Genomic DNA, 576,716 nt, shown 5'->3' on the forward strand with positions numbered 1-576,716 from the left:
TTTCGTAACACTAAATGAAATCATGCTATTTTTTTTTTTACAGTTTTATATAGCGCTAATTCGGCCCGAAGAAAGCATTGAAGCGCTTGACATGTTCACCAGTTACCTGGCATTATGTAAAAATACCTAGCTTTAGGTCACATAACAACACATAGCAGCATGTAGCGCTCTGTGAACAAACATGCTTGCGGTTGTCATTTGGAGTTGAAAAACCATGATGTATAAAACCCTGTACATCAGGTGCGGGGGGGGGGGGGGAGGAAGGTAGGGAGGGGGGGGAATTAAATATATAATAAAACTTACATCACCGCCGGTCCGGGTCCGCACCTCCTCTGCTCCTCAACCCCTTGGCGCCTTCACGTCCTCGAATGCCACTGGCAGCCCCTTGCAGCCAGTCCTGGCACTGCAGGGGCACAGGTTACTCTGCGCCCGCAGCACGCCCTTGCGCAAAAAAGCGGAAACACAAGTGCGCATGCGTGGGCACGGGTAAAAAATTCACCCTCCGTCCCCACTCATGCGCACTTGTGTTGCTGCCTCCCTTTTGCCCTGGTGTCTGGTGACAATCATGTCAATCAACATGACGCCAGACCGCCCACCCCCTTCAGTCTCTGAAGGGGGTGGGCGGTCGGACGTCATGCTGACTGGCATGCATTGTCAGTTCTCCCTCGGCGTCTCCTGCGGGCGGCTGCGGGCGGGGGAGCTACGCCCCCACGCCCCTATGGACACTCCGCGCCTGCACACATGTATGTACATGTTTGCTGCCCTAAGATTTCACGGTCTGCTTTTCTGTTTGAAATGTTTCTACGAACCTTGAAGAAAGATCAGTGATAGGACACGCCTGTCTGAAATCAAGAACAAACTCTGGAAGGGGAGGGGGGTGTTTATTGCTAATTAGACATTGGAATGTTGAGCGCTCCATTGAAGGCCATGAGAGGCGCTGGGCTTCTAATGGCTGTTAGAAGCCCGGAGCTCACACATGACAGGGTTTGTCTTTCACAGCAACAGCTCTGAACCAAGGCCTCACGGAGCCCGAGGGGATTCCTAATAGCCTTACAACCTGCCGTATCAGGGCTATACCAGCCATTAAAGACCTGCTCCCTTTTTAAAGGCCCTTACCTTCGGCTTGGGCCTTTAACACTGGAGTGGGCCTTTAATGGGCGGAGTAGAGCAATAAGGCTATCATAAAACATTGGAATGTTGAGCCCTCCATTGAAGGCCATGAGAGGCGCGGGGCTTCTAATGGCTGTTAGAAGCCCGGAGCTCACACATGACAGGGTTTGTGTTTCACAGCAACAGCTCTGAACCAAGGCCTCATGGAGCCCGAGGGGATTCCTAATAGCCTTACAACCTGCCGTAGCAGGGCTATACCAGCCATTAAAGACCTGCTCCCTTTTTAAAGGCCCTTACCTTCGGCTTGGGCCTTTAACACTGGAGTGGGCCTTTAATGGGCGGAGTAGAGCAATAAGGCTATAATAAAACATTGGAATGTTCAGCGCTCCATTGAAGGCCATGAGAGGCCCTGGGCTTCTAATGGCTGTTAGAAGCCCGGAGCTCACACATGACAGGGTTTGTCTTTCACAGCAACAGCTCTGAACCAAGGCCTCACGGAGCCCGAGGGGATTCCTAATAGCCTTACAACCTGCCGTAGCAGGGCTATACCAGCCATTAAAGACCTGCTCCCTTTTTAAAGGCCCGTACCTTCGGCTTGGGCCTTTAACACTGGAGTGGGCCTTTAATGGGCGGAGTAGAGCAATAAGGCTATAATAAAACATTGGAATGTTGCGCCCTCCATTGAAGGCCATGAGAGGCGCTGGGCTTCTAATGGCTGTTAGAAGCCCGGAGCTCACACATGACAGAGTTTGTCTTTCACAGCAACAGCTCTGAACCAAGGCCTCACGGAGCCCGAGGGGATTCCTAATAGCCATACACCCTGCCGTAGCAGGGCTATACCAGCCATTAAAGACCTGCTCCCTTTTTAAAGGCCCTTACCTTCGGCTTGGGCCTTTAACACTGGAGTGGGCCTTTAATGGGCGGAGTAGAGCAATAAGGCTATAATAAAACATTGGAATGTTCAGCGCTCCATTGAAGGCCATGAGAGGCCCTGGGCTTCTAATGGCTGTTAGAAGCCCGGAGCTCACACATGACAGGGTTTGTCTTCCACAGCAACAGCTCTGAACCAAGGCCTCACGGAGCCCGAGGGGATTCCTAATAGCCATACACCCTGCCGTAGCAGGGCTATACCAGCCATTAAAGACCTGCTCCCTTTTTAAAGGCCCTTACCTTCGGCTTGGGCCTTTAACACTGGAGTGGGCCTTTAATGGGCGGAGTAGAGCAATAAGGCTATCATAAAACATTGGAATGTTGAGCCCTCCATTGAAGGCCATGAGAGGCGCTGGGCTTCTAATGGCTGTTAGAAGCCCGGAGCTCACACATGACAGGGTTTGTCTTTCACAGCAACAGCTCTGAACCAAGGCCTCATGGAGCCCGAGGGGATTCCTAATAGCCTTACAACCTGCCGTAGCAGGGCTATACCAGCCATTAAAGACCTGCTCCCTTTTTAAAGGCCCTTACCTTCGGCTTGGGCCTTTAACACTGGAGTGGGCCTTTAATGGGCGGAGTAGAGCAATAAGGCTATAATAAAACATTGGAATGTTCAGCGCTCCATTGAAGGCCATGAGAGGCCCTGGGCTTCTAATGGCTGTTAGAAGCCCGGAGCTCACACATGACAGGGTTTGTCTTTCACAGCAACAGCTCTGAACCAAGGCCTCACGGAGCCCGAGGGGATTCCTAATAGCCTTACAACCTGCCGTAGCAGGGCTATACCAGCCATTAAAGACCTGCTCCCTTTTTAAAGGCCCGTACCTTCGGCTTGGGCCTTTAACACTGGAGTGGGCCTTTAATGGGCGGAGTAGAGCAATAAGGCTATAATAAAACATTGGAATGTTGCGCCCTCCATTGAAGGCCATGAGAGGCGCTGGGCTTCTAATGGCTGTTAGAAGCCCGGAGCTCACACATGACAGAGTTTGTCTTTCACAGCAACAGCTCTGAACCAAGGCCTCACGGAGCCCGAGGGGATTCCTAATAGCCTGTTAGAATTGGGGGTCTCTGGTTGGCTCAGGTATGCACTTGCGACAAGCAGGGACCCTCTCCTCTAACTCAGGGCAAAGGATTACTCCCAGAAATAACCCCTGCTCACCCTCTAGGTAGTGTGGCGCAAGCAGTTAAGGCTGATCTCTGGAGTACATACGGTTAAGCATTTGAGGCATCCCCCACAATGACCATCAACCCATCACACAGGGACACAAGACTGTAGGTTTGTAAAAATATATATATCCTTTATATATAACTTTCAAGCAGGCTTAAAAAAATACAGTAATTAGGCTTTAGGATGTGTCTCAGTACCGTTTAAAATAGACCACAGTTCTTTATAGGCAAAATTCAGTTGTTTTAGGCAAGTTCCTGTAAGGTACGGTGCTTACTAGCGCTTCTGTGCGCTTCGTTCTATGCAAGTTGAAAGGCCCTACCGATGCTCACGCATCTCGCGGTACCAAACGTACTGTACTCCGGGTACGGCCCTCTTCAAAGCAAGGGTGCGCTGCGTATCGGGCTGGGGTCAAATGCGAGGTGCACAGTCTCAATGCCAAAGGTGAGGCGTACAGGCCTTAGCAATGCAGCCATACGCCGCGCACAGTTGATCTTAGACACGAAGCGCACAATACATTTTCCATGATGTGCGGGTGCGATGCGGACGATGCTAGGCTGACGTCCCACGTTGTGGTGCCGTCCAGAAGAGAGTTGCGGCGCGGGGGCCACGGGATCACTTTTCCTTTGGTTGGCGGTGCTCGGGGGGACACAGGCTCATAAGCAGAGTCCACGACCTGAAGAGGGGTCAGCGGCTGGAGATACTCCCAGCGGCGATGCGCTGTGAACAGGGCCTCTTCCTCGGAGGGACGAGTCCGGGGGCCACCAGTCTTTACTGTGTGTTCCTGCAGCTCGGGGCCACGGGTTCACGTTGCTTAGACCAGGTGGGGGCACAGGCTCTCAGCGTGCGGGACAAGCGGCAGTACGGTCCCCAAGTGCGGGACGTACCCAGCCGCAGTGCGGGTCGCAGCTGTGCACTTCACAGCGGCAGACGCTTCAGGCAGGACGTTGATCAGCGGGAGGTGATGCAGGGTGGAGGTCCGTCTTTGCTTTGTGATCTATGGCGCGGGGCTCAGTAGATCTCGATGCTTGGACCGGACGGGTCCTCCTTCACTTTGCGAGCTAGGGCTCGGTGCGGGTGCAGTCACTGTGCTCGGGCCAGCGGAGGGATGGTCTCTACTTTGTTTTTTGCAGCACGCTCAGGCCAAAGTCACGGTGCTCAGGGGACATGGGTACACTAAATCACGGAGAGCCCGGCGAGGGTGCACAACGCTCTCAGTCTCCTCGATCAGCGCTGCAGGGACAAGCAGCACACACAGCAGTTCCTTCTTCAGGGGGGTAGCACCCAATGTTCCTGGGGCGCAGTTCAGGGGGCAAGTTCACAAGCAAGCCCTTGGAGATCTTTGTAGAAGAATGCACCAGTTGAATAAAATAAAGTCTTTCTCAGTCTTTGTCTCCTCTCCTTCTTGCAGCAAGGCACCCACCACAGGTCAGTCTCTCAGGATTAGAGACAGTAGTCCTCCATGCAGCTTTCCCAGGTCCTTCTCTTCAGGCAGAGTTTCTTCTTAGCGCAAACAGGATCTGATTTCGTAGGAGCAGAGAGGTGTGGCGCCGCGGCCAGGGCGACTGACGCAGGAATCTGGGGACCACGGTTCGATCCCCGGCTCCGGCGGCAGGTTAGCCCAGCACCATGTGACTCTGGGCAATAGCTCGCTTAATCTTCCCGACGGCCCCCCAGCGCCTAGAGACCCTTACGGGTGATTGTGCGCTTTACAAATGTGGACTTTACTTTACTTTACTTTACTTTTATAGGACATTTCTTTTGTTCTTGCAGGCCAGGGGGGCCTTTGCCTAATCCAGTCAGTCTCTGAGCACTTGGTTTTGCAGGCTCTGGTTTCTCCTTTCAGTGTGAGGAGCAGGGACAACAGACGCTCCGCAGGAGGTGGAGCCAGCATTGTGATGACAAGTACAGCCAGGAGCACTCTGTTGACAGTCTTCCCTCTTCCTGGGCCAGGTGCAGGCAGAGTCATCAGTCGCTCCCCAGGGGGCGGAGCCAGCATTGTGGTGGCAGAGCACAGCCCTATTCAGAGTCAAGGGGCACTCCCCCCACCCATCCTGGTGTAATCCCTCTATTCTCCACCTGTCATCCCTAGCCCGGTCACTCAGAGAACCCAGACAGCAGATACACATAAGAGCAGAGGCGGGCTGATATGGTTAGGCAAGCAAATGCTAACTTTCTAAAAGTAGCATTTGCAAACACAGGATATTAAAATAAACTTTACTAAAAGAAGTATTTTATTATTCTGAGTTCAGGCATTCTAAACTTGACCTTCTACCATGTTCCCTGAGCCTGCTGGAATTATAGAGTGTAATAATTCCAGCAGCCCATTCTGGCCTATGAGAACAGGTAGCCTTACAATAGTGAAAAACGAAATTGGCTGTAATTCACTATTAGGACATGCCACACATATCAGGGCATGTCCTACCTTATGCTTACAAAGCACCCTGCCCTAGCACCTACCATAGGGGTGACTAATATGAAGTTAAGGGAAGGTTTAGGGACTGGCAAGTAGGTGTACTTGCGCAGTTAGCATGACAGTACCAGACTGCACGCAGGTCTTGCAATGGCAGACCTTAGGCACATTTTACTAGGCCGCTTCGGTGGGTGGCACAACCAGTGCTGCAAGCCCACCAGCAGCATTTGTATTTACAAGCCCTGGCACTCCTGGTGCACTTTACTGGGGACTGACAGTTACCCGAATAAACCAATCATGGAAACCAATCACATGTAGCAATTTACAGTAGGGAGAGCATATGCACTTTAGCACTGGTCAGCAGTGGTAAAGTGCCCAGAGTCATTGCTAGAGCACGCAGGTCACCCGGCTATAATTTTACCATACACGTATTGGGCCCATATATTTCAATTTACCATGATCATTAATCAGGTGACCTTACACTCTACTACCAGTAACCCTTGTTCCTTCCTATTTTATTTCTAGTGCACCCGAGTTACCAATCCACTGTTTCGTGTACCTATGATCACAATGGATCGGGGAGCTAGCTGTAAAAGACAGGAAAAACCAAAAATACTTATCTATATTTGCACTCATATAATAACCAGAGACACGGGAAGTTTTAAAACCTTTATCTAAAATTCATCAGTTTCATTAAGCATCAGGTTTACAGCCAATAAACTGTCAATAACTAAAATTATAAAGAGCACGTATCCATATAAGAAATAAATCAGGCCAACCATTTAGAATTCTAAAGGAAGGTAAAAACAGGGAACATGCTAGTAAGTAGTTTCAGACTTTAGACTAGACGTTCAGTGACTAAAGGACGGGGAAAAATAAGGAACATACTAGAAAGTCACAGTTGAATTTCCCCTAGATAATGGGCACGGAAAAGGACATTGGTTTGTATTACGAAAATTTCTGAGATACCATGTAACTATGGGGAAGGTAAGAGTTGGAACACGCTATAAGTCCAGAACAATCATTTCATTTAGCTAAAGGAAGGCAAAGAAAAGGGAACATCTATATTTCATGAACTGTATGTAGGACGTGCTTAAAGGATAAGGAAAAATTGGAACATGCTAGAATTACAACGATAAGGTATGATCGTTTCATTTATCAGGGCAGAGAGAAAAAAAACATGGAAAATCAATATGCAAGAGTACGTCTTTATTAAAGCAAGGAAAAGAAAGAAGGATGCAGAATAAGTTTCCCAGCACTATATTTACCTAGCACGGTGTGAAGACCAACCCTGGCCACGGGTCAGTTAAGGACAGGAGAAACCCCAAGGAAGGACAGTCGCCAGTAGGCCAGCAGGTGCAGAATGGACACCCCAGGACAGGACAGGAAGACCAGATTAGGATCAGGACAGGACCACCAAGGTAAGACCAGCACCCGCAGTTCGGAAGCAACGCCTGCGCTCCACCCTCTCTGCAGCTAACAGTCAGAACCCCGATTGGGTTATCGAATTTCCAAGCAAAGTGCTCCGCCAGCACTTAAGGTTTCCCAAAACCCCCCTGGGTCTATGGAAATTACGGACAGAGTGCTCCGCAGCACCTCTGTTTCAGGATCAGCTATTGAGTGCGTTGGGTCAGTGACAGGTCAGCTATTCGGACAAGTCGGACAATTTCTCTAGCTAAACCTAGGCTAGTTATACTGTTTTCAGGTCTGTGTACCACCCCCCAAATGTTGCAAGTGTAAGAATCCCCAATTTCGATTGGTCCGCAAGTAGGATAGCTCAACACACCAACCAGTATTAACTTCTACAAGTCCCAATTTGCATCTTTTGGGACCGCCTATTGAATTTGGGGTTCCCATGACATAGGTCTCAATATTACAATAGCGCATCTATTAAATTATACATTATGATACATTTGGTACATTTCAGCTTCTTCTGCTAGGCGAAGGTGCATCTTCCCAGGCACATCTTGGCTGGGACCTCGGGTTGGCAAGGGTTCAATGCCATGGAGTTCATCTACTGGCAGAAGACTGTCATGCGCAGAAAGGCTGTTCAATATGGAGTATTCCCATCCCTCATGCCCACGGATTTCGATACATGAAAAGAAAGCGAAAACAATTTAGAACACAGAAAATAAGGGATTATACTGTACACCAGGAATCCCTATATGACTCCCCTTACTTTATATTAACTATAGCATTAAGATTAGTGCAAAACGAACAGAAAAGCAGAAAGCGGCAGGGCAAGCTTCGGCATGTGAGAACACAAAGCGGCCATCTTAAGTCGAGTGCGCAAGCGCGAAAAGTTCCCACCAGAACTGCGAGTACGTCACGTCATGTGAGTGTGACCAACACATGTGCAGAAGAAAACCTCGCCAAGCAGCGGCCATTTTAGTGGCAAGCGTGTTAAGGTTAATAAACACATAGGCAAGCATCACTCGGATACCCAAAATGTCAGAATAAATGGGAAATTAGTAAGACAAACATATTGATTATTATTTTAATAACGTTATTTGAGGTTTTTGATACAAGCAAGCCGCTTTACGTGCGAATTCTAGCTCCATCAATCCCCTCTTTGATGATATTTTATATCATCACAAATCAATAGAACCAGATGCCAACTTTCTCACATTTTGCCCAATTCAATTTCCTCAAACATTCGATTCAGTTTCTCTTTTGTCTCTTTATTAGGGTGAGAATTTGTCACCCTTTTATAAATCTGATTATTCAGTTCCTCTAATTGAAGTTCATCCACATTCCTCTTCACTCCTCTCTTATTCACAGTGTACTTCTTTTGGTGCTTTCGACATTTACAACAAATGAATATGATGAATATTAATGAAATTATTCCCGCAATTGGCATCAGCACTTTAATCAAAAAACTTTTACCTAGTTAGAAACCCAATGACCTACGGTGGAGAGACCATCAGTAAGTCTCTTACAGGCACTATCAACCTCCAGTGGTTTGAGCTCTTTTTCCAAATTTGAAATGCTCCTCACATACCTTTTGATTTCCACACTTTTATCAGGTATGTAGGTGCAACAATGTTGCGTTTTCAACATTCTGCAGACTCCGCCCTCTTTTGCTAATAGGGTATCAAGAGCAAGTCTGTTTTGCAAAACCATTGATCTGATCGCAACCACTTCGGTATTGACCATCAAGAACCCACCAGCAGTGTCAGTAGATAACAGATCCACTACTGTTGACAATTTGCAAATTCTGTGTGTGTTCAGAGTCACTCCCACTGCAGGTATCAGTGCACTAAAAATATCTCCTACATTTTCACTAGCGCTTTCTCTTTTAGTGCGCACTAATTGATTAGTCTGTTCAGTGCTTCCAGTTATTTTTCCCACAAGGTATATCTTTGGGAAGACAATACCAAAATAGCAACTCCTGTACCAATGGTCGGGCAATTTGAAGTAAGCCTTGTTCCCACAAATAAAATAAATTCCAGGAAACACAGGTTCTGTCCCATCTTTGAACCCCCAACCTCCAATTACCTTGTAATTATGTTCGCACTCACTGGAACCAATGAAAACATTGTTATAATAACTAGTCATTTCCCTTTTAAGACAGAGTTTCCCTTTCTTTTCCAAATCCAGAAGCATAGCAGCATTATCTCCACCATTTGGGGTGCTCTCTATACTTTCTGCCCATTTAGGAACTTTGTGGTTCCTATCTTTGGCTTTCTTTTGGAAACTCTCTCATCTCTTCTCTACCATGCCCAGAAATTCTTTTTCCTTTTCATGTAAAGAACAGGTCAGGTTATTTTTGTGTGCACCATCTATATTAATTTTTCCTACGGTTAGAAAATAATCACTCATGTATTTAGCTACATCTCTAGTCGTATGTACAGGGTTCAGGTTTCTTCGAACAGGAAGTTCAGAAAATGTCACGTCAGAGTTTGAATAATAATACTGCAAAGGTCCTCTCTTGTAAAATAAACTAGTTAGTATGCTACAGGAAATTCCATAGGTTAAGGGCAGGTGGTGATAAGTCACACCTTCAGCTACTGAAGTGGGTAGTTTCATGCAGACATAAAAGTCGTCTATTTCCATCGTTTCTACATAATGCAATAACAGGTTTGCGAAAACATTTAAATGTGTCTTGTTCTTCATTTTGTTAAAATGTAGTCCTTCCTCATCTGGTGCTTCTAAATTTATTTGTCTCAGTTTCAGGCTAAGTGGTTTGTCTAGAACGTCTACTCTTTGTGGTGTACTTCTAGTGTGTGATTCTACAGTGTCGTCAGGTAGGTTATTATTCGGGTACAAACTAGGGTTTTTGCTCATCATAGAAGGAATAGTTATAGTTAGTTCTATCCACAGTATCAGCACTATGGCTACACTACATAAACATACTTGGCAGCCTGTTTTACAACAACTTCGTCTCGGTCTCCCACTCTCAAAAGAATCAGACATTTTGACTCAAAAGAAGTTTCCAACCCCTCTTTGTAACTCTGCACAGCTTGCTTACTCGAGTAACCTTTCAGGTTGGGTTTGCTTCTTCACTGGTCTGTTCAGCAATAAATTCTTCACCACTTTCATCACTTTCGTCACTTATTTCCAGATTCTCGAACTCTTCCAATACAAGGTAGGTCCACTCAGGGATCGCGTACTTGTTATTCAGTTTCTTGATACGAGCACTTCTTCTTTTAATTTTTGTGTGCACGGGGTCAGTTTGACTTGAAACCTCGTTTATTTGTTCAGGCTCCTCGTTTATCGTCTTTAGACGTAATCTCAGCCTTTTCACAAATCGAGGTACTGAGTCACCTTTTCTGAGTCTTTTAAATGGTACTGTGTCTTGGCCTTCGTCCAATATTCTTTAATTTTCGTTCAGTTGTGGCACATTGGGATCAAGTTCGTCTTCAGAATTGTTTCCTAACTGCCTAGATCCAGGTCTTTCATCTGTTTCTTCTGCCTGGTCCCTAAACTGGCCTTGTTCAGGTGTATGCTGATTTTGGCTTTGATCTGTTTCGATCTCTTCTTCCTGAACACAATTGTCTAATCCTACCTGTTCCTGTTCAAGCTCTTCGAGCTCTTGATTTTCTTCCGCTTGAACTTCCGCCCTAATTTCTACATGTCCCTTTTCTGGTGTAGGTGTTCTTGGTGGAGTGTCAATTACCTGCTCTTCCCCTATCCGGTCCTCCTCAGAATCAGATCTAACGGGAATCTAGATGATCTGAGTAGCTTCTTCTTCACCTGTCTTGTCCTCACTATCCCACTGTCTATCTAACTGGACTTGACTTCTGGTTCGTATGGGGTCAATTGTAAGATCAATTAGTTGTACCCAATCTTCTTGACTGGAGCTCGGTTGTTCTTCTTCAGCTACTTCAGGTCGTGGGGGGAGCTCAGCCTGCTTGGGGTTTCGAAATCGCTGTAGATGCCGGAGTGACGTCGGAGGAGGAGGTGAGAGGCTCTGCATGCCTTGCACTGAGAATACACTGTACATTCTGGCGGTTGGGCACTTGCCGCCATACCCTTCCCGTGCATTGCTGCGGCGGACGGAGACCTCCCGGAGCGGCTGCGCTGCCTAACTGCCGGGGGGAGCAGTGCACCGGCGCTGATTTAACATCGGTCCCGCTTAGATCGCTCCGGTGTGCATTTGGGTGACGAGGACCCGCTGTGAGACCTGCGCTGCTTCTGCTGCCCTGCATCATTGAGCGCCGGGCCTGGACCCGACTTCCCTCTATGCTGTAACGGTGAAATAACTTAAAAGTGACCCGGAGGCGGAGTGACCCGGAATCTGTCTCCTTGTTTCCCGGTGGACCGTAGTGAAGGTGCTGGACATAGGGGGCAATGAGCTGTAACTGGGCCGAGACCCCCCCTTTTTTCCTTGAACTTTGGAGGCGCAAGACACACTTTCATTAGGTGCCAAAATGGAGGCTGGCTGCTTAATTTTGCACTGTGCAGTACATTGCAACTAGTGAGGAGGTTTGGGATGCATGGATTGGTGCAGAGGCAGAAATAAATGCACTGAAGTATTAGTTGCCGCTTGGGCCCCTCCCCCCCACCCCCTACTGCTGGCCAAGCTGGTGGAGGTCACCCGAGAGGCTGTCCTGCTGTCTTGAGGAGCTGAGACCCCTAGATATTGGTGGGCTGTAGCCCGCTGCACCCTCTATTTTTCCTTTATCCTTCCCTTTTCTTATCTTTGACATTGCCAAACTGCCCTGACTTCCCAAGGGAGAATGAGCATACACGGAGGTGAGTGATCTATCTGATCTGAATTACTCAATGCTGGGAAACTGGGGAAACAGCATATGATTAATGGACCGAGTGGACTTGTGAAAGACGCTTTGATACATCCATTAGATTACTTTTTTTTTTTTTTTTTACTTTTTTATTGGCATTTTGAATCAACATAAGCATAATTGGCAAATGACAGTTCCCTCCCCGCCCCCATCCCCCATCCACCTCAACTGTATCACACACAGCAATGCAACATTGTCCATCCCTGGCCCACCGAGCACCAGGTCGCCATATGTTTTCGTCTTCCAGGGGGGCCTCGCAAGTCCCAGTCTCTTGACCAACAGGCCATGAACAAGGGGCAACATCCCAACCAGCATGCTTAGGAGCATGTCAGTCATTCCCCAGTCCCACATCAAATCCATGGTACTTCCTCCATTTCCCCCAGACCATGCAAAACTTTCGAGGACAGCCCCTAGCTTTGTAGGTCACTCTCTCAGCCGCCATGTACATGTCCATTCCCCTCCTCCAGTCCCCCACAAATCTCTCTTCGCCACCACTAAGGCCAGAAGGGCAAAGATCAGGTGTGGGCGACTCAGATCCACATCAGAAGTTATTCCCAGTAACACAAACTTAGGGTCCAGTGTAAGCGTCGCCTTCAAAATTTTACTCATCTCACCCAGGATATGTGTCCAGTAAGTGTTTATGGTGGGGCAGTCCCATAAAGTGTGGAAGAAGGATCTCTCTGGGTGTCCGCATCTCAAACAGCACTAGCTCTGCCCATGCGGTGCACTCTGGCCCTGTCATAATAGACCCTATGCAGTATTTTATATTGGATAAGAGGTAGTCGGGTTTTGATCGCAACCTCCCTATGATGCATCAGGGCAGCTTCCCAGACTATGGTGTCCATGTCGCCCACATACCGCTCCCAGACCACCTTCAGTTTCCCCAACCCGTCCGGTGCATTATTATTCAGCGTTTTATATGTCAGCGATACCAGTTTATTGGGAACTTGTTCCTGTAGCAGGCGACCCTCCAACGGGGCATATTCCTGTAATGGGGAGGCGAGCATCGCCTCAACCTTCCAGGCATGGCATAACTGCATATTTGAAGAACTGCGCTGAGGTCAACCCATATTCCGCCCTTAGGGACTCATATGTCTTAAGCTCTCCTCTTGACACTAAGTCCCCCAACGTTGAAATCCCTATGGCATCCCACCCATCAAAGCCAGCAAGCTTATGCAATTCTCTCAGCCACGTGCAAGTCCATATCGGTGTCTGCTTGGTCGGTTTGTGTGTCCACCCCATCATCCTCGTCGCCCTGTCCCATACGTCTATGGTAATTTGTGTGGCCGGTAGTAGCCGTCGCTTTCCAACTCCCCCGTATAAATAGTGCAGACTAGTGCGGTGTGCCATAGTGGCCCTCTCCAGCCTATAGATCGGGTGATCCGCAGATACATGGAGCCATTCATTTATTGGTGCGAGATGTTCGGCCCAATAGTATGCCTCCACGTCCAGCAGGGAGATCCCCCCCATTATACTGAGTTCGCTGGAGCATAGCTAAGGCTATTCTAGGTTGTTTCCCTAACCATAGGAAGGCGCGCAGCTCAGCATTTATTGACTGGAATGTCTGTCGAGGTAGGGTAAAGTATTCATTCTGTAGGGCATACAGAGAGCGGGGCAATGTAATCATTTTAAACATTGCCGCTCGGCCCAAGAGCGTAAGGGGGAGGGACTTCCACCGGAGGGCGTCTTCTGCACAGTTCTTAATCACCCTATGTATATTGTTTTGATAGGAGACTTGTTTGTCGATTGTCAGGTAAACCCCCAAGTATTTAAACCCTGACTGGGTGACCTGTAACGCTCCCGGTAGTGGGGGCCATTCTTTCTCCAGGCGTGGGCTATATGAAATCGATTTGTGCCAGTTTATCATGTAGCCTGAAAAGGAGCCATACCTGTCCAAAAGTTTGAACAACGCAGGGACCGTAATCGGCGGCTGTGTCACGTACAGGAGGATATCATCCGCATATAGCGAAATCTTCTCCTCCCGTAGGTCTGCGTGCATTATACAGAAGCCGTGCACCTCTTCCGCTTGACAGATGGCACAAGCCACTATTTCGACCGTGAGGGCGAATAGCAGTGGGGACAGGGGGCATCCATGGCAGGCCCCCCTTCGAACAGGGAAATCGTCAGACAGTACTCCATTTACTTTAAACCGGGCCCTAGGATCCGTATACAAAAAACCCAACCATCTTCGAAAATTGGGGCTGACCCCGAACTTCATCAGTGTCACCTCCAGAAAGGGCCAATGAACCGCGTCAAACGTTTTTTCAGAGTCTAAGGAGAGGAACATATGTGGGTCTTCCCTCTGCTTCACCTCCATGAGCCAGTTGTTTGTCCGTCGGAGGTTTTGCCTTGTCGCCCTATCCGGTAGAAATCCCGTCTGGTCCTGATGTACCAATCCAGAGATCACCTGACGCAGTCGGAGGGCCAGAACCGTACCAAAGAGTTTAGCCTCCACATTGAGGAGGGAGATCGCCCTATACGACTCGCAGGCGTCAAGCGGCCTGCCCTGTTTTATACAGGCACGATCGTGGCCATTATCAGGTCCAGCTGGAAAGTACCGGCTTGGGTTGCGTCTCCGTATAGCGCCAGAAGGTGGGGTATTAAAAGGTCTGCTCCTTTCGTAAAAAATTCTGCTGGGAGCCCATTCGGGCCCTGAGCCTTCCCCGGCCGGAGCCTGGCTATTGCCTCCATTATTTCCGTGGCCGTTATGTCGGCCTCGAGGGTCTCATTGTCGTCATCAGGTAAGATAAGCCACGATGTTGTCCGGGCTACCTAAGTCCCTGGCCGCATAAAAATCTCGAAAATAGAAGGCGAACGCCTGGGCAATCTGGGGGACTCCCTTATGCTGCTGTCCTTGCCTATCAGTCACGCCCTCTACCCACCGTGTCTCTCTCTCCCCCTATGGCTCAGCCAAGCCAAGAGATTTCCAGATTTGTCTCCCAACATCGTATAACCTACGCAAGGTTGCAAGTGCCTGCACCTTTGCTTCGTTGGGCCAGGTCCCCGTACTGTTGTTGGGTGTGGAGCAGGCGCCGAAGCACCTGTGTATCTCTGTCTGTCAAGCGTTGCCGTTCAAGATCTAGAATTTTGGTTTCCAATGCGCACAACTCCTCTTGGGCTTTCCGTTTCTCCCACGATATCCTTCTCTGTGCCCTATCCTGGAGCACAGTTTTGTAGGCTTCCCATAAGGTTTCCCCTGACTGCACGGAGCCCATATTTTCCGCAAAATAAACCTTTGTGTCTGCCCGGAGGCCCTGTAGTATCTTAGGGTTTTGTAGGTCCCACGGCGTCAGTCTCCAGCCCCCGTTCCGAGGTCGCGGCCTCTCTCCCAGTCAGACCAGCAGAGGCGAGTGGTCCTCGATACCCCGCGCCAGGTAGTCAGCTACGTCATCAACCCTAAGGGCGTGTCGGGGGAGGAAGACATAATCTAGCCGGGAATGTACGTTGTGTGCTCCCGAGTAATAGGAATAACCTCTCATGTCCGAATGCAACCATCTCCAAATATCTGTCAACCCCAGCGTCCCAATGGTCCTGGCTAGAAGCGTTGTGAGGGGGCTGTCAAGTCGCGACCCAGACCGGTCCAGAGGAGTGGACATAACTTCATTAAAGTCACCGGCTATGATGTGTAGTGTGTCTGGCGTGTCCAGCAATATTTCTGCACACCCGGTCAGCATCCTGGCCTGCAATTGTGGGGGGTGCATATACCGAGACTAAGGTAACCCGTTGTCTCCCCCATGTTACCATCCCCCCTACGTAGGTCCCCTGTGGGTCTAAAATTCAACACTAGAAAAAAGGAATAGAGTTTCACAAAGAAGAATAAGCAAGCACGATAAGACAGTGAGAGCAAAGAAACAGAACAAACAAGGAGGGGGTGTCCAACCACGAGTTAGAGTCCAGGGGGTCCCCCTGAGATGCCACTGCGTCCGGTGTCTGCCCTTGTTCCAGCTCATTGATTTCCACTGCCAGAGGATGTAGAGACTGCACATCCACCTCCTCTCCTTCAAAAGAGGTACCCGGCGGATCTTCTTCCCCCTCGGAGCGCTTTATTCCTTCCAGGCACTGAAAGCGAGACCCTGATGGTCGGTGAGAGTCCAGGGAGGCAGCACTCCGACGTCTCCGCCTTGTAATTACGGCCGTGGAGTATAGAGTTACGGCCAGGGAACGGGCTCCCCATCCCTGTCGAGAGCTCTGCGGCTTTGGCGCCCTCCTGGGGCCCCCCCGTGGGTCTCTCTACCGTATTCGTCTTTGGAGCCTCAGACACCCGCCGCGTCAACGTTGGGCGTTCCTCCAACCATTGCCACGCTTCCTCCGGGGTTTGAAAAAAGAGAGCCTTGTCCTTATAAATCACTTTTATGTTGGCAGGAAACAATAACATGTATTGGATTTGGAGGTCTCTCAGTTTGGATTTTATCGAGTTGTAAGTGCATCTCTGCCTCTGCACTTCCTGGCTGTAGTCCGGGAAAATCATTATGTGGGCATTATCAAGACTGATTTCCCCAAGTTTACTAGCTTCCCGCAGTATCATGTCTGTCCAAACAATTTAGGAAACGGGCTATGACAGGCCATGGTCTCGCTCCTACAGGTGGCTTAGCCAGCAGCGCTCGATGGGCCCTTTCAATGATGAAACAAGTTGAGAATTTTTCTTGGGAAAGGTGTGTAGCAGCCAGGAGTGTAAGAACTCAGCCATATTTGTCCCCTCAATTCCTTCTCTAAATCCCACAAAGCGGAGGTTGTTGCATCTCGCCCTATTTTCTGCATCGTCCACCTTCCATAGCAGTTACGTATGAGACGATTGGAGCTCCTCCATACCTTTTCTCAGGTCTTGTAGTGTTGATAGAGCGCGCAGGTCACCCGACTATAAAATTTACCATATTCGCATTGGGCCCATAAATTCAATTCACCATATTTATTAATCGGGTAACCTTACACTCTACTACCAGCAAACCCTTGTTCTTTCCTATTTATTCCTAGTGTACCCGACTTACCAATCCACTGTTTCGGGTACCTATGATCACCATGGATCAGAGAGCTAGCTGTAAAAGAAAGGCAGACACAGAATACTAATCTCATTTAATTTCTTTGCACTCATAAAATAACCACAGACTCAAGAAGTTTTAAAATCTTTATCTAAATTTCATCAGATTCAAAAAGCATTAAGTTTACAGCAACTAAACTGTCAATAACTAAAATTATAAAAAGCACATATCCATATAGAAAATAGACAAGGCCAACCATTTATGAATCTAAAGGAAGGTAAGAAACAGGGGACATACTAATAAGAAATTTCAGAAATTAGACATGACATGAAATGCCTAAAGGACAGGGAAACAAGGAACATACTAATATATCGCAGATGAGTATTACCCCTTGAAGGTGGGTAAGGAAAAATAACTTTTAGTCAAATCTATAACACGTAGCTATAGGGAAGGTAAGACTGGAACATGCTAACATTCAGAGTTATGACTTCAAATTCAGAAAAGGGTGGGTAAAGAGAAGGAACATCTATTTATTCAGAAAAACAGTGTTTATTCCCCTATAAGGTAGGGAAAAATGGAACAAGCTAATAGAAAGTACTTTCAGTAACTTATCAAAGGGTAGGGTAAGAACAAGGGACGTATAAAATTATGATTTTAGCAAAAGTTCAGGCAAGATAAGAAATAAAGAATGCAAGTGTATTTCCCTAACAGCTCTATATTTACCTAGCACGGTGTGAAGACCAACCCTGGCCACGGGTTAGTTAAAGACAGGAGAAAACCCCAGGAAAGACAGTCGCCAGTAGGCCAGCAGGTGCAGAATGGACACCCCAGGACAGGACAGGAAGACCAGATTAGGATCAGGACAGGACCACCAGGATAAGACCAGCACCCGAAGTTCGGAAGCAACGCCTGCGCTCCACCCTCTCTGCAGCTATCAGTCAGAACACCGATTGGGTTATCGAATTCCCCAGTAAAGTGCTCCACCAGCACTTAAGGTTTCCCAAAACCCCCCTTGGGTCTATGGAAATTACGGACAGAGTGCTCCGCAGCTCTCTGTATCAGTCACCTATTGAGTGCATTGGGTCAGTGACAGGTCAGCTATTCGGACAAGTCGGACAATTTCTCTAGCTAAACCTAGGCTAGTTATACTGTTTTCGGGTCAGTGTACCACCCCCCAAATGTTGCAAGTGTCAGAATCCCCAATTTCGATTGGTCCACAAGTAGGACAGGTCAACACACCAACCAGGATTTACTTTCTCAAGTCCTAATTTACATCTTTTGGGACAGCCTATTGAGTTTTGGGGTTCCCATGACATAAGTCTCAGAATTACAATGGATAATACAATTTTTTTTTTTCACAACAAATTTTATTGGTAGGAATAAGCAAGCAATTTGCGTGGCTCCCCACAATCAGGAGAACACCACCAAGCATCAATTCTCCATTTTAGTACAGAACCAAGTGGCCAGCTAAGCAATCCAGAAAAGACAGATATATAGGAACATTATCATGCCTTCCCCCACCTTTTCAAACCCAAACTACCCATTCCTCCCAACTCCCTCCCAACATCCCACCCCACCCCTTAGCACGTGTGTATTAATCGCCGCTGTGTCACATCATGGAATAAGATTTGTAGCACAATGCAAGAACTAGCCAACAACACAAGTCTAGAGGTCTTCTTCCAGTGCCGCTGGAGGGTCAAGAGTCAACCCCCTATACGCGGCCCACTTCTTCCATATCTTGAAATGTTTGCGGGGGCAACCGCGTGCTTCAAAGATCGGCCGTTCCAGGCCCATGCAAAAGTCCAGTTCGGCCCTCCATGCACCCAGGGGGGGGGCCTCACATCCTTCCAGGCTCGGGCCAAGTCCCTTTTGGCCACTACCAGACCCAGAAGCAGCAAGTGCCGTTTATATACATTACCACCAACTCCCTCTAAAACGTGGAGCAGGCCTAGGCGATGGGTGCGAGGAAGAGTCCAACCCAATACCTCCGACAGGCAGTCCCACACACCGCTCCAGAAGCCCACCAACCTCGGGCATGACCATAATGTATGAAGCAAACTGCCCACGGCATCTCCACAGCGCAAACACTCCGGGGACTCAATCAGGCCAGCCTTCCACAATCGTTCACGGGTGAAGTAGGCCCTATGGAGAATTTTGAACTGAATGAGCCTAAGCCGCATAGCAATGGCTGCTCCCCTAGGGGACTCCAGAGCCTCCCTCCAGTCATCTTCATCGAGGGGGCCCACATCAGCTTCCCAAGTCGCCTTTAACGGAAGAAGGGTGGAGGAGCAATGAGTGACCAAAGTCTGATAGATGCGAGAGACCTTTTTCTCTCCCAGATCCCCCATAAAGACCTTCGCCTCGATGGGACTAAAGTCGGGGAGGGAATCCAAGTTGGCGATGCTGGGCCACAATGCATGGCGCAGTTGTAAATACCGAAAGAATTGGGATTGGGGCATATCGAACTCAGCTCTAAGTGCCTGAAAGGACTTGAGCGTCGTACCGGACATCACATTCCCCAGTCGCGAAATCCCTATCGCATCCCAGCCATCGAATCCCGTCAACGCCGACAACTCAGGCAATAGCCCGTTACGCCATAGCGGCGTCTCCGCGGTCAGGCGACCCCACCAGCCCACACGGCGCAAGGCCTGTCTCCATATGGCAAAAACAAGGTATGTCACTCTCGGCTGATCCCGCCGCAAGCGGGCCGAGTAAAGCACTGTGTGGAGTGGGTTGTCGCCCATCAAGGAGCGTTCCAGGGCATAAGCCGGATCCCCCCTGTCGCTGTACCACCAGTCGTTCAGGATAAGCAGATGTGCGGCCTGGTAATAGGACAACAGGTCCGAGGTGGCCAGGCCACCACAATAGGTGGACAAGAAGCACGTACGAAGTGCCACTCTGGCCGTCCCCCCAGCCCACAGAAAACGGCCTAAGATCGAATTAACCTGTCGGAACCACTGGGGTGTAATCGGATACGGATGGTTCTGCAACTGGTACAGGAGACGTGGAAGCGCCACCATCTTAAAAATGGCGGACCTGCCAAATATCGAGAGGGGCATCCGAGACCAAGTTTTGACATCCGACTGTACTCGATCCCAAACTGGGACGACATTACGCTCCCAAGCAACGTCGGCCGATCTCGACAGGAATACTCCCAAATATTGCAGGCCGTGTGTAACCACTTGTAGTTCCAGCGCCCAAGGATCCGCCACATCACTTCCATCCAGCACCCAGAGGATAGATTTACGCAGGTTCAGAAAGAGACCTGAGACCTCTCCAAATATTCGCATAATTTCTAGTACGCGTGGTCCCGAACGCTGCAGATCAGTAAGAAAGAAAAGGACATCGTCCGCGTACAGCGCAATTCTATCAGTCAAGCTGTCATTCCATACAAACCCCCGCATTTGCGCATCTATGCGCACCCAGGCAGCTAGTGGCTCCATAAGCAAAGCAAAGAGATAGGGGGAGAGTGGGCATCCCTGTCGAGTCCCTCGACCAATCGGAAAAGTCTCCGACACTGCCCCTGCAACCCGCACCGAGGCCGTAATATCAGTGTATAGTAGCCGGATATAGGACAGGAAAACAGGGCCTAGATTGAGTCGGGGCAACAGCGCAAAGAGGTAGGTCCAGCTGACAGAGTCAAAGGCCTTATTAATGTCCGCGAGCAACAAAGCCGCTCGCTCTCCCGTAGCTCCCACCGCGTCAATCGCCGCCTGTGCGCGTCTGATGTTATGTCGCGTCGCTCTATGGGGCATAAACCCGGCCTGATCCGGATGAACAAGATCTGTGATATGTGGGGACAAGCGATTCGCCAGAGCTTTGGCCAGAACTTTAGCCTCAAGATTGAGTAAAGAGATGGGACGATACGAGTCATGCCTCTCCGGGGGTCGACCCGGCTTCTGGAAGACCACAATTTCGGCGTGCCTCCAGTCCTGGGGCAGAGAGCCCCGTTCACGCGCAGCCTCAAGCATGCGGTGATAATGGGGCCCCAGCTGTACATGAAACATTTTAAAGAACTCACTCGGGTAGCCACTCGGACCAGGGGCCTTCCCAGTATTTAGCTGTCCCAGGGCATCGCCTAGTTCCTCAGCCGTAAGGGGTACATCTAACGCCAGCCTAGCTTCCTCAGACACTGCCTTGGGGGGCAGGTCCTCAATAAATTTAATCACCTCGTCAGCGGACAGGCGGTCGCAAGGGGCGTATTGGGTAGCAAAGTAAGCGGCAAAACTCGCCGCCAGTTCGATTGGATCAGTAATGACCTCACCGTCGGCAGACGTGAGTCCCGGCAGCGCAAGCGGCTGGAGATGGCGTTGGCAGAGTCTATGAAGCATTGTACATGATTTGTCCCCCCACTGGTATATTCTACTACGCGTAGCCAGCCACGCCTGTCTAGCCTCATCTAGAAGGACGGATGCATAGGCCTGTTGAGCCTGAAGAAGGAGTCGCAACTCGGTCTCCCCCCCACCCACTCGGTGCTGCTCTTCTAAAGTTGCCACCTGCGCGGCCGCGGCCGTAATCAGTTCCCTCCGCTTCCGACGCGCCGCGGCACACCACGCAATGTCCACTCCCCGGATAGTGGGCTTCATGGCTTCCCACACCACCCCGGCATCCACGTCCCCTACAAGATTCTCTCGCCAATAGAGATCCAGCGCTTCCCGTAAGTCTGTCACGTAGGCCGGCTGCTGTAGATGCCACGAGGACATCCTCCACCGAAACGGTTGGCGCTGTCGGCGGAGTTCCACCCTAACCGACACTGGGGAGTGGTCGGACAGACCCCTAGGCAAAATGACAGCACTCTTCACTCTACACAGACAGCCACTAGGCACAAACATACAGTCCAATCTCGAGTAGGAGCCATGCACAGCGGAGACATACGTATATTCACGCGCGGTAGGATGCATGTGCCTCCAGGCATCCGACCAACCCAGTCCCTCAGTCAAAGCATGCAGTCTGGTGCGGACAGGGGGGGGGGCAGCAACATTCACATCTCGGCGCCGCTGGCGGTCCATATTCGCATTCAGTACGTCGTTCCAGTCACCACCAATCATCGCCAAGGAATCAGGAATGTCCTCCCACACCGCGAAAAGTTTCTCAGCCAGGGCCCATTGCAGGGGAGGGGGGGCATAGACACTCCCAAAAACCACAGATTCAGCGCCCACCATGCCCTTGACAAGATAAATCGACCCAGCGGGTCAACCCACTGTTTCTCATGGACGTATGCCACCCGGCGATGAATCAGAATGGCCACCCCCCTAGATCCCCGGGAAAAACCAGCATGGAACACCTGGTGGTAGCCAAACCTCTGCAGGCCCAGCACTTTGGAGCCCATCATGTGGGTTTCTTGGAGCAATAAGATGTCAGCACTTTCATTCTTCCCCCATCGCAACACTGCCCCCCGCTTAATTTTGTCAAGCATCCCCCTGACATTCCAAGTGATCACCCGCAGAGATGCCCCAGGAAGGCCATGCGTCTCTTCAGCCATAGTCTAGTGGGACCCATCCAATAGAGTGTCCTTGCCATTGCCTCCCATCATGCACAGGAAATAACACCACAGCAAAACACACGTGTAGACCCACCCCCCCACCCCAAAACACCCAAAAAACACGACGAGCTACTCCCGTCCCACCCTGAACCCCAGAACTAACCATCAAATGAATGTCATCATAGTCACTATCAAAGTACAGTCCCAACTCAGTGGCCCCGTCTCCAGCCACCCGCACCCTTCCACCCCCCACCCTATACCTCAAAAAACCATGAAGTACCTGTCGCGGCATGGGCGACTCCGGGTCCAGAACAGGGAGCCCTGAGCCGGCCATGCCAATGGATCCCAACACCCCCAGAACTAGTAATCACAACCCTCCCCCCCCTCAAACTCCCACATTCGCAGGAGAACAGTAGCCCCTTATATGTAACCCCCGAACCCCCCACTCACAATCCCCTTTCACGTTCAGTGATCAGCCGCAAAGCAATCTCAAGGCAGTACTGACGCCACCAGTCTATCGAACCTCAAGTGCTCGTACTCCTGTGGCCAAAACCTGCAGTCACCACCGTTCAGAGGAGCGCAACACCATCAGGTCGTGCCATTATCCACCTCAGAATGGTCGGAATCTGCTGTCCCACCACTGGCCCGGACACTGCTGAGGGAGGCCGAGCGCTTACGTGACCTGGATCGTCGATGTCTCTTGGGTCTGGTCCTCTCCTGTGAGACCTCCCTCGAGGGCCCCGGATTCAGCCCCGGCTGGGGGTTCGGCCGGACCCTAACTGTCTCGTCGGTCCACTTGAAGAGGTCCTCTGGAGTATCGAAGAACAGAGTACGAGATTGAAAAATCACCTTCAGGCGCGCTGGGTACAACAGAGAGTACTGAAGTTTAAGGCCACGCAATTTCGCCTTGGCGTGCACGAAGGATTGGCGCTGCTGCTGTACCAGTTTCGTGTAATCAGGGAAGATCATTATTTTACGATTCTCATATAGGAGAGAGTCCCTGGATCTCGCCTCCCGTAGAATGACATCTCGATCATGGTAGTTCAGCAGCCGAGCAATCACTGCCCTAGGACGTTCACCCTCTGGCGGCATCTGCGATAGGGCGCGGTGCGCGCGTTCAATAACAAAGCAGTTAGATAAAGCTTCTGGGGGCAGCCAGGACTCCAGCCACTGCTTGAGAAATTGTTCCATGTTGCCCTTCTCACATCGTTCTGGAAAGCCAACGAAGCGAAGGTTATTGCGGCGCGCGCGCCCTTCAGCGTCTTCCACCCGAAGCGCCAGGCCCCGCTGCGCCGCCTCCACCGCCGCCATTTTCTTCTTAAGCGTGTCGACATCATCCTCCACAACCGACACCCTGGATTCAGTTTCTGTGATCCTCGCCACAGCATTCCGCAAGTCCTGTCGCAAGAGGGTGACATCGGCGCCCACCGCTCCGATCTTGGCATCGAGCGCATCCCTTGACTGGGTAATGGCCGCCATTAGTGCCGCGTTGTCGGGTCCACCGCCCTGCTGCTGTCCACCTCCCGAAGGACCAGGGCCCCCACTCGGCCCGGTGAACTTGTCGATTGTCACCTGCCTGGCGGGACCGCCACCCCCTCTGGTCATGGCTGCAAGTCTCTCGTGTAGTATCAACCACGTATGTGGGAATGGCCGTCAGGGACCCCCAGCCCCTTCACCAAGTATAGCAGGGGAGGGAGGCCACACGATGGCAGTAGGGCACTCAGCGGGGCCCAGTGGACTGTCTCTGTGATGAAGCCCCTTGGCCAAGCAAAGTCTAGATAGGCCCCGAGGCCCGCACTCCACCCGCCGACAATCAGGGACCCCCAAGCCCCCTAGGCCGCCAGGCGACCTCTCCAAACTGCCCCAGGGCCCCTACAGCGTCCGCCCGAACTCCAACAGGGCCCGGGGACCAGGGGGATGGGGTACTCACGGATCAACTTTGGGCTCCTGGCAAGCCAAGACGTCTCGATCTGTCCGCCGCCGTTCAGCCACTGCCAGAGCCCCAGGGCAGGGGAGCTCCGAGCACCACCAGGCTCCAAGTAGTGAAGGTGTAGGTCCAATCGATGGGGGAGCGCAGCCCTCCAAGCCCCGGCCGCAGTCCGATCACTCGGCTCCCCAGCGGAGCAGGCAGCGCAGCGGCGCCAGGACACACTCCCCTCTCGCAGGGTCCCAGGAGGAGAAAATCGCCTGTCTCACAGCCAATGTCCAATGTCAGGTGGCGGGCCAGCCGACCCACCCACAGGCCGCCCAGCCGGTGTCCGCCAAAATCGAGGTCCCGGCGCCCCACCGGAATGCCAGGCCTCACTGCGCCATGCACAGGCGCGGGCACTCACAAATCGCCGCAGGGCCCCCAGGCCGTCTACCCACGGCGTTCCAGGCCGTCCGCCGTGTAGGGGCAGCAGGGAGGATCTCCGCCAGGCCAAGCGACGAGGCCCCGTCCGACCCCGGAGGCCGCAGCAGCCCACAGCGAGCCCCGGGCGGGAGTCGCGAAATCCGAGGCCCCGGTCCGGCCGGCTCCACAAGGCCACAGCACACAGCAGGGCGAGCCCACGCCCTCAGGATCTCCAAGTGCCCCGCCGGGCTCTCGGGGGGGCCGCGCCCGATGTGCGGGGTCCCGGTGGGCCAAGTCCGCGTCAGGCAAGCGGCTGGGCGGCCACGCCACACCGGTAGCACTAGCCTCGGGTGCGCCAAAATGGAGTCCCCCGGTTTCCAGCGGAGCGCCGGGCCACACACTCCTCGTCTCCTCCCGGCCGCGATCCGGCACCCGAGGCTCCACTGACCCCGCCGGGAGAAACCAGGCAACAGCAGCAGCAATCGCCTCACTTTGGGCGAGAGTAAGAGGTCCGGGGGTCAGGATAAACTGTCGGATAAGTAGCGGGCAAGCGGGAGCTCTAGATAGCTGCGACCGCCATTGCCGCGCGCCAAGCCACGCCCCCGGATAATACAATTTTAATATACAATTGTTACAAATGCAGTACAGTTCAGCTGCTTCTACTAGGCGAAGGTGCATCTTCCCAGGCACATCTTGGCTGAGACCTCGGGTTGGCATGCATTTAATGTCACAGAGTTCATCCTCTGGCTGAAGACTGTCATGCGCAGAAAGGGTTTTCAATATGGAGTATTCCCATCCCTCATGCCCACGGATTACGATACATGAAAAGTAAAGGAAAACAATTTAGAATACAGAAAATAAATGAGTACACTGTATACCAGGAATCCCTATATGACTCCTCTTACTTTTTATTAACTATAGCATTAAGATTAGTGCAAAACAAACAGACGTGCAACAGCTGCAGTGCAAGCTTCGGCATGTGAGAACACAGAGCAGCCATCTTAAGTCGAGTGCGCAAGTGCGAAAAGTTCCCACCAGAACTGCAAGTACGTCACGTCACGTGAGTGTGACCTACGCATGCGCAGAAGGAAACCCCGCTAAGCAGCGGCCATTTATGGTTATTCGAGGTTCATGAATACAAGCAAGCCGCTTTACGTACGAATTCTTGCTCCATCAGTGTATCCTCCGCTTCACCCAGTCTCGTTTCGGATTCCGTCACTCTTGCCGCCAAATTTCAGAGATCTAGTCGCAGGAGAGTTACTTCTGAGCCCACTGCTCCAATCTTGTTCTCCAGGGCTTCGCGGGAGGCCTGTATTGAGTTCATCAGCAGGGCAGTATCTGAGCGTTTAGCCGTAGAGTCATCCTCCGGTAGGGGGGCCGTCTTGGTATAGAGTCCAGTGTTCCCTGTTTGGGAGGTTTGAGGTCTCTGTCCTTCAGCTTGCCCATGCTGCCTCGCCGCGCACCACATACCCCCAGGGACCACGGTGCTTCAGTGCCGTCCAATCCCGCACCTCAATCCACCACTGCCAGGCCTCTCGATTGGAAGGTCTTCCTGTACACTTGTCCAGGCTTCCAGCTCACAGTCGCCATGGAGGAGTGAGAGGGGGGGCAACAGAGGAGAGGGCAAGCAGGTATCTCCGCACCCCTAAGTGGCCAGGTTTAGTGTGATCCGGGGTCAGTCTCACCACAGCAATCCGGCCGTGACCAAGCAAGCCACTCGCAGCCTGCGAAGCCCGGAGAAATCAGGCGATAAATCGATGGAAGCCAGGCATGCAGGTCCCTGGGGCAGCTCGCTGATTGTAGCTTCAGGACGGATGGTATTTGCCAGGGGACAGATCAGGCATGGAGCCCCTCACAGTCCGGGCAAATGGCTCCCCCGGGCCTCCCGTCACTCCACCGGGGCCTCAGGGGCTGTCCCTGTTACAGGTCACAGGGCTTCGTAGGCGGTCGAAAGCTCCTCAATGCCACCCTCGTGGACACAGCGCCCCTTTGCTGCTCTCTCTGGGCGCCGCACACCCCGCTGCCCGCCCTGGCCGGGTCGCAGTCTCAGAAGCTGCTCCTCCACTCAACGCCTGGCCAGCTTCCCGGAGCAGATTCAAGGCTCTGTAGGCGTGTCACCTCCAGCTGCAGTCTCAGCGGTAAACCGGCAAGACAGCGCCGGGCACTCACAGCTCCACACTGCCTCTACCGTTCTCGGCCGCGGATCGCGGCTGCCGCTCGTCGAGCTCTCTGAAACAGCGCCCCTCCGCTGCTCACTCCGGGCACTGCGCCCTCCACTGCCCGCCTTCACCGCCCGGCCCGGAAATAGCAGTCCGGGTGGCTGCAGCTCCTACACTCACCGCCTGGCCAACTGTCCAGAGCCGAAGCAGAGCTCATCAGGCACTCCACCTCCCGTTGCGTTTTTTTAGCAGAGCAGCAATGCACCGCCAGGCACGCACAACTCCACACCGTCGCCAAGATCCCCGGCCGCTCCGCCTCTCCTCCCAGCTCTATGGCGCCGCCATCTTGGAGGCGGCTCCGGGGCCTACGCACCAGTCTCCTCCACTGCGGATAACCGGCAGAGTGGTCTCTCACTCGCCACCTTTTGTCGTCGGGATGGGCATGGATCCCCAGGGATACTTTTATGCCATTTGCAGGGACCTCGGGCCACCAGTCTATACGTCGGATCACTTCAGCTTGCCGGAGCAGTGCTGGCACACGTCCTGCTCGGCCATGTTGCTGGCCACGCCCCCCATTTTTACATTACTACTTTCATTGCTGCATGGTCCATCTCCTGCAACTGTGAGGCTCGGGTGACGACATACAGAATAGATGAGGGTGCTGGAAACGCAGGGCACAATGGGCAAACCGGATACCCGACAACCAAAACTGAATTTTGAAGCAGCAAAGAGTGGCACTTGGAGCTTACAGGAGAATAAAGACTTGGACGGTAGAGATGAGACCCAAGGTAGTACAGCCACGCAGAACACCGATGTGCAGAGTAGTCTACAGGAGGTCTGGCAGGGGTTTGCCACCATCGTGGACAAGGTCAAAAGGACGTGATCGCGAATGGATGCCATTGTGCACAAATTGGGAGGGGCACGAAGACCGCATAAAAGAGACAGAGAGGCGCATTTCGGACACTGAGGATGCACCGACTCAGGTCACCGCAAAGTTCGCCTGCATGGATGGGCTACTGAAGCTCGTCGCCGTGAAGAATGAGGACTTAGAAGCACGGAGTTGGCACAATAATATTCAAATTCTAGGCAGTCCACCAACACAGTGAGGATGGAGGAGTACGTGGAAAAACTGTTACTATCCTCTGTCGGAGCAGAAGCTTTCTCCAACCAGTTCATAATAGAGCGCGCACATCGCACCCTGGGGACGTGCCCGCCCCCTGGCAGTACACCGAGACCCATCATAGCGAGACTTTTAAATTATAGGGATCATTATGTTGCACTCCGTGTAGCGAGGAATAAACAGCATTTGAACTATGATGGCAATACATTCTCCATTTACCCGGACTTCACACCTACCGTCCAAGAGGAGAGGCCCAAGTTCATGGACATTAAGAATAAATTTTGGTGGGCCCAAATTGATTATGCGCTGCTGTACCCCGCACGCCTCAGGATCACGCACCAGGGTAAACAGCATTTTTGTACCAAACCTCAGCAGGCGGAGGAATGCCTTAAACACTTGAACTGAACGAGTCGCACTACTGGAACTTTGTCGTCATCGCAGCAATCCTCTTCAATGGGAGCAGAGGACGACTCACAGTAAATGGTATTCTGCTCAATGTTTGAAAGCCAGTATGAGAAGACTAGGATAGCTGAACAATTGGCCTTTTGGTATCCATCATGTACTTTGTTCAGCTGAGTGGTTCCTCTGAGCCCTTTCCTGTACATGCTGGGCACCCCCAGCTCCCCAGAGTCCATCCATTCCATCAACAGTGGACTCTCCGAGCGGGGTGCACCTGTGCTGTCACCTAGGGATACCCCCAATGGGCATTCCCCTATTGTTGTTCACTGCATGGCTAGTGCAGAATGAAGTTGATTTTTTTCCTTTTTTTGTTTTGATTAAGGGAAGGGGGTGGGTTATTTCTTCTGGCAAGTTGGGGCTGTGTCAGTGGGTGGGGGGGATTCAGGGGGGAATGTTGGAGGTTTCACATGATCGTCTTAAAACAGGATGGTTTTATTCATAGCTTAGCAAGGATGGCATGCTACTTAATTGTTGGTCACTTGGCACGAGGTGTAGCAACGCAGTACGTGCACATCTATGAGCTGGCCTACACCCTTTGGTTGTGGGCCTCTTTATTGTCAGGCGCATGGGCCCATGGCTGATACCAGTCCCGAGAAGCTGGATATTGTCACATGGAACATCAGGGTGTTGGGAGATCCACGCAAAAAGCGACACATATTAGCCTATTTGGATAGGCATCAGGTGCATATAGCCATGCTACAGGAGATGCACTTTAATCCACAGAGTGTCAATACTTTTTCTAGTAAGTGGGCTGAACACAGAATATTTTCCTCTTATTCATCTTATGCGAGGGGCACAGCCATACCCATAAAGAAGCACACACCATTTCTACTGGCTGGGGCCACCTGGGACACAGGGGAGGTATTGTCTGGCATGGGGTAGACTGGGTTCTGACTCAATCACCCTGCCCTGTTGCTATGGGCCAAATGTGGACGACCCAGACTTCTATACCGCGTTATGGGCTAAAATCTTTGACATACGCTCCAACCACATAATTTGGGGAGGAGACTTTACTGTTGCGCGCAACCCAGAAATTGTCAGGCCCCCATCATTACACGAAGGCGCGTGCTGTCCTGCATGACACGCTAACTGAGTACCACTTGATTTATGCCTGGAGGCATATGCATCCCCACAAGCTAGAAGGAACATACTACACTGCGCTGGCTGCATCATGGGCATGTCTGGACTATTTGTTCCTGTCCAGGGGGCTGGGTCCAGCCATTTCCCAAGCGCAGCACCATGCGCCTGTCAAAATTACTTTATACTTGGCAGATTATGGCCCTCCGCGCAGCAGTTGGAGATTGCACGCTCCTATCCTACTAGATTCAGTTTTTCAGGAGGTGCTGAGGGATGAAGTGTGTGACTTTTTTGTGCAAAATAAAGATTCAGTTGAGAGTGTGGAGACCATTTAGGAGGCATTCAAAGTTACGCTTAGGGGCTACTGTATATCTAAGGGGGCTGGAGTACTCAAAGACATCAGGAACACACTGCGCAAGCTGGAAATAGAATTCAAGGCGCAGGAGACGACACTAGCTGCACACCCAGAGAGACACTCACAGAGTTCATGGACTCGACACGCAGAGAATCATGTTTCAGGGAGTTAGATATTGGGTGGCTCAACGGTATGGGGAGGGGGAGAGGCCGGGCAAGGCCCTGGCTGACACGATTCGAAACCACGCTATTCCAACTATGTGTTAGAAGTTTTGGGGCGGGTGAGGTGGTATACAGAGACACTGCGAACATACTTAATGCCTTTACTGCGCACTATGCTAAATTGTACACCACGCACAGGGTAGATGAGTTGGATTTGGATAGTTATTTGGCGGATGTGGTATTGGGCTGGCTGAACGATGTGCAGCAAAAGTTTCTATGTGCCCCGTTTGAGCTTGATGAGGTGAGGGAAGCAATCATGCACATGAATCCGGGAAAGCCACCAGTACAGATGCTATTCCCATAGAGTTTTACAAAACTTACATTGATCAGATGGCCCCCATACTGCATTAAGTCTACGAAGACGCTTTGGACACTGGCTACCTTCCTCCTTCCAGGAGGGAGGCCCTCATCATCTCGCTTTTGAAGCCAGGGAAAACACTCCATCAGTGCAACTCCTACAGGCCACTGTCTCTCCTTAATTGTGATGTTAAAATACTAGCCAAACTCATCGCCACCCGGCTCGGCTTGCTGATGGAGAATTTGATTCTGCCCGATAAGTCTGGCTTTGTACCCGGAAGAGCTACTTCCCACAACTTACAAACCCTTTTCACTGTGTTAAATAACATCTCCTCTGAACTGACTTTTGCGGCTGTCTTTTTAGATGCAACAAAGGCTTTTGATTCAATCGAATGGGATTGTATCTTTGGGGTGATGTCGCGAAAGGGCTTTCCGCCCCTCTTTCTCTCTTGGATCCAGCTACTATACTGCTCGCCAGTCGCTAAGGTGCTTATTAATGGTTGCGTGTCCCAGGCGTTCCCGGTCACGAGGGGCACCCGGCAGGGCTGCCCTCTGTCGCCCTTACTTTTTGTGCTCACAGTTGAACCATTAGCAGCAGCACCATAAGGATAGAGCACTGCGGTGTAATATGAGGTAGATATTAATATCCTTATATGCAGATGACATCGCGCTGTATATTCAAGATCCGCAGCACAATCTAAAGCAGGGAGTTCATAGTGTTTGGGAACATTTCTTGGATTCAAATCAATTGGGGTAAGTCCTGTATTTTTCCTCTGACGGCTGCAACGGTTCGCTTCCCATTAGATTATCCGTTGGAGTGGTGTGAAAAAGAGCTGAGGTACCTGGGCTTTTGTGTTACGAGAGATAAGGACGAACTGATGCGCCTTAATTATGGCACAGCCCTGACACGCATAACGGATAACGTCTCCCGCTGGATCACACTCCCACTCTCCATGGCGGGACGGGCATCCCTAATTAAAATGGTGATACTACCTCAACTGCTTTATCTGTTTTTTAATATACCGTTCCACCCGGGGACTTATTTTTTTAAAGCGCTCAAGTCTGAGCTGATGCGCTTGGTATGGGGGGCAAATACCCGACTGCAGTGGAATGTTCTCATTAGACCCTACTCGCAAGGGGGATTTGGGGTACCCAACATTGAATTATATTATATCAGCGCGAAGGCCCACTATGCATACTTCTGGGTGCACCAACCACGATATATGCCACAAGTGGCGGCAGAGCACTGGCTCGCACACCCCGTTCCAATTGAGGGTTCGCTGTATGACACACCTTCTGTCAGGGAAAAGACGCCGACTACTGTCACCTGCACAGTCGCAGCATGGGTACGCATAGGTCGGTTGTTGGACACCCCCCTGCTATATTCTCCGCTGCTGCCTCTCTTGTATCATCCCACTATGCCCCTTCTCCAAGTGGCGGTCTTTCATACTTTTATGGAGCATACGCACATTAAAACTTGGGGGGACATGTATCATGAAGGTCAGTTTTGAAACATTGAGCACATTTTCCAGGGCTTGCAGCAAACACCACTTGATGTCTTTCTATGCATACGTCTCAGGCAGGGCGTCCGATCCCTTTCCCCGGACTTCCCAGCTGAGCCCCCGCTCCTTGCGCCGCTGCAGCTGGCTCTTAAAAATGCGACAGCCAAGCGCCCAGTATCATTAATATACAGCACAGTGCACACACGGAGGGAGGAGCCGTCTGCCTTGGCAAGAGCGCGCTGGGACTCGGAGTTGGGATTTGCAATAACGGACGATGAGTGGGAGTACTGCTCTTCACAGACAGAGCAGGTATCTGCCAGCAGCAGGCTACGTATAATTTACTACAAATTTGTACACAGATTGTATTACACCCCAACCCGAATGCATAGGTATAAACTGAGAGATACTGATAGGTGCGACAGATGTAGGGCTCCTGAGGCCGACTTTTTGCATCTAGACTGGGAGTGCCGGGGGGTACATACATACTGGTTGCTTAATGTTTTTGAGGCTCTGACTCTGATGGTAAATGTCCAGATTGAGCCCACACCATTGATGGCCCTGTTGGGATATGTTAAACTATTGCAGGCGGCGCATCGTAAATACGTGGCCCATGCGTTATTGATGGTCAAAAGGCAGGTGGCATGCCGCTGGGGCAGGGGAAGGGCACCCAAGTTAAAAGTATGGATTGACGACTTGGTGTATTGTAAGGAACAGCTTACTACATAAGCGGAACTATTACCAAGCGCATCCAGGCCCAGGGACATTTGGGCCCCACTGAAATGTTATTTCTTAGAGCACCCACGACAGAGTAATAGGCGTTCACGTACTGAAGAGTGCTGCACACACGCATTACTAATATATATGGGTCTCTTTGAAGGTGCGAAGGTGCTATTGAGCTAAATTGAACACATCACAGTTTAACCCATCCGGATTGTCCAGATATGCTTGAAATGGGGCACAATTGGACTCAGCAGTGCAGTACTTTGTTATTGATCTAACATGTTGAAGACATTTCGTATTAATGCCGTATCTGTGGTCCTGTGGGATGCCGTAATCACCTATGTGCTACACCCTGATGAGTCGATAAATGGAACTTTGTACCTTGCTAATTGCTGATGCACGGACCGATGCTCTTCGATGTTATGAAATGATCATACAATACTGTGTCAGTTATTATAAGTGTATATGACATACATGTGTAACTTGTTTGTAAACCAATAAAAAGAAGATTAAAAAAAATCATTACAAAAGACATTTATTATTTTTGGGCCTGCCCCTTGCAAACTGGGATACTGCCAAACATTGGAAGGCTGATACCCCTCCTCGTGTATCAACATAGAAGGGAGGCATGGATTATGCTATGGAGTTAGAACGACCTGTATTCATAGCCCGTGGATGCCCACGGAAGCATACCAAAAAATGGAAACAGTGGGCCATATATAGAAACATTCCCTTGTAGAAGCACAACACAGAGGATCGCCCATTAATGAATGAAATCATAGCATTCCAATAAAGATGGAGGGTTTATACCAATACCACACACCTGTATCAGAGACGCGAGTAATCAAGAACAGAATGCACGAGACTAGGCGCAGAGTTAGGACCTGTGTGATGCAGTTGTTTTTGTTTTATGTGTGTAATAATACGATACAATACATACTACTAGACGCTTCCTCCCCTCAGGCTCGGCCATTAATCTAGCCCTGCGCACTGCACTTCTTCACAACTCCACAACCGGGGGCCTGTCCTCAAGATGGCGGCCACCCGCCCCTAATCACCAACATATTGAAGAACTCGCAGGCGCCCTCTAATACATCTATCCTCCCCCTAGAATTCCAAGGAAAAAAACAATCTCAGAGGCGCGGGCCTCATAAACGGGATGGTTGAAAGGAACAGTGGTCTCAGGGAGGCATCACAGGTACTCGTGTGGCCTGGGCTACTATAAATACTACAGAAACACTTTCAAAGGGATGCCGAGCCGGACTCATTAAGCAATATATGCAAGGACACAAGGTACAGAATGACATCACATTTATTAGCAGCATAAATGGAGTCCAACCTGAACTCCTCCATTGTAATTGAACTAGACTGGAGTTCTGTAGGTTGTTGTCAATGCGATGTGAAGCTTTTAATGTCAGCAAGCACTTGCACTTTTTCATGTGAGCACCAGAACTATTACTGTTGCATTTTTTAATGATACTTCATTTATGCTGCTAATAAATGTGATGTCATTCTGTAGCTTGTGTCCTTTCCTACATTGCTTAATGAGTCTGGCTCAGACTCCCTTTGGAAGTGTTTCTGTAGATTAATACAACACCTATTAACAGTAGCCCAGGCTACACGAGGACCTGTGAGGCCTCCCTGAGACCACTGTTCCTTTCAACCATTTATACCACCCCTGGTCTTACTACGGGGGTACCCTTGCTTTTGTCTCATAAACGGGAGGCACAGCACACGCAAGCACACCATCACAACACGTTGCCTGTCCCTAAGATGGCGGCGTCAAACACCTAATCAAATCATATTCATAATCAATGATGGCTAATATCCACAAATAACGCAGACATTACGGATCCTCTCCTCAGCACAGCCTCAAACCCAACCGAAGGACTATCCCCCAGAGCCTTAAAGCAGTAAATCAATTAGATGCACCAGCCACAGAAACTGGTGACACTTCTCACCACTTCACCCTATCCTGATGTGTGTCCCCTAGATGACGGTGTCCGCCCATAATCTTGTCCGAACAAAATAAACAACTGTATGGCCCAAGACGAAGGTCTACGGGAACAGCCAGTCACAATAGTCAATACCACATACAACTACGCCTAAACCGCCAATGAGGGGATACTAGACAAGTCACCCAGACCCATTTCCCTAGCCAACAGACCAATAGACTGAACACAGCCCTGAGTAACCTTACACCCTCCCAACCAGGATAAAATGTCACCTCTCACCGCAGCCCTCCTCCACCCTCCTACACCTAACAGATTGAAACCACATGGCCTAAACTCCTTCTCCATCACTTTACCCCCAATCTCACACCAAAAGCAAAAAGAAACCTCAAACACAGATTGATCAGACAGCACCCAGAAACTCTATTGACGGACACATACCACTTCTCCTCCAAAGGCCAGTTAAAAACGCACCTCATTTACCATACCCTAAGCCCTGATAATTGGAACACCATCCTCAAAACGCATCTGAACATTTCTAAAACAACTAACTTCTCTTACAGCTGCTAACTAACAATCACACTCCCAAACCGTACTAAACAGAACGGCAACACCTCAGTAACCATCTATATCAACGGCACAGTCATGATCCAAGCCAAGAATGACAACCTGGAAGCCTTCGACTCCCTATTCCCCTCGCTCCGCAACGCCCCAGCGCATATACACGGCTCCCACCCGACCGACTCCCTATCCCCTGATGGACCGCCCCTCTATGGGATCGCACAAGGCAATCACATGACCTTTATCAAGATAGTCAACCTCCCCACTCCGGACAACATCCTCCCCTCCGTCTACCCCTCTACGATAGTGCCCCACTCATTCCCCCCTCCAATTTGAATCAGAGCCCAGTCAAAGAAGAGGCTCTCCAACCCCTTACCAAACAACATCCAACCCCTCCATCCCTAAACCACCACTTCCAACTAACAACCAGCGAACCCAGCCCGCAGTTATTGACTCCTAAATCTCTCCCTCCACCGACACACAAGATATGGCAGCTTGAACTACGCTGAGATCCTCCACACCACAGATCCAGGACTACCCTTAGGGATAATGTATGTAACTCCAACACCAAAAGCCAACTCCAAGAACCCAGCCTACACCCCTACATGACAACCACAGTTACCGACACCAATCACGCAGTGCCTCCAAAGACTCAACATCTTTGCTCGACCACAACCCCCATATGGAACCAAACACAGAGACCCAATAGAAGAAGTACTTCAATGTCCTCCCGGGACACCCCCACCCCCTCCACGAGAAAGACGACCCAGACACTCACCTTGCTGGAAATCCAGATATGAACGATAAAACTGGGCCTCTCAGATATCCTACTGAGCCTCACCACACCCTGAAAGCCTATCCAATGCTCACATCCGACACCCTGATTCACCAACTCTTAGCACTCAAGCCCCAAAAGACCCAACAGCTTAGCTGTTCTACAACCCCCCGAACCAAAAACAGAGACCCAAAAGAACCAAAGCGGCAAAGTCCACAAGTGAAGCGATGGATCTTGCCGCTTCGTATGACACATCCACTTCTGTCACCCCTAGCTCCAAGATCCAGGTTATCACCACTTTTTTAAAAGACCGCCCCCACCATGTCTGCAAGACCCCCAGCCTTCCTCACTAATATCCCCAGGGCCCCGCTAATGAAAAATCGCAATAATGAAGGATCCAACACAAACTGCATGCTCAATAACTGCAGGTCGGCCACCAAATATGCAACAGAACTTGCAGAGACCATCCTTACCCAAGACATAGACATCACGTTCATCACCGAAACCTGGCTAAATGAGTTCTCTCCCCCAAGTATGGACATGCTTGTGCCCCGGGCTTCGCAATCATACGCAAAGACAGAAAAAAACAGCGAGGATGTGGTATAGCAATCATACATAAGAACAACATCGCTGTGATGGACACTGACGCCCTCAAATACAACTCTTACGAATGTCTTACTGCCACCATTAAGAGGAGTGTCAACAAATCCCTACACTGCCACCTCTTATACCACCCGCCAGGAAACACCTCCTCTTTCGGTGAACACCTCTCTGACCTGATAACTCAAAGCTCACTCCGTGACTCCAACAACATTATTAGGGGCGATTTCAATCTTCACTGGAATGAGGAAAATAACGCATTAATCAAAACCTTAAATGACCTCCTAAGCAACAATATCGTCACCCAACACTGGCTAGAGAAAACCCACAACAGAGGCTCAATCCGCGATGCCATTATCACTCAAGCAGACATAGCCTCCATGTTGACTGGTCTGACCCCCATATCATTCTGTTCCATGTGAACCAAAGGATCCAATCCCAGCCCCCCATGCAGGACCCCGCCAGCTGGGCGAGAAATCTAATTAAGATTCCCCTTGCAGACCTGGAGGCAAGGGTAAGCTCCCTCCTCTCCAACCACCCTGGTGAGCTCTCAACAACAGAACTCACCTCCCACTACAGCACTACTATGACTTTCAATTACGGACCAAATAGAGCCCCCCCCCCCCGAAACTAAAAAGAATCAGGAACATACCATCTACATCATGGTTCAACACAGACATAAACTTCCAAAGAAGAGAACTAAAAGCGGCAGAAAGACTCTGGCAAAAAAATCCGTCCTCAATCCTACGAGCTAGACTCAAATCAGTACGAAGGAAATACAAAGAATGAAAAAGCTTCCTTCTTCTGTAATGCCCTTGGCAGCGCCAAAAACAGACCTAGAGAACCCTTCCTTCTCACCAGACAACAAACTTCCAAGCCCCCTTCGACCAAGTTGTGGCCTCCAAAGACCTGTGTGACAACTTTGCCAATTTCTTCAATGACAAAAGTACCAAGATAGACCTCTCCTTGGATGTGCAAAGCAGTTCCCCAGACAGCAAAGCACCCCCAGGGACAGATGATGATACCACACTCAAGCGCTCCCTAACTTATGGAAATCTTTCAATCCCATGTCAGAAGCAGAGGTCGTCAAAACATTTTCCACCACCAAACCCTCAGCACACTCCCTGGATCCCAAACCTGCCCAATTGGCAAAAGCTCAAACTCTCCCTAGCCCCGCACTGGCCCAAGATCATAAACAGCTCCTTGAGTACTGGAGTCATGCAGGACTGTCTGAAAAGGGGCCAAGTCACACCTCTACTGAAAAAACGGGTGCTGACACTGAATAACTTCAGACCCATCTCCAACCTCCCTCTCCAAGCGAAAATCATGGAAAGATGTGTTCTCCTCCAAGTTACTCGACACTAGACAGCACCAACCTCCTAGACCCACACCAAACAGGCTTTAGAAAAGGATGCAGTACAGAGAAAGCGATACTAAATGTAATAGATGATATGCACAAATCTCTTGATACTGGCCAATGCTGCCTACTCAATGTACTGGACCTATTGGCAGCCTTCGACACGGTTGACCACAACCTACTCATTAAAGCACTTTAAGAAAGGGCTGGAGCAGAAGAGATGGTATATATTACAGTGGTTCACCTCTTTTCTACTGAACCGTACACAAAGTATAATAATCAAAAACTTCTTGTCTGACCTACTCCCCGTTAGCAGGGGTGTCCCTCAAGGATAAATACTATCCCGCAACTTTTCAACATCTATATGGAACCCCTTACCACAATGTTAAAAAAATCTAACATTCCCCTCCACATCTAAGCAGACGATACCCAGATCTATCTGGAAACCTCCTCCACTGAAGACATTCAGAGACTGAACTGCACTCTAAGAGAAGTCCAACACTGGCTGTCACGCAACCCTCTAAAACTCAATCAAGACAAGACACAAATCCTACTAATCTCCAACGATGAGAAGAACCCCCAAATCATAGAATGGCTAAAAGCGATTGATGCGCTCAACTACAAACCCACCTTAGCCGACTCTGTAACATTGCTGGGAATCACCCTGGAACCTAAATTAGACATGAGCAAACACATCAAGTACACTGAAAAGAACGCCTTCCTCAACTTTAAACTACTCAACAAAATAAAACCCTTCATTCCTTTGAACGACCTCAAACAAGCTACTCGAGCACTTGTGCTGTCCAGACCAGACTACGGGATTGCAACCCTCACAGGATCAGCCAAATCTCACCTAGCTCCACTAAGATCAACTCTGAACGCAGCAGCCAGAATGGTCACAGGAGTAAAGAAATACGAACACACCTCCCCTGCACTCATAGAGCTAAAATGGCTCCCCATCGAAATGCGGACCAATTTCAGAACTGCCTGCCTCACGCACAAAGCTCTGCACAAAGGGAAACCCGCCTACCTGGCCGTCATACTCCAGACAGACGCTTAGACAAGAAGCCTGAGAAGAACCAACACCCTACTCCTTATCTCTCAGAGAACTTGCAAACAAGCTCATTCAGACCGTATACATCAGATGATACTGTGTCCCAAACTATTCCTTCCGGAACTGGAACTGCTGTAATCGTCACCAGGGACAGGTCTCTTAGTTCACGGTGCGATGATGCATGTGGTTCCAGAACCAAGTTCACAAGTTGTACAGAGGAGCGTTCTGGGAGATAGTGTCCGCTCAGGAGCAGGAAAAAGACAGTCACCAAAGCAATCCAGAGGACCAGAAACAGTAAAGTGATTGTAATCCAGAGATGAATCCATGGAACAACAAAGTATGTCTTTTTGAGTCAAAATAGAGAGTATACAATCGTAGCTTTAAAGGGAGAAGCAGTGGTGGCAGTTCAGGTTCACTAGAATCCGAGGAGAAGTCTCCATAACGCACAAAGGATCAATATGCCGTTCGGACTATTTTTGGCAGCTCAGTAGGTTTTGTAGAACTGGGAGATGACTCGATCTGTGGCATATTCACATAGACGTCGTCAATTTTCCGAATTAAGGTTCAGTTGCAGTTGTTTCAACAGGAAGCAGTATTATTTCATCTTTGTGTACAGCTTCTCTTTGCAGAGGGGAATCTTCTGTAGTTATTAAAGCTTCCATGTGAACTTCCTGAACAGTAGCGAGAGGCGTTCAGTGGTTACCCAGGAACCCACGCGGCCTATTGTTGAGAATCGGCCACATAGTGTAGTTTGATCAGATCAATGAGACAAACTTTTTGTCTCTGCGAACGGCAAGTGGTTGAAAAAGTACAGTTCTAGTACCTTCGACAGCCAGGACAGGTACAGGTGCTCAGTAAGATGGCCCAAATTCTTTCTTGTCCAAAATGTTCTCTCTGATTAGGTCTCCAATCTTCGGGATCCAGTCTGATCTTGTCGGTACAACCTTCACTTCTCCAATAGCAGTGCGATTTTCTTGGACGTTGCTGTGTGCATCCCAGAATTGATCGAGTTCCTGTAAAACAGCCAAACGTTCATTGATGTCAAATGGTGTTTCCACCACCACTATGCTGACGTTATCAAGGTCTGGTACCCACATTCTCACACCAAACGGGAATTTGTAAGGAGTACAACCCCTTAGGGATTTTCTTGGCATGTTATTGAGTGCCCTCGGGACCCCATGAATGTAATTGAGTCAACTACCTCCTGAGGCTGATACCCTTGCTGTTAAGGACTGCTTTAAGTCAAGGTTTTTCCTCCCAACTACAGAATTTCCCTCAGGATAGTAGAGGGAGAAGTACAGCAAGGTCATACCCATACTTCCCATGGCTTCTTTGTAAGAGAGCTAAACGCTGGGCTCTGGTCAGAATTTAGTGTGCAAATTGCGTATGTTCCAATGAAGATTCACAAATCCTTTATAACAGTTTGATCATCAGCCAAGCACTGTGGCCAAACCTACAGGAAACTGGATCATGGATCCACTGCCACCAATATGTACTTGTAAACCCCGACTTAGCGTAAAGGGGCATCAGTGATCCAAATAAACAACCGCTAAAGGCTTGTCTGAGATCAATAGGGATGTCTGAGGTGGACGTGCTATGGTTGAGCCTTTCATCTGCTGTCAGATGTCACATTTGAAGACAAAGTCCTTGGTCTATTTTGTAATACCAGGCCACCAATAGCGATACTTCAGTAATTAAACTATATCCACGCCCCCAGTGTGTGCTCACCCCAGACCCTTGTGAGCAGCTAGTAATAAACCCAATCTGCGAGCAGTGTTTGGTATTACTCCATCCCACACTCCTGGAATTTCAGTATGTGGAATGTTTGGTGCATCTAACTTGCAGGAGCACTCGAGTTGAAAGCCTTTTGGCAAGAGAGTGTCATTGTGACCAGCATTGACATCCACCATGATGTCTCTGTCTATTCTCGTTCTCGAACCAGTGATTTCAGCAAAGGCAGTAGTGTGAACTGCTGCTTTAGCAGCCTAATCAGCCATGAAATTTCCTGCAACGTGAACACCAACACATTCATGACTCAATGTATGAATAAAATGAGCCAGTGTAAGGTCTTCTTTCAGCATTGCCACCTGTTCCCAAAGCAGCTTGAGCTTGTTAGTACACCCTATGAATCTCGAAATCCATTCTGGCCCCAGTAGTGAAGGTGTTTATTATAGGGCTGGACACAGTAGAATGAATCACACACTATAAGTATGGGGAGTCCAAGATCTGTAGTTTGTAGTGCCATAATCAGAGCGTTGAGTTCTGCCAGCTGCGCTGTACAGTCCCCTAGGGACTGAGTGTGTGTTTTTTCAGGACAGAACTTTCCATCAAGCATGCGCCCCTTTATGATTGCGCATGCCGCAGAATGTTGCTATTGTGTTCCTATGGCAGGCTGGGCCAATGGTTTAAATAATATATATAAAGCGATATAGAGGCATTATTTCATTCGGCAAAGGATATTCTTGTTCATTCTGCAGGAATGCTTGTTTGTAATGTAGAATTGAATCTGTAATCTACATCTGTTGCAATGAGAGCGTTAGGCCATTGTATCCATCGAGGATGTAATGCTTTGGCGTCTAGAATGCTTGCTTTGGTAACGGCCTCTAAGGTCTGTACTGGGTTACCGACTATTACTCGATTATCCTGAGCCAGTGCTCTCTCGCTCACTGGGGTACAAAAGGAGGTGGTGATGGACGGAGCATCTGAACGAATCAAACACTCACACCCAGTCAAAAGATCTGGGTTTAATCCATCACCGTTCTTTAGCCCACTCTGCCACCCCAGTTCAGACATGGCCTTATGCAAATCAATCTGACCCTGTGCCTCATGGGAACAGTCTACAGCAGTCTGTACCTCGGTGAGGTTTTCCGTGCAAAACGCATTTCAGCATTGGTGTACAAACGTGATTTGTATGCAATCTGTATGGTATAACTTTAATTGCAAGTGATATATATGTACCTAGTGGTTTCGGCACCTACGCGGATCACCAGGTTAGTTGTGTTTACACGTGTATGCAAATGTTTGGAAGATATCATATCAGCTTGTACGGAACATAAAATGTTTGTATGGTCCCGTGTACAATGGTTGACTGAAAAATCAGGTCTAATTAAGTCGTAGAACAGTTTTACTCATTCTGCGTAACCCAAAATGTATGCTCTGCCAAAATAAAAAAAAATCCTAAAATGGATTGTAATCTTTTCAGAGTGGTTGGAGGTTGGAGAAGTGCACATTTTTCAGAAAAAGATGTGCTGCCAGGCTTTTGGCTTTACTTGACAACTCATTTCCCAGAAACAGGATAATGAGGTGGGCAATTTTAGATTTTTGAAATTAAATTTGTAACCCAGGTGAGCGAACCCAAGGGTTATGTGGTTCACTCTAGCCAAGTGTTCCATAAGCTCATAGTACATCAGATAAATTTCATCTACATAGGACAATGCTTGCTCAGCTGAAGTTTCAAGTAACTCCGTTACCCTGGCTGAAAACAGCCCCGGGCTGTTCTTATACCATTGAGGTAAACGACAAAATTGATGCTGTGAACCTAGCACAGAAAATGCGGTCAAATATCTACTTTCAAGCGCTATATTCTGGCAGAAAAATCAATTTGATATATCTAGGGTTGTTTTGTATTTATTCTGCACAATGTTATTCTTAGCATGGCACTATGTGCATTTTGTAATACAAATATGCATGTGGAAGTGTTCAAATGTCTATAGTCTAAGACGAGGCAATCTGAATTGTCCGGTTTCAATACAGGAAACAAGAGATTATTCACAGGTGAAGTGCAACTTTATATCCATCTTGATACTTAAGTTGTTCTAGGATTTCCCTAACTTGCATTTTAGCTTCATGTTTTATTGGGTATTGTCTCTGCGGCTGAGGAACTGGTTTTAATAGTATTTCGTGATGAGGAGACTCATCTTCCCACACAACATGATAGTGGTAAAATGTAGGCGCTAGCGCTAATGCCCACTCCTGCGTGTATGAATGTTTAACTGATTCTGGAACGAAGCCAGAGAAGGCAGGTTAAATAACCCTTTCTCCCAGTGGGCATTCCATTACGAGCTCAGGAGGCCAATCCTTTTTCAGGAAAAAGAAAGTCATAACCATGTATTGTGTTCTCCCAAAAGAGAGCCTTTATCTTCCTGGGTATGTCCCCCTCTATTTGGAGCATTATTTTGTTTAAAAGATGTGGGATACTTACCCTTGTATCAAGCATTTCCACAGTGATATACTCATTCAGTGTTACAATCACCAGAAAATCCATCAGGTTCCGGCGACCTATTGCGACTTCTGCCACGCTGTCCCTCTACCTTCTTCTTTTTAAATTGAGATTTTTGAGTCTTTTGTTTGTCCTCTTTCGGTATGTAATCTGAAGTGGGATGCGTTTCCCTTTTTGGCTTCACATGCTCTTCTAATCTGCGCTCTGACCATCAACCTCTCTCAGAACCTCTACCGGATGAATCCTAAAAGGAACAAGAGGATTGTGTATCAGTATCCTGATACCTGTCAAGTTTTTTAATGTTATCATTTCTCAGATTTTTTGTCAGTGGATTCCTGCTTAGGCGACCCACCCTGATTGTGTGTTATTTTGTTTAATTTTGTGTTTATTATATCATTTCTTCCTGGAAGAATTGGGTGCTTGCTTAGAATTATCCTTTTCAGAATTACTCTTAACTTTCTGGAGGAATCAGAAACTCCCGGTCCGCCAGAGATCTCCTGCTGCAACCTGATCATTTTCATTAAAAAAACTTACAATCATGCTTTCTCTGTGGCCGCTCCTAGAATATGGAACTCTCTCCCACCCGCCATCAGAAGAATCCCTTCTCTGTCACGTTTCAAAAAGGATACCAAAACCTTCCTTATGGGTGAATTCCTCGTTTAAATTTTGGCTTCAACTACCACTATGTCCCTGATATACGTCTAGCTATTGCCTCCCTTCGGATTCTCTAGTCACCCCACTAAGAAACCTGTTATGTATTCTGCACCCCGCCACCTCCTAATGTGATTCTCAGTCTTTTTGCACAATCCTATAAACCTGTTATGTATTCTGCACCCCACCACCTCCTAATGTGATTCTCAGTCTTTTTGCACAATCCTATAATTCCTGTAAAGCACTAACGGGTCAAGTTTGCGCTCTATAAAACACAAAAATAAAGAAATAAATAAATAATTGTGTTTTCCCAGATCTGGCTCCCAAATTATCTCTGTCTAACGTAGCATAGGTTTCCTCGATAAGTCTAGGTAATTCCCACTCCTGCTGTGCAGGATTGAATTCCCTCAGGCATTGGTGTATAGCCGATGCTGCTGCTTCCCCTTTTATGTTACTTAACATAATGGTCGATACTGCAGAAAAATTTCCATCAGTTTCATCCCTAAGTTCAGGGCAGGTCTTGCCCCGTACTCATTCTGTAATTGTTTCGGTACATCAGGTAGAACTGCTACCATAAACCCTCCAAACCTTACCAGGGAGTGAATAGTTTCTGGAAACCACTGAACATGACAACCTTGACCCCTCAGGGATTGTCTACGAGGGAGAGGGAAGCTGATCGAAGCTGTCTGGACGGTTAGTGGAAGGTCAGACATTTGTTGATGTATGCTGGTCCTTCGTTGTGCAAGGCCATGTAGGCATGACTCATCATCTTGAACTGGCATCTCATCTGAATCAGGAGCCAGTGTAGTTTCTTGAGATGGGGTGTGACTTGGATCCTTCTGTGAGGTTGAGTATGAGTCTTGCCACTGAGTTCTGTATTGTCTGGAGTCTATCCTGGAGGGGTGCAATGACTCTTACGCAGATTGTTTCCAGTGTCCAGTCTGCTAGTGATGAGGGCTTGCATGATGGTCCTTCTGGTGTTTGCCGGGAGCCACCTGAAGCTCTTGTGGAGCCTGCAAAGGGTGTGGGAGCAGGTGGATGAGACTCCATTAACTTGTTTCTTCATGGATAGCTTGCTATCCAGAATGATGCAGAGGTTATGGGCATGGTATGTTGATGCGGGGGGTATGCCGTACTCCATGAGACACCATGGGGCAGATTTATGTTAACTGGCGCATCCCCAGGGATGCGCCAGTTAACATGCGCCACAGTGCGCCACAGCTCCGCCACCCATGGTGCGCCGCATTTATGATGCGGCGCACCATGGGGCAAAAACGGCACAGATGCGTGACGCATCTGTGCCGTAAAGGTGACGCATTGCTGGAGTTGCGTCGCAAGTGCGACGCAGCTCCAGCAAGGCTCGGGGGTGCCCCATCTCCACAATGCTGCGTCAAGACCTACGCCTGCTTCAAGCAGGCGCAGGCTTTTGACGCAGCATTGGCCTGAAAGTGACTGAGTGAAATCTTATAGATTTCACTCAGCCACTTTTGCGAGGCGCACCTGCCCCGGAACGCCCACCCTGCGCCGGAACGCCCACAAGCGGCGCAGGGCTTTACAACGTGACGCATCTGCCTAGATGCGTCACGTTGTAAATCGTTCGTAGGGATGCGCCACGTTTACGCTGCCTTGCGTGACGCAACAGCGGCGTAAACGTGGCGCAAGTGCCTCATAAATCTGCCCCCATGAGTCATTCCATGGTGAGATGTTGTTCCCAAAAATGAGGACTTCCATCTTGTCTGTGTTGAGTTTGAGACAGGTGTATTTCATCCAAGCCCTTGATACAAGCCCAAGCAATGCCGAGTATATGGGGTGGGAACTACAATTCTGCCCATGACGCCTCCCCAGATAGATCCTCCCCCCACCACAACACGAGCATGCAATCAGAGTGACCCATGCATTGTGGACTGGCTTATGCTTACCCAGACGTGAAACATCTGCTGACAGATGAATCCTCGTACATGAGAATACTTTTTGTTCTCACCAGTACACTAACTGCACACCAGAACTGACTTGCTCCTATGCAATCCCTCTGTGGCTTCCTTGGTCTTGTGATCTGAATGTCTAGGCCACACACTTTAGTTCCACAACCACCTCAAAATGATGATTCAGTGGGGCAGACAACATGTACCAGTACCTACTAGGAGGCTATATGCCCCGGCCCTACAGGACGGAGTCTTCTGTGATACTGTAAGTACACATATCGCCATCTTTGAGGAGGATGAAGGGACTGCGTCTACAACAGTGATAGAGTGGGATACCTTTAAGGGTCTCACATAAGGCCTGTGCATCAAGATGTAGCACGGTGTAAAACATGCCTTGCCAGCCCAGAACCTCTCCCTTGAACAAACAATATGAACAACGGAAATATATCTGGGGTAGCTGCATGAAACTAGAACACAATCAACCCTCTTCGAAAGGAGTAAAAAGAGGCGGTGGTCAGACTAGGAACACTACACTATCAGGTTCTAGCATGGCTACTAAGGTTGTTGACCACAAAGACCCCCAGAAAGGCCAGCAGATCCTCGGTGGGAGAGATATTGAATGTACAAGCAGATATAAACCAGGCTTTCCTGTAGTACCAGACGTCTGTATACCAGGCTGTGTTGGGAGTGCAAGCGCCCCAATTAGATGAGTATTTGAATAGAATGTCGATCCCCAGACTTAACCCCCTTCAGGCACATACACCAGATGAAACCCTGACCACTGGGGAAATTGGCTTCATGATTGACTATATCAGGTGCAACAAAACTTCTGGGATGGACGGGTTCCCGGTGGACTTTTACTTCACCTACAGAGCAACCCTCTCTCCAAAGCTACTCCAAATGTAGCAACAGGTCCGGCAGGAGGGCACATTACCGGGATCCCTATGGGAGGCTATGATATTGGTACTGCCTAAGCCCAACAGGGACCCCCTGGAGCTACGCTCCTACTGGCCACTGTGTACCGACCACAAGATTCACAGGAAGGTCCTTGCAAACAGGTTGCTCCCCTGCATCTCTACATTAGCACCAAGACCAGAATGGTATTGTACCTTTGAGAAAAATATGTCTTAACCTATGGCGCCTCTCCGGCTGCTGGAAAAGAATCTTCATGAATTGCCTCCATACACAGCACTCTCACTAGATATAGAGAAGGCCTTCAACACCCTGGAGTAGTTTTACTTAACGAAAGTGCTGATGTGCATGGAACTAGGCCCAGAAATATTACACTGGATAAATATCCTCTACACCAACCTGCTGGCCCGCATCCGGACAGGCAGAGATCTCAGTTTCTTTTGAAGCATGCAGCAAAGATGCCCGCTGTCGATTACTTTTGCCCTAGCCATGGATCTGTTTGCTGCCCTATTTTGTTCACAGGACCCAGCAATCAGTATACCGAGTGAGCCAAATTGAGAGGACATATCACTGTATGCTGATGATGCATTTGTGTACCTCAGGAACGTGCATTTGTATCTACCACAAGTGATGGAGGTTCTAGACGATTTTGGTAGGGCTTCTAGACTAGGGCTAGATTGGACCAAATCCAGCTTATATCCCATGCGCAGACTAACAACTTAGAACAGGAAGTGCTGCCCCAATTAGCACTGGGGTGGCACCCTGACATCTTCAGGTATTAAGCGATGAACTTACCACAACGACAAAGAACGTATACAGGGCAACTTAGGTGGTGTCCAAGTTTTGCAGTTCCCTGTCGTTTTGGGGCTCCCTGCAAGTATCGACCAATGGGTAGAGTGGAAGTTGCAAAAAAGCATTTAATACTGCTTCTCGACCCCTCTAGTTTACCTGCCTCTGCGCTTCTTCAGGAAATTGGACTCTGTTTCTGTTCTTATGGACTTAATCAGGGGAGCGGGCCACAAGAGAGTCGCGCTTCATAAGCTATACTCTACCTTGGAACGGGATGGGGGATGTACATTTAAAAGACTAACAAAGAAGTACAAACTACTGTGTGACTTGCAAGATGATTATTTCTCCATACAGCACTTGTTTGTGATCTCGTTACAGTTCTCACATTATCACCTGCACTAGAAGAGATGGGAGCCTGGGGTGTCTGATCACAGAAACTAATTTACATACAAAGGGGGGTGAAAGCCTGTTCACAAAGCACAAGACAACTTGTTTATGTAAAAGTTTGTACATTGCACAGGGAGTGTGATTCAGTGTGAGTGTTGTATGACAGGAGCGAGCAGTCTTAGTTGCTGGGACATGAATCTCTGACGGGTGCATCTTTAGCTCTATCAACTGTTTGAGAGAGGGTGGCAGTCTCAAATTCTGGGGGCACAGATACCAACAGCTTCCCTCATAATCTTTGATTTTTTCATCTACAAGTGGTGCAGATGCCACCTAAGAGAGCAACTTTTCCAGCTAGGTAGTGTGCTTTCTAGAGTCAGCCTACTTTCCTTTTCCCAAACTTCGGTCAGCAAAGGTAAATGTGTCTTCTACTAAAGTGTTCTTAGCTCGCTTTTGGTAACGTGGCTTGAGCAGTATGGCCTAAGGTAAAGCAAAACAGTGGAAGTCACACATTTCAATACAGTTTATTAAAAATAGACAAGGAACTTAAAGATTCAAACCAAGTTTAGATCAAATAGAATATTTAATAATTATTCAGAAGCAAAATCTAAAGGTGGGCTGTGATTTAAGGATTATTAATTAGCAAAAACAACTGTCAAAACCAAACAAAAAGGTAAATGAATAAAAAACAAGCAGTTCCACTGAATCAATCAGGAAGTCACCTACAAAATTGTAGCGGACTTTGGTAGCTATGCTCGAGAGGACAAAGATGAGTTTAGTTTCTAGTGAGGATTGACACTGGAATTTGATGTGAGGTTTTTGGCTGAATCAGTCTCAGAAGGTGACGAGCTGCACAAAAGTGGCTTGAAGTGCAAAATTCCCACAGAGTAGAGTTGGGTCATCAAAGTGAACCTGAATCCACGGCCATCAAAATGTTTGACATTTCAAGCAGTTACAACAGCTGCGAAGTCTTCGGAGCTTCCAAGTTATGGAGATGGTTCAAGGTTGAAGATGAGAAAAGAGCCGAAGCATGGAACGTGGCAGGCCTGAGGCATGGTTAAGGGGATTGCAGGTTCCATTTGAAACAAAAAGAAGATGGAAAGAGGCCACTCATGTGGATCTTTGTAATACGAGGCTGTGTCCTCTTGGAACAGAAGTAATTAGGACTATTTAGGATGGGGCCAAGAATGGTTTGCATATGGCTGACCTTGTCTGTAGTTACACAAAGACTAGAGAATGATGTGGCGGGATGTTGCCGAGATTAACTACCAGTTCATCCATCACCTTTAGTTTTTCTCAATGATCAGCCCTACATGGTACAGACATGAACAGATGTTGGTCCCATAGAGACCTACGGCACAGGGACTCCTGCTGCAGCCTAAAGGTTAAAGAACAAAAACTTCCTCCAATGAATAAATATATAACACCACAACACACAACACACATAAATAAAACACCATATATGAAAATATATAGTATACAAAAATGAAAAGACGGAAACTAAACAATAAACAAACTCCTGCTGCAGCCCCCTGGTGAGGCTCACTAAGGCTGGAAACAATTTGAGGTTACAGGCATTCCTGAATATAACAGCGTGGCCTCAAAGTTCAGGATTTAATGGACTTTGTGGGTTGGAGCCATGGCTTATTAACACTCAGGGAGCAAAACACGCTGAATGGAATGAGGCCACAAATAGTAACAAAGGAATGAGGTTAATTCAAGCATTTCCATCCCTCGCTGTGTGCTTTTCTCAGTACAGTTTGTTGGACAATCAATGGAGTGATGTCTTTGGGGCTGCGTCATGTAAATGTTTAGCGATGCTGAAAGCTCCTCCTCGGGGTTGACAGTGAGCACCTTTTATTCTCCCCACATTGTCTCTCTTACGTAGAAATGTTACATTTACAACTGAGGTTTTTGTCACATTGAGAGCACAGATCATTTTCTTTCACGTTGTCGCTTCTCTCTTGCTGAATGAAACTGAATCTCCAGCAGACGCTTCTCTGGCATTTAGAAAAATGACGAGGTTTCTTCCAGGTAAGTGGTCACAGGTTGAGTGAGACCAGATTTCCGGCTGAAACTTTTCCAGCATTCAGAGAGCTAATAAGGTTTATCCCCAGTGTGAGTTCTCTCATGTCTAGTGAGTGTTATTTTATAACTGAAGCTTTTCTGGCATTCAGAGCACTGATACGGTTTATACCCAGTGTGGGTTCTTTCATGCACAGTAAGGTTGGATTTCCAACTGAATTCTTTCCGGCATTCAGAGCACTGATACGGTTTTTGTCCAGTGTGGGTTCTTTCATGTCTAGTGAGATTTATTTTCAATCTGAAGCTTTTGTGGCATTCAGAGCACTGATAGGGTTTGAGCCCAGTGTGGGTTCTCTCATGTTCAATTAAACTCAATCTCTTATAGAATGTTTTTGTGCATTCAGAGCACTGATACGGTTTATGCCCAGTGTGGGTCCTTTGATGCACAGTAAGGTTGGATTTCTGACTGAAGCTTTTCGAGCATTCAGAGCACTGATAAGGTTTGTGCCCCGTGTGAGTTCTCTCATGGTGAGTGAGAGTCTTTTTCAGTCTGAAGCTTTTCTGGCATTCAGAGCACTGATACGGTTTAAGCCCAGTATGGATGTTCTGATGTAGATTTAAACCGGATTTTTGATAGAAACCTTTTTGGCATTCAGAGCACTGATACGGTTTATGCCCAGTGTGCGTCGTTTCATGTTTAGTAAGGGTGTCTTTCTGACTGAAGCTTTTCCAGCATTCAGAGCACTGATACTTTTTTTGTCCAGTATGAGCTCTCTCGTGTTGAGAGAGAGCTGATTTACTACTGAAGGTTTTACAGCATTCAGAGCACTGATACAGTTTATACCCAGTGTGAGTCATTTTATGTACAGTAAGGCTGGATTTCTGACTGAAGCTTTTACAGCATTCAGAGCACTGATAAGGTTTTTGTCCAGTGTGGGTTCTTTCATGTAAAGTGAGATTGGATTTGTTACTAAAGCTTTTAAAGCATTCAGAGCACTGATAAGGTTTTTGTCCAGTGTGAGTTACCTGATGTTGAATCAGACTGCTACTAAAACTGAAGCTTCTTTGGCACATGGAGCACTGATATGGTTTTTGTCCAGTGTGGGTTCTTTCATGTTTAGTAAGGCTGGATTTCTGACTGAAGCTTTTACAACATTCAGAGCACTGATAAGGTTTTTGTCCAGTGTGGGTTCTTTCATGTAAAGTGAGATAGGATTTGCTACTGAAGCTTTTACAGCATTCAGAGCACTGATACGGTTTAAGCCCAGTGTGGGTTCTTTCATGTACTATAAGGTTGAATTTGTGATTGAAGCCTTTCTGGCATTCGGGACACTGATAGGGTTTTTGCCCAGTGTGAGTTCTCTCATGGCGAGTGAGAGTGTTTTTCAGTCTGAAGCTTTTCTGGCATTCAGAACACTGATACGGTTTAAGCCCAGAGTGGGTTATTTCATGTGAAGTGAGATTGGATTTGTGATTGAAGCCTTTCCTGCATTCTGGACACTGATAGGGTTTTCGTCCAGTGCTATTTTTCTCATGTTTAGTGAGGTGGGATTGGTGACTAAAGCTATTCTCACATTCATTGCTCTTATTCGAGTTGTTTGTTTCTCCAAGTTGGGTTTGTTCCTGGATACATGCCATCTTTAGACTGAATCTGATTTCTGATTGTGTACTTGTTTATGTTACAACTCAGCATTAACTTCTAAAATACATTTCAGATGCTCTTCTTAACATATCTATTTAACTAATGATAGTTTTTACCTGGAGATCATTTTCCTACCTTTAAAGTCACCGATCTAACTTGTCTTATTAACTTTCACTGAGGAGCCCCTTGTATTGATTAAGATGCCTCACGTGGATTCATTTTCTCCAAGTTATGCCCGGGTGAAGTTTCTCTTGTTTAATTAGTCTCATTTAGTGATCCTAGTTCATCACATTTGATTTAGAAGTTTTAAAAGCACTGATAAGGTATTTGGGCTTTAGTGTTTGCCTGTAAGGTATGTTTGTTCATACAAGTAATGACAGATGATTAGGCCATGCCAGGGTGGTTTATGAATTATCAATAGCGTAACACTGGCCCCTTTTCATCTTTCTGTGCCAGTACATGCTTTTTTGCTCAATGGCTAAGACAGGTACATGATCCACTTTGGAGGTACAGGACACTTTGAAACCACTCGGATCAACCCAAGAGACAGAGTTTGTGGAGGAAAATCTTCCTATATTGGAAATGATAATCCAGCCTCTTTGCTGTAATGACATCTGAGAAAGCGTATTTACAATGACTTTCTTTTAAACAATCTTTTATTTCCTCTTATCTCCAGGAGACGGGACAAAAGCTTGCACTTGTAAACCGAGGATATTAGGCTTTTTGGCGGTTCTGTCACATCACAACACGTCTACGGAAACTGATCTGTTGGGGAGGGGTTCGGTCTCCAAAGCATTTCTCATAAACCATCAAACAGAATTTACATCCTCTGAGTTTTCTCAAGTGCACTGTGTGGGTATCAGTTGTGGAAATTGTTCTCCTTAATCTCGGTTACTGAAGCTTGGTAAACATTTATGGTCCTTTTACTTTAGGGATTTGACAACTTTCACATTCACCAGTTTCTTCCGCTCCAACATCCTCAACATTCCTGGCACATAGAATGTGTTTCTTCTCAAGAGCTCGAGAATGTTTTAACTTTCCTTGAAATAATCCTTTTCATTGTGTTTCACTAAATTTATACCTTCTTTTTTCTGTTCATGCTTCTGTCACCTGTAGAAATTGAGTCAAAAATTGTAAATGAACACAAAGAAAAAATATTTGTAACCTTATAATTTGCACAAAGAAAGGATTAACAAAAACAAGTTTGGAAATCAGTTTGAGTTGCATTTCTGATAGTGGTGAAACAGAGACATTGGAATCACTGGAAATCAAGGATGTGAGAGCAAAAGAAGTGAATATTTGAGAAAGAAACACAGATTCTCAGAAGCAGCCACCACTATCAATTTGCAAGTTCTGTGGCAACGGCTGGGGTCATAGTGAGATATTTGTAATTCTTTCTATGAATTATTAGATGTTATTTAGTCCCCTGCCCACCTAGACTGTTAATCTAATCCTTTTTCCAGTGATCTAGGTAGGGACATTTTATTTAACGGCACAACAGTAAAGGAAACCAAAAAGGGTCAAGAAAAGAAAAACACAAAACAAAGGAAAGAGAAAAAAGGCTATCTTCCACTTTCACCACAGGGGTCCAACACAGGAAACTCTGCGGCAGATGCTTGTAAACATATAAGTTACTTCTAAACACAGTGCCCCAAGGTCAGCACCAGGTGTGGCTCCACCGGTCGCACCACTCTAAAGCAAGCCCTGTGTGCATGTGTGTCCACACACATGTACTGTGTCTTTTGCTTGTAGTAGACAAGACAGAAAAGGGCAGGATGGGAGGACGTAAAGAGATGAAAGTCAGATCCAGAGATGAAAGATGCCGATAGAACAGACAGAAGGATCGAACTTAGCCCAGGGGCATCAAAGCGCTGCGGATCGGGATCATGACCAGGGGTGTCCATAGATACAGGGTTTACAGATTCGTATTTGTAAAGCGCCAGGTCTTCAAGGCCTTACGGAATGAGTTTCCAGAATCGAAATTGAAAGAGGAAGGGAGTTCAACAAATTGTCCACAGCCAGCGAAAAGGCCCTCCCACCATCTAGATTTCCTGAATCTAGGCACAGTCACCAAATTATTGCTGGAAGATCCTAACTGCTTACCAGGGACATATCTCCGAAACAGTTTTTTAATGCCTTCTGACCCCATATTGTAAAACGCCTTGTGCACCAAACACAGGGCTTTAAACTCAATTCTCTGACTCAAAGGAAGCCAAGGAAGGCTCTTGATGGTAGCCGCAACAGAGTGGAATTCAGGAAGGCCCATCACCAGCCTGGCAGCAGCATTCTGCACAAGTTGGAGTCGGTGTAGGAGACCCTTATTGATCCCTACATAAAGGGAATTGCAGTAATCCAATCTGGACAACACAAGGGCCACCACTGCCTGTTTCAGCACGGAGGGGGAGAGAAATTGACATATCTTTCTGAGAGTTTTTATCATTCCGAAGCAGGTGGAGACTTCTATTTATTTAGGGGCCCAAGGAGAGGGAGGTTTCAACTATGATGCCTAGATTTTTGGCACTGAGGCCAGGGCGAGGGCAAGATCCAAGCGTATCTGGCCACCAGGCCCTGGACCAAATCTCCTGATTGTCTCCGAAAATTTAAATCTCAGTTTTATCCCCATTGAGTCTTGGATAGTTCTCTACCATCCATGCAGCTACGGCCTGCATGCAGTTTTTAAAATTTGCTACTGATGCTTCAACACTCTCAGTGATGGTAATCATGATTTGAGTGTCATCAGCATAGGATAACACTTCTAGGTCAGAAGATCTTACAACCCTGGCAAGCGGGGCTACATAAAGGATAAAAGGGGTGGGACTCAATGAGGATCCCTAGGGAACTCCACAGAACAGCCGTTTAGGAGCAGAAAGGAAGTGACCCATCGTAACTCTTTGAGCCTGTTCCGTAAGGAAAGATGTGAGCAAATTAAGGGCGGAGCACTCAATCCCTATTTCCCGGAGCCTCCCAGCCAATCTAAGGGGAGAGATAGTATCGAAGGCTGCCGTTAGATCCAGAAGGGTCAGTAAGGTGGTGTGACCTGCGTCGAGCTGTTGTCGAATGTTGTTAAAAATAACGGTTAACACCGTCTCGGTACTGTGCTCGCTTCTGAACCCATGTTGCGAGCCATCGAGCAACTGATGATCCTCCAGATAGATGCTAAGATGGAGGTTCAGGTGTTTCGCCATGATTTTAGCTGGGACGGGCAACAGGAAATTGAACTGTAGTTCTATAGTTCCGCCGGATCCAGAGAGGGCTTTTTTAAGAGAGGTTTAACCACGGCCGTTTTCCAGGCAGTGGGATACTGGCCAGAAGTAATAATTGCATTAAGAACTACGGTCAAAGTAGGAACAATAGCCTCCATTCCTAGTTTCAGGATCTTCAGGGGACAGGGCTCCATAGGGGGGCCAGATCTAACTCCCCTTACCATCCGCTCCGTGTCTTCTTGAAGTATAGGGGAAAGATGCTCAAGCGGCAATCCTTTGGAGGAGCTACCAGAGAATCCGAAGGACGATCGGCCTTTGATCCTACGACATTGGATATCTCCAGGGAGGAATATATGTCCTTGATTTTGTCAGTATAAAAGCATGCCCTTTTATCACAGAGCTCCTGGGACACCTCGGTGTTGGCAGAGGCCGAGGGGGCTAGGAGGGAATTAATCACAGTGAAGAGTTCCCTCTGGGATTTGATAGATTCCGTCATCTTGGAATAGTAGATAACCTTTTCCTCTTTAATAGCTAGCCTATATTCCTTCAATCTGAGTTTATGCATGTCCCTTTCGGCTGGGATAAGTTCACTGCGCCATATTTTTTCCTGCTGTCGGCATACCTGCCTAAGGTTTCTCAACATTTCAGTGAACCAGGGCGCTGAAGGGCGTTTTCTGGCCACATAATGCTCCAGAGCCGCCAAGAGCCTGTTGGAAAAATCATCATAGATTGAGTTAACAACCAGGTGGGGGAGACAGCAATAATTAATTAGAAGACCCTCCTTATTTATGCGGCTACTGTTTCTCTTTATCTCCACCCTGTTCTTAAAATTGGGATCTGGGTGCGATTCTGCAATTCTCAGAAAAAATGGAATGGCGTAATGATGATACCAAGAGAGTGGGATGGGATCATTCATCTCCATCCTCGGATCGTTAGAGAAGATCCTGTCCAGAATGTGTCCGTCATGTGAGAGGGGCTCCTCACCAGCTGAAGAAGGCCACAGGAGTCCATAGTTTCCAGGAAAACCTGCACAGAGTTTTCTCCAAATGGAAGTTAAAATCACCCAAAAGAGTGACAGTGGATCTCGCCAAATAAGGCTCAATCCGATTGCTGAAGTCCTGATTAAACATTCCTCTGGGTCCGGGAGGCCGGTAGCTGACCACTCCCACAAAACTATCAGTGGGTAGGATCTTCAAGGAGAAATATAGGGCCTGACAAGGATCTGAGGGAGTAGTGAGGGCCTCAGTGAAGCACGAGAAGGTGTCTTTTTAAAGGACTCCAAAACCCCCCTATCAAGTCTGGACAGAGCAGACCCTGAGGGGATGGCCTCCACCAGGTCAGGCTCTGAGCAATCTCTAGCCCAGGTTTCAGGAATAAATACCCAATCAGGCCTACGGGAGGAGACAAAATCATTAAATTCTTGTAGGAGAGTAGGGTCTGCTATCCTATGGTCACCCCAAATTTTTGCTTTTTGCTTCACTGGTTTTCGACTACTGAGGCTGTGGGCCTGCTGATCAGACCCCCAGCCTGCTGTTCTCTCACTAAATTAATGACACATGTGCTATAGGCACATACCAATTGGAAATGGACTCCTTGTCAGCCCCTGTAGAATGCACTATAGGTGCACAGGGCACAGGAGCCACTAAGGCCTACCAGGGGCTGCAGCATATCTTTTGCCACCCCTGGCTGGTTCTTAAATTGACACAACTGGCTGATCACTCAGCTGGGGTAAGGTGGTGTACACACCCCTTGCTTAGATATAGTATACCTATGTCTAAACCTATATCTGGACACATGTAAACCTGTGAGCCACTCCTATAGACAGGCCTCACCAATCCTGGAGGCTGGGTGCATGGTTTTTATGTGAGATGGAGCTCTAGCATGAGCTGAGCCTGTCTGCAGCCGTCGGGAACAAATCCCTAAGCTGTTTCAGGATAATGCCATACCATATACTATTAAGTGCCTTATAATCCTCGCGGTTATTTAGCAACTTTGGTTTGGCTTTATCAAAACATGTCGTGTAAGGTGTCATACGCTTTGGAATACCATCCCCTCGCCAGTTCTGTCGACGGGGATGGCATTCCACCCCTCTAGAGGGGTAAGACATGTTACTTCACTTTAATGCGGTTGATTTCTCCAAAGGCCTTAAGATCCACAAAATGGATGCCTCTGCCACAGACAAATGTCTGGACCCCTGGAGCTGACCGAAACTCAGTCAAGGGGGTCCTGGACAAAGGGTTTCCTGTCACAGGAGGGTGTCACCGCCCTCCAGACAGGAGATAGTGTATTGTAGCAGGGAGGTTTGAAAGAAACCAGACACTGCCTGGGGCGCACAAGGCTGCCCCTTGCATAATCCGGCCAAACCGGTTCTGGGGCACTCCAGCCCTCGTGCCAGGGCGGCCTGGATCAAAGGAAGGGGGTGTATCCACCCACTTCCTGGGTCCCACCCATAGGAGGGGACCTAGCAGGTAATCACGCCCACCAGATTCGAATAAGAGTGGGAGCAGTGCCAATGCACATCAGATTTCCTGGAAGAAACATTTGAAACGATATTCTGGACCCTTCGCCCTCCATCTCAACGTGGAAGCCCGAAGAATCTCCCTTGTGGTCAAGGAGTGACCACCCTGCAGCAGCAGGCACCATCCAGCCCTCGACGTCTACTTAGTTGCAGTTCCCGCCGGAACTCGAGCGACTGAGATCGACGAGATCAAGCCTGCCCAGCTTCTAACAGCCCGATCCACAGTCCCTGCAAAGCTGAGACCCGTGGAGGCGACCGGAAGCGTGGGGCACGCCATCTTGAAGTGACCACGAGACGCTGACCGTGCAGCCCACGAGTGACCCTCGAAGCTGTACACCAGGGTTTGAGAAGCCCCCACCCTGAGCTACTCCTGAGCCGAAGTTCAGCCCTCCACACTCGACGAGTGCTGCGTGGGGCCCTTTGGCACGATTTGGCTCAACGCGTTGGCCCGGTCACTTGCCAGCTGGCTTGTGGTCCCTGTGCCGACGAACTACCTAAAAAGACTTGTGATTCTGGTTGCTCCAGATCCACACCTGCTCCCCTGAAAAGGATCCCCGACTCTGACCTTCCTGGTCCGAGTGAGAAGCAATCTTCCGATCCTGCGTGGATTGCTCTTACCAAGGCTTGTTTGCTCCAAACTTGAAGCCGACTGCACCGACGGTGAGAGCCTGCGTGGGACAGATCGTGACCTGCTCCTGGACGTCGCAGATGCCCCAGAGCCCACGTGACAGCGGAGAGAAGCTCCTCGACGACCACCTGATTGCGCCCGACATTGCCTGGTTCCGTCCTGGTTCCACCCTGGTCACTGCTGAGTGACCCAGACTCTGTCCCCTCTGCTTTCAGGTACCCTACAACTTGAGTCCACCCTTGGACTCCACCGGACACTTCGTCTTCACCCTGCCTGCAGCCCTTTCAGCTTCAAGCACCAAGAGCCTGCGTGTCAAAACCCGACGCCACTTCGACCCTGTGCACCCACTTCCTGTGGGTGAGGTAACTTTGCTCCGCCGGTGTTCCCACACTGGTGCACACCTCTAGGGTCTGTGTGTTAAGTTTTGTTCCTCTAGGTTCAGCGGAAGTGTCCTTAAACTTTAACTCTTTGACTTTTACGCACCATTGGTTAACATTGGTGCATGCGTGCGCTTTCCGCACATCTCCCGAATCCCGAGGGCCATTCCCGACTTCAGCATTGCTTGTCCTGACTGCTCCCAGCGATTCCCTAGGCCCTAGGCCTAACCACTGCTCGAGTGGCCTTTCTTATACCACTTGTTTAGTATATGGTTTGAGTGGCCACCCGCCCTCATCCATAATTGTGCAACTTGTATGTTTAAACAGTGCTTTTTGATTTAACGCTTGTGCCCCTTTATTCATAAAGAATACTGGGGATTGTTTTTAGTAATAAACACATATATTTTTATAATATATACTTGTGTGGTGTCCTTTCATTTGGTATTACAGGATTGTATGTGGTAAAACAGCTCGCTTAACACGACCTCTTAAGTTAAGCCTTTAGGCTGCTTAGTCCATGCTACCCCTAGGATAGCTTGTCTAATAAGGTTGACTTACAACCAGACACCATAAGGGGATTGTTTGGTCAGGTAGTAGGTGGTTCCAGAATTGGAAACATCCCCTACCAGGCCAACTTCTCACAATTCTGCTCTATGTTTAATCAGAGATCAGGAGATACCCAGAAAAAGACTGCTTCATGGGTAAGGGCACACATTTCCCCTTGGGTTTTTAGCTACCCTCAATGGAATAACTGTCTTACAGCTAACACACTCATATAGCCCAATGCTCACAGTTCATCGACCTGCAGTGCACATCCTTCTATCCTTCTATCCTTGAAGCTCCAAGAGCTGTCCTCTCGGGTAAACAAGGGGCTTACCAGGGTCCACAATAAAAAGGACAACGTCCCTGGCACAAGGCGTAAACTTGGCACAGACGGACACAGACAGGCGTGCCTTTGGCGCGCCTGCTGCGTGCGTTCACTGCGCGTCCGACCCGGCATTCAGATTAAATAGCTGGGCCAGTCAGGAACAACTAGAGCGCTGCCCATCGATCTGGGACAGGAAGTGGAGTAGAGCAGCAAGAGTAAAACACTCGGAGTAGCTTCGCGCGCAACCAGAATGGTCGCGTGAGCACAGGGCTCCCGGACCTTCGCCGCCTCCGCCGTTTATCCTGCATCTTATCCTGTCCACGACGACGAGTCGTTACTGGCACAACCTGGCTGACCTACTAGCTGTTTTCAGATTTCGATTTGGATCTTGGAAGCCGAAGTTACGGGCTCCTGAACTTTTCTGGCCTGCTCCTTGGTGCTGACCCGGGCTCGATTTCTCTGCCAGCCGGGCAGTAATCGAACAACAACGGCTTGCCCGAGTCTTCTCGCTCTGCCATTCACTTTCAGTTTTGTTTTTGGCTTTGAGACCTCTCCGACTCTGGTTTGCCCTGACCCGCACTGGTCACATTCTGCTCTCCTGCTTCAACTCGAGTTCTGCGCTGGCCACTTTTGTTTATCGTGTGGTGTGAAGTGCCCACTTTATCCTGAGGACCCGTTTTGGTCGCATCGAGTGTAGCCATTTTCACCAGGTCCAAGGCTCCCCTCCGGGGCGCTGAACCCAAGATGGCCACCAAGCCCGAGGGTGGGAAGCGCAAGACCAAGCCGGCTCTCCGTGGGAGCTCCGTACAGTCAAACGTTATGGACAGATACACTCTTTCCAAGGGCTCTCCGGGGGGACCGAATAAACCCCCGGGCAACGTTGGAGATGATTCCTTGACGGGTGAGGACCTGACGCTGAGTGATGTCATGGGCGCCATTGCTGGCATGAAGGCCTCGCTGGGTCAACAGTACGAAGCCCTGGCCCACAAACTGGACACAGTTGCTATTGATGTCACTCTGATCAGGGCAGATCTAGCTAAGACCAATGAAAAGGTCAAATCTCTCGATTTAAAGACCTCCAGTCTCACCACCGACGTCTCTGATCTACAGGCGGAGGTCAATAACCTGCGATCCTCGCACGATTTTTTCTCCCGAGGCCTGGAAGATTTTGAAAGCCGTGCAAGACGGAACAACATTCGTGTGGTCGGTGTCCCTGAAAAAACGGATGCCTCTTCGGTTGACCTGCTTGTGGAGGACCTTGTTGTGAACCACCTTGCCCCCAAGGGTCTCAGTAAGTTCTTCGCTGTGGAACGGGCTCATAGGATACCGGGAGGAATGCCCAAGCAGGGGGCCACCCCGCGACCCAATATTGCTAGGATTTTCAACTTTTGGGACAGAGACGCGATCCTGCAAGCGTCGCGCCAGAGTGGTCCCACTGCCTTTGAAAACACTGCAGTGAGTTTTTACCCGGACTTCACCCAGCAGGTACAGAAACAGCGACTGGGGTTCCAAGGGGTGAAAAAGAGACTAAGAGACAGGGACATGAAGTATGCTATGCTCTTCCCGGCCCGGCTACGTGTGGTGTACGAAGACCGGACATTCTTCTTTAACCATCCTGAGGCTGCAGGAGACTGGCTTGACACACTGCCCATGTGACAACAACACTCTGAGTATTCAGGAGGGGCAGAGGGCGGCCCGGTGGAGCAGGAATAGGGGGTGAGATCGGCTCCTGGATCAACATATTGACTTTTGGCAGCGGTTTGATGCTATGCAAATTTGTTTGCTAATGTACTGTCCTTCGGGGTATGGGCAGGGGTTGGTTGGGTCTTTCCTCCTCTAGGGTTCTTTTCGTAGATTAGTTGTGTGTTAGGGCGACAGGCATACTGCAAGTTGGGGTGGCTTTTTAGTCTCACGCAGGGGTGCAGGGTGGGGGGTGTGATGTTGTGGATCTGTTGGGGGGTAGACGGGGCGAAGTTACTGTTCTTTTGTTTCCCTCAAGGCAATGTACTGATGATCTACTGTAGCTCTGTGTCGCATCTGTTGTGGGATGGGGGTGGGATTGGTTTCTGGGATGGGGGTAGGGGATTGAGGCTATTGTGTTGGAACGTCAATGGGTTGGGAGATAGGATAAAACGAGGGGTGGTATTACAACTGTTACGTCGTTTATCCCCTGATGTGGTGTTGATACAGGAGATGCACTTAATAGGCAATACATGCCATGCTATGAACAGGCGTGGTTATCGTCTCTTAGCGCACTCCGGATTCACCTCTGGCTCTCGGGGTTTGGTATTCTAGTCAGGAACTTCCTCCCTCTTCAGGTTGACGATATTATCCTCGATGATAGAGGGCGGTACGCCGCCATTGTCGGGCGCTGGGAGGGGAGGGTCATCACCCTCCTCTCTGTCTATGTTCCGCCTGGTTTGCAGACTACTACTTTCGCCGATTTGGGGAAAGTGATCCTGGGAGTTCCGGAGGGTCAGCAGGTGGTAGGTGGAGATTTTAATTCAGTGGTGTCCGGGATGTGTGATCGCTACCCTCCCAGGGAAATTGCGAAGTCTCAATCCTGGCTGGGTGGCTTCTTGGACACTCTGGGACTGGTCGATTGTTGGAGACTGCTCCACCCGGGGCAGTTGCAATACACGTTCCATTCCGGTGCCCACGGTAGTCTCTCCAGACTAGACTATGTGCTGGTGCCCTCTTCGCAAGCCTCCTCTATTAGGGAGATTAAACATCTAGCATGGGGCATATCGGATCACTCCCCCTTATGGTTGGTCATGGACACGAAGCTGGGAACGGAGTGTCGGGTGGCTCCGATTAATCCCTGGTACCTCCGGGACCCTAGGGTGCGGGCGGAACTGATTAAAGCGCTAGATCATTACTTTGCGGAGAATGTGGGCTCTGTGTCCTCCTCTGTCCAACTGTGGGAAGTGTACAAGACTGTCATTCGGGGCCAGGCCCTTTCCTTAGTTAGCAATGTTAAGAAACGTAAACAGGAGGCGGTTGTTCGAATTGAAAATGAAATAACTGATTTGGAAGGGGAGTTCGATTTGGGGGTTACCCAAGATAAGCTGCACCTCCTTAGTCTTAAGCAACTCGATTATAGAGCACTGGTTACTGATGCTGCGAAAGTAATGAGTAGAGAGCAGCAGGGACGTCTGTATGATGTGGGTGACAAAGCCGGGAAATTGCTCGCGTGGTTGGATAAGAAGGAGTGTGCTAGTCGTGTGGTTCCGGTGCTTGAGAGTGCGAATGGAGCGAGAATAACTGGCCCTGTTGAGATTGTGGAGTGTTTTGCGGAGTATTTCCGAGATGTCTATTCCCCAGTGTCAGATAGACCTGAGCAGGATTCCCGGCTACTTTTGCGGGATATCGCGTTGCCTTGTTTGTCGGACCCTGAAAGGGAACTCTTCGATGCCACGCCTACTATCGAGGAGGTGGTGAATGCCATCCGTGCGGTTCGGTCGGGGAAGGCCACGGGCCCGAATGGACTCCCCATTGAGCTCTACAAGCTTCGCCCAGATGTGATAGCCCCTTATCTTAGGTCGATGTTTTTGGAGTCGTTGGAAACGGGTTCCCTCCCTCCTGATCAACGACTGGCTTCTATTGTTGTAATACACAAGGAGGGGAGGCCGCGCGACCGCTGCACCTCATATAGACCCATATCTCTCTTAAATGCCGAGCCTAAGATCCTGGCCAAATTGCTTGCTACTTGCTTAATAACCGTCATCGGCGACTTGGTTCACCCCGACCAATCCGGTTTTATACCACATCGCAACACGGCACTGAACCTCCGGCGCCTGCACGGCGCCCTCGCAAGGGCGGCGACGTTACGTGAGCTGGCCATTTTGGCTTCTTTGGACGCCACAATGGCGTTTGATACGCTGGAATGGCCATATCTTTGGGCGACCCTCGCGAAGTTCGGTTTCGGCCTGGTATTTATTAGCTGGGTGAAGTTGCTTTACACTGATCCTTTAGCTCAAGTGGTAGTAAACGGCCGAGTTTCCGCTCCATTTACCCTTGGCAGAGGGATGCGCCAGGGTTGCCCCTTATCCCCGCTTCTTTTTGCTCTCGCCTTAGAACCCCTAGCGGCCTGGCTGAGGTGGGAGCCGTCTTTGAAGGGCATTCGATGGACTTCAGACTTTGAAGACCGTGTGTCTTTGTACGCGGACGATATCCTGTTGTATCTCACGTCCCCTCGGAAGTCGTTGGTAGTCCTGTTTGACGTCCTGAACTCTTTCCGTAAAAATTCCGGTCTTGTCATTAACTGGTCTAAGTCTTGTATCTATGTTCTCTCGGGCGACGCTCCCCTCTTGCCTCGTGGATGTCCTATACAGGTGGTGCGGGAGGGACTCAAGTATTTCGGGATCTTTATCACCTTGGAACCCGCACTCCGTTATGAGCGTAATTTGTTGCCTCCGCTTCAGCGCCTCAGGTCTGACGTAGCCGCCTGGCGTAGGCTCCCTCTCTCCCCTCTAGGACGGGCGGCATTGTTCAAGATGATGTCGCTGCCCCGGTTCTTATATGCGTTGCAGAACACTTTCGACACTGTGCCTGCTAGCTACTTTCGGGAGGTCAAAAGTCTACAGAGGCAATTGCCATGGGGCGGTCGTCCCCGTATTGCTCTCGCGAAGATGACGCTCCCGTGGTATGATGGTGGAATCGCGCTTCCTGACATTCGTCGTTATTATTGGGCCTACGATAGGGTTCTGTACGCACGATCCGCGGGGAGGGCACTCACGGGCCCCACCAGGATAGCAGTACGGGTATGGTATCGTGCCACGGCTGCCCTGGGTTGGACGGATAAATTGACTCGAGCGACCCCATTGTATACGTCTGAGAGACTGGGGTCCCTATGGAAAACGAAGGGATTCGATAAGTGGGACGTAATCGGTATCTGCAGGGTAGCCGATGTGTGGACCAAAGGTAGGGTCAAGACGTTTGAGGAACTGAAGGTAGAGTATGACTTGAATGCTAGGGAATTTTTTTGTTACGCGCAAATACGTCACGCGTTGTTATCTGTTTTTCCTGTGGGTGTGGATATTCCGGAGGCATCCCCGCTCGAGGACCGTATACTGGACGGGTATGTCCCGGACAGCACGATTTCGCTAATATATAAAAAGTTGATAAATAACAGGGTTGACCTCCTATGTCGCCTCCGAGAGGCTTGGACTAGTGATGGCTTGGAGCTGGATGATGAGGATTGGCAGGCGGCGGTGTCTTCTCCTAAGGAGGTGGCAATTCCGGCGCGCCTTCGGTTTGTTCAACTCAAAATTCTTCACAGAGTCTATGTTACAGGGCCGCGTCTGGTGCACATGGGATTTTCTCTGGATGGGCTGTGTAGGCGTGGTTGTGGCCTCGTGGGTACCCTCTTCCACATAATCTGGGAATGTCCTACTGTGGCGCGCTATTGGACTCGTGTGCATGAAGTTATGAGTGAGGTCACGGGTGTGAAGTCGATGCCTGAGGCTAGGCGTTGCTTGTTGAACGTGTGGGAGCCGAATGATTACAATGTGGCGCAGCTTCAATGGGTAACCCTGGGCAATATGATTGCCAAGAGAGACATAGCCCAGTTATGGGGTGCCGAGAGGCCGCCCACGGTTCTGGCATGGAAACAAAACATGGATTAGTGCATGTTCAGAGAGAAGACGGTGTACGTTGCCCGTGGCAGACCTCGAAAATGGGGGAAGGTCTGGAACCAATGGAATTCGTATCGAGGTGGGATATTAACTCCCCCCCAAGCGGACTTAGACACTGAACTGCTACCCTCCCAACCTGATGTTCCCTCCGCAACCCTTTAAGCATTTCTCCTGTTTCAGATTCCTCTCCCCTGCCTCTCCCGTGATTATGTCGATTGTATTGCATCTGTATGTCCCTATCCTCGCATTGATGTGACACATTTATGTACGTACTGCCTTGTGCTGTTTTTTCTTACATGTTCATTTGTTTTTCACTTTAATAAAAAGAAATATAAAAAAAAAGAGTAAAACACTCACTTCCCTCCACAAAATTGGCGAGCCGTGGTGAACCGGGGAAGGAGCAAAAGACCCCCACAAGCCCCCCACACCCCCTCCCCGAGATGAAGAAAAAAGCAGAAGAGTGCCTGGAAAGAATGCAGTAACCCCACACAAGTAAGCAATTAAAATAGTTTTTAAAACATTCCCCCAATTAGAAAGCACACAATGATTCAATAAAATTTTAAAATCACAGTCACTTTCTAAACGCAGTACAAGGCAACAGCGTGGCACCTCTAATCAGGGTGAACCACCATCACATGGTGTAGAGGAGGAGACAAATGTGATAATAGTTAAGGAACTGCTGGGCAAAACTGACCTAAAAAGGAACTGGGCCTGCACTGCACCCCCCAACATGTTCCAAGAGGAATGTGGCTCCATCATATTATTATCAGAAGTTTGATAACAACAAGAATAGTGCACAGAGAGAGTCAAAAGTTGAAGTAAAGAGACAAAAAAAACAGAGATCAAGAAAGGGAAGAGAGAAAGAAGAAACAGGGGAAAAGGAAACATAGAGTTATAGTAATCCTTACCTGACAATTATTTTTTTTGTTCCTCCAAGGGTGGCAGCCACGCTGCACTGCCTGTCATCCCAGAATACCTTAAAAGGAAGTAAAGAAATAATTTTGCATCAGACGACAATCACACTTCATCACATTTTACAAATAACCGTCCTGGATTTACAAAACAACCGAGCACAGGGAGAACCAGGGGATGACTTCAGCCTCCTTTCGCAGCTATTGCTGTGAATGTTCAACAATTAACCACCGTGGTCCTGCATGCGGCTGCTAACTGTTCAACATTCACAGCAACAGCTGTGAAACAAAGGTTTCGGAGTACCGGAGGTGTTTCAACCCCCTCGGTCTCTGGGACACCGCTGTTTTAATAATTAACACATTCTGACCTCATGGGGCAAACAGTGTAAAGGCCTTATATTCAGCCATAGCAGGCAATACTGCTGATTAAAGGACCGCTCCCTCGGTAAAGGCCCTTGCCTTTGGAGCTACAACAAGCTTCAAAGCTATAGTAAAGGTTTCAAATAATTACTGAAGGCATAAACATGGTTACTCAGTCAGAGAAATAATTATCATAATATTTGCAGGAGAATCACATAAAGGGAACCTTTAAAGTATATCAAAAGCCAGAATCAGAAATAACTCCAGCTGTAAAGTCAATAGACAGACCACACACAACAAATGTGTGCTAAGAAATAAGAAAACGTTTTTTTTATAATATCAAATAGCAAACTGATATAGAATCTGCTCAGTTAGGAATCAAGGGAAAGTTCTCAAGTTTTTAGACAGAGAGAACACATTATTGACATGGTTCACGATGAGGTAAAAATGTCAGCAATCAATGAATGTTCATGAAAACATGGCACAACAAAATGTAATTTAATAAACGACACCTACAAAATGAATAATTAATTGTGACTCTTCCCCAAAAAGCCACAAGTCATTTTACAAGGTTATTCCCTAACATAATAACTGGATCTTAATGACAGTTTAAGTTTGTGGCCATTCATCATTGACCCAATTTGTACGGGAACATTTGCTGACAGCTTATTAGTTGTTTATTAGAAATGCCTACAACTTGGACTCCTTTCCCAAGAGGGGTGGGTTGGGCGCTCCCATCAGTCTGACTGTGGAACGGGCGGCACATTTATCGATTAAAAGAGATGCTGGATTCCCATTTACTTCTTCTACAAAAGGGCCGCTCTGGGTGACCTCTAGGACTGCAACAAGCATGCAATCCTTCTCCCGTCTCAGGCACAGTCATTGTGTCTGATTCAGTCCAGTAGAAAGTACTAGTGTAGGAGGAAGTTGTGGGGAAAATCCTTATTAATCACTGAAGGATTTTGTTGAAATACTGAATTTGTTGAGAATTTGGCGTTCTATTCTGCACTGGGCTGTGGGACCATCGGGACTGAAGGCATGTTCCAATATATCTGCCTTTGATTCTGCATGCTCGGCACAGAGGCCAGTTGGGCTGGGACCATTGACTGTGACATCCCATTCTGGCCATCTGATTCATGTTCCAGTTTCCCAGGTCCTGCAAACATCGTAAGGAGCGTGTCTTATTCTGCACACTATTAGTGTTTGAGGTATTTAAATTGCCACTGTCAGTAAAACCTTCACCCTGAGCAGGGCCGGACTGGCCGTAACGGGCTTAGGGTGTTTCCCCCGGGGGCTGGAAGAGGGGGGGCTGATTCTTCAGTGCTGGGAAACGTATTTGTCACTGGAGGCTGGGTTTGCTGTGGTGCTGCTATATCACCCCCAGCAACAAAAGAGGCAGGGGGCTGGTCCGTCAAAATTGTCAGGCCTGGTTTGGGTGCCCAGTCTGGCCCCGACCCAGAGGAACAACATTTCCTCCTTGCACATACTGAACATCATTACTCTGCACACCAACGCCGTGCATATCCAAAGTCACACCAGCAACAAACCCAGAATCAAAAAGAGAATAAAATCCATGAGAACCACTTTCGTCACCCGTTTGGAACATTTTTGTCTGAGCGCTCATTATTTTTTCTTTGATATTTTTCTGCTTAGTAACAAAATTCTCACTACAGAACTTTGCGTAAAACAAAATCTCATCCGGAATGTTAGTCTGAAGCCCCTCACATTTTGCTGGATATGTGAACTAACCTCTGGATGCAACGCTAAAAGATGCAACCTCTTTTACCCTGTCTTTGCCTTTGCAATATTGTCTGTAACTCTGCATTAATCTCTTGTACTATATAATAAAATATTTTGAGGCACTTCACTCTGTGGCTCTTCAATTGGCCAGTTTACACGCAACTTACACTCATTCCACAAATCTCTTGGGACAACAATTAAGAAACTTAAACTCAGCTCTCGACCACCCCGCCTGGACGAACAGGCCTCATCTCCACTGCATCCCTCCTGGAGAGGGCCCCACCTCCTTTAAACCACCCACACAAAGGACAGGCCTCACCTCCTCTACACCCTCCTGAACAGGCCTCTCCCCCTCTGTTCCCCTGGACAGGCCTCACCTCCTCTACACCACCCTGGACAGGCCTCACTCACCTCCTCTGAGCCCCCTGGACAGGCCTTGCTTCCTCTGCATCCCCCCGACAGGTCTCACCTCCTCTGCACCTACCTCCGAAAAGGCCTCACCCCCTCTACATCCCATGGACAGTCCTCCCCTGCTCTGTACCTGCTGGACAGGCCTCACCTTCTTTGTGCCTCCCCCTGGACAGGCTTCACCTCTTCTAACCTCCCTCCGACAGGACAGGTCTCACCTCCTCTGCCCCTCCCCCCTCTCCACAGGTCTCACCTCCTTTGCCCCTCACCCCTCTCCACAGGTCTCACCTTCTCTGTATCACCCGGACAGGTCTCACCTCGGCTGCACCCCCCTGGACAGAACCGGCCTTACCTCCTCTGCACCCATGGACCGGTCTCACCTCCTCTGCACCCCCGGACAGGCCTCACCTCCTCTGCACCCCTGGACAGGCCTTGCCTCCTCTGCACCCCTGGACAGACCTCCCCTCCACTGCACCCCCCTGGACAGGCCTCTCTCCTCCACTGCACTCCCCTGGACAGGCCTCACCTACAATGCAGCTCCCTGGACAGGCCCCACCTCCTCTGCACCCCTGGACAGACCTCTCCTCCTTTGCACCTCTTGGACATTCCTAACTTCCTCTGCACCACACTAGAAAGGCCTCACTTCCTCTGCACCCCCTTGGACAGGCCTCACCTATTCTGCACCCCCAGCTCTGGACAGGCCTCACCTCCTCTGCACTACCTTGGACAGGCCTAGCCTGCAGCACCCCCTTCCCTGACAGGCCTCACCTCCTCTGCACGGCACCACACTACAGAACAGGCCTCTTCTGCAACCCCCACCAGAAAAGCATCACCTCCTCTGCACCCATGGACTGGCCTCACCTCCTGTGCACCCCTGGACAGGCCTCTCCTCCTCTGCCCCTGGACAGACCTCACCTCTTCTGCACCCCTGGAAAGGCCTCACCTCCTCTGCACCCCTGGACAAGCCTCACCTCATCTGCACCCCCTCAGGACAAACCTCATCTCCTCTGCACCCCCAACCCTCGCAGGACATGCCTCATTTCCTCTGCCCCCACATGGACAATGTGAGAAGTTGGCCTGGTATATGCTGTCCACTAGTTATAATGGGCACCTTGTACCAGTCCAAACAACCCTTATTGATGATAGCTATGGAGAGCAGCCTTCAGGCTAAGTCTTGAAGGAATGTAAAGCAGCTTTTTTTACCAGTCTATAATCTCGTGAATGACCAAATGAAAGGAGATCAACACCAGGTATATATATAAAATATATGTATTTATTCTAAAACACACCCCCTAGTCTCTTTATGAGGCTAGAAGTCGAAGTACACAAGTTACAAGTCAAATACTCACAGTAAATAGCACAATAGGCCCTAGGGGGGGATCAAACCATATTCTAAAATAGTGATATAAGAACCACGACTTGACTCGACACAAGGCCTAGAGCCTGTAGAATCACTGGACCCCTTCGGAACCACCCAAGGTAGTGACAAAGGGGACCCACGGGGGACGAGCGCAGTGTGGGAACACAGCCGCAAGCGCCGTTAGCTTCTATGGGGAAAGTCGTGGTTGGAAATTTAAAGTTTCAGGACACTTAGGAGAGGACTACGAACAAACCCTTTTGGACTTAGGCCAACACCCATGGGAGCACTGGAGTACTCATGTTATCTAACCCAGGAAAGCCGGGAGCATAGATGCCAAATGGTGTTGGGTCCCGTCGTCATTTTCAATGGCGACTTGCTGCAAAGTGCTGCGGACATGAAGAGGAGAAGTGTCCGAAGAGATCCAAGTCTGGATCGAAGATGAGAAGAACCTGAAAGCAGAGGGGACAGAGTCTCGGTCACTAGTCAGTGACCAGGGGCACGATAGTCGAATGCCCACCGATGTCGGGTACTTCAGGTGAGATGAGAGGAGGTTTGACTCTTCAGCCACGAGGACCAGGAGGCGTCGACGACAACCAGAAGCAGGATTCAAGCTCGCTCACAAAGGATGTCAAACACTACAGCGTTGGTGCCCGGATTGGACACAACAAGCCTTGGCAACAGCAACCGATGCAGAAAGAAAACAATGGCTTCGGAGTGAACCAGTAAGGTCCAGGCGACTTACCAAGCGATGGAGAGTTAGAGCACGTCTGAAACAACCAGGGAAGCCCAAGGAAAATCCGAATTGCCTTCTCAGGTACCCACAAGTCAACGGACAAGGGATCGTAAAGGTACCTCGAGCTGAATCACAAAATGGCAGCCCTCGTTTCACTCGGAGTGGGTAGGCCAGCAATCTTCAGTGGATTCTCTGTTCGGGGTCGGGCTACAAATAATCCAAAGCACAGCTTCGAAGAACGCCGAGAAACTGATGTACTTGCAAATGTGCATGGAGTCCAGGGGTTAAACATTACCCACGATGGTTACAGGTCTCGGCTTTGCTGGGGACTGAGATCAGCCTCGGGGAAGTCTGGAAATCCACCTCTGGTGTTGCAAAGTCTTTGGCGTCTGGCGGGAGCTTCAGAGATGCAGACCGGTCAGATGCGTCTTTGGTGCCTGCCAAGCAGGGGAGTAACTCCTTTACTCCAAGGGAGATTCTTCAGTCATCTGTTGTTGAACAGATTGTCGAAGGTCCAGGATTCGGTTTCAGAGTTTCGTCCAGGGATATCTAAAGTTCTGGTTACAGAGGTTCCTTAATTATACCTAGGCTTTCCTGTTTTCAGTTTCTATTTTTGGTGAATTCTGATGGGGTCTTTTCAGTGTTTTCAATATCTTAAAAAAACAGTTGTTATCAATGGTTACACAAAAAAAGTTTTTTTCTGGTGTTTATGGAACGTTTTGCTTTTATTATTGCTTGCTTGGGTACATATAGTGTATATGAGGTCCAAATAGATTTTTGCTAATTAATCTTATTGTAGTACACCATACAATACTTCTTCAGTGTGTCTTTGGGTCATGTGCGCTCGCTCTTTCCTTCCCATGTAAACTTCTGTGAAAAGGCTCAGTCATCATTCATAGCCTCTTGGGATGACAAAAATCAGCTAAGGGACACAGTTGTGATGACTCTTTCTTTGATGCCACATAAAGCACAAATTGATAAATATTTGCGTTTTAGTTCCTGTGCATTAGAAAACAGTGCACCAGAATGGACTAAAAAGTAAATAGCATCCCTCATTAACTCTGAAGACTGTAAAGATGCTTTCAGCATATCATCTAACAATTGGCAAGAATCTCCAAGAGGGAATCACAATTTGACAGGTCATCACACAACTTTTTTTATATACGTAGCTGAATCACTGCAAATACAAAACATATCACTCCAATCTTTGTTGAACTTGGAAAGAACCTTTTTTTGCAGAGCATTACAAGTGACACTGCATTCCATGTTTTCCAAAAGTCTGGTGTCACGTTTTCACCACTATCCCAGATGCTTGGTGATATATACACTTGTCACTATACCTTGCATTGAATGTTTAAAGCCTGAGGTGTTGGCAATTCACCTACTATCAATACTGACCCACTAGAAACTATGGTATGATGTATTAAGGGTTTTTACCCATTCTCTGTGGGTAAATGTAATGACACATATTAGGAAAGATTTTTATGAAACCAGCAATTTTGCCTATCAGTGAAAGAATCAAATGCAGCCAAAATATCAAATATGAGTTTGATATTTCCTGATTCTCTTCAGTTTATATAATAATTAAACTACACCTAAAATATGAAACTAAACCCTGCATCTTTAGACCAAAGGCCACAAAACTGGAAAAAGTAAAAGGAAGAAGAAACAATATTTTAGTGGCATCCCTAAAGAGCAAAACTCTTTTTTTTTTTTTAAATTTTTTATTGAACAAGGCAGTAGGAATTCATAAAATAAAATCATTGGTACAGAATTAAATAACAAAGACATTATTCACATCAAGATTTCTCAACAATCAGATAATTTCCAGACAGTTTACAAGAGATAAAACTAGATTAAAAAGACAGGAATAAAAGAGAAAGGGTCCATTATAAAAAACTTGCAAAAACCATTTTTAGTGAACAGTATCACTGCTACAAAGTGCAAAAACTGCAATAAAGTGCTACTCCCGAAGGAGATATAATCCAATAAAGTGCAATTTTTAAAGTGCGTTAGTGCAATAAAGTGCAACCACAGCTATTATTATAAAGCAGCAGTAATACACACAAAAAAAATTCACATTCCCCTCTCCCTCCTTATCATCCTCCTTTCAGCAATTCCAGATTCTCAAAATATTTCCAATTTCTTTCAAATCTTGCAATGGCTCCTACCCTACCTGCATAAGCTCTTTCAAAATTACATGTTCTACTCATTTTGTTGAACCATTGCAGATGTGATGGAATCACCCCGGATTTCCAGTTCTGAAGGATTAAAGACTGTGCAACTACACAAGAAATAAAAATAAATACTTCTTCTGTTTTATCAAACCTGCTCCTCTCTTTGCATATGCCAAACAGGGCCACCTCTGCCTCCGGTAAAAATACTTTCCCAGTTGCCAGCTCCATATCTACGAATATCTCCCTCCAAAAAGAATCCAACTTCGGACAGGAAAAGAAGATATGACACCATCCTCCCTGTCCCATGGCTTTACATCTAAAACACTTGTTCACAACTTCTGGGAACATTCTCTCCAGGGCCTCCGGGGTGTAATACGCGAGCCAACGTGGTAAAAAAGACATTCTTTTGTAATTGGCCGCACGGAGTGCTTTATTACCCAGGTGGCACAATAGCTCCCAATCCTTATCTGTAAGAAAACATTGTGTCGAGAGGCTTATTTTCTCTAGATGTCTCTCAATTATAGGAGAAGAGCTGGCAAAGTAGAGCTTTTTATACCAAAATCCTATGCCTTTATTTTTATCCCCGTACAAAGCTGTTATCGACGCAGAGGGAGAGATGAACAGGCCACCTATCTCTCTTCTAATAAAATAAACCATTTGTAAATACTCTACAAACATAAGTCGCCTGGAATTATTCATTCTATTTAAGATCTCTTGCCAGCTAATTACCTTATTTTGTACAGATAAATGTCTTAATTCCCTAAACCCGGAAAGTTCCCAATCTTTCAGATGATTCAAAGATATCTTAAGACCCATTTTGGCACATTCAGACAAACTCAAAAAATTGGAGCCGTTAGAGCCATGTTTTTTAAAAAGGAGCAGTAATCTTGCTGTATACACTTTTAGTGTCTTATATCTAGATTTCTTGGGGAGCTTAGCGGTCTTTAAAAAGATAGGAATTTGAGAACCTGCTTCCTGTATCATTTTTTTCCAGGAAAAAATCATCTCTTGTCTGCCTAATCCTTAATAGTCCTGCCACAATATCAAAAAAGGCTGCATCATAATATGTCTTAAAATGGGGGAGAGCCAAGCCACCTTGATCAATCGCCAGTTGAACTACTGAAAGTTTGACTCTTGAAGCCTTTTTATTCCAAATAAAACCTCGCATCATAGTTTCGAGTTCATTAAAAAAACAGTATTAACTTTAATTGGAATATTGCTAAATAAGAATATAAGCAATGGCAATACAATCATTTTGATTAGTGACACTCTACCAATCAATGACAGTGGGAGCAAACACCATCGATCCAGCAGATTCCTTATTTTAATCTTCATTTTAGTATAATTCAAGGCAAAAAGTTTGTCATATACACTGAACAAAACTCAAGCAGAATAATGTTAGCCAGTCTCTTTCACTCTCTTTTTCCTTTCTTTGATTGGCATTTAGTTTGTGGTTGTGCAGGTGTTTTTACAGTGTTTATATGTTTTCACCGGTGAGGGCTATTTTTCTTTCAGTGGGGTTTTATCAGTTATTATAGGTTTAAACCTAAAACCCCACAGCCTAATTATACCCAAGGAATGGGTTGGACTAGCTCTAGGGACCCACCTATGGGAGGGTTTGGAAAGAGGAGGGGCTACACCAATTTCCTTTGTTCAGTTTTGCACCAGAGCATGGGCTGGTAGCCCTTGGTGCTAGTTTGAACTGGACTATGCACAGGGACACCAAATGTGCCCCCAGTGCAGACTTCAAAGCACTCTTGGAGTGCTCCCACCCAGCCCCAATACACAAAAGCCTGTCTGGGAGGTGGTTACACCTCCCTGTGACAGGAAAACTATTGTCAATGCCTCCCCTGCCGGAATTTCAGTCAGCAGCAGGAGGTCAGACTTGTGTCTGTGCCATTTTGTGATGCCAGGGTTCATTTAAGCTGGCACAGGGTATACCTGTGCTGTCATGTCTCTCCCTCTAGAAGGGTGGGATCAAACTCCCACACCAGTTGCTGGTGTGGGGGTATGATTCCAAGGTGTTTGACACCAAACACGACATGTTTCCATTCAGCCAGTCCAAAGTTAGCATTTACCGCAAGGTTATAATGCACTTAAGATGAGATAAAGCCAGGCAGTGGTATTTGATTTAGGTAACAAAGCGCCACATAGAATAATTACACACATTATTTAAAGGAACCCAGTATTTGACGGTGCTAAAAGGTGAGGAGAATGACCCCACTCCTCAGGATAGGCCTCTGGCTTCTAGAACAAATGACACTCCTTAGCAAGCGTCTCACTTATAAAGTAACATAAGTATGTAACACGTTTCCACAAATTCAAAATTAAATAATGCGCAAAAGATTAGTCTTCTTTCTTTGTTGATCACTTTATTATGTGCAAGTCTTCCCAAAAATTATCTACAGCCAACACGTGTTTCGTCGCAAACGGGAGGTCGTCCCGCAACTTTCTCAAGGCTGTGTGATTTAGAAAAAAGACACAAAAAGACCAGTTTATATATTGGGAAAAACAGACCCATTGATAACAAACAAACCATACTATATCAGTATTGGGAAAGTCACCAATCAAGTGTAATTCATGCTTGTGGTGGGATAAGAATTCAATACAAAAATCCAACAACACAATAACACAGAATATACCTCTGTGAAACAGTAGGTCTCTGAACCTAATAGCGATGGAGAGACCAAGTAAGTGCGCTTAGGATAGTAAGAGCCAGCTAAAACTCTCCCACACTAAACTAAGTGAGAACTTTTTGCTGTTAGAGTGATCGTGAGAAGTGTGAATCATCACGAGGGCTAAGGGTCATATTAAAAGAAATCTGAAGCGTGCACTGAAGAGGTAAAATAAAATAGTGATGTGAGTAAGTGAAACTTAGACACTAAAAGCAAGTCTTATTTGAGGTTATATAAATACCTATCTCCTGTATGAGAACTGATTCTGTAAAACAAGCAGAAAGATTTGTATATATCAATCCATAATTTGAAATTCAATGTTTGAGATTAGCTTTAAGACTAGTACCTTTAAAATGGACCTACTTATTATGCGGTGATAATTCCAAACCGCAATGGGTTTCAGGTGTGGTAGCGTCTATGATTCCGAACGGATTTCACTGGTTTCTATTTCTTCCAGTAACAATCTTCTGTGAAATCACTAAATAATGCTTATTTGGAACCGTATTTCCTACTCAAGTCACTAATCATTACTAGCAACAAAGTCCTTGCTATTCTTTATTAAAAAGGCTTCAGAGCAACTGACGTGTTGTTTAAATATTATAGTTTGCTTAATGAACATGCAGATTGACAACTCAATCGAAATGAAGTATCCTAACCCAAAAGCCATGTCAATGAAAACCCATGCAGTATACTGTTTGTAATGAATACCTGCTTATTTGGGCCATAGTTACCAAAATCTGCCTTCTTATGCTATGTGCAAAGAAGCATATTGTGAGCGTCATAGTCTTAGTTTACCGTCGTATCGCAACCATAAGTTGGTGGATGTGAAGAGCCGGTGTAGTTAGAATGGCCGCCAAGTTAGAATAGAACGCTAAGTCCTTCCTCTCTGTTTACACCATGAGAGTAGGGAGTGAATACACAAACAACGTGAACACGCTGTTTACACTTCCGGTATTTAAACTAGTTTGGGAAACTTCTTCGCACAAGCATACTCGGCATCGAAGATACATGGTGGCATCGCAAAGGATTCTCTTAATAGTGGAACAAGGTAAAAAATAATGCTAATGCTGAGGGGGTAGCACGACTCATGAATTCTAGATTCTTCTAATGTTGAGTTTGCGATAACATTAACATCGTTATATGTCTTCATGACAGCTTTTAAATATTTTGTTTTTTTAAGAGGGCATACTATAGCCAGTTGGTGTTTTTGAGCCGTATACATAGGCACAATAGGAACAATGTGTAATTTTACGTGTCACCACTTGTTCTAACATTAACAAGATGTAGAGTGTTGAACATTCTAACTAAACCGGCGCTTCACAACCACCAACTTATGGTTGCGATACAACGGTAAACTAAGACTATTTTTTGGTTCCTCTCGAGGTAACTTCGCGATCCCCTGTCCGTTGACTTGAGGGTCCCTGAGAAGGCAGCTGTAACTTTCTTTGGGCTTCCCTGGTTGCTCCAGACGTGCCCTTACTCTCCATAGCTTGGTGAGTCCCCTGGACTTTGCTGGTCCACTCCAAAGCCATTGTTCTCTTCCTGCATGGTTTGCTGTTGCCAAGGCTTGTTGTGTCCAATCCGGGCACCAATACCTTGTGGGACAGCTCGAATCCAGCTCCTGTTTGTCGTCAACACCTCCTGATCCTTGTGGCTGAAGAGTCAAACTTCGCCTCATCTCACCTAAAGCATCCGACATCGGTGGACATTCGACTATCGTGCCTCTGGTCACTGGCAAGTGACCCAGACTCTGTCCCCTCTGCTTTCAGGTTCTTATCATCTTCGATTCAGGCTTGGATCTCTCTGACACTTCTCCTCTTCCCGGCAGCAGCACTTTGCAGCAACTCGCCATTGAAAACAACGACGCGACCCAACACCATTTGGCACCTATGCTCCCGGCTTTCTTGGTTTAGGTAACTCGAGTACTCCGGTGTTCCCGTGGGTATTAGCCCTAGAACCATCTAAGTCCAAAAGGGTTTTTTCCTAGTCAACTTCTAAGTGTCCTTAAACTTTACATTTCCAACAGTGACTTTCCCAATAGAAGCTAACGGCGTTTGCGGCTGTGTTCCCACACTGAACGCGTTCCCCGTGGGTTCCCTGTGTCACTACCTTGGGTGGTTCTGAAGGGGCCCAGCGATTCTACAGGCTCTAGGCCTTGTGTACAGTCAAGTCGGGGTTACTATACCACTATTTTAGTATATGGTTTGGTTCCCCATGGGGCCTCTCGCAAACTGTGCTATTTACTGTGAATATTTGACTTGTAACTTGTGTACTTCGACTTCTAGCCTCATAAAGAGACTAAGGGGTGTGTTTTAGAATAAATACATGTATTTTATATATATACCTGGTGTAGTTCTCATTTGGTCATTGAAGAGATTATAGACTGGTAAAACAAGCTGCTTTATATTCCTTCAAGACTTAGCCTGAAGGCTGCTTTCCATAGCTACCAATAGGACAGCTTTCAATAAAGGTTTTCTTTAATCTATCATCAATAAAGGTTGTTTGAACTGGTGCATGGTTCCCACTATAACTAGTGGAAGGATATATCAGGCCAACTTCTCACACTCACCTCCTCTGCACCCCTGGACAGGCCTATCCTCCTCTGCACCCCTGAACAGGCCTCACCTCCTCTGCACCCCAAGACAGGCCTCGCCTCCTCTGCACACCTGGACAGGCCTCTCCTCCTCTGCACCCCTGGACAGGCCTCACCTCCTCTGCAACCCTGGACAGGCCTCGCCTCCTCTGCACCCCTGGACAGGCTTCACCTCCTCTGCACCCCTGGACAGACCTCTCCTCCTCTGCACCCCTGGACAGGCCTCACCTCCTCTGCACCCCTGGACAGGCCTCACCTCCTCTGTACCCACTGGACAAGCCTCACCTACTCTGCCCCCCTGGACAGGCCGCACCTAATCTGCCCCCTATACATGCCTCACCTCCTCTGTCCCCTGGACAGGCCTCTCTTCCTCTGCTCCCTGTACAGGCCTCATCTCCTCTGCCCCCTGGACATTCCTCACCTCCTCTGCCCCCTGGACAGGCCTCTCCTCCTCTGCCCCTGGACAGGCCTCTCGTCCTCTGCACCGATGGACAGGCCTCTCCTCCTCTGCCCCTGGACAGGCCTCTCCTCCTCTGCCCCTGGACAGGCCTCTCCGCCTCTGCACCGCTGGACAGAACTCTCCTCCTCTGCCCCAGGACAGGCCTCTCCTCCTCTGCTCCCTGGATAGGCCTCTCCTCCTCTGCACCCCTGGACAGGCCTCTCCTCCTCTGCACCCCTGGACAGGCTTCACCTCCTCTGCACCCCTGGACAGGCCTCTCCTCCTCTGCACCCACTGGACAAGCCTCAGCTACTCTGCCCCCCTGGACAGGCCGCACCTAATCTGCCCCCTATACATGCCTCACCTCCTCTGTCCCCTGGACAGGCCTCTCTTCCTCTGCTCCCTGTACAGGCCTCATCTCCTCTGCCCCCTGGACATTCCTCACCTCCTCTGCCCCCTGGACAGGCCTCTCCTCCTCTGCCCCTGGACAGGCCTCTCGTCCTCTGCACCGATGGACAGGCCTCTCCTCCTCTGACCCCTGGACAGGCCTCTCCTCCTCTGCCCCTGGACAGGCGCTCCGCCTCTGCACCCCTGGACAGAACTCTCCTCCTCTGCCCCTGGACAGGCCTAAACCCCTCTGCCCCTGGACAGGCCTCTCCTCCTCTGCCCCTGGACAGGCATCCCCTCCTCTGCACCCCTGGACAGCCCTCTCCTCCTCTGCACTCCGGGACAGGCCTCTCCTCCTCTGCACTCCGGGACAGGCCTCTAGAAGCTTCTCAAAGGAGCTCTCAGTGAAGGATTCATATTAAGGACAGAGGAGCCCAGAGTTCATTCCCCCCCATAGAGGGCCTCTGACTCCGCCCTGAGCCTCGGGGCGCTATCCACAGGCTCGAAGAAAGACACTGTTCCCCTGGACAGGCCTGACCTCCTCTCACCTCCACTGCACCCCTGGAGAGGCCTCACCTCCACCGCTGCCCTGGACAGGTCTCACCTCCACTGCACCCCTGGACAGGCCTCTCCTCCTCTGCACCCCTGGACAGGCCTCACCTCCTCCGCACCCCTGGACAGGCCTCTCCTCCTCTGCACACCTGGACAGGCCTCTCCTCCTCTGCACCCCCTGGGCTGGCCTCACCTCCTCTGCACTCCTGAACAGGCCTCTCCTCCTCTGCACCCCTGGATAGGCCTCTCCTCCTCTGCACCCCTGGACAGGCCTCACCTCCTCTGCACCCCTGATCAGGCCTCTCCTCCTCTTCACCCTTGGACAGGCCTCACCTCCAGTGCACCCCTGGACAGACCTCACCTCCTCTGTACCCCTGGACAGGCCTCACCTCCTCTGCACCCCTTGACAGGCCTCTCCTCCTCTATACCCCTGGACAGACCTCACCTCCTCTGTACCCCTGGACAGGCCTCACCTCCTCTGCACCCCTGGACAGACCTCTCCTCCTCTGCACCCCTGGACAGGCCTCACTCCCCCCTGCACCCCTGGACAGGCCTCTCCTCCTCTGCACCCCTTGACAGGCCTCACCTCTTATGCACCCCTGGACAGACCTCACCTCCTCTGTACCCCTGGACAGGCCTCACCTCCTCTGCACCCCTGGACAGACCTCTCCTCCTCTGCACCCCTGGACAGGCCTCACTCCCCCGTGCACCCCTGGACAGGCCTCTCCTCCTCTGCACCCCTGGACAGGCCTCACCTCCTCTGTACTCCTGGATAGGCCTCTCCTCCTCTGCACCCCTGGACAGGCCTCTCCTCCTCTGCACCCCTGGACAGGCCTCACTCCCCCCTGCACCCCTGGACAGGCCTCTCCTCCTCTGCACCCCTGGACAGACCTCTCCTCCTCTGCACCCCTGGACAGGCCTCTCCTCCTCTGCACCCCTGGACAGGCCTCTCCTCCTCTGCACCCCTGGACAGGGCTCTCCTCCTCTGCCCCACCCCTGGACAGGCCTCACCTCCTCTGCACCCCTGGACAGGGCTATCCTCCTCTGCCCCACCCCTGGGTAGGCCTTACCTCCTCTGCTCCCCCTGGACAGGCCACTCCTCCTCTGCACCCCTGGACAGGCCTCACCTCATCTGTACCCCTGGACAGGCCTCACCTCCTCTGCACCCCTTGACAGGCCTCTCCTCCTCTATACCCCTGGACAGACCTCACCTCCTCTGTACCCCTGGACAGGCCTCACCTCCTCTGCACCCCTGGACAGACCTCTCCTCCTCTGCACCCCTGGACAGGCCTCACTCCCCCCTGCACCCCTGGACAGGCCTCTCCTCCTCTGCACCCCTTGACAGGCCTCACCTCTTATGCACCCCTGGACAGACCTCACCTCCTCTGTACCCCTGGACAGGCCTCACCTCCTCTGCACCCCTGGACAGACCTCTCCTCCTCTGCACCCCTGGACAGGCCTCACTCCCCCGTGCACCCCTGGACAGGCCTCTCCTCCTCTGCACCCCTGGACAGGCCTCACCTCCTCTGTACTCCTGGATAGGCCTCTCCTCCTCTGCACCCCTGGACAGGCCTCTCCTCCTCTGCACCCCTGGACAGGCCTCACTCCCCCCTGCACCCCTGGACAGGCCTCTCCTCCTCTGCACCCCTGGACAGACCTCTCCTCCTCTGCACCCCTGGACAGGCCTCTCCTCCTCTGCACCCCTGGACAGGCCTCTCCTCCTCTGCACCCCTGGACAGGGCTCTCCTCCTCTGCCCCACCCCTGGACAGGCCTCACCTCCTCTGCACCCCTGGACAGGGCTATCCTCCTCTGCCCCACCCCTGGGTAGGCATCACCCCTTCTGCCCCACCCCTGGACAGGTCTCTCCTCCTCCGCTCCCCACTCAGGCTCGGCATGAGGAAGATCCATGGATTAATAAATTGCAGCAAAGTGAGTTAGCAGCTCCTACCTGAGCAGAAACCTGTTCAGGCTCTCTCCTCCTTCTGGGGGGGGGCAGATCTGGGATCTGAGGGGGGGCAGATCTGGGGTCCGAGGGGGTCTGTAGATGAAGGTCGCTGCACAGACAGACAGGCTGGAGACACCAGGAGGGGCTGGAAGTGATGTCACCAATGATGCTGGTGCTGTCTCTGCCGCCGCTGACCCGGAAAAGGAAACCCTTCTCCCTTTCATACAATGTGCAGCTCAGTGGGTCTCATCAGCAGGTGAGGATCGCCCTCTGGTGGCTACTGACAGAACCACCGCCTCCAGGCTCCAGCAGGGAAACAAGCTTTGGTGACTGTAAAGACCTGGGTTTTTAAATGTCACAGAGGTGTGGACACTCACAGTCCATGACCGGGTCGTCTATGGGAAACAAGCATTGGCGCCTGCAAAGGAACAGACATGACATTCATGAGTGAATTTAAATGACGACTTGTATTTCATTCAATGTGTGCAATGTAGACACAGCTGCTGCAATGAGACTGGGCAGCGTTTCTAATGTTCCTGTTCCTGGGGGTGATTTTTTATATTTGACAGGGCCGTGAATCCCCAAACCATAGCTGCCAAGTTTTCAGATTGCTATGTGTGACATTTTCATAATTTCAGTGAAATTATGAGTGACATTTTAATGACAATGAGTGACACTGACTTGCGGCGGGCAAAATCAAGTAATGAAGATTAGGGAAACAGATAAATATCAGAAATTACCCCCATTTGAGCAACAAGAAACTCTAACAAGGTCTTAAAACTAAGGAAGGGCACTAACCGGAGACAGCAGCATGACTGCAGCTCTCAGTGACAGAGACATTTTCCCCCTGAAATAAAACCAAACACATAAGTCCATGGAAAAAGCGAAATATCAGAAATTACTACGCCATTTAAAACAGTAATAAGCATTGGAAAGACGTTCAAGCTTCTACATAGCCCCTGAATTGCAAACTTACTAACCTACAGACCCTTTTTAAGATGAATGTTACTGGAAGGAGGCCTGCTAGCAAAAGGCATATGTTTTAAAACTCACTATTCACAAAGAAGGGGAGAGGGTCAAAGAAATTATACAACTCCACCACCCCGAACCCCCTAAGGCAAAGTATACACACAAGAAGGGGTGGAGAGATTAGAGTACACATGTAACAACACGAGACAGAAAAAAGAAATCTGTTTTGAAAACTGCCCACACTCACACACAAAAGTGTGCGACATGCTTAATCATCGGGTCTGCTTACAAAACGCCCTGGTGTAGCCACACTCAGGGCGGAGCATAAGGGAAGGGGAAAAACTAATAATGTTTTAAGATCTAGTCTTCTCTTCTAACACGACCCATCCTCATTCTTTTTAATCCTGGTTGTGGAACCTATAAATAAAGGTTTCATTGGTATCCACAAACCCGTTTTAAAGCACTTTCCCATAAACTGCACTTTGTCTTAACACCATTCCCAGTCACAGGGTGATATTCACTGTTCTATCACTTGGTTTGTTACATTTGTGTTGTGTCTTGTCATTTCTCAATATTTTATTATTTTTTCCCCTTCCCTTATGCTCCGCCCTGAGTGTGACTACAGCGGGGCGTTTTGTAAGCATATGTTTTAAAACTTCATGGGATATAAATTGCGCACAGATGATCAATCATGGTAATTAAGAAATCATTTTTAGAAGCATTAAATGTGAACTGTAACTCGTCCAAGCATGTTTTTTTAAGGGGCCACTTCTCCCTTTTCCGTCTTCATACTGCTTTTCAAAAAAGGTTTTTGTTTTGGCGTTTATAAAAACAGAAGAGTTCAGGTCTTGCAAGCAATATTCTGCTTAGGCTGCATGTGGAGAGCAAGGCACGTGCACACTCCAGTACGGATGACAGCGCTAGGTCAGGTGTAACATGAAAACGAAGTACAGAACTCCCATGATCGCTTTTAGGTGACCTCAAGACGCCACAATGTAGTAAAGAAACAGCCCACGGAAAATAAAATGCAATAGTTTAGACAAAAACGCAGTCATGTAGCTAAGAACCGGAGTATGTGCAAAACAAGAGAGGTTCGGTATTAAATACACTCGTATCACTGCTAAACAATTCCCAAGCGGGCCTCTGCAACAGGTTATGAAATAATTGCATAACATTATGATGTGAATGCAGAGCCCGCACACTGCCCAGATGAACAGAAGGGCCCTGCACACATTTGTTTTCAGAAGTTACTGTCACGGAGAGCTACAACATAGATACTGAGCACGTGAGCTGTGCTGAATTAAGTTCGCTAGAAGAAACCAAGAGAACCCGTTTACTAAATAGATTAATTCAGTCTAAAAACAAAGCTACATTGGCACAACTAAGCTGAATAGCTTAGACCAGGGGTACTCATAGTACAGCCCGCGGGCCGGTGGCGGCCCGGCAAGCCTTCCTGGGCAGCCCGCGGACCTTGCAGACACCTGTGTTTAAAAAAAATAAAATCAATAGTGTTCGCAAATACAGCCGCAGCAGCGCGGACTCAGACTCTGCTCTGTGGGGGCCGGGGGATTCCAGTATTGTCAGAGGGGAGCTGCAGGGTCCTAAGAGGTGAAATTCAACAAAGCCTCATTAACATCTAAATGGTCTTTTAAAGACCTGTGAAGTACTTGGTGCGGCTGTGTGTGCGCGAGCTGAAGAACCTGTCGCTGCCTGGGCTGAGGGCTGACACACACACACACAGGTGAGAGGGAGGGAGGGAAACGGAGAGAGTGGGAGGGAGACACAGACGGAGGGAGGGAAACAGAGTGGGAGACAGGGAGGAAGACACAGAGGGAGGGAGGGAGACATAGAGGGAGGGAGACACAGAGGAAGACAGGGAGGGAGAGTGAGAGACAGGGAGGGAGACACAGAGAGAGAGTGGGAGACAGGGAGGGAGACACAGAGGGAGACACAGAGCGAGGGAGGGAGACGGAAGAATGGAGACAGAGGGAGGGAGGGAGACACAGAGGGAGGGAGGGAAACAGAGTGGGAGGGAGGGAGACAGAGAGTGGGAGACAGGGAGGGAGACACAGAGGGAGGGAGGGAAACAGAGTGGGAGATAGGGAGGAAGACACAGAGGGAGGGAGGGAAACAGAGTGGGAGACAGGGAGGGAGACACAGAGGGAGGGAGGGAGACAGGGAGGGAGAGTGAGAGACAGGGAGGAAGACACAGAGAGAGACACAGAGGGCGAGTGGGATACAGGGAGGGAGACATATGGGGAGGGAGAGAGGGAGACACAGAGGGAGGGAGACACGGGGTAGGGAGGGAAACAGAGTGACAGGGAGGGAGACACAGAGGGTATTGGGAGACAGGGAGGGAGACACAGAGGGAGAGTGGGAGACAGGGAGGGAGACAGAGGGAGGGAGACAGAGGGAGGGAGGGAAACAGAGGAAGGGAGGGAGACAGGGAGGGAGACACAGAGGGAGAGTGGGAGACAGGGAGGGAGACAGAGGGAGGGAGACAGAGGGAGGGAGGGAGACAGAGGAAGGGAGGGAGACAGGGCGTGGGAGGGAGACAGGGAGGGAGACACAGAGGAAGGGAGGGAAACAGAGAGTGGGAGACGGAGGGAGACACAGAGGGAGGGAGACGCAGAGGGAGGGAGACGCAGAGGGAGGGAGGAAGAGGGAGGGAGGAAGAGGGAGGGAGAGAGAGGGAAGGAGACACAAAGGGAGAGAGAGGGAGGGAGACACAGAGGAAGAGAGGGAGGGAGAGAGAGGAAGAGAGAGAGACAGAAGGAGGGAGAGAGAGAGAAGGAGAGAGAGCGAAGGAGGGAGAGAGAGAAAGATGTGTGTATGCCGGGTCTGGTGGCTCAGTGGACGAAGGTGTCTGCTGCAGGGACCTGTGTTTAACCTCATGGTCACAAATTTTTTTTGCTTTCGCCCCGCCCCCTCCCCGTCTGACCCCGCCCCCAACGGTGCAGCCCTCGGCCGCAAACCACACTGTAAATTTGGCCCCCGAGAGAAAGTTTGTGAGTACCCATGGCTTAGACAATTGTGACAAATGAGGCCTCTGTCTTTACAACAATGGAATAAGACACCTACAATGTATTCGCATGTCTTGTAAAAAAACAAAAAGCTCTGTCACACATGCTAGTTACATGATGAAAGAGAGCGCACAACGGGAACGTCGTACCACACATAAATCAAGGACAATTTGCAGTTAAAGACATTTTTACTTTTTAAGGAACGCTACAAATTGAAGATATTTTCCATTCTTATTGAACGATGCCTCTCCAGTAAGCAAAAACATAGCCGGGACAGTATAGAAGAGGGTTTCGCTGTGAATAAGCAGACCAACCTTTTACTATTTAGTACAAACAACTCAGGTCACACACTGGCACTGAAAGTATTAGGAACGGCAGCACTGGCAGCGCGCTAGCGCTATTAATAAAATGTAAAGTGCACTTTGAAGAAAACGGATACCTCTCAAGGAGCAGCAATTGTACGGGCCGGACCTCGCCGCAATGACAACCTCCGACAATCAACACTCTACCGTTGCTTTGCACCACATCAGGGTTTGCATTTCTCTGCTACTTTCTTGTCCACCTCCCTCTTCAGTGGCTCACTCATAAAACAAGGAAAGAAGCAGGTTGTAGACACAATAAAGTCATGAGACAGAACCATCAGGTGTGACGTCTCTCACTCAGTGGATGGGGTCTGATGGAGAGGGTATTTCACCCACACAGGGGTCTCTCACTCAGTGGATGGGGTCTGATGGAGAGGGTATTTCACCCACACAGGGGTCTCTCACTCAGTGGATGGGGTCTGAGGACAGAGGGAGTATTTCACCCACACAGGGGTCTCTCACTCAGTGGATGGGGTCTGATGGAGAGGGTATTTCACCCACACAGGGGTCTCTCACTCAGTGGATAGGGTCTGATGGAGGGGTATTTCACCCACACAGGGGTCTCTTACTCAGTGGATCCAATGGATCCCCACCGGTACCTTCTGGTTCCGGTGGGGATCCATCTGTAGATCTTGCGGAGCATGCAGAGGGTGTTGAAGCAGGAGGAGGATACGGCGTTGACTTGCTGGGTCATTAACAGCGATGAGTCCAGTATGGACCCCAGATTGCGTGTGTGGTCGGTGGAAGTCGATGAAGCTCCCAGTGTGGCCGGCCATCAGGCGTCGTCCCAGGTGGACGGGGTGCAGCTGTCTTGTCCGAGTTCAGTTCCAGGTGGCTGCTCTTCATACATTCGGCGACGGCCTTCATTCCTTCGTGGAGGTTGGTTTTGGCGGTGGTGGGGGCCTTGGTCAGGGAGAGGATCAGTTGGAGCTGGGGTTGGAGAGTTCCTTTATAATGTTGAAGAGCTCTTTGCTGTTGTGTGCGTTGTTGTAAAGCGTTCCTTGAAGGAAGTCCTTTTGGCCGTTTAGGTGAGTTGGTGGTGTCTGCGCTCTTTTGGGCTGCATTGCTGTCCGGTGTTTGTTCGTGGTGCCACTTCATCTCGAGCCTTCGACAGGTCTGCATTGATGTCTGGAGGTCGGCGGTGTACCGGACGGCTTTTCTGTTGGTGAGTCTGTTTGAGGGTTTCTTGATCGGGCGAGAGTGTTGGCACAGTCGTCGATCCATTGCCTGAGGTTGCGTGCGGCAGTGTCGGTGTCGGCGGTGTCAGTTGGTGGGTTTCGGGCAAGGGTGGCAATTAGCTGGTCTTCGGTGACTTTTGCTCCAGCTGTAGCGGGGCGTCCGTTGTGTGTGGTGGTGCATGGTGGGTTTCTCGAAGGTGAAGTGGTGGTCGGTTCAGTGGAGTTCGGTGGTGTGGTAGAAGGTGGCGTTGTTGCTGGCGGAGAAGATGCAGGTGAGCATGTGTCTGGCGGAGTGGGTGGGACTCGTGACTAGCTGTTTGAGTCCGAGGTTGTCGAGCAGGGTGGTAGAGTTGATGTTGAGGTGGAAGTTCAGGTCTCCAAGGCGGATGTAGTGCGTGGATGCAAGGGCGTGCGTGCTGACAAAGTCGGAGATGGAGTCGCTGCACTGTGGCCGGGGGGTCTGTAGACGAGGGTTCCTCTGAGGTTGGTATTGGGGTCGATGTGGATCTGGAAGTGCTGGTGTTCGGTGGCGCTGAGAGTGTCGTCCGTGCTGGTTGAGATTCTGAGGGTGTTCCTGTGGCTGATGATGATTCCTCCTCCTGCACTGTTGGTACGGTCCCTGCGGGTGATCTTGTAGCCGTCCGGGATAGCTATGGCGATGTCGGGTGCAGAGAAGGGGTTCATCCAGGTCCCCGTCAGAAAGGCGTCATCCGGGGAGGATGATTCGGGTAGGTCTCAGAGTTCGATGGCGTGCTTGCCAGCAGAGCGGGTGTTGAGTAGTATGCATCCGAGGTGGCGGCTTGGAGGCTGGTGAAGCTGCAGATCTGGCAGGAGAAGCATCCTTGGGTGCGCTTTGGGGTGGCCAGGAAGCAGGTGTATGATCGCCCGGCGTTGAGTGCGTGGAGGGTGCTGGCGTCGTAGTGGCATTCGGGGGGGCCAGGGGGGTCTGGCGCTGGGCGCGGTTCAAGCACGGACGAGTGCAGGCAGGTTTGCATTAGGCGCGCTTTTGGTACGGATGCCATTAGAAGGGTAGATGGGAGGGAGGAGCAGGGGACGCAGCAGCGGGAAGGGAGAGGAAGGCGTGAACACTGGAGAGATATAGATCGAAAAATGGGCGGAAGCACAGTATATAAAGAAAAAGAATAAAACAGTGGGCACTAAATAATACGGCAGCAAAATACAAAGTAGTAATACAACAGTGGGTAACAGATACCGCAAAAAGTAATACAACAGCAGACAAATAACAGGCAAAAAGGAATAAAGCGAGCACACAGATACTTACGGCTCACCACTGGGCCACCAGGGATGAGGCGCAGGTGGGAGCCTGCGAGTGGAAGAGGAACTTGAACTCGCGGCAGCAGCGAGATCAGGGAGCAGGGACATGGGCACAGACAGGTAGAGCTGTGCGGCGTGGGGAGCGGCCTGCCTGGATTAGGGTAAAGGGTCGCTCCTTTATCTCACTCTTGATTCATGGTGGTAGGAAGACGGTGGCAGTGTCTCCCCGACCCGCTGTTCACCCGCTAGCTGAGAAAGACACAGGATTACCAGGCATTTATGCGTGGGCTGCGAGGAGTTAGGATAACTTTTTAACAATTTGCCGTATTATTGTTTCTGATTTGATTTAAAAAAATCTAACTTGCTCAATTGCTGTATAAACTCCTGACACTCTCCCTGCATTACCTGGGCTCGATATTGCAGCCTGCCCGCCCTGGTCCGACTCGGCAATCAGTGCCGTAGAGCGGAGGGCGGACAGGTAAGAGCCAGGCACTTCCGCTAGAGCAGAGGTCAGCGCTAGAGTGGCTACCTTACTCAGGGCTATTTAGACTGGAAGGAGCATCGGGCGACTGCGGTAGGAAGACGGTGGCAGTGTCTTCCCGACCCGCTGTTCACCTGCTAGCTGAGAAAGACACAGGATTACCAGGTATTTATGCGTGGGCTGCGAGGAGTTAGGATAACTTTTTAACAATTTGCCGTATTATTGTTTCTGATTTGATTTTAAAAAATCTAACTTGCTCAATTGCTGTATAAACGCCTGTCACTCTCCCCGCATTACCTGGGGTTGATATTGCAGCCTGCCCGCCCTGGTCCGACTCGGCAATCAATGCCGTAGAGCGGAGGGCGGACAGGTAAGAGCCAGGCACTTCCGCTAGAGCAGAGGTCAGCGCTCCAGTGGCCACCTTACTCAGGGCTATTTAACCACGCCCTTACAATGGCGCGCAGCGGTTGCGCGCAGGGGGGCGCCTAAGAAGCGCCGGAGAAAAGCCCGTCTGCGCCCGTCCGCGACAGGACGGGGGCAAGGGGCTATGGCCTCTACACCTGGGATTTCTGATTTGGAGTTCAGCACTTCAATCTCTTATTCGAGTCAGCTACTATGTAGTTTAAAACCAGCCTTTCCTGTAGCCTGTACTCGTGAGACTTGGCCGAGCCTTGAGGGTCCTTTCTCATGTCTAAATTGCCGCTTCCAGGCATCTCCTATATATTTAGATAGTGGTAACTACACAACCACTCTTACCACAGCCCCGGCAGGACAAATCCCTCATTGTATCAAACAACCTGTATATCCCGTGGCAGCCACCCTGTTGGAAAGGGATCTTTAGAACTAAAATGCTTTATGTTGAACATTCGCTCCCTGCCCAAACATTTTTTGGAGTTATGGGACCTTATTAATACAGATATGCCAGATATCTGTTTCCTTACGCAAACCTGGCTAAAGCCTCATACAGTCCCTGCCATTATGTTAGGAATCCCTGCTGGATATAAGATCCTCAATTTAGATCGTCGTACTAAGGTAGGCGGGGGTGTAGCTGTGGTATACAAAGAGAGCATCAAAGTCTCTATACTTGATCAAAGATGCAATGCTCATATGGAAATAATGATTTTTAAAATCTCTCTTTCTTCCAAAACTTACTGTAAGGGTGCATTAATATATCACCCCCCCCTGGCCCATGCTTAGATTTTTCACTCACTCTTATGGAGCTGTTAGCACCCTATTTTAAAGCCAAGGAAGATTTCATTCTCCTTGGAGATTTTAATATTCATATTGATGTACCCAATCATTCAGACACTTTGACCCTGGTCGCTGACCTCTCGAGTCTAGGACTTATAATTCAGAACAAGGGCCCAACGCACTCGGGTGGACATACACTGGACTTAATTTTAACAAATTGTCCTAAAATAATATGCAGCTCCCCAATTCCTGTTAGTTGGTCGGATCATTATGTGATAGGATTTACCTTGCTAGGCTCTTATCCTTCACATCAAAAGGCACTTCCTGCAATATGGAGAAGACAATGGCACAGAATTACTGTAGAAAATCTTCAGAAAGTCTGGAATGAACCTTCCCTCTCTGAAGACGATGACATCGAATTAGGTCTGACTAAGTTTAACAAAGCACTTTTGGAGGCAGTGGACCTGCTTGCACCGCTAAAACTGCATAAACAGCATCCCAATTCTAAGCAGGAAGTCTGGTATACTAAGGATCTGAAGGTAGAGAAGCAGCAATGTAGAAGACTGGAGAAAACATGGAGAAAAACACATACACCTGCCAGTAAAAAGCTGTATCTGGAGGCCCAATCAAATTATTACAAACATATAAAACAAGCTAGGAAAAATAGTCTTGCGTTACAAATAACAGAAGCAGGGAACTCAGCAAGAGAACTTTATAAAATTCTCCAATCATTCGTTAAGCCCGCAGTGTGTGATAGCCCTGACGATTTCTCTCAAACCTTATGCGATGATATTTCCGCATTCTTTGAGAACAAGATTGAGCTCATTTATGATAAAATCACCAAAGCATCAAATACTAAGAGCAATGTTGATTCTCCCTGTCCTCAATTGCCGGCGTATGAAAGCTGCCGGTTTACCTCGATTCCAGAGGTTAGCCTTTCCGAAGTCACGGCCCTATTTAGCTTAGTTAAATCAGGATCGCCTACAGACCTCCTGCCTGCAAAGATGATAGTTTCTTTGGGTAGCTTATTGTAGGAGAGTAGGGTCTGCTATCCTATGGTCACCCCAAATGTTTGCTTTTTGCTTCACTGGTTTTCGACTACTGAGGCTGTGGGCCTGCTGATCAGACCCCCAGCCTGCTGTTCTCTCACTAAATTAATAATACATGTGCTATAGGCACATACCCCAATTGGAAATGGACTCCTTGTCAGCCCCTGTATAATGCAATATAGGTGCCCAGGGCATAGGAGCCACCAAGGCCTACCAGGGGCTGCAGCATATCTTTTGCCACCCCTGGCTGGTTCTTAAATTGACACAACTAGCTGATCACTCAGCTGGGGTAAGGTGGTGTAATCACCCCTTGCTTAGATATAGTATACCTATATCTAAACCTATATCTGGACACATATAAACCTGTGAGCCACTCCTATGGAAGGCCTCATCAATCCTGGAGGCAGAGTGCGTGGTTTAATGTGAGATGGAGCTCTAGCATGAGCTGAGCCTGTCTGAAGCCGTCGGGAACAACTCCCTAAGCTGTTTCAGGATAATGCCATACCATATACTCTTAAGCGCCTTATAATCCTCGCGGTTATATAGCAACTTTGGTTTGGCTTTATCAAAACATGTCGTGTAAGGTGTCATACGATTTGGAATACTATCCCCTCGCCAGTTCTGGCGACGGGGATAACCTTCCACCCCTCTAGAGGGGTAAGACATGTTACTTTACTTAAATGCGGTTAATTTCTAAAAGGACCTTAGATCCACAAAATGGATGCCTCTGCCACGGACAAGAGTCTGGCCCCCTGCAGCTGACCGAAGCTCAGCCAAACGGGGCCTGGACAAAGGGTTTCCTGTCGTAAAGGGGGTTTTACCACCCTCCAGACAGGAGATAGTGGATTGTAGCAGGGAGGTTCAAAAGAAACCAGACACTGCTGGGGGCGCACAAGGCTGCCCCTTGCAGGATCCGGCCAAACCGGTTCTGGGGCACTCCAGCCCTCGTGCCAGGGCGGCCTGGATCAAAGGAAAGGGGTGTAACCACCCCCTTCCAGGGTCCCACCCATAGGAGGGGACCTAGCAGGTAATCCAGCCCCCCAGATTCGAATAAGAGCGGGAGCAGTGCCAAGACACTTCAGATTATCCTGATGAAACATAAGAAATGAAACTCTGGACCCTTCGACAACCTACTCAACGTGGAAGCCCGAAGAATCTCCCTTGTGGTCAAGGAGTGACCACCCTGTGCAAACAGGCACCATCCAGCCATCGACGTCTGCTTTGTCGCAGTTCCCGCCGGAACTTGAGCGACTGAGATCGACGAGATCAAGCTTGCCTGCCTTCCAACAGCCCGATCCACAGTCCCTGCAGAGCTGAGACCCGTGGAGGCGACTGGAAGCGTGGGGCACGCCATCTTGAAAAGACCACGAGACGCTGACCGTGCAGCCCACGAGTGACCCTCGAAGCTGTACACCGGGGTTTGAGAAGCCCCAACCCTGAGCCACTTTTGCACTGAAGATCAGCCCTCCACACTCGACGAGTGCTGCGTGGGGCCCTTCTGCTCCATTTGGCTCAACTCGTTAGTCCGGTCACTTGCCAGTCGGCTAGTGGCCCCTGTACCGATGAACTTTGAAATTCGACCTGTGAATCTGGTTGCTCCAGATTTACACCAGCTCCCCTGAAAAGGAGCCCCCACTCTGACCCTCCTGGTTCGAGTGAGAAGCAATCTCCCGGTTCCGCGTGGATTGCTTTTGCCAAGTGTTGTTTGCTCCAATCTTGAAGCCGACAGCGCCGACGGCGAGAGCCTGCGTGGGACAGATCGTCACCCGCTCCTGGACGTCGCAGATGCCCCAGAGCCCACGTGACAGCGGAGAGAAGCTCCTCGACGACCACCTGATTGCGCCTGACATTGCCTGGTTCCGTCCTGGTTCCACCCTGGTCACTGCTGAGTGACCCAGACTCTGTCCCCTCTGCTTTAAGGTACTTTTTGACTCGGGTCCACCCTTGGACTCCACCGGACACTTCTCTTTCACCCCGCCTGCAGCCCCTTTCAGCTTCAAGCACCAAGAGCCTGCGTGACGAAACCCGACTCGACTTCGACCCTATGCACACGCTTCCTGTGGGTGAGGTAACTTTGCTCCGCCGGTGTTCCCACACTGGTGCACATCTCTAGGGCCTGTGTCTTAAATTTCGTTCCTCTAGGTTCAGCGGAAGTGTCCTTAAACTTTAACTCTACAACTTTTACGCACCATTGGTTAACATTGGTGCATGCGTGCGCTTCCCGCACTGCACCCGAATCCCGTGGGCTTTTCCCGACTTCAGCACTGCTTGTCCTGACTGCTCCCAGTGATTCACTAGGCCCTAGGCCTAACCACTGTTCGATTGGTATCTCTTATACCACTTGTTTAGTATATGGTTTGAGTGGCCCCTCGCCCTCATCCATAATCGTGCAACTTTATATGTTTAAACTGTGCTTTTGATTTAACGCTTGTGCCCCTTTATTCATAAAGAGTACTGGGGAGTGTTTTTAGTAATAAATACACATATTTTTATAATATACACTTGTGTGGTGTCCTTTCATTTGATATTACAGGATTGTATGTGGTAAAACAGCTCGCTTAACACGACCTCTTAAGTTAAGCCTTTAGGCTGCTTAGTCCATGCTACCCCTAGGATAGCTTGTCTAATAAGGTTGACTTACAACCAGACACCATAAGGGATTGTTTGGACTGATACAAGGTGGTTCCAGAATTGGAAACATCACATATCAGGCCAACTTCTCACATTGGTGAGCAGCGGTGCGGATTTGAGCTTGCTGTTGTTTTACCATTGCAATATTTTTATCAAATTGAAAGATCACATCAAGTACCTCTAGGTACATATAAATCAAAAGCATAGCATATTAAGTTCTACTGAACTTAGTAGTTGTAGATTAAAGGGATTAGCACGCCCTGACTACAACTCACTAGCAAGGTACAGTAGGGAAACACTTAGTGTAGGTAGGTGCATCACTTACACCACACTAGAGTCATGTCTGACACAGGAATAGCCTCAGGGTCTACTCCTGTGGCAGTTGACCTTACCAAGGCAACTTCCAGCTATGACAAATTAACCCGAAAGGACTTGATTGCCTTGTGCATCTCAAGAGGGTTAAAAAGGGGCAGAAGTCCCACCTGTCCTATCCTGATAGCCATTCTAGAACAGGATGACTTAGAAAAGGCGAATGAAGTTCCCTTAGAGTCAGGAGATGGAGTGAACCCCCCTGTGGCTGACATCCCCCCAGAGGAAGAAGAAGAGGAAGAGGAGGAGGAGGAGGATGGTTCAGACATAGAAGAACCTGAAGATCAGGAGCTAGGGGTTAACCAAGGTAAAGTTGCCAGGCTTAGCCAGGCCAACTTAAGCCTACTGGGGAATGGAGAGGGCCAGCACCTCCCCAGATCCTACCATGACATTCTCCCAGGCAACAGAAGAGTGAGATCTCCCTCAGGGGACTCTCATATTTCTAGTGCCTCAAGGGAATCTCAGAGAGGCATGACTGCTTCTCAAAAGCTAGAGCATAGGGCCAGAATGAGGGCTGTCAAACTCCAAATAGAGAGGGAGGAGGTAGCCTTGGCTCAAGCTAGACTTGCCTTGGCAAGAGAGCAGAAATTAAGTGGCTTAGATGTCACTGGTGGCAGCAATTTTCCAAGAGAAAAAGACAGGAGCTATGATAATAGAAACCTGACAAAAATTGTGGCCCCCTACAAGGAAGGGGATGACATCCACAAATGGATGACTGCTCTTGAGAGAGCCTGCATGGTACAGCAGGTTCCTCAGGATCAGTGGGCTGCAATTTTATGGTACTCCTTTTCTGAGAAAGGGAGGGACAGGCTCCTCACAGTTAGACCTGAGGATGCCAAAAACTACTCTGTCTTGAAGAGTGCTCTTATTGAAGGGTTTGGCCTAACCACTGAGCAATACAGGTTGTTCTTCAGAGACACCCAAAAAGCACAGACTCAAGACTGGACTGATTTCGTAGAGTGTGCCACTAAGGCCCTGGAGGGTTGGTTGCAGGGAAGTAAAGTTTCAGACTATACAGGATTGTACAATCTTATCATGAGAGAACAGATCCTTAATAACTGTACAAACCAGCTGTTGCATCAATACCTTATTGACTCTGATCTGACCTCTCCCCAAGAATTGGGAAAGAAGGCAGACAAATGGGTCAGAACAAGGATTAAGCAGAAACCCCAGAACCAAGGTGGTGACCAGAAGAAAACAGACCAGAAGGGTGGAAATCAGAAAGATAAAGAGAAGGACCAGAAGTCTTCAGGCCCCCAAACTAATAGTAAGGAGGGTGGTTCCCAAAATGGAAACAAGAAAAAGAAGAATAATGGCCCAAAGAAACCTTGGTGTAATACCTGCAAATCAGTCTCACACTGGGGCAGTGAATGCACTAAAACAAATCCAGTCCCCACCACTGCAGCTCCTAAAGCAGCTGCAACCCCTAGTCCAGTAAGCAGTGGTGGAACACAGTCCAAGGGTGTAGCAGGGTTGACCCTGGGTATTGAAGTAGGATCTGGCCTAGTCAGAACCCCTACACAGGCAGTTCTCCTATATGATGTGGACTTACCTTTGCCCACTGCAGTAAGCCCCAGTAACCTGGGCAAATATAGGCAGACACCTTTAATTAATGAGAAACTGGCTCAGGCCTACAGGGACACATGTGCCAGTGTCACCATGGTGACACCTGACTTTGTGGACCCTGGACAAATTGTACTGGGTGAAAGTTACCTGGTGACCAATGCAAGCAACACCACCTCTACACATAGTGTGGCTGTTGTGAACTTCTCCTGGGGAGGGGTTGATGGCCTAAAGAAAGATGTTGTGAGTGCAGACCTCCCAGTAGACTGTCTGTTAGGCAATGATCTTGAAAGCTCAGTTTGGTCAGAAGTGGAGTACAGGACTCATGCAGAAATGCTAGGGATTTCAGAGCACGTCCTTGCAGTGACAAGGTCTCAGGCTAAGAAGTGCCTTCCTGAACCAGTAGTGGATCTTGAAACAATAGACCAACCACAACCCAAGAGGAGGAGCAAGAGAGGAAAGGCTGAGCCTTCCACCTTGCCCCAGGTTGAGGATTCAGTTTCAGAGGAAACTGATTCTGCAGTCCAAGAGGAGACTGTCTCTGAGGAAATTGAACCTGACCAGGTTGAGTTTCTGGGGACAGGGGGACCCTCAAGGGCAGACCTGAGGCAGGCTCAATTAGATTGCCCTTCCCTTGAACCCCTCAGACAGCAAGCTGCTGCTGAGGCTGCTGGGGATGCCCAAGGTACCCATACTGTGTATTGGGATGATGGACTCCTTTACTCAGAGGCTAGAGACCCCAAGCCTGGCATGACCAGGAGGTTGGTCATACCTCTGCAGTTTAGGGGGTTCCTTCTTACCTTGGCCCATGATATTCCCATTGCAGGACACTTAGGCCAGAACAAGACGTGGGACAGGCTTGTTTCACACTTTCACTGGCCTCACATGTCAGAAAATGTCAGGGAGTTTTGTCGCTCCTGTGTCACTTGCCAAGCCAGTGGTAAGTCAGGTGGCACAACAAAGGCCCCCCTAATACCACTACCGGTGGTGGGGGTCCCCTTTGAAAGAGTTGGAATTGATATTGTGGGTCCAATGGACCCCCAAACAGCATCTGGGAACAGATTTATACTGGTGGTAGTGGATCATGCCACCAGGTATCCAGAGGCTATTCCCCTGAGGACCACCACAGCACCTGTGGTGGCAAAAGCCCTCATTGCAGTTTTCTCAAGAGTGGGCTTCCCAAAGGAGGTACTGTCAGACAGGGGCACGAACTTTATGTCCAGCTACCTGAAAGCAATGTGGAAGGAGTGTGGAGTAAACTACAAGTTTACCACCCCCTACCATCCACAGTGCAATGGGCTTGTGGAGAGATTTAACAAGACCCTTAAAGGCATGATAAAAGGATTACCAGAGAAGCTCAGGCGGAAATGGGACATTCTTTTACCTTGCCTGCTCTTTGCTTACAGAGAGGTCCCACAGAAGGGGGTTGGCTACAGCCCTTTTGAACTTTTGTTTGGCCACCCTGTGAGGGGTCCACTGTGTTTGGTGAAGGAAGGATGGGAGTTACCTCTCAAAAAGCCCAAACTAGACATAGTGGACTATGTACTTGGTCTCCGCTCCAGGATGGCTGAATACATGGAGAGAGCATCAAAAAATCTGGAGGCCAGCCAAGAATTACAAAAAGCTTGGCATGACCAAAAGGCTGTACTGGTAGAGTTCCAACCAGGACAGAAGGTGTGGGTACTGGAGCCAGTGGCCCCAGCAGCACTCCAGGACAAATGGAGTGGACCCTATCCTATCCTTGAGAAAAAGGGGGAAGTCACCTATTTGGTTGACTTTGGGACCCCTAGGAGCCCTCACAGGGTAATCCATGTGAATCGGTTGAAAGCATTTGTGGACAGGGAGGACATGAGCTTGCTCATGGCCACAGATGGGGAACAGGAGGAAGAGAGTGACCCTCTCCCAGACCTGCTTTCTCAGAACCCTGATGATGGTTCAGTTGATGGAGTAGCCTTGGCGGGCAGCCTCACTGACCAGCAACAGATGGACTGCAGACAAGTTTTGCAAGCCCACAGGCATTTGTTTTCACTCACACCCAGCCAGACTAACTGGTGTACTCATGTGGTGGACACTGGTGACAGTCTGCCTGTGAAGAATAAGATCTACAGGCAACCTGACCATGTCAGGGATTGCATCAAGGCTGAGGTGCAAAAGATGTTGGAGCTTGGAGTGATTGAGCCATCAGAGAGCCCATGGGCCAGCCCAGTAGTCCTGGTGCCAAAACCTCATACCCAAGATGGAAAGAGAGAAATGAGATTTTGCGTGGACTACAGGGGTCTCAATGCTGTCACTAGGACAGATGCTCACCCCATTCCTAGAGCAGATGAGCTCATTGACAGGTTGGCTTCTGCCAAGTTTCTGAGCACATTTGATTTGACAGCTGGCTACTGGCAAATCAGACTAGCTGAGGAGTCAAAAGCCAAAACAGCATTCTCTACCCCTAGTGGACATTATCAGTTTGTGGTAATGCCCTTTGGTTTGAAGAATGCACCTGCCACTTTCCAAAGGTTGGTGAACCAAGTCCTTGCTGGGTTGGATGACTTTTGTGCAGCGTATCTAGATGATATTGCTGTCTTTAGCTCCACCTGGGAGGATCACCTGATCCACCTGAAGAAAGTTTTGGAGGCCCTGCAAAAGGCAGGCCTAACTATCAAGGCTACTAAGTGCCAGATAGGGCAGAGTAAGGTTGTGTACCTGGGCCACCTTGTAGGTGGGGGTCAGGTTCAACCACTGGAGAGCAAAATCCAGACCATACAGTACTGGGCTCCTCCAGTTACCCAGACACAAGTCAGAGCCTTCTTGGGCCTGACTGGGTATTACAGAAAGTTTGTGAAAAACTATGGGTCTATAGTGACACCATTAAATGACTTGACATCCAAGAAGATGCCAAAAAAGGTTCAGTGGACAGTTAGCTGTCAAAAGGCATTTGAAGACCTGAAGAAGGCCATGTGCTCTGCACCTATCCTAAAGAGTCCTGACTACTCCAAACAGTTCATTGTACAGACAGATGCTTCTGAGTTGGGGGTGGGAGCTGTGCTCTCACAACTTAATCAAGATGGTCAAGACCAGCCCATTGCTTTCATTAGCAGGAGGCTGACCCCCAGAGAGAAATGTTGGTCAGCCATTGAGAGGGAGGCCTTTGCTGTGGTTTGGGCCCTGAAGAAGTTGAGATCCTACTTGTTTGGAACTCACTTCCTAGTTCAGACAGACCATAATCCCCTCTTGTGGCTCAATCAGATGAAGGGTGAAAACCCCAAACTACTCAGGTGGTCCATTTCCCTACAGGGGATGGACTTTACAGTGGAGCACCGCCCAGGGACTGACCATGGTAATGCAGATGGTCTCTCCAGGTACTTCCACTTAGAACATGAAGACTTATCTGGTCAAGGTTAGTTTAATGTCCCTGCGTTTGGGGGGGGGGTATGTAGGAGAGTAGGGTCTGCTATCCTATGGTCACCCCAAATTTTTGCTTTTTGCTTCACTGGTTTTCGACTACTGAGGCTGTGGGCCTGCTGATCAGACCCCCAGCCTGCTGTTCTCTCACTAAATTAATAATACATGTGCTATAGGCACATACCCCAATTGGAAATGGACTCCTTGTCAGCCCCTGTATAATGCACTATAGGTGCCCAGGGCATAGGAGCCACCAAGGCCTACCAGGGGCTGCAGCATATCTTTTGCCACCCCTGGCTGGTTCTTAAATTGACACAACTAGCTGATCACTCAGCTGGGGTAAGGTGGTGTAATCACCCCTTGCTTAGATATAGTATACCTATATCTAAACCTATATCTGGACACATATAAACCTGTGAGCCACTCCTATGGAAGGCCTCATCAATCCTGGAGGCAGAGTGCGTGGTTTAATGTGAGATGGAGCTCTAGCATGAGCTGAGCCTGTCTGAAGCCGTCGGGAACAACTCCCTAAGCTGTTTCAGGATAATGCCATACCATATACTCTTAAGCGCCTTATAATCCTCGCGGTTATATAGCAACTTTGGTTTGGCTTTATCAAAACATGTCGTGTAAGGTGTCATACGATTTGGAATACTATCCCCTCGCCAGTTCTGGCGACGGGGATAACCTTCCACCCCTCTAGAGGGGTAAGACATGTTACTTTACTTAAATGCGGTTAATTTCTAAAAGGACCTTAGATCCACAAAATGGATGCCTCTGCCACGGACAAGAGTCTGGCCCCCTGCAGCTGACCGAAGCTCAGCCAAACGGGGCCTGGATAAAGGGTTTTCTGTCGTAAAGGGGGTTTTACCACCCTCCAGACAGGAGATAGTGGATTGTAGCAGGGAGGTTCAAAAGAAACCAGACACTGCTGGGGGCGCACAAGGCTGCCCCTTGCAGGATCCGGCCAAACCGGTTCTGGGGCACTCCAGCCCTCGTGCCAGGGCGGCCTGGATCGAAGGAAAGGGGTGTAACCACCCCCTTCCAGGGTCCCACCCATAGGAGGGGACCTAGCAGGTAATCCAGCCCCCCAGATTCGAATAAGAGCGGGAGCAGTGCCAAGACACTTCAGATTATCCTGATGAAACATAAGAAATGAAACTCTGGACCCTTCGACAACCTACTCAACGTGGAAGCCCGAAGAATCTCCCTTGTGGTCAAGGAGTGACCACCCTGTGCAAACAGGCACCATCCAGCCATCGACATCTGCTTTGTCGCAGTTCCCGCCGGAACTTGAGCGACTGAGATCGACGAGATCAAGCTTGCCTGCCTTCCAACAGCCCGATCCACAGTCCCTGCAGAGCTGAGACCCGTGGAGGCGACCGGAAGCGTGGGGCACGCCATCTTGAAAAGACCACGAGACGCTGACCGTGCAGCCCACGAGTGACCCTCGAAGCTGTACACCGGGGTTTGAGAAGCCCCAACCCTGAGCCACTTTTGCACCGAAGATCAGCCCTCCACACTCGACGAGTGCTGCGTGGGGCCCTTCTGCTCCATTTGGCTCAACGCGTTAGTCCGGTCACTTGCCAGTCGGCTAGTGGCCCCTGTACCGACGAACTTTGAAATTCGACCTGTGAATCTGGTTGCTCCAGATTTACACCAGCTCCCCTGAAAAGGAGCCCCCACTCTGACCCTCCTGGTTCGAGTGAGAAGCAATCTCCCGGTTCCGCGTGGATTGCTTTTGCCAAGTGTTGTTTGCTCCAATCTTGAAGCCGACAGCGCCGACGGCGAGAGCCTGCGTGGGACAGATCGTGACCCGCTCCTGGACGTCGCAGATGCCCCAGAGCCCACGTGACAGCGGAGAGAAGCTCCTCGACGACCACCTGATTGCGCCTGACATTGCCTGGTTCCGTCCTGGTTCCACCCTGGTCACTGCTGAGTGACCCAGACTCTGTCCCCTCTGCTTTAAGGTACTTTTCGACTCGGGTCCACCCTTGGACTCCACCGGACACTTCTCTTTCACCCCGCCTGCAGGCCCTTTCAGCTTCAAGCACCAAGAGCCTGCGTGACGAAACCCGACTCGACTTCGACCCTATGCACCCGCTTCCTGTGGGTGAGGTAACTTTGCTCCGCCGGTGTTCCCACACTGGTGCACATCTCTAGGGCCTGTGTCTTAAATTTCGTTCCTCTAGGTTCAGCGGAAGTGTCCTTAAACTTTAACTCTACAACTTTTACGCACCATTGGTTAACATTGGTGCATGCGTGCGCTTCCCGCACTGCACCCGAATCCCGTGGGCTTTTCCCGACTTCAGCACTGCTTGTCCTGACTGCTCCCAGCGATTCACTAGGCCCTAGGCCTAACCACTGTTCGATTGGTATCTCTTATACCACTTGTTTAGTATATGGTTTGAGTGGCCCCTCGCCCTCATCCATAATCGTGCAACTTTATATGTTTAAACTGTGCTTTTGATTTAACGCTTGTGCCCCTTTATTCATAAAGAGTACTGGGGAGTGTTTTTAGTAATAAATACACATATTTTTATAATATACACTTGTGTGGTGTCCTTTCATTTGATATTACAGGATTGTATGTGGTAAAACAGCTCGCTTAACACGACCTCTTAAGTTAAGCCTTTAGGCTGCTTAGTCCATGCTACCCCTAGGATAGCTTGTCTAATAAGGTTGACTTACAACCAGACACCATAAGGGATTGTTTGGACTGATACAAGGTGGTTCCAGAATTGGAAACATCACATATCAGGCCAACTTCTCACATTGGTGAGCAGCGGTGCGGATTTGAGCTTGCTGTTGTTTTACCATTGCAATCTTTTTATCAAATTGAAAGATCACATCAAGTACCTCTAGGTACATATAAATCAAAAGCTTAGCATATTAAGTTCTACTGAACTTAGTAGTTGTAGATTAAAGGGATTAGCACGCCCTGACTACAACTCACTAGCAAGGTACAGTAGGGAAACACTTAGTGTAGGTAGGTGCATCACTTACACCACACTAGAGTCATGTCTGACACAGGAATAGCCTCAGGGTCTACTCCTGTGGCAGTTGACCTTACCAAGGCAACTTCCAGCTATGACAAATTAACCCGAAAGGACTTGATTGCCTTGTGCATCTCAAGAGGGTTAAAAAGGGGCAGAAGTCCCACCTGTCCTATCCTGATAGCCATTCTAGAACAGGATGACTTAGAAAAGGCGAATGAAGTTCCCTTAGAGTCAGGAGATGGAGTGAACCCCCCTGTGGCTGACATCCCCCCAGAGGAAGAAGAAGAGGAAGAGGAGGAGGAGGAGGATGGTTCAGACATAGAAGAACCTGAAGATCAGGAGCTAGGGGTTAACCAAGGTAAAGTTGCCAGGCTTAGCCAGGCCAACTTAAGCCTACTGGGAAATGGAGAGGGCCAGCACCTCCCCAGATCCTACCATGACATTCTCCCAGGCAACAGAAGAGTGAGATCTCCCTCAGGGGACTCTCATATTTCTAGTGCCTCAAGGGAATCTCAGAGAGGCATGACTGCTTCTCAAAAGCTAGAGCATAGGGCCAGAATGAGGGCTGTCAAACTCCAAATAGAGAGGGAGGAGGTAGCCTTGGCTCAAGCTAGACTTGCCTTGGCAAGAGAGCAGAAATTAAGTGGCTTAGATGTCACTGGTGGCAGCAATTTTCCAAGAGAAAAAGACAGGAGCTATGATAATAGAAACCTGACAAAAATTGTGGCCCCCTACAAGGAAGGGGATGACATCCACAAATGGATGACTGCTCTTGAGAGAGCCTGCATGGTACAGCAGGTTCCTCAGGATCAGTGGGCTGCAATTTTATGGTACTCCTTTTCTGAGAAAGGGAGGGACAGGCTCCTCACAGTTAGACCTGAGGATGCCAAAAACTACTCTGTCTTGAAGAGTGCTCTTATTGAAGGGTTTGGCCTAACCACTGAGCAATACAGGTTGTTCTTCAGAGACACCCAAAAAGCACAGACTCAAGACTGGACTGATTTCGTAGAGTGTGCCACTAAGGCCCTGGAGGGTTGGTTGCAGGGAAGTAAAGTTTCAGACTATACAGGATTGTACAATCTTATCATGAGAGAACAGATCCTTAATAACTGTACAAACCAGCTGTTGCATCAATACCTTATTGACTCTGATCTGACCTCTCCCCAAGAATTGGGAAAGAAGGCAGACAAATGGGTCAGAACAAGGATTAAGCAGAAACCCCAGAACCAAGGTGGTGACCAGAAGAAAACAGACCAGAAGGGTGGAAATCAGAAAGATAAAGAGAAGGACCAGAAGTCTTCAGGCCCCCAAACTAATAGTAAGGAGGGTGGTTCCCAAAATGGAAACAAGAAAAAGAAGAATAATGGCCCAAAGAAACCTTGGTGTAATACCTGCAAATCAGTTTCACACTGGGGCAGTGAATGCACTAAAACAAATCCAGTCCCCACCACTGCAGCTCCTAAAGCAGCTGCAACCCCTAGTCCAGTAAGCAGTGGTGGAACACAGTCCAAGGGTGTAGCAGGGTTGACCCTGGGTATTGAAGTAGGATCTGGCCTAGTCAGAACCCCTACACAGGCAGTTCTCCTATATGATGTGGACTTACCTTTGCCCACTGCAGTAAGCCCCAGTAACCTGGGCAAATATAGGCAGACACCTTTAATTAATGAGAAACTGGCTCAGGCCTACAGGGACACATGTGCCAGTGTCACCATGGTGACACCTGACTTTGTGGACCCTGGACAAATTGTACTGGGTGAAAGTTACCTGGTGACCAATGCAAGCAACACCACCTCTACACATAGTGTGGCTGTTGTGAACTTCTCCTGGGGAGGGGTTGATGGCCTAAAGAAAGATGTTGTGAGTGCAGACCTCCCAGTAGACTGTCTGTTAGGCAATGATCTTGAAAGCTCAGCTTGGTCAGAAGTGGAGTACAGGACTCATGCAGAAATGCTAGGGATTTCAGAGCACGTCCTTGCAGTGACAAGGTCTCAGGCTAAGAAGTGCCTTCCTGAACCAGTAGTGGATCTTGAAACAATAGACCAACCACAACCCAAGAGGAGGAGCAAGAGAGGAAAGGCTGAGCCTTCCACCTTGCCCGAGGTTGAGGATTCAGTTTCAGAGGAAACTGATTCTGCAGTCCAAGAGGAGACTGTCTCTGAGGAAATTGAACCTGACCAGGTTGAGTTTCTGGGGACAGGGGGACCCTCAAGGGCAGACCTGAGGCAGGCTCAATTAGATTGCCCTTCCCTTGAACCCCTCAGACAGCAAGCTGCTGCTGAGGCTGCTGGGGATGCCCAAGGTACCCATACTGTGTATTGGGATGATGGACTCCTTTACTCAGAGGCTAGAGACCCCAAGCCTGGCATGACCAGGAGGTTGGTCATACCTCTGCAGTTTAGGGGGTTCCTTCTTACCTTGGCCCATGATATTCCCATTGCAGGACACTTAGGCCAGAACAAGACGTGGGACAGGCTTGTTTCACACTTTCACTGGCCTCACATGTCAGAAAATGTCAGGGAGTTTTGTCGCTCCTGTGTCACTTGCCAAGCCAGTGGTAAGTCAGGTGGCACAACAAAGGCCCCCCTAATACCACTACCGGTGGTGGGGGTCCCCTTTGAAAGAGTTGGAATTGATATTGTGGGTCCAATGGACCCCCAAACAGCATCTGGGAACAGATTTATACTGGTGGTAGTGGATCATGCCACCAGGTATCCAGAGGCTATTCCCCTGAGGACCACCACAGCACCTGTGGTGGCAAAAGCCCTCATTGCAGTTTTCTCAAGAGTGGGCTTCCCAAAGGAGGTACTGTCAGACAGGGGCACGAACTTTATGTCCAGCTACCTGAAAGCAATGTGGAAGGAGTGTGGAGTAAACTACAAGTTTACCACCCCCTACCATCCACAGTGCAATGGGCTTGTGGAGAGATTTAACAAGACCCTTAAAGGCATGATAAAAGGATTACCAGAGAAGCTCAGGCGGAAATGGGACATTCTTTTACCTTGCCTGCTCTTTGCTTACAGAGAGGTCCCACAGAAGGGGGTTGGCTACAGCCCTTTTGAACTTTTGTTTGGCCACCCTGTGAGGGGTCCACTGTGTTTGGTGAAGGAAGGATGGGAGTTACCTCTCAAAAAGCCCAAACTAGACATAGTGGACTATGTACTTGGTCTCCGCTCCAGGATGGCTGAATACATGGAGAGAGCATCAAAAAATCTGGAGGCCAGCCAAGAATTACAAAAAGCTTGGCATGACCAAAAGGCTGTACTGGTAGAGTTCCAACCAGGACAGAAGGTGTGGGTACTGGAGCCAGTGGCCCCAGCAGCACTCCAGGACAAATGGAGTGGACCCTATCCTATCCTTGAGAAAAAGGGGGAAGTCACCTATTTGGTTGACTTTGGGACCCCTAGGAGCCCTCACAGGGTAATCCATGTGAATCGGTTGAAAGCATTTGTGGACAGGGAGGACATGAGCTTGCTCATGGCCACAGATGGGGAACAGGAGGAAGAGAGTGACCCTCTCCCAGACCTGCTTTCTCAGAACCCTGATGATGGTTCAGTTGATGGAGTAGCCTTGGCGGGCAGCCTCACTGACCAGCAACAGATGGACTGCAGACAAGTTTTGCAAGCCCACAGGCATTTGTTTTCACTCACACCCAGCCAGACTAACTGGTGTACCCATGTGGTGGACACTGGTGACAGTCTGCCTGTGAAGAATAAGATCTACAGGCAACCTGACCATGTCAGGGATTGCATCAAGGCTGAGGTGCAAAAGATGTTGGAGCTTGGAGTGATTGAGCCATCAGAGAGCCCATGGGCCAGCCCAGTAGTCCTGGTGCCAAAACCTCATACCCAAGATGGAAAGAGAGAAATGAGATTTTGCGTGGACTACAGGGGTCTCAATGCTGTCACTAGGACAGATGCTCACCCCATTCCTAGAGCAGATGAGCTCATTGACAGGTTGGCTTCTGCCAAGTTTCTGAGCACATTTGATTTGACAGCTGGCTACTGGCAAATCAGACTAGCTGAGGAGTCAAAAGCCAAAACAGCATTCTCTACCCCTAGTGGACATTATCAGTTTGTGGTAATGCCCTTTGGTTTGAAGAATGCACCTGCCACTTTCCAAAGGTTGGTGAACCAAGTCCTTGCTGGGTTGGATGACTTTTGTGCAGCGTATCTAGATGATATTGCTGTCTTTAGCTCCACCTGGGAGGATCACCTGATCCACCTGAAGAAAGTTTTGGAGGCCCTGCAAAAGGCAGGCCTAACTATCAAGGCTACTAAGTGCCAGATAGGGCAGAGTAAGGTTGTGTACCTGGGCCACCTTGTAGGTGGGGGTCAGGTTCAACCACTGGAGAGCAAAATCCAGACCATACAGGACTGGGCTCCTCCAGTTACCCAGACACAAGTCAGAGCCTTCTTGGGCCTGACTGGGTATTACAGAAAGTTTGTGAAAAACTATGGGTCTATAGTGACACCATTAAATGACTTGACATCCAAGAAGATGCCAAAAAAGGTTCAGTGGACAGTTAGCTGTCAAAAGGCATTTGAAGACCTGAAGAAGGCCATGTGCTCTGCACCTATCCTAAAGAGTCCTGACTACTCCAAACAGTTCATTGTACAGACAGATGCTTCTGAGTTGGGGGTGGGAGCTGTGCTCTCACAACTTAATCAAGATGGTCAAGACCAGCCCATTGCTTTCATTAGCAGGAGGCTGACCCCCAGAGAGAAACGTTGGTCAGCCATTGAGAGGGAGGCCTTTGCTGTGGTTTGGGCCCTGAAGAAGTTGAGATCCTACTTGTTTGGAACTCACTTCCTAGTTCAGACAGACCATAAGCCCCTCTTGTGGCTCAATCAGATGAAGGGTGAAAACCCCAAACTACTCAGGTGGTCCATTTCCCTACAGGGGATGGACTTTACAGTGGAGCACCGCCCAGGGACTGACCATGGTAATGCAGATGGTCTCTCCAGGTACTTCCACTTAGAACATGAAGACTTATCTGGTCAAGGTTAGTTTAATGTCCCTGCGTTTGGGGGGGGGGTATGTAGGAGAGTAGGGTCTGCTATCCTATGGTCCCCCAAATTTTTGCTTTTTGCTTCACTGGTTTTCGACTACTGAGGCTGTGGGCCTGCTGATCAGACCCCCAGCCTGCTGTTCTCTCACTAAATTAATAATACATGTGCTATAGGCACATACCCCAATTGGAAATGGACTCCTTGTCAGCCCCTGTATAATGCACTATAGGTGCCCAGGGCATAGGAGCCACCAAGGCCTACCAGGGGCTGCAGCATATCTTTTGCCACCCCTGGCTGGTTCTTAAATTGACACATCTAGCTGATCACTCAGCTGGGGTAAGGTGGTGTAATCACCCCTTGCTTAGATATAGTATACCTATATCTAAACCTATATCTGGACACATATAAACCTGTGAGCCACTCCTATGGAAGGCCTCATCAATCCTGGAGGCAGAGTGCGTGGTTTAATGTGAGATGGAGCTCTAGCATGAGCTGAGCCTGTCTGCAGCCGTCGGGAACAACTCCCTAAGCTGTTTCAGGATAATGCCATACCATATACTCTTAAGCGCCTTATAATCCTCGCGGTTATATAGCAACTTTGGTTTGGCTTTATCAAAACATGTCGTGTAAGGTGTCATACGATTTGGAATACTATCCCCTCGCCAGTTCTGGCGACGGGGATAGCCTTCCACCCCTCTAGAGGGGTAAGACATGTTACTTTACTTAAATGCGGTTAGTTTCTAAAAGGACCTTAGATCCACAAAATGGATGCCTCTGCCATGGACAAGAGTCTGGCCCCCTGCAGCTGACCGAAGCTCAGCCAAACGGGGCCTGGACAAAGGGTTTCCTGTCGTAAAGGGTGTTTTACCACCCTCCAGACAGGAGATAGTGGATTGTAGCAGGGAGGTTCAAAAGAAACCAGACACTGCTGGGGGCGCACAAGGCTGCCCCTTGCAGGATCCGGCCAAACCGGTTCTGGGGCACTCCAGCCCTCGTGCCAGGGCGGCCTGGATCAAAGGAAAGGGGTGTAACCACCCCCTTCCAGGGTCCCACCCATAGGAGGGGACCTAGCAGGTAATCCAGCCCCCCAGATTCGAATAAGAGCGGGAGCAGTGCCAAGACACTTCAGATTATCCTGATGAAACATAAGAAATGAAACTCTGGACCCTTCGACATCCTACTCAACGTGGAAGCCCGAAGAATCTCCCTTGTGGTCAAGGAGTGACCACCCTGTGCAAACAGGCACCATCCAGCCATCGACGTCTGCTTTGTCGCAGTTCCCGCTGGAACTCGAGCGACTGAGATCAACGAGATTAAGCTTGCCTGCCTTCCAACAGCCCGATCCACAGTCCCTGCAGAGCTGAGACCCGTGAAGGCGACCGGAAGCGTGGGGCACGCCATCTTGAAAAGACCACGAGACGCTGACCGTGCAGCCCACGAGTGACCCTCGAAGCTGTACACCGGGGTTTGAGAAGCCCCAACCCTGAGCCACTCTTGCACCGAAGATCAGCCCTCCACACTCGACGAGTGCTGCGTGGGGCCCTTCTGCTCCATTTGGCTCAACGCGTTGGTCCGGTCACTTGCCAGCCGGCTAGTGGCCCCTGTACCGACGAACTTTGAAATTCGACCTGTGAATCTGGTTGCTCCAGATTTACACCAGCTCCCCTGAAAAGGAGCCCCCACTCTGACCCTCCTGGTTTGAGTGAGAAGCAATCTCCCGGTTCCGCATGGATTGCTTTTGCCAAGTGTTGTTTGCTCCAATCTTGAAGCCGACAGCACCGACGGCGAGAGCCTGCGTGGGACAGATCGTGACCCGCTCCTGGACGTCGCAGATGCCCCAGAGCCCACGTGACAGTGGAGAGAAGCTCCTCGACGACCACCTGATTGCGCCCGACATTGCCTGGTTCCGTCCTGGTTCCACCCTGGTCACTGCTGAGTGACCCAGACTCTGTCCCCTCTGCTTTCAGGTACTTTTAGACTCGGGTCCACCCTTGGACTCCACCGGACACTTCTCTTTCACCGCGCCTGCAGCCCCTTTCAGCTTCAAGCAACAAGAGCCTGCGTGACGAAACCCGACTCGACTTCGACCCTATGCACCCGCTTCCTGTGGGTGAGGTAACTTTGCTTCGCCGGTGTTCCCACACTGGTGCACATCTCTAGGGCCTGTGTCTTAAGTTTCGTTCCTCTAGGTTCAGCGGAAGTGTCCTTAAACTTTAACTCTACAACTTTTACGCACCATTGGTTAACATTGGTGCATGCGTGCGCTTCCTGCACTGCACCCGAATCCCGCGGGCTTTTCCCGACTTCAGCACTGCTTGTCCTGACTGCTCACAGCGATTCACTAGGCCCTAGGCCTAACCACTGTTCGATTGGTATCTCTTATACCACTTGTTTAGTATATGGTTTGAGTGGCCCCTCGCCCTCATCCATAATCGTGCAACTTTATATGTTTAAACTGTGCTTTTGATTTAACGCTTGTGCCCCTTTATTCATAAAGAGTACTGGGGAGTGTTTTTAGTAATAAATACACATATTTTTATAATATACACTTGTGTGGTGTCCTTTCATTTGATATTACAGGATTGTATGTGGTAAAACAGCTCGCTTAACGCGACCTCTTAAGTTAAGCCTTTAGGCTGCTTAGTCCATGCTACCCCTAGGATAGCTTGTCTAATAAGGTTGACTTACAACCAGACACCATAAGGGATTGTTTGGACTGATACAAGGTGGTTCCAGAATTGGAAACATCACATATCAGGCCAACTTCTCACACTTATTAGCCCCGAGCTTTCAAACCCTGATCAATCTTTCCCTTAAGGAAGGGCAGATTCCCAGTGTCTGGAAAAGGGCTGTTGTGAACCCTATTCGTAAAAACATGGCGCTACCATGGTCAGACCATAACAACCTCCATCCGATTTCCCTCTTGCCCCATCTGAGTAAGATGACGGAGAGGCATGTCAATACACACGTGTCTAAATTCATCGAGGCAGCGGGCGGTCTGGACCCGTCTCAATTTGGGTTCAGACCAAATCACAGCACAGAGTCAGCTCTCCTCTCCGTGACCGATACCATCCGGATGGCACAGGATAGAGGAGTATCCATGATTCTGGTGCTGTTAGATTTGTCCGCTGCCTTCGACACGGTGTCACATGGCATTCTTATCAGTCGTCTGAAGAGGGTAGGGATCGACGGAGTGACCTTATCATGGCTAGAGAGTTTCATCACTGGCCGCTCACAAAGTGTTCGATTAGGCTCCCACCTTTCCATCTCTAGGGAGCTCACCAAGGGGGTTCCACAGGGCTCATGTTTAAGCCCCACATTGTTTAATGTGTATGTGGCCCCCTTGGCGGAAATTGTGAGAGAGTATGGGTTCACACCAATATCCTACGCTGATGACACCCAGCTTTTGTTCCCCTTCCAGACCTTGACATCAGCAGTCAAAAGCTCCTTTGCTGCAGGAATGAGAGCCATATCCAGCTGGATGACCTCCAATTGCCTACAGTATAATGTGAGCAAGACGGAGGTTATGCTCTTCGGAGATGCCCCGCTCCTTTGGTCACCTGAGTGGTGGCCTCCTGAATTAGGCCCTGCCCCCTGTCCTAAGAAGACAGTGAAAAATCTTGGAGTTAAGCTTGATCGATCTTTGATACTTAAAGATCATGCTACCCAGGTAACAGGATCCTTCCTGTCTGAGGGTCATTGGACTATTGAGGAGGATATTTCCCTACTTGGCAGATAGCTATAGAAAAACTTTAGTACAGACACTGGTAATCAGCAGGCTTGATTATTGTAATGGCCTGTTCATTTCTGCCAATGAAGAACAGTTGGGCAGGCTACAAGTAGCACAGAATACAGCTGCCAGGCTGATTCTAAATGTTCCAGCCAGATCTCCATCCCGTCCTTTGTTGAATAGGTTACACTGGCTCCCTATTCGCCAGAGGGTGAAATTTAAGATCTGTTGCATTATTCACAAATGCTTGTTTGGAGTTGGCCCCAGATATCTATCCGAAATATTTAGACTCAATGAGCCAGGTCGCTCTTTGCGCTCCAAAAATCAAGCCTTACTCCAAGTACCCAGGTTTAAAAAGTAGAGACAGGGAGGTCGAGCCCTATCCTATAAAGGCCCTATCCTCTGGAACTCCCTGCCTCTCACCCTTAGGCTAATTTCCAGTTTGACTGCATTTAGGAAAAGCCTAAAGACTCATTTTTTTCTGACTTGATAGTCTTTTGCATTTATGCCTGTGTATCCTTGTTTAGCTCAGCTTATGGTAAGAACACAAGCGCGGAGATACCCCTTCGGGGGTCGAATTCCCTTGCACTATACAAGCAACTAAATAAAATAAAATATGCTTCCTGAAAAAAGAAAAGTAATAACCTCCTGGAAAAGCTAACACTTATAGGGAATGCAAGTTTAAGTAAAGCATGTGTAATATAAACAGGAACAACATGGTTACCTCAACACTTTTGAGTACCTGAGATCTAGAATGGGTGAGGGCTGGTATCTCTCGTCTTTGGTCTCGATATTCCAGCTGCCTGCGAGGGCTGCTTGGAAGCGCCGGAGCTGGATTTCTCGGCAGGATAAAGCAGCGTCTCGTTCTCAGCGCGTCAGGAAGGCGGGGCAGCGGGGCTTTGTGCTGGCCTCTTCGGCAAGTCTCGCTGCTCCGATCTCGTCACCACCGCGTGTGTTTGCTTAAGGCAATGTCGGTAATATTTATACCTGTAAGGTGCCGAGATTGACGTAAGGATGGACATAGATACTTCAATAAGGATGTCATACGAACTGGTCGTTAGCACATTCTTTACTGAAGTTCTTGGTGAAATCAAAACAATGGCCGCAGGGATTTTCCCAGGTTGTCATAGGTTTGATTTGTTTTGAGAACTCCGTATGCCTTATCAGGGGCTGAAGGAATAGTGCTTGCCTAATTAGATGGCAAGCGTTATGACCTAATCAGATAACGCGTTCCTGTGCCGTGGTGTGGCTTAATCAGATAACGATTTTTTGCACCGTGGGATGGCTGCTAGTTAATTATTAACCAGAACAGGGTCAGGATTAGGGGGATCGATACAGAACCTATAGGAATACATCACACGCTCACTATTTAGAAATCAAAGAGTGTTTTTGCCTGAAAAGTAAACACAGGGCCTGGAAGGGACCCGTTTCAATGTCCATTGCTGATATCCTTACATCTTTACAAAACTTAAATAGCATGATTTAAAAAGACCACATCTCTGAACACAGAGCTGTGGTACACATTTTATAAACTAAACAGTCGTTAAGGATTGCATTAAACGTTTTCCACTCCACGCACCAACAGAAAGACGAGAAAACAAAAGTATTGTTTCACTGGCAAACTCCGTGAAGTGGCGCTGATGTGTTTAGGTGTGAATAAAACCAATCTGGCCACTTTGCGACCCCTCTTTTTTGCTTTACTTTGTTATTTTTCGTATTTTGAACCTTTTTTTCTCTTCATCCCGAGGCTGCACTTTGGAATAGAAAAATTTGAGAACTAGACGACAATTCCAGCAAAAGTGTTTCTTTCACTTTTGGATCCCAGTGGAACAAATGAAGGAAAAGAGAGGATATGAGCCGATTCTTGAAGTCAAGCTTTCATTCAGCAAGTGAGGAAGAGCGAGACAGAGACAGAGAGAGGGAAGAAGAGGAAGAAAGGAGGGGGCTGCTGACCGGGGCAGAGCAGGAGAAGTGGACACTCTCCTTGTCAGAGTACAAGGCGGAAGTGCCTCTTTCTGGCCAGACATATCCAGGGGTGGCCTGCGTGTCGATGGGTGCGTGAGTCCAATCTCAGCAACAATGAGAATGTAAATTTCCCTCAAATGTGCAGGTCAAGAAGTGTGGTGGCAAAGATTCCTCACAGTGCAGTATAAAGCAGTGCAGCGATAAGCATCTCTCCTAGTGTAGTAAACATCAGTGCAGTGTACACATTTTCACTGTGAATGCCCTCCTGTAGTGCAGTAACAAGCAGTCCAGTGTGGACATATTCCTCATAGTGTAGCAAAAAGTAGTACAGTTCATGCAAGCAAAGAGGGGGGGGTGATCTCCTTGCTAACACATATTTAATGAGGCTTGCCCAACCCTATGCCGCCTGGAACTTACCACACGGTGTCCGGAGATTTTGGTTCCTCCTAAGGCAGGATTTGTTGCCCCTGAATATTCTTTTTGCAAAATGGCATGGGTCCTCTCCCACATGTAATTTTTGTAATATGTCTGCTCAGGGTCGTTCTCATGTACTGTTTATATGTCCTGCATTGCGTCCACTTCGGCTGAAGTGGTTAAGACCAATATGCTTGCAATTGGGCATCCTTAATGTAAATTCTTTTTTACAGGCCTTATATACTCCTCCAAATGAAATGTTTTGCTTCAATATTTTTTATTTTTTAAAAGGTTTTTTAGCTATTTATTGATGAAATATGGAGGTTTGTGTCGCTGATTTCCTGTTTAGTGGAAAATGTTGTAGTTGTCATTTTATTTAGAGAAATGTGTATTTGTATCTGTGTATTTTGTATCTGTGTATTTTTTGTATTATGTGGACCTCTTCGGAGTGCCAAAAACAAAATAATAAAATAAAAAAATAAAAAATAGTACAGTTCACATAGATTTCTCATACAGTATTAAAAGTCATGCAGTGTTCACAAATTTAAAGAGTAAGCGTTAAATACCTCCGTGTGCAGTGAAATGCAAAGTAACATGCAGGATTTCCCAGAGAGCAGTAAAAAGCAGCACAGTATGCACAGATTGTTATATAGTAGGCTCTCTCCCCCTCCTGGAGGGCCGTGGGGGTTGGGGGCAGAACTGGGGGTGGGGGGGCTGTAGATGAAGATAGCTGCACAGACACCCAAGGAGGGTCCTTCCGCTTCTGCAGTCAGCTGAACACAGAAAGAAGCCGGAAGATATCAGCATCTGCTGCTTAAGCTGACTCTGTCGCCCCTGACCCGGAACACAATGCTCACCTTGATTGGAAAGTATGCAACAAATAGCCGGAATTAAAGTCCGGATCATCTGCTGCTGACTCTGCCGTTGCTGACCCCTGAGTCCTTCTTCTCACGGACGTGGCTCCTACACATGTGCGCAGACTACCGAGACACCGGAAGTGTCTGGACACGGCTCCTCCACGCATGCGCAGACTGCCCTGGTCACCGAAGGATAAAACAAAGTATTTTCACATAAATGAGCATGAAACACTCAAAAGGTAAATAGACTTTCTCAAATACACAAAGCCCTACACAACCAAGGCCCAGGTTACCTCAACAGTCGCCTCAACTTCTACGCTCCCAAACGACAGCTCCGACAGGGGCGTAACACAGGCCCCCGCAGCCCACGCATTGCGGGGTGGCCCCTCCACTCCAGGGAGCCCCGGGCCCCCCTCACTTCATCATAAACTAAATGGTGCGCCCGGCCTCTTAATAAATTAAATGGTGCATACCGCATGCACGCCTGGGCCCCGGTCGGGCCTCAGAGGCTTGCGGCTCTTCATTGAATTAAATGGTGCGCAACTGCTAAGCAGTGCGCACGCGGGGGCCCCTGAGCCTCTTCATTAATGACAAACTCGAGGCAGCCTTGGGTCCTCGGCGCTAATCCTGCAGAAGAAGACAGGCCTCCCCTGGTCATCAAAGGAAGGGAAGCAAAATTCGCACTAGTATTACATTCATTCCGGACCTAGCAGAGCTATGTTGCCGGTGTGTGCAGCACTTCTATTACAGCTGCATCCGTTTTATGTAGTCCTTCCTTAATACAATTTGGCAGTCATTTTCTAAGCATTAACAAATAAGTGATTTGCGGATCACACCATAATAAGTCGGCAAGCCCGGGATTGGAACTCGCTGGCTGCTTGCTGCTTCTGTAGTCAGTAACATCATCAGAGACCACGTTTCCTCCCGTGAAAAAGATTTTGACATTCAAGTTACTTGGCAACTGATTTGGATCTGGAGGCTTACCGGAAGCAGACGTGTAAGCACGTTCAGGATTTTTGTCTGACAAAGACAGGGCAAGGCCAACTAGAGTGCGCCCCTCCCCCCTAAAAAAAGGAAGCAGTCAAATACCAATAAAAATCTGGGTAAGACTTCACATTATTTTTTACTAAATTTAGTGCCAAACATAATCAACTAAATTACATCAAACTGCACTCAGTGTATTTTATGTATTGTTTGTCTACATTCAAAGTATGGCTGTCAAGCGCACTGAAGCATGAAGGGTCTGTGCCCAAGGACGTCATGAGGGCTTCTGCAGTTTAGAGTGGGGTTCTGGCCAGTGATGTCACCTTAGTAAAGGCAAATAAAATGTGACAGTGCGCGTTTGAAAAGACAACAGATGTTGCAAGAACAAAACATTTGAATGAATCTTTTATTGTTCATTCCCATTATAAACTATTACAAGATGTATTCATGGGGGCGCTTCCTGCCCCAGCGCCATGGATTTGTGTGTCCTGATGTCTGTGCCTCCCTACCCCTCACCAACATTTCCCTTCAGCTTCTCTGTGCACTGATACCAGGATCTCTCCCCGCCCACCTCTTGCCTTGGCCCTTTTGGCGCATGTAGGTACCTAGGAGCAGGTGACTTAGGTCATATCAGTAAAGGGGTAGAAGTGAGCCTGCACCATTTTACTCAGCACCTGAAGTAGTAGCTTACTGTGCGAAGAGTTACTGCACAGGTACCCAGAGGCGGTTCCTCCATGGGGGCGTTTGGGCGCCGCCCCCCTGCTTTCTCGCCGTGCGAGAAGGCAGAAACAAATGGTAGTTATTGCTGTAATAACTACCATTTGTTTCTGCCTTCTCGCACGATGAGAAAGCAGAACTTCCGGGTTTAGAGTGGGCAAGATCAGGGGGGAGTGGCTTGGGGAGTGGCTTGGGGGAGTGGCTTGGGGGAGTGGCTTGGGGGAGTGGCTTGCCCACTGTTGTTAATACCGACTGTATGGGCAGCCTGAGGCCGTCCAAACAGACAGTATTAACAGCAGTGGGCAAGCCACTCCCCCAAGCCACTCCCCCCTGCCCCCGAGCAACTCTCCCTGTTCGAGAGAAAATGACGTAGGTGAGGCAGCCGGCCACACCAATCAAGAACGCTGATGACGTGCTGCTGCAGCCTTGAACCAGGACGGCGGGTTTGGAAACGAAATGAATATGGTTTCACTCGAGCACATGATGAAAAGAAGCTTGGATTTCCAGTTTTCCACAGTATCGCTCTATTAGGGAAGGTAGGGTGCAAGAAATGATGTCTTAAGTTAAGTCATTGGTAAAATAACGATGTGAATGTGTTTTGCCGCTCAAAGCAATGCCTGTGCCTGTTACCGATAACTCAGCTGTAAACAATGAATGTCGCTGCTTGTGCCGCATGCCCATAGCTGCGTTTTAAAACCCGTGCCTTAAAGTTTGGGAACCTCTAGAGGTTTCGCTTCAGGTCTCACTGCCTTCCACTGAGAATGTGTGGCTTGGTTGCCATGGAGACATCTTATTGATCCGCGGACAGGCATACATGGGCAGGCAAGTCAAGTGTGAGGAATAATGGGGGCTGGTCCCCAGGGTGTCTCAGGTCGGAAATAAGCTCATAGCCAACACTTAGGCAAAGAGAAAGAAACAGTCCGTTTCATTTTGTTTCTGGATTTCGCTTTTTTGCACTCTGTGTCATTGTCGTCTTTCTCTGCAGGCTGAAAGAAACTTGTTAGTCACTTGTCATGTCAGATCTTCGGTGCTTGTCCTGACGCAGCTGTCAGCCACCCTGCTCTCAGCAGTCCAGGTACACACAACAACAAAGAGCCGGGCACATTAATTATTTATCACTTCTTGTGTAGTGTGGATTAAGGGAAATTAGCAGCGTCTAAACCGTGGTGCAGGGTTAAGATGAAGCCACAGATTCGTTTTTTGGAACTAAGAGGATTTTTTAGACTACAATATTACTTTGTCAACCGATGGAAGTGTGTACTGAAAAAAGTAAATTTGCATGAATAAAATATTTAGTTTGCAAGGGTGACCTGGATCGGGCAGTAGTTCATGTCACATTCATAAGATGACAGCACTACATAACTACACTTTCATAATCGGTTTATTAGCATTCTTAATCTCTAAAATGTAATTAAAAATGCTCCATTTGCTCCCTCTTTTTTCAAAATGTTATCGAGGGGGGAACCTATGAACCGCACTTATGATGGTCTGGCTTGCTCTCTACGCTTGCCCGCCACTGGGCATTGATCCAGACCAGGGGCCTTATTTATGAAGGCCTTGCGCCGCCGATGCGCCACTTTTAAAATGGGAAAAAGTGACGCACCGGCAGCGCAAGGGTTTCATAAATAAGGCCCCAGACCTTTTACGCCCTCCCACTTTCAAATGTCACCAGCCGCCACTGCAGGTACCCGCTGCTCGGCCTAGTATGTCAAGAAACTGAGTTGCTAGTACGTAAAACAAGCATTGTCAAAGCCAGTAGGCTTTGTCAGTGATTGTTATGTTTTGACATGTTCTATGCAATCTTTATTGTTAGGAAATCAGCCAGGTCCTCCTTAGTCTAAAAAAAACAATGCCTAAAAGCAGAAATAGCTTTTGTTTTCAAAATGCACAAATTGCCAAAGTAGTCCCTGTCACCGAAGGGAACTGCATTGTGCGTGGTTGTTATTTTTTGTAATGGGAAGAATGTGTTCAGAGTTTGAAGTGTCGGTGATGTGTCTGATGCGGTTTTAGGTTCTGCCATAGCAATGTTTGCAATAAGTTATTTCAGTGCCTGTGATCTGCACTTACAGTGTTTCTGATACTGTGGTCTTATCTGGTATTGCACAGTTCTTGATGCTACGTTGCAAAGTTTGCAATCTAAAATTTCTGTATTCATGATCTGCTGTCTTGTTTTTTGTCTGCTTTTGCAGTGTTCTTGTACTGTCCCTGCAGTATCTGTGTTCGATGATTGCAGCAGTCATGATGTGCAGATTTCTTTATCTGGCTTTGCAGGTGTTTTTTTACTTGGCACTGCAGTATTTGTGATTTGTCTTTGGACTGTTAATGATCAAGCATTGTGTTGTGATCTTAGACTGTTTTTGGTTTATCACTGCAGTGGTCTTGGTAGAGTTATTTCACTGTTCATATTGTGTCATTGTTCTGTACCATTGCAATGTTAATGATCAGGCTGTACAGTGTTCATGATAGTCCTTTGCAGTGTTCGTGATCTGCCAGGGTAGTGCTTTGGGTTTGTTTTTGCAGTATTAGTGCTTTTTTTTGCAGCGTTCATGTTCTGTAATTGCTCTGTTCGTGCTCCGTCAGTGCAGTGTTCCAAATGTGCCACTGGAATGTTCATCTGTAGAAAAGGAATTGAATGGAATAGGACACATCTCTGGTGTCTGATCTAGGTCTGTCCACACCTAAATGTTGAACATAGCCACAGCAATAAGAGAGAGGGGCACTCTAATGGCGAAGCAGAGATTTTAATTTTTAGGTCTGCCCTATCAGACAGCAGAAGCCGTCCGGTTGCAAAATACCTATTGTGGGCTTACCAAGAACGTACAGTAGGCTTAAATCCCCCCATTGATTACCACTGGTTGACTTCATTGACACCATCTTTTCCCTGCTTTTTAATTAGTGGCTTTTCTTGTCAGTCTTGATCCATCTGGCCTTTGTCCCTCCCCTGGAGCATAGCCTCTTCACCATCCTTTTGGTTGGCTGACTTGCGTTCTTTAACCGCTTACTTTTAGGTATCTACTTTTTAGATCCAGATTGACAGCTCATCTGTCGCCAGATGTATTGTGAAAAATATTAAAAAGACCTTTTAGCGGAACTACAGAGAGGATGGCTTTGGCTCCAGCCACATGTTAGGCAGGAGTACTTTTTATGATTGGGCAGAAGTTGTGTGCTTCCACAAACGAAAGTGCTTCGTCTCCACGCAACTGTGATTATTTTATTTATCCAGCTGCCTGAGCCAGCCACAATATGGCTGCCAGAGCATGAACTTGCAGGAGCACACACCTGACATTATAACACTGTTAAAGTGTCTTAGATAACTAAATAATGTACAGTGTTTGTTTTTCTCTGGTAGCAGTACAGATGGCAATAGGGCATTCATGAGTAATGAATGAATGAATGAATGAAATATGATTTATAACCGCGCAACTTAGCCCAGTGGGCGTCAAGGCGCCTAGCTCAATATCTAGCTGAGTCAACAAGGTGACAGGAACTTACTGGTAGGCTTTAATGAAACACCAGGTTTTAAGAGCTTTCCTAAAGAGATCCAATGAGGGCTGAGATTTGATCTCCAACGGAAGTGTGTTCCATAATTGGGGTGCCAAGATGGAGAATGCCCTACTCCCCCATCTGACCTTCCTAAAATGAGGGGCTACCAGTTGATTCAGCTCTAAAGAGCGAAGACATCTGCTAGGCACATAGCGGGTAAGCAGAGACCCAAGAGCATCAGAAGGGCCTGCCATAAGGGCACTATAAGTGAGGCAAAGGAGTTTGAAAGAAACCCTAAAAGGAATAGGGAGCCAATGAAGGCTCTTCCTTGCCGTAGTAGCAGATTACAACCATGGAAGGGCCAACACAAATCGCGCAGCAGCATTCTGCACCACCTGCAAGCGTTGCAGAAGGCACTTGTTGGCCCCAGCATAGAGTGAATTACAATAGTCAAGCCTGGAGCCAACAAGAGCGATCACGATCTGCCTACGTGCCTGGGGGGAAAGGTAATGAAGGATTCTTTTAAGGGTCTTAATAACTCCCCAGCAGGTGGCAACTGTCCTATTTACCTGGAGCTCCATAGAGAGTGAGGTGTCGAAGATGACGCCGAGATTCCTGGCAGATTGGGCGGGAATGGGGCAGGTGCCAAGAGATTAGGGCCACCATTCTCCCGACCACACGTCCTGGTCCTTACCAAAGACCAGGACCTCTGTTTTGTCACCGTTCAACTTTAGGGAGTTAAGGATCATCCACTCTGCAACAAGCTGCATGCAAGACCTAAAGTTAGACGCGGATGTACTCACAGAGTGGGCCAGGGACACCATAATCTGGGTGTCGTCGGCGTATGACACCACCTCCATCCCCTGTGATCTTACTAATCTCGCAAGGGGGTGCCACGTAGATATTAAACAGGGTCGGGCTCAAGGCCGACCCCTGTAGCTCCCCACATTGCAACGATTTAGCAGGGGAGAGGAAATCTCCGAGCATCACTCGCTGTTCTCTCTGATGTAAGAAAGAGTTCAGGAGACTCAAAGCCGACCCTGTTGTCCCTGTCTCCCTTAACCGAGATGTCAAAGTAGAGGGAGACAGGGTATCAAACGCCGCCGTGAGGTCCAACAGCACTAGCATGGTAGTTAGGCCAAGATCTACTTTTCGGCGAATGTTATCTACCACCTTGACAAGAGCAGACTCAGTGCTGTGGAATTTCCTAAAGCCATGTTGGGACCCGTCCAGGAACCCAGAGGAGTCCAGGAAGATGGATAAGTGAGAGTTTATGTGAGCTTCCAACATCTTTGCAGGGGCCGGCAGAAGGGATATTGGTCTGAAATTCTTAAGAAGGCCAGAGTCCAAAGAAGGCTTTTTAAGGAGAGGCTTCACTATCGCCTTCTTCCAGACCGTAGGAAAGGTGCCCTGTTCCATAGCCCCATTCATTATTTCCAGCAGGGAGGGTAGGATGATATCCCTACATTCCTTAAGTACTTTCAAAGGGACAGGGTCCAAAGGAGAAGCTGATTTAGTTCTATCAAGCAATCGATTTAGACCCTCCAAGGAAAACTCTGGAAAGTGAGTAAGGGTATGGGAAGGATCTCCAGTCCAAGATTCAAGATGCATAATTCCAGAGGAATCATTGTCATTCAGAGAATTCGGCTGGGATTGTAGAGCAAAATAGATATCATCTATTTTTTTATAGAAGAAGTCAGAGATATCGTTGCATAACTCTTGTGAGCTTACCACGGGGTCAGGTGCCTGAAGAGAGCAGAGGGAGTCCACGATCTTAAAGAGCTCTTTGGATGAAGTAAGAGAGCTAGTCAGGTTGGTGAAGTATTCCTGTTTCTCCTTAATAACTCTGCTTTTATATTCTCGCAACTGGCACTTGTATACCTCCCGTTCTGTAAGATCCCAAGATTTGCGCCAGCCTCTCTCTTTCCTTCTACATTTTTGTCTGAGAAGCCTCAGAGATTCAGAGAACCAGGGGGCGGTAGGTTTCTGTCGTGCCACATATCTAAGTGAAGTAGGGGCTAACTCTTCAACTGCCTTGGTGATAGAGTCAGCAAGTTCTTGTGCCGCCTCATCAACCTCACTCAGGGATGAACTGCTAATGGCTGGAATATAGGGAGCCAGAGCATCGTTAGAGAAATTTCTGAAGCTTCTTTTAAGACATTTGTTAGTGGCAGCGTAATTAACCTCGGCAAGGGGAGATTCTAGGTCCAGTGGTACTGCTAGATGATCCGACCATACCAGCGGCAATGGCAAGCCAACTGTTAATCTCGCATCATTAGAAAAAACCCCGTCCAGGGTATGACCAGCCCTATGAGTCGGGCAGTGAACCATTTGGACGAAGTCACAGGCTTCTAATGCGTTAATCAGGGTACAGGTGTCTTTAGCTTCCAGGTCATCTAGATGAAAATTTAAATCACCAAGAATGGTGAAATAAGATCTCCCGAAATAAGGCTCCAAAATTCTAAAAAGCTCGGGGCAGAAATTGATTCTCGGTCCTGGGGGTCTATAACCAGAATTCCAGAGAAGGAGACTGAAGGAGAACAGACAGTACAAAAATATAGAGCCTCAAAAGGATCCGAAGGAACCGATAGAGACTTCACAGTACAGGAGAGTGTCGCCTTAAAGAAGATTGCCAATCCTCCTCCTCTGCGTCGCACTCTATCCTGTCTATGAAGCATATAGCCTTCAGGTATGGCCAAAAGGAGATCATGACCTGAGGACTCAGAGGCCCACGTCTCGGTCACAAATAGCCAATCTGGTTGCCTCAAACTCACGAAATCTTGAAATGCTACGTTGTGCTTAATGAGAGATCGAGCGTTGATCAGGAAGCCCTTTCTGGGTTGTGAGGTCATCTGTCGTGGAGAGGGAGGAGAAGGTTTCCTAGAAGACTGTATCTTTCCTAGAAGACATGTCTTACTCATTACCTGCTATGCATTGTAGGAGATGTAGTCTTAGGTAACCCATTTATAGGACAGTCAGCCTAGCAAACCCAATAGCATGTGAAAGAAATTAACAAGCTGAGGAAAGTCAGTGTGATCTGTAGGCATGATGTTTAATGAAATGCAAATGCAGCCAGAGAAGTGATAATATGTACATTATGTCATTACAGGTGAGCCATCTCACAGTGCTGCAGAAGGGAGCAGACCAAAGGCAGCCAGGCCAGAGGGGAGGCAACAGGAGGAAGAGAGTATGCCTGCAGGGCACACAACCTCCGCACCACCACCACCACCAACAACTTCTCCTTCCCCAACATCACCACAGCACCAGAGAACACCGCCATCTCCTCAAACTCAATCCCCAGTGCCACAATCACCACCACCACCCCACCACAATCAGGCAGGAGGCATGCCATGGCCACCCTCCAGCAGATGGAGGAGTCGGAGGAGGAGGGTACAGGGGGCCATCAGTCTCCAGTCCATGAGGATGGCAACATGGTGAGGGCTGGGACTCCATCTGAGCGCGCCCACACATCATCAAGACGCCGCAGGGCAAGGCCAGTCAGTCCTCAAGGCTCAGAACATGGTGAAAGTGTTGTTGCTGGACTGGAAGGCAACATGCTAAAGGTCCAGCGCCTGCAATGGAGAGAGATGTGATCATTGCATAGGGAGGTGGCTCACATTAACAAACACATGTACAGAATTGAAAAGGGCATCACTGCAATGGGCGACAACATGTCTGTCTGAGGGCATGAGAGACATTGCGACGTCTGTGGACCAGCTCTGCAGCCAGTTGGAGCAGGACTGTCTTTGTAGGCGCAGGGAGAGGCAGAGACTCCAGGCCTACACCAAGGCAGTGAACCGGCTGGCCACTGCTACCTCCCTAATGTGTAGAAGGTCCATCGCCATGCAGGAGGAGATAGCACATTGTAGCAGGGACGTGGCCAGGGGCATGATGTCAATGACCTCTGCACTTATACTGCTGCAGAATGTGAAGGCGGCCACTATGGAAGCGGGGGGGTCGTGAGGAGGCTACCAGCCATGGTAGCATTACACCTTCTCCCACCGAGGGCAGGAGGCGCAGCTAACGCCACAGCGCTGCGCAGGAACATAGCGGCAGCACAGACAGTGTGGCCAGTGAACGTGGACATGCACCGCGTGGGCGCAAAAAATAGATCCTGCTGTTATTTGGGACTCATTTAATGGGTGATGTAACCCATGTCTGTATGGACACTGGTTTAGATCCTGGTGGTGTGCTGATTAAACACCATTACGCAAATACAGTAACTGGCTCTGTCTCGTTACTCATTCAGAAACAGTTGCACGTTATCTCAGTCCGTCTGTGTCTTCCATCCTGTTCTACTGTAACACCAGCTGCACACGGCTCTGGCTGGGGATTGTCCTCGCCCTCGTCCACAGAGTCAGTTACTTCCACTGCTGTTCCTTTTTTGTGGCTAGATTATGTAGCATTGCACATGTAGTAATTATTTTGCAACATTTGACGGGGCTGTACTGACGTGCACCTCCACTTTTGTGGAGGCAACGGAATCTGCTTTTAAACAGTCCAAAGGTGCGCTCCACCACGTTGCGTGTACTCTTGTGTGGCCTACCCCTCTCCACTCAGCTCACAGCCATTAACACCTGGCTGTCAGACGCGTGCAACACTACTCTCCCCCTTAAGAGAGTGGCCATCAAGCGTGCCCATGCGGCCAACAGATGGTTTACCCCTTCCCTTAGAGCTAAAAAACTTGCGACACGCAGAGCCGAACGAGCGTGGCGGCGCTCCTACTGCCCCTTCCTTAAAACAAGCTACTGCTCGGTACTCAACGAATATAAAAGGGATATACTAAAAGCTAAAGCTGAGTACTTTTCCGGCAGGATTCTGGCAGCAGAAAACCAATCCAAAGAAATATTCGCCACAGTTCATGAGCTCGCTGCCTCTGACAGGGCGACTCCTAAAATCCCTCCATCCCAACCCTCTGTAACTCCCTTAATTCCTTCTTTATCGAGAAGGTAGCCCTCATTAAGGCCAACATCCCTTCATCACTCCCGGTACCACCTGCTGTTCAATCCCCCTCCTCTGTCTTACCCCTTACCCAATTCCCCCTTTTGACACGAGATACTCTCCTCCCCATATTGGCCCAGGTAAAATCGAGCTCCCCCCAGGACATTGGTCCTGCATTTGCCCTGAAAGAGTTTTTTTCCAATTGTTGCTCCCCCCCACTCACTTTAATTAATCATTCCCTCACAACTGGCACCGTCCCCCACGCTCATAAATCGGCAGTCATCATTCCGATTTTGAAAAAGGCAGGCACTGATCCTTCCCTGCCTGCTAACTACCGTCCCATCTCCCTCCTCCCCTATCTGGCCAAGGTCTCAGAGGCCCATGTCACCAGGACTCTGAGTTCCTTTGTGGAATCGACTGGCCGCCTTTCTCCCCGCCAGGCGGGCTTTCGCCCACTGCACTCTACCGAGAAGGTAGTTGTGTCGGTGATGGACAAACTGAGGGAAGGCATTGACACCGGCCGCCCCCAGGCCCTGGTCCTGTTAGATCTGTCCGCTGCATTCGACACGGTGGACCATAGTATTCTGTTGACCCATGTCGAGGCGGCGGGCATCGAGGGCATGGCCCTGACCTGGCTCCGATCTTTTCTAACAGACAGAGAGCAGGCCGTCCACCTAGCCAACTTTGCTGCTCCACCCCGGAGAGTGACCTGTGGTGTTCCCCAGGGTTCCTCCTTGTCTCCTTTATTGTTTAATTTATACATCTCACCCCTCATTTTTTCTTTACAGCAGATGGAGGTCTCGGTGTTCAACTACGCCGACGACCTCCAACTTATCTTTAACCTTTCCTGCTCCCCCACCTCTGCCCTGAACTTCCAAAGGGTCATGCTTTTTATTCAAGGATGGATGAACTGCAACCACCTTAAATTAAACCCCGACAAGACCGAATTGGTCTTGACAGGTGGTGGCTGCAGTCCCTGGTCCCCCGCTTTTTGGCCCCTCTCCCTTGGCCCCCCTCCCCTCCCAGTTCCCAAAGTTAAAACCCTGGGCATCTTCATCAATCCCCAGCTCACTCTTCACGCACAGATAAACTCAGTGGTGTCGGCTTGCTTTTTTTCCCTCCGCACCATCCATAAGGTCGCCCGATTCTTTTCTGTCGCCGCACTCAAGCTCATCCTCATGGCCATGGTGCAATCGCGCCTTGACTATGGGAATGTGATCTACAACGGCGCCCCGGCCTACCTGATCCGCCGGCTTCAACTGATACAAAATCAGGCGGCCCGCCTGATTTATGGTCTCTCTAAATCCAACCATGTGACCCCTCTGTTGCAGTCTTTGCATTGGTTACCGGTGAGGGAGAGGGCCCTATTTAAACTGGGCTGCATCACGTATCAGGCTAGGGCTGGGACTGCCCCTGCTTTCCTTTGTGAAGCCATCTTACCCTACCTCCCGACCAGAGAGCTCCGCTCCACTCACCACGCTCTCTTGTCAGTCCCCCGTTTTAGGAAGCAGAAGTCCGGGGGGGCCAGATTCGCGGTGCTGGCCCCATTGTTTTGGAACTCGCTCCCTCTTGCACTCAGGACCTCATCGTCCTATCTGGACTTCCGTAAACTACTCAAGACGTTTTTGTTTTCCAGATCCGTAGCACCCTAGTTTCTTGTCTTGGCCTCCCCCGATGCACTGTTATCCAGCGCCATGAAACCGTCCCGGTAAAAGTGCGCTTAAGAAATATTTTAAAAATTCAAAATTCAAACAATCTATCATAGGCTCCTGCAGTGTTCAGTAAATATGATTGTATCACTGGTTGAGTCAAGAGTAGTTGGTGTGTACTCACTGATGGGTTTACCATGTTACTGGATAGATTAATGGACTCCAAATAGTCCAAACATAATGATTTATAATATTTCTAGCAATATTGTTCAAACTGTCAGGATTAGAGAAATATTCCGGATGTCCTAAACTCTCTAAAAAATGTTTAACATAAGTCAACCAGGAGATACGATCAACCCCATAAAGGAAAAAACAATCTTTAATCAGGTACCTGTTGAAACCAGTGGAGATACGAGTCCAAACGTTATGTCACAGCAAAATGGGCTGCAATTTAATCAAGATTAAAAGATAAGGCAACCCTAACTCAGCGTGGAATACGAATACGGCTGTGCTACTGGGTACAGCTACAAGATATCTCAGGAACCTGTTTTCAACTATTTGCAGGCACTCGGCATTGGCATAATCCCAGATGTCCGCTCCACAAATAGCAACAGGAATGCATTTCGCTTTATAGATTGTTATTAAGTCTGCAACAGGGCACCTCCCCAATTTCCTTGCAAAGTTGATTATAGCACCAGTGGCTTTACAAAATAATAATTTCCTAGATTCAAAAGCTTTAGCCCGTAGACCCCTTTTTTCAAAAACAATGCGCAGGTAAGAAAAATGAGCCGTGTGTTCAAGTTTCCTGTTTTCGATGACGAATTCTCGGCACTTGATACTGGGCTTACAACATTTCATTGTAAATGTTTTGGTTATATTAACGCAAAGATCAAGTTCTAACATATAGGCAGAAAAGCTGTTAATTACATTTTGTAGGCCAATGGGGGTACGAGCCAATAAGACGGCATCGTCAGCATATAATAAAGCTCCTGTTGGCCGTCCATTTATGCATGGCAAATCGTGACAGTCATTGCCTAATTTTGCTCCCAGGCTATTAATAAAGAGTGAACAAGATGGGTGCCAATATGCACCCCTGCCTCACCCCCTTCTTTACCGGTAGGGTCTTATTGAGTTCACCGCCCCTTCCATAGCGCACCCGGGCCCTAGCATCTAATTAAGACTGTTTTAAAAAAGAAGAATGGGTGGATCAACCTGTATGATATCTAAAATGCTCCATAGCTTCTGATGGTTAACACAGTCAAAGACTGATCTCAAATCAACAAAACATAAAAATAAATTCCCCTTTTTAGACTTTAAATTCTTTCCTACCAGTAAGTTCAGATTCAGACATTGTTCAATGGTTCCCACACCTTGGCGGAAGCCGTACTGTAATTCAGAAATTATACAGTTTTCGTCTGCCCATAACTGGAGGCGGTTTAAAACGACACGCCCAGCCACCTTTGCAAAAGAGTCTAGTAATGATATTGGTCTGTAGCAGGACAGACCGTCCCGATTACCCTTCTTGTAAATAGGGACAAGTATTGATTCTGTCCACGTGGCTGTGAATCCCAGGGAGAAACAAGCTTTTAAAAACAGGGCTAGCAGGGGTCCCCATAGCAATGGATCGGATTTAAATAAGTCCACTGGTATACTGTCGGGGCCCGGGGCTTTACCCCCCTTACTTTCATTAATGGCCAAGATAACATCCTGGGCGTCAAAGTCAATTTCGATAGGAAGATGGTTTGGAGGATTTAAACATATAGCCACCTCATTTTGGGGGTCCACCTGATTACTATACAGGCCAAAATAGTGGGACACCCATTTATCCTCCCTATTGCTATTTCGATACTAGGCAGGTTACCTGGGGCAAGGAAAGGGGCATTCACTGCCTTCCAGAAACCTTTTGTATCTTTCAAGGCTGATGCTCGTTTTAGATCTTGCAATAGTTCCGAATTTATGATCGCCTTGCGTTCCTTAAGAGACGTCTTAGAGGCTAGTCTTGCCCTTTTTATATCTGCTTGATCTTTTATGGGCTTGTGTAAGGTGGTTATCAAGGCTGTATGGGTTTGAGAACATTTGGAATCAAACCAACCACTTCTCTTATCAGCCCCTTTCTTACTTTTTGCCCATAGTCTGTTTTGTATAGTTGGAGTTATTTTCCCAAGAGAACTAAGAATATCTGTTTTATTTGCATTCTCATCGAGGCAGTCTATAAAATCATCTTTGCAGACGGTCAGAAGATGCGTACAAAGTTCAAGTTGATTTACACCCGCCCATTTAACTGTGTAACCATTTTGTCTATCGTAGCAATATCTCCTACCAAGTGAGTTACCGATGTCTTACTTTTTAATACTTTGGCAGGGAGTTTTAAAAGGACACTGATCGGATAATGATCGCTAAAAGCAACAGGATGTACATTAAAATTGTGTATTCTGGCCGCATATCTGTTTGATACCAATATATGGTCTATGGCTGAAAACAAGCCACGTCCATTAAAGGTACTATTAAAAGGGGTTGGGGGTAAACAGACACTGTTTGCAAATCCCAAGTCCATAGAATATTTTAACAAATGTAATAAATCTCCAGGAGCGGTATGCAGAAAATGGGACAAATCATTTGCATCATCTGGATCTACACCACAAACATCTCCCACGACATATGGGCAGGGTACACAATTAAAATCCCCGCCCCAGATTATACAGTAGTCTTTACCAGAACTTCTTTGGGTCTTGTCCAAATCTCCCTGCAAATGCATCAAGATTTGTCTGGTGTCCGCAATTGATATATTATTATAAAAATTTGACAAGACTAAATAATACTTATTATCTAAGTTGATTTTTAACACCTGTTAATAGGTTTTAGACTTAATGAGATCTATATTGTAAGCATTTAACCTATAGGACACATAAATGAAAAGACCGCCCTTATTCCTTACCTTACTTGATGGCACTGCTGGACTGGAAAATGTCTTAAAACCATTAATATGTAAGATGTTATCAGACCAAGTTTCTTAAATACATATAATGTCAAAATTATAGATGAACTCCAGCCAGGCAGGGTTAGACAGTTTACCTTTGAGGCTTGCCACATTCCAGAACAAGATTTCTATTTTTTTCAGTCTAGGGCCAGACTGTGATGTGCAGTCAAAGGGGACAGAAACTACATTGGGGCACCAGAGCTATTTAGCGTTTCACTATAAGAAATGCTGACCTTCGATTGGGTTATTTTACTCTGGGTTTTACAATTAGCGGCATTTCTTTCCCTAATGTCAGATTGTTCAGTATTTACAAATGAAGCTGTGTGTTGCGAGGATGTTCCTTTTGATTGGAATTGTACTTTATTGCTAATACTGTTATGAGTCAATCGTTGTCTTCCAAAGGAGAAAGGGCATCAAATCTCTTGGTCAAGGGTAAACTGAATTGGGTATGATGCGTGTTGTTCACGAAGTGGGCTGGGGGCTGAATCTCCAGTCCTGCCCATCGGAGATAGTTAGTAGGGGGATAAAAGTAACCCAATGGAAGTACATTTATACTATAATTGGTCACATGGAGAGAGCCCTGTCGGCGCAAAATTTCTTGTGTTAAACTAGGTGATCTAAAGGTGAGAACTATACAGTCACCCGGGAGCCTCTTATCACGGTTCCCCACCCATCCCACTCTCCTTGTTATTTTAAATTCCCTAAATAGGGCATTCTTTAGACCAATGTTAGACCCAAGCCACCCAAGAGACTTATTGCGTAAAGTCTCCCAGGATTCAATTAAATTGGACGTGGATTGTGGTACATTTGCCAGTATTATTGTATATGGTGTGGCTTCTGGAGGTAAATTCAATGTCAGGCCTTCTTCACTTACCCTATCCCTTTCCCTATATGTGATCTCTGGGTTGGGCAATCTTTGATTACTAAAGGGTGCTATATCAGATGTCACTTTGTTATGATCTAAATTAAGATGGTTCATATGCCCAACACCCCTCCCAGATTGTATGGCTGGTTGTGAGCTATCTGCCATATGTGGGTTGGCTATATTTCCACCGCTTGATGCACTCGCTAAGCACCCTAGACAACTGGATGGTATGTTGTTTGTGCCTACACCCTGTATTTTACTCAACAGATCCTTGATCGCCAGAGTCGTTGCCAACAAGTTCTCTAATGTGGCCGAGACCACTGATGGAGGTTGATGGTGTAGGGCATTGCCAGAGTTCTGCCCCTCACTGGGCATCGAAGAGTTCACAGTAGTAATACGCGACTCCGTGCGCCCAAACAAATCAGTCAATGCATCTTCCAGAAGCTTTAAACGGCAGTCCACTGAGGCTAAATTTTGGTATATGGATTCCCTGATCCGACCAAGGGCAGTGTCCAGTACAGTCATATTGGCGGCATTCATTTCTGTGTCATCCTCCTTGGGACAAGATTGTATAGACAATGAAATATCCATGGTCTGAGTACCTACTGAGCAACTCTTTACCTCCGTATTAGTCTGCGAGTGGCACTGGGACTCTTTTTGGAGTTTTTGTTTTGACAGACCCATACCCTTCTTACGGTTCACGGTTGCCCTTGCCTTCGGCTTAGCCTTTATGCTCCCACTACAAAAATTGCAAGACCGAGTTCTAGAGGCTATGCTTGGTCCGTTAGAGGTATCCATTTGTAGTTCTAGAGGCTCGTCGTGTACAAGGGCAAACAATTCCAAAGCCACCGGTGCTGTCCCCAAGTTATAAGGTGATCAGCAGGATTGAATTGAATTTTGGGAGATACCTGCCGGATTATGCCAACCTAATGAGGTTCGCCTTGGGTGCGATGAAGGGTCTAGAGACAACCGCCTCTCTGTTAGTTCTATCTCGTCGCATAGTAAGGATTCTGCCATCGTTATAAATGCATCCAAAGTCCCATTGGCCCCATTTCTACTTTTCATTGCAGAATTACTCGTTTTTGTGCATCAAAAAGTCACTCCCCTACGACGTTGAGTCTCAATCTCGCTTCACAAGGATCAATAACGCAAGAAGGTATCATTAAAATCTGTACCTGAGAGTTGTTATAAAGTTCTTATAAAGATGGTATGATGTAGGACCACTTGTTAGAGGGGGAGGCCCAGCCCAAGCCACCTCCGGGCTCCGGCTCCGGCTTCACTTCGCACGCTCGGTGCTCAGCATCACTTAAGTACGCCTTGCCTTCCTCGTAGCGCTTCCGGGAGCTTGGCCTTCTGGGGAATGTAGTCCTGCCCCCGAGGCACAAGGTGCGGTAAATCTGGCTGGAATGGCACCCGCGCCGTGCAAAGCGGAGAAACTGCCCCAGAGGCAAAGTGGTGAGGAAGGATCAGCAGCGTTCAGAATAGAGCCTCAAAGTCAAAAGCTCGGTCCCTGCATCAATGCGCTTAAGCGCGCTTTCACGCAAGCTGCACAGCACCCCGGTAATCAGCAGACCGGCAGGTAGGTAAAGACTCTGAGAGACCGCCGAGAGGAGAGGCAGCGCTATAGGCGCGATGGCCACGCCTCTCCCTCACTCGGGGTAGCTGTGACATGGATTGGTGCACTCTGGGGGTTGCAGTCCTCCCCAGAGAGAAGATGGAGGTGCGGGCAGGGCAAACAATGCAGACAGAGCAGCATATCCCCTGGGACCCTCGTCCCACCAGAGGAGATTCCAAAGGCAATAGTTGGCGTTTCCTAGCCGGTAATCAGCAGACAGAGAGGCAGGTAAAGACTCCAAGAGACCGCTGTAACCCGGTCTCAGCAGCAGCGCCCGGCCGCACTTGGCTGCACTTGGCTCCGCTTCTCACCAGCTCCGCTTCCCACCACCGGCTGCCCGGGAAAACCAGCGTGTGCGGCCCTATCAAGTTTAGCCAAGAACAAAATGCTGCGTTTTCTTCGGCGTTTCCCTCGGCACTAACCTCGGTGCACCATCAGCGCAGGTGCGTTTACAAACATCCGCAGCAGAATTTTACTATTAATCGTGCAGAGGGGAGTTAATTGCAAAGAAAACGAGGTAAGACAGGAGCAGTGTATACACCATTACTGCTTTCGTGACCGGAGCTGCGGCATTGGCTTACTTGAGGCCCCCTACGGCAGAGCTGCCTCGGGATTGGAGGAGGCACATAGAGGAGGCTGGAGAAAGAGCAGCCCGGCAACACTCCACATGCTGAACGTGAGGCTTGCCTTCTCAGTTAGACACATTCAACTACCTGGTATTATCAGATCATAACATCAGACAGGAGACAACAAGTCACAGTTGGGCAGATTTAGAAAAGCATCCAAGAAACTGTTTGCATCAGCTCCTGTTTTATCATTTTATGTATGACTTTTATGGTTTTCTTTTATAAAACCGAATAAAGTTTGTTGATAATAATCACTAGGGGATTCATTTACAGGGTAGCATGGTATCCCTCACAATAACTCCAGGAGTCACAGTCCACACAATGTACATGCGTTGTTTCCCCTACTTCCAACTTTACATGTATCCCCAATCACCAGCCCAAACCTCTCCCTCCTGATGCCAATGTGGTCCTCCGTCAACCCGCAGACCATCTTTTTGGCCCCTTTGAAAGTGCCCATACAATAAAAATGCTGCAGTTGTAAATACATATCAACTACCATTTGTTGTGTTTGAAACATTTTATTGACTAATAAAACCTAATAAACATAAGCTGATTATTAAAGCAAAACAAAACATCAGTTGCCATACACATAATAGACAAAAGTTGTACATAAAGATCAACATACTGTAACACAGCAAAGTTATGTAGAGCACAATTCCTAATTTCGGGAAATCTTTAAAGTTCAACAATAGAAACGTTCATAAAGAACAGGAAAGGAAACAAAGAAGGTTGGATACAGTGATTTCATTAATGGAATACTTTCTACATATAGAAAAATAAATACAAATTATTTTCCTTAAGAAATAACGTCCTCACATTAAGATACTAAGAGATATATATTGAACAATGAACATTTCATATGTAATTAGAATTCAATTTGAATATTTTAACCTCCTCAGCATTATTTGACTCATGATTACAACCTGAATGCTTTCTGGAAAGGAACCGCCTCATGGGGTTCAAAATCACATCTTTTCCAACAATAGGATCCAAATGATAAACTTGAATTTCAATTTGATTTATTGATTTAGGCCTTTTTGGAGATCAACAATTTTAAATATATACAAAATCCATACACTTTTGTAAAATTGTCACCTAAACTTGAATTCAATCCACCTTTTGATTAAACACTTCCCATTCCAGCAAGCATCACAGGACCACTTGTTGTTATCTTCGCAATTAGTGATAATGTTTCAGATGGCAACAACAATAAATATGTTTAGAATTTTACCTCCGAAAGCAAAAACATGCCATTTCTGAATCATGGTGCACAATAAAATGTAGGAACAGAAGGGCATCTTTTGGTGTAGCATTCATTACGGTTTGACCAGGCTTGAAACTAGAGTTCCTGAACTTTTGGACATTTAAATGTCATATTTTAAAAGAGTTCAAACACCCAGCACGAGCTCCATGAAAAATAGAAGACGAGTGAAAATGTTATGATAAGTAATTTATTGATGTAAAATACAGTGGTCAGGCAATGCTTGTTGATCTAATCTATTCAGATTTTAACTCCATGGTTTGTTCAATAAATTGACTGAGCATAATACTTGAAGGTCCATCTCTCAGATCAGTTCTATTACAGTTTTAGTTTCGATAACACTAATGGAGATCAATGATAAATAGATTTTAAAAGCCATGGGTGAAATTGATCCTTGGTCTAAATCTAGATGTGAAATAATTTCTATTAAAAAAAAGACTATAAACTAACTAAGCTAGACGTGACTTTATAACTGGTTAATTAAAAGTTTCTGGAGGTTTAGTATATATAAACAACTCCTTTCTTCTATGGTGTGTCATAAAATTGATTCTCAAAATTTGGGTAAGAGTACACAACGTCAACAAATTCAATACTGCTTTTAGATCAATTTATTTTTGAAAGCTTGAAGTGAAAGACAATTCTAAGTGGCATTTGCTTATGAGTAGGCGATAATGACTATTGCTGGATGACAATGTAATTAGCATTTTTTGTATAAGATGTGTTAAAAGTATGGGTAGGGAAAATGGCTATTTTGGCCAAAGGCTGCCCTTTCTATATGCATGCTAGTTTTAATTTGTAAACAGAATCACAATTTTTTATGTGGTACACTGTACTGTTAGATTAATCTATTTTACCCTTCTGATAAGCAAGGGATGACGATGAACCGTTTTTTCGTCCCTGGTTTTAAATGGATTCAGGTTGGAACAGACGAGGAGTTGGTCGACTTCACCTCAGAAAATGGTTGTTTCCCGCATGCTGCTTTCATGTGACTTAAATCCCTTCAGAGGAAGAGGCGGCTGCATGCCTGCATATGGTTCTCCAGTGGGGCTAGAATAGAAGCTGTTAAGGGCAGGGGCTTAGCTTCCCATTGGTGCAGCAGGTGCAGTGGCACCAGGTCCCAGATGCCTTAAAGGCCCACTGAACACTGATAACTGCTGTTTGTCACATTTCAAACAGAGGCCTGAGGGACCCACAGAACAATGATTATTGCTGTTTTCCACAGTCCAAATAAACGGCAGGGGTCACATTTCCTTTCTTGCCTTGGGGCCCAAGGCACACAGGCTAGGCCACTGGTTAAGGATGCAGTGGGGAAGAAGTGGCGAGACAGGTGGATTATCTAAACAGCTCGACGATGACTTCATGCCTGGGTATTAAAGTATTCATTACAATTAAAGACTTAAGCAGGAATAGATATCATAATATAGGACGGCTTATGTACAAATGCAGCTCGATTAGCGGCTGCCTTTAACTTCTCAGTTATCACCTCTCTTAATTTACAGTTTTATATTAGATGCAGACATAAATCGTGACCTATGAATATGTTTATCTATCTTTAGGTTCAAATGACCCATCTTTTCCATATGCAAGTATCAGACAGGTCGGAAACGCCTAATGGCTTTAAACTTGATAAAGCCACATTAATCACTGGCCTTGAAATACAAATGGCAGCATTAGGCACGCAGAGGTGTATTCTACGTAATCTCATTATGTTCAGGGTACGGGAGAGTATTTAGGGCATAAAGCACATTGACAAAAACATTTCTGCCACCATAGAAATTCAATCTTCCTTGTCCTGCCCTAGTATACAAGTAGCACCCCATTCTTTGTATACCTGAATTAAATAGGCACACAAAATAGTACCGTATTTAAAGGCCCAGTTCAGAATTACATGGAAGGTGCACTGTCCCAGACTACACAACGGTGCAGTTTTCAGTGGGTGCTATCATCCCACACAGGGGCGAGCACACCAGATTATGCTGGAAAAAACATGTGGTGCCCCAACGTAGGCGCAGTTGTAAACCACCAGTCTGCTTACATAGTAAATCGTCTGGCAGCTATTAAGTGAGGTGGCACGTTTCCCCTGCAGGTGGTTGGGGTCTGTCACCATCCTGTCAGGTAGGGGGTATACAATCAGTGCGCCTCCTGACTGCTTGTTTGCCTTTTCGCCCGTGTCAATAATACAGTGCAGTCCTTGGAGGAGTAGTCAATTTGTATTCATGAAAGACACTTGTGTTTCTCGGATGTGTAATCCCCAGATGATGCCTAAACTGTTCCCCAATGGGCTATTTGTACATGGTATTGAATTGTATGGTCTTATGAGCACTGTTAATAATAAAAAAAAAATTGTGGAGAGTTTATTGCCCTCTATGTCACTCTACTTCTAAGCACCTAATACAGCTTGTACAGTGCTTACTGTCATCTGCTCACTTGTATTATGCTTATTATGCTTAATATAAATAGTGCACAATTTAGGCGTTTGTGTCTGCCTACAACGTGGACCTGATATAAATAGCAGTACCTACAAGGTGGATGGTACAATTCAACAAGAGTCTAAGATACTCCAGCACAGATGACTTTGCATCAACATTACGGGGCATCAGTCTTGATGGCAAGCCAACTTAAAACTTATCAGTATTGTATACATTATTATCAGAGACTATACTTGCCTCTTGGATACAACTTTACAACGGAATTTTATTAATTTGTGTACAGTTGTGTGTATACAATAAAACAACCTCCCCACCATAATTGATCTGTCTATTCATCTATGTGGGATCTGGAGTAGCATGCTACTCGCCGAAAAGCACTTCAACACTTCATCAGGGGTAGCAAGCGCTATATAAATGCAAAACCTTCCCTCTTCTATCCCCCCACAATCTTTTTTAACCCAACTAACAGATCAACATGTCCAGCTCTCATATACATTTTATATTTCCCTATACTAATTCACCACTAATCATTTTTGGATCCTGGAGTAGTGCGCTACTCGCCGAAAAAGCGCTTCAAAGTTCGTATGGGGTAGTAAGTGTTATGTAAATCTAAATACATTAAAATTACTGTTTACATCGGGCTGCACTAACACGAGGATAGAATTAGAGTGGGGATTAGAGTTTATCTGCCCAGAACGAAGCATACTACAGAAAGTGTGTGAATAGTCTATATGTTATGCGCCTGGCAGAGAAAAACACAGCAGAGGTGGGAAGAAGGTAGGTAATGTGATGGTCAGACCTATGTGGAAAGAGGCAATCACTTTGGGCAGAGAAGAGGGCTTACACGGAGGACTACTTTGTTCGGATGGACAGCAAGAAAGGGAGGTCTGGAAGATAAGCCTGAAGCTCACTCATCCTGCAAGCAGAGGTGATGGCAAGCAAAAAAGCAGTCTTCTAAGGAGGCGAAGATGACAATTATGTAGGCGCTCAAAGGGAGCACACATAAGAATAAGTGAGGTCAACTCCCACTAGGGCATTACGAAAGGAGAAGGAGGAAAGAGATGAGTAATGCACTTCAGAAATCTGTTAACAATAGGATCGATGGCCATGCTCAAGAGCTCGCGGTACCAGACTTGGGACTGACCGCGTTTGATCTTCTTCAGCAATCTTTGCAGAAGTGGTACAGGAGGCCACAACTCCACTCGCAACGAAAAGGGTCGCCGAGCGAGAGCCGCTTTGGAAACTCTAACACACAGAACTGCTGACATTGAGCGTTCTCTTCGGTGGCGAATAGATCTAACCAAGGCTCTCCCCACTACTGAAAGAGACCTAGCACGACCTTCGAGTGAAGATGGCATTTGTGATCCATCATGCACTGGCGGCTGAGTTTGTCCGTCCTTGCGTTCAGTGAACCTGTTAAGTGTTGAATCACCAGAGATATGCCCTGATGTTCCAGCCATGTCCAAAGGCGAAGAGCCTCTTGACATAGGGTCCACGACCCCACCCTGCCCTGTTTGTTGCAGTACTACATGGCGGTGGTGTTGTCGGTGAACACCTGCACCACTCTTCCTTTGACAGAAGGAAGGAATGCCTTGAGTGCAAGACGAATCGCCCGGAGCTCCAGAAGGTTGATGTGGTGCCTGGACTTCGCCGGAGACCAGAGGCCTCTGATCTCCGCCTCTCCCATATGGCCGCCCCATCCCAGGAGCGACGCATCCGTCACTACTGTGAACTCAGGTTGGGGAAGGTAGAGGGATCTGCTGTTGACCCAATCCTGATTCGTGAACCACCACTGCAACTGACTTGCAGTCCCCTCCGAAATCTGAACGTCATCGGAATGATTCCCCTGGTGCTGCGCCCTCTGGAACTTCAGGTCCCACTGCAGAGCCCATATATGCCACCTGGCATGATGCACCAGCAGGATGCTGGAGGCCATGAGGCCCAGCAGCCTCAGGGTCATTCTCACCGAACACAACGGGATGGAGGCTGAAACATCGGTATCATAGCCCGAATATACTGGACTTGCTGCTAGGGAGGATAGACCCAAAACTGTGCTGTGTCCTGAACCGCTCCGATGAAAAGGAGCTTATCGGATGGAATCAGGTGCGACTTCAGCACGTTAACTGAGAACCCCAGCAAATGCAGGAAGTCCGTCGTAGTCTGGAGGTGGGAGCCTTCAACAGCCAGTCATCGAGATAGTGGAAGACTGGAACCCCTGATCTGCGCAGATGAGCTGCGACCACCGCCATCACTTTCGTGAACACTCGGGGGAGGGGGTGCTGGTAAGGTCAAAGGGGAGCGTGGTAAACTGAAAATGTGTGTGGCCTACCGTGAACCGTAGGTAATGCCAGTGGGCAGGCAAGACGGGGATGTGAAAGTAAGTGCCCTGCAAGTCCAACGCTACCATCAAATCTCCAGGGTCGAAGGCAGACAAGACCTGAGCCAAGTTTAACAACTTGAACTTCTCCTTTCGGAGAAAGCGGTTGATGTCCCTGAGGACTAAGCTACGATGCAGGCCCGTGTCCTTCTTGGGTACCAAGAAGTAGTGGGAGTAGCAACCCGACCTACTTCTGGCACAGGGAAACATTTGATAGCTCCCTTGGCAAAGAGATCCATAACTTCCTGGAAGAGAAGGGCCAAATGATCCTCCGACCATCACCACAAACTGCATGACCCTTACGCGCTCTGCTGCTTGTGGATCTCCGCGTAGACCGCCAGAGTTTTTTTGTCACTTTGCGGAGTTCCTCACTGAGGAACTCCGCATAGGCTTAATCTTATCATGAAAAAATAGACATAAGGCATACGTTAAGAAACAAGGGTGAGTAGAAACCTTTTGGGTGGAGTAAAATTTAAGACATTATTATTGTGATTTTTTGGGCAATTAGTTGATTTTTGCAGGCACTAACACTTCTCTGTGTCAAGTAAAGACCTTGAGAGTTTTGTAACTTTCAGATACTCAAATTGTGGATTCTGTTGCAATGAAAAATATTTCCAGGCCTGAAATTTCTTTGGAGGCTGCATGCGGACAGCCTAAGTTATCCTGCAAGAGTTTCTTTATGAATTCTATTGCAACTACAATATGTGCTCTCTCATGTAAAGTCAGGTTGTTAGAAGCTTTTCTGCAACTCAAGATACGCCTTACTTTTCACCTGGTGTGGATGCATTTCTCATGTTTAGTGAGATCTCCTTTCTGAGTACAACGTTTCTGGCTTTCCCCTCGTGTATATGGCTTTAGTCCAGTGTGAATTCTCTCATGTGAAATGACATTGTATTCAAGACTAAACCTTATCTGACATTCAGAACACACATAAGGCTTTATTCCCCCGTGTGAGTTCGCTCATGTCAAGTGAGAAGTAATTTGTACCCAAAACTTTGCTTGCATTTCGAGCACTCATAAGGTGTTTCCCCAGAGTGGGATCTCTCATGAAGCATAACACTGTCTTTCAGATTCAAGCTTTTTTGGCATAAGGATTTTCTCTAGTGTGGAGTTTCTCATGGTGAGATAGCGTTTTTCTCTGCAGCTTATCTGGCATTCAGAGCACTCGAAGGTTTTTCATCAGTATGGAGTCGCTTATGGTTAGTGAGGCTGTGCCAATCAAATAGGAATTTCTGGCATTCACAGAAATTGGTAATGTTTTCCCCTGTGTGAGTCTGCTCATGTAGAGTGAGATTGAGTTTAAAATGTATGCTTTTCTGGAATTCGGAGAACTGATTATTTTGATGGTGTGTTTTCTTATGGCGCTAGTAACCCTCTCTACCTCTGAATCTTTCCTGACATTTAGAGCACTGATACATTTTTTTCTCTTGTGTGGTTTCTCACATGTTCAGTGAGATGAGATTTTTGGCTGAAACATTTTAGGCATTCGGAGCACTTATAAGGCTTTTCTCCAGTGTGGATTCTTATATGCATAGTGAGACTGCTTTTTACACTGAAACATTTCTGGCATTCAGAGCACTGATAAGGTTTTTCCCCAGTGTGGATTCTTGTATGTTGAGTGAGTCTTATTTTGTCACTGAAACATTTCTGGCATTCAGAGCACTGATAAGGTTTTTCCCCAGTGTGGATTCTTATATGCTTAGAGAGACTGCATTTGTTTATGAAACATTTCTGACATTCAGAGCACTGATACGGTTTTTCCCCTGTGTGGATTCTTATATGCACCGTGAGAGAGCGTTTTTCACTGAAACATTTCTGGCATTCAGAGCACTGATAACGGTTTTCCCCAGTATGGATTCTTATGTGCCGTGTGAGACTACTTTTTGTACTGAAACATTGTTGGCATTCAGAGCACTGATAAGGTTTTTCCACAGAGTGGGTAAATGCATGTTGATATAGAGTCGCTTTGAAACTAAACCTTTTCTGGCATTCAGTGCACTGATAAGGTTTTTCCCCAGTGTGGAATCTCAAATGTGCAGTTAGAATAGATTTACGGTTGAAATGTTTTGGGCATTCAGAGCACTGATAAGGTTTTTCCCCAGTGTGGAATCTCAAATGTGCAGTTAGAAGTGATTTAAGTTTGAAATGTTTTGGGCATTCAGAACACTGATAAGGGTTTTCCCCAGTGTGGATTCTTGTATGTTCAGTGAGTGTGCTTTTGTAACTGAAACATTTCTGGCATTCAGAGCACTGAAAAGGTTTATACCCAGTGTGGGTTCTTATATGCCGAGTGAGACTGCTTTGGACACTGAAACATTTCTGGCATTCAGAGCACTGAAAAGGTTTATACCCAGTGTGGGTTCTTATATGCCGAGTGAGACTCCTTTGGTCACTGAAAGATTTCTGGCATTCAGAGCACTGATAAGGTTTTTCCACAGAGTGGGTTAATGCATGTCGAAATAGGCTTGGTTTGTTACAAAAAATTTCCTGGCATTCAGAGCAATGATAAGGGTTTTCCTCAGAGTGGATTCTCATATGTTCAGTGAGTTTAGATTTACGGCAGAAACTTTTTTGGCATTCATCGCACTGGTAAGGTTTTTCCGCAGAGTGGGTTAAAGCATGTTCATATAGAGTCGCTTTGACACTAAACCTTTTCTGGCATTCAGAGCACTGATAAGGTTTTTCCCCAGTGTGGATTCTCATATGCTCAGTGAGATAAGATTTACGCCTGAAACTTTTTTGGCATACTTTGCACGGAGAGTGGTTTTCCCCAGTGTGGATTCTCATATGCTCAGTGAGATAAGATTTACGCTTGAAACTTTTTTGGCATACTTTGCACTGTGAGTGGATTCCCCCAGTGTGCATTATGTCAAATTCTGTGAGATAAGATTTATGGCTGTGTCTATTTTGGCACATGTAACTTTTCCCCCCAAATTAGGTTATTTTGCCTTCTTTGAAGTGGTTTTGAACACTGAATTTGCTCTCACAGTCCGTGTTTTATAAGGTGTATTCCTAGAGTTAATATCTCTACGTTTAGTTTTCTCGTGCTTATATGCCACGGTAAGAGGGAACCCGATTTTAGAGTCAGGCTTGTTTAGATAATGTTCAGCATTTATCTCTAAAAGAAATTGTGTGTATTCTTCTTAACACTTCAATTGAGCAAACTATGTCTGGAAGCAGCCCTGTAACACCTGTCGAAATGTTTCTAGCAGATAATAGTCTTTAGGTTATAGCCTATCCGGCAGCAACTTATTTTGTGACTGAAGACTTTCTCAAATTTATTTGTATAGGTTCTTAATAATGCAGTGATAAGGTGTTAGTCTGATATTTAATAATTAAGCTGATAAGTACCTTTTTGTACTGACGTCATGGCAGTAACTGAGGGTGTTAGAACGTGCACAGTACTATTGTGGATCACCAGTCGCAGAACATCAGTTCCTTTTACCCTTTCTATGTTTGGTGTAAGGTTAAGATTTGTAGTTCTGAAGACGAGGATGTATTTACATTACCTATAGCGCAACTGTGCTCATTTAATCCATTTTTATCTTTAACAGTTTTACATATCACTCACGCACAGCAGATAATGTTGAGGCGATTTACATAGAATTACAGAACAGTACACAATAAAAAGGAAACAATCTTAGATTGTTATGAACACAATAAAGTGGTGAATTTTTAAGGTTTTCGCAAGAGTGAGCAGAGTGGGTCGTGGTTTTCTACCCAGAGGCAGATAGTCTCAAACTTGCGTAACTGGTTAAAAATGGTTGTTGATCAAAGGTCATTTTCCAATATTTCGGTTGTTAACGTGTCAGCTTCGGAGTCTTCTCTCAGCGTCTTTTCTTTGATGGTCTGCAGAAGAAACATTTTGTTATAACTTTCTTTTATGCAGTGTGTGCTTCCTCTCTGGAATTACATGATGTTTTAGATGAACGTTATTCTGTACACAGATATGACTTTGCTCTGGGTTAATGAAATACTAAATTATAGACTTCACTTACAGTATAGTACTTTCCTCAGCTCCCACTTCCTCGCCACACCTAGATTTTGGAAATTGTTTAAACGTAGAATGCTGGATGTCCTTCAGTTTTTCAAAATAATCCTTCTTATGGCACTGACTTCAGTTGCCTGGTGCTAAATCTTGCTTTCTTCGTCAGTAATTTCAATCACCTATAGAATTAAAAATATATAGTTAATACATGAACATTTCCAAAAATATAATTTACAAGTCATATCAATGCAGAGTTGCAGAATTTTGAAAATGTTAAGCTGTTTTTCAGACAGAGCAGAGTGTAGAATAGTAGCCTGAGAGTACTTGGATGTAGGAGTGAGGATTTATAGAATTTCCAACATTTTATTAAGCTCAGAAAGGATACATGGACCCTATGTACTTCTAACATTGAATCCCAAAGGCAGAAATTAAAGTCATATGCACTGGCACCAAACAGATATTTAAAAAAGGATACTATTAATTAACTTTTAATCTAGATTTCTGGGACGTGAATTTCCCCTCCATGGACAACAGGCATTTTCCCCTGCCCTGAGGTACCACCTACTTGTATCTGGTATTCTGACTTTTGAGTTTGGCCTCTGCCGCACGCAAATCTATTGTGTATTGCGAGGACTATGCCTAGACATATCCCTCAACTATAGTCCAGAGTATCAATCAAGGGCAATGAAATTAAGGCGTACTTTCATGTGTTCATTTTATTCCATCTGATTATCCTTTGTTAGGTTTTTCGGCACCTGGATGTACCGGGTGCAGAAAAACAGGATACCATTTTTTTCCAGACAGGAAAATTAGACTGAATTTTTCTGCCACCCCAGTATTGTGCAACTTCTAACAAGGGACTATGAGAGGTCTTGGACCGGTCCTGTGACCTGGAGGGTCACACCAAGTGTGCCCTTATTTAAGGCAGAGGACTGTCATGGGTTTAACAGCTAGAGCGGTGGTGGCAATGCACCCTGTTGTAAGGATCAATAGCCTGATGAGATCTTTGAACATGGTCAGTGTAGTGGCTTCCTACTGACACACCCATGTAATGCTCCATTTCTATACCTGTGCCCAGATTTTGCGATAACATCAAGTGCATGTTTAGGGTGTTGGTGTGCGTAGCATAAATGCAATGTGAGAGTGCAACAGAGTAAACCGCATCTCCTGCCTGCCAGTTGTGTATACAAGTGGGACCATCTATCCCTCATTTATACCCGAGTTCAAAGTCCTCTGTGACCGAGGAATAATGTGCTCTACAAAGTACTCCGGTGCCTGCTGTGACACCAAGGATGGTGTCAGCCTGACAATTTATCTAAGTTGAAGGGACATCACCTGCAGGCTGAATTACTTAATGGAGAAGCTGGGTACCTGTCCTGAAGAGCCTAGAAGTCTGCCTAGAAGCCTGCCTGTCTGGTAAGAAAGGGAAGGGAGTTTGACTATCCAGCAGGAGGACAAGGCTGTCCTGGAAAAAGCAAGGTCCGACACATCCTCGTTCTCTGTAGGGCGAGCCGGAAAGCCATCCAGCAGGACCAGCAAGTCTGAGGGATGCCAAGACTCTCCCAACAGTTCAAGGCAGAAAATAAAACTCAACGACAACATGACTGTTGAGGCCCAGTAGGACGATTGTGTGCTGCCAATAGGCCCATTCAAGGTTGCATTTGCGTAGGCACCTCAAGCTGTGTATCCTTATGTGCTCTTATCAATAAAGCAGTTTGAACACCTAAAAAAAAAAAAAAAAAAAAAAAAAAAAGGTTGCATTTGCATTTGCCAAATTCCTAACACAACAGAGTCTGAATCTACTGACTTCCTGGAGAGCCTGTGTTGGGCTTTTAGCTGCTGAATTTCTGACTACTCTGTGTTAGAGGCCCATGAGGGACTACAACTACTCCAGTGTCGAACATCCTGTCTGAGCTTACGCCTGTGGTCCAGCCGGCCACAGTGTGGGCTCAATTGCTGAAGGTCGGGCCTCCAGAGGGGGCTGCACTTACAGACAGTCCAGGTGTGACTGCTACCTTGGGACTGCTAATCTTCTGGTAACTGCAAAGAAAAGACAGAGTGGGTGCCCTACTGAATGCAGCACTATATCCAGGACAAAAGCGCTCCACAAAAGCCTGCTGGTGGGTCACTGCTCTCTCGAGTCTTCGGGCGTGCCATTCAAGTGTTGGGAAACAGGAAAGAGACCCAGACAAGACTGACTCATCCTGTGAAAGGGTAAGACACTTACAACAGAGCATACACGCATTGGGGTGACTGGAGTGACAGAACTGACCCTATACTATATTCATGATACTCCTAAATGCCCCTAGAGGGGAAGAGGGTATCAGAACCGGACGCACCAGTCTGTAGCACACGGTAGTCTGGCATGCCTGCACTATCTTTTCAGCCAGACTGTCCATAAAGATGATTTTAGAGCCGCTGCACACATAGAAGGGGGAATCTCAGACCATTCACTGGTGGAGTTGCAACTCGATGGTCCAGTTGTGGACTTCATGCTACCCCCAAGGGTTGATCCGTGATATTTAAAAGACAAGACGTTCAAAGCTTGTATCAGAGATGGAGCAGACTTCTATTTTAACCCCTTGGTGCTAAGGCAATTCTAGTAATTTACTCTAATTTCCATTAAAATGAATGGGCACTGCATGACGAGCTGACCTTGTCATTAGCATGGAAGTGGTTAAGGAGAAGGGGCGGCCTGTTGAATCAGCTTGCGTGCTATAGGCCTAATTTATCTAGAGACGCTGACGGCCATCTTCTTGCCGGGCGCTTGCTGAAAATTCGAAAGAAGTTTATCAGAGCGTGAGGTCCACTATACATTGCACTTTATCCTGTTGCGTGTATTATAATCACCCCGCTCTGAACACTTCGGGGCATTATTTACCGCATGCAGTGACGACCGCCGGCCATTTCCTGCCGGGCCTACGTGATATATCTTAAAGAAAGTTTACCAGATTTTGAGGTCCCACACATATCGTCCTAGAAATCGTTTCCGAGATTGATTCTCGTCAGCAACGACTGACTTTATCAGGGTATTTTAAAAATAGAAATAAGTCCCTTGCTACTAGAGCTTCTAACTACAATCAAATGCGACTAGGAAAACAAAGCTTTTTTACTACGAATGAATTTCGAACAACCTTCTGATTAGACTCCACTTTGGACTATTGTTTCTATTCACACAGGTATATACAAACTATTCCTTCTTCAGACATTTTCGGAAGGTTCTTTCTACAGAAGAAAGCAAACTTTGTGGTTACTCCTGAAGAAGGCGTTTTACACGCCGAAACGCGTGTCGAGACAAAATTACGACCTTAGTGCCACTTTTTATTATATTTTTTTTTTTTTCATTGATTGTATACTAATTATGTGGATTTATATGTATGAATTGTAATATATTATGTTGTCTCCATTTTTTGGAGATTTTTAAACAAAACTATTAAAATTTCAATGTACATTTTGCACTTTTTGCCTCTCCACTGTCTTTAATTTACATACTGTACTGTTCTATTTTATTGTCTATTGGGAGGTCTATATCTCAGATTGCCTAGGACTGTTTTTCTCAAACAATAGGATGAATTCAAGCCAGTGATCCTTGAGGACACTGACAACAAGGGGACGGAAATACTGGGAGAGACTTCCTGAAAGACCTGACCCTGCCAATGCTAACGAATGAGGACTGAGACGTACTAGACCAAGACCTGACAGTAGACTAAATAAATAAGACAATAGGAGCCTTGCAAACACGGCCAGCAACGGGGCCTAATGAGCTCCCCATAGAATTATATAAAAGCATGATGGATAAAATCAGGGAGTGCCTCCAGAGGAGGTTTCAGACTGCCTGAAAATAAGGGCGCCTTCCAGAGGACCAAAGAATGTCTGAGGTGGTGGTCATCCCTAAAAAGGACGAAGCAGCAACTGAGTGTGGGTCTTATAGACCTTTCTCCCTGCTTAATTTTGAGACTTAGGTCCTTGCGTAGGCTCTGGCGATCTGCCTGCGGACAGTAATTGCAACAGTGGTTTATCCTGATCATTCGGGATTCATGCCACACCAGGGAACGCGCTTATACCTCCGACACCTTAATGGCATACCACATGCAACAGGGGAATCCTTTGCTGAACCAGTGGAGCTGCAGACAGGCTCTTGTATGTGGCCCCTCTAGCGCGCATGCACGTCAATAAAACAGTCTCCCGAGTCTTTGCCGTCGACAGGGATGTTCCTTATCTCCTATGTTCTTCTCACGTGCGTAGGTTCGCCAGGACCTCTCGTATGGGGTATTCCAGTTGATCAGGAGTGGGATGAGAGAATCTCCCTCTATGCTGACGTTTTGCTCTAGGACACGTAATCAGCCTTCTCGAGTGAACGAATCCTACACATTTTTCACATATTTAGAGATTATTCAGGATATAATATCAACTGGAAGAAGTCCTTAATATTCCTGCTGCAGGCAGGGACCCTGCGGCTGCACTTTAGATGCACAGTTCGGGAGGCACTACATGGCTTTAAATATTTGGGCGTGTTTATTACAAGAGAGCCACAGGCAGGAACATACTTCTGAAATTAGACCAGCTTTGCTGGGATGCCCCACACTTGCGGGCACTTCCGCTTTCCTTACTGGGCCGGGTGGTCCTATTTAAAGTGATGACCCTCCAGGGTCTCCTGTACATCATGAAAAAAACGTCCTTTAAGATCCCACCAGACATTTTCTTTCAAGGGTAGACCGAGAACTTTGGCTCCTGTTGTGGGATGGTGGCACTTCGCGCTGAGTAAGTTGCAGAGGGGAATTTATTAAGGTGGACTGGCGGTCCGGAGCATTCACAAGTATTACTGGGCCACGCAGCTGAGGGCTGTCAACAACTGGGTTTTTGTGGACCGTGAGGATCCTGCTTACCGGGTAGATAGATTGGCCATGGGCAAGAGAGGTTACCCCTCCCTGGTGCTGTATCGAATAAAGTATGAGTGCACCCTACCTACTCATACCCAAACATTGGTAAAGGTGTGGAGAGAGGCTACCAAGTATTTAGGCTGAGAAGGTAAGCTGACTGAAATTACTCCACTGTACGATGGTGATCTCTTAAGTGCAGTGGGAGGATGGCAGGGCTTCACAAAATGGGGATTGATTAGCTTAGAACAGCACGATCCTCCAACAAAAGTATAAATTAGGTGAATAAAAACGGTTCTCATATTTCGGGTGAGTCACGCTCTGCAAGGTCACATCTGTGTAGGAGAGCAGTTGCTTGATGAATCCCCACTGGAGGACCAGCTGCTAACTAATCCCCCGACTGAAAAAGCAATCTCAACCATCTTTAAGAAGTTGATCTACAATTCCCTGGATCCCTTGGGGACGTGGAGGGTTGTGTGGGAGAGGGATCTAGGCACGCTTGGCGATGGTGATTGGATTACGGCCATTCAGGGTGCCAGTGAGGTGGCAATTAGAACTCATTTTTGTCTAATTTAACTACAGATACTGATACTGCCAAATCAATGACCCAGTTTACATTAAATGGCAGCTTGAACTCAGAGCTCAACAACAGACTCGATTGAATGAATGACCTGCACACTGTTTATCTTGCCAAGACACAGGTACTTTTTAAAATTCTTTTTGTTGAACTAGTCCTCAATCGATGGTGTTGACACCGAAAATACGGTGCACATTAGTGAGAGTGATTAGTCCAAAAACAAAAAGTCTGCAAATATAGAGTGAGTAACATAGCTTGGCTTGTCCTGACACTCCCAGGCCAAATACCACTACATAAAACTAGATTTCCCTTTATCGAAGGCAGGTAGTCCTCCCAAGGTTCTGGAGGTCGCTGGGCTGCAAGACGACTTGCCTTTTGGTTCAGGATCATCCAGGGATGCAGACAGGCCAGTAGGACTGGGACAAAGTCCGTAGTTCTCTACAGATCCTCACCAGCAGAGAAGGCCGCAATGCCCAGCTCTTCTTAGGTCGCCAAGAACTGAAATTCAGGGTCTGGGGATGTCACCTAAAATCTTGATTTAATGGTGTTACAAGGGAGTGACAGGTAGAGGCTAATGGGCCCCTTTCCTGGGGTGTCTATACCCTCTATCATGCCCACCTCCTGTGGGAAGGGGACACAGTCCTAGCCCTGATTGGATAAGTCCCACCATCTTCAAGATGGTGGGCACTAAAAAGTGTACTTCACCTCGCCTCCAGCATCTGAGGGGTGGAGTTGAAAGAGGGGGCGGGGGGCGCACCTCCTATTCTATCTAAGTTTTCCCACCTGTCCTCGCGCCTAAAAGGGGATGAGGACCGGAAAAGCGATTGCTCGCTCTAACAGAAGAGGCTGGGGTCGCATTACAAATGCAGCAAGGCCTTTGAAAATCCCTGCCACAGATGGCTCTGCCTGACCAGGGGGAGCTGTGAATACCTCCACCCAGGAAAGGCATTGTTCTCGACCTCAGACGCACAGACACTCTACCCATGAGGTCAGGACACTGTCTGGTGGTAGCAGGCTGGCTCAGGGCAGTCAATGACCACACTAAGGATTGGTAGATCTTAGGGGACCCCTCTAAGGGGCACTCTGTGTACTAGTTGTAATAAATTGGACACTGCAATCAGTGCATGTTTATTATGCTGAGATGTTTGGTATCAAATATCCCATATTTCAGTGAAACCTTCATGGAGCTGTGGAACTCGTAATGACAAGTGTCCAGCCAATGTACTTACTATAGAGCTTCCCTGGTCACTTGCAATATCCCGGAATCAACAAGGATATTGCAGGGGCAAATCTGCTCATGCAGGTATGCCCTCACAGGAGATATCCCTAAAGCAGCGTGCACTATAAGGCATGCTAGAGGGGTGGCTTACCTACATCTGAGACAATCCCTATAGACATCGCATACAGGGATGTGTGCCATGTCGACTCTTCAGTTTTGTCTGCACCAAGACACACAGCTGCAGTGGCAGTATGTATCGATGTACGTGCTTGGTGAGGGGTCCCTTATGGTGGCATAATTTATGCTGCAGCCTTTAGAGACCCTCTTCAACAACAAGGCCCTTGGTACCAGAGGTATCTTTTACAAGGGACTTATAAATGAGCTAATGGGGAGAACCTCGGGGAAACGACAGGTACACTTTAGGGAAGGAGATCGGGCTCAGGGGACCTGGTTGGCAGGGACCCTGTCCACTTCCAGTAAAAACTATATCATTTTCCAGGTAAAAAGTGAAGGCTACCATGTCCAAAACAGGCCCTTTCCTACATTGAGACATTTTTCCTAGGACAGCAAAAACTCTACAGCAGGTCTTGCTCACAGTCCTTATACTGTGACTGCCACTACTGAACATTAATCTTGAATTGTTAAAGCAGGGCCAGGATCTGGACAGGAGCCAATGAACAGAAGGGCAACTCACCAGATAATAGAAGTCTTCTGTCTTCACACTCACTCAGAGAGAACAATAACATCCCATGTATTGCATGACAAAGAGCCCACAACCCTCAGTGAAACACTCACCTCTCAGATGTGATTCGTTAATAAGAATAAAATGAACATAACGCGTCCCTGGGGACCCCACAGATGCACTGTTCCTACCAGTACTATAAATGCTTGGGGTCCAGCAGGTAAACCTAACAGTGCTACAAAGGCTTAGGGGCCCTACAGGGAAACCTTTCCTAACCCAGTGCTACAAATGCTATGTGCTCACTGCAGCAAGACTGGGCGCTCTAGGGGCGCAATTAAGTTGCTTGGCATTTATCTACCCTTAGCTAAGCCACGTGATAAAGGCAGCAGATCAGGATGATTCTCCTCGATCAGAAGTAGCTCTCACTATCGAAAAGATGAAGACCCTGGCATTCATCTACCCTTAGCCAAGCCACGTGATAAAGGCAGTCGATCAGGATGATTCTCTTCGATCAGAAGTAGCTCTCACTATCGAAAAGGTGGAGACCCTGGTATAACACAAACGCAGACTTGCGGTTCGGCTCTACCACGACATGCAGTAAACTATTCATTTATGTATCTGTAGGATTAGATTGTATTGCAATTAATTCATATGTCACTATTTTCCGCACACAACATACAACATAGATTCCTCACATGCGCACCCTGATGAAGGGAGAACCCCCAAAATGAATTGGGGCAAACTGAATTTAAATTTACTTGCGGAACAGAGGATTTCGAAAGTGATTCTATGAGAATAAATATGCTTAAACTGGAATACAAGTGGATTTGCTTCCAAGGGATGCACTTTTACGGTTACAAGCTGTGGAGCAGGAGACACAGACCTGATCTAATCTGGCGCTATATAAACAACTGTAGCCACCCACATCTCCCTTCGGGCACGCGATGAGTGGATTACATAAATACGACAATAATGAATGAAAAATACACGGCATGCATAGACAAGGTTTGCTATGTAACCTCTGGACTCCTGTAAACCTAAACAAACACCAGTAATCAGACACTAGGGACATCACCTGAAGCTCCTAAGATTCTCCTTTTGTTTGGTATCTTGTTTTTGGGAGGTGGGTTTTTAGGATAAGCTATTTTTGGGTGTGTCTGGGGGTGGGGTGTGTCAGGTAGCCCCTGTGGTAGACGATGGGATAGAGGATAAGGAGTGCCATGTAACCCCTTCATATATTTCTCCCCTCCTATATTCACAGTACCCTTTTACCAGTTGTCCGCTTTGCTGTCATCAAGAAGTGGAGAGAGGGAAATCGGCAGGCGGCCCCTTTAAGCCGGAGTCTAAGGATGGACATCAGAGGATACACATTTGAAGAAGGCGGGGGCGGCGAGCATGTCAGGTTGGTCAGTAATTGGTACAGCTACACGTGGAACCGGAACGCGAGGCGGAGAAACCAGGGGGGGGGAGACCGGAAAGACAGAGAAGGACTAACAGCCTTATGAGAGAGAGAACCAGAGCCCAGGGTAGGTCACAGCTTGTCGGCGAGCAGAACACCCGAACCTGGCGGAGAAGGGAAAGCCGAAGCAGATGACCAGACCTCACTGAAGGACGCGGAGTCACCACACCATGGCCCCGGAGGGACGTGGCTCTTCCAGGTACGTGGGCGTCTACGGGGTTTTTGGAAAGGGGCTGAGTCAGAGAGGGACGGGAGGGGAGGCTGAGGGTTGAAAGGGACCCAGGGAAAAGGAAATAAGTGAGACGGAAAAGAAAGACAAAAGCAGAAATCATCGGCTACTCTTTTTCCTTTGGTTGCTCCAACCTCTACCCCCTCCCTTGACATTTATGCATAGCTATTATTTATCCCTCAAATCCTCCCTTGATTAAACCCTAAAGCAAAAACACTTACCTGAGTCTTTTCCTTCTGTCCGAGGAACAACGGCGGCCGAGGCTCACCTAAGGGACTGAAGTGGAAGACCCTGTGGGAAAGAAGAATATAAAAGAGACAATCAATCATTGTGATTTCCTGTAATACTAATAAAAAGTGCACACCAAAAAATTATTCAATGCAGTGTGCTCCTTCTTGACTGACTCTTCTACAACGGGGAGCTACATACTTTCCCTACAGGGAATGGGAGACAGACACACATAGACACACACTGGAAAGCATAGTAGGAAAACGCTACATAGTTTTTATATGCTTGCATATGTACATTGTTTGAGAAAGATGGCGGAACTATTTATTTTGTTCAATGTGCTTATACTGCTAATTACTTTTATCTGATTCTATTATCATTGCAGCACAAATTCTATACAAGAATTACGATGGTTCAATTAGTAATGAAAATGCTAATGTTATATTATTTTAATTTGATATCGCACATAAATTACCCCTAAGCAAAAACTACTTTAAGGAGAAATTTAGGATTGGTACGTAGAACCACTCTATTGTTGTGAAGTTGAAAGAAAGGCTCTTGTATTGGTAATGCCTGAAGTACATCAACTCTGCGGACATTTGTGCATTGGTTCAAAAGGCGGGCCCACTAGCCTTGTAAGGACTATGTTTAAGTTCCACTCTGGAGCAGGTGGAATACTTGGCCGTATAACCCTTTTTAATCCTTCCATGAAGGCGTTAATCACTGGTACTCTGAAGAGAGATAGGTGTTGTCTATTTTGCAAGTATGCAGCTACGACTCCCAGGTGTAAACAAATGGATGTGTAAGTTAATCCACATTGATGTAAATGCAACAAATAACAAATGATGTTCTGCACAAACTCATCAAGATGATTGATATTGTTGTTGTTACAATAGGAAACAAAACGTTTCCATTTGCTGCATAACATGCTCTAGTAGTAGGCTTTCAAGCTTCCTTGAGAATATTCATACAGTCTGGTTGTAGTTGTAAATAACAAACTATGACTTCAGGAGCCAAATCGTTAGGTTGAGTTCTCTGGGAATTGGATGTCCGACTTCCCCATGGATCTGAGTTAGGAGACAATGTGTGAGATGTAGCTTTTGATGTGGAACCACTGAGAGTTCTAACAGGGTGGTGTACCAAGGTTGCGAGCTTATGTGGGGGCTATTAAGATCTGTGTGAGGGAAGTTTGTCTGAGTTTCCGAACAAGTAGTGGAATTAGCAGGAGAGGCGGAAAAGCGTAAGCAAATATAACTGACCAAATCATCCATAGGGCATTGCCTTTGGATGCTGGTTGTGGGAACCTAGATGCAAAGTTTGGGAATTTTGCATTCAATACTGTTGCAAACAGATCTATTTGTAGAAAAGCCCATTTTTGAAAGTAGGGAAGAAGAACTTGGGGATGAAGTTCCCACTTGTTTACTTGCTGCCTGTGTCTGCTCAGCAGGGCTGCAATCTGATGGCCTACCCCTGGGAGGTGTTCTGCTAGGAGATGGATTTTTTTGGTGAATCGCCCAATTCCAAATGCTTTGTGCACAGCGTGACAGCTGGAGAGAGTGAGTCCCTCCCTGTTTCTGTAGGTAGTACATTGCTGTGATGTTCTCCGTGCGTACTAAGACAGTCTTGCCTACAAGTTGGGTGAGAAAAGCTTTGAGTGCTAGGAACACTGCTAGAAGTTCCAGGTAGTTGATGTGAAGATGTTTGTGTTTGTCCGACCACAGCCCTGTACTGTGTAATATTGAAATGGGTACCCCAACCTTTAACGATGCGTCTGTTGTGAGTATAGTCTGTGGAATCAGGTCTATGGAAGGCCGCCCTTTTGCTAAGTTTTGAGGGCTCAACCACTGCAGAGAGCGATGGGTGCGACTGTCTACCAACACTAGATCGGTTAGTAGACCCTGTGATTGATTGCACTTACTCGCTGGACATTGCTGCAGAGGACACATGTGAAGCCTTGCATGAGGTACGATTGCAACGCAGGATGCCATCATTCCCAGCAGATGCATGAAGACTCTGGCTGGTAATGATTGGTAGGGTTGAAATTGTAATAGTGTGACCTGGATATTGTGAATCCTGGCTATATTTGGAGTGGCTAGAGCTTTGAGAGTGTTGCTGGAAGCTCCCAGATAAGATTACACTTGTGCCGGATACAGGTGAGATTTTTGTGCATTTATTGTAAAACCCAACTGGTGAAGTAGGTGTACTGTTGTCTGAGTGTGTAGTATACAGTTTTGGTAAGTGCTCGCTTCGATAAGCCAACCGTCCAGGTAAGGGAAGACATGTAAACATTGTTTTCTGAGATGAGCAGCTACTACTGCGAGACATTTGGTGAACACTCTGGAGGCCGTGATGACGCCAAATGAAAGTACCTTGTAATGGTAATGTTCGCCTGCTATCATAAACCTGAGATATTTGAGATGAGCGGGATGAATTGGAATATGAAAGTAGGCGTCTTTTAGATCTAATCAATCAATTAGGGGACTTGTAAGCGTGCTACTCTCCCATGAGGGTCTCAAGGTGCTGGGGGGAGGAGGGGGGGGGGAGAAGCAGCTCTTTTCAGTAGAAGAGCCAGGTCTTGCGTGTCTTCCTGAAGATGTTCACGGAGGGGGAACGTCTGATGTCGGTTGCAAGCTTGTTCCAGGTCTTGGCCGCGATGAGAAGGCTCTTCCACCTGTTTTGGCTTTTCTGCTGCGTGGGGTTTCGTCGAGGTCGGCGAATCAGAGGTTTCTCTTGGGTACGTAGAAGGAGATCCTTTCGTTGAGGTATTGGGGGCCGGTGTTGTGGAGGCATTTGTAGGCATGGGTGAGTTTCTTGAAAGTAACGCTCTTCTCCATGGGGAGCCAGTGGCGGTTACACAGGTGTTGGGTGATGTGTTTATGTCGAGGGATGCAGAGGACGCATCTGGCTGCGGTGTTCTGTATGGTCAGGAGTTTGTGGAGCAGAGACCTGTTGATCCCGGCGGACAGGGCGTTTCCATTGTCCAGTCTGCTGGTTATGAGTGTGTGGGTGACCGTCTTCTTTTTTTCGGTGGGGATCAGTTTGAAGGTCTTTCGGAGGATGCAGGGGGTGTTGAAGCAGCTAGAGGTGACGGCGTAGACCTGTCGGGTCATGGAGAGGGAGGAGTCGAGGACGATGCCAAGGTTTCGGGCGTGGTCCATGGGGGTTGGAGGGCTGCCGAGGGCGGTGAGCCACCAGGTACTGTCCCGTGCAGAGGGGGAGGGTCCAAGGACGAGGACCTCTGTCTTCTCCGAGTTGAGCTTCAGCCAGCTGCTGCTCATTGAGGATGCAACGTCCATCATTCCTTCCTGGAAATGGAGTCTGGTGGTGAGTCCATGCTGTTTGACGATGTCGGCGAGGGGGGCCATGAAGATGTTGAAGAGCATGGGGCTAAGCAACAATCCTTGGGGTATTCAGCAGTTGATTTCCGTAGGTTTGGAGAGGAAGGGTGTCAGTCTGATTCTTTGGGTTCTGCAGAGAGGAAGGGGCGGATCCAGTCGAGGGCGGTTCCGTGTATGCCGGTGTTGTGGAGCCTGGTGGTTAGTGTGCGGTGGGAGACGGTGTCAAATGCAGCTGAGAGATCAAGTAGGATCAGAGCCGCGGTGTGCCCTTGGTCGAGGAGGATGCGGATGTCGTCTGTGACGGCGAGTAGAGCTGTCTCAGTGCTGTGGTTGCTGCAGAATACGGATTGGGAGGGGGCAAGGATGGAGTTTTCTTCAATGAATTTTGTTAGCTGGGCATTGACGATCTTCTAAGTGACTTTGGCCGCAAAGGGGAGGAGGAAGATGGGTCGGTAGTTCTTGAGGTCAGTGGGGTCCGCAGAGGGCTTCTTGAGCAGGGGTCTGACTTCTGCACGTTTCCAGTTGTTGGGGAAGGTGCTGGTCTTAAAGGCGGTGTTGATGGTGCGTCGTAGTTCTGGGGCGATGGCGGCACTGTGGTAGATGTGTGGCAGGCAGGGGTTTGTGGGGGCTCCTGAGTGGATGCCTTTCATGGTCGAAGTGGTGACTTCGGTGGTCACTGGGGTCCATGAGGAGACGGTAGGCTGTCTGGCATTGTTGGGGAGGGGGTGGTTCCGGCGTCAGGTGTCTGGTCATTGAAGTGGTCGTAGAGGCCCATGATTTTCAGATGGAAGTAGGATTCAAGCTTGTCGCAGAGGTCGTGGGAGGAGGTGATGCCCGTGGTTTTGCTGGGTGTTTAGTGAATTCCTATATAGACTACTATTGGGGGCATTGATTGGTGGTTGCATCTGGTGTTTCTATTGGTTTATGGTTAGTGTTCTCATTGGTTGGTTATTTGAGGGTTCTGATTGGGTCCTGGATCAGTGATTCTATTGGTGTAGGGCTTAGGGTTAGTGATCTGATTGGTGGATAGGTTTAGGGTTTTGGATTGGTTCCTGGGGCTAGGCTTTTTATTGGACGTAGGGCTTAGAGTTTTTTGTGTGATTGTTGTGTAGTCTAGGGTTAGGACTAGGGCTAATGTTAGGCTTTCTATTGGAAATAGGGCTCAGGGTTTTCTGTGTGATTGGTTACTTAATATAGGGTAGGGACTAGGCCTAGGGTTAGGTTTTCTATTGGAGATAGGGTTTAGGGTTTTCTGTATGATTGACAGGGAACTGGGTTGGGACTGGGTTTGGGTTAGGCTTTCTATTGGACGTAGGGTTTAGAGTTTTGTACCTGATTGAGTCCTTGGCCTCCTATTGGCCCTAAGGTTCAGGGTTAGTGTTGCGATTGGATAGGGCTAGGGTTCCCATTGGCTGAAGGGGTCACCTGACTACTAGGGATATAAAAGACCATGGCCAAGGGTACGGGAGGGGATGTAACCTTACGGCCAGAGCGGTTGACCTCGAAGCTGGAGAACCAGGTTTGAGTCTCGACAACAACGCACAAAATCCTGTGATTCTGGGCAAATCACTTAATCTCCCCTTGCCTAACAAAATGAATGTGTCCTTTTGTAACGAAACTGGTGCTCATGTAAAGCACTCTGATACCTGATATCTTCGGGTCTAGTTCGGGCTACATAAAAAAAAAAAAGCTTAGGGTGTCTCACCTGTGCATCGAGGCTGAGGGTGGAGAGGACAAGGGTGAGTGTCTGTTTGAAGCTGGTCGGGACAGGGTCAGAAATGCTGCCTATTTCCTCATTCATCAGCACACACCCAACCCCATCCACGACCAGAGTAACACACACACACCCAATGTACTCCACTCATGGACTACAAACTAACCCTATGCACAATCCAATTTCTCAGCACACACTACTAAAGCACACCTTTATACCCTTCTATCCCAGCTACCACACATTTCTACCATCACCTGCGAACAGTACATAACTCTATCCTACACAACTAACCAATCCACTCATCACTAACTGTAGGAAAGTAGGAACTGCTTCTTATGGTTACCCCCCACTTTTTGCTGATTGCACCCACTGTTTTTGACTAGTCTTGCTGGGATCCTGCTAATCAGGACCCCACCCTACTGCTTTTTCCTCCTAAACTGTAAAACACGTACTAGGTACACTCCAGATTGGACACTGGGGTACCCTTATCAGTCCCTAGTATATGGTACACATGTACCCAGTGCATTGCATAGGTACCCCAGAGGCCTCCCACGGGCTGCAGCATGTATTATGACACCCATGAGAGTCCATGCAAAATGCAACTACAGGTCTGACATTGCAGCCTATGTAAGCTGGTGCTTCACCACTTATGAAAGATATAGGTTTACTATATCTATAAGTTACTACACTTAAAAGAAAAGGTCATCGCCAAACTCCAGATGATACAAAATGCCTCAGCTAGAGTTTTACTGGGCATCTCAAAATTCAGTCCCATCTCTAAACACATTAAACATCTGCATTGGCTTCCCATCAGAAGCCGCACAAAATTCAAATCCCTCTGTATTGTCTATAAGGCAATTAACAACCTTGGACCTAAATTCCTTAAGAAATCATTTAAACCTCATATTGCCCCCAGAATGCTCCACTCCAATACTGCCCATTTGCTCAACATATCCAGAACAAGAAGTGTTAACTGGGGAGACAGATGCTTCACGAACGCCGCTGCAAGACTGTGGAACTCCCTCCCCCTAAAAATAAAGATCAGTCCCACCCTCATCATTTTCAGGAAGCAATTAAAAACATGGTTATTTTCTCAGTAATCTTATCATCCTCAGTAACCCTTTCACTCTTAGGAAGCAACTAAAGAAAGGGTTGCCGTGTCAGTATTCTCTTACCAGTTGTCTTAATTACAGCATCAGCGCCGAGACACCCCTGGGTAATTGCAGCGCTTTAAAAATCGCGTAAATAAATAAATAAATAAATAAATAAATAAATAAATAAATAAATAAAACCTATCAGTCAACCCTATTTCAGGCCTTATCAATCCTGAAGGCAGGGTGCTGGGTTTTATGTTAGAGGGTGCCTCTGCATGAGCAGGGTCCCTTCAAATAATAAATGGGTGGCGATACTAGGAACTTCATTCTCACCTGATATGTGGAGGTTCTGCTGTGCCCTGACAGGCCGCTTAACTGCAAATTGCAACCTCCGCATCATCCATTTTAAATACTTGCACCAGTTATACTATACACCGCTGCAATTGAAGCGCTTTGGTCTGCGGGAGAATGCCTGCTTTGTTCGGTGAGGGCAGGGGGATGCAGAGTTTCTGCATCTTGCATGGCATTGTACAGGAATCTATCAATTCTGGACCAAGGTCACAACTCTGCTTACTAATGTGGTCTCTGAATCCGTGATGTGTACTCCTGATGTCTGTCTGCTGGGCTGGGTAAAGAACCTCAAACCCTGCAACCATATTTTAGTCGCTGTCTCGACCTTGTTTGCTAAACGGGCGGTGGCACAATGCTGGGGGTCTAAAACTACTGCTACTCTGAAAAAGTGGATCCGGGACTTACTCTACTGTAAAATACAACTTGAAATATATGCAGAGGAACTGCCCGAGTCTTCACGCCCTAAAGATTTCTGGGCAACCCTGATTTGCAATAGATATTGTAATGGGGCTGGGTGGGTGCACTGCCTCAGTGCCAGAAAGTCTGCACGAGAAGCACATTTAGTGTCCCTGTGCCTAGTCCAGTTCAAACCGTTCTGAGAGTCGTTGGCTCAGGCTCTGGCACGAAACTGGACAAGGACATTGGAGTATCCTCCCCACTGTCTAGACCCTCTCCTGGGAGGGTCCTCTTATTCTGTCCAACCCTCTCACGTGGGTAACAAAGGGCTTACCTGGCTGTAGGACCCTAGATTCGACGTGGACAAGATTCTGAACCAGAAACCACTGAACTTCCACCGTCTGGACACTCTGCACTTTGCTGGACTTCGACTGAGCCTGACTTCGTCTCCCTCTCCGTCCAAAGCATCGTCGGTGCCCATGCACCATACCTGTGGAGCATCAAAGACTACAGAAGTATCTCTCTTGGAGTGAAGGGGTCACTCCCCTGCATTCACAGGCATGTAACACAATTAACCGGTCTGCTGATCCTGAGCTCCTGCGGACTACAAAGGCTCCAGCAACACAGGAGGTGGGTTCCCAAGTTCCCTGAGGTCGAGCTGCCCTCTTACCGAGTTTGAGGCCAGTATCCCTCGTGGGGACCGCATAACCCATACCCCTGTGCACCGCGTTCATTTGCAAGTGCATATGCTTGTTGGCGTTCACCAAATTTGTGCATTGGGGTGACAGCCCCAACCTCTGTGCACATTTCCTACCAAGGACTTCGGCCTCCTCGCACTCTGTGCCCTGGGAACTGAGGTTTTGTGAAACTGCCTGAGGTCCCCTCGCGACTCCTGTGCCTCCGGCATGTGGGTCCTCTTGAGGGTCAACACTGCTTTATTTGGGCTTCCCTGGTTGCTCCAGGCTTGCCCTGACTTCCCTTGCTGTGGTGAGTCTCCTGGTCCTTGTTGGGCCAGACCCTAACCAATCTTGACCATCTTCGTGGGTTGCCGTTGCCAAGGCTTGTTGGTGTTCCCGCCGGACACTGACCCCTCAGCACTCGACATCCGGGACAGCTCACATCTGGATCCTGGTCGTCCTCGACGTCTCCTGGTCCCTGCAGCTGACGAATCAAAAACCCCCTCATCGAGCGGCAAACAAGATGGCTGCTTAAGCTCCCGGCTCCGTCGACCTCTGTATCCCGCCACAAGATCCTCTACATTATCCTGATTTTGCGCCCAGCCCCTGCGTGAATGAACTGTTCCTCACTCCGATGGTGAAATCCAAAACTTTTTATCGGCTGGTTTCAGGAAGTTACATCGAGCTGAGGGTTGTGGCCTGTTCCAGCGGTGAAGCCGGGGCCTCGAGTATCTCCAAGGCCAGGCTGCAGTGCAACAACAGCGGCAGAGAGACCCAGGCAGGGTCCGGTCAATCGTAGTGGAGGTTTCTTTTGCGCCCGATTTTGGCGGCGATTGTTTTCTTTGCTCAGCATTGATGGAGAGGTGACCCTGCTTGCTACCGCCTGTGGGTGGGGGTCCCCGCCCTGCGGACTCGGTGTTGGCTCCCTGCCTGGTTTTGGCGGGTCGGGACCCCGGCCTGCGGCGTTAAGCAGGGTGAACGCGGCTGTAGAGAACGACGGGTCACCGTCCACGCTTGCCCTTTAGCGATCTTGTGTGCTCCCCCCGGAGATGCCGGATTCACCCGGGGGGGTGATTGTGATTGGTATTGGGCATGAGAATATGGATCGAACGGTGTCTGAGCTATCGCGGAGGTCAATATTGGCAGAACTTTGGGCGTTTCACTCACAGGTGGATGTTTTATTGACTAAAATGGATGCGAGCCTATCCGAGATGCTACTTGTGGTACCGGACCCTGCCTTGCTGTTGGAACAGCAATCTGCAGCCGTTCAAACCGCGGCCATTTTGACTCTGAGCAAGCACCCCGTGATGGAACGAGTATTGGAACCATCGGATGATGCCTTAGAAGATGGTGTCCCCGCGGTTGTGAGTGTACCACTACACCTTCCTTCATTATTGACTTTGGAGGTATCAAATGGCGTTCCCCCCCGGAGACCTGTGTTGTAGACTCTTCTCTCATCTTGTGGTCGTCTCCTCCCTCCTCGGAGATGTTACGGCCCTGTGGCAAAAAACTTCGGGACTGTCCAGCTAGGAGAGGGAGACTTTCGGTGCCTGAAGCTCTCGTGGACTTACTGGCTACAAGTGGTAACGGATTGACTCTCGATGACTTCCTTCTCCGATATGACTCGTTTGTGTGCTTTTGGGTCTTGCTGGGGAGGGTTTGTGTGCTGGTTCGTAAGGGTCAAGGTTGAGATCAATTAAATCAGGACGGTTTGGAATGGCTATTATGGACACTCGATCTGCAATTGTTTGACTTAAGGGGCTGGGCGGTATGTCACTATGCCCCCTAGTTTCTTTATAAGGGTCCCGCTATATCCGTCGTGTTGCGATAGGGGGTGTCGGTTTCTGGCGGGGGGACTAAGGGGCTGGGAGCACGTACGAATATGCCCTCCTCCATTCTTCTTTCTCCTTCCTTTAGGGTTATAGTTACTTGGGGCGACAGGCACGCTGCTAGTGGGGTTAGGCTGTAGCCATCGGCAGGGGTGCAGGGTGGGGGGTTGGAGTTTTTTTTTTTATTTTGCCTTTTTTATTTTCTATGGCCTTTTTCTCCTTTCCCTTTCTTCCTTTAGGATCAGTATGGTTTGTGATTTATTCTGATTTCACTGTGTCCTGGAACTTAGTGCCCATGCTTCTTACGTTAGTCGGACTTTCGGGTGGGCAGGCCCTGAGAACTGGCGCTCACGAAAATGTATATCGTATTGCTGTTTACTCTGATTCATAAGTATTGGCGCCAGAGTCCCACATATGGCTGTTTCTAGATGGATATCCTGTTTCTGGGCTTGTCCCCCGTATCCTCCTGTTTAATTGTGTGGCACCTGATCCGTTCATTTAGATAATATAAAATAAAACCTTTATTATATCCTGTGTCCTATTCACGCGTTCTAATACAAGTTCTATCCTGAATCGTTACCGAACCTCAGGGTCGTCGGCTGATGAGCTATGTTGTACCGCGATATAATGTGTTCTACTTCTGTATAGCGGCCGGCCCCTGCGGTTGTAGGCCCATACTTGTATTTTAAGAATGTTCTAATAAAGGTTTTTTTTTTTAAAAACCAAAAAAAAAAACCCTCATCTCACCAGAGGCACCCGACATCGGTGGGCATTCGTCTCCCGAGCCCCTGGTCACTCCTGAATGACCCAAACTCTGTCCCCTCTGCTTTCAGGTTCCTTCCATCAAGAATCCACTTGTGGATTCCACTGGACATTCTTCTTACTTCCAGCAGTGGCATTTCCTTGAAGTCTCCCATTGAGAACGACAATGGTTTCCAACACCACTTCAGCCCTATGCACCCAGCTTCCCTGGGATAGGTAACTCTGGTACTACGGTATCCACGGCTCTCCAACATTCTAAGTTCCAAAGGGTTTCTTCGTAATCCACTGGGAAGGGTCCTTAATCTTTAAAACTTCAACCGCGACTCTCCCATAGAGTTGTACGGAGCACGCGTCCTCCGTGGGGTTACTACGTACTCAACTTTGGTTTGTTCCTTGGGGTTGTGTGATTCTACACCTCCGAGACATTGTCTTGACTCAAGTCGTGGTTCTTATATCACTATTTTAGTATATGGTTTGGTCTTCCCCTGGAGCCCACTGTGTATTGTGCTACTTATGATTGTTTAATTGCTAAAGTATTGCATGCTGTGTGTTGTATCCTCAAATAGAGGATACTAGAGAGTGTTATATTAATAAATACATATTTTTATAACTACTGTGTGGTTTACCTTTAATTCAACCAATACTATAAGGTTGCATTCTGGTAAAACAAGCTGCTTAACATTACTTCAAGACTAAGCCCAACGGGTGCTCTCCACAGCTACCACTTGGAAAGCTTTCCAAGGTTATCTTTAACCTAATTACCATAAGGGATGTTTGGACTGGTGCAAGGTGCCCACTTAAACTAGTGGACAGCATATACCAGACCAACTTCTCACATTGGTGTGCAGCCGTTGGGATTCACCCCTGCATTATTTTACCACATACATCTTTGTATTGATTAACTGGAAAACCACAAGTACTAGGTACATATAATACTAGCTTGGATAAGTAAGTTCTATTGAACTTGGGGTTGAGTAGTCAAGGGTTGAGCACACCCTTCCCCAACCTAAGAGAGTTTAGTTTCCCATTAGGTTAGGTAGGTGCACACACCACTCCTTCAGTATGTCTACTAAAGGAGAAACCAGTGGCTCTCTGCCCTCTAGATACAGGAATTGAAAGCCCCATGTGCCTCTAGAAAGCTGAAGACAGGGCGAGCAGCCAACACTCAACGCCTGACTGAAGTGTTACTCATAAATGGCCTTAGGAAGACACAGCATTGCTCTCGCACACAACAAAAATCAAGTTCGCAACTGGTAAGTAGTTAATTAAAGCACAACAACAGTGTCATCAAAGGACAGATGCAGAATCTTGAAAGCGTGTCTCAAGGTAGGTTGTTTTAATAAGTCCACAATCAGCCGACACGTGTTTCGTCGTGTAGGTATAATCCACAACGACTCTTCAGGGCTGATGACAAAAAAACGATATGTGTATAGATTTTGTTGAAAAGTTACAGCACTTCAAAAAGTCAAGGATTGTGACTGTATGTGATTGTTCAAACCCCCATGCTGTGCCAGTCGTCCTTAAAATCAAGAGTGTAAGAGGGTAATGCATGTGACTCAAGTGACTGTTTTCCAGACAGAGCATTAAAGCCATATTTACACGTTCACATGATAGTATTTCATACAAATGATTCATTTTATAAGGTCTTATCTCACCACATAGCTAGCAGTGGTAAGTGCTGTATTAACAACAAACATTAGAAACAAAAAGTTTGTCCCGAGGTGAACGACGTCTCAGAGTCAGTGTATCTCAATACGTGTTCTGTGGACTGCATGCAAGTGAACCTGGTGCATGCAGATGAATCCAGAAAGAAAGTAAAGGTGTAGCCCGAAGTGACAGTAAACGAAAGAGGAAGCCTACCTTGTGGCAAGCCTGCACGTACGCAGGTTTAGTGGAATAAGCTCTATGTTGATACCAATCTATTGGAATAACAGGAAAGCATAAAAAGAGGACAAAAAAACGTTGAGAAAATACTTTGTCGTTTGAGAAGAAAGACTCGAAAAAAACATCTTACCAAGCATTCATAGGGAGTCGGTAAGTTGTGTAGAAGGTATGGCAAGTGTGTATGCCTCCGATAGCAGTGAGAACTTCGAGTTGAAGTGGTACCCGTGTGCTGTTTGAAAAAATCGGTGTAAGGTGTAAGTATCCACAACGTGTTGATGGGATATAGAAAGTACTGAAAAACCCCAGTATTCACAATGGAGATAAAATGAAAAACACACTGTACCTTAATACGTGTGTGTATTAGGCTGTATCACTGATTATTATGGACAGAGCTAAGGCGGCTTCAGATTTATTTGATAATTTAGCTAAAGGCATGCCTACACATCAAGCCTCAGCTACTACAGGTCCTAAACGAACCAAAGGTCTCAGAGATAAGTTTATTAAACTAGAAAAACTTAAAAAACAAGAGAATTCCCGTTGGTGGGATGGAACCACTCTTAAACATTACATTAAACTGAAACAAATTCCAAGGGGACTACGGCCCCAGGTTTTTCCGACTTATGACGATCTAGACCTAGACCTGATGACCAAATGGGAAGACACGCTCAATCACAATTCCATGACACTCATGGATATTTTGATCGAAAGTGCTGAGCGGAAAACAGTCAAATTACAATTGGAGATCTCCAATTTAGAACAGGAAATAAAAGATCTTAATCTATCAGAAGCCACGGTTAAGAATTACACCTTGCTAATGATATTCTACTCACAGATCAAGCTGAGATTAAGAACAGAAAGGCACGTCAGATAAAACGAGATGAGGCCGATTATAGAGATGGAAGGGTCTATACCTTTGATCGTAAATATGACTCCATGATCCCTAGAAACAAACAAGGGTCGCAGACAGGCAGATCCACCACCTCTACCTCAGTTAACTCTAGCAATAACTCACTGAGTCTTACTGGGCTTAGCGAGACGGAAAATGAATCCCCAGAGAGCACCAATACCAACACCACACAAATGCCTTTTTTATTAGAGATGCAGCGCATCAGGAAGGGCAACAGGATTCCACCCCCAAGAGGCGCTATCGACCCAAAACCCATAGGGGCAAACGCCTCAACAAACGAGGACTATCGAAAGAAATTGAGGTCAGGAACACAGAGGAATAGACTAAAGTAAATGAACAAGTACAGGTTATCAACCTTTCTTCATTTCCTCTAACTGATGATATGGTCTCCTTACTTTGTAAAGGCTTGAGTTTCAATCCATATGCTACTGGGGATATTTGTCAAACGAAAATTGATGTCTTTAAATTTGTACGCAATCTCAAATTAAAGAAACACTTTGCGGGACAACAGAATCCCACCAGACATTTGAAGAATATTCCTCATGTATTTGACAATGAATCACTAACTATTAAAGACGTGCAAACAACACACTTGCTTCTTTCTTTAACAGACTTAGAAGAAAGTCCTTACGACATGGAAAGACTATTAGAAGAACTAGATGTGGAAACTGACTTTGGCTTGAATAGTGGTCTTAAATGTAAGTCGAAATGGACCCCCACTCTACCAGGGGGCAACACAACAGATAACTTTCACAGACACGTTCAGGAGGATCTGAATAGATTTAACATCAATAACCTAGACATGAAATTCAAATATAAGGACAACTTGACCAAAGGGGAACGCTCAGCATTGTCGACCCTAAGCAACAACTCTAATATCATTATCAGAGAGGCTGATAAAGGGGGCAATATTGTAGTAATGAACCTCACAGACTACAACAACGAGATACAATGTCAATTAAGTGATGCTTCTTGTTATGAACCATTTTCCCAGAACCCTATGGGTCCTCTAACAATCTTGATTAATGATCTTTTACTAAACTGGAAACAATCTGGTCTTCTAGACAACGATGAATACCTTTATCTAAAAGTCTCTAGACCCACGTTTCCTTGGTTATACACCTTACCCAAGGTTCACAAAAATCTCCCTTTTCCCCAGGGCAGACCGATAGTTTCGGGCATAGGAGGTCCCACGGAGAGACTGGCAGAATATGTTGATCTTTTCCTGGGTCCTCTTGTGAAAAACCTACCGTCTCACATACAAGACTCTAAACACATACTGGGCATTATGACAGATATAGAATGGCAACAGGCACCACACTTGTGACTATCGATGTGGTGTCTCTGTACACCAGCATCAATCCCAAACTAGGTATGGATGCTATGAGTAAATTACTAGCCAATAGACCGGCTTCACTATGGGCTCACACTAAAATGCTTATGAATATGATGGACATCATTTTGAATAACAACTGCTTCATTTTTTACTGAAAATGGTACCGCCAAAAGAAGGGCGTGGCTATGGGCTCAAAATTCTCTCCCTCTTTCGCCAATCTCTTTATGGGAGCATTGGAAGCCGAATATATCTGGGGTACTAAGGGAGCGCAATATATCGACTCGGTAGTTTACTGGGGCCGGTATATAGACGATTGTTTTTTATTATGGTCTGGCACCAAAGAAACACTTCAATCCTTTTTCGATTATCTAAACTCAAACACATGGGAAATAAGCTTTACCATGCAACACAGCACAAGTAAAATGGAGTTCCTAGACCTAGAATTCTATGTCAAAGAAAACAGACTACATAGTAGACTATACAGGAAGCCTACTTCATGTAATTCCATTTTACACGCCGCCAGCTCTCATCCACAACACCAGATACGCTCGATTCCATATGGGGAATTTTTAAGAGCCAGACGTAATTGTAGTGAGGAATCTGAATTCGAACAATGCATCACCAACATGAACAATAGATTTCTACGTAAGGGTTACTCTAGAGAGTCCATCACAAAAGCTGAGAGAAGAGTTAAGAATACCAAAAGACCAGATTGTCTTATGACACGTACCAAACCAACATCCTCCAAATCACCAGTGAGACTAATCACTGAATATAATGCCTTACATCATACGGTCAGGAAGAGTTTCAATAGACATTGGAAACTCCTGACATCAGATCCTGTTCTTAAGGAATGGATACCGAACAGACCAATGATTACATACAGGAAGGGCCACACACTTAAAAACATACTCAGTCCCACTGTTCCTCGAAATACCACACCTCACAATTGGCTTACCACCAAGAGTTTGGGCTTCTACAGATGTGGTTTTTGCTCCATGTGTATATGGAGTAAACATGGAACTCTAACTTTTAAGGGTTTTGACCAAACTACATACAAAATAAAACAGAACATCACATGTCTGACTAAATACGTAGTGTTCATTATCGAATGCCATTGTGGCAAATTCTATGTTGGCAGCACCATCAGGGCTCTGAAGGATAGACTAGCCGAACATATGAGAGCAATTCAGAAAAGGGACCCTAAGTATCCAGTGGCCTTACATGTTGCAGAATGCCAACCTATGGAGGATGATGTCAAGGTACGCTTTTATGGCATTGATGTAGTCCCATTGAATATTAGAGGTGGCAATCGCGAACTGACATTGAGAAGAAGGGAAGCCATGTGGATCATGCGCTTACAGTGCGTGGAACACGGGCTCAATTACGACCCAGAGATGCAATTCTTTTTGGACGATTGAGTTTGTAATTACATTTTCAGGGATCCACAATGCATCTGAACTTTCATGATTTTATATAGAGTGTGTTGAAAGATCTAAAAGAATGTAGAAGATTCATGTATATATAGGATGATGAATATGTGAATAATGCATTACATGTATATCTCACTAAACTCTGAGTAGTAGAATACGGTGTTCTACACACCATGTCCCATGTCACAAATTGTTAATGAATATTACTTACTCGTCATAGACACTATTGAACACGGCTATATTGCATGACTTCACGGTTTTTCTCATAAAGAAGGTTATGTTTTGAGCAATATGGAATCACCATTACGCTAGAAACAGTCACGTGATCACCAACCATGACCACCCATCGCATGTATGAACTCTAACTACTCGATCTGTCTTTCTATCTAAATTTTCGAATTCCTTATTCAACATAAGAATAATTAACTTGTCCATGAATATGTGGATCAATTTATTGGTCTTGACACATTATTTTCATAAATTCTTACAACCAAGATACATGATATACGAGAAAGATGTTTCTCGTGAGACCATCCATGTATTAGCTTCCTGGATACAAACGCCTACGTTTCAATTCAAATATCACTAGCATAGAACGGAACCTTGGAAAATGGTTATTTTCTATTAGGTGTTCTCGCTATTTTTCTATCATTGCCTTTTAAAAATAAAGGCATACAAACCGATCGACACCGATTTCTCCTTTTGCTACCCTTTACCTCAACTGCGTATATCAACAAAGAAATGTTATTGTCATACTTAAGGAAAACCCCACCCAACATGGGGGACCTATAGTATCTAATAATTGAAATACACTTCCTGTTTCCGGGTCACGTGTCCGTTCTTTGGTAAACGGCGACCGGGAAACTTTGGAGGAGGGATACCGCACTTCAGGTAGTAAAGCTTTCCTTGGTCCCTTCTTCCATTTAGTAATTAGAAGTTCGTATTTATGAACTTAAAACTTATAAAGAAACAACTCTAGATAGCTGACTCGATAACTACGATGACCGTTCATCTAATTTATTTTACTAGAACCAATCGCAAGGACTTTGGGTCACAACTGTCCAGAGGACGAGAAAAATAAACCTTAAGTGGATCCCCTCCCGGTTACAGCCTAATACACACACGTATTAAGGTACAGTGTGTTTTTCATTTTATCTCCATTGTGAATACTGTTTTTTTTAGTACTTTCTATATCCCATCAACATGTTGTGGATACTTACACCTTACACCGATCTTTTCAAACAGCACACGAGTACCACCTTCAACTCGAAGTTCTCACTGCTATCGGAGGCATACACACTTGCCATACCTTCTACACAACTTACCGACTCCCTATTAATGCTTGGTAAGATGTTTTTTTCGAGTCTTTCTTCTCAAACGACGAAGTATTTTCTCAACGTTTTTTTGCCCTCTTTTTATGCTTTCCTGTTATTCCAATAGATTGGTATCTACATAGAGCTTATTCCACTAAACATGCGTACGTGCAGGCTTGCCACAAGGTAGGCTTCCTCTTTCGTTTACTGTCACTTCGGGCTACACCTTTACTTTCTTTCTGGATTCATCTGCATGCACCAGGTTCACTTGCATGCAGTCCACAGAACACGTATTGAGATACACTGACTCTGAGACGTCGTTCACCTCGGGACAAACTTTTTGTTTCTAATGTTTGTTGTTAATACAGCACTTACCACTGCTAGCTATGTGGTGAGATAAGACCTTATAAAATGAATCATTTGTATGAAATACTATCATGTGAACGTGTAAATATGGCTTTAATGCTCTGTCTGGAAAACAGTCACTTGAGTCACATGCATTACCCTCTTACACTCTTGATTTTAAGGACGACTGGCACAGCATGGGGGTTTGAACAATCACATACAGTCACAATCCTTGACTTTTTGAAGTGCTGTAACTTTTCAACAAAATCTATACACATATCGTTTTTTTGTCATCAGCCCTGAAGAGTCGTTGTGGATTATACCTACACGACGAAACACGTGTCGGCTGATTGTGGACTTATTAAAACAACCTACCTTGAGACACGCTTTCAAGATTCTGCATCTGTCCTTTGATGACACTGTTGTTGTGCTTTAATTAACTACTTACCAGTTGCGAACTTGATTTTTGTTGTGTGCGAGAGCAATGCTGTGTTTCAGTTAAGTGTGATTCCTCTGAATTTTACCTTTGAGCGGTTAGGGGCTTCTCCGCTCGCTCTTAACGCACCACACTACCACCAATTATTGATACCCTAAGACATACACACTAGGTAGAGCGCCGTGATTCTGAGTTGTGAGAAAAACCCTTATCCCTGCATTTATGGCCTTAGGAAGACCCCTGGGTCAGATGAGCTGGAGAGAGTGGGTGGGTCAAGGAATGAGGACATATCAGGAGGTGACATCTTTTATGACTTAGACTCAAACCCAGCAGGAGGAACCTGAAGGTTCCCACCTGGATAATTCAGATATTCCAGAGGATCAGGGAGATCGCTCAGGGGAGCCAATCTTCACCCCTCCTGGAAGAGTGAAGAGTTTACCAAGGATATCTAGATCCCCATCTGCAGAATCTGATTGCTCAGGGCATTCAGTAGAGACCTCTGTATCTGTATCTAGCTAAAGGGACCACTCTTTAGATAGGGAATACTAGTTACTTGAGCTTGAGAAAGCTAGGTTTACAGTCAGGCAAGAGCAACTGCCCTTGACAAAAAAGTCCCTGGAAGTCCAGAGAGCTAGAAAAAAGTTGGGACTAGAGTCCCATGGTGGCAGCAACAGTGTCCCTAGAGTTAAGAAACATTCATTTGACAACAGGAACCTGAGCAAGATTGTCCCTCTCTACCATGTTGGGGATGACATCCACAAATGGAGACCTGCTTTAGAGAGGGCATGTAAAGTACAGAGGGTCCCTCAAGAGCAGTGGGCAGCTATCTCGTGGCTCTCCTTTGCTGACAATAGAGATAAGCCCCTCGCTGTTAGACAAGAAGATGCTGACAACTATTCAATTCTGATGAGTGCTCTCATTGATGGGTTTGGCTTAACCACTGAGCAATACAAGAGTAAGTTCAGAGACACCCAGAAGGCTCAGACTCAGGCCTGGGTAGACTGTGTGCACAGTGCTATTAAGGCCCTGTAAGGCTGGTGCTTGGCAGCATGATTTTGTAGGATTGTATAATAAATTATGAGGGAGCAGATACTTCATTATTGTCAAAGTCCGTTATTGCATCAGTACCTGGTTGACTCAGATTTGACTTCTCCCCAAAAATTGGGATCGAAGGCAAATAAGTGGGTCAGAACCAGGGTGAAGCAGAAAACCCAGAACAATGGTGGTGACCAAAAGAAGCAAGATTCTAAGACTCCAGATGGGGTTTGGAGAAGGGTAAAGATCAAAAGTCTTTATTGGAGCCCCATAAACCTAAATCGGGGGGGGGGGGGGGGGGGGGTCACAGTCTAACAAAGGTAAAGGCAAAAAGAAACCTTGGTGCTATTTATGTAAAGAAAAGACCCATTGGACAAAATGTAAATTGTCCAAAATCTAAGGATTCTACTACCACTGCCCCTAAGGCAACTTCGCCCCCTGGCACAGGTACAAGTGGTGGTGCAGGGAACAAGGGAATAGTAGGGTTAACCTTGGGCTCCGAGGTGAGTTCTGGCTTAGCGAGATCTACTTGATACAGAGATCTATTAGCTACTTTTTTATCTACCTTAAATTGATTACGAATTTCACGATAGTTAACAACTTGATTTTAAGAAGCCCTTATGAATTTACAAATAAAATAAGTCCTTTTGACGATTGCCCGTCCTTTAGGCAAATACGAAGCAACAGCTTATTTTGGAAGCCCCAGGGAACAAGGACGCGGTACCTATAGGATTTATTCAAGAATCTTTTATCCAAGGACGATTGCTTCCAGAATATCCATTCTAAACAGTTATTCTGATATCTTGCTTCTCCTAAATTCATATTCATGCCCTGACGAAGTTCCCATGGCACTAAGGGAACGAAACTCGTTGGCTGTGCCCGTGCTCACAGACAACTAATATTTTAAATAAAGAAGAGACATTCACAAAACATTCTTCGTTCCATTAACTTCATTAGAGTGCACCTTCCTTTTTGGTTTTTGTATACTGTTGTAATTTTCACATCCCTGAACAGCGGATGTTGGAAGTGGTTGCACCATCTGATATTGAGAACATACGGAACCATTGTGCTTGACCTAGGTCTGCTGTTTTTGTGCTTTTGGGATTTATAAAATCGTAAAAGAACTGTGCAAACCTGCCTGCATGTCCCAAACATTGCACCCTGCAACAGAAAACTGTGAAATGATCAGTAATTTTTTCACAGATAAAGTAGAGAAAATATACTCAACATTAGACCTAAACACCCCAGTGGCTCCCACTAGCAGGGAAGAATCAGACCCCCCCTCGAATAATCACGCCCGACTAAATAGCTTCGCCCCAATTTCAGAAGCAGAAGTTGCCAGAACCACGAACGATATCAAATCTGGATCCCCCCTTGACCCCTGCCCACATTTTATTTAAGACAGATCATACCCTCCCTCCCCCCAGCTATCACGCAGCTTTTAAACAACTCCCTAGAAGCAGCAACTTTCCCAGAAACATGGAAACAAGCGATTGTGACCCCGCTGCTAAAAAAAACAGCAGGTACAGGTGTGACAAACCCGGTCAACTACAGACCCATATCTCAACTCCCGTATCTCTCCAAAGTGTTGGAGAAGCTGATTAACAGACAGCTATCCAAATACCTGGAAGACAACCACCTACTGGACCCCTCCCAAACAGACTTCAGGGCTACCAATAGCACAGAGGCCACATTGCTGGCCGTCATGGACAATATTAGGAACTCTCTGGACCAAGGAAAAGCTGTGGCCCTGATCCTGTTAGACCTGTCGGCAGTGTTCGACATGGTCTCTCATCATCTTCTGCTCGACAACTTACAGGAAAAAGGGATAAATGGAATAGCCCTTGAATGGCTCAGTTCTTTTCGGAGCAACAGAACCCAAACGGTCCAGCTAGGAGCCTTCTCATCTAACCGAAACAACTAAAATGCGGTCTCCCGCAGGGAGCATCCCTCAGCCCCTCACTGTTCAATACCTATGTCTCACCTCTGGAACAAATTGGGACAAAATTGGGCTTTGGGGTTTGCTCCTATGCGGATGATACACAACTTACAATCACCGTAGGAAAGGGGCATGAAGACACCAAAACTAAACTTACTAGCTGCCTTACCGAAATGGCTGACTGGATGACAGACCACTGACTAAAGCTAAATGCAGACAAAACCGAGATCCTGCTCCTCGGAGAAACCAAACACATCTGGGACTCTTCCTGGTGGCCCTCCTCTTTAGGAGACGCCCCCACATCCAAGCACTGTGCCAAAAACCTGGGTGTAACTATTGACGACACACTATCTATGCAGGCCCACGTACGAACTCTATATGGGAAAAGCTTCACCACCCTGAAACTCCTAAAAAGGTTATTCCTGTTGGTCCCCCTGGAAAGCAGGAAAACAGCCACACAGGCCCTGCTAGTCAGCAGGCTCGACTATGGCAATGCCCTTTTCGTGGGCATGCCAGACTACCTATTTAAACGTTTACAGGTGGTGCAGAATGCTGCAGCAAAACTAGTGTGCAACAAAGACAAACACAGTTCAGCAAAGGACTGCCTAAAACAACTCCACTGGCTGCCCATGCGTCAAAGAGCCTGCTTCAAGCTCCTTGGTCATGCTCACAGGACACTCCACGACACAGGCCCCATGATTCTTCAGAACAAAATAAACTTTTATATTCCCACTAGACCACTAAGATCGCAACACCTTGCTCTGGCCAAAACAAAAAGATAAATTAGTCTAGAACAGGAGGCTGTACCTTTTCACATCTGGCAGTATGGCATTGGAACGAACTCCCAGTCGAACTTAGGTTGACTAAAGAGTACAAGGCCTTCAGGAGAAAACTCAAAACACACCTATTCCCTAAAGACTGATATCTGGCCCTCACCCACCTACTCCCCTCCGTAAACCCTTAGCGCCGTGACATCCCCTAGGATAAATGTTGCGCTTTATAAATATATAAATATATATATATATATAAATAAATATGGCCACCTTATTTGTCAGTCCAAGTAACTTTGGAAAATGCAGGCAGCAGCCTTTGATTAATGGTAAGGAGGCCATTGCATACCGGGACACAGGTGCCAGAGTCACTATGGTGACAAAAGATCTAGTGGACCCTGATCAAATCAAACTTGGTGAGATGTAGGAAGTGACCAAAGCTAACAATGTCAGTTCTGATCATTCATTGGCAGTTGGTAATTTCAGCTGGGAAGGGTTCACAGGCCCTAAGAAAGTTGTGGTTAGTTCAGACCTTCCTTTGGAATGCCTATTGGGCAATGATTTAGAATCTTCAGCATGGGCTGAAGTAGAACTAAGGACTCATGCAGCAATGCTTGGCATCTCTGCAGATGTGTTTGCTGCGACTAGGTCACAGGCCAAACAGACATCCACTGAACAGGCCCTGTATCCTGGAAAAATGGACCAGGAGGGGTAAGGATGTGTCTTCCCCCCAGGCTTAGAAGGAGGACCAGTCTCCTGAGGGAGATGATCACGGTCCCTGTGAAGGTTCTGTCTCATAGGAACTTGTATCTGATCAGGTTGAGTTCTTGGGGACAGGGGGCCCTTCCAGGCCAGATCTGAGCCAGGAGCAGCAAACCTGCCCCTCTCTTGAACCCCTCAGACAGCAAGCTGCTGCTGAGGCTGATGGGAGTGCCAGTGGGTCCCACAGGATCTACTGGGATGAAGGACTCCTTTACTCAGAGGATAGAGACCCCAAGCCTGGTGTCACCAGGAGGTTGGCCATTTCTACCTCTGAAGTTTAGGGGCTTCCTACTGACACTGGCACATGACATCCCTTTAGCAGGACACCTAGATCAAAGTAAGACTTGGGACAGGCTTGTCCCTCACTTTCATTGGCCTCACAAGTCAGAGGACACAAAAGAGTTTTGTCACTCCTGTACCACCTGCCACAGATGGCTCTTCCTGACCAGGGGAGGTGTGAACACCTCCACCCAGTAGAGGAGTATCGACCTCAAAGTGCACAGGCACTCTCCCCATGAGGACAGAACACTGTCCAGTGGTAGCAGGCTGGCTCAGGCCAGTTGGTGACCCCCCTAAGGATTGGTAGATTTTAGGGGACCCTTCTAAGGGGCACTCTGTGTGCAATGTTTAATAAATAGGACACTGCATCAGCGCAGGTTTATTATGCTGAGATGTTTGGTACCAAATATCCCATATTTCAGTGCATCCTTCATGGAGCTGTGGCACTTGTAACGACAAGCGTCCAGCCAATGCACTTACTACAGAGCTTCCCTGGTCACTTACAATATCCCGGAATCGACAAGGATATTGTAGGGGAATGTCTGCTCATGCAGATATGCCCTCACAGGAGATATCCCTAAAGCAGCGTGCACTATAAGGCCTGCTAGAGGGGCGTCTTACCTACATCTCAGACAGTCCTTACGGGCATCGCATACAGGTATGTGTGCCATGTCGACTCTTCAGTTTTGTCTGCACCAAGACACACAGTGGCAGTATGTATATATGTGTTTGGTGAGGGGTCCCTTAGGGAGGCATAATTTGTGCTGCAGCCTTTAGAGACCCTCTTTAACAACAAGGCCCTTGGTACCATAGGTATATTTTACCAGGGACTTATGGAGTGCCAATCGTGGAAACGACAGGTACACTTTAGGGAAGCAGATGTGGCTCAGGGGGCCTGGTTGGCAGTGACCTTGGGCACTTCCAGACAAATTCTGCATACGCAGTTTCAATTAGTTTGGGTAGTTCATTCACCTGTTCTAATGGAGAGAACTCCCGTAGGCGTTGGCGGATTGACACTGATGCTGCGTCCACTTTAATGTTAGCAGGTATTATGGCGGATACCTGGTTGTAGATATTGATTAACTTCATCCCTAAGTTTCGGGCAAGTTCTGCTCCGTACTCGTTTTGTATTTGTCTTCATACATCTGGTGTTATTGCTAATGAAGGAATACCATGAGTTCTTGTATATATGGCAGCAAAGACGGTACCCCTAGAGGCACAATCCTCTAACTGTGGTGTTATCCTCATGGGCAAGCAGATTGTTAACATTCTGTGTTTTTCAAATGGTGTTGTATTTGGGAATACTGCTTCTAACCGGGTTGTTTTCTGAGCTACCCAGAAAGGAATTTGTTCAGGTATGGTGGGCACTTTGCCCATCACCGTGTGTAATGTTTGTGGAGTAATTGTAGAACCTGTGCTCTGTGTAGGAGCTGCATTATGTGTAATTACTGTAGGTTGGACCGGTGGTGTCCTCAGGACAAAGTGTGTCATGTTTCTGTAAAGTTTTATCAACTCTTTGAGTTGAACAAGCAGTTCATCACGTGGCATTGTGTCAATGTCAGGATGTGGTGCATAGGCCGCTAATATCGGCCATGTTGCTCCTGGTCTTCCTAAAGGACCAAGCCTTGCCCTTGTAGTAACGTGGGGTACAGCGCCATTAAACCAGAAAAAATGTTCCTGGTAGATAAGCGGAATCTCAATGTCCGCAGACGGAGTGTAGACCGCTGGAACTTCTTCATGTGTGTGATAATGAAACGTTTCTGTTATGGCATTCGCTGCTGGGAATATAGCCTATGAGTAGAACACCATTATTTTTAATCTGACCTCCTCCCCCTCCCTAGGGGGCTCCATTACATCTAGATCCGGTACTAGCGATCCCACCCCGGTGCACTCAGATTTTCCTTTCAGGAAAAAGCTCCGGGAGTTTCCCCCTATCCCAGCTCCAGAATTTGAAAGGCTGGCTCTTGGGATCACCTCCGGTTCCCCCCTGGACCCAGTACCTCCTAAAATTTGGAAGAGTTTTGGTACCGACCTCTTTGACACACTCCGCAGGATCTGTAATCAATCTCTATACTGCGGACTTGTGCCATCCACCTGGAAGGAGGCCCTTATCACCCCATTGTTAAAAAAACCTTCCCTGAACCCTGATTGTCTGTCCAATTACCGGCCTATTTCCCTCCTGCCTTTTCCTGCTAAAATTGTGGAGCGCTGGGTAAGCACCTGTCTCTCCACCTACTTGGAGGACAATCAGATCCTGGACGACTTTCAGTTCGGCTTTCGCCCTGCCCACGGGACCGAAACAGCTGTCCTGACAGCTATGGAGGACCTTCGTTTGCGTGCAGACAGGGGCCAGGCAGTAGCCTTGATCCTGTTGGACCTGTCTGCCGCCTTCGATACGGTCAACCATGGGGTCCTGCTGGAGCGACTCCAGGCAGCGGGGATTGATGGCACTGCCCTTCTCTGGTTTCACTCCTTCCTTCGGGACAGGAGACAGGCGGTATCTCTTCCCCCTTATCAATCTACGTTCTCCCCTGTCCCCCACGGGGTGCCCCAGGGCTCCTCCATCAGCCCCATTCTTTTTAATGTGTATCTTAGACCTCTGATCACATTAATAAAGGCACACGGGTTAAAAACAATTAATTATGCAGACGACACCCAGCTCATTCTCTCTTGGGAGGGAGAAGACTCTACCCCCCTGGCAGCCTTTCACGACTGCTTAAGGGAGACGGCTGGGTGGCTACACATTAACTCGCTGCAATTTAATTCCTCCAAAACGGAGGTTCTATACTGTGCGGGAAGCCGCATTCCCCGGCAATTCCCCTGCGATTTCTGGCCCCCGGAATCGACAGATAAACCTCGGCCAGTTACATCGGTTCGTAATCTAGGGGCCTCACTGAATGAGAAAATGAACACTGAAACCCAAGTTGCAAAAACGGTGGGAACTTGCACAGCTCTCATACGTTCCCTACGCAAAATTATGCCATTGTTACCCGCTCAAGCTCGGGAGCAGATAGTCAGGTGTACCATCCTCAGTCGCCTGGACTACTGCAACGCGCTGCTACTTGAGTCTCCAGCTGCCCTGCTTGACCGACTTCAAAGAGTTCAGTCGGCTGCAGCTAAACTAGTTCTAGGCTGGACTAGGAGAGCTTCCACCACAGCGGCCCTAGCTGAACTACACTGGCTTCCGCTTAGGCAACGTGTGGCCTTCAAGTCCCTCTGCCTTGTGTTTAAAGCGCTCCACGGAGCTGGACCTAAACCTCTGCAGGCTATGTTCACATGGTATATCCCTTCCAGATCTCTACGCTCTGCCCCGGCTCCGGTCGCCTGGTGATTGTTCCTAAATACAACAAAGTCAGGACGGGGGGCAGATCTTTCAGAGTCGCAGCGGCTAAACTGTGGAACAGTCTTCCTCCTGATATCCGTCAAATATCACAGCTCCTCCCCTTCAGGAAACGCATCAAGACGTGGTTATTCCCTTAGAAAATCCCCTTCCCCCTTGCTTCCTGCTGTGGTTCCCCTGAGGTAAGAGTATTCGCCAGCGCCAGGAAACCTGCAAGGTGTCAGCCGCGCTCTACAAATGAAAAAATAATAATAATAATAATAATATAATACCTCTGTCTGGAAAGCCTCTATCACAAATGTTACTACACCTCCTCTGGGAGGTAACCCATTTTTTAGTAGTTTAACTGTCAGAGTATGCCTTACATTGGGAGCAATCCGTATTTACATTGACATCATCTTCTTCAGACTGATTAAGTGCCTGGGTTATTGGGGTTAAGGCTCCTTCTTACACATAGTGTTTAAGACACAGAATAACTGTCGAAGGAATTTTAAGGTACGGTTTTATACACAATTTAGGTAAATTCCTTCAAGCTTGATTAAACAACAACCAATACATAGGTTATCTTGCCTACTCAGCTGCGGCAGAGTTTTGTGCCCACCCACTCCACGACTCTAGTTTTTGTAAGTAGGGGTCTCTGGGAATAACCCCAACTGAGCTACTCAGATTCTACTGTTAAATAAGTACCAAACGTTGGTGGCGCCATGTAGTGTAGCTCCTATAGTACCTTTCATGCAGGACCTGCGCTGTTTTTAGATAACATATACTGTGGATCTGGTGGCAGACTGCCTCTGTACACCCCAGCCGAGTATGTCAGACTATTTTTGCATTAGCTTGCTCACAGTGCCACTAGAATCTCCTTTTATCAGAGAGAATAGTTTTTGGCAACTTCAGAACACAACATTCTTTGACCTACAGAGGCTCATTCATATTTGTTTGCAACGACAAAGAAACCTTTACTGCAGCTTGTGTCAACTGAAGAGATAAAACCCCTGGGAGTGTTTAATTAACTACTGACAAACATGAAGAATCAAAAACATGAGTTTCTGGTAAACCATCAAGCACCCAATCAGAATCAGCCACCCTTCACATCCAGGAATTCTTGAGGCTTTGGAGAGGATGAATTGCACGTGGTATAAGAGGAACACTACATCGACTCAAAAAAACTCACTTCTCAGGGATGTACTGAAATGCCAGCCTCATGGCACACTTAGACAGCTCTTCACCTCCTCCTCTTCAAACTGTTGACCAGCTATCAGGGCAAATGAGCCTGCAGCAAAGCACCGCTGGCTTGATTACACACCGGACCAGGCAAGGTGGTCAACTCCATACTCCTCCAAGTCAGCAAGCACTCTGGTCGAGCCAGTCCTAACCCCACACGAATGTTCCCCATTATAACTATTTTAATGGTACAAAGTTATGTTTCTGCCAAATGACTGAGTCAAAAAGTGAAAGGTGTTACTAGGAAGTGCTGAAAGAGAAAACATTACGTTTTTCAATATTTCTGAGTCTGCCACAGTACACAGGAGCATTATTTCTCTACAGCAGCAAATCATGTATGTGCCCTGTAGAAAGCATGTTTGAATGAAACATGGAAGTATTGCAGCCAAAGATCTGTGCAACATCATAGCAGAGTGCAAGATAATTTGTGTTATTATTCCAGCACAACGAAATGCCATTCCTAATGGGCAAGTCATTTTAAAGACAAACCCAGGAAAATATATGGTCAAGTGTTGTTCTTCTGCCTGTTAAAAGACTATCACCAATAATGTGCCAGGAAATAAAATACTATGAGAAATCCTACTTGTTGGCAGGGTGCTGCCTGCCACTATATTGCAGGTTACTTCCAACAAAATCTGATTTATATATACATACTCCAGGGTGCTGCCAGCTATCAGGTCTGCACACAGCAGTCTTGAGCCACTCAGGAAGGAGGTAAGCTCTTCATTTCATCTTAATCTCTTAGGTTACATTCACAGCCTCATGGGTCCGTAGAACTTTATCCGCGCTCTAACTGCGCCGAACAGATAGACATAGCCCATCATAGACTGTGTTGTGTGCTGGGTGATGCCTGGCACCATATTATCGTTGGCGGGAGGATGAAGCTCTGATAGGAGCTACTACAGAGAAACAGGACCACAGTTTGCCACAGAGAAACAACTGTCCAGAAGCTGAAGAAAGAACTCTGAAACAGCAAACCTCCTGCACCCTGGAGATTTTCCAGGATAAGCAAATGATGGTAATGAAATGCAAACTGCAGCATTAAGGTCACACACTACAACATCATTCCCTTTAAACCAAAGGTAACAGCCTACAAGAAAAAACTAAACAAAAAGCAACAAAACTAGAAAATGCATTTCCAAATGCTGCAAAAGAGAAACAGTTAATACAAATGAACAATATTAAACTTTGTTGGTACCTTAGTAATGTGCTTGCTTCCGGCTTCACTCCATCTGCAGCAATAACGCTCTGAAAGGAGAAATTACTGCTATGAGTCTCAGAGTCTTCAGTATTACTGGTCTCAGTCACGAAGACTGCGATGTCGGAAGATACATTTCTCTTATTTGGCTTTGTAGTTCCACCAGTCACGCCATCGCTTTTAGCAGACACGCTACTGTCAGCAGCATCATAACTTCAGGCAGATCAGCAAAGCGGATATCACCACTCACATTGGGTGAACAGACTCATCTCTGCTACATACATCCACTCGGTTTTCAAATTTGCTTGTGGCTGTCAAAATACAAGGAGCTGCAATATATTCGCCACACTTTCCTGACTACCTTGTTTTAAAAAGTTGTGAGATTCAAGCGCGATTCTTGGTTCGTCTGTAAGCTGAAGTTTTTTAGAGGTTCTATTGCCACACAATACTCGTCCCATATTCCAATTTGTCCACATGGTGCTTCAACCCTGGTAGGTTATCAACGGCCTATTTTGCAGATAATTTTAGATAGCTTCTGTAAGAAAACTGAATTATTATTTGCAGTAGATGAGGAACAATTACAACCGTTGTCAGAGTGAACTTTCAAAGCCATTCAATTAACCTAGGATCAACCCCCTGGTAAGCACCGAACAGGCAGGCTTAACTTAAGGTAATATGTAAAATATTTAACCAAAAAATTAAAAGTCAAAATACAAAACAATAAAAAACCCAAACCGAAATAGAAAAATAAAGTAAAGTGTATTGAACAAAATGACACTAAAATGACAAAATCCAATAAGGAGAATGAGATATGAACTGTAACGCTGTAAGAATTACAAGGTGCCAATGGATGAGGGGCCAGGGCATGGATTAGTCTCTCTGGAGCTGACTGCCAAGTCAGAGGAAACCGGAGGCCACGGCCTGCAAGCACATGGTGCAGGAATTAGCCGCGTTGGTCCTAGAAGACATCTAGTGCTCCAGGCTAAGATAGGGCTGCTGGCCTACAGGGGATTCCCAGCAGGTACGGGCGCAAAGTGCTTAGAGTATTGAGAACAAGCAGCAGATGCCCAGCAGGGCAATAGCAGACGGTCGAAACCAGCAAGGCCCGGATGAGACTGAAAGGAGTGACACCTCGGGCCCTCACCATCAAGCAACAGCGTAGTGGAGCTCAGCGGGAGGACAACCCGGTGACTGCCACCCACTGAGGCTGTGACCCCCACGACAAGGCAGGCCGGTCTGGTGATGTGGTAAGAGATATAGCAGCCATGTCCTCAGCGAGAAGCAAGAAGGATCAGAATCTAAAAAAGATGCTGACCAAGCTCCCGATGACCGGCAGCGGAGAAGGGAGGCTCTCCCCAACGACACAAATCAGCCAAGAGGTAGACACCTCTGAAGCCCCAGTCACCCACGCCTTTTTAGAGTCGCTATTCGGTGCATTACAAGGCGACTTGCAAACATTGAAAAGGGAAATAGCGGGGGAGATGAAGGAGATGACCAATGGAGGCCACATGTTCCCAAACAGCATCAACGTACCGCCTTTTGATAAGGCGGGATGTTGATGCCGTTGGGGACCGTAGGGCCTTCATCGAGGATCAGAAGCAAGCGCGGGAAGAGGAGGTGGAGCCTCTACAGCAAGAGATAGTCCGGCTCAAGGCTCAACAGATCGATCTCCAGGCACACACAGAAGACCTGGAGAATCGGTCTCGGCGAAACAACATCCGTGTGAAGGGAGTTCCACCTAAAGAAGAAGGGCCAGACATCACACAATACCTGCAGAGTCTCTTCAGGAGCATACTGGGCGCCCCCACCGGATATTTTGGCTTACATTCCAGACTTTCAACTAAAAGAGTGTATGCTACGTGTTGCCAGGGACAAGCAACTACTAAGACATCAGGACCACTCCATAGCTTTCTACCAGGACCTGGCTCTAATACACCTTCAAAATTGTAGGGAGTTCCGAGTGGCAACCCTGCGTCTTCGAAATCAAGGAATACCGTATTCTTTGGGTCACCCTTTCCGGCTGATTTTCATATGGCAGGGCAAACTCCTCCAGCTCAGATCCATGCAGGACACTTGCCAGGTGCTAGGCATCGAGAATCCAATCCAGGAGGAGACAGAGGGCCCACAGACCAAAACTCCTCGAGAAAGAGGACATAAGGTCTACAGGAGGAGTAGCACAGAGCGAGCAACGAGACCGGACCCCAAGACCATGGCATAAGAAAGACTGGCAGTGCTGGAGACATTGTCGAAGGAGACATTCCCCCATGATGACACCGTGAACGACTGAGGGACAGACAAGTGACATTTGCAAGGCTGGGTGGGCGGCGAAGAAGTGTGCGGGGAGCGTAGAGACACGGGGAGTGTAGAGACACAGGGAACAGGCCACACACGTTCCCAACTATTCCGACTTCCAAGGACGCGCACGCACGAATAGCGGGCCCTGGACAATTTGAGGTTAATGCGTTTCTAAGTTGGGGTTAGGGAGGGGAGGGTGGAGAACTGGTAGGCAGGTTAATGGCGTTGAAGAGAGGATCAAAGGGCAATGGAGGCCGGGCAGACGTTGGGAGCTCAGGGGGAAGAGGAGTCACAGGGACCCAAATACAGGCCAAAGCTGGTGCACTCACTATGACACGCTATTTCCCAGCCCACACTGAAAATTCTCACTCTCAATGCGAGAGGTCTCAACAATCCGAATGAAAGGAGGTCCATCCTTTCCTACCTGGATAACATGGAGGCAGATGTGTGCCTCCTCCAGGAGACACAGATCCTCTCCAAAGATTGGCATAGAATGAGGTCACAACTCTTTCCCCAGCAGTTCTTTTCATCTACCCTGGATAAGAAGACGGGTGGCTATTTTAGTAGCCAAGCGTTTTAAGGGGACAGTGGGGGAAAAGGTGGCCAAAATCAAAGAGATTGATGGGAGCAGGGCCATCGATACAGTTGGTGTTGGTATGAGTATTTTAGATGCAAAAATTGTGTTGCAAACCGCCAGAGTTGCTGCTCCTGCAATCACCCTTCACCCGATATACAATCAATCCAGAGGCTGCCTCAATTGCCTATAGATAGAAACGGGTCCTCCCCCCCACAACCCCCTATACCAATAACCATTTCAAATACCAACCCCACCAGGGATGGTGCTAATAGGTTAAACAGGCCCAGGGGCTCGAATAAGAACAGGTTGTCTAGTACCTCGTGCATTAATGTTCCTGCCGCCCCAAGTATGAATGGCTAATCAGGATGTCCTGAGTCTGCCGCCCGCTGCTTGCCCCTATGTGTTGGTACTGGCAGGAGTACCCACTTTAAAGTGGGATCAGCATGAGTCATGGGACCAGCTACGCAATAAATGTGTGGACTGAGTATCAAGGCATAGAAGCTTCCATGTATCCGAAATAAAGGATAGTATTAGGCATGCAGGGTTGGGTGAGTCAGTGCATCTACAAAAAATATCAAAGGGGAAAGTATTCTAATTAACTTTCGCAGACCTTCTTTGGTGAGACACCTACTAAGGGGTTGCGAATTTATAACACCTAATAGCACTAACATATGTGCATTACCCCTTGGTTATTTCTACAAACCAAGTCATGCTCCTTTCACCAACAATTCCTCTTGAATTACTACCTCTAATAGGATCCAGGCCTTGTCTGGATTAGAGACCCAAGACGGACTATCAACCTTTGGGGAAAATACTGATCCTGCTATTAGGTTACCTCATGCCCTGCAAGTAACAGAGTATATTATTCCCACAACCCACTTATCCCCCTATGCTAACGAAGGCCTCAGTAAGGTCAGACCTCCGTATCTTAAGCTGGATTATTGCAAGGTTGTACACTAAACTTCACCAGCCAGATTGGGTACAACTTATTAAAGACCAAGATATCCTTTATTTCAGGAAACATGGGCCGCACAAGAATTGCATATTGAGGGGTTTGAGTGCCATAACATGAATGAATGAATGAAAATAAATGAAAATATTTATAGAGTGCACTACTGCCGAGGCGTCTTGGCTCTAAAGGAAAATGAACAGACCACAATGCAATCAAGGGCTTATAACATCTTAGCAACAACCCCCAAGCAGGGTCGACCATTTGGGGGTTTATCAATCTGGGTCAATATTACGACAGGAGGATGCATAAAAACTGTACATACACATAACAATAATGTTCAAGGCATATTATTTAATAGGGGAATTTCCTTTTGGATAATTAATTTTTATAACAATGATTTCCATTCTGTTCCAAATATGCATTTTATAAATGTGATTACATTTATTGCATCTATTGGAAAATCCAAAGACTGTTTCAAGTCAGTAGGAATCTGTCTGGGGGCGATTTTAATACTAAGCTATCTTACTCATGGTCAAGCGAATATTCACACAGCAGCAGACAAACATGCAATAGGGGTAGAGAGCTAATGGACCGTTTGAACACCCTTAACTTAATTATTGTTATAGAAATTGATGCAACTACAAAAGATAATGCCCCCCTGGTCCCCCAAACGACATTCAGAGGGAGGGGCTGCTCATCTGCAATTAATAATGCTTTTTAGGCTCAGATAAGATGTTTACGTATTTGTAAAGTGCATAGATGCCCGTAGGCTTCCCAGCGCTAAGAGAAACATAACTACAGTGGACTAAGTGAAGTTGCCTGAGATCGGGAGTTTTTAGGGAAAGAGCAATGTTTTGAGTCTTTTCCTGAATGCTAATTCGTTGGTTATCATGCGCATATCCCTGGGTAGTGTGTTCCACATTTTAGGAACCAAGTGCTTGAAGGACCTTTCTCCCTAGCTTGCTCTTTTTATTCTGCTGTGTTGCATAAGAAGATCCTCTGATGACCTTAGGGTCCTACTCGGGTTTGCCCTACCCAGACTTAACAACCCCACTGGCATCAGTGCGGCCCGCGGCCTTCGTTCGCACCATAGACCAAACTTTGCGCCCCCCAGGAAAATGTGAGTATCCGTGATCTAGATCAACAAAAGGCGGGAGTAGTTAGACACGAGGAGTAAACAGAAGCATGCATCTCTAAACGGCACAAACAGGAACCAATGAAAACAAGCATTGGCACAGCCAATAGGTCTTGTCTTTGGGACCTTATAAGTATTTACCCATGCAACAGTTGATGTTATTGCACCAAGGATATTGTGCTGGCTAACTAAACACTTATAAGGTCCCAAAGGTGAGACCTACTGGCTATGCCAATGCTTGTTTACCTGTTGGGCATTGGCTGACCGCTACCTGGTTACTGCGGCACTAGTGAGGTTGAGACATATTTGGTGGAGTTTTAGCCAAATCAGATTCTGCCGTGCATGCCCAAGCCTAGGTAGCAATGAAGCACAGTTGTTAGTGCTGACTGAGTGTGTTCTTTCACTGTGGGGAGAGGAGTTGGCCTAACGGCTAGGGCGCTCAACCTCGGACCTGGGGATCTGGGTTCGAGTCTTGGTAACGACGCTAAACATCCTGTGATTCTGGGCAAATCACTTAATCTCCCCGTGCCTAACAAAAATGAATGTGTGTCCACATGTAACGTAACTGGTGCTATGTAAAGCGCTCTGATACCTGATTTGGGTCAAGTTCGAGTTATATAAAACTCTGCACATTTTTTTTTTAAACTGTGCTACTTTTAATTGACGGGGCTGACCCCGTTTACTCTGGTGAAAGCTAAAAACGGAATTCAAGTCGATCTTCTCATCACACAGACTTTTCAGGCAAAAAAAATGTCAACGTTTGCTGAGGCCTTCAAAATAGTTACCCAACCACACCAATGAGTGTCAATGAACATTTTTGATACAAAATAATCATGTCTAATGATAGATGCAGGCAACAACAAAAAAAAATGAATGCCGTGACAGCACGCTCGAGACCCAACCAGCACCAGACAATCGTTCTCAGGTAATGCGGTGAGAATCTGGAACTCGCGTCCCTAGGGACCCGATTCCCATCAAAATCATTAAACAACTTGGTGACGGTGCTTTGGAGATTGTTACTAACCTTTTGAACTCCTCCCTTGATCTCGCCACTGTCCCAGCTCTATGGAAACATGCCATGGTCACGCCGCTTCTAAAAAAACCTACTGTAAACCCGGATACCCTTGCCAATTATAGACCCATATCCTTGCTTCCGGCCTTCTCTAAATGTTTGGAGAGACATGTGCATTCTGCTTTAGCCATTTTTGCAGAAGAAAACTCCTTATTGCACCCCTCTCAATCCGGCTTCAGGACCGGTTTCTCTACGGAAACCGCCCTGCTCGGAGTCACGGAACATATCCGAAAACTACTTGATCATGGTCAGACGGTCGCGCTCGTGCTATTAGACCTGAGCGCGGCCTTCGACACCATTTCCCACGAAACACTCGTTAAAGAACTGTACAAACACGGTGTACGTGGTAAGGCACTGGATTGGATCCGGTCCTTTCTGACAAACCGCACCTTCCAGATTACCTCTTCACGAGCCTCATCAGAGACCCTGTCGGTACCCCATGGAGTGCCTCAGGGGTCTATTCTTAGTCCTCTGTTTTTTAATTTATATCTCAGACCCCTGGCCGACCTTGTTGAAAAATCGGGTCTCACTCTTATGAGCTATGCCGACGACTCCCAAATCATTTTCTCCCTATCCGAATCCTGTCCCAATTCCCCTTCTCTACTCAAAGAAGGACTCCTATATATTCTGAGCTGGATGACCAAAAATCAGTTAAAACTCAACGGCGACAAGACGGAGATTCTGGTCCTGGGAAAACAGCAAGATCTGTGGAATCCCGTACACTGGCCTGACCAGATGGGCGCTTTTCCCACTCCAGTGACCCACGTTCGAAATCTAGGATTTATTCTGGATAACTCCTTATCCATGAATCAACAGGCCAGTAAAGTTACTGGTCTATGCCTCACCATAGTCAAATGGTTGAGGAAAATCCTCTGGATGCTGCCTGTTTCCACACAAAAGACCGTAGTCAATGCCCTTATTACATCTAGCTAGAAAACAACTACGGGTGGGCTCTAATCAGCAAGGCTGAGCCAAATTAACAAAAAACAAAAATACGATGCCAATGCTGATCTGTATAATTTAAACAAACAATGTGCTGGCCAGAACAGAAGAATTCAGGAACTGGAATTGCTATTTAATAGCTTTTTATTTCAATATTTTTAGAAAAGATCAATTTCTATTTTTTCAGATAATCAAAACACAAATTCATAAAGAAAGAACACATACAATTAGAAAAAAATATTTGTCTTCAAACATTCACTATTACATCCATATCACAGGCATTCAACACACTTACACACCATTTATAGAAGCATACATTGTAATTTTAAAAATTATATATATACAGTTTCTACTTTACACAAGAACAAAAGGCCACAATCTGCGAGCAAAAATTATTATACAAGTGGTCAGAGTGATTTTTTCAAAAGTACATTCTTCAAACAATTGTTTTTAAATTTTACAAGTTTCTTCGTAATGTACAAACGGAATGGGAAAAATTAATTAGATAACCAAGCCGTTTTCGCAGGTATGTTGTGGCCAAGGGCCTACGCGTTTCGAATCCAAATTGTTTCCTAAGGATTCTCTTCAGGGCCTCGAGTAGTATCAAATAGAGAAATTACGCCAATTTGGTGGAAGATGGTCGTGAATGGGACGCAGGGAGGTCGTTTCTCTGTTAGCTGTAGTATTATTTGCAATATTCGGGTTAAGGACGGGTATATCATGGACGCCAAGGTCGAGGTGCTGCTCTCTGGCCGCTGATGGCGGTGGGGCGGGAAGCAAGCTAGCCGATGTTGCTAATCCTTTTGGGTGTCGGCGTGTGGAATCAAACGCCGAGCTAATGCCTTCCTCTCGATTCCGTAGTCTACATAAGTTGCCGGCTCGGAGGCTCAGTTTAAACGTTCGGAGACGCAGCGGCGGTCACTTTAGACGGCAAGTCGGGGAGCAAATCCTCTCGCGTTTCTGACAGCACTACCTCCAGGGACATGCGCGTAGCATTTTTTTCTAATTGAATGTGTTCTTTCTTTATGAATTTGTGTTTTGATTATCTGAAAAAATAGAAATTGATCTTTTCTAAAAATATTGAAATAAAAAGCTATTAAATAGCAATTCCAGTTCCTGAATTCTTCTGTTCTGGCCAGCACATTGTTTGTTTAAATTATACAGATCAGCATTGGCATCGTATTTTTGTTTTTTGTCTTATTACATCTAGGCTTGACTACGGCAACATTCTATATCTGGGCGCAAATTAATCTGTAGTAGGTCGACTACAGGTGGCGCAAAACGCAGCAGTTCGCTTACTATGCAATATCCCCAAATTCGCCGGAGTTTCGAACCACCGTCGGGAACTCCATTGGCTCAGGATTGAAACCAGAATCCGCTTTAAAGCATTGAACTATATGTTCAAAATTAAAGCGGGCACTGCACCTAAATATCTTCTGACCCTCGCCCACCCCTACACCCCCAAGCGTAACCTCCGGTCGCAGTCGGCAGCTTTTTTCTGTGTACCGAGGTTCAAACGGGCAAGAGTAGGTGGTAGATCCTTCGCCCATCTGGGACCAGCACTTTGGAACACGCTGCCCCCCTTCATCCGAAAGGAGGAAAATTACGCCAGGTTCAGAAAGTCTGTTAAGACCTGGCTATTTGAACAATAATAACTTTATAGCCATCACCCCTCTCCTCTGTCCTCATACTAGCTGTGTCTAGGCGCCGGGAAACCCTTCTTGGGTAGCTGTTGCGCCCTACAAATGGATTAAATAAATAAATAAATAAATTCCTCCTTCGCTCCGTGCCATCACCTCCATCCAGATCTTCAAAGCAGACCTCAAATCTCTTCTATTCCAGACACTTTCAGAACTAATTCTCTCCTTCAGACCCCGCCAGGAAGTTCTTTAGTCATTGTAATTTGTCATATATATGTATATTTGTGTTTGTACATCCTGTGCTTGCTGCGTTTGAGAGTGTGTTCCTTTTGCCTGCGTTGTTTTGATTCTATGGCATTCTATTTTTCGCCAAGAAGTTCTTTAGTCATTGTAAATTTGTCATATATACTCATATATTTTAATTTGTACATTCTGTGTTTGTTATTGTCTTCCTTTTGACTCTATGGCTTTGTTTGTTCTATTCCTGTAACGTAACTGGTTCTATTGTACAGAGCTCTGACACCGTCGGGTAAAGTCCGTGCTTTATAAAAATGCATTCAATAAAATAAGTAAATAAATAAATACCTCACCTGGGTGGTTTGGGTGCTGTGCTCCCTGCTGAGCCTGAGGCCAGGACTGAACCATGAGCACGGGGTTAAAAGGAGGCCTGTTCATGGACAACTGCGCATGCGCTGGGGTTAGACACTGCTTCCCACAGCGCGGGTTAAAGAGGCCTTGAATTAGCTACGCATGCGCTGAGGACAGACACTGTTTCTTGCAGCGGAGGGCGAGTTAAAGAGGGCCTAATGGATGAACAAGTGCGCATGCGCTGAGGAGAGACCACCTCCCGCGGCGGAGCGCGGAATAAGGAGGGCCTATTGCATTATCAACTGCGAGCGCTGATTAAAGGAAGGCCTTGAATTAATTACGCATGCGCTGAGGACAGATACTTCCCTGCAGGGGAGCGTGGGTTAAAGAGGGCATGATGGATGAACACCTGCGCATGCGCAGAGGACAGACAGCCCGTTAAGACAATTCAATGACAGTGTCCGTTCGGGGACACAATGAATGAGATTCAACAACTGGCTCCCGCCGCGGAGCACGAGGCGCCTCGCGGCTACTTAGCTCGGGGCTACTTAGGCGGAGTCTGACATCGGCGCGATGCCGTAAGGGTGATTGTGGCAGCGTCACCCCACTCCGCTCGCTCGCCTAAGCTTCCTTGTGAAAAACCTATGTTGTGCTGAGTGCGCTTATGCCCTGAAACAATTTTTAAATGATACTGATGTAAAAGTACGAAAATTTTAAAATTGAATTGTGATAATTTTAAAATTGATTGGTGACACTCTACATTGCACACATCCATTCTTACATTTACTGCTGGGGGCTTAGTGGTAGATTTCAGCCGCTTTGCAGCCCGTTTTTCGCGCTTCCTCCAGTGCCCTGATTGGAAAGGGTGGGAGGACACCACTTCCTGGTTGAACACCGCTTAGCGGTCAGCGCTCTAGCGGTTGACTAGCTTGGGGCTACTTAGGCGGAGTCTGACATCGGCGCGATGCGGTAAGGGTGATTGTGGCAGCGTCACCCCACTCCGCTCGCTCGCCTAAGCTTCCTTGTGAAAAACCTATGTTGTGCTGAGTGCGCTTATGCCCTGAAACAATTTTTAAATGATACTGATGTAAAAGTACGAAAATTTTAAAATTGAATTGTGATAATTTTAAAATTGATTGGTGACACTCTACATTGCACACATCCATTCTTACATTTACTGCTGGGGGCTTAGTGGTAGATTTCAGCCGCTTTGCAGCCCGTTTTCGCGCTTCCTCCAGTGCCCTGATTGGAAAGGGTGGGAGGACACCACTTCCTGGTTGAACACCGCTTAGCGGTCAGCGCTCTAGCGGTTGACTAGCTCGGGGCTACTTAGGCGGAGTCTGACATCGGCGCGATGCGGTAAGGGTGATTGTGGCAGCGTCACCCCACTCCGCTCGCTCGCCTAAGCTTCCTTGTGAAAAACCTATGTTGTGCTGAGTGCGCTTATGCCCTGAAACAATTTTTAAATGATACTGATGTAAAAGTACGAAAATTTTAAAATTGAATTGTGATAATTTTAAAATTGATTGGTGACACTCTACATTGCACACATCCATTCTTACATTTACTGCTGGGGGCTTAGTGGTAGATTTCAGCCGCTTTGCAGCCCGTTTTCGCGCTTCCTCCAGTGCCCTGATTGGAAAGGGTGGGAGGACACCACTTCCTGGTTGAACACCGCTTAGCGGTCAGCGCTCTAGCGGTTGACTAGCTCGGGGCTACTTAGCCCTCGCCCCCCTGTGTACGCGCAGCGGGAGCGCGCAGCGGAGCCGAAGAGGAGCCAAAGAGTGGCCCGTCTGTGCCCGTCCGTGCCAGAACGGGCCTGGGGCCTCTTATTCTGTTCCTGCTGTCATGGAATCCTTACAAGAGTCACGACTCAGGTATTCCTCTCACGATCTATTAAATCTACAGCCTCAGGGGTTGGATAGTTGCATTAGTGACTGTTGGCCAAACCCTGAAGGACCCTTTTCATGTGTTAAGTGTAGGTTTCAGGCTACACACACAACAATTATCAAGGGCCACGTTAGGAAGAATATTGCGATGATAGTAGGCTGGAAATGTGTCCTGTTAAATGTCCGTTCTTTACCACGGCACTCTTTACAAATATGGGACCTTATCCATACCTTTAAGCCTGAGGTAAGTTTTCTTACTGAAACATGGCTAAAGCCACACTCTACCCCCTCTATTACATTGGGGGTCCCTGCCGGATATAAAATTCTAAGGCAGGTTCGTCCGGACAAAATTGGTGGTGGTATTGCCATTATATATAAAGAACATCTCAAAATTATCATGCTAGAACAGATCACTCAGCCTGCTATGGAAGTTATGATATTTTTAATCGTACTAGCACCTAAGGAACGCTGGAAAGGCGCCTTAGTTTATCGCCCCCCTGGACCCAATGCTGGTTTTACCTTAGCGCTGATGGAATTACTGGCACAACACATGAAGGTGGGAGAAAAGTTCCTTTTATTGGGAGACTTCAACTTTCATGTGGATAAAGTGGATCATCCAGAGGCGAAAACTTTAATATCTGACCTGGCCTTATTGGGTCTTGAGCTACAAAACAGTGGGCCGACCCATAGAGGTGGCCATACACTGGACCTAATATTTACTAACTGCACCTCGGTATACTGTCATCATCCTAAAGCAGTTAATTGGTCAGATCACAGTATGCTGGAATTTACTCTTAAAGGTTTAAATAAACAACATAAACCCTCTAGCATACCGACCACCAAACGAAGGCCTTGGTATAAAATTACTGTAGAAACAGTGGAAGAAGTCTGGAATGAACCAGTAATACTGGATTCCGATAATATTGGGTTAGCTTTGTCCAAATTTGATGCCACCCTCTCTGACATGTTGAACCATCTGGCCCCTTTAAGAACAATTAAACAACCGTCTATGGCCAAGAGAGATGTTTGGTACACTGAATCCTTAAAATTGGAAAAGCAGAGGTGTAGGAAGCTGGAAAAACTCTGGAGGAGAACTCATACCAGTGAAAATAAGGTCAATTACCAAAAAGCAATGCGGGCTTATTATAAAAATATTAAGCAGGCAAGAAAGAACAGCATTAATGCACAGTTAGAGGTAGCTGGCAACTCCCCCAGAGAGTTGTATAAAATCTTAGACACTTTCACTAAACCAACTGTATTTGAAAGTCCAGACGAATTCACACAACTTTTGTGCAATAACACCTCCCAATTTTTCGAAGACAAAATTGAGACAATCTATAAAAAAATCATCTCTGCCCAATACCCCAGTGATCAGGAGCATTCCAGTATAAATCAGCCTGACACACCTAGAGATGTTCTACTTACCTTCCCTGAGATTAATCATAGTGACACCCAAACACTAATTAATAACATGAAAACTGGATCCCCTCTTGATTTGATACCAGCTAAACTAACTGTTACCTTGAATAAAATCCTTTGCCCCACAATTCAAAAGATTCTAAATCTTTCTTTTAAAGAAGGCCAGCTCCCACGGCAGTGGAAGGAGGCAGTGGTGAACCCAATACGGAAGAACACGGCCTTACCATGGACAGAACTTTCCAACCTCCGTCCCATCTCTCTCCTACCTTTCTTAGGTAAATTGGCCGAGAAGCATGTTAACACCCATGTTTCCAGGTTCATAGAGGCGACAGGGGGACTGGACCCTTCACAATCTGGGTTCAGGCCCAACTACAGCACAGAATCGGCACTCCTCTATGTGACTGATAACATCAAGATGTCACAGGATAGAGGAGGATCAATGATTCTGGTGCTGTTAGACCTGTCGGCGGCCTTTGATACTGTGTCTCATGAGCTTCTTCTCGGCCGATTGCAGAGAGTGGGTATTGGAGGATTGGCTCTGTCCTGGCTGGAGAGCTTTCTCTCCGGCCGCTCACAATCAGTAAGCATGGGACCCTATCGTTCCACCTCGAGGGTACTCACTAAGGGGGTGCCACAGGGCTCATGCCTAAGCCCCACATTATTTAATGTGTATGTGGCCCCCCTTGCAGCGATTGTGAGAAGGTTTGGGTTCACCCCAGTGTCATACGCTGATGACACTCAGCTGCTTTTCCCCTTCAACTCTTTCACGCCTGATGTGAAGAACAAATTCGCCGAGGGCATGAGAGCCGTGTCCCACTGGATGGCTACCAACTGCCTCCAGTGTAATGTCGGGAAGACCGAGGTGATGCTATTTGGCAAAGCTAACATGCTTTGGTCTCCCGACTGGTGGCCTTTAGATCTTGGCCCCGTCCCATGCCCAAAGCCAACTGTTAAGAACTTGGGGGTAAAACTGGATCAGAACTTGAGTTTAAAGGAACATGCTAACTATGTTACAGGAGCGTGTTTCAGAACAATTGGCCAGTTAAGACGAATCTTCCCTATGTTGCCGGACAATCACAAGAAGACCCTTGTACAAGCACTGGTGATTAGTCGCCTTGACTACTGCAACGGCCTCCTCATATCAGCAAATGAGGAGGCGTTAAACCGTTTGCAGGTGGTCCAAAATACTGCGGCCAGACTAGTTCTAAATGCTCCTGCAAGGACCCCGTCCAAACCTCTGCTAAGTCACCTCCATTGGTTACCTATACGACAACGTATTACATTTAAAATCTGCTGATATTTGCACAAATGTCTTTATGGGCAAGGCCCCAGATATCTGGCACAAATATTTCAGATATACAAACCTGAACGTTTATTACGTTCTAGTAACCAATGTCTATTGGAAATCCCCTCTGTAAAAAGAGTCAGACAAGGAGGACGTGCCCTATCATTTATAGGCCCAACCATGTGGAATAAACTTCCATCTGACCTAAGACACAATGACAACCACTTATATTTTAGGAAGGCCTTAAAAACCTTTTTGTTTCAGGCAGCATAACCTTCCCTGTGGTATTCCGCAGAGACAATATATTTTAGAACTTTTGCGAGCAAAGCGCGGAGATACCTCATGGGTCGATTCTGGCGCGATACAAGCAATTAAAAACAGCACAGGGTGAGAGGTATTGAAGTGCAAAGCTCCTCGGTTCGGCTCCTCTATTGGGGGTAAGAGTCTTTCCTGTGCGCAGGCGCAGTGAGACTGAGCGTCCTCTGTCCAGGGCAGTTCACAGTCTGTTCCCCGTGCAAGACCCCAACCCTCTGTGATTGCTCTGCGATAGGAAGTAGTGTCTTCACTCCGCACATGCGCAGCTGCGACGCGTGGTCCTGCGCATGGCTATCTGTGATGGATGTTTCGTTCTCTCGCGCGATGGTGGCTCGTTCAGCGGCGTGAGCACGCGCGTCACTCGGGAGGGAAGAACACACCGGGCCCCACTCCTCACAGGCAGCCGGACTCAGCCGGGCCCCCGGTGCCCCCTCTCTCCCCCAGGCCCTGCAGCCCCCCATGACCAGTGCTCAAGCAGAGGTGAGGAGACCTCAAAGCGCCCAACCATGTGTGTGTGGTTTTTAAAATAATATTTTTATTGGATTTTAAGGTTTTTTTTAAAATATTTTTTTGTTGTTTTTTTATGAACAACAATAGGAGACAATGAAATCGCCATAGTCAAACAATTCCACAAAATCCCATTCCCCATGGGTGACGGCTGGTGTCTGATTGCTGGTGTTCGTTTAGGCCAGTGGTTCCCAAACTTTGTCAACCCACGGCTCCCCTGCCTTATTGGCCGTTGGCTGCGGCTCCCCTGCCTTATTGGCCCTTGCCTGCGGCTCCCTTGCCTTATTGGCCCTTGCCTGCGGCTCCCTTGCCTTATTGGCCGTTGGCTGCGGCTCCCTTGCCTTATTGGCCATTGGCTGCGGCTCCCCAGCCTTATTGGCCCTTGCCTGCGGCTCCCTTGCCTTATTGGCCCTTGCCTGCGGCTCCCTTGCCTTATTGGCCGTTGGCTGCGGCTCCCTTGCCTTATTGGCCCTTGCCTGCGGCTCCCTTGCCTTATTGGCCTTTGGCTGCGGCTCCCTTGCCTTATTGGCCGTTGGCTGCGGCTCCCCTGCCTTATTGGCCGTTGGCTGCGGCTCCCCTGCCTTATTGGCCTTTGGCTGCGGCTCCCCAATATGGTATTTTTTTTGGGCGGTGGGTGGATGTAAACCCAGCTTCCATTTTTCTCCCTGAAAATAATTGGGATGAAGCTGACAAAGGTATTATAATGATTGATGTGGGGCACACTCTTGGAAACCAAATTTGGGGAGATGGGCGAGGGATAAAAAAACGTTTTGTCATTGGCACCATTTGCATGACCGCTAGGTGTAAGAGTGCCGCTGCTGCATGAGAGAGGGCTCCCCGGCGCTGTGAATCATTATTTTTCAAGGTGCGTTGTGTGTAAAAGCAGGTTCTCTGCAAATGTTTTGTTTCGCTTTGAGGGCTACAGGACATTTTATTTCCTTCTTAAGCAGTGCTTTATTTGTGCTACTGGTTTCCAATGCTCAGCACCGGCACTTAATTTATAGGGCCGGAACTATGCATTTTTAGGTCTCGCTGGTGTTAGCAGCGCATAGCGCTACTCCAGCAAAAAACCTATTGTTGTGGGTTTCCTGGGAATGGCTGAGAGAGGGTGGATACGCGCATTACCTCGGCGATTTAACCTCGAAGACGGGCTTTGCTGGCGGGCTGACTCTCCTGGGCGCTCTCGCTCACACACCCGCTCTCCCACACACACACGCGTGCTTACGCACACTCACACACCACTCACCTGGCTCTTTTGTCGCGACTACCCTGGTATCTCCGCCGCATCACCTGGCCTGGATTGATATGTTATGTTACTAGAAATCCAGTAACATAACATAACATAACATAACACCCAACAGCCATGCGCCGAGACCGAGTGGAAGCGGACGCCGCGTCCCCAGCGCCTGTAGCCTCTGCTGACCCGGAAACACTCCAGCAGGCTCCCCACCCCAGGTACCCGGATGTGGGATTTAGCCATGGGTACGTCATTGTTCGAAGACGGGGACGCATTGTAATAGGATGAACTGAATGGGGGCAAATCAAGGTAATATCTGGGTTTTACTTGTTTCTTTTAGTTACAAGAGGATGAACTAAGGGAAGCTGTTCTGCTGGTCTTTGCTAACAAACAAGATTTGCCCAATGCCATGGCCGTAAGCAAGCTGATGGACAAGCTGGGACTGCAGACACTCCGTAGCCGAACTGTAAATAGCTATAAATTGCACATTTTAATATTCCACTATTTATTTGTTGAATTTCGTGATAGTTTTTGATCTTTGAACTCTTTGGTATCTGTTTATTTTGACCTTTTAGAGGCATAGTTCTGCTGTCTGCCCTGAGACTGTACGGTCTTCGTAACATGAGATCGTGCTGAGCTTATTATGTCTGTGAATGCTACACAATATAAATGCAGTCTTAGTGTTTTAAAATCAGGGGCAGAGTCAGTGCAGTTCGTGTAACTTGAGTGATGGCACTTTTGTTGACTGACTGATATTGAATTGAAATACAGTTTTGATGTATTTGGCTGTGCTGGTAGAGCTTCTATGGTGTTCTGCTTTCATGATACCATGTAGCTCACATAATTAATCTGAGTGGGCTGAGGAAAGTCTCTGAATGCAAAGGTGCATGTGTGTTTTTAGGTGTGTGTGTGTCTGAGTGTGCGAGTGAAATATAAAAAATCCTTTTCATACTACTCTCCCTGTGCTGTTTTATGTAAAAGAGTGTTAGAACTGGTGGATGGTTTAGCATTTAGTTTGAAATGGGCATGTTGGAATAATTTCTAAAAATAAAATGGTGGTTGGAACTCATTCAGAACAGCATGATCTCATAATGGTAGCTCTCCGTTGCATCAAGTTTTAGCTCATCTGAGTGATTAATAAATAGTGCCAACCATATATCTAGAATTCTACAACCTACAATGACCTGAAAAATGGTAGGGCTGGTTCACAAGCCTAAACTGAAAAAAGTCTTTCCTCTACAACAATCCTACTACCTTCAGCCAAAATCTTAAAATGGCAGGGAAGGCTGGTATGTTTAGGGTCAGTACAAACAAGCTGGCATGGCCCGTATTGTTCTTGCCACTTTGATGTCCTCGGCACATCTGTCTTAGTACTTCACTGTATAAACGTCATTTGAAAGCGAAGACTGCATAAACTGTGCAGTTTATCTCTATTAATCCAAGAATGCAGATTGAAAAACAAAGACAAAAACTTGAATACTTCTTTTGTTTTTAGGTCAAGCCTGGGCAGCGCATGCGCAGCTCTTCTGTAGTGTAGTTCCTATTTTCCCAATAGGCTCTGCGCATTGGAATAGTACCTACGGCAGTAAAGGCCTAGGCCAGACGTTAACTAGGTCTACTACTGTCGATACTAGACTTAATTTTGGGGTTTGCCAGCTAAGCTCAGAGTTCGCTAGAAACTTTCTCGAATGTTCAAGGAAGGATTAACTCCCCTGATTAGACAAGAAGGGATTTAGTTTCTGACAACCATAGAACATGACAACTTTGCTCTCCCCTAATCAAGAGTCAATCTCAAGAGTCGTGTGAGCACAAGGCAATTATTTTACTCAGTCAGTACGTGCATTCTTAGTCTCATCAGAATGTAGAGAAAAGGAAGAGACGGGCGTGTTCAATAAAAGATGTTATTTATTGATCAGTCTCTTTTCTCGTACAAGAGAAATGGATCGATATTATTGCGATACTTATAGTTAAGTAAAGTGCATACATTAGAAGCAATAGTATAAAATAATACTGTAAAAACATGGATATGGTTTCTGAGCCATATGATGTTTAAAATGATTAAAATATATTTACATACACATATACATTTGACTAAACGTGCTCAACTGGTGTTTCTAAATACGCCTACCCCGTGTACCTGACCTAAGTCTAATGCGTGGGCGGGAATAGAAAGTTACAGTTTAAGTTAAGTTTGTTTTTGCCAAGTGAATAACTAAAGAATTCTCTAGGAGGGGTTATTCAGTTCTGTACCTGGAATTTAGGATGAATGAGGAATGGTATCTCTTTCTCTGCTCTCGATATTCCAGGCTGCCTGCGAGGGCTACCCGGAAGCGCCGGTGCTGGGTCTCTCGGCTTGAGATAGCAGCGCGTCTCTCAGCGCGTCAGGAAGGCGGGGCTGCTGCCTGCGGGGTCTGCTTCTGCTCTCGGCTTCGGCAAGTATGGCTGCTCCGTCTTGTCACCACGCGTGTGTTTTGCATAGGGCAAGATCGGCAATATTTATACCTTAAAGGTGCCGGGATTGACGTAAGGATGGACATAGGTACGTCAATAAAGATGTCATACGATTTGCTCGTTAGCACATTCTTTACTAAAGTTCTCTGTGAAATCAAAACAATGGCCGCACGGATTATCCAGGTTGTCATAGGTTTGATTTGTTATGAGAACGTCGTATGCCTTATCAGGGGCTGGAGGAATATCGCTTGTCTAATTAGATCTCAAGCGTTATGACCTAATCAGATAACACGTTCCTGTGCCGTAGTGTGACTGCGTCAGATAACGGTATCTGCATCATGGGGAATTTCTTGCCTCATGGGCTGACTGTTAGTTAACTAGCTAGGTAGTTTAACCAGAATAGGGTCAGGAATAGGGGGATCGATTCAGAACCTATAGAAATACACGACACCCACTCCACGCTAACTATGGTCATATCTACTAATCTATGCATAGTATAACATAGTACAACATACTATAGAGTATAGTTTATACCTTACCACCCCAAAATACATAAATGCATTTTGAAATTTTCAAATATACTGAAAAATTGCAGTCATATATATCGTATGCACTTAAGCTATGAATCAAATGCAAAAGTAAACACGCATTGTTATGCATTATTGTTTGTTGGTATATGAGAAATACACATGAAATGGCTCTTAATATGGCTATACAGAAAAAAAGTCGAAACCATTTCATCACATAAAATATATTGTGAACATACCAGTGGGCAGCTAAAGTCTATATAAAGTCTATAAAGAATCTAAAAAAATAGAAATCTTAGTTCTCTAGGAATAGTTTCTTACTTTAAGCAGAAGATCAGTGTCCCGGGAAAAAATATATAGAAGAATATTTTAGGGGCTTGCTGAAAAAAGTTGCTGTCCGTGAACTGGATTGTAATTGTTCATGTGACTTTATTATTAAAGTTGAAGGCCGAATTCAGGGAACGCCGCGTGCGAGTTTACTCAAAAGTCTCTATTTCTGTTCCGGAGAGAACATCATATCATTCAGGCTTTCGAAAAAACTGTCAACAGCTTCATGGGAAAGTTCCACTAAGTCGGAAATAGGGGTAACCATGCATTCGTGCGCATGATTGTCTGCATTGACATTCTGATTTGCATTGCTGACAGAAGGTCGTACCTGTTCGATGCTGCTTTCATCTTGAACTTCACTACTCTTCAATCGCAGTGGTGAAGATTCCAGGAATGCCGTCATCAGAATTGGCAGCCTTTGAGGGCAGCACAGTGCGTGAACCTTGGTAGGAACCAACAGTGTATCTGCATCCACTGGCGCATCCGATTGTAGCGTCAGACAGGTGTCTAACACGCATTCTTCTCCGCATAGCAGACACCTTAGTACAGGTAAAACACACCTTTGCCACATTGGTCGAAATGATAGAAACCAAGTCATGTTTAGGTCTCTAAGCCGGGAGAGTCCCAGGATTTTTGATATCCGGTCCCGGTATCCAATGGCTAGGATCGTATCTTCCATTGTCGTGAGATTTTGTTCTGTGACATGGGTTGCCATAACGAAAAATAAGGACCAGGAATAGGATTCCTGCAATTAGTCCTAGGATCAGGGGAAGTCCGCCAAAAATCGAATGGACGAAGTCTGGAAAAATACCCAGTATGGCTTTGAATGGTGTTAATGCCATCGAAAATACTGTCTTAAATACCTTTGAGACCCCTGTGGTATCAGAAATATTTAAGATTTCGCTCAGGATTTCCGCGAAATGTACGGGGGAATTGGTTGATAATAATGTATGTATCTCTGCAGTCGTCCTTGCGACTTGTAGATCATACGTTTCTTTAGATGACGTGAGCCTTGTAGGCGTCTGAAGAAGCACTGTTTTCATTCTGCTTAAAGTGTCTATTCGAATAGAAGTAATTTTCAGACCGGGCCATGCCCTTGCCTCCCTGTCTGGAAAGGAGCTGGGGAACAAAGAACGTCCACAGCACTTGACCTTCGCCGTCGTAGTGACGAGATAAGGAGTCCCGGGCATAAGACTACAGCATCTGCGGTCTACAATAAGAATGTAACTCCCATTATAGAGTCTTTGAAAGAATGGTTCTATTTCAGTTGCAGGTGCGCCTTGCTGGTGACATGAAAGGTTGTATGAATTCCCTTCACAGGCTCCGTGCAAACTAATACCGTTACACAGAAGCGTGCCGCTCAGTGACATAGCACAATTGTTGCCACTAAGAAACACTTTCTGTCCTTTGTTACTGACACATGCATGTGAATAGGGCAGGTTCCAAGTTGTTTTAAGGTACCCTTTTCCCAATTTCTCGTACATGCCAGCCTGTATATATTTTTGGCAGTATTGAAACCTGAAGGTTGAGATTGGAATATTTATGATTCCGTGTATTATCCATTCACTGACAGGTCATTCTGACATTGTCATTGGTAATCTTTCTAGTTTTTCAATGCTCAAGATTGTATAATCAGCACCCTTCTGCGCCATACCGATTTGTCTATCAGTAAGGTTAAAGATTTGGAATAGTGACGTTGCGTTGATTAAACGCCAAGGCACATAGCCTGAACGCAGATTTTGTAACGTCCAACCAAGCTGTACAATAGAACGCAATTGTGACTGACCATGTTGTAATAATAGTAAGTCTTGCGATAATATATCGATTGCTGAAGACACAATGCTGTCCAATGAAAAAATTCTGGAGGACAGAGTCATTAACCCATTGTCCACTACAGAAAGTGATTTTTCCAAATTAATACGGTCAATTTCCCGTATTCTTTCTGCTGTCTCAATTTGAGTAACCTTCCAGGCCTCATTGTATGCTGCATATACAGAGGCTGCTATGAAACGCTTATGACGCTGTTTGCGTTGTCCCAGTATGAAATCACGCAAGTCAGCACCATCAGTAAGTAAAGTTAGGTGTTGCTTAATTTCAGGCAGTGTGGAAGTTTGTAGCCATTGAAGGCATAATTTGCCCACACTGTAGGTTGTTATTATCCCTGGGTGATGTCTTTGAGGATATCTAGGGTCTGGCCTGGTCATTTTGAAACCCTGTGTTTTATTCAGGAATCTATCTTGACAGTTATTTGTATCTGTGGGCCAGATCAACCATTGTTTCCAATCAGGATGTGTTCTGTGTTGGTTAAGTATATGGTTTATGTCTATTTCTTCATCTGTATCAGAGTTATTGCTAAACATTGTTGGCTTTGGAATAGACGGTTTATTTAAATCTTTGATTTTTGCTAGGCCAAGACAGGTCGTTTGTTGGACGGTGTCATTTAAAAATATCATTTGTTCTGGGATCATGCAGGCTCTAAACAAAGCTTCTATACCCTGTACTTGCCATTCTTTTGTACCCCAAACACTTTTCAAATCAACATGTTTGTCCCAATAATCGAATCCAAAAGTATTCATTTTTTCAAAGAATGAATCAGAATAAATCAATTTTGTGTTGGTTATCATGGTTTTGGTCCCTGTCTTGTTTGACAATTTATAATAAAATGTTTCAGCATTAGTTATGTTAAAACCTGAAAAATATGAATATTTGTCATATACGGTTCTAGAGCTCCCTTTTGGAGGTGTAGCACAATGTTCCCATTGATTATAATTTAAAACATTTCTAGGTTGTGCAGATTTATGCAAGAAATGGTTACCATAGTGGTTATAGCAATACATACTATCATAATTTGTAGAACCTTGCAAATAATCATGTTTTGTAAATTTAGCAGACATTACTAAGTCAGACATCATATTGTTTATACTTTCAAAGTCCCAATCATCAGCAAATGAGTTTGGTTTTGCAAAGTCACTCAAGGAGATCTTGATTTGGTGTGGATATTTCAGGATCTCGACCGGACCATAAATTTCATAGTCAGTGTTGTCCCAGGCTACCCCACCAGGTATTGGAATTGCTGTGAAGTTGGCTGAAGAAAGTTCTGAAGAAAGTTCTCGTTTCTCGACGTGTGAAGATGTGTGTGGTTTGAGGACCAAGTTGATGTTCTGACTTGCTGTGTCCATTTTAGCATATTTTCCCTCAATGATGCGTCCCAAGGTAAATACCATGATGAGCCAAAGTATGAGGATAAATGCACCAAAACCCACCCAAAATTCAATCCATGGAGAAATCAGATATGTTTCTTTTAGTTGTTTCAAAAGCTCCTTTGCTTTGTCTTTAAAGGATTTTGATGATGGCTGTGTCTTTTGTTCGCTGAAGCCTTCAGAGGAATCATCGAAGTTGATGAAGTAACCGGATGCAGTTCTGTCAATTGTTCCAATTGGTTCAGGATTTTTGTTTCTTGCATTTTCACTTGGTACTTCTGTATAGATTGGTGTGTCTCTACTAAATATCTTTATTTGGGTTTTCAGAGGTCTAAGTTCTATTGCATTGTTGCACAGTCCTTGTTGTTCTTCTGTAGGCGTTTCGAATGTGATGAGCCTCTTTGTTAGGACCTCTGTACTGGTAGCAAACCTTGGTGTTCTGCTACTTATTGGGAGTCCACTTGGCCTACTGTTTGTTATCGGCCACATGTTGTGGTTTTACCAGGTCGATGGATACAACTCGGTTCTCCTTTTTTCCAGCAAGTGGCGGTAGTACAACTGATCTTGTCCCGTTGACAGACAAGACAGGAACTGCTTTTCTGTAAGAAGGCCCAAATTCCTTCTTTACCGCGATCTTTTCCCTGACTAGATCCCCGACTTTTGGAATCCAGACAGGTCTTGCTGGGACAGGTGGTGAATCTTCAGTGGTTGTTGGCTGTTGTTTCAACTGTATGTTGCTCAGGTCTTTTCTTGTTTTGTTTAAGTCCTGCAAAATAGCCAAACGGTCTTTGACATCAAAGGTTTTTTCTGTTACCACTGAAGTCTGACTATCAAGGTCAGAGATCAACATCCTAGTTCCGAATAATAATTCGTACGGACTGAATCCCTTCAGAGAATTTCTTGGCAAGTTATTTAGACTACGTTGGACACTTATTAGATGTTTGACCCACCCAGCTCCCGAACCTAATATCCTTTCTATTATAGATTGCTTTCTGTCTTGGTTTTTTCTTTACACCATCCCATACCCTCAGGAAGGAAGTGAGAAGATTCCCGCTGGGCTGTGCTCATTTGGCCATTCTTTCCCCCCCCCAGGCTGGATTGCCTGAGAAAAAGAAAAAAAAAAATGGTCGAACGTAGCATGCTCTTAGCGTATATGCCATTTAGACTCGCAAATCTTGTATAACAGTCCGGACGTCAGCCGAGTGCTGTGGATCTACATTATAAGTGGGAACTAGCCTGTATATGTTAATCGCAAGCCATTCTTTTTAGTGGTGATGTTATCTGCCTTGATACGACGAGGTATTAAACTGCTTCTCTCCCCACTGCGATCTCTGTTACAGTTTGGGCAGTTTTTTACAAACATGGTGTAGTGCAGGCTCATGCCTGGCCACCAGTACCGTGATTGTAATTCTTCCAGAGAATCTTTTAATTTAAGGTGTCTGTGACCCTCGCCCATGTGTGCGTCTGCGATTAACAAGTTTCTCCTGTCCATGTTTGGAATCACTCTATCCCCCACTCCAGGGATTCGAGCAAAAGGGACGGAGTTTGCATCGATTATGTATGTATAATTGAGTGGATAGTTGATCGGTAACGCTGAGCAGTCGCCTTTTGATGACGTTTTCACCGCCAGCAATGTTTCGCCGTCAATGTATTTTAATGTACGCTTTTTTCGATCTACGGGAGCCGATTTAGTGGCTGCCGCTGCGGCTGTCTCAGCCAATGAATTCCCCACAACGTGAACGCCATCACGTTGATGACTCAGTGAGTGAGTCACGTGAGTCTTTGGTAGTTCTTTCTTCAAAAGAGCTACTTGTTCCCAGAGAAGTCTCTGCTTTATTGGTGCACCTGTGTCATCTTTGTAACCGTTCTGAATCCATGTCTGCAAATCCTTGTTATATGCTTTGACGCAGAAATATGAATCTGACACTATAAGTGTCGGGAATTCGCGATCCGCATTATCTAGCGCCATTTTCAAAGCTAATATTTCAGTTTGTAGTTCTGAATTAGTTTCTACTGAGTGTGATTTTGTTAATAGAGGTCTTAGTTTACCTCCGTGCCACACTTCTTTTGTAATCTCACATGTGGGATTGTATGCATGTTCTCCCCAAACGGAGGGTTGAGCATGTCCGTCTGTATAGATTACACAGGCGTAATGTCGTAGAGGCAGAATGTCGATTGGCAGAGGGTACGTCTTTTCATATATTAGATTTTCCAATTCTTCTAGTTCTTAAAAGACTGTCAACCAGGCAATACTTGATAATTCATATCCTCCGTACTGAATTTTCAGATGGGCAATTCTGGACTTTTTGAAGTCGAATTTGTAACCCTCTGCAGCGAAACCAAGTATTATGGTGTTCACTCTTTTCAAGTGAGTTTCCAAGTCATCATCTGTTAAGTAAATGTCATCGACATAAGATAATGCTTCATCATCATATTGTTGTAGTAATTCTGTTACTCTCGCTGAGAATACCCCCGGGCTATTCTTGTACCCCTGGGCTAACCAACAGAATTGTTTTTGAGTGCCATTTACTGAGAATGCAGTTAAATATCTGCTCTCTGGTGCTATGTTTTGACAAAACAATCCGTTGGAGATGTCCAAGGTTGTTTTGTATTTTTTGCGCACTATGTTATTCATTAGTGCAGCACTGTGTGAGTTTTGTACTGCAAAAGTTTTGCAACATGTGTTAAGGTGTCGGTAATCCAAAACTAGACGGTACGAATTGTCTGGTTTGGAGACCGGAAACAAAGGATTGTTCATTTGTGAGGTGCAAGTTTCAATCACCCCTTGGTATTCTAGCTGATCTAGTATTTCATTTACTTGTTTTTTAGCTTCTTGCTTAATTGGGTACTGCCTTTGTGCAGTTGGTTGTGATTTTAACTGGACTTTGTGAGGAGGAGAATCCTCATCCCATCCTACATGATTTTTATATAAAGCAGGTGCTAAGGCCACTGCCCACTTTCTAGCAAGTGTATATTTTTTATGAATCGGTATTTGATTCGAGAAGGCAGGCATAATTACTTCTTCGCCATGAGGGCACTCCCTGACAAACTCTGGTGGCCAGTCTTTTTCAGCTAGAAGGATGTCATAGCCCTTGGATAGGTTATCCCAAAATAGTCCCCTTATTTTCCTAGTCTTATCTCCCTCTATACGTAATGTTATCTCGTATATTTTGTGGGGCTTGCTAACTCTGGTATCTGCAGTTTCCACTTGAAGGTATTCATTCGTGTCCACTGTCTCCAGATGATTCATAAGGACTTTGCGAGCTATGCTCACCTCTGCTGCGCTGTCTAGCATTGTCTGAGCCCACTCTCCGTTTTTCAATTGTGTCCTCAGTATTCTCGGCATTGTTAACTACCTTGATACTGGCTACCTTCTTTTTTGGAAATTGTGATTTCTTTTTCAGTTGAGCAGGTTCCTTGTCTTTGGACTTGGCGTGCTCTTCTGATCGTCCTCTTCTTTCCGATTTCTGCGAGGAATTCTGAAAAGATTGAGAGGGACGTGTATCAGTGTCTTGATATCTATCAGGTTTTTTAATATTATCCCTATTTCTAAGGTTATATCTATTCCCAGAGGGTTCACTCTGAGGTGACCTTTGTCTCGGGTTTGGAGATTTCTCTCTTCGCCTAGGAGACCTTCCTCTGGACTGGAATTTCTTTTCTTTTGGATTGGATTGTTTGTTTCCATCCCAGTTCTTTTTTGGTGAATTATTATTATTAAAAAATATTTTTTCTGGACTTGTAGTCAGTTGCGGTTTTACTGGTATTCCACCTAGACTATCTCTGCCTAGTTCTTCATAGGATTTTTCTATGATTCTGGCAATTTCAGCTGGTTGGTCTGCTATATCTGTCTCTTTTAACCTCTGGCGGATCGCCACGTTTGCTGCTTCACCTTTTATGTTGGCTAGTAATATAGCCGAGACCTGCTTGAAGTCTTTCAGTAATTTCATACCAAGAGTTAAAGCAGGTTCTGGACCGTATTCATCTTGAATTTGTTTTAGCACATCTGGTATCACCGAAATGGATGGGACACCGTGCGTTTTTGTGTAGATGGAAGCAAAGACTGTACCCCAAGTGTCACAGTCCTCAATGTGTGGTGCGATTCCCATTGGGAGACATATAGTCAGAATCCTGTGTTTTTCTAGCGGGGTGGTGTCAGGAAACACCGCCTCTATTTGGGTGATTTTCTGTGCCAACCAGAATGGTATCTGTTCCCGTTTAGCTGGAACTTTACCTAGGCAGGATTGGATGTTCTGTGGTGTAATTTTATTTGTGTTCCCCTGGTGAGAGGTCAGCTGTGGTAGTTTAATCGCTGGCTGAATTGTAGAAGTCCGCATTACATACTGAACTAATTGTCTGTGAATTTTTAGTAGTTGTTTTAGCTGTATTAATAGCTCTGGTGCAGGCATCTCGTCGATGTCTGGATGTGGTGTGTATCCGGCTAAGACCGGCCACGTTGCTCCTGGTCTTCCTAAAGGACCGAGCCTTGTAATGTGATTGTTATGTTTTAGGGCGCCATCAAATAAGAGCAAATGCTCTTGGAATTTGAGTGGTACTTCCACCTCCTCGAAAGGAGTGTACGTTTCTGGAGGAACCTCTATTTTGTAATAGTGGAAGTAATTTGTTACAGCATTTGCTGCTGGAAAATGTATCCATGTATAGTATACCTCTGTCTGCCGATATTCGTGTGCCTCGATTACGAATATGACTGTGCCACCTCTAGGTGTCAGTCCATTTTCTATAAGTTTTAAGGTTATAGATCTCCTTTTGGCGACCGGAATGAGTATTATATCCGCGTCCGCATCTAGTGCAGCATTATCAGCTGCTGCTATTTCAGCCGCTAATCTAACCGCTTCTCTTTCTCCATCACTGTCTCCCATTTTACAGACAGGATGGTATTATGTTTATTTGCAGATCAGGTTTCTTTATGGAACAGAGATTAGGTGCACAATATTTTGGAACTGTTTTATCCTTCAACGTTGACTATACCAAGAACCATACATAGGAGTTCCCTCCTGCGAGGTTTTGGAGGATTTTATAACCTTTCACCCACTCCAGACGTCTTTGGAGTATTTGGGAAAAGGGGTCTGAGTGAGAAAGCACGACTGAGTTACTCTAAATGTCTTACGTTAGTTTTATCGCCCTTTCCAAACGCGTTGGGCGCCATGTAGTGTAGTTCCTATTTTCCCAATAGGCTCTGCGCATTGGAATAGTACCTACGGCAGTAAAGGCCTAGGCCAGACGTTAACTAGGTCTACTACTGTCGATACTAGACTTAATTTTTGGGTTTGCCAGCTAAGCTCAGAGTTCGCTAGAAACTTTCTCGAATGTTCAAGGAAGGATTAACTCCCCTGATTAGACAAGAAGGGATTTAGTTTCTGACAACCATAGAACATGACAACTTTGCTCTCCCCTAATCAAGAGTCAATCTCAAGAGTCGTGTGAGCACAAGGCAATTATTTTACTCAGTCAGTACGTGCATTCTTAGTCTCATCAGAATGTAGAGAAAAGGAAGAGACGGGCGTGTTCAATAAAAGATGTTATTTATTGATCAGTCTCTTTTCTCGTACAAGAGAAATGGATCGATATTATTGCGATACTTATAGTTAAGTAAAGTGCATACATTAGAAGCAATAGTATAAAATAATACTGTAAAAACATGGATATGGTTTCTGAGCCATATGATGTTTAAAATGATTAAAATATATTTACATACACATATACATTTGACTAAACGTGCTCAACTGGTGTTTCTAAATACGCCTACCCCGTGTACCTGACCTAAGTCTAATGCGTGGGCGGGAATAGAAAGTTACAGTTTAAGTTAAGTTTGTTTTTGCCAAGTGAATAACTAAAGAATTCTCTAGGAGGGGTTATTCAGTTCTGTACCTGGAATTTAGGATGAATGAGGAATGGTATCTCTTTCTCTGCTCTCGATATTCCAGGCTGCCTGCGAGGGCTACCCGGAAGCGCCGGTGCTGGGTCTCTCGGCTTGAGATAGCAGCGCGTCTCTCAGCGCGTCAGGAAGGCGGGGCTGCTGCCTGCGGGGTCTGCTTCTGCTCTCGGCTTCGGCAAGTATGGCTGCTCCGTCTTGTCACCACGCGTGTGTTTTGCATAGGGCAAGATCGGCAATATTTATACCTTAAAGGTGCCGGGATTGACGTAAGGATGGACATAGGTACGTCAATAAAGATGTCATACGATTTGCTCGTTAGCACATTCTTTACTAAAGTTCTCTGTGAAATCAAAACAATGGCCGCACGGATTATCCAGGTTGTCATAGGTTTGATTTGTTATGAGAACGTCGTATGCCTTATCAGGGGCTGGAGGAATATCGCTTGTCTAATTAGATCTCAAGCGTTATGACCTAATCAGATAACACGTTCCTGTGCCGTAGTGTGACTGCGTCAGATAACGGTATCTGCATCATGGGGAATTTCTTGCCTCATGGGCTGACTGTTAGTTAACTAGCTAGGTAGTTTAACCAGAATAGGGTCAGGAATAGGGGGATCGATTCAGAACCTATAGAAATACACGACACTTCGAGGCATACTGTATTAGAGTATGAACTTGAAGCTCCAGCTGTATTTTTCATTGGCTTGTCATTGTTTTGTAAATGCTGCCTTCTGATTCATCAGTAGGCTTGCTAGTCCCTCCTTAGTACCGCCTGGTCTTCATTTGTAACCTCCTACGAGGATTGACCCTTTTACATCTGTTACACGGTATGTCTTATTTATTCTGTAAGCACTAATTTCTTTAATGAGTTTTTCCTACTTCAGGCACGACATGCTTTCCAGCAACGTTCAGCGTGCCATGCGCACTTTCACTTTACAAGCTGCTCAGGACAATGGCATTTGCTTCTTTGAAGTGAAACAGATCTTGCATTTACAAGAGTTTGAGCTATTGGCATTGTAAATGACAATGCCTTTTATTTGTGCTAGTTAATAAAACCGATCAATAAAAGGCATTATCCTTTACAATGCCAATAGCTTAAACTCTTGCATATGCGAGACCTATTGCATTGCAAATGCTTGTTTCTACTCACTCCAGCAAGCTCAGCATCACCCCGGTGCCAGCTGCTGCATGTGTTCCAGTACTGGCTCCCAGTCGGATGACGGTTACTAGGAGCAGGTGGGGGATTCCATCAGACTGGTGGCTGCGCTAGACTGACTGCTGGCACCGAGAGGCCTGGCTGCATGAAAGCACCACCGTATGGCCCCCTTGTGCAACTGAAGTGTGCCCCTTCTGCTTCGCATTGTCTGCACAGGGCCTAGTTTTACCTGTCTGAGGAGATGTGAGGTGCCTCTTATAACCCCACAGACCTCCACTCCGCTGTGTACAGTTGTGATTCCTCTCACGTCCCTGCTAAGAGGAGATTCATTATACTGAAGCTGTGTCAAACTACACACTCTGTCTTGTCACTGCAGTCAGTGATCGAGTTTGACATCATAGTGAACTTATAGTGCAGAGGATGTCCACTCTAGTTTTCACAAGTGTACATTCATATTTCACAGGCTTCTCGCGCAGAAGTTACCAAATGTGCATTCCTGTCGCCTGCCTCGGTGATAGAATAAAATGGGCACAAAACAGTAATGGTAGTGCGTGTGAGCTGGGTGCAAATTGTGTCTGCTTAGATATTGCAGCTTTTAGCTTTTAGGTGTTGGTGATAGCTCCCAGTACATATACAATGGTAAAATCAAGGGCGCCACTAATGCCGTTTTTGAGCACCTGGACTTAATGTTCTACACATTAAACACTGTTCTTAAGGAACACCTCTAACCTAAAATCCTGGCAGCCCTGTCTACCAACTTGCTGACCTTGTGTGCCCCACCTAGGCCCCATCCTCCTCCCCTGAATGGCTCTGCCTGAACTCCTAATCACGCTGCTGCAGTGCTTACACATTTCCGTGCGGAATCTGAACTCCAGTTTCTCAGCTCCTGAACTGCATTACTGAAAGAATAAACAAAACTGCCACCGAACACAAATCAGTGTCTGAAGCATCTTGCCCTTCACCGCAGGTATTACTTTTATTGTGTATCATTCAGTGGTCCCCAAACTGTTTGCGGCGCCGTGGCTACTTTTGATGGCGCACCTGGGTGCCGCGGCGCACAGATTGGGAACCACTGGTTTAGGCAGTCACACAGTCCTGTCGTTCTGCCACATACAGTCCGTGAGTGCGCACAAAATCAGGCTCAGCTGCACAGCGCGTGAGCCTGGCTGCAGCAATCCCCATTTCCGCGCTCCATTGGCATGATATTTACCTTCTACTATGTATGTCGTGCGCTTTACAAATGATTGATTGATTAGATGGGTCAAGAGAAGTAAAGAGAGATCAACAATGTGTATTGTCACAAAGAGGCATGGCAGTCCTAAAATAATTAGCGGGAGGGGAAGTCCTCCTTTCGGAACTAGGGCCCTTACACCCCCAGCCAGCTAGGTGAATGAATAAAACTTTATTTGGTTACTCAAAACCATGAAAGAAGACATCAAACTTTAAGTAAACATTGTTATCATGTCAGAGGTAAAATAATGAAAGATGAAAAAAGGAAAACATTTAAAAATAAATAAAAACATGATTAAAAAACGAAGTTCATTAGTCCGTTTCTTCGTAAGCTGAAATGTCTCATTGATTTAGCAGTTAGCGGCCGCTGGCCTAATTGTGCAGGGCCATCAGCTTCCGGCGTGTCTGTTGAATAAATTTGCTGAACACAGCCATGTCTTTCACTGTTTCCATTGTGAATAGATAGTTGACCGCCTCCTTTATCGTTCTAATTCCTTGTCTGAGTAGAATTGGCTTTAAATAGTGGTTACGCTCAGCGGAAAGCCCCGGGCAGCAAAACAGGATGTGAGCGAAGCTTTCTTGTTTATACTTGCATAAGCGGCATTCAGAGTGCGTTGTCTCAAGTCTACTCGTGGAGTAAAGCTCTTTAAGGGGCAGAGGGTGTAGTCGGAGCGCTAAAATCCTATTAACTGCCGCCTTGCCCACTGCTTGGATAAGGTGCGGTTTCGAGGTCTGTGCCAGCTGCGGGAGTATTAGCGATTCATGGAAGCCTCTTAGTTCCAATGCTTCCAGGTCAGTGATCCGTGAGCAGAGCCGGACTTGTCATTTCGTTGCGCTTTTAATGGCGGCATAATTGAGTAACTCAGGGTCCCAGTTATCCACAGCAAGGTTCAGAGTTTCTTTAGCGGAGGAGAGAATATTTGACCACGGATTCTTTTCTTCTAGGAAAATGCTCTTTATGCTAGATTTCAGCGAGTTTTCTGGGGCCGCGTTGTGAGATAAAAGTATTTGCTAATTGTGGCCAGTTCCTCAAGCTCTTGTTGTGTCAAGCCGAATTCGAGCCGCACCAGAGTGTTTCTGGTGCTAGAGGGTAGGTGGAATAGTTTTTTATAGGTCGAGCAGCGGATTTTTCCAGGGTGCTTGATAGTTTGCCTGGAAAGGCCTGCTGAGCGTAATTTAATGATGGTATTAGCTTTGCCCTTAATACTCTTTGAATTGCTGTTGTCGTAGGGCTATGTAGAGTTGCATGCAGCTTCCCCAGGGCGTACGAGATACTTTTCCCTTTTGCCCGTATTTTCTCTAGGTGTATTCCTGGCCGCCCTGTCTCGCAAAGCCAAATTCCCAAGTAATTGTATTGTTGTGTGCAGTCCAACGTCGGTTGTCCTATCTTCCATTTTATCATTTTTTTTTCGGAAAAGGACCAAATATTATTATTTTTGATTTGGCTGCATTCACGGTCAGTTTTTTTTTTGCATTGTAGATGCCCAGGGCCGTTAAGGCTTTTTGAAGCCCAATTTTAGTATGGTCTAGTAGTACCAGATCATCAGCGTACTGCAGTAATTGAATCTTGGTATGCCCAAGACGGGGAGTTGCTAGTGATGCTCCCATCAAGGCTTTGCCCATGTCTGCGGTGTATAAGTTGAATAACATTGGGGCTAGTACGAATCCTTGCTTCAAGCCGCGGTTGGTGTCAATTTTCTCTGAGGCTGACGTAGTTGACAGTTTAATTCTGACCCATGTGCTTGAATATAGGGATATAATTGATTTTAGTAAATGTGTGTCGATATTCCAGGTAGCCAGTTTCTGCCAAAGAATAGAGCGGTCGACACCATCAAAGGCCGTAGTGTAGTCAATAAAGCAGGCAAAGATTGGGAGAGATTTTCGTGCCACTGCCTTGTAAGTTAGGTATGAGAGCTCTTTGATGTTATCCACTGTTGAAGCTCCTGGTCTGAACCCTGTTTGATAGAATGGCAGGAGGCCTTCCTTACTGATCCAGTTTGCGAGTTCCATTAATAGGGTGCTGGCGTAGGCCTTTCCCTCAATATCAAGGAGTGCAATCATGTGGTAGTTTTGTGGATTTGATTTCGACCCTTTCTTATAAATGGGATGCAGGAGCGACCCGCGCCAAGAATCCGGTACGTTCCCTGCCAATCGACATTCGGCGTATAACACGGACAGATTTTCGGACCAAAAGTCTGTGTCTTGACTGAATAGGGAGCCCGTGTAAACAAAAACAGGTCCCAACAGGTATTATTTGAAAGACTGTTTCAATAGGAGTATGCCACAGGCATTACTGAGAACAGAACACAAGGAGTCAGAGGTTTGAAAAAAGGGTGGTATTATTCACCAAGGGTAAGGGGTAATGCATTTACAGTTAAGACAGCACTGTAAAGATTAGATCTTGTGACAACCCAGTGGCACTTGGTGCAAGGTGCTATATACAGTTTTTAAGTGAAGTGAGAAGTGCAAGTGCTTTTAAAAACAGCATAAGTGGCGCATACATGAAAATATGTACATCATTTTAAAGCTTCAATTACAGAACAAGTTACAATCACTTGGAAAATAGTTATTTTCGGGTAAGAGCTTTAAATGCGATATGCGTCATATGATTCAGGCTGTGTGGTCGACGGCGTTTCGATCCCCGTGAGTTGGGATCGTCATCAGGACGGGGTTGTCGATGGGTACAGTGCTGTGGACAAAGGAGGGGAGTCATGAGCAGGGGCAAAAGGCGGGCAGGGAGAGGAAGGTGAGGGGTGGGGGAATTTGTATTCGGACTGAATCGTATTTAGGTCTATCGTGAGAAAAGGGAACGTGGCTGTTGTGGTGGCCAGAAAGGGAAGGAGAGTGCTACTTGGGGGTGACTAGTGTGGAATGGTTGGCCCGGCGAGGAGGAGACCTTTCAGTGGAATGGTGATCCACATATAAGGAAATACACTTACAAGGAGCCAGATGGTATGGCGAGGCTGGCGGCACTCGGCTGTTAATCGCGTCAATTGCTGGTGGGAAAATACCAACGTTCGTATTGAACCGCAGGGGTGTAACAGGATAGAAAGGGAAGGTCTGACGGTGCGATTACCTGGTCGCGGTGCGTCCTAGGACTGCTCACAAAGTTGGGCAGCGTCTGGAAAAGGAGAGAGAGCGCGCATGCGGTCAGTTAGGTTGTAGCTCCGTGATCGAGCAGGCGCTGACTCCTGCGTGCGATCTGGGTGTGCAGTCTCTAGGAGAGGCTCTTACCTGAAGACATGAATAGCGCAGATGGCAAAAGCTCATCTGGCGTGGCTGGTCGGCAATGAATGCGGGAGCAGACCGCGCATTCCCCGTGTCCTGGATTATGTCCATGCCGCAGCGCGAGGGGGGCGGGGTGCGGGCGCAGGCCAGGGGCGGGGTTTTGGAAGGTGGGGGATGTGTCGCGAGGCCATTGGTGTGAATGCGAGAAGGGGGCGGGAATGGGAAGGGCCGGGGAGGAGAGGTAGGGCGTGGGTTTTGGTTCCTATGGAAACCCAATTAAACAGGAAGGAAAAAACAGTATCAGAAAGCCGTAAGGGCGGGCGGTCGCGCTAGGGGAGGTGTCAGCAGAGTTGTGCGACCAATAGGAGGCATGTGTAATGGTTACACACCTCTGATGACGCTCAGGACATCGAAGGCCAAAACGTCAATGTCACAATACAATAAACATAAATCATTACAATAATTATCGCGTTGCAGTAAAGCATGTTTTTAACAGGAAACCGGGGGGTTTTTTGGTGTAAAACCGGGCGGTTAATTTACAGAAATGTATTAAGGCTTGGGAAGTACATAGAGCCAGTTTAGGGTCCTGGTCTGGACGAAAGATCATAATCCAATTGTGCTTTGGGTGAAAAGGAAATCATTACATTAAATACCGCATTGCGATAGGGTGAGAGCGGATAACCATTAAGCATATTTTAAGCATATTTTAACATGAAAAAAGAGGGATTTTGGTGTGAAACCGGGCGGTTACTTTACAGAATGTATTAAAGGCTTCGGAGGTACATTGAGCCAGTTAGGGTCCTGGTCTGGACAAAGGATCATTTAAAAATATATAGTAGTACAGTAGTAATACGTGAATCGCAATGCACGGGAGGTCAGAGGGAATTAGGTGGTGATGGTACTAGTCCATTCATCAAGAGTGTTGAGCCCGTGGTTTACCGAGTCAACCCTGGCGATCCATTTACACTCAGCTCTGTTGAGCAGGGCAGTCATGTTGCCACCTCTGAGGGGTAGGGTAAGTTTCTCAATGACCTGCCATCTTAGGTCCGTGTCCGTATGAGAGTGCTCAATGAAGTGTGAGACCAGGGGTGCTGTGAGTACCTTGCAATTGATTCTGCTTTTATGTTGTATGATCCGCTGTTTCACCATTTGCGTTGTCTGGCCGATGTAGATCAAATCACACGGGCATCGGATAGCATAGATCACGTTTTGGGTTTTGCAATTGGTTTGATGAGTAAGCTGGTGTGTTTGTCCCATGAATTTGAATTCTTTAGTGTTTATTGTCAATTCGCATACACTACAGGACTGGCATTTGAAATGTCCAATGACAGGGGGCATGCCCCACGCTGCTGTGATGGTGTTTCTCTCAGTACTGGTGGTCGGCCAGGTGATGGCACGAACGAGGTGGTTAGCGATGTTACTTCCTCTCTGATAAGAGAACAAGGGAGGTGCCTTGAATTGTTCTTCCGTCGGACAAACACACCAGCTTACTCATCAAACCAATTGCAAAACCCAAAACGTGATCTATGCTATCCGATGCCCGTGTGATTTGATCTACATCGGCCAGACAACGCAAATGGTGAAACAGCGGATCATACAACATAAAAGCAGAATCAATTGCAAGGTACTCACAGCACCCCTGGTCTCACACTTCATTGAGCACTCTCATACGGACACGGACCTAAGATGGCAGGTCATTGAGAAACTTACCCTACCCCTCAGAGGTGGCAACATGACTGCCCTGCTCAACAGAGCTGAGTGTAAATGGATCGCCAGGGTTGACTCGGTAAACCACGGGCTCAACACTCTTGATGAATGGACTAGTACCATCACCACCTAATTCCCTCTGACCTCCCGTGCATTGCGATTCACGTATTACTACTGTACTACTATATATTTTTAAATGATCCTTTGTCCAGACCAGGACCCTAACTGGCTCAATGTACCTCCGAAGCCTTTAATACATTCTGTAAAGTAACCGCCCGGTTTCACACCAAAATCCCTCTTTTTTCATGTTAAAATATGCTTAAAATATGCTTAATGGTTATCCGCTCTCACCCTATCGCAATGCGGTATTTAATGTAATGATTTCCTTTTCACCCAAAGCACAATTGGATTATGATCTTTCGTCCAGACCAGGACCCTAAACTGGCTCTATGTACTTCCCAAGCCTTAATACATTTCTGTAAATTAACCGCCCGGTTTTACACCAAAAAACCCCCCGGTTTCCTGTTAAAAACATGCTTTACTGCAACGCGATAATTATTGTAATGATTTATGTTTATTGTATTGTGACATTGACGTTTTGGCCTTCGATGTCCTGAGCGTCATCAGAGGTGTGTAACCATTACACATGCCTCCTATTGGTCGCACAACTCTGCTGACACCTCCCCTAGCGCGACCGCCCGCCCTTACGGCTTTCTGATACTGTTTTTTCCTTCCTGTTTAATTGGGTTTCCATAGGAACCAAAACCCACGCCCTACCTCTCCTCCCCGGCCCTTCCCATTCCCGCCCCCTTCTCGCATTCACACCAATGGCCTCGCGACACATCCCCCACCTTCCAAAACCCCGCCCCTGGCCTGCGCCCGCACCCCGCCCCCCTCGCGCTGCGGCATGGACATAATCCAGGACACGGGGAATGCGCTGTCTGCTCCCGCATTCATTGCCGACCAGCCACGCCAGATGAGCTTTTGCCATCTGCGCTATTCATGTCTTCAGGTAAGAGCCTCTCCTAGAGACTGCACACCCAGATCGCACGCAGGAGTCAGCGCCTGCTCGATCACGGAGCTACAACCTAACTGACCGCATGCGCGCTCTCTCTCCTTTTCCAGACGCTGCCCAACTTTGTGAGCAGTCCTAGGACGCACCGCGACCAGGTAATCGCACCGTCAGACCTTCCCTTTCTATCCTGTTACACCCCTGCGGTTCAATACTAACGTTGGTATTTTCCCACCAGCAATTGACGCGATTAACAGCCGAGTGCCGCCAGCCTCGCCATACCATCTGGCTCCTTGTAAGTGTATTTCCTTATATGTGGATCACCATTCCACTGAAAGGTCTCCTCCTCGCCGGGCCAACCATTCCACACTAGTCACCCCCAAGTAGCACTCTCCTTCCCTTTCTGGCCACCACAACAGCCACGTTCCCTTTTCTCACGATAGACCTAAATACGATTCAGTCCGAATACAAATTCCCCCACCCCTCACCTTCCTCTCCCTGCCCGCCTTTTGCCCCTGCTCATGACTCCCCTCCTTTGTCCACAGCACTGTACCCATCGACAACCCCGTCCTGATGACGATCCCAACTCACGGGGATCGAAACGCCGTCGACCACACAGCCTGAATCATATGACGCATATCGCATTTAAAGCTCTTACCCGAAAATAACTATTTTCCAAGTGATTGTAACTTGTTCTGTAATTGAAGCTTTAAAATGATGTACATATTTTCATGTATGCGCCACTTATGCTGTTTTTAAAAGCACTTGCACTTCTCACTTCACTTAAAAACTGTATATAGCACCTTGCACCAAGTGCCACTGGGTTGTCACAAGATCTAATCTTTACAGTGCTGTCTTAACTGTAAATGCATTACCCCTTACCCTTGGTGAATAATACCACCCTTTTTTCAAACCTCTGACTCCTTGTGTTCTGTTCTCAGTAATGCCTGTGGCATACTCCTATTGAAACAGTCTTTCAAATAATACCTGTTGGGACCTGTTTTTGTTTACATAATACACCCATCCCAACGTGGTTTATGGGTTACCTCCTGTGCTTCCTACAATGAATAGGGAGCCCGGCAGGCCGTTGAGTCCTGGCGCTCCATTGGGTCTGCTTTTTTTAATATTGTGCTGACTAACTTTTTTTCCATGTGTATGAATTTTTTGGGTTAGTCAGTTGTGTTACGTTGTCTAATTCTGTGTTTGAATGATTTAGGATGCCTTCCTCTTTGTATAAAAATGTCACGTGGGCTATCCAGATGTCGGAGTCAATTGAGTTCTCTCTCTGCATGTTCCCTTGATTTAGAGTATTAAGGTATTTCCAGAACTCTTGTGTTTTACTGGGACTCAACAGTCCGAAGATCTTTAGCCACTTTGCTTCAGTTTGTTTCCGTTTTTCCGCCCAAACTTGCTTTGAGTGTGATTTTGCTGTTTCCTGCAGGAGTTGTTTACCTTTAGTTTAACCGGTTTACAGGTAAGTCTTTTGTTTGATGCGCACTAGTTTTGTGCTTTCACGGATTGCAAGTATATCACCAAGGTTGTGCCTCGGGTAATAGTTAGTTTTACTTCTTTTCCCTTCTTGTAGGAGTATTACTAGATTGTGGGCAAGCTGGTCCCATTCTTTAATTATGCCCCTGTTTGTTTCCTTTAATGTGCCGTCCACCCATGCTTTTTTCCATTCCTCAAACTTATGTATAGGGCCTGCGTCCCATTTAATCCTTCTTATCAATATGTGCTGTTCAATACCGGTTGTCGATCCCAGTTGTTTAAGTGTGTAGTGGTTGTCTGCTGTCAGGTTTAAGGTTGTTATTAGAGCCGCATGATCACTTTCCTTCGGCTGTGCTACTTTATACCCTGTCATTAGGCTCTGTAGCCGAGAGCTTAAAAGGATATAGTCAATTGTGGTAAGATTGTTGTAAGTTGGCGGACAGGGGTTTCCTGGAGAATCCTTTCTGAGTAGGGAGTGGGCTGATGCCAACTGATAGGCATGCAAGATAGCGTTGAATGCTTCCGTCGCGGGGGAACTGTAGCTTTCTACTGATTTATCTCCAATGTTATGTGTGTTGAAATGCCCGAGAATTATTGAGTCCATCTGGGCAAATTGTAAGAGGAGATTTTCGATGTCTTCTAATAACTCTGAGAGTTTTTCCTTTTTTCCCCGTCCATTAGGGTTATAATAAACATTGATCAGTAATATAGGCAATGTGCCCTTACTTGATGAAAGGCATTTCAAAATGCCGGCCATATACAAATTTGACGTTGTTGTAATTTCCCTAAATTGTATCTTCCGTGAGAGCCTGATATATATGGAGATGCCTCCTGACGGTCTGCCGAAGATGTTTTCTTTAAGAGCTGGTTTGTGATAGTCCGCAAATCCCCTGATCGAAACTGGTTTAATAGCCCACGTTTCTTGCATGCAGATTATATCTATATCTGTGAAGAGTTGGGGTGTTGCGGGATATTGTGTTAATTTTAGTATCCCGGCTACGTTCCAGGACATAATAGATAAGTTCTGTTTCCCAGTTGTCTCCCTTTTCTGTTTTATACCTGGTAAATCTGCCTGCCAATGCGGTGGTGTAGTCTTAATTGCAACAGTGCGGAGTTTAGGAATTATGAGCTAAGGCTCGAGGCACCCAAGACCAATCTTCATTTGAGTTGTTCTGAATTGAGCGGCTCCGGGTACCTTTGCTAATGTTTGTAGTGACCTTGAGTAACCCATTGCTTGCCAATTTTGTATTTGTTCCACTTTCACTCCCATGGAGTATAGAGAGTGTTTTTAAGGGTGGGAGTGGCAACTCTGCTTTCGAGTTCTCTCTTTGTATGTCCGGTGTTCTAGGGTCAATTTGATACTGCAAGTGGGCATATTTCAAAGGCATAGGGTATTTTATTGTCGGCAGACTCGTGATCTTTATGCTCCAATCTTCCAATAATTGGTAGTTTCTTTTTAGTGTATGGATTATGTCTGGGTTTGAAAAAAGCAGTTCTGTTGATTCGTTAGTGTCACCTGGTCCTTGCATGAAAAATGAAACAGCGTCGATGTCAGAGGACTTTATATTTTCCACGCCTGGGATGTTCGCAAAGAGTTTTAGTAGGTTGCTGCGGTTGAGTATGTCCCACTTGCCCTGTGAGGCATATTCTGGCTGGAGATCATCCTGTGTATGTGGGATATGTGACTTATGTGTCCCTTTTATGGATGAATCTTGTCTAATTAAATCCTGACGGGTTTGCCGTGACACAGCATTGACTTTGTCGGTTGCATAGTTTGTGGTTCCCGTTTTTGTTATCGGCGGCAGAACTTCGCTTGTTTCGTTTACTGCTATCTTGTTGAAGTCATTGGAGTCCTTCCAGCGTATTCTCTGGTTGTCTTCCTTTGGTGAGTTTCTGGTTTGGCTATGTAAGGCCTTATCCATTGCGTTGATCGGCGTTGGGCTGTCTCGATGTGGTACCTGGAATTCAGGCAGTGTCTGGCTGCCTGCCCAAGTAGTTTGTTCCTCATGAGGTTTGGGATGCCCGCTGGGTATTGCGGCACTTCTATCCCGATTTTTAGAGCATTGGCCTAGGCCTTCGTGCGTATTGCCAAGGGGTGGGTCAAGATTGATTTTAGTTGAATTGTTCGGCCAAATAGCTTTTCCGTCTAGGGTTGGAGGATTTTGATGTGTGGTAGGCACGACGTTGTTTATACTGTGCATAGGGTTTTCATTGGTTTCCGGCAGTAACCATAGCCTAATTGAGCTGTTTTGGTTATGATTGCTTTTTTTTTGTTTATTTAGCTTTTTTAATTTTTTCTTATTTTTCCGGGATAGGTGGCCAGTTTCAAGGCTTGTCACCTGCAAGCTGTTTAAGTTTGCTTGTTCTTTGGCCTAAACTTGGCTCCTTGTCGCTAACTCATCTATCTTATGCGGACGATGTGGTACTGTTGAATCTAACGAAGATTGGCATTCAAAGGTTATTAGCAGGGCTGGCAGAATTCATAAAAAACAACAACCTGGAGATAAACACAACAAAAACAAAAACAATGCTGATCACCAGGCGGCGGACAGCCAGCGCATACATCTACCTGGATGGGACAAAGCTAGAGGCCGTGTCCAACTTCAAGTACTTGGGCTTCCACTTTGATAACCGACAAAGCCACCAGCAGCAAATGTCGTACATCTCTCAGAGATCAAACTCACTCTCATTTGCTTTTAGATCTTTGGCTAAAAAGCTCTCGGGGCCATCATATAAACCTTTACTGGCAACAATAAAAGCAAAAGTCCTTCCAACCCTGTCATATGGCACTGTAGGATTGCATGGGAAAGACGCAGATCTGCTCAACAAAATGCAGACAGCCATCTTCAAATCCACCTTCCACATACATCAGGGAGCCTCACCAGCTCAGACGAGGTTAGAATTCCGAATAATAAACGAGACACTGGGAAGAAAGTACGCAAGCATTAAGCACTGGTATACACTGAAACACAACACGTCAGCCTTGGAATTGCACCAAGCATTATGGGAAGAAATAAGATCTGATGTTAACTCCCCATACAATCAGTATCTCTAAAAGGCTATAACTGAGACCGGAACAAGAAAACTTTGGGAACTCAACCTGCCCTACCCGGCGTTCAAACAAGCTATAAACAAGTCGACAAAATTTCACTCCCTCTTACTCGATAAAGCCACGTTTAGCACCAGAAAACACGCATGGATGGTCATATCAAACTACAAAACACTCGTGGCAGCCCCATATCTAACAATCACATTCCCAGCTCACAGAAAACAGAAATTGATGGGACTCCGCTTGGGGAAATTTCCATCGACTATGGACCAACCAATCTGGGTGCACGACGGACCCAAAATCTGTAGATTATGTGGGAGGAGTAATGAGGACTTCATCCATCTTGTCTGTATCTGCCCGAATCTTGCTCAAGCTCGAATATCTCTTTTAAAAAAGTCTATGAACGAGCGGGGCATAAGAACGTGCAGATCTGCAATTATGGCAACTTTGAACCCAGTAGACACGCGATTGAACTGCCTACTACTAAAGTTCCTTGCAGCCCACACCCAAGCGCTAAAGTACTCCCTGGCACCCAGTCAATAAAAGGATAACATAACTGTGGTAGCTCGGGGAGAGAGCTCTCTGGAACATTAAAAGTGATAAAAACCAAGACCTTCTGCACTAAATCAGACAGATTGTATTTTAATTACGTTTTATTCTATTTAAATAACAAATTTGGTATTAGACTGGAATGCTCTAGAACATACCAACAGAGATCGCACTTATATATTAAGAAATGTTAAACACATTAGTCGACTCTTTTTAAATGTATTGTTGTGGTTTTAACTAACTGAAACAATAAAAGTTTTCTACGCTTGTTCTTTGGCAGCGGTGCTGCATTCGTCTGTAGTTGTTTGTAGTGTCCTGCTTGGTGTCCTGCTTGGTTCAGCTGCCGACATCTTTGTGATGTCCTGCTGGGGGTCTTTGCCATTAGAGTCGACAGTCGTCTGTGTCCCGGATGGAGTGTTATCTATATTTGCCGACTTCAAATTTTCGTTGCTCCTATGCCTGCTAGATTCTGCTTTTAGATCTTCAATCAGTGTATTCATTATTACTGGCAGTTTTTCCAAGCAGAGCAGCACCGGACTACATCCACTGTCCTGTGGCTTGAATGTGGCTGTGGTATTTGCTTGGGCGCGTTGAATTAAAGAGTTCAAGGCTTCTAGTTTGGAATCTATGCCTGATATCAGGCCGGCGACTGTGTGAAGTAGGCTTATCTGGACGTCTAACTGGTCAGCGTGCATTATGGCTGCATTTACCATTGAGGACAAGACGTCATTAATCAGTACAAGGTGATGATCCAGTTTAGCCGGCTGCTTCTCCGTTATGTGGTCCGCCCCCTGGTCTTGTTGATTGTATCTAATGCCGTTATGGTCAAATCCAGGGCTAACTAGGGTTTAATGGGATGTTGCAGAGTTTTGGAGTGGCTCTGCGTATGCACTGAGCGCTGAGGTACGAGTTTCGCCAACCCCCTTATTGTGGGGCAGCCCTGTTGCCTGGTGTGCTTTAGTCGCGCCATCGGCTGGAAAAACCCTTTGGGTGTCCCAGGTTTGTTGAGTTACTAAAGCATGGGGGCTAGCTAAGCCGGCGTTGTTGTTAGGCAAGGTCGGTGTCGTTTTTGTATGAGTTTTTGTATGAGCTGGTAGGCCACCCGGTGCTATGATTATTTTGGTGATAGCTGGGTTGCTGGGCCCTGCCAGACTTTTAGTATTTTGGAAAAAACTATTTCAGAATTCTAAAGGCAATTAATGAGTTCTGTCGTGTGATCAGATGGTAACCAAGTAGTCCACCAAATGCAAGTTTGTATCCCACCGCTGATCCACCACTGTGAGAAAGTGGCTCTATATATACTGGACCAGAATAAGGTACAGTGTGTATAGAGTCCACAGACCCCAGAGGTATAATGTAAATGCAAATGTAATTTGTACTTGTAAAATGCACTAACACGCCAACTGGGGTGTCCTGGCGCTGTAATTCATACCACTGTGGAACCCTTCCTGTCTTTTCCCTGTTAAATGTCCACTCCTGGGCACCCCCAAGGTGAAGCCAGGCATCCGAGCGCTGTTGGGGCCTTTGTGGAGATTTGCAGAGTTGCAGAGTTGGACCCATGATTACAATAGGCACAGAGGCGAGAATGATCAGGTCCGAGGAAATTGAGCCCAAGACCCGCGAGGCGGGAATTGAACCTTGGTCCCGGGCCAGACCTCTGCATCAGGGTCTGCCTCTCTAACCATTGAGCCACACTTCTCCTTAACAGAGGTTAAAGCCAGGTGTGACCTTACTCTCTAAAGTGGTAGCTGGGTCGAGCAGTAAGGCAGTACCAGAGGACAGTGTAAAGCATTTGTTGTACACACTCAGTCAGCAAAGGGTTTCACACACTCAAGGACTGAACCCCAGGCCAATTGTTTTTATATCAAAAGATATAGTTGTTTTATTTTTAGAACCAACAGGTATAAAAATATACTTTTCTCGATATGTGTTCTCTCATGTAATTACTTTGCAAAGAGGCAATAAACTTGGTAGACACAATAGGTACAGGGGTTGCAGTAGGCACCACAATTCTAAATACAATTTAGCATTGAGCTCAATGGGTTTTTCTACATAAATGCAGCTAATTACTTTATCGATTACTTTTGTAATCCCAGGACTGGATCCTAGATTCAGTCTTGGGGTCTAAGCTGGAAACAGTTTAGCAAAAACGATTTGGCTATTGCAATGATTTTTAAGAAATATAAAGCTATTTAAAAAGTTCACACGTAGAAAATTTTCAATGAAAATCTGGCAATGTTATCCAATGGGAGTAAAATCAAGTTACTTTTGTAATCCAGTACTGGGCTCCTAGGTCCAGCACTGGGGTCTCAACTTCAAACAGGTAAGTAATTACGTTTCAGTATTCAGTATGATTTCTAAAGAATATTTCAAGTTTTCAAAAGTAGACACTTAGAAGAAATTTAACAGAAAAGCACACAATGGAGTCCTATGGCGAAAATTCAAGTTACTAGTAACCCCGGCTGGGATTACTTCTGCGGTTCAGTACTGGGCTACAAGATGCAGTAATGGCTTCTCTCCTGAGCACAGGTGAGTACATCGGAATTCGGAATGCAGTTGATTTTATGGGAATATTTTAAGTTTCCAAAACTTCACACTTAGAAAATTTCTCGAGTCAACCCAGTCTATGTTATCCAATGGCAGGTAAGTGAGTTACCGGTTTCCAGGTGAGTACTCGACTGGTGAAGTTAGGGTTCTGGGCATGGACTCGGGGGTCCACCAGGGTCAGGTAGGTTCAGTTGGTTCACCCGCAGCCGCACAGGGGCGGCCGGGTGCAGGGGTAGTTAGGCTACCTCAGGTTGGTGGCTTCTGGCTAGCAGGCCACGCGACTGTGGGAGCTGGGCTCCTGGTCACTTGCTCAGGACAAATGGGGAAGTAGGATAGGGTACAGGTTGCACTGTCAGGGGCACTCTGGCAGCGGGGTGCTTTTGTTCCAAAAACTCATGTTCTTGATTGTTCATGTTTGTCAGTAGCTAATTAAACACGCCCAGGTGTTTTATCTCTTTAGTTACACAAGCTGCAAACTGCCCTATCTATCTAGTGCCTTGCATGTTGTTCCTGTCAAATGTGTTTCCTGGAGTAGAACAATCGAGGGCCCCTTGCGCTTCAGGTACTGTAGGACCAGCCCTCGTTTAATCATATGACCCAACCCATTCACGTTCCACGAAATTATGGACAAGGGGGGGCCCGGCTGAAGTGGTAACTGAGTGTTGGTCTCCCGCCCCTAATGTGGTGTCACGTCGTGCTTGATATGTATATCCTATGGTCAGTGACTACTGTTGATACCTGCTGTACATGACCTGCCCTGTGTGCGCATAGATTGTATAGTTGACACGTAAACTTGTTCCTTGAAATAATGTAACATATTAAGCGTAAACATTGTAACAGTTGCTTCAAGAATCCTTGGCCCCTAATCCCAAACCCTGCCCCCCCCCATCGGATCTGTGACTGTCCCCATCTCCAATTGCTCATTATGGCCCGATAAACAATTGTAGTCCCTGAAGAAAGTGGTCATTGTTCACCAGAGACCAAAACTTATCGCTATCAAAATCCCAACCCTGCCTCCCTGCCGGGCGGATACAGAACCATCCACCACCCCCAACTGAGCAGAGTGCTTACTTCCCAGAACAAAATGTAGTGTTCGTGAGGGTGAAACTACCGTGACTGTTATAGCCTCCTTCCCACCCATTAATGTCCATGCAGCGCTACCAACATCACGGTAGGTCCTACCTGTAGGAGTCTTCATAACTTGCCTGTGTATCACGTCCTTAATCGACCCATTGTAAGGAAGGTCAATGTAACAGTACCCACCACCCTGCGCTCACCACCCAATCTCGGGCCGTGTCCATATCATAGTCTCCTACTGCGGTGTTGTGAAGCGTGGCAGCCTGTAAGGTCCCTAATCCTTAAAAAGCCAAGTCATAGCGTCGCTTTAGTGATGCAGTTTGTTGTGGGCTTCTGCCTTTTCCATTATCGGTTATTATGTCTTGCGTCCCGGTTCCTGGGTTTCCCTGTCTGCCGCCAGCCCTCCAACCAGTCTTGCGCATCTTTGGGCGATTAAAAAAACCACGTTTTCCCTCCGCTTCAACACGCAGCTTCGCTGGGAAGAGCATTGAGTATTTGAGTTCTCTAGAACGGAGTTCCCTTTTCACTTCCGTGAAATTTCGTCGTTGTTGTGCCACCGCTGCCGTGTAGTCTGGATAGAAGGTGACCTCTGCGTTGTCAATTTTGACTGGTGGAGCCATTCGAGCTGTCTGCAGGATGGCATCGCGGTCGCGAAAGTTGAAGATCCTCGCTAAGATTGGACGCGGTGGTGCCCCTGGTTTCGGTTTCCCCCCTGGCACCCGGTGGGCACGTTCTACTAAGAAATAATTTGACAGGCCCTTCGGTTGCAGCTTGGTTTGGATCAAATCTTCTACGTATAGGTCCAACGCAGGACCCCCTGTTGTTTCCGGTACACCCACCAGGCGTACGTTGTTGCGCCGTGAGTGGCCTTCCTGTTCGTCAAGTTTCGCCCTTAATAGCAGATTGTCATCTTCCAGTTTCTGTACTTTGTGTTTCAAGGCCGCCGTGTCGTCAGTTAGCCCCGATGTAGCTTTTTCCACCTCAATCAAACGGTCTGACAACTTGGAGAATTCCGCCCTTATAAGGGAGATATCGGTGGAGATAGTGCCCATTGAAGTTTGCATTGTGTGCAATGCCGCCATGACGTCTTTCAGGGTGACCTGTTCGGCGTCACCAGGCGGGTTGGTCGTCTGGGATGATGTGCGTGGCGCTTTGCTTTCGGGTGACCATTCTGGGGTTCTTTTACAAAGGCATATTTTTCCAAGCACGGAGGCTGTTGCACCTTGGGCCCCCTGCCCGTCATGGTACTTGATCGCAGTGGACACGCACCCAAAAATTTGTGAGGACAGGAGAAGAGCCCAGTTTGCTAACTGTTCCTCGATGTGTTGTACAGTGTGTTCCTTGGTGAGTCCGGGAATGAGTGTGGGCCTGCGTTGCACTGGGCTGGTCTGCTGTGTAGAACCAGCGGCCTGTGGTACCTCCAGCTCCTGTCTTTCAGCCGTGGAACTGCTCCCTATAGCCCCCGCTAAGCTTGTGAGACAGCGCCGGGTGTCTTCGCACAGTGCTATCTAGGGTATGCCCCTTAAAATGTCTGCCGGTGTCACTGATTTGCAGCTAGTGCTGCGTGTGGGGCAGGTGAGCGGGCTGGTGTGCTCAGCGGTGGTTCCAGGATTAAGCCGCCATTTTGTGCCGCCGTACTGCGGCGTCCCCAGTCCACAGTCCCTGCCCGGTAACGTCGGGTTTTCACTCAGAGCCCCCTCGCTGCCTCCTCCAGCAGTCGCCAGTACCTTGTAGTCCGAGGATGTCCTGTGCGCGCAGCCGCGTCCGTTTTGGTTTTCGCCGCCTTTATTCTGTGTCCAGGAGCAGTTCTTGTTGGGTCATCTGTATGCCGGGCCGCCGTGAAACTTTAGTCCCCGGCTTCCGTAGTGCTGTTAGGCCCCGGTTGCACTGTCTCGTAGCCGCTTGAGTTTTAGAAGTCTGGAGTAGCGGATTGCTTCACCGGGAACCGGAAGATCTCCCGTTTTTATACAGCCGTAGCAGCACCTGCTGAAGTCAGGATTATTCTGCGGATTGTCGGGGAAGGTGCCCTGCAGTCACGGAGCTCTGCTAGAACGCGGCCATCTTTCTCGGCCGGTAGCCACGCCGGGAAGTGGTTTTTTATTAGTTTTTTTTCTTTGTTCCTTGTTAGATTCATAATTACTTATCCCATATTAGGATGAGTTTGTCCACGCTATTTGGCTATTCCGCATACAACACCTCGGTGGATCAACCTGGAGAAATTACCGTTTCAGAAGGCCGTTGAGTTTTCTTTAGACCTATCTGCTGGCTTAGCAAAGTTGCATGATCTTCTTGTTTTTCTTTTTTATCTCTCTCTCTAAACTCCGGGACACTTAGAAGCTGTATCTTTCATTTGGCTTATCTAATAAGAGGAGGAGCTGATTAATATTAATCAATGCACTTTGTCCACCTGTTATAATTCTGTTGAGGCTTTCTGATCCCCTGCGTGGGACCAAGTGATGATGTAATTTTTGCCTGTGGGCTGTGAAAAAAAAAATTAATAAACACATTTTTGACATAAATCAGGTGGCAGGCCAAGGCTCCTCTGTGCTCCGCTGTGCTCTGCAGCAGCCGCCGCACGAGCAGCACCAGCAGCGCCTTAGCACCGCGGTGCTGGCAGCGGCCGTTCCTGCCTCCATCGCAGATCCGTAGAACTTAAAGCGCCCGTACAACAGGACGCGGGTGAAGCGAGAACCGGTCACAAAACAAACCCTGGCAGTCGTCCCAGGCTCTGCTCCGCTTGCTCGTCAACTCCTCCTCGGCTCGGGCCCTCGGCTCTAATCGATACGCTCTGCACTCAACACCGAATCACAGGCCGACAACAACTGTGAACACTAACAGAGGGAAGAATTGTGTGTTTCCCCCAGTTACTGAAAAAAACCCAGCATAAGTCTTGGCTGCTTCTGCTGCACCCAGAGTCTTGTGCGTCTTTTCAGTCTAAGTTTTCTGTCTGGAAAAAGATTGTGTCCTGGTTTTCTGCACCCAGTAAATCCAGGTGCAAAGAAAGGTGGAATAAAATGAACACATGAAAGTACGCCTTAATTTCATTGCCCTTGATTCACACTCTGGACCATAGTTGAGGGGTTGGTCTAGGCGTAGTCCTCGCAGCACACCATAGATTTGCTTGAGGCAGAGGCCAAAACTCAAAAGTCAGGAAACCAGATACAAGTAGGTGGTAACTCAGGGCAGGGGAAAACACCTGTTGTCCGTGGAGGAGTCATTCCCTTCCCAGAAATCTGCATTACAAATGAATTAATAGTATATATTTTTTTAATATCTGTTTGGTGCCAGTCCATATGACTTTAATATCTGCCTTTGGGATTCTATGTTGCATCTCCATAGGGTACATGTATCCTTCGTGAGCTTAATAAAATGTTGAAAATTCTACAAAACCTCACTCCTACATCCAAGTACTCTCTTGCTACCATTCTACACTCTGCTCTGTCTGGAAAACAGCTCAGCATATTCAAAATTCTGCATTGATTTGGCTTGTAAATTATATTTTTGGAAATGTACATGTATTAACTATTTAATTTTAATACTATAGGTGATTGAAATTACGGACGAAGAAAGCAAGATTTAGCACTAAGCAACTGAATGTCAGTGTCATAATGATTATTTTGAAAAACTGAAGGACATCCAGCATTCTACGTTTAAACAATTTCCAAAAATCTAAGTGTGGCGAGGAAAGTACTATACCTGTAAGTGAAGTCTCTAATTTTGCATTTCATTAACCCAGAGAAAAGCCATATCTGTGCACACAGCATCAGAAATAATGTAGAAAGACCGCTTCAGCATCCACATCTGAAATATTATCAAAAAGACAAATTGCCTCAGCATGACAGAATAACGTTCATCTAAAGCATCATGTAATTCTAGAGAGGAAGCACACACTGCATCAAAGAAAGTTACAACTAAAGGTTTCTTCTGGATACCATCAAAGAAAAGACGCTGAAAGAAGACTCCGAAGCTGACACGTTAACAACCAAAAGATTGGAAAATCACCTTTGTTCAACAACCGCTTTTAACCAGTTAAGCAAGTTTAAGACTATCTGCCTCTGGATATAACACCTTGACCCACTCTGCTCACTCTTGCGAAAACCTTAAAAATTCACCACTTTATTGTGTTAATGACCATCTCAGATTGTTTCCTTTTTATTGTGTACTGTTCTGTAATTCTATGTAAATCGCCTCAACATTATCTGTTGTGCAGGAGTGATATGTAAAACTGTTAAATATAAAAATGGATTAAAGGAGCACCGTTGCGCTATATCTAATGTAAATAAATCCTCATCCTCAGAACTACAAACCTTAACCTTACCCCAAACATAGAAAGGGTAGAAGGAACTGATGTTCTGCGACTAATGATCCACAATAGTACTCTGCACTTTCTAACGCCCTCAGTAACTGCCATTACACCAGTGCAAAAAGGTACTTATCAGTTTAATCATTAAATATCAGACTTACACCTTATTACTGCATTTCTAAGAACCTATACAAATAGATATTAGAAAAACTTCAGAAACAAATTAAGTTGCTGCCGGAGAGGCTAATACTTAAAGACTATTATCTGTTAGAAAAATTTCAACAGGTGTTACAGGACTGCTTCCCGACTTTTGTTGCTCAATTCAAGTGTTGAGAAGATTACACACAATTTCTTATAGAGATAAGTGCTGAACATTATCTAAACAAGCCCAACTCTAAAATCGAGGCAAAATAACCGAAGTTAGGGAAAAAAGTTACCAAGATACAGCCATAAATCTTATCTCACCGAATTTGACAGAATGCACACCGGGGAAAACCACTCTCAGTGCAAAGTATGCCAAAAAAGTTTCAGGCGTAAATCTTATCTCACTGATCATATGAGAATCCACACTGGGGGGAAACACTCTCCATGCAAAGTATGCCAAAAAAGTTTCTGCCGTAAATCTTATCTCACTGAGCATATGAGAATCCACACTGGGGAAAAACCTTTTCAGTGCTCTGAATGCCAGAAAAGGTTTAGTATCAAACTGAGTCTATATCGACATGAATTAACCCACTCTGGGGAAAAACGTTATCAGTGCTCTGAATGCCCAAAAAGTTTCAACCAAAAATCTCATCTCACTGAACATATGAGAATCCACTCTGGGGAACAACCTTACCAGTGCTCTGAATGCCCAAAACATTTCAAACTTAAATCACTTCTAACTGCACATGTGAGATTCCACACTGGGGAAAAACCTTATCAGTGCTCTGAATGCCAGAGATGTTTCAGTGACAAAATGAGACTCACTAAACATACACGGACCCACGCTTGGGTAAAACGTTATCGGTGCACTGAATGCGACAAATGTTTCAATGAAAAAAGACATCTCACTCAGCATATAAGAACCCACACTGGGGAAAAACCTTATCAGTGCCCTGAATGCCAGATATGTTTCAGTCAAAAAAGCCATCTCACTCAGCATATAAGAATCCACACTGGGGTAAAACCTTATCAGTGCCCTGAATGCCAGATATGTTTCAGTCAAAAAAGCAGTCTCACTGAGCATATAAGAATCCACACTGGGGAAAAACCTTATCAGTGCTCCGAATGCCAGGTATGTTTCAGTGTAAAAAGCCGTCTCACTAAGCATATAAGAATCCACACTGGGGAAAAACCTTATCAGTGCTCTGAATGCCAAAAATGTTTCAGACAACAATCTCATCTCACGGAACATGTGAAAATCCACACTGGAGAAAAAAAATTATCAGTGCTCTAAATGTCAGAAAAGATTCAGAGGTAGAGATGGTTACAAGCGCCATAAGAAAACACACCATCAGAATAATCAGTTCTCCGAATGCCAGAAAAGCATCAATTTTAAACTCAATCTCACTCTACATGAGCAGAAGCACACAGGGGGAAAACATTACCAATGCTGTGAATGCCAGAAATTCCTATTTGATAGGCACAGCCTCACTAAGCGACTCCATACTGATGAAAAACCTTATGAGTGCTCTGAATGCCAGAAAAGCTGCAGAAAAAAACGCTATTTCACCATGAGAAACTCCACACTGGAGAAAATCCTTATGCCATAAAAGGTTGAATCTGAAAGACAGAGTTATGCTTCATGAGAGATCCCACTCTGGGGTAAAACTTTATGAGTGCTCGAAATGCAAGCAAAGTTTTGGTTACAAATTACTTCTCACTTGTCATGAGCGAACTCACACGGGGGAAAAATGCCTTATGTGTGTTCTGAATGTCAGATAAGGTTTAGTCTCGAATACAATGTCATTTCACATGAGAGAATTCACACTGGACTAAAGCCATATACAGGAGGGGAAAGCCAGAAACGTTATACTCAGAAAGGAGATCTCACTAAACATGAGAAATGCATCCACACCAGGTGAAAAGTAAGGCGTATCTTGAGTTGCAGAAAAGCTTCTAACAACCTGACTTTACATGAGAGAGCACATCTTGTAGTTGCAATAGGATTAATCAAGAAACTCTTGCAGGATAACTTAGGCTGCCTGCATGCAACCTCCAAAGAAATTTCAGGCCTGGAAATATTTTTCATTGCAACAGAATCCACAATTTGAGTATCTGAAAGTTACAAAACTCTCAAGGTCTTTACTTTACACAGAGAAGTGTTAGTGCTTGCAAAAATCAACTAATTGCCCAAAAAAATCACAATAATAATGTCTTAAATTTTACTCCATCCAAAAGGTTTCTACTCACCCTTGTTTCTTAACATATGACTGATATCTATTTTTTCATGATAAGATTAAGCCTATGCGGAGTTCCTCAGTGAGGAACTCCGCAAAGTGACAAAAAAACTCTGGCGGTCTACGCGGAGTTCCGCAAGCAGCGGAGTGCGTAAGGGTCATGCAGTTTGTGGTGATTTCATCCCATGTCGGAGGATCATTTGGCCCTTCTCTTCCAGGAAGTTATGGATCTCTTTGTCAAACGCGTCCCTGTGCCAGAAGTAGGTCGGGGTTGCTACTCCCACTACTTCTTGGTATCAAGAAGGACAAAGGCCTACATCCTAGCTTAGTTCTCAGGGACATCAACCGCTTTCACCGAAAGGAGAAGTTCAAGTTGTTTATCTTGGCTCAGGTCTTATCTGCTTTCGACCCTGGAGATTTGATGGTAGCGTTGGACTTGCAGGACACTTACTTTCACATCCCCGTCTTGCCTGCCCACCTGCATTACCTACGGTTCACGGTAGGCCACACGCATTTTCAGTTTACCACGCTTCCCTTTGACCTTACCAGCCACCCCTCCCCCGGGTGTTCACGAAAGTGATGGTGGTGGTCGCAGCTCATCTGCGCAGATCAGGGGTTTCAGTCTTCCCCTATCTTGACGACTGGCTGTTGAAGGCTCCCACCTCCAGACTACGACAGACTTCCTGCACTTGCTGGGGTTCTCAGTTAATGTGCTGAAGTTGCACCTGATTCCATCCGATAAGCTCCTTTTCATCGGAGCGGTTCTGGACACAACACAGTTTTGGGTCTATCCTCCCTAGCAGCAAGTCCAGTATATTGGGGCTATGATACCGATGTTTCAGCCTCCATCCCGGTGTTCGGTGAGAATGACCCTGAGGCTGCTGGGCCTCATGGCCTCCTGCATCCTGCTGGTGCATCATGCCAGATGGCATATACGGGCTCTGCAGTGGGACCTGAAGTTCCAGTGGGCGCAGCACCAGGGGAATCTTTCCTATGACGTTCAAATTTCGGAGGGGACTGCAAGTCAGTTGCATTGGTGGTTCACGAACCAGGATTGGGTCAACAGCAGATCCCTCTACCTTCCCCAACCTGAGTTCACAGTAGTGACGGATGCATCACTCCTGGGTTGTGGCAGCCATATGGGAATGGTGGAGATCAAAGACCTCTGGTTTCTGGCGGAGTCCAGGCACCACCTCAACCCTCTGGAGTTCCAGGCGATTCGTCTTGCACTGAAGGCATTCCTTCTTTCTGTCAAAGGAAGAGTGGTGCAGGTGTTCAGGGACAACACCACCACCATGTGGTACTGCAACAAACAGGGCAGGGTGGGGTCGTGGACCGTATGTCACGAGGCTCTTCGCCTTTGGACATGGCTGGAACATCAGGGCATATCTCTGGTAGTTCAACACTTAACAGGTTCACTGAACGCAAGGACGGACAAACTCAGCCGCCAGTGCATGATGGATCACAAATGGCTTCTTCACTCGAAGGTCGTGCTAGGTCTCTTTCAGTAGTGGGGAGAGCCTTGGTTAGATCTATTCGCCACCGAAGAGAACGCTCAATGTCAGCAGTTCTGCGTGTTAGAGTTTCCAAGGCGGCTTTCGCTCGGCAACCCTTTTCGTTGCGAGTGGAGTTGAGGCCTCCTGTACCACTTCTGCCAAGATTGCTGAAGTAGATCAAACGCGATCAGTCCCAAGTCTGGTACCCCGAGCTCTTGAGCATGGCCAAGGATCCTATTGTTAACTGATTTTTGAAGTGCATTACTCTTCTCTTTCCTCCTTCTCCTTTCGTAATGCCCTAGTGGGAGTTGAATCTTGTCCTCACTTAGCTTATGTGTGCTCCCTTTGAGCGCCTACATAATTGTCCTCTTCGCCTCCTTTGAAGACTGCTTTTTTGCTTGCCATCACCTCTGCTTGCAGGATGAGTGAGCTTCAGGCTTATCTTCCAGACCTCCCTTTCTTGTTGTCCATCCGGACAAAGTAGTCCTCCATATAAGCCCTCTTTTCTGCCCAAAGTGATTGCATCTTTCCACATAGGTCTGACTATCAGATTACCTACCTTCTTCACACCTCTGCTGTGTTTTTCTCTGCCAGGTGCACAACATATAGACTGTTCACACACTTTCTGTAGTATGCTTTGTTCTGGGCAGATAAACTCTAATCCCCACTCTACTTCTATCCTCGTGTTAGTACAGCCCGATGTAAACAGTAATTTTAATGTATTTAGATTACATCACACTTACTACCCCATACGAACTTTGAAGCGCTTTTTCGGCGAGTAGCACACTACTCTAGGATCCAAAAATGATTAGTGGTGAATTAGTACAGGGAAATATAAAATGTATATGAGAGCTGGACATGTTGGTCTGTTAGTTGGGTTAAAAAAGATTGTGGGGGGATAGAAGAGGGAAGGTTTTGCATTTATATAGCGCTTGCTACCCCTGATGAAGTGTTGAAGTGCTTTTCGGCGAGTAGCATGCTATTCCAGATCCCAAAAAGATGAATAGACAGATCAATTATGGTGGGGAGGTTGTTTTATTGTATACACACAACTGTACACAAATTAATAAAATTCCATTGTAAAGTTGTATCCAAGAGGCAAGTATAGTCTCTGATAATAATGTATACAATACTGATAAGTTTTAAGTTGGCTTGCCATGAAGACTGATGCCCTGTAATGTTGATGCAAAGTCATCTGTGCTGGAGTATCTTAGACTCTTGTTGAATTGTACCATCCACCTTGTAGGTACTGCTATTTGTATCAGGTCCACGTTGTAGGCAGACACAAACGCCTAAATTGTGCACTATTTATATTAAGCATTATGTAGGTGAGCAGATGACAATAACCACTGTACAAGCTTGCTGGAATGGGAAGTGTTTAATCAAAAGGTGGATTGAATTCAAGTTTAGGTGACAATTTTACAAAAGTGTATGGATTTTGTTTATATTTAAAATTGTTGATCTTCAAAAAGGCCTAAATCAATAAATTGAATTGAAATTCAAGTTTATCATTTGAATCCTGCTGTTGGAAAAGATGTGATTTTGAACCCCATGAGGCGGTTCCTTTCCAGAAAGCATTCAGTTTGTAATCATGAGTGAAATAATGCTGAGGAGGTTAAAATATTCAAATTAAATTCAAATTACACATGAAATGTTCATTGTTCAATATATTTCTCTTAGTGTTTTAATGTAAGGACTTTATTGCTTAAGGAAAATAATTAGTATTTGTTTTTCTATATGTAGGAAGCATTACATTAATGAAATCACTGTATCCCACCTCCTTTCTTTCCTTTCCTGTTCTTTATGAACGTTTCTATTGTTGAACTTTAAAGATTACCCGGAATTAAGAATTGTGCTCTACATAACTTTGCTGTGTTACAGTATGTTGATTTTTATGTACAACTTGTGTCTCTTATGTGTATGGCAACTGATGTTTTGTTTTGCTTTAATAATCAGCTTATGTTTATTAGGTTTTATTATTCAATAAAATGTTTCGAACACAACAAATGGTAGTTAATATGTGTTTACAACTGCAGCATTTTTATTGTATAGGCACTTTCAAAGGGGCCAAAAATATGGTCTGCAGGGTGACGGAGGACCACATTGACATCAGCAGGGAGAGGTTTGGGCAGGTGATTGGGGAATATGTAAGGTTGGATGTAGGGGGAACAAAGCATGTACATTGTGTGGACTGTGACTCCTGGAGTTATTGTGAGGGATACCATACTACCCTCTAAATTAATCCCCTAGTGATTATTATCAACAAACTTTATTCGGTTTTATAAAAGAAAACCATAAAAGTCATACATAAAATGATAAAACATTTCCCAAGTTACAGATTGACAAATATAATATGTACAAGTTAATCAGAACACAAGATACAAATTCATGAATTACAGTACATTAGTTAATCGCAGCTTGACCTGAGTCTAACAGCGAACCGTAAGAAGTAAAGCATGTGCAAAACAGTGTCATTAGAGAGCAGTTGTAAAAAGATAAGAGCTGGTCTCACCCGCCTAAAACCCGCTGTCTTGAGAATGGGAATAATAAATAACTTTCTAGGGACAGCATAAAAACTACAAAACATTATAAAGTGCATCATGTCCTGAGGAGACTCACTGATGCAGCTGCAGGGCATGAGGCACTGGCCTCTGTGGAAGCCGCAAGGATGTGCCATAAGGTAATGGGAGAGGTTGAGCCAAAACCGAGTCAATAGAAAACGATCATGGATGCTTTTAAGCTCTAGACGATAAAGTTCGGTAGTTTGTACAGTTTTTAACATGTTGTACTTACACACACTAGGCTTACACATCTTATTTCCCTCGCTATCACAGTGGCTCATTCTTAAAAAACACTCTTTGACCAGAGAAAGATCCCTCTTACATATGCTCTCAGGGTTATCGGATAGTTCCTTCCTACCCTGGAGAGGCCAACTCTTCTATACTGGAGCCATCGGATGCGTGAGGCACGGTCAAGTGAAAGGCATTCCTGTAGGATGTGTTTGCTAAGTGTATTTTCTTGTTTAGCCCAAATATTAAGCCACAAAGCCAGGGGACGGAATGCCAGTACATCTGAGACGAAAGGCATTCCCAACTCTTCGTGCACGACATAAAACAAAGTGCTTTGTGGGACAGAAAGGGCCCTTCGCAGGAAAGAGTTTTCAGCACTTTGCACTGCCCCTACCCCAATGTGGCCCAGAATCTCACTCCCATAACTAACCTTTGAGATATATTAGTCTTCATATGTCTTCAAAAGAGCCCCTATTGGCTTCCCTCCCACTCTGCTGGCAAAGTTAAAAACAGCTGCAAAAGCTTTTACTAGATCCCCTTTCTTCAAAGTAAGCAAAGGCCACCAACTCAAGGAATCGTCAAACACAACTCCCACATAGGAGAAAACATTGGTCTTCGGTATTGATGATAGTCAGAGTTTAAAAGTAAACTGCTTAGCTTTACGAGGTCCCACCTGCATAATGAACGACTTGGCATGATGAAACAACAGGTCCAAGCCCTCCATAAAAAGGGCAAAAGAATTCAGAAGCAGTTGTAGGCCCCTAGCTGTCCTCGCCAAGAGGACTGCGCCGTCCACGTATAGGAGGACTGGCAGGCTCGCTTGCGAGGACTGGAAGGCTCGCTTGCCTACCTGGGGACAATCAGCGTTTGTGGCCAAAAGGGCCTTCTCTAAGGAATTAATATATAGGTTAAAAAGAAAGGGTGCTAAAATGCACCCCTTGTGCACCCCTCTCTAGATGTCAAGTTGACTGGACACTTTCAGGTCCTTTGAATAGCGGACAGCAGCAGTTGAATCACGGTGACGATCCCTCAGAAATAAAATGATTTTACTGTCAATGCCAATGGAGGACATCAACTGCTACAGCTTGGACCTATTAAAACAGTTGAATGCTGAGGACAGGTCCATGAAGGCTAGGTATATGGGGCTGGAACGAGCCACAGTGTATTTGTTCATGTACAGGTTTAAACACTGTTCCACAGTGGAACGACCTGGTCGAAAGCCGTTTTGGATATCGCATAAAAAGTTGTTTTCATCAACCCAAGATACAAGTGTGCCAAGTACCATGCAGCCCACCACCTTCACCACAGGGTCCAGAAGAGAAATGGGCCTATAACAGGTACTGTCCTAATCTCCCTTTTTAAATACCGGGACTATAATCGATAAAGCCCAAGAATCTGGGCAGCCAATCTGGACTGGGGAAGAATATCTAGGCCTGCAACTGTATCTTGAACCCGGGACCCCCGAGTGACTCAGTGGGCTAGTCTTTTGGCCTCCTAATTTGAGCCTCAGGGACAAAACAAGCTCCCAAGCAGCTCCTGGACTAGTGTTCAGCGCGTTCCTTGCTCCCAAATGGTGCTTCTCTGGCCCTAGACCCTTGCTGTGGTTCAGTGGGCTCCTAAATCAAGCTTTTGAACTCTTCATGAATGCAAATGAGCCCGTTCGCACCGGAATCCCACTGCTCGCACGGAACTTCAGCGTGAGCTCCTGCCGCCTATCTCCTTGCACAGCAAGCATCAATCGATCTGGAAGATCAACAACGTAAAGCTCCAGCCCGACCTTCTGCGAACCTGGCCTGCTCTTCGTGCCATGTCCACCACCGCCATCAACTCCCTCCTTACTCCCCGCGACCCTCTCCAATGCGAACAGGGCTCTTGGCTCAAAACTTGAGAGGGTAAACCTTCAGCTGAACTAATCTGGGGTTCTATCTAATTCGCGCTCCTTTGTGATCAGCTTGAACTTTTAACTTTGACCTGGTTCAGCATAACCAGATTGCCTTTGTTGGCGCTTTATGTTTTTAGGTGCTATATAGAAGTTTATTCTTTAAAAATTCATATCTCTGGTTCTGCTGATTGGATTTTTGTCTTTTGGGTTTAGATTTGTTGATTAAACGAAGCTCTTTTTTTTTAACCGGGTGTTGATTTTGTGTGCTGTTTACGCTGTTTTACTATTTGAAGTGTTGCACAAGTATTTACACATTGCCTCTAAATTAAGCCTGACTTCTCTGTGCCAAGCTACCAGGGGGTTGACCACAGTTTAATTTGGGGTTTGCTTGTGCCTTATCCTGACTAGGATTGTCCTAATACTCTTCGTCTGCTTGTTCATAGTTTTGTTAATTTTATGGAGAATCTGGATTTGAGGGTAAATTTAAAAAAATCTTTTATCATGTCCTGTGGCCCAGGCAAAAGGAAACTCAATACTATACAGTTAGGTACGGATAAATTGGAATCTGTTCCAAAATTTCCTTATTTAGGGTTGGTTTTCGCTGCGAACGGCTCATGGAGTGGGCATTTGGCCCACGCCACGAGCAAGTTCTCGAAAGCCAACAATTCTGTTCTGAGTCTCCCCCGCCCAAAGAAAATTGGTGCCACTAAGGCTATTTTAAAGATTTTTAAACTACAGTGCTCACCTGTTGCCACGTATGGAGCAGAGGTATGGGGACCGGGAAACAGCCTCTGTATTCAAAGGGAGGAAAATCGTTTTTGCAGAAAAGTGTTGGGCGCACCGATTTCCTCACCTAATTTTATCTGTCATAGTGAATTAAATCTTCCACACATAAGTGATTTTATTAGAGCAAGACCTGCACTTTTCTGGATTAGAATCTGGAGGAATGATGCTGCTGCTCTTACACAAAATATTATAAAGGATTGTTTAAGCTGTGATCACGGAATGAGGATCCCATGGCTTTCTGAAGTTTTTAAATCACTTAATGAAGTTGACAGAGGCACCTTGTTCACCGATCCCACGACAATAGAACCAAAGGATAAAGTCGAGGTCAAAAACGCACTATATGCACTTTACAATAGTGAAAGGCTAAGAAGTGAATCACAAAAATCAAGTGTTATGAAATATATAGGAAATGGACTGTGTAGTCAAACTCTGCCGTCCTATCTCTCCCTGCCCATGACTAGCTGGGAGTGATCATTATTGTTTCGTTTAAGGGCAGGCACTGTAAAATTTCTGTTGTCTTTTCCATTGGGGTATTGTCACAGTGCTGATTCCACTTTATGTCCCTGTGATGGTGTGAGCATACAGGATGATTTGCACTTTTTATTTTTCTGCAAATTTTATCTTAAATTCATTAAATGGTTTTTAACGCCGTATTTTAAAAAATCCAGACCATTGACACTCAAAGACTCATATAGTATGTTGGTTGCTCTGGACAGTGATGAATTAACTTTTCGCACCAGCACTTTTTTAAGATCGGCCATACGAGCACGTAAAACGATGGAAAATCCTTGAGTATAGTAACCAGTTTTATTTGTGTCATAATGAAATTGTAGTATAATGATATGAAATGTATTGTATTATCACTGTATGGAATTTAATGTCATATGTTATATTTATTATTTGCATGTACATATATCAAAATGGTGTGTTGCTGTTATGATCGGTACTTTTATGGTTTTTAAGAAATTCGAATAAAGGTCTTTTGAACTTGGACTAGGATTGTCAAATTTTGAAAAGGAGCATACAGTTATAACTAGATTCCTTCACCAATTATGCTCAAGCATGTAATTAAACCTCATATCATTTTCAAACTATACAAAATTATTATAAGATCCACCAAATCAGAAAATACAGCGCATAGTCTAGATATTTCTTTATTTCAATGTATTCTTTATGTGTAGTCAAATTCATCAGCCCAGCCAACGCGCTTCGTCCAACATGGACTTTATCAGGGTTGGAATAGTCTTTTATAGAAGCTCACTAAGGTGCTATTTCTGTAATCAGATGTAGTATAGATATATAGGCAATCACCGTATCAATCATGATTTAATTAATTCCTTCGATCGATATTGAAATAGTCTTATTGAAGAACACCAAGTCGCTTATTCTTATTAAGAGATGCAATATCAATAAGCTGGTAATTGATCACCGTCGCATCCAGTCCGATAAAATCTTGTAAGGATTATTTCCTTTGATAAATACTAGCGTGTAGTCTCCTCGGGTATGCAAGGCCGTCTATCTGATCTGAGAGGGAAACGGCCTTGCATGCAACGGTGATTGCCTATATATCTATCCTACATCTGATTACGGAAAAAGCAACTTGGTGAGCTTCCCTGCACCTGCTTCACTAATGATTGCTGCTCCTGTGTGGGCATAGGGTAGGCTTTAGGGAGCTCTTACCCCTTCTTCAGCCCTGGTGCCACTGTGCCTGCTGCACTAACAATAGATGTGACCATGTGCTATGTCCTAGGAGCATTTTGCACTTTGACCCCTGACCTTCGGTGCCCTGGGAGTTGGTTGCACTGGGCTGTTTACATTTATGTGCCCTGATGTGACTCCATCTGCTGGACTGCACCCCTCATATGAACCATACATTAGATAAGACCCTTCCAACTCTGCGATCCGGAAGGGCCTCTCTGAAACCAGATATGCAGAGAATAGATAGAAGAAACCAAAGCAAGAGAGAAAATGGAGATATAAAAAAGAGTGAATGTTGTAGAAAAACAGCAAGGGCTAACAACAAAGGTTATGAAGTGCGTGTGTGATTAGGGTGACCAGGTGCTCCGGATTTACCAGGACAACCCCAGCTTTTCAAATTTCAAGAGATGTGGCTCATGTCCCTGTTTTCATAGAGGACTAGCTGAAAGAGGCACATTTTTATGTATTCCATTGGAGGACTGGCTAGTTTCTGTTATCAGAAAGCAATTTAATTAGCAGGTTTGAAACTGTGTTTAAAATGACATTTTATTTATTTCCTTGGCGTTTCGATGTTGATAAGCACTGTCATCACGTACCCCTCAGTTGATGTAAAATAGTCGTCCTTCTTTTAGTTTTTGAAATGTACAGTTTTTTTGTTGTTTTCAAAATCTGGTAGTCTTATGTGTGACCAAAATAGCAAAAGAGACCGAAAGATAGACTAAGAGAATGTGAAAACTAAGTGAGAAATAGCATGAGAGAATGAAATAGGGTAAGAACCAGAGCAAAAGAGAAACAAATGAACATGAAAGTGACTGCAAAATTAAGGGAATTATAGAATAGAGTGAAAAAGTCAAAGGTTAGCATTTAGAATTTGTGAGATGATGGATATCAGCCAGAGATTGTCAAATACGATGTCCCCCTTATTCAGAGTGCTTAAAGGTGCACACTCTGCAAGTAGGGTGGAGAGTGAGAAAGATGAGAATGGAGAGTAAGAGGAAACCCACAGGTATCAGAACAGAGTGAAAAAGAGGAAAGAAAGAGGGTGATGCAGACAATGGTTGAGAAGAAGAGCAAAAAAGGCAAAAATAGAGAGAGAGATAAAAGGAGACAAAGATGAGGATGAGAGAAGAACAGAGGGAGAAAAAGAGCAGCAGGGCTAGCAGAAGAGAAAAACATCAAGAGAGCGAAAATACAACAGACAGTGAGACATAAAAAGTAAAAGCAAGAAAAAAAGTGAGAAAAAAACAAGATTGAAAGAAAAAAAGGCTGTTGAAAAAGAGGAAGAGAGTTAAAAGAAAACAGTGAGATAATACTGGAAAAAGAAAGTGAGAAGCTAGAAAGAGAAAGTAAGAGATAAATTAAGACCATGAAGGTCCACTTGAGTGAGGGAATGAGAGGCTGAAAAGGATAGAAGAGGGACCACATTTGTGAGAGACATGTTAGGAGAGAAAGTAAAGTGGACTGAAAAGAAAGGCTGCAGAGAAGGAATTTGTGATGTTAAAGGTTTTTTTCTCATAAATTGACGTACTTTTCATAAATACTATAACCAGGCGCAGACGGGGATGTACTAATGAAAATCAAAACAATTACACCACTTGTAGGTTGTGGGAATAAAGAAAAATCTGCAATATTGATCCATTAAACAAATTCAGGATAAACAGTTTTGAAGTTAACTCACAATAGAATGGTGCATCGACTTTCAATGCCAACTAGTTCTCACAAGGAAATACTGTCTGTACACTGCTGTTTTAGGGAAAAAGTATGCCACAGAGTGATCGCAGGCACATCTGTGAAGTATAAATAGTCCAGTAATCATGATCTATACAAGACTTTGATTGCCAACGTGCCGCACTCCAAAGAGTAGGCAGTCGAAGCAGTTACAAATGGAGGCTGCATAGATTGAGATAGAGAGAATTTACTAACTAGCCTATGGCTTAAATGGAAGATCCTATTATAAATTGATATCTTTGAGCGTAGAGGTAAGGGCTGAGGAGCACATTGGGTGTCAGTGAGTACCCGTAAGTGGATAGGATCACTCATCAGTGAGGCAGTAAAGCCAGAGTCTCAGAAAATGCAGACCACTGCCATTGATCACATGTGAGCTTTAATTGCGACAGTGCCCTGTCCCTCAGGGCCAACTAGCCCTCCTGTTACCTCCAGTAAGCCCCATACAGCCGGATTGCTGAGAGTGTTCAAAGGCCACACCACCTTTTTACACCATTCTGCAAACGCGACTCCTGGCGCACTGCTGCTCAGGGGATGAAGTTCACTTTAGTCCTGAGGGCCTCAGGGCACAACAGGACCTCATTGCCCCATCAGCAATGCGCCACAAGGCGCGTTTGCAAAGTGGTATAAAAACGGGAGTGGCCTCGGACCACCTCTCAGCAATTCCACTGTGTGGTGCTTGCTGGAGGTACCTAGTGGGCTAGTTGGCCCCTAAGGACCCATAAGATGCGAGGGGACTTCATCCCCCAACCCAAAACGCGCCAGAAGGCGTGTTTTGAAGTGGTACAGGGAGGGGGCGGGCCTACGGCGAGATCCAGCTTCGGTTTTCTTTTTCGTTTTTTAGGAGGGGGCTGTGTGGCCCGCCTTCTCTTAACATTTTTTTTTATTTCAAATCTTTTTTATGAAAGTACAAAAACATAACAGTACAAAGAAAAGGAAGAACGTCATACAATAATTAGCTCGCAAGATAGATACAATGAACAATGCCTGGATAATTACATTCAATGTGGTCAGCAGGAAATAAGAAGATGCCAGTAACATAACACATCCGTGGGAAATACACCATCGAGTCATATAATTGTCAAGCAGAGGAAGCATTGTTTCAGATATCCAAACATACCTCTCTGTCTCTTGGAGCGGAAGGAACTAAGAAGACAAAGAGGGAAGAAGAGGGGGAGAGGTTAGACAAGGAGAAAGGAATGACAGCAACAAGGTTTGTAGAAATTGCTTGTGTCCGGACATCCGTCATACCTGTCGGGAGTAATGCCCAATGTAGCAGCAGCGTTCATGTAGAGACATAGCAAGCCCTTTGTCCGTGCATCTAAGGTGGGTCATAACAGAGTTCCAAGGAATCAAGCAAACTCCAGAGTTTGGCGTGAGGCTTTTGCCAGGGGGAGGAATGTAAAACGTCGTTATCCGCACCCCTCAATGAAGCTAGCCATTCTTGCCAGTGCACAAAGGAGACGTCAGAAGCGTTCTTCCACTTGCTCAGGATAATTTTGGAAGCCAGCGTTAGCATAAGGTCTAGGAGGTATCTGACATGTTCCCTAGTAATGTTCGGATCAATCGCTCCTAGGAGAATATATGAGAAGTCCCTAGGTGGACTGAAGTGGAAGGTGCGATGGATGTAGGCATATATCTTATCCCAGAATGTTTGGAGCAACGGACAATAAAAGAACATATGCGCCATGTTACCCGCGTGTGCTTTACAGTGCCAGCAAAGGGGACTGTCCAGAAGTTTGAGCTTGAAGAGTTTCTCAGGTGTCCAGTAGGATCTATTTATCAACATAAGTTTGGTCTGGGATAATATCGGGGATATTTTATTGTAGAAAGGGGTGAGATGAATCTTGTCCCAATCAAAAACCAGGTTAGAGGAGTTTTTTTCATTTTCCCAGTCCCTCTCACACTTTCTATGTATTTTCTGTGGTGACGGTGATATGAGTTTATATATTTTTGATACCATGTGGCCTTGTGACATAAGATGAGCTAGCTTGGTGCATAGAGTGGGTTGCTGCGGGACAATGGCTCTGGCAGAGACAAGTGCTTTAAGGCGTAGAAACCTGTAAAAGTCGAGCGGTTGGAGATCTAATTGCGATTGTAAGGTGGCAAAAGGTAGCGGGGAAGTTCCGTCGTAAAAGTCCCGCATCAAATTCAGACCCTTGTTAGCCCAGTCCTCCCAAAAGAGGATTCCGCACTCATCCTTTATAGCCGGGTTAAACCAGAATGATGCTAGGTTTGATTTGGAGAATTTTATTTTAGCTTTACAGTGTCTCACAAGGCTAAGTAGAGCCTGCCTAGTGTTGAGAAATATATATTTTGATTGAGTAAATGCCGAAGAGTCTATAGTCATTATAGCGGAGAGTGGCAGGTTGTGAATGATGGATTTTTCAACATGAACCCACACAGGAGTGTATTCTTGTTGGTTAAGGAACCAATTTGCTCCTTGTTTGCACAAGAATGCCGTTTGGTAGCATCTAAAGTTAGGTAGACGTACACCCCCTTTGTCTTTTGGCAGTTGAAGTTTTTTCAGGGAAATTCTCGGTTTCTTATCCTGCCAAATAAAATTATTAAAGAGTTTATGTACCTTGGAGAGGAAATCCACAATCCCTGGGCCACTATTGGCCCCGGCGACCCCATCCCCCGGGGTCTGGCCTTGTTTTTTTTTGTTTTTTTCAGGGAGGGGGTCCCCATGCCCCTGGGTCACTTCTGACCCCGGGGACCCAATACCCCAGGACCTGGCCTTGTGGTAAAAAATGTTGCCGGTAGGGGGGCAGCGTGGCCTCACTCCCCTGGGCCACCTCTAGCCCCCGGGGACCACATCCCCCAGGGCTGCCCTTCCATTAAAAAAAAGCAATAAACTAAAGGGGAGGCGGCTTTGTGGCCCCCCTCCCATGCCATTTGTTAAAGTTCAAGTTCAGTAATTTATATAGCGCACTACTCACCCAGGGGGTCTCAAGGCGCTTAAGGGAGGGTGGGTGCATTACTTATCGAAAAGCCAGGTTTTGAGCTGCTTTCGGAAGGAGAGGTGGTTCTGTGTAAGGCGGAGGTGATTGGGGATGGAATTCCAGGTTTTGTCCGCTAAGTAGGAGAATGATCTTCCTCCCATGGTGGATCTATGGATGCGCGGAATTACGGCGAGGGCTTGATTGGACGATCGTAGTTGGTGGGTGGGTGTGTAGAAGGACAGACGTGTGTTGAGGCATTCGGGTCCTAGGTCGTAGAGGGCTTTGTGTGCCTGGGTGAGGAGGCGGAACGTTATTCTCTTGTTGACGGGGAGCCAGTGGAGGTCTTTCAGGTGACTGGAGATGTGAGCTTGACGGGGGATATCCAGTATGAGTCTGGCTGAGGCGTTTTGTATGCGTTGGAGTTTTTTTGTAGTTTGGCTGTGGTTCCGGCGTAAAGGGTATTTCCATAATCCAGTCGGCTAGTGACCAGTGCGTGGGTGACTGTCTTTCTTGTATCGGTGGGGATCCAACGGAAGATTTTTTTGAGCATGCGTAGGATGTTGAAGCAAGAAGATGAGACAGCGTTGACTTGTCTGGTCATTGAGAGGGAGGAGTCTAGGATGAAGCCCAGGTTGCGTGGTGGTCTGTAGGTAAGGGTGCTGTACCCAGGGCCGGTGGCCACCATGAGTCGTCCCAAGCAGAGGGGGATGATCCTAAGATAAGGACTTCTGTTTTGTCAGAGTTTAGTTTTAGACGACTGTTCTTCATCCATTCGGCTACTTCTTTCATTCCTTCGTGTAGGTTTGTTTTGGTGGTGTTTGGGTCTTTGGTGAGGGAGAGGATCAGCTGGGTGTCGTCTGCGTAGGAGATGATGTTGAGGTTGTGTTGTCGCGCGATGGATGCGAGGGGACTCATGTAGACGTTGAAGAGGGTGAGGCTGAGTGATGATCCTTGTGGTACGCCGCAGATGACTTTGGTGGCTTCTGATCTAAAAGGGGGGAGGCGGACTCTCTGGGTTCTTCCATCGAGGAATGAGATGATCCAGTCCAAAGCTTTTCCTTGTATTCTGAAGTTGCTGAGGCGTTGTATAAGGGTGCTATGGCAGACTGTGTCGAAGGCGGCGGAGAGGTCAAGTAGGATAAGGGCAACTGTTTCTCCGTTGTCCAGTAGCGTTCTGATGTCGTCTGTAGCAGCGATGAGGGCGGTTTCGGTGCTGTGTTTGGCTCGGAAGCCGGACTGAGAGGGGTCGAGGGAGTTGTTGGATTCAAGGAAGGTGGTGAGCTGGTTATTGACGGCTTTCTCAATGACTTTAGCAGGGAATGGAAGGAGTGAGATGGGGTGGTAGTTCTTAAGTTCAGAGGGGTCTGCTGTGGGTTTCTTCAGAAGGGCGCTGAGTTCGGCATGTTTCCAGCTTTCAGGGAAGGTTGCGGAGTTGAAGGAACAGTTGATGACATCGCGGAGATGGGGTGCGATGATGGAATCTGCTTTGTTGAAGATGGGGTGGGGACATGGGTCGGTTGGTGAGCCAGAGTGGATGGAGTTCATCAGGCGGATGGTGTCTTCAGTAGTGATTGGGTTCCAGGTGCAGAGGTTGTGAGAGTGCTCTTTTGGTTCGGAGGTGGGTGGAATGGACTGTTCTTCGGAATGGTTTTCAAAGCTGTTATGTATGTCGGCGATTTTGTTGTGGAAGAAAGAGGCTAAAGAGTCGCAGAGGTCTTGGGAGGGAGTGATGTCGTTGGTGCTGGCTGTGGGGTTGGTAAATTCATTGACGATGTTGAATAGTTCCTTGCTGTTGTGGGCGTTGTTGTTGAGTCGATCCTTGAATGCTGATTTCTTTGTGGATCGGATCAATTGGTGGTGTTTGCGGTTGGCGTCCTTGAAGGTGGTCATGTTATCAGTGGTTGGGTTTTTTCTCCAGCTTTTCTCGAGAGTACGACATAATTTCTTGGATTTCTTAAGGTCATCATTGAACCAGGGGGCCTTTTTGCTGCTTTGTTTGATCTGGAGGTTTTTCAAGGGTGCTAGTTCGTCAGCGCTGTGGGTGATCCAATGTGTGAGTTTGTTAGCAGCTAGGTTTGGGTCCGATGATATGGTAGGAGGGTTTTGGTTAAGTGACGTGAAGAGTTGGTCGGTGGTGATTTTGTTCCAGTTTCTTCGAGGAATAGGTTGTGGGGGATTGTGGGACGTGGTCTTTTTGTAGCTGAAGTGAACGCAGCTGTGGTCCGTCCAATGGAGAGCTGTGGTGAGATCGGAGGAGATGTGCTTGCTGGAGGTGAAGATGGGGTCGAGCGTGTGTCCGGCCAGGTGGGTGGGGGTGTCAACGAGTTGTTTGAGTCCGAGATTGGCGAGATTGTCCAGAAGGTTGGTGGTGTTTCTGTCGTTATTATTTTCCAGGTGGAAGTTGAGGTCTCCCAGTAGTATGTAGTTCTCGGAGGCGAGGGCATGTGGGCTGATGAAGTCAATGATGTCTTCGCTGAATTGCGTGCGTGTTCCTGGTGGTCTGTATATGAGGGTGCCTCTAAGTGTGGTCCTGGGGTCAGGGTGGATCTGGAAGTGAAGGTGTTCGGCGGTCGCGAGCTTGTCGTTAGAGCTGGTCGTGATTCGGATGGTGTTCTTATGGACGATGGCAATGCCTCCTCCTGTTTGGTTGGTGCGGTCCTTTCGGATGATCTTGTAAGTGTCCGGGATGGCTATGGCGATGTCGGGCGCTGAAGAGGCGTTCATCCAGGTTTCTGTAAGGAAGGCGACGTCCGGCGAAGTGGTGTCGAGTAGGTTCCAGAGTTCAATGGCGTGTCTGTGGACCGAGCGGGTGTTGAGTAGGATGCACTTCAGGTGGTTAGTGTTGGAGCTCTGTTTGGAGGATGTGGATTTAGGGTTGGTCCTGATGCAGTCGAGTTTGCAGGAGTGGCAGGTGAAAGGGTCCATGGGTGATTCCAGGGGCGGCTTGGTAGCAGTCGTGGAGTCGGCCGGGATTGAGTGCTGAGAGGGATGCGGAATCGTACGTAATGCGGGAGGAGTGGGTTTTGCGAGGACCAGGGGGTATGGCGCTGGGCACGGTCCAGGCGCAGACGGGCGTAGACGGGCTTACCTTTGACGCGCCTTCGGCGCGCATGGGGCGCGACCGCTGCGCGTAAACGCTGTGCGCAAAAGCATCTGTCATAAGTGAATAGTGGAGGGGGCGTGGGGGGGAGGATCAGCTGGGAGGCGGGGGCGGGGTGGAGGGGCGGGCTGGGGGGCAAACAAACAACAAAATGGCTGAGACAAAAGCGAAACCAGGCGAGTGACTAAGGCAATGCGATGTAGCGCTACAATATAGTGCTACGATGTGGCACACTTTAAATGCTACTAATGAAGCTGACCAGCGCAGTGCTACGATAACAAAATGCTCACTATGTATGCAGGCAATTTACACAGTTCTGCGCAGTAATACTAAAATAAATAGTCACAATTTTAAATGTGATCAGTGTCTGGTGCAGCAGCGCTACAATACCAATCTGCCTTGAGGGAAGAGCCCGCTGTGAAGGAAACCAGCACTGCGATGGCGGGGATCGTGGGGAGCGACCTCCTCAACAGGAGTCAGGATGGTCACAGCACGAGTGCAGGCAGGGTGATTCCTATACTATCTGTGGGGGGGAGGATCAGCTGGGAGGCGGGGGCGGGGTGGAGGGGCGGGCTGGGGGGCAAACAAACAACAAAATGGCTGAGACAAAACCGAAACCAGGCGAGTGACTAAGGCAATGCGATGTAGCGCTACAATATAGCGCTACGATGTGGCACACTTTAAATGCAACTAATGAAGCTGACCAGCGCAGTGCTACGATAACAAAATGCTCACTATGTATGCAGGCAATTTACACAGTTCTGCGCAGTAATACTAAAATAAATCGTCACAATTTTAAATGTGATCAGTGTCTGGCGCAGCAGCGCTACAATACCAATCTGCCTTGAGGGAAGAGCCCGCTGTGAAGGAAACCAGCACTGCGATGGCAGGGATCGTGGGGAGCGACCTCCTCAACATGAGTCAGGATGGTCACAGCGCGAGTGCAGGCAGGGTGATTCCTATACTATCTGTGGGGGGGAGGATCAGCTGGGAGGCGGGGGCGGGGTGGAGGGGCGGGCTGGGGGGCAAACAAACAACAAAATGGCTGAGACAAAAGCGAAACCAGGCGAGTGACTAAGGCAATGCGATGTAGCGCTACGATATAGCGCTACGATGTGGCACACTTTAAATGCTACTAATGAAGCTGACCAGCGCAGTGCTACGATAACAAAATGCTCACTATGTATGCAGGCAATTTACACAGTTCTGCGCAGTAATACCAAAATAAATCGTCACAATTTTAAATGTGATCAGTGTCTGGCGCAGCAGCGCTAGGATACCAATCTGCCTTGAGGGAAGAGCCCGCTGTGAAGGAAACCAGCACCCCGGGGGCCGACCCTCAATTTAGGGGGAGCCCCAATGCCCCCACGGTCCCTGCCGGCTCCTCGCCTCCTGCGGGAGCCATAATTGCTTTTGGGCAAGGGGAGCTGCTAACATGCAGCTCCCCTTGCCCAAAAGCAATTCTGCTTTGCTTCTTGAAAGCGAGAGCAGGTTTCCTGCTCTCGCTTCCAAGAAGCAAAGCAGAGTTTTCTATGGCATGGCAGGAGACATTGCAGCTGGCCCTAGGGGGTGATATTCCCCAGGCCATCAAGGGCTCTAGAATGGGGGCTGCGCGGACCCCCCTCCCAACGAGTACAAAGCCCCTTGGAGGTGGTGGTCCCTGGGGCCCATGGTGTCACAAATTCACCCGCCTGTACTCCGGTTTGTTCCTTTCTTGATGCTTCTATTACCCAACTCACTCTGAACTCCACTAGAGAGGCAAGGATAGGATTCACTTGCTGCCCTGATCGAACACCGGGGGAGGGGGGAATAGGGACGAGAGAAAAGAGAAGACACACTGGATTCTTGTAGACCGACTTGACAATTCAGACGTGTAGAATGTCTCTCGAGAAAGGCAAAGTGTTACTGGGCTTCAGTTTTCAGCTCGTGTATAATCTGATAAATGTACCCGATTAATCTGAACACCCTAAATCACTTATTTAGGTCCAACATCTGCTTTGGAACTATTAATTAGGTATACCTGAATTACCCTTGACCTTTTCTCAAAAGGATTCTTGAAACTAAAAGAAAGAATAAACAAAAAAAACACTACAGGTGCACTAATAATCTGTGATTGCTCAAATTATCTCAAGAGTTACTGATTTCCTTTACAATATTTGCTCCGTAATTTCACATTAAATATATATAAATAATAACAACAATCGAGCTCTCTGTTTCCTTTCAGTCTTCTAATCAGACTCAAGGTATTTACACAAATGTCTGTTTTACTTTAACATTCTTCACTTACTCAATGTCCTTAAAGTCCTTGGATTGTTTCAGGAAGAGTTTCAAAACGTTCTCTTGATTTATAGAAGGTCAAGAGGTCTGCCACAGTTTTCATAAAGTTTAAATTCTTACTGGTATGTGTTCAAGCATGCTAACGCTTTACCATTCAGAGCGAGGTGTTGCTTGGCAACCCTTTGTTGATTCTCTTTTCTTTTCTCTTTTGCAGGAAATCGGAAACAGTGCCGGAGAGGATCTGGAGCCGGAAATTCAGAAACAGGAAGGAATGTCTGAAATGTGCTCCGGGGAGCAAGAACACAGCCGAAGACACTGATTGAAGACAGGAAAGGAAGCAGGGTGGAGTGCTAAAGAGCTTCGGATGATCTGCCACCAAGGTCCGGAGTCAGGTGAGTGTTTAGGCACGAAGCGAAGCATCGGGAACCAAGTGGGTGGGGTTTAAATTGCTTTGGGTCTCAGGTTTTCTCACGTGTGCATGTGAAGGTGATTTGGGCCTTAGATCTTTCCCAAGTAATTCACGTGTACATGCCAAGAACGTTTACACATGCAGGAAATGCCTCCTGCCCCCCCCAAAGGTCTTCATATGTGACAGGGTTTTTCCGGATGCAAGGCATAGAAAGATCTGACCAATCTTGTAGTATGTACATGTGTTCCTGTTTCCAGGATCTTTCTGACGCATCATAACCCTTCCAGTTAATTAAATACTGTAATCGACCATGTTTACGTTTTGCATCTATAATGCGATTTTCTTCATATGCAATATTGTCTCCAACTACAACAGGTGGAGGAGGGTTGTCTTTTCATGTGGACTGATGTAATGACTGATATTTTCCTACTTTTCTGGTGTTTCAGCTAGTTAGCTATAAAGTAATTACTCATCACAGTCCCTTCCCAGAATGCCTAACAACAAAACACCACATTCAGACTACCTATCTGAGAAAGGAGTAACATAAATAACTAAAGATACTATAGATCAAAGGTCAGAGGGTATGTATAGCAACGTCCTCCGACGAATCAGAATCAAATATCAAATCAGGTCAGCAACGTCTTCCGACGATCAACGCACACTTATGCGAGCAACGCACCCTGGTGTGAATCGATATCAAATCAGCAACGTCTTCCGACGAATCAATATCAAATCAGCAACGTTCTCCGACGAATCAATATCAAATCAGCAACGTCTTCCGACGAATCAAATATCAAATCAAGTCAGCAATGTCTTCCGACGTTCAACGCGCACTTATGCGAGCAACGCACCCTGGTGCGAATCAGCAACACCTTCCGGTGAAAATCAGTACATACCTCTTACGCTATGTTGGGTTGGTCTGCCAGCAATTTAGGTATTCCTGCTTAGGAGCCGATTTCCCTTTCGTATCTACAAGTACTCATTAGAGGGGAACTAGCACATCCCTCTGTAAGCACTTGGTAAAAAAAGGGGCCCGACCTTCCTCCACAGAGAATAAGGACAAATTATATATTCTCCCATGTAGTCATCCCTAATCATGAGCAGCACACCTTCCCATCATCAGTTACCTGTAAGAAGGGAATCACCCCTCCTTCTATACTACAGCACCTGGTTAAGAAGAACCCACACTCTCTCTTAGTGACAACAAACAAATGGAATGAATGCAAATTGGGGTCTTTTATTACACAATGATGAAAGGACATAGAAAGAAATGACTTATTAATATACATACACACTTATAGAACCTGAAAATAAAGGAATAATTGGATAAAATGAGTCATACATGGAACACCTCACCATATTATTAGACATCTGCAATCTGAAGACAGGTCCGTCTCTCTTTCCCTCTTCGGTTGGTTCAGGACTCTCTGTTCCACAAACATGACTGCACATCTGCACCGTGATGCTTCACCAGACCGCCAAAACCACCAGACAATCATCTCACCCTCACTTGGACCCGCTTTCACTAATATAGAATGTAGCTCTCTCTCGAAGCTTCTAGAAGAACCCGCCTACCGTTCTCATGAGATTCCTGTACCTTTCCGTACCTGGCACACAACAGCAGCTGGCCAAGCTTTTGTTATGGCTCCAGCGCGAAGAGAGTACATTTCTCCGACAAGAACCGGTGCTTGCTGGATCACTACTAGCGAACAACACATTGAAACTAAAACATTGCCTTTCACCTAAAGAGGCTTAGCAGGATGGTGTCAGAAAAGAACATAGCATCGCTCAAGCATAGGCCTGTAGGCTCGAAAAAGAGCAAAAAGCAGCATATAAGGGGACATAAAGCTGTCAAAGTCTATAGGCAAGCCCTACCAACTAGGTGAAATAAAGGTCGGGAATGGACAAAACACCATACATGTTCGATTGACAGCAGCATATATTGAGATGGTGGTGGGCAACGGTCATAACCGAGCCAAAAAAGCACCAATACCTCAGTCACTACACCGGATCATGTGGTTTGAGCAAAGATACACGAAAAACTGGGTGATTGGCATATTCCGAGGGCAAAGTTAATCTCATTGAAACTGGATTCAAAATGTTATTTATGGGAAAGGGGCCAATGAACCTAGGTTTTAGTTTCTTGGGGCCTTCAATCTGGATATTTCTGGTTGATAACCAGACGAGATCCCCTACTTTATAGGGTGATGCTGGTGTTTCGTGTTTATCGACTGATAATTTGACCTTTTTGTTTATTGTTGGCTAAACTACGCTTGGCTTGTTCTTGAAATTCCCGCAATTCTGTTAATCTTTTGCTCACAGCAGGCATAAATCTGGAAGGATGGCAGGAATAGATCGTGGATGTAAGCAGTTATAAAAAAGAAAGGGGAACAGCCTAAAGCTGCATGATAGCTATTGTTGTATGAAAACTCTGCCAATGGTAGGACCTCATCCCAATGAGCCGATATAATGGAGGTTAGGCACCGTAGACTTTGTTCAAGGTATTGATTAACTTTTTCTGTCTGGCCGTCAGTCTGTGGGTGAAAAGCGGAGGATAATGCTATTTCAATTCCTAAATGTGTGCACAACTGACTCCAGAATTTTGAAACAAATTGAGGGCCCCTGTCGGAAATTATTTTACTGGGAAGGCCATGTAGTTTTCCAATATGGTTTCAGAACACTTCACTAAATTCTGTAGCTGTTGGTAGTTTTTGTAAGGGAATAAAGTGCCCCATTTTAGACAAAAGATCCACAACTACTAAAATTGCAGTGAAGTTGTGGGATTTAGGCAAATCTGTGATGAAGTCCAAACTGATAGTATGCCAGGGAAGCAGAGGTATGGGCAATGGTTGTAGAAGACCTTTAGGGGATGAATGGGAGGACTTTTGTCGTGCGCACACTGGGCAGGCTTTTATATATTTTTGGACGTCCTTGGTGTTTATTCCCTGTGTGTTAGCTTCTTTATTTGTCTGAATGCAGAGAACTGTTGTCTGAAGGCCAGTATTAAGGGCTACATAAAATAACTGGACCCTGCTGTAGCGCCTGGAAGCACCTAGATATGGGTGTGTAGGTGTGACCAGAATAACCTAACCCTCTGAAACTTTGTCTCTTTTAAATACCCAAGAAATTATTGGCATACCTTCCTGTACCATGTAGAAGCGATACAAAGCTTACCTTCGAGGGCCCCTTGGAATGACTGAAGGCATGAGTGACATAAGTGTACATTGAATGTGTGAATGAGTGTGCCTTACGGCTGAAAAGAACTGACTATAGTATCAAGCCTCTTGGGAGGACTTTCGATTTGCTTTTATCACAGTTTATCCCTTAAGCCTTATCGCCTGCTTCTGAGGGCATTAACAAACAAGATTAACGCCCTGCAAAGGATGTTAACTGCTGTTAAGTGAAAGAGCCAAAGGCGAGGGAATGCAACGAGGGGACAGACAATTAACAACTGTTAATGCCAGACGGCATGTTAAAAACAAGTTTATATCCTTTCTCCCTCATCATACCACACCCAGATAGGCACACTCTTACTTTCCGGTCGATGTCCATACTTCTCACTCTCACAGGGCCTATAATGCAGACAAATGACAGTATCAGTGGCAGCATTCTAAGCATGCTGATTGGTTGAGCCGATCTCTTCACAGTGATGGCTGAAGAGCACGTGCTGATTGGTTGAGCCGATCTCTTCACAGTGATGACTGAAGAGCACGTGCTGATTGGTTGAGCCGATCTCTTCACAGTGATGACTGAAGAGCACGTGCTGATTGGTTGAGCCGATCTATTCACAGTGATGACTGAAGAGCACGTGCTGATTGGTTGAGCCGATCTCTTCCCAGTGATGGTGATTGCTGAAGAGTGCGTGCACTGTGATCATGCTTCTAAGTGCAGGAGAATCGGGGATAAGTTATCAAGTGAAGTACAGGTGTTATTTCAGCTACGTTTTCATTATATAAAATGAAAATATAATTATGTAAAAAGAAGTTTTTCAGTAGGCTAGTTTTAGGGACCCCAAAGTTATTTATTCTTCCCCAGAATCAGGACCTTAGTTTTCTCTCCACTGAGTTTGAGAAAATTGGCCTGCATCCAGTATGCAATTTTACTCAACCCCATCTGGAGAGCAGATGTCTCAGACACCCTCTCCATAGAGAGAGAGAAGACTATCTGGATGTCGTCAGCATAGGAGAACAGGGTCAGCCCACCTCCTCTGCAATGTCAGCCAGAGGTCTGACACTCATGTTAAATAACAAAGGGCTAAGAATGGAGCCATAGGGTTCCCCGCAGGGAGAGGAATGAGTAACAGAACTGGCCGTTGGGGCGAAGACCTGGAACGTTCAGTCGGTGAGAAAAGAGATAAGCCAGTTGAGTGCCGGCCTGGTAACACCCAAAGATCGTAAGGCTTTCACTAACACGGTGTCAGACACCGTGCGGAAAGCTGCTCTCAAATCAAGTAATATGAGGGCCATCGTGTCTCCAGAATCTAAACGATGTTGCAGCCTTTCCGTAACTCCAAGAAGGGTAGTTTTAGTTGAAAAGCTGGCTCTAAAGCCCGACTGAGATGAGTGTACAAAATGTTGTGACTCGACAAACTGAGATAGCTGTGAATTAATGTGTCTTTCTGGGATTTTCAAGAAGGCCAGGAGCAATGAAATAAAAAACAAAGACACACAATTGATGGACGGAATGCAGAACAAATCAAAACGTTCACCCCCAGTCAAGAGATCTGGGTTAAATCCATCATTCTTTTGCTCACCATGCCACCCCAGTTTAGACCTGGCCATATGCAAATCAGTCTTGACCCTGTGCCTCATGGGAACAGTCCAGTCTGAACTGCCAAGCCAGGTCCTCCCTGGACCGGAAACAAGCATCCTAGGACCGGTTTTGGACTTTCAACCCCCATCAGCCAGGATAGCTTGATTCCACTGCCACATTGAGCCTGGGACCCATGTCTAGGCATAGGCATACTACCAGCGCACTTAGGGTGAGAAAGCAAAAGATACACAATTGATGGACGGAATGCAGAACAAATCAAAACATTCACCCCCAGTCAAGAGTTCTGGGTTAAATCCATCATTCTTTTGCTCACCATGCCACCCCAGTTTAGACCTGGCCATATGCAAATCAGTCTTGACCCTGTGCCTCATGGGAGGCCAAGTCATGTCCTCCCTGGACCAGAAACAAGCATCCTAGGACCGGTTTTGGGCTTTCAACCCCCATCAGCCAGGATAGCTTGATTCCAGTGGCACAGTGAGCCTGGAACCGCTTCTGGGCATACCCGGCGCACTTAGGGCAAGAAAGCAAAAGACACACAATTGATGGACGGAATTCAGAACGGGACAGTTCCCATTGTGTGCAGGGTCAAGACTGATTTGCATATGGCTGGATCTAAACTGGAATGGGATGGTGAGCAAAAAAAACGATGGATTTAGGCACAGATCGCTGTACTTGGGTGAATGTAAGACATTGTTATGCATTCTGTCCATCAATTGTTCTTTTTGCATTTGTCACCCCAAGTGGGACGGGTATGCCCAAACATTGGTCCTTTGCTCTCCATGCCACTGGAGTCAAGCTATCCTGGCTGATGAATGCTTGTTTCCAGTACAGGGAGGACCGGCCTGGCAGTTCGGGCTGGACTGTTCCCATTGGTTGTAGGGTCAGACGAATTTACATATGGCTGGGTCCAAACTGGAATGGCATGGTGAGCAAAAAAACTATGGATTTAGGCCCGGATCGCTGTACTGGGGTGAATGTATGACATTGTTTTGCATTCTGTCCATCAATTGTTCTTTTTGCATTTGTCACCCCGAGTGTGACAGGTATACCGAGACGTTGGTCCCGTGCTCTCCATGCCACTGGAGTCAAGCTATCCTGGCTGATGGGGGCTGAAAGCTGGACACCGGTCCTAGGATGCTTGTTTCCATTCCAGGGAAGACCTGTCCTGGCAGTTCGGGCTCGACTTTTCCCATTGGGTGCAGGTTCAAGACTGATTTCCATATGGCTGGGTCCAAACTGGAATGGGATAGTGAGGAATAAAACGATAGATTTAAGGTCAGATCGCTGCACTGGGGTGAATATATGACATTGTTCTGCATTCTGTCCATCCATTGTTATTTTTGCAGGGAGCAATGAAAGAGGCCGGTAGTTAGCCTTCTTCAGAAGAGGAAGCACCATTGCGGGTTTCCACTCAGGTGGAACCATTGCCTCCTGTAAGGAGGCATTCAAGAGTTCCATGATTATTGTGAGTGAAAGCGACTCAAGCTGCTGGTGCACCGAGATCGGAAGAGGGTCACAGGGTGAGCCAGATTTAATCCTGGCTATGAGTCGTATAAGGGAGTTCATATCTAATGGAGCCCACATTTCCAGTTTATTCTTGGATTCAGCGATCCTGTTGTCACTGTGAGAGATAGTTCTGGCTGCTTGAGGGGATGTAGGTGCTTGCTGATGGGGGGTACCTGGTTTTATGCCCTTCATTTCAGAGTATATTTTCTCCACTTTATGGAGGAAGAATTTCTCCACGTCTTCACATTGTAAACCATTCAGGGAAGGGGGAGTAGATTGAGTTTCAGATCCAGAAAGTTCTTTGACCATTTCAAATAATGTCTTGGAACAATTCAGCGCACTAGAGATGGTCGAGGAGACATATTCAGCACGAGCTGACTTACAGAGAGTGTGGTATTCTCTTTTTTCCCTTTTATATGCAAGTTTGTTGTCAGGCGCATAGTTCCTCCTTCAGCATCCTTCCAAAGCTTTGCATTTGGCTTTCTCTGTTTTTTAATTCTCAGTGAACCAAGGGGCAGGAGGCTGTGGTTGTTCACCTTCTTAATAGAGGGTGGGAGACAGGTATCAATGGCATGTAAAAGCCACTTTTGGACGCCACCCGAAAGAGTGACAGACATTTGTTTTGTGATAGGAGCATTGGAAGACAGAATCTTATTGAGAGCTTCAATGTCCAGTTTTCCCCCGTTCATAGTTGGTTTCCTGATGCTAGGTGCGGCTACAGGTGAGTTCACTGAGATCTCGAAACGCAAGCCGATCGCAAAGTGATCAGACCAACATAAGGGAAGAGCCGGTGGGCTTTGAATGTTGGATAAACTGGAGAAAATAGGGTGGCCGGACACATGAATGGGACCGGAGTTGCAAAGTGCAATGTTCAATGCTGCCAGATAAAAGTAGCGCTATTAGTACATGCAGAGTCATCCAAGCGTAAGTTAAGGTCGCCCAAGAAGTAGAAGTTGGTGGCATTTAAGAGAAAAGGGGTTATTAGGTCATGAAAGGATGAAGCCCATGGACCGGATGGCCCTGGTGGACGATAAACTAGTATGCCTGAGAAGGTGAACTTAGGGGTCAGGGCAAGCTTAAATAAAGCTGCCTCACAGCTCGTAAATGGCAGGTCTTCAAATTTGCACATGTAGGACTTTTTATAAATTATAGCAATGCCGCCACCTGTCTTGGAGTTCCTGTCTTTCCTGACTATAGCATAGTTAAACAGTAAAGCTGCAGCTACATCAGGGCGGGAGCTCATGTGCAGCAATGTTTCAGTAAGAAACATTGCGTAAAATAAATAGTAACTTGTAAATCCAGTATTTGTAAAGCGCACAGCTACCTGGAGGCATCCCGGCGCTTAGGGCCATTGGGAAAATTAAGCGAGCTGCACGCGTCCGATCTGGGGCCATTGAGTAGGGGTTAGGCAGGACGCCTGCAGCGACTAGAGCGCTTCCCGGAGGGAGAGTGTAGCCGAACAAAATGGCCACCCGGGCAGGAACAGCTCCTCAAAGTACGAGTGCAGGAAAAAAAGGAGTATAACACCCTCAGTAAAGCAGAAAAATAATGCAACAGCAAGCAACAAAACTATAAGCATCCCTAAACCTAGAAAGGTAGAAAATGGTTTTGGCAGCCACCAAACATGACTTCCCCGTCTCCCTCCAGGAATTGCGGTAACACATCTATAGCCCTTTCGCTCAGTCACTCGTGCTTTCTCTCAGAGAAATATATAAGGAATACACAGCGGACCTTGCAGGCAAATGAAAACAGAGCATTAGTACTTCTTAATACTTTTAAAGACAAAAACTTGGCTGCTTCTGATTTTATTGTATATACCATCTTTGTTTTTTTTATAGACTGTGCTGTATCTTTTTGACATCCCGATCTGCAGCTGGACTTCCCCGATTGAGCAGAGTAAGTCATTCAAGCCCCACATCCAGAGCTGTAGGGGCAAATTAGCAGACTAGTTGTTTGGAACCTGACTATTTTATTTAGCGACTTATGTGTAGTCATCACAAACATTTCTTCTGCTTGGGGATTATAATTATCGTGGAGAAGATTTTTTAGATATGGAAGTAGCAAAACTATTATCAGACTTAAAGACTTGAGGACTGCAACAAAAGATTACGGACCCTACTCACTCGGCGGGCCATAATCTTGGACTTAATCTTCTCCACCTCTACTGCACTAACTTGTGAAGCCCATGCCTTTGACGTGGACTGACCACTCATTACTCTTCACCCCCTCTACTGCACTGACTTGTGAAGCCCAAGCCTTGGACGTGGACTGACCACTCATTAATCTTCACCACCTCTACTGCACTGACTTGTGAAGCCCATGCCTTTGACGTGGGCTGACCACTCATTAATCTTCACCACCTCTACTGCACTGACTTGTGAAGCCCATGCCTTTGACGTGGGCTGACCACTCATTAATCTTCACCTCCTCTACTGCACTGACTTGTGAAGCCCATGCCTTGACGTGGACTGACCACTCATTAATCTTCACCACCTCTACTGCACTGACTTGTGAAGCCCATGCCTTTGACGTGGACTGACCACTCATTAATCTTCACCTCCTCTACTGCACTGACTTGTGAAGCCCATGCCTTTGACGTGGACTGACCACTCATTAATCTTCACCACCTCTACTGCACTGACTTGTGAAGCCCATGCCTTTGACGTGGGCTGACCACTCATTAATCTTCACCACCTCTACTGGACTGACTTGTGAAGCCCATGCCTTTGACGTGGACTGACCACTCATTAATCTTCACCACCTCTACTGCACTGACTTGTGAAGCCCATGCCTTTGACGTGGACTGACCACTCATTACTCTTCACCACCTCTACTGCACTAACTTGTGAAGCACATGCCTTTGACGTGGACTGACCACTCATTACTCTTCACCACCTCTACTGCACAAACTTGTGAAGCCCATGCCTTGACGTGGACTGACCACTCATTAATCTTCACCACCTCTACTGCACTGACTTGTGAAGCCCATGCCTTTGACGTGGACTGACCACTCATTAATCTTCACCCCCTCTACTGCACTGACTTGTGAAGCCCATGCCTTTGACGTGGACAGACCTCTCATTACCCTTCGCCACCTCTACTGCACTGACTTGTGAAGCCCATGCCTTTGACATGGACTGACCACTCATTAATCTTCACCACCTCTACTGCACTGACTTGTGAAGCCCATGCCTTTGACGTGGACTGACCACTCATTACTCTTCACCACCTCTACTGCACTGACTTGTGAAGCCCATGCCTTTGACGTGGACTGACCACTCATTAATCTTCACCACCTCTACTGCACTGACTTGTGAAGCCCATGCCTTTGACGTGGGCTGACCACTCATTAATCTTCACCTCCTCTACTGCACTGACTTGTGAAGCCCATGCCTTGACGTGAACTGACCACTCATTAATCTTCACCACCTCTACTGGACTGACTTGTGAAGCCCATGCCTTTGACGTGGACTGACCACTCATTAATCTTCACCACCTCTACTGCACTGACTTGTGAAGCCCATGCCTTTGACGTGGACTGACCACTCATTACTCTTCACCACCTCTACTGCACTAACTTTTGAAGCACATGCCTTTGACGTGGACTGACCACTCATTACTCTTCACCACCTCTACTGCACAAACTTGTGAAGCCCATGCCTTGACGTGGACTGACCACTCATTAATCTTCACCACCTCTACTGCACTGACTTGTGAAGCCCATGCCTTTGACGTGGACTGACCACTCATTAATCTTCACCCCCTCTACTGCACTGACTTGTGAAGCCCATGCCTTTGACGTGGACAGACCTCTCATTACCCTTCGCCACCTCTACTGCACTGACTTGTGAAGCCCATGCCTTTGACATGGACTGACCACTCATTAATCTTCACCACCTCTACTGCACTGACTTGTGAAGCCCATGCCTTTGACGTGGACTGACCACTCATTACTCTTCACCACCTCTACTGCACTGACTTGTGAAGCCCATGCCTTTGACGTGGACTGACCACTCATTAATCTTCACCACCTCTACTGCCCTGACTTGTGAAGCCCATGCCTTTGACGTTGTCTGACCACTCATTACTCTTCACCACCTCTACTGCACTGACTTGTGAAGCCCATGCCTTGACGTGGACGGACCACTCATTACTCTTCACCACCTCTACTGCACTGACTTGTGAAGCCCATGCCTTGACGTGGACTGACCACTCATTAATCTTCACCACCTCTACTGCACTGACTTGTGAAGCCCATGCCTTGACGTGGACTGACCACTCATTAATCTTCACCACCTCTACTGCACTAACGTGTGAAGCCTATGCCTTTGACATGGACTGACCACTCATTAATCTTCACCACCTCTACTGCACTGACTTGTGAAGCCCATGCCTTGACGTGGACTGACCACTCATTAATCTTCACCACCTCTACTGCACTAACGTGTGAAGCCTATGCCTTTGACGTGGACTGACCACTCATTACTCTTCACCACCTCTACTGCACTGACTTGTGAAGCCCATGCCTTTGACGTGGACTGACCAATCATTAATCTTCACCACCTCTACTGCACTGACTTGTGAAGCCCATGCCTTTGACGTGGACTGACCACTCATTACTCTTCACCACCTCTACTGCACTAACTTGTGAAGCACATGCCTTTGTCGTGGACTGACCACTCATTACTCTTTACCACCTCTACTGCACTAACTTGTGAAGCCCATGCCTTGACGTGGACTGACCACTCATTAATCTTCACCACCTCTACTGCACTGACTTGTGAAGCCCATGCCTTTGACGTGGACTGACCACTCATTAATCTTCACCACCTCTACTGCACTGACTTGTGAGCCCATGCCTTTGACGTGGACTGACCTCTCATTACCCTTCGCCACCTCTACTGCACTGACTTGTGAAGCCCATGCCTTTGACATGGACTGACCACTCATTAATCTTCACCACCTCTACTGCACTGACTTGTGAGGCCCATGCCTTTGACGTGGACTGACCACACATTACTCTTCACCACCTCTACTGCACTGACTTGTGAAGCCCATGCCTTTGACGTGGACTGACCACTCATTAATCTTCACCACCTCTACTGCACTGACTTGTGAAGCCCATGCCTTTGACGTTGTCTGACCACTCATTACTCTTCACCACCTCTACTGCACTGACTTGTGAAGCCCATGCCTTTGACGTGGGCTGACCACTCATTAATCTTCACCACCCCTACTGCACTGAGTTGTGAAGCCCATGCCTTTGACGTGGACTGACCACTCATTACTCTTCACCACCTCTACTGCACTAACTTGTGAAGCACATGCCTTTGTCGTGGACTGACCACTCATTAATCTTCACCACCTCTACTGCACTAACTTGTGAAGCCCATGCCTTTGACGTGGACTGACCAATCATTAATCTTCACCATCTCTACTGCACTGACTTGTGAAGCCCATGCCTTGACGTGGACTGACCACTCATTAATCTTCACCACCTCTACTGCACTGACTTGTGAAGCCCATGCCTTTGACGTGGACTGACCACTCATTAATCTTCACCACCTCTACTGCACTGACTTGTAAAGCCCATGCCTTTGACGTGGACTGACCACTCATTAATCTTCACCACCTCTACTGCACTGACTTGTGAAGCCCATGCCTTTGACGTTGTCTGACCACTCATTACTCTTCACCACCTCTACTGCACTAACTTGTGAAGCCCATGCCTTTGACGTTGTCTGACCACTCATTACTCTTCACCACCTCTACTGCACTGACTTGTGAAGCCCATGCCTTGACGTGGACGGACCACTCATTACTCTTCACCACCTCTACTGCACTGACTTGTGAAGCCCATGCCTTGACGTGGACTGACCACTCATTAATCTTCACCACCTCTACTGCACTGACTTGTGAAGCCCATGCCTTTGACGTGGGCTGACCACTCATTAATCTTCACCACCTCTACTGCACTGACTTGTGAAGCCCATGCCTTTGACGTGGACTGACCACTCATTAATCTTCACCACCTCTACTGCACTAACTTGTGAAGCACATGCCTTTGACGTGGACTGACCACTCATTGCTCTTCACCACCTCTACTGCACTAACTTGTGAAGCACATGCCTTTGTCGTGGACTGACCACTCATTACTCTTCACCACCTCCACTGCACTAACTTGTGAAGCCCATGCCTTGACGTGGACTGACCACTCATTAATCTTCACCACCTCCACTGCACTAACTTGTGAAGCCCATGCCTTGACGTGGACTGACCACTCATTAATCTTCACCACCTCTACTGCACTGACTTGTGAAGCCCATGCCTTTGACGTGGACTGACCACTCATTAATCTTCACCACCTCTACTGCACTGACTTGTGAAGCCCATGCCTTTGACGTGGACTGACCTCTCATTACCCTTCGCCACCTCTACTGCACTGACTTGTGAAGCCCATGCCTTTGACATGGACTGACCACTCATTAATCTTCACCACCTCTACTGCACTGACTTGTGAGGCCCATGCCTTTGACGTGGACTGACCACACATTAATCTTCACCACCACTACTGCACTGACTTGTAAAGCCCATGCCTTTGACGTGGACTGACCACTCATTAATCTTCACCACCTCTACTGCACTGACTTGTGAAGCCCATGCCTTTGACGTTGTCTGACCACTCATTACTCTTCACCACCTCTACTGCACTAACTTGTGAAGCCCATGCCTTTGACGTTGTCTGACCACTCATTACTCTTCACCACCTCTACTGCACTGACTTGTGAAGCCCATGCCTTGACGTGGACGGACCACTCATTACTCTTCACCACCTCTACTGCACTGACTTGTGAAGCCCATGCCTTGACGTGGACTGACCACTCATTACTCTTCACCACCTCTACTGCACTGACATGTGAAGCCCATGCCTTTGACGTGGGCTGACCACTCATTAATCTTCACCACCTCTACTGCACTGACTTGTGAAGCCCATGCCTTTGACGTGGACTGACCACTCATTACTCTTCACCACCTCTACTGCACTAACTTGTGAAGCACATGCCTTTGTCGTGGACTGACCACTCATTACTCTTCACCACCTCCACTGCACTAACTTGTGAAGCCCATGCCTTGACGTGGACTGACCACTCATTAATCTTCACCACCTCTACTGCACTGACTTGTGAAGCCCATGCCTTTGACGTGGACTGACCACTCATTAATCTTCACCACCTCTACTGCACTGACTTGTGAAGCCCATGCCTTTGACGTGGGCTGACCACTCATTACTCTTCACCACCTCTACTGCACTGACTTGTGAGGCCCGTGCCTTTGACGTGGACTGACCACTCATTAATCTTCACCACCTCTACTGCACTGACTTGTGAAGCCCATGCCTTGGACGTGGACTGACCACTCATTAATCTTCACCACCTCTACTGCACTGACTTGTGAAGCCCATGCCTTGGACGTGGACTGACCACTCATTACTCTTCACCACCTCTACTGCACTAACTTGTGAAGCCCATGCCTTTGACGTGGACTGACCACTCATTACTCTTCACCACCTCTACTGCACAGACTTGTGAAGCCCATGCCTTTGACGTGGACTGACCACTCATTAATCTTCACCACCTCTACTGCACTGACTTGTGAAGCCCATGCCTTGGACGTGGACTGACCACTCATTAATCTTCACCACCTCTACTGCACTGACTTGTGAAGCCCATGCCTTGGACGTGGACTGACCACTCATTACTCTTCACCACCTCTACTGCACTAACTTGTGAAGCCCATGCCTTTGACGTGGACTGACCACTCATTACTCTTCACCACCTCTACTGCACAGACTTGTGAAGCCCATGCCTTTGACGTGGACTGACCACTCATTAATCTTCACCACCTCTACTGCACTGACTTGTGAAGCCCATGCCTTGGACGTGGACTGACCACTCATTACTCTTCACCACCTCTACTGCACTAACTTGTGAAGCCCATGCCTTTGACGTGGACTGACCACTCATTACTCTTCACCACCTCTACTGCACAGACTTGTGAAGCCCATGCCTTTGACGTGGACTGACCACTCATTAATCTTCACCACCTCTACTGCACTGCCTTGTGAAGCCCATGCCTTTGACGTGGACTGACCACTCATTACTCTCCACCACCTCTACTGCACTGACTTGTGAAGCCCATGCCTTTGACCTGGACTGACCACTCATTAATCTTCACCACCTCTACTGCACTGCCTTGTGAAGCCCATGCCTTTGACGTGGACTGACCACTCATTAATCTTCACCACCTCTACTGCACTGACTTGTGAAGCCCATGCCTTGACGTGGACTGACCACTCATTACTCTTTTTTCAAATTCCTAAAGCTGGATTGCCTGACAAACAAGACCTGAGCAAAAGAGTCTCTTGTCAATGGCCGCGCATTACTCCTATCGCTGAAAAATGGATTTCTCTGTAACCTCAAAGGAACAAGACATAAAGCACGCCTTGGTGGACTAGTGTACGGCTTTAAATTCTGCCTTTGATAACATTGCTCCTTTTAGAACGTATTCTAATAATACACACAGGACTCGCGCCCTTTGGTATCCTACAGAGCTGAGCCCGGAAAAGTCACTATGTAAAAATCTAGAGTGGCATTTAACTACCAACCCTTGCGACAGAGACCAGACACATTTATTGCGCTCTTTTTTTAGGTGCTAGATTGTTGGCTACTGTGAGGCATTTCACCAATTGTTTCTTAACGCTGATCCTATAACTAATGTCAATCGACTGGGAGATGCGTCTGGTTAACCGCATGCGTGCGGGCGGAATTCCGCTCGTACGCTGAGATTTTTCAAAGCGCACTTTACGCGACGAGCTGGGCTCGTCATCAGCGTAGTAGGAGGCTACCTCATGACGAGCCCAGCTCGTCATCAGCGTCGAAGGGGTTAACTGAATAAAGTCCAGAAGGTCTTGGGTCCTTTTTGTTAAAAGGTAAGGATGTTTTATGGGATACAGCCATGGATTGTGGTATGCAGGCTGCATTTTATGTACTGCCTTGGTATGCAGAGTATAAAGCTGACAATGCTAAAACTAATCCCCATCCTGGAATAAAAGAAGACACACCTAAAAATAGCTTATCCTAAAAACCCACCATCCAAAAACAAGATACCAAACAAAAGGATAATCTTAGGAGCTTCAGGTGATGTCCCTAGTGTCTGATTTACTGGTGTTTGTTTAGGTTTACAGGAGTCCAGAGGTTACATAGCAAACCTTGTCTATGCATGCCGTGTATTTTTCATTCATTATTGTAGTATTTATGTAATCCACTAATTGCGTGCCAGAAGGGAGATGTATTTGGCTACAGTTGTTTATATAGCTCCAGACTAGATCTGGTCTGTGTCTCCTGCACCACAGCTTGTTCCCGTAAAAGTGCATCAATGTCTCCTTCCCTTGGAAGCAAATCCACCTGTATTCCAGTTTAAGCATATTTATTCTCATAGAATCACTTTCAAAATCCACTGTTCCGCAAGTAAATTCAAATTCAGTCTGCCCAATTAATTTTGGGGTTTCTCCCTTCATCAGGGGGCGTCGTGAGAAATCTATGTTGTATGCAGAAAATAGTGACATAAGAATTAACTTGCAATGCAATCTAATCCTACAGATACATAAATGAATAGTTTACTACACGTCCTGGTAGAGCCGAACCGCAAGTCTGCGTTTGTGTTATACCAGGGTCTTCATCTTTTCGATAGTGAGAGCTACTTCTGATCGAGGAGAATCATCCTGATCTACTGCCTTTATCACGTGGCTTTGCTAAGGGTAGATGAATGCCAAGCAACTTAATTGCTGCCCTAGAGCGCCCAGTCCTTCTGCAGTGAGCACATGCAATTTGTAGCACTGGGTTGGGAAAGGTTTCCCTGTAGGGCCCCTAAGCCTTTGTAGAACTGTTAGGTTTACCTGCGGGACCCCAAGCATTTATGGTACTGGTAGGAACGGTGTCTGTGGCGTCCCCAGGGACGCGTTTTGTTCATTTTATTCTTATTAACGAATCCCATCTGAGAGGTGAGTGTTTCACTGAGGGTTGTGGCCTCTTTGTCATGCAATACATGGGATGGCATTTTTCTCTCTGAGTGAGTGTGAAGACAGAAGACTTCTATTATCTGGTGAGTTGCCCTCCTGTTCATTGGCTCCCGTCCAGATCCTGGTCCTGCTTTAACAATTCAAGATTAATGTTCAGTAGTGGCAGTCACAGTATAAGGACTATGAGCAAGACCTGCTGTAGAGTTTTCGCTGTCCTAGGAAATATACCTGCGATGATTGCAGTGTCCGATTTATTAGAAATTGCACACAGAGTACCCCTTAGAGGGGTCCCCTAAAATCTACCAATCCTTATTGTGGTCACCGACTGGCCTAAGCCAGCCTGCTACCACCAGAGTGTGTTCTGTCCTCATGGGGAGAGTGCCTGTGTACTTCGAGGTCGATAACGATGCCTTTCCTGGGTGGAGGTGCTCACTCCTCCCCTGGTCAGGAAGAGCCATCTGTGGCAAGGATTTTCAAAGGCCTTGCCGCCTTTGTAATGCGGCCCCAGCCTCTCCTCTTAGAGGGAGCAAGCGATCTTCCTGTCCTCACCCCCTTTTAGGCGCAAGGACAGGTGGAAACCTTAGATACAACAGGAGGTGTGCCCCCCGCCCCCTCTGTTAACTCCATCCCTCAGGTGCTGGAGGCGAGGTGAAGTACACTTTGCAGTGCCCACCGTCTTGAAGATGATGGGACTTATCCAATCAGGGCTAGGACTGTGTCCCCTTCCCACAGGAGGTGGGCATGATAGAGGGTGTAGACACACCAGGAAAGGGGCCCATTAGCCTCTACCTGTCACTCCCTTGTAACACCCTTAAATCAAGATTTTAGGTGGCATCCCCAGACCCTGAATTTCAGTTCTTGGCGACCTAAGGGCACTGCAGCCTTCTCTGCTGGTGAGGATCTGTAGAGATCTATTGGCTTGGTCCCAGTCCTACTGGCCTGTCTGCATCCCTGGATGATCCAGAACCAAAAGTCAAGTCGTCTTGCAGCCCAGCGACCTCCAGAACCTTGGGAGGACTACCTGCCTTCGATAAAGGGCAATCTAGTTTTATGTAGTGGGATTTGGCCAGGGAGTGTCAGGACAAGCCAAGCTATGCTACTCACTCTATATTTGCAGACTTTGTGTTTTTGGTCTAATCACTCTCATTAATGTGCACCATATTTTCGGTGTCAACACCATCGATTGAGCACTTGTTCAATAAAAAGAGATTTACAAAGTACCTGTGTCTTGGCAAGATAAGAAGTGTGCTGGTCATTTATTCAATCGAGTCTGTTGTTGAGCTCTGAGTTCAAGCTGCCCTTTAATTTAAACAGGGTCATTGATTTGGCAGTATCAGTATCTGTAGTTAAATTAGACAAAAATTAGTTCTAATTGCCAACTCCCTGACACCCTGAATGACCTCAACCCAATCGCCATCGCCAAGCGTGCCTAGATCCCTCTCCCACACAGCTCTCCGCGTCCCCAAGGCATCCAGAGAATTGTAGATCAACTTCCTATAGATGGTTGAGATTGCTTTTTCGGTCAGGAGATCAATTAGTAGCTGGTCCTCCAGTAGGGATGCATCAGGCAACTGCCCCCCTTTCCCGGATGTGACTCTGCAGAGCGTGGACAACTACAAATGTCAGAACCGTTTTTAGTCACCTAATGTATACTTTTGTTGTAGGATCGTGAAGGACACAAGCGCCTGTCCCCCCACACATCACCCAGCCACTCTAAGCTAATCAATTCCCATTTTGTGAAGCCCTGCAATCCTCCCGCTGCACTTACGAGATCACCATCTTACAGTGGAGTAATTTCAGTCAGCTTACCTTCTCAGCCTAAACACTTGGTAGCTTCTTTCCACGCCCTTACCAATGTTTGGGTATGAGTAGGCAGGGTGCACTCATACTTTCTTCGATACAGCACCGGGGTGGGGTAACCTCTCTTGCCCATGGCCAATCTATCTACCCAGTAAGCAGGTTCCTCACGGTCCGCAAAAACCCAGTTGTTGACTGCCACCAGCTGCGTAGCCCAGTAATACTTGTGAATGCTCCAGGCCGCCAGTCCACCGTAATAAATTCCCCTCTGCAACTTACTCACAGCGTGACGTGCCGCCATCCCACAACAGGAGCCGAAGTTCTCAGACTACCTTTTGAAAAAAAATGTCTGGTGGGATCTTAAAGGACATTTTTTGCACAATGTACAGGAGACCCTGGAGGGCCATCACTTTAAATAGGGCCAACAGGCCCAGTAAGGAGAGTGGGAGCGCCCGCAAGTGTGGGGCATCCCAGCGAAGACGGTCTAATTTCGGGAGTATGTTCCTGCCTGTGCTCTTTTGTAATGAACACAACCAATTATTTAAAGCCATGTAGTGCCACCCTAACTGTGCACCTAGAGTGCAGCCGCAGGGCCCCTGCCACCAGCAGGAATATTAAGGACTTCTTCCAGTTGATATTATATCCTGATCAACAGGAATACCCCATATGAGAGGTCCTGGTGAAACCAAACATGTGTGAAGAGCATAGGAGACAAGAAACATCCCTGTCGGACGGCAAAGACTCGGTAGACTATATTATTGATGCGCATGCTCTCTAGAGGAGCCACATACAAGAGCTTAACAGCAGCGCCACTGGTTCAGCAAAGGAATCCCCTATTGCACGTGGTACTCCATTAAGGTGTCGGAGATTTAAGCGCGTTCCCTGATGTGGCATAAAGCCCGATCGATCAGGATGAACCACTGTTGCAATTTCTATCCGCAGGCAGATCCCCATGGCGTTCGCAAGTACCTTAGTGTCAATATTAAGCGGGGAGATAAGTCTATAAGACCCACACTCAGTTGCTGGTTCGTCCTATTTGGGATGACCGCCACCTCAGACGTTCTTTGGTCCTCCGGGAGACATCCTTATTTTCAGACAGTCTGAAACATACTCTGGAGGTACTCCCTGATTTTATCCATCATGATTTTATATCATTCTAACGGGAGCTCATCAGGCCCCGTCGCTTGCCCTGTTTGCAAGGTTCTTATTGTCTTATTTATTTAGTCTACTGTCAGGTCTTGGTCTAGTGCGTCTCGGTCCTCATTCGTTAGCATTGGCAGGGTCAGGTCTTTCAGGAAGTCTCTCCCAGTATTTCTGTCCCCTTGTTGTCTGTGTCCTCAAGGATCCAGTTCCGTTCTTTGTCTTGTCTCTCTAACCATGTAAGCAACTCATTGGCTTTATCACCGACATCATAGAGACAATGCTGGGTAGCCAGCGCATGAGTGCACGGTATTTTCCATTAGTGCTCTTAATGTGTGCTGCTTCAGTTGATGGTGTAATGGGAGAGAAACTGATTCCCCACTTGCCAAGCGAACCTCCAGGAAAGCACATTCCTTGTCCTGAGCCTCGCACTTCAATTTACGTTCCTTCGACATTCTCCCAATCAAGGCTTGTGTCTGGCCTCAAATCACTGCCTTGAATTCACCCTATAGCACGCAAGCTAATTCAACAGGCCGCCCATTCTCCCTAAAATATAGTTCTGCTCTATCTCTCATACATAAAGTGTGGCAGGGTATGCTGAGACGTGAGTCCCTTGCTCACTTTGCCACTGGATTCAAGCAAGCAGGGCCGAAGACGGCTGAAATTCCAGAAACCGGTCCCCGGAAGCTTGTTTCCGGTCCAGGGAAGGCATGGCTTGGCAGTTCGGGCTGGACTGTTCCCATGAGGCACAGGGTCAGACTGATTTGCATATGGCCATGTCTGAACTGGGGTGGCAGAGTGGGCTAAAGAACGGTGATGGATTGAACCCAGATCTGTGGACTGGGTGTGAGTGTTTGATTGGTTCAGATGCTCCGTCCATCACCCCACCCTTTTGTACTACTTTTGGCCGCCATAAGTGTGGCAGGGTATGCTCAGACGTGAGTCCCTTGCTCACTTTGCCACTGGATTCAAGCAAGCCGGGCCGAAGACGGCTGAAATGCCAGAAACCGGTCCCCGGAAGCTTGTTTCCGGTCCAGGGAAGGCATGGCTTGGTAGTTTGGGCTGGACTGTTCCCATGAGGCACAGGGGCAGACTGATTTGCATATGGCCATGTCTGAACTGGGGTGGCAGAGTGGGCTAAAGAATGGTGATGGATTAAACCCAGATCTGTGGACTGGGTGTGAGTGTTTGATTGGTTCAGATGCTCCGTCCATCACCACCCCCTTTTGTACCACTATCTCTCATACAAGCTTTGAACGTCTTGTCTTTTAAATATCACGGATCAACCCTTGGGGGTAGGATGAAGTCCACAACTGGACCATCGAGTTGCACCTCCACCAGCGAATGGTCTGAGATTCCCCCTGCTGTGTGCGTAACAGCTCTAAAATCAACTTTATGGACAGTCTGGGTGAAAGGATGGTGCAGGCATGCCAGACTACCATGTGCTGCAGATAAGTGTGTCCGGTTCTGATACCCTCTTCCCCTCTAGGGGCATTTAGGAGTATCATGAATATAGTATAGGTGCAGTTCTGTCACTCCAGTCACCCCAATGCGTATATGCTCTGTCGTAAGCGTCTTATCCTTCCACTGGATGAGTCAGTCTTGTCTGGGTCTCTTTCCTGTTTCCCGGCACTTGAATGGCACACCGAACACCCGAGAGAGCAGTGCCCCACCAGCAGGCTTTTGTGGATCGCTTTTGTCCTGGATGTAGGGCTGCATTCAGTAGGGCACCCACTCTGTCTTTTCTTTGCCTTTGCCTGAAGATCAGCAGTCCCAAGGTAGCAGTCACACCTGGCCTGTCGGTAAGTGCAGCCCCTCTGGAGGCCCGACCGTCAGCAATTAAGCCCACACTGTGGCCGGCTGGACCACAGGCGAAAGCTCAGACAGGGCGTTCGACACTGGAGTAGTTGTAGTCCCTCATGGGCCTCTGACACAGAGTAGCCAGAAATTCAGCTGCTAAAAGCCCAACACAGGCTCTCCAGGAAGCCAGTAGATTCAGACCCTGATGTGTTAGAAATTTGGCAAATGCAACCTTGAACGGGCAGTTGGCAGCACACAATCGTCCCACTGGGCCTCAACAGTCACGTTGCCGTGGAGTTTTATTTTCTGCCTTGAACTGTTGGGAGAGTCTTGGCGGGGGAGGAGGGGGTCCCCCAGACTAGCTAGTCCTGCTGGATGGCTTTCCGGCTCGCCCTACAAATAACGAGGATGTGTCGGACCTTGCTTCTTCAAGGACAGCCTTGTCCTCCTGCTGGATAGTCAAACTCATTTCCCTTTCTTACCAGACAGGCAGGCTTCTAGGCAGACTGCTAGGCTCTTCAGGACAGGTACACAGCTTCTCCATTAAGTAATACAGCCTGCAGGTGATGTCCCATCAACTTAGATAGACTGTCAGGCTGTCACCATCCCTGGTGGCACAGCAGGCACCTGGGTACTTTGTAGAGCACATTATTCCTAGGTAACAGAGGACTTTGTACTGTTTACAATCTACCACTTTGATCTTTCCTTGCAATTGAAGGCGGCAACTCTTACATCTAAATTTCAGGTTATTAATTTGATGAGCCTGTCGACTAACATGCTTTACAGAGGTTTCTTTTTAAAAGGCACCGAGTCTGTTTATAATGCACAATTGCATTAATTTTTTTCATCATTTAATTTAATTAAATTAGATCACCAAGAAAACAGTTAGTGTCTCAATGTTTTCAGCTCCTTACAGAAGGATTCATTTGAACCTTGGAGATTATTATTCTCGGTCACCAAAGGATGGGAATGGATGAGGCTGACCAAGAACAGAGGAAAGCGTGCAGTTGAAAAGAGAGTAGGTGGAAACAGAGACGACAAAGGGGTGCCCCCTTTAAGTTCTTGAAGAATAACATCAATGTCATTGAAGAGCCACTGAAAAAGGCATGGTCTTGAGATAGAATTTGCAAAGCCAATCTTAACAGGACAGTTATTTTTACCTATTTATACCTCATTCAGGAAGTCCTTTAAACACCGTATTATTGAAATATAGTGGTCATATGCAGAGCTGCCCTTTTCAGAAGTTCTGCAGAACAGAATTAGCCTACCTATTATTCTACGCTAGTTTCTCTTTTCAAAAGCCTCACACTTCTTTAGGGTTATTTAGCACACTGACGAGACCACCATTTTTCTCCTCAGAAGAGGACCATTTCTTGAAACCTTTTGGGCCCAGAAAATATTGGAGCACGATTATTCAAATCTGTTTTCACAGCATCCTTTGTTGGCCCATCCAAATACGGAGATTTCTCTTACGTGTGACTTTTGCAGGAAAAGCTACATGCAGATCCTCGTTATTTATTTTTGACTTGTAAGCCTTATTGTTCCTCGGTATAGGAGCAGGTATAAAATACAACCATCAGAGTCATCAAACTTGTACTTTACAACCAAAGGTTTTTTTAAAGTTGCATTAAATGATAACATTAAATACATCTGATGAGATGAAATAGAAAACTACACTTTAGACAAAGGCCTACACAAAGCATATGCCCCTTGTATAACAGTGTGATTCTAGGATCTTTTGAAGGTGGTAACCATCGCCATCCATCTACAAAGATCACCCTGGATGCTACCAGTTGATCTTGTTCATTGTATAGAAATCAGTCTTGAGCATGAACACATTTTACATTAAAACTAAAAACACGTTCCTAAATGTTATCCTGATCCTAACCTTCTTGTCTGTCCTACCCTATGAGCGTGTATTTGAATCCATAGACTGTTTATCTATCCAAGCAAAAATATTACCCTACCTTCAACAAATTATCCTTGAGGAACCGGCCACCCTGTCCAAGAAAATTAAGAAGTTATTGCTCAAGACAGTATGGTTTGTCTTTCGTGCAAGTGGATTACATGTAACAATGTATTTTTAGGTTTTGCCTGTCGAAAGCTGCGCAAGCAGCGTTTCGCGCAGGCGAAATCTTATGTCAACAGTATGTTGGCCTAGTCCCGCCTCTGTCTTCAATTGGCTAGCTCCATAAATGGAGGCTAGCCATTGGAAGACAGATCTGTCCATCAATGCCGGAGCAGATTCGTGGGCTTTCCCGCGATTTTTAGGCTTTCTGCCCACGTCATGCGGCGGTGGGCGGGTTCTTTTTTTTTTTTGGGTCTCGGCATCCTTCGTCACACCAGCCTGCTCGCTCTCCCTGTGAGGACGCAGACCCGACCCGCTCCCTACTCCGAGCTGGGGTGGGCTGCGCGATGTCACTTTCCTTGCAGGTAAGCGGAAGTGACGAACTGAACGGAAGTAAGAAAACAACCGTAAGGCTGCCCGAGGACGGAAAGCTACGGCTGCTTTCGGTAATTATTCGTGAGCATTGGTGTACCCGAGCCGCGGTGAGTGTGGTGCTCTTTCTTTGCAGGCTTAATGTTGGCCACCGGCTACAGTGACGGGGTGCAGGGCGAGAGCCGTGTAGGTGGGACTGAGTAGTGAGACCTGGGAGGGGTGCGGCGAGAGGCACGGCTGCTGCTCTGCGGGGGTGGGTGGCAGACCGTGCCTGCGCCCCCACGAAATCAATCAATCGGGGTATACAGTCCTCGTATATCGGTCTCTTCTCAAACGAGGAGCATGCAATTCAGAAACGCATACTTCCGCTGGCCTGATGGCCTCTGGTGCCGGGATGGGGCTGGCGCATACCGCAGGGCCCCTGGGAGGGTCTGCCATTCACCCAAGCTGCGCGTTGGGTATTTTTGTATAGATCGACTGTTTTAGGTTATTTGTCTCCCCTTTAGAATTTCCCTTCCGCAAGAAGGTTTCGTGTGTCACTACATCTGCCTTCTGCTGGATCGCCACCACGCTACTCCGCCCCACCAGTGTCCCTTCCTCGTAGGTGTACCAGGAAATTCGGGGCATCCGGACCCTTTACATCGATAACCACTGCGCTGCATCCTCGCGCCAGACAAGAAGTTTGAGCTTTGCTGCCAGGTACAGAGTCTGCAAATTGGTTCTTGCTCTGCCCACTCCATCCGTAGTCCTAAAACGTTAGGGCTCTGGTGCTTTCCCTTTCTAATCTTTATTCCTCAATATTGCATCCGTACCTTCTCCATTGACATCTCCAACCCTTAAAAAAATAAAAAAAATAATCCTCCCACACATGGAGTCTGCATAAACGCTAGGCCATTACGCCCTGAGACCTCATCCCCACTCAGAAGCTCGGCAGCTTCCAAATCTCATTAGGACGTCTGGACACCGCCCCACCACTCCACCGAGCCCTCCTCACCTGTCGGACGCGAGCAGCAGAGATGGAGGCCACAGGCAAACCGAGTCTGTTCCAGGAGTAATAGAGCCCCCCCACGGGTGGAACTCAGCAGGAAAACAAAACTCCTGCTCGAGTGGGCCTGGATGTGTATTTGAATTATACTGAGTTCATGGCCCAATCGGTTATTTCAAGTGACAATGGGCTAGCAAAGAACAAAGCGCAACAACACTGTGGGCTTCTAGTACACGACTGCCAGTCCTTGTTACATGCAAATTAAACTTTATTTTAGATTCCTCTATAACAAGTCCATTGTTTCTTAGCTGGCTGGTGCACAACTACCTGCAGAGAGGGGGAAAAGATGTTGACCTCATGTAAGGCCCCACAAAGTACCCCCTCGGCCTGCCCCTTCCCTGCCCTCTTCGACAAGGCCGTCTACCAACTCTCCGCTCTTTAACTGTGCTATGGTGACCACTGTCCGCACGAAGCAAAAAAGTATTCCTTCTGAAATAAAAATAGAAAGTTATTCGTATAAATTGTAGCACCTACGATCTTTAATTTCCAAAGCATCTTTATGTACAAGGACATAAGGGACATACAGAGGTGACATTCTTATGATGCATTACTGTTATTTCATTCAAAAACACATATAGTTTTCATGATGGTGTTTACCAACAATTTGTGTTTCTAAAGTACCATTTTACTAAATTGGACCCCGCCCTGGGTAACATTGCTGTCTCAGCCGTGCAGTTGTCACTCACGTGTTTGACTTCCAGCCAGACCGCGTCAGATTTAAAGAAGGTACATTGGAGGTAATGTCACCCGTTACGCAGAGCATTTAGGTTTAGTTCTGAAATCAGTTAAGCTTCATGAAAAACGTACTGAAGGGTGGCTGCCGAAAGTACCATCAACTGTGCAGAACACGCATCGAATTCACTGGCACATGGTGTACAAATGCGTCACGTTTTTAAGTTCTCAGAAGTTAGGAAGTGAGAAATGTAGGTCGACACCTATCTCCAGAAAGGGCATCTATAGAATCCACCCCACTTGGCCCACCCGAACCAGTCCTGTCTGCTCTCCATATCCCGTGACAATTACTTAACCTCGCCAGTAATAAACAAATCCCGCCTAAACCGTGTTGTGATTGGGCTCAGCAGCTGTATTGACAGGCCGGGCTCTCGGGGTGGACAGGACCCTCCCATGTGGATTTAGCTGCAGGACAACACTGCCTGTCCAGAAGCCCCAGACACCTGGAAGACACCTTTAAGCTGCCTCCCGGCCGATTTGTACTTCAGAGGTGCCCTGGTGAGCCCCCCGTTGTAAGACGCAGACGCTAATTGGCACAAGCAGCTTGTAAATCACTTTCTACAGGCGATGGGCGGCAGTGAGCTGACGCCTGCGGTGAACTGGGGATCAGCGGCCCCAACAGAGCTCAGAGCGGTAGAAAAACAACTCTTACATTTTACCGAGAATCATAGCAGTAGAGACAAGTAAAAAAAAAGAAACCTCAATTTCTGATAAACTTAACTGTTGCCTGTCGCGGATTACCAGATGCGCTTTCTTATTTGACAGCATTCATTTTCTGGTTTCATCCTTTCGCTCACAACCTTCTCTGTATTGCCAGATCTATGTGTATCACGTGATCCTGTAGTCTCTTTTTTTTTTTTTTTTTTTTTTTATTAGAGTATTTTACAGTTATATACAAGGCACGGCTTCATTAATACAAAAAGAACGAGGGAAAAAGTATAAACAAAACATTTAAAGACCAAACTAAAAACCAGTCAATAAAATATCAACAGGCGAGGTAGATATTACAACAAGCAAATTAGGACACAAAGATAGCATAAATTGGGACATAGTGTACTTTCATGTTGTGTGACATTGATATTGTAATTACACCGAGTTATTAATTCCTTATCTCTAGGCAAGCCTATATTTCATACAATTATTCCTCCTTCCATCGAGTTATGGGATCCCATATTATCTTACCTAACTTCCTTCCTCTTTTTCCCTTCCTTGCATATATCTCTTTCTCCACTTTATGTGTTATTAGTAACTTAGCCAACCATTTATGAAAGGAAGGCGGTACAGGATCTATCCATGCAGAGGCTATACATAGTCTCATAATAGACATAGCGACAAACAAAAATTCCCTCCCACAAAAAGGCCGTACATCCTCAACATTGACTCCTAGTAGAATAGTTCCTGGGGTTAATACAATTTCGCTTTCTAAAATTTTGTTTATAAAACATTCGATTTCTTTTTTAAATAAATCTAGACGGGGGCATAGAGCAAATACGTGTTGCAGATCAGCATCCGAACTTCCACACCTATAGCACGTAATGCCCGCTAAACCTCCCCATTGTGCTATTTTAGCCGGTGTATAATACAAATGATAGAGTGTTTTGTAGTGTTGAGCCTGTAATGGTGCTGAACATAGTAACGAATTCCCCTTTTCTAAGGAGATACCAAAACTTTCAAAGCTGATTTTAAGATTATCCTTCCATTTTTCGCTCCATTTTTGGTGGTCGTCTTGTTTTACTTTAATCAGTTCAGCATATAATCTTTTGATTGTGCAATCCTGCCCCCTTTGAATAATTTCCATGATAGCGTTACGCCTAAATCCCAAATCGCCACCTTTTTTATTCCGGAGAAAACTCCTAATTTGGAGATATTTGAAAAATTGCCTAGTTTCTAAGTTAAATCTGTCTTGTAGATCTTTAAATTGGAGAAGACCCTGATCCCCCTTTATATCTCCAATAGTTCTAATTCCCCTGTTTTCCCACTCTGCAATTATAGGTCCCGAGAAGATATCTTGTGGGAAGGTTGGATTGTGTAACAGTCTTGTGTATGAATTATATTTTCCTAGGCCAATTTTTTTAGCAAAACTTTTCCAAATTTCAAATGCTGCTATTATTGTCTTAAACTTTGTCCTCTTATAATAACTGGCCTCTGTAAATTTCAGGAAAACATCCTTCGCTTCCATTCCCAAGGCTAATCCATAGATTGCTAATGACCCGAATTTACTCCACTCCTCTAATCCACAGCACTGTTCACCTCCCATTAAACCAGTCATGTTCTGTAAAGCCGCCGCACAATAATAAGATTTTAAATCTGGGACTCCCCAGCCTCCCCTTTCTTTCGGCAATGTCATATATCTGAGGGCCCTTCTCGTTTTCCCTTTTGCCCAGATAAATCTATTTAGTATACTCTCAAGTTTTTTAAATATTTTGCTATCAAAAAAGAGCGGTATTGCCCTAAATAAATATAAAAATTTTGGAAGAATGATCATTTTTACTATATTAGACCTTCCCACTATTGACAGGTGCAAATTATCCCATCTATCCAGATCTTTCTCTACTTTCTTGATTAAAGGGGTGATATTCCTTTCCACTAAGATATCCAGATCTGACATTATGATAACCCCTAAATACATGCCTTCTTGCACCACTCGGTTATCTAAACATAGGGTATATGAATTTTTTATTATCTGTGTTTTCGATGTATTTACTTTATATCCCGATATCTTTCCAAATTTCAACGCCTCAAATTCAAGATGTTCTATGATTTCAGATGGATTTGGAGAAATAACAGCAATGTCATCTGCATAGGCTAAGATTTTACACTGCCCAATGACTGTTGTTACCGGAGTTATCATCTCCGATGCCTCTATTCTGCGTATAAATGGGTCGATATATATGGCAAACAATAAAGGTGAGCAAGGGCACCCCTGTCTAGTCCCTCTTTTTATACGGAATTGACCTGTGTTTCCACCATTCACTCGTAGAGTCCCTACTGGTTCTAAGTAAAGAGTTTGTAAAGCTTTAATAAAGCCTTGTTTAATTCCTATTCTAGCTAAAGCATACCAGAGGTAGCCCCAGGACACCCGATCGAATGCTTTTTCTGCATCAAGTAAGATCACTGCAATCGGGTCTCCTGTGACTGACGCTACATCAAATAACGTTATTGCTTTCCGTATATGGTGGGTGGTGCCTCTCCCTGGTATAAAGCCGTGTTGGCAACTACTGACAATTTTATCTATAACTTTTGCCAGCCTTGATGCCAATACTTTAGAGAAGACTTTTACATCCGCATTAAGTAGAGTTATAGGCCTATACGAGCCTGGTTCTTCCGGATTTTTACCTTTTTTTAGTATTACAACCACCTCTGCGCCCCCCCATGATTTAGGTGCTGTTTTGCCCAACTGTGCTCCTTGCATCACCTTTATCATTTCTTCTCTCAGACAATCCCAAAATACTTTATAGAATTCTATAGGTATCTGATCAGGGCCTGCTGCTTTACCAGAAGGTAGATTCCATATTGCCTCCTTAATTTCTTCTAACTGCAGCTCTCCCTCTAACCCATCTGCTTCCTCTTCCTCTATTAGGTCTATAGGAGTCTCTCGGAGATACTCCATCATTTCTTCATTGTCTTTTATAGGGTCACGACCCTGTAGTTCGTCGTCGTATAGCTTCTCGTAAAATATCCTAAAGACTTCTCTTATTTTATTCGGATCCGAATGGACCGTACCCGAAGTATCCCTGATTTCCCTCACTATGCCTGCAGCTTCTTGTTGCCGTGTTCGAGTAGCCAGTATCCTGCCTACTGACTCGCTCAACTCATAGCACTTCTCTCTTTTAGTATTATAAATTTTCGCTGCCTTACTAGCAATTTCGCCCTCTGCCTCACCTTTAGCTTTGACTAAGTCCACCCAAGCTTTTTCCCGACCCCGCCCCGAAACCACGCTGTTTTCTAGACTTTCTTCTGCCATCAGAACCTTCAGAGCCAATTCTGAGTTCCTCAACTGTGTTTGTTTCCTTTTATAAGAATTAAAACTCTTTGTTTCCCCTCGTATTCCAGCTTTAAGGGTATCCCAAACCACTCCAATTTCTGCTGTATCTCTATTAAAAGAAAAAAAATCAATGATCCATTTGTTCATATGTTCTATATACTTTTCATCTTTCAATAACTCTCTTTCAAAGGTCCAGTTTGTGTACTGTCTCGTACTTGTTTTTGTTATTATAGTGAGTACTAGAGGGTTATGGTTGCTGAGGATCCGTGGCAGCCTTTCAATCTTTGAGTTAGAAATATTAGTACTTGAAATAAAAAAATAATCTAGTCTTGCACATGTTTGATGCGGAGCAGAATAGTATGTGTAACCTTTATTATCCATTCCCTTTTTCCCCCATACATCTGAGAGAGCATTGTTTAACACCAGGCTGTGTAGTGCCTGAAATACTTTTTTTTTCCTGCCGTTATACTTTCCAAAAGAGCCCAGTCCTGTAGTCTCACATCACTGGCCTTGTTGCTAAGTGCAGGTGCTTGTACACTTCTTGCTTCGTGTTCAAGGTCCATCTTAGCTCATAAGACAGTGCAAGGCATCTTGAGCACAAGGAAAGGAGTAACTTTAGTGTCACCTTCCATACCCAAGCAGAACCAACTTCCAACCATCTCACCATTCTTCTGTTTCCAACTGTTTCCGCTTGTGTCCAACTTGACCTTTACATGCGGCCCCTCCTTGTAATCAGCAGCAGTGTGTGGGGCTCGCAATGTGTGGGGCTCGCAGTGTGTGTGGGGGGCTCGCAGTGTGTGTTGGGGGGGCCTCGCAGTGTGTGGGACTCGCAGTGTGTGGGGGGGCTCACAGTGTATGGGGGGCTCTGTGTGGGTGTGTGGGGGGGCTCGCAGTGTGTGGGGGGCTCTGTGGGTGTGTGGGGGGCTCTGTGTGGGTGTGTGGGGGGCTCTGTGTGGGGCGGCTCTGTGTAGGTGTGTGGGGGGGCTCGGTGTGGGTGGCCCTGTGTGGGTGTGTGTGGGGGGGGCTCTGAGGGGTGTTCTCTGTGGGTGTGGCTCTCTGTGGGTGTGTGTGGCATTTGCGAGAGATTAAGCTATTGGCATTGTAAATGACAATGCCATTTATTTATGTTTTCAAAACCAACACATAAATAAAAATGTTGTCATTTACAATGCCAATAGCTCTAACTTTTGCAAAGGCGAAACCGTTCCATTGTAAATGCTTGTTTAAATATCTGTTTGGTGCCAGTGCATATGACTTTAATTTCTGCCTTTGGGATTCTATGTTACAAGTCAATAGGGTGCATGTATCCTTTGTGAGCTTAATAAAATGTTGAAAATTCTATAAATCCTCACTCCTACATCCAAGTTCTCTCAGGCTACAATTCTACACTCTGCTCTGTATAAAAAACACCTCAACATTTTCAAAATTCTGCAACTCTGCATTGATTTGGCTTGTAAATTATATTTCGGGGACATTTTCATGTATTAAGTATTTAATTTTAATACTATAGGTGATTGAAATTACTGACGAAGAAAGCAAGATTTAGCACCAGGCAACTGAAGTCAGTGCCATAAGAAGGATTATTTTGAAAAACTGAAGGACATCCAGCATTCTACGTTTAAACAATTTCTAAAATCTAGGTGTGGCGAGGAAGTGGGAGCTGAGGAAAGTACTATACTGTAAGTGAAGTCTCTAATTTAGCATTTCATTAACCCAGAGCAATGCCAAATCTGTGCACACAATAACCTTCATCTAAAACATCATGTAATTCCAGAGAGGAAGCACACACTGCATAAAAGAAAGTTATAACAAAAGGTTTCTTCTGCAGACCATCAAAGAAAAGACGCTGAGAGAAGACTCCGAAGCTGACACGTTAACAACCAAAAGATTGGAAAATCACCTTTGTTCAACAACCATTTTTAACCAGTTACACAAGTTTGAGACTATCTGACTCTGGGTAGAAAACCACGACCCACTCTGCTCACTCTTGTGAAAACGTTAAAAATTCACCACTTTATTGTGTCCATAACCATCTCAGATTGTTTGTTTTTTATTGTGTACTGTTCTGTAATTCTATGTAAATCGCCTCAACAGTATCTGCTGTGAATGAGTGATATGTAAAACTGTTCAATATAAAAATGGATTAAATGAGCACAGTTGCGCTATAGGTAATGTAAATAAATCTTCGTCTTCAGAACTACAAACCTTAACTTTACACCAAACATAGAAAGGGTAAAAGGAACTGATGTTCTGAGACTCGTGATCCACAATAGTACTGTGCACGTTCTAACGCCCTCAGTTACTGCCATTACGTCAGTGCAAAAAGGTACTTATCAGTTTAATTAATAAATATCAGACTAACACCTTATCACTGCATTGCTAAGAACCTATACAAATAGATTTGAGAAAATCTTCAGTCACAAAATAAGTTGCTGCAGGATAAGCTATAACCTAAAGACTATTATCTGCTAGAAATATTTCGACAGGTGTTACAGGGCTGCTTTAAGACATATTTTGCTCAATTGAAGTGTTAAGAAGATTACACACAATTTCTTTTAGAGATAAATGCTGAACATTATCTAAACAAGCCCAACTCTAAAATTGGGTTCACTCTTACTGTGGCATATAAGCAAAAGAAAACTAAACGTAGAGATATTAACTCTAGGAATACACCTTATAAAAACACGGACTGTGAGAACAAATTCAGTGTTCATAACCGCCTCAATCAAGGCAAAATAACCTAAGTTGGGGAAAAAAGTTACATGTGCCAAAAAAGATACAGCCATAAATCTTATCTCACAGAATTTGACACAATGCACACTGGGGGAAACCACTCTCAGTGCAAAGTATGCCAAAAAAGTTTCAGGCATAAATCTTATCTCACTGTGCATATGAGAATCCACACTGGGGAAAAACCTTATCAGTGCTCTGAATGCCAGAAAAGGTTTAGTATCAAAGCGAGTCTATATCGACATGCATTAACCCACTCTGTCGAAAAACCTTACCAGTGCACTGAATGCCCAAAAAGTTTCAGCCGTAAATCTTATCTCACTGAGCATTTGAGAATCCACACTGGGGAAAAACCTTATCAGTGCCCTGAATGCCAGAAAAGGTTTAGTATCAAAACGAGTCTATATCGACATGCATTAACCCACTCTGTGGAAAAACCTTATCAGTGTGCGGAGTGCCAGAAATGTTTCAGTGACAAAAGAGCACTTACTATACATACAAGGACTCACACTGGGGAAAAACCTTACCAGTGCTCTGAATGCCAGAAATGTTTCAGTTACCAAAGCATTCTCACTTGGCATAGAAGAACCCACACTGTGGAAAAATCTTTTCAGTGCTCTGAATGCCAGAAATGTTTCATTGACAAAAACAGTCTCACTCATCATATAAGAACCCACACTGGGGGAAAACCTTATGAGTGCTCTGAATGCCACAGATGTTTCAGTGAAAAAATCAGTCTCACTCAGCATATAAGAACCCACACTGGGGAAAAACCTTATGAGTGCTCTGAATGCCACAAATGTTTCAGTGTAAAAAGCAGTCTCACTAAGCATATAAGAATCCACACTGGGGAAAAACCTTATCAGTGCTCTGAATGCCAGATATGTTTTATTCAAAAAAGCAGTCTCACTCAGCATATAAGAACCCACACTGGGGAAAAACCTTATCAGTGCTCTGAATGCCACAGATGTTTCAGTGAAAAAATCAGTCTCACTCAGCATATAAGAACCCACACTGGGGAAAAGCCTTATCAATGCTCTGAATGCCACAGATGTTTCAGTGAAAAATTCAGTCTCACTCAGCATGTAAGAACCCACACTGGGGAAAAGCCTTATCAATGCTCTGAATGCCACAGATGTTTCAGTGAAAAAAGCAGTCTCACTTACCATATAAGAATCCACACTGGGGAAAAGCCTTATCAGTGCTCTGAATGCCAAAAATGTTTCTGCCAAAAATCTCAACTCAGTAAACATGTGAGAATCCACACTGGTGAATAAAATTATCAGTGCTCTTAATGTCAGAAAAGATTCAGAGGTAGAGATGGTTTCAAGCACCATAAGAAAAAACACCATTAAAATAATTCAGTGCTCCGAATGCCAGAAAAGCATTAATTTTAAACGCAATCTCACGCTACATGAGCAGACGCACACAGGGAAAAAACATTACCAACGCTGTGAATGCCAGAAATTCCTATTTGATTGGCACAGCCTCACTAACCATAAGCGACTCCATACTGATGAAAAACCTTATGAGTGCTTTGAATGCCAGAAAAGCTGCATGAGAAAAACGCTATCTCACCATGGGAAACTCCACACTGGAGAAAATCCTTATGCCATAAAAGCTTGAATCTGAAAGACAAGAGTTATGGTTCACGAGAGATCCCACTCTGGGGAAAAACCTTATGAGTGCTCGAAATGCAAGCACAGTCTTGAATACAATGTCATTTCACATAAGAGAATTCACGCTGGACTAAAGCCATATATAGGTGGGGAAAGCCAGAAACGTTATACTCAGAAAGGAGATCTCACTAAACATGAGAAATGCATGCACATGAGGTGAAAAGTAAGGCGTATCTTGAGTTGCAGAAAAGCTTCTAACAACCTGAATTTACATGAGAGAGCACATATTGTAGTTGCAATAGGATTCATCAAGAAACACTTGCAGGATAACTTAGGCTGCCCGCATGCAACCTCCAAAGAAATTTCAGGCCTGGAAATATTTTTAATTGCAACAGAATCCACAATTTGAGTATCTGAAAGTTACAAAACGTTCAAGGTCTTTAATTTACACAGAGAAGTGTTAGTGCTTGCAAAAATCAACTAATTGCCAAAAAAAATCACAATAATAATGTCTTAAATATCCACCCAAAAGGTTTCTACTCGCCCTTGTTTCTTAACATATGACTGATATCTATTTTTCCATGATAAGCTTAAGCCTATGCGGAGTTCCTCGGTGAGGAACTCCGCAAAGTGACAAAAAAACTCTGGCTGTCTACGCGGAGTTCCACGAGCAGCGGAGTGCGTAAGGGTCATGCCGTTTGTGGTGATTTCATCCCATGTCGGAGAATCATTTGGCCCTTCTCTTCCAGGAAGTTATGGATCTCTTTGCCAAGGGAGCTATCAAACGCGTCCTTGTGCCAGAAGTAGGTCGGGGTTGCTACTCCCACTACTTCTTGGTACCCAAAAAGACATAGGCCTGCATCCTATCTTAGTCCTCAGGGACATCAACTGCTTCCTCCGAAAGGAGAAGTTCAAGATGTTAACCTTGGCTCAGGTCTTGTCTGCCTTCGACCCTGGAGATTTGATGGTAGCGTTGGACTTGCAGGACACTTACTTTCACATCCCCGTCTTGCCTGCCCACCGGCATTACCTACGGTTCCCGGTAGGCCACATGCATTTTCAGTTTACCACGCTCCCCTTTGGCCTTATCAGCCCCCCCCGGGTGGTCACGAAAGGGATGGCGGTGATCGCAGCTTATCTGCGCAGATCAGGGGTTCCAGTCTTCCCCTATCTTGACGACTGGCTGTTGAAGGCGAGCTCGCCCAGGTCGTCTCCCACCTCCAGACTACGACGGACTTCCTGTATTTGCCGGGGTTCACAGTTAGCATGCTGAAGTTGCACCTGATTCCCTCCCATAAGCTCCTTTCCATCAGGGCGATTCGGGACACAGCACAGTTTTGGGTCTATCCTCCCTAGCAGCAAGTCCAGTATATTGGGGCTATGATACCGATGTTTCAGCCTCCATCCCGGTGTTCGGTGAGAATGACCCTGAGGCTGCTGGGCCTCATGGCCTCCTGCATCCTGCTGGTGCATCATGCCAGATGGCATATACAGGCTCTGCAGTGGGACCTGAAGTTCTAGTGGGTGCAGCACCAGGGGAATCTTTCCGATGACATTCAGATTTCGGAGGGGACTGCAAGTCAGTTGCAGTGGTGGTTCACAAACCAGGATTGGGTCAACAGCAGATCCCTCTCCCTTCCCCAACCTTAGTTCACATTAGTGACGGATGCGTCACTCCTGGGATGGGGCAGCCATATGGGAATGGCGGAGATCAAAGGCCTCTGGTCTCTGGCGAAGTCCAGGCACCACATCAACCCTCTGGAGCTCCGGGCGATTTGTCTTGCACTGAAGGCAAGGAAGAGTGGTGCCGGTGTTCACGGACAACACCACCGCCATGTGGTACTGCAACAAACAGGGCAGGGTCGGGTCGTGGACCCTATGTCAAGAGGCTCTTCTCCTTGGACATGGCTGGAACATCAGGGCATACCTCTGGTGGTTCAACACATAGCAGGTTCCCTGAACGCCAGAGCGGAGAATCTCTGCCGCCGGTACATGATGGATCACGAATGGCGTTTTCACTCGAAGTGGTGCAAGGTCTCTTTTAGCAGTGTGGAGAGCCTTGGTTAGATCTATTCGCCACCGAAGAGAACGCGCAATGTCAGAAGTTCTGCGTGTTGGAGTTTTCAAGGCGGCTCTCGCTCAGCAACGCTTTTCATCACGAGTGGAGTTGCGGCCTCCTGTATGCCTTTGTGACTGTACCACTTCTGCCAAAATTGCTGAAGAAGATCAAACACGACCGGTCCCTAGTCATTCTTGTGGCTCCGGACTGGGCACAAAGAGTCTGGTACCCCGAGCTCTTGAGTATGGCCAACGATCCTATTGTTAACAGATTTCTGAAGTGCATTACTCATCTCTTTCCACCTTCTCCTTTCGTAATGCCCCAGTGGGACTTGAATTTTGTCCTCACTTATCTTATGTGCCCTTCTGTAGTAGGGGATCTCTGTGTATAGTCCTAATCTTGTGAATAGTCCCGCCCATGTGCGTGGACCCCGGAGCAATCAAAATAGTCTCTTAAGTTGTCTTCTACTGCAGTCCTGCATAGACACTTTAGAGAAAAGCAAGACAAATAATGCAGCCTAAAACTACAAGGCTACATTGGCCAGCACTTCATCTTGAACTGAAAAGGATAGCCAAATAATATTAAATTCTACACATTTTGTAAAGTTTCACATCTAGAGAATCTCCCCTTCACAAAAATCCTTTGTCATGATAGAGAGGAAGGGTTGGACAGACAAGCCCCATATGCTGCCATTATGTGTCTGGAAAAGGGATACCGTGCCTTTAAGTAACTCTCCAAAGACCCTCGGTATCCCAGGATGCACAGCCAAAGGCCTTTTACTCTCAGTTCTTTTTTCCGGCTCCTGCTAGCCGGACCCTGGAGCATTGAGCTCTACCTTTTTGGGTATATCTTCAATTTGTGAAGCTTTTCTAGTGACTTGAGTGTTTCACTCGACGTCTGGGGTCTTCCTCTTCCAGTTGCTGTGTTTTTTTCCCAGTTTTGCCACCTCTTTATTGTCGAAATGCCAGCTTCATTCGACAAGTGCCCTGGTAGGAAGAAGGCTAAATCTGACCCCCACAGAGTATGCAAACTCTGTCTCCCTTCCACCCATGTTCCTGACTCCTGTGGTATTTGTCACTCAGGGAGAAGATTCGTATCCAAGGCCTGGAACAGAGGAGACATCAAGAACCAGGTGGGACTTCTGGGCATGGAGGGACTCTGTCATCATCCTCTGCCCGTGCCTTGGCCCCTGGGGGGGCTCCCCATTCAAGAAAAGGCCCAGAAACTGCACCGGTCCCAGTCGTAATCGACATTGATGGCTTTGACTTCGGCGTCGAGAGGTATGACTACCATCTGTTCTCCTCCGACCCAGGGCTCTGGGTCGAAGCGACGTTGACGCTCGGCATCGAGGGGCAGGATCTCGAGACCTCGGATGAGGTTGACGTCGAGGACTTCACCGGCGTCGACACACCATCGACGTCGTGATGAGTCCTGAAGAAGCATGCAACACCGCCGTTCGCCATTAAGGTTGACGAGACGTTCGACTTCGAGGAGAGGAAAATCGACGTCAAGGCGAGGACGTTCGATGTCGAGGAGTTAATCGACGTCAAGAAGGTCATCGACGTCAAGAAGGTCGACGTCGAGAAGAGCGACTTCAAATAAGTCGACGTCGAGGAAGGATCAGTCGACGTCTAAGAGGACGTCAAGGCCCAGGACTGTGTCTAGTGCCTCTGTGGTGAGCGTTTCATCATCATCATCGGCGAGTCCCCGGTCGTGGCGGCACCGGCGCTCGCCCTCAGAGATATCTGCCTCCAGTGCGTCCTCCCTGAGGCCTACTCATAAGAAGAGGAGAGTTGTTAGGTCACCGGACTCTGATTATTCCCGGACCTATTCGCCCACAAGGCCCAGGACGCCTACACCTCCTGCTCTTCCGCAGCAGATTCCTCCACCACCACCGCCTCCTCCTCCTCCACCGCCTCCTCCTCCAACACTGCCTCGGCCTCCACAGCCTTTGGTTCCGGCTCAGCCTCTTCTGCCTCCGCACCCTCAAAGGCCCAGAAAACCGAGGTCAAGGTCCAGAGGGAGGCATTGCTCTCGCAGTGAGCGTAGGTCTTCGACGAGGTCACATCATCGTCGTAGTCAGGAAAGGTCACAGTCCAGGTACACGGACTCATTCAGTGACAGGAGATATTCTCCCACTTTGTCGGACTCTCCTCCTACGAGAGTGTCACCCGTGGATTACATTGTGACATTCCAGGATGTGCTGCTGAGGGGGGCAGCAAAGTTGGGGATCACATTGACGGTGCCCACTCCTTCCACCTCTGTGATCTTTGAAACATTGCAGTGCAGGCACCTCTCTCGTCCTTTGCTGCCTTTGGTGCCAGGGCTGGAGGAACCGGCCATGGAGCTGTTTCTGACACCGGCCTCGGTGAAGTCAGCGCCATCTCGGCTTCAAAAGAAGTACAGGCCCCAAGATTCTGATTCAGCGTTTTTGAGATCTGATCCTGTCCCGGATTCTGTCATTGTGACAGCGGCCAAGAAGCAGCATTCTACTGCCCCTTCGTCTACAGTTCCTCCGGACAAGGAGAGCCGTCAAATGGACTCAGCAGGAAGGAAAGTCTGCAGTACGGCTGCCACCTCTATGAAAGTGGCGAGGACCTCAGCGCTGTTGGGTCGCTATGACTGCCCTTGTGGGAGTCCCTCCAGCAGTTCATTGAGCTCCTCCCGAGGGATAGGAGAGAAGACTTTCAAGAGAAATTGAATGAGGGCATGATGGTCTCAAATCAGGTCATCAGTTCGGCGGCAGACGCCTCTCTCCTGGCTGCTCATGGGTACTGTCACGGCATCAACTTGAGACGCCATTCATGGTTGTGCCTTACCTCTCTTACGCCAGAGGCACAACAGAGGATCGCTAACTTGCCCTTCTCGGGATCTACCCTCTTCGAGACTCATGCGGATGAAGAAATGGCCTGCATGAACGCAGAAGTAAAGACACTGAAGGCTGTAGGTTTGGAAAAACCAAAGGAACAGCGGAAGTCCTTCCGCCCTTTCCAGAGGCGTTACTCTTCCCAGAGGCGAGGGCAAGGTCGCCAAGTTGGCCAGCAGCAACAATAGCAGCAATACCCGCGACAGCCCTTCGAGAAGCGTCAGAGGGGCAGAGGCGGCCACAGGCCTCCTCGCCCACAAGGGCCCGGCCGGGTCTAAGCCCTGGGGAGTTACTTCCCCCTTGTCCATTATCCGCTCCGGTGGGGGGAAGCATACAAAATTACTTGGCAGAGTGGAGAAAATTACTCGGGACAAGTGGGTGCTGAATATTGTTTGCAATGGATACAGTCTTCATTTTGTCAGCCCTCCTCCAGCAATTCCACCGGTTCGTTCAAACTACCAGCTGCGTGAGCTTCAAGCGAAGGCCGATACCCTGTTAGGAAAAAGGACGATAGAAGACGTCCCTCTGTCTCAGAGGGGAAAGGGTCTATACTCCAGGTTCTTTCTGGTACGCAAAAAGGACAAGAACGAGTTCAGGCCCATTCTGGATTTGCGACAAGCAAACAAATGGATTCGTAGGGAGAAATTTTGCATGCTGTCTTTGCACTGGATTTATCCTCAGCTGCAACGAGGAGACTGGCTTTGCGCAATAGATCTGCAGGATGCGTACTTCCATGTGCCCATTGCACTGAAACACCGGAAGTTCCTGCGCTTCCTAGTCGAAACCAATTGTTTACTTTAGGAAAATTCTGTTTGTGCCAGTTAATAGGGACTATAAGATAGGACAATAGTTTTCTTGAAGTTGTTGTGGAAGCAGTCATTGGCATGCCGCACTCTTAGTTCTTGCATATCGATTTCCCGAAGGTAGTGATAGATTGAGCTTCACCTCACCAGATAACCAAAATATTGTTGATACACACATATAACTGAAATCCCAATTGGCACAGACAAAACATGGAAACGAAAGCAGTGATTGGGATAGGACGGGGCCTAAACACTATTTTTCCTTGTCCATGTAAGATATTCCCAAATCTCCATTGATTGCAATAGGAACAAGGCAGTTGTCCCTTCTCTGACGGAGGGGGCCCCATTAGACTTGACCTTTTCCATGTGAGCAATTTTTCAGGGTGTGTGGTGAAGTGCCATCGGTCACCTAACATACAAGAGAATATGTATGGCTAACCATATAGAACTATGGCTTCTGATAACCAGGTGCCTTAGAATATGTGCCAGGGACACTGCCTGTTCTTTCCTATATTTTCATATATATATTTTTTTATTGTCCTCTCATAAGCTCAGAAGAAGATTACCACCACCAGATACCTGTAACAGACTGTCCGTTGGGCATGGTGCAAACATCATACACTTATCCATACAATATTGGGCATTTTGATTCGGGTGCACTGACTTCTCTATACCCTTAGACATATGGGGCTGACCGCTTGCAACAGGATACATGTGTAGTACAAGGGCCATGGTTTACACACCCATCACTCATTTCTACTATGAGCAATCTGATTTTCGGGTGTGCTGATTTTCCTAATGGGTCTTCTGCCCTTGGGTTTATGGCGCTGACCCATTAAAAACACATGCCAGTACATCGTGGCATTTGCATTTAACTTCGATGGAGGCCCCTCGTTAGTGATTCTATTCCACGTGAAGAACCCTGCTGCATGTGACAGAGGCACGAAAGCCTTCAGCATTTAGTGCGTGTTCATTCAGATTCATGCTGCTGGCATGGGACTACATTTCCCAAGTACACATGGTCACGTGACTGCATCAGAGTGATTCGATTATACAACCTGAGTGAGTAGCCACACACCAAATTCGGCTTTAGCTAGCCCCGGAACCTCTATTCAAATTACTCTGGGCACCGTCCTTCATCTGCAGTGGTATAACGGATTGCTGGCTCCCCGTATATAGGTATGGGTCTCTGACCCTACGTTTGTTATATCTGTAATTGTTTCTGCACCGAAGCAGCATGTTCCTTGTATGCATAAATGGGTCCCTGAACCTACCTTTTTGTTTAACTTGAATCTTTTGTGCCTTGAGCGCGTCTTTTCTTTTTTTCTTGTTATGAAAACGGAAAAGAATGTTGCATTTGTGTTAAAGATATGGACGTTTCAAAGCACACTATCTCATGTCGTAGGAAAGCTCTCAGTACACAAGTGGCAGGTGTTTTGTCTTGAAAACAAAGCACGCTGCACCCATGCTGAGGTCAACAATTTTAAGCGCATTTCCTCCATTGCATCGCAGCCTTGTTATTGCAGTGCACATCAAAGACGCCCACTGTTTTTATTTGAAGAATGTTGCATCTATGTTTAAACTAGGCAGTGTTATCATGTGCCTTACCTCTGCATATTTTGATGGGGCAGTTGCTTCTGAAACCTAAGCACGCTGTACTTGTGTGTTAGGCCAACTAGCTCTAAGAGTCTTTTTTTTTCCCCATAACACCACGTTTGCTATGGAAGTTACTGCACTAGGTTCTGCCTTTGTTCACCCTGTGCCCCCTTAACACACGCCTGTTATGAAGCACGAGCCATCAAATGCATTGAAACACAAACTTCAAGGCAGACACACGACTGCCTCTATGGTCCTGGTGTGTCTCCCCCTAGTGTTCAACACCATTACGCTGCCCGCTTGTCTCGATAGACCTTAGTGACATCTGAATACATGCTTGGGGAACCTATTAGGGACTTCACAGCCATACGAAAATACCTGATTCACTATCGCAGACACCGCCTATGAGTATTTGGATGGTTTTTAATCTACATGGGCACACTTTATCTTTACACTTGTTTGTAAAATGCCTAGAACACTTACAGCCTTCCAAAAGACTTATTTTCTTACCATGCTCACCTTCCTATAATTATTTGATAGGGCGGAGAGTCACCCTGAGCCGCATGCCACGGTGAGTTGAGGCACATTTCCCAACGTCAGGTGATTAACCCTTCTACAGTATATTGTTATTGTAGTGAATCTTGTTGTCTAAAAATTATTTTATTTTTCACCTATACTAAGAATAACAGACATTGACTATACAGTTTATGGTAGTCCCGTTCAGATGGTTTTTTATGTCCTGGACTGAATAGCTTTGAAATGTAACGCTTGGACAGTTGTTCAAATGTCTGACCTAGATTTTTTCTTATATTTCCTATGTATGTATTCTTTTAGGTACCACCAGTAAATTCACCACTCTATGTAGATTAATATGATCACTGGATGGTTTTGTACATTAAAACCCTTCTGTATACTTATATTGGTTCGTACACCATTTTCCGGTCTCGCCTGAGCCAGCGTGCATGCGCTGCTCTGCAAGCCTTTTAGTAAGGGCTTTAAATTCTGAACACACGCCTGTGTGTGTACTTTTTGTTTTTTTCATCACTAGCTATCAGCCTTTACATTTGTCTTTCTAAGAAAGACAGCATGCAATTGGCCAAAGGGGGGTGCATGTACCGCCTTCTCTCACCCCTGGACTAGGCAGCTCGGGAGCGAGCAGCAGCGCCATCTTTTTCCAGTTATACTGCCCGCGTCTCGTTGTCGCGTTAATTGGAAACAGATGGCGGTCGCGCTGGCCCTGGTGCACTTTTGCTCCAAATGTGGCGCTTTAACTTTCGCCGCCGACCTGGCGCGCGCGGCCTCGCTTGTTCATCCTTGCTGTCTCTCTTTGTCACCTTCCTCTTTTCTGCCTTTCCCTCTCTTGCTTTGGGACCTTTTCAATGTTTAACAAAAAGCTGTAAAGCCTGCTGACCGATCGTTGTTCTTTTTTTTATCACCCTTTGCCTGGAAGCTATGGCAGATTGGAGTACGACGAACCAATGAAAAATAGACCTCGTCTGACGGTTTCTGAGCATTAACTAAGGAGAAATGAATTGTGTAATAGCTTGGACAGATGAACTGACCCATCAGAGATCCCGCAGCAGCTCTGTGGAGACTCAAATTCTCAAGCTCCTTGCAAGGAGTTCTGGGAACCAAATCATGCACACTCCGGAGCATGTCGTGCCCTCTGACCTTTTGCAGGCGATGTAGTTACTTTTAAATCCCTCCTTGCACAAATTTTTTTAGAATGCCTAAGAATCCATTCTTTTGATGTCCGAAGCGTGGGGTCTGTCTTCTATATCTAGGTGTTTTAATAACAAATAATGAAAGCGCCTAGGTTTTTGCACCATGTAGGTCAAGGTAGTTTACGAGAACGCTGCGTGCCCCTTGTATCGGTTCCCTGCGGCGCGTGCATCATTACAGGAATCTGACCCAGAGCTGGAGACCGCATTCCTGTGCTGTGGTAGCCTGGTTCATCAAATTGTTGCCTTCTGAAACATTTAACCCCCGTTTGTCCAAAATGCCTTCAGTATTGATACCGTGCCTATTTATTCCTTTACATTTACTTTCCAGTTGGCCTTGTAACATTTTCTTTTTGGGAGGAGGTATGTTTTTGATAATTCAAATGTAAGTCCTGTAAAGGCGCACATTATTATTGTATGCTGTTTTTTATCTGCCTGGCACACAACATATAGACTGTTCACACACTTTCTGTAGTATGATTCGTTCTGGGCAGATAAACTCTAAGCCCCACTCTACTGCTATCCTCGTGTTAGTGCAGCCTGATGTAAACAGTAATTGTAATGTATTTGCATTTACATAACGCTTACTACCCGTGACGAACTTTGAAGCGCTCTTTCGGGATCCAAAAATGATTAGTGGTGAATTAGTATAGGGAAATATAGAAAATATTTTGGGAGCTGGACATGTTGGTCTGTTAATTGGGTTCAAAAAGATAGTGGAGGGATAGAAGAGGGAAGGTTTTGCATTTATATAGTGCTTGCTACCCCTGATGAAGTGTTGAAGCGCTTTTCGGCAAGTAGCATGCTACTCCAGAACCCAAAAAGATGAATAGATAGATCAATTATGGTAGGTAGGTTGTTTTATTATATACAACTGAATGAAAATTAAAAAAATTCTGTTGTAAAGTTGTATCCAAGAGACAAGTATGGTCTCTGATAATAATGTAAACATGACGGATAAGTTTTAAGTTAGCTTGCCATCAAGGCTGATGCCCAGTAATGTTGATGCAAAGTCAGTTGCGCTAGACTATCTTAGACTCTTGTTGAATTGTAACATCCACCTTGTAGGTACTGCTGTTTGTATCAGGTCCACGTTGTAGGCAGACACAAACGCCTAAATTGTGCACTATTTATATTAAGCATAATGTAGGTGAGCAGATGACAATAACCACTGTACAAGCTTGCTGGAATGGGAAGTGTTTAATCAAAAGGTGGATTGAATTTAAGTTTAGGTGACAATTTTAAAAATGTGTATGGAGTTTGTATATATTTAAAATTGTTGCTCTTCAAAAAGGCCTGAATCAATAAATTGAATTGAAATCCAAGTTTATCATTTTAATCATATTGTTGGAAAAGATGTGATTTTGAACCCCATGTGGCGGTTCCTTTCCAGAAAGCATTCAGGTTGTAATCATGAGTCAAATAATGCTGAGGAGGTTAAAATATTCAAATTCAAATTACACATGAAATGTTCATTGTTCAATATATTTCTCTTTGTTTTTTAATGTAAGGACTTTATTGCTTAAGGAAAATAATTAGAATTTGTTTTTCTATTTGTAGGAAGCATTACATTAATGAAATCACTGAATCCCACCTTCTTTCCTTTCTTGTTCTTCATGAACGTTTCTATTGTTGAACTTTAAAGATTGCCCAAAATTAAGAATCGTGCTCTACATAACTTTGTTGTGTTACAGAATGTTGATTTTTATGTACAACTTTTGACTCATGTGTATAGCAACTGATTGTTTTGCTTTAATAATCAGCTTAGGATTAGTAGGTCTTATTATTCAATAAAATGTTTCAAACACAACAAATGGTAGTTGATATGTATTTACAACTGCAGCAGTTTTATTGTATGGTCGCTTACAAAGGGGCCAGAAATATGGTCTGCGGGTTGACGGTGTACCACATTGGCATCAGCAGAAAGAGGTTTGGGCAGGTGATTGGGGGTATATGTTAACCCTGGGCGTAGTTCGCGAAGTAGCGCTACGCGAAGCTACGCGAAGTGCACTTCGCACTACGTGAACTTCACGTAGCACTACGCGAGCTGCGTAGTAGCATGTTCGCACTGTGCAAGATGTGTTTTCAATGATTGCACAGTGCGGAGAAGCATCCGGCACTGTGCAAGCATTGAAAACGGCATCTTGCACAGTGCGAGCTGTAGTTTTCTGCTGCTCGAGTAGATTATTACTCGAGCAGCAGCTTTCTCAACGCGAACAGGTAGTTTCTCATTGAGAGCGGTCGCAAGCATGCGCAACCACTCACAATGAGAAACCTGACCTCCTCGCGTTGAGAATCTCGCCAGGATGTCATTTTGCTTGCTCGCGGTAGCGAACATGACGTTCAGGACCACGAACAAGCAAAAAATGACCGCTGCACTATGCTACGCTGCACTACGCATGCTCGCACTGTGCTACGTACAGCTCGCGTACTGCGAAGTTGCGCAAACTTCGCAAACTCCGCGAGCGTAGGGTAGTGCTTCGCCCAGGGTTAGTATATGTAAGGTTAGAGTAGGGGGAACAAAGCATGTACATTGTGGAGACTGTGACTCCTGGAGTTATTGTGAGGGATACCATGCTACCCTCTAAATGAATCCCCTAGTGATTATTATCAACAAACTCTATTCGGTTTTATAAAAGATACCTATAAAAGTCATACATAAAATGATGAAACATCTTCCAAGTTACAGATTGACAAATATAATATGTCCAAGTTAATCAGAACTTAAGATACAAATTCATGAATTACAGTACAGAAGTTAATCGCAGCTTGACCTGACTCTAACAGCGACCCGTAAAAAGTTAAGCGTATGCAAAACAGTGTCATTAGAGCAGTTATTAAAGGATAAGAGCTGGTCTCACCCTCCTAAAACCCGCTTTTTTGAGAATGGGAATAATAAATAACTTTCTAGGGACAGCATAAAAACTACAAAACATTATAAAGTGCATAATTTCCTGAGGAGACTCGCCGTTGCAGCCACAGGACATGAGGCACAGGCCTCTCTGGGAGCCACAAGGATGTGCCAAGAGGTAATGGAAGAGGTTGAGCCAAAACCGGGTCAATAGAAAACGATCATGGATGCTTTTAAGCTCTAGAAGATAAGGTTCGGTGGTTGGTACAGTGTTTAACACAATGTACGTACGCACACTAGGCTTACACCACTCATTTCCCTCTCTATCACAGCTGCTCATTCTTAAAAATCACTCTTTGACCAGAGAAAGGTCCCTCTTACATATGCGCTTAGGGTTCATAAATAGTTCCTACCTACCCTGGAGAGCTAGGCCAACTCTTATATACTGGAGCCATCGGATGCTTGAGACATAGTCAAGTGAAAGGCATTCCCGTAGGACGTCTTTGCTACGTGTATTTTCTTGCTTAGCCCAAATATTAAGCCACAAATCCAGGGAACGGAAAGCCAGTAAATCTGAGAGGAAAGGCATCCCCAACTCTTCGTGCATGGCATAAAACGATGTGCTTTGTGGGACAGAAAGGGCCACCGCAGGAAAGAGTTTTCAGCACTTTGCACTGCCCCTACCCCAATGCGGCCCCATATCTCACTCCCATAACAAACCTTTGAGATATATTTGTCTTCATATGTCTTCAAAAGAGCCCCTATTGGCTTCCCTCCCACTCTGCTGGCAAAGTTAAAAACAGCTGCAAAAGCTTTCACTAGATCCCCTTTCTTCCAAGTAAGCAAAGGAGGCAGACATTATGGCACCTCCCCAGGGGCCCACTAGCTTAGCAGCAGGCATCAGCAGTGAATGTACTCTTTCCTGGTGTGCTGGAGCCTGCCATGGTCAGGTCACGAGAGCAGTCGGTCTGCAGCATCTTAGCGCCAGATATCAGTGACAACTCGGACGACTTCATGTCTGCAGCCAGCAGACTCGCATTCAGGTGGACTTACAGCAGCCCTGAGCCTGGGTCTCAGCACCAGTGCCACGTCACCAGTGAAGCACTCCGATGGGCAGACACGCTACCCCACGCACTTGTGAACTGACAGCCGGGGGGGTTCCTGCAATAGGGCCCAATTCAAAAATGTAAACTGAGACAAAAGTCTATCTATACTACTCGTAAATCCCCTTTGTGAATACCAAAAGTCGTAAAGTTAGACCTTTGTCTCAGTTTCCCTTTGTGAATCAGGCCCGGAGTCTGTACTGAAGTTCACTCTGACCGCTGCAGGCATATGTTTTAACAGTGGTAGGCCGTAAGTCCAATCAGTTTACACCAAAATGAGACAGAGGCATAGTTTTCTTCATTTATATCTCATTCATTTGAAACGGACGAAAATGTTATACAAGAGTGAAGGAAACATACACGAAAAATGTGAGATGGATGTTGAGTCTTCAGGGACTTCTTAGAGTTTGTCTTTGCTCAAATGGGTGTAATTTCTGATATTTATGTTCCCTATATGTTTCATTGCTTGATTTTCCTTGCGAAAAAGTGTCGCTCATAATCATTGAAATGTCACTCATAATTACACTGAAATTATGAAAATGTCGCACATAGCGATCTGAAACCTTGGCAGCTCTGTGGATGTTTTCAAGATACGCTCATTCAAGTGCAGGCCTCACACTTGGTTGCTGCTAGAAAAGTAGTTATAGCTTCACTTGACGTGAGCATCTTCCAAAACCTGATATTGAGAACTAAAAGTCTATACAGAAAGTTGACATCTGGAGGTGACAGATTGTATTTCATGGGATAAATGAGAATATAGGTCAGTGGTGCAATTTTTAAGACCTTTATCAGGTATTTTCAAATGCACAGTGTGGAACATAGCAAAGCAAACAGAGAAAAATGCCACACAGTTTTATGCACTAGATCAAATAAAATATGTGGCATAGTTCATGTGTCAAAGCAAACATTTTAAGGAAAGATTGCTAGCTATCCTATGTCTGTGGAAAATTCCTAATATTTAATATGGTTTGACATAATTGTTTTAATTTTTTTGCAAATGTTTTCTTTATTAATGGAAACAACTTACAATAAGACTAACAGTCCCAGCTCAGAGACAGGCAAAATTCCTATATTGAGATCCTACTAAAAGTGGGTCATGACAACGAAGCTCACACATGAGGCGGAGCTTCATAATAGAAAATTGAAAACCAATTCTTGCCATGGGCACTTGGCCTGTTGGATCAGCTTAACAATTAGCTCTTCTGATATCTATGTTTAAACAACTGGCACCAACCTTGGCCCGTTTTTGTTAGGTGCTACATTCACATTGGGATAATTCACAGATCTCACCAGTACAAATTGCTTCCTGCCTCCAAAAATCTTTTTTTTTTTAACTTTTTTTTTTCAGTTTATGTAACAGATACAAAAAAAACCCCTCAATTTGCATCGTTACAACACATGTACGCAGCTCGACCCTCTCATTATGGCACTTGGGGATATAGGCTTCACCTGGATAGGTACGGACACATGAGGAATAACAGATTAGCAAGCAAATAAATAACATCATGAGGAAGCAGCCAGGCCACGCACAACTTCCTGTAATAAATAAACACTAGGAAACCCCCCTCCCTCCCCATCAGACCCCGACCCCATTGGCGACAACAATTCGTCTCTTGCCCCATCAGACTCGCCCTGGGAAGATCGCCCTCTCTCCGCCAGTCCCGAGGTACACATGCTTCGCCAGGCAAGTAAATCTTCCTGCAGTTTCTCATCCCTCTGAGTGAGCTGCATATGAGTTTCCTCAGCCAGGGACCACTCTCTCACATCTCTAAGCCAAGTGGGCACCTCTGGGGCCCTCTGTCCCATCCAAGTAATCGCCACCCTACACCTGGCAAGCACCAACATCAGTTGCAATAGTTTATAGGAGAGTTTCCTTTTCTTGGGCTTGGGGACTAACGCCAGTAAATAATGCAAGGGATTCCTTGCTATCTGAAGGCCTGTAGTGGTGACTATGTGATCTACCACACCCGCCCAGAAACTCCTGATCAAAGGGCAGTCCCAGGCTAAATGCAGGAAGCCCGCTCCCCCGGCACTACATCTGGGGCAGCTGTCCCCCCTGTCTCCAGACAAGCGCCGCAACGAGATCGGGATTAGGTAGGTGCGTGTAGGAAATTAAAATGCATCAATTTGAATTGTGCATTGCTCGATACCTTGCGTGTGAGGGACCCTATTCGCTTCCGCTGCCCCTGTTCCAGCGCAGCACCAAGATCTGCCTCCCATGCCACCCAGGACGGCGGCACCGGTGGGGTGGAGTCCTGTTTCATAGCTGCATATAGCAGAGAGATTAGTCTCCGCCCCCTGCCGCAGGAAAGGAGAATGTTTAAGGTGTGTGTCATTGGTGGGGCGTCCAGGCACTGAGGCCAGGTCACCTTTACCACATCCTGCAGTCCCCGATAGTGCAGGTACTGCCCTCTTCCTAGGCTGAAGGCCTCCTCCGTCTGCTCATAAGTCAGGAAGGACTTGTTGAGGTAGAGAGCGGCCAGAACCTCGCATCCCCCCTTCCGCCAGTGTGAAAGGACATATGTTTTTCCATAGCAACAAAAGGGGCCAGTATCCAGACCGGTAGCTACCTATGGAAGGGCGCCAGCTGCACGACTCTCTCTCCAAACCACTGCCAGATGCCCGCCGTGTGACGCACAACATAAGGCAGAGTTTCGTCCACTCCCCTTCTCTGCATCAATGTGACCTGTAGCTCCTGTACGGTCGCTCTGCCCGCCAAAAGGCAAGTCTCCCATTTATCTGCGTCTGTGAACCACCTGGCCGCAGGCTGTAGTTGTGCCGCGTAATATTATAAGTCGAAGCGCGATGCCTCCAGGCCTCCCTCTTTATAGTTACTCACGACAGTGTGGAGAGCTACCCTGCTGCGATGACCCGCCCAAAGCGGGGACGTGAGAAGCACGTTGAGAGTGCGAAAGACTCGTGGGGGCAAAGGACACAGCGAATTCTGGAGGACGTATAGCGTCCTGGTAAGCATTACCATCCTGGCGACGGCTAGCCGTCCCATTAAAGAAAGCGGCAAGGAATTCCAAAAGGACACCGATTGCTGTAGGGACTTAAGTATCCGATCGATATTCCGGGCCAGCAACTGTGAGTCCGCCGGGGCCACCTGAATTCCGAGATAACGGAATCCCTCCCGTTCCCGGCGCAGCCCGAGATCTGGCAAGTCTTCTAGTGGCACCGAGTCAAAGCCCGCCAGCGGGAAAATCAAAGACTTGCCGCGGTTGAGTTTCAGTCCCGACGCCTCACCGAACTGATCCAGGTGGTGCAGCAATATCGGCAGTGCCTCTCTCGGAGCTGTCAAATAAAACAAGGCGTCATCCGCATATAAAGAGATGACACTGCATGTGTCTCCCACCTCGATGCCCCACTGTGCCATCTCTGTTCAGACTCGAACAGCAAAGGGCTCTATGGCCAGGGCAAACAGGAGTGGTGAGAGGGGACACTCCTGGCGTGTACCCCATCCTAGTCGCCACTCTTCCGACCGTGCAGCTCCAAGTCTTATCCTGGCACGAAGGGCCATATATAGGATGCAAATCCAGCTACAAAAGTTGGGGCCCAAACCCTCTGCCCGGAGGACCTTCAGTAGATACCCCCAATCGACTGTATCAAATGCTTTAGCGAGGTCGATCGACACCAGAACCATCTGCTCCTCCCCGCCACGCACCTCATGCATAATGTGATTTAATCGCCACAGGTTCATGGCCGTGTTGCGCCCTGGAATAAACCCGCACTGGTCTGCATGGACCAGGTGGGAAATATATGGCACCAGGCACGTGGCTAATAGCTTGGCCAAGATCTTCACGTCTGTGTTGATCATCGTGATCGGACGATACGAAGAAGGGTCATGCTTGTCCTCCCCCCCCCGGCTTCAGGATCGTACAGATTTCCCCCTGTTAAAAATCCTTCGGTCGATTTAAAATGTCTGCAGGTTCAGTGCAAGAAGCAATGTGCAAATGTGCAAGTCGACAATATCTTTAATCATACCAGCGCTAAGCCTTACAGTACGAGACCCTGATGCTGTTCTTGTGGACGATGGCGATTCCTCCTCCGACTCCATTGGTGTGGTCTCTGTGGGTTATCTTGTAGCCGTCTGGGATGGCTATGGCGATGCCGGGTGCGGAGGAGTCGTTAAACCAGGTCTCTGTCAGGAAGGCGACGTCTGGGGATGTTGTGTTGAGCAGATCCCTGAGCTCGACGGCATGCTTGTGTGCGGAGCGGGTGCTCAGTAGTATGCATTGGAGGTGGTTGGGGTCTTTCTTGGCGGGTGGTTCGTCGGCTCTGAGGCTGGTGTAGCTGCAGTTCCGGCAGATGAAGGGGACGTGTGTGCGTTTCAGGGCAGCCTTGAAGCAGGTGTGGCTCCGTCTGGAGTTGAGAGTGTGCAGAATGCTGGCGTCGTAGTGGCAGCGGTCGTTGTGGTGGGTCCGGGGGCCAGGGTTTCTAGCTCTGGGGGCAGTGCAGGCGCAGACGGGCTCACCTTAGTCGCGCCTTCGGCGTGACAGCGGCGCAGCCGCGCATCGTCTGGCATATATGAGGAGGTGGGAGGGAGGAGCAGCTGGGAGGCGGGGGCACGAATGGGCAGTGGGCAGTCAGGGGGGCTGGGCTGCAGGGGACGCAGCGGTGAAGCCGGTGAGGGACAACACGTAACAGAAGGAAAAGGGGCACAAAATCGAGGGTAAAATGAGTAGCACAGAAAGCAGGAGGGCACAAAAAACGAGTGGAACAGAGGGCAAAAGGGCGAAAAAATTTAGTTTAACAGAAGGCAAAAGGGGGAGTTTAACAGAAGGCAAAAGGGTTTGAACTGGGCTTTGCACAGGGACACAAAATGTACCCCCAGTGCAGACTTTCAAAGCACTCCTGGAGTGCACCCACCCAGCCTAATACACTAAAGCCTGTCTGTGACAGGAAACCTATTGTGCAGGCCTCCACTGCCGGAGATTCGGTCAGCAGCAGGAGGCCAGACTCGTGTCTGTGGCTGCAGCATCCATTTTGTGATGCCAGGGCTCTTTAAAACTATTACTGGTTAGACCAGTGTGTACATGTCTCTCTCTCTAGATGGGTGAAATTATACAACTGCTGCCAGGACTGGAGGGGGTAGGGGGGGGTAGGGGTAGGATTTCAAAGTGTTTGCCACCAAACACAACATGTTTCCATGCAGCCATTCCAAAGTTAGCATCTACCGCGAGCTTATAATGCACTTAAAGAGTATATGGGCTGGCTGCATCACAGAACAGACTCAGAGAATAGGCTCCGAAAGCTGCAGCGGGGTCCTGCTCATGCATGGGCACCCTCTCACATAAAACCAAGAACCCTGCGTTCAGGATTGATAAGGCCTGCCATAGGAGTGACATACAGGTTTATATGTGTCAGTGATTAAAGGTAGATATAGGTAGCCTATTTCTTAGTAAGGGGTGCCTGTGCCACCTTACCCAGGCTGCAGTAGCAGTCCTGTGGTGCCATTTTGGAAGGCTTGCCAGGGGTGGCATAATACATGCTTCAGCCCATGGTAAGCCTCTGGGGTACCTATGCCCTTAGTACCTGGTGTACCATATACTAGGGACTCACAAGGGTACCCCAGTAACCAAACTGGAGTGTACCTATAGTACGTGGAATCAATTTAGAGAGGAAAGCACTGGGACCCTGGATAGCAGGATCACAGCCAAACTAAGTCCAAAGCCATCAAAACACTAGGAAAAAGTGGGGGCAACCATGTAGTCAGATTCCACCTTCCTACAGTTTACCTCTTTACCCCCCTGGACAGGCCTCATCTCTTCAGCACCCCTAGACAGGCCTAACAACCTCTGCACCCCCATGGACAAACTTGTGCTCTTGTTTTATTTCGGTTGTTTATAAGACAGCTGTCAGGCTTCTTATGGTTTAAATGCTCTGAGTAGGTAACAAGCATATGGAGACGCCAGTATCTGCACCTAGGTACGCGCTTGTTAGCTGGTACGCTTTGTAAGATCTAATGACCGCTCTATCTAATTGATTGGTTTTAATAGTGATGTACGTCATCCGTTTGCACTTGCATTTTACGTCAGATCATGGATGATTCGCAAAGTGTAGTAGTTATTATATGAACTGTGCTTACGTTGTTTTAAGTGAATTGTGATTATTTTATTATGTGCTGTAAATATCAATGTTTTTATTATTATGGCATAAACTGCTAACAATAAACTTTTGACATCAAGTACCATACTTGCAGGAATGCTCAGTGGGTTGTGCAAGGCTACATTTAACCCGGATTCCCTTACTCAGTGATGGTGCACTATACAAAGTCCTTCAGCCTGTGGGTTAGGAATCTCAACCCTGTAGACCTGGCCCCTAAGCCCCACAATTAGCATTATGCTCTTTACTCCTGCATGGGGTGAGGAGCAGACTAGACACAACTTGTGCGCCCCGGCCCCGGCCCCAATGGTTGCATTTCCCTTCTTGTGCCCGTAATTTCGTTCTGTATGGGGGAGGATCAGACTAGATACAACTTGCACCCCCCCTCAAGTTGGCAATACACTTGTTGTGCCATTTGCTCCTTTAGGTAACGAGGCTCAGACCAGACACACCATGTATCCCCAATACTAGGCAGGCTTCTCAATGGAACTATTGTATCAGAAGTTACCTCAGTTTGTGGGAGACGGGCTCAGGGAGTGGCCTTCAGCCTTGCCCTGTTTATCATACCTGGGCAAAGCTGTGATAGAGAAAAGCTAAACACAGAGAGAAGGTATGCGGTGCGATCCATCTTTAGAAACTGTTATCATACTGGGGCAAATCTGTGATAGAGAATAGCTAAACACCGATGAAAGGTACGCTGTGCGATCCATCACAAGAAACTGTTAGCATACCAGGGTAAAGCTGTGATAGAGAATAGCTAAACACAGAGGGAAGGTATGCTGTGCAATCGATCTTAAGAAAGTCGATTTACAGGCTTTCTATTTACTGTTTGAGCTACGTTTTAGCATAGAGCTTGGAAACAGAGTTAGGGTGGAGGGATTATACAACTTGCAAATCATATTAGAAATCTTCATATTTTTGTCATGCACGACTGCATTTATTTTCGCTTTCTGTTTAGTTACTGTTCATATTAAATACACTAAGGTTGGGTTTTTTTTTTTTTTAAAACCTTTATTGTACAAAGAAAGCTCACAAATACGGGCCTACAACCCACCAGGGCTGGCCACCACATGGTAGAAAACGTAATAACCGAAAATAAGATCTTTACAGGATACGATACCAGGAGCACAGGAGAGACAATAAAAGGCATCGAGCAATCAGAAAGAACAGGATAATAAAAGGTTAATTTTCTAATACGGGGCGGGGGACAGAAGAACAATGGGCCGTGTAGGAAACAACCAGGGAGGAGGGGTCGCGGCAAGCCGCCATCTTAGGAACACAGAATGAAAAAAGAAGCCATACAAACATCGCTATCAAAAATATAAACAAAATCGGAACATAAAGAAACGAGAATGGCATCTATCAGACCGCGCCCACCCATCACCGTCCCCACCCAAAGTGAGGAGACATGGTCAAAGGGCCCCCATTGTAAAAAACAATACGATACGCACCCCGACAGAAATAAAAGGACCCTCATAAAGGAGGAAAAAGGGGAAAGAGAAAAAGGGGATAAAGAAGGGACTCCCACCAAACCACGCACCCCCAGGAGATAAAGCAGGATAATAGAATCCGGCCAGCAACGTATCCAGAAGTCGATACCAAATTACCCAGCGAGTCACAATCAGACACACACCGGAGTACGAAAGTCACAGAAACTCCCCAGGGGGACACAGGAGGAGACGGAATCCCGAAAAAGTGAACACACAAGAGCCATAGAACAGAAAAAAGGAAAATAAGGGAGGAAAAAGACCCCCCAATACGGACAGACCCCCCCAACCCACCCCTAAAGCCCACCCTGCACCCCTGCAGAAGGCTACGGCCTACCCCCCCGCAGCGTGCCTGTCGCCCTAATTGGAACCCGAAATATAGCAGAGCAAAGTCAAGTCGGAAACAAAGACAAAAATGGGAAGGGAGGGGAAGGGAAGAAGGGATGGAGACACACACACACACATACACGGGGGAGGGCCGGGAGACAGGAGTAAACGCACCCAGTCACCCGCCTGAATTGAAGAACCAAGTACCCGGGAAGTCAAAGATCATTGTGTAAAGTCCAGGAGCACCAGCCAGCCACACATAACCATACCGGGACATGTTGACCCTCCAGACCAGTGCAAGACTACCGCACACAGATGCCAATATACATCAGCCCTGTCCTTGTTTGTCCAAAGTGGGAATGTTCCGATCCAGCGAGGACCAGGCCCCGAAGAACAGGAGACAGACAGCAGAAAGATCCAACGGCAGTCCAGAAAAGACACGTGAAATGAAACACGGAAGATCCAGGAAAGTCACTAAGTGGAGCAAACGATGCAGGCACAAGTCCAAGGATATGTCTAGAGAGACCGACCCATCTGGGCCAGCACAGGAGACGTCGCCGGGCAGCGGCGGCCGAAAGGAAGCGGGAGAGTCATGAAGGTCCGGCCAAACAAAATCCAGCTCCCGGGCCCGAAAAGAAGGAGACAGCGCAGGAGGAGGAGGCGCCATCAAGTCCCACACATCCGCAGACGCGGTCGTGACCGGGGCCAATTCCGCCAGGATAAATCCAGCCGCACCCCGTGGCGGCAGAGTCACATCCAGCCGTGGGGGGTCCGGAGGCCCGCAGTGAGGAATCACCTCCGAAGCCAGAACAGGCGCGGTTATCCAGAGTCGCCAGGAGAGCAGGGCGTCCAGGACCTCCTTAAGTGTAGGAAAACCTTTACAGTATCCGGCACCCGGGCCATGCGGCGGGCCTCCAGCGCTCGCCCAGGCCCGGCCAGGACACCCGGGGTCGGTGGCCATTTTGAGAGTCCAACAAGGCCGCTCGGCTGACAAACTCCGCCGGGGCGGCAGCAAGGCAAATGGAGTCCCGCCGACCGGTAACAGAGCACCCCGGGCAGGAAGGAGGGCCACCAGAAGAAAGGGGTGCGCTGGCCACCCAACGCCGCCGGTCCCGTTCTCCGAGCCCGGGCGGCAAAATCAAAATGGCCGGACCGGAGAACAAAGGGGGAGCAAGCCGGACACACGAGGAGCTCCGACAACGGAAGGCAGCGCCTCCACCATAGGCCTCCTCCCAACGGGATTCGGCCAGGAAGGACCTCCGGCCCACACGAACAACGGCCTTCCGACCACCTCCACCGCGCCCCGAAGGGGAAATCCGCAGGCTCCGTCCGGCCCGGGAGCCGGGAAGAAGATCCAGGCCAGTCCGCCCTCCACTCCCCAAAACAATCGGGGAGGCACTGCACCGGAACCACAGCAGCCAGGACAACCGGAGCAAGAGGTAAGTGCCTGCAGGGCGTTTTAGCACTAGCACACAGCAAAAGGGGCTTCCCGGGGCAGGATAACAGCAGGATAAATGTGAAAACACAGGCGGGCAGAACTCCTTAGTGACTTGAAATATCAGTATAATGTATGACAGAGGGTACTTTACCCCTTGTGTAGCCTGTCTGCTTTAGATGTTCATCACTGGGTGCTATCAGAGACCATCAACACTCGCTGTTCACTAACACCATAGCATTTATGTATCACAGAATTACAAGCTACACACCGAGTAACAGGAAGACCTTTAAGAGATCATGTGTCTGACTTATCAGGTCACAACATTGAATCACAAATGGAAACCAGTATACTGAACGTAGCTTCTCACACCACAATGTAAGAGGGATGAGAGCTACTCAAGTGTGAACACGTTTCACCTTATATATATATATATATATATATAATATATATATATATATATATATATATATATATATATATATATATATATATATATATATATATATATATATATATATATATATATATATATATATATATATATATATATGTCTTATTAACATACCATGACTATCACTGGAAGGCATCAGAGCTCTGCACATGGTGCTAAACAAAGACAGTCAACGTGTGATTAGAGGGTAGAAGGAAATAGCCATTATAATCAATTGATTTTCTAAAGATTGTAACTTCAGGTAAGCTATTCTGCATTGTCTTAAATCAATACTCTTCAAAATTGGTAATAAAAACCTTTTGCAAGGAAATGTATACAGTTACAAAATAAATAAAATACAATGCATCGTGGTATGGGTTGAAATGTCATCACATGGACATGGGAGTAGGTTTCTCGACCAGTCATTAATTTCTGGAAAGGTAATCAATCTATGGAAAGTCCAAAAACGAAAGCAAAAAAAGCATGCGAACAAAGCTTCCCTGTACCTGTTCCAAATAGGGTTGTATACCTGGGCGAATTGTCATCAAATGGTTATCCATGACATTTTTTAAATCTCTTTCTTGAAGCCATCGCTTATTCTCTAGGTAGGTCAAACAATTAGCTTTTACGGTTTTTCTAGGGATTGTTACCATGGTCTCCGGTGTTTCAAAGAATTCAGGATGGCCGATTTCGTTCGCCATTTTTTTAATATAACCAAATCAAGGTATAGTAGCAAATCCCCATATACCTGCCCCGTGCATAGCTGTTGATAGACATTTGGATTTGTAAATAGCTAGTAACTCAGGGACAGGTCTGCAGCCTAATTTCCTAGGAAGATTATTCACTGCACCTATTTCTCTGGAAAACATTAGTTTTCTTGCCTGAATAGCGGCAGTCCAAGACCCTGTCCGATGAAAGTTAATCCCCAGGTAGGAGAATTTGTCAGTGCTTTCAATTTTATTATTATTAATACAAATTTCACATTTTTTTGTCATTTTATTCCACAATTCATTGTGTAAGTCTTACTGATCTTCACATTTAGACCCCTATCTTGCATAAAATTAACAAAATTAGTGACGGTTCTCCACAACCCTATTTGCATCCGCGCCATTATAACCACGTCGTCCGCATAAAGTAAAATGGGTCGGGTGTATTTTTATGGTTTAAATCTTTTTATTGAAGATATAGCAGACAGATATTCAAGACCCTCAGCTCCCGTACAGTAAGCGAGAAAAACAACAAATATCTAATTCAGCGTTGCCAACGGCAAAAAACATGGAGCGGGTCTGCCAGTGAGATGCGAAGCCAACCTTTAAGAAGAACCCCCCCCCCACAAAACCCCCTCCCCAACCCCACCCACGCCCACCCCTTCCCTCCCTAACCCACCCACCCCTCGTCCACTAGGAAATAAGGGAAAGGAAGAACAAAAGGAAAGTGAATGTAGTGGTCAGCAGCAAGGTCCTCGGGCCTTTCTAGGAGCTACGGTGGGAATCGGAGTGTCAGGGAGGCGCAGCAATCGTAAATAGCGGGGGCACGTTAGTTCCCTGAACTCCGGTGTCAATAGTATCAAGAATGGTCGCCATAACTCGGGGAATTCCGACCCTCTACCAGCCAATGTCAATGTGAGTGTCTCCATGCCCAACACCATCCAGAGCCTTTGGAGCCAGCCAATGTGTGAGGGGAGTTGATCAGACCTCCATAGACCCAAGATATTTTGTGTAGCTGCCCCGAGGGCGATGGCGATCATCCTGCCTCTCTGGGATTTAAGAGGGTAAGTCAGGGGATTGGGTAAACCAAGTAGGATGTAGGAGGGAAAGCGTGGAAGCTGTGTGTCAAGGTGTAGATCCACTTCATCCAATACCTGCTTCCAGTAGGGTTACAGACGACTGCAGCCCCACAGAACACGCACCAGAGTGCCCACCTCCCCACACCCTCACCAGCAAAGGTCGCTCCTGCACGAGTCGAACTGGAGCAGTCGCTCAGGAGTATAGTACCAGTATGTGGCGACTTTTGTTAGTGTTTCAGTGAGACCTGCATGGTAAGCTGAGTGTCGAGCCCTGTAGTAGATGCCTTTCCACTCCTTGTGTGTGAGAGACCTCCCCAGGTCCCGCTCCCATCTTACTCGCCCCGCATTATAGGTATGTGTGGTATGAGCAAGCAGTTGTTTATACAGGTCAGATATAATTTTTTTGTCTGAGGTACGGGTAATTAACCACTTTTCGTAGGGGGACCGTAAACGCTGCGCCTGCGGTCTGACTGAGGGGTGCAAAGCCCAGTGGCAGAGCTGCAAATACTCCAGGTGGTTCTTTTCCAGAATGTCGTAGTGTTCCCTGATCTGTGGAAAGGGGATGATGCCATTTAAGTCGAAAAGGTGCCCTACAGATCTACAGGGGGAGACTCGCCATGCCGGATAGGCGCGGGCGTCCATACCCGGAGAGAAGTCCGGGTTGTCAAATAGCGGGGTCATTGGAGAAGGAAAGGTAGTCAGCTGCGCCGAGACGGCAGTGTGTTCCCATGCCTCCATGATGGTACCAGTTTTGTCAGAAGCATACAGGTTAGGAGGACGGTGCAACTTGCGAAGGAAGGGAATGCTCTGTTAGGGTCTGCCCGCCACTGCTTGATCCTGAAAAAGCCAGTGCTTCTCGGACTCCAACTTCTGCCATTCCACCAGATAGCGTAGTTGAGCAGCATGAAAGTAGGTTTGGAGGTCGGGCACCCCCACCCCGCCCTGCTCAGGCAGCAAAACCTCAATCCGATGTCGGAACCGAGGTTTACGACCATTCCATATGAAGCGCGAGAGCTCCGCCTGAGTCTGTTGAATCCAACCCGCTGGGGGCCGGAGAGGGAGAGTCTGGAAGAGGTACAAAACCTGCAGAGGATCATCATTTTGATGACCGCGATCCTACCCAACCATGACATCAGGCAGTGCCTCCACCGCCCGAGCTCCGTGCCGATACGCGTGCGGAGGAGAGAGTAGTTAGTGTCCACCACCCCCCGTAGGGTCGGTGCCAAGTGAACGCCCAGGTAGGGGATTGTCGAGGACGCCCAGTGCAGTGGAAATTCCTCTCTCAAAAAGGCCAACGTCTGCGCGGAAAGGGAGAGATCCAGCGCCATAGACTTTTCTATGTTGATCCTAAACCCGGAGCCCTTTGTGAATGCGTCCAGTTCGATTAGGAGGGTACGAAGAGTCGTAATTGGCTCCGATAATGAGAGAAGAATGTCGTCCGCATATAGACTAATAGTGTGGACATCACTGCCAAACTTAATTCCGGTAATAAGAGGGTGCTTCCGGATTCTGACAGCGAGAGGCTCCATATAGAGCGCGAATAGGAGGGGCGACAGGGGGCATCCCTGCCGAGTGCCCCTGCCGATCGGGTGTATTTCTAATGATCGTACAGTCCTGCCGGTGTCCAATCAAATATTGGCCAAGACTATTAATATATAATGAGAAAAGGAAGGAGGCAAGTACACAGCCTTGCCTCATTCCCTTTCTCATTTGAAACTTAGCTGAACACTCCCCCTGCCTCCCAAATCGAACCCTTGCCCCTGCCTCCCTGTACAATTCCTTTATAAATAAAAGCAAAGGTGGATCAACTTCCATCCCTTTAAGAACACCCCATAACTTTTCATGTTTTAGGCAGTCAAACTCTGAACTAAGGTCAACGAATGACAAAAATAGTTTCCCCTCCTTTGCTAATGTATATTTACTTATAATCAGAGTTAAATTGAGTCCTTGCTCTATCGTGCCAAGCCCCGCTCGGAACCCATATTGCAGATTAGATAACACTCCTGTCTCATCGGGCCATAATTGTAGTTTATTTTGATTTACCCTTCCTATTACTTTCAAGAGGGAATCTAACAGGGAAAACGGACAATAGCACTTTGGTTCGTTTCTACACCCTTTTGAAACTGTGTTGACTACATCTAGCTAAAACATTAGTTAAAAGTGGGGCCCACAGCTCAATATTAGTTTTATATACATCCACAGGGATGACATCCAGCCCCGGTGCTTTACCAGATGCGCTCTCTTTTATGGCCCTAGTTACTTCCTCTAAAGAAAAACAAATATCTATGGGAAATACTGTAGTCTGTACACTATCATCAGTCACCGTAACTACTGAGGATGCCTCATCATATCTGTTGATCTCATCATTATAAAGACCAGTAAAGTACTGGACCCATTTATCCTCAGTAATGGCAATATCTACAATGTCAGTATCCCTGTTAGCAAAAAATGGTGCATTAAACGCTTTTCAAAAGCTATTACTATCTTTTCTTAAACATGCCTGGTGTAGCGTCTGCCACGCCTCCAATCTTAATTGTACCTTTCGCTTTTTATCGCCTGCCGATATGTAATTCTAGCCTGTCTTATTTCCTCCCTATTTCTAATTTCCCTATGCAATACTTCAAATGGATGTGCGCCTTACTATATTCCCAATCAAACCAGCCCTGTGTCTTGTGTGTTCCCGGTTTCTGCTCCCTAATTAATAATTTCTGTACCTCTCCAGTATTTTTAAGGAAGGCATTTAGAACATCTTCATCATCCCTTTCCTCGGAGAGATGAGCTTCAAGATCTTCTGTGGACCTTTTTACAAGTTGCTTAATAAAAACAATGGGATCCACTTTTGACCAATTTAAAGAATACCCGTTTGTGCTGGGAAGATTGATATTAAAATTATAGTGTAAACCTTTATTCTTCTTGGTTCTATCAGACCTCTCTAGATCGAAAAAAATACTGATTGGATAATGATCACTCATTATAATACCATGGGTTTCAAACAAAAGGATGGACATTTCTTGAGTACCTATTTGACACTAGAACAAAGTCAATAATTGAATTACAACCTCTACCATTAAAGGAAGGCTCAAAAGTTACTAAGGGAGTACACAACTCGTAGGCATATCCCAAATCAAACTGAAAAACAATTTCATTTAACAAATCCTCCAGTGTTATACGTGATAAAGGGGCCAGCGTATCTTCTTTGTCTTCTCCTAGGCCACAAATACCCCTTTGACTATATTGGCACAAGAATCAGTCATAATCACCCGCCCTCCCCTCCCCCATATAATACACATATCACCAGACATCTTGTCTTTCAAATTACTCAATGCTTGATGTAAATTCATTAGCACACTCATTGTCTGAATTTTGGGGATATTATTATAGAAGTTGAGTAACACTGAACAGTACCCTCCTACCATATTCGTTACTAGGATCTGGTAATAATCAGTCTCAATTGTAAGTTTCAAGTTGGTCACCCCCACAGTGTTAGAGACATAAGTACATAATCCACCTTTGTTATGTCCCTACTCACTGATGACTGCCGGTGTATGAAAAGTTCGCTAGCGATGGATATGTTTTTCCTTAACTGTCCTGGTTTCTTGTATACAGAATATAGAATATTCTTCTACAAAGGTTAACCACTGAGGGTCCCTCACTTTTGTGGATAACCCAGCAATATTCCACAAAAGTATTTTGCGTGCCTTACCTGTGTCTTCCTTTTCCTCTCCCCCTCCTGGGATCTTAGTGTTCACTTCTCCGTTGGGGTTGTCCCCACCCATTATAGATGGTACTATATGTTTAGGACTAATTTCATTATTTCCTTCAGGGTTAATTATGTTTACGTCAGTGTCCACACCCTCATTTATTTGATCTATTTTCAAATTGCAATCTATCCCAGTAACAAACGCAATCCCTTGACCAAGGAGCTGCACCTGTGAGGTATCACCAGGGAATGGTAGATATTCCAGCCTAGTTTGGCCATCCCCTCTCATATGCTGTACCCATGGTCAATCTTTATCTTCAAGTGTGGTTAACAAGTCAAAACGATTATACAGCGGGACATTGCATGAGCTCGTTGTGTCAACATAGGGATCCCTTACATGGCTTTTAAAATGCTTCACAACTGGGGGCTGATAGAAAGTGCCTAGGGGTAAGACATTAATTTATGTATAATTAAAACGTACATTCCCTGCCCTTGTGAGAGCTGCATGCACTAACATAGGGTCGCTAAAAGTCAAAATAATACAATCTCCCTGAAAGAAATTACGGCCATTTCCACCCATGTAACCCGTCTAACCATTTTGAATTTTTCAAATAATGCATCAGTAAGACTGTTTTTTTACCAAGCCAATAAAGAGATTTATTTTGAAGACCATCCCACGTTTCATACACGGATGTATTCAGTGAAGGAACATTGGCTAGGATTACTATGTATGATGTGGCAGCCGGTGGTAAATCAAGAGGATTATATCCTAGGTTCTCTGGGGATTCCCTCATCCCAATTGGGTGTCTCCCTGTTCTGATATTAACTCCTTTCTTCTCAATTATTGGCTTTTTATGATCATTATTTTTTATTTTATTTTTGAAAATATTATTAGTGCGAAATTATAAAAAGGCACAGGTTACATGGTAATCCAAACCACATGTACGCAAAAGTAAACAACATGCCGGTTACAGGACATTACACAGCCATATGTGGCCCACATCCCGGAGGCTGGGCGGCGTGGGGATCAGAGCATGTAGAAAGGAAAAAGTCAGTTGCGCCTTAAAGGACATGGAATTATCATTGTGTTCGCCGATTTTCCATTTTCGTACATTTATATCATATAACATGTAACAAGAACTAAATTCCCCAAGTGTGGCATCATCAGCATTGAGTTCAACAAGACAGATCGTGCATGTGTGGCCTATCCAAAGCATAGTCATTGTAATACAGTTAGGACCTGTGGGAATTGCAGCTAGTCACAGTAATGCGTGTAAAGGAATATTTGCGTGGTTGCGTAGGGCCCTCACCCCAGATCCTAACCATCCCGCTCAGCTCCCGCCCCAGTACACTCAGACTCCGATTCAGCCGGGGTGTATAATTTTATGATCATTATTAACTTGCGATTTATTACAAGGAGGTATTGATCTATGTGTGGCCAATCTTGTTGTACCAGACATGGGATCTGTGCTTGAGGTTTCTACGGGTACAATACTGAGAGAATGGTTCCGTACATGTGGGATTACGAGTGAGCTACGGGGATGGTTAGCACTACATTGCGCATTCACACACCCAGCGGTAACCCTATTGTCTCTGCTTAAACATCCCTCTGTAACAGCCACTCTCTCTATTCATTTCCCCAAAGCACCAACCACATAATTATATAAAACATCAATTTTCCTCGTGGTTTTATCAATTTCAAGCGTTTGACCCTCAATTAGCATGTTCACGGTGGGTCTCCCTGAGCTAACAGACCTTCCAGGTTCGCCTGTTTTTAATTGTTTACCAGTATTTTTCCTTTTCTTAGATAACAATATTTTACTACGGCTCACAGGACACTTCCCAGCATGGTTTACTGACTGTATCCTCACAGATACATCAGGGTTCTTACTACATTTCGAGGACGGTTGGGGATCAACCTCTGGGTCACTCACATATATATGATCTGATGTCTTCTGTATGCACCCATTCTGAACGCCCTGGGCAGCTTGCCCATCACGTACTGCAATAAAAGATTTATATGGGCAACTAACACGTGTATTACTTGCAGTTAGCGTACCCAACCTGCCTTGGGTCTCTTCGACTGTATTTATTTGGTCCTCAATGCCCCCATTGCACCAGTCAAATAGGTCATCAAGGATTTTTGTCCTCCCATTCTTGGGGCGATCGTGAAGCCTGTCTTACTTTTACCCATTATTTTACAGTGTCTAGCAAACATAAAAGAAAGTCAAGATCCCCAAACACAATCCGATAAAAGAAAATAGCAGTCCAACCTGAGGGGGGTGGCCCAGTCCGGCCTCTGACGGTCTATGACGGGCGAAGACAAGCCCGTTTTGGCCCGGTCTTGGCCCGGGCACGCCCCGCGCGCGTCAAACCTGCGGGACCGCTGCAATGCTTTTAAAGCCCCTCCAGGGTCTCTCAATAAAGTGCATAGTGGGTTATGGGCCAGGGGCCAGCAGCAGGGTTCAGGGCATCGTGATTCGGTCTCCCCTATTCAAATGTGAACTTGCACATCTGCACACGCTTAAAAAGAGGTGGAGTCAAATTTACAAATGTAACCTACTGCAGCCAAAGTGGAGCAATAGAAAATTTAGCACCACGCATAGCCAACCACTGGTGATGCAATGCCCTCCCTTAGAAAATAATGCATTGGCAAATCCAATAGGTCTCGGCAATTTGACAGCTAGAGGCGTTTCAATGTGAGTGTCTTTTAGCTAAGGATTTTTCACCTTCTCCTGATGTGAAAATGTGTGTAACAAACATGGTATGAAAAAATCTTTACACTGGATGGTATTTATCAAACTTTTTTTTTTTGGTTAAATTTGTTTATTGGGTTTTAGGTCGCAGTTTCATGTACAATACAACAGTGATCAATCAAGGTAAACAAGCAATTACAAACATTGAAGTCCTAGAGATGCAATTTGAGACGTGGATTCCGTTAGGCATTGCACATTTCGGGGTCGTTGTTTGTCTATCGTCCCCAACTGTGTGTTTTGGTGGCGCGTATCACTTGGCACCCCATCATAGTGTATACACCCCCCATGGGCGAAACCGCCTCGGGCCTAGTAGACCGTCCCCTGCACCCGTGGGGGGGTGAACTCGTGTTGCGTCTGGTACTGTGGGGGTGGTGCTATGGGCCTCAGGAATGTGGGTGTAATTCGCAATAGTATGTGGCATCGTAGTGTCTCTATGCGTGTAATCAATCAGCGAATAATATGTACAAGTAGCACTCTGTCTAGTTCAAGCTTGCCTTCTTACCCAGGAACTATGGGGGGGAACCGAGTAACTTGGGGGAGGGGTGGAAGTGAGGGATGGGCGGGAGGGGGGGTTTTCTAGGTCACCGTGTCTAAGCACAGAGTGCGTATTCTCGGGTCATTAGGTATAGGCCTATGATGAGCGTCGGTGTGTTGAGTCCAGGCGTCCGAGGGTCGTTGATTGTGTTCTCTCACGATAGGCATGTAGTCTCCATGATATGTTTATGGACGCATGTGGGTTGGTGTCATCGGTCGTACATGGGATTGTGTGGCTGTGGGTGACTCCTGAGGGCGTGTCGCCTGTGTGAAGGTGTATAGTAGTTGGGCTCACTCTAGGGATATGGGATGTTTGCGGTGTCCCCGCACCTCCTCCTCCCGGAGTATCTCTTCCTCCACCTTACCCCATTTATGTACAGCGCCGACCCATGCCGCCTCCGGTGGTCCCGCAGGTGCTCTCCAGTGCATGGCGATACCGCATTTCGCTAGGAGGATTGCTAGTGATAGGAATCGGTATTGCGTTTTCTCAGTTTTCCGTTTGCTGAAAATTCCGAGTGCGCATGCCTCCCATGTATTCATGGTGGCAATGGTCGTGACCTCTTCTAGGATTCGGTGGATCATGTCCCAGTACCGTCGAATAGTGGGGCAATCCCAGAACATGTGCCTGAAGTCTGCCCCCGGGGTTTGACATCGAGGACATTCGAAGTGAGTGTCCGGGAAGAATCGTTGGAGGCGGCTCGGTGTGAGATAGGCTCTGTGGAGGACGTTGAATTGTATGTTGCGGAACCTCGCGTTCCTGGAGACTTTTTTGGGAAATTCCAGCTCTGACTTCCATTCCCCGTCATGTACCACTCTGCCGAAGTCTGTCTCCCATTTCTGGCGTAGAGACTGAAGGGATGGGAGGATTAACGAGCGCACCGCCCTGTAGAGCCATGTTACTAAGTGACTCCCCACCCCCATGTGTAGGATCGTGTGAATCACTGGATGCGTCGTGGGTTCGCCGGCCTCTGGGTTCCAGTGCACACCGCTGCTATCCAATAATTGCCTATGGAGCAAAAACTGTCCCGGGGGTAGGTCATATCGGTCCATCATCTGCTCGAACGTCTGCAACTGTCCGTCTTCGAACAGAGATCCGACCTCCGTGACCGCCAGCTCTGTCCAGATCCGAAGTGCGCCCTGGGAGTAATACAAGTCCCTGCGAGGGAAACCCACCAATGGTAACAGAGGCGAGTACAGTGGCTGTGTTTTGGACATGCGATGTATGCGCATCATACACGTTCGGGCAACCGACACCTGCAGGTGTCGAGTCCGTAGGGGTTTAGTGCCCGGTAATAAAAGTCTGGCGATCGCGGCCTGCGAGAGAGGACCATCAGCTGTGATGGTTTCTCCTACGTGTCGTCCCGCCGTCCAGTAGGACAACCACTGGAGCTGGGCCGCCAGAAAGTATGCCTCAAAGGCCGGCGCCCCCAGTCCCCCCTCCGTGGTAGGCAGGTAGAGTGTGGAGAGGCCACCCGTTTTCGACCCCCTCCCCATATCAGGTCCGTCAGAAGAGTGTTCAGTTCTCCGAAGAATGATCGAGGTGGGATCACTGGGAGATTCGCAAAGCTATACAGCAGGCGGGGGACCATAATCATTTTTGCCAGTGCCACTCGGCCTATGGGCGCCAATGGAAGCGTCTTCCAGAAGGTGACCGCCGATCGAAGACCAGCTAGCGTCCTACGATGATTTCCTGTGTATAGGTCCTCCGGGGTGTGGTACAACCGTACTCCCAGGTATCGGGGGGCGTCAGCATTCCAGGCAAGTGATTGGGTACCCATTCCAATTCCGAAGGGGGCCATATGAGGGCTCAGCGGGTATATGGACGATTTCCCCCAGTTGACCCTTAGGCCAGACACTGTCGCAAACTCCTCTAGCGTTCTCCAGATGCTCGTCAGGTCGCTCGTGGCATCCCGAACATAGATCAGAAGGTCATCTGCATACAGGGATACGCAGTGCCACAGGTGCGCTATGGGGATACCCCAGTCTTCACCCTCTCGTCCTAGGCGTATCGCCAGAGGTTCTACCGCTAAAGCGAACAGGAGGGGTGACAACGGGCATCCTTGTCTAGTTCCTCTGTCTATGGTGAATTCCGGGGAGATATAGGTGCCGATTCGGACCCTGGACTTGAGTTGTGTGTACAGGAGCTTGGTGTAAGCGATTAGGCGGGGGCCAAAATTGTTCTTGGTGATGACTTCGAACAAATAAGGCCATAGGAGGGTGTCAAATGCCTTCTCTAGGTCTAGTATAAGGCAAGCTGCATTCGGGAACTGGGTTCGAGTCGTGTCTTGGACGTGAAAGAGCCTACGGAGGTTTTGGGAGGATTTGCGGTTTGGTACGAATCCGTTTTGGTCAGGATGGACCAGTTGGGGTACGACTTGGGCATACCTCGTCGCTAACAATTTACCTAGGATTTTACAGTCTGAGTTAAGTAATGTGATCGGTCTGTAGAACGATGGGAGTTGGGGATCCCTGTGTGGTTTTAGGAACGACACTATTAATGATTCTCTGAGGGAGCGTGGGAGGATTCCCGCTGTGAGTGCATCCTCGAACATAGTCGTTAGACGTGGGGCAAGGTGAGCTAAGAAGGTCTGGTAATACTCGAGGGGGAAGCCGTCCATGCCTGGGGCCTTGTTTCTGGCAAGCGTCCCTATCGCTGCCTTAACCTCGGTCCGAGTTAATTTCCTGTCTAGATCCTTCCTGAGCGCTGGCGAGACTTGGAGGATTGGCAACGGGTGTAAGAAGTCGGACGCCACGAGAGTGTCGTCTTGGCTGGAAGTCTGGTATATGTGCGAGTAATATGTGTAGAAAACCTGCATGATCGCTACCTGGGAGTTCTGGAGGTGACCAGCCTGGTCTGTAATTTCCGTGATAGGTTTTAGGTCAGGGTCCTGTCTAGCTAACCATGCTAAGAGTGTGCCACCCCTGTTGCCCTCCCGGTGTACCTTACTGGCGTATTTTCTGAAGTTGTATTTACGCAGGTCCCGCAGTGTCTCAGTGTATTTTGTCTTAGCCTCTGCTATTTGTAGCTGGGTCACCTCGCCGCGGTCATCCGCTTGCAGCATGGTTGCTAGCTCCTGTTCTGTGGTGTGTAATGCGTGTTCTAGTACCTGGCGCACTCCTAGCACTTGCTGAATGCAGTGTCCCCTCGCCACTACTTTGTGTGCATCCCACTCCACGAGACTAGAGGACGCCGAGCCCGCATTGAGTCTGAAGTGTTCCCGCAAGTGTTCCCCGTGTTCATGTGTGAATATCTGGTCTGTGAGGCACTCCCGAGGGAGCTTCCAGGTCGGCACTGGGGGGTGGGGCGGTTTCCATCGGAGGGTCAGAGCATGGGCATCATGATCCGATAGCACTCTGCCTAGGTAGTCTGTGTGTCTGGCTTTGGCGTGTATAGCAGGTGAGCAGAGAAATCGATCAAGTCTCACTCGAAGGTCATGTGGAATGGAGTGAAACGAGTATAACTTTGTCGTGGGGTTCAGTGCTCTCCACGTGTCCGTCAGTGTCCAGTGTCGAACCCACTCATTGAAGAGTTCCGTCTGTCTGTATATTGGTGACCGTGGTGGCGGGGGGCGGGACCGGTCGAGGGTCGTGTCTAAGACACTGTTGTAATCCCCTCCCAGTAGCCAAGGGGTGTGAGTGTGGTGTGCCAGTGTGTTCGTGAGGCGAGACCAGAAGGCGTTCTGTTCCACATTGGGGGCATAGATACTGCCCATCAGGATAGACTGTCCATCCAGTTGCCCTTCCAGTAGGACATGGCGTCCCTCCTTATCTACCACTCTGGATTGTTCATGGAAGGGGACTCCCGGTCTGACCCAAATTAGCGTGCCCCTGGCAAATGCGGAGTACCCCGTGGCACAGATCATACCCCTCCATTTCCTCTGCAACTTGCTGACTTCAGCCGTCGTCAGGTGAGTCTCCTGTAAGAGTGCTATATGCGCCTGTTGCCTCTTCAGATAGGCATAGACTGCATACCGTTTGCTTGCCGTATGCAGCCCCCTGACGTTTAATGTGATAAAAGTAAAATCCGTGTTAGGGGGTTTTGTCATGTGTGGATGTCAATCGTGCTGGTCATTGCCTCTGTCACCCCTCGGCCGCTCCCAGAGTCACCCTCGCTCGCATGACCTCCCTTCATGTATGGTTCCATCGTGACCAGATTACCACCTCCCGTGTAGGTATCAGGGTTGAAAGGGAAGGAACAGAACACAGAAACAACATATGGGAAACTGTCCCAACTGAAGGGGCCCATTGCAAGGCATGATGAGCCCAAACTGTACATCTCGTACTGTCTCTAGTTCGTTTGGTGTGAGGGGGTGGTGTAGCGGTGGATCCCCGATCTCGGGTCAAGGCCACCCACCGCATTGTGTCTCTGCGTGTGTGTATGCTACCACCCATACCTTAGGCGTGTCTTTCCGGCGTCCCTCGTCGGCTGGTCACTCCGTCGTCTCAGTCTTACCGCCGGATGTGGCAGTCGCCATCAGATGAGTGTATCTGCCGTCTGCGGGGTCACCAGTGGCGGGGAGGCGGAACCATCTCTGGAGGTGCGAGCGTCGCTCTGACCCTCATCCTCGGATGTAAAGAGGTGGGGGCCTCGATCCGTTTCCCGCTCGGTGTCCGGTTGCCCGACCTCCGCCGCTGCTTGAATGGCTTTCCGTCGGTCTGCTATGATTTGTTCCAAGTCCGGGACGCGTTTGACGTTGGGCGACGGAGGTCGATTCAACTGTGTGAGAGTGACCTTTCTGGTCCGGACTCGCCGCCGTTTGCTGGACGCAGAACTCGACGGTGTATCCTCGCGGTCTGATCGAGGTTGACCGCGATGATCCAACCAGTGTCTCGCCTCCGCGGGGTCTGTGAAGAAGTGTGTTGCATCCTCATAAATGATCTTGAGGCGGGCCGGGAACAGGAGGGCATATTGTATCTTATGTCGGCGCAGGGCTTGTTTTACTGCCAGGAATGTAGCGCGTTGGCGTTGTACTGCTTGAGAATAGTCTGGGAACACCATCACGTTTTTGTCTTCCACCCTGAGGACTTTCGCCTGCCTGGCCGCCCGTAGAATCGTGTCTCTGTCCTGATAATGCAGAAGCTTCAGAAGGAATGGTCTGGGTGGGAGGCCAGCTCGATGGCGTCCAGTCGGGACCCTGTGTGCTCTTTCTATCGAGAAGAACGGTGTTAGGTCCTGGGTCCGGGTGAACGATTTTATCCAGGTCTCTATATATCGGATAGGGTCTTCCTTCTCCACTCCCTCCGGCAGGTTGATCAGGCGTATATTGCTCCGACGGGAGCGTCCCTCTAAGTCGTCCGTCTTGCGTTCCAGATAGTCGACCTTCTCTTGTAGGTCCTTGATGGCTTTTTGATTGAGCTGGACTTGAGGTTGCAGTTCATGGAGCGTATGACTCTCTTGCTTCACCTTATCCGCCAACTTCTTATGGTCATACAAAAAATATATATATGCCAACCCACTCTGTTTAGTTTTGCTCTAAGTCATTAGCAACAGATCAAGCTCAATTTTGATTTGTTAGGTATATTTATTTTTACCTTTTCTTTTAGATGCACTTCATAGAAAAAATCAATTGTTTCTATGTCAGAAAAAACAACACAACATATATAACAAATATACACATTTAACTTATACATACCATTTATAAAAAAAAACACATTATTACATACATGTCAACATTCACTGTACACTATACACTAGGCTTTCGTTATATACAACCTCACTTATACAAATCTATTTTCATCCGTTCCTTTGGCAAATATCAACTCTTCGCCTTATTGACAATCAATGAATCCAATCAGAGGAACAGTAATAGACAAAGTCATAGTCAACAGGAGATAACACTTGTTATCAATTCTATGAATCAATGATTATTAGTATTTTTTAAAAATTGTATCTCCGTTCTGCCCCAGATACAATTTTTTAAAAATTATTCAAGCATTTTGTTCTACATTTAAAGTATATAACATTAATTTACAATAATATTTAACTTAAAAAGATTTCTTTTTTTTAATTTAAAAAACATTCAAAATATCCCATATATTTTTGCACAGGGAGATCTCCACCCTAGTTGAACATATTAAAGATTATATTTTTTCTTAAGATTAAATTAAAGGTTTCCCACCTGAAGTAACATTTTGTTTATGTATTAATAATTATTAAATGTGCTCAACACATGTAATTTGACTTTACTAATTATGAATGTTATACTAGTGTTTAGATTTTTAAAATGTATTAAAACATTAAAAAATAATGAAATGATTTCTTTAAATATTTTTTGCCATTAAATTACATTTATTTAGTTTGTTTAAACTAGTTTTAAATATTTAATTCAGCATTATTTCCTATGGGGTTTTATTTTATGTACCTACCACCATTATTATTTATTGAAGTGTGCTGCAGTTCCAGTGGATGGCCATGTGTGATGTTGGACTTAATCCCGCTCTGAGCACAAGTACATTTACGATTGTTTCAGGTACATTATGGCTTAGTGACTTTAGAGTTGTGGTTTATAAACAAGCAATGGGCTTACTCTTTAGTGGGTGAGTACCTGTCTTTTCCATAAACCCCTCCCTATACTCCTCCTTAGTTCTGCCTTCATCCCTCCCCTTTATTTATAAGCATTTCCCATTTTACAGCCACTCCCTCTGTCCCTTCTACATTTACTACTAAAAACTTTACTAACTTGTGCGGAAACTGTGAAGTCGGGGCAGACAACTACACACAGAAATAGATAGGAGAGGCAGAACAACCGCACGTAATTTGTGAAAAGCATTTTGTAGTTCTTTAGTAGTACTAAAAATGTACAACTCAAATTATCTGTGAGACTCTCTTGGGTATGTCTGATGTGATTCTAAAGCTCGTGAAACTGTCCTCAGCAGATGGGAAGTAGGTTCCATTTGTAACAAAAAGGGAGCTGGAAAGAGGTCACTAAAGTTGATCTTTGTAATACGAAGCTGTGTCCCATTGGAACAGAAGTCATTAGGACTATTTAGGGTGGTGACAGGAATGGTTAGCATATGGTTGGTCTTGTCTTTCGTGGCACAGAGACTGGAGAATGATGTGGTGGTATGTTGCTGAGATAAGGTATTTGCCTAGAGTGAGTTCTTTCATGTCTAGTGAGATTTTTTTTCAATGTGAACCTTTTCTGGCATTTAGAGCATCGATACGGTTTTAGTCCAGTGTGAGTTCTTTCATGACGAGTGAGACCAGATTTGTGCCTGAAGCTTTTCCAGCATTCAGAGCACTGATAAGGTTTATGCCCAGTGTGTATGCGCTCATGTTGAATGAGATTGGCCTTACAACTGAAGCTTTGTTGGCACTCTGAGCACTTATATGGTTTTAGTCCAGTGTGAGTTTTCTCATGTTGAGTGAGACCAGATTTCTGACTGAAGCTTTTCGAGCATTCAGAGCACTGATAAGGTGTGTACCCCGTGTGGGTTCTCTCATGGAGAGTGAGAGCTATTTTCTGTCTGAAGCTTTTCTGGCATTCAGAGCACTGATACGGTTTTAGTCCAGTGTGAGTTCTTTCATGTTGAGTGAGACCATATTTGTGCCTGAAGCTTTTCCAGCATTCAGAGCACTGATAAGGTTTTTCCCCAGTGTGTATGCGCTCATGTTGAATGAGATTGGCCTTACAACTGAAGCTTTGTTGGCACTCTGAGCACTTATATGGTTTTAGTCCAGTGTGAGTTTTCTCATGTTGAGTGAGACCAGGTTTCTGACTGAAGCTTTTCAAGCATTCAGAGCACTGATACGGTTTTAGTCCAGTGTGAGTTCTTTCATGACGAGTGAGACCAAATTTATGACTGAAGCTTTCCCTACATTCAGAGCACTGAAAAGGTTTTTGCCCCGTGTGGGTCCTTTCATGTAAAGTAAGGCTGAATTTCCGACTGAAGCTTTTACAGCATTTAGAGCACTGATAATGTTTTTGCTCAGTGTGAGTTACCGCACGTTGTGAGAGAGTAGATTTCTTACTGAAGCTTTTCCAGCATTCAGAACACTGATACGGTTTGAGCCCAGTATGAGTTCTCTCGTGTTGAATGAGATGGTCTTTCTGACTAAAGCACTTCAGGGGCTTAGTGCACTGATAAGGTTTGTGCCCAGTGTGGATTCTCACATGTTGAATGAGATTGCTTTTCCGACTGAAGCCTTTCTGACACTCAGGGCACTGATACGGTTTTTGTCCAGTGTGAGTTCTCTTGTGTTTAGTGAGGTGGGATTGATAACTAAAGCTGTTCTCACATTCATTGCTCTTATTCAAGTTGTTTGTATCTCCAAGTTGGGTTTGTTCCTGGATACATGCCATCTTAAGTCTGAATCTAATTCCAGAGTCTGTACTTGTTTATGTTAAAACTCAACATTAACTTCTAAACTACGCTGCTGAAGCTCTTCTTTACATTTGCATTTAACTAATGATAGCTTTTATTTGGAGATCAATGTTCTTACCTTTGAAGCCAGCCTATCTACCTTGTCTTATAAACTTTCACTGAGAGGCCCCTTATTTTTTATTAAGATGCCCCTCATGGATTCATTTTCTCCAAGTTATGCCCACAAGGATTCCCTCAACTAGAATTAAGCTCATTCTGACTGCAGCTTATCGCATTTAATTTAGGAGTATTAAAAGCAGTGATAGGGTCTTTGGGGATTAGTACTTACAAGTGAGGTACATTTTTTATACAAGTAATGAACAGGGATTAAAATATGTTAGGGTAGTTCACAAATTATCAATAGTGTAACACTGGCATTTTTTAAGCTTCCTATTCCGGTGAGACCCGAAAAGGTACACCATTAACTTTGGAGGTCTGGCACACTTGGAAACAACATAGATCAACCCAAGAGACAGAGTTGGTGGGAAAAATATTTCAATATTGTCGATGTTAATCCAGTGTCTTTGCTGTAATGATATCTGAGAAGAACATTTTCAGTTATTTTTTCAAATACAATGTGTTTTCTCCTCCGAATCACAGGAGACGGAGAAAAAAGCTTGCTCTTGTAAACTGAGGTTATTAACCTTCCTGACAGTTCTGTCACATCACATCACGTCTATGGATACTGATTTGGTGGGAGAGGCTTAGGTCTCTATGGCATTTCTCATAAACCATCAGACAGAATTTGCAACACTGATTATTCCCAAGTGCTCTGTGTGAGGATCAGTTGTTGCCAATGTTCTTTGCTCGACCAATCATGAAATGTTTCCTTTAAGTTAAAATATTCTTATATTTAGTAGCTGCAGTAGATTTTCAATTTACTTCCGGGTCCAGTTATTATTTTAGAGGTTTTTCAATCCCAATAACTGACACTTGGTAAATGTTCCTGGTCATTGTATTTCAAGGGTTTGACAACAAATAATGATTGTAAGAAAGTCGATAAATCACTTTCACATTCAGCAGTTTCTTCCGCACCAAATTCCTCACCATTCCTGGTGCAAAGAACTACTTTCTTCTTTAGAGATCTAGAATGTTTCTACTTTCCTCAATATAACCCTTTTTAGAAATGTTTCAAACATTGCAGCATTTCTTTTTCTTTTTGTTGCTTCAATGACCTGTAAAAATAGAGATAGAAATTGTAAATGAGTTGCACTCCAAGGGGGTAAAACAGTTAATGGATACTGCATAGACGGGGAGCTCGGGACCACTGAAACTCAATGTCGCACTTTACCGGCTGGTGAAGTTGAGCAGGCCAAATCTTTCAGCTGAAGAATTTATTAACCGTGGGCAATGAACTCAGGTCTGCTAGTGGAGGTTGCGGAAATTTGCTAACTACGCATTACATTTAAAACACGAAATTCATGCAAAAACTCTGACTCCGCCACATAGGGAGTTAGCTACTACACCCACAACCCTTTTTATAAAACAACTTTACCTTTGCATGCTAAAATGCATATAACCAATTCACAAAAGTGAGCTGTGAAAAATATCAGGCAATGAGAGAGGTGATGATTTTGGGGTCCCCCCTAACCTAGGGGAAGGGCCAAGCAGATGACTTGAACACAGAGAGCATATCATGCTGAACGGTTCAGTGGTGGTCCCATCCTCGTAGGACCATCCCAAGCAAAGTTATAATGCTAACCAAAGGACCAGCAAAGCATTATAGGACGAGATTCTAGAGTGCAGTGAATATTATAGTATTAGCTCTCAGCTGAGCCGGGAGAGATGCAGCTTGAGGAATGTTTTGATATTGCACACTATAATATTCACTGCACTCTAAAATCTCGTCCCATAATGCTTTGCAGAGCATTTGTTTGGGATTGTAATTTTGCCCATAACTGACTGTGCTTGGGGTGGTCCTAGGAGGATGGGACCACCATTGAATCGTTCAGCCTGATATGCTCTTTGTGTCCAAGGCTTCTGCTTGGTTCTCTCCTTAGGTTAGGGAGGACCCCAAAATCATCAATTCTCCCATGCTTGCTTAAGTTTCATTTTCACTTTTGTGAGATGACTATATGCATTTTTGCATGGAATGATAGAGTTACTTGTTGTTTTACCAAAGGTATGTGAGGTTTCTGTTTTATTAATTAGGAGGGGATGGGACGGAGTTACGGAGTGGAGTTTCACAGAGTTTTTGTTCAACTCCGCAGAATTCTGCGTAGTGGTACTCCACCAACTTCGCCTACCTTTAGAATTTATGACTCCGGCTATTGCAAGCTGTGCTCTAGCGTTCTATTGGGTCCACCTTGTGTCCAGGTTCTGATACATCTACAACCAATTCTTGGTTTCTATGATTCTAAATTGCATGTTCTAATTTGAAATGTGTATTCTCTCTTTTTCTCTCTTCCTTCCTCAATAGGTGTTATTTGACGATGAATTTGGTCTGAGCTGTGATGTGCTGTGATTTACCTGTATACAAAAGAATAACCATTATTAAACGATTCTAGTGTATCTTTGTGCTTTGACCATTCAATCTTGAAGTTTAGATAAAGATAACTTGATAACTATTCCATGTGTTTGTCCTTACTTATTGATGGTTGTATTAATATTGTGTGAATATTATTAGCTAGGCGCGTCTTTATTACAGGTCCTCATGAAGGAGTGGCTTTCCATCTCTAGTTATCTGAGTCCCTATTAGCTCATACGGAGGACCTTATGATTGTGATTAAATTGTAGAGTTTCTGTGGGCCAAACTCTGTGTTATTGTGAATTGTGTTGCTGAGGACTGAGTTTACGATATGGCGGGTATCCTATATCTGAGCTCACAAATTTTACACCTCTTCCCCTGGATCACCACCGTAGACTGAGGCTGTGTCCAGTTAGCTCAGTGGAATTCACCATTTCAAATTATGTTGAGGATAAGGACTTGCCTGGTGGACTGGAACTTGTCACACTCCTTTGACAGGACCCAGACACTCCAACACCTAAAAAAAGAAAAAAAAACAGCATAACGGGAAAGGAAACTAAAATGGGATAAGAAAAGACAAATACTAAAGAAACAGAGGAATTAGAAAAAAGAGGCTATCTTCCACTCTTCTTCAAAGAGACCCAGTGTGGCCTTGGATGTGACAAACAGGACAGGAAAGGGCAGGCTCGGAGGACACAAAGAGCTGGAAGTCAGATCTAGAGAGAAAGGATGGGGCAGATATAGACCAAGGAGAGGATAGAATCATGAGGTGTAGAGGAGACAAATGTGTCGACAGTCAAGGGACTGCTGGGGAACATGGGAGGCAAGCGTGCTGATGGCCCAGTGCCTCCCGACCCGAGAAGGGCCCAGACCTGCGCTAGGGCCCCACCACATTCATATTCCTTGAGAATGTGGCTGCATCAGGTGGGTGCCAGGGTTAGTGAAAACTCAAAAATTGATGGGGGAGGTTTGCGGGAACATGGGGAGGCTGGCCACTGCTACAACGACCATGTGTGGTGGCACACTTTGCCACATAAACCTTAGTATTTATAAGAGCCCTAAACTAAGAGGCAGAAAGAAGAAAACTGTTATGAAGAGAATACACTGGCAGAGTTCAACAGTTCCTTATTAGCTTCCATACCTTCAGGCCAACAGATGATAGAGCATTCCAAATGTGGCAAGACAAAGGGGGAATGGAGGATTGTACCAAGTAGGTTAATTATAACAAAAACATCACACAATTCATGAAACTGGAGATAATTAGCCTGACCCTGGAGTATACCAACATTTGTAAGGAAACACGCTTAAAACAGCTAGTATAAAAACAAATAAGGAAGAGGCTACGTAAAAGTCATTTATTTGTTTTATTTAATTTTATTTTTAACATCATAAGCTATATAGCTAGAGAATGCTCTGGAGAGGGAGTCAAATATTTTAAGCTGAATAGAGATAAAAACAGCGACACAGAGAGACACAGAAAGAGACTTGAGAAGAAATAGAAGAAAAGGAAACAGAAGGCACTAGGAAACGTTACCTGGCAGTAATTTAGTTTAATTCTCCGAGGGAGGCAGCCGCACCACCTGGTCCATCTCAGAATGCCTAGAAAGGAAGTAAAGAGACGATTCAACCAAGAGCTTATTTGCATCAAACATGAATCACACTTCATCTCATCTTCCAAAACAACTGTCCTTAACTTACAAAGGAAAACAAACTCTTGTTCTCTACAAAACCATTGTAAAGCACCTTTGGTCTACGAATAATAGAATTTTTTTTAAAACCTTTTTATTCGTCTGGTATCTACGACCAAACCCACAACACTCAACATCCTCCAAATTCAAACCTTGCACTACAATGGATTACTGACAGAATATCGACAACAAAAATATCGAGGTACAAAAATATTGTGACAAAAATATTGTTGGCCAGAATATCGAAGTCCTATCTACATAATGGTAAGTATAAAAATATTGAACTGTTTTTTTTTGTATAGTTTTTTTAAATGTGTAAAAAATAATGTAAACAAAAGTAAAAAAATACATATAATAGAAAAACAGTTAAAATTATTCGAACATTTTTAAAATTATAAATAATAAATATAATGTTAACAAAAACTATACATATATATATGAAATATAACAATTTACTTAATAATATTAATAAATAATTATAATACATTATAACATGCTAGAAATATATTACAAATAATAAATACATATATATATATATATATACATATACCAGTAAAATTAAATAAAAAAAAAAATATATATATATATATTCACTGAAAAAACCATAGGTTATAGACCATATATAGTTAGGAATTAGCATTTAAAAAACCTTATTTTACTCACACAAAACCATTGAAATTCCATATATAGTTAGTTGCACTAACTATATATCGTGCACCCGCAATCCACTGCTGATCATGTCACATATTACATCATTCATGACATGGTCAGTGACATCACTGATGACATCACTGATGACATCTCAAATGACATCACTGATGAGATCACTGATGACGTCATCCAGTGACTGTATAATTCTGTAAAGTTAAAATATGTCTTACATATTGAAGAATGAATGGATGTATAAGTGTCTTGATGAAGGATTTAGTAGGGGCATGGCTGACTGTATGAGTGACTGATTAAATGTGTCTCACTGAGTGCATGGGTTAGTGACTAAACTGTCTTAATTTGTGCATCATTATGTCTGTTGTTCTGTAAACTGCTGCATGTGTTGATCATTAGCTATATGATTAACTGTATGGGTTATTGATTGGTTGCCCAAGCATTTGTATGGGAGACTGAGTGTGTGTGTGGGTGGCTGGGAGGTGTATGACTCTCTGCATAGATGTGTGAGCAGTTGATTGACTGGATGTATGGGTTCAAAAGTGCATGTGGAAACAGCTGTATGGGCGGTTGACTGTGTGCATGAGTGTATTGGTGAGTGAATGGATATCTCAGTGCTACATGTCAAAGTAAGTACATATGTAAAACACAGTACATGTGAGAGTTACCATATATAAATAACTGTGCATAAGAGCCAGTGAATGTGTGAGTGGCTGTATGGATCATTGTGAACTTGTATCCAGGATTGTATAAGTGAGTAAATATGTTTTAGTATATGTTTGAATAAGTAAGGTGTGTATAACTGTATAGTTGAGGAAATGGAGGTGTGATTGATTCTTTGCATGACTGACTAAGTGTCTGAGTAACTCCATGGATGAGTGACAGTCTATGAGTGTCTGTTTACACTGAGTGTATCTAAGGTTATATTAGAGTCTGAAGAGGTTTATCGTATTATCACATGAATGATGTCATCAGTGATGTGATCAGTAATGTCAAATGAGATGTCATCAGTGATGTCATCAGTGATGTCATTTGAGATGTCATCAGTGATGTCATCAGTGATGTCATTTGAGATGTCATTAGTGATGTCATCAGTGATGTCATTTGAGATGTCATCAGTGATGTCATCAGTGATGTCACTGACCATGTCATGAATGATGTAATATGTGACATGATCAGCAGTGGATTGCGGGTGCGCGATATATAGTTAGTGCAACTAACTATATATGGAATTTCAATGGTTTTGTGTGAGTAAAATAAGGTTTTTTAAATGCTAATTCCTAACTATATATGGTCTATAACCTATGTTTTTTTCAGTGAATTTTCAAGGTTTTGTAAATGCTAATTCCTAACTATATATGGTCTATAACCTATGGTTTTTTCAGTGAATTTTCAAGGTTTTGTAAATGCTAATTCCTAACTATATATGGTCTATAACCTATGGTTTTTTCTGTGAATTTCATTGGTTTTTTAACAGCTAATATCTGTAGCTGTAAAATGTATTCTTCTTTAAATCCAAAAATATATTTTATATGTTTATGAATAATTTTTTTTGTAAATATTTTTTTTTCTTCGTTCCCGCTTCGCAAATCGGGAAGCTTCCCGTTAGCTGACCTTGATGCCGCGAAATAGACCGCGAGCCGGTAAACGTTTCTTTACCGCAAGTGCCGCGTTACAAAACAACATCGTGACGCCTCCCGTCCGCATGACGTTTCACGTTGTCGCGTGATACGTCATATGACGTACTACGTTAGCGAACTGGTACGCGAAGCGAGTCGCAAAGCGCAGGTTTCTGGAAGCAAACCGGGAGGCCCTGCAAAGCGCTTAACGTAAACACAGCAAGTCATGTGACTTGGTAATAACACTTTTCATTGGTTCATTTCACTTTTGGTTTCCTAATGATGTAAGACTAGGTCATATAATCTAAAATGAACACTTTTGATTGGGTGAGAACTCTTGTTTTTCCCAAATGATGAAAATCCCTCCTTCTTTCCTCACTCTGACTTTCATCATTGTGAGAGAAAGACCCTTTGTGATCACTGAGCAATGGCTTCTTTAGTAGCTTCAGCTGGTGCTTCCCCACCACCTCCACCACATCCAAGGAAGAGTGGACCACCTGCTCAAGTTATAATTCAACAAGAAGAAGAAGAAGAGGAACAGGAGGACGAGCACGAAGAGAGGCAGTTTTTGCCTGAGCAGCCCAGGACGTCTCACCGGAAAGAAAACTTAATTTGGCAATTTTTTTAAATTCCCAAAGGTCAGAAAAAAGTAAATGCAAGATACGTAACTTGCCTTATATGTCAAGATAGACTGTCCAGAGGGACCGACAAAAAATACAGTTTCGGAAACTACACAATGCATCGCCATATGACTAGGTGGCATCCTAACAACTACAGTGCTGCACAGTTTCGGAACGACCTAGATAATCTCCCTATTATGGCCAGAAGATCTGTTGTACCGGAAGTAACGGGACCAGAGGGCAGGGAGATGGTGCCAAATATACAAATGAGATTTGGTGATGTAAAACACATCTGCGTATTTTGCGATGGATTCATTTCCTACGGAGAAAGAAGCATCACTCTGATCAACAGAGCTATTGACTATCATATGCAAGTTTGTACGAAACGCCCAAAATAATAAATACTTCTTTTTTTTGTTTTGTTGCTCCTGTTGAGCCCTTTACAATGAATCGTTTTCATTGCCCCCTCCAAGAAAAACCCAAAAAAATATAAAACTGTTCCGAAAAATTCAAAAACAGTAAAAAAATGTTCAGAAAAATTAAAAAAAAGTTCTTTTCAGAACTACCTCCCCGTTATTAAAAAATTGGTACAATATTTGGAACTGTGCCAACCTCTATTTCTCTTAGTTCGCTTCCCAGTTCGCTCGCCGGTACGCGAACCGGAAGCGAACCAAAAACAGTAAGTATAAGGGAAGGAAACAGACACTTATGTTAAAAGAAAGACAGCTATAGGGGAGTAAACTAGAGATACTATTACCCGTAATCCACTGCTGATGATGTCACATATTACATCAGTCATGACATGCTCAGTGACATCATCAGCAGAGGATTGCGGGTTTTTTGGCAACATGCCTTATCCACGGTTTAATAACGCTGCCTTTTGCTTTATATAAGTTTTCAAATTGTATGAAATATATACCAATAGGTCGTTATGAACCTTTAGGTAGTGCTTTTCTTCATGAGGTCTGGTCGCTTCCATACACATACAGATGTTTCAAAGATGATCAAGAAGTTTATCTGAATGGAGAGGAATGCACTGAGACGCCAGATCATTCACTAATGTGTAGGCACATACAGTTACACGGTTCATGCAACAAACACCGACCAAATATGGCTTGCGTGTTGCAAGGCACGCCAGTTCCTGCTATCATCCCCACGTTCAAGTTGTTGGAAAATGGTAGTTATTTGATGCTCAATAATGAAGATTGTTCTGAGTTAATTAAAAGTATTCCTTTTATCGTAACAGTAAGTGAACGGGTTATTTGCTGCAGAAATGTTCTATTTCCTCCCACACATGAACATAGGGAGTTTTCAATCTGGCCACAAATACCAACCTTGGGACACGTTTCAACGGCATGGCAAGAATAAGAGCTCTTTTGTCTCAGAGAGAGGTGGCCTTGAGTTCGGCCCGTGAAACTTTCGTACTTCACATAGCGAACACCCGTACAGAGGTGCACACCCTTTTCAATTAAGATTTGCCTTTCAATTTCAGCAACATGTTTCCGACTATCTTTAACGCATCCTCCACAAAGTCCCTGGCGCACTTTTTTAAAGTTGTTACCAGTGGTCTCGTGACTTCATTTGAGAAAATCTTTGGAGTCATCCCTGCTTCCTTTCATTCTATTTTCTCCACTCTGGTTCGTGGATTGGCATTTTTACTTGCATTACCAGCGGACGCTCTTGTGCTTTTTTACATTTTTAAATATGGATGTCCCTCCTATGCAACCTCCCACCCTGCAGCTGCTGACACTGTTCCGCAATCGCATGCTAGAATATTATGGCACAATGCCGTTGGCGATATTAAGCACGGCATATGGATTATCTTTTCGATTCTCCTACTTCACCTGTGTCCAGCCTGTATTTCACTGCCTGACCTGTGATTTCGATTGGGCCATTGATTTGTGTCTCTGCGGACCGGTTTCTCCTGACGTCGACTTTAATCAGCTGATGACTCCTATCATTACTCACGAGTTGGTTTGTCCTGGCGAAAGGATTATGGCTGTGGCATTGATGCATGGACTACTTGGTCCCTGGAATTTACTGGCGGCAGCACAGTCTTTCTTGGAACAGAGCTTTCTTGAAAACCCACCGAGCTGTCCTCTGATGGTGATAGAGGATCCGGTGCTGGGAGAGCACGTATGTTCTTTTCCGCTTTTAAATTGGATGGCTGAACTGTTTTCGGATGAAGACGGTGACTTCCTATTGGAGGCTGTTGCAGCTTATTTTGCATACACAGTTATGTCATAGACCTTTTTCATGTTTGATATGCTGAGTACTAGCATTTCATTGACAATTCATTGACTTATTTGTCAAGTTTTTATTATTTACCTTGCCTATTGGCTTAAGACTCGATAAAGTACTTGGCTGTTTTATTTTTCTTTAGCATTAAATTTTCCTAGTTTTTAATGCTTTACCTTGCGGACCGTCCACATATAAACTTGCAATCTGCTCTCATGAGATGGCACTTCTATTATCTTATTCAGTTCGTTTCCGGATCATGGGGAGGTGTCATCTAGGTCCTGGATATCTTTACACCGTGTTAAGTTAGCATGGGCTCATTACCGGTTTAAACGCCATTTTTCCTTTTTTGCAACTTCTGCACACGACACTTAGTTGTTGCTTTAGCTTTCCACCTAGTAGTTCATCGTGGTTTACATGAGAATAATATGTTATTGGTCTACTATCTGCTTTACTTGTTAAACTATATCTGTACAGCGAGTGCTAAAGTTTCAAGAACAACACGATACAGAATTGTTATGAGGTCTGATCTCCACGACTTCATACTCATAACATAAGTGCAACTTCTGCCAATTCTGGGCATGAGGCGGGTTTTATATTGCTTTGCCGAACACACATACACAACAGTTGATGCGGTTCACATGAAGAGAGAGCTGGTGTATGCTGATGTGATTCCTTCAAATCTAAGACACTAAAGTATGGGCACGCCCTAAACCAACACAAAGAGACCTTCTTAGCAAATAATATAATATGTGTATTAGGGAGGGTGAGATATAAGCAGCCGCGGGCCGTGGAGGGAGTTACGGTGGGGCAGGGAGGCGGGGAGGGGGAGAAGCAGGGTGGAGCCCTCTCTACCTTGCCCCTCCCCCTCCCCACCTCCCTGCCCCACCGTAACTCCCTCCACGGCCCGCGGCTGCTTATAAGTGTTGCTAACTCTTATTCATTTACAGCATGTTAACATACTGTCACCATTCGCTTTTTATGTACTAGTAACTATGCTGGTAATTTTGCTACTGATAATATGTGTACTTGTATTCTCCACCCTGCTTCTCCCCCTCCCCGCCTCCCTGCCTCACCGTAACTCCCTCCACTGCCCGCGGCTGCTTATAAGTGTTGCTAACTCTTATTCATTTACAGCATGTTAACATACTATCACCATTCACTTTTTATGTACTAGTAACTATGCTGGTAATTTTGCTACTGATAATATGTGTACTTTTATTATCTAAGGTACTACGCCTGAGAAGACGGCATTAGTAAATAAACATTTCAAATACACATCTGTTCTTCTTAACTCCATGTTCTGGTTTCTAAGAAATCTATAACGACCGACTGTTCATGAGTTCCACGTATCCTGAGGTACTATAAGTTCATATTCTGGATTGTCTAAACATTGAGAGTTTGTTATATCCAATGTGACACTGTACCTAGCTTGCTAAGGAGTTTTTGATTACTAACGTGAGTTTTGGGACACCCTAATTCGCCGAAGTTCCAATCCTCTGTCCACAGTTCTGTGTGAGAACAGAAACCCTGCGACAGGGGCACCCCCGACCCTTCCTGGAGCTTCATCACACTTGCGATACAACTCCAGCAATGCGCCACCTTTACGGCACAGATACATCACGCATCTGTGCTGTTTTTGCCCCATGATGCGCCGCATTGTAAATGCAGCACACCATAGGTGACGGAACAGCGGCACAGAATGACTAACACATCCCTGGTGATGCGCCAGTCATCATAAATGTATCCCTATGCTTCTTATCTTGTTAGAGATGAACCGCCATATGTATCATCAAAGTTTTTTGCATTTCCTAAATAGCGAACTTTAAGGAATAAATAGCGATTCTTTACCATTCCTAGTTTGCGATGAGCTATTTGCTAATTAGCCGAATGTAGCCCAATGAAGCCCAATGTAGCCCAATGTAGCCCAAAGATGGCCGCCAGACACACAAAAAAACAAATGTAGCCCAAATATCAGCCAGATGTAGCCCAACTATAGCCCAGTGACAGAATGACCAATCAGCTTCGCAAACCTCCGTTACGCGAAGCGGAGCGCTGTTACAGATATATATCTTTTTTTGAACGTTAATTTCTCAAAATCCACTGGAGCACATATATTAAGACCTAGCAAAGGCACATCGGGCTACCAGTCCCTAATATTTTGCCAAGTTTCGTGCAAATCCATTCAGCCGTTTTATTATTATTATTATTTTTTTTTTTGTCCCGCGGGGCCCTTTTAAAACCTCCACATCAAACCTAGGGGGTCAGCGAGGATCTACTATGCCCCCTTATAGTTATTTCCCCCTTTGTTTTGACCTCCTCTTGTCTCTCGATCCTACCGAGAGACAAGATGGCGGCCGCTGCGGACTGTTTGGAATGTTGACAGACGCCGGAGAACCAATCAGCTTCGCTTCACAAAGCTCCGTTGCGCGAAAAGTACGCGTCCTGGGCCGCTGCCCAGTCCGCTGTTACAGATATATATCTTTTTTTAAACGTTAATTTCTCAAAATCCACTGGAGCACATATATTGAGACCTACAAAAGGCACATCGGGCTACCAGTCCCTACAATTTTGCCAAGTTTCGTGCAAATCCATTCAGCCGTTCGGGCTAAAAGTGAGGCCAACCGCCCTATGGAAATTAACATGGGAAAAACGCGTTTTGGGACCCCCCTTTTTTCTCGGCCCCCCCTTGACGAACCCCCCCAAAATTTTCAGGGGCTGCTCAGAAACAAAATGTGCCATTTTCCTGAAAATTTCAGCCAATTCCGTCCACAAACGCCAAAGTTATTAGACATAGAATTTTCAAAAAACCCATAGAGAAAAAATCCTAACTATATATACCTACTGGCGACCGCCAGTAGGTAATATAATAATTTCAAATATTACATATTTTTAATCTTTTACAATTACATTTGACACTACATTAACAGCAACAGTAGTGAAAATGTTGGATAGCTGAGGGGATAAAATTACTATTCCCACTTCAGTGAGTGCAACAATAGGGAAAGTGTTGGGTAGCGGAGGTGAATAATTTCTTATTCCCACTCCAGCAAGTAAAACAGTAGGGAAACTGTTGGATAGCGTAGGGGAATAACTTACTATTCCACTTCAGGGAGTGCAACATTAGGGAAAGTGTTGGATAGCAAAGGGGTAAATATTACTACACCCACTTCAGAGAGTGCAACAGTACGGAAAGTATTGGATAGCGGAGGGGAATAATTTACTATTCCCATTCCAAAGAGTGCAACAGGAGAGAAAGTTTTGGATAGCAGAGTCGATAAAATTACTTTTTCCACTCCAGCAAATGTTCGATAACGGAGGGGAATAATTTACTTTTCCCACTCCAGAGAGTGCAACAGTAGAGAAAGTGTTGGATAGTGAAGGGGTAACAATTACTATTCCCACTCCAGAGAGTGCAACAGTAGGGAAAGTGTTGGATAGTGGAGGGGAATAATGTACTATTCCCACTCCGGCAAGTACAACAGTAGGGAAAGTGTTGGATAGCGGAGGGGAATAATTTACTATTCCCACTCCAGCAGGTAGAACTGTAGGGAAAGTGTTGGATAGCGGAGGGGAATAATTTACTATTCCCACTCCAGGGAGTGCAACATTAAGGAAAGTGTTTGATAGCAAAGGGGTAACATTTACTATTCCTACTCCAGCAAGTACAACAGTAAGGAAAGTGTTGGATAGCGGAGGGGATCAATTTACTATTACCACTCCAGCAGGTAGAACTGTAGGGAAAGTGTTGGAAAGCGAGGGGAATAATTTACTATTCCCACTCCAAAGAGTGCAACAGGAGGGAAAGTGTTGGATAGCAGAGTCGATAAAATTACTATTCCCACTATAGCAAATGTTGGATAACAAAGGGGAATAATTTACTTTTCCCACTCAAGGGAGTGCAACAATAGAGAAAGTGTTGGATAACGAAGGGGAATAATTTACTATTCCCACTCTAGGGAGTGCAACAGTAGAGAAAGTGTTGGATATCGGAGGGGAATAATTTACTATTTCCACTCCAGGGAGTGCAACATTAAGAAAAGTGTTGGATAGCAGAGTGGATAAAATTACTATTCCCACTCCAGCAAGAACAGCAGTAGGGAAAGTGTTGGATAGCAGAGGTGAATCATTTACTATAGAGGTGATTGGTTGTGGACTCCCTCCTCCCCCCCTGCCGTCACCTACCCAGACGGACCTTGGGCAGATTTTCCCCTGGTCTCTAGTCCTATCTTCCTCCTACCCCTTTACCCTATCCCCTTACCCTTCCTGGCTTCATCCACCTTGTCCCCTATGTTCTTTAAATGTTTTTCTTGATACTTATGTAACTTTTAACTGATGTAAATTGCAATATTTTTGTTCCTCATGTAAAGTGATCTGATTCCTTCAGGTCTAGCCAGCGCTATACAACACTCATTATGTTCCCATTTAGTACTCTTTCTCTCTTTGTCTACTTCTCTAGCTCCTATCCCCTCTCCCATGAATCTCTCCCCTTGCCTGCTACTCTGCTTACCCCCTGTCCTTCGTGCCCTTTGACTAAGCACTCCTTCTCCCCTTCTTGGGGAAAGATCCAATATTTGTACTCTGGAGTCTCAGCGAACCCACTGAGAGAGTCCACTGCGCCAAGGGAGCCACTCACACTTGAGGTATGGTATGGCACCCCTTGCCAAAGCACTCCCTCTCCCCTTTTTGGGGAAGGACCCAGTATGTAGGCCTTGGAGTCTCAGAGACCCCTCTGAGAGAGTCCACTGCGTAAAGGGAGCCTCTAGCAACAGAGAGAGGGAAGTGATACCACTTCCCCTGGGATCACAGCTTACTGAACTTAGGACGTTGCTTTGACTCGTTTACCGGTTTGTTTGCCCATCACCTTTCCCCTCCTATTCCCATGCTTTGTCTCTCACCCTCCCCTCCTCTTTCCGCCTTCATTATCTGTCTACTTCCCCTACTCCTACCCCCTCTCCTAAATCTCTCCCCTTGCCTGCTTTTCCCCTTACTTATTAGTACTTATTGTTTATCTTGTCCTTACAAGTAACTATGTTGCCATGCTCTATGAACTGTGAAACCTTTGTAACGATGTAACCTGTAACTATGATCCGATACTCATGTAAAGCGCTCTGATACCTCTGGGTCTAGCCAGCGCTATATAAAACCTTTAAATAAATAAATAAATACATAATAAACTATTTCCACTCAAGCATGTAGATCTGTAGGGAAAGTGTTGGATAGCGGAGGGGAATAATTTACTATTCCCACTCCAGGGAGTGCAACAGAAAGTGTTGGATATCAGAGGGGAATAATTTACTATTTTCACTCCAGCAAGTACAACAGTTGTGAAAGTTTTGGATAGAAAAGGGGAATATTTTAGTATTCTCACTCCAGCGAGTGCAACAGTTGTGAAAGTTTTGAATAGCGGAGGGGATAAAATAGCTATTCCCACTCCAGCAAGTGGAACAGTAGGGAAAGTATTGGATGGCGGAGGTGAATAATTTACTATCCCCACTCAAGCAAATTATTTAAAATTAATTAACAAATATTAATTAATTTTAAAAAAATACCTCCCACCATATTGCCCTATAAAGGACACCATCAATATTATGAAACATAACACTATTAACATAATTAATTTATAACTAATTAATTAATTAAAATTAACAATTTAAAAACAATCAATAATTAATTAAATCACACTATTAACACTATAAAACAACTTAAAGTAAATATTATAACACAAACATTTTAAAAAATATTTTAAAATTAAATTACTTCCCAGCCTACTTCCCTATCAACCCACAACCCACTCTTAATAAAATGACACAAATAGCATAATGAATAATTAATAAAAAAATGTAATTACCAATTAATAAATAATTAATAATATGTTATTTACCACAATTAACAACATAACATCTTAAATACTGAATTATTAAGTAATAAAAAATATTAATTAATTAATTATAATTAAATTACGTCCCACCCTATTCCCCTATAAACCCACAACCTGCTCCTAAAAAAACACATTTAAGATATGTACCAATTAATATTAAATAAATAACAATCAATTAATAACTATTTAATAATAAACTATTTACCACATTAATAATATAAAATCTTAAATACTTAATTATTAAGTAATACAAAATATTATTTATTTAATTATAATTAAATTACTTACCACCCTATTCCCTATAAACCCACAACCTACTCCTAAAAAAATAACACAATTAAGATATTTACCATTAATTACTAATAATTAACAACGATTAATAACTAATTAATAATGCCTTAATTACCACAATTAACAATATAAAATATTAAATACATAGATATTAATTAATAAAAAGTACTTCCCACCCTATTCCCCTATAAACCCACAACCCGCTCCTAAAAAAGAACACAATTAAGATATTTAAAAAATAGTTATTAATAATAAACAACCAAATAATAACTAATTCATAATTAATTAATTAACACAATTAACAATATAAAATATGAAATACACACACAGTCTCAGAGAGCAGGTCCGAACATCTAAGCCTGCTTCTTCATAAACCCATCTTTCCATTTAGAGCCCCTGAAACTTACAAATTAAATCAATCTGGTTGACAAATGTCATGTTAAAGTCCTTGTACATAATTCTGCTGTCCCTCCATAAATGAGTGAACCACTCTTAGAGTTACAGAAACCATGCACTCTGAGGAACAGCAATTCAAGTTCAAGCTGATGCAGCATGCAAACGAATGCTGACAAACAGCAGCAACAAGGCATCAATGCATCCAATCCCTGCTCCTAAGGTTAAACAGGAGTGGAAGGGAGGCGAACCACCCCAAAGGGCACTGAAGACAGGTGGAGGCAGCAGGGGACACGTCACCAACATGTGAGCCAAATGGCTGGTGGGCGATGCCGGGGTCAGCAAGTCAGTGAGGGACATTCAAAATGGCAGGAAGTGAAGGCACTCCATTGGGATGGAAACTAGGTGGCCCGTGAGCAAGTAAAAAGGATGTAGATTGGATGACAATGTGAAATTAGTGACCACTGCCCCAGAAGGGCAAGGAGTGAAGCACTGCTGTGTACGATGGGTGGTCACCCATTCCATGGCCGGCAATAGCGACTAAAGGGCAGCACGGCTTACCAGCTCAGGGCTGGGCAGGCATATGAGCGGACAGGGAAGCAGTACAAGGGCACACTGGTCATGCTAATATGGATGAATGTATGTATGTATATGGTATTACTATAGCACAAACCCAGCCAAGAGGCAACGGAGCGCTGTATATGGTCAAAGACAAGCATAAAGTTAAGGCTTGATAGGAGATTATCTGGTTTGTGGACGGTTAATGCCCTAGTGATGTAGGCTTCTTTAACAAGATGCATCTTCAACTCTTTCATAAATTGGAGCATCTTTGGTGCATCCTGATGGATACGAGGAGGCTGTTCGAATATGCACTGCTCACCTCTCATCCTTTAAATGAAATTGGTGAAATCTTTTGAGATGGAACATATTTTTGATGGCGAGATGTTTGTTTGGAGGGCGATCTCACTAATTTGGGGCCTTCAAAACAGCAACATTCCCGGAAAGCTGGAAACACGCCGAAATCAACCCCCTCCTCAAGAAGCCCAAGGCGGACCCCAAGGACCTCAAGAACTTCCGGCCCCTCTCCCTGCTCCTGTTCACGGCGAAGGTCATCGAGAAAATCCTCAACATGCAACTGGCCCTCCACCTGGAAGACAACAACATCTTGGACCCGTCCCAGTCCGGGTTCAGACAAAACCACAGCACCGAGACAGCCCTCATCGCCACCACAGACGACATCAGGCGCCAACTAGACAATGGCGAAACATCAGCCCTCATCCTCCTGGACCTGTCAGCTGCCTTTGACACGGTCTGCCATCAAACTCTAAAGACACGCCTCCTAGAAGCCGGAATCTAAGAAAAGGCCTTTAACTGGACCACGTCCTTGCTCTCCGGCAGAACCCAGAGCGTCCGCCTCCCACCCTTCTGATCCGAGGCCACCGACATCATCTGCGGCGTCCCCCAGGGCTCATCCCTCAGCCGACGCTGTTCAACGTCTACATGGCCCCCCTCGCACAAGTGGCCCGCCAACACGACCTCAACTTCATCTCCTCTTCCGAAGACACCCAGCTCATCCTCTCCCTCACCAAGGACCCGCACACCACCAAAACCAACCTCCACGAGGGAATGAAGGCCGTCGCCGACTGGATGCAGAACAGCCGTCTGAAGCTGACCTCAGACAAGACGGAGGTACTCATCCTCGGAGCCACCCCCTCAGCCTGGGACGACTACTGGTGGCCGACCACACTGGGAACAGCACCGACACCCACCGACCATGCACGCAACCTAGGATTCATCCTCGACTCCTCCCTCTCCATGTCTAAACAGGTCAAAGCTGTCTCCTCCTCCTACTACAATACCATCCGAATGCTTCGCAGGATCTAAAAGTGGTTCCCGACCGAAACAAGAAGAACGGTGAGACAGGCCCTCGTCAGCAGCAGACTGGACTATGGCAACGCACTCTACGCAGGAATCCCAGACAAACACCTACGGCGACTACAACGCAGCAAAAACGGCTCCGCCCGACTGATCGTCAACGTCCCCCGCTGCAGCTACATCACCCACCACCTGAGAGACCTACACTGGCTCCCCGTCAACAAGAGGATCACCATCAAGCTCCTCACCCACGCACACAAAGCACTGCACAATGCCAGACAAGCCTACCTGAACAGTAGACTCAACTTCTACACCCCGACCCGCCAGCTCCGCTCCGCCAGCCTCGCCCTCGCCGATGTCCATTGCATCCAACGAAAAACCTCCAGCGGCACATCCTTCTCCTACCTCACCACCAAGACCTGGAACACCCTCCCTACCCACCTACGGCAGACCGAAGACCTACTCGCTTTCAGAAGACTCCTCAAGATCTGGCTCTTCGAGCAGTAGCTGCAACCCCCCCCCTCCGTGCCTTGAGACCCTCCCGTGTAAGCAGCACGCTTTACAAGTATTCTGATTGATTGATTGATTGATTGATTAGAGCACTCGAGGGCAGTCATGTGGGATAAGATATTGGGGCGCTGCTGACATTCTGACAGGTGAGGTCAGGGAATGTACCTGAGTGCTTTGCTTCTGTGCAGCTGCAGCACCGATGGGACTGCACTCGATGGGGAGACTAACAGGAAGCGTTCAGTGTCCACCAGCAGGAGAGGTCCTATTCTGTCTGTGAGTTCCCGTGACAGGTGAGCATGTAATAATTGGATCCGGGGAACTCTCTGGTCAAGAGGGTGGGTGGGGGCATGCGGCGCACACTGGTTTCATATGGACTGAAGAGGGGGCAAAATGAGCAACATTTCAAGGAGGTATTGCCAGATAGTATATCATGCAGAGTCAGGACAGGCCTCACCGTCTACCCCTTCAGGCCAGTTTCACCACAGCAGAGGACAGGCCTCATCTCTGATCTGTATCAGCTTGACAGGCCTCACCTCTTCTACAGCCCCCGGGAGAGGCTCCATCTCCTAAACGCCCCAAAGCACAGGACAGGCCTAACCTCCTCTGCACCCCTTGGACAGGCTCCATCTCCTCTGCAACCTCCAAGCCCAGGACAGCCCTCACCTCCAACTCACGCCAAACACAGGACAGGCCTCGCCTCCTCTGCATCCCTTGGACAGGATTCACCTCCTCAGCACCTGGCACTGGCAAGTTAAACGTGAACATCGACCAGCTACAATTCGAAGAAGATTGGATTACCGGTATTAGAATAAGAAGCTCCAAATCTACCAAACAAATGCTCTTGATCATCGTATATATTTCACCAAGCGCCAGGGAGAAAAGGCTCAAGTTTGATCACCTGCTCCAGATCATGTGTAACCTATTCAGTGAGTATGAATGTCTGACAACTGGTGATTACAACACACACCTCTTTCAAGACTCTCCAGTCGAGCACGACGCAAAAAGTCCTCCCATTATGGAACAAACAACGCCTACCAGCAACAAATACAGTAACCTTGGTGAATACGTGGTACCACAGTTCAACATTCTGGGCTATATAACTTAGAATGGTCGTTTCCCCATGGACAACCCTCCAAACTGGTCAAGAACAAATGGCCGCACTTATTCTATAGACTACACAATATGCAATAAGGTGATGCTCCCACTGATCGAAAATAAATAGCACCATCGCTGCACGAGGTGATCGCGACCATCAAACCCAAGTAATCACCTTGTCCCTTAGTATAGCTTGGCACGCCATGACAAGTCTGACAACCAAAGGAACTTTTACAAAGAACCTTAAAAAGTTAAAATGGTCAGATCCTTTGATAGCAACAATAATGACAGCATGCCGAGTCCAGTTAGCAACAAGGAGCCTTGATGACACCCCGCTCTCTACATCATGGGAGTTCTTTTCTAGCCAACTTGTTAAAAATATGTTGTATTCCTCACAAAAAACAAAAAGATGCAACTCAACCACTACATCTGCTGAAATTAGGAAATTAAAAAATCTACATAACTCAGAATTGAGACATGTACGGAGGTGCCAGGGGAAGGACCAACTATTTAACATCTATACACAAGCCCAAAAAGTACTCGGGCAAGCAATACTCCTAGAGACACAAAAACGCTCTGACCAGTTCTGGTTAAGATTAGTCCATGAGAGTAAAAACCATAACTCAAAGACCTTTTGGTTCCTTGTGAATGGGAGAATAAACAGCGAAGGAGGTCAAAGTAGCGCTAACATCCGCAAAGATGAATGGGCAACCTTTCTAACAGCCCACTTCAAAGTGTCTGATAAGGAAGCAGGCCGATTGGCAGAACCCTTAAAATTGGTTCCTCCAATCAACCTAAGCCAACTACAGCTTTCCCTTGGCACAATACACGCCGGGACATCAGAGCAACCCATAGACATGGCCACTGGATGCCACTAGCAACTGATACTAAATCCTTGCACCAGCGGGCAGTGCCCTTCCAACAGGCATCAAAAGCATCAGAAGCTCTGACTACTAGAACAGCACATATTATAATTAAAAGCTGCTCAGACAGGGCTCCCGAGCCAAATGGCCTTCCACAGGCAGTGTACAACCAGGGTACCGATGTCTGGGCCGAACGCCCTGCACCCCTTTTCGGTTATTGTTGGAGTAACCAGCTAATACTTGAGTCCTAGAGTCGAGCCATCATACAGCGAATTTATAAAGGTGGCCTGAGATCTGTTCAGAGAACTTACAGGATGATGGCACTTTTAGAAGTCGAATCCAAATACTATGCAGGTCTGTTGCTTCAAGATCTGTCACTGTGGCAAAAAACACCTCATACCCTTCAACCGGACGAGATTTGAGGCAAAATCAGGAACAACCTTGCTTGCGATATCAGTCCTATTGCGGCTTCAAAAATGCTAATTCACTACTGCTTTGTTGATTCCAAAGCAGCTTTCAATCGTGTGCCTGGGGGTCAATTATGGTCTAAACTGCACCCCACCTCTCTCTTAATGGCCATAATCTAGTTACATACTAATACATGGATCCGTATCCACTGGGTGTCGGATCCCACATCTCAAAAAAAATACAAACAACACGTGGAGTAAAACAAGGTTGTGTGTTGGCACCTCTCCTTTTCAACCTCTTTTTCTCGGATCTATCACAGTCACTTGAAGCTGTGAACTCCCACCCTCAAAACTTGGGTGAACCAGGGTCGGTAACCCTTTGTACGCAGATGACCATGCCCTGTTCAGCCACACCAGGGTCGGCTTGGAGACGCTGCTTAATCACTTGTTCTTTTGCACCACCACAAATGATTTGGAATTAGATCAAGCCATCCTTACGTCCATGAACCAAGTTAACTAGATGCTTAACATCCGGTTCACCAGGTTTGTTACAAGAGCAGCAAAAAGGCTTACTCAATGTGAGAGCCGGTGAGTCAATAATTATCATATCGCCATTGTCTAACCCAGTGTGGTGTGGAGTGGAAAAACGATGGATTTGGGCCCAGATCTTTGGACTGGGGTGAATGTGTGACATTGATCCACATTCTGTCCATCATTGTTGTGTTTGCAGTTACCGCTCTAAGTGTACTGGGGATGCTAAGACGTGAGTCCCAGGCACTCCACACCACTGGAATCAAGCTAGCCGGGCTGAAGAGAGGTGTTACCTCGAAACCGGGCCGGTCCTCGGATGCTTGTTTCCGTTCTGGGAAGGACATGGCTTTTGTAGTTCGGACTGGACTGTTCCCATGGGGCACAGGGTCAGCGCTGATTTGCATATCGCCATTGTCTAACCCAGGGTGGTGTGGAGTGGAAAAACGATGGATTTGGGCCCAGATCTTTGGACTGGGGTGAATGTGTGACATTGATCCACATTCTGTCCATCATTGTTGTGTTTGCAGTTACCGCTCTAAGTGTACTGGGGATGCTCAGACGTGAGTCCCAGGCACTCCACACCACTGGAATCAAGCTAGCCGGGCTGAAGAGAGGTGTTACCTCGAAACCGGGCCGGTCCTCGGATGCTTGTTTCCGTTCTGGGAAGGACATGGCTTTTGTAGTTCGGACTGGACTGTTCCCATGGGGCACAGGGTCAGCGCTGAATTGCATATCGCCATTGTCTAACCCAGGGTGGTGTGGAGTGGAAAAACGATGGATTTGGGCCCAGATCTTTGGACTGGGGTGAATGTGTGACATTGATCCACATTCTGTCCATCATTGTTGTGTTTGCAGTTACCGCTCTAAGTGTACTGGGGATGCTCAGACGTGAGTCCCAGGCACTCCACACCACTGGAATCAAGCTAGCCGGGCTGAAGAGAGGTGTTACCTCGAAACCGGGCCGGTCCTCGGATGCTTGTTTCCGTTCTGGGAAGGACATGGCTTTTATAGTTCGGACTGGACTGTTCCCATGGGGCACAGGGTCAGCGCTGAATTGCATATCGCCATTGTCTAACCCAGGGTGGTGTGGAGTGGAAAAACGATGGATTTGGGCCCAGATATTTGGACTGGGGTGAATGTGTGACATTGATCCACATTCTGTCCATCATTGTTGTGTTTGCAGTTACCGCTCTAAGTGTACTGGGGATGCTCAGACGTGAGTCCCAGGCACTCCACACCACTGGAATCAAGCTAGCCGGGCTGAAGAGAGGTGTTACCTCGAAACCGGGCCGGTCCTCGGATGCTTGTTTCCGTTCTGGGAAGGACATGGCTTTTGTAGTTCGGACTGGACTGTTCCCATGGGGCACAGGGTCAGCGCTTATTTGCATATCGCCATTGTCTAACCCAGGGTGGTGTGGAGTGGAAAAACGATGGATTTGGGCCCAGATCTTTGGACTGGGGTGAATGTGTGACATTGATCCACATTCTGTCCATCATTGTTGTGTTTGCAGTTACCGCTCTAAGTGTACTGGGGATGCTCAGACGTGAGTCCCAGGCACTCCACACCACTGGAATCAAGCTAGCCGGGCTGAAGAGAGGTGTTACCTCGAAACCGGGCCGGTCCTCGGATGCTTGTTTCCGTTCTGGGAAGGACATGGCTTTTGTAGTTCGGACTGGACTGTTCCCATGGGGCACAGGGTCAGCGCTGAATTGCATATCGCCATTGTCTAACCCAGGGTGGTGTGGAGTGGAAAAACGATGGATTTGGGCCCAGATCTTTGGACTGGGGTGAATGTGTGACATTGATCCACATTCTGTCCATCATTGTTGTGTTTGCAGTTACCGCTCTAAGTGTACTGGGGATGCTCAGACGTGAGTCCCAGGCACTCCACACCACTGGAATCAAGCTAGCCGGGCTGAAAAGAGGTGTTACCTCGAAACCGGGCCGGTCCTCGGATGCTTGTTTCCGTTCTGGGAAGGACATGGCTTTTATAGTTCGGACTGGACTGTTCCCATGGGGCACAGGGTCAGCGCTGAATTGCATATCGCCATTGTCTAACCCAGGGTGGTGTGGAGTGGAAAAACGATGGATTTGGGCCCAGATATTTGGACTGGGGTGAATGTGTGACATTGATCCACATTCTGTCCATCATTGTTGTGTTTGCAGTTACCGCTCTAAGTGTACTGGGGATGCTCAGACGTGAGTCCCAGGCACTCCACACCACTGGAATCAAGCTAGCCGGGCTGAAGAGAGGTGTTACCTCGAAACCGGGCCGGTCCTCGGATGCTTGTTTCCGTTCTGGGAAGGACATGGCTTTTGTAGTTCGGACTGGACTGTTCCCATGGGGCACAGGGTCAGCGCTGATTTGTATATCGCCATTGTCTAACCCAGGGTGGTGTGGAGTGGAAAAACGATGGATTTGGGCCCAGATCTTTGGACTGGGGTGAATGTGTGACATTGATCCACATTCTGTCCATCATTGTTGTGTTTGCAGTTACCGCTCTAAGTGTACTGGGGATGCTCAGACGTGAGTCCCAGGCACTCCACACCACTGGAATCAAGCTAGCCGGGCTGAAGAGAGGTGTTACCTCGAAACCGGGCCGGTCCTCGGATGCTTGTTTCCGTTCTGGGAAGGACATGGCTTTTGTAGTTCGGACTGGACTGTTCCCATGGGGCACAGGGTCATCGCTGAATTGCATATCGCCATTGTCTAACCCAGGGTGGTGTGGAGTGGAAAAACGATGGATTTGGGCCCAGATCTTTGGACTGGGGTGAATGTGTGACATTGATCCACATTCTGTCCATCATTGTTGTGTTTGCAGTTACCGCTCTAAGTGTACTGGGGATGCTCAGACGTGAGTCCCAGGCACTCCACACCACTGGAATCAAGCTAGCCGGGCTGAAGAGAGGTGTTACCTCGAAACCGGGCCGGTCCTCGGATGCTTGTTTCCGTTCTGGGAAGGACATGGCTTTTGTAATTCGGACTGGACTGTTCCCATGGGGCACAGGGTCAGCGCTGATTTGCATATCGCCATTGTCTAACCCAGGGTGGTGTGGAGTGGAAAAACGATGGATTTGGGCCCAGATCTTTGGACTTGGGTGAATGTGTGACATTGATCCACATTCTGTCCATCATTGTTGTGTTTGCAGTTACTGCTCTAAGTGTACTGGGGATGCTCAGACGTGAGTCCCAGGCACTCCACACCACTGGAATCAAGCTAGCCGGGCTGAAGAGAGTTGTTACCTCGAAACCGGGCCGGTCCTCGGATGCTTGTTTCCGTTCTGGGAAGGACATGGCTTTTGTAGTTCGGACTGGACTGTTCCCATGGGGCACAGGGTCAGCGCTGATTTGCATATCGCCATTGTCTAACCCAGGGTGGTGTGGAGTGGAAAAACGATGGATTTGGGCCCAGATCTTTGGACTGGGGTGAATGTGTGACATTGATCCACATTCTGTCCATCATTGTTGTGTTTGCAATAATTATCAACCAGCACTGGCCGCTCCAACACCATAAAAATGCTAATTTACCCAATTTCCCACACCCTTGAAGTTGATCTGTACAATGTAAGTGGGGTTGTTAGAAGGTGTTTAGTAAAGACGATAGACTAGCTCCCTTCTTTTAATAATGAGTTAAAATTTAACAAACGATTAGTGTATTTTGACTGTAACGTAATTGAAGTGGTCTTTGGTTCAGAACTCACCGTGTGACACAGCCCCACTTGAAGTAGAATGAACTTAGAGGGCCCACGAGATTTGAATAGGTGCTGACTAGGTTTTATGCAATGATTATTGTTGAATATCATAAGTTTCTACTATCTGCTATCACACATCACACCTTTATTGGCCCAAGGGCCGCATTTGGGATTTTATAGATTGTGAGGAAACTATGTAGCATGAATTCAGAAATTAGTGAACCTCTTTTTTATTCTTTTTATTGTGTGCAAACATCTTAACCATCAATGGATATATGCTTTAGTATCTGTACGTCATTATTGTACTGATTTTTACTAATCAAACAATAAAGTAATCTATCTATCCTCTGCACCTCTATCCGGACGTACCTCACCTTCTCCCCATCCCTATCTGGGCAGCCTTAACCTCCTCTTCAACCCCAAGCACAGGACAGGCCTCTCTTCCTCTGCACTGCCCCCCCTGGACAGGCCTCACCTCTACTGCACCCCGAGTCAGGGCAGGCATTTAAGCTGCAACACCTGCACAGGCTTCAACCTCTCTGCAACCCTTTTGGACAGGCCTCACCTCCTCTGTACCCCCGCGGACAGGCCTCGCCTCCTCAGCACAGGACAGGCATCACCTCACCTGCACCCCCCCACCCCCAAGTACAGGACAGGCCTCACCTGCACCCCCTGAACAGGCATCTGCACTCACCCCAGGACAGGCTTTACCTGCTCTGCATTCTAGGACAGGCCTCACCTCGGGGACAGGCCTCACCTCGGGGACAGGCCACACATCCTCTGCACCCCCGGGACAGGCATCACAGCCTCTGCAAACCCAGGACAGACATAACATCCACAGCACCCCAACTAGTGAGGAAAGGACTCACCACCTTTTCACCCCTGAACGTGTCTCCCCTCCTCTGTGCCCCCTGGACAGACCTCACCTCCTCTGCACCCCCTGGACAGACCTCACCTCCTCTGCACCCCTGGACAGGCGATGGATTCTCATTAAGGACAGAGGAGCCTAGAGTTCATTCCACCCCATACAGCGCCTCTGACTCCGCTCTGAGCTTTGGAGTCCTATGCACAGGCCTGAAGAGAGACACTGCTCCCCTGGATAGGCCTCACTTCATCTGCACCCCTGGACAGGACTCTCCTCTTCTGCACCCCAGGACAGGTCTCACCTCCTCTGCACCCCTGGACAGGCCTCACCTCCTCTGCTCCCCATGTACAGGCCTCTCCTTCTCTGCCCTCCTGGACAGGCCTCTCCTCCTCTGCACCCCTGGACAGGCCTCTCCTCCTCTGCACCCCTGGACAGGCCTCTCCTCCTCTGCACTCCTGGACAGGCCTCTCCTCCTCTGCCCTCCTGGACAGGCATCTCCTCCTCTGCACCCCTGGACAGGCCTCACCTCCTCTGCACCCCTGGACAGGCCTCTCCTCCTCTGCACTCCTGGACAGGCCTCTCCTCCTCTGCACCCCTGGTCAGGCCTCTCCTCCTCTGCACCCCTGGAAAGGCCTCTCCTCCTCTGCACCCCTGAACAGGCCTCTCCTCCTCTGCACCCCTGGACAGGCCTCACGTCCTCTGCTCCCCTGGACAGGCCTCGCCTCCTCTGCACCCCTGGACAGGCCTCTCCTCCTCTGCACCCCTGAACAGGCCTCTCCTCCTCTGCTCCCCTGGACAGGCCTCTCCTCCTCTGCCCCTCCCCTGGACAGGCCTCTCCTCCTCTGCACCCCCTGGACAGGCCTCACCTCTGCACCCCTGGACAGGCCTCTCCTCCTCTGCACCCCTGGACAGGCCTCTCCTCCTCTGCACCCCTGGACAGGCCTCTCCTCCTCTGCACACCTGGACAGGCCTCTCCATCTCTGCCCCTCCCCTGGACAGGCCTCTCCTCCTCTGCACACCTGGACAGGCCTCTCCTCCTCTGCTCCCCTGGACAGGCCTCTCCTCCTCTATACCCCTGGACAGGCCTCACCTCCTCTGTACCCCTAGACAGGCCTCACCTCCTCTGCACCCCTGGACAGGCCTCTCCTCCTCTGCTCCCCTGGACAGGCCTCACCTCCTCTGCACCACTGGACAGGCCTCTCCTCCTCTGCACACCTGGACAGGCCTCTCCATCTCTGCCCCTCCCCTGGACAGGCCTCTCCTCCTCTGCACACCTGGACAGGCCTCACCTCCTCTGTACCCCTGGACAGGCCTCACCTCCTCTGCACCCCTGGACAGGCCTCTCCTCCTCTGCACCCCTGGACAGGCCTCACCTCCTCTGCACCCCTGGACAGGCCTCACATTGTCTGCACCACTGGACAGGCCTCACCTCCTCTGCACCACTGGACAGGCCTCTCCTCCTCTGCACCCCACTCAGGCTCAGCAGCAGGAAGAGCGGGGGAAATCTGATCCATGGATTAATAAATTGCAGCCAAGTGAGTTAGCAACTCTCCTACCTGAGCAGAAACCTGTCCAGGCTCTCTCCTCCTCCTGGGGGTCGCAGATCTGGGGTCTGTGAGGGTCTGTAGATGAAGGTATCTGCCCCCCAGACAGGGCTCCTTCCTCCTCTGCAGCAGGCTGGACACACCAGGAGAGCCCGGAAGTGATGTCACTGCCGCTGCTGGTGCTGTCTCTGCCACGCTGACCCGGAAGAGGAAACCCTTCTCCTTTCATACAATGTGCAGCTCAGTGGGTATTATCAGCAGGCGAGGAGCGCCCTCTGGTGGCCGCTGATGGAACCGCCGGCTCCAGGAGTTAATACATTTCACACAAACATGCATTGGTGCCTGTAAAGACCTGGGGTTTCAGATGTCACAGACTTGAATGTTTTTAAGGGTCAGACAGTTCAAGTGAAGGCCTCACACTTGGTTGCTGCTGTAAAAAAGTATTTATAGCTTCACTTCAGATGAGCATCTTCCAAACACTGATGTAGAGGACTAAAGAGTATTTACAGAAAGGTGACAACTGGAAGTGACAGTCTGTATTTCAATGAATATATCTGTATTTCAATGAATATATCTGTATTTCAATGAATATATCTGTATTTCAATGAATACATCTGTATTTCAATGAATACATCTGTATTTCAATGAATATATCTGTATTTCAATGAATATATCTGTATTTCAATGAATATATCTGTATTTCAATGAATATATCAGAATATCAGTCAGTTTTCCAATTAAACTGGGCAGCTTATTTATTCTTTTAAATAATTTATTTGCAGTTTTTCAAATCCACAACGTACTAGATAGCAAAGTAAACAGAGGTAAATACCATGGAGTTTTAAACACCAGATCAGTGACAATGAGGCATAGAACATGTGTCAAAGCGACAATTGAAGGAACAGCTTATTTCTAATTTTCCTATGTCTGTGTATTATTCCTTATATTTAATACAGTTTTATATCCTCGAACAAGAATGAATTGTAGGTTCTAATTAGGTTTTGAGTTTCTGGTTTAAGAGCACACTGTCTCCTAAAATATTAAGATAACGGCCTCTTTCAGGCTTTGTTTTTTTGTTTCCAGTAACCACCATCCTCTCTCAACAAAGATTCACTGACATAAAATAAAGCAATATATCTTTGAAACAATTAATTCTTATGATAGGGCAACAAAGTATGAACCAGAAATTTCTCACACAGTTTGCATTGTATCATGAAAATGAGTGGGTATTACTGGTCTGAAGAACAGGGGAGGGGCATTTCATTACTCGAAAATATTCTACTCCTTCACATAGGTCCCTATATGATAGTACGCTCGTCATCAATACACCGTTGATTAGTGAGTGCGTCAACTCTTTGTAGCATTGTCATGCAAGAAGCCTTGAGTGCCTCGACAGCGGCATTAGTTGAGACGTGCATACATCAGAGTCCTCAAGCCTCACTCATCACGAGTGACACTAACACATTTGGAGGTCGGTCTGAAGTCTCACTCAAACCTGGCCCATTCTTCCAAACTATGGGGATTAACTAGAACTTCACATGTGACTATTCGGCACAGAGCAGACCCTCTGTCCCACATTTTGGTGCAAAACTTTTCTCATATTTCACCATGAGTACTGCACACAGTTCAGTAGAATGTTACATTGAATGTCTATTTTAGTGAGACTTGGTTGTTAATATTATCACTTTACATGTGTTCTGATCATGTCTATAAATTCAGTAATGTCTCTTCCTTTGGAATTGTCAAAGTCAAATGTTAAGTGACACCACTCGCTGTGTCTTTTTTAAATACCTCAATTCTCTATTGATTTTTCATATACAATGAGCATATTACAGGGATGGAAGTTTATCGATTCAGCAGAGTCCAAGATACTGTGTAAACTAGAACTTGTTAGAAGACATTGAAAACAGGAAAAACAATAAATGAAATAACCCCTCTAGATAGAGGTGATGTGGCCCAGAAAATCCCGCAGATGATCAGGGAAGGAGGATGAGGGAGAACACGAGGGGAAGGGACATGGGAACAGGAAAAAACAAATGTCAGGGTGCCAAGCCCCATGGTCACCCCCAAAAAGCCAACTCCCACTATGAAGGCCATAGCCAGCTAACTCTTACAGTGGTGGGTTAAATCCTGGAATACTGACATTTTGTGAAGCAAGGTCAGACGGGCCATCAATTGCGGTGCCACCCCTAGGTTGGTCATCAAGGAATCCCAAACGGAGCCCCAGTAGCACAAAGCACTGTACAGTCCGCAGGAAATGTAAAATGTCACAGGCGAGTGCACCATACCTTCAGCACCTACAGCACTTGGAATCGTCTGCCGTATGTGCTTTATAGATCCACTCTGGCGTCCAGTTCCATTGGTGTAGGAACTTGAAATAACTGAATTTCAACCTGACCTCCTGGAGGAAACTGCCATGGTCTTTCCAAAGGTCGTGTCCGTCCTGCTCAGAGAGTCAGAGGCACAGCCTCTGGTCCCACAAACAGCATAAAGTGCGGGCATTGGTGCTCGAAAAAAGGCTGTCCATAGTGGTAACATACAATCCCACCATAGTGTCCTTGAATCCTTTCCACATCAGGATATAATGCAACATTGGGTCAGTCTCTAGATCGTAAGGGGAGCACCCAGCATGTGTCGCAGGCTCTGCATGAGCTGTCGGTACTGTAAGTGATGCAACTGTGGCAGCCCATAATCACGCATGAGTGTAGCAAAGGGGGCCAACTCACCGTCCCTTACTATATCATCCACAGAGCGTATCCATCTGGTCTTCCACTGTGTAATGAGAGTTCAGATCATACTTGGCCCCAAGCAGCTCCTTGAGAAGAGCAGGTGTCAGCAATGCGTTATAAGTCTGAGCCAGGTGAAGCATGAGGTCAGTCAACCAACGCTGTTATGCCTCACAGTGGCACTTATAGGCAGCCAAATCATTCATCTAATTGCCTCTCAGAGGCCTTCCTGCCCTCCTACAGCACCTGTGCAGAGGAGATGGACCCCGCGGTCTCCTCCAAGTACTGGCTCAGATATTGGCACCACCTGTGCTTGTCTTCAGGAGCTTTATACCGTGCTGTATACATACGCCAAAGGGCCTGAGGGGTTTGCAACAGTCGAAAATTATGGTTGAGTTGCAGAAGATCATGATCAGAGGTACTGTTTGTGAGGATAAAGGGGTAAACGTTTACAATGGACGCAGGAGGTGAAAGTATAGTCCACTTCCCTCAGGTGAGTCAACCACCATGGATCCATCCAGGCACGATCATCAATAATGTCAGAGAGGATGAACCAGTCTCAGGGCTGCCTGGTCGTATGGTTTCTGGACTTTTCAAGGTGCCATATTCCAGCACCCCCCCTCACATTACATATTATCAAATCCCTACTGAACTGTTCTCTTTTCATTGTTCTTACATATCAAAACATTTCTCTTTTATTAAATTTGTTGCTGTATGATTATATATACAGCAACTATCAATCCTTGCTCCCCAGTTCACAATATTCTCCAACATATTAAAAACATTTATCTAATATAGTAACATTCCTGAACTTGATAAAACCCCACAAATCTGCCTAGTACATACATTTGCCTATATGGGCCCAAATATTGAGCAGTTTTACTGTTGTCTCATCATCAATAGAATACATCCAAAACAGCATTAGATAAGAGAAATGTTTTGATATGTAAGAACAATGAAAAGAGAACAGTTCAGTAGGGATTTGATAATATGTAATGTAATATTATGAATGAACATAGCTTGAACAATGGTATATAGTTAGTACATAATAGCACAGTCTGAATATTTCTAATGAGTCGACGTATAATTTTAATTTTGTTTTTATTCTGTTTTATTTTCTGTGTAGATAAAATTGTCCAATCAATTTATGGTTATGACAGAGACTGAAAATCTAGTCTTGATAAAGGTGGTACACATTGAGTTATACACCGAAACGCGTTGACGCATCTGTTAAAATTCAAACTCAAGGAACAATGTACCAGAACTGATCCACTGGATTCTGGTGTTACTTGTCTTGATTCCTATGAATTGACATATCGATGATTGTATTTGGCATCACAAACTTGGAGTCTCTTTCTTGGTTTTAATTGTGTATTGTATGCTAATGTTTATGAAATAACATTCTTGTTAGATTGTTTTTAATGTTTTTAACTTATTTTGGACACCAATAAATATACAGACTGGGATATTGAATTGTTCAGGTTTTGTAACTATTATGGAGGGGTGATTTAGATTTAGGATTTCTGAACATATAGATGACATGAGTGACAACTAAAGGGTGAGGTATGAATGTGTGAAGCTGGTATGTATAATTAGTAGTCTGATTGATTGACCCAAGGGATATTTTACTTTGTGATCTAATTTTAGGCCTAGATTTTTAACACATTGTTTAGGAACAGGAGCTGCTCCCAATTGTGAGGGCCACCATTCATCAGACCAGCTAGCTGAGGCTTTCCCCATTAGCATGACCTCGGTTTTTCCAGGATTCAATCGGAGGCAGTTCTGCGTCATCCAGCTAGAGATTACAAGCATTCTGCTGGAGAACCACAATTTCTCTGCTTCTATCTTTGGGCCAATAGTAAATGTAACCTGAGTATCATCAGCATATGAAATTATCTCAAAACCTAGCTGTTCTACAATTTTTGCCAAAGGTGCCATATATATGTTAAATAATGTCGGGCTTAGGCAGGAGCCCTGGGGTACGCCCCTGTCTAGACTAATTTTTTCTGACAGACATGGCCATGGCATGATAGTTTGTGTTCTGTCTGACAAAGTTCTGCAACCACTTCAAGGCTGTCCCTTGAATGCCACAGGAAGCTAGTCTCTCCGCGAGCACTAAATGTGAGATGGTATCAAAAGCCGCCGAGAGATCTAGAAGGATCAGTACTACCGATCCTCCAATGTCTATTTTCTGTCTGAACGAGGAAGTTACAGCGAGCATGGCAGTCTCGGTACTGAAGCCCGGTTGAAACCCGGATTGTGATTGATCCAGAATTTCCTTGGACTCCAGGCATAGACTTAGTTGCTTGTTAATTATACTTTCCAGCAGCTTGCCCAATAAGGGTACCAAAGAAATAGGGCAGTAGTTGCTTAGTTCTCGGGGATCCGCAGTTGGTTTCTTCAATATTGGACCTACGAATGCTTCCTTCCATGTTATTGGAATGGTGCCTGATTGTATTGAATAATTATTGATATTTAGTATTGCTGGCACGCAACGAGTGGCTAATAGGGCCATTGTAGGAAGGTGGCTACCTGACTATGGTTACCCCAGATTTTTTGCCTGTGTTTAGCTGTTTTTTTTGACTTAGTTGACCTGGTTCCCTGCTAATCAGGGCCCCAGGCCATCTGCTCTCTCTGTAAAATGGATTCCATGTACCCTAGGTACATACCAATTGGAAATGGACTCCTTGTCAGCCCCTGTAGAATGCACTATAGGTGCACAGGGCACAGGAGCCACTAAGGCCTACCAGGGGCTGCAGCATATCTTTTGCCACCCCTGGCTGGTTCTTAAATTGACACAACTGGCTGATCCCTCAGCTGGGGTAAGGTGGTGTACACACCCCTTGCTTAGATATAGTATACCTATGTCTAAACCCATATCTGGACACATGTAAACCTGTGAGCCACTCCTATAGACAGGCCTCACCAATCCTGGAGGCTGGGTGCATGGTTTTTATGTGAGATGGAGCTCTAGCATGAGCTGAGCCTGTCTGCAGCCGTCGGGAACAAATCCCTAAGCTGTTTCAGGATAATGCCATACCATATACTATTAAGTGCCTTATAATCCTCGCGGTTATTTAGCAACTCTGGTTTGGCTTTATCAAAACATGTCGTGTAAGGTGTCATACGCTTTGGAATACCATCCCCTCGCCAGTTCTGGCGACGGGGATGGCATTCCACCCCTCTAGAGGGGTAAGACATGTTACTTCACTTTAATGCGGTTGATTTCTCCAAAGGCCTTAAGATCCACAAAATGGATGCCTCTGCCACAGACAAATGTCTGGACCCCTGGGGCTGACCGAAACCCAGTCAAGGGGGTCCTGGACAAAGGGTTTCCTGTCACAGGAGGGTGTCACCGCCCTCCAGACAGGAGATAGTGTATTGTAGCAGGGAGGTTTGAAAGAAACCAGACACTGCCTGGGGCGCACAAGGCTGCCCCTTGCATAATCCGGCCAAACCGGTTCTGGGGCACTCCAGCCCTCGTGCCAGGGCGGCCTGGATCAAAGAAAGGGGGTGTATCCACCCACTTCCTGGGTCCCACCCATAGGAGGGGACCTAGCAGGTAATCACGCCCACCAGATTCGAATAAGAGTGGGAGCAGTGCCAATGCACATCAGATTTCCTGGAAGAAACATTTGAAACGATATTCTGGACCCTTCGCCCTCCATCTCAACGTGGAAGCCCGAAGAATCTCCCTTGTGGTCAAGGAGTGACCACCCTGCAGCAGCAGGCACCATCCAGCCCTCGACGTCTACTTAGTTGCAGTTCCCGCCGGAACTCGAGCGACTGAGATCGACGAGATCAAGCCTGCCCAGCTTCTAACAGCCCGATCCACAGTCCCTGCAAAGCTGAGACCCGTGGAGGCGACCGGAAGCGTGGGGCACGCCATCTTGAAGTGACCACGAGACGCTGACCGTGCAGCCCACGAGTGACCCTCGAAGCTGTACACCGGGGTTTGAGAAGCCCCCACCCTGAGCTACTCCTGAGCCGAAGTTCAGCCCTCCACACTCGACGAGTGCTGCGTGGGGCCCTTTGGCACGATTTGGCTCAACGCGTTGGCCCGGTCACTTGCCAGCTGGCTTGTGGTCCCTGTGCCGACGAACTACCAAAGAAGACTCGTGAATCTGGTTGCTCCAGATCCACACCAGCTCCCCTGAAAAGGAGCCCCGACTCTGACCTTCCTGGTCCGAGTGAGAAGCAATCTTCCGATCCTGCGTGGATTGCTCTTACCAAGGCTTGTTTGCTCCAAACCTGAAGCCGACTGCACCGACGGTGAGAGCCTGCGTGGGACAGATCGTGACCTGCTCCTGGACGTCGCAGATGCCCCAGAGCCCACGTGACAGCGGAGAGAAGCTCCTCGACGACCACCTGATTGCGCCCGACATTGCCTGGTTCCGTCCTGGTTCCACCCTGGTCACTGCTGAGTGACCCAGACTCTGTCCCCTCTGCTTTCAGGTACTCTACAACTTGAGTCCACCCTTGGACTCCACCGGATACTTCGTCTTCACCCTGCCTGCAGCCCTTTCAGCTTCAAGCACCAAGAGCCTGCGTGTCAAAACCCGACGCCACTTCGACCCTGTGCACCCACTTCCTGTGGGTGAGGTAACTTTGCTCCGCCGGTGTTCCCACACTGGTGCACACCTCTAGGGTCTGTGTGTTAAGTTTTGTTCCTCTAGGTTCAGCGGAAGTGTCCTTAAACTTTAACTCTTTGACTTTTACGCACCATTGGTTAACATTGGTGCATGCGTGCGCTTTCCGCACATCTCCCGAATCCCGAGGGCCATTCCCGACTTCAGCATTGCTTGTCCTGACTGCTCCCAGCGATTCCCTAGGCCCTAGGCCTAACCACTGTTCGAGTGGCCTCTCTTATACCACTTGTTTAGTATATGGTTTGAGTGGCCCCCCGCCCTCATCCATAATTGTGCAACTTGTATGTTTAAACAGTGCTTTTGATTTAACGCTTGTGCCCCTTTATTCATAAAGAATACTGGGGATTGTTTTTAGTAATAAACACATATATTTTTATAATATATACTTGTGTGGTGTCCTTTCATTTGGTATTACAGGATTGTATGTGGTAAAACAGCTCGCTTAACACGACCTCTTAAGTTAAGCCTTTAGGCTGCTTAGTCCATGCTACCCCTAGGATAGCTTGTCTAATAAGGTTGACTTACAACCAGACACCATAAGGGATTGTTTGGTCAGGTAGTAGGTGGTTCCAGAATTGGAAACATCCCCTACCAGGCCAACTTCTCACATTGGTGAGCAGCGGTGCGGATTTGAGCTTGCTGTTGTTTTACCATTGCAATCTTTATATCAAATTGAAAGATCACATCAAGTACCTCTAGGTACATATAAAATCAAAAGCTTAGCATATTAAGTTCTACTGAACTTAGTAGTTGTAGGTTGAAGGGAGTAGCACACCCCTGACTACAACTCACTAGCAAGGTCCAGTAGGAAAACACTTAGTGTAGGTAAGTGCACCACTTACACCTCACTAGTAACCATGTCTGACACAGGAAAAGCCTCAGGGTCTGCTCCTGTGACAGTTGACCCTACCCAGGCAACTTTTGGATATGACAAACTAACCCGCAGAGACTTGATTGCCTTGTGCAAAGCAAGAGGGTTAAAAAGGGGCAGAAGCCCCACCTGCCTAATCCTGGTAGAAATCCTAGAACAGGATGACTTAGAGAAGGCAAAAGCAGCTTCCCTAGATACAGGAACTGGAGGGAACCCCCCTGCAGTTGATCCCCTTGAAGAGGAGGATGATGATGACTTGGATGAGGACTCAGATGTTGAGGACTTAGGAGTACAGGATCAGGGTAGCCAGGTTCCAGTTGGTAGGCTTAGCCAGGCCAACTTGGACCTACTGGGGAATGGAGAGGGCCAGCACCTCCCCAGAACCCAACATATGATTCCCCCAGGCAACAGAAGAGTGAGATCTCCCTCAGGGGACTCTCATATTTCTAGTGCCTCCAGAGAATCACAGAGAAGCATGGGTGCTTCTCAAAAGCTAGAACATAGGGCCAGAATGAGGGCTGTCAAACTCCAGATAGAGAGGGAGGAGGTAGCCTTGGCTCAAGCTAGACTTGCCTTGGCAAGAGAGCAAAAATTGTGTGGCTTAGGTGCCACTGGTGGCAGCAATATTCCTAAAGAGAAACCCAGGTCCTATGATAGTAGAAACCTGACAAAGATTGTGCCCCCCTACAAGGAAGGGGATGACATCCACAAGTGGATGACTGCTCTTGAGAGAGCCTGCATGGTACAGCAGGTTCCTGAGGAACAGTGGGCAGCAATCTTATGGTACTCCTTTTCAGAGAAAGGGAGAGACAAGCTCCTCACTGTTAGACATGAGGATGCAAACAATTACAAAGTCCTGAAGAGTGTTCTGATAGATGGGTTTGGCTTAACCACTGAACAGTACAGGTTGAAGTTCAGAGATACCCAGAAGACACAGACTCAGGACTGGACTGATTTTGTAGATTGTGCTACTAAGGCTCTGGAGGGTTGGCTACATGGCAGCAAAGTACATGACTTTACAGGATTGTATAATTTGATTATGAGGGAGCAGATCCTAAGTAATTGTCAGAACCAGCTCTTACACCAGCACCTGGTAGACTCTGATCTGACCTCTCCCCAAGAATTGGGAAAGAAGGCAGACAAATGGGTCAGAACCAGGATTAGGCCTAAGAATCAGGACAGTAACCAGAAGAAGGAGTCTACCAAACCTCAAGATAAGGGTGGGGATAAAAGTAAAGAAAAGACTTCCCCAGGGCCCCAAAACTCCAAGGATGGGGGTGGGTCCCAAGACACTTCTTCAACTGAGAAAAAACCCTATTGTTATCCCTGTAAACAGGTGGGGCATTACAAAACAGACAGCTGTTGTCCCAAGAATAACAATAAAGAAAATATACCTCCAAAGCCAGCTTCAACACCTCCTGTTACTGTCAGCAGTAATCCCCTAGGAAGTGGAAGCACACCCAGGAATCTGGGTGGGTTTACTTTTGGAAATCAGGTGGACCCTGGCCTATCCAGGTCCCCATCACCCAATGGTCTTGTTTATGAGGCTGGCATGGGGTTTGCCAACTTCTCTGCTTGCCCAAATACTTTGAGCAAGTATAGACAAGAACCCATCATCAATGGTTTAAGAGTTGAAGCTTTTAGAGACACAGGGGCTAGCATCACCATGGTGGCTGATGGCATAGTCCCCTCTAAGCAACTTTTACCTGGTGCCACATACCAGGTAATAAACATTGATGGCATCCAAACAAATCATCCCATGGCAGTAGTAAGTCTCAGCTGGGGAGGTGTCACTGGCCTAAAAAGAGAGTGGCAGTGTCACCAAACTTGCCTGTGGACTGTCTACTGGGTAATGATTTAGAAATCTCAGCCTGGGCTGAGGTTGAACAGGAAACCCATTCTAGAATGGTGAATTCCCATGGAAAGGTTAGTGAGGCTGTACTGGCTACAGCCCCAATCCAAGATGTCCTTCCTGAAAAGGTTGGTAGGGCTGAGAAACTCTCTGCCCCATCTTTAGTAAAAGCTCTTCCTGAACAGAATAGCAAAGCTGTTATGATAACAGCAGAAACCCAAACTGAGTCTCCTCCTGAAAAGGTTGGTGGGGCTGTGATGGCCACAGCCCAAACTCAAACTGACATGTGTGTTGTGAAACCTGAAATGATGGATAACTCCACACAAACTGAGAGCATGGAGGAGGAAGAGAAATCTCCCCCTCACCAGACTTTAGGACAGGATCAGCCTCCTCAGGGAACTGATCTTACCCCTGATGAAGGAGCTGCCCCAGAGGTGGTTGGGCCTAGCCTGACAGAACCTCTGATGTCAGTGGACCCTTCTCAGGTGGGACCCAGTCTGGAGCAGGTAACCTGCCCCTCTCTACCTTGCCTTAGCCAGCCCAGGGCTGCAGAGGACAAGAAGGACAGTGAGACCCAGAGGGCCCCCTGTCAAATAAAGCACCCCCATCAAAAGATTAGGTGCACCAAAACTAGTAGCCCTAGTAAGGTGAAAACTTTAAAAACTCCTGAGGGACCCCCCTTAAAAGTAGTTAGGGACCTCCCACAGATGGATTCTGTTGGGCACAGCCAAACCTGGGACCCAAGGGGCCCAAACCTGAACTGTCCCTCCAGCAAGCCAAACAGAGGGACCCAGCCTCCAGCTTTAGGTAGCCAGAGGCTGACCCTGAGAGCACAGTGCAACTCAGTTAAAGAAAGAAAGGCACACCTGGTGGAAGATAATTGGAGGAAGCCAAGCCCTAACTTAGTAGAGCCTAACTTCAATACTCCATATCCAAACCAGCCTTTAACTTTGCATAAACACACCCAAGGTAGTGATTCCCTATGGTGGAGACCCTCTAATACCCAAAGGGTGAGGGACTGCTTAGTGGACCATGAGACAGGGGGTACCCATGCTAGTGCAGGTACTTCCTTATATGGCCACTCAGGCAATATAGGCTTACCTGGCCAAGGATAGCCTTATCTCCTTTCGTTTGGGGGGGGGTTATGTAGGAAGGTGGCTACCTGACTATGGTTACCCCAGATTTTTTGCCTGTGTTTAGCTGGTTTTTTTGACTTAGTTGACCTGGTTCCCTGCTAATCAGGGCCCCAGGCCATCTGCTCTCTCTGTAAAATGGATTCCATGTACCCTAGGTACATACCAATTGGAAATGGACTCCTTGTCAGCCCCTGTAGAATGCACTATAGGTGCACAGGGCACAGGAGCCACTAAGGCCTACCAGGGGCTGCAGCATATCTTTTGCCACCCCTGGCTGGTTCTTAAATTGACACAACTGGCTGATCCCTCAGCTGGGGTAAGGTGGTGTACACACCCCTTGCTTAGATATAGTATACCTATGTCTAAACCCATATCTGGACACATGTAAACCTGTGAGCCACTCCTATAGACAGGCCTCACCAATCCTGGAGGCTGGGTGCATGGTTTTTATGTGAGATGGAGCTCTAGCATGAGCTGAGCCTGTCTGCAGCCGTCGGGAACAAATCCCTAAGCTGTTTCAGGATAATGCCATACCATATACTATTAAGTGCCTTATAATCCTCGCGGTTATTTAGCAACTCTGGTTTGGCTTTATCAAAACATGTCGTGTAAGGTGTCATACGCTTTGGAATACCATCCCCTCGCCAGTTCTGGCGACGGGGATGGCATTCCACCCCTCTAGAGGGGTAAGACATGTTACTTCACTTTAATGCGGTTGATTTCTCCAAAGGCCTTAAGATCCACAAAATGGATGCCTCTGCCACAGACAAATGTCTGGACCCCTGGGGCTGACCGAAACCCAGTCAAGGGGGTCCTGGACAAAGGGTTTCCTGTCACAGGAGGGTGTCACCGCCCTCCAGACAGGAGATAGTGTATTGTAGCAGGGAGGTTTGAAAGAAACCAGACACTGCCTGGGGCGCACAAGGCTGCCCCTTGCATAATCCGGCCAAACCGGTTCTGGGGCACTCCAGCCCTCGTGCCAGGGCGGCCTGGATCAAAGAAAGGGGGTGTATCCACCCACTTCCTGGGTCCCACCCATAGGAGGGGACCTAGCAGGTAATCACGCCCACCAGATTCGAATAAGAGTGGGAGCAGTGCCAATGCACATCAGATTTCCTGGAAGAAACATTTGAAACGATATTCTGGACCCTTCGCCCTCCATCTCAACGTGGAAGCCCGAAGAATCTCCCTTGTGGTCAAGGTGTGGAAAAGTAAATTTTGCCATGTTCTGTGTCCCTACGCCCCATCCATCATATGTTATGTATGCATGACCAATATGCATATGTTATTCCCCATGTCTGATTAATGACGCAATTACAGTTGTGTCCACCTCTGGTATGTTAGTTTCCAGTCCTCGTGAATACTACGAATATCAGGCCTATGTAAGTAATGTTGCCACGTTTCTCAGTGTGCACGTTATTCCATTATAAAGTCCCCGTTTCTAGGCCTCAAAAGGGCCCGGACCCTGGATTCAGCTCCTGTCTCCTGAAAGCCTCGCTGAGGAGCGATACAGCCCCCACCTGTATCCTCGACCCTTCACCTACTTCCTGCCTCGCAGTGCTCGGTGCAGCCCGGCTCTGCCTCTGAGTCTGCCAAAAGTATGTTATAGTTCCAGCTATCAGTTCAGTCCTCCTCCTCTGCATTCCTAAGCTACTGAACTGCATCAATAGTTTCCGTCATTGTCTAGCCTTCTCGTCTCCACGTTAGAGAAATACTGTATTTAATGGTCATTTAGTATTCTTCATCACGCACTACATGTAGAATAATGCATGGTCCAGTCTTAGAATCAGGTTAGCTTCTCCCCTCATGACTTCTAGTTTATATCAACATGTTCCCTAAACATTAGATACCAGATAGGGTTTAGGTACATGTCGCTCCGACCCTCCAGACTTTAGTCTCTGCTCCTAGCACAGAGTTCGTAGCCCCCAGCTTCTCCTAGTAATACGTCATTGCCAGTTTTCGCGCACCATTAGGTTAGAGGTCCCGGCTCCTTAGGTAGCCCCCTCCTATGTGTCCGCCCATTCATGACATATTCTGTTACGTTTTGCATCACATGTCTAAGTAAACTCCCAGTTACACCTCTTATTACTGTTATCTCTCGCGACTGTTACACGTCACGCCTTCTGCTCCACCCACTGTTACGCCTACTGCAATGTAATGCTATGTGTTTGCGCTATGTATATAAATCGATGTTATGTTATTGAATGTTAGCGCGCTCATCCCAGACCTAGCCCCGGCAGCTGCTGGGCCTTATTGTCCTATCCCTATGCAGGTTGTCCTGATCCTGTCCTTATGCTGTAATAAACCTGCAGAAACTCCTACTACCTCGAATCTTGACTCTTATTCATTGAGCTATCTGTTATTCATTCATTCATCAAAAAATAGGGTATTATTTATTTATTTACCACATAATGGCGCCCGAACAGGGACTTGCCCTTTCCCCACGCGTCGGTGAAGCCACGCCGACCCCCTGACCCTCTGCAGTCGTGACGGAACCATACTGGCCAGTGCAGATATTTCTGCTTCAAGTATCCCTCAGGCCCACGGAGGAGACGGAGGAGGCGGTCCAGCATCCGAACGAGACGGTGGAGGAACGCGGCGAGTCCCGACCAGAGCCCAAGCCGAGAGTCCAAGGTCCGAGGTATCCGGAGGTCCACCCGTAACTGAAGTCCGAAGCCCGAAGTTCGTCGTCGTAGTCCAGTCCCGTCCGAGGCCTTCCGTTCCGTGCTGCCCGGTGAGTACCATTGCTGGGGTAGTGTCTAGACAGGGTCAGTCTAAATTGACTCCTGGTCCGTGGGTTGGTGGTACCCAAGCCCACAAACGAAGTGTTCACCTAGGTGGATACGGGTCTTGATGTGTTCCTTTGTGGGACCGGTATGTTCCGTACTGTTATAGCAGTGCATCCAGTAATTCTAGTCTGTTCCGTTCTCGAGAATTCTGTTCTGTTTCTGTTTTCAGTATTTTCAGGTAGTATTCTGTTCGAACTGTTATTTATAATGTTGTTTAATGTATTTCCAATGTCGTGGTATGCCTGAATTGTTTTCCCAATTGTTATTGTTTTTCGTGTATTGTATTGTGTTCCGATTCAAGTTTAGAATGCCGCTCTTTTCCAAGTTACGTCAGTTAAAAACCAGAAAGGGTCTGCTGGAAGCAGCAGTTCCTGTTCCGCCTAGGGACAGTCCAGGTCACTTTATGTATCAGAAACATGGCATAAGCGCCATATTGTATCTAGATTTATGGGTAGAATATACCAAACAGTTAGAAGAAAAGTATAGATGGCCCGTATCGGGTACATGGGATGCCGAATGTATCATGCGAGTAGAAGAAGTATTATGGAAAAAGAAAGCCAGACAGTCACAGAAAGATGCCATCGAGTTATGGCGTAAGGAAGTTCATAAAAGAAGGGAAAAGGAAGTCAGAAAGTCAGAGTTAAGTAGAGAATCCCAAGAACGAGCCCAAGAAAGAGAATTAATCGAGATAGGTGAACAAGTTAAAGCCGAACAGTCAGACAGACAGAGGCATGCCCTTATTAAGGGTATGTATCCTCTCCTTGCCGAAGGCTTGCCAAAAGCGACCCCAGAGGCACCCAGTAATTTCCCGCCACCATTGGTTCCGACCAAGCTACGTCACAAACCGACCGCAGCTGATATTTTTATTTCGTCCTATTTGGACGACACAGTTCCAGAATATGTAAATCCTGTTCGTGCTCCGCCCGTCCCTGTAAATCAGGCACTTCCCGTTTCTCCAGACACCGGAGTACCTGTTGCGGTACCCCCGGGTCAGCCTGCCATACAAGTTCAGCCCACGTTACAATTACCGACCCTGCAAGCACGAAGAATGTCAGTCGACGATTCTAGTCTAGGGGCCGCAGGAGGAGGTCCTCCTCAAACCCCGCCGCCACACAAGCGTTTATCAGCACTTGAATTACATGCTCAAGCATCACAGCGTACTCCTAAAAGTAATAAGTCTGTTACAGAAATCAGACAAGCCCTTGCCGAATGTGTCTATGACGCAGTCCCAGGCGAGTATAATATGGTTTTATATTCCGTACGCGTAAGAAGGGTGACCGAGTATCTAGTCACCTTGCCGAATATGAAAGAAGATCTAGACAGAATATATCGTTTCATCCGTACAGGGGATGATCCAGAAAGTATTGGCGAGATTATGTCTCAAAGGAAAGCCGAGATTCAGCTCATGATATTAAAGTTCCTGATCAATTGTCTAATAAGAGAACAAGATTACCCGTCTAAAGATCCCGCCGAAATGAGAATCCTAACAAGGTGGAGTGATAATATAGCCGAGGGTAAGCACAAGACCATTAGTGCCATGGAAAGTATGTACAAGAAAATTCGTAAAGAAATAGTAAGGTTACACGAACAGCGTAAAGCAGCACAAGTAAGCGAGAAAGAAAGTATCTCTGATCCTGAAGAGGAAGACGAGAATCCCGCCAGAATAGCGTATGTAGGAAAATCCAGATTTCCAGATCGCCATTTACGTCCAGAACCCAAGTCTGTTTTTCATCATCCAGCACCAGAACAAGGTTCTCTAGAACAAGTATTTCAAGCTACCGATCATATTCTGAAATCACGAGTCGGTTATAGCGAATTAAGTACCATGCACGAACAAGAACTAGCCCGATCAGCAGTCCGATGGATTACTGATTCTACCACTTTTCCAGACGAAATAGTGGCACAAATGTTTCTGAAACTGCCCCCAGCCGAGCAACGACTGGTGGGTATGTATATGATCCAGCACCTCATTACTCTGTATGAGGGTCAACACTCTGATCCAGGCCCGTTACACGATATCCTGAACGAGTTACTCCAGTACAGATGGAGAGGTCTAGGTACCGATTTAATTATTGTCATTCTAGAACAGCGCCACAAGTATAGAACGTTCCTGAACCCGCATTTTGTTCATGTCTCACCCCCAGAAAGTAAACCGTTTTACATAGACAGACAGAATCCGTTACGAGAAGTCCACCCAGTCCAAGGGGCGGGTGGCGTAATGCAACGAGTGTTTGTATACACTCCGATATCGAAGATGGAACTCCTCGAAATGAAAAAATTAATTCCCTGTCATGACAAAGATCCAGCAGGGTTCCATAGAGAATTAAAAGACATGCTCCGTATGGGAGAATACACTTACCCAGATATCATTAAAATGTTAAAGGTTCTGCTACCCGCAGGGGTGTATGAAAAGTTAAAGGAAAAAGAATGGGAGGTGGGAGAGAAAAAGATCGATTGGACAGCTCTAGAAGCTGAAGACAAGGCACGAGTACCAGGTACCGGTCTTGGAGATAAATGTAAAGAATTACCAGAATTATTGATTCAAGTTTTACCCAGATTATTGACAACTAGGAAAGAAGACTGGGATGCAATCTCAGCCTGTAAACAGAAACAAGATGAAGACATTAGTGATTTTTATTCTAGATTTGAGAAATGTTTCAGTATTAATAGTGGTCTCAAGACAAGTAGTGAGTCATACCCTCATCTTTTCGTTACCAAATTAGTCGAGAATTCAAGTCCACAAATTAAAAACCGAGTTTTGAAAGTCGAAAGCACCTGGCAAGCAAATACTCCGTCCCAGATGCTCCAGATGCTTCAGTATCACCAGAATAGAATTAGAGAAGAGCAAGAACACGAAAGAAAACGTATGAAAGACACGAAAATGAAAGTACTAGTTGCACAATCTATTCCTCAAGACAGTCAGAAGAGGGGTCCGATTCAAGCCAGTCATCCTGCGGCTCCCGTTAAAGGGAATTGCAATTATTGTAAACAGCCAGGTCATTTTATAAACGAGTGTGCAGTTCTGAAACATAATATAGCTACTGGTAAGACTAAAGAAAGACCACGTCCGCCGAGACAAGAACAAGTTTCACAGATTCCTCAGCCACAGAATGCACCACAGACAGTTACAGTACCGCAGCCTATTGCTGCAACACAGCACGTTACATCGCAGATGTACCAGTATGCACAGTCTGAGTATCCAGAGTACCAGTCATATTCATGAAACAGCCTAGAGAGGGAGGTAGGCTTGCCTCTCATCGAGATACCTGTAGACCAAGAAGGTCCCTATGTTCACAGTCAAGTATTAGGGAAAGACAGAAAGTTTTTGATCGATACAGGGGCAAGTAGGACCACAATTAGTCACGCCGAAGTTCCAGGGGCTCCGCTCTCAGGCTCAAGAAATGTTTCCCTTGGATTTTCAGGAAAACCCATCGTTAATGAGATATCTAAGCCAGTTACTCTAGAAGTAGGTCCATTGTCCCGTACTACTGATCTGTTACTTACTAAGTCATGTCCAGAAAATCTGTTAGGTATTAAGACACTGAAAGAGTTAGGTGCAGTTATTTGCTGTTCCCCAGAGGGAATACGTCTGTTCCTACGTGACTTTAAGGGTCACTATGTATTACGAGATTTTGATTCAAGATTGTCTAATGTTCCGCAGCATTTATGGGCGCAAGGTCCAACTGATGTAGGTTACATGCAAATCACACCCTATCGTGTGACTCTCAAACCAGGTGTAGTGTTACCACGAATCAGGCAGTACAGATTGCCACCTGAGGCTGTAGCAGCCTTATCCAAAATTATTGACGAGCTCATGGCTCAGGGAGTAGTTGTAGAAACTGACTCCAATGTATGCAATTCTCCGATCATTCCAGTCATGAAACGTACTGATCCAAATGCACCCCCAGTATATCGATTAGTGATTGATTTACGAGAGCTTAATAAATGTATTATTCCTCAGTACCCAGTTGTTCCAGACATTTCTTCTCTGTTAACTGCCATTGATTCCGAAGCCATGTTTTTCACTGTTATTGACCTCAAGAATGCATTTTTTAGTGTTCCAATTCATCCAGACAGCCAGTTTCTTTTCGGATTTTGTTTAAATGGAAGGAGCTATATGTTTACACGCGCTCCTCAAGGTTTCACAGAAAGCCCTAGTATTTATAGTCAAGCACTCAAGAGACAACTAGACAATATTCACATGCCAACTGACACTGCCCTGCTCCAGTATGTCGATGATCTACTGATCACAGCCCGTTCTGAACGTGCTTGCGAGCGAGCATCACTTACAGTTCTGTATTTTCTAGCCGAGATGGGGCACAAGGTGTCACCTTCGAAGCTTCAATTTTGTGTCCAGCAAGTGGTATACTTAGGACACTTGCTGTCCAAGAGGGGTAGGCAGTTGACACCCGACCGTATCCAGTTAATAGCGAATCTTCCCCAGCCCAGAACCCAGAAGGAGGTACGTGCTTTTATCGGCCTTACTTCTTATTGTAGACAATGGATTCCCCAGTATGCATTTCTAGCCAAGCCACTGATACAGTTAACGACACAGGAGGCAGCCGTATCGACTGTCCTCCCTTGGACATCTGAACATACACTTAGTTTCAATGAGTTAAAGAAAGCCCTATGCCAAGCTCCAGTTCTAGCTACACCGAACTACAGTAAGCCTTTTATACTTTTCGTTACAGAACGCGAAGGTACAGCATTATCTGTTCTCACACAAGATCAAGCAGGTCAATACAAGCCCTGTGCTTATTTTTCGAGCACATTAGATCCAGTCGCCCAGGCGTTGCCTGCATGCCTCAAGTCAGTTGCAGCCACAGCACTAGCTATCAGACAAAGTGATTCCATAGTTTTAGGACATTCCCTGACAGTACAAGTTCCACATTCAGTAGAAGTTCTTTTAAACCGAACACAAACTCAGCACTTGACAATTGCACGTTTAACAGGTTATGAATTGACACTGTTCCAGCCACACATAGAAATTAGACGCTGCAACGTCCTGAATCCTGCTACACTGTTACCATCAGTTAATTCAAATCCAGACACACATGATTGTGTGGAAGTAGTTAACATTACGACAAAGCCAAGACAAGACCTGACAGACATTCCGTTACCAGATCCTGACCTGACACTTTATGTGGACGGTTCATGTATGAGAACTAGTACAGGAGAACTAGTCGCCGCGTATGCAGTGACTACTGACACTGAAGTTATTGAAACACACCGTATTGATACCCTGTCCGCTCAAGCAGCAGAGCTAGTTGCTCTGACACAAGCCTGTATACACGCCAAGAACCTGAAGGTTAATGTTTACACAGATTCACGTTACGCATTCGGAGTTGTACACGACTTCGGAGTGCTCTGGCAGGAGAGAGGTTTTATGACTTCTCATGGAACCAAGATTCAGCATGGTCTCCTTATTCAAGCCCTGTTAGATGCCATACATTTACCGACATCTATTGCTATCATGAAATGCAAAGCACATACGAAAGTCACTGACATTATTTCCCAAGGTAATGATCTAGCAGACCGCACAGCCAAGCTTACAGCACAGACTCCAGACATTCCAGTAAACATGACACATACTCCAGATCTGACTACATGCATGACAGTTAAGGACCCTACACAAGATGTCATAGATATTCAGTCACATGCTACTCCCGATGAAATCAAGAAATGGTCTGTACAAGGAGGGGTCCAGACAGATCAAGGATGGTTAACGAAGGGTAGAGCCACATGGTTTCTCCCCGATTCTATGGTTCAAGTCATTATCAATACCGCACATAGTCCAGCACATTTAGGAGAAAAAGCTATGTTAGACAGTATCCAGAACATTTGGTTCAACAAGCATTTACGAGCTGCAGCCAAGCAGAAAGTCCGTACCTGTATGATATGTTGTCAGTTTAATCCAGGTAAAAGTGTCCCGGTGGAACAAGGTGGTTTCCAGCCCCCTGACCACCCTTTTGAGGTCCTCCAGATGGATTATATTCAAATGGAGCGATGTCGAGGTTTCAAGTATGTCCTTGTAGTTGTATGCGCTTTGTCCAGGTGGACAGAAGCATATCCAGTCCCAGATTACACAGCCGCGACCACTGCCAGGCAGTTGGTTCGTGAATTTTTCCCTAGATACGGACTCCCTAGAGTCGTATATTCTGATAACGGTCAGCCATTCTCATCCGAACTCATGAGACACGTTTCCCTGTTGTTAGGGTACCAGTGGAAGTTCCATTGTGTACGCCATCCAGAAGCAGCTGGACTAGTCGAAAGACATAATCAGACTCTGAAAATCCGTATAGCAAAAGTCTGTAAAGACAAGGGTGTGGACTGGTTAGTAGCTTTGCCAGTCGCTCTGTTTTACATGCGTATGGTCGCACATTCCAGATCAGGTCTGTCCCCGTATGAGGTCGTTTTCGGCCGCCCCCCTAACATGTGGGGTACTCCTAGACCCCGAAGTATTACCGATGTTTCATGTAATATGCTGACAGATTACCTAGCTTCCTTGATGTCTGCCCTCAACTCATGTCGTTCACAGGTTGCCGCCGCATTTCCAGACAATACCGAGGTGGCACCGCACGAGATCGTTCCAGGATCCTTGGTGATGATCAGAAATTTTGACAGATCAAGTCCGCTGGAACCACGTTGGAAGGAGCCACGTCAGGTCCTCTTGACCACCCGAACTGCCGTCAAGTTGGAAGGCAGGAAGGGGTGGGTCCACCTTTCTCATGTAAAACTTTTCAAAGGACCGAGTCCAGACTTCAAAGACATTGCCAAGAACATTTCCCAGGATTCGAAGGATTGCCAGAACATTGTTTTAAAGGACTGTCCCGCACCAGACTTTATTACAACCCCTCCCTTGTTAGAGAAAACTCCGCAACAGGAGTATAAGTTAAAGCTCAGGTCTAATAAGTCAGCCAGTTTGATTGTATAAGTCCTCCCCTAGGTGAAACGGTTAGACTGTTTCTGACATGTATAAAATAGACCCCCATAGTGAGAGAGTCAGTCGAAGTTCACTTCAATGCATCGTTTTTCTAAGTTTCATATTATTTCTTAGCATAATGATTTCCTGCACCAGTTATGCTTTCTATCTGTGTTTTCCAGTTCCTCATGTAAATATGTCTGCTCATGCTACAGTAGAGCACACGTTTAGTGATCTGCCTCCTCACGAATATTCATACCGCCTCGCCATGCGTAATAACACATTCATCCGTATGTTACATTATTCACACCAGACCAGCAATGCCACTAATTGTTGGGTGTGTGGTCGACTCCCCCCTTTCCAGACATCGAAGGGAGTTCTGCCACTTTTTCCTTATCCATTCTCACACAATGGTTCGTGTGGAGCATGGTCCACGCTAAACGTCATCCTCAACAGATATGTCTTTTCTTAACAGTACATGTTTCCCAGACAAGCAAGGTTTCCCCCATAGAACAGGTTTAGATCTAGAAAATGAAGTATATAATTTAGGAAATTATTCGTCGAATTTCATGGTTCTGAATGTTCAGTCTGATACTACTCCAGACTCACCCGCTATTTCAGTACTACCAGTCAAAGGCGAATTATGTGTCCGTAGTTATGGTTCTGTACATATAGGTCATAGTGAATGTACTACTGTTATCCAGTATAGTGACAGTGGGAAATCTATTTTTAAAGCTTCACGTCATTCTTATTTTGTTTGTGGTCAAACTGCATATGTCCGTCTGCCCCTCGATTGGGAGGGAACCTGTTACATTGCTTTCCTACTGCCACCTGTTTTTCTAGCCCCACCTGATTATCATAGGAATTCTTTCTTAGTACACACCAGACACAAGAGAAATCTCCCGATTGTCGATTATACTGAAACCGCCGCAGAGCAATTCATTGATATAGATAAAGGTGTTTTCCCTTATTTAGGTACAGTTGTAAATAGTAAGCTAATTCGTAGGTTAACAAGAACCCTTGAAGCTGTAGTAGATGAGACTGCCTCTGCTCTAGGTAACTTAACTGAAGAGCAATCCTTTATGAGAATTGTCGTTTTACAGAATCGTCTCGTCCTTGACGTCATACTGGCCGATAGGGGCGGGGCCTGTAGAATTCTCGGATCCAGTTGTTGCATTTTCATTCCAAATAACGCGCCGTCTGTTTATTCAGCTATAACCAGACTCCATAAAATTGCCCATCTGTTACATCAAGATCCAGGCACCTGGACATGGTCCGGTTGGTTCTGGAATGTAATTTCTGCATGGGGATGGAAAGTCCTGTCCTTCCTAGGTATTGCAGTAGCGATTATATTTAGCTGCTGCCTCTGTATACAATGTGGCCCTGCGATTTGCAGCATGTGTGCTACCTCTTGTATTCCTAGTCCCAAGCCCCGTTCTAAATCCCGTTCCAAGACAATTCGAGACGAGCAAATGGTACTGTATGAAATGATAGACGGTATCATGAATATTGATGTTTCCTGATGGAAACGTAGTGACAAGGAGGGAATGTGGAAAAGTAAATTTTGCCATGTTCTGTGTCCCTACGCCCCATCCATCATATGTTATGTATGCATGACCAATATGCATATGTTATTCCCCATGTCTGATTAATGACGCAATTACAGTTGTGTCCACCTCTGGTATGTTAGTTTCCAGTCCTCGTGAATACTACGAATATCAGGCCTATGTAAGTAATGTTGCCACGTTTCTCAGTGTGCACGTTATTCCATTATAAAGTCCCCGTTTCTAGGCCTCAAAAGGGCCCGGACCCTGGATTCAGCTCCTGTCTCCTGAAAGCCTCGCTGAGGAGCGATACAGCCCCCACCTGTATCCTCGACCCTTCACCTACTTCCTGCCTCGCAGTGCTCGGTGCAGCCCGGCTCTGCCTCTGAGTCTGCCAAAAGTATGTTATAGTTCCAGCTATCAGTTCAGTCCTCCTCCTCTGCATTCCTAAGCTACTGAACTGCATCAATAGTTTCCGTCATTGTCTAGCCTTCTCGTCTCCACGTTAGAGAAATACTGTATTTAATGGTCATTTAGTATTCTTCATCACGCACTACATGTAGAATAATGCATGGTCCAGTCTTAGAATCAGGTTAGCTTCTCCCCTCATGACTTCTAGTTTATATCAACATGTTCCCTAAACATTAGATACCAGATAGGGTTTAGGTACATGTCGCTCCGACCCTCCAGACTTTAGTCTCTGCTCCTAGCACAGAGTTCGTAGCCCCCAGCTTCTCCTAGTAATACGTCATTGCCAGTTTTCGCGCACCATTAGGTTAGAGGTCCCGGCTCCTTAGGTAGCCCCCTCCTATGTGTCCGCCCATTCATGACATATTCTGTTACGTTTTGCATCACATGTCTAAGTAAACTCCCAGTTACACCTCTTATTACTGTTATCTCTCGCGACTGTTACACGTCACGCCTTCTGCTCCACCCACTGTTACGCCTACTGCAATGTAATGCTATGTGTTTGCGCTATGTATATAAATCGATGTTATGTTATTGAATGTTAGCGCGCTCATCCCAGACCTAGCCCCGGCAGCTGCTGGGCCTTATTGTCCTATCCCTATGCAGGTTGTCCTGATCCTGTCCTTATGCTGTAATAAACCTGCAGAAACTCCTACTACCTCGAATCTTGACTCTTATTTATTGAGCTATCTGTTATTCATTCATTCATCCAAAAATAGGGTATTATTTATTTATTTACCACAAAGGAGTGACCACCCTGCAGCAGCAGGCACCATCCAGCCCTCGACGTCTACTTAGTTGCAGTTCCCGCCGGAACTCGAGCGACTGAGATCGACGAGATCAAGCCTGCCCAGCTTCTAACAGCCCGATCCACAGTCCCTGCAAAGCTGAGACCCGTGGAGGCGACCGGAAGCGTGGGGCACGCCATCTTGAAGTGACCACAAGACGCTGACCGTGCAGCCCACGAGTGACCCTCGAAGCTGTACACCGGGGTTTGAGAAGCCCCCACCCTGAGCTACTCCTGAGCCGAAGTTCAGCCCTCCACACTCGACGAGTGCTGCGTGGGGCCCTTTGGCACGATTTGGCTCAACGCGTTGGCCCGGTCACTTGCCAGCTGGCTTGTGGTCCCTGTGCCGACGAACTACCAAAGAAGACTCGTGAATCTGGTTGCTCCAGATCCACACCAGCTCCCCTGAAAAGGAGCCCCGACTCTGACCTTCCTGGTCCGAGTGAGAAGCAATCTTCCGATCCTGCGTGGATTGCTCTTACCAAGGCTTGTTTGCTCCAAACCTGAAGCCGACTGCACCGACGGTGAGAGCCTGCGTGGGACAGATCGTGACCTGCTCCTGGACGTCGCAGATGCCCCAGAGCCCACGTGACAGCGGAGAGAAGCTCCTCGATGACCACCTGATTGCGCCCGACATTGCCTGGTTCCGTCCTGGTTCCACCCTGGTCACTGCTGAGTGACCCAGACTCTGTCCCCTCTGCTTTCAGGTACTCTACAACTTGAGTCCACCCTTGGACTCCACCGGATACTTCGTCTTCACCCTGCCTGCAGCCCTTTCAGCTTCAAGCACCAAGAGCCTGCGTGTCAAAACCCGACGCCACTTCGACCCTGTGCACCCACTTCCTGTGGGTGAGGTAACTTTGCTCCGCCGGTGTTCCCACACTGGTGCACACCTCTAGGGTCTGTGTGTTAAGTTTTGTTCCTCTAGGTTCAGCGGAAGTGTCCTTAAACTTTAACTCTTTGACTTTTACGCACCATTGGTTAACATTGGTGCATGCGTGCGCTTTCCGCACATCTCCCGAATCCCGAGGGCCATTCCCGACTTCAGCATTGCTTGTCCTGACTGCTCCCAGCGATTCCCTAGGCCCTAGGCCTAACCACTGTTCGAGTGGCCTCTCTTATACCACTTGTTTAGTATATGGTTTGAGTGGCCCCCCGCCCTCATCCATAATTGTGCAACTTGTATGTTTAAACAGTGCTTTTGATTTAACGCTTGTGCCCCTTTATTCATAAAGAATACTGGGGATTGTTTTTAGTAATAAACACATATATTTTTATAATATATACTTGTGTGGTGTCCTTTCATTTGGTATTACAGGATTGTATGTGGTAAAACAGCTCGCTTAACACGACCTCTTAAGTTAAGCCTTTAGGCTGCTTAGTCCATGCTACCCCTAGGATAGCTTGTCTAATAAGGTTGACTTACAACCAGACACCATAAGGGATTGTTTGGTCAGGTAGTAGGTGGTTCCAGAATTGGAAACATCCCCTACCAGGCCAACTTCTCACAGCCATTGTCTTTGGAGGATAAAGATCTTGGGGTCAGCCAGATTTTGAGAAGGAGAGAGCATTGGAAACTTCCTCAAGCGTGGTTAAATCGAAACAATCTAAGGTGCTAGCTGCCATTTTTTCTAAGCCCTCTGTTCTAGTAGAGGCTTCAAGGTCTTGAGAGGTGATCGATAAAAAGTTAGCATAAATATTAATTATCTTTTCTTGAAAATAGATTGCTAACGAATTACAAAAATCTTGTGTTTCCATAGGCAATTGTCTACAGACATGAAGAGATACGAAGTCTTTTACTATATTAAAAAGGGCCTTTGGGACGGATACTGGCACGTTCAATTTGGTTAATAATAAATAGACGTCTGGCTGGTTTTAAATTTAGATTACAGCTAGACAAGAATTGTTTAAACCGTAGTTTGTTTTGTGGGTCTTTACTAACTCGCCAAAGTCTCTCCAATCTCTTGCATTTGGATCTTTAGCTCCGAAGTGCACCAGGGGGCTGATGGTGGACATTGGGGAGAATCCAAATCTGTCACAAAGGCGGAATTAAATTCTTCCGTCGTAGGAGCATGCTTATCCTTCTTTGGTGATTCCAGGTAAAAATCCTCATTAAAGGCTTCTACAGAAAGATTTCGCCACGGTCTTGCGCCACTTGTTTTTTCCCTGCACTTAAGTCTGAGCTCTTAGGGCATGGCTGTTGGATAGAGAACCTAATCATTGAATGATCGGTCCAAGTGAGAGAGTCTGGGAGGTTACAGGTTAGATGATCAATATTAGAAAAGATTAGGTCTAGCGAGTGGCCAGCTGGATGAGTTGGGCCTGTAACTCTTTGGGTGAGTTCAATCATGTCAAGAGTAGAGAGGAGTTTATTAACCTCAGGGTTCGTATGATTTTCACCATGAAAATTAAAATCCCCCAACAAAAGAAATGTATTTGAAGAGAGCACATGTATAGCAATAAGATCTATCTGGTCCGTGAAATTGGTCTTAGTTCCGGGGGGTCTGTATATTAGTGCACCGTTCCAGCTATCTGTTGGAGACGTAATAATCTTGAAAATTCCCAGTTCTATACTTTCATGCATGGCACTCAGATCCGTCACGTGAGACATCCTGTGATTCTGGGCAAATCATTCAATATCCACGTGCCTAACACAAATGAATGTGTCCATCTGTAAAGCAACTGGGGCTCATATAAAGCACTATGAACCCCAATACCTTTGGTTCGAGTGCAAGCTTAATAAAACTCCGAAAAAATGCAGGGGACAGTCCTATTCCAAATATAATGCTAACCCTATGAAGCACCCTACAACTTTATGGCTACTTACGCAAAGACGGACTGTAATCCAAGTTACAGAGTTTCAAACCCACTACTTCCTGAAGTAAGCCTAAAGGAGGTTCTGGCGGTGCCCGACCAAAAGAACCAGTGGAGGCCAAGTTGTCTGAAGTTTGGGTGGTTTCCTAGGGTCAGCTCCAACTGCAGCGGTTTAGGGAACGTGACTCTTCCTCCTTCAAGAGTTTGACATCAGCCACTGTCCTAGTGGTTTATGATTTCAAACAAGTTTTTATTGTTTTTTTCCAGACGAAATTACATACAGTAAATCATATAAAGACATACAAGGATATATACGGAAGGACAAACATCAACTAGTCATATAACAAAGTAACAAGTGCAATGGGATCGTAGTTAACATCACTGTGCAGAATGGTACAGTAGAAAATCATAGATAAAAACAATACTAATACAATTTGGTAGGAGAGGGCCTGATCCAATCACTTATTACAATCAGTGTGGATGATTAAGTGGTGATAAACAGGCTTGACATTGAAATCCATTGTCTTTGAGTCTCTGTGACCTCCCCTTGAAGATTTGACTTTGTCACATCGAGCCCCTCACAACTCCCGATGAGGAAGACTCTAGACATTCATTTCAAGCGTTGTCTCTTCATTGTGCCAGACTCCCTGCTGACAGCAGTTACACTGTCGAGACGGGACCCCTTTCTAATGCCACCTCTGCCAGATTCCTTGCTGACAGCAGTCACACTGTCGAGACAGAACCCCCTGCTATTACCTCTTCTATCAGACTCCCTGCTGACAGCACAAATTATCTTGAGTTTAGGGGAGCAATCTCATTTCTTTACAATCAGCAGTCAAATGCCAAAATCCAAATCATTTTTTTAAATTCTATTACATATCAAAAAACATGCATTTCTTTTTAACATGTAAAAGCTAGTAATTATTGTGTACATTTTATAGCATCGTGATTGGTTCTAGCTATATATTATTTTTGTGCAATCAATCTTTTTGTTTTTCATTTCTTTTGTAGAACAATCATTTCAAAATTTGTCTCCATTAGCCATCTAGGAATTGTTGTCCAAGAATGTAAAATGGTGATTTTGCCTGGCTATCAAACAGTGTGAGGCTCTGTGACTTTTGTTAATGAGTCCGTACTGTTGTGCTCAACCTGAATATCACACAACATGCGGCTCATTGACATTTATAAATGATTCTTCACGCTCCTGGAGTGAAGCCGCGTGCTCAACCTGGCTATCAAACAGCATGTGGGTCGGAGACTTTTCATTATTCATTTGTATCTGCTGAACAGACACCTTGTGCTCGGCCTGGCAATCACATGGCTGCAGCTCCGTGGCCTTCATTATTGATCCTGAACTATTCTCAAGTGAGGTACGCAACCTGGCTATCCCACAGCTGCAGCTCCATGACCTTCATTATTGATCCTGCACTATTGCCATAGTTGGAGCGATCGCGAGGAGTTCATGCGTCAGCTGCTACGATGGGCAAAATCCTTATCGCTCAATAGCTGAGAGGCGTCAATGTGCCACGCTCATCGTAGCAGCTGATGCGTGAACTCCTCGCGATCGCTCCAACTTTGCCAATACCACGGCCCAATACATGATTCGAATCCCAAAGTAAAGCCGTTACAGCCTTTCCTCCACTCTAAATGCCTTATTGACTACCCCAGTATATCCATCACGGCAGGATTGTCATCCTTCACCCTATGGATGGCATCTCCGCTTTTACAAGGCATTGTGTAAAAATACCAGGCAATAATTTCTTTAGTCCTGATGATGATCCTTGTTTGTTAAGAGATAGGGATCGAAACGTCGGCGACATTTTCAAAAACAGTACCATTGTTTAGCAATTTATATGAAGAATGTGGTCACTGTTTTGGCTAGCTTGCTTGAATCTATGATTATTCCAAGCAGCCATTGCTCTTTTGTTGCCTGAAACCCTTCGTGTTGTATGCGTTTTGTTTTGCTTTCTCCTACATTGGATGCAGGATTGCGTTCCTTTTTTACATTGTGTTGTGTTGTTCCTTATGTAAACTATTACTGACCAATTGCATCTATAGGACCTATTAAGGTCTATATGGTCTTGTCTCTTTGGCACTTCCTATCTAAGGACCACTGTTCCTCTAAAATACTCTTATTACTCTAGCATCCATGACATGCATGTGCGACTGGACGCCATATTGTGCACCCCTGGCGTCCATGTTAAGGTGACAGATAGTGAGTACTTAGCGAGAACAATCATTGACCATAATCCGTTGTTAGTGCGGATACGATGGAGCATAGAGAGATCACTTATACAGACCTGGCAGCTCCGCCCGGAGGCGCTGGAAGATCCAGTCTTTAGTGAAGAGTTGGGGGTGGGCATTGCCCGATATTTTGAGGAGAACGAGGGGACGGCGACATCGGCGGTAATAGAATGGGATGCATTTAAGGTTGTGGATAGGGGCGTTTGCATTAACAAGGTGGCAGGGGTCAGGAAAACGTTACTGGCAGACCTGGAATCAGCGGAAGGCAGACTGAGGGGAGCGGAGAGGGACAGACCGGGGAGACCCGGGGCAGGCACTGAGGTGCGAGAAAGCCGAAGAAGGTGTTGCGGTGCAGATGAAGAGGTTACGCTCATTCGATTACAAGAAATTAGGACATGGATACACGCAGAGGGGGACAAATCGGGCGCTCTACTGGCGTGGGCGGCCAACCCACTACCAAGGGGTGAACCGATCTTAGGCTTGAGGGCGGCCTCAGGGGAGTTGATGCACACGCAGGTAGGGATTAATGGGTGGTTCCTAGAGTATCATGCCGATTTATACCGCACTCAGCTGGCCGTGTATGCAGAGGGAATTATCTTGAAGGGCTTGCGATGCCGAGTTTGAGCAGTGAGATTCGCGGGGTGGTGAGATCACGGTGGGCGAGATCAGATGCGCGATCAGGCATATGGCCCGCAATAAGACACCTGGGGTGGATGGCCTGCTTATTGAATTTTATTCCAAATACTTGGACTCTCTGTTCCTGCGACTGCAAGTAGTCTATAAGGAGGCACTCGCAGTGAGGAGGCTGCCTGGGACCACTAGGGAGGCGATTATCATTTCCCTCCTGAAGCCGGGTAGGGAAGCAGCGGATGCGAAGGCCTACCGTCCACTTTCAATGTTAGCGACCATAGAATGTCTCAAGGACCAACTCTCGCTTCCCCTCAAAGCAGCTGGTATTATGCAGTAGCAGGATTTACTTGATAACTCACAGCTATTGGGGTGGGATTCCCTTTCCAGGCTGACAGATGGAACTCTTACCAGGTTTAAATACTACCAGCTATCTGGCTGGTGGGCTACCACATCATGGGATTTTACATCTAACCCTAAGTTTGACTTGGTAAATAGAAAGGGGAGATGGAAAAAAGAGATCTCCTTTTGGTATGAGGCCTTAATTGAGAAAGATAAAGTTACAGAACTAGAACTCAATAAGCTGTGTGGGGGGAGCAGAAGGTCTGCAATGCAATAACTTATCGGTCCTATGGGGGGATTCCTTTAGTATGCTAAATACAGTAGTGAAGTCCGCTCCCCTAAAACGGAACCACCTATTCACTCTGTATAGAGATTATTTGTCTCCGAAAAAACTGGTAAAGATCACAAGCCTTGAATATTGTTGTCCACGGTGCAAATCTCCCGCCGCCGATGATTTGCACATGTTTGTAGAGTGCCCAAGACTTATACCCTTTTGGTCTAAAATTGAAGAATTTATAGTAGAAGTTTTGGGCATACATCTTGTGATTACACCGAGGATGATTCTTTTTGGCTTAGATGTAGAGTATCATCTCAATGATATGAGGACCAAATTCATTTTTACGTAATGATCTTAGCTAGGCGGGAAATATGCAAGGCCTGGAAGCCAGAAAATGCCCCTACATTCCTTGATTGCCTGATATATATTATATACACTAGTGAGTCTGATATAGCTTGTGATAGCTCTAGCCAAGATCTGGGCTGCCCTTGTGGCCTGGCGGAACAGATGAGAGTATTCCGATGATTTCACCTGGGTACTGTTGGTGCTTTGTCTCCAACCTAACCAAGGGCTTCCCAGTTTAAAAGGTTTGGAGTGGATAAAGCAAACAGCTAAGCCTAGAGGGGTTTCCCTTCTCCTCTCTCATTTGGGACCAAATTCTCGACGCTGGAACATCATGACGTTGAGTTTAAAAGGAGAGGAGGAGGTTCCCCATCTAGAATACCCACTATTGGTATATGAGGAATAAAAAAAAAAAAATGTTGCCGACCGACTACAAAATCCTGAGTAGGATCCTGGCGACACGCCTACTCCCGAACATGACGCAATTAGTGCACCGGGATGAATCGGGGTTTATCCCTAAAAGCAGCACGGCTATCAATGTCAGGCGCTTATTGTGAATCCTGGAAGACTGCCAGGAGCCGACAATGAAGGCCTTGATTTTATCGGTGGATATAGAGAAGGCATTTGATAGCCTGGAATGGCCATTACTTTTTCAGGTAATGCGCAAAGTGGGATTGGGCGAACGTTTGTGAGGTGGACCCGAATCTTGTATGATTCAGCGACGGCCCGGGTTTTGACAGGGGGCATGGTAACAGTGCCCTGTTCAATGGGACGAGGGACGCGACGGGGCCGCCTGCTATCTCTGCTTCTGTTTGCATTGGCAATTGAGGCACTGGCGATGCAAGCCAGGTCTGGGAAGTATTATGCTGGGATAGAGGTCCGTGGGGAAGTACACTATACATATGTGTTTTAGAATAAATACATGTATTTTATATATATACCTGGTGTAGTTCTCATTTGGTCATTCAAGAGATTATAGACTGGTAAAACAAGCTGCTTTATATTCCTTCAAGACTTAGCCTGAAGGCTGCTTTCCATAGCTACCACTAGGACAGCTTTCAATAAAGGTTTTCTTTAATCTATCATCAATAAGGGTTATTTGGACTGGTGCATAGTTCCCACTATAACCAGTGGACAGCATATGCCAGGCCAACTTGTCACACTCACCTCCTCTGCACCCCTGGACATGCTTCACCTCCACTGCCCCCTGGACAGGCCTCACCTCCTCTGCACCCCTGGACAGGCCTCCCCTCCCCTGCACCCCTGGACAGGCCTCACCTCCTCTTCACCCCCTGGACAAGCCTCACCTCCTCTGCCCCTGGACAGGCCTCCTCTCTTCTGCCCCCTGGACAGGCCTCACCTCCTCTGCCCCCCTGGACAGGCCTCACCTCCTCTGCCCCTGAAAAGGCCTCACCTCCTCTGCCCCCTGGACATGCCTTGCCTCCTCTGTCACCTGGACAGGCCTCTCTTCCTCTGCACCCCTGGACAGGCCTCTCTTCCTCTGCTCCCTGTACAGGCCTCTCCTCCTCTGCACTCCTGGACAGGCCTTATCTCCTCTGCCCCCTGGACAGGCCTCTCCTCCTCTGACCCCTGGACAGGCATCTCCTCCTCTGCCCCCTGGACAGGCCTCACCTCCTCTGTCACCTGGACAGGCCTCTCCTCCTCTGCACCCCTGGACAGGCCTCTCCTCCTCTGCACCGCTGGATGGGCCTCTCCTCCTCTGCACCCCTGGACGGGCCTCTCTTCCTCTGCTCCCTGGACAGGCCTCTCCTCCTTTACACCCCTGGACAGGCCTCTCCTCCTCTGCACTCCGGGACAGGCCTCTCGATGCTTCTCAAAGGAGCTCTCAGTGAAGGATTCATATTAAAGACAGAGGAGCTCAGAGTTCATTCCCCCCCATACAGCGCCTCTGACTCCGCCCTGAGCCTCGGGGTGCTATGCACAGGGCCCGAAGAGAGACACTGTTCTCCTGGACAGGCCTGACCTCCTCTCCAACCCCCTGGACAGGCCTCACCTCCTCCTCTCCTCACTCAGGCTCATCAGCAGGAAGAGCTGAGCTCTCCTGACGTCACCATGAATGCCGGGGGGATGGATTCATAAATTGCAGGCAAGTGAGTTTGCAGCTCTCCTACCTGAGCAGAAACTTGTCCAAACTCTCTCCTCCTCCTGGGGGTCGCAGATCTGGAGTCTGAGGGGGGGAAGGGGCAGATCTGGGGTCTGTGAGGGTCTGAAGATAGAGGTAACTGCCCACCACACAGGGCTCCTTCCTCCTCTGCAGCAGGCTGCACTCACGAGGAGAGGCCGGAAGTGATGTCACCACCGCTGCTGGTGCTGTTGCTGCCGCTGCTGACCCGGAAGAGGAAACCCGTCTCCCTTTCATACAAAGTGCAGCTCAGTGGGTTTCATCGGCAGGCGAGGAGCGCCCTCTGGTGGCCGCTGATGGAACCACTTCCTCCAGGCTCCAGCAGTGAATACATTTGACACAAACAAGCACTTATACCTGTAAAGACCTGGGATTTCAGATGTCACGACATGAATGTTTTTACGGGTCAGACAGTTCAAGTACAGGGCCTCACACTTGGCTGCTGCTGTGGAAAAGTATTTATAGCTTCACTTCAGATGAGCATCTTCCAAACACTGACGTAAAGGACTTGAGAGTGTTTACAGAAAGGTGACAACTGGAAGTGCCAGTCTGTATTTCAATCAATCAATCAATCAATCAACAACATTTATAGAGCGCGCTACTCACCCGCTAGGGTCTCAAGGCGCTGGGGGAAAAGGGGGGGGTGCTGCTACTGCTCGAAGAGCCAGGTCTTGAATTGCTTCCTGAAGGAGAGATGGTCCTTGGTCAGCCGTAGGTGGGTGGCGAGGGAGCTCCACGTCTTGGCCACCAGGTAGGAGAAAGATCTTCCTCCGGTGGTGGTTTTGCGAATCTGTGGGATGGTGGGGAGGGCGAGGCTGGCGGATCGGAGCTGGTGGGTTGGTGCGTAGAACGTGAGGCGGTTGATGAGGTATTCGGGGCCCATGTCGTGAAGAGCCTTGTGTGCGTGGATGAGGAGCCTGAATGTGATCCTCTTGCTGATGGGGAGCCAGTGCAGGTCTCCCAGGTGGGCAGAGATGTGGTTATGTCGGGGGATGCCCAGGATGAGTCGTGCAGAAGCATTCTGTATGCGCTGGAGTCTTTTCTGAAGTTTGGCAGTGGTTCCGGCATAGAGGGCATTCCCGCAGTCCAGTCGGCTGGTGACGAGGGACTGGGTGACCGTCTTTCTGGTTTCGGTGGGGATCCACCGGAAGATCTTTCGGAGCATGCCCAGGGTGTTGAAGCATGAGGACGAGACGGCGTTGACTTGCTTGGTCATCGTGAGGCAGGAGTCCAGGATGAAACCCAGGTTGCGAGCGTGGTCCGTGGGCTTGGGGGCGGTGCCCAGTGCAGGAGGCCACCAGGAGTCCTACCAGGCGGAGGGGGATGGTCCGAGGATGAGGACTTCCGTTTTGTCTGAGTTCAGTTTCAGACGGCCGAGCTTCATACATTCAGCGATGCCTTTCATTCCCTTCTGGAGGCTGGCTCTGGCGGTGGCGGGGTCGTTGGTGAGGGAAAGGATCAGCTGGGTGTCGTCAGCGTAGGATATGATGTTTAGGTTGTGTTGGCGTGCGATGGCTGCGAGGAAGCTCATGTAGATGTTGAAGAGGGTGGGGCTGAGCGAGGAGCCTTGAGGAACGCTGCGTGTGATCATGGTGGCCGCTGAGCGGAAGGGGGGGAAGCGGACTCTCTGAGTTCTGTTGGAGAGGAAGGAGTTGATCCATTCCAGAGCTTTTCCTTGGATCCCGGCGTGGTGGAGGCGGGTTGTTAGGGTGCGGTGGCAGACTGTGTCGAATGCGGCCGAAAGGTCGAGGAGGATGAGGGCAGTAGTTTCCCTGTTATCGAGCACGGATCTGATGTCGTCGGTGGCTGCGATGAGGGCGGTCTCGGTGCTGTGGTTTGCTCAGAAACCGGACTGTGATGGGTCGAGGGAGCCGTTTGTCTCGAGGAAGGCGGTTAGCTGATTGTTGACGGTCTTCTCGATGACTTTAGCGGGGAAAGGGGGGAGCGAGATGGGGCGGAAGTTCTTGAGGTCCGTGGGGTCCACGGTGGGTTTCTTCAGGAGGGCGCTGATCTTCACATGCTTCCAGCTCTCTGGAAAGGTGGCAGATGCGAAGGAGTTGTTAATGATGGTCTGGAGTTGGGGTGCGATGATGGAGTCGGCTTTGTTAAAGATGTGGTGTGGACAGGGGTCGGCTGGGGAACCGGAGTGGATGGTGTTCATCACGTGGGTGGTGTCTTCACTGCTGACGGGTAGTGGTGGGGGGGTGTAGGTTCTGTGGTTAGGTGCGTGGTCTGGGCACCGAAGCTGTTGTGTATGCCTGCAATCTTGTTGTGGAAGAACGAGGCGAGTGAGTTGCAGAGGTCTTGCGAGGGCGTTATGTCGTTGTTGCTGGCGCTGGGGTTGGAGAGCTCTTTGACGATGTTGAAGAGTTCCTTGCTGTTGTGGGTGTTGTTATCCAGTCGTTCTCTGAATGTTGTCTTTTTGGTGGTGTGGATCAGCTGGTGGTGTTTGCGGATGGCGTTCTTGAGGGCTGTCATGTTGTCTATTTACTGGTTGTGGGGCCAGGCTTTCTCGAAGGTACGGCAGGATTTATTGGAGCTTTTGAGGTCATTGGTGAACCACAAGGCTTTCTTACTGCCGGGTCTGCTGGAAGGATTCTTCAGTGGTGCAAGGGCATCGGCGCAGTTGGTGAGCCACTGAGTGAGGTTGCGGGCTGCTTTGTTGGGGTCCGTAGTGTTGGTGGGAGGGTTCTGGCTCAGTGAGGTGGTGAGCTGGTCGGTGGTGATTTTGCTCCAGCATCTTCGGGGGACCTGTTGCGGTTGGTGGTGGGTCGTGGTTCTCCTGAAGTTGAAGTGGACGCAGCTGTGGTCTGTCCAGTGTAGTGGAGTGGCTGAAGGAGATGTGGTTGCTGGAGGAAAAGACTGGGTCAAGCGTGTGGCCGGCGTAGTGGGTGGGGGTGTTTACCAGTTGCTTGAGTCCGAGGTTGGCAAGGTTGTCCAGCAGGGTAGTGCTGTTGTTGTCATTGTTGTTTTCCAGGTGGAAGTAGCGGTCCCCTAGGTGGATGTATCTATACATATATCTGAATTTCAATGAATATATCTGTATTTCAATGAATATATCGGTATTTTAATGAATATATGAGTATTTCGGTCAGTTTTGCAATTAAACTGGACAGCTTATTTATTCTTTTAAATAATTTATTTGCAGTTTTGCAAATCCACAACGTGCTAGATAGCAAAGTAAACAATGGTAAATACCATGGAGGTTTAAACACCAGATCAAGTACAATGTGGCAAAGGTCATGTGTCAAAGCGACAATTGATGGAACAGCTAATTTCTAATTTTCCTGTGTCTGTGGCTTATTCCTTATATTTGATACGGTTTTATATCCTCGAACAAGACTGAATTGTAGGTTCTAATTAGGTTTTGAGTTTCTGGTTTAAGTGCACAACTGTCTCCTAAAATATTAAGATAGCGGTCTCTTCCAGGCTTTGTTGTTTTGTTTACAGTAACCACCATCCTCTCTCAAAAAAGATTCACTGACAAAAAATAAAGCAATTTATCTTTGAAACAACTAATTCCTAAGATAAGGATATCAAGTATGAACCAGAAAGTTCTCACACAGTTTGCATTGTATCATAAAGATGAGTGGGTGTTACTGGTCTGAGGAACAGGGGAGGGGCATTTCACTACTCGAAAATATTCTACTCCCTCACATAGGCCCCTATATCATAGTTAGGGCTCCCGGTTTTATGGTATTTATTTTTTTGCCATTTTTTCTGTATTTATCCACATTTATTTTTGCCACAAGCAAAAGACGACGCTACAGCTAGTATTTTTCCACATTTATTTAAATTGACAATTTTATTAGTTTTCTAGTACAATATAGTATATATTGCACTAGAAAACAAATAACAAGCATTGGCATAGCCAATAGGTCTCGCCTTTGGGAACTTATAAGTATTTAGTTATGCAGCACAATATCCTTGGTGCAACAACATAAACTGTTGCATGGATAAACACTTATAAGGTCCCAAAGGCGAGACCTTTTGGCTATACCTATGCTTGTAAGGTTTATGGTTCGATAATGGGGCCACTTTTATGTTGGTGCCAAGATAGGAAGGAAGTGCACGTGAAAGTGGCTCATACATGAATAAATGGGACTGTTGCATCGCTGGCATCAGGCTATCGTGCTGTGCCAGGCCTCGCTACCAGTTACTAATTGTAACCGCTACAGCCTGTGATGCCCACAATGCTACAGACCTAGAGTACCAGCAGGCTAAGGGATCCCTGCTCTCAGCAGCAGCGGTCCCTTCATTTAGTTAGTGCAGGCTGTGATGCCAACTTAAAGGGGGCTCCAAATCCGAGACAAAAATAAAATTAAAACAGATACAAAGTGGTCGGGGTACCTATTGCATGGACTGGGCAGTCAGGTAGGCAGTGTAACCAGGTCCACTATAGACATTTGGGTACTTCCGAGGGAACCAGGAAGCCAGGGGCTCCTCTGGAGAGTTCAGTTACTGGAATTGTACAGGTGCCTATGAGATGGTAGTGTGGCCAGACCCAGTGCAGCGTAGTACTGTGAGACAGCCAGTAGTGTCAGGTGGCAGTCATGTGGATAGTACATAAAAGCTACAGTGGATGAGACATCGCTTCAGTCCTTGAGATGTCTGTCTTCCTGACAGACTCGAGGTTCTAACGGCGCCCAAAAGGCTCGCGAGGCAGCTCCCGCCATGTAACGAAACCTGCTGCCTCTCCCCGGAGTTTAGTCCCTTCTCTCTGTCTATTCTCATGGAACCCTGTCTCGCCTATTGAATGTATGAAGGATAATTTCAAATAATAAAGCGCCATTATGCTGGTGTGCCAATTCTCTATGCAGCATGGCAATTGTGTTCATCAAATAACAATGTTTTCCCCAAACAAACCTGAACGCAGACATGCCCATGAGCAAACATAAATAAATGGTGTTTTCTATCAAACTGTTTCAAAGATTGAGAGACAAACTGATTCCGAAGAAAAATTATTTGTGTTGCGGGTCTCGCTATTAGAATATCAAAACCACAAAGGCAGTCACTATGGAAATCGCTGAGAAACAATTGATCTATAGGGCATTTGCAATTTAGCTCTACTTGGCGGGTCTGATATCTGCGTATGCGAGAAGGGAGAGCGTCGAGGTGAGATTTAATAGTCCTTAGTCTTGAAAGAAAGCCATCATTATGCCGCTGTACCAATTTTTGTATAGTGCAAAAAGGTTTTTATAGTTGTCAGTGCGACGGAACAGCCTTGAAAAGGGAGCAATTTTAGGTTGCTGCAAAACAAAAAAATCTTTAAGCTGCTGTTTGCCTAGGGAAGGAGAAGTTTGGTCTAAAGACGAAAAATGATGGCATTGGACCATCGGAAAGTACGTTCAAATCTCGGCCTTGACCCAACATCATGTGATTCTGGGCAAATCATTTAATCTCCTTGTGACAAAAAAGTGACATAGTCTGGTTCTTTTGTAAAGCTGTCTTATACCTGTGGGCCAGGTTTGCCCTATAAAGAAACTACATGTTAAGAATAGTTGCCAAATGCTTTCTGGGAGATGCAGTTTGGGTTCATCCTAGTGCTCTTGTTGAACTACAGTGATGCGAGAGTATGGCAGGAGGCATGGTGTCTTTAAACCCTCCCCCTCCCGCTACCAGTCTAGGGGACGCAGGTCCTTCAGCAGATCGGAGGGGCTGCTCTAATTGTTATTCACCAGTCTGTGAAGGTAGCCTGGAAATGTGACCTCTGCTTGGTGCATTTCCTTCCTGCCTTTCACACCTCATTTACAGTGATGGGAGGGGAGGGGCAGGAGAAAATCACAAGCCCTGCAGCCAGCGGCGCAACTAGAGCCACATTTAGTAGGGGGTGGGGGGCTGTAAAACATTTCGGGTCTCCCAGCAATAGTAAGATTGGAGATACAGAGGCTCTAAAAGTGGTGACAAAACACGTCCCTCAGCTACAGACGTATTAGTTCAAAATTGTAGTAATGAATTGTAAACAGAACAAGATAAACTATATAAACCACAATGCCCCAGGAACTAAATCATGTGACTAACATGAAGTAATGATTGATTTAAATACAGGAAGTACTTTGGGGGCGGCACCGTGATCAAGTTCTAGGTTAGAACGAAACGCGTTGGTGTTTGTTTGTTACGGAAAAACCTAAAAAAATCAGAGATTTACCAAGAAGTTTGCTGTGGTGCGATCTGTTGCTTTTCACCAGGAAAGTGTGGAGAATATAGAGCGGGTTGCTCACCCGCGGGACACCGCACGGCTGTAAGCAGCACCAAGCCGCAAAATTGTGCAAAACGTGGAAAAACAAAAAAAAACAATATATATATATATATATATATTACCTACTGGCGGTCGCCAGTAGGTATATATAGTTAGGATTTTTTCTCTATGGGATTTTGAAAATTCTATGTCTAATAACTTTGGCGTTTGTGGACGGAATTGGCTGAAATTTTCAGGAAAATGGCACATTTTGTTTCTGAGCAGCCCCTGAAAATTGGGGGGGGGGTTCGTCCAGGGGGGGTCGAGAAAAAAGGGGGGTCCCAAAACGTGTTTTTAACATTGAGTTTTCCATAGGGCGGTTGGCCTCACTTTTAGCCCGAACGGCTGAATGGATTTGCACGAAACTTGGCAAAATTGTAGGGACTGGTAGCCCGATGTGCCTTTTGTAGGTCTCAATATATGTGCTCCAGTGGATTTTGAGAAATTAACGTTTAAAAAAAGATATATATCTGTAACAGCGGACCGGGCAGCGCTCCAGTTCGCGTACTTTATGCGCAACGGAGCTTTGTGAAGCGAAGCTGATTGGTTCTCCGGCGTCTGTAAACATTCCAAACAGTCCGTAGCGGCCGCCATCTTGTCTCTCGGTAGGATCGAGAGACAAGAGGAGGCCAAAGCGAAGGGGCAAATGACCATAAGGGGGCATAGTAGATTCTCGCTGACCCCCTAGGTTTGATGTGGAGGTTTTAAAAGGGCCCCGCGGGGCAAAAAAAAAAAATAATAATAATAATCGAACGGCTGAATGGATTTGCACGAAACTTGGCCAAATTGTAGGGACTGGTAGCCCGATGTGCCTTTGCTAGGTCTCAATATATGTGCTCCAGTGGATTTTGAGAAATTAACGTTCAAAAAAAGATATATATCTGTAACAGCGCTCCGCTTCGCGTACTTTTCGCGTTACGGAGCTTTGCGAAGCTGATTGGTTCTTCGGCGTCTGTAAACATTCCAAACAGTCCGTAGCGGCCGCCATCTTGTCTCTCGGTAGGATCGAGAGACAAGAGGAGGCCAAAGCGAAGGGGCAAATGACCATAAGGGGGCATAGTAGATCCTCCCTGACCCCCCAGGTTTGATGTGGAGGCTTTAAAAGGGTCTCGCAGGGCAAAAAAAAACAATATCGTTTTTTTGTTTTTTACCGTGGAGTGCGCCCGGTTCGCGAACCGGGAAGCGTTCTGGGGAGCGTACTTTCTTGAAAATTAGTGAAAAAAGTTAGACTAAAATAATAATTGTGAGTGATCAGATGTAGGGTAGCTCTGAGAAGAGCTTTTGGGTTTATGGTACATTTAGGTACTTATAAGTAGGTACCAATGCACAGTCTTAAATTCAGAGTAAAAATTCTGTTGCCCTCATCTGAGAAGTGAACTCCATCTCCTCTGTAGATATCTTGCATGTAGTAACGCAAGTTATTGTTGTACAGGGAGCCCATTCCATGGTCTCTCATGTAAGCTGAAACAGATTTGTTTACATGCTTCCTCGATTTCTCAATTTGTGGACAAAATTGGTTCGACCACCTCCATTTTTGTCTTTGGCATATATTTGAATATACCAAGGCAGTCTGAGGAAAAAGTGCCATCAATTGCTCAAAGGTGTCCTTTAAAAGCATTTCCAGACCTACCCCAGTCAAAGTGCCCAAATCATTACCTCCACAGTGCACAATTAACAGGTCAGGTTTTGGCAAATGCATAAAGGTTTTCACCAGTGGTATCAATTGGTGACATTTTAATCCTCTGTGACCAAACCACTTAATTTCCACATCTTGTAAATTGAGGTTAGGTAAATTCCTGTTTTCAGCGTACCTCTGAGCCCAGTAGATGTAACTATGTCCAACAATCCAGACAGAAAACATGGCGAGAGAAGGTTCTCCTGCAGTCAGATGAAGTGTGGCAATGAAATGGCAGTTGAAAAAATGAGAGTGTAAAATGAAAAAAACTGAGGAGTTTCTGTGTTAATGAAGCAGTAAGAGTGATTGGTGGATTTTGATTGCTGAAAACAGAAAGTTAGGGTGCATGGATGAGTTCGTTGAAAGATGTATTTTGAGTGGCGAAGAAAAAATCATTAAATGAAAGTATGCACTGGATATGCAGGAGCACTGAGAGTTCAGAGTTCAATTGCAACATTGTTGTGTGAACTTGGAAACACCAGAGGTCTTGCAAGAGGTGGTTGCTATGCAGAAAAAGCAGAGAGGGGGCAGAGGGGGGAAGGGTTTTGATTTGAAAAAAAGTGAGGGAAGAGTTTTGATTGGGTGACATGAGAGATATGTGTGAAGAATTACAGAATGTCTGTGCTTTTGATAGCTGCAGACTCTGGAGTGCATACCTTTTGCTCTGCTGAAGAGAAATTGGTGTGTTTCTGAGACTGTTTTGAAACTCAAAGTATTTGCTAAGGTGAGAAAAGATTTCTTTAATTTAGATAGAAAATAGTGTGCTTTAAGGAGAAAATTATGAAGAAAGTTGTGTTTTTCAAATGTTGGTTTGTCTGAAGTGTTTTACAAATAGATTTTGTTTCTTTGAGAAATTGTAATTGGAGAAAATGTGAAGTATTAGTACTGACAGGGTTTTTATGTGCATAGGAGCTGTGGAGTGTTTTCAAATTATGACTTGTAAATCGTTTTTGAGGAAAAGCAATGGTTTTAATATTTATGACAAGGACATAATGGTGTATGCTTCTTTATAAGGCAATTGAGAGTCTCTGATGTTATTTTTCCCATTTCAATGTAAGAAGTTTCTCTGTGGCGCAAATTGCTTGTAAATATGCTCCCATCTGTGGAAGGGAAATTTAGATTTTGAATGTTTGCGTTACATAGGCATGTTAAAGGTGACCGAAACATGCTGCAAAGGCAATCAAAAAACGCATTCATGTGTCTTAAGGACATTTTAAGTCATTTCCCCATGTGGAGTGTTTTTAAATTATGACTTGAAAATCGTTTTTGGGGAAAATGAAGGCTTTTAAAATTTATGACAAGGACATAATGGTGTATGCTTCTTTATAAGGCATTTCAGTGTCTCTGATGTTATTTTTCCAATATTAAATTAAAAGACCTTTCCCCGTGGAGCAAATTCCTTGTAAATATGCTCCCACCTGTGCATGGTAAATTTAGATTTTGACTGTTTGAGTTACATAGTCATGTTAAAAGTGACCAAAAAAAGTTGCAAAGGCTTTAAAAAAAGACTTTCATGTGTCTTGAGGACATTTTAAGTCATTTCCCCGTGGGCAGTGTTTTCAAATTATGAGTTGAAAATCGTTTTTGAGGTAAAGGAATGTTTTCAAAATTTATGTGCGCCATATGCCCCTAAATTTCTTTTTCAGGGGTGCAGCAGGGTGTTCTTGAGACACCCCTGCACCCTCGGAAAAATTCGTAATTTGCGATGAGGTAATTGCTAATCGCAAATTGCACCTTCATTCGTATGGGCCTCCTGCTCCATGGAAATGAATGGGTAATTTGTAATTAGCAAATAGCTCATCGCAAACTAGGAATGGTAAAGAATCGCTATTTATTCCTTAAAGTTCGCTATTTAGGAAATGCAAAAAACTTTGATGATACATATGGCGGTTCATCTCTAACAAGATAAGAAGCATAGGGATAGATTTATGATGACTGGCGCATCACCAGGGATGTGTTAGTCATCCTGTGCCGCTGTTCCGCCACCTATGGTGTGCTGCATTTACAATGCGGCGCATCATGGGGCAAAAACAGCACAGATGCGTGACGTATCTGTGCCGTAAAGGTGGCGCATTGCTGGAGTTGTATTGCAAGTGTGATGAAGCTCCAGCAAGGCTCAGGGGTGCCCCTGTCGCAGGGTTTCTGTTCTCACAGAGAACTGTGCACAGAGGATTGGAACCTCGGCGAATTAGGGTGCCCCAAAATTCACCTTAGTAATCAAAAACCGCTTAGCAAGCTAGGTACAGTGTCACATTGGATATAACAAACTCTCAATGTTTAGACAATCCAGAATATGAACTTATAGTACCTCAGGATACGTGGAACTCATGAACACTCGGTCGTTATATAGTTCTTAGAAACCAGAACATGGAGTTAAGAAGAACACATGTGTATTTGAAATGTTTATTTACTAATGCCGTCTTCTCAGGCGTAGTATCTTAGATTATACAAGTACACATATTATCAGTAGCAAAATTACCAGCATAGTTAGTAGTACATAAAAAGCGAATGGTGACAGTATGTTAACATGCTGTAAATGAATAAGAGTTAGCAACACTTATAAGCAGCCGCGGGCCGTGGAGGGAGATACGGTGGGGCAGGGAGGCGGGGAGGGGGAGGGGCAGGGTGGAGAGGGCTCCACCCTGTCCCTCCCCCTCCCCGCCTCCCTGCCCCACCGTAACTCCCTCCACGGCCCGCAGCTGCTTATATCTCACCCTCCCTAATACACATATTATATTATTTGCTAAGAAGGTCTCTTTGTGTTTGTTTAGGGCGTGCCCATACTTTAGTGTCTTAGATTTGAAGGAATCACATCAGCATACACCAGCTCTCTCTTCATGTGAACCGCATCAAGTGTTGTGTATGTGTGTTCGGCAAAGCAATATAAAACCCGCCTCATGTCGTGGAGATCAGACCTCATAACAATTCTGTATCGTGTTGTTCTTGAAACTTCAGCAGTCGCTGTACAGATATAGTTTAACAAGCAAAGCAGATAGTAGAGCAATAACATATTATTCTCATGTAAACCACGATGAACTACTAGGTTGAAAGCTAAAGCAACAACTAAGTGTCGTGTGCAGAAGTTGCAAAAAAGGAAAAATGGCGTTTAAACCGGTAATGAGCCCATGCTAACTTAACACGGTGTAAAGATATCCAGGATCTAGATGACACCTCCCCATAATCCGGAAACGAACTGAATAAGATAATAGAAGTGCCATCTCATGAGAGCAGATTGCAACTTTATATTTATTTGATATTTGATATTTATGAGCATTTGTAAAGCGCAAGCGTTCGCTCCCAAGGGAGCATCATGGCGCTGTGGACGGTCCGCAAGGTAAAACATTAAAAACTAGGAAAATTTAATGCTAAAGAAAAATAAAACAGCCAACTACTTTATCGAGGCTTAAGCCAATAGGCAAGCTAAATAATAAAAACTTGACAAATAAGTCAATGAATTGTCAATGAAATGCTAGTACTCAGCATATCAAACATGAAAAAGGTCTATGACATAACTGTGTATGCAAAATAAGCTGCAACAGCCTCCAATAGGAAGTCACCGTCTTCATCCGAAAAGAGTTCAGCCATCCAATTTAAAAGCGGAAAAGAACATACGTGCTCTCCCAGCACCGGATCCTCTCTCACCATCAGAGGACAGCTCGGTGGGTTTTCAAGAAAGCTCTGTTCCAAGAAAGACTGTGTTGCCGCCAGTAAATTCCAGGGACCAATTAGTCCATGCATCAATGCCACAGCCATAATCCTTTCGCCAGGACAAACCAACTCGTGAGTAATGATAGGAGTCATCAGCTGATTAAAGTCGACGTCAGGAGAAACCGGTCCGCAGAGACACAAATCAATGGCCCAATCGAAATCACAGGTCAGGCAGTGAAATACAGGCTGGACACAGGTGAAGTAGGAGAATCGAAAAGATAATCCATATGCCATGCTTAATATCGCCAACGGCATTGTGCCATAATATTCAAGCATGCGATTGCGGAACAGCGTCAGCAGCTGCAGGGCGGGAGCTTGCACAGGAGGGACATCCATATTTAAAAATGTAAAAAAGCACATGAGCGTCCGCTGGTAATGCAAGTAAAAATGGGAATCCACCAAGCACAGTGGAAAAAATAGAATGAAAGAAAGCAGGGATGACTCCAAAGATTTTCTCAAATGAAGTCACGAGACCACTGGTAACAACTTTAAAAAAGTGCGCCAGGCCCTTTGTGGAGGACGCGTTAGAGATAGTCCGAACCATCTTGCTGAAATGGTAAGGCGAATCTGTATTTAAAAGGGTCTGCACCTCTGTACGGGTGTTCGCTATGTGAAGCACGAAAGTTTCACGGGCCGAACTCAAGGCCACCTCTCTCTGAGACAAAAGAGCTCTTATTCTTGCCATGCCGTTGAAATCTGCTCCCAAGGTTGGTATTTGTGGCCAGATTGAAAACTCCCTGTGTTCATGTGTGGGAGGAAATAGAACATTTCTGCAGCAAATAACCCGTTCACTTACTGTTACGATAAAAGGAATACTTTTAATTAACCCAGAACAATCTTCATTATTGAGCATCAAATAACTACCATTTTCCAACAACTTGAACGTGGGGATGATAGCAGGAACTGGCGTGCCTTGCAACACGCAAGCCATATTTGGTCGGTGTTTGTTGCATGAACCGTGTAACTGTATGTGCCTACACATTAGTGAATGATCTGGCGTCTCAGTGCATTCCTCTCCATTCTTGATCATCTTTGAAACATCTGTATGTGTATGGAAGCGACCAGACCTCATGAAGAAAACCACTACCTAAAGGTTCATAACGACCTATTGGTATATATTTCATACAATTTGAAAACTTATATAAAGCAAAAGGCAGCGTTATTAAACCGTGGATAAGGCACGTTGCCAAAGCAGCCAACCTTTTGGATTTATACTGGAAATGTTAAAGGAAGAATTATGGAGTAGGGCCTGTAAATCTTTAATGGACAACCGAGTAAAATTACTCCAACCATCATATTCCTCTAACTCCGGGATAGTAGGGGTGTTTAATTTTTTTAGAAGTAGCCAATCCAAAGCATTTGGTCTGGGAAATTGTTTCATTCACAAACAACATATGATTTGGGATGAGATATTCACGGTGCAAAGCCTCAGTGCCTTGTACCTGCCAGGTTCGTGAACCCCAAACTGATGTAGATCCTGGATATCTTTACACTGTGTTAAGTTAGCATGGGCTCATTACTGGTTTAAACGCCATTTTTCCTTTTTTGCAACTTCTGCACACGACACTTAGTTGTTGCTTTAGCTTTCAGCCTACCTGCGTCAAGATCTATGCCTGCTTCAAGCAGGCGCAGGGTTTTGATGCAGCTTTGTCCTATCTGATTGTAAATGCGGCACACCGTGGGTGGCAGAGTAGCGGTGCACGTTAACTGGTGCATCTCTGGGGATGTGCTAGTTAATATAAATCTGCCCCTTTACATTTAATTATGTGCAGGGGACACAGAGTCGGTGAGGTTTATCCAAGGTTAAGAAGAGATGAGTCCTGTTCAGTGAAAAATTGGAGATAGGCTTCACCTCCTCACAGCCGCGGGCCGTGGAGGGAGTTACGGTGGGGCAGGGAGGCGGGGAGGGGGAGGGGCAGGGTGGAGGGACCTAAAAACTGGGATATGGATAATTGCAGGTAAGTACACAATTTAATTATTTAAACGAAATTCGTAGCGCGCACAGCATCGCATTTTGCGATGCTGTGCGCGCTACGAAATTCGTTTGAATAATTAAATTGTGTACTTACCTGCAATTATTTATATGCCAGTTTTTAGGTTCCTCCACCCTGCCCCTCCCCCTACCCGACTCCCTGCTCCACCGTAACTCCCTCCACGGCCCGCGGCTGCCTCCTCAGCATCGTTGGACATAGTTAAATAATAGCTGCAAAATGTTACTGTTGTTAAACAATTTTACTATTATAATCTCTGAGATTTGTCTCTTACTCTGCAACATTTCATTGTTGTTATCTTTCTTTAAAGATAAAGACAACATCAACATGAGCGACAATAAGCAATCAGTTGATTTCGACCTCATCATTGAACTCGTAATTGAAACATCAGTGGATGTTGATCCCTTGGATGATTTCAATCCTGAGGATGAAGAAGAACGTGATGAGGATGCAGATTTGTCAGAATTATATGGCATAGGATGGGAAGCTGACGTGCTTGAGCCTATGGAACTATAAACATTTATTTTATAAATTTATAATAAATAAAAAGTAAATATGTAAACAGTTTAATTTAAAAATAAAGACACCTTCAAAAACAGGTTATGTGTAGTGTCTTCAATAAAATATTAAAATATGGTCATAAAATTAGATCAGATTCATATATAAAACAGCACAGGTAAAATGAATATAAATTCCATTTCTTTTCTGCTATTTCTGTATTCTAAATTTGCCATGTACAAAAATTCTTCTATGTAAAAATGTTAAGTAGTGTGTTAAGTTTTTGATGACTGTTATTAATTTACTGTTGGGTAATAGTGGTTAATAACATTTTTTATTATATTTTACCACAGATTCAACTGCAGATTATTTCAAGATTTCAGGATGCCAAGCAAAGAAAGAGTGAGAAAGGCTGCAAAACGTCAAAGACAGCAGGTGAATGAAAAAAAGCAGCAGTCCTCCAACAAAAAGATTTGTCAAGTCACCAAGAAAGTACCGGGTAAGAGTAGAAAAACATTCATAAGAAATATCTCTAGTAAAAAAAATATTACTACAGAAAATGTTTCAGTCCAGAAAAGGAGAAGCAATTCAAACGGTAAGGAAAGGCCAATGAGAAATGTTACTGCTAGAGTAAGAGATAACTCTATGCATGAAAGTAGAAGGAAACAACAGTTTAGGGACATTCGTAAACGAATGTTCCGCAACAGGATAATTGGCAATTTGTTAAAAAATATTAAGAAAAGTCAACAGAAAGTGGTTTTTTATAAGAGAAAAAAAATAGTTGAGAAAGTTATTGATCAGGCATTTGAAATTAAACGTAAGTTATTTATTTTGATAATCAATAGAATTCGGAAGCTAAACAAGGCAATTTATGATTTCAAAAGAAATAGTAGATGGAAGAGAATAGTTAATCGTAGTAATTTTTGTGAAGTTTTTTCTGGAGAATGGATGCATAGTTCAAGCTCTGAGGCATTTTTTAATGAGGAGAGTTATTTCCAGGATAATGATTTGGTGCATGCAGTTGACACCAGTGGTCGAGCTTATGAAGTGAAAGATGGTTGTCCAGTTGAAAAAGAAAAATTTGTGAGATAGAGATAGAAGAGGTGTTAGGTAATGAGGTTTTAGGGAGACGTCCTAAGGGTCCTGTGTACACCTGGAAGTGTAGTAGTATTTGCAGTGTACGACAGGATTCCATCAATTTGCTTTGTGATTTTATACGGTCATTTAATAAGAAAAGTTTGAAGCAGAAAATGAAGTTGTTGCAAGAATTAGATCCTTGCAGAGTGAGAGAAGTGATAGGTTTGCATGGTCATTCACTGGCTTGTCTTTCCAGGAGAGTATGCCAGAGTGTTTTTCATCATTTCAGGATGCTAGCAGTGCATCATAATAAAGTGAGGAAATTAGTTAGAATGTTGTATTATGCTAAGAGTCCAGCAATTATGCTTAAACAATTATGCGCTGCTCTTTTGCATGGTTCTGAAATAGATGTGAAGAATATATGTGAAGAAATTGAGTTTTGTTACTTTGGAAGTAAAGAGGAGAATGTTGAAATTGACCAAGAAGAAGAGAGTAATGTGGAAGATAGTGTACAGGTTTCCAGTACAGATAATTTCCAGAGGGAAATTGCGACGTTTGAGGTGAAATCAAGTGAGAGGCCAAATTTCACTTGTGTGTGTTGTCGACGCACTTATTATAAGAATCAGACTAAGTTAGTGGATTTATATGGAAAAAGTGAAAGGGAAAATAATAGTGAATGGAAGGATTTTACAACATACTTGATGGTAGAAAATTGTTTTGATTTGGGATTGGATCAACGTGTGTGTACTTATTGTTGTAACAAATTAAATCAAAACCAGATGCCTGCTAGAGCAGTTCATAATAATCTGGAATTGGTTGAGATTCCTTCTGAATTGAAGGATTTAAATACTTATGAATCTATTTTGATTCAAAGTATCCATCCCTTTCAGGCTATTGTAAGAATGGAGCCAAAGACAGGGAAATTGCCTCCATCAAATTTACAGAGAGGATTAAAGGGAAGAGTTGTTTATTTGCCTCTAGATTTGAAGAAAAATATTAACACAATTGGAGTAGAAAAAGTGGAAGAGGAACCTCTTGTTATCTTAGTTAATGGGGTTCCGACAAAGAATAAGAAAATATGGCAAGATTTAGTAGATGTTAGGAAAGTCAAAAGGGCAACATTGTATTTGAAAAAATATAATAAATACTATAAAAATGTATATGTTGCAGAAGAGGAAGTAAGTGAGGAAGAGGATAGCGATTTGTGTGCTGGTCAAATTGAGAAAGTAGAACCCTGTACTAGTGAAGAAATATATGAACATTATAGTGTTCATCCTTTGCATTCCAAGGAAGTCATGGGGAATGCTATTGAGTTGTTTCAAATGAAACAAGCGAAAGGGAGTCCCATTAGTGTTTGGGAGGAAAGTTTGGAAGCTCGGTGTTTCCCACAGCTTTTTCCAACAGGTCAGGGAGGAAGATATGATGAGTGACCTCATCAAATTCCTGCTTCTAAATACCGGACTTTGCGATTGTATGCAGGAGATCCTAGGTTTCGACAATGCATTCCTTATTTGTTTCATCTCCTGTTTGAAAGCGATCTGTCTGGACTGTCATATGCAGTGAACCACATCTTGAAAAGTGGTATACACATGCAAAACATCTCGGCAAGTGACTTTATGGATAAAGTCAATGTCCAAGACAGTATTTTGGATTCTCACCTGATTAATCTCATGGCGTGTCAGCGTGGTACTAATGAGTACTGGTACCGTCGTCATGGTGATTTAAAATGTATGCTGAGGAACTTAGGAACTCCCACATGGTTCCTCACTTTGAGCTGTGCTGGGTATGGCTGGGAAGACTTACTTGAATTTCTACGAGAGGCAAATGCTAACGTAGAAAACATCGAATTCAAGACACCCGGAGAACTGTGCTCTTTGGATCCAGTCAATGTATGTAGGTACTTCAATCATAGATTTGAAGGTATGATGTCTTTCATCATGAATAAGAAGAATCCACCTCTTGGAGAGGTGTTGGATTTCTTCTGGAGGAAGGAGTACCAAGCAAGAGGTGCTCCTCATATACATATGTTGCTGTGGATCAAGGATGCACCTAAATTTGGAACGGATGCAGGAGACTCAGTGATGAGTTTCATAGAACAGTATTCTATGTGTGCTGTTCCAAATGCAAAGGAGAAAAAAAGCCTAAGAGAAAAAGTTCTACGTTTCCAAAGCCATCGATGTGGAAAGTACTGTCGTCGTAAATTCCGGAACAAAGACAAGTTCTACACCAAATGTCGTTTCGGCTTTCCACGACCGGTGATTTCTAAAGGAAGAGTGAACAGTTTGATGTCTTCGCTGCGACATAATGTGATGAAGAAATCACCTAAAAACACATACAATTTGAAGAGGAACGAAGAGTCTAAGTACATCAACGACTACAACCCGGTGATTTTGTCCATGTGGAATGCTAACATGGATATACAGTTTGTGGCTGATAACTGTATGGCTGTGGCTCGGTATGTGACATCTTACATCACCAAAAAAGAGAAGACAGAATTGAAGGATATGTGGGAGGACATTTCCCATGAAAAGAGCCTCAGCAAGAAGTTGTACAGTTTCAGTCTGAAGATGTTGTCGCATCGAGAAATCGGAGCTTACGAATGTTCTGACCGGTTGTCTTCAGCAAGGCTCTATGCCAAGTCCAGGAGTATCGTTTGGGCGAGTGTTGGTCTTGCTGCAACGCGTAATCGAGTTCTCAAACCTGTGCGGGAAATTGAGTATTTGGCGGAAAAGGAGCCAAACAGTACCGACATTTTGAAGAGCAACATGTTGGATACATATTATCCAAATCGAAGCAGTCACCTCGAGAATGTTTGTCTGTATGAGGTTCTGCAAAATTACATATTCAAGAGGAACATCAAAGAAGATACTGAGAAAGGAGTGTATGCTGTAATAGGAAGTGAGGGATGTCTGGTCAAGCAAAGAAAATGCCACTTGATAAACCATCGAAAATTGAGTGGCGAATCTCCTGAAAAAAATGAGTTTTTCTATTTAGCACTTTTGCAACTTTTTAAGCCTTGGCGTGCAGAAGAGGAACTGCTTGGAGATTTCCTTTGTTACGAAGACTCATTCAATGCTGCCAAGGAGACCATAGAATGTCCTGCTTTTCCCAAATATGTAGAAATGTTGAATGTGGAAATTGAGCAGGAAGCAACGATTGCAGCCGAGATTGCCAGAGACAGTTCTCAGGACAGTCAGAGTTCTGCTTCATTGAGTCAGGATCCACTAGGAGGATCTCTTATCGAAAATGAAGCTGCCACTGCTATGAATGAAGTGGAAAGAGCCATGGCACATGCTCAGGAGGATGCGGTTAACTTAGAAGAGTTGGAAAGACAACTCAACGTTGAGCAGAGGAAAATATATGACGAACTTACCATGCAAATTGATCATGGATTAAGTCATGACAAGAAAGAGTGCTCATGTACGTCGTTGAAGCCTGTCCGACTGTACGTGAGTGGAGAAGCGGGAACTGGAAAAAGGTTCCATTATTAAAGCAATTTCATGTTATTTGCAGGAAAGGACAGAGTCATCGCTGTCTTGTGTTGTCACCGCTCCAACTGGACTGGCAGCACATAACATTAAAGGGATTACTTTACATCGTTTACTGATGCTGCCAGTGGAGCATGACAACAAATTAGAATATCACAAGCTATCTGGAGATGCTTGTTTTGAAGTTTCAAGAGTCTTGAGGAAAATGAAACTTCTTATCATTGACGAAGTAAGCATGGTTTCCAATGTCATGCTTGCCTTTGTGCATTTGAGAATGCAAGAAGTTCTCAAAACAGAGTATGATGTGTTATTTGGTGGCAAACACATCATTGTTTTCGGAGATCTTCTGCAGCTGACACCAGTGAAAGGGCAACCTGTGTTCAAAATGCTCACGCATGAAGATACCAGGAAGTGCTTAGGGAGCATTGGCAACGTCAATATATGGTTAAACTTCAATTATGCTGAACTGCATGAAAATATGCGTCAGGCAAAGGATGAAGTTTACAAGACTATTCTACAAGATGTTAGAATTGGAAAAGTGACCGAGCATGGGAAAGAAGCTTTACATGCACGATTACTGACAAATTTATATCCAGACGAAGATGTTGTGCCTGAGAATATTTTTCAGAAAATTACTGAGAAAAAATCTGGAATATGTTTGATGCCAACTCTTGCAGAATGTGCCAAATTCAACAACAAAATGTTGCATTTAGAAAAGCAAGAGATTGTGAAACTGGAAGCTATTGACAGAGTAGAGCATATGGGATCAACAATTATTTTGTCTGAGAATCTGAAAACAAAATTGGATTCATTAGAGAAGAGTATATCTAAAACTGCGGGTTTTGAAAAGACTCTGAATGTGTGCTTTAACTGCCGTATAATTTTAAGAAGGAATTTACATGTTGAAAGAGGTCTGGTAAATGGATCAATGGGTAATGTTGTTGATTTTGTGAAATACAGAAATAGAGATGGAATTGAATTTTTAAAAATTAAATTTGATGGCATTGAGGAAGTACAGCTAATTGGTCGTTGTTCTGCTAGATTTTTGCTTGTAAAAGACTTATATGTTCGTCGTAAGCAGTTTCCTGTTTGCTTGGCATATGCGGTGACAATCCATAAATCGCAAGGTTTAAGTGTAGACTGTGCATTGGTGAATATTGGCAGTTCTGTGTTCAAGGAGGGTATGGCATATGTGGCATTGTCACGAGTTAGAACTTTATCGGGATTGTACTTGATTGAGTGTGATGTCACAAACATTTGTGCGGATCTAGATTGTGTTAAGGAATACAATAGGTTAAGAAGAGAGTATGCGCCACATTTGCCTCAGTATCCTTTGTTTGAGAAACGTGTGGTAGGCCGGAAACGAAGAAATGTGACCAATACTGGGGAGGTTGTAGCAAAAAGACGAAAAGTCGATGTACCTGAAATTATAAGCAGAAACAAAAAGGATTCTGTTGAAGATGTTGTTGGTTTTCAATTTGAAAACAGTTCTGGTGTCAACTGCTATGCTAATGTAGTGGTTAATGTTTTGTTTTCTCTAGAAAATGTAAAAGAAGAGATTGTGGTCAATTCTGATCAAAGATTTTGCAGTTTGTTAAATTCTGTGTTAGAGAAATGTAGCACTGATAGAACAAACATAGAAAGTGTGTCTGAAATTCGAAATCTGTTAGACAGATGTTCAGGCCAAACACAATTCTCTCAAAATAGTCAGCAAGATTGTCAGGAGTTTTTAATGTATATGCTTGATGTATTGCATGATGAAGGTGTAGATGTAGATCACCTGTTTGGGCTTTCTTATCAATGGCAGCATGACTGCGAGAACTGTAGGGTATCAAGTACTACTAGTGTAGACTCAGAAAGATTTATATATTTAACTTTGCCAGACAGTAAATCAGTCTCTTTTAATAAGCTAGTAAAAGCAGCTGATCACAACATGGAGTGTAGCCAATGTAAATCTGAAATGATGTCCACATTATTTATACGAACATATGGCCAGTATGTCATTTTAATGTTCCAACGATGTAGGCCTGATGGAACAAAATTGACAACTTTAATAAAAAATTTTGTGGCTTCACAGTTGTCAATATCAGGAAGGACTTTTGTAACTGTAGCAATTATATATCATGATGGTCCTTCAATAACATCAGGACATTATACAGCTTATTTAAAGTGTAGAAATGGCTGGTCATTCTGCAATGATTCTGTTTTAATTTTCAAAACAAAATTGCCGTATGACCTTAAAAACTCTTATCTGGTGTTTTTAAAACCAAAATTTTAGGGAAAGAATCTCGGGATGTGCTCTGAGGAATTTCAAGAAGTTCTAATGGCTCCTACACGATTTGGCCTTGAGGATAAGTGTAGTACAGAGACATAACTTCTTACCATAACACTGGACGTCATGGAGAAATACGTGCACTTTGAATGAGTTCAGAAAAACTGTTTCTTTTTATAAGCTAATTGAAGCAGCCAATCAAAACATGGAGTAGAGGGAATGTAAGTCTGCAATGCTGTCTACTGTTTTACATTGCTTTGTGATTAAAAGAGAATTAAATAATTGTACTAGTCATAAAGGTAGTGTAAGTCTGCTTCATAGTAAGCAGTATCAGTGTGATAGGAAATGTAGAACATGATTGAGCAAGAAGGGGAAGATATTACTAGTCCAGGATTGTGAAAATGATCTTCAACATTTTAATTGTGAAAGTTGCGGAAATACAACATGACGGGATTGGCTTAAAAGAATTCTAAGAGTTATAAATGGCTCAGACACGATTTGGCCTTGTGGAAACGTGTGGTAGAGAGCGAGAAGTCATTTATTGTATGTAACATGTTTTTGAAAACGATGGAGGTTTTCTTTCAGAAAGTGGCGGGTTGAAAGTAATAACAGCACAACAGAGTGTAAGCTGTTCATAGGACATCCTTGGCCGTCATGGAAAGTAAGTTAACTTTAAGGAGTTCTGAATTCTGATTTGTTATGTTGTATGGGTTTTTTAAACACAATCATTTTGATTGTGGTTTTTTTCCCCGCTGTTATATGATGAATACCTTCAAGTCACTGTTTTAGTGAAATTTGATACATTCTGAGAACAGCAAAAATAAACCATTTAACATGTATAATTAATTCTGTTCTGTTTGCATTTATGATGTACATGTAGAACTGTGTAGGAGGCATGGAGAAGGTGAGGCTTCTGTAAGTGTCAAAGTTGTTGCATACAGTGCTCATATTCTACGTAGTCTTTTATATTTCATTACTTTCACTGTTTCTGACTGATCTAAAAAATTTTTTTAAAAAAGAACAGTAAGTATAAGGGAAGGAAACAGACAGTTATGTTAAAAGAAAGACAGCTATAGGGAATAAACTAGGGATACTGTTACCCGCAATCCTCTGCTGATGATGTCACTGAGCATGTCATGAATGATGTAATATGTGACATCATCAGCAGTGGATTACGGGTAATAGTATCTCTAGTTTACTCCCCTATAGCTGTCTTTCTTTTAACATAACTGTCTGTTTCCTTCCCTTATACTTACTGTTCTTTTTAAAAAAAAAATAATTTTTGGTTCGCTTCCGGTTCGCGTACCGGCGAGCGAACTGGGAAGCGAACTAAGAGAAATAGAGGTTGGCACAGTTCCAAATATTGTACCAATTTTTTAATAACGGGGAGGTAGTTCTGAAAAGAACTTTTATTTTTATTGTTTTTGTTGTTTTATATTTTTTTTATTATTTTTCTGAACATTTTTTTACTTTTTTTGAATTTTTCTGAACAGTTTTATATTTTTTTGGTTTTTTTTCGGAGGGGGCAACGAAAACGATTCATTGTAAAGGGCTCAACAGGAGCAACAAAAAAAAAAAGAATTTATTATTTGGGGCGTTTCGTACAAACTTGCATATGATAGTCAATAGCTCTGTTGATCAGAGTGATGCTACTTTCTCCGTAGCAAATGAATCCATTGCAATGTACGCAGACTTGTTTTACTTCACGAAATCTCGTTTGTATATTTGGCACCATCTCCCTGCCCTCTGGTCCCGTTACTTCCGGTACAACAGATCTTCTGGCCATAATAGGGAGATTATCTAGGTCGTTACGAAACTGTGCAGCACTGTAGTTGTTAGGATGCCACCTAGTCATATGGCGATGCATTGTGTAGTTTCCGAAACTGTATTTTTTGTCGGTCCCTCTGGACAGTCTATCTTGACATATAAGGCAAGTTACGTATCTTGCATTTACTTTTTTCTGACCTTTGGGAATTTTAAAAAATTGCCAAATAAAGTTTTCTTTCCGGTGAGACGTCCTGGGCTCCTCAGGCAAAACGTGCCTCTCTTCGTGCTCTTCGTCCTGTTCCTCTTCTTCCTCTTCTTGCTGAATTATAACTTCAGCAGGTGGTCCACTCTTCCTTGGATGTGGTGGAGGTGGTAGGGAAGCACCAGCTGAAGCTACTAAAGAAGCCATTGCTCACTGGTAACAAAGGGTCTTTCTCTCACAATGATGAAAGTCAGAGTGAGGAAAGAAGGAGGGATTTTCATCATTTGGGAAAAACAATAGTTCTCAACCAATGAAAAGTGTTCATTTTAGATTATATGACCTAGTCTTACATCATTAGGAAACCAAAAGTGAAATGAACCAATGAAAAGTGCTATTACCAAGTCACATGACCTGCTGTGTTTACGTTACGCGCTTTGCAGGGCCTCCCGGTTTGCTTCCAGAAACCTGTGCTTTGCGACTCGGTAAGCGTACCAGTTCGCTAACGTAGCACGTCATATGACGTATCACGCGACAACGCGAAACGTCATGCGGACGGGAGGCGTCACGATGTTGTTTTCTAACGCGGCAGTTGCGGTAAAGAAACGTTTACCGGCTCGCGGTCTATTTCGCGGCATCAAGGTCCGCTAACGGGAAGCTTCCCGATTCGCGAAGCGGGAACGAAGAAAAAAAAATATTTAAAAAAAAATTAATAATAAACATATAAAATATATTTTGGGATTTAAAGAAGAATACATTTTACAGCTACAGATATTAGCTGTTAAAAAACCAATGAAATTCACTGAAAAAACCATAGGTTATAGACCATATATAGTTAGGAATTAGCATTTACAAAACCTTGAAAATTCACTGAAAAAACCATAGGTTATAGACCATATATAGTTAGGAATTAGCATTTAGAAAACCTTATTTTACTCACACAAAACCATTGAAATTCCATATATAGTTAGTTGCACTAACTATATATCGCGCACCCGCAATCCACTGCTGATGATGTCACATATTACATCATTCATGACATGGTCAGTGACATCACTGATGACATCACTGATGACATCTCAAATGACATCACTGATGACATCACTGATGACATCTCAAATGACATCACTGATGACATCATGACACACCAATACCAGTTACTACATACGCACTCACTCATTCCTACGTCTACACACACATTCACTCATTCACCCATACAATCACTCATACATACAGTCACTCATTATTACAACACTATCATATGCACTCATACACCTATGCAGACAGTCACACACTGCCACTCATCCATGGAGTTACTCACACACCAAGTCAGTCCTGTAAAGAATCAATCACACTTCCATTTCCTCATCTATACAGTTAAACACAGAACACCATACTTTAGTGACATCACTGATGACATCACTAATGACATCTGAAATGACATCACTGATGACATCTCAAATGACATCACTGATGACATCATGACACACCAATACCAGTTACTACATACGCACTCGCTGATTCGTACGTCTACACACACATTCACTCATTCACCCATACAATCGCTCATACATACAGTCACTCATTATTACAACACTATCATATGCACTCATACACCTAGTCAGTCCTGTGAAGAATCAATCACACTTCGATTTCCTCATCTATAGTTAAACACAGAACACCATACTTTTCACACATATACTAACACATACTTACTCTCTTATACAATCACTGATACAAGTACACATTGATATGCACAGAGTCACACACCTCCCAGCCAGCCACACACACACTCAGTCTTCCATACATCCAGTCATTCTTCAATATGTAAAACGTATTTAAACTTTACAAAAACACACAGACACTAGATGATGTCATCAGTGATGTCATTTGAGATGTCATCAGTGATGTCATCAGTGATGTCACTGACCATGTCATGAATGATGTAATATGTGACATCATCAGCAGTGGATTGCGGGTGCGCGATATATAGTTAGTGCAACTAACTATATATGGAATTTCAATGGTTTTGTGTGAGTAAAATAAGGTTTTCTAAATGCTAATTCCTAACTATATATGGTCTATAACCTATGGTTTTTTCAGTGAATATATATATATATATATATATTCTGTTTCTCCATTTCACCACCCATCACTCCTCTTTGCCTCGGGTGCCTCCTTACCGCACGGTGAAGTGCGTGAATATTCAAAAACACACGGTCCTCACTCCCAGGTCCGTTCCACAATTAAGGGCACTCACAGCTCTCTCACGTTGTTTTTCATTGCCATAGTTTATTTTTTTTTTATATATATATATTTTTTTTGATAAAGTATCAAGTTTCATGTGAGGGGCAAGTCAGTAGAGCCGCACATTTTGAAAAGAAGACACATGGGCTCCATTAGCATCATGCCGCGCTGGGAGAAACAAATCGTACAATGTTTCAAAAATAAAGTTGGGTGAGACACGCACAACAAAAGAAAAGTCGAGAGGCCGCCATTATTAAAGTCCAAGCAGAGCATGCTGCATTGCAAAAAAAAAGTAATTACATTGCGGGTGAGCGTGTCGTGCCTACAACAACAGGTTGGGGAAAGTCTTTTAGGGAAATAGTGCTCCAGATTGTAAATACAACATACAGCGCAGCAACACATGTAAGGGGGCAGTCACAATGGGAGGTTACAACATGAGAAAAGGTGGCTCTAAGGGAGTACTGATTCTATTATTTATAAATTTTATATAGAGTAAGCTAGACGAAAAGGTATCAGAGTGCTTTACATGAAAAGAAATAGCATATTGCAGCTTTACATAGGATGCATAAAATGAGAAATAAAATAACGTAGTTCTGTGTAGGATGCTATACACTTAGATTAACGAGCAAGGATGAATATAGATAAAGAGAATAAGTCAAAAAAAGGTGTGTTTACAGTGAGCGGACTAATTAGAACAGCATAAATTATAGAAGTGAATGACATACTTTATCATTGAAACAATCAAATAACTAACTATCCCAAACCGTCACGTAATGGAGAGAATGAGCTATTGGAGCCTAGTTCAGTTGGCATGTGTGGTAAGGTATTTGTTGAGGAGGAGTTTCATGTTCCCTTTGAAGCAGGAGAAGGAGCAGTGGCATCGGAGGTCTCTAGGGAGTGTGTTCCATATACTGGGTGAATTCTATTGACCAATGAAAAGCCACCATTTACAATTGACAGTAACAGGAGACAATCAAAAAGATGGGCAGAAAGTGGGAGGAGCTACACTCCCATATCCTGAATACAGCATGTCTCAAAGGGATAGCACAAGCGCTACCTAGGCGAGACCTAATACAGCCCTTGAATAGGAATGAAAGCCCTTGTTAGCCTAATGTTATCTAAATCTGGAGGCTAGTCAAATGTAGAAGGCATGTTAAGACTCACTTCCCAGCCGGGATGAGATGAAAAGTGTAGATCAATGTTTTGTCCACGGGGCAAGGTAACCTAATTGGGAAAATTAATTAAATTAGGATCGCTATACAAGATATAGTGCCAAAGTTCATCATGCCATCTTTGATGCAATCTTTCCTAGTTTTTCAGTGCAGGGCAGTAGGAAAACGAATTTGTCGGGAGTTGCGCCGAGTGTGGCACTTCTTTACGATCCCAAAGGGATTCTATATGGACAGTATCCACTTGATCTTGCTAAAATGTACATTTTGTTACAATCAGTCAGGGAACATAGGGCCAGATGTAGGTGGCCCATTACCGGTCGGTAAACCCAAAATTCGGTAAATTTCAGGTTTACCGACCACTTTTTAGCCATTTGACATGTAGGGGAGATTCTGTAAATACAGAATCGGTATTTACCGATTCAGTATTTACCGAATCATCATTTACCGATTAGGTATTTACCGAATCAGTAAATGATATGTAGGAAGCACTTTGAAGAGTGCTTCAGTGCTTTAAGGATTCGTTATTTACCACCAACTATTAGTTGGTGGTAAATAACGAATACCTCTGTAAATGCAAATCTGTGCATTTACACCAGTGCCATGTGGCAGACATACATGCCCTTAGGGCATGTATGTCTGCCACATGTGCACACAAGCACTATTCAGGGGTGCAAGAGGGTGTCAATGTGACACCCTGCCACCCTTGAATGTTTCCCTATTTTACCGAATCGGTATTTACCGATTCGGTAATTGACATTCATTCCTATGGGCCTCCAGGCCCATAGGAATGAATGGCAATTACCGAATCTGTAAATACCGATTCGGTAAATACTGAATCTTAACGATTCAGTAATTATTACCGAATATTTACCTACATTTACCGATTTTAAAATACAGAATCGGTAAAATTCGGTATTTTAGAATCGGTAAATACTATTTACCTACATATGGCCCTTAGAGTCTAATAACTTAAAGTATAATTAAAAGATTCATATATTCATTAGAAGTTTCAAAACTCCATGTGCGATTTCTGAAGAACGGAAAAAATCATTGTGGCTTCTCTCCGCGTTTCTGGTTAACGAAAACGGCAGAGAAGACCGACAACATAAGCGGGATGCAGCTGCAGCGTGTACATGCACGTTTGTACAGTGTTCAAAGGCCTCGTGTAAGATGGCTAATCAGTTGGGTGGCGGTTTAGCTGCTGCTTCCTGTATGGTACAAGTGGGATGATACGAAGTATGCATCTCAGACTACCCAATGTTATAGTCCTGTTTTTCAATCACAAACTTACTTCAAATGTTTAGTTTGATTTAAGTTATTCCTGTAACTGTTAAAAACAAAGCAATAGATCTTGAGAACACAATTTGTCACAAGGGGAGGCTGAGAAACAAATCTCCTGGTTTTATTAGATGCCATCTTGTTTTTTAGTGGATGTCACTGTCTGTGATGGTGAGACCGGGACTGCTCTTATCAAGGAAATGCCACTGAGTGCAAGCTGCCGAGACCTTTAATAGAGAGTTCTGAACCACAATATTTTGGCAAAGAGGTCAAGCCAGGAATAAATGGGTGAGGTTTGTGGCTGCCCAACTCTGTGAACTAAACACCTTGTTGCGGGGTTCACAAGGATTTTTTAAAGCACTCTGTACTTTAACAGAGCCCGTTTCCAAACACTCAAAGGCGATAGTGATGCCTAAGAATATATTTCATACCAATCAAGTTACAGCCTGTGTAAACTTGGCTCACCAAATGCAGCAATAGCAGACAGAAAAGGCTTACTTTAAGATCCATTAATGTCTAATCTATGTTTCTTCTAAACATTAGGGGATTCAAAAAAATGTATCCGGTTTTATAAAACAAAAAAACCATAAAAGTCATACATATGATGTTTTTTTGCAGCTGGCTGCTGGGGTTCTGGACAAGGAGATGGAATTGGCTATTAGACGATTATCTCGCTCACCTTCCCACCCTTCCCTAGTGGTTTCTTCTGTTGCTCCATATGCCGGTTCCCATTCTCAGCCTCAGTCCCCTCAAGTAGGCTTGGTGAACATACCTCAAGATATGCCTCAAAACCAGGCTGTGGGTATTAACCCTCCTTACACCAGTTGTTGTCACGCGGGTCGGTGCCCAGTCGCCAATTTTTAGGTCAGCCCCTGACATGACCCCTGGCAATGGGTTGGGCCCAGGAGGCGCTAAAAGGAAGCGCCCCTCAGTTGAGGGCCCTTGTAAACGCAGAAAGAAAATTGGATCACAGTCATCTTCAGCAGTCCACCCGGTAGTGCCTAACCTGGATGATATTTCATTAGACATGCTCAAAGCGGCCTTGCTGTCAGCACTTGGAACTAAATAGGACCCCATCCTACTACAACTTTCTGCACTGGAAAGCAACCTGTCTGCACTGATCGCCTCCTTGCAAGGGTACCATGCCCTTCTCTCCACAAGGATCCCTCCTACAAGGCCTATGATCTCAACCACCATTTCCAGTCCCAGTGGTAGTGGCACGGGGCAGGAGACAGAGCAGTGTCTATCACGAAGCAGCCTAGTCACATGGTAGGAGATACAATGCCACCTATTATGCCCAGGACTGACCCTAAAGACCGTCCAGCCAACCGAAGGGGGGAGGGGGTCACCCTGAACTCAGTATCTTTTCAGTCTCTGCAATCTCAGGGTGTCAAAGGGGGCGGATTATACAGTTCTGATGATAGGTGGGAAGGGCTGGAAGCCATGCCCCCGGGGACTAGAATAACTATTGTCCTAGTTTGGGCTCTGTTCATCTCCTACCTGAGTCCACTCCGCTTGTTGTGGTGTGAGTACCATGCCTCAACCCCGGGAGCAAGGAAGACTTTTGCCAGCTGAACAATAAGGTGGTGCACTGGCTCAATTCCAACATTGCCCCTGGGCTTAGGGTGGAAAACCAAATTCTCATGGTGTGCCGGACACAGTGGGTTGGTAGCGCCAAGAAATCCTGGCTGGGGGACTGCCTTATCATCAATTTTAACAATCCAGTCATGGTAAACCGAATCTTAAGCATGGTTGCCCAGTCTAACTACAGGTGTTGGAACTCAGCAATCTCGACACTCCAGCTGAGATACTTCTACAGACTCAATTATTACCAACTACGGTCCCAGAACGAGCGGCTACAAGAGGTGGGCCATAGGGCTTGTGCAGTGGGGATGATAGGGGTAAACACAGCAATTAGGTTTACCTATTTACCTGGAAAAGTGTGGCGCAATGGTTAGAGCGGCAGACCCTGATGCAGAGGTCTAGCCCGGAACCAGGGTTCAATTCCCCGCCTCGGCGGGTCTTGAGCTCAGAAATTCCACGGACCTGATAATTCTCGTCTCGGTGCCTATTCCAATCTTGGAGTCCCACTCTGTAACTCGGGCAATAGCTTGCTTAATCTCCACAACGGCCCCCACAACACTAAGGATGCCTGGCCTCCACCTTGGGGGTGCCCAGGAGTGGACACCTCACAGGGAAAGCCAGGATGGGTTCCACAGCAGTATTCGTACAAGCGCCTTGAGACCCTTGCGGGTGAGTAGTGCGCTATACAAGTATCATTTTACTTTTTTTTTTTTCTCTGAACTCATTGGAAGATTGCGATTGATGATGTCTGGGTCTCTCGGACCCTGTGGCACCCGCATCCCAGTGTAATGTATCGCCCCAGAACAGGTATCGAGTGTGAATGGAAGTGAGGAAAATTGAATTTTGCCTTGTCATGTGTGCCTACGTGTTCCCCATCCTATGTTATATGTGCATGATCGATATGCATATATCCCCCTATGATCGATTAAAGACGCAATTATAGTTGTGTCCAACTCTAGTATGCCAGTTTCCAGTTCTCGTGAAAGCAACGAGTATTAGGCCTATGTTGCCACGTTTTACATTGTGCACGTTAATTCATTGAATTGTCCCCGTTTCTAGGCCTCAAAAGGGCCCGGACACCAGATTCAAGCTCCAGTCTCCTGAACCCACTCCGAGGAGCGATGCAGCCCCACCTGCATCCCTGACCCTTCACTTACTTCCTGCCGCACAGCACGGTGCCCGGCCTGGCTCTGCCTGCCTGTCTGCCAAGAATATGTTATGCCTCTAGTTATCAGTTCAGCTCTCCGTCTTCACATTCCTAAGCTAGCGAACCGCATAAACAGCTTCAGCTATAGTCTAGTCTTTCTGTCTCCATGCAAGTGAATTACTGTATTAATATTCATGGAAGATTCATAGCACACGCAATACATGTAGAATATATGCATGCACCAGCCTTAGTGTCAAGTAGCCTTTGCCCTGATAACTTTTAGATTCTATCAACATGTACTCCAAACACCAGATACCAGATATGCTATAGGTACATGTCGTCCTGACACCGCAGACTTTAGTCTCCTCTCCTAGTGCAGAAGTCATAGCCCCCAGTTCTCCCCGGTAACACGTCATTGTCCGTTTGCGCGCACCACTAGGTTAAAGGTTCCAGCCGCTCAGGTAGCCCCCTCCATGTATCCACCCACTTCATGACACTTCTGTGACGTTCTTATCACATGTCTACGTGCACGCCCTGTGCACGCCTTCTTTTCACGCCCATGTGTTCTTATCTTATGCTTGTCACTTGTTACGCCTACTGTATGTAATGTAATTGTGATGTTTTACTATATATACCTTGTACTGTTAATGAGACGTTGCAGTTGCCTTCTATGCCATCCTATTTCAGGCTGTTCAGATCCCGTCCCTTCCCTTGTGCCTGATTAAAGCCTGTTAGACTCAGATACCCCGGATCCTGCCTCTTATTTATTGAGCTATCTGTTATTATTAATGTATTCAAAAATAGTACCGGTAATTAATTATTTATTTACCACATAAATGCCGCCCGAATAGGGACGAGCCCCTTCCCCACGCGCCGGCGATGTAACGCAGGCCCCCTGACCCTTCTACAGCCGTGACGGAACTCTACCGTGCACGTGCAGATATTTCTGCTTCAAGTCTCCCTCAGGCCCACGGAGGAGACGGAGACTGCGGTCCGGCATCCAGACGAGGCGGTGAGGAATGCGGTTCGTCCCGACCAGAGCCCAAGCCGAGAGAGCAAGGTCCGAGGTATCCGGAGGCCCACCTGTTTCTGAAGTCCGAAGTTCGAAGCGCATGCGTAGTAACCAGACGTCGTAGCAGTCCAGTCCAGTCCGAGGCCTTCAGTTTCTGCTTCCCGGGGAGTACCGTTGCGGGGGAAGTATCTAGACAGGTTCATTAGTCTGTTCCTGGTCCGATGGGTTTGGGTACACAGATCCAGTCCGAAGTATTCACCTAGGTGGATACGGATGACGTGTCTCTTTACGAGACCGGTATGTTCTGTACTGTTTTAGCAGTGCATCCAGTAATTCTAGTAAGTCCGTTCTCGAGAAATTCAAGTGTTATGTTTTCAGTGTATCAGGTAGTATTCTGTTCGAACTGTTATTAATGTATTTCTATGTTGTGGTATGAGTGATTTGTTTGCCATTCCATTACTGTGATTATTGTGTATTCTGTTCGCAAGTATAACTTAGACATGCCTCTGTTTTCGAAGTTACGTCAGATAAAAACCAGAAAAGGGTTACTCGAAGAAGCAGTTCCTGTCCCTCCTAGGGACAGTCCTGGACATTTCATGTATCACAAGCATGGCTTAGATGCCATATTATATCTAGACTTATGGGTGGATTACACGAAGGATCTTGAAGAGAAATATAGATGGCCTGTATCAGGTACATGGGATGCCGAGCGCATCATGCGAGTAGAAGAAGCATTATGGAAAAAGAAAGCCAGACAATCCCAGAAAGATGCCATCGAGTTATGGCGCAAAGAATCTCATAGAAGAACCGAAAAAGAATTCAGAAAAACAGAATTAAGTAGGGAATCCTCAGAGAAAGCCCAAGAAAGGGAATTAATCGAAGAAGGTGAACGAGTTAGAGCAGAACAGTCAGACAGACAGAGAAATGCCCTTATTAAAGGTATGTATCCTCTTCTTGCCGAGGGCTTGCCGAAGGCAACCCCGGAAGCACCCTGTAATTCACCGCCACCATTGGTCCCGATTAAGTTACGTCATAAACCGACCGCAGCTGAAATTTTTCTTTCGTCCTACTTGGACGACACAGTCCCAGCATATGCAAATCGTATTCCGCCCGCTCACCCTCAGCATCCTGTAAATAATGTAATTCCTGTTTCTCCAGCCACTGGTCCCGGGGACCAAGTTAATGTGCCAGTACCCCCGGACCAGCCCACATTAAATGTACCCGGTTTGCCAGTCACTTTACCAGCACGTACAGTATTAACTGACGATTCTAGTTCAGGAGCAGCGGGGGGAGGTGCTCCTATCACCCCGCCTCAAGTAAGACGACTGACGCCGTGAGAAGCAGCGTTACAGCGTACGCCAAAAGTGGCTACATACACAGACCTCAAGCGACTTCTTACTGACTGTATATATGATCCAGTTCCAGGCGAAGATCACATGGTATTATATTCAGTACGTTTAAGACGGGTTGCCAACTTTTTGGTCACCCTGCCCGACATGAAGGAACATCTAGACAGAATATATCGTTTTGTCCGTACAGGGGAGAATCCAGGAAGTATTCACGAAGCTATGGCACACAGGAAAGCCGAGATTCAACATATGATTTTACAGTTCTTGATTAACTGTTTAATAAGAGAGCAAGATTATCCTGATAAAGACAAAGACGAGATGAAAGGCCTGACCAGGTGGAGTGACAATATAGCCGAGGGAAAACACAAGACACAAGGTAGTGTAGAAAGTATGTACAAGAAAATTCGTAAGGAAATTATAAGTATACACCAGAAAGAGGAAGCAAAAAGAGGAACCGAGAAAGAGAATGACTCTTCTAGTGAAGAGGTAGACAGCGAGAATCCCTCCAGAATAGCGTATGTAGGTAGAACTAGATTTTCCGACAGACATTCACGCCTAGATTACAAGAAAGTTTTTCCTCCTCCAGTACCAGAACAGTGTTCTCTTGAACAAGTATTCCAGGCCACCGATCAAATTCTGAAATCACGAATAGGTTATAGCGAGCTTAGTACAATGCATGAACAAGAACTAGCCCGATCAGCAGTCCGATGGACTAGTGATTCTACCACGTTTCCAGATGAAATAGTGGCCCAAACGTTTCTGAAACTGCCCCCAGCCGAGCAGCGGCTGGTGGGTACGTATATGATCCAGCACCTCATTACACTGTATGAGGATCAGCATTCTGATCCAGGTCCTTTGCATGATGTTCTGAACGAGTTACTCCTAAACAGATGGAAAGGTCTAGGTACCGATTTAATTAGTGTCATATTAGAACAGCGCCACAAATACAGAACGTTCCTGGATCCACATTTTGTTCCCGTTCCACCCCCAGAAAGAAAATCATTCTACATAGACAGACAGAATCCGTTACGAGAAGTACATCCAGTTAAGGGAGAGGGGGGTGATCTAGAACGAGTATTTGTTTACACCCCTATCACGAAAATAGAACTTCTTGAAATGAAAAAGTTAATACCCTGTCACGATAAAGATCCAGCAGGGTTCCACCGTGAATTAAAGGACATGCTCCGTATGGGAGAATACACGTATCCCGATATCATTAAAATGTTAAAGGTCCTGTTGCCTGCGGGCATATATGAAAAACTCAAAGAAAAAGAATGGGAGGTGGGAGAGAAAAAGATAGATTGGACCGCATTAGAAACTGAAGATAACACACGAGTTCCAGGTACCGGTCTTGGGGATAAAGCTAAAGCATTGCCAGAATTGTTAATACAAGTCTTGCCAAGATTACTAGCCACGAAAAAGGAAGACTGGGATGCCATCTCAGCCTGTAAACAGAAACAAGACGAAGATACTAGTGATTTTTATTCTAGATTTGAGAAATGTTTCATTATTAATAGTGGTCTGAAAACAAGTAGTGAATCGTATCCACATCTTTTTGTTACCAAACTAGTTGAGAATTCAAGTCCACAAGTTAAAAATCGAGTACTGAAAGTCGAAAGTACCTGGCAAGCTAATACTCCGTCACAAATGCTCCAGATGCTACAGTACCACCAGAACAGAATTAGGGAGGAGCAGGAACATGAAAGGAGACGTATGAAAGACACGAAAATGAAAGTACTAGTTGCACAATCTGTTCCGCAAGACAGTCAGAAGAGGGATCCGAATCAAACTAGTCATCCTGCAGCTCCCGTTAAGGGGACATGCAATTACTGTAAACAGCCAGGTCATTATATAAATGAATGTGCAGTTCTGAAACACAACATAGCTACTGGTAAAACGAAAGAGAGACCACGTCCGCCTAGACAAGAACAAGTTTCACAGACTTCCCAGCCGCAGAATGCACCACAGACAGTTACAGTACCGCAGCCTATAGCTGCAACACAACACGTTACACAGCAGATGTACCAGTACGCACAGTCAGAGTATCCAGATTATCAGCCGTATTCATGAAACAGCCTAGAGAGGGAGGTTGGCTTGCCTCTCATCGAGATTCCTGTAGATCAAGAGGGTCCCTATGTACACAGTCAAGTATTAGGGAAAGACAGAAAGTTTCTGATTGATACAGGGGCAAGTAGGACTACCATCAGTCATGACGAGGTTCCAGGGGCTCCACTCTCAGGCTCTAGAAATGTTTCCCTTGGATTTTCCGGAAAGCCTATTGTTAATGAAATATCGAGACCAGTTACTCTAGAAGTTGGTCCATTATCCCGAACTACAGACTTGTTACTAACGAAATCATGTCCAGAAAACTTACTAGGCATTAAGACCCTGAAAGAATTAGGAGCAGTTATATGCTGTTCCCCAGAGGGGGTGCGATTGTTTTTAAGAGACTTTAAAGGTCATTATGTATTACGTGATTTTGATCCACGATTATTGAATGTACCACAGCATTTATGGGCGCAAGGTCCAACTGATGTAGGTTGTATGCACATCACACCCCATCGTGTCACTCTGAAGAAAGGTATTGTATTACCACGAATCCGACAGTACAAATTGCCACCTGAGGCTGTAGCAGCCTTATCGAAAATTATTGACGAGCTCATTGCTCAAGGAGTAGTTGTAGAAACTGACTCCAATGTATGTAATTCTCCTATCATTCCGATTCTAAAACGTACTGATCCAAATGCACCTCCAGTTTATCGATTAGTGATTGACCTTCGAGAACTTAATAAATGTATCATACCCCAGTACCCAGTGGTTCCAGATATTTCTTCCCTATTGACAGCCATTGATTCTGAAGCTACGTTCTTTACTGTTATCGATCTCAAGAACGCATTCTTTAGTGTCCCCATTCATCCAGACAGCCAGTTTCTTTTCGGATTCTGTTTAAATGGAAGGAGCTATAAATTCACACGAGCTCCTTAAGGTTTCACAGAAAGCCCTAGAATTTATAGTCAAGCACTTAAAAGACAACTAGACAATATTCACATGCCAACTGACACTGCTCTGCTCCAGTATGTCGATGATCTATTGATCACAGCCCGTTCTGAACGTGACTGCGAACGTGCGTCACTTACAGTTTTGTATTTCCTGGCCGAGATGGGGCACAAGGTGTCCCCTTCTAAATTGCAATTCTGTGTCCAGCAAGTGGTCTACCTTGGACACTTACTGTCCAAGAGGGGTAGGCAGTTGACACCTGACCGTATCCAGTTAATAGCACATCTTCCACAGCCCAAGACTCAGAAGGAGGTACGAGCTTTTATCGGCCTCACTTCTTACTGCAGACAATGGATTCCTCAGTACGCATATCTAGCCAAGCCACTGATACAGTTAACGACACAGGAGGCAGCCGTATCGACTGTCCTCCCTTGGACCCAAGAACACACACTTGTTTTCAATGAGTTAAAGAAAGCTTTATGCCAAGCACCTGTTCTAGCAACGCCGAACTACAGTAAGCCTTTTACACTTTTTGTCACTGAACGTGATGGTGCTGCATTATCTGTTCTCACACAAGATCAAGCAGGACAATACAAGCCCTGTGCTTATTTCTCTAGCACATTAGATCCAGTGGCCCAGGCTCTGCCTGCGTGCCTCAAGTCAGTTGCAGCCACAGCTCTAGCTATCAGACAAAGTGATTCCATAGTGTTAGGACACTCCCTGACAGTACAAGTTCCACACTCCGTGGAAGTACTTTTAAACCGAACACAGACACAGCACTTGACTATTGCACGTTTAACAGGTTATGAACTGACACTGTTTCAGCCACACATAGAAATCAGACGCTGCAACATTTTAAATCTCGCTACATTGTTACCCTCAGTTACTTCAAATCCGGCCACACATGACTGTGTGGAAGTTGTTAACACCATGACAAAGCCAAGACAAGACTTGACAGACATTGCATTACCTGATCCCGACCTGACACTTTATGTGGATGGTTCATGTATGAGAACAAGTACAGGAGAACTAGTAGCCGCGTATGCAGTGACTACTGACACTGAAGTTATAGAAACACACCGTATTGACACCCTGTCTGCTCAAGCAGCAGAGCTCGTCGCTCTGACTCAAGCCTGCATACGAGCTAAGAACCTGAAAGTAAACATATACACAGATTCACGTTATGCATTCGGAGTCGTACACGACTTTGGAGTGCTCTGGCAAGAGAGAGGTTTCATGACTTCTCATGGAACCAAGATTCAGCATGGCCCCCTCATTCAAGCTCTGTTAGATGCAATACATTTACCGACAGCTATCGCTATCATGAAGTGCAAGGCACATACGAAAGTCACTGACATCATTTCCCAGGGTAACGATCTAGCAGATCGAACAGCCAAGCTCACAGCTCAGACTCCAGAGATTCCAGTTAACCCGACACAGACAGACATTCCAGATCAGACGACTTGTATGACAGTTAAGGACCCTATACAAGACGTACTAGATATACAGTCACATGCTACTCCCGATGAAATCAAGAAATGGTCCGAACAAGGAGGGGTCCAGACAGATCAAGGATGGTTGACGAAGGGAAAAGCCACATGGTTTCTCCCCGACTCTATGGTTCAAGTCATTATTAACACCGCACATAGTCCAGCACATTTAGGAGAAAAAGCCATGTTAGACAGTATTCAGAACCTTTGGTTTAACAAGCATTTACGAGCAGCAGCCAAGCAGAAAGTGCGTACCTGCATGATCTGTTGTCAGTTCAATCCAGGTAAAGGTGTCCTGGTATTATAAGGTGGATTCCATCCTCCTGACCACCCTTTTGAAGTCCTCCAGATGGATTATATTCAGATGGAGCGATGTCGGGGTTTCAAGTATGTCCTCGTAGTTGTATGCGCTTTGTCCAGGTGGACAGAAGCATATCCAGTTCCAGATTACACTGCCGCGACCACTGCCAGGCAGTTGGTTCGTGAGTTTTTCCCCCGTTATGGATTGCCTAGGGTCGTGTATTCAGATAACGGCCAGCCATTCTCATCCGAGCTCATGAAACAAGTATCCCTTCTGTTAGGGTACCAATGGAAGTTCCATTGTGTACGACATCCCGAAGCAGCCGGTCTTGTAGAGAGACATAATCAGACTCTGAAAATCCGCATTGCCAAAGTATGCGCAGAGAAAGGCGTAGATTGGATAGTAGCACTGCCAGTCGCCCTTTTCTATATGAGAATGGTCGCCCACTCCCGTTCAGGTCTGTCCCCTTATGAGGTAGTGTTCGGTCGTCCCCCAAACATGTGGGGTACACCTAGACCACGTACAATTACAGATGTTGACAGTAATATGCTGACAGATTACCTGGCTTCCTTGATGTCTGCACTACACTCTTGTCGTTCACAGGTTGCCACTGCTTTTCCAGACAACACTCAAGTGAAACCGCACGAGGTCATACCAGGCGACCTAGTCCTCGTGAGGAATTTTGATCGTTCAAGTCCGCTGGAGCCCCGCTGGAAGGAACCAAAACTCGTATTGCTAACAACAAGGACGGCCATCAAGGTCGAGGGGCGCAAGGGGTGGTTGCACTCCAGTCATGTGAAGCGATTCCATGGACTTCGGCCAAAAACTTTTTTCAAAGACTCCCCCGTTTTCAAGGACTGCCCAGACACTGAATCTAAACTTCCCCTGTTAGAGAAAACTCCGCAGCAGGAGTATAAAGAAAAACTGAGGTCTAGTAAGTCAGCCAGTTTAATTGTCTAAGTCCCTCTCGGGTGAAAAGGTTAGACAGGTTCCTGACATGTATGAGATAGACCCACACAGTGAGAGAGTTAGTCAAAACTCTAAGAGAATACGTTATTGTAAGAATCTTCGAAGTAGATGCATTATTACTCTATTATTTATGACATTTCTGAGTCTTATGGTTACCTGCATAAGTTATGCCTTACATTTATGTTTTCCTATTAATTTACATGTACATATGTTTTCTAATGTTACAGTAGAGCACACCTTTAGTGACCTGCCTCCTCACGAGTTATCCTATCGTCTTGCCATGCGCAATAATACGTTTATTCGAATATTACACTATTCACATCAGACCAGCAATGCCACTAATTGTTGGGTGTGTGGTCGACTCCCCCCTTTCCAGACACCGAAGGGAGTTCTGCCACTCTTTCCCTATCCATTTTCACATAATGGTTCGTGTGGAGCATGGTCCACGTTAACGTCATCCTCAAATGATATGTCCCTTCTGAATAGAACATGTTTCCCAGACAAGGAAGGTCTTTCCCATAGAACAGGGTTAGATCTAGAAAATGAAGTATATGATCTAGGTAATTATTCCTCGAATTTCATGGTTTTGAATGTTCAGTCCGAGACTACTCCAGATTTGCCTGCTATTTCAGTTTTACCCGTGAAAGGCGAATTATGTGTCAGAAAGAATGGTTCCGCACATGTAGGTCATAGTGATTGTACCACTGTGGTTGAGTATAGTGACAGTGGGAAATCTATTTTCAAAGCTTCACGTCATTCTTATTTTGTGTGTGGCCAGACCGCATATGTTCGTCTGCCCCTCGATTGGGATGGAACATGTTACATTGCCTTCCTACTGCCACCAGTTTTCCTAGCCCCATCCGATTATCACAGAAACACACATCTAGTACACGTTAGACATAGAAGGGAGACTGAGTCCCCAATTGTCGATCAAACTGAAACTGCCTTAGAACAATATCAAGATTTCAATAAAGGTTTCTTCTTCTTCATAGGTCCTGTCCAGAATAGTAAGTTAATACGTAGGCTAACTAGAACCCTTGAAGCAGTAGTGAATGAGACTACTTCCGCTCTAGGTAACTTAACTGAAGAACAATCTGCTATGAGATTTGTGGTGCTCCAAAATCGTCTCGTCCTTGACGTCATACTGGCCGATAGGGGAGGAGCTTGTAGAGTCATCGGATCTAGTTGCTGCATTTTCATTCCTAATAACGCACCGTCTGTTTATTCAGCTATAACCAGACTTCATAAAATTGCCCATCAGTTACACCAGAATCCAGGCACTTGGACATGGTCCGGTTGGCTCTGGAGTATCATATCTGCCTGGGGATGGAAAGTATTGTCATTCCTAGGTATTGCAGTAATGATCATATTCAGTTGCTGCCTCTGTATACAATGTGGCCCTGCGATTTGCGGCATTTGTGCTACCTCTTGTATTCCTAGTCCTAAGTCCCGTTCCAAGACAATTCGAGACGAGCAAATGATGCTATATGAACAGATAGATGGTATCATGAATATTGATGTTTCCTGATGGAAACGTAGGGCACAAGGAGGGAATGAGGAAAATTGAATTTTGCCTTGTCATGTGTGCCTACGTGTTCCCCATCCTATGTTATATGTGCATGATCGATATGCATATATCCCCCTATGATCGATTAAAGACGCAATTATAGTTGTGTCCAACTCTAGTATGCCAGTTTCCAGTTCTCGTGAAAGCAACGAGTATTAGGCCTATGTTGCCACGTTTTACATTGTGCACGTTAATTCATTGAATTGTCCCCGTTTCTAGGCCTCAAAAGGGCCCGGACACCAGATTCAAGCTCCAGTCTCCTGAACCCACTCCGAGGAGCGATGCAGCCCCACCTGCATCCCTGACCCTTCACTTACTTCCTGCCGCACAGCGCGGTGCCCGGCCTGGCTCTGCCTGCCTGTCTGCCAAGAATATGTTATGCCTCTAGTTATCAGTTCAGCTCTCCGTCTTCACATTCCTAAGCTAGCGAACCGCATAAACAGCTTCAGCTATAGTCTAGTCTTTCTGTCTCCATGCAAGTGAATTACTGTATTAATATTCATGGAAGATTCATAGCACACGCAATACATGTAGAATATATGCATGCACCAGCCTTAGTGTCAAGTAGCCTTTGCCATGATAACTTTTAGATTCTATCAACATGTACTCCAAACACCAGATACCAGATATGCTATAGGTACATGTCGTCCTGACACCGCAGACTTTAGTCTCCTCTCCTAGTGCAGAAGTCATAGCCCCCAGTTCTCCCCGGTAACACGTCATTGTCCGTTTGCGCGCACCACTAGGTTAAAGGTTCCAGCCGCTCAGGTAGCCCCCTCCATGTATCCACCCACTTCATGACACTTCTGTGACGTTCTCATCACATGTCTACGTGCACGCCCTGTACACGCCTTCTTTTCACGCCCATGTGTTCTTATCTTATGCTTGTCACTTGTTACGCCTACTGTATGTAATGTAATTGTGATGTTTTACTATATATACCTTGTACTGTTAATGAGACGTTGCAGTTGCCTTCTATGCCATCCTATTTCAGGCTGTTCAGATCCCGTCCCTTCCCTTTTGCCTGATTAAAGCCTGTTAGACTCAGATACCCCGGATCCTGCCTCTTATTTATTGAGCTATCTGTTATTATTAATGTATTCAAAAATAGTACCGGTAATTAATTATTTATTTACCACAGAAGGTGTACATTTCTTTCTTGGAATATCGTGGGACTGGAGAGCGAGATTGAGAGCACCGAATGGTTGGCCCTTGTTAAGAGTTTTGATGTGATATGCCTCCAGGAAACTTGGGCTGTAGACAATAATTATCACCTGGATGGGTATAAAACCCTCTTCATTCCAGCTACCCCATCCAGGACAGGGATAGCCAAGGGGAGGCTTATCACCTTTGCATCTGCGCTACCTCACTAAACGTCTCTCCCAATTTACATGTGATGTTGTTATCCAGTGGAAAGAGCGAGCTACTTCTGGTAAACTTTTACAATGCGGGAGTAACACACCTGGATGAGGGCAATATAACTCTGCTGGGGTCTGTACATCAGGATAGCATCTTGAAAGGTCAGAGTTATCACTACATTTGTTTAACAGGGGACTTTAACACTCATATCTGTGGGAACATCAGGCAAGGAGGAGCGGAAGCTATGGGCTGTGCACGACAAGCAGGCTTACACATTGAACATACTACCCAGGGTATTGAGCTTAACTCCATCATGCTTGAATTTGATCTAACATCTGTAATTAATAAGTTGCCTTCCGGGAAAACAGACATTACTCCCACCTTTATTGGAATAGGGTGTGAGACCTTTATTGAATTCACCTTTGTATCTACCCCCCTTATTCTCTGGTTACAGATTTTTCTGTGCAGGCGAGTGAATGTAGTGACCACAACCCCATTTGTGTCTTAACAGGCTAGACCCGAACACTTTGACATGCCAAGGTGGGCTGGTGTCCCCCCTTAAAGTGGTGGAAGCGGGAAGGAGCGTAAAGTGGGGGTGTATTGTCCCAGAGCTACTCCACGAGTCCCGTTTAACTCAGTGTCGCAGCAACTTTGCAACCTGTCTCGATGATGAGACAAATTCTTCAGGACATAATGGGAGCATTTGGATCCATGCCTACTGCCATAAGGAAGTTACTACTGGCCTCGGGTGGAGGTGTAAGCAACCAGGTCCAAGATAGTTCCGCGTGCGCCCAGGCTTCCAGGAACCTGAGACAGGCCTTGGGTGTTAAGCCCCGAGGCCTACAAAGAGCATGTAAGGCTGCTCTAGCAACTCGCGAGTTGGCCCTGAAGATGGAGGCCTGGATCGATTTAGTGGAGGCTAGTACACTGCGAAATAGCTCAAAGTTCTGGGGCATTATTAATAGCCCATTTCTATCTGGAAATAATGCAAATTTACTGGATGTCCATATCACTGAGGACAATTCAGTACGTCATTTTGAGGGTATCTTCCAGTCGGATACCCCGCCAACTGAGGGGCAGGTAAGGGTGGAATGCAAGTCGGAACTTATTTTCACCACGCAAGAGTCTGGGTCTGTCTAAAAACAAGGCCACCATGCCAGATGGGATCCCGCCATATCTCTACATCGCCCACGTAGAAATCTGGGTGCCAATCCTCACAGCTGTTATCAATGCTGCAGTCCGGGTTGGACGCCCAGATTCTTGGGACTATCGATTATAGTCCCGGTATTTAAAAAGGGAGATCAGTACAGGCCCATTTCTCTTCTGGACTCTGTGGTGGAGGTGCGGGCCGCATGGTACTTGACACACTTGTATCTTGGGTTGATGAAAACAACTTTTTATCCGATATTCAATACGGCTTTCGCCCAGGTCGTTCCACTGTGGAACAGTGTTTAAACCTGTACATGGTTCTGAACAAATACACTGTGGCTTGTTCCAGCCCCATATACCTAGCCTTCATGGACCTGTCCTCAGCATTCCACTGGGTCAATAGGTCCAAGCTGTGGCAGCTGATGTCCTCCATTGGCATTGACAGTAACATCATTTTATTTCTGAGGGATCTTCACCGTGATTCAACCGCGGTTGTCCGCTATTCAAAGGATCTGAAAGTGTCCAGTCAGCTTGACATCAAGAAAGGGGTGTGTCAGGTGTGCATTTTAGCACCCTTTCTTTTTAACCTATATATTAATTCCTTAGAGAAGGCCCTTTTGGCCACAAATGCGGATTGTCCCCAGGTAGGCAAGCGTAGCCTGCCAGTCCTCCTATACGAAGACGACGCAGTCCTTCGGCGAGGACAGCTAGGGGCCTACAACTTCTTCTGAATTTTTTTGCCCTTTTTATGAAGGACTTGAACCTTTCGTTTAATCATTCCAAGTCGTTCATTATGCAGGTGGGACCTCGTGAAGCTAAGCAGTTCACTTTTAAATTCGGACTTTCGTTAATACCGAAGACCAATGTTTTCTCCTATTTGGGAGTTGTGTTTGACGATTCCTTGAGTTGGTGCCCTTTGTTTATTTGGAAGAAAGGGGATATAGTGAAAGCTTTTGCAGCTGTTTTTAACTTTGCCAGCAGAGTGGGAGGGAAGCCAATAGTGGCTCTTTTGAAAATATATGAAGCCAAATATATCTCAAAGGTTAGTTATGGGAGTGAGATATGGGGTCACATTGGGGTAGGGGCAGTGCAAAGTCCTGAAAACTCTTTCCTGCAACGGGCCCTTTCTGTCCCACAAAGCACCTCGTTTTATGTCATGCACAAAGAGTTGGGGATGCCTTTCCTCTCAGATGTCCTGGCTTTCCGTCCCCTGCCTTTGTGGCTTAATATTTGGGCTAATTAAGAAAATACACTTAACAAAGATGTCCTACGGGAATGCCTTTCACTTGACCATGTCTCAAGCATCCGATGGCTCAAGTATATAAGAGTTGGCCTCTCCAGGGTAGGTGGGAACTATTTGCTAACCCTGAGCGCATGTAAGAGGGACTTTTCTCTGGTGAAAGAGTGTTTTTTAAGAATGAGCTCCTGTGATAGAGAGGGAACTATGAGCTGTGTAAGGCTAGTGTGCGTAAGTACATTGTGGTAAAAACTGTACTAACCACCGAACCTTATCTTCTAGGGCTTAAAAGCATCCATGATCGTTTTCTATTGACCCAGTTTCAGCGCAACCTCTTCCATTACCTCTTGGCACACCCTCGCGGCTTCCACAGACGCCTGTGCCTCATGCCCTGTGGCTGCAATGGTGAGTCTCCTCAGGACATGATGCACTTTTTAATGTTTTGTAGTTTTTCTGCTGTCCCTAGAAAGGTATTTATTATTCTCATTCTCAAAAAAGCGGGTTTTAGGAGGGTGAGACTTGCTCTTATCTTTTTACAACTCCTCTCTAATGACACTGTTTTGCATACGCTTAACTTTTCACGGGTCGCTGTTAGACTTAGGTCAAGCTGCGATTAACTTCTGTACTGTAATTCATGAATTTTTATCTTGTGTTCTGATTAATTTGGACATATTATATTTGTCAATCTGTAACTTGGAAGATGTTTTATCATTTTATGTATGACTTTTATGGTTTTCTTTTATAAAATCAAATAAAGTTTGTTGATAATAATCACTAGGGAATTCATTTACAAGGTAGCATGGTATCTCTCACAATAACTCCAGGAGTCACAGTCCACACAATGTACATGCTTTGTTCCCCCTACTTCCAACCTTACATATACCCCTAATCACCTGCCCAAACCTCCCCCTGATGATGCCAATGTGGTCCTCCATCATCCCACAGACCATATTTTTGGCCCCTTTGAAACTGCCCATACAATAAAAATGCTGCAGTTGTAAATACATATCAACTACCATTTGTTGTGTTTGAAACATTTTATTGAATAATGAAACCTAATAAACATAAGCTGATTATTAAAACAAAACAAAACATCAGTTGCCATACACATAAGAGACAAAATTTGTACATAAAAATCAACATACTGTAACACAGCAAAGTTATGTAGAGCACAATTCTTAATTTCGGGCAATCTTTAAAGTTTAACAATAGAAACGTTCATAAAGAACAGGAAAGGAAAGAAAGAAGGTGGGATACAGTGGTTTCATTAATGTAATGCTTCCTACATATAGAAAAAAAAACTAATTATTTTCCTTAAGCAATAAAGTCTGCAAACTAAAATACTAAGAGAAATATATTGAACAATGAACATTTCATGTGTAATTTGAATTTAAGTTGAATATTTTAACCTCCTCAGCATTATTTGACTCATGATTCCAACCTGAATGCTTTCTGGAAAGGAACCGCCTCATGGGGTTCAAAATCACATCTTTTCCAACAATAGGATTACAATGATAATCTTGAATTTCAATTCAATTCTTGGAGATCAACAACTTTAAATATATACAAAAACCATACACTTTGGTAAAATTGTCACCTAAACTTGAATTCAATCCACCTTTTTAATAAACACTTCCCATTCCAGCAAGCATCACAGGACCACTTGTGGTTATCTTCCCAATTAGTGATAATGTTTCTGATGTCAACAACAATAAATATGTTTAGAATTTTACCTCTGAAAGCAAAAACATGCCATTTCTGAATCATGGTGCAAAATAAAATGTAGGAACAGAAGGGCATCTTTAGGTATAGCATTCATTAAGGTTTGACCATGCTTGAAACTAGAATTCCTGATTGTTTGGACATTTAAATGTCATATTTTTGAAAGAGTTCTAACAGACCAGCAAGAGTTCCGCGAAAAATAGAAGATGACTGAATTGTACTTAGAGAAAATGTGCTGATAATTAATCTATTGATGTAAAATACAGTGGTCAGGCAATGCTTGTGAATCGAATCTATTCAGATTTTAACTCCATAGTTTGTTCAATAAATTGACTGAGCATAATACTTGAAGGTCCATCTCTCAGATCAGTTCTATTACAGTTGTATTTGCGATAACACTAAAAGATCAATGATATATAGATTTTAAAAGCCATGGGTGGAATTGATCCTTGGTCTAAATCTAGATTATTGTCTGGAATAGAAACCAGTTCAAACAGATCAAATTTAAAAGGAGTGAATATGTTTGTTATATTGGTTTAGAGTAAACCCAGAAGACACACATTGGACCTAAAACTCAGAAAATGTATCTAAAGATTATGATTACATCCTATGTATGTCCATAGACCGCTTAGGTGCTTTCCTGTTTAAGTGACAACATTTGCGAATATATTTAACAAAACATTAAAGCTGGATGTCAGAAAGTCTTTAAGTATTGTGTAAGAGTTATGTGTAATGGTTTTTATTTGATCTGAAGCAACACTTACACTAAATAGGTACGTGCACAGGTTATCATTCAACTAACATTATTAGCAAACTTAATTTGGAAGGAATTGAGAAAAATTGTCTCATGTACCAAGGGTTTTATTGTTCAAAAATCCACTGGTTGGGTAATTCACAGAGTTTGCAAATGCTAAACCCCTTTTTGAAATGTACTAAGCCCATTTAACAATTCAGAATTTGAAAGGGGAACGTTAATAGAGTCCCTTTTGAATATGTAATACATCCTTAAGGTATGTATTAAGCTTTGAAACCATATGTGGACTGCAAAACAGTAACAGGAGGTAGTAACCCGAGGGGGAGTTTCTGAATCTGAAAGTAAAATGGGGTGCATTAAAAATGCCTTTATTTAAACGCAATAACAGACACAGGAGTGAGCTGACTCCACAAGCAATCACTTTTACCAAATGGATTATTAATGCAAGAACCTCAGTATTTTCTATATTGCTGAAATGTAGTCTCTAATATTTTTGAAATGTGGTGTAAATATTTGTTCCTGTTATTTCCCATTTCAATATTGTCATGAAATGTACCTATTCTTTTTGTCAAACATATTGAAATATCTTTTTTTTAATCTGTTTTATTTTCTAAATCAGGAGTAGAACATAGGTCCAGATGTGCACAGCGTTAAGCCCACAACCCATTGAGGGCCGGCCGCGTTGGTTTCAAGAGTTTCCCAGCATAGAAAAAGGCAATAATAAACTAATTGGAACACAGCATGTCGCCTACAACCCATGTTAGGCCGGCCGCGTGATCTAGTACATATAACAATATTAGCGTGTTGTGGGAAGTCTCAGGACCTGTTTAAAACCAATAACATTGAGAACACAGGCTAGAACCCCATATAAAGTGGATAGCGGTAGATGGACAGAAAAGGGTCGAAAAAAGAGATAGAAAGGAGAGGTATACAGCAAAGTAGGCGGTTGGGTGGACGGACGGGAATAGGTGTGTGATGGTGTCAGGTGTGGCGAATGAAGGTCTTAATGCTTGTTGAAGGGGTTGGCGGGCACTACTGTTCTAATTATGTGAGAAGCCTGTTAGGATCTGGCGGAAGTATATCATCCTCAAAGAGTCACAGCGCTTTTTAACTTTTGAGGGTAAATAACGTGCATGTTCTATTTTATAGAGGTATTAAACTAAGGGTCGCCAAACAGCTGTGAAGCGGGTGTCTCGTGATTGCAGTCGCGCTGTAAAAAGTTCCATAGTTATGACATACCACTAGCGCACAAACCAAGCGGCAATTGGGGGAGTCTCCGCTTTTTTCCAGTATAGTGCTATAAGTTGTTTAGCCGCCCCAAGCATGTGAAGTGCTATAGTCCAATCGCTGTGAGTGAGTGCATTTAGGTTATCAGGTGTGAGGTACTGGGCTTCCCCCTGGCTGTGGACTCAGGCAGGGGGAAGCCCAATACCTCCTTAATATGACTAAGGACTTCCTTCCAGAGCAGGATCAGGAGTGGAGAATCCAATCAAATGTGATCATAGCCCGAATATCCTGGACTTGCTGCTAGGGAGGATAGACCCAAAACTGTGCTGTGTCCAGAACCGCTCCGATGAAAAGGAGCTTATAGGAGGGAATCAGGTGCGACTTCAGCACGTTAACTGTGAACCCCAGCAAATGCAGGAAGTCCGTCGTAGTCTGGAGGTGGGAGACGACAGCCTTGGCGAGCTCGCCTTCAACAGCCAGTCGTTAAGATAGGGGAAGACTGGAACCCCTGATCTGCGCAGATGAGCTGCGACCACCGCCATCACTTTCGTGAACACCCGGGGGGGCTGGTAAGGCCAAAGGGTAGCGTGGTAAACTGTAAATGCGTGTGGCCTACCGTAAACCGCAGGTAATGCCGGTGGGCAGGCAAGACGGGGATGTGAAAGCAAGTGGCCTGCAAGTCCAACGCTACCATCAAATCTCCAGGGTCGAAGGCAGACAAGATCTGAGCCAAGGTTAACATCTTGAACTTCTCCTTTCGGAGGAAGCGGTTGATGTCCCTGAGGACTAAGATAGGATGCAGGCCTTTGTCCTTCTTCGGTACCAAGAAGTAGTGGGAGTAGCAACCCCGACCTAATTCTGGCACAGGGACGCGTTTGATAGCTCCCTTGGCAAAGAGATCCATAACTTTGTGGAAGAGAAGGGCCAAATGATCCTCCAACATGGGATGAAATCACCATAAACGGCATGACCCTTATGCACTCCACTGCTTGCGGAACTCCGCGTAGACCCAAGAGTTTTTTTGTCACTTTGCGGAGTTCCTCACTGAGGAACTCCGCATAGGCTTAATCTTATCATTAATAAATAGATATCAGTCATATGTTAAGAAACAAGGGTGAGTAGAAACCTTTTGGGTGGAGTAAAATTTAAGACATTATTATTGTGATTTTTGGGCAATTAGTTGATTTTTGCAAGCACTAACACTTCTCTGTGTATAGTAGAGACCTTGAGAGTTTTGTAACTTTCAGATACTCAAATTGTGGATTCTGTTGCAATTAAAAATATTTCCAGGCCTGAAATTTCTTTGGATGTTGCATGCGGGCAGCCTAAGTTATCCTGCAAGAGTTTCTTGATGAATTCTATTGCAACTACAATATGTGCTCTCTCATGTAAAGTCAGGTTGTTAGAAGCTTTTCTGCAAACTCAAGATACACCTTACTTTTCACCTGGTGTGGATGCATTTCTCATGTTTAGTGAGATCTCTTTTCTGAGTATAATGTTTCTGGCTTTCCCCTCCTGTATATGGCTTTAGTCCAGTGTGAATTCTCTCATGTGAAATGACATTGTATTAAAGACTGAACCTTATCTGACATTCAGAACACACATAAGGCTTTCTTCCCCCATGTGAGTTCGCTCAAGTCAAGTGAGAAGTAATTTGTAAGCAAAACATTGCTTGCATTTCGAGCACTCATAAGGTTTTTCCCCAGAGTGGGATCTCTCATGAAGCATAACACTGTCTTTCAGATTCAACCTTTTATGGCATAAGGATTTTCTCTAGTGTGGAGTTTCTCATGGTGAAATAGCGTTTTTCTCTGCAGCTTTTCTGGCATTCAGAACACTAATAAGGTGTTTCATCAGTATGGAGTCGCTTATAGTTAGTGAGGCTGTGCCTATCAAATAGGAATTTCTGGCATTCACAGAAATTGGTAATGTTTTTTCCCTGTGTGCGACTGCTCATGTAGAGTGAGATTGAGTTTATAATTGATGATTTTCTGGCATTCGGAGAACTGAATTATTTTGATGGTGTGTTTTCTTATGGCGCTAGTAACCATCTCTACCTCTGAATCTTTTCTGACATTTAGAGCACTGATAATTTTATTCACCAGTGTGGATTCTCACATGTTCAGTGAGATGAGATTTTTGGCTGAAACATTTTTGGCATTCGGAGCACTGATAAGGTTTTTCCCCAGTGTGGGTTCTTATATGCTGAGTGAGACGGCTTTTTACACTGAAACATATGTGGCATTCGGAGCACTGATAAGGTTTTTCCCCAGTGTGGATTTTTATATGCTGAGTGAGACTGCTTTTTTGAATGAAACATATCTGGCATTCAGAGCACTGATAAGGTTTTTCCCCAGTGTGGATTTTTATATGCTTAGTGAGACTGCTTTTTACACTGAAACATATCTGGCATTCGGAGCACTGATAAGGTTTTTCCCCAGTGTGGATTCTTATATGCACAGTGAGATGGCTTTTTTGACTGAAACATTTGTGGCATTCAGAGCACTGATAAGGTTTTTCCCCAGTGTGGATTCTTATATGCTGAGTGAGATCCCTTTTTTGCCTGACACATATCAGGCATTCAGAGCACTGATAAGGTTTTTCCCCAGTGTGGATTTTTATATGCTCAGTGAGATTGCTTTTTTGACGGAAACATTTGTGGCATTCAGAGCACTGATAAGGTTTTTCCCCAGTGTGGGTTCTTATATGCTGAGTGAGACTGCTTTTTTCACTGAAACATGTGTCGCATTCAGTGCACTGATAACGTTTTACCCAAGTGTGGGTCCTTGTATGTTTAGTGAGTCTTTTTTTGTCACTGAAACATTTCTGGCATTCAGAGCACTGAAAAGGTTTTTCCCCAGTGTGGATTCTCATATGCTCAGTGAGATAAGATTTACGCCTGAAACTTTTTTGGCATACTTTGCACTGAGAGTGGTTTTCCCCTGTGTGCATTCTGTCAAATTCTGTGAGATATGATTTATGGCTGTATCTTTTTGGGCACAGGTAACTTTTTTCCCTAACTTCGGTTATTTTGCCCTCAATTTTAGAGTCGGGCTTGTTTAGATAATGTTCAGCACTTATCTCTAAAAGAAATTGTGTGTAATCTTCTCAACACTTGAATTGAGCAAAAAATGTAGGGAAGCAGTCCTGTAACACCTGTTGAAATCTTTCTAACAGATAATAGTCTTTAGGTAATAGCCTCTCTGGCAGCAACTTAATTTGTGACTGAAGTTTTTCTCAAATCTATTTGTATAGGTTCTTAGCAATGCAGTAATAAGGTGTTAGTCTGATATTTAATGATTAAACTGATAAGTACCTTTTTGCACTGGTGTAATGGCAGTAACTGAGGGCTTTAGAACGTGCAGAGTACTATTGTGGATCATTAGTCGCAGAACATCAGTTCCTTCTACCCTTTCTATGTTTGGGGTAAGTTTAAGGTTTGTAGTTCTGAGGATGAGGATTTATTTACATTAGATATAGCGCAACAGTGCTCCTTTAATCCATTTTTATATTTAACAGTTTTACATATGACTCCTGCACAACAGATAATGTTGAGGCGATTTACATAGAATTACAGAACAGTACACAATAAAAAGGAAACAATCTGAGATGGTCATTAACACAATAAAGTGGTGAATTTTTAAGGTTTTCGCAAGAAAGAGCAGAGTGGGTGAAGGTGTTTTATATCCAGAGACAGATAGTCTCAAACTTGCGTAACTGGTTAAAAACGGTTGTTGAACAAAGGTGATTTTCCAATCTTTTGGTTGTTAACGTGTCAGCTTCGGAGTCTTCTTTCAGCGTCTTTTCTTTGATGGTATCCAGAAGAAACCTTTAGTTGTAACTTTCTTTTATGTAGTGTGTGCTTCCTCTCTAAAATTACATGATGCTTTAGATGAACGTTATTCTGTCATGCTGAGGCAATTTGTCTTTCTGATAATATTTCAGATGAGGATGCTGAAGCGGTCTTTCTACATTATTTCTGATGCTGTGTGCACAGATATGGCTTTGCTCTGGGTTAATGAAATGCACAATTAAAGACTTCACTTACAGGTATAGTACTTTCCTTGCCACACTTAGATTTTTGGAAATTGTTTAAACGTAGAATGCTGGATGTCCTTCAGTTTTTCAAAATAATCCTTATGCCACTGACATTCAGTTGCGTAGTGCTAAATCTTGCTTTCTTCGTCCGTAATTTCAATCACCTATAGTATTAAAATTAAATAGTTAATACATGTACATTTCCAAAAATATAATTTACAAGCCAAATCAATGCAGAATTTTGAAAATGTTGAGCTGTTTTTCAGACAGAGCAGAGTGTAGAATGGTAGCATGAGAGTACTTGGATGGAAGAGTGGGGATTTGTAGAATTTTCAACATTTTATTAAGCTCACAAAGGATACATGTACCCTATGGAGTTGTAACATAGAATCCCAAAGGCAGATATTAAAGTCATATGGACTGGCACCAAACAGATATTAAAAAAACATATACTATTAATTAATTTGTAATGCAGATTTCTGGGAAGGGAATGACTCCTCCACGGACAACAGGCATTTTCCCCTGTCCTGAGTTACCACCTACTTGTATCTGGTATCCTGACTTTTGAATTTTGGCCTCTGCCTCACGCAAATCTATTGTGTGCTGCGAGGACTATGCCTAGACCAATCCCTCAACTATGGTCGAGAGTGTGAATCAAGGGCAATGAAATTAAGGCGGACTTTCATGTGTTCATTTTATTCCACCTGATTATCAGTTATTAGGTTTTTCTGCACCTGGTTTTACTGGGTGCAGAAAACCAGGACACAATCTTTTTCCAGACAGAAAAATTAGACTGAAAAGTCGCATAAGACTCTGGGTGCAGCAGAAGCAGCCAAGACTTATGCTGTTTTTTTTACTAACTGGGTGAAACACACAATTCTTCCCTCTGTTGGTGTTCACAGTCGTAGTCGGCCTGTGATTCGGCGTTGAGTGCAGAGCATATCGGTTAGAGCCGGGGGGCCGAGCCGAGGAGGAGTTGACGAGCAAGCGGAGCGGAGCTTGAGACTCCTGCCCGGGTTTGTTTTGTGACCGGTTCCCACTCCCAAAGGTTTCTCCTGCTGCACCCTCGTCCTGTTATACGGGCGCTTTAAGTTCTACGGATCTGCTTTGGGGTCAGGAACAGGTGCTGCCGGCACCGCGGTGCTAAGGCGCTGCTGGCGCTGCTCGTGCGGCGGCTGCTGTAGGGCACCGAGGAGCACAGAGGGGCAGATAATGCCTGATGTTTGTCAAAAATGTGTTTAATATTTTTTTTTCCACAGTCCACAGGCAAAAATGACATTATCACTTGGTCCCACGCAGGGGATCATAAAGCCTCAACAGAATTATAACAGGTGGACAAAGTGCATTGATCAATATAAACCAGCTCCTCCTCTTATTAGATACGCCAAATGAAAGATACAGCTTCTAAGTGCCCCGGAGCTGAGACAGAGAGATAAAAAAGAAAAAAAAGAAGGTCATGCAACTTTGCTAAGCCAGCAGATAGGTCTAAAGAAAACTCAACGGCCTTCTGTAACGGTAATTTCTCCAGGTTGCTCCACCGAGGTGTTGTATGTGAAATAGCCAAAAAGCGTGGACAAACTCATCCTAACATTAGATAAGTAATTATGAATCTAACCAGGGACAAAGAAAAAAAAAACACCTCCCACCCCACCCGTGGTGGCGGCGTATTCATACTAATGAGAGGTTGGTCAATACAGGAATTGTGATCAAAACTGGAAGAGATTGAGGGCACTGATGGTGGAGGGACACACTGCAGACGGAAGGCCCCGGGAGAGGAAGGAGGCAAGGGGGCCCCATTTAAATTCAAAATTCTTACAATTATCCCTGAAAATATCAGCCAGGCTAAGCAGTCTCCAAAGATGAGAGTGCCATAGGGAAATAGCTGGAGGAACCCTTCTCTTCAAGGCGGCTGCCAGGGTGACCTTAGCTGCCCCACATGCACCACTCTTAAAGTATGGGACTTAATTTTGGGCGATGACAGGTGGACTCCTTTTCCATCCCCATTCACTCCAATCCATTTCAATCCAGCTTTCCCCCCCCGGCCCAATATGAGGGACCCTTTGATGCCTGGAGAAGGGGAGGCTGCTTAGATCTAATACATTTATTTCACAATTTTGATCCCCTTACTTTTGATCAATGTCAAAGGGACTTTGATTCAAAGAACACGGAAAGATATCAGTATATCCAATAGATGCACTGCGCCCTCACACCTCAGATACGGGAGGCTGCTACTCGACCTCTCACAACATTTGAGGCCTTTCTCACCAAGACTGCTAACATGAAAGGGGTGATCTCATTTATCTATAGCTTCCTCCTTAAAACAGTGCTTTCCCCACGCCCCCAGAATATGTATATGTGGAAAGACTTAATTCACTGTCCTATTTCCGATGAGGAATGGACGCATCTATGGTCCGACATCGCACGCTTCAATCATCCCTCAGAACTCAGGGAACTGCCGCCTGATTTTACGTATACACCAAGCATTGAGCAGAGCAGAGCTGAGCAGAGGAGTGGAGGGAAGTGCCTACATCTGCCGTCTGTAGAGGGACTGGCTCTGGATCCCGCTCTTGCTCCTGAACGATTGCCAGCATTCTCCCTTGTACTCTTGACAGCGATGAATAGCAACGAACAAGCAATGAACAGTGAGTGGTGAGTGATAAGTGGCAAGAGGTGTGTGGCGTGTGGCGAGTAGTTAAGGTTAAGTCGCTGAGCCATTGGAGTCTGTAACAACTCTGTAAAACAAAATCTGAGAAATTATGCAAAGGGGAAAGTGACAATAGACTTTGACCCTATTGATGCACCCCTCGGCCCCTGACTTACTCTGTATGCCTAGACTACAGCCCTACCCGGAGCCCGGATATTAATCAATCGATTAATGAATTAGTTAATTAAATAAGTAACCAGCAGCACCGGCGGATTCTGTACTGAGGTGTGCTTTGGGGGTGTTTTCCCTTGGAGGTGTTTGGAGGTGTTTTTGTCATATCAAAGCACTCTTTGGTCTTGTCACTGGCCCATTTGATTCTCTGAAAGAAGCAAGACTTCTTCACCTTAGAGGGTGTATTATGAGGTCAGGAAAGGAGCGGCCACCTTTCCCTCCTATCAAAAGGAAAAGAAAAATACAACAAACACTAATACTAGATACGTTTAAAATAAAATAGGCAGGTGACATATAGTCCTTTAAATCATCTAAGGTCCATACATTTGGGAAACTGGGAAAGTCGCTGTCAAAGTTTGACTTTATGAAAGATCCAACTGGTGCTATGCTAACATTGCTAACTAACCCATGTGTTCTTCAAACTCCAATTAAACCGCTGAGTAGAACAAATATTATATCCCCTAAGCAAGGAGTAAGTGAACCAGGCCACCCTGAGTCTGAAGCTGAAGTCGAACGAATGTCAAATTCAACTATGGACCAAGTCAACCATTGGGGTCAAATAACGGACCTAGAGATGTTAACTATTCCACGTACTGGTCGTTCACAACAAGAGGACCCAAAATGCATGAATCTAACAATGGGAGATACTCAGCACTTACTACCAACTAGGCAGCCAATGCCAATAGAAGTGCAAGTAAAAATCAGAAAAGCTAACGGGATAGGGGAACCATCTAATTTGGGCCAAATAAATCAACCAGAGCAAGAAGCTCCAAATGAACTAAATGGTGGGGTGAAAATCATAAGGGAAGCCAATACCCCACTGAAATCGGACCTTACTCTGTCTAAAATAAATTCAGTTAAAAAACAGGACCAGACGAAATATAATCAAAATAACGGATCTCAAATTAATAAGGATGAATACAACAGCAACCCAGAAACTCTGCAGCGTTGGAGTACGCCGTATCAAAAAGAAGTTTTGAATAGTAGTCCACAATTCATTAATTCTTGTGACGAGGACATGATTTTCAAGGACCACAAAAAGAGAAGTATAAGGACCTATCATTCATAAATGGGCAACACCATAGCCCAGGTACTCAGGTACCGGGAAGTGGGAACGCGGGAGTAATTTGGGATTTATTCTTCAAAACCTCTCAATTAACTCTGGAAGCTTTAACATATCAGTCCAACAAAAAGGAGGACCAAATAGATCTCTTGAGCGCTGCGGCATCCTCTGTTACCGGAATTGAGCAGAAGATAATAAGGCAAAATAATCTAATAGTAAGGGCACAATCTCAGCCAATATCTACGTATGCAGAGTGTAGTTGTGCCCCACTAATTAACAAACTAGCTACCATTCCGGATATTTTAAAAACAATAATTGACGATGTAAAAGGGAATTTTCCTAATGTGGGAATTCATACCATCAAGACCGACTGCCCCTCTAAAGATACAATAAAATGGAAAGACAATACTGTTGTTGTTAAAGAAAACAAAAGATCAAGAAGTGATAAACCTATGATCGACATAATTAACAATGACATACGCAGCTCCGGAAGTTCATCTATCAAAAAGAGAGAGGAAAAAACAACAGAGAGCAAGAAATAAAGCTTCTAAAAGCATAAAAAATACAAATGCATCAGATATAGTGAGATTGAACACTGGAAACAACCCTGACCAAATATCATATTGTGAAGGTGAGGGTAAACAAATGTCTCCAACAAAACCCTTTTACCCTCTATTTAATAAGGATCTATCGGAGGTACAAGCAGTTATGAAAAATAAATGCCTAAACAATCAAGCTGATAGTATGGGAAAATTCAGTCATTAGAAATGCTGCAAGTGGAGGAAAGTAATAAACAGGTGGAAAATAAGCCATCACAATTGGAAACAAATAGAGCAAAGAGGAAGAGTATGAGAGGGGATGAAACGAATAGACATTTGTTAAAAACCTGAAAGGATATTAAATTACCACAAGATCTGGGAACCGAAACGAAGCAGTAACACAAGGCATGAAAAATGTTTAACTGAAGTATAGACCCCAGCTTACCAGCAGGTCCATAGGTGATCGACACTTTCACACAGTGTTAGGGGCCATTAGTTCCTCAATTTCTCTGCCACTGTTTTTAATCTCAACATGGATCAGGATGATCACATTAACTATATTGTGGCAACTGGTCGATAGTTTTTTTTGAAATATGTTTTTATTGCAGAATCAGGAATAAACATATCCAACAAGCCAACCTAGATCCCAATGGTACCCAGCATTCAGTGCGATAGTAACACAATACACAGCCGATTAGCCCACATCCCGGAGGCTGGGCGGCGCTTCAATGACTTAGTACACTGGGGGTATCTCGGTGCGTGCTCCATCCGGGGCACAGGTCAAATGCAGCACCTCGTTTCTGCTTTTATCCCAAAACAACCAACCCACCCTCTCCATCTAGTCCTAGGCCACTCCAACGTCACGATACTGAAACATCACAATTACCCCCCTGGGCCATCCGGTTCCGGGAGGTTGCCGCTAGCCGGCAAACCACCCCCTCCCACGACTCCCTCCCAGTGCCCTCCCCTTCAACTGCTGCTAATGCGGGTTCTACCATCCCTTTCTAGCTCTAAGGTGACAACTATCAGGAAGAGTCGACAAGCAAGTAGTCACACGGAATCCCTCCCTATACCTGATCAGCTTCTTCGCCTTCAGTTAGGTAGTCCCTTAATGCTTGTACCACCAGCTCCCAGGACCTTGCCAGGTCCAAACTCTTTTCGTTACCAGTTCTAGTCGCCTGGCGCATTCGTGACACACTCTCACAACCCGACCACTTCACCAGTTCATTCCTCCACCTCCGTACTGACGGCCCCTCTTTGGACTTCCAGTGCCAAGTGATTTCACGCTGTGCCAGTATCAATCCCAACCCAATGAATTTGCTTGTCACCTTGGTCTTTTTGGTGTGCGGGAACCAAAGAAGCAGGCAAGCGGCCATGTCAAAGTCTACCTCCCGATCCGTAACAGCATTCAAGAGGTCCCCTACCTCAGACCAATAGTTCCCCAATTTCGGACAGCCCCACAGCATGTGGTCAAGATCCACCTCAGGTTCTAGACAACGTGGGCACATGGCATCAAGCACCTGGAAGTGTCGGCGCAACCTCTCCGGGGTCAAATACGCCCTATGGAGCACGAAAAAATGCACCTGTTGGAATCTCGCATTCCTCGTTCCTTTCCAGGTCCTATGTAGCACCTGACCCCAAATGGAGTCCGGGATCTGTTTACCGACGCTGGCCTCCCAACGCGACTTCAACTCAACCAACGGGGCCAGACCTTCATTTAACATCCTATTGTGGAGGCAGGTCACCGCCTTGACGGTGCCCGCTGCCATCACCACATATTGGCACACCATCGTCACCTCCGGTTCAGCCAGTCCGCCCCCCCAGTGCCTCTGCACGGCCGCAACAACCGCCGCATGCAACAGGAAGGAACCACTTGGCAGGCCGAATTGACCCTGTAAGGTCTGGAACGGGGCCAGCGTCCCGTCCACATAGAGGTCTCCTACCATCTGCAAACCTAGGTCCTCCCATTCTAACAATTGGGACCAATCACCTCCGTGCGGTAAGGCAGTGAGCATTCCCAGCGGGATCTCCGGTGCATAAGGCCGGCGCTTCCCAGCCCTCCTCAGGTTCCTGTTCCAACACAATCTAAGCGTCCTTTCCTCCATCGTAAGGTCCCTACTAACCAGTCTCTGTTGCATCACGATCGACGACAAGATATGCCTCTGAACGCCGGTCCCCCGGCCGTCCTCAGGTCCTCTGAATTCCCTGGCCACGTTCTGCGTCAGGACCTGGAGCTGCGCTGCCAGATAGTATAGCTCATAGTCGGGGACAGCCATCCCTCCTTCACACTTGGGTCGCATCAAGGTGGCTAAAGCCACCCGTCGGCGACCGTGGCCCCAGATAAAGCCAGTCACCAACGTCCGTAGCTCTCGAAAAATACCCTGCGGGATCCACACCGGCAACGTTCTAAAATAATACAGGAGCCTCGGGAGTGCCACCATTTTCAACAGTGCCACACGGCCTAGTACAGACAGCGGGAGAGATGCCCAGAAGTCCACACTGCCTCTCAGTGCTCGAATACAGCGCCCCACATTCCCCTCAAGGAGGTCCGCCGCCGCATGGTAGATGCGCACTCCCAGGTAAACAAAACAAGAGGGTTCCCACACTACCGGCCTCGTGAGCTGCGGGCAGAGCGTGGTCTGCCGCAACGGAAACACACAGGTCTTAGTCCAGTTCACTCTGAGGCCTGAAAGCCTCCCGAACCTGCCCAACATGTCCACTGCGCCTTCTAGAGCCCTTCCAGAATCCGCCAGGTACAGTAACAAGTCGTCAGCATACAATGAAATGTAATGAGAGTCAGGTCCCTGCGCAATCCCGTCGAAAACAATTCCTGTTCTCGCCTGCGCCGCTAGCGGTTCCATTGCGAGGGCAAAGAGCAGAGGGGACAGCGAACAGCCTTGCCTCGTGCCCCTACAGACCGGATAAACCGAGGAGACCAAGGTCCCCAGCCGCACCCGCGCCTTAGCCGAAGAATAGAGCACTCTCGTCCAGCCCCGGAACCCCTCCCCAACCCCGAACTTCAACAGCACGCCATCTAGAAAATCCCATTCTAAGCTATCAAACGCCTTTTCAATATCAACCGTCAGCACTACTGGGCCTGGTTCCGCTGTGGCAGCACTATCAATGACCCCAATCAGCCGACGGACATTCATCGAAGTGCTCCTAGAGGGGATGAACCCCGCTTGATCCTTATGCACTAAAGAGGTCATTAGTGGTAGGAGCCTGGTGGCCAGGATTCGGCTCAAAATCTTGTAATCTACAGTCAGCATAGACAACGGACGAAAAGAAGAGACATCCAAAGCATCTCTGCCCGGCTTCAGCAGGGGCACAACCAGCGCCTCCGTCATAGAGTCAGGCAACCGCCCTAATTGTTTCGCCTCCGCATACACAACCTGCAGTCTGGGCACCAACACTTCCATGAATTTGACGTAGAACTCGATCGGCAATCCATCCACCCCAGGAGTTTTGTTCCGCGCCATATGACTAATCGCCCCTCTTATTTCCGCTAGGGTGACGGGGCCCCCCAGATCCCGGGCTTCCTCCTCATCCAATACCGGCAAAGGGACCTGATCTAAGTAATTACCAATGTCCGTGGCCCCCACTTCGAGGTGGCTGGCGTACAGACCCGTGTAGTAGGACTGAAAGCGCCCCAGGACCGCTGACTGCGAATAAACCACCTCCCCGTCTTCCTGCCGCACACTCATAACCGGACATCCTCTAGGGTTCGGATCAGCCAACTTCGCAAGGAGCGTGCCCACTTTGTCTCGCTCCTCATGCACTTTCACCGCATACAACTTATAATCATAGCACCGCAGTCTCTCCGTCTCAGTTGCCACCGCCTCCTTAGCACGCAACAAGCTATCTTGCAGCTCCGGCTTCTCGGGTCGCTGCTGTTCCACCCCTCTCAGCACTTCCTCCGCCTTCGCGAGGTCATTCAGCACAGTCCCTCTCACAGTCAGAAACCGTCCCATACATATCCCCCTCACCACCACTTTCATCGCATCCCATTCATTCGCTCTAGTCGCTGTTGACCCATCATTGACCGTGAAGTAGTCGTCTATGCCCTGTCGGACCGTGTCACAGAACGCCGTGTCATCCAGCGTCTCCGGACGAAGTCTCCATGTAGGGACCGCCGACCTCGCCCGCTGCCATTGCACAGAAATCAGCAGTGGGTTATGATCCGAAATGGTCCTAGACAAATACTCAGAGTGAATCACCACATTCGCCAGAGACTCGCAACACAGCACCGAATCCAGTCTAACATGCAGATCATGCAGTGCTGAGAAGTAGGAGTAATCACGGGTTTCGGGGTGCTGCGCCCTCCAGACATCCACCAAGCCCCACCTCTCCTGCCAATCCCGCCTATGGGTCGCGAGTCTGCGCACTGGGGAGTCCGCCAAAGGCGGGTGTGACCTGTCCAACAGCACATCTGAAATGGAGTTAAAATCCCCCGCCAGCAATATAGGGCCCGCCAAATAATACGCCAGTGAGCGCGACAAACCCTCAAAAAAGTGCGCTTGATCAGCGTTGGGGGCATAAATGTTACACAGGACCACCTCCCTACCACACAGCCGTCCTTCCACCACCACATAACGGCCCTCCGGATCTATTTTCTGGCTCGTGACTTGGAATGGCGTGCCCGCTCTGATCCATATTAACACCCCTCTGGCAAATGCTGAGTAGGTCGTGCCAAACACCTGACCCCGCCACCTCCTCTGTAACGCCCCACATTCCTGCTGAGTCAAGTGAGTCTCCTGAAGCATCGCTATCTGAATGCCCCGCCTCACCAAGTAGGCATGTACCTTGTGGCGCTTAACCATAGTTCGAATACCCCGGACATTCCATGTGACACATTTCAAGTTAGGTAACGTCCCCATAGAGCATCACCCCCAACAGTGGCGCACGCCAATAAATGTGACCCGCATCGCAGCAATTGTACAACCCCTTCAAAACACACCCCTTAACTCCCATCCACCCCCTCCCCAGGACAGGGCCTAGTAACCCAGCTTCAGCCCCGTTCCAAACCGCAAACACCCAACACATCACACTAGTCTGTAGTCGACACCACAGAAGACCTTAAGGGTCTGATGAGGACTATGGAGCCCCAAACCAGGACGACAGAGCGACCACCCCGCGCCCATAGCCCCATGCTGCTAAAGCAGCCCCATACCTGGCAGTCCAATAGGAGTCAGGAGCGTCCAGGCCTTACAAGCAGTCCAGCGGCCACGAGCTTCACCCATTAAATATACCGTCTGAAGTTTGTGGGGTGACCTCCGGCCCCTGCGCTCCCCCCACCTCCGAGTCTTCATCACCGGTCTTCTCCCCTTCTCCTTCCGAAGCCGAACCCCTGGAGGTGTCCTCCCGTTGCGAGCCCGTGATGTTCGCCGTGGCCTCCAACGCACTCTGTCTATCGGACAGCATTTGCGCCTCTCGCTCGGCCCGTTGGCGCCTATTCCGGGAGCGGATGCGCTGCGACTTCCTGACCCTGACCGGCTGCGCACGATCCCTGGCGGGCCTGTGTGCACGATCCGTCCCCGCACGATACAGTTCCAGCCAGGACCATGCTTCATCCGGTGTCTGGAAAAAGTGGGTTCTGTCATCCACAACAATCCGCAGCTTGGCTGGAAAAAGCAGGGAGTATTGAATCCCTTCCTCCCTCAGCTCTTTCTTCACCGACAGAAAGGAAGCCCTGCCCCGCTGCACTTCCTGCGTGTAATCCGGAAAAATCGTCACCTTGCTGTTTTCCACCTGGAAGGGCCCTTGGGATCTCGCCCTTTGGATCAGCAGATCCCGGTCTTTGTAGTGCAGCAGTTTGACCACCATCGGTCGGGGCGGTCTGCCCTCCAGGGGCGGTTTGGCGGGCACTCTGTGCGCTCGTTCCAGCGAGAAGAAGGGTGACAGACCCTCCGGCGCCACCACTGTCCGAAACCAGTCCTCCATGTAGGCCACTGCGTCACCCTTCTCGATTTTCTCCGGGAGCCCCACCACCCGCACATTGTTCCGGCGGTTGCGTCCTTCCGCATCCTCTGCCCTACGCTCCAGGAGTGCCAGGCGACGAACCACGTCCTCGAGTTTATGCTCCGCGGTGACCACGGCCGGTTTCAGCTCCTGGAGCAATTGTTCGTTGGATTTCACTCTATCAGAGAGCTTAGCGTGGTCCGCTCTCAGCAGGCCAAGCCCCGTCACCACCTGCGCTATGTCCTGGTGCAGTTCGTCCTTCGTGGCAGTAATCGCGGCCAATATCGCATCGAGGCGGAGATTCAACCGTTGCTCTTGCGACGAGGGCTCCGTCGTGAAACCGTCCTCAGCTTCCTCTGATCCCCTTTCCCTGTGCGCCTGTGTCGTGGCGGCTCCAGTCCCCTGCGCGGCCATCTCGAGCGCGGGACGCCTGCCTCTCGTGCAGCCTCCTCCAAAGGTGGCCGGTGACGACAGATCCACCGAAAGTACCAATCCCGGGCCCGCTCAGCACCAACGACAAGACAGCCAAGTAGGCGCTGACCACCTATCCCCGGGCTAGCGTGGTTATGTGGAGCCAGCTGTCCCACGCCCTCGCCCCGTCGCCAACCTCTGGCCCAGAAGGCGTAGTCCCTGCCGATCAGGCCGGCAGCCGTGAGTCCGTTGTCCCGGGCTGAGCAAGCCCTCTGCTCCTAGTAGTTTCAGACACTGTGCATCACAGCCAGGGCGACCAAGCTGCTCCTCCGTGTGCTGTTGGGCCTCACGGTACCCCGCTGTCTCAGCTAGCAGCAAGCGGGCAACACACTGCCCCTGGTGCGGAGAGGATCAAGTCAGGGCCGCGGGGGGCGCCCCAATCTAGGTGCCAGGCAGGGACCGGCAGCCTCCTCCCCCAGCAAGCAGGTCATTCCATTGGCCATGTGCCGGGCAGAAACGGCAGTCTCCCCATGGTGCTTTTGCCCAACTCCAAAGGGGCTACCAGCAATCACTTCCAGCACGCCAGGCCCAGATGCAGCCCCCCTGGCAATGCCCTGAGACGCCCTTATGTGGGCCGGAGTGCGCCGGCCACCCCGGTCACAGTGCACCCCACAGTTCCAAGCCTGGGCTCCCACGCTGGTCACCAAGCAGGGCGATCGACCCTCCAGCTGCCACTCAGCCCGCTCACCCTCCGGGGCGTGCAAGCGCCGTGCTCCGCTGCTCCACCAGCGCCCTGATGAGTCTCCGCTCGCTGCAGCACACACAGCAGCCGGGCGGCCCTTCTCATCCGTGGGATCTCCGGCCGCGTTGCTCGAGCCCAGCCCCAGCGCTCCAGTCGGCCGGAGGAGCCGGTGGGGGAGGGGGTGCCGCTACCGTCAGTCCTCCGCACTGCTCACCGCCGCCGCACCGGGTCCGCACCCGCTGTCCTTCCTTCAGTTCTCCGCCTCGCGACGGACCTCCAGGCGCCTCCAGACGGCCCCGCACCGCTCCTCACACAGGTTCCGGAGCTTCACTCCGACGGCGCCGCCATCTTGATTCCTTTGTCCTGCCAGCCGGGCCGATCTCCAGGTCCGGTCCACGCTGCTTCCAGGGTCCCGACGGGGATTAGACGGTCCCCACCAGGTCAGCGACCCGCCAAGGCCTCATTTGTGGCTGCCAGGTGGCATGGGGCAAGATAAAGCAGGAGTAAGGATGGGACTCGGCGCGGAGCAACTCGCTCACGCTGCCATCCCGGTCGGCGCCGAAACCACGCCCCCCACTGGTCGATAGTTGATCTTATATTCAAAGTTTCATCAATCTCACAGTGTAAAGAAAGTCAAAGAACCCTGCCCAACTAATTTAGATACGGTCCTTCCAGAGGATCCTAAAATTCAAAAACTCGGGTGATCCTTGACAGTATCAAAGCCAAACGCACATATTTTTTATTCAATTTATTTTATTACATTTCATTTCAGAACAGATATATTTTCAACATGATCTATACATAAAAAGGTGTGTCCTTTTTGTGTTCTACATGATTCATTATGGACACTAGACACATCTAAAAAAGGGGTAGAAACAACACAGTAGGTGTTTGTAGTAGTCCCACACACTCAACGTACATCAATCTCTCTAACCATTCATACTGGCTACACTCATCTAAAAACTCATTCATTCAAGCATTTATACAAAATTGCATCAAAGGTACGTCAATGCCTTGGGGCGCAATACAGTTGGAAAATAATTGCGTCACTTTAAACGAAGGAAGCCGGGCAGGCTGGGGATAGGTGTAATCATCAAATATACGGTGTTATACTGCCACACGCTAGAAATACGCCAACGCGCGTTTCAATGTTGGGCCAATTTATGGCAACACCTTCATCAGGGCGAAGAGGTACCGTACAGATGGGGACAACCACACCTACTCCTAAGATGGTTCTCTCCGTAATGGGAAAAGGGTAGCGGTAAGCGCAACTATGATCCCATGGCGCTCTTGCTCTTATTTCCTCTTAAATATCATGCAAATGAAGGCGACTTTCAATCATCCTTAGTCAATACGAAGTTCCGCTGGGTTTCAGGGGCTGGTAGAATACGATAGGTGATAGAGGAGACAGTAGGTTTCTAGAATACCGCTTTGGGACAACTTCTTATGCCGACGGTCCTTTCAGGGAGTAAAGTACGAGGAGAGATTCCGTCCCCACTTAGAGGATTCGGCGGTGTGGCCTCAGGGGGTGACAAGTGGTAAACTAGGCAGGGTCAAAAAACAGGATACGATCTTATCGTGCACTCCACAGTTCGTTCTGCCACCAATCTCACATCTTATGACACAACATCCTCTGTTGTACTATGCTCATCCGACGTACTTAATAAAAGATCTCCGACAAAATGCCCTCTTGTGGTGCCCACCAGGCATTCTAGCGCCGGCCTGTTGAGGTGTATAGCCCAATGATGAAGCAGGTCACCATCAGGTGAGTGAACGCAACTTGTCTTAAAAGAACATGCTTCCTAGGGTGTCTGCGTTCAGTTACAGATAATGTCTCTGGGAAGAACCTCCGGAACAGTATACTGTGATTTGATTGTGTTTTATTTTAACAAATGTACATAGCAGATGTTGGAGCTTGCTTGTTTTACAAAAATGATCGGATTGTGGTATATAAATAAATAATACCGGATCTAGGTTTTACTGGACATAGCAATAACAGATAGCTCAATAAATAAGAGTCAAGATTCGAGGTAGTAGGAGTTTGCAGGTTTAATATAGCATAAAGGACAGGAACAGGACAACCTGCACGGGAATAGGATGGCAGGGCCTGACAGGGGGGCCCCGACAGCTGTCGGGCAGGATCTGGGATGAGCGCGCTAACATTTAATAACAGTACACAAGCATATATACTAAAACAGTTGCATTACAATGAATACAGTAGGCGGAGCAGTGGGTGTGGTCAATAGCAGTCGCGAAAGATAAGGGTGAAAGTAGGTGTAACAAGAGGCGTATACATGGACATGTGATGTAAACGTAACAGAATATGTCATAAATGGGGCGGAAACATGGAGGGGGCTACCTAAGGAGCCGGGACCTCTAACCTAATGGTGCGCGCAAACTGACAATGACGTGTTACTAGGAGAAGCTGGGGCTATGAACTCTGTGCTAGGAGCAGAGACTGAAGTCTGGAGAGTCAGGGCAACATGTACCTACCACTATCTAGTATCTGATGTTTAGGGAACATGTTGATAGAATCCAAAAGTTATCGGGGTAAAGGCTAACAGACTCTAAGACTGGAGCATGCATTATTCTACATGTAGTGCGTGATGAAGAATATTAAATGACCATAAATACAGTATTTCTATTGCATGGAGACGTAAAGGCTAGACGATGACGGAAACTATTGATGCGATTCAGTAGCTTAGGAATGCAGAGAAGGAGGGCTGGACTGATAACTAGAATCATAACATACTCTTGGCAGACTCGTAGGCAGAGCCAGGCTGAACCGGGCACTGTGAGGCAGGAAGTAAGTGAAGGGTCAGGAATACAGGTGGGGGCTGTATCGCTCCTCAGCGAGGATTCAGGAGACAGGAGCTGAATCTGGTGTCCAGGCCCTTTTGAGGCCTAGGAACGGGGACTTTACAATGAAATAACGTGCACACTGGGAAACGTGGCAACGTAGCTTTACATAGGCCTGATATTCGTAGTATTCACGAGAACTGGAAACTGACATACTAGAGATGGACACAACTGTAAGTGCGTCTTTAATCGAACATGGGGAATACATATGCATATTAATCATGCACATATAACATAAGATGGAGGACACGTAGGGACACAGAACATGGCAAAATTTACTTTTCCACAGGATACCTGCCTCAGAGCGCACTTCTTAAAGACGAGTATGGGGTTATCATGTTGCTGCTACAAGCTCCTTACCTGTGTGAGTTAGCGGGAACGATGCAGGGGCAGACCCAAACCCGCCACATGTGGAAATCGATGAAAATACTGAATAATTAACAGAGCTTCCAAACTGGTGACCATTACTTAATTGACCTTGAAAATAAAAGACACACTTTTAGTATTCTGGTGACTCATGACCATAAAAAACAAAGTTTATAAATTCAATATTGTGTCAAATACTTAAAAAATTGAACTGGATGTGCTGAATCAGATGTTGCCCCAGGTCATGCATGACCCCTTCCGCCACTATTGCTTATGGGACTTGTAATTTTGTTTTTCTCGTTAAAAGGATGGGCTCTAAAGTCCCAGTGGTCAAAATCAGAGGCCTGAGTGAGGGTGAAGCATGACACTGCTCTGCTTAGCAGTGAGATGACTGACAGTTCCCCAGCCCTTCCATTCTTTGACAGACAGAGGCTCATCGGCCATTCATATTTTTTTGCAATGACAAATAAACCTTTATTGCAGTTTGTGTCACTGAAGAGATAAAACCCCTGGGCGTGTTTAATTAACTACTGACAAACATGAACAATCAAGTACATGAGTTTCTGGAAAACTATCCAGCACCCAATCAGAATCAGCCGCCCTTCACACCCAGGAATTTTTGAGACTTTGGAGAGGGTGAATTGCACGTGGTGATCAGGAACACTACATCGACTCAAAGCTCACTTCTCAGGGATGTACTGAAATGTCAGCCTCATGGCACACTTAGCCAGCTCTTCACCTCCTCCTCATCAAACTGTTGACCAGCTAGCAGGGCAAATGGGACTGCAGCAAAGCATCGCTGGCTTGGTTCCACACCGGACCAGGCAAGGTGGTCAACTCCATACTCCTCCAAGTCAGCAAGCACTCTGGTCGAGCCAGTCCTATGTTCCCCATCACAACTATTTTAATGGTACTAGGTTATGTTTCTGCCAAACGTATGAGTCAAAAAATGAAAAGCTTTACAACAAGGGCAGAAAGAGAAATCATTAAGTTTTTCAATATTTCTGAGCCTGCCACAGTACACAGGAGCATTATTTCTCTACAGCAGCAAAGTATGTATGTGCCCTGTAGAAAGCACGTTTGAATGAAACATGAAAGGCATTGCAGCCAAAGATCCGTGGCGCAACATCATAGCAGAGTACAGGATAACTTGTGTTATTATTCCAGCAGAAAGAAATGCCATTCCTAATGTGTACGTCATTTTAAAGTCAAAACCAGGAAAATGTATGGTCACTTTTGTGCTTCTGCCAGTTAAAAGACAATCTCCATTAATGTGTCAGGAAATAAAATACTATGAGAAACCCTACTCTATGGGAGGGTGCTGCCTGCCACTATATTGCAGGTTACTTCCAACATAATCTGACTTATACATACATACTCCAGGGTGCTGCCAGCTATTGGGTCTGCACACAGCAGTCTGGAGCCACTCAGGAAGGAGGTAAGCTCTTCATTTCATCTTAAGCCCTTAGGTTACATTCACAGCCTGATGGGTCCGGAGAACTTTATCCGCGCTCTAACCGCGCCAAGCAGATAGACGTAGCCCATCATAGACTGTGTTGTGTGCTGGGTGATGCCTGGCTTCTTATTATCGTTGGCGGGAGGATGAAGCTCTGATAGGAGCTGCTACAAGAAGAGCGGAGAAACAGGACCACAGATCGCCTCAGAGCGACAACTGCCCAGAAGCTGAAGAAAGATTTCTGGAACAGCAAACCTCCTACACCCTGGAGATTCTCCAGGGTAAGCAAATGATGGTAATGAAATGCAAACTGCAGCATTAAGGTCACACACTACAACATCATCCCCTTTAAACCAAAGGTAACAGCCTACAAGAAAAAACGAAACAAAAAGCAACAAAACTAGAAAATGCATTTCCAAATGCTGCAAAAGAGAAACAGTTAATATAAATGAAAAAGATTAAACTTTGTTGGTACCTTAGTAATGTGCTTACTTCTGGGCTTCACTCCATCTGCAGCAATAACACTCTGAAAGGAGAAATTACTGCAGTGAGTCTCAGAGTCTTCAGTGTTACTGGTCCCAGTCATGAAGACTGTGGTGTTGAAAGATAACTTTCTCTTATTTGTTTTTTTTTTTTAAATGATTTTTATTGATTTTTATATAAAATCATAGAATACATAAGTTTACACTGAGAGAGTTCACCGTAACCCCCTAACCTTTCCCCCACCCCTTAGTCTGGCATACTTCTAAAGAAAGTGAAAAGATACAAGAAGAAAAATATGCAATATGTAATATGGGTACCACATTATGCATCATTTGGCCCAGTCTAATATCTGTGTGCTGTGCCCTAAAGTCAATCACAGAGCTGACATTTGAAAATAATAAATCAAGGGACATCAAGCTATTCACATGTACAATAATAGCACAGCATAAAAAAAATAAAAAAAGTAAAAAATAAATAAAAGACAAAAATCTTCAAATAAGAATACAGAGGCCTTTGCTAGTTCAAATACAAAAACAAAAGCAGTATTCAGTTCCTTTGTTCCTTATTACCTGGTTAAATAGTTAAATCCCATATATATACTTCACTAAGAGTGACACCAATGAATCTAGATTATGTTTGAAGGAATTCCCTGTTATTATTATTATTATTGCCTTGATTATCACACCATTCCTGTAGCGGAGCCCAGATTTTCAGACCGGCACTGCGTTTCTTTCTACCTTTCCCTTTATAGATTGCAATTTCCAACTTAAATGTGGCTAGTAATCTGGCAAGCCGTTGCTGAAATGAGGGTGCCAGTTCATCTAACCAGGCCAATGCAATACACATCCTAAAGACAGTCATTGACATAAATATAAATTCCACCCCTTGTTGATTCCGGTTTGGGTTATTCGCTCCTAAAAGCATCATTTCGATAGTCAGGGTAATGGGATTTTTCACCATCGCTGTTATAAACCTCTCAATATCGAGTTTCAGTTGGGATAGGCCGTCGCAGGTAGCAAAAATATGTATACAGTCTGCATTCGGAAAGTGGCATCGGGGACAGTGAGTTCCTTTACCCGAGCCCCATTTTGCAATTTTGTCAGGAGTGTAATATAACATAAAAAGGGTTTTATAGAATTGTGTTTGTAGTTTAGTGGATAGTAAATAATTATTTGACATTGCCATTGTACTTTCAATTTCAGCTCGGGATATGCCAATTTTGTTTTCCCATTTCGAGGCTATCTTTCCTATATCATCAGGTACCGAGTTGCTTAATAGGATATATATTTCACTAATGGTGTTAACTTTACTGGACGACAGTGTCTCAAATATCTCACATTTTATGCTGATGATTTCACAAAGATTTCTTTTTTTTTTTTTTTAAACCTTTATTGACATCAAAGGAAAGACAAGTCGAGGCCTACAACCAAGCCGGCCGGCCGCAATGTGCAAAATAATCAGGAGTCACCAGGCAAATATTACATAATCAATCAACACAAAGTAGAGGCCGTACAATCGTAGAAGGGGAAAATTACAGAAACCCAAAGGCTAAAACACAGGAGTAAATAAGGCTTAATTTTATAATATGGGGAGAAGACATATGACAGGCTCACTTTCAATACGGAGGCATCCGATATCCCAAACCAACCTCAACATTAATAAGGGGGCATGGGGGCAAAATATCGGGGGGACAATACAGTGCATTCAAGAAAATCAGGATACGTGAGACACAATCAGCCCCTGAGCATTTTCATCGTAACATGCCCGCCACCCAAGACACTACCAAGCCAGAACAGCGGGATCGGAAAAACAATGCATCAAAACCAGCCCGTCATAATAACCTCTGGGACACAGGAAGGAAAAAAGGGGGGGGGGAACGAAGTGGGGAAGGGGAAGAGGAAGGGAGAGGAAAATGGAGGGAAGACAAAATAAAACAATAAAAGGAAAATAAGAAAATATGAAAAAACGAAAGGAAGAAGACACGCCGACACAGGCCCCCGTGGCGGGAAGACAGGAGACAAAAAGAGTAGCGGCCCAAGTGGGGGTATGGCGATCGGGGAGAAAGACAGCCGAAACATAGCAGGAGGATGAACGACGCCACACCCCCCACCCGAAACACACCACAGGAGGTCGGGACAGACGCGGCCTCACGAAAAAGAGATACAAAAGGGCCATAGAACCAGAAGACAAACAAAAAATAGAGCCCAACCCACCCGTCCCACCCTGCACCCCTGTAGAAGGCTATGGCCCACCCTTCAAACAGCGTGCCTGTCGCCCTAAACCAGAACCCGAAATATAGCGAGAAGTAAGAGAGAAGAAAGAGACAAAAAGGCAACAAAAGCGGAGAAAAGAAGACAGGAGGGAGGAGCAGAATAACCATAATCCGAACGGGCGGCCGCAGCCCTCCGCCCAACCAGACAAGCACAATCAAAAACAGACCAGGACGACACCCCATCACGTGCCACAGAACATTAGGAGAAGGGGACCTCCCATCTTTCCACGATTAAAAACAATTATGCTACTAAATCGTATACCAGGAATCAAACGGAAGTCGTACATTTCACCCCCAACCCTTTCGAGCGACAAACCCCACCCACCACATGGCAATGTAAAACCACATACTAAGTACTAAATCAGCATGTAATCGAGTGGAATGGTGACTAGCATAGTTACGTGGGGGGTAGATAGATCATATTTGAAGAAGTCTCTGTTGTTAATTTGGAATTTGATTCTTAGTTCCTCGAATGTGTGAAACCCCGAAGAAGAGCAGAGATTGCCGAAGTGTGTAATTCCGGCTGCTTCCCATTTCTTCATACAGCTATCCCTGAAAATAGCGGGCAGATCTAAATTATCTTTAAAGAGTGTATAGTATGAGATTTGCCCAATATCCATTAATTTTCTTATTTTTTGCAATATTTTAAAAGCATGTAGGAGCGGCTTAAATTTAACTTTTTTGTGATAGCTGTCATGTAGATGACGCCATAGATATCCAGAGTTTTTTTCACCTAACAATAAGTTATAAATAGATGGTTGCCCACCCTGTGATGCTACATTCGCTGATTCTATTTGCAGAAGTTCTTGACTATTAATCATATTTGCTACCCAATAATAAAGCCGCAAGTTAGGTAAACCTAAGCCCCCCCGTTCCTTTGGTAGTGTAAGGAATTTTAATGCGCGTCCAATATGACCAAATAAATTTTGAGAAGGTCTGTTCCATTGATTTTAAACAGGAGTCCGAGAATTCTAGGCATATTGCTCTAAATAGGTACAACAATTTATTTGGTTTTATAGTTCCACCAGTCACGCCATCGCTTTTAGCAGACACACTACTGTTGGCAGCATCATAACTTCAGGCAGACCAGCAATGCGGATCTCACCACTCACATTGGGTGAATATTCAACAAGTACGGTCTCGGCTTACCAAGCAGAACAAAAGAATCGGGTCTCATAACCATACCCAGAGCCACAGTTAGCTCTGCCGCCACTGGAGCACACCCAAACATCTCAGCACTTAAGCACCAGTTCCAGGGGAGACCATGTGTGAAGTCCTTGTTAACTTGCACCACTCCTGGGTCAGCACAAGAAGCATCATTGACAGCGTCTAACACCGCTACCACAAACATTCATGAACATCCAAATCCTCGTCACCCAAACTACCCAAAAATGGCTTTCTAGATAAGCAACCAGCCGTGTAATGTCTGTCTCTGTGTACAAATTTGATGCCAAAGTTGTCATTTTAAAAACAACCTTAGCATCCTTACAGGAGCCTTACTGACCCCATTAAGGGTTCAAACCAAAGGGCTGTGGTCTGTGAACTTCAAAAGAGGCATGCCCCCAGACCTCTTCTGGACAATAAAAACTGGTGAAACAATTCAGAGGAATTGGTATCATAAATCATGTAACAGTTCAGTAAGCTCACTCCGTACCCTCAGAAAAACATAGCGCACTCTATGAATGAGAGGTACTGCCTGAGCTTTAAGTTTGATACAATGCTCAAACCATTCACTGCTTCCACTCGGTAAACATCAGGAGAATGTAGTAAAGTATTCTTAATGTCATTGGTATCAAAATCTACATTCGATACAGGCATGTCACTCAACACGGCTGGATTATCAGGACCAGGCCTCATAGCGAAGCCCGATTTAGTCTGCCATCCCATCCCTTACCTTCCATTGATAGTTACATACATTTTTGAGTGAATCTTTTTACCCAATCATTCCAGCAGACTAACAAAGTAATCCAGTATATATCGATATCCTGCTCACCTAAGGCTTTAGGATTTATATTTGAGCTGGTCAGCTGTTTCTCACGGCTCTAGTTTTATCAAAGGCTACATCACACAAAATCTTGATGGGTAGTCCTGAATCCGCCATTCCATTTAACAACACCGTACCAGCATGAACCATACACAAGGGACACATTACCTGTCGCAGGAAGGTGGAACGAATTATGGAATCAATTGCTAAAACTAAGTTATTCCCTCTGGGGACGTTCTTCATCATTAACATCAATTGTGCAGACTTTTACAGTAGTGCATACACTCATACTGCTTGAAAATGCCCCAACACTGCAACACTGTCCTTGATCCGGGCATTTCCCATTACTTCCCATGTGTGCCTCAAACCCACACCTGTAACAACTGCCATGATAAGCTTTCTCAGCCCAATTCCCATTTGTTCTGTCTCTGGAGTTCACAGAATAACCCAGAGCAGTCCCAAGAATGAGACTCACTGGTGATGCGCCCTCCTCAGAGGTCAGCGTCTTAGATGAAAGCGTGTAGCGCTCTATGCTTTTAGGAATGTTCACCTCTCGGGAGAGTTAGGTTCCTGCAGCTCAGTAATCTCTCCTGCAACTTCTTAGAGAAACAGTTAAACACAGGCTCGTCTCTGCTACATACATCCACTCTGTTCTCAAATTTGTTTGGGGTTCTCAAAATGCAAAGAGCTGCAATATATTCCGCCACACTTTCTTGACTACCTTGTTTTAAAAAGTTGTGACATTCAAGCGTGAAGCTTGGTTCATCTCCAAACTGAATTATTTAGAGGTTCTGTTCCCGCACGATACTCGTCCCATATTCCAAGTGCTTCAACCCCGGTAGGTTATCAACTACCTATTTGCAGATCATTTTAAAAAACTCTCCGCTAGTATCTGCAAGAAATTGAATCATTATTTGCGGTGAAAGAGGAAAAATCACAACCCCTGTCAGAGTGAATCCTCAACGCCATTAACCCCTTCCATGCTGGTGACGGAACCGCTCCGTCACCAGCCTCGGTCGCGCTGTGCTGGTGACGGTGCGGTTCCGTTGAGTGGGCACAACAAAGTAATAACAACTGTGAACGTTGCTTCTTTACCAGTCCTCTCGTTCTTCCCCACCAGTCTTTCCCTAAGTTGGCAGTTCCATCCGCACATCTACTTGCTTCACAGTCTTTCCCCCAGTGTCTCTCCACACAGCAAAACGGGGCATGCTTTGAGGATAAGCTTAATGGTAATGCATGAGCCTTAAAATCTAGTACGTCTTATCAGAATTAAAGGCTTTAAACGCACAGTCGGTTTTTGAAATAGATCCCACAACTTTAATATCTACATCGTAAATTATGATAAAATCATCTATCATAGTTGCTGTACGAAACAGTAAGCACGTTTATATTCTTCTTGGTAAAATCGAGTTTATAAATGTGTCTGTAAAAATGTATTAAAAGCAACTCGATCGGCTGCCATGTTGATATCCTTACGTGGAGCAAAACAGAGAGAGGTAGGGGATTCATGCCTCTTCATCTGAGCAGCAGATCAACGGTCCAATTTGTTGTGAAAATTCAAAGCATGACAATGCAAAATATTTTCCGGTGAGCATTCATTTCAAACACTTATTTCATTTTTTTTTTTTAAAACAGATTTTATTGACTGAACACACATATTATGCAAAGCTCTGTCATCCAGAGTCTACTACCATCATCAATTTGTCAGTACAGCTTCAGCAGTGTTCATATGCATAGATATACAATAACACAATGCAAGGAAAGAAACTAAATAATAAACACAGCACCCCCCACCCAATCCCACCACCCCATGCACCGCTACTCGCTCTATACGCAGCATAACGACCATATATACAGCATGCCATGTACTCTAGCCACCAACCGTGGTACCATACAGTCCAACACTTCAGGGAGACCGGATGGCCCCTTCTTCTGGCGGGGGATCCAAGTCCAACCCACGGTAGTCTGCCCACCGTTTCCAAATTTTGTAGTGCTTTCTGGGACAGCCCCTTGCCAGAAAGACAGGTTTCTCAAGGCCCATGCAGAAGTCCATCCCATTCTTCCAGGCAGCTAATGACGAGGCCTGGGGCGCCTTCCACGCCTTTGCAATGTCTCGTTTCACCAACGTTAAGCCTAGCAGCAGGAGATGGCGCTTATACCTGTTGCCCCCAATCCCTGCCATTACATGCAATAGGACGAGCTTAGGATCCCTCTGGAGCTCCCAGGCCAAGACCTCATTCAGGCATCGGAACACCCCATCCCAGAATCTCTGTAGCGCTAAGCACTCCCACACCGTGTGTAGCAGCGTGCCCATCTCCGATCCACACCGAAGACAGTCAGGAGATGCCACCGTACCCGCCCTCCACAAACGCTGTCTAGTAAAGTATGTGCGGTGCAAATATCTGAATTGAATAAGCCGCAGGCGAGTAGAGATTGCCGCACCCCTAGGACTCTCTAAGGCCTCAACCCAGTCCTCCTCATCTAGATCTCCGACGTCCTGTTCCCATGTGGCCCTAAGTCGTGTCAGGTCAGAGGAGCAATGTCGCACGAGCGTCTGGTATATGCATGACAGCTTCTTGTCGGGCAGTTCCCCCATAAATATTTTAGCCTCCAACAGACTGAATTCAGGGAAATGCTCCAGACCCGCCAGGTAGGGTGTTAGAGCGTGGCGAAATTGGAGATATTTGAAAAACTGGGTGCGGGGCATGCCGAAGTCCCTCTGTACATTATCAAACGATTTGAGAACACACCCTGACATGACATCGCCCAAGGCAGAGATGCCAATGGCATCCCATCCCCGGAAGCCCGTCAGTGCATCCATCTGGGGTAGACGACCATTGCGCCACAGTGGGGTTTCCTGAGTAAGGACATTCCACCAGCCGATTCTATGCAGGGCCTGCCTCCACACCTGAAAGACCACCTGCGTGGCTGGGGGAGGGACCTCTAAAGCAGTGCCGAATACAAGAGCGTATGCAAGGACACCAGCCCATCAGGTGCCGTTCCACTGCATAGGCCGGATCCCCTCTACTGCCGTACCACCAGTCGTTCAATACTAGTAGGTGCGCCGCTTGGTAATACGAGAGGACGTGCGACGTGGCCAGTCCCCTCCGTGTATGTTGAAAGAAAGCATGTCCGCAAGGCTACCCGCGCCATGCCCCCTTCCCACAAGAACCCACTCAGGGCTGAGTTAAGGCGTCAAAACCAGCAGGGCGAGATCGCGTGTGGGTGGTTCTGTAATTGGTATACCAGGCGTGGGAGCGCCACCATTTTAAAGATGGCAGACCGGCCCTGAATAGACAATGGTGTCTTGGCCCACCCCTTCATATCCTCCCGAGCACGGTCCCACACCGGAGTAAGGTAGCGCTCGCGGGAGACAGCAGCATCCTCTGAGAGGAAGACTCCTAAGTATTTCACCCCCTCAGTAGTCAGCTGGAGGCCTGATGCCCAATCCCCCACGCTCTGCGGACCACCGAGCGGCCACAATGTGGATTTGCCCGGGTTCATGTAGAGACCCGAGGTTTCACCAAAGATCTGCAAAATGCGGAGGAGTCGAGGGCCGGAGCGAGGCAAATCTGTTAGTTCGAATAGCACGTCGTCGGCGTACAATGCAATTTTATCTGTAAGGCGTCCACCTGAACCCCTTGAGTTGGGCATCTATACGCACCCACACAGCGAGAGGCTCCATAGCGAGCGCAAATAAGTACGGGGAAAGAGGGCAGCCCTGTCTCGGAAACGACCGGGAGACGACACCGCCCACGCGCACCGAGGCTGTGAGGTCAGTGTAGAGCAGCCGAATATACGCCAGGAAGCGCGGACCAAGATTAAGACGACCCAAGAGGGCAAACAAATATGTCCAGCTCAGTGAGTCGAACGCCCTGTCCATATCAGCCAGGAATAGCGCTGCCTGCTCCCCCAAGCACCTCCAGGCCGATATTGCGACTCGGGCCCTCCTGATATTGTGACGGGTGGACCGCTGTGGCATGAACCCGGTCTGGTCCGGGTGGACCAGGTCCATAATGTACGGCTTGAGCCTGGTGGCCAATGCTTTAGCTAGGATCTTGGCCTCTGTGTTCGAAAGGGAAATGGGACGATACGATGCGTGGCACTCCGGGGGTCTCCCAGGTTTTAGAAATACCACCACCTCAGCATGCCGCAAGTCCGGGGGGAGCGACCCGCTTTCACACACCTCCTCCACCACCGGTCGGAAATGAGGACCCAACTGGACTAAGAACCGCTGAAAAAATTCACTAGGGAAGCCGTTGGGGCCCGGAGCCTTGCCCGGATTGAGATCACCCAGTGCCGCCGCTACTTCGTCGTTCGACAGGGGCCGCTGGATAACGTCAGCCTCCAGACACTCCAGGGGAGCATACAGCCCCTCGTAGTACTCTGCAAAGCTCCCGGCGATGGCCGGGGGCTCAAGAATTGGCGCACCCCCAAGGGGCGTGGCCGACAGCCGGCGGGGATGGTCGCTAGTTAGAGCGACTCACGGCCCGTGTCCGACGATCCGCTGCACCGATCCGCCCACAGAGCGGGATTTCCTCTTCTGCCGAGGGGAGTCCCATGAAATACCGATTGCGTCCGCTGTGGCGAAGTGCTGGCCCGATCGGGGCTCATCAGAGACTGCTGTGCCGGAGGAGAGGTGCTCCCCCTGGGCCCGCAAGATGGCGGCCATCTCCGGGGGTCGGCCAGCCTCGTAGGCTGCGCCCGCCGAGAGTGACTGGACCCGGACGGCACTCGGCACGTGCCCTACTTTGGTGCCGCCCATAGGACCTGCCCGCTGCCTTACAAGACGCGGCGGACCCCCTGCGCGAACTCTGGTGCGGCCTCCGACCCGCGGGGAGAGACGCAGTGAGGGTCCCTTCCGGCCGGGGAGTGAACTACGCGACTCCCCGGCTTCGAGGCCTGCCGATGGCTGAGCTTCACTCCCTTGGTTGCCCTGCTGGTGGGGCAGCAAACCTAAACACCACGGACACTTGCCTTGGTCCTACGTGGGGGTGACCGCCGGTGTCGTCTGCCTGCCGGGGCACACTACAGGCGACGTCCCGGCCTTGCTGCACTCTTTGTCTCTGGGGAGCTCTGGCGGAGGCTTGAGGGGATGAGCAGCCACCCAGCCTGCGAAAAACAGACGGCACCTGCCTGAGGCTGCGGGGGGCGTGCCCCAAGGGCCCTGGTGGCTGTCTGCTCTTGCTGGCATTGCTCTGGGCCTGCTCGGCGGGGTCGTCTCCGACGCTGTGGAGTCCTGCAGAGGCGGAGCGGCTGAGTTGCTGCCCCAGGGGTGTACCGGCCCCATCTACCATACCCGCCACGCCTATTCCACCGCCTGGCCCTGTTCTGCAGCGGCAGTGTAGCTCCTGGCTGTTTTGCCCACCAACGACCCAGCGCCTGGCACCTACGAACAATGTTTGGGGGGTGACCCTCCCCTCCAGGATCCACCATCATCGTGCCACTACGTGGCCGTCAGCTACGCATAGTAGCGCCACACCTCGGAGGGAGCCAGGCCTCTCCTAGAATCACCCCACGGACCCCGCTGAGCTTCCTGGGTTGCCTCAGGTACAGTATCTGGTTCCTTTGCCACGGGGGCAGCCTGAGACTGTTGATCCACGTGTGACGGACCCGACCGGTGCTGCGGTGATTGGTCCAGAGGGTGCTATATGGTGTGCTCTTGATCCGCTCCGTCGCCGCAGAGGGGTGCTGACCTTCATCCTAAACTTTGACTCTGTCTTCTCCTCCTGGTCTCGAGGTCCCACCACCCGGGAGAGATGGCGTCCGGCAAAGGGTCACGGCCCCCAACTCAGAGGCAGATCACCAAGAATTCCTGGGGCGCCAGGGGTGACAACAGAGATGCGTCCCCCTCGAGTGACCCGAAGCTCGCTTCCCCTGCCCAGGGGACAAAGACACTTACCCTGGAAGACGTAATGGAGGCTATCGCCGGGGTTCGCTCCTCCCTTGAAACTCGTATCGACTCAGTAAACATCGAGGTGACCCTCTTGCTCGCTGACTTGCGTAAGATAGACACTACAGTTAAAGATGTAGAAGTCAAGACTGCCGCCCTGATTGACGACACTTCTACTCTTCAACAGCAAGTCGCTCAACTTCAGAAGCAGCAGAAACAGATGAGCGAACAGTTGGACGACTATGAAGGGAGGGCGAGACAGAACAACATCCGCATCCTGGGAGTCCCGGAAAGAATGGAGGCGCCCTCAGCCGACCTATTTGTGGAGTCCTTGGTCACAACTCACCTTAAACCAAAAAACCTTTCGAGTGACTTCTCCATTGAAAGAGCACACAGGGTCCCGGGGGGCAAACCTAAGCCGGGGGGCCCCCCCTCGCCCCATCATCGCGAGGGTCTTTAATTTTAGAGACCGGGATGCTATCCTGCAGGCTGCCCGGTCCGGACCGCCTCTTCTTCTAGAAAACACTCGCATCTCTTTGTTCCCGGACTTCATGGTTAAGGTGCAGGCAAGGCGGCGCAGCTTTTTGGAGGTCAAGAAGGCACTGCGAGACAAGGCGTCAAATACTCCATGCTATTCCCGGCGAAACTACGTGTAGAGAGCGACGGAAAAACTTGGTTCTTTCTCTCGCCGGAGGAGGTGTGGGACTGGTTGGAGGGCTGGAGCAGAGTCGCAACCGTTCTGTGCCGGACGACCCCTTGAGGGAGACCCCCCACCTGAAAGCCAAGAACTCTTCACAGGACCTCATGATGACGTGGAATGACACGCCTCTGCCACGATGGACCTGAACGAACACTGTTTTGGCCCTTACCACAAGGATGTCCCGAGAACTGCTAGATTGCCCGGAGAGGCTAGCTTCCTCTTTCTGTACTGACTCCGTTTCCTGAGACTTCTCCCTCCGGCCGGGATCGGGCTGCACCAGCTACCTAACAAGTAACCTTTCTATTATGAGAATGTAGCTTAAATCGTATGATGTGCTCTTACTAGTGTATTACATTTATATTGCTTCTCAGTCGGGCGAGTGGCATTGCCGGCTCACTTGCTACCCCCAATAATGAGTGGGAGGGCGACAGGCACTCTGCCTAGTTGGGGTGTGGATAGTTCTGAATCTGCGGGCAGGGAAGCAGGGTGGGGGGTAGGGGTGGGGAGTAGGGGGAATTGTTTAGGTTTTGTTGCTGTTATGCTGTATTCCGCAGAGCTTCCGATGGTCACCTAACTTTGTTCACTTCCCCTTTTGCCTCCAGCAGAGTGGTCCTTAGTCTCGCTTTTTTGCTTACCCGAGGTCCTGTACCGCAGGGCCACACTCCCGGGCTGCCACCCGACCCCTGGGGTTCTCATGCTTTAACTAGTCTCCAGCTTGGGAGGGTCCGGAGGTCTGGTCGCCACGAGAGGTTCCTTTCTAGACGACCCGCTAATTTGACTTTCCACCCTTACAACCATGACTCACCTACTCTCTAGCTCCCTTTCAGTCCTCACCTGGAACGTCAACGGATTGGGTCACAAAATAAAACGAAGTGTGGTCCTCCAGTTCCTTAGACGCCATTCCCCCGACATAGTCCTGTTACAGGAGACCCACCTGATTGGCAATAAATGCCAGGCAATGCAGAGGGGGGATACAGGCTTTTGATCCACGCAGGGTTTACTACTGGGTCCCGGGGCACTGGGATTTTAGTTAGGAAATCTCTTGCACTCACTCACTCACGCTGCTGGGCCGACCCTCTTGGCCGCTTTGCAGTGGTGGAGGCCACCTGGGAGGGGCGCCCATTGAATATCATTTCAGTACACCTCCCGCCGACCTTAGCGCGTGACTCTCTTAAAGAACTGGGTATCCAACTGTTAGGCCTCTCCACGGGTACCCTAATAATAGGAGGGGACTTCAATACCACTATGTGCGACGACCTGGACCGTAGGCCCAAGAGGGGTTCACACCGTCAGACCTCTGAACTGGCTGACTTCACTCACGCTTTGGGACTAACGGACATCTGGCGCTTTCACTTTCCAGACACACCATCCTTCACTCACTACTCTAACGCACACAACAGCATGTCGATAATTGATTATTTCTTATGCCCCGACGCCGACATTGGCCGCTTTGTTCGCCCGCGAAGCCTCCCGTGCGGTATATCCGATCACTCCCCATTGATGGTGGACTTAACCTATAATCACCAGGTGGTGTGGGGACCCATCGTTATCAACCCCTGGCTCTTACAGATCCCCGATATCAGAGAGGCGCTGCGGGAACGTACTGAACTTTACTTTGAGGAATACGTTGGCTCGGTGGACTCAGCTGTTACACTCTGGGAAGCCTACATAGCGGTGGTGAAGGGTGAAGCACTAGCCCTAAAAACTAGCCATTTGCGTAAACAGGCCGAGCTCATCACGCGGGCGGAAACTGACCTCATTAACCTCAAGGTGTCCCATAGTGCCGCACCCACAGACTCCACCACTGCGCGTCTCCGTACCCAACAATTGATTTATAGAGCATTGGCCCAGGGGCGGGCACAGGCGCGATTGCTTCATACGCGCCATCGGGTCTATGAATTCGGAGACTGTGCAGGCAAGATGCTCGCATGGTTGGAACGTCTCAATCATGGAACGAGATGGGTGCCGTCCATAGCCAGACCGGACGGGTCGGTGGTAGTGGACCCCCCAGGACATTGCCGAGGTGTTTGCCGATCATTTTGAAAGGGTATACACCGCCAGCAACGTTTATTCATCTGCTGAATCCAGACAACTGCTGGAGGAGATGCGTCTCCCTGTCATTTCGGACTCGGATAGGCGTGCTTTGGATGCAGACCTCTCCGCTGATGAGCCCACCTCGGTGCTCTTTGCTGTAAACTCCGGAAAGGCTATGGGCCCAGACGGAGTCCCGGTTGAGTTCTTGAAAGGAATGGTCCCTGACATCATCCCCACCTCCTGAATATGTTCACGGAAAGCCTAGAGCTTGGGGTGCTCCCCCTCGATCAAAGGCTGGCCTCAATTGCGGTCATCCTAAAACCTGCCACGCCTCCCACTGCTTGTAGCTCCTATCGGCCGATCTCCTTTATCCGCACTGGGGCCAAGGTTCTGGCTAAACTGCTAGCGACCCGTCTTCTCTTGGTACTCCCTTCGCTGATACACGATGACCAATCTGGCTTTCTGCCGGGCCGAAACACGGCGTTGAATCTCCGTAGGGTCCAGAATGTGCTGAGCCGGCAACCCACCCTATCTCAAGATGCTGCTATATTATCCCTCGATGCAGCAATGGCATTCGACTCGATAGAATGGTCTGGCTTTGGACCCACCTTCATTGCTTGGGTGCGCCTCTTATATACGGACCTCTTTGGCCAGGTCCGGGTCAACAATTTCATGTCCTGAAGATTTCCTCTTCATCGGGGCACCAGGCAGGGCTGCCCCCTCTGCCCCTTGTTGTTCGCCCTCACCTTGGAGCCGCTGGCTCACTGGGTCCGCACCAATGCCTCAATTTGAGGCCTGCGTTGCAGCGACGAGACCGTGGATAAAATCTCTCTCTGCGCCGACGACATCCTGATTTATGTATCGTCCCCTCAGTCCTCCATTAACAGTCTGTTCCATGTCCTTACTAACTTTGGTAAATACTCCGGATACGCCATAAATTGGTCCAAATCGGTGCTGTACATGCTACATGGCCCGCCACCTCGCTTACCTCAGGGTTTTTCAATTACATTGGCCTCTGACAGCTTTACCTACCTTGGTATTTTCATTACTCCCGACTCCACACAATTCTACAACCGCAATCTGATGGGCCCACTGCGCAGGCTGCGTAGCGACGTCGCTCACTGGCGATCGCTCCCGCTCTCTCTCCTGGGTAGGGTGGCATTATTCAAAATGCTAGCGCTTCCACGCTTCCTGTATGTCCTACAGAACTGCTTTTCCCCCGTTCCGAGTTCGTACTTCAGGTCGGTGGAAAGTGAGCTCCGAGGGCTGCTCTGGGACGGAGGTGCCGCTCGGATCGCTCTCTGTAAGTTGTTTCAGGACTGGTATGATGGGGGAATAGCCCTCCCCAACCTCCGTCTCTACTATTGGGCCTCCCAGCTTGTGGTGCTCAACCACTGGATACACGGTTCACCTCTGAACCCGGCCTTCCTGTTGGACAGAGAACAAACAGGCCGTGAGGGTTACCTGGGGGCTCTGTATAGTAAACGCACTAAAACGAGGTACATTGGACCCATGGCTCATACAGTGGGGGTTTGGCACACTGCCAATAGAAGGCTGGGATGGGCTGACAAACTTACTAAGGCCTCACCCCTGTGGTCCGCACAGCGTCTGGGTTCCCTTTGCTTCTCCCAGGGCTTTGATAGATGGGATGCGATCGGGATTTCTGAGGTCGGAGACCTTGTACACAAGGGTAGATTGCTGACCTTTACCGACCTACAAGCTAAATACGCCCTGGCATCCACGGAGTTCTTTAGGTACTTGCAAATTACACACGCTCTGCGTGACGCATTCCAGGACTTCGCTTCCATACCGGATACCTCCCCTTTGGAAGATAGGCTCTTGTCAGAACCTCTCCCTGAAAAGGCCATCTCCCGAACTTATCGTAAACTCTGCAATAATCTCCCCGATTCCTTCCTGCCGTTGAGGGCCAAGTGGGAGGCAGACCTGAGTCCCCTAGAGGATGAGGATTGGAGATCGGCACTGATGTCTCCGAGGGAATCAGCTATATGTCACAGGTTCCGATTGATTCAACTAAAAGTATTACACAGAGCATATATGTCAGCCCTTACATTGGCCAGGATAGGTCGGCGACCAGACGCCCTATGCCTCCGTGGTTGCAGACTCCCTGGAACCTTCTACCACATCCTGTGGGAGTGCCCTGTGATACAGCGGTTCTGGGTAGCCGCGCTGAGTAAAATGAGCCGCTCCCTGGGCAAACCCCTATCCGGGTCGCCTAAAGAATGCGTCCTCAACATATGGGGGCCCAATGACCTTACTGCTCCGGAGCTACAATGGGCGGTCCTGGGGTTTTTGCTGGTTAAACGCTCCATAGCGATGAGTTGGGGTTCCCCAGATAGACCGTTGGTGATAGGCTGGGTGGCCGCAGTGGACCAATGCATGATAGCGGAGAAGACTGTGTATAAAATAAGGGGTTGCCCCAAGGTGTGGGACAAGAAATGGGGACACTGGAACACTTACCGGGGTGAACTGTGTGACTCTCCAACGGTGGAACTGGCGATGTCCCGGGGAGGCTCCTGAGACGAGTGTATAGACTGGGGGGTTTGAGACTTGTCCTTACTGGGACCCGTCAATGTCTACTTCCTAAACAGGGGTTCTTTCTTTAATTGTGTGGCTTATTGCTGGGCCTGGTACGAAGCGCCAAGAATGGTTAATGCTGGACCCTTAAGCTGGACTAATGACTTTCCTGACAGGCTCTGCTGGATTTCTTTGTTTTTGTACTGTTTCTGTTTTATACAAAAATCAGTGGTGCGACTGCCCTATCTGTGTCCAAGGAGGATATTGACATGCTTCTTATACTGTTTTGCAAAATTGAGATGCCTTCCGACCTCAGGGTTGTGGACCGAAAGGCTGTGTATGATACCTTGACCTGGCTTTTGTTCCTCATCTTTGCTTGCATGTTCACAGATGTGATTGTATTATGTATATCTTCACGCAATGCCACAATAATAACAATTAAAAAAAAAAAAAAAAGAATTGGCGCACCCCCAGGGTCCACGAGCTTAGGCAGCGGCTGGGCATGCATAGTGCCCTGACACAGGTGATGCAGCATCTTACAGGACTTGTCGCCCCACTGGTATATCCGGCTACGGGTGGCTAACCATGCCTGCCGTGCCTCATCCATCAACACCATGGTATACTGCTGTTGTGCAAGTACCAATTGTCGCCTGGCCGGGCCTCCACCCTCCTCCAGACCCTTGCGCTCTAACGCCTCCAGTTCCACCTCTCCCCTCACTAAGTCCTTCCGTCTCTCCCTCCGGGCCGCCGCGCACCAGGAAATATCTATGCCGCGTAACGTGGGTTTCAGGGCCTCCCAAAGAGTAGCCGGTGAATCCACCGTGCCTATGTTGGCTGACAGAAAATGACTTATTTCAGTAGTTAGATGTGCCCGGTAGTCGTCCTGTACCAAGTGCCAGGCCGACATGCGCCACCGAAACGGCTGTCTGGCCGAGCCTGTAGTGACAGTAACAGCCACCGGCGAATGATCAGAAAGCACCCTCGGCAGAATCTCGGCGGACAGCCCTCTATGGACAAAGACCCTCTGGAGGAAGATATAGTCTAATCTAGAAAAGTAGTCTCTCGACGCGGAATAATACGTGAAATCTCTACGGGACCCATGCCTATACCTCCAGGTGTCCACCCAGGCAAGGCCCGTGGCCAAAGTCCGCAGTCTAGTGGCAGGTCCCCCATCCCCGGGGGGTCCCGGACGCCTGCGGCACCCCGCCATCGATCACAGTCCCTCTCCATCACGTCATTCCAGTCACCCCCGATGATGGACAGGCTATTGGGCATGTCATCCCAGAAGGACATGATCCGCTCCACCAGGGACCACTGCAGCGGCGGTGGGGCGTACACGCTACCGAAAGTCACTATGTCGCTACCAATCTCTCCCTGTACAAAGAGGTATCTGCCCTGTGTATCTGTCCATGTGCGTTTGTGTACAAATGAAAGCCTGCGATGTATAAGGACTGCCACACCCCTAGAGCCCCTAGTGAACCCGGAGTGATAGACGTGCCTAAACCCAGAGCGCTGGAGGCACAGTGCTTTAGTACCAAGCAAATGAGTTTCCTGCAGGCACAGGACGTCCGCCCCCGTCCACCTAGCATACTGGAAGACCGCCCCTCGTTTCACCTTATCTAACAGCCCCCGTACATTCCAGCTCAAGATGCGCAATATAACCGGGCCTCAGCGTCCCCCTTCACCAGCAGTGGACATTGAAATAACACAGCAGATAAAAGGCACGCAGCACCAGCACACAGTCGGCAACGCACATGCCAATCATTAAGCAGCGAAGCGGGCACAAACCAACTCCCCCCCCCAGTCCCAATCCCCAACTCCCCCCCCCCCCCCACCTCCCCCCACCCCGTACCTCCCAACCATGGAAGCACCTGTCGTGGTCGGATCATGGCCCGGCCCCCAACGGGGGACCAAAAGCCACCCCCCCAATGGATCCCCCAGCGGCAGCCCATAGAAACGAGGCTGTCACTCCCTCCCACCCAACCTGGCCAGGTGTGACTCCCAGCCTAAGCAACCGTGCACCTGATCATCCACACCACTAATCCATAGAAGACTTAGGGCCAGATGTAGGTGGCCAATTACCGGTCGGTAACGGCCGAATTCGGCCGTTACCGACCGGTAATTGGTGTTTGAGAAGTAGGGCCAGTCATTTTACAGAATCGGTAAATTTACCGATCAGTAAATTTACCGATTCTGTAAAATACCGAATCGGTAGGTGGGACTCTTCTGAGTCCCACAAGCCTTACTGAATCGGTATTTTACCATCAAATTCAATTTGATGGTAAAATACTGATTCCGGTGTGCATGCACATGTGTGCATGCACACCTGTGCCATATGACAGGCAGACCTGCCCTTAGGGCATGTATGCCTGCCACATGGCACCCGACCCTGTTTTGGGGGTGCTAGAGGGTGTCAAAGTGACACCCCCTGCACCCTTGTGAAATTCGTTATTTACCGATTCGGTAAATACCGAATCGGTAATGCCCATTCATTCCTATGGGCATAGGAATGAATGGGCATTACCGGTCGGTATTTACCGAATCGGTAAATACCGAATATTACCGATGGATTTACCTACATCTCCCTCCTTCTATTTTACCGATTCATAAATACCGAATCGGTAAAATTCGGTATTTATGAGTCGGTAAAATAGATTTACCTACATCTGGCCCTTAGACATGTCCCATAAGAGCCAAGGCACATCCCCTTGCTGCTCCTGTGCGGCGACATCTCGGTGGGAGGCCGAGCCAGAGCGTGAGCCACGGGTGGAGTGCGATCTTCTACGGCGCTGCCGCTGACTCCTAAGGCCCTCCCTGGCTGCTCCACTCGCAGAGGAATCCGACTCTCCACCCTTCGCCGTGTTGTCCAATGAAAGACCTCCTCCGGAGTGTCGAAGAATAGGGTGCGGGACTTGTAAATGACCCGCAGCCGCGCCGGGTAGAGCAGCGAGTACTGAAGCTGGAGGCCCCCGAAGACGGGCCTTGGCCGCAGTGAAAGACTGGCGTTGTTGCTGCACCAGTCTCGTGTAGTCCGGGAAGATGAGGATGTTCGCGTTCTCATGCATGACCGTGCCTTTCAGTCTTGCTTGCCGCAGGATGGTATCGCGGTCAGCAAGTCAAGTCAAGTCAATAAATTTATATAGCGCGCTACATACCCAGAGGGTCTCAAGGCGCTTGAGGAATGGTGGGGAATTACTTGTCAAATATCCACGTTTTAAGTTGCTTTCTGAATGCTAGGTGGTTCTGAGTAAGGCGGAGGTGAGTGGGAAGTGAGTTCCAGGTTTTAGCTGCCAGGTAGGAGAAGGATCTACCTCCCATGGTGGTTTTGTTGATGCGAGGTACAGAGGCGAGGTCTTGGTTGGAGGATCGTAATTGGCGGGAGGGGGTGTAGAAGGACAGTCGTGTGTTGAGGCATTCGGGTCCGATTTCGTAAAGTGCTTTGTGTGCGTGGGTTAGGAGCCGGAAAGTAATCCTCTTATTGACGGGGAGCCAGTGGAGGTTTTTCAGGTGACCAGAGATGTGTTCTTTACGCGGGATGTCTAATATGAGCCTGGCTGAAGCGTTCTGGATGCGTTGGAGTTTTTTCTGGAGTTTTGCGGTGGTACCGGCGTAGAGGGTGTTTCCGTAGTCCAGTCGGCTCGTGATCAGAGCGTGGGTGACTGTTTTTCTAGTTTCAGTTGGTATCCAGCTAAATGTTTTTTTGAGCATGCGCAGAATGTTGAAGCAAGATGAAGAAACAGCGTTGACTTGTCTGGTCATCGAGAGTGAGGAGTCCAGGATGACGCCCAGATTACGTGCGTGGTCCGTCGGGATGGGTGCTTTTCCAAGGGCCTCTGGCCACCAAGAGTCATCCGAGGCGGAGGGGGAGGTGCCTAGGATGAGGACTTCTGTTTTGTCTGAGTTCAGTTTCAGACGGCTGTTCTTCATCCATTCGGCTACTTCTTTCATTCCTTCATGCTGGTTGGTTTTGGCAGTGTTAGGGTCTCTGGTGAGTGATAGGATCAGTTGAGTGTCGTCGGCGTAGGAGATGATGTTGAGGTTGTGTTGGCGTGCGATGGTCGCGAGGGGGCTCATGTATACGTTGAAGAGGGTGGGGCTGAGTGACGATCCTTGTGGTACGCCGCAGATGACTTCAGTGGCCTCTGACTTGAATGGTGGGAGGCGGACTCTCTGGGTTCTTCCGGCAAGGAACGAGGTGATCCAATCCAGTGCTTTTCCTTGGATTCCGACGTTTCTGAGGCGTTGTAAAAGGGTGCTATGACAGACCGTGTCGAAGGCTGCGGAGAGGTCAAGGAGGATGAGGGCGACTGTGTCTCCATTGTCCAGTAGAGTTCGAATGTCGTCTGTTGCTGCGATGAGGGCGGTTTCAGTGCTGTGCTTGGCTCGGAAGCCGGATTGTGAGGAGTCGAGGGATTTGTTGGTTTCGAGGAATGCGGCGAGCTGGTTGTTGACAGCTTTCTCGATGACTTTGGCCGGGAATGGGAGGAGTGAGATAGGGCGGTAGTTTTTGAGTTCGGTGGGGTCAGCAGTGGGTTTCTTCAGGAGGGCGCTGAGTTCGGCATGTTTCCAGCTTTCCGGGAAGGTTGCAGAGTTGAGGGAGCAGTTGATGACGTCTCGGAGGTGCGGTGCAATAATGGAGTCTGCTTTGTTGAAGATGTGGTGAGGGCATGGGTCTGTGGGGGATCCTGAGTGGATGGAGTTCATCATGCGGATGGTGTCCTCAGTGGAGATTGGCTTCCAGTCATTGAGGATGTTCAAGGTGGGTGGGGGTCCTGCAGGGGGTTGGGTGGGTTGGTCTACGGGTCGGTTGTCGAAGCTGTTGTGGATGTCTGCAATTTTGTTGTGGAAGAATGAGGCTAGGGAGTCGCAGAGGGCTTGAGAGGGGGTGATGTCGTTGGAGTTGGCTGCGGGGTTGGTAAATTCTTTGACGATGTTGAATAGTTCCTTGCTGTTGTGGGCGTTGTTATCTAGTCGGTCCTTGAAAGCGGCTTTCTTGGCATTCCGGATCAGTTGGTGGTGAGTGCGGGTGGCGTTTTTGAAGGCGTCCTTGGTGCTGGTGGTTGGGTCTTTTTTCCAGGCCTTCTCAAGGGAGCGACAGAGTTTCTTGGATTTCTTAAGATCATCGTTGAACCAGGAGGCCTTCTTGCTGCCTAGTTTGATTTGTCGTTTTTTCAGTGGTGCTAGGATGTCGGCGCTGTTGGATAACCATTGGGTGAGGTTGGTGGCTGCTTGGTCTGGGTTTGAGGAGTGGTCTGGGGGGATTTGAAGAAGCGATGAGGAGATCTGGTCGATGGTGATTTTGTTCCAGTTTCTTTGCAGAGTGGGTTGGGGGTGGTTGTTGGATGTGGGCTTGTTGTAGGTAAAGTGAATGCAGCTGTGGTCAGTCCAAAGGAGAGTTGTGGTGTGGCTGAAGGAGACATGTTTACTGGAGGTGAAGATAGGGTCGAGTGTGTGACCTGCGATGTGGGTGGGGGTAGTGACAAGTTGTTTGAGTCCGAGGTTGTCGAGGTTGTCTAAAAGGGTGGTGGTGTTACGGTCGTAGTTCTTTTCAAGGTGAAAGTTGAGGTCTCCCAGAAGGATGTAATCCTCGGAGGGGAGCGCGTGTGGAGTGATGAAGTCCGTGATGTCTTTGCTAAATTGTTCGCGGGGTCCTGGTGGCCTGTAAAGGAGGGTGCCTCTGAGTGTGGTCTTGGGGTCGGTGTGGATCTGGAAGTGAAGGTGTTCAGAGTTGGCGAGATTGGCGTCTGAGCTGGTTGAGATGTGGATGGATTTCTTATGGACGATAGCGATGCCTCCTCCTGTTTGCTTGATGCGGTCCTTGCGGATGATCTTGTATCCTTCCGGGATGGCAATGGTGATGTCTGGGGCTGATGTGGCGTTCATCCATGTTTCTGTTAGGAAGGCGACGTCCGGAGAGATGGTGTCTAGTAGATTCCAGAGGTCGATGGCGTGCCTGTGGACCGAGCGGGTGTTGAGCAGGATGCATTGTAGGTGGTTGGGGTCGGATATCTGTTGTGTGTTCGTAGATGAGGGGTTGTTCTTGGTGACGTCGAACTTGATCTTGGCTATTATAGGCCTCGGGCGTGCACCAGTTAGGGGTTTCTGCATCAGTGCCCTGTGGGCCCTCTCCACCTCAAAGCAACGTGACAAGGTGTCCGCCGGGAGCCAGCCCTCCAACCAGTAAGCCAGGAAGCGCTCCACACTGTCCCCCTCGCAGTTCTCCTGAAAGCCCACAAAACGCAGGTTGTTCCGCCGGGCGCGCTCTTCCGCATCCTCGACCCTCATGGCCAGGCCTCTCTGCACCTTCTCCATCGCTGCGACTTTCTTCTTGAGGACGGACACGTCGTCTTCCACCTCCATGATGCGCGTGTCCGCGCCCATGATGCGTTCCACCGCGTTCCTGGAGGTCCTGGCGGAGGAGCATGACATCGGATCCGACTGCCCCAATTTTAGCATCCAGCACATCTCTGGACTGCGTGATAGCCGCCAGCAGCGCAGCATTGTCGGGCGTCGGCGCCTGCGGTCCCCCAGCGCCCGCCGCCGCGGTGAACTTGTCTATGGGCCCCTGCTTGCCCTGTTCTCCTCCAGCGCCGCCACCCGTCATCTTTCCCACAAGCTGCGAGTCAAGGCCGCCTAATGTCTGTACTCCCGCGCCGGACCGGGCGCGCCTACCAGGCGGACGGCCCTGCAGCTGTCAACTGACGTGCAGCCGCCACGGGGACCTCGAACCACTGCCTTCAGCACAGACTCCCTGGATTCGCAGGCTGTGCCCCAGTCAGGCCGCCAATTCGCCACTCTACCTCCACAAGTCGGCAGCGCCGCGTGTCCTGTCCGTGGGCAGCCCTGTTGTCCTCCACGCACCTCCACTGTTACCCCGGCGCCCACACCAAGCACCGTTGGCCGCCCAAGGTGATGAGCTCCCGGTAGCGCCCACACTCCGCAATCCGGCCGGGCAGCGACTCTAGGAAGTATTGCGTCCCATTAAAGCCCAGCAGCCCGGGCACTGTCCACACTGTGCGAAGGTGCCTGAGGGAGACTATTGCCAGCAATGGCCAGGCGGCACCGAGGAACTCCCCCCAGGCACCCTCCACAGTCACCCTGGCACCACAAGATGTCACCGCCGGGGCCCGACCTGACCCCCGAGACCCCAGGCACCGGCCCCTTCACTCACCGCCACTCGGTGTCCGCCCGAACTGTGCAGGGCTGCCTCCGGCGGGTCCCCAGCGCCCCTCCGCCATCACAGGGCGACCCCACAGCCTCTGATGGGCACCTGGGCACACTTCTTCTCCGGTCAGGCCCGGGCAGGGAGGAGTTGCAAGATGGCGGCCGCTCCCACCGGCCGCTCCAGAATATGGCCTCCTGGCACGTCCTCTGATGGCCACCGCTCTCCAGCCAGGCGCCGCTATTGCCCTCTACCTCCGCTCCTCAGTGGAACGGACACCGATGAGCCGCCCGGTCCCCAGGAGAGCAGGCGCCACTTTCGCCACCATCCGCCGGCACCAGCATTCGCACCCGACCGGCCACGCCAAAATCGAGGCCCCGGCTTTTCTGGACGCGCCGGGCCTCACACACCTTGCTGCGTCGCCGGGCCGCTCCTCCGCGCCCGGGGCCAGGATGCCGCCAGGCAAGGCGTCCACACCACAGCTCCGGGTGCCCTCGTGGATGATCAGGGCAAGGATATTCGGCAGGATAATTTTAAGGCTGGTCGGCGCTCGCGCTCCACACGACCGCCATGCATGCCAGCTAAGCCACGCCCTCCACTTATTTCATTTTTAATGAATTTCTAATCTGCATGCCGTCACTCCTCTGCATATCTTTGCCGATCAAATTCAAACCGCAAATTAAAGTTTAGAGTTATGGCAGTCACATTTTAAAAGGCCACCCAAATGCACTTCATGATAGAATTAACCCCTTCGATGCTGATGACAAAGCCAGCTCGTCATCAACGTTACCTGAGGTGCGCGGATGACGAGCTGGCTTTGTCACGATCAAGCCATTTTTGAAATTCCCACGTACAGTGGGAAAACGCGGTAGCGCGGTAGCGGTTAAACTTTTAACAGAACGTCAAATAATTTATGTAAGCTCACAAAGCTAGTGTTTTATGGAGCAGTGTTCACTCTATTTATAGGCAGGCGGCATTTTGGTAAGAAGTGAATTGGGTGACGGAAAGAGAAAGGACTCTGTCCAAGATCACACGCTTTCGGTCAAGTGAGGAAGTAGGGTTAGCGCCGAAGTCTCCTTGTTTTAAAGTTAATCAGCTAAAGTGAATTAGCTGCAAGCACCTCTTCGCTTCATTGGGGAGAGGAAGGTATAGTGTTGTAATAATGTGAACTGGGTGTTCTCCAGGCGCTGTTTTTAAGCAGCACCCTTCCTCCAGAGGACCACAAAAGGGTGCGCCTGAGTTCCCATCGTGGAGAAGCGTGGCTCAGTGGTTAGAGGCAGCAGACCCGGAAGCTGAGATCGGCCGTGGACCAGGGTTCGATTCCCCGCCTCGGCGGGTCTCGGGCTCAAAAATTCCACGGACTCGACAATTCTCGTTCCGGTGCCTACTCGACTCACGGGGTCACACTCTGCGACTCTGGGCAATAGCTTGCTTAATCTCCACTACGGCCCCTCGCGGCGGGATGCCTGGCTTTCACCTTGTGGACACCCTGCCGGGGTATCTCACAGGGGAATACCAGGACGGGTTCCCTAAGCAAGCGCTTAGATACCGTGTCGGTGATTTGCGCTATATAAATACATGTACATTTACATTTACATTTACATTTACCCTCCGATGCTTTCCCCGTCCGCCGCCCTAGCGCCAAGTGACCTTTGTCCTGGAGATGATGTGCTTTAAGGTAGCTCTTACATTACATTTTGGCGCTCCCATTACTAATCAGTGTTCAGCTGAAGCGTCAAGAGCTCATACCTTCAGTTCTTCAAACATTTTAACAACACACACAGCTGCACCACCTCTTGCTTTATCAGGGAGGGGGGGGCTTTCCAAGGAGACGTGAGAGCGCCCTCTGTGAAGCACCAAAACAAATACTGCTTTGTATAAAGTGATTGTAATGTTTTCACTGTCTGCCTTGTAGCTTAGTGACGCTGTCCTCACTTGTGCAGAGGTGGCATCTGGCCCTGTGACGTAAGCGGTAGCTTGAGCCTTCGCGTGGTTGTAGCAAAGAGTGCTGTGCATTCTGGGACCTGTAGTCCCATGCGTCATTAAATACATACAAACTGCATTTAAGAGTTAAGACACACAAGAATTGGCGGCGTGTGGCAAACATGGACTGTGGGTTAGTAAAACACAGACCGAAGCACGTGGATTCTGTTTTCAGCAGCAGTGACAGGGGAAAAAGAATGGTAAAGCCGGAGTCCAGGAAGGATCCGGGTGTCAGGAGTAGAGAAGGGTGCTCAGTCCACTGTGAGTAAATCTGCAGGAAGCTCCTTCACCAATGACGGGCACCTTCATTGTGTAAACAACTGATGGTTCTGACAAGCTACATACCAGGGCAGCTTTTTAACATCTCAGAATCAGGGACATCTCAGAATCAGGGCCACTGGAATTATGCAGCAAGGGAAGCTCAAATTATGCGGCAGGGTTGACTAAATTATGCAGTAAGAAAAGGCACATTGTGTGGCATAACACAGCAAATGTTGTAATAGAAATACTTCCTTATTTTGTCATGTTTACATTTGTTAACCCTGTCTGGGCACATGCTGCACCTCATCAGTAATAGTTAAACACCCAAATATAGCAATAAGCAATAGAATGGTTCCCAACCAACCTTTGCTAAGGGCCTTCCACTGTGTGGCAACACGTTACTGCTTTTTTAGTAACTTTTGATTCATTAGAGATAGAAACATACGTTTTTTTGTTAAAATCTGCAAATTATGCAGCAGGTGATGGATTATGTGACAAATACAGCAAATCCATAATTATGTGAAAACCGCAGCACTCACATAATTAACAAAGTCTATCTCAGCAGATATCCAAACCGTTTCTCTCTCCAACCATGTCTGCTGTTGTCCATAGACTAACTCTCAGAATGAAATACCAGTGCGGTACCCAGCTTAGTGGACTCTGATCATAGGAAATACCATAGGGAGACCTGCAGATTCTTTCCTGCTCAGACTATGGGAACTCCCTATATTTGGGCTCACCCAAATATTTTATCACGACACTCCAGATAGTCCAAAACGTGGCAGCAGGAACTATCCTCAAGCAACCCAAATAGTTCACTGCCTCCTTGCACTGGCTTCCAGTGGAGGTAAGGCACTCCTCTTGGCTCATAGGGGAATTAACCAGAAAGGACCCTCCTTGGTAAGGGGCCCTACTGGTAAGTTACACCCACGGCAGGACCCCAATGTCGTCCAATGCGTGACTACTAAAGGTTCAGTCAACCCAAAGGATTAGATGGGGGGGCCTGGAGGGAGGGTAAAGACTGCTCACATTTGACCCCTAAGCTTTGGAATGCTGGGCCTGCTGAGCTCAGAAATGAACTAAAGAAGACCCGTTTAAGAAGAAGCATTTACAATGCAATAGGTCTCGCACTGGCATTATTTTGAGCTATTGACACTGTAAATGATATTGATTTTTTTGTTTGTTTTTCTTTTGTAAAACATGAATAAACGGCATTTGCTATTGACTATTCACATTGTAAATGACAATGCCTTTTATTTGTGTTTTCTTTTCTAAAACATAAAAAAAGCTATTGGTGTTGCATTATTTAGCAATGCCAATAGCTCAAACTTTAATAATGCGAGACCTATTGCATTGCAAATGCTTGTTATTTATGTTTTTAAAAACCAAAACATAATTAAAAGGCATTGCCATACAATGGCAATAGCTCAAAATCGTGTACTTGCGAGGCCTATTGCATTGCAAAATACTGCTGGTTCATTTAATCTGCCAATTTCCAGACTTTGCACAAGCGAAGGTTTTTATTCTCTGTCTGAATGGGTTCTTGTAGATCTTGTGACTCTGTGCACAACTACACATAGGTTGAGGTAGCATGCATGGATTGTCTGTGCAAGTACTGAAGTTGCATGGACTTTGAAAAATCCAAACCTGCTGGCTTGGTCAACCAACGCCTCTTTCAATGGGTTCTCTACCCAGTTATGCAGACCTCACACTGTGTTTTAGTAAGAAGCTCCACGGTGGGAAACAGGGGTGGAATTGTGTGGTATGCAGTGGATTTGTGTATTGGAATTATGTGGCATGGTGTGCCTGTGGAATTATGTGAATAGTAATTATGTGGCATGGTGTGCCTGTGGAATTATGTGAATAGTAATTATGTGGTATTGAGTGTGCTGGAATTATGTGGAGTGGGACTTGGGTTATGGAGTGTAATAATGTGGAATGGTATTTGGTGTTGTGGAGTGGCATGTAGTGGAGTTTAATCATGTGGTGTGCGGTGAAGTTTGTGACATGATGTGGAATTCTGTGGTGTTGATTGGATGTATGTGGTGTTTTGTGTAATTGTGTTGAGTAGAATTATGTGGTCTGATGTCGAATTCAAAATTTGCAAACATTCGTGACAAGAATTTTCAATTCTATTAAGGACTAGGAGGCGAGGATTATGCTTAGACTCAATTTCTTTACTGAAATACAGCAGCCAATCACAGTACAGTAAAGAAACGAAAAACTACATTACCCATAAACCCTGGGTAACCATAGAGTACACCAATGGTATATAAACAGTCATAGAGGTAACCACTTCCTCTTTCTTTGTCCAAAATCCAGTAAGAAGAACAACTTGAACACCAGAAATCCATTAAGGACGTCCTCCAGAGAAGCCAAAATCCGGACGAAGGGGCGAAGGAACCTCCCAAAGCCACAGGAACAAAAGCAGGCCAACGAGGAGTAGAAACTCACAGCACACCTCATACAAGGACGAAGCCGGAGGAGCGTCACTTGGGATCAGAGCCTGAAAAGAGACACAAAGCCGTAATACACATTCCGTGGAATCATGAGCATATAAAAAGGGTGGGTAGAGAAAAAATAAAGTAAACACAACAGTACAGTAGGAATAAATCCATGAATAATTGCACAGTAACAATATGTGATATAGCAAATGCATATACAATGGGTGGGATAATCCTCGCCTCCTAGTCCTTAATAGAATTGAAAATTCTTGTCACGAATGTTTGCAAATTTTTAATTCTATGTCAGGACAGGAGGCTCCGATTATGCTTGTTTAAAGCTCCTCCACCACAACAGAAGCAACAGTAGCAATAGGCTTAAAGTAAAAAGTTTTAAATACAGAATCCGATGACCAGTCAGCAGCTTTCATAATGTCCCACAAAGTGACACCCAAAGAAAAAGCCTTAGAGGCCATGGCCCCACGGGCAGAATGAGCACCAAACACAGAAACATCAATGCCCGCTTCCCCCATGAGCCACCGTACCCAACGAGCTAGCGTGGCCGGAGTAACGGGGCGAAAGGGCTTCTGCAATGCAATCAACAATTGACCTTGCATATCAGATCGATGAAGAGAAGTACTCACCTCATAATCCTTAAGGCATTGGACAACACAAAGGTTAGGCCGAGCGGGAAATGAAGGGTAAGAAATGACTTCCGTATTAGTTTTAGTGCGCCTGGAAAGGCGAAAGGTAACCCCTTCAGGCGTGAAGCTACGCCCCGCAAGATCTAAAGCGCGGACATCCGAGACTCGTTTGCAGGAAAGCAAACACAACAACATAGTAAGCTTGGCCGAAAGTTGTTTACGATTCAATAAAGAATTAATCGGCCAAGCTTCCAGGAAACGTAAGACAACCGAAACGTCCCATAAAGAAACATATTTAGGACGTGGAGGAGTAGCCAGACGAATACCTTTAAGAACCTTAGCCACAAGTGGATGTTCACCCACAGGAAGATGGCCCGCCGAGATAACGGAACGGAAATTGTTGACGGTGCGGTAGGCCAAACCAGAAGAAGAAGATAGAGAAGCCAAAAAATTTACTATCAAAGAGACATCAGCTGATGTGGGATCAACTTCCCGTTGAGCACACCAATCACTCCAACGTTTCCAGGAACCTCTGTAACGTTTGTGAGTACCTGGGGCCCAGGCGTTGCTGAGAAATCTGGTAGCGTCTGCAGAAAGGCCTGACACCGCCCAACATTCCCCGAAATCCGCCACGCCAGGAGAAGGAGGGAGCCTGACTGAACCAGGGGATGCGGATTCTGAAGCGGATCGAGCAGGAGATTCCACTTCTGAGGAAGAAGAAATGGCAATTCGCATGCCATTTCCAGGAGAACAGGGAACCACGGCTGAGCCCTCCACAGAGGGGCAATCAGAATCAACTCCGCGCGAAAGCGTGTCACATAAGCCAGAACCCTGGGGAGCATCATGAATGGGGGAAACGCATAACAGAGGGTCGACGGCCACGGTTGGAGGAAAGCATCCGTGGCCAGAGCTTCTGGATCCGGTCTCCAACTGAAGAACCGGGGAAGTTGGCTGTTGAGACGGGACGCAAAGAGGTCGATCAGACACGGGCCCCAAGTTCGAAGGAGTTGGCGAAACACACGAGGATGGAGCCTCCAGTCGCTGAAGTCCTTCAGGTACCTGGAGTTCCAGTCCGCCACAAGATTGCGAGAGCCGGGAAGGTACTCTGCAATAACGGTGATCTTGTGCTGAAGGCAATAGTGCCAAAACTCCTTGGCAATCTCTGCCAACAATCTCGATCGAGTCCCTCCCAGCTTGTTGATGTAGCGTACTGCTGAGACATTGTCCATCCGGAGAAGGATACAGCAGTGGGACCGCAGAGGCGACAGGCATTTGATCGCAAACGATCCCGCCAGCAATTCCAAACAATTGATGTGGAGTGAAAGTTCCTGCAGAGACCACCGTCCCCCCGTCGAGATCGGACTGCAACGGGCCCCCCAGCCCCAACGACTGGCATCCGATTCGATCACAATCTCCGGAGAGGAGCCGAAAAGAGCCCGGCCGTTCCAGGCTTCCATATGGTCCAACCACCATTGCATTTCCGATTTCGCTTCCTCCGAGAGAGGAATCAGATCGGAATAACGACGACCCCGTTGAAGATGTTGAATCTTCAAACGCTGTAGGGCACGATAGTGCAGCGGAGCTGGAAAGATCGCTTGTAGGGAAGACGCTAAGAGACCGACAACTCGTGCTAACGATCTCAACGATACAGTCTGACTCGAGATAACGGAAGCCAATTCCCGTTTGATGTAACGAATCTTCTGTTGGGGAAGCAGAAGCTGACAAGTGAGGGAGTTGATCCTGAACCCCAAAAAGTCGATCACTTGAGTAGGTTGTAGCACAGACTTGGGAACATACACCAGAAAACCGAGGGACTGAAGAAGGTCTATGGTCCAGTCCAGATGAGTCATCAGTTTGACAGGACAATCCGCCAGTAGGAGGATGTCGTCCAAATAGATGATCAAGCGAACTTCGCGACTGCGGAGAGATTCCACAACCGGACGTAACAACTTCGTGAAGCACCAAGGTGCTGACGAAAGGCCGAAGGGTAGAACCTGATACTGATACCAAGTCCCCAGCCACTGAAACTGCAGAAAGCGGCGATGGGGACGGAAGATCGGAACAGAGAGGTAAGCATCTTTGAGGTCCAGACGAACCATCCAATCCCGTTCCCGCAGGAGATCCCGCAGCAGATGGATGCCTTCCATCTTGAAGTGCCGATAAACTACTCCCGCGTTGAATTCCTTCAGATTGAGAACCAACCTCGATCCCCCTCCCTTCTTCTCCACCAGGAAGATTGAACTGGCAAAACCCTGAGGGTGGCGCACTGTCGGCACAATGGCCCCCTTCAATTCCCGAGACTTGAGTTCCTCTGTGATGAACTCTTGACTTTGCCTTGAGAAGTGAAGGGGAAAAGGAGGACGAGACTGGCATAAGGGATGATAGAACTCGATTTTGAATCCCTGAACTGTCTCCAGCACCCAAGCATCGCCGGAGATTGCGCACCAATTGGCTAGAAAATGGCGAATCCTGCCCCCCAGAACAACACTGCATGCAGGAAGAAGTCTCACCTGAAGTGGCGGAATCCTGATATCCTCCGGAGTTGCCACCTGAGCGTCCTTTTTTGTATTGGCCACGTCCTTTCCTGGAAGGGTAGAAGTTAGAACGCTGGGCATAGCCTGAATCTTGCTGGCCTCCCCTATGGGACTGATACCCACGTTGACTAGGTGGGTTTTGACCACGGCCGGACGAGCGTCCCCTGTTTCGTCCGGCCCTGTTGAAAACCGGACGCATGGCCCGTTTTAAGGATGCCTGTGCTTTGTCAATACTGCTGAAAGTACTGACAAAATGAGTGAGTTCCTTTAAGTGCACAGTTGGCGTTCCCCAACTGGCAAATGGCGCGCTGCGCCCATTCAATGAGTTCATCAGGATCAACTGTGGAGGATGCTTCCTTGGCCATGAAATCCAGATCCAATATTTTAGTGAGAGGCCCTAGGAGGTCCAAGACTTTGTCCTGGCTAGCCCGCCAGGAACGATCCAGTCCCTTTTTGGGGTCCTTTGAAAACTTTTTTAAGTATGTCAACATTGTAGGGTCGACCTCAGGCGTGTCCGCCAGGTTATCCGCCAAATCAGGCCGCGGACACTCTGAGCGAAGACGCGCACGCACGTCCTTATCAAATGGATGGCGGATATGTTGTTGAACATACTCCGCCACAGCCGGGGAGGGGAGCCACGCAGAGGAATGAGGATGCACTATATCCTCAGGTTCGAAAGTCAAGACAGGAGGGTGCGAAGGGGCATCAACAAAATGTTCTTTACATTTATGCTTTTTAGGTGGAGGAGGCAGAACCTCCGAGGAGGATGAGGAAGCATGTTGGTCATCACTGTCAACATCCACTGGAACAGCCTTCAACTTGGAGGAGGACAAGGACCGCGCCAGTCTATGAAAGTCAGAAGTATGGCAATTACCAGGGGAAGAAGTAGACTTCTTGGAAGGCACCCAACCTTGGCACTTCAGGGGCGTAATGGCGCGCACCAGCGCCTTATTCATCGAATGCTGAACCCCTTTGTCCAGTGCCTCAACAAGGTCCTGCTCAAAAAACTCGGACCCCTCTTCCTCATAGTCACCCTCCTCCTCATAGTAATATGAATCACTCATGGTACACAGAGAACGTGTAAATACAGCCCACTTGGTGACTAGAAATCCTGTATGTCAGTGACAAAGTCTGAGGGAGTGAAAAAACCTCGCAGCAAGCAAGTGAATGCAGAAAAAACTGTGTGGAAACAACAATTAGAGAGTGGAGGGAGGCTTGCTGACAAAAAATATGCTCACTCTCGGCAAAGCCTATGCAAATTATACGACGGGACTTTTTCAGAAGCTTCGGTGTCAGAAGGGGCCAGCTGAGAGGCAGTGGACGTCTTCGTCGTTCCGATGAGTTCAGGAGCCGGCGCTGCTATGTAAACAAACGCAGCGTGAGGAGGAAATGCAGCGTGAGGAAAGCCGCGCATGCGCGGAGAAACCGGCTGGCCAGACAGCACCGGAACCGCTCGCGCTAGACGCGCGCGAGGCAGTACCACCCCAAAAACTCCACTCCACCAAGATAATGGGACATAGGCGGCACGCGCCCGACCCAGGGAGGTGGCACATGCTCCCTACCGCGAGCGCCGGTCGCGGGGAACACACACAACGAACGGCAGCAAGTGCGCGAGATAAGCGCCCAACAAGCGGTACACAGCGCAAGGAAAGCGGTAACAACAGCACAAAAATGCACAAGTAAGCAAGGAATAACAACAAGAATGCACTTAACTGGCTGCGGAGCAGCAAAGAAAGAGGAAGTGGTTACCTCTATGACTGTTTATATACCATTGGTGTACTCTATGGTTACCCAGGGTTTATGGGTAATGTAGTTTTTCGTTTCTTTACTGTACTGTGATTGGCTGCTGTATTTCAGTAAAGAAATTGAGTCTAAGCATAATCGGAGCCTCCTGTCCTGAAATAGAATTATGTGGTGTGGCTTGGAAATGTGTGAAACTAGCAAAAGCGCTGTTTTAGGCGAGACTTAACAACATAGATCAAATAAATGGACAAGAACTTACAATAAACTCAGTGCAGAACAGCACAAAAGAGCATGCAGCACATTAGTTTACCACACTGACCAAATACTAAATGCTTAAACTGCAAACAAATGAAGAGGTAAAACGCATTCACGCAACTCATGAGGAGCGAGCCATGGCTTAAAGATTGACAATGAACTTTCACTGGAGTTTTGACATTTCTTTTACAAACACATAACTGGGAGTAACCTACATGTAGTTTGACATATAATAACGTGATCAATATATCAACCAAGAAGTGTTTGCTTTAGGTACGTCACAAGTACATGCAGCGCACTACAGAGGGAAGGTAAAGTGGAGCATCTATTCTGTATTTTCTCAAACACAAGGCATTGTATCATCACTTCATTCCTTTAGAATCAAACACAAGGCATTGCATCATCACTTCATTCCTTTAGAATCAAACACAAGGCATTGCAGCATCACTTCATTCCTTTAGAATCAAACACAAGGCATTGCATCATCACTTCATTCCTTTAGAATCAAACACAAGGCATTGCATCATCACTTCATTCCTTTAGAATCAAACACAAGGCATTGCATCATCACTTCATTCCTTTAGAATCAAACACAAGGCATTGCATCATCACTTCATTCCTTTAGAATCAAACACAAGGCATTGCATCATCACTTGATTCCTTTAGAATCAAACACAAGGCATTGCATCATTGCTTCATTCCTTTAGAGTCAAACACAAGGCATTGCATCATCACTTCATTCCTTTAGAATCAAACCCAAGGCATTGCATCATCACTTCATTCCACTATAATCAAACACAAGGCATTGCATCATCGCTTCATTCCTTTAAAATCAAACACAAGGCATTGCATCATCACTTCATTCCACTATAATCAAACACAAGGCATTGCATCATCGCTTCATTCCTTTAGAATCAAACACAAGGCATAGCATCATCGCTTCATTCCTTTAGAGTCAAACACAAGGCATTGCATCATCACTTCATTCCTTTAGAGTCAAACACAAGGCATTGCATCATCACTTCATTCCTTTAGAATCAAACCCAAGGCATTGCATCATCACTTCATTCCACTATAATCAAACACAAGGCATTGCATCATCGCTTCATTCCTTTAGAATCAAACACAAGGCATTGCATCATCACTTCATTCCACTATAATCAAACACAAGGCATTGCATCATCACTTCATTCCTTTAGAGTCAAACGCAAGGCATTGCATCATCCCTTCATTCCACTATAATCAAACACAAGGCATTGCATCATCACTTCATTCCTTTAGAGTCAAACCCAAGGCATTGCAGCATCACTTCATTCCTTTAGAGTCAAACCCAAGGCATTGCAGCATCACTTCATTCCTTTAGAGTCAAACACAAGGCATGCATCATCACTTCATTCCTTTAGAGTCAAACACAAGGCATTGCACCATCACTTCATTCCTTTAGAGTCAAACACAAGGCATTGCATCATCACTTCATTCCTTTAGAGTCAAACACAAGGCATTGCATCATCACCTCATTCTTTTAGAATCAAACACAAGGCATTGCACCATCACTTCATTCCTTTAGAATCAAACACAAGGCATTGCACCATCACTTCATTCCTTTAGAGTCAAACACAAGGCATTGCATCATTGCTTCATTCCTTTAGAATCAAACACAAGGCACTGCATCATCACTTCATTCCTTTAGAATCAAACACAAGGCATTGCATCATCACTTCATTCCTTTAGAGTCAAACCCAAGGCATTGCAGCATCACTTCATTCCTTTAGAGTCAAACCCAAGGCATTGCAGCATCACTTCATTCCTTTAGAGTCAAACACAAGGCATGCATCATCACTTCATTCCTTTAGAGTCAAACACAAGGCATTGCACCATCACTTCATTCCTTTAGAGTCAAACACAAGGCATTGCATCATCACTTCATTCCTTTAGAGTCAAACACAAGGCATTGCACCATCACTTCATTCCTTTAGAATCAAACACAAGGCATTGCATCATCATTTCATTCCTTTAGAATCAAACACAAGGCATGCATCATCACTTCATTCCTTTAGAGTCAAACACAAGGCATTGCACCATCACTTCATTCCTTTAGAGTCAAACACAAGGCATTGCATCATCACTTCATTCCTTTAGAATCAAACACAAGGCATTGCATCATCACCTCATTCTTTTAGAATCAAACACAAGGCATTGCATCATCACTTCATTCCTTTAGAATTAAACCCAAGGCATTGCAGCATCACTTCATTCCTTTAGAATTAAACCCAAGGCATTGCAGCATCACTTCATTCCTTTAGAATCAAACCCAAGGCATTGCAGCATCACTTCATTCCTTTAGAGTCAAACACAAGGCATTGCACCATCACTTCATTCCTTTAGAGTCAAACACAAGACATTGCATCATCACTTCATTCCTTTAGAGTCAAACACAAGACATTGCATCATCACTTCATTCCTTTAGAATCAAACACAAGGCATTGCATCATCACTTCATTCCTTTAGAGTCAAACACAAGGCATTGCACCATCACTTCATTCCTTTAGAATCAAACACAAGGCATTGCATCATCACTTCATTCCTTTAGAATCAAACACAAGGCATTGCATCATCACTTCATTCCTTTAGAGTCAAACACAAGGCATTGCACCATCACTTCATTCCTTTAGAATCAAACACAAGGCATTGCATCATCACTTCATTCCTTTAGAGTCAAACACAAGGCATTGCACCATCACTTCATTCCTTTAGAGTCAAACACAAGACATTGCATCATCACTTCATTCCTTTAGAGTCAAACACAAGACATTGCATCATCACTTCATTCCTTTAGAATCAAACACAAGGCATTGCATCATCACTTCATTCCTTTAGAATCAAACCCAAGGCATTGCATCATCACTTGATTCCTTTAGAATCAAACACAAGGCATTGCATCATCACTTCATTCCTTTAGAGTCAAACACAAGGCATTGCACCATCACTTCATTCCTTTAGAATCAAACACAAGGCATTGCATCATCACTTCATTCCTTTAGAATCAAACACAAGGCATTGCAGCATCACTTCATTCCTTTAGAGTCAAACACAAGGCATTGCAGCATCACTTCATTCCTTTAGAATCAAACCCAAGGCATTGCATCATCACTTCATTCCTTTAGAGTCAAACGCAAGGCATTGCATCATCCCTTCATTCCACTATAATCAAACACAAGGCATTGCATCATCCCTTCATTCCACTATAATCAAACACAAGGCATTGCACCATCACTTCATTCCTTTAGAATCAAACACAAGGCATTGCATCATCACTTCATTCCTTTAGAATCAAACACAAGGCATTGCAGCATCACTTCATTCCTTTAGAGTCAAACACAAGGCATTGCAGCATCACTTCATTCCTTTAGAGTCAAACACAAGGCATTGCATCATCACTTGATTCCTTTAGAATCAAACACAAGGCATTGCATCATCACTTCATTCCTTTAGAATCAAACCCAAGGCATTGCATCATCACTTCATTCCTTTAGAATCAAACACAAGGCATTGCAGCATCACTTCATTCCTTTAGAATCAAACACAAGGCATTGCATCATCACTTCATTCCTTTAGAATCAAACACAAGGCATTGCACCATCACTTCATTCCTTTAGATTCAAACACAAGGCATTGCACCATCACTTCATTCCTTTAGAATCAAACACAAGGCATTGCATCATCACTTCATTCCTTTAGAGTCAAACACAAGGCATTGCATCATCGCTTCATTCCTTTAGAATCAAACACAAGGCACTGCATCATCACTTCATTCTTATAGAGTCAACCCCAAGGCATTGCATCATCACTTCATTCCTTTAGAATCAAACACAAGGCATTGCATCATCACTTCATTCCTTTAGAATCAAACACAAGGCATTGCATCATCACTTCATTCCTTTAGAATCAAACACAAGGCATTGCATCATCACTTCATTCCTGTAGAGTCAGACCAGGACCGTAGGTCATAGTGATTATTTTCAGAAACCTTATCACAGCGCACACATCAATGACCCCTGTCAACTACTGCAATGCATTTCGGACCAGAAAGGTCCTTCGTCAAAACTTATGAAAATGCACATCAACAACAAAACTACAAACACAACTTTTGTGCATGAAAGACTGTGCCGCTTGGCCAAGAAAAACAGTCTTAAAAACCCTGCACAAGTGATAAGCAGATTTCAAACCCTTTGCCCCTGCAAGAGAGAATCAGAAGCCTGAAAGCACTAGTAAAAAACAGTACAATGAGCCTTGCGTGAGGCCGCACTCTAGTATTTGTGCCAGCTCATTGAAAGAACTCTGTGGCTTGACATGTGTCAAGCCACAGAGTGCATTACATCATGAGTGTTCAAAACAAGCAGAAAACTGAAACTCAAGAAGAAACCAAGGTGATTCTTACCCAAGTCAAGATGGCAAATAGGACTGCACGGAAGACCGGGAGCACTGGAGGCAGGTCCTGGCTGACCCCGGAGGGACTGCACGGAGGACGGGGAGCACTGGAGGCGGCCCCTGTTTGTGCCCGGAGGGACTGCTGAGTGAACAACTGCGCATGCGCAGAGGACAGACACTGCCTTCTGCCCTGAGTGTGGGCTGAAGAGAACCTGCTGTGTGAACAGCTGCGCATGCGCAACGGATTGCGAGACAGCCTTCTGCCCTGAACGTGGGCTGACGAGAGCCTGCTGGGTTAACAGCTGCGCATGCGCAGAGGACAGACACTGTCTCCCGTTGATGAGGACGCGAGCGCGGGTTAAAGAGGGCTTGGTGGATGACCAACTGCGCATGCGCTGAGGACAGACACTTTCTCGGCGGATTAAAGTGGGCCTTGTATTAACAACTGCACATGCGCTAAGGACAGACCCTGCTTCCCGCCGGGAGCACGTGGCGTCTCGCGCTGTCACAGCTGGGGTCGAGGCCTGGTGTACTATCAATAGACCCACCTCATCTGTCTTTACACCCCCCGCGTTTCCACGCATGCGCATAATTATACGCATGCGTGGAAACCACATGTCTTGGCTGCATGTATTTTTAAGCTCCCCGCCCTTCTGCCGGTTTAGCGCGCATGCGTGTGATTGCACGCATACGCTTTCAAGATCCAGCGGCGAACACTACTCCTGCTTGAGCAGCGTTAACTGCAGACAGCTGCCAAGGTTTCAAATTGCTCTAATTTAAGTGTAATTATGGGAGCAAAGTCACGTAATGAAGGCAAGAAAAACATAAAATTACATCCATTTGAGCAGCGTGGCTGCACAGTTCTCTGACACAGTAAACTAAAGGCAGAGGGCACTGGCAGCTCAGAACGATGAAAGCATTAATTGTATTTATTAATAGCAGCCACAGCAGGTCAGCTGCACTACTAATTACCGGCGCCGCGGGTTCAGGGAGGTACACTTGTTATGTTATGTTATGTTATGTTATTTATACTTTTGTATAGCGCAACGGATACTCAAAAAGAGTGTCCCGGCGCTTTGGGTAAGGGGAACTAATTCAGAATAACATAACACAGTTAAAAAGAAAAGAAAACACCACACACACAGAGAACAAAGAGGAACTGCTAGGGAGGCCTACTGGGTAAACAACCAGGTTTTAAGACCTCTCCTAAAATCCAGAAGAGTAGTAGCTCCCCGAAGTAGAAGTGGAAGCGAATTCCACATCTGTGGGGCCAGCAGACTGAAAGAGCGGCCGCCCAAGCGAGCTCTCTTAATACGAGGGACAGCCGCCAAAAGCAAAGCTTCAGACCGCAGAGAGCGGCCCGGCTGGTAAAAGACCAATCTCTTTTGGAGATGCTTTGCTCCCACTGCGTGGAGTGCTTTATAGGCCAATATCATGGCCTTAAAAGCGATCCGTTTACGGATCGGTAACCAGTGCAAAGTCCGCAATAGTCCGGAGGCGCTGGCGCGTCTGTTCAGACCAAAAATGGCCCTGGCCGCCGCGTTCTGCGCAACTTGGAGCCGCTGCAGCAGGTACTCTGGTAGGCCCAGGTAAAGAATGTTGGCATAATCCAACCTGGAGCCTATCAGGGCCTGCACTGTCAGCCTCCTATGCTCCTCCGACAAAAGAGGCAGGAACCTCCGCAGCATTTTTAGAAGACCGAAGCAGGTGCCGGTCACCCCAAAGATCTGGGCTTTCATCGACAGTCCCCTGTCCATCTTAACCCCCAAGTTCTTGGCCATAGGGGAAGAGCCGGACGGAGGGAACATATCGATGGGCCACCAGGCCTGCCAGCTAGGCTCCGTATCGCACCCGAAGAAGAGTACCTCGGACTTATCGGAATTGCACTTGAGGCTGTTCAGTTGGAACCATGAGAACACCGCCCCAAGGCAATTCCGGATACTCTCCCCGTCAAAGTCAGCCCCTCTCTCGCAAGAGAAGAGGAGCTGGGTGTCGTCGGCATACGACACGATCCGGACACCGAAAGACTCCGCGACCGCCGCCAAGGGGGTCATAAAGATGTTAAAGAGGGTCGGGCTCAAAATAGAGCCCTGAGGGACCCCGACTCCCAATGGCGGCATCACAGCGGTGTCAGGCGGCGTCCAGATCGTTTGCCGGCGGCCGGCAAGAAAAGATGAAAACCATTTGAGCACCGTCCCCCGCAGGCCAATCTCATAGAGTCTTGCGAGAAGGCCATCATGGGGGACGGTGTCAAAAGCCGCCGACAAGTCCAACAACACCAGCATGACTTTACCCCCGGTATCCAACACTCCTTTGATGGTTTCAGAAACCTCAGGGAGCGCGGTTTCGGTGCTACGATTTGTACGGAAGCCAGACTGGGAGTCGTGCAAGATCTCATAAGACTCCAGGAAATTGGAGAGCACCGACTGAACGTGCTTCTCCAAGATTTTAACAAGGGCCGGCAACAGCGAAATCGGTCTATGATTGGCTGGGACCTTCGGGTCAAGCCCCGGTTTTTTTAGCAGCGGGATGACCATTGCCTGCTTCCACACTGGCGGAACCACTCCCTGACTCAACAAAAGATTGAGAAGAGGGTTCGCCAGTGGATTAACCACCTCCGCCAGCTTGCCCAAAAGCTTAGCTGGGCAGGGGTCAAGTGGAGACCCAGATTTTAAATTGCCCATAAGCGCTAAGGAGGCAGAGGCCGGCAAAGATGGAAACTCGGCCAAGATGGCGCCCTGCCAGACGGGAGGGGACAGGCCAGCCTCGGAAGTAGGCGATGTTCCCTCAGGTGCTCCCGATGGAAAAGAGTCCTGTATAAGTTTTATCTTGTCCGTAAAAAAACAGGCAAGATCCGCCGCCCAGGACTCTAAGGGCACCTCGTCCGACTTGAAGGTCCGAGGAGAAATGAATTCTCTAACAATAGTAAAGATCTCCTTACTAGAGTTAGAGGCTGCTTCAATTCTACCCGCGAGATAGGTTTTCTTTGCGAGGCGGATATCCCGATGGTAGGCATTCACCACAGCCTTATAGGCAGACCTGTCCACGCTGTCATAGTGTGCCCGCCAGGCCCTTTCGGCTACCTTGCACTGCTGCCGCGTAGCCCACAGTGCAGCAGTAAACCAAGGGCCCGAGGCCCGCTTTGATGTTAAGCGGGGAGGCAGCACCGGGGCCAGGTCATTAAGCCTATCCACAAGCCACTCCTGCAGGGACTCCAAGTCTCTCTCCAGCTCACCGGCAAGAGGACAGGGGTGATCCAAAGCGGCCTGAGCCAACATCACAGGGGTCACTCTATTAAAAGCTCTGGCAGCACATACCCGTTGCTGAGGGACAGGGATGGACGGCCTGACAGTGCCACTGATAACAAATTTGGCGAGGCAGTGATCCGACCACAAGACCGGAAGAATCTCTTTCACCACCAAAGGTGAAGTGGAAAAGACCTGGTCCAGCGTATGCCCCTTAGCATGAGTCGGCCCCTTCAAGTAGGGGGTAAAACCCAGCGGAGTCATGGTCTCGGAAAGCTTTATAGCAGCGGGGTCAGACGGATCATCCATCCGGATGTTAAAATCCCCCGCTACAATACAATGTTCTGCTCTCAGGACCAGTCCCAGCAACACCGAATCAAGATCAGCAAAGAACGTTCCGGGCGGGCCTGGTGGTCGGTAGACCAGGAGTCCCTTCACTGATTGGTGCGGCGCTAGCATGATAGAAAAAGCAAGCGATTCCGAGCCACGGATATCCTCCGTCTGCAAGACGGTGCAAACCGTACCCTTCTTCACCACCAGTGCGACACCTCCGCCCCTGCCCTTGACCCTGTCCTTCCTGAAGATGTTATACTCCGGCGGAATTGCCATCGCCACATCGGGGTTCGAGGACTCTCCCCACCATGTCTCGGTCAACAATAAGCAGAGAGGCTTCTCTGTCTCGAGGAGCTCAAAGATGTCTTGCGCATGACAGCACGCCGATCTGGTATTTAGCAGCATACAGGCATACTCTGCGCCCACTTTGTTACTAATAGGGACAGATGACAAAGCCCGATTAGGGCGCCAGCCACAACCCGGGCAACGAAACTTACCCCTATGGCGTGCCGGAAAGACAGAGCAGCATCGGCTCTCCCGATTATTCAGAGAGCACAACTCCTCAGATGTATACCGCACAAAAAGTGCGCCGGGATTACACATGCTGGGAGAGCAGAGCCCCGCCCGCCGCCCGAACCGCCTCCGGGACCCTGACGGGCAGGACTCTGGCTTGACTCAGGCGCGAGTCAGGCGCCTCCGCTGCGCATCACCGCTGCGCGGAGGAAGCGAGCTTTGAATACAGCCTCCTCGTTCTCCCCGCGGAGAACTAGAGCGCTGAGTGAGGTGGCACGCTGCAAGGCAGCAGCCCCAAGATGGCGGCCCTACTTCCTGCCCAGAAAAATAATGCCAGGTGACAGCGCTCCGCTTCTGCAAGCGGTGGGGGGCACAATTATGGTGGAAGAATGTGGGCGCTACCGCGCTGGTGAAAAGCAGGTAAAAACCAGGTGCACAATCTAATTTTACACAAACATACAAAAACGATTAAAATTGCCAGTTTTAAAAGCGCTGCGCGCCTACTGCAGCTGAAAAGGAAGGCGCCAAGGCGGTATAGGTGTCCCCTTACCGTAAGGTCGAGCAGCTCCCACCAGCTCGCCTTAAATACAGCCTCCTCGTTCTCCCCGCGGAGAACTAGAGCGCTGAGTGAGGTGGCACGCTGCAAGGCAGCAGCCCCAAGATGGCGGCCCTACTTCCTGCCCAGAAAAATAAGGCCAGGTGACAGCGCTTCGCTTCTGCAAGCGGTGGGGGGCACAATTATGGTGGAAGAATGTGGGCGCTACCGCGCTGGTGAAAAGCAGGTAAAAACCAGGTGCACAATCTAATTTTACACAAACATACAAAAACGATTAAAATTGCCAGTTTTAAAAGCGCTGCGCGCCTACTGCAGCTGAAAAGGAAGGCGCCAAGGCGGTATAGGTGTCCCCTTACCGTAAGGTCGAGCAGCTCCCACCAGCTCGCCTTAAATACAGCCTCCTCGTTCTCCCCGCGGAGAACTAGAGCGCTGAGTGAGGTGGCACGCTGCAAGGCAGCAGCCCCAAGATGGCGGCCCTACTTCCTGCCCAGAAAAATAATGCCAGGTGACAGCGCTCCGCTTCTGCAAGCGGTGGGGGGCACAATTATGGTGGAAGAATGTGGGCGCTACCGCGCTGGTGAAAAGCAGGTAAAAACCAGGTGCACAATCTAATTTTACACAAACATATAAAAACGATTAAAATTGCCAGTTTTAAAAGCGCTGCGCGCCTACTGCAGCTGAAAAGGAAGGCGCCAAGGCGGTATAGGTGTCCCCTTACCGTAAGGTCGAGCAGCTCCCACCAGCTCGCCTTAAATACAGCCTCCTCGTTCTCCCCACGGAGAACTAGAGCGCTGAGTGAGGTGGCACGCTGCAAGGCAGCAGCCCCAAGATGGCGGCCCTACTTCCTGCCCAGAAAAATAATGCCAGGTGACAGCGCTCCGCTTCTGCAAGCGGTGGGGGGCACAATTATGGTGGAAGAATGTGGGCGCTACCGCGCTGGTGAAAAGCAGGTAAAAACCAGGTGCACAATCTAATTTTACACAAACATACAAAAACGATTAAAATTGCCAGTTTTAAAAGCGCTGCGCGCCTACTGCAGCTGAAAAGGAAGGCGCCAAGGCGGTATAGGTGTCCCCTTACCGTAAGGTCGAGCAGCTCCCACCAGCTCGCCTTAAATACAGCCTCCTCGTTCTCCCCGCGGAGAACTAGAGCGCTGAGTGAGGTGGCACGCTGCAAGGCAGCAGCCCCAAGATGGCGGCCCTACTTCCTGCCCAGAAAAATAATGCCAGGTGACAGCGCTCCGCTTCTGCAAGCGGTGGGGGGCACAATTATGGTGGAAGAATGTGGGCGCTACCGCGCTGGTGAAAAGCAGGTAAAAACCAGGTGCACAATCTAATTTTACACAAACATACAAAAACGATTAAAATTGCCAGTTTTAAAAGCGCTACGCGCCTACTGCAGCTGAAAAGGAAGGCGCCAAGGCGGTATAGGTGTCCCCTTACCGTAAGGTCGAGCAGCTCCCACCAGCTCGCCTTAAATACAGCCTCCTCGTTCTCCCCGCGGAGAACTAGAGCGCTGAGTGAGGTGGCACGCTGCAAGGCAGCAGCCCCAAGATGGCGGCCCTACTTCCTGCCCAGAAAAATAATGCCAGGTGACAGCGCTCCGCTTCTGCAAGCAGTGGGGGGCACAATTATGGTGGAAGAATGTGGGCGCTACCGCGCTGGTGAAAAGCAGGTAAAAACCAGGTGCACAATCTAATTTTACACAAACATACAAAAACGATTAAAATTGCCAGTTTTAAAAGCGCTGCGCGCCTACTGCAGCTGAAAAGGAAGGCGCCAAGGCGGTATAGGTGTCCCCTTACCGTAAGGTCGAGCAGCTCCCACCAGCTCGCCTTAAATACAGCCTCCTCGTTCTCCCCGCGGAGAACTAGAGCGCTGAGTGAGGTGGCACGCTGCAAGGCAGCAGCCCCAAGATGGCGGCCCTACTTCCTGCCCAGAAAAATAATGCCAGGTGACAGCGCTTCGCTTCTGCAAGCGGTGGGGGGCACAATTATGGTGGAAGAATGTGGGCGCTACCGCGCTGGTGAAAAGCAGGTAAAAACCAGGTGCACAATCTAATTTTACACAAAGATACAAAAACGATTAAAATTGCCAGTTTTAAAAGCGCTGCGCGCCTACTGCAGCTGAAAAGGAAGGCGCCAAGGCGGTATAGGTGTCCCCTTACCGTAAGGTCGAGCAGCTCCCACCAGCTCGCCTTAAATACAGCCTCCTCGTTCTCCCCGCGGAGAACTAGAGCGCTGAGTGAGGTGGCACGCTGCAAGGCAGCAGCCCCAAGATGGCGGCCCTACTTCCTGCCCAGAAAAATAATGCCAGGTGACAGCGCTCCGCTTCTGCAAGCGGTGGGGGGCACAATTATGGTGGAAGAATGTGGGCGCTACCGCGCTGGTGAAAAGCAGGTAAAAACCAGGTGCACAATCTAATTTTACACAAACATACAAAAACGATTAAAATTGCCAGTTTTAAAAGCGCTGCGCGCCTACTGCAGCTGAAAAGGAAGGCGCCAAGGCGGTATAGGTGTCCCCTTACCGTAAGGTCGAGCAGCTCCCACCAGCTCGCCTTAAATACAGCCTCCTCGTTCTCCCCGCGGAGAACTAGAGCGCTGAGTGAGGTGGCACGCTGCAAGGCAGCAGCCCCAAGATGGCGGCCCTACTTCCTGCCCAGAAAAATAATGCCAGGTGACAGCGCTTCGCTTCTGCAAGCGGTGGGGGGCACAATTATGGTGGAAGAATGTGGGCGCTACCGCGCTGGTGAAAAGCAGGTAAAAACCAGGTGCACAATCTAATTTTACACAAACATACAAAAACGATTAAAATTGCCAGTTTTAAAAGCGCTGCGCGCCTACTGCAGCTGAAAAGGAAGGCGCCAAGGCGGTATAGGTGTCCCCTTACCGTAAGGTCGAGCAGCTCCCACCAGCTCGCCTTAAATACAGCCTCCTCGTTCTCCCCGCGGAGAACTAGAGCGCTGAGTGAGGTGGCACGCTGCAAGGCAGCAGCCCCAAGAAGGTAGGGAGAGCTCTGTAAATATCATACTATACTGCTGACTTTCAAAGGGGCTGCTCCATTAGGACCGGAGTATCACGGGGTCAACTGGTGGCAATGGAATATTGATATAGCTGATGTAGCTGCCACCGACCTCTCACCTCCGAACTACAACTTACTACAGAGAATGAGTGAACTGGCTCTGGCTGGTGATTCCGTTCCTGGGGGCCGCCGTGAGAGGCACAGCAGAGTAACCACAGGGCTCTCTCTGGCGCGTTCAACACTGCGTCGTCCTCCTGCAATGCAGTCATTGCTGTGGTGAAAAGGACAAGCTCAGTGTGAACTAGTCCCGATCGTCTATGCAAATTAGATGGGGTAAACAGCATGTACACGGCACTGAAGTTGGGCCAGACAGCTTGACAGGCAGATGAGGTACACACTTGGAAGTCACAGCTGCCCGCCAACACTAGCATCAGTGACAAGGTCAAAACTAGAAAACGATGAGTCTGGCACTGTCTGTGATACTTACAAATTTGCGCCAGCCGCCCGGCCATCAAACCGGAACATTCCTTGTATGGTCAGTTGATCCACCGACCAGCTGGGAAGTGTCTGTTTTACATGCTTCTCCGTCAAATAAAGAAAGTGTTCCTTACCTGCTCGGCGTGGTCTTCATCCTTCTTTACCACAAATGCATTTATATAGAAGTTTAACCTGTAAATAAAATATCCATTCAACCACTTCTAATGCAAATTCAGGAGTCTAAAGACCTAGAATGCAGAGCAAGAAAAGTCAACTAAATTCTGGGGTTGATGGGTCTCAGTAAGGAGGTTAGGGTGACCAACTGGCATGGGTGCAAATTCAGGACAGTGAGGGTAAAAATTCAGGACAATGGGTCAAAATTCAGGACAAAAATTCAGGACAGGAGGTCAATATTCAGGACAAATCTTCAGTACAAAAGGTACGTTTCACAGACACAAGGAGGTTGCGTAATAGTATATAAGTAATCCCATCTACATCCAAACATATTCATACATTTGCAAGCCTATCCATCATGTATCCTTCCGTCCATCATTTCACTCATCCATCCATCCACCCTTTCACCCTATACATCCGTATACTCATCCATTCACTCTTCCACCCAATCATCCACTCATTCATCCAGCCACTTATCCATTCATCCATCCAGCCAGTTACCCTTTCATCCATCCTTTCACTTACTCATCCATCCAAACAGTCATTCACCTTTTCAGTCATCCATCCATCCATCCTCCCTTTCTCTCTCCATTGACCCTTTCACTTAGCCATCCTTCCTTCCACCCATCCACCCATCCACTCATGAATCCATCCATTGACCCTATCACTCATCCATCATTTCACTCATCCATCCACCCATTCACTCACCCATCATCCACCCTTTAACTCATCTATCCATCCTTTCACTCATCCATCCACCCTTTTACCCATCCATGTACCCTTCCACCCAAACATCCATCTATTTACCTTTTCTCTCACATCCACCCATTCACTCGCCCATCATCCACTCTTTCCCTCATCTATCATCTTTTCACCTATCCATGCACCATTTTACCTTTTCTCTCATCCATCAACCCATTCACTCACCAATCATCCACCCTTTCACTCATCAATCCATCCTTTCGCTCATTATCCATCTATTCACCCTTTCATTCATCCATTTACCCATTCACTAATCCATCCAGCCATCCACCCTTCTCTGACTCACTCACCCAACTTTTTACATTAATTATGAGCTGAGCCTTTGGCTGCAGAGTTGCAGACAGAAGAGGCTCATCAAGAATTTTTACCCTTGCTTTAGTTCATAAAGCAAAGAGTGGGGTGGGGGGAGGATTCACTACACCCCTGCACATAGGCAATCTGAAAGAGTAGAAGGCATGAGTCATGCATGATGCACAGTGCCATGTGATGAGGTGACTGTGACATGGTGTTGTTTCCAGGGCTTTAAGCAGGATGAGGGGGGGGGGGGCTCTCAAATGGGGTGTTTGATGTAATTAAAAGTGTGGCTTAAAACACCTTAGCAAAAAATCTCTGCTTAGCATAGTGTACCGCCCGACTGGTATTTTGCCTCTTCTGTCAATGTATCCAGATATATAACACAAGTTACGTTACACCTACAATAAGCCAGAACTATTGACTTTGTCAATGGTTGTTAGTTGCATAAAATAAAAATGCAGCAACCATGGCTTCGTTGAATATAATATTGAAACTGCACTTTTCTAAAGTGATGAGACTGAAAGAACTCTAGCCCCTTCTTTTCAACTTGTTTCACTAGCTTTTTTTCATGAACTGGAATGGTAGCAGCATTGGTGCGTTTGCATTATTCCTTCCATCTCCCCCAGCCCATGGCAGGAGGAGGCCACCTCATGCAGTAAGTAACACTCCAAACTGGCCAATTGTCATTCTGTATGTGGGAATCAGCCGCATACAGAATGACAATGGGCGGGTGGGGGCTACTTGTGCTCCGAGGAGGAGTGCGAGGCGGCCCCATCAGGGGTTGAGGCTTCATACAGGGAACAGTGCTGTTCCCTGCAATACCCAAAATTACGGACAAAAGGCGTCCGTAAAAAGGATCCTCATGGACAACGGACGTGAGGTCCATATTACGAACGGTCCGTGAAATTTACGGACGGTTGGTCACCCTAAAGGATGTCTCAGGAGTGCAGCTCTTAACAGATACTCACGAAGGTAGCTGGGAAAAGTAAGTGCGCTGCCACTTTTTGAGTTCAATGAGTTATATTAGCAAATGTGTCACCCCATTTTATTAGTGGAGGAGAAACTCTTTGCAAGTTGTGTGGGCCAGTGTGGGTCATAGAGAGACACTTGATCCAAGTCCCTATACGTCATACATATGGATTTTCATATCAGCCGTCCACCCGCAAAGCTCACCTGGATGATCACTGCGGCCATGGCGGACATAGAAACTGCAGTTCCAGAGGGTAGGAGGTTCAGGCACCTCTGTTGGGCAGGTTGGTTCCACACATGGGTTTCCTTGTTTTCACTGCACCAAAATTTAGGGTGGAGGGCAGACGGTGACAGGATGCTTACTTGTTTGGGGTCCAAAGCTTAGACAGATGACTGTTGTTTGTTCTTGTGAGCCTTGGACTAGCACTGCCTCCCCCTTGTGCATCTCTCCCACAGATAAACCCTACATCTGAACCATTTTAAGGAGCAGAACATCTAGGACATACAAAGAGCACTGATTAAACACAAACCCCAGCTACATGTGCAAAACATGGCTCAAGCCTATAGAGGTTGCCAAGCAATTGCCACCTCAACATAACACCCAACTCCTGGTATACTCTTACTGTGTGCTATGTCAGCTGAACAAGCTAGACACAGTTCCTGCCAACATCATGCAGTGGGACACGGCTCATGCAGTCGCCTAGGCATTTGCCACCTCAACGCTACATCCAGTTAGAGCTACTGTCACACATCGCGGTACAACAACAGTACTTATGAGACACAGCTAGCACCATCATTCACGCAGCAGTGCTCAAAGCCCTGTAGTTGGCTAAGCATCCAACTCCTCAACAGATCACGGTACAACAACAGTACTTATAAGACACAGCTAGCACCATCATTCACGCAGCAGTGCTCAAAGCCCTGTAGGTGGCTAAGCATTTGCCACCTCAATGCTACATCCAGTTAGAGCTACTGTCACACATCGCGGTACAACAACAGTACTTATGAGACACAGCTAGCACCATCATTCACGCAGCAGTGCTCAAAGCCCTGTAGTTGGCTAAGCATTTACCTCTTCAACAGAACACCAATGCAAGTTATACTGACACATCAATTCCGTCACACCAACCTAGATACCAACCAGCATGAAGAAGTGGGAATTGAAACCTATCAGGTCCACAGTGAATGCAAAAAAAAACATAATGGGAAATATGTTTGAAATAGATCTCTAATCGTCTGTTGCGCTGCTTCCTTCTCTGCAATATAAATATTAATATAAATATATTTTCAATATATATTTTATTTATATATTTACAATATATATTTTCTTTTATTAATATAAATATAATATATTTACAATATATATCTACAATATAAATATATATATATATATTTAATATAAATATGTATTTATATTTACAATATAAATACAAATAGAACCATTTGCTAACTGGGATATTGTAGACAAGGAAGCAGCGCAACAGACTGCAACCAAATCTTTACCTCTGACTAACTGAGCAAAGCGAAAATATGAGTTACACCTGAAATAGAAAAACAAAATAAGAACTGCTATTACCAATTGTAAAAGCCTTGAGGAAGCCCTGATCCTGATGACCATGTAAGGGTGAAACACGTGTCAGCTGTCGATAATCAGATACCCAATATTGCAACATCTTGAAAAATTGATGAAAATCATGAATAAAAGGATAGCTTAAAATCACAGTCCAAGATCTTGAATTATTCTTCATGTATCAATATTGAATAAGGAAGACGATGCACCCATATACCTCAAAATAGTAAGTGCTAATGGCTTCCCATCAGCAGCTCCTTGCAGTCTCTGTCATACCTGGAGGGAGCCAGAGGGCAGGCACACCTCCTGCTGTGACAGCCGAGCATCCCACTGTCATTCTGCCTCTGACATTAGCCCTCTGGACTGACTTCACATGCATGGGGTCATGTGTGTGAAGGCTGTTACAACAGCTTTTCACTGGGTACACCAGTCCTTAGTAGACCAAAACACCGGCCCGCTAACTGGGCCCATCGGCAGATGGCAGATTGCCCGCCTTGCCAATCAGAGGCGCTCTCAGCCTACCCATAGGCCAGGTGCCAGACTTGAGCTAACCCGCACGTGCCGATGCCCCATCACCAAAGGACAAGAGCCACAACCCATCAGGGCTGCTCAAGTTCTTCTAGAATTGCCACCAGCCTTGTGTTTAATGCCTGAGGGCAGTCACTAAATACGTTGATAACCTATATATGCAAGATATGTGTTGCGTTGCTACTTACAAAGTGCAACAGAGCCAGGGAGGTAAGGCTGCTGTAATAACCTACTGGGATAAAGTCTTGTTGGCCACTGCAGCTAAATGGGATGACCAGCCCCTTGAATGTCTTGTGGAACATTAATGAGTTTTAATAGATGCTACAACATAAGGGTTTCATGTCCTGGGTTGATGCTGGTCTGAGCACACTGGTGAAATTGTACCATCAGGTGGTTGTCTAATGGAGAGCAATGTTTCACCTGAGTCCAGAAATGTTCTGGTGTTTTCTGTGGATCTCCTTTCGGCTGCATTCTATGTATAAACTATATGCCTATAATGTTACGACTGAAAAGGTCAATGTCTTGTTGGCTGGGGATTTTGTTTTAAGTTTTAGTTTTTATAATTTTAGCTCTATATAAAATATATTCCTGGAACAATATTCTGCAATAAATAAACTCAATAAAGAGCGAGTTCCAAAAAACAAAAGTTTGAAGGACCAGGTGTCCGACGGCAGAAACCATCAGTCAATGTAAGTCAGAAGCCTTCCCTCGTATGGTCATTCCAAGGTATATTTTTCCTGTTTGAGACAGTGTCACTGAAAGCCTGGTGGTTCCCAACAGAAAACAAAATAAATGATCCCCAGTTGCTGGGAGAAAATTCCCAGTATGCCAAAGCTATTTGTAATATACTCTTTAAAAAAAGCGCTCTGCTGAGAAGGTGCAGTAAACATGGTAACCATTTGGCAAGGGAAATGGCAGCTCCACTTACAGCACAAATGTTTCTGCCTGCCTGGTGGGGCTCCCAGGTGTGGCAGGCTCTATTCTACCAGGGGAGAGGTGCCTAACCTCGCTGGCATGGCGGTCTGGTGGGCCACCTGCCAAACTCTAAATGAGTACCATACTCTACTACAACGATCGTGGGTGTATCAACATGTATAGAGAACTTTGCATCATGAAAATGTTAATACTAACGTAAGAATGCATCGCACGTCAAAGCCAATAGGCCTTCCGTACTGATAATGATACCCCCTTGTACTATGATATTGTGTCAATGCCTATGTGTAGGAGTACTTGGATTTATTGGTATGGCTTCCTGGGGTGCCAACTGTTCAGCATGCGTCACCAAAGGTATTTCCATCTACCTGACTGTATATATTTGTGAATGATGCATAGTATGTAATAGTGTGTTTGCAATAAAGTAATATTTATGAGATGAAGCACTGACTGGACAATGACTTATTGAGTGTGGTTGTCACGTACTAGCAAACTGGGGGTACTAGCCCACACCACCTCCCGAATAGGCCTTGCACTGCTCTGCTTCACTAGCCGGACAGAGTCAAGTGCTACAATCGGGTACTTGGTTCCCAGCACAGAGAATGTTGCATACTTATTTCCTGTGAAGGACTAACCTCCTTTTCAAGTTGTAACTCTCTTCCTTAGAAGGATGAAGTTAGAAAGCAGGTGAAACAACCGCAGATAAAGATTTTAAAAGTCCGGACTGGACAGACATCATCTGGAGAGACTGCCTTTCAGGCGGTAAGCAAGGAAGATATCTCCTCTTCCTTAATCCTTGGGAGAACTAGAATACGAGGGATGAAGGCTTGTAATGATTCTGCATGGGACAGGATGAAATAAGATGGAAAATACATTCATGAATGACCTCGATCTCTTAGATAAAGGAGGCCAAAGTTTCACAAGCATCTTAGCAGGGGGAATAGTCATTTTGATACAAGGCAAACTGGTGAGATTCGAGACTGCCCTTGAGGAGTTGGAGGCTTAACATTGAAATTAAAATGGTAGCAATAAGGTGCAATATCCAATGCCTGAGTTGTTGACATTTATTTTGCACTTTCATATGCAGACGTGTGTATTTTTAAGTGTCTACTGTACTTGCAAATGCATGGCAAGAAGACTCCATCAAAACACATACAGACACACAGCCGAAGGTGAGAACCTGTAGGTTGTAGTTTACTTAGTTGCAGTTCTTAGACCACTGCTCAAGCAAGCCCAGAGCACCCAGAGATTGTCCCATCCTCCTGGTGCACAATGCAGGAACAACAATTGATGGACGTAATGTTGCACAATGGCAGAACATTCACCCCCAGTCACAATGCAGGGACAGCGTAGTAGGATGAGCTTGGCCGCTGAGTTCTGTATGGTCTGCAGTCTCTTCAGGGTGTGTGTGGTAATTCCTGCATACAGTGTTGCCGTAGCCCAGGCGGCTGATAACGAGGGCTTGAGTGATAGTGCGCCCGGTGCTGATTGGGAGACATTTGAAGATCTTTTCAGAGCATGCAAAGAGTGAAGTAGCAGGCATAGCAGACTGCGCTGATATGGGTTTCTTTGGAGAGTTTGTCCAGGAGGATGTAGAGGTTCCGGGCATGGTCTGTAGGAGTGGGTTCAGCAAGAGTCGTTCCACGAGTGGGTGTTGTTCTGGAAGATCAATTCTTCTGTTTTTCTGTGTTGAGTTTGAGGCAGTTGTTTTTCATTCAGTTGGCGACGCTTGTTCAAACTAGCTTATGAAACTATAACTTACAGTTCATTGAGATATTAAGGGTTTGTAGAGCCCCGGGCAACACATATTTGGGGCTCCCTATTTGAATATATTTGAATGTATTACCACTTTTAGGCTCAACTGAAGTCCCTGTGACGCCAAAACAAGATGTTAAACCTTCAGAACCCGGGGCTGGCAAAAGCATCTAAAAGCCCGAGCTGACTAGAGTCCATCAGTCGAGTACTATCGGAGAAGGCTCGTCCTGGGTACTGCGAGAGTGGGGGGCTGAGCTGGCCGGGGCCTGGAGTAGGCGCGGTGTCAGGCTGAAGAAAAGGGCTGGGCACAGTGAAGCTGGGGCCCCTGCAGAGGTGGCACTGTATCTGCAAGGAGCAGTGCCGAGCCCAGGGCCCAGCAGAGCAACACAGCGGAGAGACGCCCAGCCACAAGTAACTGCTGATCCCGTGCCAGGATACATTGGGCCATTCAAAGGCGTAGCAATGCAAGCAGAGACTGGCTAGAGCTAACGAGAGCTGCAAGTGGGGTGGCAAGGATAGCACCGTAGAGGAGCAAGGGGCCCCAAAAGCAGCGGGGGGTCGGAGGCAGCAAGGGGCAGCTCTGCCTGGGGAATGACATGGACTTGGGTGAGCTTTATTAAGCTTCTTTTTCATTTTATTTCATTTCATACTGCAGAGTGCTCTGTTGATCCACATTTAGGCTTGCGCTATATACATACACATACCTACAAAGATATCAACTGAAGAGATTGATAGAAATTAATTTTGCACAAAAGAATGTATATGCAGAGCTAATTGTTTCTGTACTGCTCACACAGACATACCTCATTTCAGAGTCAGGGTATGATAGAGTCCATTACTCTCCTGCTTGACCCTGGCTCCCCCAATCTCTTATGCCCTTGACGAGCGGTAGACTTAAAAAAAATCTTTGTTGCTCACCAATTAGGGACATTGCACATTTTCTGAGTAGGGTTTCTTAGCCTTGGGTTCTGAATAGGTACTTTGCCACACCACGCATACTTTTAAATGTGCAGGAACTTTCACAGATAAGACACACGTGCCACCCAGCCCAGGCCAAGGGTGCCTTGCCTTTTGCGGGTCTATTAATCGTTCCACTGGCGATCAGGACTGCTTTCCATACTTTACACTCCCCCACGTCATTTTAATTTCTTCCCTGCAGTCAGTGGTCCCGTCCATATTAGAAGGGACATCTGGGAAAAGGGGTGGATTAAAGCGAAACTCTCTATTGTCCTAAAAACATTATTAATAGCTTCCAAGTGCCCCCACGTGACATGTGACACGTTCCACTACTTCTGTTGTAAACGACCTTATTATCCCTCTCGTGAAGTCAATGGAGCTTTCAGTGCATTAGTACGAAGGAAGTTATAACATGCTGATTAGAAGTAAATACGTGCCTGTTATTACAACAAAAACCACGGTGGAACAGAAAAGCACCTTGCCACTCTAGGTTGAGGCTCGCTCATAGGCTAGTATTCCAACAATACCTATGAGAATCTGAATAGAAAATCTGAAATAAATATCAGAGATGTAACAATCTGGATAGAACTAAGTGCTGGATAAGACTAAACCTGCTGAACAAGACTCGGCTCACCTGCAGTGTTTACAAAGAGCTTCGCAAGTGTCAAACTGCCAGGTGAGTCACTGTCAGCCATCGAAAACAGTACTGATGTACCCTGTCAAAAAAATAATAAGTGCGGTCTGAAAGTGACACATGATCCAATGTTAACCCTGACCCGTCACCAGAGTGAGTGCGGTGATGAATCTCACCTGTCAGGTAGGACGATCGAGAACAGCAAAACCAAGAGAGTTCAAAGAAATGCCCCCTCTCTATATGAAACAAGGCAATAACAATGTGTGACAATTACGTACTAAAAAAAAGAATGGCGGGTGATGCACTAATAAGTCTGTGCGAGCCAGTTCAAACCTATGATAAAACTGATGGAAAAGTCCTCATATCTCCCTTTCTGATGCTAGATGCACTAACCGGCTCCTGGGATACTCGAATCCTTAATAATCAGAACCCGCCCCCCGCCGCCGCAGGAGCATGTGACGTCAAATGAGCTGAACAAATAAAAAGGACTTAAGCCTTCATAAAGAGCCGAGTGTGGCTGCCATGTTCAAGTATTAATGTCACTCGTTCCTGCTCCCCCTCGTGTGTGCGCATGCGTGAGTGACTAGCGTTACCGTAGGGTGTGCACAGCCAGACGGGGGAGCGCCAATACACAGGCAGAACCTGCATAAATCGGCACCCCTCTGACGTAGGGGGTGTACAAAACGACGGGGGTGGAAATATAGTTAGAACACCGGCATACTTGAACTATTCACGACGGGGCACGCACGATGCATGTGACGTCAATAGGGCTCATGGGCTAGGCCCGAGCTGAATCCATGGATGAATGCCGCAGCCATATTTAAATGTTCCCTGTGCGCCCAAAGCCTGATCAAAACATGAAATTCCCGAATTACAGCGTCCGTTTGAACTCATATTAATTATAGCTCAAACTTCACATCCTAAACCAATTTCATAATACAAAAAAGTGATGCAGCGAAATATGGCAACACTCGAGCCCTATTAATGTATCAGAACCAATGAGGATCTATAAGTTGGCATAAATCTATAAAAATAGTTTGAGATGCCCAAGCAAATTCAAAATGTATCCAATCAACTATATAAAGTCCTGTGTGTGTAAATACTCTGCAGTGTCGGCACAAACAAGCATTGTGTAGTCAGGCGGGTGCTACTTGTGCTGTCTCTGCCTCCCGTCATCAATTAGGAACGCCACTGCTTTGTTGCGCATGCGTACGATGCAAGGCATCACGCCCATGCAACACAAACAGTGCGAATTAAGCCACCAATCAAAACGCAAACAAGCATTGAAAATGCAATAGGACTCGGATTTACCGGAGCCATAATGCATTTTAAATGGAAGAGCGGGCACGAACGGGAGGGGGTTGGGGGGGGGGGGGGGGTTAGTTGTGACACAAGAGGTTACAGACTGCAGGAGGGAACGGGGAGAGTCAGGCAAACTAAATATTTGTTTAAGTAAAGGAGCTGATAGCCTCGGAAGTATACTAGATACAGCATCTCTCGTCGAGACAGCGCTTGCACTGCCTAGGCGAAACTTAAAGATGGTAAAAGGAACTACAGTAAACAAATTTACTTTGTGTATGCCCCTTGTAGTGCAGCAAAAGGCAGTGCAGACATTTCCTAGCGTGATAAAAACAGTGCAGTGTGCACATATTTCCTCTTTAGGTTGTAAATACCTCTCAGTGCAGTAAAAAGCAGTGCAGTGAACATATTTCTCACGCTATAATGAAAAGAAGTACAGTGCCTACAGATTTCTCGTAGCACAGTAAAAAAAAAAGCAGTGTGTTCATAATGATCTACCAGTGTAGCTGAAAAGCAGTGAGGTATGCACAGAATTCTTATTAGGCAGAAAAAATCTGAATAATGTTAAAAGATTTCTCAAATATTATACAGCAGTTCAGAATGCACAATCTATCGAGCACATATTTCTCATACAAAAAAAAACTTAGGGGCCCATTAGTATGGCGGGCGGACTTTGTCCGCCCGCCATACTACTGGGAAATGGGACCTCCCGTAATATTAGCGGCGGCCCCGCAAATCCCATTAGGATGCGCCCGCCACAGTGGCGGGCGCATCCCGCATTTTTTAAATTGCAGCGGGCGGTGCAGAGAGCACCGGCCGCCGCAATTCTAAAAATGCATGTTGTGCTTTACAATGCACAATGTGACAGGCACCGAGCGGTGCCTGCCATGTTGTGCATGGAATTGCAGGGGGGTACCATAGGTACCCCCCATGTGCACCCCCCACCCTCCCGAGGTTCTTGGGGGCCCGTAACTGGCCCCCCTAGCAGACTCCGCATGCCTTTCCGCGGCGTGCATTCCTAAAAGCACATTGTAATATGGCTGGCGGTGTCTGAAAGACACAGCCACCATATTGCAGCCTTTCCGCCCCAGTCGCAAGTCGACTGGGGCGGAAATGCGGCGGACGGTCTTTCCAGCAGGGCAGTGTGCACAAATTCCTCACAGTGCAGTAAGATGCAGTGCAGTGTTGGCAGATTCCTCACAGTGCAGTAAAATACAGCGCAGTGCACAGATCCCCTCTTTAACACAAACGATGCCCACAAACACCCCCAGTTAGACAAGGGGGGGTTTTAACCAATAAAGTCACTGGGACCTGGGTGCTGTATGATACTTAAAGAGGGGGTCCCAGTGGGAAGTATCAAAAATACACAATAAATATTTAAAGATTTTTTTTTTAATCAAAGGAAACAATCAATTTGTTCAAGACACTGTTATTTAATCACAATGTGTTATTCAAGCTGCATATATTATTCTGGCAACACAATTATTAAGAGTGCCCCAGGGAAAGAAGGGTGGGACGGGGTGATAGTGTGAGAGAGGAGGGATGTGCAGAATTGGTCATAGTGCAAGCAATAGTATCAACACATAAGAGCGCATACACTCGCCATTGAAAACAACAACGTGATCCGACACCATTTGGCACCTATGCTCCCGGCTTTCCTGGGATAGGTAACTCGAGTACTCCGGTGCTCCTGTGGGTATTAGCCCTAGAACCATCTAAGTCCAAAAGTGTTTGTACCTAGTCAACTTCTAAGTCTCCTTAAACTTTAAATTTCCAACAGCGGCTTTCCCAATAGAAGGTAACGGTGCTTGCGGCTGTGTTCCCACACTGAACGCGTTCCCCTTGGGTTCCCTGTGTCACTACCTTGGGTGGTTCTGAAGGGGCCCAGCGATTCTACAGGCTCTAGGCCTTGTGTACAGTCAAGTCGTGGTTCTTATACCACTATTTTAGTATATGGTTTGGTCCCCCCCGGGGCCTATCGAAAACTGTGCTATTTACTGTGAATATTTGACTTGTAACTTGTGCACTTCGACTTCTAGCCTCATAAAGAGACTAAGGGGTGTGTTTTAGAATAAATACATGTATTTTATATATACCTGGTGTAGTTCTCATTTGGTCATTCAAGAGATTATAGACTGGTAAAACAAGCTGCTTTATATTCCTTCAAGACTTAGCCTGAAGGCTGCTTTCCATAGCTACCACTAGGACAGCTTTCAATAAAGGTTTTCTTTAATCTATCATCAATAAGGGTTGTTTGGACTGGTGCATGGTTCCCACTATAACTAGTGGACAGCATATGCCAGGCCAAGTTCTCACACTCACCTCCTCTGCACCCCTGGACATGCTTTACCTCCTCTGCCCCTGGACAGACCTCACCTCCTCTGCACCCCTGGACAGGCCTCATCTCCTCTGCACCCCTTGGACAAGCCTCACCTCCTCTGCCCCTGGACATGCCTCCTTTCCTCTGCCCCCTGGACAGGCCTCAACTCTCCTGCACCCATGGACAGGCCTCCCTTCCTCTGCACCCCTGGACAGGACTCGTCTCCTCTGCACCGCTGGACAGGCCTCGCCTCCTTTGCACCCCTGGACAGGCCTCGCCTCCTCTGCACCCCTGGACAGGCCTCTCCTCCTCTGCACCTCTGGACAGGCCTCTCCTCCTCTGCTCCCCTGGACAGGCCTCTCCTCCTCTGTACCCCTTGACAGGCCTCACCTCCTCTGCATCCCTGGACAGGCCTCACCTCCTCCGCACCCCTAGACAGGCCTCACCTCCTGCACCCCTGGACAGGCTTCTCGTCCTCTGTACCCCAGTACAGGCCTCCCCTCCTCTGCACCCCTGGACAGGCCTCCCCTCCTCTGCACCCCTGGACAGGACTCGCCTCCTCTGCACCCCTGGACAGGCCTCACCACCTCTGCACCCCTGGACAGGCCTCCCCTCCTCTGCACCCCTGGACAGGCCTCTCCTCCTCTGCACCCCTGGACAGGCCTCACCTCCTCTGCACCACTGGACAGGCCTCATCTCCTCTGTCCCTGGACAGGCCTCTCTTCCTCTGCACCCCTGGACAGGCCTCTCCTCTTCTGCACCCCTAGACAGGCCTCTCCTCCTCTGCACCCCTGGACAGGCCTCTCCTCTTCTGCACCCATGGACAGGCCTCACCTCCTCTGTCCCTGGACAGGTCTCTCCTCCTCTGCATCCCTGGACGGGCCTCTCCTCCTCTGCACCCCTACACAGGCCTCTCCTCTTCTGCACCCCTAGACAGGCCTCACCTCCTCTGCACCCCTGGACAGGCCTCTCCTCCTCTGCACCCCTGGACAGGCCTCACCTCCTCTGCACCCCTGGACAGGCCTCTCCTCCTCTGTACCCCTGGACAGGCCTCACCTCCTCTGCACCCCTGGACAGGCCTCTCCACCTCTGCACCCCTGGACAGGCCTCACCTCCTCTGCACCCCTGGACAGGCCTCTCCTCCTCTGTACCCCTGGACAGGCCTCACCTCCTCTGCACCCCTGGACAGGCCTCACCTCCTCTGCACCCCTGGACAGGCCTCTCCTCCTCTGTACCCCTGGACAGGCCTCACCTCCTCTGCACCCCTGGACAGGCATCTCCTCCTCTGCACCCCTGGACAGGCCTCTCCTCCTCTGCACCCCTGGACAGGCCTCTCCTCCTCTGTCCCTGGACAGGCCTCTCCTCCTCTGCACCCCTGGACGGGCCTCTCATCCTCTGCACCCCTGGACAGGTGTCACCTCCTCTTCACCCCTGGACAGGCCTCTCCTCCTCTGCACCCCTGGACGGGCCTCTCATCCTCTGCACCACAGGACAGGCCTCACCTCCTCTGCCCCCTGGACAGACCTCACCTCCTCTGCACCCCCTGGACATGCCTCACCTCCTCTGCACCCCTGGACAGGCATCTCCTCCTCTGCACTCCTGGACCAGCCTCTCCTCCTCTGCACCCCTGGACAGGCATCACCTCCTCAAACACCCCCCTGGACAGGCCTCACCTCCTCTGCACCCCTAGACAGGCCTCCCCTCCTCTGCTCCCCTGGACAGACCTCGCCTCCTCTGTACCCCACTCAGGCTCATCAGCAGGAAGACCTCCCCATGAATGCCTGGGGGGGGGAATCTGATCCATGGATTCATACATTGCAGCTAAGTGAGTTAGCAGCTCTCCTACCTGAGCAGAAACCTGTCCGGGCTCTCTCCTCCTCCTGGGGGCAGATCTGGGGTCTGAGGAGGGGCTGTAGATGAACAACCAGACAGGGCTCCTTCCTCCTCTGCAGCAGGCTGGACACACCAGGAGAGGCCGGAAGTGATGTCACCAGCGCTGCTGAAGCTGTCTCTGCCTCCGCTGACCCGGAAGAGGAAACCCTTCTCCCTTTCATACAATGTGCAGCTCCGTGGGTTTTATCAGCAGGCGAGGAGCGCCCTCTGGTGGCCGCTGATGGAACCGCCGCCTCCAGGCTCCAGCAGTGAATACATTTCCCACAAACAAGCACTTACACCTGTAAAGACCTGGGATTCCAGATGTCACAGACGTGAATGGTTTTAAGGGTCCGACAGTTCAAGTACAGGGCCTCACTTGGCTGCTGCTGTAAAAAAGTATTTGTAGCTTCACTTCAGATGAGCATCTTCCAAACACTGACGTAAAGGACTTAAGAGTATTTACAGAAAGGTGACAACTGGAAGCGACAGTCTGTATTTCAAAGAATATATCTGCATTTAAATGAATGTACCTGTATTTCAATGAATATATCTGTATTTCAATGAATATATCTGAATTTCAATGAATATATCTGTATTTCAATGAATATATCGTTATTTTAATGAATATATGAGTATTTCGGTCAGTTTTGCAATTAAACTAGACAGCTTATTTATTCTTTTAAATAATTTATTTGCAGTTTTTCAAATCCACAACGTGCTAGATAGCAAAGTAAACAGAGGTAAATACCATGGAGTTTAAGACACCAGATCAGTGACAATGAGGCATAGGTCATGTGTCAAAGCGACAATTGAAGGAGCTTATTTCTAATTTTCCTATGTCTGTGGCTTATTCCTTATATTTGATACGGTTTTATATCCTCAAACAAGACTGAATTGTAGGTTCTAATTAGGTTTTGAGTTTCTGGTTTAAGAGCACAACTGTCTCCTAAAATATTAAGATAGCGGTCTCTTCCAGGCTTTGTTGTTTTGTTTACAGTAACCACCATCCTCTCTCAACAAAGATTCACTGACAAAAAAATAAAGCAATTTATCTCTGAAACAACTAATTTTTAAGATAGAAATATCAAGTATGAACTAGAAATTTCTCACACAGGTTGCATTGGATCATAAAAATGAGTGGGTGTTACTGGTCTGAGGAACAGGGGAGAAACATTTCACTACTCGAAAATATTCTACTCCTTCACATAGGTCCCTATATCATAGTACACTCGTCATCAATATACCATTGATTAGTGAGTGTGTCAACTCTTTGTAGCATGGTCATGCAAGCAGTCTTGAATGCCTCGACAGCAACATTAGTTCAGACGTGCATACATCAGAGCCCTCAAACCTCACTCTTCACTAGTGACACTCACACATTTGGAGGTCGGTCTGAAGTGTCACTCAAACCTGGCTCATTCTTCCAAAATATGGGGATTAACTAGAACTTCACACGCGACTATTCGGCACAGAGCAGACCCTCTGTCCCAAATTTTAGTGGCAAAACTTTTCTTATATTTCACCATGAGTATTGCACACAATTCAGTGGAATGTTAAATTGAATGTCAATTTTAGTGAGAGTTGGTTGTTAATTGTTTTACTTTACATTTGTTCTGATCATGTCTATAAATTCAGTAATGTCTCTGCCTATGGAATTGTCAAAGTCAAATGTTAAGTGACACCACTCCCTGTGTCTTTTTTAAATATCAATTTTTTTTATTGACTTTTCATACACAATGAGCATATAACAGGGATTGAAGTTTATCAATTCAGCAGAGTCTAAGATACTGTGTAAACTAGAACTAGTGAGACGACATTGATAACAGGAAAAACGATAAATAAAATAACATCTCCAGATAGAGGTGATGTGTCCTAGAAGATCCCGCAGAAGATCAGGGAAGGAGGACGAGGGGGATCAGGAGGGGAAGGGACATGGAAACAGGAGAGAAAAGTAAGGGTGCCAGGCCCCATGGTTGCCCCCCCCAAAAAACCAACTCCCACTACGAAGGCCGTAGCCAGCTTACTCTTACCATGGGGTGTTAAATCCTGGAATATTGACATTGTGTGAAGCAAGGTCTGATGGGCCATGAATTGCGGTGCCACCCCTTGGTTGGTCATCAAGTTATCCCAAACGGAGCCCCGTAGCACAAAGTACTGTACAGTCCACAGGAAATGCAAAATGTCACAGGCGAGTGAGCTACACCATCAGCACCTCCAGCACTTGGAATCGTCTGCTTTATAGATCCACTCCGGCGTCCAGTGCCAGTGGTGTAGGAACTTGAAATAACTGATTTCAACCTGACCTCCTGAGGTATACTGCCATGATCTTTCCAAAGGTCATGGGAGTCCTGCTCAGAGAGTGAGAGGCCCTACCTCTGCTCCAGCAAACAGCATAGATTGTAGGCAGCAGTGCTTTAAAAAAGGCTGTCCACAGCTGTAACATACAATCCCACCTTAGGGCCTGATTCTGATGTGGTTAGGAAGGCCTCCTAACGGCATTTGCTATGTCCAAATCGGATCGGGAACGTGTCTTACCAATTGAGGGCCCTATTACGATGCGATTAGGAAATCATTCCCACCTCGGGCCCGATTAAGATGAGGTAGGAACATAGGCTCCCATGGCCTTCTTCATGTACTCAGCCATCCTGGAGCGGAGACCAAGTACATAGTCCACTATGTCATGTTTAGGTTGTTTGAGAGGTAACTCCCATACTTCCTTCACTAGACATAGGGGTCCCCTTACAGGATGCCCAAACAGAAGCTCAAAAGGGTTGTAGCCAACCCCCTTCTGTGGAACCTCTCTGTAAGCAACCAGAAGGCAGGGTAGAAGGATGTCCCATCTTCGCCTAAGCTGTTCAGGTAACCCTTTGATCATACCCTTCATGGTTTTGTTGAATCTTTCAACAATTTCATTACACTGTGGATGATAGGGAGTAGTGAATTTGTAGTTTACACCACACTCCTTCCACATTGCAGTCAAGTATCCTGACATGAAGTTGGCACCTCTGTCAGATACAACCTCCTTTGGAAAGCCCACTCTTGAGAATACTCCCAGGAGGGCTCTTGCCACAACAGGAGCTGTTGTGGTCCTTAGGGGAATAGCCTTTGGATACCTGGTGGCATGATCCACTACCACCAGTATAAATCTGTGCCCAGATGCTGTGGGAGGATCCATTGGTCCAACAATATCAATTCCCACTCTTTCAAAGGGTACCCCCACCACAGGTAGTGGTATCAGGGGGGCCTTTGTTGTGCCACCTGCTTTGCCACTGGCTTGGCAGGTTACACAGGAGCGACAAAACTCCTTAGTATCTTCAGACATGTGGGGCCAGTGAAAGTGAGGGACAAGCCTGTCCCAAGTCTTGTTCTGGCCCAGGTGTCCTGCTAAGGGAATATCATGGGCTAAGGTAAGAAGGAAACCCCTGAATGACTGAGGTATTACCAACCTCCTGGAAGCACCAGGTTTGGGGTCTCTACCCTCAGAATAAAGGAGTCCTTCATCCCAGTACACCTTGTGGGTACCTGTAGCATTCCCAGCAGCCTCAGCAGCAGCTTGCTGTCTGACGGGTTCAAAAGAGGAACATTCTAACTGTGCCTGCCTCAAGTCTGCCCTTGAAGGTCCCCCTGTCCCAATAAACTAAACCTGGTCAGGTTCAAGCTCTTCTGGGACAGTTTCTTCAATGGTCTCACAATCAGCTTCCTGGGAAGGCTGATCATCACTTGTAGGTAGGATTGAAGGAACTGCCTTAACCCTACTGCTCTTTCTCTTGGTAGGTACTTGGTCCATTGTTCCAGGATCCAAGACCTGTTGTTCAGCGAGGCACTGCTTGGCCTGTGACCTGGTCACAGCAAGGACATGTGATGAAATCCCTAACATCTCAGCATGAGTCCTGTACTCCACTTCTGACCATTGTGAGGACTCAAGGTCATTGCCCAACAGACATTCAACAGGGAGATCTGCACTAACCACAACTCTTTTGAGGCCAGTTACCCCTCCCCTGGAGAAATTAACAACAGCCACACTATGTGTAGTAGTGACATTGCTAGCGTTGGTCACCAGGTAATTATCACCCAGTACAATCTGTCCAGGGTCCACAAAGGCTGGTGTCACCATAGTGAAACTGGCACAGGTGTCCCTGTAGGCTTGAGCCACTTTGTCATTTATTAAAGGTGTCTGTCTGTACTTGCCCAGATTAGTGGGGCTCACAGTAGTGGTCATGGCTATGTGCACATCACAGATCGAGACAGCATGTGTGGGGGTTCTGACTAGGCCAGAATCCACCTCAGTACCCAGGGTTAACCCTACTACACCCTTGGCTTGGGAACTACCACTGCTTACTGTACTAGGGGGTGCAGGTGCCTCAGTGGTAGGGGCTCCAGTTTTCCTACAGTCACTGGTCCATTGACTAGTGTTCTTTCAAGTAGAACACCATGGTTTTCTTTGGCCATCTTTCTTCTTCTTCTTGGAAGTTTGGGACCCCCCCTCCATGGTTTGTTTGGGCCCTGTAGAAGACTTCTGGTCTTTTGGTTTCTGCTCCCCACCCTTCTGGTCTGCTTTCTTTTGATCACCACCTTGGACCTGGTTTTCCTGCTTAACCCTGGTTCTAACCCATTTGTCTGCCTTCTTACCCAATTCTTGGGGAGAGGTCAGTTCTGAGTCAATCAGGTGTTGATGCAACTGCTGGTTCTGACAATTATTATGAATCTGTTCTCTCATTAAAAGATTGTACAATCCTGTATAGTCAGTGACTGTACTTCCCAGTAACCAGCCCTCCAGAGCCTTAGTGGCACAATCAACAAAATCAGTCCAGTCCTGAGTCTGTGTCTTCTGGGTATCTCTGAACATTAACCTGTACTGTTCAGTGGTTAAGCCAAGCCCATCAATCAGAGCACTCTTCAGGACAGAGTAGTTGTTAGCATCCCCATCACTAACTGTGAGGAGCTTGTCTCTACCTTTCTCTTCAAAGGAGAGCCACAAGATTGCTGCCCACTTACTCTGGGGTACCTGCTGTACTTTGCAGGCCCTCTCCAAAGCAGTTATCCACTTTTGGATGTCATCCCCTATCTTGTAAGGGGGCACAATCTTACTCAGGTTTCTATTGTCATAGGACCTGTCTTTATCCTTAGGGATATTGCTGCCACCAGTGGAATCTAATCCACTCTCTCTATGCTCTCTAGCACGAGCAAGCTTCTCCTTAGTTTAGGTAACTTCTATTTCTTGCCTCTCAATTCTAAGTTGAGCCTCTCTCATCTTGGCCTCATGCACTTTCCTCTGAGGGGAAGTCATCCTCCTCTGAGTAGGCACCTGTGGGCCATTAGATGTATTGGAGTGATTGGATTCACCTGAGTGATTCCTGTTCCTCCTATACCCCTGGTTAAGTCCACTTGGGGGCCTGAATGGGGCTGTCCCATTCTCAGCTCCAAGTTGACTTAGGTTAGCCTGGCTAAGCCTCCTGACCTGGACCTGGCTATGCCCTTCTTCTTCAGAATCATCCTTCCCCTGATCTGAATCATCATCATCATCATCATCATCATCAACAATAACTGGGGGATCCCAGGCATCATCTGTTGGTGTCATGACCTCTTCATCATCCCCTGTAGGGGCTGGTTCAGAGGTTTTCAGAGCTTCAGACTCTTCTAAAAGCTCTAGGAGGTGCTGAGTGGTTGGGGTAGATCCTTGTTTCAGCTTCCTGGTAGAACACAAGTTCCTCAACTCCTGAAAACTGAGGATAGCAAATCTGGATGGTGCCTTGGGTAGGTCACTCTCCACAGTTGGAAGTCCACTGGATCCTTCTGCGCCAGCCATTTGCTCCAGTGAGGTGGATATGTTGCAATCTACCTACTCTAAGTGTTCTTCCTACTGAACCCTCTCTAGTAGTTGTAGTCAGGGTGTGCTAAGCCCTATCCTCTACAACACTAAGTTCAGTAGAACTTAAATATACTATCCTTGTTTTTATATGTACCTATAGGTACCTGTATGATCTTTCAAAAGGTATTGCAAAGATTACAATGGTAAAACAACAGCAAGCTCAAATCCCAACTGCTGCTCACCAATGTGAGAAGTTGGCCTGATATATGATGTTCACTAGTTATAGTGACCACCTTGTATCAGTCCAAACAACCCTTATGGCGATTGGTTGTAAGTCAACCTTATAGACCAGCTATCCTAATGGTAGCCTGGATAAAGAAGTCTTAGGCTAAACTCTTTTGTCGTGTGAAGCCGGCTGTATTACCATATTTAACCCCTTGAACACCAAGTGAAAGGACACCACACAGGATATATATTGAAAATATATATGTATTTATTACTACAATAGTCGCCTGAACTCTTTATGAGCACAGGAGCAAAACACGTTAAACAAGTTACTTGATAAAATATACAAAAGTTGCACAGTTATGGATAGGCCAGGTGGCCCGCTAAACCATATATTAAGTAAGTGGTATAAGAACCACGAATCGAACAGTGGTAAGGCCTAGGGCCTTGGGAATCGCTGGGGCTACGCTGTGATAACGTTAGTTAGGAACTAGGAGGCCCACGGGATCTGGTTGCAGTGTCTAAAGCAACACGCTTACACTCATTGAAAGCAATGGGTGCGTAAAAGTTACAAAGTTAAAGATTGGGAGTCTTCCGGATGGCCTAGAACTTAGTCCCTTAAAACTAGGACACTAGGAGTGTCAGCCAACACGGGAGCACCGGAGTGCCAGCGTTACCTCACCCACAGGAAGCGGGTGCAGTGGTGCCAAAGTGTGTCGGGTTTCTTGGAGCAGTTCAATGGTGCCTGGAGATGAAGATGCTGCAGGCGACCAGACGAGAAGAGTTCCGGTGGATCCAAGGGTGGATCGGAGTTGGTGAATACCTGAAAGCAGAGGGGACAGTGTTCAAGTCACTTGCCAGTGACCGCCGTGGAACCAGGAAGGAACCAGGCGATGTTGAGTTGCAAACAGGTGAAGATAGAAGCTTGTCTCTTCAGCCACGTGGACACGAGGACGTCGACGATGACCAGGAGCCAGGCACGAGCTGCCCAACGAAGGATCTTGTTGTCGGCAGAGTCGGCTTCAGGATTGAAGCAAACAAGCCTTGGCAATTTCAAACCAAGCAGGAACGATGTTTGGCTTCTTACTCAGACTAGCAAGGTCTGAGGGGCTACTTCTTTTTACAGAAGCAGGGGCCTGTTTGGAGCAACCAGACCAGCAGTAGATTTCCAAAGTTAGGTCGCCAAAATGGCTACCAGCCAACTGGCCAGTAACCGGGATGACGTGTCGAGCAGGCAAAAGCAAAAGGGCCCCACGCAGAACTCGTGGAGGATGCAGGGCTTGTCTTTGGTGCAAAGGCTGCTCGGGGCAGGGGCTGCTCAAACCCCAAAGCACAGTATTGAGGAGGCTTCGGGTGCTGCGCAGTCAGCTTGTCGTGGACTTTTCAAGAGGTCCGTCCCACGTCTCTCGTCGCGTCCACGGGTCTCTGGTTTGCAGGGACTGTGGATCGAGCTGTTGAATGTCTGGGAGTCTGGTTCTTGTCAGTCTCTAGGCTCGGGCTCTGTTGGGAGGCGGTAGCAAAGCAAGTCGTTGATCGCTGGATGGTGCCTGTGTTCACAGGGTGGTCACTCCTTGGCCACAAGGGAGATACTTCAGTCTTCTGAGCAGCAGAACGTCGAAGTCCAGAGTTTCTTCTTCTTTAAGTCGAGTTTCAGGATAATCCAAAGTCTTGGGACTCAGCTCCTACTGTTAAAATTAGCAGCATGTATGTACATAAGCGGCGTTCATTTGTGTTCTCAGTGCCCCTTGATTTAAACAGAACAAATATCGCTAAAACTCTGACTATGTTGTCTCCCTAGCATAGACCCATGCACACACGTACGCGACAGCCATTTTAGGTACCATGGTCTCCCTGTTCACGATCGCTCATCAGCGCCCTTCCCTGACCCTGCGAGCACCCCCCGTGTACCCTGACTGCCCCCGCTCTCTCATGCCCAAGTCATGAGCCCTCCCCTCCCGCATGACTCTGTCCCTAAAGAATCGCACCCCGCGCCTGACCAACACCTCCTTCCCGCCCTTGAATACCCCTCTTGTGATCAACCCTTCCACAGCATTCGACTGTCCACACTGACCCTCCCTTTCATGAATATCTCTCCTTTGATGACCTCTTCCTCTAAGCCTGAATGTTTGCACGGACCACTGGTCATCCCTTAGCCTGAGGATACAGTTTATTGCCCACTACTTTATGCACTCGTCTCTCTTGGAAGAAGCTACTGTTGATCACGGCCACCCCACCCCCTGAGACTCGATCAGACACACACATTCCAATGGAAATCAGCAGAACACTCAGCTGCGTGACAGCCCCTCCTCTTGCATGGAGGATAAGGGCCCGTACTGTAGCCACGTGTTGAAATACCTTCATACTATACAATGTATTGATTGTAATATAGGATGCCTGTGTGTCACGAACCTGTGTATAAAAGGCGAAACCTCAGAGAACTTGTTAGAGCACCTCCCGAAGACACTATGCGAGTGTCCCAAAGGACAGGCTCTCCTCATGAGTAATAAACCCTGTTCTTGTTTTCCTACTTCCAGTGCCCGTCTCTTTATTTTGGTATAACTATTCAAGAAGGAAACGAAGAGTCGCCCTGCGCCAGCAGCCTGGGCATCCGGGGCGTTATGGGCTGACTTTTCGACAATTGGCGCCCAAAACGCGGGGCCCATCAGCGACATCAGGTCCTGTAAGAGAGGTCCAGACGATGGGGTGAACATCTAAATGATTGGAGTATACCTGCCTTGAGAGGGCCCTCGTCCGGCTGCCGATTGAATGAACTTCACCGATTCCGAACGGACCTCTCTCTCAAGTGACCTGTTGTCCTGACTGGAAGCCCACAGGAATGCCGGAAGTAAAAAAAAAAAAAAAACATGGAGAAAGAGAACGAGTGGGCGCTGGAAAAAGGAAGGCGAAGAACTATCCACATGGTCCGGTCCGGGTAAGGTCGTGACACACGACAAATTGCGAAAATTGATTGATTGATTGTTTGATAATACTAGTATTACCTATTGATTGCTTCTGGGAGATTCTCTATTTGCAAACAAACACAGAATCACCATACTCTGTCTAGTCTTTGCAGATAGTGAAGGGTAGGCAACGCAAAACTTTAACACGTCGTGCCTATTCTCTTTCTCCCCATTGATTGATTGATTGAATCGAGCATTGAATTGTTCGAAGTTGGTTCTCTTAGGAATCTTCTCTACCTGCAAATGGGGAAGAACAGCAACATTCTCTCTCCCTTTTGCAGAGAGTGAAGGGTAGGCAACGCAAACCTTTAACACGTCGTACCTATTTCGTTCCTCATTGATTGATTGTTTGCCCGAACATTGACTGTTTGGGAATAAGTTCTTTTTGGAGGTATTCTCTATTTTTGCAAACGAGCACGGAAGTCGCCATACTCTAGTCTTTGCAAGTAGTGAAGGGTAGGTAATGCGGACCTTTGTCCCCGTTGTAATCTGTCATACCTATCTACTCCCCACTGGTTGATACGCCAGTTTACTCGGACCATTTACTAGAGGAACGTCATCTGGCCCGACCAGAAGAACACCCCTAGTGAAAAGGGACACATACACTAATAACTAAGTGATCACTGTAACCTGTTAACAGAAGCTTTAGCATGAAACAACCTGGAAAGAAAGGAATAGGAAAACGAAATCAGTAGGCCACTGATGAACATGAACTTTTTATTTAAAAATAATGAACAAGAAACGATAACAATATGTAATAATAAAACCTATTAAATGCTCTAGAAACAATAAAACATTAGAAATAAGAACGGTAAACTGTAGAAAATGCAAGTCAGCAGAACATCCGCCCCCACTCTGGAAACTTCCAAAACGGGGCAGGGTTGCGGCCACGCCCAGCCAAAGGCAACCCATATAAGGCGGATCCTGCTGCCAACAGTTGGCCAGGAAATCGTAACATAGGGTGGAGCCGGAGAAGAGACAGGGGCCAGCGGGACCCAGCCAGGGGATCGCCTTAATCACACTGGAGAATTGTAGGGGGGGGAATGTCTCCTCGACCCTCCCCTCTCTCCCCCAGTCCGGCCACAGCGGCCCTTGAGAGTTGCAGGTAGTCCCGCCACATGCTCCCCCGGTCCGGCCACCAACGGGCTGGGGCCGACGAGATCCGGCTACAGCCGATAAACCAAGGAACCCGTTCATGGGGCCAGAGCAAGTGGCGTCCGGCCGACATCCACCGGAAGCCCGGCCCAAAGACAGACGGGACATTTTTCCTTTTCTCCTTCGTAATAGCAGCGACAACACGCCAGGCGCCACTTCTTTCTTTTCTCCTCCGTAATAGCAGCGACCACACGCCAGGCACCACTTCTTTCTTGAAAAATGGCTTTGACAACACTGGGGGGGGGATGTCTTGCACAACCTCCGACCCCCCCCTCGTCCTCATCGCCGCCGGCCATAACAAATTTCAAGCGAGGCGCCGTGGGGTGCACTGGGAGGGAGAGACGGTGCGAACAGGCCTCTCCCGCCTCCTCAGGTGGAGGCTTCCCAATTGCACCCTCAACGCTCCAGGCGCCCGGAAAAGGGTTCGTCCACTATGGCGATGCCGCGACGCCTCATCCAGCAGGTTGGAGCCCATCCGCTCGTTTGACCCCGCGATTGCTGGCGGCTGCCGAACTCCCAAGATGGCGGTCGACCCGGCAGGAGTGGGCCCAGCATGCAGGTATGGCCTGGTCCCTTGTTGACTCCACCGTCGTAGTTCTCCACAACCTTGAAGATTCTAGAGGAGCCGTGGGAGTCCTCGACTCCCGCAAATACCCCCGATGGGGAATAACTGCCATGATTGCCCACGGAACGATGGAAATGTAGCCGCAGGACGTCGGTGCTTCCATACTGGCGCCAGCCTCAGTTTGAATGACTAGAATCTTGCCGACCACAGTTCGGATCAGTTCCGGTGAAAGCACAGTATGACCCGGTAGGAACGTTGTTGCCTCCCTCCCCTTTTTGACTGATGGTTCAAACCACCGATCCTTTCTTTTGCCCTTTAACGGAACTTTTGGACTGCCAAGAGAAGCTCTGAGCCAACCACGAGTTAATAGACATTTAGACTATGCCTGGTTCTGCCTCACTGCACTCAAAATGGCGCCGATGCAAATGAAACTCTCACACCCCTTATTGTACCCCGATTGCTCAGCCTTGGTGTCATAGAATATGTATGAAGTTTTTAAACTTTTAGATTGATATAGGATGTGTACTGATTGTGAGTTCGAAACAATGGATGGATATAGGATGTATACTGTCAGCTCGAACAATGAATTGACATGAGATGGGTACCGATTAGGTGTTCGGACAACGAAGGACCATGAATTTGCGTAAGATGGGTACCGATTGAACATTCGGACAATGAATTGTTGTTGAGTTTGGCGCATCATGATTATTGAAAGTTCGAAATTTTGATGTTTATGATATTCGCTCGCGCTAAAAGATTCAATATGATTTCATTGCGCTTTTCGCACTTTATGTAAGAAATAAACGACCACCGACTCCATTGAAGTTTTTTTCTAATAAAGTATCCTCACATCTACAGTTTCAGCCTGCTCCGTGGCTGGTCCACAGGAGAGTAGTCCTGTATTTATGCACCGACATTCTTATTAAAGAGTTTTGAGAAAGCAACTATAGTTGTCTGTGTAACTTGATAAAGTTTTGAATGAATGATCCCTATTTTTTCGATATAACTAGAACAAAGACGGAATGACTAAGCTCGATTAGATAAAAGGTTGAAAAGTATAGTACGTAGAAATATTGCAAATAGGAAGGGTCAAATTTTAGTTGTGTATTTCTTCCTTTTTATACAGCCATAGGCAACAGCTAAAGATCCTGGTATTTCGCCTATACTTTATATGCTACCTGCATAAGAAAAGTCACGCTAAGGGTTTACCTGGGCTTAAACGCCCCAGTTGGCAGTAACTCCATCCTGTGGAAATAGACCGAGTACGCAGTAAGTAAAAGCCTTTCTGGGTTTATGCGCGCTAGTGTGTCTATCAATGTAGCCTCCTGCTCTCCCCTCCCTTCTTTTCCCTCCTCTCTGCAGGTCACCTCGGAATGCCGACTAATGTACGAAGAAGATGATCCAGCGGACGACGAGACAGGAAAAAGAGTCTGATTATAGTACCTGACCGCGGCAAACCCCGAATAAAAAAAAAAAGAAGAATGTACACGCATGATTAAGCATTCTTACGTTTTAAACTAAGTAGGGAAAGGTCTAGGGTATTTCGAGGTAAGGGTTACACAAGTATCCTCCGCCGAGAGGACTAGGGATATTACCAATGTTTGAAATCCTACTGCCCCCTTTTTTTTCTCCTTTCGCATCCTCATAGACATATAGCTGAAAGCTGCCCCATTGCCCTCCAATTGACACCAACGGTTGTCTCAGCCTGGAAACGCACTTGCTAAAATGACTCGAATAAACCTCCGTGAGCATTAGCCCGACCAGGTTAGTTTATGGCCAGTTGCCAAAGGCGTAAGTGTCTACAATCAAAATCATCAGTAAAAGGCAGCCAACGGATAAAGGATAAGAAACAGGTAAAAAGAGCTCAGGAAAATAAGTATGCGCAGCATGCAGAAAAAAATAATTGTGGCCAATAACTGTTTTATGTCTTGTCTTGGATCTTTGTGTGTGATACATGTGCTGTCTCCCCCGTCTGAATTTGTGTGTACATGATGCATGAATATACGTCATCCCTCTGCCTGTGCTTTTGTGTTACTTAACCCTTGTTGTTCTGTGTTGTGCGTGCACTGAACGGCCCATTATTGTACACGTCTCTCTCTCTCTCTCTCTCTCTCTCTCTCTCTATGTCATACGTGTACTGAATGGACCATTTAGGGTGCGCTCGCTCACTCTCTCTCTCGCTCGCTCGCTCTCTCTCTCCCTCTCTCTCTCTCTCTCTCTCTCTCTCTCTCTCTCTCTCTCTCTCTAAAGCCCCCCCCTATGCCAGGACATTGTGCCCCTCCGGCACAAAACATAATTGGGTTCCCTCGAACGCAAAGGTGTTCAGCAAAATTGACCAAACCCAAAACGATTGAGACTTGCCATATTATTACCTCTCCCTTCTGCAAACAATAGAACCCGAGTTGGAAATGAAGGAAAGGACGGGTAAGACGACGGATGTCCCCTAATCTGGCCTTTTATAAGGGAACTATAGCGTCAATGGTCTTCTGTCTCTCAGCTCGTTAGAAAATGCAATCCCCAATGCCTCGATTGCCCCACCCCCTCGCACCTAAGTGCGGGCGTCCAGAGTACCCCCCTTCTCCCGATCGACCCCAGCTCCCTGTCCAAACGTCCCCATTCCCCCGATTAACCCCAGCTTCATGTCATCTACCCTCGAAAGCGAAATTAATGACTCCGATTAACGTTCACTCCCCAAGAAGGGCATGTCTTACGTCCACCCCCTTTCTTCATGACGATAACGCCCCACATACAAGAGTTAGCCAACCCCGAAGGGAAATGTAAGATTGTCGATACTTGGGTTACAGGGAAGAACGAGTCTCTACATAAGGACTCGACTTTGAATTGTCTATAATGTTGCACTGTGTGTAAAGGTCCAATTTCTCTCCACGAACGCCACGAATGAGCACTGTACATTGATGAATTCCATGAGCAATGCACTTCTCCAGACTCCATAAGTGACGACCTCTGACTGTGACCGATGAACCTATCCCCCACCTACTCAGGAATGGGGAAGGAATTGAGATGTATATCTGTTCTCTCGACCAGTTTTCTAAAACTTGTTTTTCCCCCATTCAAAGATACAATCACCGGAGGAGAGGAGCTGGACGTGACGCACAGCCTGGCCACAGATCATGGAGCACGTGTGACGACCAAAGGTGGAGCCGCAGAGCAACGTGACGTGGGACGAGGCATAACTTTCAAACTCAGCAGATGGAGGAATGAAGGGCTGCCTTGAAGCCCTCGACTCGCTGACCCTCTTGTGCCTGAAGTCCCCGCCCCCTTTTTTTAGTCCGATTATTGGGCTTGCCTGCTCATCATCCTTTGCTCCCTTTGTCCCTTGGTGTGTTCAAAGATCTGGCCCCACTCCGCCCTCTCTTCCCTCGATTATTCAACAACCTCTTTCATATAAACTTTGACTATGGACTGGGATTTTGCCACGAAAGACAAGAAAGACACGCAGGTGCCCAGCATAGGGCACCCCTAAGAAAATAAGTTAGGAAACAGGACTGAAATCTAACAGCAAAGGACTGATCGCACCCTGCAACGTGTAAGGACGATTCCGAGCTGGACTTATAGCTCCACCGCCGGTGCTCAGCAGCGCCAACAAAAGAAGACGGACTCTGTTAAAGGACATTGCGACAAAGACCCTCCCCCTTTCCAGAACTTTCTATTTTCGCCCCTTGACCAAATTACTTGTATCGAATTGAATACCTCCCTCAACCATTTTGTATTGCCTTTTAAGAAATGTTTCATCGGTCACTCATGTGGTTAGGTTTTCCGAAAATTCCCTATAATACTGACAAGCCGGAAGGTATCAGAACGTTCTTTCTGTACGTGATGCCACTAGAGAGAAAAATGTGAACTTGATTTGTATGTATCGGAACATTTTTCCTTGATTCTACACCGACTAAATATTATGCCGATTTCTAGGCTTGTATAAAAGAGCCCAACAGACATAGATTGACACGCATTGTATTCTGCCTATCACATCGACTATGTAGAAATAGAACGTGCTTATGTAAAAAGTGGGGACTGTTAAAATTAGCAGTATGTATGTACATAAGCGGCGTTCATTTGTGTTCTCAGTGCCCCTTGATGTAAACAGAACAAATATCGCTAAAACTCTGACTATGTTGTCTCCCTAGCATAGACCCATGCACACACGTACGCGACAGCCATTTTAGGTACCATGGTCTCCCTGTTCACGATCGCTCATCAGCGCCCTTCCCTGACCCTGCGAGCACCCCCCGTGTACCCTGACTGCCCCCGCTCTCTCATGCCCAAGTCATGAGCCCTCCCCTCCCGCATGACTCTGTCCCTAAAGAATCGCACCCCGCGCCTGACCAACACCTCCTTCCCGCCCTTGAATACCCCTCTTGTGATCAACCCTTCCACAGCATTCGACTGTCCACACTGACCCTCCCTTTCATGAATATCTCTCCTTTGATGACCTCTTCCTCTAAGCCTGAATGTTTGCACAGACCACTGGTCATCCCTTAGCCTGAGGATACAGTTTATTGCCCACTACTTTATGCACTCGTCTCTCTTGGAAGAAGCTACTGTTGATCACGGCCACCCCACCCCCTGAGACTCGATCAGACACACACATTCCAATGGAAATCAGCAGAACACTCAGCTGCGTGACAGCCCCTCCTCTTGCATGGAGGATAAGGGCCCGTACTGTAGCCACGTGTTGAAATACCTTCATACTATACAATGTATTGATTGTAATATAGGATGCCTGTGTGTCACGAACCTGTGTATAAAAGGCAAAACCTCAGAGAACTTGTTAGAGCACCTCCCGAAGACACTATGCGAGTGTCCCAAAGGACAGGCTCTCCTCATGAGTAATAAACCCTGTTCTTGTTTTCCTACTTCCAGTGCCCGTCTCTTTATTTTGGTATAACTATTCAAGAAGGAAACGAAGAGTCGCCCTGCGCCAGCAGCCCGGGCATCCGGGGCGTTATGGCCTGACTTTTCGACACTACCTTTATTCCAAATCAAGGGGCTGGATTACCTACTATGTCCCTCCTATGGGTGGGACGAGGAAGGGGGGTGGTTACACCCCCTTTCCTTTGTTCAGTTTCGCGCCAGAGCTGGGGCTGGAGTGCCCCAGCACCGGTTAGAACTGGGGTATGCATGGGGACACCTTGTGCGCCCCAGGCATGTCTAATTCTATTCAGCCCTCCCTAACCCACTACACAAAAACCTGTCTGGGGTGGTGCTAGCACCTCCCAAGGCAGGAAACCGTTTGTCCAAGCCTCCCTCGCTGGAAGGACTCCCAGCAGCAGGAGGTCAGACTTGTGTCTGTGGTGGCAGCATCCATTTTGTGATGCTGAGGCTCTGTTTAACTTTAACCGGGGTTCAGGTTCTGTACATGTTGTGTCCCTCTAGAAGGGTGGAATGCTACCCCCGTCGCCAGAATTGGCGAGGGGGTAGTATTCCAAATCGTATGCCACCTTACTCGACATGTTTGGATAATGTCAAACCAGAGTTAGCATTTAACAGCGAGGTTCATAATGCACTTAAGAGTATATGGTATGACGCTATCATGAAACAGCTAAAGGACATGGTTCCGAAAGCTGCAGACAGGCTCAGCTCATGCTAGAGCACCATCTCGCACATAACCAAGCACTCTGCCTCCAGGATTGTTAAGGCCTGCCATGGGAGTGATTTATAGGTTACTGTGTGTCCATATATATGTTAGATATAGAAATACTATACTCTGCCAGACTACCAGCTGACAGCAGTCAAACTGTCAAGATAGGACCCCCCCTCTAGTGCTACCTCTGCCAGACTCCCTGCTGACAGCAGTCACACTGTCGAGGCAGGACCCCTTCTAATGCCACATGTGCCAGACTCCCTGCTGACAGCAGTCACACTGTTGAGACAGAACCCCCTTCTAATGCCACCTCTGGCAGACTCCCTGCTGACAGCAGTCACACTGTCAAGACAGGATCCCTTCTAATGCCACCTGTGCCAGACTCCCTGCTGACAGCAGTCACACTGTCGAGACAGGACCCCCTTCTAACGCCATCTCTGCCAGACTCTCTGCTGACAACAGTCACACTGTCAAGACAGGACCCCCTTCTAATGCCACCTCTGCCAGACTCTCCTGCTGACAGCAGTCACACTGTCGAGACAGGACCCCCTTCTAATGCCACCTATGCCAGACTGCCTGGTGGCAGCAGTCACACTGTCAAGCCAGGACCTCCTTCTATGGCCACCTCTGCCAGACTCCCTGCTGAAAGTAGTCTCACTGTCGAGACAGGACCCCCTTCTAATGCCACCTCTGCCAGACTCCCTGCTGACAGCAGTCACACTGTTAAGACAGGACCCCCTTCTAATTCCACCTGTGCCAGACTACCTGCTGAAAGCAGTCACATTGTCGAGACAGGACCCCCTTCTATTGCCACCTCAGTCAGACTCCCTGCTGACAGCAGTCACACTATCGGGACAGGACCCCCTTTTAATGCCACCTGTGCCAGACTCCCTGCTGACAGCAGTCACACTATCAAGACAGGACCCCCTTCTAACGCCACCTCTGCCAGACTCCCTGCTAACTGCAGTCACACTGTCGAGACAGGACCCCTTTCCACTGCCACCTCTATCAGACTCCCCGCTGACAGCACAAATTATCTTGAGTTTAGGGGAGCAATCTCATTTCTTTACAATCAGCAGTCAAATGCCAAAATCCAAATCATTTTTTTATTCTATTACATATAAAAAAAACATGCATTTCTTTTTAACATGTAAAAGCTAGTAATTATTGTGTACATTTTATAGCATCGTGATTGGTTCTAGCTATATATTATTTTGTGCAATCAATCTTTTTTTTTCATTTCTTTTGTGGAACAATCCTTTCAAAATTTGGCTCCATTAGCCATCTAGAAATTGTCGTCCAATAATGTAAAATGGTGATTTTGCCTGGCTATCAAACAGTGTGAGGCTCTGTGACTTTTGTTAATGAGCCCGTACTGTTCTGCAGAAAACTCTTGTGCTCAACCAGACTATCACACAACATGTGGCTCATTGACATTTATAAATGATTCTTCACTCTCCTGAAGAGAAGCCGTGTGCTCACCCTGGCTATCACACAGCATGTGGGTCGGAGAGTTTCATTATAATTTGTATCTGCTGAACAGACACCTTGTGCTCGGCCTAGCAATCACACAGCTGCAGCTCCGTGGCCTTCATTATTGATCGTGAATTCTTCTGAATTGAGGTACGCAGCCTGGCTATCACACAGCTGCAGCTCCGTGACCTTCATTATTGATCCTGCACTCTTCTGAAGTGAGGTACGCGGCATGGGTATCACACAGCTGCAGCTCCGTGACCTTTAGTATTGATCCTGCACTCTTCTGAAGTGAGGTACGAAGCCTGGGTATCACACAGCTGCAGCTCCGTGACCTTCATTATTGATGCTGCACTCTTCTGAAGTGTGCCCGGCCTGGGTATTACACAGCTGCAGATCTAGCTTTCAGAAACCTGTTAATAACCAAGGGCCTGATTTAGATCTTGGCGGACGGGTTACTCGATCACAACGGTGATGAATATCCCATCCGCCTAAATATTAATCCAATTGGATATAATGGAATTCATATTTTGGCGAATGGAATATCTGTCACAATTGTGATGGAGTAACCCGTCTGCCGAGATCTAAATCAGGCCTTAAATGTTTCAACTTCTCTGTCTCCTCGGATTTGATTGATTGATGATGGAAATGATCATCATTTGTTCCATATCAGAGCTTCAGTGGTAAATGTCAGCATTGCAAGGGTTAACCCGGAGAGCTGCAGCTCACATTTTCCTGCTTTCACTTCTGCTTTTCTACACAGTTCTCTGGTCACTGTCACAGAACCATTAATGATGCATAAAATGTTCAAAACCACAGCCAGCTCTGAAGAATCTTCATTTTGTGCTTGTTAAATTGTTTTGAGTGTGTTGGGTTTATATGTTTTATCACTAATCTCCAAAATTAGCTGAAAATACCCTTGTTAGTCCAAGCATTGTTCATGGTGTTGATTTTACAGGCAGCATGGTCTGGTGTGCTTGGATTTCTTTTGTTATAACTCTCTCACAGAATAAAAACCAACAATGTTTCTTTACTTTTAGTCAACTTTGTGCTAGTCTCCTAATGGGTTTCCTGATATTTCATGTTTTTCCTAGCTGTAGCTAAATAAACAATAGCAGAGAATAGACTCTTTTATAATTTTTCAAATATATGTATTTTTCTTCTTTCCTACTAGTTCAGTCTTCTATCCCCTGCTTTTTATCAGCTGGTATTTGAATGTCCCGTATTCTTGTAATTTTATCAGTTTCTATAATTCCTTCATCTCACAATAACTGCACTTTTTTCCTTCAGTATATGCCCACTAATGGGTCAGTATTATTGATGATGTAATTAAATTATTACAAAATTCACTCAGCTCTACGTTTATTTCTATGTGGGTTCAGTGATGGGGGTGTGCTCGCTGAAGTATTTGTAGGTTTGAAGACTGACTGAAGCTCTTCACACATTCACTGCACTGGAATGGTTTTTCCCCTGTGTGTGTTCTCTGATGCCATTTTAGGCTTGGTAAATATATAAAGCTCTTCCCACAATCGCTGCACTTGAATGGTTTTTCCCATGTGTGTGTTCGCTGATGATTAATTAATGTTACTGAATTCCTAAAACTACTTCCACATTCACTGCAATGATATGTTTTTCCCCTGTGTGTGTTGGTTGATGAACCTTTAATTTTGATGAGTCACTAAAACTACTTCCACCTTCACTGCAATGATATGGTTTCTCCCCTGTGTGTGTTATCTGATGAATTTTTAGGACTGATAATTGACTAAGGCTCGTCAGACATTCACTGCAATGATATGGTTTTTCTCTAGTGTGTTCTCTGATGGAGTTTTAGGTCTGATAAATATGTAAAGCTCTGCCCACATTCATTGCACTTTAATGGGGTTTCCCCAGTGTGTGTTCTCTGATGCTTTTTTAGGTGGGATGATTGACTAAACCTTTTCATACATTCACTGCAATGGTAGGGTTTTTCCCCTGTGTGTGTTTTCTGGTGCTGTTTTAGGTGTGATGATTTACAAAAGCTCTTCACGCATTCACTGCACGTGTATGGTTTTTCCCCTGTGTGATTTCTCTGATGGTATTTTAAGCCTGCTAATTGACTAAAGCTCTTCACACATTCACTGCACTTAAATGGTTTTTCCCCTGTGTGTGTTCGCTGATGATTCCTTAATGTTGTCGAACTCCTAAAACTACTTCCACATTCACTGCAATGGTATGGTTTTTCTCCAGTGTGTGTTTGTTGATGAACCTTTAATTTTGATGAGTCACTAAAACTACTTCCACATTCTCTGCAATTATATGGTTTTTCTTCAGTGTGTGTTCTCTGATGAATTTTTAGGACTGATAATTGACTAAAGCTCTTCAGACATTCACTGCAATGATATGTTTTTTCTCCAGTGTGTGTTCTCTGATGGAGTTTTAGGTGTGATAAATATATAAAGCTCTTCCCACATTCATTGCACTTTAATGGGCTTTCCCCAGTGTGTGTTAACTGATGCTGTTTTAGGTGGGATAATTGACTAAACCTTTTCATACATTCACTGCAATGGTATGGTTTTTCCCCAGTGTGTGTTTTCTGATGTTGTTTTAGGTGTGATGAGTGACAAAAGCTCTTCACACATTCACTGCACTTGTATGGTTTTTCCCCTGTGTGATTTCTCTGATGGTATTTTAAGCCTGCTAATCGACTAAAGCTCTTCACACATTCACTGCACTTAAAGGGTTTTTCCCCTGTGTGTGTACGCTGATGATTCCTTAATGTTGCCGAACTCCTAAAACTACTTCCACATTCACTGCAATGGTATGGTTTTTCTCCAGTGTGTGTTTGTTGATGAACCTTTAATTTTGATGAGTCACTAAAACTACTTCCACATTCACTGCAATGATATGGTTTTTCCCCTGTGTGTGTTCTCTGATGAATTTTTAGGATTGATAATTGACTAAAGCTCTTCAGACATTCACTGCAATGATATGTTTTTTCTCCGGTGTGTGTTCTTTGATGGAGTTTTAGGTGTGATAAATATATAAAGCCCTTCCCACATTCATTGCACTGTAATGGGGTTTCCCCGGTGTGTGTTAACTGATGCGTTTTAGGTGAGATAATTGACTAAACCTTTTCATACATTCACTGCAATGGTATGGTTTTTGCCTAGTGTGCGTTTTCTGATGTTGTTTTAGGTGTGATGATTGACAAAAGCTCTTCACACATTCACTGCACTTGTATGGTTTTTCCCCTGTGTGATTTCTCTGATGGTATTTTAAGCCTGCTAATCGACTAAAGCTCTTCATACATTCACTGCACTTAAATGGTTTTTCCCCTGTGTGTGTTCGCTGATGAATCCTTAATGTTGAAGATTCACTAAAGCTACTTCCACATTCACTGCAATGGTATGGTTTTTCCCCAGTGTGTGTTTTCTGATGCTGTTTTAGGTGTGATGATTGACGAAAGCTCTTCACACATTCACTGCACTTGTATGGTTTTTCCCCTGTGTGATTTCTCTGATGGTATTTTAATTCTGTTAATCGTCTAAAGCTCTTCACACATACACTGCACTTAAATGGTTTTTCCCCTGTGTGTGTTCGCTGATGATTCCTTAATGTTGATGAATTCCTAAAACTACTTGCACATTCACTGCAATGATATGGTTTTTCCCCTGTGTGTGTTTTTTGATGATACATTAATCCTGAAGAGGAAATAAAACTACTTCCACATTCAGTGCAAGTGTATGTTTTTTCTTTCTTGGTTAGTGTCTCTGAGTTGGGTATGTATTTTTCTACATCTCTTGACTGTGCTTTCTGAAGGGCCAACATGACCGATAAAGCACTTTTGTTATTCTCACACTCCATGTATGTGTGTGGTATTTAGCACGTTTGCTTTCCGAACAAACTTTAAAGTGCAAAGGTCACCAAATACTCGCCACACTCATAACATGTGCAAGGCTTCTTTGTGGGTGATTGTGTCTTTAGAAAGGATAATGGTTCTGCAAGCTTGCGAGTAAAGATCCATCGTCCTTCTGGTCGGTGCACACTGGGACAGTACTCTGTGTTTTATATAGCAGAACCCCCATTTCTTTTAACTTTCAATTAACTGTACTTTTCGCTGGTTGCTATGGAATGGCCTGAAAGAGTTTACAATACACCTCTAGCACTGAATGGTGGTCTGATATCACTCTAGGAAGCAGAGCACTGCTGTAAACACCTCATGATCAGAGCTGGTATTAGACATGTTTACAAAAGAAGTGGTTGATCAGTGTTGCCTTAATTTTCTAGAGGTCATTTCTTCATCTTGAGGCACGGAGGTGCACCGCTGAGACTCGTAGAACCACCGAATTGTCCTTGACGGTACTCCCAAAATCTGTCAGTTTATGTTCAGGTACGGCAGCCTGCCGGCACTTATGTTTTCCTGAATACTGGAACTCAATGTTTCAGACTTTGCTTTTGCAGAATTACAGCATTATCTTCATTATTCTTAAGCATTTTGTGCAATCAAGGATTGTTTTCTGTCGGATGTAAAGAGATTTAAATTACTTAAATGGAAAATACTGGAATGTGCATATACAATTTTTAATTGATTGTAAAAGCATCTTATTTATTACTATTGTTGAAAATAATGAAGACATATTTAATCATACAGAGATATTTACATAAAAATTCCTTTGAACATGCCACAATCTTATTTATTTCAGCAAAGGTGTTCATAGAGTAACTTAGCAAAAAAAGGGCGCTCGCCTAGCACTCATATACTAGTTATAGCTTTGGGTAGATGCATATGGTCAAGATTTTGTTAAAACAAGAACAGCTCTTGGAGTATGCGATGGATCAGGAAGACTCAAGACAGCAAGGTGGAAATCAGGATGTTGTGCCATACATCAAATCTTATTGTTCATGGAGGTGACTGGTTTCATTCACTACTAACTCTTTTTTCAGGAGGATTCCCTTCGCTCTAGTCTCAAAGCCTGATTACGGGGGCCTTTTGTGCGCTGAGTGTGTTTGGGGCCCATGTGGCGTAAAGGGGCTCTATCTGGCCCCTGTAGGCCCTGCATCATGTATCGACCCTCTCCCCATATAACGTTCCTGCCCAATCTAAAATGGCTCAAAAAGGGGGTGGTGATGGACAGAGTATCTGAATTAAGCAGAACACTCCTACCCAGTCAACAGATCAGGGCGTGATCCATCACCGTTTTTTAGCTCACTGCACCATCCCAGCTCAGAACCTGGCTACATGCAAATTAGTCTGTCCCTGGCCCAGTGCATCATGGGAACATGGCAGACCAACCAGGCCAGAAACCGGTCCCCGGAAGCTTGTCTCCTTTCCAGTGAAGAATTGGCTTGGTAGTTTGGTCTGCCCTGTTCCCATGAGGCATGGGATCAGACTAATTTGCATATAGCTAGGTTCTGAACTGGGGTGATGCAGTGAGCTAAAAAACAGTGATGGATCAAGCCCTGATCTGTAGACTGGGTAGGAGTGTTCTGCTTAATTCAGATACTCTGTCCATCACCACCCCCTTTTTGAATCGTTTTAGCCACCACAAGTGTGGAAGGGTATGCTCTGACATGAGTCCCTTGCTCACTGCACCATCAGGATTCAAGCAAGCCGGGCCGAAGATGGCTGTAATGCCAGAAACCGGTCCCCGGAAGCTTGTTTCCTTTCCAGTAAAGAATTGGCTTGGTAGTTTGGTCTGCCCTGTTCCCATGAGACATGGGGTCAGACTAATTTGCATATAGCCAGGTTCTGAACTGGGGTGATGCAGTGAGCTAAAAAACGGTGATGGATCAAGCCCTGATCTGTAGACTGGGTAGGAGTGTTCTGCTAAATTCAGATACTCTGTCCATCACCACCCCCTTTTTGAATCAATCTAAAATGGCGGCACCTCTAGAAATCTACATATTGACATAGGACATAGCATGTGCTTCTTATGGATGTGAGAAGTTGGGCTGATATATGATGTTCACTAGTTCTAGTGACCACCTTGTATCAGTCCAAACAACCCTTATGGTGATTGGTTGTAAGTCAACCTTATAGACCAGCTATCCTAATGGTAGCGTGGAAAAGGCAGTCTTAGGCTAAACTCTTTTGGCATGTGAAACCGGCTGTATTACCATATGTAACCCCTTGAACACCAAGTGAAAGGACACCACACAGGATATATATTGAAAATATATATGTATTTATTACTACAATAGTCCCCTGAACTCTTTATGAGCACAGGAGCAAAACACGCTAAACAAGTTACTTGATAAAATATACAAAAGTTGCACAGTTATGGATAGGCCAGGTGGCCCGCTAAACCATATATTAAGTAAGTAGTATAAGAACCATGAATTGAACAGTGGTAAGGCCTAGGGCCTTGCGAATCGTTGGGGCTACGCTGTGATAACGTTAGTTAGGAACTAGGAGGCCCACAAGATCTGGTTGCAGTGTCTAAAGCAACACACGTAAACTCATTGAAAACAATGGGTGCGTAAAAGTTACAACGTTAAAGATTGGGAGTCTTCCGGATGGCCTAGAAATTAGTCCCTTAAAACTAGGACACTAGGAGTGTCAGCCTACATGGGAGCACCGGAGTGCCAGCGTTACCTCACCCACAGGAAGCGGGTGCAGTGGTGCCAAAGTGTCTCGTGTTTCTTGGAGCAGTTCAATGAGGTCTGGAGATGAAGATGCTGCAGGCGACCAGACAAGAAGAGTTCTGGTGTATCCAAGGGTGGATCGGAGTTGGTGAAGACCTGAAAGCAGAGGGGACAGTATTCAAGTCACTAGCCAGTGACCGGCGTGGAACCAGGAAGGAACCAGGCGATGTTGAGTTGCAAACAGGTGAAGATAGAAGCTTGTCTCTTCAGCCACATGGACACGAGGATGTCGACGACAACCAGGAGCCAGGCACAAGCTGTCCCACGAAGGATCTTGTTGTCGGAGGAGTCGGCTTCAGGATTGGAGCAAACAAGCCTTGGCAATTTCAAACCAAGCAGGAACGATGTTTGGCTTCTTACTCAGACCAGCAAGGTCTGAGGGGCTACTTCTTTTTCCAGAAGCAGGGGCCAATCTGGAGCAACCAGACCAGTGGTGGATTTCCAAAGTTAGGTCGCCAAAATGGCTACCAGCCAACGGGCCAGTAACCGAGATGACACGTCGAGCAGGCAAAAGCAAAAGGGCCCCACACAGAACTCGTGGAGGATGCAGGGCTTGTCTTTTGTGCAAAGGCTGCTCGGGGCAGGGGCTTCTCAAACCCCAAAGCACAGCATTGAGGAGGCCTCGGGTGCTGCGCAGTCAGCTTGTCGTGGACTTTTCAAGAGGTACGGTCCCACATCTCTCGTCGCCTCCACGAGACTCTGGTTTGCAGGGACTGTGGATCGGGCTTTTAGATGTCTGGGAGTCTGGTTCTTGTCAGGCTCTGGCCTCGGGCTCCGGCGGGAGGCCCCAGCAAATCAAGTCATTGATCGCTGGATGGGGCCTGTGTTCACAGGGTGGTCACTCCTTGGCCACAAGGGAGATTCTTCAGTCTTCTGAGCAGCAGAACGTCGAAGTCTAGAGTTTCTTCTTCTTTAAGTCGAGTTTCAGGATAATCTAAAGTCTTGGGATTCAGGTCCTAACTTTATTCCAAATCAAGGGGCTGGATTACCTACTAGGTCTGGTTACACCCCCTTTTCTTTGTTCAGTTTCGCGCCAGAGCTGGGGCTGGAGTGCCCCAGCACCGTTTTAAACTGGGGTATGCACAGGGACACCTTGTGTGCCCCAGGCATGTCTGATTCTATTCAGCCCTCCCTAACCCACTACACAAAATCCTGTCTGGGGTGGTGCTAGCACCTCCCAAGGCAGGAAACCCTTTGTCCAAGCCTCCCTCGCTGGAAGGACTCCCAGTAGCAGGAGGTCAGACTTGTGTCTGTGGTGGCAGCATCCATTCTGTGATGCTGAGGCTCTGTTTAACTTTAACCGGGGTTCAGGTTCTGTACATGTCGTGTCCCTCTAGAAGGGTGGAATGCTACCCCCGTCGCCAGAATTGGTGAGGGGGTAGTATTCCAAATCGTATGACACCTTACTCAACATGTTTGGATAATGTCAAACCAGAGTTAGCATTTAACCGCGAGGTTCATAATGCACTTAAGAGTATATGGTATGACGCTATCATGAAACAGCTAAAGGACATGGTTCCGAAAGCTGCAGACAGGCTCAGCTCATGCTAGAGCATCATCTCACACATAACCAAGCACTCTGCCTCCAGGATTGTTAAGGCCTGCCATAGGAGTGATTTATAGGTTACTGTGTGTCCATATATATGTTAGATATAGAAATACTATACCTAAAGCAAAGGGTGATGACACCACCTTGCCCCAGCTGAGTGATCAGCCAGTTGTGTCAAATAGTAAGGCCAGGCCAGGGGTGGCACAATACGTGCTGCAGCCCCTGGTAGGCCTTGGATGCACCTATGTCCTGGGTTCCTAGGGTACACTGTACAGGGGCTCACAAGGTGATCCATGTTCCAATTGGTAATGAACCTAAAGTGCATTGGCATTAATTTAGAGAGAGAACAGCAGGCTGTGGGTCTGATTGGCAGGCCCACAGCCACATTAAGTCAAAAACCAGTGAAGCAAAAAGCAAAAATTTGGGTGACCATAGGATAGCAGACCCTACTCTCCTACACAACCCCCCCAAACGCAGGGACAATAGACTAACCTTGACCAGTTGTGTCTTCTTGTTCTAAGTGGAAGCACCTGGAGAGACCATCTGCATTACCATGGTCAGTCCCTGGGCGGTGCTCCACTGTAAAGTCCATCCCCTGTAGGGAAATGGACCACCTGAGCAGTTTAGGATTTTCTCCCTTCATCCGATTTAGCCACAAGAGGGGCTTATGGTCGGTCTGAATATTGAAGTGAGTTCCAAATAAGTATGGTCTCAACTTCTTCAGGGCCCACACCACAGCAAAGGCCTCCCTCTCAATGGCTGACCAACGTTTCTCTCTAGGGGTCAGCCTTCTGCTAATGAAAGCAATGGGCTGGTCTTGACCATCTACATTAAGTTGTGAAAGCACAGCTCCCACCCCCAAGTCAGAAGCATCTGTTTGGACAATGAACATTGTGGAGTAGTCAGGACTCTTTAAGATAGGTGCAGAGCACATGGCCTTCTTCAGGTCATCGAATGCCTTTTGACAGCTAACTGTCCACTGAACCTTCTTGGGCATTTTCTTAGAAGTAAGATCATTAAGAGGTGCCACAATGGACCCATAGTTCTTGACAAACTTTCTGTAGTACCCAGTCAGGACTAAGAAAGCTCTGACCTGAGTCTGGGTAGTTGGAGGAGCCCAGTCCTGAATGGTCTGGATCTTACTCTCCAGTGGTTGAACCTGACCCCCATCTACAAGGCCGCCCAGGTACACAACCTTACTCTGCCTTATCTGGCACTTGGTTGCCTTGATAGTCAGGCCTGCCTTTTGCAGGGCCTCCAAAACTTTCTTCAGGTGGATCAGGTGATCCTCCCAGGTGGAGCTAAAGACAGCTATATCATCTAGATATGCTGCACAAAAGTCATCCAACCCAGTAAGGACTTGGTTCACCAACCTTTGGAAAGTGGCAGGTGCATTCTTCAAACCAAAGGGCATCACCACAAATTGGTAATGACCTCCAGGGGTAGAGAATGCTGTTTTGGCTTTGGATTCCTCAGCTAGTCTGCTTTGCCAATAGCCAGCTGTCAAATCAAAGGTGCTCAAAAACTTGGCAGAAGCCAATCTGTCAATGACCTTATCTGCCCTTGGAATTGGATGAGCTTCCGTCTTAATGACTGCATTGAGACCTCTGTAGTCCACACAGAACCTCATTTCTCTCTTTCCATCTTGGGTATGAGGTTTTGGCACAAGGACTACTGGGCTGGCCCATGGGCTCTCAGATGGCTCAATTACACCTAATTCCAGCATTTTCTGCACCTCAGTCTTTATACAGTCCCTGACGTGGTCAGGTTGCCTGTAAATCTTGTTCTTTGCAGGCAGACTGTCACCAGTGTCCATCACATGGGTACACCAGTTAATCTGACTAGGTGTCAATGAAAGCATATGTCTAAAAGACTGTAAAACTTGTCTGCAGTTTTGTTGCTGATGGTCAGTGAGGCTGCCAGCTAAGGCCACACCATCAACTGAGCCATCATCAGGGTTCTGGGATAACAGGTCTGGGAGAGGGTCACTCTCTTCCTCCTGGTCCCCATCTGTAGCCATGAGCAAGCCCATGTCTGCCCTGTCAACATATGCCTTGAGTCTGTTGACATGGAGCACCCTGTGGGGGCTCCTGTGAGTGCCTAGGTTCACCAAGTAGGTAACCTCTCCCTTTTTCTCAACAACTGTGTGGGGTCCAGACCATTTATCTTGGAGGGCTGCTGGGGCCACTGGCTCCAACCCCCACACCTTCTGTCCTGGCTGGTACTCAACAAAGAAAGCCTTTTGGTCATGCCAGGCTTTCTGAAGTTGATGGCTAGCCTCAAGGTTTTTAGTGGTCTTCTTCATGTACTCAGCCATCCTGGAGCGGAGACCAAGTACATAGTCCACTATGTCCTGTTTAGGTTGTTTGAGAGGTAACTCCCATCCTTCCTACACTAGACATAGGGGTCCCCTTACAGGATGCCCAAACAGAAGCTCAAAAGGGCTGTAGCCAACCCCCTTCTGTGGAACCTCTCTGTAAGCAAGAAGAAGGCAGGGTAGAAGGATGTCCCATCTTCGCCTAAGCTGTTCAGGTAACCCTTTGATCATACCCTTCATGGTTTTGTTGAATCTTTCAACACGTCCATTACTCTGTGGATGATAGGGAGTAGTGAATTTGTAGTTTACACCACACTCCTTCCACATTGCAGTCAAGTATCCTGACATGAAGATGGCACCTCTGTCAGATACAACCTACTTTGGAAAGCCCACTCTTGAGAATACTCCCAGGAGGGCTCTTGCCACAACAGGTGCTGTTGTGGTGCTTAGGGGAATAGCCTCTGGATACCTGGTGGCATGATCCACTACCACCAGTATAAATCTGTGCCCAGATGCTGTGGGAGGATTCATTGGTCCAACAATATCAATTCCCACTCTTTCAAAGGGTACCCCCACCACAGGTAGTGGTATCAGGGGGGGCCTTTGTTGTGCCACCTGCTTTGGCACTGGCTTGGCAGGTTACACAGGAGCGACAAAACTCCTTAGTATCTTCAGACATGTGGGGCCAGTGAAAGTGAGGGACAAGCCTGTCCCAAGTCTTGTTCTGGCCCAGTTGTCCTGCTAAGGGAATATCATGGGCTAAGGTAAGAAGGAAACCCCTGAATGACTGAGGTATAACCAACCTCCTGAAAGCACCAGGCTTGGGGTCTCTACCCTCAGAATAAAGGAGTTCTTCATCCCAGTACACCTTGTGGGTACCTGTAGCATTCCCAGCAGCCTCAGCAGCAGCTTGCTGTCTGAGGGGTTCAAGAGAGGAACAGTCTAACTGTGCCTGCCTCAAGTCTGCCCTTGAAGGTCCCCCTGTCCCAAGAAACACAACCTGGTCAGGTTCAAGCTCTTCTGGGACAGTTCCTTCAATGGTCTCACAATCAGCTTCCTGGGAAGGCTGATCATCACTTGTAGGTAGGAGGGAAGGCACTGCCTTAACCCTACTGTTCTTTCTCTTGGTAGGCACTTGGTCCATTGTTCCAGGATCCAAGACCTGTTGTTCAGCGAGGCACTGCTTGGCCTGTGACCTGGTCACAGCAAGGACATGTGATGAAATCCCTAACATCTCAGCATGAGTCCTGTACTCCACTTCTGACCATTGTGAGGACTCAAGGTCATTGCCCAACAGACATTCAACAGGGAGATCTGCACTAACCACAACTCTTTTGAGGCCAGTTACCCCTCCCCTGGAGAAATTAACAACAGCCACACTATGTGTAGTAGTGACATTGCTAGCGTTGGTCACCAGGTAATTATCACCCAGTACAATCTGTCCAGGGTCCACAAAGGCTGGTGTCACCATAGTGAAACTGGCACAGGTGTCCCTGTAGGCTTGAGCCACTTTGTCATTTATTAAAGGTGTCTGTCTGTACTTGCCCAGATTAGTGGGGCTCACAGTAGTGGTCATGGCTATGTCCACATCACAGATCAAGACAGCATGTGTGGGGGTTCTGACTAGGCTAGAATCCACCTCAGTACCCAGGGTTAACCCTACTACACCCTTGGCTTGGGAACTACCACTGCTTACTGTACTAGGGGGTGCAGGTGCCTCAGGGGCTGCAGTGGTAGGGGCTCCAGTTTTCCTACAGTCACTGGTCCAGTGACTAGTGTTCTTACAAGTAGAACACCATGGTTTTCTTTGGCCATCTTTCTTCTGCTTCTTGGAAGTTTGGGACCCCCCCTCCATGGTTTGTTGGGGCCCTGTAGAAGACTTTTGGTCTTTTGGTTTCTGCTCCCCACCCTTCTGGTCTGCTTTCTTTTGATCACCACCTTGGACCTGGTTTTTCTGCTTAACCCTGGTTCTGATTGAAATCCTTTATTCGGCATTACAACAACACCATAAAAGTACAGATTAAAAAATTCATAATAACATTTCATTAATAGATAAGATAAAATGGTGAGTACTATTTACAACATCATGAGGCTACTCCCCACCCCTGAGTACGCACAGTTTCATCTGTCAACGAGAGATCTTAGTCTAAAAGCACATCTTAAAATATTAGTGACACAAAATAAAATCAGGGGCTCTCTGGCTTCTTTTAAAAAAACAAGGGCATGTCTTGCCGATCTTAACTTAGCCTTCTTAAATAAATGTATTAAAAAATGGCGCCTAGGTATCCGATAAAAGGGGCATAAAAGCACAAAGTGAAGGGTGTCCTGCGGAGATCTATGATCGCAGCCGCAGGGCCCCTTTGCCTCAACTGTATGCGTAAAGCCGTCTGGTTTAGCTAGGAGGTGATGGAGCAAATTAAACCTAAACCGCGTGAGCAAGAACCTATCTTGTGAGTTATAGATTAGGGAAAGATAAGGTTCCATGGCCTGATACGGTTGCATCTCCCTGTAAATCACAACCAAATATTTATCTTTTTCCATGGCTTCACGGGTCATTTCGTTGTGGTTGCGCAACTTCTCCTTTGTCCTCGCAAGATCGCATGAAGTGATGCACCTTGGTTGTGTGAATAGATACCCATATCCTATGCTCTCAGCGGACTCTTTCACGTACTTCAACCAGGGGATGGTCATTCCCCTGTCTCTGCCTATACAGTCTGCAATTATCAACTTTGTCAAATTTGCCTCCTGGTTCAGCCAAATTTTTATCCAAGCCAGGAGGGGTTTATTCCTTGCCCTGTCCATCAGATACAGACAGCCTAATTCTTCATGGACAATTGATGACGGAACACATTGGGGGACTTTGAGGAGCCTCCTGAAGTGCTTATTTTCCAGTGTCTGTAAACTGCTTGAGTCAGACATGCCCCAAAGGTCAGCAAAATACAAGGTTTTATCCATTGTAATCGCGTTATAGAGTGTCAGCATTTGGTCCGGGGCCCAACGGCCCAGTCTGCGGCCGAACTGCATGACCACCCCTACGCTTGCAGCTAGCCTGTTTCCATGTTCCTCAATCAGGGGTTTAAAATTAAGATTTCTGTCAAATAGTATTCCTAAGTATGAGAAGGTCTGCACCTTGGCCAGGCCAGTTGTACCTATAGTGTAATTAAATTGTTTGACCTTTCGTTTAGGCCCAACTCCATGATGTAAGATTTTTTCAGGTTGGCAGATAGGTCCAGCCCAGCCATAAACTCGACAAACCCGTTAATCAGACGCTGCAGTCCCCTTGGCGTGCGCGCCAAGAGCACCGCATCGTCTGCATAGAGCAGTAGTGGTATGGGTCTAGTTCCAATTCTGGGCGTATCTACTTTTAGGTTTAGCAGAAAACTTTCAAGCCCGTTAATATAGATGGAGAACAGGAAGGGAGCGAGTATGCACCCTTGCCTAACCCCACTCGTACATTTAAAGACCTCCGTCTGGTCACCCTCCAGGTTATACCTCACTTTTGCTGTGGTGTTGTAATGCAACCTTCTGAGAATATGGATAAGGCCAGGGTCGATCCCCAGATCAGCAAGTATTGCCCACAGTTTTGGTCTGTTCACGCAATCGAACGCTGCGGCCAAGTCCATAAAGGCTAGGTATACGTTCTCCTGGCTGGCTACAGTATATTTTGCAACCAGGAGGTACAAATTCAAACATTGGTCCGTTGTAGACCTCCCAGCCCTGAAGCCATATTGCACCTCAGTGAGTATAGAGTTCTCCTCTTCCCAGCCCATCATACGATTTAGGATTGCTCTACCCATGACTTTAGCGGTAACGTCAATCAATGAGATGGGCCTATAGCAACCTGGACTGTCCCTATTGCCCTTTTTAAAGATTGGAACAATTACCGCGGTTGACCAAGAGCGGGGAAGGCCCACAGCTATTGCCTCGTTTATCACCCTTGTTACCAACGGGGCCCATAGGTCAATACTGCTCAAAAAGAGATCAGGCGGTATCCCATCAGGGCCCGGGGCTTTATTTCGGGTTAGACCCTTTATACCTGCTTCTATCTCTTTTAGGGAGAACTCGACTCCCCCTACTAGTATCTCTCTACAGTCAACTTGGTCTTCTGCTGCCTGAGTTCCCCTGTTGTACAGCACACTAAAGTGTTTAACCCACTGATAAGGTAGTACATTTGATGCTATGTTGGGGTTCTTGTTGTCTTGGAAGCAAGGTCTATTGATTATTGCCCAGAACCTCGAGGAATCTCTAGACTCTGCTGCCTCGCGCAGGTCTTCCCATGTTTCTGTTTGGAGAGCTCGTTTACGCCGTATGACTTCCATTTTATAGTGTGCTCTACATAGGGTCACCTTTGCTGTATCCCTCGGCTTGGTTTTTAGGGCTTCTCTCAGTTTACTCTGGGCAGAGGAGCATCCTCTGTCAAACCATCTGGGCTTATTATTGGTCTCCATCCTTTTCCCTGGGGCTTGCGTTAAACTGGCCACCAGACGACCCAACTCCTCGAATGACTCTACCACCAGGGTCCCCTTAATCTCCCAATCAAGGCATACCTCCAGTTGCTTCCTCCTTTCCGTAACTAGTGATTTATAAAAACTTTCGGGATTGAGACTAGCCCATTTCAATCTTCTGCCTTGGTCTGTGACTCTTTCCATCATGTCTGGATTTGTCCCCCTTCTTCTTTTATTTGATTTTGACAGGGCCAATGACATTACCAGGGGATTGTGGTCACTGAAACCACTGCAATCAATAGCAAAACTTAAAATGCTACGTTTTAGGTGACAAGAGACTGCTATAAAATCAATGAAAGTACTACATCCTCTACCTTTGAAGGTTGGGTTGATACCACCTTCTTTGTTTAGGGGTAATAGGTCCATTAGGTACGCCAGATTCATTTTCCCTATTAAGGAATTCAATTTAGTGCCCTGCGCTGTGTGTTCCAGGTGAGCGCCCTCCTTAATGCTACAGGATTCCCATTTTTCTGTAAGAGGTATTAAGTGCGGGCAGAGGTGACAATTGTAATCTCCTGCAATTAAAACTGATGGTGCTGGAGTGTCTGTCATTTGCTCTATCTCCCGCCCTAGTCGAGCCTCTAACTCATCCCCCTTACATCCCCCTGCATTATAAAAGTTAACAATTACTAAATTAAGTTCCCGGGTCTTGAACTGGACTGCCAGCATGCAATCTGATTTCCAGTTTAGGTCCCTCTAGGTCCCCTCCAACGCTAAACTTGCCCACAAAAGCAATCCCCCTTTAGCACGACCCGACCTCGACCCAACTGCTGGGGTTCCAAACAATTTATACCCCGTGAGGTTAAATCTGGTCGGGTCAGTTTCCCATGTTTCCTGAAGGCAAATTACGTTAAATTTAGTTATGTAATCTGTCCATTCCTTCATTGGGAATTTGGCTGCCAACCCCGCCACATTCCATGACAAAAGATCAAACTTGTTCCACTTGTTTTCTAACATACTGGGGGGTCCTGTGCTTAAACACACTGGCAAGACCTTTTTAGTTACATTGGGACCTATGTCTTCCCCTGACCCTCTTGGTTGTCAGTCACAGTCTTCCAACCCAGACAGACCCTCAAATCTATTATATAATGCTACATTCTGCGTGTGGTGCCAGGTTACGTCCTCCCTTCTAGTATGGTTACCCCCTGTACGATTTTGTTGCGGTGCGTAAAAGAAATTTAGGGGGAGTGGGTAGATTCTAGATCCAGGGTTCTGATTGACCCTGTTACATATAAAGTCAGTGCATCTTATGTCCCTAAAGTTGACAGTCACACAATCACCCCCCAAAGATTTCTGGCCACTTCCCACCCAGTTCACTCTTCTAACATGTATTATTTCTCCTTGAATGTCTCTGGGTAGTGGGCGATTGATGTTCAGCCAATGCGTGCATTTATTCTTCAGATCCCAATAGGTTTCCCTTGTTCCTAATTCTAACTCGGGTACTCCTGAGAGTACCACCACATAGGGGGCTGAGTGTGGTGGCAAATTAACAGTTTTTTGATTTTGCACCTTCCTATGCGTCAAGGGAATTTCCCTGGGCTGGGGATTTGCTAGTGGTTGTGCTTTGGCTATATCGCCCAATGTGTTCAAATTTGCCCCTGGCAGTTGGGGGGTCTTAGATGATTTGCTGAAAGATGAGGGTAAAGTACGGGTGGGGACCACTGCAGGGTTTGTTCTAGAACACAAGCTATCTTTAGGTGGGGCATTGGGGGTGGGCGTCAGGGTCTTCGAGGTCCCTGCAGAGTTGGGCCCCTCTGTCACCTGCTGTTTGCCCTTTTCCCCTCTGCTCTGGGTGCCCCTAATCTGTGGAGAGGATAATAAAAGTTCGAGGCACACCAATCTACTCTCAATCCGATCTAATCTGTCGTGTAGTGGCAGGGTAATTTTTTTAACAATATATTCCAGCCTTCTCCAAAAAGGGTTCTCACAATCTGCTAAAGCTTTTTCCCCTTTGTCTGCTGTTAGACTTACTTCTGCATTTTGTGTTAGTGATGTAATTAGTTCTCGGGAAGGTTGAGTTGTTACACTTTCTTTTGGGGCAACTTCCTTGTTTTTTCTGCTACCTTTTCCCCCTCCCCCTGTGGGTTGGGCCCCTGCCTGCTTTCCTTTTGTAGTTTGGGCATGCAATTTCCTGGGTTCTGCTGTTTTAACACCCGTAGCTGACCTAGTTTTAATTTTTGGAGAGGGTAACCTTTTCGTGAGGTCAACTAGGCTGAGTCTGGCTTCTGGGCTAACTTCAGAAGGTACTGTTGCTTCCTTCCAGTTTAGATCTATGCTCCCTCGTGCCTCCCCCCTACCAGTCCCTAAATCTCTGCTTCTATCCTCGAGGTGAGCCGGCGACCTTGCCTGTGCTATGCTGCCCAGTGAAGAGCGCTTATCTAACAGGGGGTCTAGTGATAGTCTCTTTTCCGTTAACTCAATGTCCTTGGCAAGTGCGCTTGAGACTCTGATCAGGAAATTGTCCAAGGTGCCCATCAATGTCCCTCCATTTGTTTTCCCGCACTGACCTCCTGGCTGAGGCGATGAGGCCATGATCACAGATTGGACTTGGCACTGTCCGCAAGTTTCAAACCGCTCAAATTCGAAAATTACAGTCCAAATCCGAATATAATACAAAGACTCACCACCCTTATAGGTCAGTCAGAGATAAGGGGGGTGGCCCGTCCCGTCCTTGTCCGGTCTCGAACGGGCTAAAACGGGCCCTCCCTTGGCCCGGGCTTCGCCCGGCGTCCCGCGAGGCGGGGCTTCCAGGGATTATATGCGCCTCCTGGCGCGGATTGATGCTGTCACGAGTCCTGCCGGTGCCGCAAGGGCTGATGGGGTTTGTTGTCCCCACCTGCACTCCTCACTGCGGCCTCACCAGCAAGGTGGCAGTAGCTGGTCGGGCGGCGGGAGGCAGGAGTACAGCTCCAGTAGTATGGTGGCGCTGGTCACGGAAACAAAAGTCTAAAGGTAGGCTGGCAGCAATGTCCTCGGCGATCTAGTAATGCTCTCCCACGCTCTGCCGGGCTTCCAGGGATTATATGCGCCTCCTGGCGCGGATTAATGCTGTCACGGGTCCCGCCGGTGCCGCAAGGGCTGATGGGGTTTGTTGTCCCCACCTGCACACCTCACTGCGGCCTCACCAGCAAGGTGGCAGTAGCTGGTCGGGTGGCGGGAAGCAGGAGTACAGCTCCGGTAGTATGGCGGCGCTGGTCACGGAAACAAAAGTCTAAAGGTAGGCTGGCAGCAATGTCCTCGGCGATCTAGTAATGCTCTCCCACGCTCTGCCGGGCTTCCAGGGATTATATGCGCCTCCTGGCGCGGATTAATGCTGTCACGGGTCCCGCCGGTGCCGCAAGGGCTGATGGGGTTTGTTGTCCCCACCTGCACACCTCACTGCGGCCTCACCAGCAAGGTGGCAATAGCTGGTCGGGTGGCGGGAAGCAGGAGTACAGCTCCGGTAGTATGGCGGCGCTGGTCACGGAAACAAAAGTCTAAAGGTAGGCTGGCAGCAATGTCCTCGGCGATCTAGTAATGCTCTCCCTGGTCCAGTGACTAGTGTTCTTACAAGTAGAACACCATGGTTTTCTTTGGCCATCTTTCTTCTTCTTCTTGGAAGTTTGGGACCCCCCCTCCATGGTTTGTTTGGGCCCTGTAGAAGACTTCTGGTCTTTTGGTTTCTGCTCCCCACCCTTCTGGTCTGCTTTCTTTTGATCACCACCTTGGACCTGGTTTTTCTGCTTAACCCTGGTTCTAACCCATTTGTCTGCCTTCTTACCCAATTCTTGGGGAGAGGTCAGATCTGAGTCAATCAGGTGTTGATGCAACTGCTGGTTCTGACAATTATTATGAATCTGTTCTCTCATTAAAAGATTGTACAATCCTGTATAGTCAGTGACTTTACTTCCCAGTAACCAGCCCTCCAGAGCCTTAGTGGCACAATCAACAAAATCAGTCCAGTCCTGAGTCTGTGTCTTCTGGGTATCTCTGAACATTAACCTGTACTGTTCAGTGGTTAAGCCAAGCCCATCAATCAGAGCACTCTTCAGGACAGAGTAGTTGTTAGCATCCCCATCACTAACTGTGAGGAGCTTGTCTCTACCTTTCTCTTCAAAGGAGAGCCACAAGATTGCTGCCCACTTACTCTGGGGTACCTGCTGTACTTTGCAGGCCCTCTCCAAAGCAGTTATCCACTTTTGGATGTCATCCCCTATCTTGTAAGGGGGCACAATCTTACTCAGGTTTCTATTGTCATAGGACCTGTCTTTATCCTTAGGGATATTGCTGCCACCAGTGGAATCTAATCCACTCTCTCTATGCTCTCTAGCACGAGCAAGCTTCTCCTTAGTTAAGGCAACTTCTATTTCTTGCCTCTCAATTCTAAGTTGAGCCTCTCTCATCTTGGCCTCATGCACTTTCCTCTGACGGGAAGTCATCCTCCTCTGAGTAAGCACCTGTGGGCCATTAGATGTATTGGAGTGATTGGATTCACCTGAGTGATTCCTGTTCCTCCTATACCCCTGGTTAAGTCCACTTGGGGGCCTGAATGGGGCTGTCCCATTCTCAGCTCCAAGTTGACTTAGGTTAGCCTGGCTAAGCCTCCTGACCTGGACCTGGCTATGCCCTTCTTCTTCAGAATCCTCCTCCCCCTTATCTGAATCATCATCAACAATAACTGGGGGATCCCTGGCATCATCTGTTGGCGTCATGACCTCTTCATCATCCCCTGTAGGGGCTGGTTCAGAGGTTTTCAGAGATTCAGACTCTTCTAAAAGCTCTAGGAGGTGCTGAGTGGTTGGGGTAGACCCTTGTTTCAACTTCCTGGTAGAACACAAGTTCCTCAACTCCTGAAGCAAATCTGGATGGTGCCTTGGGTAGGTCACTCTCCACAGTTGGAAGTCCACTGGATCCTTCTGCGCCAGCCATTTGCTCTAGTGAGGTGGATATGTTGCAATCTACCTACTCTTCCTACTGAACCCTCTTCCTACTGAACCCTCTCTAGTAGTTGTAGTCAGGGTGTGCTAAGCCCTATCCTCTACAACACTAAGTTCAGTAGAACTTAAATATACTATCCTTGTTTTTATATGTACCTATAGGTCCCTGTATGATCTTTCAAAAGGTATTGCAAAGATTACAATGGTAAAACAACAGCAAGCTCAAATCCCAACTGCTGCTCACCAATGTGAGAAGTTGGCCTGATATATGATGTTCACTAGTTCTAGTGACCACCATGTATCAGTCCAAACAACTCTTATGGTGATTGGTTGCAAGTCAACCTTATGGACCATATATCCTAATGGTAGCCTGGATAAAGAAGTCTTAGGCTAAACTCTTTTGTCATGTGAAGCCGGCTGTATTACCATATTTAACCCCTTGAACACCAAGTGAAAGGACACCGCACAGGATATATATTGAAAATATATATGTATTTATTACTACAATAGTCGCCTGAACTCTTTATGAGCACAGGAGCAAAACACGTTAAACAAGTTACTTGATAAAATATACAAAAGTTGCACAGTTATGGATAGGCCAGGTGGCCCGCTAAACCATATATTAAGTAAGTAGTATAAGAACCACGAATCGAACAGTGGTAAGGACTAGGGCCTTGGGAATCGCTGGGGCTACGCTGTGATAATGTTAGTTAGGAACTAGGAGGCCCACGGGATCTGGTTGCAGTGTCTAAAGCAACACGCGGCGTACACTCATTGAAAGCAATGGGTGCGTAAAAGTTACAAAGTTAAAGATTGGGAGTCTTCTGGATGACCTAGAACTTAGTCCCTTAAAACTAGGACACTAGGAGTGTCAGCCAACACGGGAGCACCGGAGTGCCAGCGTTACCTCACCCACAGGTAGCGGGTGCAGTGGTGCCAAAGTGTGTCGGGTTTCTTGGAGCAGTTCAATGGAGCCTGGAGATGAAGATGCTGCAGGCTACCAGACGAGAAGAGTTCCGATGGATCCAAGGGTGGATCGGAGTTGGTGAATCCCTGAAAGCAGAGGGGACAGTGTTCAAGTCACTTGCCAGTGACCGGCGTGGAACCAGGAAGGAACCAGGCGATGTTGAGTTGCAAACAGGTGAAGATAGAAGCTTGTCTCTTCAGCAACGTGGACACGAGGACGTCGACGACAACCAGGAGCCAGGCATGAGCTGTCCTACGAAGGATCTTGTTGTCGGCAGAGTCGGCTTCAGGATTGAAGTAAACAAGCCTTGGCAATTTCAAACCAAGCAGGAACGATGTTTGGCTTCTTACTCAGACCAGCAAGGTCTGAGGGGCTACTTCTTTTTACAGAAGCAGGGGCCTGTCTGGAGCAACCAGACCAGCAGTGGATTTCCAAAGTTAGGTTGCCAAAATGGCTACCAGCCAACGGGCCAGTAACCGGGATGACGCGTCGAGCAGGCAAAAGCAAAAGGGCCCCACGCAGAACTCGTGGAGGATGCAGGGCTTGTCTTTGGTGCAAAGGCTGCTCGGGGCAGTGGCTTCTCAAACCCCAAAGCACAGCATTGAGGAGGCCTCGGGTGCTGCGCAGTCAGCTTGTCGTGGACTTTTCAAGAGGTCCGTCGCACGTCTCTCGTCGCCTCCACGGGTCTCTGGTTTGCAGGGACTGTGGATCGAACTGTTGAATGTCTGGGAGTCTGGTTCTTGTCAGTCTCTGGGCTCGGGCTCCATCGGGCGGCGGCAGCAAAGCACGTCGTTGATCGCTGGATGGTGCCTGTGTTCACAGGGTGGTCACTCCTTGGCCACAAGGGAGATACTTCAGTCTTCTGAGCAGCAGAACGTCGAAGTCCAGAGTTTCTTCTTCTTTAAGTCGAGTTTCAGGATAATCTAAAGTCTTGGTACTCAGCTCCTACCTTTATTCCAAATCAAGGGGCTGGATTACCTACTAGGTCCCTCCTATGGGTGGGACCAGGAAGGGGGGCGGTTACACCCCCTTTCCTTTGTTCAGTTTCGCGCCAGAGCTGGGGCTGGAGTGCCCCAGCACTGGTTAGAACTGGGGTATGCATGGGGACACCTTGTGTGCCCCAGGCATGTCTAATTCTATTCAGCCCTCTCTAACCCACTACACAAAATCCTGTCTGGGGTGGTGCTAGCACCTCCCAAGGCAGGAAACCCTTTGTCCAAGCCTCCCTCGCTGGAAGGACTCCCAGCAGCAGGAGGTCAGACTTGTGTCTGTGGTGGCAGCATCCATTTTGTGATGCTGAGGCTCTGTTTAACTTTAACCGGGGTTCAGGTTCTGTACATGTTGTGTCCCTCTAGAAGGGTGGAATGCTACCCCCGTCGCCAGAATTGGCGAGGGGGTAGTATTCCAAATCATATGCCACCTTAGTCGACATGTTTGGATAATGTCAAACCAGAGTTAGCATTTAACAGCGAGGTTCATAATGCACTTAAGAGTATATGGTATGACGCTATCATGAAACAGCTAAAGGACATGGTTCCGAAAGCTGCAGCTAGGCTCAGCTCATGCTAGAGCATCATCTCACACATAACCAAGCACTCTGCCTCCAGGATTGTTAAGGCCTGCCATAGGAGTGATTTATAGGTTACTGTGTGTCCATATATATGTTAGATATAGAAATACTATACCTAAAGCAAAGGGTGATGACACCACCTTGCCCCAGCTGAGTGATCAGCCAGTTGTGTCAAATAGTAAGGCCAGGCCAGGGGTGGCACAATACGTGCTGCAGCCCCTGGTAGGCCTTGGATGCACCTATGTCCTGGGTTCCTAGGGTACACTGTACAGGGGCTCACAAGGTGATCCATGTTCCAATTGGTAATAAACCTAAAGTGCATTGGCATTAATTTAGAGAGAGAACAGCAGGCTGTGGGTCTGATTGGCAAGCCCACAGCCACATTAAGTCAAAAACTAGTGAAGCAAAAAGCAAAAATTGGGGTGACCATAGGATAGCAGACCCTACTCTCCTACAATGGACATGAAAGAAGGACTATAGCTTCTAAGTAGTTCCAAGGTGGCGGCAATCTTAGAATGATGTTGTTTACTAATTCTGCTTAGATTTTCAGACTGGCTCGGTCTATCGAATTTCCAAGTTCATCCTAGGCCACTGTTCAACTCATCCCCCCATCCCTCTAATCAGGATTCTATCTTCCTATTTGCAAAATCTAGTTTGACCTAATGTATTTCAACTTCCCTTCTTTATATTCTCAGCTGGGCCCTCTCTTCAGGATTTGCTGATTGCTCAAACTCTATCAGATGAAGTAGGTTTCCTCCCTGACCCAGGCTCATCCTAGCCCTTTAGTCATCCCACGGATACCTCGTTCTGTACCCTCCCCCTCTCCCCACTACTTGTATTGCTCCACCCCGTTCCCTTCCTCCCTATCCACCTTCATCAGATTACCCAATAGCATTCATTTACCATTACCCTTGCAGCTTGTTCCAACTGGAATTTTTCGTCATAATAGCCTGAGTCCTCATCACACCCCCAAAGCAGCGACCACTGAAATACACTGACTCGATACTAACACCTTCACCTCATCTCTGCCCCTGACCTCTGAACATGCCCCCGCTCTCAGCACTGATGCATCTGTAACACCCTTTCTGGACCAAACCATGACACTTGTTGTGAGAAGTTGGCCTGCCATATGCTGTCCACTATTCTAGTGGGTACCTTGCACCAGTCCAAACGACCCTTATTGATGGTGGGTTTAGACAACCTTTATAGAAAGCTATCCTAGTGGTAGCTGTGGAGAGCAGCCTTCAGGCTAAGTCTTGAAGGAATGTAAGGCAGCTTGTTTTACCAGTCTATAATCTCATGAATGACCAAATGAAAGGAGAACCACAGCAGGTATATATATAACATATATATATTTATTCTAAACACTTCTCTGTAGTCTCTTTATGAGGCTAGAGGCAAAAGGACATTCAGTAAACTTATTTAGCACACAGTAAATTAGCACAATATACGTTGAGCCCTAGTGGCGTACCAAACCATATATTAAGAAAGTGGTATAAGAACCACGACTGACATAGATACAAGGTCTAGAGCATGTTGCAGTTCCAGGATATATGTTGCAGAGTTTCGTCCAGGTGTAATCTGAAAGTCTTAAGGACTGGAGTCCCATACTTATACTAAGTTAGGGGGTTGGACATACTCTGGGGCCCCACCTATGGGAGGATGCAGGGAGGGGGGTGGCTACACCCCTTTCCCTTTGTCCAGTTTCGCGCCAGAGCAGGGGCTGAGTGCCCCTGCAACCGGTTTGAACTGGGATATGCACAGGGAAACCAAGTGTGCCCCCAGCACTGTCTGAAAAGCATTCTATGAATGAACCCACCCAGCCCCAATACACTAAAGCCTGCCTGGGAGGTGGTTACACCTCCCTGCGACAGGACACCTATTGTCTAGGCCTCCCCTGCCCAAGTTTCATCCAGCAGCAGGAGGTCAGACCCGTGTCTGTGGCTGCAGCATCCATTTTGCGATGCTGGGGCTCTTTTACACTATTACCGGTTAGGTTAGTGTGTACATGTCTCTCCCTCTAGAAGGGTGAAATTCTACCCCTGTCGCCAGGACTGGCGGGGGGTAGGATTCCTAAGTGTTTGACACCAAACACGACATGTTTCCATGGAGCCATTCCAAAGTTAGCATTTACCGCAAGGTTATAATGCACTTAAGAGTATATGGTCTGGCTGCATCACAGAACAGCTTCAGAGTATAGATTCCTAAAGCTGCAAAGGGGTCCTGCTCATGCATGGGCACCCTCTCACACAAAACCAAGAACTCTGCCTTCAGAATTGATAAGGCCTGCCATAGGAGTGACTTATAGGTTTATATGTGTCAGTGTTTAAAGGTAGATATAGGTAACCTATATCTTAGTAAAGGGTACATGCACCACCTTCCCCAGGCTGCAGTAGCAGACCTGTGGTGCCATTTTAGAAGCCTTCCCAGGGGTGACATAATACATGCTTCAGCCCCTGGTAGGCCTCTGGGGTACCTATTGTGAGAAGTTGGCCTGATATATGCTGTCCACTATTCTAGTGGGCACCTTGTATCAGTCCGAACAACCCTTAAGGTGATTGGTTGTAAGTCAACCTTATAGACCTGCTATCCTAGTGGGGGCGTGGCTGAGCACACAACGATGGCGGACGTGCCAGGGTAGAGCTCCGTAAGAAGCTCCCCTACCGCAGGCTATTTCTCCGCGACATTTATCCGATTTGGCTTGGAATCGTCAGCGGGAGAGTCCGAAACACCCGACTCTCGGCTGTTGTAATTTGAGGACATTTGCCCCATGCGAACTGCCCCGGCGGTGTGTGGCCCTGGGCGGCCCGCCGACGACCGCTTCCTGCCGGCGCGCGGAGACACCTGAGGCCGGGGACTTTGCTGACCTACTGGGCCCTGCGGAGACAAACGGTGACCCAGGAACGTCGTCGGGCACTGACCGCCCCCTCTACTGGCATTAGGGAGCGTTGGTGAAGCTATGGGGAGCAGGGTGGCATTGGCCCCCCCCTGCTGACTGCCGCGTGGGAAAGAAAACGGCTGGAGATCCTCGGCTACAGCTTGCTGTGGCGTAGTGGCCATTAGACCTTGCCTGCCGTGCGCTGCGGAGGGTACTGAGGCGCGCTGCCCTTGTCTGTCGGGAGCAGCGTTCGACCGCTTACCTTGGACGGCCCCGCTGAGCTGTGACCGCGCCACCCTCGACTAGGGCTGCTTCCGGTGGGTGTTGGCGGATAACTGCAGCCGGGGACGCTGCCTACCTGCTGGGCCCTGTGGCGGTGAGGCGCGGAGGGGGTTGCTGCTCCCTGGGGTGACACGACCAGGGCCCTGCTGAATCCGACACCCAGCGGTGGGTGTCTGTGCTGTCCCCCCTGCCGTGGCACGGACCCGAGCCGCCTGTGCCTCAAGCTGGGAGCGGTGCGACGAGGGAGATGCCATGCCTGACTCCCCCCTCTATCTACTGAATGAGAGGAATTGGTCCTGGGCCTCCGTGTGCTCCGGTGGCATAAATTACGACTTGATTGAGGGGGAGAAGCTGTGATCCTCTATGAGCCTTGCCCTGTCACCTACCCATCCCCGCTGCTGATGCACTTGTGAGACACTGCATCCTACGTACTCGGCCTTGGACCCAGGTAAACATTGGAGGATCGCCCGGTCGGGGGGAAGTGGACGCGGCCTCCGGGTCACACCCGCTATGCTGGGGAGTCGGAGTGACGGAGACGGACCCCAATGCAGCTGTGGCGCTGCTGTGCTCCTGGCCCATACACACTGTGATCCCCCGCACAGTTGAAGTGCACACACATCCATATGCGAGAGAGGCTGCGAGATACATGGAGGGACTAATCTATGGACCACGACAGGGGAGGTTAACAGGTGTGACTTGCTGGCAGATCTCGTTAATGCACCACAGGCGCTTCCTGTAACGGCGCAGAGAGGTGCAACTGATGGATACGACCACTCTGCTTGGACTACACCCCTTGCTGCGCTACATCTCTGCATAAGACATTTGCTTGCAGACCGGCTGCATCATTGACTTCTCCTTACACCTGAGACCTGCCGCGTCGAATTGTGATCGTTACTCCCATCTGCGCTGACCGTCCCCACACTAAGCGTACCAGCGGCGTTCGGCGGAACGCCGTGGCCCTGGGTTCCTTGAGGTTGGCCTGCGGTGCCCCACTAGTGGGCCTCTCTTTGAAGGCGGCATAGGGAGATCCCCTGGAACACACCCTTAACCAAACACTCTGAAGCCTCCCATGTCTGTGGGACTTAAAACGAGAGCTGTGACAGGCGGCGCACAGGTGAAGGGGAAAATGGCGAAACAGACTGAAATGGACCAAACCACCTCTAAGCTGGACACCATGTTGGCGGCTATGGAGAGACCGGAGGAATCAATGCAGCTGACCCGCACCTCTTTAGGGACTAAAATTGATAGCGTGGCCATAGATATGATGCACCTCCGAGCTGACCACAAAAAACTCTCTGAGCGAACGACGACACTGGAGACTGCAGTGACAGAGCTGTCTCCCAAAATCACCCAGATGGACAAACACGTTCAAGACCTCCTTAACAGGGTGGAATTTCTGGATGATCGTGCGGAGGATGCGGAAGGTCGCGCGAGATGGAACAACATTCGCATAGTGGGCCTGCCGGAGAGATGGGAACCGAGAGAAGCACCGGAGCATATGGAGCGTTGGCTTAGAGATATTCTTCCGGAAGGTACCCTCTCGCAGCACTTTGTTGTGGAGCGCGCCCACCTTGTGCCAACCCGACCTCCCCCTGAGGGCTCAAACCCAAGGCCCATGTTCATCCACGTGTTGAACTATCGCGATCGTGACACTATTCTGCGTGAGATTAGAAAATTACCAGATGTCTGGATCGACAATGCAACCATCATCTTCTTTCCAGACTACACAATACAGGTGCAGCGTCAACGACACTCCTTTCTGGGAGTGAAACAACGACTCCGCCGCCTAGCTCTCAAATATTCATTGCTATTCCCTGCACGCTTACGAGTCGTGTCTCAAGACAAGACACACTTTTTCAATACCCCGGAGGCCGTCGAGACTTGGCTTGACTCGGGTATTGACCCGGAGCCTGGTGGAATGACCCCGAGGATGCGCCGCGGCGGGGGAGCCCGACGACGCAGACGCAGGAGACCCTCAACGACGAGCTCAGTGCGTCAGGAAACGAATGTGGGCCCTACCCCTGAACACCGTCATTAAGAGCAACAGGAGGCTATCCGCAGAGTGGCAGAGATCAGTGGTTCGTTGATGGAAATCCCTGCCCCGGGAGCTAGCCCTGAGGGTCAGGTGAGTGATGACGAATACATATACGGATTGCCAGATTCCCAAGTGTCAACGAATCTTCCAGATATTATGCCACAGATGGCTGATTTGCTCCACTGACTTTACCACAGTATCACTGACCACCGGTAAGAGCAACGAAAATATCCACCTGCGGCCTCTACGCACCTGCACTACTGGTTGGCAGGGGAGCTGCTGGTGGTGCTTTGCAGGTACTGGTGCGAGGAATGAGCTTGAGAACTGTGGATCTGGGCGCCGAACCTACCATTGGTGCCCTGCTATGAGCAGTCCTACTACTGATGAGTCCAGAGTTTCGGCGGGGGGGCGGACGTGCCCTCCCAATGGTAAGTGCTTGCCCATGACCCACCCAGCATGGTTGCCGGTCGTCTATCTCTCAGCCTCCTTGAACACTCTGCCCCAGCCAACGGGAACTCTTGCTGATGATGGGCTATAGGACAATAACTGCCTGTGTTGGGGGGAGTACACCCACACCCTAACTGCATGAACCCTTTGTACAATCAATACAAACACTCAGTGAACCCCTTGAACTTAAGAACAGTTAGTGCTCACTAGAGCATTTGAATGACGGCATGTTCCGCAGTCGACCTTTTGGCGTTGTAGTTCTGTTTTCCATAGTTATGGGTCTGGTGCTTCTTTCTCTTCCTTCTGATGTGTGCTGGCGAGGTGGTGGGATTGTATGGTTCAAGCGCTATGCAATTTATGTCAATCTGATCTGTTGTGCTACTGGTCGTGGTGCTACGGGTGGGGGGTGGGCCTGGGAGGTAGGGAAGAGATGTTGAAATGTCTGCAATTAAATTGTGCACCTGGAACGTCCGTGGTATGCATACCCCCTCGCGCCGTTACCAGGTATACTCATATCTCAAGCGACACCAGGTGCAGGTAGCACTGTTACAAGAGACACACTTGACAGACACAGAGGCACATACTCTACGCCGCCGGTGGAGGGGGCAATTATATGCCACAGGTTTCTCAGCATACGCGTGCGGGGCTCTGATATGGATTCGTCCGGGAGTCCCCTTTGCACTCGCACACAGCAGCATAGATGGTGAGGGCAGATATGTGTTGCTTCAGGGGAGACTAGATGGGCAACACATAGTCATAGCCTCTGTTTACGCTCCCAACATTGACCAAGGGCGTTTCCTTACACAATTATCGACAGCGATAGCGTGCCACTTTTGCTTGGCGGGGACTATAATTGTGTCCTTGATGTTACACTAGACAGGTCATTCCCCCCTCTGGCGAACGCGACGATGCATGGTACATCGAGAGCGTTCGCTGATTGGGCGACGCAATGGGATCTCTTTGACGCCTGGCGCAGTCGCAATCCCAACACGAGGACTTATTCGTATTACTCGGGTGCCCATGCGTTACATGTCAGACTTGACAGATTCATGTTGACCAGTGACCTACTACCCCTTGTCACCGACTCCTGCTATTTGGGCCGCACCCACTCCGATCACAAACCTCACACTCTTGACTTTGCCTGGGAACGCCCACACCCACCGATCCCCACGTGGCGACTCCAGCCGGATGTCTTATTAGATGCCCCTTTCCGGGAATTGCTTTCGTCTTGCATATTACGATATTTTGAGGATAACACTGACACTGCATCGACCCCACAAGTTGAGTGGGATGCATTTAAAGTGGTCACAAGAGGACACTGTCTGGGCGCGCAGGCGGGACTGAGGCGCCAGATAGACAGAGATTTGACACGGGTAGAATCTGAGCTACTGGCAGATGAGCGCGAAGCAGTGGAGGGAGATGATATGTGATTAGTGGAAACCCGTGGGAAGCATGCGAAACTTCTAGATAGATTAAAGAACTTAAACTACGCTGCACATTCGGCACGTACGCACCACGCTGGGGATAAACCTGGCATGCTATTGACTTGGTTGATAAGGAAAGACTCCCAGACACTACCGGTATTATCGATCCGGACCACACATGGTGCTGTGGTTCACACACAGAGGGCTATACATGAGGCCTTTACGGGTCACTATGAAAGTTTGTACCGTTCCCGTTTGCGAGCCACTAGCGATGATATCGCTGGGTACTTGTCAGACCTCCCAATTCCGACGATCACCAATGCACAGTGTGAGGAGCTGGGTGCACCACTCACAGCGGAGGAACTTCAAACTGTTATATTCTCTCTCTCCAACGGTAAATCCCCAGGCCCCGATGGACTGCCGGCGGAGTTTTATAAGGCATACTCTACCATCCTCATCCCTGAACTCTTACGGGTGTACGCGGCAGCGATACAGGATGCTGCCCTCCCTCTATCTCTGAATGAAGCGAATGTGATATCGCTTTTGAAGCCAGGCAGAGACGCACTGAACATGGGGTCCTACAGGCCACTTGCCCTTCTTAACACAGACTATAAGATTCTAGCATCTGCACTGGCCCAGAGATTGGCGCCTCTGGTCCCTACACTAGTGCACGCAGACCAAAACGGATTTGTCCCCACCCGCAGCACACCTTACAATATCAGGCGACTGTTTCGTGTGCAAAGCCTAGCCGTATCCCGGTGGCCCCGCTCAGGGTGCGTGATTCTTGATCTCGAGAAAGCGTTTGATTCGGTAGAATGGCCCTACCTCGTGCTAGTGTTGGAAAAATTTGGTCTAGGTGCAGCCTACCTCCGTATGGTGGAACTCCTTTACTCTGATCCCGTGGTGCGTGTGCGAACGGGAAGGCTTTTCTCTGACCCGGTCCGTGTTCGCAGGGGCACCAGACGAGGGTGTCCCCTCTCCCCCTTAATTTTTGCACTCATGATGGAACCGTTGGCGGCGCAACTGCGTGCTTCTGGAGAGAACTGGGGCATCCCCTTAGCTGATGGGATACACTCAGTATCACTATATGCTGATGATCTAGTGATTTATGTTAAAGATCTAACCCGCTTTCCATGCGCACTCACTGACATATTCAGCACCTTTGGTGATGTGTCGGGACTTCGTGTTAATCGGGCAAAATCAGGTGTATACTCTTTCGCTGCAAACACCCCAGAGTGCGAGATTACGGTGATGGGTGAACGGCTCCTTTGGTATCCAATGGTTTTTCGGTACCTGGGAATCCAAATTTATCGTGAACCCGTCGACCTGTTAGAAGGCAATCTCACTAGAACAATATCGTCACTTACAGCTCAAGTATCGTTTTGGAAGTCTCTTCCGCTGAATGTACCCAGCCGCATCGCACTGGCGAAGGCGGTCGCTCTGCCTAGGCTACTGTATTTTTACGTGAATTTGCCGGTGTATGTCCCGGCCCGCATCTTCCGCGAACTGGAAACTCTAACCAGGCGACTGATCTGGAACACGGGAAGTCCCAGAGTTGCGTTCAAACCCTATATGCTGCGACGGAGAGTGGTGGGCTGTCGGTACCTAACCACGAGCTTTACTACCTGGCAGCGCAGTTACAATGGGTTACCTACTGGCTGAGTGGGAAGATTTTGGGGGATACGGCCTCGGAAGAAGCAGTCATGACGGTCCCACAGATACATGCACTATTTCATCCCTTGACTAAGATCCACTCTCCGGCCCAATCACATCTCGCGGTGGCGAGAAAGTACGACATGAGGAGCTTAAAGCTTACAGCAGCAATTAAACCATATGCGCCCAATCTACCGCTACTAGGTACGCCTTGGGAGGGTGGTGCGCTCACGTCAACAGTATTGGACAGCGGGGAGGCAGTCGGTTTGGAAGGTCTAGGCGACCTGTTTGCGGATGGTGCGCTGCTCTCTTTCGCGACACTAGCGGACAACATGGGACTACCAGCCGCCCAGTTCCTGACTCATGCAAAACTCCTACATACACTGATGCAGGCCTGGGGACCACTAGCAGAGGAGCCACCGACACACCTGCTCATTACATTTTTACATGTGATGGGAAATGGCTCTCACATAATACACTGGCTCGCTCAAGCACTGCACACGCACACACAGTTCTCCCCTCAGCGCCTGCGAGATAAATGGACAGCTGACAGAGGCCGGGATTGGACTGACAGAGAGTGGGTACAGATACTAGCTGGGACACTGAATATACCGAGCAATGCACGCTTCAAGATCATTGTGAGAAGTTGGCCTGGTAGGGGATGTTTCCAATTCTGGAACCACCTACTACCTGACCAAACAATCCCCTTATGGTGTCTGGTTGTAAGTCAACCTTATTAGACAAGCTATCCTAGGGGTAGCATGGACTAAGCAGCCTAAAGGCTTAACTTAAGAGGTCGTGTTAAGCGAGCTGTTTTACCACATACAATCCTGTAATACCAAATGAAAGGACACCACACAAGTATATATTATAAAAATATATGTGTTTATTACTAAAAACAATCCCCAGTATTCTTTATGAATAAAGGGGCACAAGCGTTAAATCAAAAGCACTGTTTAAACATACAAAGTTGCACAATTATGGATGAGGGCGGGGGGCCACTCAAACCATATACTAAACAAGTGGTATAAGAGAGGCCACTCGAACAGTGGTTAGGCCTAGGGCCTAGGGAATCGCTGGGAGCAGTCAGGACAAGCAATGCTGAAGTCGGGAATGGCCCTCGGGATTCGGGAGATGTGCGGAAAGCGCACGCATGCACCAATGTTAACCAATGGTGCGTAAAAGTCAAATAGTTAAAGTTTAAGGACACTTCCGCTGAACCTAGAGGAACAAAACTTAACACACAGACCCTAGAGGTGTGCACCAGTGTGGGAACACCGGCGGAGCAAAGTTACCTCACCCACAGGAAGTGGGTGCACAGGGTCGAAGTGGCGTCGGGTTTTGACACGCAGGCTCTTGGTGCTTGAAGCTGAAAGGGCTGCAGGCAGGGTGAAGACGAAGTGTCCGGTGGAGTCCAAGGGGGGACTCAAGTTGTAGAGTACCTGAAAGCAGAGGGGACAGAGTCTGGGTCACTCAGCAGTGACCAGGGTGGAACCAGGACGGAACCAGGCAATGTCGGGCGCAATCAGGTGGTCGTCGAGGCGCTTCTCTTCGCTGTCACGTGGGCTCTGGGGCATCTGCGACGTCCAGGAGCAGGTCACGATCTGTCCCACGCAGGCTCTCACCGTCGGTGCAGTCGGCTTCCGGTTTGGAGCAAACAAGCCTTGGTAAGAGCAATCCACGCGGGATTGGAAGATGGCGTCTCACTCGGACCAGGAAGGTCAGAGTCGGGGCTCCCTTTCAGGGGAGCTGGTGTGGATCTGGAGCAACCAGAATCACGAGTCTTCTTTTGTAGTTCGTCGGCACAGGGACCACAAGCCAGCTGGCAAGTGACCGGGCCAACGCGTTGAGCCAAATCGTGCCAAAGGGCCCCACGCAGCACTCGTCGAGTGTGGAGGGCTGAACTTCGGCTCAGGAGTAGCTCAGGGTGGGGGCTTCTCAAACCCCGGTGTACAGCCTCGAGGGTCACTCGTGGGCTGCACGGTCAGCGTCTCGTGGTCACTTCAAGATGGCGTGCCCCACGCTTCCGGTCGCCTCCACGGGTCTCAGCTTTGCAGGGACTGTGGATCGGGCTGTTAGAAGCTGGGCAGGCTTGATCTCGTCGATCTCAGTCGCTCGAGTTCCGGCGGGAACTGCAACTAAGTAGACGTCGAGGGCTGGATGGTGCCTGCTGCTGCAGGGTGGTCACTCCTTGACCACAAGGGAGATTCTTCGGGCTTCCACGTTGAGATGGAGGGCGAAGGGTCCAGAATATCGTTTCAAATGTTTCTTCCAGGAAATCTGATGTGCATTGGCACTGCTCCCACTCTTATTCGAATCTGGTGGGCGTGATTACCTGCTAGGTCCCCTCCTATGGGTGGGACCCAGGAAGTGGGTGGATACACCCCCTTCCTTTGATCCAGGCCGCCCTGGCACGAGGGCTGGAGTGCCCCAGAACCGGTTTGGCCGGATTATGCAAGGGGCAGCCTTGTGCGCCCCAGGCAGTGTCTGGTTTCTTTCAAACCTCCCTGCTACAATACACTATCTCCTGTCTGGAGGGCGGTGACACCCTCCTGTGACAGGAAACCCTTTGTCCAGGACCCCCTTGACTGGGTTTCGGTCAGCTCCAGGGGTCCAGACATTTGTCTGTGGCAGAGGCATCCATTTTGTGGATCTTAAGGCCTTTGGAGAAATCAACCGCATTAAAGTGAAGTAACATGTCTTACCCCTCTAGAGGGGTGGAATGCCATCCCCGTCGCCAGAACTGGCGAGGGGATGGTATTCCAAAGCGTATGACACCTTACACGACATGTTTTGATAAAGCCAAACCAGAGTTGCTAAATAACCGCGAGGATTATAAGGCACTTAATAGTATATGGTATGGCATTATCCTGAAACAGCTTAGGGATTTGTTCCCGACGGCTGCAGACAGGCTCAGCTCATGCTAGAGCTCCATCTCACATAAAAACCAAGCACCCAGCCTCCAGGATTGGTGAGGCCTGTCTATAGGAGTGGCTCACAGGTTTACATGTGTCCAGGTATAGGTTTAGACATAGGTATACTATATCTAAGCAAGGGGTGTGTACACCACCTTACCCCAGCTGAGTGATCAGCCAGTTGTGTCAATTTAAGAACCAGCCAGGGGTGGCAAAAGATATGCTGCAGCCCCTGGTAGGCCTTAGTGGCTCCTGTGCCCTGTGCACCTATAGTGCATTCTACAGGGGCTGACAAGGAGTCCATTTCCAATTGGTATGTGCCTATAGCACATGTGTCATTAATTTAGTGAGAGAACAGCAGGCTGGGGGTCTGATCAGCAGGCCCACAGCCTCAGTAGTCGAAAACCAGTGAAGCAAAAAGCAAAAATTTGGGGTGACCATAGGATAGCAGACCCTACTCTCCTACACAACCCCCCCCCAAACGCAGGGACATTAAACTAACCTTGACCAGATAAGTCTTCATGTTCTAAGTGGAAGTACCTGGAGAGACCATCTGCATTACCATGGTCAGTCCCTGGGCGGTGCTCCACTGTAAAGTCCATCCCCTGTAGGGAAATGGACCACCTGAGCAGTTTGGGATTTTCACCCTTCATCTGATTAAGCCATAAGAGGGGCTTATGGTCTGTTTGCACCAGGAAGTGAGTTCCAAACAAGTAGGACCTCAACTTCTTTAATGCCCAAACCACAGCAAAGGCCTCCCTCTCAATGGCTGACCAACGTTTTTCTCTTGGGGTTAGCCTCCTGCTAATGAAAGCAATTGGCTGGTCTTGACCATCTTGATTAAGTTGTGAGAGTACAGCTCCCACCCCCAACTCAGAAGCATCTGTCTGAACAATGAACTGTTTGGAGTAGTCAGGACTCTTTAGGATAGGTGCAGAGCACATGGCCTTCTTCAGGTCTTCAAATGCCTTCTGACAGCTAACTGTCCACTGAACCTTTTTTGGCATCTTCTTGGATGTCAAGTCATTTAATGGTGTCACTATAGACCCATAGTTTTTCACAAACTTTCTGTAATACCCAGTCAGGCCCAAGAAGGCTCTGACTTGTGTCTGGGTAACTGGAGGAGCCCAGTCCTGTATGGCCTGGATTTTGCTTTCCAGTGGCTGAACCTGGCCTCCACCTACTAGGTGGCCCAGGTATACAACCTTACTCTGCCCTATCTGGCACTTTGTGGCCTTGATAGTTAGGCCTGCCTTTTGCAGGGCCTCCAAAACTTTCTTCAGGTGGATCAGGTGATCCTCCCAGGTGGAGCTAAAGACAGCAATATCATCCAGATAAGCTGCACAAAAGTCATCCAACCCAGTAAGGACTTGGTTCACCAACCTTTGAAAAGTGGCAGGTGCATTCTTCAAACCAAAGGGCATTACCACAAACTGATAATGCCCACTAGGGGTAGAGAATGCTGTCTTGGCCTTTGACTCCTCAGCTAGTCTGATTTGCCAGTAGCCAGCTGTCAGATCAAATGTGCTCAGAAACTTGGCAGAAGCCAATCTGTCAATGAGCTCATCTGCTCTTGGAATGGGGTGAGCATCTGTCCTAGTGACAGCATTGAGACCCCTGTAATCCACGCAAAACCTCATTTCTCTCTTACCATCTTGGGTATGAGGTTTTGGCACCAGGACTACTGGGCTGGCCCATGGGCTCTCTGATGGCTCAATCACTCCAAGCTCCAACATCTTTTGCACCTCAGCCTTGATGCAATCCCTGACATGATCAGGTTGCCTGTAGATCTTATTCTTGACAGGCAGACTGTCACCAGTGTCCACAACATGGGTACACCAGTCAGTTTGGCTGGGTGTGAGTGAAAACATTTGCCTGTGAGCCTGCAAAACTTGTCTGCAGTCCCTCTGTTGCTGGTCAGTGAGGCTGCCTGCCAAGGCTACTCCATCAACTGAACCATCATCAGGGTTCTGGGAAAGCAGGTCTGGGAGAGGGTCACTCTCTTCCTCCTGTTCCCCATCTGTGGCCATGAGCAAGCTCATGTCCTCCCTGTCTACAAATGCTTTCAAGCGATTCACATGGATTACCCTGTGAGGGCTCCTGGGTGTTCCAAAGTCTACCAAGTAGGTGACTTCCCCTTTCTTCTCAATAATAGGATAGGGTCCACTCCATTTGTCTTGGAGTGCTGCTGGAGCCACTGGCTCCAGTACCCATACCTTCTGTCCTGGTTGGAACTCTACCAGTACAGCCTTTTGGTCATGCCAAGCTTTCTGCAATTCTTGGCTGGCCTCCAGGTTTTTGGATGCTCTTTCCATGTACTCAGCCATCCTGGAGCGGAGACCAAGTACATAGTCCACTATGTCTAGTTTGGGCTTTTTGAGAGGTAACTCCCATCCTTCCTTCACCAAACACAATGGACCTCTCACAGGGTGGCCAAACAAAAGTTCAAAAGGGCTGTAGCCAACCCCCTTCTGTGGGACCTCTCTGTAAGCAAAGAGCAGGCAGGGTAAAAGAATGTCCCATTTCCGCCTGAGCTTCTCTGGTAATCCTTTTATCATGCCTTTAAGGGTCTTGTTAAATCTCTCCACAAGCCCATTGCATTGTGGATGATATGGGGTGGTAAACTTATAGTTTACTCCACATTCCTTCCACATTGCTTTTAGATAGCTGGACATAAAATTTGTCCCTCTATCTGATAGTACCTCCTTAGGAAAGCCCACTCTTGAGAAAACTGCAATGAGGGCTTTTGCCACCACAGGTGCTGTGGTGGTCCTTAGGGGAATAGCCTCTGGGTACCTGGTGGCATGATCCACTACCACCAGTATGAATCTGTTCCCAGATGCTGTTTGGGGGTCCATTGGACCCACAATATCAATTCCAACTCTCTCAAAGGGGACCCCCACCACAGGTAGTGGTATTAGGGGGGCCTTTGTTGTGCCACCTGACTTACCACTGGCTTGGCAAGTGACACAGGAGCGACAAAACTCCTTGACATCCTCTGACATGTGAGGCCAGTGAAAGTGTGGAACAAGCCTGTCCCACGTCTTGTTCTGGCCTAAGTGTCCTGCAAGGGGAATATCATGGGCCAAGGTAAGGAGGAATCCCCTAAACTGCAGAGGTATCACCAACCTCCTGGTCATGCCAGGCTTGGGGGCTCTAGCCTCTGAGTAAAGGAGTCCCTCATCCCAATACACAGTATGGGTACCTTGGGCATCCCCAGCAGCCTCAGCAGCAGCCTGCTGTCTGAGGGGTTCAAGGGAAGGGCAATCTAATTGAGCCTGCCTCAGGTCTGCCCTTGAGGGTCCCCCTGTCCCCAGAAACTCAACCTGGTCAGGTTCAAGCTCCTCAGAGACAGTCTCCTCTTGGACTGCAGAATCAGTTTCCTCTGAAACCTGATCCTCAACCTGGGGCAAGGTGGAAGGCGAGGCCTTTCCTCTCTTGCTCCTTCTCTTGGGTTGTGGCTGGTCTATTGTCTCAAGATCCACCACTGGTTCAGGAAGGCACTTCTTAGCCTGAGCCCTTGTCATGGCAAGGACATGCTCTGAAATCCCTAGCATTTCTGCATGAGTCCTGTACTCCACTTCTGACCATGCTGAGCTTTCAAGGTCATTGCCTAACAGACAGTCTACTGGTAGGTCTGCACTCACCACAACTTTCTTTAGGCCATCAACCCCTCCCCAGGAGAAGTTCACAACTGCCACACTATGGGAGGTAGTGGAGTTGCTTGCATTGGTTACTAGGTAGCTCTCTCCTAGTACAATCTGTCCAGGGTCCACAAAGCCAGGGGTCACCATGGTGACACTAGCACATGTGTCCCTGTAAGCTTGAGCCAGTTTCTCATTTATTAAGGGAGTCTGCCTGTATTTGCCCAGGTTAGTGGGGCTTACTGCAGTGGGCAACTCAATGTCCACATCATACAGGAGAACTGCCTGTGTAGGGACTCTGACTAGGCCAGATCCTACTTCAATACCCAGGGTCAACCCAGCTACACCCTTGGACTGTGTTCCACCACTGCTTACTGTACTTGGGGTTGCAGTTGCTTTAGGAGCTGTAGTGGTGGGAACTGGATTTGCCTTGGTGCACTCACTGCCCCAGTGTGAAACTGATTTGCAGGTATTACACCAAGGTGTCTTTGGACCTTTGTTCTTCTTCTTCTTGTTACCATTTTGGGAACCACCCTCCTTACTATTAGTTTGGGGGCCTGAAGACTTCTGGTCTTTTTCTTTATCTTTCTGATTCTGATTACCACCCTTCTGGTCTGTTTTCTTCTGGTCACCACCTTGGTTCTGGGGTTTCTGCTTAATCCTTGTTCTGACCCATTTGTCTGCCTTCTTTCCCAATTCTTGGGGAGAGGTCAGATCAGAGTCAATAAGGTATTGATGCAACAGCTGGTTTGTACAGTTATTAAGGATCTGTTCTCTCATCATAAGATTGTACAATCCTGTATAGTCTGAAACTTTACTTCCCTGCAACCAACCCTCCAAAGCCTTAGTGGCACACTCCACAAAATCAGTCCAGTCTTGAGTCTGTGCTTTCTGGGTGTCTCTGAACAACAACCTGTATTGCTCAGTGGTTAGGCCATACCCTTCAATGAGAGCACTCTTCAAAACAGAGTAGTTTTTGGCATCCTCAGGTCTAACTGTGAGGAGCCTGTCCCTCCCTTTCTCAGAAAAGGAGTACCACAAAATTGCAGCCCACTGATTCTCAGGAACCTGCTGTACCATGCAGGCTCTCTCAAGAGCAGTCATCCATTTGTGGATGTCATCCCCTTCTTTAAAGGGGGGCACAATCTTGGTCAGGTTTCTATTGTCATAGGCCCTGTCTTTTTCTCTTGGAAAATTGCTGCCACCAGTGACATCTAAGCCACTTAATTTCTGCTCTCTTGCCAAGGCAAGTTTAGCTTGAGCTAAGGTAAGCTTAGCTTGACTCAGGGCTACCTCCTCTCTCTCTATCTGGAGTCTGACAGCCCTCATTCTAGCCCTATGCTCAGCTTTCTGAGAAGCACTCATGCCTCTCTCTGATTCTCTGGAGGCACTAGAAAGATGAGAGTCCCCTGAGGGAGATCTCACTCTTCTGTTGCCTGGGAGAATCACATGTTGGGTTCTGGGGAGGTGCTGGCCCTCTCCATTCCCCAGTAGGTCCAAGTTGGCCTGGCTAAGCCTACCAACTGGAACCTGGCTACCCTGATCCTGTACTTCTAAGTCCCCAACATCTGAGTCCTCATCCAAGTCATCATCATCCTCCTCTTCAGGGGGATCAACTACAGGGGGGTTCTCTCCATTTCCTGTGTCTAGGGAAGCTGCTTTAGCCTTCTCTAAGTCATCCTGTTCTAGGATTTCTACCAGGGTTAGGCAGGTGGGGCTTCTGCCCCTTTTTAACCCTCTTGCTTTGCACAAGGCAATCAAGTCTCTGCGGGTTAGTTTGTCATATCCAAAAGTTGCCTGGGTAGGGTCAACTGTCACAGGAGCAGACCCTGAGGCTTTTCCTGTGTCAGACATGGTTACTAGTGAGGTGTAAGTGGTGCACTTACCTACACTAAGTGTTTTCCTACTGTACCTTGCTAGTTAGTTGTAGTCAGGGTGTGCTAATCCCTTCAACCTACAACTACTAAGTTCAGTAGAACTTAATATGCTAAGCTTTTGATTTTATATGTACCTAGAGGTACTTGATGTGATCTTTCAATTTGATATAAAGATTGCAATGGTAAAACAACAGCAAGCTCAAATCCGCACCGCTGCTCACCAATGTGAGAAGTTGGCCTGGTAGGGGATGTTTCCAATTCTGGAACCACCTACTACCTGACCAAACAATCCCCTTATGGTGTCTGGTTGTAAGTCAACCTTATTAGACAAGCTATCCTAGGGGTAGCATGGACTAAGCAGCCTAAAGGCTTAACTTAAGAGGTCGTGTTAAGCGAGCTGTTTTACCACATACAATCCTGTAATACCAAATGAAAGGACACCACACAAGTATATATTATAAAAATATATGTGTTTATTACTAAAAACAATCCCCAGTATTCTTTATGAATAAAGGGGCACAAGCGTTAAATCAAAAGCACTGTTTAAACATACAAAGTTGCACAATTATGGATGAGGGCGGGGGGCCACTCAAACCATATACTAAACAAGTGGTATAAGAGAGGCCACTCGAACAGTGGTTAGGCCTAGGGCCTAGGGAATCGCTGGGAGCAGTCAGGACAAGCAATGCTGAAGTCGGGAATGGCCCTCGGGATTCGGGAGATGTGCGGAAAGCGCACGCATGCACCAATGTTAACCAATGGTGCGTAAAAGTCAAATAGTTAAAGTTTAAGGACACTTCCGCTGAACCTAGAGGAACAAAACTTAACACACAGACCCTAGAGGTGTGCACCAGTGTGGGAACACCGGCGGAGCAAAGTTACCTCACCCACAGGAAGTGGGTGCACAGGGTCGAAGTGGCGTCGGGTTTTGACACGCAGGCTCTTGGTGCTTGAAGCTGAAAGGGCTGCAGGCAGGGTGAAGACGAAGTGTCCGGTGGAGTCCAAGGGGGGACTCAAGTTGTAGAGTACCTGAAAGCAGAGGGGACAGAGTCTGGGTCACTCAGCAGTGACCAGGGTGGAACCAGGACGGAACCAGGCAATGTCGGGCGCAATCAGGTGGTCGTCGAGGCGCTTCTCTTCGCTGTCACGTGGGCTCTGGGGCATCTGCGACGTCCAGGAGCAGGTCACGATCTGTCCCACGCAGGCTCTCACCGTCGGTGCAGTCGGCTTCCGGTTTGGAGCAAACAAGCCTTGGTAAGAGCAATCCACGCGGGATTGGAAGATGGCGTCTCACTCGGACCAGGAAGGTCAGAGTCGGGGCTCCCTTTCAGGGGAGCTGGTGTGGATCTGGAGCAACCAGAATCACGAGTCTTCTTTTGTAGTTCGTCGGCACAGGGACCACAAGCCAGCTGGCAAGTGACCGGGCCAACGCGTTGAGCCAAATCGTGCCAAAGGGCCCCACGCAGCACTCGTCGAGTGTGGAGGGCTGAACTTCGGCTCAGGAGTAGCTCAGGGTGGGGGCTTCTCAAACCCCGGTGTACAGCCTCGAGGGTCACTCGTGGGCTGCACGGTCAGCGTCTCGTGGTCACTTCAAGATGGCGTGCCCCACGCTTCCGGTCGCCTCCACGGGTCTCAGCTTTGCAGGGACTGTGGATCGGGCTGTTAGAAGCTGGGCAGGCTTGATCTCGTCGATCTCAGTCGCTCGAGTTCCGGCGGGAACTGCAACTAAGTAGACGTCGAGGGCTGGATGGTGCCTGCTGCTGCAGGGTGGTCACTCCTTGACCACAAGGGAGATTCTTCGGGCTTCCACGTTGAGATGGAGGGCGAAGGGTCCAGAATATCGTTTCAAATGTTTCTTCCAGGAAATCTGATGTGCATTGGCACTGCTCCCACTCTTATTCGAATCTGGTGGGCGTGATTACCTGCTAGGTCCCCTCCTATGGGTGGGACCCAGGAAGTGGGTGGATACACCCCCTTCCTTTGATCCAGGCCGCCCTGGCACGAGGGCTGGAGTGCCCCAGAACCGGTTTGGCCGGATTATGCAAGGGGCAGCCTTGTGCGCCCCAGGCAGTGTCTGGTTTCTTTCAAACCTCCCTGCTACAATACACTATCTCCTGTCTGGAGGGCGGTGACACCCTCCTGTGACAGGAAACCCTTTGTCCAGGACCCCCTTGACTGGGTTTCGGTCAGCTCCAGGGGTCCAGACATTTGTCTGTGGCAGAGGCATCCATTTTGTGGATCTTAAGGCCTTTGGAGAAATCAACCGCATTAAAGTGAAGTAACATGTCTTACCCCTCTAGAGGGGTGGAATGCCATCCCCGTCGCCAGAACTGGCGAGGGGATGGTATTCCAAAGCGTATGACACCTTACACGACATGTTTTGATAAAGCCAAACCAGAGTTGCTAAATAACCGCGAGGATTATAAGGCACTTAATAGTATATGGTATGGCATTATCCTGAAACAGCTTAGGGATTTGTTCCCGACGGCTGCAGACAGGCTCAGCTCATGCTAGAGCTCCATCTCACATAAAAACCAAGCACCCAGCCTCCAGGATTGGTGAGGCCTGTCTATAGGAGTGGCTCACAGGTTTACATGTGTCCAGGTATAGGTTTAGACATAGGTATACTATATCTAAGCAAGGGGTGTGTACACCACCTTACCCCAGCTGAGTGATCAGCCAGTTGTGTCAATTTAAGAACCAGCCAGGGGTGGCAAAAGATATGCTGCAGCCCCTGGTAGGCCTTAGTGGCTCCTGTGCCCTGTGCACCTATAGTGCATTCTACAGGGGCTGACAAGGAGTCCATTTCCAATTGGTATGTGCCTATAGCACATGTGTCATTAATTTAGTGAGAGAACAGCAGGCTGGGGGTCTGATCAGCAGGCCCACAGCCTCAGTAGTCGAAAACCAGTGAAGCAAAAAGCAAAAATTTGGGGTGACCATAGGATAGCAGACCCTACTCTCCTACAATCATACACTATTATATTGTGCACCGGGCGTACCTGTCCCCAGATAAGATTAATCGATACTTTGGGCTTACTACATCAGCGTGTCCCAGATGTGGGCTTGTGGATGCGCAGTTCCTACATGTCCTCTGGGCATGCCCTTCGCTGCACAACTACTGGACTGCAGTGTCAGATGCCTTGGCAAAAGCAACGGAGCTTACCTTTTACATGGGAAGCTTGCCTATTGGGCTTGTTTAAAAGGACGAAACAGACGAAAGTCCAGGCGAGATTCTGGGATCTAGGGCTGATCACAGCAAAGCGTCTCATTACTAGGCGCTGGAAACATAGTGTACCCCCCCAAGCAATACACTGGCGTAACTCATTGGACAACTGGGCGAGGGCGGAGAGTGTGGCGCTACATAGAGAGGAGACGGCGGGGCTCCGTATGTACCCCATAGCTCTGGACTGGGACAACACCTTGGCGACTTACCACCAGGTGTGCCTGCAGAATGGCATTGTGTGAACACTTGTACCTCTCTTTCCATACTCAGTGCTAAGTCTCTCCTCCCCCCTTTCCCCCTCCCCCCCTCCCTAACGCCCCCCTCTCGGAGAGGTCTCCCCCCCCTTTCCCCCCTTACCCCCCCCCTTGGCACATGCGCGACGGCTCTTGCACCTTGACACTTCCATCTGCCGTGGGGCAGTGTGGACCTGCTCCCTGCCCACCTCGAGCACATCACACATACACACACATTTGTTGTTAGACACCACCCACTCTTCCGTTCACTGTACCTTTTAGATTGTTCTCTATATTTGATTGATTTGAAATGTAGCTTTGGATATGTGTTGCACTGTTGATGAGTCCACTTCCTCTAGTATTGCTGCTTTAGCATAACCTGCGCTCCAATTAGACAAGTCTCTGATGTGCAATCAGGAAACAGATCTTGCTTTCTCCGACACAGAGCACTGTCACTATTGATTATTACTCTTTCACGTATATGTCTGTCTTTAATGAACCTGCCACGCTGTTTCACTTATGTTGCCTTTATCTTGATCCTTGCTACTAGGCTCTTATATGTATAAGGATGACCGCAATGATCTGTGACGAATAATTTGCACTACAGCATAGTGTATCATTTACGTTTACATATGTGTAATGTTGTGCGATGACAAAACTGCAATAAACATACTCAAAAAAAAAAATAGACCTGCTATCCTATTGGTAGCATGGACAGAGCAGTATTAGGCTAAAATACTCTTGAGGGCGTGTAAAGCCAGCTGTTTTACCATATGTAACCCCTTGAATACCAAATGAAACAACGCCACACAGGATATATATAAAATATAGCCGCTAACTCGCCCAAAGAAATTTTTAAAATAGCAAAATCTTTAATTTCTCCTGCCCCTGAGCGTTTGTCATCAGTGGGCGCTCAATCCCATTGCAATAACCTGGCCACCTACTTCTTTCAGAAGATCAAGACTATTTATTCCTCATTCACTTGTGGTAATGACGTTGGGGCATCTACCAACATCACTGAGCCTGTCCCTACTGCACTTTGCACGTTGGACAAATTTCCTTTCTTAGACTCTATTACACTAGATAAAATGATCTCCAAAGTTACTTCGGGATCCCCTAATGACCCAGCACCTCCGCGGATTCTTATCAAGGCCCTGGATGTTATCCGTCCGGTCATCCTGGATGTGCTCAATGCTTCCATCACTACTAACTCTGTCCCTGCCCCTTGGAAGTGTGCGATGGTCAAGGCCCTATTAAAAATGCCCTCTCTGGACCAGAATAACTTGGCCAACTTCCGCCCAATCTCCTTACTCCCCTGGATGAGCAAACTGCTTGAGAGGCACGTTAACACCATCTTAGTAGACTACTTGGAATTAAGTGGTCTGCTATGTGCCTCTCAGACAGGGTTCCGCCCCCAGCACGGAACCGAAACTGCCCTTATAGCGGTGAAGGAGGAAACCCGAGCCGTGCTGGACCGGGGAGGAAAGGCAGCCATCATCTTACTCGATCTCAGCACCGCGTTCGACACAGTTAACCATACCACTTTATTACATCGTCTAATGGGTTTGGGTGTGTCGGGCGCGACACTGGAGTGGCTGTCCTCCTTCCTGGATGAGCGTTTCTTCCAGGTGTTTGAGGATGAGGCAGTCTCCCCCAAACATCCTCTTAGCTGTGGGGTGCCTCAGGGCTCCTCCCTGAGCCCCACGCTCTTTAACGTTTACATGCAACCTCTAGCAGGGATAGTCCAACCCTTTGGTGTGTGTATTGTCACCTACGTGGACGATACCCAACTGGTGGTCTCTCTTGACCACACGGAAGGATCGTCCAACACCTTAGGTCCCTGTCTGGAGGCTGTTGCTAAGTGGATGCAACTCTCCTGTCTCAAACTTAACGGAGAGAAGACGGAGATTATGCTTCTGGGCAACTCCCCGCTGACCCCTTTGGCCTCCATTTGGCCCACCTGCGTCAGTGCTCCCCCCCCCCTAAACCTCAGATAAAGAGCCTTGGCATCTGGCTCGATAAAGCGCTCGACTTCTCGGTCCAAGCCACCAAAACAGCTGCTACGTGTGTAGGGCTTATGAAGATGCTCCGCAAAGTGCTCCCTTTGCTTCCTCTCCAGGCGAGGAGGGTCATGGTTCAGGCCCTGATCCTCTCTCGCCTGGACTATGGAAATGCTTTATATCTAGGAGCCCTGGCAGCAGTGACCCATAGGCTTCAGGTCACAGAAAACTGTGCCGCTCGATTACTGTACAACATCCCTCGTTGGCAGTCAGTCAAGTATGCCTTAAAAGATCTTCACTGGCTTCCAGTTGCGGCAAGAGCACAGTTTAAGGCCATGTGCATTGTGCACAAATCTTTCCATCGAACAGGCCCTGCCATCTTGTTCCCCTTAGTTGCGCCCTATGTCCCCTCCAGAGCCCTTCGCTCCAAATCATTGCATCTAGCGACCACAAAAAAAAATCAACAAAGCACGGTGGGGTGGTCGCTCTTTCACCCATACGGCTGCAAGGCTCTGGAACTCCCTTCCCTTCGCCCTGAGGGGGAACCCAAATAGTATGGCTTTCAGGAAAGCGCTGAAAACACACTTGTACGCAAAAACATGTTAATTCTCCCGGTAGCTCGTTTTAGCAATTAGTGTAAGCGCTGCGAGGCCTCCGGGTAGTTGGCGCTATATAAATATAATTTTTAATTTCATTTCATTTCGTTACCTCACCCATGGACGGCGGGTGCATAGGTGTGAAGATGTGTCTGGTTTCGTCTTTGAATCCTATGGAGACCTGGAGAAAGATGCTGCAGGCGACCAGGAGGAAGATGTCCGGGTGGATCGAAGGGTGGAGAGGATGAAGAGGACCTGAAAGCAGAGGGTGCAAAGTCTGGGTCCCTAGCCAGTGACCGGGTGGAACAAGGAGGGAACCAGACGACGTCGAGGAGCAATCAGGTGCTGTTGTGAAGCTTGTCTCTGCAGCCACGGGGACCAGGAGGCGTCGAAGATGACCAGGAGCTGGATACGGACAGTCCCATGAAGGATCTCGCTGATGGAGGAGTCGACTTCCTGATTGGAGTCAACAAACCTTGGCAAAGTCATCCCACGCAGGATTCACAGATGTCTTCTGTTGCAGACCAGCAAGGTCTGAGGGGCTTCACCTTTGCAGGGAAGCAGGGGCCAGTCTGGAGCAACCAGACCAGCAATGAAAATCAAAAGGATTGTCGTCACAGAGGCTACTAGCCAGCGGGCCAGCAACCGGACAATGCGTCGATCAGAACACAAGCAGAAGGGCCCCACGCAGAACTCGTGGTCTGTGGAGGGCTGATCTTCAGTGCAGGTGATGCTCGGGATGGGTGCTTCTCAAACCCCAGTGCACAACTTCGAGGGTGCCTCAGAAGCTGCGCAGGTAGCAAGTTGCAGGCTTTTCAAGATGTCCGGTCCCACGTGTCTCGTCGCCTCCAAGGATCTCAGCTTTGCTGCAGACATGAAGAGAGGGTCAGAGAGGTCTGGAAGTCTGGGTCTTGTCAGGCTCTGTGCTCGGGTTCCGGCGGGAACGTCGACAAAGCAAGCCGTTGATTTGCTGGATGGTGCCTGGTTGCCCAGGGTGGTCACTCCTTGGCCACAAGGGAGATTCTTCAGTCTTCAGCTTCAGCAGAATGTCGAAGGTCCAGAGTTTCGTTTCAAGTTTCAGTTCAGGATACAATCTAAAGTCTCCTGGCTTAGCTCCTACCTTTATACTACTAAAAGGAGCTGGATTACCTACTAGGTCCCTCCTGTGGGTGGGACCAGGAAGGGGGGTGGTTACACCCCCTTTCCTTTGTCCAGTTTTGCGCCAGAGCTGGGGCTGGAGTGCCCCAGCAACCGGTTTGAACTGGGGTATGCGTGGAGCACCTTGTGTGCTCCAGGCAGTGTCTCATTCTATTCAGCCCTCCCTGTCCTAATACACAAAGTCCTGTCTGGGGTGGTGCTCGCACATCTCCAGGCAGGAAACCTATTGTCCAAGCCTCCCTCGCGTGAAGGACTCCCGGCAGCAGGAGGTTAGACTTGTGTCTGTGGCAGCAGCGTCCATCTTGTAACGCTGAGGCTCTGGTTAACTTTAACCGGGTACAGTAACTTTAACATGTCTTCTCCCTCTAGAAGGGTGGAATGCTACCCCCGTCACCAGAATTGGTGAGGGGGTAGTATTCCAAAGCGTATGACACCTTACACGACATGTTTCAATAAAGCCAAACCAAAGTTAGCATTAACCGCGTGGATTATAATGCACTTAAGAGTATATGGTATGGCGATATCATAGAACAGCTGTAAGGGCATGGTTCTGAAAGCTGCAGACAGGCTCAGCTCATGCTAGAGCACCATCTCACATATAACCAAGCACTCTGCCTCCAGGATTGTTAATGCCTGCCATAGGAGTGACTTATAGGTCACCAGGTGTCTATATATAAGGTAGGTATAGGGATACTATACCTAAGCAAGGGGTGATTACACAACCTTGCCCCAGCTGAGTGATCAGCCAGTTATGTCTATTTGAGTGGCCAGACAGGGGTGGCATAATACATGCTGCAGCCCCTGGTAGGCCTTGGAGGCACCTATGCCCTGAGTACCTAGGGTACACTTCTACAGGGGCTGATAAGGTGAACCAATTCCCAATTGTGTATGTACCTATAGTACATGGTGCAAATTTAGAGAGAGTGCATCTGGGCTGTGGGTCTGATTAGCAGGCCCACAGCCACATCTAAGTCAAAAACCAGTAAAGCAAAGCAAAAAGTGGGGGTGACCATAGGAAGCAGACCCTCCTACACAACCCCGTCCCCAAACGTAGGGACATTAGACTAACCTTGACCAGTTAAGTCTTCATGTTCTAAGTGGAAATATCTGGAGAGTCCATCTGCATTGGCATGGTCAGTCCCAGGTCTATGTTCCACTGTAAAGTCTATCCCCTGTAGGGAAATGGACCACCTAAGCAGTTTGGGATTTTCACCCTTCATCTGATTTAGCCATAGGAGGGGCTTATGGTCGGTCTGAATCTTGAAGTGAGTGCCAAACAAGTATGGCCTCAGCTTCTTCAGGGCCCAAACCACAGCAAAGGCCTCCCTCTCTATAGCTGACCAACGTTTCTCTCAAGGGGTCAGCCTTCTGCTTATGAAAGCAAGGGGCTGGTCTTGACCATCTATATTCAGTTGT

At 46.9% G+C, this 576,716-nt stretch overlaps 4 protein-coding genes and 1 long non-coding RNA gene across 5 annotated transcripts; 1 reads left to right on the forward strand and 4 right to left on the reverse strand.

Moving 5' to 3' along the window:
• Positions 1-49,607: 49,607 nt before the first annotated feature.
• Positions 49,608-323,542, reverse strand: LOC144806444 (uncharacterized). The gene is given in 4 exon segments (XM_078672808.1): positions 49,608-51,283; positions 53,138-53,148; positions 138,740-139,070; positions 322,295-323,542. Coding segments are annotated over 4 exon segments (3,096 nt in total). The 5' UTR covers positions 323,509-323,542; the 3' UTR covers positions 49,608-49,743.
• LOC144806446 (uncharacterized) lies at positions 140,930-150,620 on the reverse strand. Its single transcript, XR_013605802.1, has 3 exons — positions 150,549-150,620; positions 141,295-141,463; positions 140,930-141,145 (listed from the first exon to the last, which is right to left on the reverse strand). It is a non-coding gene; the product is annotated as an uncharacterized LOC144806446 (long non-coding RNA).
• Positions 249,802-284,140, forward strand: LOC144806443 (uncharacterized). Its single transcript, XM_078672807.1, has 2 exons — positions 249,802-249,981; positions 280,805-284,140. The coding sequence occupies exon 2, from the start codon at positions 282,057-282,059 to the stop codon at positions 283,299-283,301; it is 1,245 nt and encodes a 414-aa protein (XP_078528933.1). The 5' UTR covers positions 249,802-249,981; positions 280,805-282,056; the 3' UTR covers positions 283,302-284,140.
• A 104,593-nt stretch (positions 323,543-428,135) lies between the features above and the next one.
• Positions 428,136-449,783, reverse strand: LOC144806447 (uncharacterized). Its single transcript, XM_078672809.1, has 2 exons — positions 449,666-449,783; positions 428,136-435,022 (listed from the first exon to the last, which is right to left on the reverse strand). Exon 2 carries the CDS (start codon positions 433,770-433,772, stop codon positions 432,915-432,917), a length of 858 nt encoding a protein of 285 aa, XP_078528935.1. The 5' UTR covers positions 433,773-435,022; positions 449,666-449,783; the 3' UTR covers positions 428,136-432,914.
• Positions 449,784-515,895: 66,112 nt separating this feature from the next.
• LOC144806442 (uncharacterized) lies at positions 515,896-532,349 on the reverse strand. The gene is made up of 4 exons (XM_078672806.1): positions 531,594-532,349; positions 530,419-531,426; positions 516,154-516,385; positions 515,896-516,000 (listed from the first exon to the last, which is right to left on the reverse strand). The coding sequence occupies exons 1-4, from the start codon at positions 532,325-532,327 to the stop codon at positions 515,896-515,898; spliced, it is 2,079 nt and encodes a 692-aa protein (XP_078528932.1). The 5' UTR covers positions 532,328-532,349.
• Positions 532,350-576,716: the final 44,367 nt, after the last annotated feature.

The sequence above is a fragment of the Lissotriton helveticus genome, assembly GCF_964261635.1.
Source record: "Lissotriton helveticus chromosome 1_1 unlocalized genomic scaffold, aLisHel1.1 SUPER_1_unloc_72, whole genome shotgun sequence".
In the NCBI taxonomy this organism is placed as follows: domain Eukaryota; kingdom Metazoa; phylum Chordata; class Amphibia; order Caudata; family Salamandridae; genus Lissotriton; species Lissotriton helveticus.

What these genes read in the sequence shown, in the direction of transcription:
- LOC144806447 (XM_078672809.1), bottom strand. Translation starts at nt 433,772, where the DNA reads ATGCACACAGGGGAAAACCACTCTCAGTGCAAAGTATGCCAAAAAAGT.
- LOC144806442 (XM_078672806.1), bottom strand. Translation starts at nt 532,327, where the DNA reads ATGGAGTGTGAGAATAACAAAAGTGCTTTATCGGTCATGTTGGCCCTT. An exon ending in TGCAGTGAATGTATGAAAAG is followed by an intron (nt 516,386 to 530,418) that starts GTTTAGTCAATC and finishes GTGTTCTACCAG; the next exon opens with GAAGCTGAAACAAGGATCTA. An exon ending in AAGGGCATAGCCAGGTCCAG is followed by an intron (nt 516,001 to 516,153) that starts GTCAGGAGGCTT and finishes AATGGCCCACAG; the next exon opens with GTGCCTACTCAGAGGAGGAT.
- LOC144806443 (XM_078672807.1), top strand. Translation starts at nt 282,057, where the DNA reads ATGTGCCAAAAAAGATACAGCCATAAATCTTATCTCACAGAATTTGAC.